Here is a 475,660-nt window from a genome sequence, read left to right on the forward strand (position 1 = left end):
ATTATTAAAGTAAAAATGTGTTTCACTTACAAGTTATCTTCCCTGAAATTAGGGTAAAACAGACATATCAATAAATAAAATTTTTTTAATTTTTTAAATAAAAAATTCATGGCAGTATTATTAATAGACAAAAAAAGAGAAAATATCCTAAATTCCCATAAACTAATGAATGGTTAAAAAATTGTGGTATACCCATACAATGGAGTATTATTCAGCTATAAAAATAAATGAAGTACTTATACATGATGCAACATGGATGTATCTTGAAAACATTATGCTAAGTGACAGAAGCTAAACAAAGAAGCCACATATTATTTGCTCCTATTTATGTGAAATGTTCATATCCATAGAGACAGAAGTAGATTTGTGTTTGTCAGGGGCTGGAGGAATGGGAAGTGAGTGCTGATAGATATGAGATTTCTTTTGGGGATGATTAAAATGTTCTGGAATTAGAGAATGGTTGCATAACTCTGTAAATACCCTAAAACCACTAAATTATATATTTTAAAAGGGTAAATGTAAAAAATAAAAGAGTAAACATTATGACATATGAGTTACATCTCAATAAAGCTATAAGATACATGGTGATCACAACCTATTTATTGGATTCTGCTAATAGAGTGATAGGATCCAGAATACCCGTGTGTATATGTATGTGTATACACATATAGTTATCTCGAAAATTACTTCTGAGCCACTCTTTCAAAACTTCATTCTCACTATAATTATAAAACAGAAAACAAAATCATTCTTTAGATGTAAGTATATTTAAAAAATTAAAACACCTAAGAAATGCAATCTATACATATGAAAAAGTAAAATATTTATATGTATAACAAGTATTAGCAACATCATTCATAAGCAGCAGTTACTGTTTATTTCCCCCATATTTGGTTTAACACCATAGTGGTAGTTTATTCTCTTTAGGGAAATTACATAAGGTACATATAGCATATTATGAGTTACAGAAAACTATGTAATTGGAAAATTAATTCCAATTAACAACATTTCCTCTAAAAACATTTATTATTAAACAAACTAGTTTAAATTTGTTGACAATAAAATGTGCCTATAATTTATTATGTTCGAGATATATAGTTAACTGGCATAAAATTACATATGGCATTTTAAAAATAGCCTATTTCTAAAATATCAGTTACTCAGGCAATTGGGATTTCCACAGGAGATAAATTGCCATTAATTTCCTTTTTATAGAGAAACGGTCCGTCTTAAGAACATTACAGCTATGTTTTTAACAAATGCTACAGCATAGTTTAAAAAGCAAAATGGTGAAACATATGCATTAAAATATTCTTTTATAGGTACCAGCCCTACAGCAGCATTTCAGATAGTGATTTAAATCTAGATAACCACGTATCCAAATGACTTGGGTTTTTATTTTCTAGAAATACATATCACATGTATACTTTAGTTAAAAATTCAAATTTCCATTATAAATGAGAACCTATCATACTGATAATGTAAATATATAAGAAATAAAGTACTTGGATAGTCTAGTACTTTATTAGAAATATATCTACTAACTCCACAAAAACAAATTTTACATGTAAGCAAAATACTAAAAATTTCTGACTTGGGAGAATGAAATAAAATACAGTGAATGGGTTTCTCTTCATCTCTAACTGTAAAAATCCCTTTTGCCTATTTATTTGACCCGTCTCTATTCATGCAATTTAATTAACCCTCAAAATAATTTACACATCTTTATACAGAACTCACATCTACATCAATAAACTGATAGTCCTTTTATATTTTCAGTGCCTTATCAAAATATGGGTAACAAAGTTTTTCATTCTATGAGGCAGGAAGATGTTTCCTAAGTACTTCTTTGGATGATGAGGACAAAGAATCTGGGAAGGAAACCTCAAATTCTATTAGAAGGTCACCACGTTGGTCAGGATTTTTGGGAAATGGTAGCCCATATCCAATAATTCTTCTTCTCATTCCAGGTTTCACAATATCATTTATTGACATAGGTATGGTTCTTCCATCCATTGTTGGCACATTAATTGAGCAGCCACACAATGCCTATAATGCACAAAATAAAAGTAACAAACTTCAAAACTTAAAAGTCTAAAAAATATTACCATGTGTAAACGATGATACCACAATGGAAAAATTTTAACCTCCAAAAGAATATCAATAATTCTAAGATTATATCCCCCATTATAAAATTCCTTTAAATGATAATTGCATATGCAACAAAGGAAGAAAATGAGAAAGGCAAGGAAAGGAAAATAAAAAGGGAAAAAAAAGTAAAGGATATTTTTCACATTGCCCTAGACTGAAATGGATAGTTTCAAGCTGCTATTACAACATTCAAGATGCAGGGATGGTATGGGAGAAGAGGGAGAAATTTAGGACTGGAAAGAACAGAATAAGAGCAACTATATACTTCTCTGAAGGAAAAATATTAGGACAAGAAAAACATGTATTGTTTTAGTCAACAAATGTTTACTGAGTACCTACTATAAGCCACACACTTCTGCTGGATGCTGAACATATATAGGAACCATGAACAAAGACCCCACCTCAATGAATACACAAGGAACAAAGAAGCAAACTAGTAATTATAATACAGCATAATGTTGGCACAGAAGTATGTGCAAAAGTCTTTTGCGAGAGAAACAACACTCAACTTACTCCTTTAGCTTCTGGGAGTACAGAATGCCTAAGCATTGAATTCGTAGTGGGTATTGAGGCAGAGTGAGGAACAACAGCATTCCAGAATAGAGCTCAGACAATGACACAAATACAAAATAATAACAAAGCAAACTTAGGGAAATGCATATATATTTATGGGTGGATATAAGATTAAAATGACTATGTTAAGCTAAAAAGTTTAGATTTTATGATATGCTATGTGGAGTCATTTAAGAATTTTAAGCAGGGAACTGACATGGCCATATTTACACAATTATCATCTAATTTGAGAAAGAGTACCTAAAAATTTTTGTTATATAGTTATTACTCCAAATTAACAATTTTGGAAAAATCTTATACATGGACTAAAGTGAGGCAATTACAATGCAGATCTCATAAACTGTACTTGTAAAAACAGAGGAGTTAATCCAGGGGTCTCAAACTCGCGGCCGGCGGCCCGCAGACTAATCCACGAAGTTCAAAATATTTTGGATAAAATAAAGTAAGCCTAGGGGCCTACTTGTATTTTTCATCTCTCTAGCATTCTAGCTAGATATTAGCTTAGTTAACAGCAGTTGTGATGCGAACTACAGTTTCTGGTCGTTTTGTGACACTGAGTAAACTGCATGTACGATTGTGCTTGTTGTACTGATTTTTTTTTGTTTTCAACTGCAGTGAGAAAAGTGTTGCATAACAGTTGCCTTTTGTAGACCTAGTGCTGCCCGCTGAATGGCTGTGATCTTGCTCTGCGGCCCACATGCTGAGTTGAGTTTGAGACCCCTGAGTTAATCCATTATTTGGCCTCATAGTACATAATTCAGCTAGCACTTAAAATAAGCATTTGAATTGTTAGTATAGATAACTAAACTTAGACTATATAATTTTAGCCTGACAAGTGGTGGTGCAGTGGATAGAGCATCAACCTAGGATGCTAAAGTCCCAGGTTTGAAACCCTGAGGTCACTGGTTTGAGCATAGGCTCACCAATTTGAGCACAGGGTCAATGGCTTCAGTGTGAGATCATCAAAATTATCCCATGGTTGCTGGGTTGAGCCCAAAGGTCACTAGATTGAGCCCAAGGTTGCTGGCTTGAACAAGGGGTCACTGGCTTAGCTAAAGCCCCCTGGGCAAGGCACGTATGAGAAACAATTCATGAACTAAAGTGCTGCAACTACAAGTTGATACTTCTCATCTCTCTTCCTCTCTCTGCTTTCCTGTCTGTTTGATTTGTAAAAAGAGAAAAAAAGTATAATTTTATCCATAAAAGAGATATAATTGTAGTACTACCTCAGAGCATTCTTAAAAACTATGTGTATTAAGCATTAAATAAATCTTAGCTATTATTTTTTTTTTACTGAATTGGGGTGATATTGGTTAACAAAATTATACAGGTTTCCGGTGTACAATTCTACAACACATCATCTGTACACTGTATTGTGTTCCCCACCCCAAGTCAAGTCTCCATCCATCACCATTTAACTCCCCAATGCCCTCCTCCCTTAGCTTATTATTTAAATTCCATAAAATCAGGTGCATAATTGTTTGATTTCAGAACTCTAGATTTTACTAACTTACCTCTCGTAAACTAATTTTAGCAGTATAAATTATATTTGATCCATCCCTTTTAAATTTTGGGTGGTCTTTATCTTTAATAATAAAAACAATGTCTGCTGGAATACTAGTTGGTGTTTCATCCCCTTCCCTTGGAAAAGTAATTTTGGTGCCTTCTTTCCACCCTTTTTTAATCTCAATGGTGAGAATTTTGTCCTCGGATCTATAACTCCTTCCATCAGGGTTTAACCTTTTCCGAGAAATCTTCATCCGTTTGGTACAACCATTATATATTTCTTCAAGTGATACTCTAAGTTCATGAATAATTGGAGGATCTTGTTTGAGGCGGGATGGCCCCACCGAATTCCTGTCTCTTGGATATCCATTCATGCTGAATCCAAAGGCACTAAAAGGATCTCCATCTACTTCCATTTCTTCAGAATCTCTACCACCAGCCATCCGTCTTCCAAAGAAAATTTCAAAGGGGTTGGAACCTCCAAAGAATGCAGCAAATGTAGCATGAGGGTCACCATGAAAGGTGTACCGGAAGGTTCCTCCTTGTCCATCAATTCCTCCTGCTCCTCCTTTCAACCCTAAATGAAGAGATAAGCATGATTAGAATAAAGTTTGCAACTCTTGAAAGTTAAACTTTCAAAAATTATATTATTAATAAGCTTTGGCCAATTTAGGTTATAATTTATTAATATTGGCTAGAAACACCATTTTAACTTCAAATTATTCCTCTAAATACTCATCTTTAATAATACTGTAATTTATTCTTACCTAACCAGGCGGTGGTGCAGTGGATAGAGTGTTGGTCTGGGATATGGAGGGCCCAGGTTCAAAACCCTGAGGTCACTGGCTTGAGCGCAGGCCCATCCAGCTTAAGCATGGGATCACAAACATAACCCAATCATTGCTGGCTTGAGCCCAAAGATCACCAACTTGAGCCAAAGGTCACTGGCTTGAGCAAGGGTTCACTCGCTCTGCTATAGCCCCAACCCCACCCCGGTCAAGGCACATATGAGAAAGCAATCAATGAACAATTAAAATGCCACAACAAAGAATTTATGCTTCTCATCTCTCTCCCTTCTTGTCTGTCTCTCCCTATCTGTCCTTCTCTCTGTCTCTCTCTGTCAAAATAATAACAACAATAATTTATTCCTGAATCTCCTTTTCACAGATAAATAACAAAATAAAAATCAGGAACCTCTTATCTCATAAGCTACTGATTTAACAATTAAGTATACAAATTTAAGGGTTTTTTTGTTATGTTTGACAGACAGAGTCAGAGAGAGGGATAGACAGGAAAAGAAAGAGATGAGAAGCATCAATTTTTTGTTGTGGCCTCTTAGCTGTTCATTGATTGCTTTCTCATATGTGCCTTGACCGAGGGCCACAGCAGAGCAAGTAACCCCATGTTCAAGTCAGTGACCTTGGGCTTCAAGCCAGCAACCTTTGGGCTCAAGCCAGCAATGACGGTGTCATGTTTATGATCCCACACTCAAGCCAGAGAACCCACACTCAAACCAGATGAGCCGGAGCTCAAGCCAGATGAGCCCATGTTCAAGACAGCAACCTTGGGGTTTCAAACCTGGGTCCTCTGCATCCCAGTCCAATGCTCTATCCACTGAGCCACCACCCGGTCAAGCTAATTTAGGTTTTTAAAATACGTCAATTGGAAGGTCTTCAGTAATCAATGCAAAATGTATAAGCTAAATCTTTTTAATTTTTTTTTAGTGAGATAAAGCAGGGGGGGAAGAGAGGAACAGACAGGGACAGACAGACAGGAAGGGAGAGAGATAAAAAGCATCAATTCTTTGTTGCAGCACCTTAGTTGTTCATTGATTGCTTTCTCATAAGTGCCTTGATGAAGGGGGGTGTGTCTCCAGCTGAGCCAGTGACCTTGGGCTCAAGGCAGAGACCTTGGGCTTTAAGCCAGCAACCTTTGGGCTCAAGCTAGCAGCCATGGAATCATTTTGATGATCCCACATTCAAACCAGCAACCCTGAGCTCAAGCTGGTGAGCCTGTGCTCAAGCCGGATGCACCTATACTCAAGATGGCCACCTTGGGGTTTCGAACCTGGGTCCTCAGCATCCCAGGCCACTGTGCCACTGCCTGGTCAGGCTTAAATCTTTAAGTACCATTATCATCAATAAGCACAACAATAAAAAATATAAAATATCATATTCATACTAAAAAGTTCTACTTCAGATCTTTTATTGTTTAAGAATTAAAACAGAACTCTTTCTGTGGCTGAAAATTTCTAATAATATGAAAAATGTTTTTTAGACACTAATATTGTTATCACTGTCCCAGATAAAATTGTTCATATAGGCATACCAAGTGATAGCATTAATTTCAACAGCATTTGAAAAGAAGACTGAAATCAATAGCACTAAATCCTGGTTATTTCAGACTATTTTGGACAACCTGCTTCAGACACCAAGTTAGTGACCCTCTGACCCTGTTCACTAGAGTCAACTACGTAATACATAGATTACAAGAGATTACACTTTTGAAGCATTATGTCCACTACACACCAAAGAAAGAGTCCACTAAAATCCACAAAATAATAGTATAGGTGTAGCAGGAATTATAACCGATGAAGGCTAGACGTCCAGACAATGTAATGAACAGGGATTTATTAGTAGCCGGCGGAGCACAGGGGCCCAGTATCACCAAAGCAAGAGCTCCTCAAAGTTAGATTTCTTCTATCAGGGGTCCCTAAACTTTTTATACAGGGGGGCAGTTCACTGTCCCTCAGACCGTTGGAGGGCCAGACTATAAAAAAAACTATGAACAAATCCCTATGCACACTGCACAAATCTTATTTTAAAATAAAAAAACAAAACGGGAACAAATACAATATTTAAAATAAAGAACAAGTAAATTTAAATCAACAAACTGACCAGTATTTCAATGGGAACTATGGGCCTGCTTTTGGCTAATGAGATGGTCAATGTCCAGTTCCTTATTTGTCACTGCTAGCCGGAACAAGTGATATGACGCTCTTCCGGAGCCGTGACACATGCATCCTGCATCACCGGAAGTAGTACTGTACATGAGCAATGCCACGCTTTGCAGCGCCACCACATACAGTGCTCCTCTCACTGACCACCAATGAAAGAGGTGCCCCTTCCGGAAGTGCAGCGGGGGCCCCAATAAATGGCCTCAGGGGGCCGCATGCGGCCCGCAGGCTGTAGTTTGGGGACCCCTGTCTTACATCTTATATACCTTTACAGATTTAGCTTTCACATGACAAGTGCCTGATTTCTTTGACTTTTTTTGCAGACGTACGTGACTTTTGTGTCTCCAAGAAGGGAGGGCATAAAAGAGGAGGTTTGGACTGTCCTTAATTACTCACATATCTCATTTTCCTTGCTGGTGCTGCAAGTTCATTTCAGAGAACTGATAAAGGGCTTTAGAGCTGGGGTTTGTGACTTTTTCAAATTTTTTCAGTCAGCCCTTTGAGCCCGTCCTCTCTCACAGTGATCTTTTAAGGGATCAATACTGACAAGAATTTATACCGTTATAGTATGAACAAACTTTCTGAATAAACCTTATGGGCATTCCTGACCAAAAAAAAAAAAAAAGCTAAAACAGAATCTAAAAATTATAAAATTGAAAAATTCAAGAGATTAAACTAAGAGATCCCAATATGTTCAAATAGCAAGTAATTTGAGGGCAGGGAATATTTTTTTTTCTTTCTTTATTTTTTAATCAAGTGAGAGGCTGAGGTGGAGAGACAGACTCCTGTATGAGCCCCAACTGGGATCCACCCTGCAATCTATGTCTGGGGCTGATGTTCTGCCCCTCTGGGGCTGCTGCTCCATTGCTTGGCAACCAATCTATTTTAGCACCTGAGGCAAAGCCATGGAGCCATCCTTAGCACCCAGGGTCAACTTGTTCATTTGAGCCATGGCTGCAGAAGCAGAAGAAAGGAGGTAGGAGGGGTGGGGAAGCAGATGGTCACTACTTCTGTGTGCCCTGACTGGGAATTGAACCCAGGACTCAAACTCGGGACTTCCACACACCAGGCCCATACTATACCACTGAGCCAACCAGCCAGGGCAAAATGTTCTATTTATTTCTGTATTGCTCATGCACATAGAGCTGAAAATGACAGGCACTCACTGAATAAAGGGAATAATCTATTCTTAAAGCTCCCAAAATAGAAACTTTAAAAGGTATCTTGAGTGTCAGGATAGACAAGAGGCAAAAGCAAAAGCAATACAAAGTATAATCACATACATATATACATGAGATACTTAATAATAATAAAAATATTCTGCTGGAATCACTCAACATGCTTTCAAAGAGACTTAGTTTTGCATGTCTCATATTATTTGAGTTCATTAATAGGTGTGCGTGTATGCTACCTCATCCAATAGTCTTAGCTGGTGTTGAAATTTTTACCTTCATCCATGAATAGAAATCTGGAGAGACCAAAAGAAACCTAATAACCTGAAAATTGTTAAAATATGTATTGAGAGATATATACAAATAGCAGTTAGGGGTATTTCTTGTAGGTATAGAATGACAAGTATAAATACGACAAGAACTTTTAAAATGTAGGTCATCCAAACCTTCTTTTAGTTAAATTTTTGTGGTATAGTTATAACCCCAAATGTTATAAAAAAGAAAAGCTAGTGATAGATTTTTTTAAATGATAGGATATGTATATAACTCAAGGTCATGACCAATATGACTAAACCATGAAATTATTTCAATCATTCCATCTTTCATTCCACAAGTATAATACAGTATAATAATTTAACAGTTAACAAAGTAAACTGAGTCAATTAACTACCCAATCTAACCCTGTAATATAAAATCTAAATGTCTGAACTCATAATGAGTTCATGAAATAAAAGATAAACATTTTAAGTTATTATTTCATGGGTTTGGCTTTTCCCTAAAACCCTTCTTCTCTTCTGCCAAAAATAGTAACTCAATAAGGATTACAGAGTCCCTGAGAAGATTTACATACTGTCTAAAATGACATATCAAAACTGAAAAAAGCCTCCAATGGAGCTTTCAAGTTTCCCTTGACACTAGCCAACTTCTTTACTCAGATAAATGACAAAAATACTATAATGACAGAAAATCTAACCAAAATTCATACCGCTACAATATAAAATGAATTATTATGCAAGTATCACTTGTTTAGCACTTGAATTGTAACAGGCAAGCCATCAACCATACAGTCAACTCTTATTATGTACATTTCAACAGCTCATGGAAATTTTTAAAATTCTACTAGATTCCCTCTGCTCTCCAATATGTTTCCCAGGCACCATCACCACTTTCCGTGAGAAAGGAATGCACACTCTAGAATTAACATCTCTGCCTATGCTTTAGAAAGACTGCTATTATTTAGCCATGGCTGAATAGCTCGGTTGGTTGGAGCATCTTCCTGATATGCAAAGGTTGCCAGTTCAATCCCCAGTGAGGGCATATAGAAACAGATTGATGTTTCTCTCTCTCTCTTTCCCCCCGACTCCTTCCTCTCTAAAATCAATGAAAAAAAAAAAAACAACTACTATTATATAAAAAATAATTAATCAACCAATGTACAATCCAAAAACAAATATGTGTTTGGGATACTAACCATAAAAAAGATTTCTACCAGTTAGTTGACTAAAAGTTTATCAAAAGAAGAAGCACTGAAAAGAATTAGGACATCAAAGAAAAAAATTACAAAACTTCTAATAACTCTTACTTTAAGGAGACCTAAATGTTAAAAGTTACATTTACAGCAAGACATAGAGTTACTAGCATTAGATCCTTTAAACAGTTTTAATAAAAACCCAATTTACTTGTTTTTTAAAATATATAGCAAATAAAAAGATATAGTTGATTGAAAAAATAAAGCCTAACAGGTGATGGCGCAGTGGAGAGCATCGACTTGGGATGCTGAGGTCCCACGTTAAAAACCATGAGGTCACTGACTTGAGTGCAGACTCATCTGGCATGAGTGCAGGCTCCCCAGCTTGAGCCTGAGATCATTGACATGATCTCTTGGTTGCTGGCTTGAGCCCGAAGCTCACTCACTAGCTTGAAGCCCAAGGTCACTGGCTTTAGCAAGGAGTCACTGGCTCCACCTGAGCCCCCCTCTCCATCAAGGCACATATGATAGACAATCATGAACAACTAAAGTGACACAACTACAAGTTAATGCTTCTCATCTCTCTCCCTTTCATCCTCTATCTAAAAGGAAGGGAGGGAGGGAAGGAAGGGAGGGAGGGAGGGAGGGAGGAAGGGAGGGAGGGGAGGGCGGGAGGGCGGGAGGGAGGGGAGTGAGGGAGGGCGGGAGGGAGGGAGGGAGGGAGGAAAGAAAACTGAAGAAGAAAGCCAATATAAAGATTAATGTACTAAATAAAAGTCTAATCCTATAAATACTACCTTTCAGTATTTGAAGTTATTGATTAAACTATAATAAAAAAGGAAAAGGCATAAAGAAATGTTAAAGAACAGGAATAGTGTAAGAATGTGTTATTTAAAAAAACATTTTTAGTCTTTTAACACAAACTTGTGTCGACATACACTGAACAATTCAGAACTAAACCTAAAACCTTTTGAGAGAAACTGGTTCAAAATCCAATTTTAAATTTCTGTAGTTGTTTTCTTTGTTTTCAAATGATTTCTCTACGTAATAAATTTGACTTTTAAAAAGTTATTATAAACCATAAAATTAACCCATTGAAAATATACTATTTGATAATTTTAGTAAACTTTCAGAGTTATGTGACCATCACCACATTACATTTATAGAAAATTACCATCAACCCAAAGAGTTCGCTAGTTTCTATTTGTAGCTAATCCCTGCTCCTACCTCTAGCCCTAGGCAACCACTGATGTGCTTTCATTACAAATTAGCCTTTGCCATGTATTTTATGTAAATGAGATCATAGACTCTACATCTTTTACATCTGACTTCTTTTATTTAGTATAGTTTTAAAATTTCATCCACAACGTAGCAAACTTCATCAAATAAGTCCTTTTAACTGCTAAGTAGCATTCCATTGTGTGTTTGTGCGTGTGCGTTTGTATGTTAGAATGCACTATATAGTATATACTGCATTTTGTTTAACCATTCACCAAATGATGGTACTTTTGAATTGTCTCAAGTTGGGGACCAATAACATTACAAATAATGCTGCTATGAACATTTACATTCATGTCTTTGTGTGGGCCTATTTCTCTTTTTTAAATATGTATTTTTTAATTTTATTTATTATTATTATTTTTTTTTTTTACAGAGACAGAGAGAGAGTCAGAGAGAGGGATAGACAGGGACAGACAGACAGGAAAGGAGAGAGATGAGAAGCATCAATCATCAGTTTTTCCTTGCGCATTGCAACACCTTAGTTGTTCATTGATTACTTTCTCATATGTGCCTTGACTGTGGGTCTTCAGGAGAGCGAGTAACCCTTTGCTGGAGCCAGTGACCTTGGGTCCAAGCTGGTGAGCTTTTGCTCAAACCAGATGAGCCCGTGCTCAAGCTGGTAACCTCGGGGTCTCGAACCTGGGTCCTTCCGCATCCCAGTCCGACGCTCTATCCACTGCGCCACAGCCTGGTCAGGCTATTTCTCTTTTATGGATTCATAGGAATAGAGTTCCTAGGTCATATAGTAAATTTAAAACACCTCTATTTTTATCCAACTTTTTTAAAGCACAGCATTTAAAATTGTAAATATTAGAGATTTCTAAACCATGAATAAACTAGATCACTAATTGTCTTAGTTTCTAAATATATAATTTAGCATGTTCGACTCATAGACTTCTTAGTTCATGGATCCTTTCCACTGTCCCAGGCCTTGAAACTGTGTAGTAATTGGGGGGGGGGGGAGTATATCAAGTAAATTAGTAACGGCTCCAGTCAAAAAATTCAGTGTTTTGTTAATGTCAAAGAAAACCACAGGGCTATGGAACCAGGCCTGCAGGCATGAACTATGAGAGAAAAATGTTTTCCCACATTTTCATAGTACACCTAAAGAGAATTTAAAAAAAAAATAATTAATGAGACATTCTGAATAAAGGGCAAATATAAATATAATGCTTTTCTGTAAAAAAATTAAAAACATTCTTTTTTTTTTCAGCGAGGGGGGGAAAGAGGGACAGACAGACAAAAAAGAAGACAGATGAGAAGCACCAGTTCTTTGTTGCAGCACCTTAGTTGTTCATTGATTGCTTTCTCATTTCTCATATGTGTCTTGATGGGGGGGGGGGGGGAGCTGAGCCAGTGACCCGTTGCTCAAGTCAGCAACCTTGGGCTTCAAGCCAACAACCACTGGGTCATGTCTATGATCCCATGCTCAAGCTGGCAACCCACACTCAAGCCTGATGAGCCCGTGCTCAAGCTAGCAACCTTGGGGTTTCAAACCTGGGGCCTCAGCATCCCAGGCCAACTGCAACACCGCCTGGTCAGGCAGGAAAAATAATTTCTAAAAAAAAAATCAAATACAGTAGCTTTTAACTCTATTTTCAGTAACATAACTAGAGAATGAAATTTCTGAATAATACGAAACATATGTGCTTCAAAATGTATTGAAAAACTTTAGCCTGACCTGTGGTGGCACAGTGGATAAGGCCTCGACCTGCAATGCTGAGGTCGCTGGTTAGAAACCCTGGGCTTGTCTAGTCAAGGCACATATGGGAGCTGATACTTCCTGCTCCACCCTCCCTTCTCTCTTTCTCTCTCTCTCTCTCTCCTCTCTAAAATGAATAAAATCTTTTAAAAAATCTTTAAAACTTATTCTCCTTTCAGTATCACTTCTATTGCTTATATAAATGATCTGAGTCAAGAAAAAAAGATTCAATGTATTTATACATAGATGATCTTGCTTTTGTTTTTTTAATTCACTCACTGGTGACAATTAGTAAAAATCAAACTGGAGGAATATCACTAAAAAAAGAAAAACACGCCTGACCTGTGAATAAAGCGCTGACCTGGAATGCTGAGGTCAGTGGTTGGAAACCCCGAGCTCACTGGTCAAGGCACAAATGGGAGTTGATGCTTCCTGCTCTTCCCCCCTTCTCTCTTTCTCTCTCTCTCTTCTCTAAAATAAATAAATAAAATCTAAAAAAAGAAAAACACTATTAAAAGGTAATGATAAACCAAGAAAAATGTATTATTTGGTGACTTAAAAATTCTGAAGACAGTCCTGGCAGGTTGCTCACTGGCTCACTGGTAGAGCGTCATTTCAGGCATGTGGATGTCCCAGGTTCAATTCCTGGTCAGGGCACACAGGAGAAGCCCCATCTGCTTCTCCACCCCTCCCCCTCTTACTTCTCACTCACTCTTTCTTTTTTCCCCTCCCGCAGACATGGTTTGATTGGAGCGAGTTGGCCTGGGGTGCTGTGGATGACTCCATGGCCTCCACCTCAGGAGCCAAGAGCTGAGTTGCTGAGCAACGGAGCAACATCTCATATGGGCAGAGCATCGCCCCCTAGTGGGCTTGCCTGGTGGATCATTTCAGGGTGCATGTGGAGTCTGTCTCTGCCTTCCCTCCTCTCACTGGATAAAAATTCTAAAGACAAATATCCTCAGTAAATACTAAATCCTATGGCTTAGTCAAAAACAAACTTGAGCTGTCAGTGACGTGTATTAAAGCAATGGGTATTTGTTTTTCCATAAGGATTTATATTTGTGGATTTCTTTTTTTTAGTTTTAATTTAACTTATTGGGGTGACATTAGTTAATAAAGTTACATAGGTTTCAAGTGTACAATTCTTTTTTTTAACATTTTTTTAGATATTTTTTATTTGTTCATTTCTATTAGAGAAATAGAGGAGGGGGGGAGAAATAGAGAGAACAGGGGGAGGAGCAGGAAGCATCAACTTTCATATGTGCCTTGACCAGGCAAGCCTGGGGTCAGCATTCCAAGTCCACGCTTTATTCATTGCGCCACCACAGGTCAGGCAGGTGTACAATTCTTTAACATAATCTGTATAACTGTATTGTGTGTTCACCACCCCTAGTCAAGTCTCCTTCGATTACCATTTATCCCTTCTATTTGTGGATTTCTTTACAAAAAAAGTTATTCAGAAACAGTACACTGTTAGTAGTATCTGAGATTCCTGTTCAGCTTTAGAGACAAACCAAAATCATAGTATTTTGAGTGGTATGACCATAGGAACAAGAACTGAATTGCCAACTATTTGCCTTTTTCAATATTTACTTTATAAGAACCTGACAATGCAAGACCTCATCACACCAAAACTAGCAGCAAAAACGAATTTTTGGAAACGCTAATCAAAAAAAAAAAAAAAAAAAGGCAGGAAAAACCCCTCAACACATAATCACCCTGATTATCTAAATTTTTATTCAAAATGAACAGTCACTGTTTCACTTTATTTTAGGATATATTTCTAATTAGGAAAATTTAACATTAAAGGCAATAAAAAAAAGCAAATAAATAACAAAAATTGTTCACAACTACAATAATTAGAAGAGAACATTTGGAGAAATAATATAATGTAGTCCTGATTTACAAAATTGAAAACCCCAGGCTGTAGGAATGAAACTATTTTTGTTGTTGTTAATTAGCAATTTAAAATAGACTTACTTTAGAGCTTCATTTATATGGAGATGATATATAAATTTAATTTAAAATCCAGAGTGATAAAAAAATCTTAACATCCCAGTTACTGTATGCAACTAGCTTCTGATCTCACAATACAAGAAACAAAAGTATGGCAGGGACAGGAAAGGGAAGTTGTCAGGCTTTCCTCTATACCTAGATAATAACATTTCAAAAGAAATACTATAACCTAAAAGTAAATCAATGATTGTGTTAACTAGGTGGCCATTTTAGGTCAAAAATTGTATTTCTGAGATCTCACTTTCTTGGCACACAATTACTGTTTACAGTTAAGCTTAAAACTTGTTCTGGTATTTTATAACATCAGGAAAATTCTTTCCTCTCTAGGCAGAATGCCAAAAACAACTAGAGCTAAATGCCTGGGCCTTCTGCTTCTCAGAGAGACGACGCTCTCTTGTTCAGAGAGAGTCACAAAAAACTTCTTTTGTTTTTGTGAATAAAATATAAACTACCTAGAATTTGAACTGCCAATCTTAAGATTTTAAATAATTGAAGGATCTTTACTGGTATGGCAGAAAATTCTTTAAAAAATAAAACAGGTTGCATAAGACTTTTGACACAATTTATTAATGTGTATGAGAATTTAAGGTTTATTTTCAAATATACAATGTTAAACATTATAAATTTAATGGTAAACTATGGATATCACAAAATGCCAAAACCTAAAAAAGGCAAACAAGTATCTCTGATTTACAGCTATGGTATATTCATTCATATAATCAGAGATAAAATTCTGTTTTTATCCATTATTAATCTTTCTACTTTTGATATTTCTGAGAATTTAATTTAATGCTAACCAGAAGGCTGAGAGAGAAAGGAAAAAAGAGAAAGACAGCTGGAGACACAGAAAGATATACACAGAATACTTACCTTCCTCCCCAAACTGATCATATATTTCTCTCTTTTTAGGATCACTCAATACTTCATAAGCTTCTGCGACTTCTTTAAATTTTTCCTCTGCCTGAGGAGATTTGTTCTTGTCCGGATGAAATTTGAGGGCTTGTTTTCGGTAAGCCTTTTTAATATCTTCATCTGAAGCTCCTTTTTCAATTCCCAAAATGCTATAATAGTCTTTCCCCATTTCGAATGCCTTGAAATGAATTTAGATTTCCCTTTGTGAAAGAAAACAGCGTCCCAGTCTTAGCAATACAATTCTAAGAAAAATAAACCAAGCAGGGTATTTTAAAAGTTAATCAGCAATTCAGCTTCGCTGTCTTAAGGCAGCAAGCAGACAGCATCTCCGTATTTATTCCTTCCCCAACGGCTCACTTACAGATAAATATACACTAACAGGAGACAGCCTCCTAGATCCTCCCATTTTCACTACGTGTCTCTGTACTTTCTAGAACAGCAAATGCTACAGGACGTCACTTCCCCAGCTGCCGCTAGTCAAAGTACTGCGCTAGGTTTTCTCCTCCTCCGCGATTAACTATTCATTTTCCTTCCTGCTGTACCTTTTTTTATTTCCTTTTTAAGAGGCCAAGTAGATTAAGATACCAACATTACAGCATAGAATGCCATAACTACGCATTTTTTACACCATTCTCTGTGAAAAGCAACCAAAGTATAGATATTAAGCATTCTATGAATGTTAAAATAAGTTAAAATTATTACAAAAACTGAAAGTACCTATGAACTTATTTTAGGTATTTTCATTTCAACTTCAAGTTATTCAAATGTAAGATATATAATATTAAAATATGGTTTTTTAAGTTTTTCAAAAATCTGTGTCATTTTCAAAATTCCTGGGGTCTATCCAATCAAAAATGCCAGGAAGTCAATGTACCAATTTCATATTGTAAAAAGGCTATTAAACTTCAAAAGCAATATTTTAAATAAGTAAAGTACTTAAATATAATTTTAGCTAATGATTTTAAATAGTTTTTTGAAACATACAAAAGTTAATATTCTGGCAAACCAATATTTATGAAATCTTCATATCTGACTTTAGTTACTTCAACTAAAACAAAATTAAGACACCCCCATTCCTAGAGTCACTAAAGAACTTTTGTGCAAAAAAAAAAAAGAAGAAAAAAATGTTTTGCTGTAGGAAAGACAGGAGAAATGTATCTGGTTACAAATAGTAAATACTCCTGTTTCTTACAAGACCTTAACAGAATCAGCTTAAAATCTAGATACATTATTTTCAGGGAAGAAATATGAGATATATTTTTTATTTTAAAAACACATATTCCTTAATTATAAATATAAATTATTGTTAGAGATTTTGGAAAACAGAAAGAAAAAAATTTTTTTAAAATCTCCCTATCATACCACTATAGGTAATCTCTGCTGCTAAATGTTAGTGTATTTCCTTCTAATCCTTTTCTTTCCTCTGAATATTTATGGTTATTTGTTTTTTGTATTTTTATCAACAAATTTTATAATATAGCATTTATATATCCTTTTGATGCCTGCTTTCTTTATATGTGTTTTTGAATATTTATGAGAAATATTCTCAAGGTATATAATCATTATTAAAAAAAATTTTTATATGACCTGACCTGTGGTGGCACAGTGGATAAAGTGTCAACCTGGAATGCTGAGATCACCAGTTCAAAACCTTGGGCTTGCCTGGTCAAGGCACATACAGGAGCTGATGCTTCCTGCTCCCCCCCCCCCCCACTTCTCTCTCTCTCTCTCTTTCTCTCCTCTCAAAAATAAATAAAGTCTTTAAAAAAATGTATTGATTTATTTTAGAGAAAAAGGAAAGGAGAAACAGCAATTTGTTATTTCACTTATTTATGAAACCATTGGTTGATTGTGCCCTGACGAGGGATAAACCGCACAACCTTGGCGTGTCGGGACAACATTCTAATAGTGAGCACTGTGCCAGGGCTAACTACTTACTCTTCTGTTTCCTATACAGTTTCCTCATGTTTTGAAAAGTGTTCTTTCTTTTTTTTAATGTTTATTTTATTGATTTTAGAGAGGGCAAAGGAGAGAGAGACAAGAACATCAATCCCTGACTGGAGATCAAATCGGCAACCTGAGCTTCAGGATGATGCTCAACAACTGAGCTATCTGGCCAGGACAAAAATGTTTCCATTTCTAGTATAATATTGGAAAGATGGACTAGTAAGAAAATGTAAAAAGAACTGCCTAGAAAAAAGAATTGCAAAGAGCCTTATACTTAAGTATCTTAAGTCTGTAAACTTAAAACGTTTATGAAGAAAAGTAAATGTACATATATGTTTAGAATATAATGAAAAGGCGATGATCTCATGTTAACCTCTAAAGGTATGGGAACACCTACTCTAATGCCAAGCAGACTTACTTTAATGATTCAATAATTCTTTCAGATGTTCATCTTTGAAAGCCAGAATTTCCTTTTTCTCAAGCCTACTTTAAAAACACCTTGGTATTAGAAATTTATAACATCTATCTAGCTTGCTTACAGGATATAAAGGTCAGTCAGCTAGTCAGCAAATTTTTTAGTCCCACTAAGAAATACTCAATATCAAAAGATAAATTTTCAGATCCAAAAAACATAAAAAAATACAAAGTCACTTTAAGACTCCTACAAAAAAAAAAAAAAAGCATGTTGCAAATTGGAGTCTAGTGCAGAGATCAGCAACTCAAACAGGGTAAAATATAATAAAAACCACCTTTTCTATAGTTAATCTCCAAAAGTGCGAGAAATGCCTAAATTGTTCTGGTGGGTAAAACAGAAGAGAAAAAGTAGATTTTTATCTGATTTAATAATATTCAGAAAGCTATAAATAGTATAAGGACTTGACATATTAAATGACTTTAGAACTCAAGACTAGGATTTTTACATTTCTGAGAAATGCATTATTAACAAATTAAAAGAAATCTGGTTCTCCCCACATAGAGAAGGGTGATAAAAAGATTTTCACAGTTCTTCAAATTTTTTAAACACATAGAAGAATAACAGTGGTAAAGTGGAGAGGCCAGAATTCACCTCAACTTGGAAATTTCTAATTAATAAGGAAGCAATTATAATTCTTTTTTTGTGTGTGACAGAGACAGAGAGAGAGAGAAAGAGAGAGGGTCAGACAGGAAGGGAGAGAGATGAGAAGCATCAATTCTTCATTGCGGCACCTTAGTTCATTGATTGCTTCCTCATATATGCCTTGACTGGGCCGGAGGGGGGCTACAGCAGACCGAGTGACCCCTTGCTTAAGCCATTGACCTTGGGCTTGATCAAGCTGGTGAGCCTTGCTCAAATCAGATGAGCCTGTGCTCAAGCTGGCGAGCTTGGGTTTCAAACCTGGGTCCTCCACATCCCAGTCTGATGCTCTATCTACTGCACCACCGCCTGGTCAGGCAAAATCATTATAATTTTAAGACTTTAAATATCAATAATAAGACAATCTACTAGCTATTAATAAAATGAGCACATACTTGTACACTTACAGCTTTGTAAATAATTCTTTCAAACGTTTGGGAACAGTTATTAAAATGGTTTTAAAATCCCTGTAAATAACATATTTAAAAATTTGTGGTTAGAAAGTAGTTCAAATAATTATTTATTATATATAAAAATATACTAATTACAATGAGATGCAATAAGGTAATGAGTCAATATGATAATTATTAAACCTCATAATATTTCAGAGACATTTCACTCTAACATTCACTTTTTCCGACTGAGCTCTTTCCTCTATTATTTAGGGGTTGAAAATCCATTACACAGTCACTTTACATTAAATTTTCATCATCCAAGTTTGTATGATATAAATGTGGTGGTTTTTTTAGGAGGGGAGGAAAGGAACTGTCATCCCTATAAATAATCATCATGACAAAAATAAAGTATATAAAGGGAACAGTAGTGTCAGCCTTTAGGGAAAATGGAGCAGAGAAAAGATGTGAACAAAGCTCATTTAATAAATGTTTTCAAAAGTAAAAATAAAAACAAAGCCAAAAGTAATATATAATAGTCTATTTGTAATATTAGTTATAAATCACACAAATCCCTGCTTGTTTTGATATTATAGGTATGTGTATGTGTGGCAGAAAGGTTGAAGAGAACAAAAACTAGCAAGAATGTGTAACATGTATTTTTTTTCCTTTAATTCCTTTTAAGGCTGCAGTATAGGTCTTTTATTGGTTTTTTGAATTACTTTATTTGTTTTTGAGAGAGAGAGAGACAGGAACATCAAGCTGTTCCTTATGTGCCCTGATCAGGGAATTAAACGGGCAGCCTCCACGCTCCAGGAAACACCCTAACCATCCAAGCTATCCGGCCAAGGCTTAACTCTTTTTTTTTCCCCCTAAGAGACACAGAGAGAGATAGATCGGGACAGACAGACCGAAAGGGAAAGAGATGAGAAGCATCAATTCTTTATTGCAGCTCCTTAGTGGTTCACTGATTGCTTTCTCATATGTGCCTTGACCGGGGTGGGGGAGCTGGGGGCTCCAGCAGAGCAAGTGACCCCTTGCTCAAGCCAGCACCCTTGGGCTTCAAGCCAGCAATCTTTGGGCTCAAGCCAGTGACCATGGGGTCATGTCTATGATCCCATGCTCAAGCCAGTGACTGTACACTCAAGCTGGCAAGCCTGCACTCAAGCTGGCAAACTCCAGGTTTTGAACCTGGGTCCTCTGTGTCCCACTGCGCCACAGCCTTGTCAGGCTTAACCTTTTTATTGATGTTTACAGAGACAAAGAGAGGAGGGGAGAGAGAAGGGAGGGGGAAGGGAAGCATTCTTTGTTGTTCCACTCAGTCAGCATTCTTTGGTTGCTTCCCATGTGTGCCCGGACAGGGGATCAAACGCACAACTTTGTTGTTTTGGGACAATGCTTTTAACTGTCTGAGCTAACCAGCCAGGTTTGTGTGTTTTTATTTTTTATTTTTTTAAATTTTTTGTATTTTGCTTAAGTTGGAAACGGGGAGGCAGTCAGACAGACTCCCACATGCACCTGACCGGGATCCACCCAGCATGCCCACCAGGGGGCGATGCTCTGCCCATCTGGGGCATCCCTCTGCTGCAATCAGAGCCATTCTAGCGCCTGAGGCAGAGGCCACAGAGCCATCCTCAGCGCCCGGGCCAACTTTGCTCCAATGGAGCCTGGGCTGCAGGAGGGGAAGAGAGAGACAGAGAGGAAGGAGAGGGGGAGGGGTGGAGAAGCAGATGGGCGCTTCTCCTGTGTGCCCTGGCCGGGAATCGAACCTGGGACTCCTGCACGCCAGGCCTACGCTCTATCACTGAGCCAACCAGCCAGGACTGGTTTGTGTATTTTTAATTAATTTATTTTTAGAGAGAGAAGAGGAAGACAAACAGAAACATCAATCTGTTCCTGTATGTGCCCTGATGGGATCAAACCCACAACCTCTGCGTATCATGATGATGCTCTAACCAACCAAGCTATCTGGCCAGGGCAAGGCTACTATATTTTTAACAAAGATATGAAATTAGTGTATTTTTTGTATTTTTCTGAAGTGAGAAGCAGGGAGACAGAGAGACAGACTCCCACATGTGCCCAACCAGGATCCACCTGGCATGCCCACCAGGGTAGTTGCTCTGTTGCAACCACAGCTATTCTAGCTTCTGAGGCAGAAGCCACAGAGTCATCCTCAGTACTGGGGCCAACTTTGCTCCATTGGAGCCTTGGCTGCGGGAGGGGAAGAGAGAAGTAGAGAGAAAGGAGAGGGAAAGGGTGAAGAAGCAGATAGGTGCTTTTCCTGTGTGCCCTGGCGAGGACTTGAACCCAGAATATCCATATACCTTACCGATGCTCTACCACTGAGCCAACTGGCCAGGGCAGTGTTTGTATTTTTTAATTTTTACTCTAATGCTCAAACATTGATGACATTATTCCATAAATCCATAGGCCTTTATTAAAAGAAAATTAGATGCCTGACCAGGCTGTAGCACAGTGGATAGAGCATTGACTGGGACGCGGAGGACCCAGGTATGAAACCCCAAGGGTGCTAGCTTGAGTGCGGGCTCACCAGCTTGACTGAGGTTGCTGGCTTGAGCCTGGGATCATCAACATAACCCCATGGTTGCTGGCTTGAGCCCAAGGTCACTGGCTTGAGTCCAAGGTCACTGGCTTGAGCAAGGGGTCATTCACTTTGCTGTAACCCCCCCCCCAGTCAAGGCACATACAAGAAAGCAATCAATGAACCACTAAAGTGCTGCAATGAAGAACTGATGCTTCTCATCTCTCTCCTTTCCTGTCTGTCTGTCCCTATCTGTCCCTCTCTCTCTGTCTCTGTCACAAAAAAGAAAAAAAAAAATTACAGCCTGACCAGGCAGTGGCACAGTGGATAGAGTGTTGTGCTGGGATGCTAAGGACCCAGGTTCAAAACCCCAAGGTCACCAGCTTGCACACAGGCTCATCCAGCTCACCAGCTTGAGCATGAGGTTTCCAGCTTGAGCATGGGATCATAGATATGACCCAGGGTTGCTGGCTTGAGCCCAAGGTTGCTGGCTTGAGCAAGGGGTCACGGGCTTGGCTGCAGCCTCCTTGGTCCAGGCACATATGAGAAAGCAATCAATAGACAACTAAGGTTCCACTACTATGAGTTGATGCTTGTCATCTTTCTCCCTTCCTGTCTGTCCCTCTCTAGCTTGCTAAAAAAATAAAAAAAGAAATATTACAAGTCCTGGCCAGATAGTTCAGTTGCTTAGAGCATCATCCTGATACACAAACGTTGTGGGTTCAATCCCTGGGTTTACAGCACATACAGGAATAGATTGATGTTTCTCTCCCTTCCTCTCTTTCTTAAATCAAATAAAAATAATAATTTTAAAAATGCTCGTTCATTAGGTCTTTGAAACAAAATTCAAAAGCTAGATTTATTTCTTAAGTATCATTTTTTTTGGAGCTTTTTGGTTCTCTCAGTAAGGTAAAGGGTTGTTAACAAAGTTTCATTAGTATTCGAAAAGATGCCAAACTAACCTAAAAAGATTGATAGGAAGAAAGCTTTTATCAGTACTAACTCTCCTGCACTAACTTTGTATATCATCTAAATTTCCCAGTACTCTGTCACTATAGTTATATTAATAATCCCCAAAGTGTTCAAATTTTGATACTGTCATTGCTTGATTTTGTAATACTTTTTCTGCACAAAGCATTGATTAAAAAAACACATTTGGCCTGACCTGTGGTGGCACAGTGGATAAAGCATTGACCTGGAACGCTGAGATCGCTGGTTCAAAACCCTGCATTTGTCTGGTCAAGGCACATTTGGGAGTTGATGCTTCCTGCCCCCCCCTAAAATAAATAAATAAAATAAAGTTTAAAAGAATAAAATAAACACATTTAATTTTAATAGTCTTTACCAAAATGATTTAAAATTCAAAAAAATAAAAAAGTACAATGTGATGGCAACAGGGGTGGGGGGTGGGGGTGGGGGGAGGGGGGATGGGGTGAAGAAGGAGAGAGGGGTTGGGGGAGGGGAGGGGCACAAAGAAAACCAGATAGAAGGTGACAGAAGACAATTTAACTTTGGGGGAGGGGTATACAGCACAATCAAATGTCAAAATAATCTAGAGATGTTTTCTCTCAACATATGTACCCTGATTTATCAATGTCACTGCATTAAATTTAATAAATAAATTTTTTTAAAAAAGTACATGCCTTTAAAATAGGTAAAATAAAATTGCCTTCAGAAATGTATAAAGCCTGACCGGTAGTGACACAGTAGATAAAGCGTCTATCGAGCACGCTGGGGTCATTGGCCCTGAGTGTGGGTTTGTCAGTGTAGAGTCACTTGAGCAAGGGAATAGTCCACATGATCCCAAAGCTCACCAGCTTGAGCCCAAAGATTGTTGGCATGAAAAGCCCAAGGTCGCTGGCTTGAACAAGGGGACACTGGCTAGGCCCTGGTTAATGTACCTGCGAGAAGCAATCAATGCACAACTAAAGTGAAAGCAACTATGAGTTAATGCCTCTCACCTTCTCTCTCATAATCTCTCTAAAAAAATTAAAATTAAAAAAAAAATAAAAGGAAGAAGTTGTTCATAAAAATTGCTAGAATTATCTGGAGATATCCAGGTATCAGAAACATTTTATGCTTTAAAAAAATCATTTCCTGTTTGAGAGTGTAGAACTGGTTTATTTTGTGGTGATGTGTTCTAATAAAATAGCAACGTAACCACTTGTCCTTTCTTGCCCTCTTTTACAAGAAGTCACTGAAAAGCTTACTAGAGCACTAGTGAATGCACAGTGAGCTAATCTTAAACTTTCCTAGCATTTTGGAATCTAGAAAAAGAAAGTGTTTTCTATGGCACTTTTCTGTATTAATAAAAGAGCCAAAAGAAACTATAGAATTTCTAGATCCCTTTAAATGGATCTTGTAAATTGGTATTTGATTATACACTGAATATATTGAAAGATTACATAACGTAGAGCAGTGCTGTCCAACAGAAATATCGTATATAAGTGAGCTACAAATATAAGCCATATATGTAATTTAAACATTTCTAGAACACATATTTTAATAAAAGTAAAAAGAAACACGTGAAATTAATTTTAATAAGGTATTTTATTTAACCCAAGATATTATCATTGTAACATGTAATCAATATAAAAATTATCAGTAAGCTATTTTACATTCTTTTTATACACTAAGTCTTCAGAACCCAGTGTGAATTTTATACTTCACACAATATCTCAATTCAGATAGCCACATTTCAGGTACTTAACAGCTTCATGTGGCTAGTGGCTACTGTATTAGACAGTATAGATCTAAAGATTCCTTATCATCTCCAGTGCTGCAATCCAATTTTTCAGAAATCTCAACCTATGAACTGAACATACACATTTAGGAAAAACAAAATCTTAACAGATGAACTCTAAAAAAAAGTTTATCTCTAGTGCTTGCTTCAGCGACACATATACAGTACTATAATTGGAATAATACAGAGAAGATTAGCATGCCCCTTGTGCAATTATTCAAAATAATGAATCAGAACTCTTTTTTTAGCTAGAGAGAGAGGAGAGATGGAAAAACAGAAGGACAGACAAGGAAGGCAGAGAGATGAGAATGATCAATTCATAGTTGCACACCTCAGTTATTCATTGATTGCTTTCTCATTTGTGCCTTGGCCAGGGGGGCTACAGCCAAGCCTCTGACCCCTTGCTCAAGCCAGCGACCTTGGGCTTAAGCCAGCTGGGGTCATATCTATGATACCATGCTCAAGCTGGAGACCTCATGCTCAAGCAGGTGAGCTGGATGAGCCTGTGTGCAAGCTGGTGACCTTGGGGTTTGAACCCAGGTCCTCAGCATCCCAGCACAACACTCTATCCACTGTGCCACTGCCTGGTCAGGCTGGAATATTTTGTTGTTGTTGTTTTGTGAGACAGAGATAGACAGAGGGACAGATAGGGACAGACAGACAGTAAGGGAGATGAGAAGCATCAATTCTTCATTGTAGCACCTTAGTTGTTCATTGATTGCTTTCTCATATGTACCTTGACCCGGGGGGCTACAGCAGAATGAGTGGCCTCTTGCCGAAGCTATAGAGACCCAGGGCTCAAGCCAGCGACCTTGGTTTTCAAGCCAGAGACCATGAGGTCATATCTATGATCCCATACTCAAGCCAGTGACCCTGTACTCAAGCCAAATGAGCCTGCGCTCAAGCTGGTGACCTTGGGGTTTCGAACCTGGGACCTCTGTGTCCCAGTCTGACACTCCATCCACTGCGCCACCACCTGGTCAGGCAGTATTTCGTATTTTAAAAAGATAAATATGTGAGGTGGTGGATGTGTTAATTAACTAGAGGGGAGGAATGTTTTCACAGTGTATGCATATATCAAATTACCACAGTGTACACTCTACATATTTTATAATTATTAGTTAAATTTATTGAGGTGACATCGGTTAATACAATTATATAGGTTTATTTTTTGTATGTGTGACAGAGAGAGAAGGACAGATAGGGATAGACAGACAGGAAAGAGACAGATGAGAAGCATCAATTCTTTGTTGCAGCACCTTAGTTGTTCACTGATTGCTTTCTCATATGTGCCTTGACCAAGGGGCTATAGCAGACTGAGTGACCCCTTGCTCAAGCCAGCGACCTTGGGCTCAAGCTGGTGATCCTTGCTCAAACTAGATGAGCACCGTGCTCAAGCCGGTGACCTCAGGGTTTCAAACTTGGGCCCTCTGCGTCACAGTCTGACACTCTATCCACTGCACCACCACCTGGTCAGGCAATTATATAGGTTTCAAGTGCTCAATTCTATGATGTATCATTGGTATTTTATAATTTTACATGTCTATTATATCTCAATAAAATTTAAAAAATAAAATAGTATTCCACTTTTCATTACAAGGAAAAGATACTTGTGAGGGATATTTTTGTGTGTGTGACAGAGACAGTGAGTGAGACAGAGAGAGGGACAGATAGGGACAGACAGAAAGGGAGAGATGAGAAACATCAATTTTTTGTTGCAGCTCTTTGTTGCAGCTCCTTAGTTATTCAATGATTCTTTCTCATATGTGCCTTGACTGGGGGTCACCAGTAGAACGAGTAACCCCTTGCTCAAGCCAGGGACCTTGGGCTCAAACCAGCGACCTTTGGGCTCAAGCCAGTGACCATGGAGTCATGTCTCTGATCACATGCTCAAGCCAGCAACCCCACGCTCAATCTGGTGAGCCCACACTCAAGCCAGATGAGCCTGCGCTCAAGCGGGCAACCTCATGGTTTTGAACCTGGTCCTCTGCATCCCAGTCTGATGCTCTATCCACTGCACTACCGCCTGGTCAGGCTGTGAGGAATTTTTAAATAATACTTTACATTTAGAGTAAAGCAGTGGGACTGGCTGTATTTACATATGCTCACTCCATACATACTTTCACAATGTTAAAAGTAAAAGGAATACTAGTAAAAATGAATTTATGTGATTTCCCACTTTATTCTTTTCTAAAGTTTCTCCTTTCACAAGTAGCCAAGGAGGCCATCAGAATCATTTGGAAAACTTAATTGGCTGGCCAGAGACAGGAAGTAGGCGGTGGTCAAAGTGAAACTAACAGCCTCTGACAGTAACACAAGTAGTAACAAAAAAAATGTCTGTAGCACAGCAGTTGGGCAAGAAAGTAGAGGAATAGGCTGCCGCTTCACAGAACTCTTAGGCTCTAGCAAGTTTGTTTAACTCTCCAACTATTTACAATTCTAAAATACAGTGGGTCCTCAGGTTCTGAAAGTCTCAACATACAATGTTTCAACTTTACGAAGCTCACTCCCATAAAAACTTACAATCAAGACATGAGTGTTTCTGCTTACTCCTTTAACATTGTACTTACAGACTACTTAGGCGAAATAGTTTTGTTGCACACAGTGAAAGAATATGCATTAATAAGGCATACTAGTGAGGGAGTTGGCATCCCCCAGTGCACTTACCCATGCCATTTTGGACTGTTAAAACGCAAGTGTTTCGTTTGTATTAGGCTAGGGTGTGCTTCGACTTACTCCAAAATTCGGGTTATGTCACTGTCATAGAAACAGAAGCATGTCATAACCAAGGACCCCCTGTAATTGTTTTCAATTTAAATCAGTACCTAATCCTAATGATAAATTATAATACATTGCATCCCTGAAGGCATAACAATTAAACCACTGCTATTGTGGAGACTGGACTACGATTCAAAGAATTTACTGAAACCTATCAAATATAAGTAAAGACAGATGTAAAAATAAGCCAACATGTTCTGTAATATTCACCAATTTTTTTTAATGTTTTATTTATTGGCCCTGGCCAATTGGCTCAGCGGTAGAGCATCAGTATGGTATGTGGAAGTCCTAGGTTTGATTCCCAGTCAGGGCACAGAGGAGAAGCAACTACCTGTTTCTCCACCCCGCCCCTTTCTCTCTCTCTCTCTCTCTCTCTCTTCCCCTCCAACAGCCATGGCTAGAATGGTTCAAGCAGTTCAAGCCATCCTCAGTGCCTCAGAGCCATCCTGGGCACTGAGGATGGCTCCATGGTGTTGACTCAGGCACTGAAATAGCTCTGTTCAGTGCAATGGAGCAGTGGCCCCAGATGGGCAGAGCATTGTCCCCTAGTGGGCTTGCTGGATGAATCCTGGTCAGGGCATATGCAGAAGTCTCTATCTCTGCCTCCCTGCCTCTCACTTAATAAATTTTTTTTTAAATAATAATAATAAAATATTTTATTTATTGATTTTAGAGAGAAAGAGAAGGGGAGAGGAACAGGAAGCATCAACTCATAGTTGCTTCCCATATGTGCCTTGACCGGACAAGTACAGGGTTTTGAACTGGTGACCTGAGCATTTCAGGTAAACACTTTATCCAATGCACCACCACAGGTCAGGCATTCACCAATTTCTATAAAATTAAACCATAGACTGCCTAATTCTAAATACAATGAGCGCCAATTACTATAATTGCTTATAGGACATTTATAGATAAGAGAAAAAATAGGATTCCTAGAATAATTCAATTTTAAATGGATGGGGTTCAATTGAGTTTTAATATTTTTAAATATAGCTTTTTTATTATCTAGGCTAAATCAGCAAGGCAAGGCAAGTTATTGAGACCCTGCTATGTTATGTGCCATGAAGGATACATCAGTATAAGGCATAATCCCTGCCCTTAATGAGTTTATAATATAAATATATAAAGTAATACCTATTATCTATTGCTGCTTTTGCCATACAGTGGCAGAGTTGAGTAGTAATAGCAAAGACTATATGGCCCACAAAACCTAAAGATTTACTGGTGGCCCTTAACAGAAAATGTTTGCCAGTTCCTGCTTTATACAAATTATTCTTGACTGGAATAAGAGGACAGTCGAACACAATAAAATTTTATTATATCTAGCAAAGTTTAAAAAACGATAAACACTCAGCTTTCACTATAAAACATCAGCCTGGCTGATGGTAAAATAAAACTTACAGACCAATTCTCAAATTGGCTCTGTCTGCTAAGAAAAATATATTACAATATTTAGGGTAGTAAAATAATATGTTTATCAAGAAGGGGGGAGCGTGTGTTTTAAAAGGCTGAGAAAGACTTTAATAATCATACCTCTAAATTGCCCAGCTTGACTCATCACTCTTGGGCATAAATAACTGGATGTTTCCCAAAATCAATTTTACTTTGAAATACTTGTTTCTCAATATTTGCCATGGTTATGGTCTATAAAGTTGCTGAAGATGCTGAATTAGCAAATACTGAATCATTGCCCCTAGGGAAAATGCAGAGTTAAGCCAACTCATCAATATAGAACCTTGTTTTATGTGTGTTTCTGTTTAACAATACCTTAGTTAATATAACACTGAACTCAAGGCAATAGCACTATAACTCATGCCTGAATAAAGCTTATCTAACATGTGTGTTCTCTCCATAAGGCACATCACAACCTTCCTATGCTTAGGAACATACTTTAGACAGCATTTCAGCACTAAACTGAAACATTTATTTAAGCAGTAAAATCACATGTACAAGGGTAGTACAATGGATAGAGCATTGACCTGAGACGCTGGGGTCCCAGGTTCAAAACCCCAAGGTCACCAGCTTGAGCTCAGGCTCATCCAGCTTAAGCACAGGTTCATCAGTTTGACTGTGGGATCACTGACATGATCCCATGATCCCTGGCTTGAAGCCCAAGGTTGCTGGTATGAGCAAGGGGTCACTGGCTGGGATTGAGCCTACTCTCCATCAAGGCACATATGAGAAGCAATCAATGAACAACCAAAGTGCCACAACTATGAGATGATGCTTCTCATCTCTCTCTCTTCCTGTCTCTCTCAATCTCTCACTAAAAAAACCTGAAATCACCAACAAAAAGCACAAATATGCAAAAGTATACTAAATAGTCTACAAAGACGTGTTTACAATATGAGAGCTAAAATAATAAGGCTAAGTAAGCAGTGCCTTGTTGAACCACAACTGGGAACATAGGACTCAAATTATTTTTGCTGCTCTGCCCATGCTCATGTCTGCAGAAAACATGCAAAGCATTACAAGTATTTGATCTCAGGATTATAAATAGATTTTAGTGGGCAAATTCGAAAGTAAAAATTGGTGAATAATGAAGGACCAACTGTATAATGATGTACTACTACTGATAACTTCTAAATAAATTATGTTTAAAGAATTATTTTTAATCAACAGCAAATTAAAAAGTACACAGGCACCCAAAGTAATGCCTTTAAAGTGCTACTTCTTTGGTATGTTTAGAGTGAATGGTGTGTGTGTATAACTCTCTTCCCCACTGCACACTTAGTTTACTACTGCTTTGAGACTTAGCCTCTAGCTGGCCAAATCCAACCAGTGTGAGTTAGGTTCCCTGACCTTCAGTTCCTATCATTTCCCCAGTATCTCCACTCCATCACACTACATCACCATCTGTCTTATGCTTTGTGCCTCCCTGAGAGGTCTTTTTTTTCCCCCTCTAGAACTTATTTTCTAGTACTAGGCCTTATTTATAATATATTGCTATTCAATTGGTTTTTAACAAGTGAATAATTTAATGACATGAATAATTATGAGAACTAAAGTAGGATCACTATGATACAAAATGAGAAATGGCCAAAGTAATAAATCAATCTGCTACTCAACTGTGGAGATTTGGACAGGTTTTATATTGCCCTGGTTTCTAGAATGAACAAAGGTGTGCACAGCAGGGCTGGTGAGTCTGAGCTCAAACCAGATGAGCCACGCTCAAGCTGGCAACCTTGGGGTTTTGAACTTTGGACCTCAGCATCCCAGGACAACGCTCTATCCACTGCACCACCACCAGTCATGCTTGATTGGTCAAGGGTTGATTAATGTTTACCAACATCTACTATATGGCATCTTATGCATTTGGTATACACTAGTGACTAAAAGAGACAAGTGCCCTGGCACAGTAAACAAGTAACAACTAGAACTTTGACGTGTATGAAGTTTTGGACCAGCACTGTCAGAGACACTACACTCAGAGAAATCTGATTCGAGATGAAAATTGGCGGTAGCCTGGCTAGCAACTAAGGCTTTTACTCAAGGTTACAAATAGAACACAAAAATTAAATGATAATCGGGAAGACAATGACTGGCAATTATGTGATTTCAAATAATATTATATACTCACACTAGGACACACATGTTTAATGAATGAATGATCTAATTACTGTTTCTCCCATTCCAACTCTTCAACCCATTGTTTACTAAACTACAGAATATTCTTTTAGGTTGATGCAAGTAACTATCTGAAAACAAATACAAAGTCTTTGCAAAGTGATTCATGGTTTCATTCAATGTTCACTCACTAGAATAAGCTCTATGAGGGAAAGGATATCACCTATTTTGTTCATTGGTATATATTCAGCTACTAGAACAATGCCCAACAGTTTTACTGAGTTGAAAAAATGAATAGATTACTAAGTACCTACTGGATGCCAACTATTATGTTAATTTCAAAGGTAAATAAAATAGTCCCTGCTCTTAAAGAGTTTAGCATTTAGAAACAACTAAAATCTCTTGATTGTTGTATATATCTAAGTATAGGAGGTAGGTTTACAGTTGTGAGTAGATTAAAGTTTATTCTTATATTATTTATTAATTATTGTATTATTTTCCATATTAACAACTGTAAACTTACTTTTGTCCCACCCTGTATATAGTTAAGGAGCAAGGTTGTTAATCTACAAGTAGCATCTGTCCTAAATAAAATAAATTTTAGACTTCATATGTTTTTAAATTTAGAAAATTAACTACCATTTTATCTTGAAAAATTAGTATATGTATCATTAGGTACTACAATTATGATAACTCATTGGAAAATAGTAATTACAGATGCTTCTTCTTAAAATTTTAATTCAGCCCTGGCTCAGTTGGTTAGAGTATCGTCCCAATATGCCAAGGTTGGGGGTTCAATTCCTGGTCAGGGCACATACAAGAATCAACCAAGGAATGCATAAATTAGTGGAACAATAAGTCAATGTTTCTCTCTCTCTCCCCCTTACTCTCTCTAAAATTAATAAATATATTTTTAAAATTTTTAAATTTATTTACCTTCTCATATCCTTTCAAATACATTGTTTTAAAAATGAAATGAGAATATCAGTTAATATGAAGCAACATAAAAGAACAAACAGATTCAGAAGGCAAATTCCAAAGAGATCACTGCTATAAATAGGACATGGAAATGTCAGGATAGAGAGGAAAAGTTCCACTAAAAAACAACAAAACTGTATGCCAAGTGAGTTTTACATCTCATACCCATCCATTGTCAGTTAAAGATTTCAGATAATCTAATCTACTTCAAAAAGTACATATGAGTAAAGATAGATGGCCCGACTACAAAAATCAAAATGGTTTTGGTTTTGCAGATTCTTCTCCTCGTATCTAAGGAGCAGAAAGCCTGCCCTTAACCCAATCTGAAACTTACCTGAATCATTGCTGCTTCATAGAGAAGTTATTTCATGAATTAAGGCATTGAATCAAAAATCCAGTTTTGGCTCTGTGATTAGTCTTGTCATTTTTACATGACACTCAAGCAATCTGAGTCACAATTTCTTCCACCACAAAATGAAAGAAATGGATTGATCTTCAAGGCCTTCCCAAGTCTAATATTCTTTTTTTCCAAATATTTTTAAATTACAATTGAGGTCATTAGTTTCAAGTGTATTACCCAGTGATTTCACATTTATATCACTTACAAAGTGATCACCCCCATAAATTTAGTACCCATCTGACACCTACATAGTATTGTAATTACAGTACTATTGACTATATTCCCTACGCTGTACTTTACATCCCCATGACTATTCTGTAACTACCAATTTGTACTTCTTAATTCCTTCCCCTTCTTTTTTTTTTTTTTTTTTTTTTTTTTTACAGAGGCAGAGATAGACAGGGACAGACAGACAGGAACGGAGAGAGATGAGAAGCATCAATCATCAGTTTCTCGTTGCGCGTTGCAACTTCTTAGTTGTTCATTGATTGCTTTCTCACATGTGCCTTGACCACGGGCCTTCAGCAGACCGAGTAACCCCCTGCTGGAGCCAGCGACCTTGGGTCTAAGCTGGTGAGCTCTTTGCTCAAGCCAGATGAGCCCGCACTCAAGCTGGCGACCTCGGGGTCTCGAACCTGGGTCCTTCCGCATCCCAGTCCGATGCTCTATCCACTGCGCCACCACCTGGTCAGGCTCCTTCCCCTTTTTTACCCATTCCCCAACCCTCCTTCCACCTGGCAACCATCAAAATGTTTACTGTATCTATGAATCTGTTTCTAGTCTGCTTGTTCATTTTTTTTTAACTCCATATACAAGTGACATCATATGACATCCCTATATGACTTAATTTCACTCAGCACAATACTCTCTAGGTCCATCCACGTTGCTGCACATGGTAAGATTTCATCCTTTTTTTAATGGGTGAGCTATTGTATTTCCCCATGTATAAGAAACACCTTAATTTTGGGGCCCAAAATTTGAAAAAAAAGTATTACATAAAGGTATTAAACTCAAGTTTTATTCATCATAAAATTCATACAACTCCTGTCAAAACTTCCATCCATTAGCTTGTCCTCATATGTGTCTGATGACAAATCACTGTCTTCATATAGTGCCTCATCCTCAGTTCCATCTGTGGCATTTGAAATGCGACACTTCTACAACCATTGTATAAGATGCACCCAGTTTTTAGACCCCAAATTTTGGGGGAAAGGTGCGTCTTATACATAGGAAATACAGTATATTCCATTGTACATATTCACTACTTCTTTGCCCATTCATCTATTGATGGATATTTAGGTTGCTTCCATACCTTCATTATGGCAAATAATACTGCAATGAACATATGGATGCATATGTCTTTTATTTGACTAATTTTAGAGAAAGACAGAAACATCAATCAGTTCCTGTATGTGCCCTGACCAGAGATTGAAGCCGCAACCTCCACGCATCAGGATGGTGCTCTAACCAACTGAGCTATCCAACCAGGGCTGGATGCATGTCTATTTTTGTTTATTTGTTTGTTTTTGTTTTAAGCAAGAGAGAGACAGAGACAGAAACAGGAAGAGAAAGAGATGAGAAACATCAAGTCTTAGTTGTGGCACTTAAATTGTTCACTGATTGCTTCTCCTATGTGCCCTGACTAGAGCAGGGGGAAGGGGCTCCAACCAAGCCAGTGACTATGGGATCATGTAGATCCCATGCTCAAGCTGGCAACCCCATGGTCAAACTGGATTAGCCTGTGCTCAAGCTGTCAACCTCAGGGTTTCAAATCTGGGTCCTAAGTGTCCCAGATTGACAGTCTACTGCGCCACCACCTGGTCAGGTGCAAATGTCTTTTTGAGTCGTTTTTGGTTTCCTAGGATAAATACCCAGAAGTGAAATTTCTGGATCCTTCTTTGTCTCTTGTGATAGCCTTTATTTAAACGTCTGTTTTGTCTGGTAGAAGTATTGTCATCCCAGGTGTTTGGTTTTTTTTTAATCATGTCCATTTTCATGAAATCACTTTTTCCATCCCTTTACTTTTAGTCTATGTGTCTCTTGATCTGAAGTGAGTCTTGCCCTGGTCTGACAGATCGGTTAGAGCATTGTCCCGAAGGGCAGCGGTTGCCAGTTCGATCCTTAATCAGGGTATATACAGGTACAGCTCAATGTTGCTGGCTGTCTCTCTCCCTCTCTTCTTCTGTTGCTAAAATCAATAAATAAAAATAACTGAGTCTTGTATAGACAGCATATATAGGGTCTTATTTTATTATTCATTCAACCACTGTATTTTGATTGCAACATTTAATCTATTTGTATTTAGAGTATTATTAAAAGGTATGTATTTATTGCCATTTTATTTTTTATGATACAATTTGAGAGAGAAAGAAAGGGAGAGACAGAAGCATCGATCTGTACCTGCATGTGCCCTGACCAAGAATCGAACCCACAACCTTTGCGTATTGAAACAATGCTCTAACCAACTGAGCTATCTGGCCAGGGCATATTTCATTACTATTTTATTATTCATTTTTTGATATTTTTCTTCTTCTTATGAAAGAAGACCTTTTAACCCTTGAGTAGTACAAATGCTTATGTACGTCCTCGTGCCTCCTGACCATCCAGAGTACGATCAGTTTATTTTAAAAATGTGTAAGGCAACATTAAAGAAAGGCAAATGTGTGTTATTCTTGTTTCTATAAATTGGTTATCAAATAAACATGATTTTAAGTTAATAAAACTGGAACTAATTTCATTTTTTTAAAAAAACTCACTCCCAGGCATCAGTGAGGATGAAAATTCTCTACTCAAAGGATTAATACACTGGTTTGGTGGTGATGAATTTTAGCTTTTTCTTTTCTTAGAAGCTCTTTATTTGTGTGTGGATTCTAAATGCGGGGTAGAGTAATCTTAGTTGTAGGTCCTTGTTTTTTTTATCACTTTGAATAGTTCAAGCCAATCCCTTCTGGCCAGCAAAGCTTCTGTTGAGAAATCAGCTGCCACTTTTATGGGAGCTCCCTTGTAGGTAATCAACAGCTTTTCTCTTGCTGCTTTGAAGATTCTGTTTTTAAACTTTGGCATTTTAATCATGTCTTGGTGTGGGCCTTTTGGGGTTCATTTTGTTTGGGCTCCATACAATTTCTGGATTTGTATGTCTACTTCCTTTACCAGGTTAAAGAAGTTTTGTCATTTTTTCAAATAAGTCTTCAATTCTTTGCTCTCTCTCTTCTTTCCAGTACCTTCATGATGCATTGGTACACTTGAAGTGATCCCAGAAGCCCATTAAACTATCCTCATTTTTTCAGGTTTTTCTTTTTGCTGTTCGAATTGGGTGTTCTCTGCTTTCTTATCTTCCAAATCACTGATCTGATACTTTGCTTCATCCACTCTGAGTCCTTGTATTATTCATTTCAGTTATTGTATTCTTAATTTGATTGGTTCTTTTTGTTTTCTATCTCTATTTTGGTTTCCTATCTTTGTTGAAGTTCTCACTAAGCTCATCTACTCCTCCTAAATTCATTGAGCACCCTCTAGCCAGTGTTTTGAACTCTGCATCTAGTAGATTCCTTGTCTCTATTTTGTTTAGTTCCTTCTCTGGCGTTTTGTTCTGTTATTTCACTTGGGACGTTTGTCTCATTTTGGCAGCTTCCCTGTGTTTGTTTCTATGTATTAGGTAGAGCTGCTATGACTCTGAAATCTTGGAAGAGAGACTGTATGTGATAGATGTTCTGCAGGGCCCACTGGCGCAGCCTGTCAGTCACCTGAGCTGTGTACTGCAGGTGCACCCCTTGTGGGCTGTATGCCTCTTTCTGATGAAGTTGAGCCTTGACTGCTGTTGGCACATCTATGGGAGGAATTTATCCTCAGGCCAATCAATTTCAACAACTGGCCAAGACCACATTGGAACATCTGCTGTGTAGACACAAACCCCATGGAACAGGAATCAGTTCAGTTAGGCTCTGGTGCCCCATCAGTCTACCTCTCCAGTGTGCCATACATGGAGATGGTTGGGTGGTAGTCAGGCTTGGCCTAACACTGTCCACCAGGTGCACTTGCTCTGGAGCCTCCCAGGAGGTGCAGGACAAGGTCAGCCACCACCTACACCAGTGGTTCTCAAAATGTGCTCCCTAGAAGATTTCCAGGTGCGCCCTATGGTATTCCAGAGAAATATGTGCTTGTTGGGGACCAAAAAACCAACAGGGTTTTTGGAGTTTAGATTTTTGGGGGACAGAGGTGTGGGGAATTGGCTATAAACTGACAGTCTGCCCAACCCTCACCTCACTTGCCTGATTAGGTTGCAAAAGGCTGTTAAGCTGTGGTGCTGGACTGTTTACACTACCCCCCATATTCCCCCAAAAGACTGGAGGCAAGTTTCTCCTATCCTTTATTTGGTGTAAAGTTAAGATGATATGTATGGTGGGGGTTTTCTGCACTTGGTAAAATTCTTGGGTTACCTTGGAAACATGATCAAAAATCTCATTGATTTGCTAATGGCCCACTTTGCTCTATAAATAAAGCAAGATGTGGTTTTTGGGCACGCTTTGTACTTGCCAGCAGCAATTACAGGACCCTCCCAATCCCATATTTTCTTAATTCTGTGTATTTTCTTAATTCCACACCATTCCCACTCAGGACCTGGAATTACTAGCTGCACTGGTTTGCAGCATGTGCCCAGATATAAACATAAATATAGTTACTGTATTATACCATTTCATTATGGAAATAGCGCTCTTTTTGTTAACACATCATTATTATATTTATTATTAACACATCATTATATTACTTTTAGATAAATACACCCAAATAAAATGGATAGATTTATCAAAAAGAAGCATGATATTGAAGAATCCAATTCTGGAAGTAAGCAAAAGTTAAGTGTAAATAAAATAGGACTTGAAGGCTGACAGGCAGAATTTAATTTATAGCATTTTCCATCACTTAACACTGAACAATACTGTTGGATTAGAAACCCATTTATGGAAGCTTCAAGTGATTTTGGTTTAACATTAACAGAAGAAGAACTGGCAGCTATATCCACTGATTGTGGATTGATGATTAAACATAGGAATTGTCTCTTGAAGCCTTTTGGATATCTATAAAAGAATATGTGGCAATATCTAAAAAACTTTTGAATATTTTACTACAATTTTCAACATCCTATTTATGTGAATTAGGATTTTCTACCCTTAACACAATTAAGACTAAAAAGAGAGGAATTTTTCAATGTATTGACAAGGAAATGAGAGTTTGCCTTTCAAATATATGCCCAAACACTGAAGAAATCGCTAGGACACATCAGGCTCCTGTTTCTCATAAACACAAGAACGAAAAAACTTAACACATCCACACTGGGACCTGCTGAATTTACTAAATCTTACTAAGAATGTATCTATATATAAAAAAGATAACCTTTTGTTTGTTTTTTATTTTTTAACCCCCTTTACAAATTCTAAAAAGCATAACTCAAAAAATGTAACATAAAAATATTTTTTAATGTTAGAATAAATTTAATTTTGTCATATTTATTTTGCTTAATTACCATAAAAGCATACTTGGACTTTTATTTATTTATTATTATTTTTATTTATTTTTTTTTTTCATTTTTCTGAAGCTGGAAACAGGGAGAGACAATCAGACAGACTCCCGCATGCGCCCAACCGGGATCCACCCGGCACGCCCACCAGGGGCGACGCTCTGCCCACCAGGGGGCGATGCTCTGCCCATCCTGGGCGTCGCCATGTTGCGACCAGAGCCACTCTAGCGCCTGAGGCAGAGGCCACAGAGCCATCCCCAGCGCCCGGGCCATCTTTGCTCCAATGGATCCTTGGCTGCGGGAGGGGAAGAGAGAGACAGAGAGGAAAGCGTGGCGGAGGGGTGGAGAAGCAAATGGGCGCTTCTCCTGTGTGCCCTGGCCGGAAATCGAACCCGGGTCCTCCACACGCTAGGCCGACGCTCTACCGCTGAGCCAACCGGCCAGGGCCGGACTTTTATTTTAATATTTGACTTATTATAACATATCTCAGAAATTCATATATAGTGCACCTACAATTATTTGTAAGATTTTAAATGCACCCCGACTTCAAAAAGTTTGAGAACCACTGATCTACGCCCTGCCCATGGCCACCAGACATGAGCTACAAGGCAATCTCAGTTACAAGTTTAAAAACTTCTGCTGAGCTTCGAGGTGCCCAGGAGAGGCCAAACTGCAAAGGAGGGCCAGCTGCTACTAGTGCCATGCCTTGGGCCACCTAACAAGATATATAAGGTACACCAAGGCCCAATGCTGCTTATTGGGAGTTTGAAAACCTTTGAGAGATTTTAGGAAAGTCCACAGCATGAGCGAAGATGGGCCATTTATATTTAAAAGCCACTAAATTTTTAGAGTGGCCCCTCAAGGTAGATGGGGCAGCATCTCAGAAAACCACCAGGGAAGGGCAAACAGTGTTGGCCAGGGCAAACAGATATGCCACCCACCTTTGGGCTCTATGGGGGAAGGGCTCAGTAAAGGAACAATGCTTTATGCCAGCACTTCCCTCTGGGAGAGAGCTGCCCCTTCAGCCCTTGCTGGACAAGTCAGTTCCTCCCCATATGTTCTGGGCACCTTTTGAGCTGCTGCCCCAGCACTGGAGCTGAGAGCGAACTAGTTAGGTCCACTCATAGGCACTTTAAGAAGAGCACTTGGTTGTCCAGCATATTTCCATCTCACTCAGCCATAATCCTACTTGTTTTCACAACCAGAAGTTATGGAGACTTCATTTCCTGGCACTGAAACCCTGGGCTGGGACTGAGACCCCTTACTCCTCAGACTTCTGCAGGTGAGAGATCTCCTCCGATTGTTAAATGCCACACATGAGTTCAGCATCTGCACTCATCCTACCAGTCTTGTTGTGGCTTCTTTATACCCTTATCTTGTTTAGCTAGATTTCAGGCAGTTCTGAATGATGGTTATTCTATAGTTCAGATGTAGTTGTGATGTGGATGTGGGAGGACATGAATACCACATATACCTACTCTGCCATTTTGACCAGAAGCCTTCAAGTCTAATATTCTAAGAGAATTTTAAGTGGAGTCACTCTTCAGTGCCATCTAGCCTCAAAGGCCCCCAATGTTCATGACATACTCAACAATTTTTCAACAATTTGTTGAGCCCTAGCTTTGCAGGAAAGTTTAAGTATGATAATAAAAAATTCAACTTTATATTGTTTTTATCAACATAAAAGCACCAAGCCATACCAAATAAACCAAATTGACCAGCCCTCTTATACAGAGGGGAAAGTGGAAAGGACAAGATCTCTGTATTCAGAACATTTATTAGCCTATCTGGGAAAACAAATTTTAATTCAGCTTAATTCTGAAAACATGTATTAAATTCTTTTTGTATAAAAGGGCAGTTTTTCAACTTTGATAAGCTTAAGAATCAACTATGATGCTTATTTTTTTTTAAGCCTCGATGAAGCTTGTTTTGGTAGGGGAAAAAGATATAGAGACCTTGAAACATGACTCAACAGATGAGGCCAGGTATTCATATTTTTAAAAGCACCCAAAATGATGCTCATAGCCCTTGTTTAAGAAATACTGCCTTAGCCTGACCTGTGGTGGCGCGGTGGATAAAGCATTGACTTGGAATGCTGAGGTTGCTGGTTCAAAACCCTGGGCTTGCCCAGTCAAGGTACATACAACAAGCAATCAATGAACAACTAAAGTGAAGCAACTATGACTTGATACTTCTTGTTCTCTCCCCTCCTCTCTCTGTAAAATCAATAAATAAATAAATAAATTTTTTTAAAAGAAATACTGCCTTAGCCTCTGATAGGATAGGCCAAGTTGATTGAGTTCAAAAATAGAAAATGTTTCTAGACCTTGAGGTCTCAGGACTATATGACCGTAACAACTAGATAACAAAGTGCAAGGCTTTATTAAAAATAAGCATAAGTCTGACAAAAGTTACATTTCAGTGACTCTCAAGTGTGGATCAACCTAGTAAGTTTTATAGGGCAGATACTGACCAATTAAATTAGTTTCTGGGACTGGGGTTGGGCTCAACCTTCATATTTTAAAAGTTCTCTGTAACCAACACAACCATTGAATTAAGTAAGAATTGATTAATTTCATGAAAAAGATTTTTAATCTGGATCTTGCCCCGAGTAGCTCAGTTGGTTGGAGCTTTGTTCAGTATGCCAAGGTTGTGGGTTTGATCTCTAGTCAGGGTACACATAAGAGTCAACCAAATGGGTGCATGGATGGGTGGAGCAATGGGTCAGTGTTTTTCTCTCCCAGCCCCTTCCTCTCTCTAAAATCAATTTTAAAAATTAAATCAATCTGGATCTTTAGTTGGCTAAAAATTTCATGGAAAAGATAAATGTAACAGAATTCAAAAGAACTAATGTACAAATACATGATCCAAGTAAGAAAGAATAAACTAAACATGTTTTATAAATTGCTTTTAGAGAGAGGGAGGGAGAGAGAGAGAGAGACAGGAACATCAATCTGTTCATGCATGTGCCCTGACCAGGATGAAACTGGCATCCTCTGTAATTCAAGACGATGCTCTAATCAGCAAGGGCAAAAAATAAACATTTTAAACCAGTGGTCCCCAACCCCCAGGCCGCGGACCGGCACCGGTCCACAGAGAAATAATAAATAACTTACATTATTTCCATTTTATTTATATTTAAGTCTGAATGATGTTTTATTTTTTTAAAAATGACCAGATTCCCTCTGTTACATCCATCTAAGACTCACTCTTGATGCTTGTCTCAGTCACGTGATACATTTATCCGTCCCACCCTAAAGGCTGGTCCATGAAAATATTTTCTGACATTAAACTGGTCCGTGGCCCAAAAAAGGTTGGGGACCAATGCTTTAAACCATACAATAAGGGAGTATAAGATCAGTAAGTATACTAATTCATTTTAGATATTTTATTTTTGAGGTAAATGCATAGGTTTTAGACAAAGCTGCAGACACAGGTTGGGAAACATATTTAGGAAATAAGTATAGACCTAATTTAAAGTAAATTCTGAAACCGTGTGTGTGTTGAGGGGTGTGTGTGTGTGTGTATGTGTGATGTATATTCTGCCGTTTCATTTTATGTTATATTCTGAGGCATTATAATTCAGCTTTAAGTTACTGGAATGCATGCTATAGAATTAGCTAAAAACATTCAAAAACTGGGTAGTAGAGCCTGATCAGGCGGTGGCGCAGTGGATAGAGCATCAGACTGGGATGCAGAGGATCCAGGTTCGAGACCCCGAGGTCACCAGCTTGAGCACGAGCTCATCTGGCTTGAGCAAAAAAGCCCAACAGCTTGAACCCAAGGTCCCTGGCTCCAGCAAGGGATTACTTGGTTTGCTGAAGGCCCGCAGTCAAGGCACATATGAGAAAGCAATCAATGAACAACTAAGGTGTTGCAACGCGCAATGAAAAACTAATGATTGATGCTTCTCATCTCTCTCCATTACTGTCTGTCTGTCCCTGTCTATCCCTCTCTCTGACTCACTCTGTCTCTGTAAAAAAAAAAATTAATAAATAAAAAACAAACAAAAAAAACTGGGTAGTATAGGCCAGTTTTTTGAGACAAATGCTTTCAGGACTCCCCAATTTTCAATACAGCATTATGCCTAAAATAACAGGAAGCTGGGAGTGTTATGGCTTACCAGCAAGGGCAGGCAGCTCTAAAGTTTTCTAAATATTTTCAATTTTTTATATATTCTATGATGCCGCCTTAGATCTATGATTCTGGTCCAAGAATAGATCCTGCTTACAGACAGGATGCCAACATGTATGCAGCTAGCTAAGCAAGCACTCTATATATATACATTCAAAGAGGCCCTTTGCATGATACAGTAATGAGAGATGTTCTTTTTTTTAAGCAAAAGAGAAAGAAGGGAGATGAGAAACATCAACTCGTAGTTGCATCACTTTAGTTGTTTACTGACTGCTTCTCACATACCTTGACGGGGGAAGCTCAAGTGCAGCCAGTGAACCTTGGGCTTCAAGCCAGCGACTTTTGCGCTCAAGCCAGCAACCATGGGATCATTTGTACGATGCTTCACGCAAGCTGGTGACCTTGGGGTTTTCAACCTGGGACCTCAGCATCCCACATCAACTCTCTATCCACTGCACTAGCACTGGTCAGGTAGAGAGATGTTCATTCTTTCATTAGATTTGAAGAATGCAGTAAAATTGGAAATGGTACTTTAGCAAACCCCTCCCCTTCCATCTTTACTAAAAGGGTCCTAAAGGGCAGAAAAAATTTATCTCATTTTCACAAAGAATCTTTGTCTCAAGCATTAATTGCTCTAAGATTAAATTATAAAGAATTTTACTCAGAAGTCTCAGAAGAGTCTAATCTCAAAACTCTTAATATGCATCTTCTGGCAGATGAGATACTTTGTAGAGAAATACAATATGCAGAAAAACAGCACACTTTCATAGGTGCTGTGGTAATACAGGGGAAAAAAATTAGTTAATCCTATCCTTGCCTTGTTGAGGTTTACAATCTTTTTAGTAATGTGAACTACAAATAAACCCTTGAATAATGTATTTGAAAAAATAACACTAGTCATCATAAATATACATGCATGGATGTACATATAGATTTATATGTGCACATATAGACATGTGTATATACACATACCATAAAGCACTATTCTAGATTACTAATCCACCCAACACAATTAACAATACAGAAAAATAGCTTCTATCATGTTGTATAACACGTGGGTTCTTTAAATTTTGTAAGTAATCTATATTTATTACTTTACATTAAGAGATGACTTTCCATGAAAATTTTTGGCCTAAGTCTTGATAAGAATGAATGCAAATGTTTTAAAAATGTAAGTAAGAAATACTAAGTTGTGAACCATACCCTAGAAATTATAGAAATATTCATCACTTGACTTTTTATAGATTCTTCCATTCTCTCAAGTCAGGCTGCCTGGGTTCAAATCACAGCTATAACACTTACTAACAGGTGATTTTGGGAAAGTTAGTTAACTTACTTGTATCCCAGCAAAACGGATTTAAAAATTTTTTCTTAAGTGAGAAGCGGGAAGGCAGAGTGACAGATTCCCACATACACTTCAACTGGGATCCACCTGGCAAGCCTCCTACCTGGCAATGTTCTGCCCATCTGGGACCATTTCTTGGCATCTGAGCTATTTTAGTGCCTGAGGCAGGCTATAGAGCCATCCTCAGTGCCCAGGGCCAACTTGCTCCAACCAACCCATGGCTGCAGTAAGGGAAGAGAGAGAGAGAGAAGGGGAGAGGGAGAGGTGGAGAAGCAGATGGTGGCTTCTCCAATGTGCACTGATTGGGAATTGAATTCAGGACGTCCATATGCCAGGAAGACACTCTACCACTGAGTCAATCAGCCAGGGCCAACAAAATGGGAGATTTTAATAGCACTTATCTCATAAAACCATTAAGATAATGAATTAAATACATGTAAAGAACTTAGAACAGTGTCTAATATATAGCCCTAACTACAAGATATTGCTATGTTTTAGAGGGTGCTATGCACTAAAGACACAGAAAAAGACAGCTTTCTGTCATGGACCTTACAATCCATGGGAATTCCAAATAAAGAATAAATATTATGAGAAATTGAAATCTCTAAATTTGAGAGTTGTAGACAAGCTCTCTGAAAAAAATGGGAGTTACCAAGAAAATTAAAGACGTGAGAATTGCTCCTGACAGAGAAAAATATGTGCAAAGGCACAGGGGCTCTACAGTTATCAACAGGTGGGAATAACAAGGATAAAAGGCTGGATTTAGGGCAAATCATTGGTCATAAACAGTATCTTAGTATCCATCAATCCTCTAACAGCCCTTCTTCAAACAGACACATCATCAAATCTAGCATCCAAATCAGAGAAGAAATTCCTAATAATTGAGGGTGAGATGACATTCTGGTGAATCCTGAAAAGGAAAATAGAAATTACTGTAAACATAACATTTCTTTTATAATCCTTTACTGTTGGCTACTTTTCAGAACAGATTAAATTATCTTTTCATTTTGGTATGCTGGTGAAAGGAACAAGTATGCCTTACCAAAGGACACATGGGTCACACTTGAATCTAGATCCTCTGGAGCCAAGTCCAGAGTCCTTTACACTATATGGAGCTGCCTCCAGTTTCAGACACTGGTCAAACTGTTATTCTCCACAATGCTCCAAAGTTACATTTGTGTTAGCCACTTTGTCCTTAAAAATGCAAATCTTTTCTGTTTCCAGTCATATCTTAGTCTGAACAGAATCCTAGAAATTCAATCAAAAAGGATATAAAAGTCATTAAAACCAATGACCAACCTAATGATCAAATATCCTTAACATCCTGTACCATTTACTTTAATTTGAAGTGGCCACTCTTCCCCTATCTAACCTTACTCTGTTGTGACTGTTTACTGAGAAAACACAGGCCTGGTTTAAATGACACATATTCAAGTATAGCATGAAGTTATCAGATCTTTCTGGCTAAGAGTTGTTAGGAGGTAGGTGATGGGTACAAAGGTGAGGCAGTAAAGCCTATACAATTTTGCCACTCTTAAAATGCCTGCTGAAAAAGGCCATGCTGAATTATATTTTGCCAATATATGAAAATAAATACCTGTTAATTCTACACACAGGTTTAACAAATCTGAGAGTGAAAAGTTGTGCCAACAATCACTTATTTGGTAACCAAGCAATTAGAAGATAAAATGAAAAACCTTGCCAACATTTTAATAGCCCAACTTTTATCTTTATTAATCCTTTCATTGTTATTTGGCAAGTCTAAACGTTCCCTGAAAGACTTCAATAAGCTCAAAAACACTGACTTTTGCTTTATCCTGAGGATGAAATATAGAATACCAATTTCTGTGATAAGTGTGACTATAATATAATTCAGCTATTTAGCCAACTCTTAAAGCACAATAAACTAACTTTAGATCAGCTATGATCTTAATAGATTCACTATTAAGAGAATTACATTGCAAAGGGGAATAAACTTAGTCAAGAAAAGTCAGATTTCACTGGTTATCATGCAAGTATCCAGAATAATCAAGCAAAGTACAAACAGCTTTGAGATTGAATGAACTCAGAACAAACTCACATGCAGTCTAATCAAATGTCACTGATTCCAGTTTTCCCAAAACTAAGATTTGAACATAACTGTCTAACTCAAAAACTTTACAGAAGCAGAGTACCATGGATTATCCTTTCCTGATTATGATATGCCAGAAGCCAAATTATATGTTTAATAATACCAATTTCCAGCCCTAGCCGGTTGGCTCAGCGGTAGAGCGTCGGCCTGGTGTGCGGGGGACCTGGGTTCGATTCCCAGCCAGGGCACATAGGAGAAGCGCCCATTTGCTTCTCCACCCCCCCTCCTTCCTCTCTGTTTCTCTCTTCCCCTCCCGCAGCCAAAGCTCCATTGGAGCAAAGATGGCCCGGGCGGGCGCTGGGGATGGCTCCTTGGCCTCTGCCCCAGGCACTAGAGTGGCTCTGGTTGCAGCAAAGCGATGCCCTGGAGGGGCAGACCATCGCCCCCTGGTGGGCGTGCCGGGTGGATCCCGGTCGGGCACATGCGGGAGTCAGTCTGACTGTCTCTCCGTTTCCAGCTTCAGAAAAATACAAAAAAAAAAAAAAAATACCAATTTCCATTTGCATAGCACTTTACAGTTTCTGAAATGGTCAGAGATGCCTAATTTAAGGGTAGTAAGGAAAGTCATGATTATTATGTAGATGAGATATCTGAGACCCAGAGACTAAGTCACTTGCCCAATGTCACAAAACCAAATAAAACGCAAAGGCAGATTTTTTCAATATTCGTTCATTCAACAAATACTTAGAATATTAATTAAGACTTTGCTTTAGGGCCTCATCAAAAGTCCTTGCCTTTAAGTTCACGTAATACCAGAAAAGACAATAAACAAGTACATAAAACATAAGATTTTAGATAAATGCTTCAATTTTAGATAAACACACAAAGAGAACATAATAGAGTGGTTGCATTATGGCACAACCAGAAGTCAGAGATGGTCTAAGGTGACATCTAAACTTTTTCCTGTGCCTATGACGGTCTATAAAGGCATCCCAGGCATAGGAAAGAGCAAGTACCATATCTCCCCATGTATAAGATGCACCCTTTTATACAGTGGTTGTAGATTTTTTTTTAACTTGCATTTCCCTCTTTTCCATGCTTGTTTTTGTGCTCATTGTAGATTTGTTTACTTGTCTGGGTACAATTTGACATCAGCAAGAAGAGTGAAGAAACCAACTGTAGAAGTTTGTACCTGGGTAAAAAGCTCCTGGGATAATATCAAGATTGAGATTGTTGTCAAGTCATTTAAGAAGTGCGGCATTTCAAATGCCATAGATGGAACTGAGGATGAGGCAATATATGAAGACAGTGATTTGTCATCAGACACAGATAAGGACAAGCTAATAGATGGGAGTTTTGACAGAGATTAGTTATATGAATTTTATGATGAATAAAACTTAAGTTCAGTAACTTTATGTAATACATTTTTTCTTCAAATTTCAGGTCCCAAAACTAAGGTGCGTCTTATATATGGGAGCATCTTACACATGGGGAAATACGGTATTATATAAAGTCCCAGAGGCAGGAAAGATTGTGTACAAGGTGGCCAGACAGCTGCAGTAAAATAAGGGAAGAAGGGTTAAGAGAGGAGAGGGTAGAGACAGTGGGCTGTGTATAAGGAGCCCTAAGGCCACTCACTCCAGGAAGTAGAATTTGATGTGAAATTGAAGACATAGGTAAGAAAATATTCAAGTTGCCATAAGAAAAAACAACTGTGAAACAATCACTAGTGGCACTCTTGGGCTTCAAAAGTACTAGTAAGTCTATTTTTTGGAGAACATTCCCAGAGAATGGATACACACTTGTTACCTTTCAGATTTTACATGTACTATATATTATACACTTTTCTGTACAAAATTCCCTAATTTTAAAAAATAAATTGTAGAGATATGAGTGGAAACAAAGAAACCACTAGATGCTTTTATTTTACTTTAAGCCAGAAAGAGATAGAGACAGCCAGAGGGATATAGAGACAGACAGCAAACAGGAAGGGAGAGATAAGAAACATCAACACATGCCTGATCAGGCGGTGGCGCAGTGGATAGTGCTGGACTGGGACACAGAGGACCCAGGTTTGAAACCCAGAGGTCACCATCTTGAGCACCATCTGGCTTGAGCACATGGTCGCTGTCTTGAGCAAGGGGTCGCCGGCTCTGTTGTAGCTCCCAGGTCAAGGCACTTATGAGAAAGCAATCAATGAACAACTTAAGGTGCTGCAATGAAGAATTGATGCTTCTCATATCTCTCTTCCGGTCCGTCTGTCCCTAACTGTTCCCTATCTGTCCCTCTCTCGTCTGTTTCTGTCATACACACACATACATACACACACATACATACATACACACACACACGCATCAACGCAGAGTTGCATCAATTTTAGTTGTTCATTGATTGCTTGTCTAAGTGCCTTGACCAGGGGGCTCAAACTGAGCCAGTGACCCCTTACGTAAGCCAGCAACCTTGGGCTTCAGCCAGTGACCATGGCATCATGTCTATGATCCCAGGCTCAAGCCTGCAACCTCACGATCAAGCTGGTGACCTTGGGGTTTCAAACCTGAGTCCTAGCAGCCCGACGCTCTATCCACTGCACCACCACCAGTCAGGCCACCAGAATGCTTCTTAATAATCCAAGATTAAAGTGATGTTAACTTGGAAGCAGTGGAGGTAAAAGGTAACAAAATTTGTATTGATAATATAGTTCAGAAGTATGGTACATAGGTCTCCTGATGGATGGAGGCAGGGCAACAATCAAGACTAACCAGTGGTTCTCAATGGGGGATGACTTTGCCTCCTAGGGGACACCTGTTATGTATGGAGAACACTTTCGGTTGTCACAACTGGTGATGGTTGTGAGGATAGGCTACTGGCCTTTATGAGTAGAGGGCAAGTATGTTAAACATACAACCCATAAGAGGTGCTGCAAAGAATTAGCTGCCTAAAAAGTGTTAATAGTGCTAAGATTGAGAAATCCTGACCTGCACTGATTCCAACTGGTTCCCATCCCAGCATATCCATACATCCAGAAGAATCAACAACAAAAACAAACAAAAGTCCTTATTTATCTTTAATATTTAGAGACAAAATTGTTGAATACATGAAATAGTTTATTATTTGTCTAGAAATAAATTATATCACTCTGTCATTATGTTCATTGGGTCTTACTGGTACATGTCTAATAAAATATTTTAAAAATCAATTACTGAGGGTAATGTGAAGTGTATAGAGGGGATAAATGGTGATGGACAAAGACTTGACTTGGGTTGGTGAACACACAATACAGTGAACAGATGTGTTGTAGAACTGGGCATCTGAAACCTGTATAATTCTTAACCACTATTATGCCAATAAATTAAATTTTTTAAAATATCAATTACTGATTAATAAATATCATCTGTTGAATATTTTCTCAAAAGTCAACTAAAAGCTTCTATTTAGCAATACCGCCCAACACTGCTTTTAATTTTTTTTTTTAGCTAGTTTCATCTGTAGTCCAATACAGTCACCACTTTTCCAAATAAAAAATTCCTCCAAAATCTAAAGGGATGGATGGCTATGAATGCTGAAAAGATAATCAGAACTATAAATGGATAAGATGGTAGAAAAGCTCTAGGAAAATGGTAATTCAGTTACACTCATGGGCAAACAGCTAATTTTGGGTCTTGAGCAAGTGGACACATTAGTTTCAGGAATCAGAAGACTGCAGCATACATTTCTCTCAATTACTCTAAGAACAGCAATGGAAAAGTACTTTTTTAGACCTAATTAATAAAACACAAAATGCCAAAGTTGGTCAAGTTCATTTACCTTTGGAAGGTCTGAAGAAAGATTTGAAACTACTTGGTAACAAAAGTAGGTAACAGAAAGTACAAAAACAATCACCTAGTCCCTAAAGCGGCCGTTCGGAGCACTGCCTCCCATTTGGGATCTCCCAGGTGGGCGGAGGGAAACTCTTCCTAGGAAGCTACACAGACAATTTTGGTTAAGAAAAAGATGCTGTTAATTATACAGACCTCAATAGAATGGGTGGTGGACACATAAAAATACTAAGTTGCTAAGACTAGTTAAAATTGAGTTTTAGGAACAAATTACGTATTTAAAAAGAAAAAAAAAAAATGCCCTGGCCGGAGAGCATCCCATCCCATACGCCAAGGTTGCAGGTTCCATCACCATCAGGGCACAGACGAGAATCAACTAATGAATGCATAAATAAGTGGAACAGCGTACTGATGTCTCTCTCTCTCTAAAAAAAAATAAAAATAAAAAATTTTAAAAATGAAAGTTAAAAAAAATGGTCGTCAGTCATATTATTACAGCCTCATTCACCTTATTCCACATTTACCTACTAAAATCTCCGAAATCATCTCGAGAACTAAGACGCTCCCCATCTGAATTCATCCTCACTTGTGATTAAATTTAACATTCTGACAATCTCGAAGTTGACTACTCTGAACACCAGGTCCAGTTCCCACTAGGCCCGGAGGACATTTCTGGGAGGGTCACCTCGCGACGTCCGGGAGCGTTTCCCCCAGGCACGCACTACCGGCTGCAGTGTTCTCAAAAAACCATAGCGTCGTCGTTACACTCGTGACGTCACCCTTTTCCCCAAGGACAAACGAAATTACTCCTGGCGTAATATTCACGGACACTAACGCCCCTAGGCAGCGACCTCTAAGGAACACTACAGCGTATCTTCAGGTTTTCGGAAACTCGAGCCTACTACGGTCTCCACACCAACCTTAACCTCCCTGGCGGAACAGCCACACAGCCGGAACACAAGGCCGGGCGGAGAGGAGGTGCCAAATAAACTACATTCTCGCGATAGCGTAAACACAATTCTCGCGACATCTTCCTGCTTATCCCTTTTTAGCCCCACCCCTATGCAGCGCGTTGCTCACAAACATCGCGAGATTTTCTTTTTTCAGTCTCCGCCCCTTTACGGCACGATGGTCGCACAAGAATGTGATACAGTCCCCACGGCCGCCATTTTCTTTCTTTCTTAGCAGTTGGCTGGGAAGAGGTCTCTGCGAAGAAGCGGTAGCGGCTAGGGTAGGGTAGACATGGCTGACTATTCAACAGTGCCTCCACCTTCCTCTGGCTCAGCTGGTGGTGGAGGCGGAGGCGGTGGTGGTGGAGGAGTTAACGATGCCTTCAAAGATGCGCTGCAGAGAGCCCGGCAGGTAAGTCTGGACCGCGCGGTGTGTTCCCGACCGCTCGCGGCAATTGGCCGCTGCCTGAGTAGGCCGCTACTTCGCGCGTAAGGAAGAGGAAAGACGTGCTCTGCCGGGCTCTGGAGTTTGTGGGGACTCTAGCTTTACGCTGTTGGTAATAGCGGTTAGAGACTGGAATTCGGCTTTTTGTTCTTGCTGTCCAAGCTAGTTGAAATCCCAACGTGTGCTAAGCACACATGGCTTTAGGTCTTTCCCCCGCTCCTGCGGCGCTCGCGCTCTTTTTCCACGGAGTTAGCATTTCCTTTCCCTCCTCCGTGGAATAAAGCGCGCGTAGTTTACACAATGGCGTGGAAGGTTCTGGTAACGAGTTCGGGAAAGTCCTAGGGTAAGCCCCGGGAGCCGTGGAAGGGAAGGGGTCTGTCACTGGAGCGGTCTTCACGGCGTACGGCGCCTTCGAGCTCGCTCTTCGCAGCCAGCCTTTCGGTTCATTCACTTTCGCTCCTGAGAGGAAGAGACGTTAAGAGAAGGCTAAATCCCGGGGTGAAATCCGTCCTCGGGGCGGGATTTACGTGTCAGTGTTGTTACACTAGTCCTTCCACCTTGTTTCTCAAAATGGCTTCAGGCCCATTTTACTCCCAAATTTCAATTTGAATCTGCCTCTCAGTCCACAGTCGTAAGCTGACCAGACCTCTTTGTGTTACGTAGGTGCATACATTTGTCCTGAGGGCACTTCTTTCTCAAGCGGAAGATGTAAAAAAAAAAGCACGTGTACTTAAGGATATGTAATATGAAGATTTCTAATTTCAACTTTATTAGTTTCTTAATATAATTATAACTTTAAAATGCATGATGTTGGGCTGGACTTATATGTAAGCAAACGTAAGAATTCTCGTTATGACACTGCATAATAGGGGCTAGACATTTTTAGTCAGCAGTGTTAAGCTAGTGGTAATCAGCAACTAATTTTGTCCTGTGTTTTGATGGCATTAGGCTTAACTTGTTTTTTACTCTCCAGTTAAAGGATGGTTTGAGTCAAAATCCATAAAGTCGGTAGTAATGTAACAGATCGCTCTTATTTTTATGGAAACAAGTTGTAAATAAAAATGTACCTGTACTTGTTTTTTTTATTTTTTATTTTTTTATTGATTTTAGTGAGTGAGGAAGAGAGAGAGAGAGAGACAGGAACATTGATCTGTTTCTGTATGTGCCCTGACCTAGGATCGAACCCGCAACCTATGTACTTCCGGACGACGCTCTAACCAACCGAGCTATCCAGCCAGGGCAACTGTACTCGTTTATAATCAGAATATTCAAGGGAATCAACGAAAAGTATTAATGCTAATAATGCGATTCTTTCATGTAATTTTTATACTGAACATGTTTAGAATAGCGACTGAAACACTTAATGACAGGACCTGTTAGTGGGGTTTTTATTAGAATGGGTTGGAAGGCTCAACTAAATTGTTTTTATTCAACCAGCATATTGAATTATGTGCCAAACTGTATTTAGATACCAGAGAATTTTTGAATGTGTGAACTGGATTTCTGCCTTCTAGGAAGCTATTTCATAGTTAAAGGTGCCAAATACAAATGAATTGTATCAGATTAATACTTTCAGAGAGGAGTGGGCAAAATATGGGCACTGTTAATCTACTTGTTTTGTAAACATTTAAAGAATTCCTATTATGAGTTAACTGCCAAAGTCAAGGACTGATCTTTTAAGCGAGGCATTAAAAAATGAGGGGGAGTTTGACCAGTGGAGAAAAGCAGCATGTGCAAAGGTACCGGGGTGTTTTGTTTTGTTTTGTTTTGGCAATGACAAGCCAAGAATAAAGTCACTGGAGGCTAGTGTTGGGTGGGGAAAGTGGGTAAGCTGACCAGACCTCTTTGTGTTAAGGTGCATACATTTGCGCTGAGCGCACTTCTTTTTCTCTAACGGAAGGTGGGAAATGGAATGAGAAAAAGTACACCTTCTAAAAAAACCAAAAAACTTAGCGTTGCCATGCTTTAATAAAAATTTGAACTTCATTATTTGGCTAAGCTGTAATTTTCTTATTGATTAAATTAGACCACTTTTTTATTCTGAAAATCGTTCTCGAACTATGTAATTTTTTTGTACTCTTTATATGCCAATAGGTCAGCTGCCCCAATGCCCTTGCTGTTATGATTCTTTATAGATAGATGTTTTTGCTGTAATAATTTGATTATAGGTTGATCTTAAATTTGAGATTCCAGGTTTAGCTTTTGAGTTGAATAAGACCTAATAATTATACTATAGATAAGTTGAGCGATAGATCACAAGTTAGCAAGAATATTGAACTTGATTCTGCTCAAATAGTAAATTAGTTACTAAGTACTCAGTTATTCTTGAAATCACTTCCTTGATAATTGTAAAAGTAGTTCACACTGCATTATGTTGTTTAATTGCAATGGGAATTTTAAAAAATAGAGCTGTTGACTTTATCACTAAATTTTTTTTTTTGCTTAAACCCTTCATCTTTTCCCTTCAATGAAAACAAGCATTTGAGTATGATATTTTTTAATGTTTTTGACAGAATAGCAAAATTTAATTATAATTAGTAATGAAATTTTGTTTTGAAAGTAATTATGTCTTTGCAGAAATTCATTTGAATACCTATAGTATTGCTATGTCAGGTCTTAGGAATACAAAGAGAAGTTGTATACTGTACCTTATTCTCCCACAGGCACAGATAGAATGTAATGACTTATATCTTTGTCAGGGCAAATAAAAATCTGTTAAAATTTTAAAATCAAATGGTTGAAGTCATGTACCCTCTGCTTTATGGTTGAATTATAATATGCTGATTTGTTCCTAACAAGTAGTTTGTATACTACATTCAATTTGTATTCACTTAATTCTCATAACTATCCTATCAGGTAAGTGTAGAAACGCATCTTTTTTGTATAGATAAGGTGAAGAATAGTATAGATAAATCAGAATGCATAGGAAAATTTGTCAGAGACCCAAAGCAATTAAACCAGATTCACAATTCCTCCCTAATTATGGTAGTACTTGGAAGGCAGCATGTAGTGGAGCGAAAATTAGGAGCCTAGTCATCTTTGACATTTGGATAGTTCACTTCTGAGAGTCAGCTTTTAAAATTTTTATTTTATTTCATTTATTTATTTTAAAGAAAGAGGAAAGGAGAGAAAGAGAGAAACATTGATTTGTTGTTCCACTTATCTATGCATTTTTTTGGTTGATTCTTTTTTGAGAGAGACGGACAGGAAGGGGGAGAGATGAGAAGCATCTCCTCATAGTTGGGACACTTTAGTGGTTCATTTCTCATACCCATGTGTTGACCAGTGGGCTTCAGCTGACCGAATGCCCTTGCTCAAGGCAGTGACCATAGGGTCATGTTTGTGATCCCACACTCCAAGTGGGGGACTCTGCACTCAAGCTGATGAGGCCTGCACACAAGCCTGTGACCTCAGAGTTTTGAACCTGGGTCCTTAGCATCCCAGTCTGATGCTTTATCCACTACTCTACTGCCTCGTCAGTATTCTTATATATGCCCTGACGAGAGAGAGAAGAGCTGGGGAAGAGCAAGAAGCCTCAACTCTCATATGTACCTGAACCAGGCAAGCCCAGGGTTTAAAACCGGCAACTTCATCATTCCATGTTGACGCTTTATCCGCTTTGCCACCACTGGTCAGGCAGAATAAGCTTTTGATTAAAAAAAATTTTTTTTTCTAAGATCAGGTAGTATGACTAAGAAATCTCTTTAATGTCTTTTCAATTACAGAATTCTTGGACTATAGAACTAGTCTATGAATAAAGGTTATAAATAGCTAAAACAAATAAAACAAAAACAAACTCATTTGAGAAGTAGAGCATGGTCCAAATGGAAAACTTGAATTATTGTAAATTAAAGTCAAAGAAATGGATTACACTTAATTTGACTAGTCTAGTAAGAATTTTATGTAGTTGGAGGTTGGATTTTAGGAACTATTTCTCTTAAATTAATCCTTGTGGTGACTTAGGACTGCGATTTTCAACCAGTGTGCCACAAGAATTTATTTACTGAAAATTTTTTTATACAAGAAATCTTTTTTTGTGTGGGACAGACAGATAGGGACAGACAGACATGAAGGGAAAGATGAGAAGCATCAGTTCTTAACTTACGCACCTTAGTTGTTCATTGATGGGGAGTGGCCACAGCACAGCGAGTGACCCCTTGCCCAGGACAATGACCTTGGGGTCGTGTCTGATCTCATGCTCAAGCCAGCAACTTTGGGGTTTCAAACCTGGGTCCTCTGTGTACCAGGCCAACGCTCTGTCCACTGCACCACTGCTTGGTCAGGCTATACAAGAATTCTTATAACATACAATACCTGTCAGATTGGCAAGAAATACAATTTTTGGTGTGCCATAGAATTGTAGAAATTGCCCTGGCCGGTTGGCTCAGCGGTAGAGCGTCGGCCTAGCATGCAGAGGACCCGGGTACGGTTCCCGGCCAGGGCACACAGGAGAAGCGCCCATTTGCTTCTCCACCCCTCCGCCGCGCCTTCCTCTCTGTCTCTTCCCCTCCCGCAGCCAAGGCTCCATTGGAACAAAGATGGCCCGGGGCTGGGGATGGCTCCTTGGCCTCTGCCCCAGGCGCTAGAGTGGCTCTGGTCGCAACATGGCGACGCCCAGGATGGGCAGAGCGTCGCCCCCTGGTGGGCGTGCCGGGTGGATCCCGGTCGGGCGCATGCGGGAGTCTGTCTGACTGTCTCTCCCTGTTTCCAGCTTCAGAAAAATGCAAAAAAAAAAAAGAATTGTAGAAATTAGTTTATGTGTGCCATGAGATTAAAAAGATTGAAAATCACTGACTTAGGAAGCATATGTTTTCTGTTGATCTTGGAGAATTGGTCAAATCTGTGTAAAGTAAAAAGATGTGATGTACCTTTTTATTTAAAAAATACTGTTTTTATTTCCAGCTCTTTGTTGTTTTCGCATTAATTCTGAATTTTTTATCTGGTTTTATTGGTCTTTTTCACTGAACCAAGTATCAACTTTAATTTTTATTTGGATAGTTTGAGAGCTGTTCAGTGAGTAGAGAGGTGTAAATACGTATCCTTTCTCTGAGAAGTTCCTTGGCATTTGAGGAGTGCTACTATGCAAATACATTACATAGAGCAGTGGTCCCCAACCTTTTTTGGGCCACGGACCAGTTTAATGTCAAAATATTTTCACGGACCAGCCTTTAGGGTGGGACAGATAAATGCACAAAATAAAATTATGCGACCGGTGTAAAAACTGGTATTTTTTCTTAAAATAAATTTTTATTAATGTTAATGGGATGACATTAATAAATCAGGGTACATATATTCAAAGAAAACATGTCTAGGTTATCTTGTCATTAAATTATGTTGCATACCCCTCGCCCATAGTCAGATTGTCCTCCGTCACCCTCTATCTAGTTCTCTGTGCCCCTCCCCCTCCCCCTAACTCTCTCCCTCCCTCCCTCCCTCCTATGTCCTCCCTCCCTCTCCCCCTGGTAACCACCACACTCTTGTCCATGTCTCTTAGTCTCGTTTTTATGTTCCACCAATGTATGGAATCATGTAGTTCTTGTTTTTTTCTGATTTACTTATTTCACTCCGTATAATGTTATCAAGATCCCACCATTTTGCTGTAAATGATCTGATGTCATCATTTCTTTTTTTTTTTTTTTATTTATTCATTTTTAGAGAGGAGAGAAAGAGACCTAGAGAGAGGAGAGAAAGAGACCTAGAGAGAGGAGAGAAAGACAGAGAGAGAAGGGGGGGAGGAGCCAGAAGCATCAACTCCCATATGTGCCTTGACCAGGCAAGCCCAGGGTTTCGAACCGGCGACCTCAGCATTTCCAGGTCTATGCTTTATCCACTGCGCCACCACAGGTCAGGCTGATGTCATCATTTCTTATGGCTGAGTAGTATTCCATAGTGTATATGTGCCACATCTTCTTTATCCAGTCTTCTGTTGAAGGGCTTTTTGGTTGTTTCCATGTCTTGGCCACTGTGAACAGTGCTGCAATGAACATGGGGCTACATGTGTCTTTACGTATCAATGTTTCTGAGAAAAACTGGTATTTTTAAATATAATTGTCGAACTTACGAGACAGGCGTCAAGAGTGAGTCTTAGACGGATGTAACAGAGGGAATGTGGTCATTTTTAAAAAATAAAACACCGTTCAGACTTAAATGTAAATAAAATGGAAATAATGTAAGCTATTTATTCTTTCTCTGCATACCGGTACCAAATGGCCCACGGACCGGTACCAGTCCGCGGCGCGGGGGTTGGGGACCACTGATAGAGCATTTATAAAAGTTAACTGCAGAAGGTAGTCACAACTATTCAATCAATGGTATTACTATTTTCTCTGGCCTGAAATACTTTCCTTAACATCAGTGCTCATCAATACCTGTCAGCTTGCTTTTTTTTTTTTTGTATTCTTCCGAAGCTGGAAACTGGGAGAGACAGTAAGACAGACTCCCGCACGCGCCGGACTGGGATCCACCTGGCACGCCCACCAGGGGCGACGCTCCGCCCCTCCGGGGCGTCGCTCTGCCGCGACCAGAGCCACTCCAGCGCTGCCCGGGGCAGAGGCCAAGGAGCCATCCCCAGCACCCAGGCCATCCCCCGGCTGCAGGAGGGGAGGAGAGAGAGAGGAAGGAGGGGGGATGGAGAAGCAAACGGGCGCCTCCCCTATGTGCCCTGGCCGGGAATCGAACCCGGGTGTCCCGCATGCCAGGCCGATGCTCCACCGCTGAGCCAACCGGCCAGGGCATCCTGGCAGCTTATTTAAGTTCCTATGGAACAATTCAGTGCTAAGTGCTTTAAAACTTAAGAGTGATGAGACTAGCCATTCTATAGATTTAGTGTAAAAAAAAAAAAGACTTGGGAATGGAAAAGAGCTGTTTTCGGGTGTGATGAGGAAATCTCAGAAAGGAAAGGGTTTGCCTGACCTGTGATGGCGCAGTGGATAAAGCATCAACCTTGAACCACTGAGGTTGCCGATTTAAAACCCCAGGCATGGCTGGTCAAGGCACATAAGGGAGTTGATGCTTCCTCCTCTCTCTCTCTCTCTCTCTCCCTCCCTTTATCTCCCTCCCTCTCCCTCCCCCCCCTCCGCCCCCTCTCAAATGAATCAAGTCTTAAAAGGAAAAGGTTTTAATTAGATCCTCAAAGATAATAGCAGGCTTTTAAGAAAGTGAAAAAAGGAAGGTAGAATGAGCAAAGCTATATAGTAGAGATCAGGAAAATAAAATTGTGTAGCTTTTTTTGTTAAGTAGTTTAATAGTTACTCCTAACATGCTTTGCTATATGTGTTTGCATGTACAGATGAGAAAAAGGGAAATCTAGGAACCCTAGGAAATATAGTTGGTATGTGGAACTGATGCATGTATTAGATTTACATGATACTGGGTTTATGGCTCAAGGCACTGAATATACCTTTTTTAAAAGAAGATTTTATGGATTTTAGAGAGGAGAGAGGGAAGGGGAGAAGGAGTGGGAAACATCAACTTGCAGTGGTTGCTTCTCATATGTCCCTTGACTAGAAAAGCCTAGCATTTTGAACTGGTGACCTCAGCATTCCAGGTTGATTCTTTATTTAGCCCCCACAGGTCAAGCCTATAATACTCTTACTCTCTCTAGTTTCCTAGTTATAATGAAGTTTGAGGCGTAGTTGGTTTAGTTCCAAACCAGGACATCTTTGTGGGAATTCTAGTCACCAAAAGTTTGATTTTTATTTTTTTTTTATCATAGAACATTTCAAGCGTACTCAAAATTGAAAGAATAATGTGATATAAACTTTAATGAGCCATTTACCCAGATTTAGTGCTTACCCCCTTATAGTAATTAGCATGGAACTGTGTAGAAATTGGAATGCCACCATTGTCTAAACCAGTGGTAGTCAACCTGGTCCCTACCACCCACTAGTGGGCGTTCCAGCTTTCATGGTGGTGGTAGCAGAGCAACCAAAGTATAAATAAAAAGATAGATTTAACTATAGTAAGTTATTTTATAAAGATTCTGCCAAGCTTAGCGAAAATCCGACATAAAGCACTTGGTAATTATTATATGCTTTAACTTGCTGTAACTCTGCTTTATAAATTTTATAAAGTAAAGTTACTTCTCTACTTTATAACTCACCATTACTGTGGAACCGGTGGACAGTTAGAAAATTTTACTACTAACAGATATAAAAGTGGGCGGTAGGTATAAAAAAAGTTGACTACCCCTGGTCTAAACTATGTAAAATGGATCTCTGTCTCACTAAGTACTCTACCTCATAGGGTTGTTATGATTATTCAATGACAAAACGAATATGAAATATTTATCACAGGAGCTTGGTCTGCTGCTGGCACTGAGCATTCCTCTTTCCTCTTTCATAGAAAAATACAGTCATTGTCCACTAGTTGTGCCCTACTTGTAACTTGAGGCTGGCATTTCTTGTATGATGTTTGTTCAGTCAAGTGCAGGCAATTATTTGACCCCTTCTAAAAGTTAATTTTTTAAGGATAAAATGACTTTTAATGGCTTTGTTTCTGTGGCTTTCTTAGAGAGACAGCTTTCCAGGTTCCCCTGCCCTATGTTTCTTAGAGTAAGATTGTCCAATAGAAATACAGTGCAAGTCACGTTTTATTTAATCCAACATATTTGAAAATACTATTTCAGTATGTGTTCCGTATAAAAATTTTTGAGATGTTTTACATTCTTTATAATAATTTCCAGTTTTCAAAAGCTGTATGTTTTATACTTCAAAGTACATCTCTAATATGGACAATTTTAAGTACTCAGTACCACATATGGCTAGTGTCTGCTCTATTAGACAGCACAACCTTAGAGTCCCACGAAATGTTCACATTCTTTATGTGCACATGCACACATCTTTTGAAGAGTTGTGGAAGAGAGCTGTGGCAAAGATAGAGTTTGGATCTAGATTTTCTTCAATGTTATTTGGTCAGTCTTCTAAAGATTCCTAATTGATTACTTCTTTGTTTATTCTTACAGAGATGTATCAGAAGCTTAATTCCAGATGAGTATTTGTTAATTCTGGAGTTGTTAATGGTAGCAATGAACAATAATGAGCTATTTTAATTTGTCTTTCTAGCAAATTAATTTTTATGTGATAGGTATTTTGCATATGTATGTATTAGGAACTATATGAAAAAATTGCATCTGATTAGAATAGTCCATAGTATTATGATGCTATTCTTAATGATAGTGTGTTTTTGTTTTTTAATTTAAGATTGCAGCAAAAATTGGAGGTGATGCTGGTACATCACTGAATTCAAATGACTATGGTTATGGGGGACAAAAAAGACCTTTGGAAGATGGAGGTAAGTTATAGCCATAAGTATTGTAATTGTTTTACGCAGTTTAGTTCAAGTAATTTTAATAATTTTGAAATGCTATTGAAACATTACTTTTATTGTAAGGTTCCTAAAATTGTAAGATATTTTTTGGCTTTGAAAAGAAAAGGGGGGAAGACCTAGAAAGGTAGGTAAAATTTGATTCAACCAGCCAGTTTTGTCTTACTAGAAAACATCATTTTTCTTCTTTTAAGATTGTGCCAGATTGATAGTTCGCACAGTGAACTTTTTTAGTAAACTGGAAGGGGGAAAATGAAGATAAATAAAAATGTTTAGGGGACATCTCACAGGTTTTTCTCATCATACATGAATTCACCTTTATATGCTGTGTTTTCATTGTTTTTGCTATTTCAGATTTCACTTTAAAGGTGGAAGTTGTTATAGTTTGCTACTCTAGTGTGTTGCAGGCTATATACATTTTTTGTTACTTTTTTGTTTGTTTAGTCCCTTGTTTTTTGTGTTTCAGGCTTAACTCAATGTGGCTAAAGCAGTAGATTTATAGTGCCTTGTTTTTTTAACATAACTGTTGAAGCTTTAGAACTTGGAAGTTGACACATTTTTGTTTTAGATTTGATGTATGAATTTTGATACAATTTCTTTTTTGCCCCTTTTATTTTATTTTATTTTATTTTATTTTAAAAGAGGTTCTGAATGAGCATATAGAATGTATTTGTAGCTTTTGACCGGGAATACTTGGTTTTATTGAGTTTCAATTCACATTTATAGTGAGGTTTTAATATACAAAAAAAAAAGTGAGCTAATGATGCTTCAGATGTTGTAATGTAATGTATTCTTTTTATTTTATGTGTAGATGGCTCTTGGACAAGTCCGAGCAGTACAACACACTGGGAGGGAATGCCCTCTCCTTTTAAAGGCAGGAATTTTTATTTATTACCTGTTTAGTATGTAAACGTGAAATAAACCAGTGGATTCTTATATGGACACAGTATTTCTTGGATTATGTGTCTGAATTTTTGCTACCCAACATTCTGGTATTTAATCATTTAAGTTTGAAGGGGGAGAGAATGTAGTACTGTCAGCTGTTGGTTGTCTCTTCTAAAGTATGCATTGTATTTATCTGTAAAGGATGTAGATGGAAGGTAGTCATGTAGTTGCTTTGAGTTTCTGCTGAAGTTTATGCCTTGAAATGTTTGGTGAACAATGGAACAGTTTAGATTGAGATTGCCTTGTAATGTCATTTTAAAATTTATTTTGCATAGCTCTGTTGTTACTGTCAGATACACACAACTTTTGATCTGTCAAATTTTCACATTTTGATAGGTTTTTTTTTTCTTCCAGTCTTCATTTCCTACAGTGAGAAGCATCATTAGCCTTTAGCATGTGAGATTTTGTTAGTAACGGACCTAAATACTTTGTCTTGTGATACTCTAAAGTGCTTAACATGCATTAAGGTCAGTGATTTGATACAATCAAAAAAGAATTTTTTAAAAATATCTGTGCATCTTTTAAACATGAAGAGTTTGAGCTGAGTTTTGTCACTTTTGGTTCAAATGACACCATACCCTCAGGTGTTTCAATAAATGTTTATATTGATATTCATTCTTGCTTGGGCAGGGGGAACTGAGTCTTATATATTTGTATGTATTGGCAAAAACGTAAAAGACTCTTAATTTTACAGATCAACCAGATGCTAAGAAAGTTGCTCCTCAAAATGACTGTAAGTATTTATGTGAAGCTGGATTAAAAATAAAGTTCTTGGATTTTAATCAGGCTTTTTTCCTATCTTCTGTTAAATATCTTTGAAATTAGTTGAAGTACATGAATATTATTTTAGAATGAATTTCTTTGTAAATATATACCACTTGTCTTTATGATATCCCATTTCAGTTATGACCAGGTATATATTAATAAGATTTGACTGCTAAATTGTTTTACATATGCAGTTTTATTACTTCATTTATTAATCTATGCTTATACCACTTGAAAAAAGTTTTTTTCTATATCATTGTTAGTAATGTCTGCCCTTTCACTGACTTTTTTGCTCACTGCCAGTGGTGCTTTAAGTATTCTGCATAAAGTTTTTCTCCAAGGTGTTGTCTGGTGCATCAGGGAACGATTTTAGAATTGATGAGACTATGGTTTAATATATGTGAACTTAACTAATTTTTTTTATTTAATTTTTTTGGTAGCCTTTGGGACGCAGTTACCACCAATGCATCAGCAACAAAGGTATAGTCAAATGCTTTTCAAAGAGTACTTTGCAAGTTTTTTTTTTTTTTTTTTTCATTTTTCTGAAGCTGGAAACGGAGAGACAGACAGACTCCCGCATGCGCCCGACCGGGATCCACCTGGCACGCCCACTAGGGGCGGTGCTCTGCCCCCCAGGGGGCGATGCTCTGCCCATCCTGGGCGTCGCCATATTGCGACCAGAGCCACTCTAGCGCCTGAGGCAGAGGCCACAGAGCCATGCCCAGCGCCCGGGCCATCTTTGCTCCAGTGGAGCTTTGGCTGCGGGAGGGGAAGAGAGAGACAGAGAGGAAAGCGCAGTGGAGGGGTGGAGAAGCAAATGGGCGCTTCTCCTATGTGCCCTGGCCGGGAATCGAACCCGGGTCCTCCGCACGCTAGGCCGACGCTCTACCGCTGAGCCAACCGGCCAGGGCACTTTGCAAGTTTTATTTGAACAAGTCGAGCCAGTGACCCCTGCTCAAGCTAGTGACATCCTGCTCAAGCTGGTGAGCCTGCATTCAACCTGGTGAACTCTGGGTTTTGAACCTGGGACCTCAGCATCCCAGATCAAAGCTCTGTTCACTGTGCCACCACCAGTCAGGCTCCACTCCACCTTATTTACACACCTTCAGACTGTGTCATCCACCATACCGTCCCTCACTTGATGGTTGTCACGTTACTTAAGATTCTGTCTTTGACTACTCAGGCATGTTTTGGCTATATACATGTTTCTGAAACACTGGTTGGAGCCATTAGACTTCCATTTTTATCAGTAGGGTACCTTTAATTTAAAGTAAACAAATTATTTACCTTTGAAGATAAATGTTAGTTTCTGTTCTTCCTTAGCAGATCTGTAATGACAGAAGAATATAAAGTTCCAGATGGGATGGTTGGATTTAGTAAGTAACCTAATTTTTAAAGCTTTAAAAACATAATAAAATCATACCTTCTAATCTTTCAGCAAGTAATTTTCTTTTTTCTTACTAGTAATTGGTAGAGGAGGTGAACAGATCTCACGCATACAGCAGGAATCTGGATGCAAAATACAGATTGCTCCTGGTAATGTTATTCTCTTGCTATTTTCCCCCTGTTGATTTTGAGAGAGAGAGCAACACATTGTTTCACTTAATTGTTCCATTTAGTTGTGTACTCATTGATTGCTGTTTGTACTTCCTCTGACCAGAAGTTGAATCTGTGACCTCTTGTGTTCCAAGTCAGTGCTTTTACTGAGACACCTGGTCAGGGCCTGCTGATTTTGTACTGAGTTGAAAAGTAGCATATATTTTTTTAAATTTATTTTTTGAGAGCAAGAAAAAGAAACTTCGATTTGTTGTTTCGCCTATTTATGCATTCATTGATTGAGTCTCGTGTGTCCCCTGACTGGGGATCAGACCCACAACCTTAAGTTGTCAGGATAATGCTCAAACCCAACTGAGCTACATAGCATATTTCTTAAGCTAGTAGTAAATCTTAAGCTAGTAACAGAATCTGGTATCTGTTCATCTTAGCCTTAAATTTTTCTTTTTGTTTTTGTTTTAAATTGTAGACAGTGGTGGCCTTCCAGAAAGATCTTGTATGTTAACTGGAACTCCTGAGTCTGTCCAGTAAGTATGAAAATTATGTGTCTGAGGCCAGCCCTTTCTTTCTACTGAAAGACATTGCCTTTGCAATTGAATCAACTTTTTCCTGCACTATTAATTTCCCCCTTTTCTATTGGCATGCTAACATGCTTATTTCTAGTAGCATATAGATTGCTTGAAAAATCTATCCATCTTAACCAAAATTGTCCCTGAACCCTGCATTTCTATTTCGCTGCTCCCTTTTACAACAAAACTTTTTTAAAAGGCGGCTCTACTCATTCCCAACCTTTTTTCTTCCTTTAAACTCATTTATCTCTGTATATAGCAGACCTCTTTAAATTCTTTATTTTTCTCTTATTTCTCATTTATATATAAGCAAGTCTTGATCATTTTTTCCTTCATAATTTATTTGAAATCCAGTCTGTTTTTGCTGCCTTCTATTCTACATCTACATCACCTTATCTGTGGTACTATTTGCCTGTATTGTTGCAATGTGTCTTTATTTTTAGCCTTGTTCAACAATACTCTTCTTGTAACAGTATAACCATAGTGATTCTTTTAGAATGAGTCAATTGAAACACTACTTTGCTCAAAATCTTCTAATGTTTCCTACTTAGAGTAAAAGTTAAATGTCTATCATGGCCTGCTATTTTTCTACTTCATTTTTTAAGCATTTTTCTCCCAGCTCACTCTGTTCTAGCCTTGTGTAGCATCTTCAGCACATGAATCATGCCTCTCATTTGTGTTCTTTGCACTTCCTATTTCTTCTCTCTGGAATATTTCCTCCCAGATATTTTCATATACCCTCCCTCTCTTCAGGTCTTGGTTCAGATGTCTCTTTATCAACCAGTTCTCCTGTATCTATTTTCCATAAAATAATGTCTCTTCACACATGTATGCATTGTCATCCTTATTCTGCATTAATTTTCTTTATAGCACTTCTCAAATAACGTAATTTAACATGGGGGTTTTTGTTTTTTTTTTCTTATTCAATGAAGTTAAGCCATGCCAGCGAAAACTGTTTTGTTCTGTGCTGTAACCTCATTACCTAGAATATAGTACCTGGCATAAAGCTTACATTTCTTAAGTATTTATTGAAAGAATTATTTTAACATTGGAGCGACCAAAGTGATGGTTTAAAAGCATAATTATTTAATTTAGTTCTTGGGGGCATTGGCTTAATATTGCAATACCTTTAGAAGTTGAGTGCTACTTTGGATTCTCAAAAATACTGGAAATTATATATCCAGAAAATTTATTGAAATAGTTTCAATCTTTGACCATGATAGCATCTTTCTTTAAAATTGTTAAAGTTTAGCTTAGGTTATATTTTATATTTCTTTCTTTGGATAAGCTTTTGGGTATGCTACAACTTACTTGACTTTTTTTCATTTGTAAACAGATCAGCAAAACGGTTACTGGACCAGATTGTTGAAAAAGGAAGACCAGCCCCTGGTTTCCATCATGGTGATGGACCAGGAAATGCAGTTCAAGAAATAATGATTCCAGCTAGCAAGGCAGGATTAGTTATTGGAAAAGGAGGAGAGACTATTAAACAACTTCAGGTATTATTGTTTATAAAATTACTTTTCATATGTTTTGAAGCCAGTTTCTACCTCTTTTTTTGTTAATACATATGATTTTTGTGATTAACAGGAGCGAGCTGGAGTTAAAATGGTTATGATTCAAGATGGACCTCAGAACACTGGTGCTGACAAACCTCTTAGAATTACAGGAGATCCATACAAAGTTCAAGTAAACTTAAGTTTATATTTTACAAAGAAGGGTTTGGGGTGGGTAAAGAATTAGCAAATTATATGAATAAATTACAGTGTTTTCAGACTTGCTTTCTAAATTAGATCGTTTTTTCTACTTCAGCAAGCAAAGGAAATGGTGTTAGAGTTAATTCGTGATCAAGGTGGTTTCAGAGAAGTTCGAAATGAGTATGGGTCCAGGATAGGAGGAAATGAAGGGATAGACGTAAGTAAAAATTCTCCCTTAGAAATGGTTATATGCTAATCCATAAGTATAGTAGTATTTTTCCTGTTCTTTATTACATAGTCTTTTCTAACATTGTATCCTAATTTTCCACTGTAGAATGCAGTAGTATATTACATCTTGTTACCCTATTTGATATAAACAGTGCTATTATATACTTATAATTTGAGGCAGCTTGAGTTTCAGGAAATGGCTTTCTTAATACTTACTCTCCTTTACATAAGGTCCCCATTCCAAGATTTGCTGTTGGCATTGTAATAGGAAGAAATGGAGAGATGATTAAAAAAATACAAAATGATGCAGGTGTTCGAATTCAGTTTAAGCCAGGTGAGTACTTATATTTAGTTTTCTAAGTGTTGGTACCAATTACTTTTGACATTGACACATTTAATACTGAATTACTCTGTTTTTGTTTTGTCTTGTCTTGAAGATGATGGAACAACACCTGACAGAATAGCACAAATAACAGGACCTCCAGACCGATGTCAGCATGCTGCAGAAATTATTACAGACCTTCTTCGAAGTGTTCAGGTTTGATAGAACACTAATATTTTCTTTTTGTTTTTCACTTAAAATTATTTCCTGCTTCAAATCTGGTAGTGGTCCCCTCCTTATTTTATATCAATATGTTTGATGATACTTTATAACTAGAAAGTATAAATTGCTTTGAGGTAGATATCTTGGAGCAGGAAGGCAGCTACATAAGTAGTATACTACCTTATTTATTCCAGTATAAAAAGAATAAATGGTAGTATTGCTATCTGATTATTTGGGCCAGTTATCTCCCAACTTCTCTAAATTCTGATTTAGGAAAATGAAAGTTGAAGAAAATAGACATGTAATAATTTTATTGGTAAAAGAAGAGATTTTTTGTTTTGTTTTTGTTTTAATTTTTATTTTTAGAGAGAGAGGAGGGGGAAGTAAGGGGGGGTAGGGGGAGTGAGAAGCATCAACTCATAGTTGCTTCTGACATGTGCCTTAACTGGGCAAGCCTGAGATTTTAAACTGGAGACCTCAGCATTCCAGTTCAACGCTTTATCTGCTGCACCACCTCAGGTCAGGCAAGAAGAGTTGCATTGTTATGCTGTGTTTCTTTTTCTTTTTCCGTGTGTGTGTGTGTGTGTGTGTGTGTGTGTGTGTGTTGTGTGAGAGAGACAGACAGATAGGGTCAGACAGGCAGGAAGGGAGAGAGATGAGAAGCATCACTTCTTCACTACGGCTCCTTAGTTATTTATTGATTGCTTTCTTATATGGTGCCTTGAATGGGGGTGGGGGGGCTCCAGCAGAGCTAGTGACCCCTTGCTCAAATCAGATGAACCCGAACTCAAGCTGGCGACCTCGTGGTTTCAAACCTGGTCCTCTGCGTCTCAGTCCAACACTCTATCCACTGTGCCACTGCCTGGTCAGGCCTGACTTTGTTTCTTGACTTTCTCTTCTTTAGGCTGGTAATCCTGGGGGACCTGGACCTGGTGGTCGAGGAAGAGGTAGAGGTCAAGGCAACTGGAACATGGGACCACCTGGTGGACTACAGGAATTTAATTTCATTGTACCAACTGGGAAAACTGGATTAATAATAGGAAAAGGCAATATATTTTAAATTTTTAATGTTTTTGTGTATGGGTAAAAACCATATGTAATGTATTACCTGATTTTTTCTGGGTTTTCTGTTGCTGTTCTAAACAAGTATCAGTGATTTATTTCCTGAGCTGTATTTTAGTAGGAAAGTATTGTGTTGATGTATAATAACTAAAATGTAATGGATCTCATAAATACTTAAATAAAAAGAGTGGGATTTGATTCACATTAACTGTTAGAGGAGACCAGCAGTATAATAATTAGTGCAAGAAACTTTTTTGTTTTTTATTATTACTAATTTTATGAGAGAGGAGGGGGAATGGAGCGAGAAGTATCAGTTCAGTTGCTTCACTTCAGTTGTTCACTGATTGCTTGTCATATGTGCCTTGACCAGGCAAGACCAGGGTTTTGAACCAGTAACCTGAGCATTCCAGGTCAATGCTTTATCCTTTATACTTCCACAGAACAGGCAAATCTTTTTTTTTACCCCCTCACAAGTTTTTTGTTTTGCCTACTTTGCTATTTTTTTATTTACATGTTTTAATTTTTTTTTTTTTTTTTACAGGGACAGAGAGTCAGATAGAGGGATAGATAGGGACAGACAGACAGGAATGGAGAGAGATGAGAAGCATCAATCATCAGTATTTCATTGCAACACCGTAGTTGTTCATTGATTGCTTTCTCATATGTGCCATGACCGTGGGCCCTCAGCAGACTGAGTAAAACCACCCACCCCCCCCCACCCCCCCCCACCCCCCCCCCACCCCCCCCCCCCCGTGCTCGAGCCAGTGACCTTGAGTCCATGCTAGTGAGCTTTTTTGCTCAAGCCAGATGAGCCCATGCTCAAGCTGGCTATCCTGGGGTCTCGAACCTGGGTCCTTCCGCATTCCAGTCCGACGCTCTATCCACTGCGCCACCGCCTGGTCAGGCGATATTTTTAAGTTTTAATTAGTGTTTATATTTACATTACTTAATAAAAGCAATTTAATTGAAACAGATATTTTGATAAGTTATGTGTGTGATACAGATAAAATAAGTTATATCTTAAAACTTAAATGTATTTAAGAGAAGCATGAAATGCTCTATATCAGCTGTTCTCAACCTGTGGGTCACGACCCCTGTGTTTTGGTCATTTATATAATATGTATTTTCCGATGGCTTTAGGCAACCCTGTGTTTTGGTCATTCGACCCCCGCCGGGGTCGTGACCCACAGGTTGAGAACCGCTGCTCTATATAGTTTTTCCTTTTTTTTTCTTTTTTCTTTTTTTTCTTTTTCTTTGCAGGGACAGAGAGAGGGATAGATAGGGACAGACAGGCAGTAACGGAGAGAGATGAGAAGCATCAGTCATCAGTTTTTCGTTGTGACACCTTAGTTGTCCATTGATTGCTTTCTCATATGTGCCTTGACCGCAGGCCTTCAGCAGACTGAGTAACCCCTTGCTTGAGCCAGTGACCTTGGGTCTAAGCTGGTGAGCATTTTTTAATTTCCTCAAGCCAGGTGAGCCCGCGCTCAAGCTGGTGACCTCGGGGTCTCGAACCTGGGTCCTCGGCATCCCAGTCCGACGCTCTATTCACTGCGCCACTGCCTGGTCAGGCCTATATAGTTTGATTTTAAGTGTAGAATAAATGGAAAATCTTAAGAGAATATTGGCAGATGGGCTACTGGTCAAAAATTAATGGTCCATGGTGACTTTTTTAAGTTATTTTTAAAGGTAACATTGGTTAATGCATATGTAAATTTCAGATATACATTATAATTTGGTATCTGTGTACCTTATTGCTCAGTACCCAATGTCTAGTTACTCCCATTACTATATATTTTACCTCCTTTGCCCATCTCACCCTTCCATTCTCGTAATCTTCATTATGCTTTTATTTATTAGTTTGTTTTTGTTTATTTCCATATTAAAATAGTTCTTGTAGCCTTTATATCTTTAGAGAAATTATTGTTTTGATTTTAGGAGGTGAAACCATAAAAAGTATAAGCCAACAGTCTGGTGCAAGAATAGAACTTCAGAGAAATCCTCCACCTAATGCAGATCCTAATATGAAATTATTTACGATTCGTGGAACTCCACAGCAAATTGACTATGCTCGGCAACTCATAGAAGAAAAGATTGGTGTGAGTATGCTATAAACTTCAATTTATAGCATAGATCCTTTCAGTTAAATAAGACATTAATTCAGATGCTCCTGAAAGTACTATACAGAAAAATGTCAATTTTTATTCTGAAATTATAGATTTTATCACATAATAGATAACATAAATGTAGGAAAGATTTTTCAGTAATAAAAATAACCTAAATATACAATTACCAGTGTTCAGAACTTTATGTTTGGGTGTGGGTAGATAAAGAGGATAGCATTACTTGCAGGGTTGGTGGAAAGTTGTGGAACATATTCGAAGAGTCTAGTTAATAGGAATTCAGTATTTAAATTAAGGGCTTACTATATACAGTACTGGTGAGGCAAAGGTGAATCATAAAGTTGAAATTTATAAATTCTAGTTCTTAGTCATGTGAGGAGTTTTAAATATAGACTTTGTGTATTTTTCCCTTCTACACGTAACACAGTTCTCATTCAGAATGTCTGGAAGAGAGCTCGATACATAATTTTAGAAAGATGTTCCAGGTGATTCTGATGCATGGTCAAACTTGAAAATTTTTTCACTAGAAAAGTTTGGACTGGTGGTAAACAAAAAATGTATAAGAGTCTTGAATGTTCTTTTATAAATGAGGTAAAAGCACTTATATATAAGTGCTTTACTATATTCTTTTACTATAAAGAACATAGGGTGTGAGTGGGTATCTTAAAGTATTAATAACATAATTAGAAATTTTCTTTGAGAGAGAGTGGGATGAGGAGAGAAGCATCAACACGTTGTTCCACTAAGTTGTTCCCTCTAGTTGTGTACTCATTGATTGCTTCTTGTGTGTGCCTTAACTGGGATTGATACCAGTAACCTCAGCATTTTATCCACTGGGCCACTGGCCAGAGCAATAATTAGAATTATTTAAAATTGATTTTAGAGAGAAAGATCGATTTGTTGTTCCACTCACTTTTGCATTCATTGGTTTTTATATGTGCCTTGACCAGGGGTCAGATATGCAACCTTGGCATAGTGGGACAACGCTATAACTGAGCACTTGGCTAGGGCTAATAATCAGAATTTCTTAGGGAAATTCTCCTTGATGTTTGCCATGCTGTGAGTGAGGTGCAAAAGAAGTTTGACACTGTTTCTAGTCTTTTTGGGAAGTCAAAAATGGATCTACAATATATACTTAAAGACTGTCTTATAAAAATACATACAGTAATTGTATGAACAAGATGTGTAATTGTACAGAGGCATGAAGGAAATATTTGTGCAGTGATTGATGCCAGAAAAATGAATAACACATCTTGGTTTTGAATTTTACTGTTCTTAGCATGCATGGAACAGAATTTCTTTTGGATTGGTGGACAAACAAGATAGATTGTTCTAGAGAAGCAATTTAATATAATGGTTAAGAGCATGCATTCAAGTTAAGATATTTGGGTTCAGAGTACTGTGAATCATTTACTGACTGAGCTTAGGGAATGTTACACTTATCTTTGCCTCAGTTTAGTCCTCTGAAAATGAGAATAATAATACCTACTTTATAGGGTTGTAGAGATTAAATGATTTAAGAGAGAGTGAGGATGTGTGTGTGATGTGTGTGTTACTTAAAAGACTGCCTGGCACATAGCCCTATGAAAATGTTGCTACATTTTCAGTAAATCTTTTTTATTATTTGCAAAGGATAGGTTATGAATAATGGAAGTTAGGGATAATGGCAGCAACTAGATCCTTAAACAGGAAAATTAATAAAAGGGACTTTAAAAATCATGGTTTATATTATTTTGTAGTAAGGAAGTTGATAACCAGATACAATTTCAACATTTTTGTTCAAAATGTCCCAAGTTCAATTTTACCTGAAATGAAAGGAGAGCATTATGATGATGTGACATGATATGGAAATGAAATGCCGCAATTTGTTAAATGAGTTACAATGGGAATTTTTACGGCATTTAGAAAATTATGATAAAAGGCAAAGGACAAGATGATTTGAATTATAGATCTAAACGGATTCAGTGACAAAAAGGTTGTGAGGAACACTTTGGTTTGTTGAGCAAGAACTAGTTGTTACACTATTGGTTAAATGTTCAGTAAATACATTGTTCACAATGTAAGACCTAAGCAATTTGGGGAATACTGTACTTTTTGCTCCATAAGACGCACCTAGGGTTTTAAGGAGGAAAATAAGGGAAAAAAATATTCTGAACCAAATGGTGTTAAAAATTTTAATAAAATATACCACAATATTTCAACAGTGTAAACTCAACAACAGCATTAACAACCATTAACACTGTTATTAACAAATGAGAAGAGACTTTAACGTTCAAGTACTTTTCTAGTTGTCCGGGAACCCACAGCAGCTTAAAAAAAAAAAAAGGAATATTTTGCTCCATAAGATGCATGGGCGTATTTTTCCCTCCACTGGGGGGGGGGGGTTGCTTCTCATGGAGCGAAAAACACAGTATATTGTGAAGATGGCAATGATTATTGGTAGGAGAGTAGATGCAGATGCAGAGAAATAAGAAGTACAAATAGGATCTGATATTTCTTAAACTTCCATAATTAAAATGATAAAGAAATGCTAGTGAAAGTATGAATTATGAACAAGGGAATAGTTTGCTAAAAATAGAAGGTAGCATTTCAGTTCTTTGCTAGTGCTATTGATAACGAATTTTACATGTCTTAATATGGTAGAAGTAAGAGTTTTTACAACATAAAGGAAGAAGTGAAAGTCTAAAATGTATTGTTCGTGGATATAAAAGAGGATAGAAATGTAGAAGTATTTAGCCTTTGAGTTTTCAGCCATTGCTGTGATTCTGATTTTTGTATGTCTTTTTGCTTTTTTGTAGGGCCCAGTAAATCCTTTAGGGCCACCTGTACCCCATGGGCCCCATGGTGTCCCAGGCCCCCATGGGCCTCCTGGACCTCCTGGGCCTGGAACTCCAATGGGACCATACAACCCTGCACCTTATAATCCGGGTCCACCTGGCCCTGCTCCTCAGTAAGTATTGGGTTTGGCTCTGTGCTTTTCTCCAAAGATTGTAGCTTTCAGTAAATTATATTTTTATATTGCTTTCTGTCTTTTCAGTGGTCCTCCAGCCCCTTATGCTCCCCAGGGGTGGGGAAATGCATATCCACACTGGCAACAACAGGCCCCTCCTGATCCAGGTAAAAGATGCTTATCCAAGTGTAATCTGTATTGTTTGTCACTCCTGTTACGTTCTTAAGTTTTCTAGAATTGTTACTATGTTGTGTGCCATTTTCTGCACTCCTTTCACTCTTTCAGCAGGAATGTTAGGTTCTGGTTCTACCACAGTGTATAAGACTGGTATGAATATGGCCTGTTTTCATGGAACTTTTTTCAACCTGCATATGGCTTTTTCTCTGCTTGCAAAGTTACACACAGAGTGCTAAAAACCAAACAGTGTCTTAGGTTTTAGGTACCAGTGCCATTACATGTATATGGTATGTTAAGAGTCTAAGTGGAGTGTTTAATACTTGGGCATTTAAACTCCTCTAAGTTCTCAAATAAGATATATAAGTTGTCTGTTTTAGTATTACTGATATGGTAACTTTACCTGTTCGTAAAATTCAGGGCTGTGTTTAATATCTGCATGATGTTAGAACTCAAATACACTTTTTTAAATATTTTCTCTGCTCAGATCTGAATTTTATATATATAGATATAGATATAGATATAGATATTTATTACATTCTATTCATTTCTTCCATCTTCTCCCACTATGTAGTTTTCATTCCACCATGGTCAAAGAGGCATTTATCGAAACCAGTTAACATTTGTTTATGATCGTTTTTTCTCACCTACTACCACCTACCTTTTAGGCCTCTTTCACTGGAGTAGTTTCAAGGAAGGTATTGAATTAATGATTCCTTTTCACACTAGTTAATATTTGTAACTTAGAAAACTAAAATGATTGATTTAGATGAAACATTCTGGTGTTTAGTTGTGGATCCCATATTATATAACATTAATTCTATAGGAAAGTATGTTCATTGGAATGTGATGATACAACATGGCAGTCACTCAATAACCACAACATTTATTCATTTAAGAAACAATTTGAATGTGCTAGGAGCTAGGTATGCAAAGAGTAGTTTACATTCTGTAGCAGAAAAATGTACTACAAATGTTAGCAATACAGTGATAGAAGGACTTACAGAAGATAGTGTGTAGTAATCTAAAATTAGTCTTTCAAGAATGAAAGGACTATTTTTCCCTTTTATAAGCTAATTGAGATGATGTAGTAAGCAGAGGAATCACCATTTTAAAAGAGATTTAACAGTTCGAGCAAGTTAATGGGTGGATTTATATTGGGCAACTTGATTTATATTGGGCAAACTTATATTTATGCAGGGTTACACCTGTGAACACTGTTTGAGGTAGCCCGACTGAAAAATGATAGGAGTAGATAGAGAACCAGTCTCCATCACAATCTCATATTCCCGCTCGGAGTAGTAGTGAAGTCACCACAGTAAGAATTGGTTAATGGCTATAGTTTCCAGTACTGCCTTAGGAAAGAAAGGACTCATTTAGCTAAAAGATACCAGCTAGAGTTCGATATTGCTTATATTAACATTATGTAAAAACCAGATTGGTTTAAATGAAATTGTTTTAGTGAATTTTATTAAACAGTCTGGTATTTAAATGTGGTCCTATATTGACAGTAAAGTCAGTATTTTCTGAACTAATAATGTCTGTTTCTATTTAAAAATTAGTGTGTGTTAAGGATATATGTAGTAGTCAAGAATTGAACTTCAAAATAAAACAGACCTAGGTAAATTGTAATTTTACAACTCAATTGGTATAACAAGCAAACTTTTAAACTCTAAATCTGTTTTCTTACATAAAATGCTGATAAATAAATTAAGGAGCATTAGTAAGTTAAAGACTTTTCTTATATGAGGTTTATTCAGGAGTATCAGCATCACTTCCTACAGTCTTATCTCTCTTTCTCTGTCCAGACTGGTCTCAAGTGAAAATATTTGTATTAATATACAGGTAATGACCTTATTGAGACATGAATATTCAGCATAGAAAAGCAATACATTTCTTACATGAGAAAAGTTAAGAGGGTGGTTTAATGTCTTAGAATTGTACCGTCTTAGAAATAATCACTCAAAATCATCGCTTTTTTTTTTCCCCCCCTCAAACTTCATTCACTTTTATTAAGCAGCAGAGAATTGGCTGCACATTTGGGTCAAAGGCTGTACAACAGGTTATGAGTGAAGGTGAGCCAAATACAGAGGCTCAAAGACTTAGATACGAGCATGGTGACTTCTGAAAAGGAAAAGCAGTTTATTATAGCCAGAAAGTTAGAAAAATAGGCAAAGAGGCTGGAATAGAAAGAACAGTCCAGGGGTTCTAGATCATTAAAGATACTGAAAGATATGCTATACTTAAGAGCTTGACAGTCCTAAAGACCCTAGGGAATAAATGAAGAATTTCAATAGGGCTACGACATCAGGTTTATGTTTTAGGATAACCACTGTGAAATATGGGATGAAACACAGCTAATCTGTTTCTGTTTCTAATACTATTTTAGTTGTCTTTTTATTGAAAACAAGACAGGATAGAATTCATAGTTCTGTAATAATAATTTCTTTCTTGTACAAATTAGTCCCTAGAAATCCTTTCCTTTGTGTGTTATCTGTCACAAAGAACTGTTGTGCTTGAGACAAAACTGATTAGGAAAAACACACACAGGATGGTTTGAGACAAAGCAGTAGATTTGGAGCCAAAAGATATTTATTTCTCTCCCAATTCTACCACCAACTAGTTTTCAAGGACCTCGGAATACTATTTAATGTCTGAACCTCACTTTTCATAAAAACTCAGGGTAACAAATAAGTTTTCATTAACTATTTTTTGTTTGTAGTTAATTTTTGGTTCTGTGTATTTGCCAGAGTGTGTGTGTGTGTGTGTGTGTGTGTGTGTGTGTGTGTGTGTGTGTGTGTAAGAGAGAGAGATATGGGCTATAGATGCAAACGTTGTATTTGTGTTTATTCTAGCTAAGGCAGGAACCGATCCAAATTCAGCAGCTTGGGCTGCATATTATGCTCACTATTACCAACAGCAAGCACAGCCACCACCTGCAGCTCCTGCTGGTGCACCAACCACAACCCAAACCAATGGACAAGGTAACTATGGTAACTAAACAATTTATTATTTTTATTTAACTGTGAAAACTTGTGTTTGGAATTAGTTATAAAGTGCATGCACAATACCTAAAAATTACTAATATTTAGTTACAGCTTTGGTAAGCAGACTTTCTTTTTAAAAATAAGTTACTTTAACATAATTGCAAACTTGCATAAAAGTTGTAAGATACATTAGAGAACCGGAACACCCAGATAGACCTGTTTGTTAGTGTTTTGTACCCTTGTCAATACCCCCATTTTCTTTATTGCCCTCTCTGTCATGTGTCAGTGTCCATTATTGTTAGTCTTTGTCAGAACCATTTGTGGCCAGGCTGCAGAAACAGTGCTGTTACCCTTAAATCCTCCTTGTATTATTCCAAAAATCCATAACCATCGTACAGTCCTCTACATGAGTTAATCAACATTGATAAGTTATTACTGTCTCAGTGCACGGTCCTTAATTCAGATTTCACCATTTGTCCCAACAATTTTTATTCTGATCCAGGATCTCTGGTAACATGTTTTTATTAGTTTTCAGGTCTGTTCAGTCTCATAATCAGGAATAATCCTGTCGTTTTCATGTTATAAAGAGTACAGACTTTTTGTTTCGTGGAATGATAATCAACCTAGGTCCCTTCAACCTTTTGTCATGAAGATGAGGTCATGCTCATGAGGCCCTGCTTATGGTATGGAAAGAATACCTCAGAAATGATGATGTGCTCTTCTTAGTGTATTACATCAAGGGGTTGTATAATGTTGACCTGTTTCATCCCTGGAGATGGTAACCATGGTGACTTAGTCATATTGGTGGCTGCCAGGTTTTTATACTATAAAATCACCATTTTCTCTTCAAAATCAATATTTTCTGGAGAGTTATAGTGAGAGTATACCACTCTTCTGTACCTCATTGAACTTAATCCATCGGCCTTCACCTTCATTGATTAACACCTGCCTCATTCATCTAGAATTATGATGGCCGTTTCTATTTTTATGAATCACTTTGCGTTTATTAGTTGATATTTAACTATGAGGAAAACAATTTTTTTTTCCTACTTAATCAGTATGGATTCATATTGTATTCAGTAAGTTGTATTTTAAACTGTCTTTATTATTTTGATTATCAAGTTGTGTTTAGATTTGGCCAGTCAGGAGTACCTTTAAGATGGCTCCTGTATCCTATTGACATGCATGTCATTCTCTAAGCACTTTTGTACAATAAGATGCTTATTTTGCCCTCTCTCGGTTCCAGCCCTAAAATTAGCCATTTTTCTTTTTAGTAGATTATGGTATTTATAAACCAAACTCAGTGGTTTACTGCTATTGAGGTGTCATTGCTTCTGGCTCCTTTGGGTATATATAGAGTTGTATAATTTACATACATACATACCTACATAAATGTAATGCATAAATACCTATATATATTTTTTAAACTTACATTCACCTCATCTATAATACCATTTTTGTGCTTCAAAATTCTCTCTTGCTGTTTCCCTTTTCATGATTATAAATGGTGAAAGACCTGGTGTCCGTAGTGTGTTTTCTTAGTTGACGAGTGAATTTACTTACATGGTCATTGTAACTACTCTTCCATATACATAGACCATCTTTTCTGTCTACCAACTCTGTGCCCAGCTAGATACCAGCAGGGATACTACTGTCACTCAGTGCCTCCCTACCTCCCTATGGCAGGACAATTCCAACTCTTCCACTAAATGAGCAGAAGAAAAAAGCCAAAATTGTCTTTTAAAAACCTAAATCTTTTTTGTTGTTTTTCTTGAACAAGGAGATCAACAGAATCCAGCTCCAGCTGGACAGGTTGATTATACCAAGGCATGGGAAGAATACTACAAGAAAATGGGTATGTTCTACATTTCTGTTTTTATACATTTAATGAAATTGAAACATTTAGTAAATAATCACACTAGGAAGTCACAGATTTCAATGAAAACATGTTTGTATCATCTTTTTATTACTTTGGATTTCTACTTATTAACCCCCCCCCCAAGTGGTAAGAGGGGAGATAGACAGACTTTCACATGTGCCCTGACCAGATCCACCCAGCAAACTCCCCCCCCCCCCCAATCTGGGCACATGCTCTCTATATTATTTTTAGCGCCTGAGGCAGAGGTTCCACAGAGCCATCTTCAGCGGCTGTTGCCGATCTGCTTGAACCAATCGAGCCATGACTATGAGAGAGAAAGAAAGGAGGGGGAGGGATGGAGAAGCAGATGATTACTTCTGATGCCCGACCAGTAATCAAACCCAGGACATACACATTCCAGTCAGACACTTTACCACTGAGCCAACCGGCCCAAGCCTAACTTAAATTCTTAAGAGAACAATTGAGCACAAATGCATTTCAAAATTCCTGAACTTGCAGGCATTTCAAGGTTATTACAGACAATTTTTAAATTTGTGATTATATAACAAGGAAACTTTCCACCCTCCACCCTCACCCGAAACCCATTTCTCAACCACTTACTAATTGAAACAAAGTTTATCTACTGTCATGTCGGACATTGAATATTACTATTTTGAGAGAGAGAGAGAGATGATAAGCATCAACTCAATAGTTGTAGCACTTTAGTTGTTCATTGATTGCTTTCTCATATGTGCCTTGACTGGGGGTTCCAGCAGAGCCAGTGACTCCTTGCTCAAGCCAGCGACCTTGGGCTTCCAGCCAGCAAGCATAGGATCATGTCAGTGATCCCACGCTCAGGTCAGCAACTTCACGGTTTTGAGCATGGAACCTAGTGTCCTGGGTTGACATTCTGTTCACTGTGCCACCACTGGTCAGGCTTACCTTCATTTTTGTCAAAAACTTATGTTAGTAACCAAAATGGCAGAGATTAAATTGTAGAGTGCCAAAGATCAATTGGTTGTATGTGGTATTACAGTGGTAATCCTCTCATGCATAGGGGATATAATAAATTCCAAAAGCCCAGAGGATGCCTGAAACCAGAGACAGTACTGAACTCCATATGTACTCTTTATTCCTACATATACACACACCTGTGAAAAAGTCGGAAACTCCTGTGAATGAAAATAACTATATCTACACTGATGTGTCACATGTGCAGATTGAGAAAGAGAGGTCACAACTACTAAGTGGTGGAACCAGAATTGGGTCTCTCAGAGTGTCTTAAGTCCCAAGTCTATCTCCAAAATTTGCCTTTTTCAGGGACTATTTGGAACCTGTGTTATACTTGTGGACAAGTAGTATTTTTTGTTGTTGTTGTTTTTTACATGCTTTTACCCTTGGTCATTTACAGGTAACACAATTTACACCATGGCCTGTTGGCATAAGTGAAAGCTAAACAGATAGACTTTCCCATCCTTCACTGGTATGGAAAGGGAGTATAGCTAGATGGTAGACTTTTTAAGTAAGATACAGCTACTCGTGATTCTCACTGTAAATCTTAATTTCTTTTTTTGTCAAAGAATACCATTTTCCACAGAAAAGTTTCCAATGGGTGATTATATTAATCTTTTTTTTTGTATAAAAGTGTGTATATCTGGTGATACGGATTTTTTACACAACTGGTTTCTGTTTGAAGAAAGAAATAACTTTCCTTGTTAGACTGCCTTTCTAGAAAAGTCATGCTACATGTTATTCTTAAGGCTATAATAGATTCATTAATTTATGTTTATTTTGATCCAGCTTATTTCAGGTAGGTCTACAACAGCTAAAATTCTACAAAACAAAATTTAAAAAATAAAAGTCTATATACTAGGTAGGGTAGTCATATAATTTATTGTTTAAACTAGTATGCTTTTTAGAATAACTGGAATTACAAATTGGTTGCAGCATACTCATAGGATATAAAGTAACAGCATAGGGAATACAATTGATAATATTCTAGTAACCATAGTGTCAAGTTGTGTAATGTCTAATCACTGAGGTGTACAACCTGAGACTCATGTTGATTGTCAATTATAATTGAAAAATAAAAAGTGATTAAACAATAGAGTAACATAAAATGCTGTTATAGCAACAGAGTGGACATACTGGTCAGGATCTCTGGTCACCTTAACTTTTATGAAAAAGCTTAAGTCTTAAAGCTTTTAGCATGTCAAACTTTAAAATCATTAGGTCTAACTTGTGTTGTCACAATGGGTAATACTGTATGTCAGAGATGTTCCTACATTATTAAAAGTAGGTAAAAACAAAGGCCTATTGTTAGACTTAGGTAATTACTGGAGAATGTGATTTCTGTTTTATATCTTATTGTTTCTTTGCAACATGGCCATTAATAAATTTGGTATTTAACCTTTTTACATATTATTTGCCCAAATGAGTATGTTAAATGTACATAATCTTTTAAGTCTTAATGCCATTTAGATTTTTTGTAAGGATAGATGCTTCACTTTGCCCTTTTAAAATTATTTCATTTTCTTTATTTTTCCTGCTTACTACTCTGAAGTTCTAACTTTAGAAATAGTATGCTGGCCAAACCAGGTAGTGGCACAGTGGATAGAGCATCAGCCTGGGACACTGAGAACCCAGGTTCAAAACCTTGAGTTCGCCTGACCTGTGGTGGCGCAGTGAATAAAACATCGACCTGGAATGCTGAGGTCGCCGGCTCAAAACCCTGGGCTTGCCTGGTCAAGGCACATATGGGATTTGATGCTTCCTGCTCCTCCCTCCCCCTTCTCTCTCTCTCTCTCTCTCTCTCTCTCCTCTCCTCTCTCTCTCTCTCTCTCTCTCTCCTCTCTCTCCTCTCTCTCCTCTCCTCTCCTCTCCTCTCCTCTCTAAAAATTAATAAAAGAAAAAAACCTTGAGTTTGCTGGCTTGAGCATGGCATCATAGACATGACCCCAAGGTCACTGGCTTGAAAAAGGGTCATTGGCTTGGCTGGAGCCCCCCACTCTTAGCCACCACCACCACCACAAGGCACATATGAAAAATCAATCAATGAAGAACTATGGTGCCTCACCTATGAGTTGATGTCTCTTTTTCCCTTCCTGTCTGTCCTCGTCCCCCTTTCTCTCTCTCTCTCTCATACACACACACACAAATAATAATAACACCATGTTTGACTGAAGATCTCCCTTAATACTCTCGCTTTTTCAGTTGTGTGTTTTTCTGTAGCATCACAATGGTGACCTGCTAATTTTATGAGCAAAGTGGACTGGTTGAGTGATTCCTGTTACCTTAAAGGAAATAATGTTAGGTTGTCGGGTTTTTAATGATAGATAAAAGGTCAGTTTATTTTTCTAATCAGAATTCTTTTAGTAAATGATTGGGTTGCTTTTAATTACTCTAATTACAAAGTACATTTACTTGTCCTTAAGATCTTTTTAGAATAACCACAAATAAACCTTAAACTGATACTGTTCAATCTTCAAGATTTTTAACTGGAAGGAAAGAAAAGAGTAATACAATATTAGGGAGACAAAGATCTTTATCCCCAAATCTAACTCTTATTTGGAATGGCTTAAGATATACTCTTCCATTTACAGAGCTAGGATTTCCTAGGAATCTCGATGTTTGGATTCCCAATTCATTGCCCTCCCTCTTTACCAAATAAGGTGGGCTCTTAAAGCTTTTGAAGCCTAATTTCAGCTTTTGCTGTCAAGAATAGAAAATTCTCAGTTACACTATAAATTTCTCATTTGTTTCTTAATAAATAAAGCTCTGTTGAAACATAAAAGTTAAGAAGGGAATTTTAAGTCGTGTAAGCAGTGGCAGGAAACTATTTTTGAAACTGTAATGAAGGAAACGTTTTTAAAAAGTGACCATCCTAAAGAGAACAAACAGGTTTTCAGAATACAGACAGGGAAGTCCTATTTGGCAGAAGGTAAGTGAAGGCATTTTGGGGAAAAGTTTGGCTTGAGGAAGGCCCTTACAGTGTTAAGCACTGATAGGGTAGGGTAGACAAGTGGGGACAGAGTGGGTGTAGGAAGGATGCTGGTGTATAGCAATAACAGTGAAAATTATTCAAGCAAGGCTGGATCTTGAACTGTAAAAGAATGGTACGTGTAAATTGTAAAGCAGGTTTTATCTCTTGATAGAAATGAAAGTAAATCTAAAAACAGTGTGAAGCTATATGTGAATATTAAATAATGTTCTACTATGGTATAAACTATGGCATCAAAACAGTTTTTGAACTGAGGAAAAGAATAAAGGGAGCAAGTTAAGGACATGCGCAGTAAAGGGCAGAGAGAATGAAGAGGCTAGGGGACAGCCAACTCATTAGTAAGTGAGATAGGAAGAGTTCACTACTTTCACCTGGGCAAAACATCCATTTACTCTTCACATTGGAGGAGTGCAATTTGTCTTCAGATGACTACAAGCTTGGAATGTCAGATGTTGACAACTAACTTAGTATTTGTTTTTCATGAGGATATTTTAGCTTGGGGCTTTTTGTTTTTTGTTTTTTTAGGGACCATTAGTGTTTGAGCTATTTTTATTGGTGGTGATTTGGGGTTTTAATTGAGGTGATACTGGTTAACACAACTATACAAGTTTCAGGTGCACAACTCAACAATACTTCATCTGTAAATTGTATTGTGTGTTCACCAAGTCTCTAATCATCACCCCCCCCCATATTCACCTCCACTTCCCCTCTTTGCCTCCAGCAACTGTCAGCCTGCTCACTCTGAGTTTTGTTTCTGTTTTGCTTGCTCATTAAACTTCACATATGAGTGAGATTATAGGGTACTGGTCTTTCTCTGACTGGTTTATCTCACTTAACACAAGGTATTCTTGATGTGCTTCCCTGTTTCTACCATCTTATTGGTGTTTTCCTACTAAAATTACTTCTTACCAGTGAGGTTTAGATTTAGTTCCTTCTGTAAACCTGAAGTGGAAGTCATTGATTCTTTAACCAGATTTGACTTCAAGTCAACAGGTTTTCAGGTGTGCAGTTTGTAACAAACGTAGTTTTATTACCATTGGTACCAGAATATTTGGTAATACTGAAAACTGAATTGTGTCTCTTTGTAAGATCAAAATGTTAAACTCATGTCCTTTTGGAAAAAAATTATGAAAAACAAAAGGATGAGACTTTTGGTTATACTGCATAAGATTTGTGTGCCCATAGAAAAGGGGAGGGTGGTCTTGCATTTTTAAAGATAGTTGCTTTTATTTGACTAGTTTTAGGATGGCGATAGACTGCTTTCTAAAACTACAGTCATGCATCATTTAATGACAGAGATACTTTAGGTGATCTCATTGTTGCCTGAACATTGTAAGAACATACTTACCCAGGCTATATGGTATACCACCATCACAAACACTGTCCGTTGTCACTTTGATTCATAACTGTATAAATACAGTTTTCTTACCGGCAACATCCCTCAAAGAAAAACAGCTTTCTCTATATCTGCTTCAGTATTTTTTCTTTAGCTATAATTTCATAAAGCCGAGGGAATTATAAACTAAATAAAATTTTGTTCAAATAAAGGAACTAAGTAGGAAAACACATTTTCTTTTTCCCCAACTTTTTTTTTTTTTTTTTTTTTTTTTTTTTTACAGAGACAGAGTGAGTCAGAGAGAGAGGGATAGACGGGCAGACAGACAGGAACGGAGAGATGAGAAGCATCAATCATTAGTTTTTCATTGCGCGTTGCAACACCTTAGTTGTTCATTGATTGCTTTCTCATATGTGCCTTGACCGTGGGCCTACAGCAGACCGAGCAACCCTTTGCTGGAGCCAGTGACCTTGGGTTCAAGCTGGTGGGCTTTTGCTCAGACCAGATGAGCCCGCGCTCAAGCTGGTGACCTCGGGGTCTCGAACCTGGGTCCTCTGCATCCCAGTTCGACGCTCTGTTCACTGCGCCACTACCTGGTCGAGCCCAACTTTTTTTTTTTTTTAATGTTTATTTTATTGACTTCAGAGCAGGGGTCGGAAACCTATGGCTCGTGAGCCAGATGTGGCTCTTTTGATGGCTACATCTGGCTCACAGACAAATCTTAAAAAAAAAAAAAAAGTTAAAAATATAAAACATTCTCATGTATTACAATCCATTCATTTCCTACTCCTCATGTTCATGGTTGCGGGTGGCTAGAGCCAATCACAGCTGTCCTCCGGGACAACACCAAATTTCTATTAGATAATGTGTAACATACACCGGTCGTTGTATGGCTCTCACGGAATTACATTTTAAAATATGTGGCGTTCATGGCTCTCTCAGCCAAAATGGTTCCCGACCCCTGCTCTAGAGAGAGGAAGGGACATACACACATACATCTGTTCCTGTATGTGTCCTGACCTGGAATCAAATCAGCAGTCCCTGCACTTAAGAACAATGTTTTAACCAACCAAGCTATCTGGCCAGGGCCCTCCCCCCCAAAGTTTTATTTCAAAAATTTTATAGCCTTAGGAAATTTTGAGAAAGTACAGCAAGGGCCCATATTTATATTTTCTAACTAGAGTTGCCATTTTTTAAAAGTTTGCCTTATGTACTTGGTGTATACCATATTTTTCACTCCATAAGATGCACCTAGGGTTTTAAGGAGGAAAATAAGAAAAAAAATATTCTGAACCAAATGGTGTGTTAAGATATTTTAATGAAATACGGTACATGTTTTTTGTGCTTGAGCCATTTCAAAGTAAGTTGCAGATTTTTGCTCTAAGTAAGTTTTTTCATTAATAGCACCATACACGTTTTATCTTTAGTTTTACCAGGTTGTCAAGAAAATGTCTTTTGTAGTTATTAGTGTGTGTAGAAGTTTTGTTTTGATCCAGAGTGTGTTTAAGGTTCAGGCATTTCATTTGGTTATGTCTCTTTAATCTCTTAATTCAAAAAAGTCATCCTGCCTATTAAAAAACCTGCTCATGAAGGCTCTTGAGTTTTGTGCTTTCATTGATCTTGTTGCTTAACCTCTTCAGTAATTGTTCTTTATGTCCATCAGATTATTTTTAATAAAATTGTGTTGTAATTTGAACACATTGTATTAAAACTTTAATCATCTTATTAAAGCGTATCATAAAGGTTAGTCTTTATATACATAGTTTATAGGTTATTAATCAGGAATCAGAAATCTTGGCCAAATCTTAAAAATAATAGTCTTTAAATAATGGGGTTTTTTTTCCCCATTGAAGATTTGCATTTTATTTAAAACCTGTATGTACTATACCAGGTCCAAAAGAGAGTCGAAAAAGGGTGGGCCCTTCTTCCTAACAGTCACCACCTGGGAACCATATCTGCTTATACAAATTATAGTTGTCCATGAAGCTTTTTTTTTTTTTAACTCTATTAAGTGAGAGGCAGAGAGACAGACTCCCGAATGCCCCCGCACCGAGAGCCACCTGGCAAGGTCACTAGGGGGCGATGCTCCATTGAGCCATTATTTTAGCACCTGAGGTGGAGGCCATGGAGCCATCCTCAGGCTCCAGATGCCAGTTCCCTCATACCAATCGAATCATGGCTGCTGGAGGGGAAGAGAGAGAAGGGAGAGGGCTAGAGAAGCAGATGGTCGCTTTTTCTGTGTGCCCTGACCAGGAATCAAACCTGGGACTTCCAAACACCGGGCCAATGCTCTACTGCTGAGCCAACTGGTCAGGGCCTCATGAAGCACTTTTCAAACTCAATTTCAAACATTCATAGTTTATAAATTCTATAATTAAATCAACATCATGCCTGCCTCTACCTTTCTTAATTAAAACTGAGTGGATGGTTTTGTGGGTTTTTTTTGTTTTTTTTATTAATAGTTGATAAGTAGTATAAGGCAAAAAACATAAAAGCATTGTTTCTCTTTTTTTAAAATTACAGAGTAGTTTTCTGACATTGGTGAATACTTAAAACAGCAATTCTGATCCTCTGTGCTTTTGTCTTTATAAGCTATACTTACAGTGGATATAATTTTGTATTAAAATTGAGGGGGTTTTTTTTAGGTCAACAAGGGCAGACACAGGATTATTCAAAAGCTTGGGAGGAATATTACAAGAAGCAAGGTATTGTCCTTATTAGAAATGAGATTCTTTTGGGCTTTTAATTGTGGTTACAGTAACAGTTGTTTTGTTTTCTCAAAGGTCAGGCAGTTCCTGCTCCTACTGGTGCTCCACCAGGTGGTCAACCAGATTATAGTGCAGCCTGGGCTGAGTACTATAGACAACAAGCTGCCTACTATGCCCAGACAAGTCCCCAGGGAATGCCACAGCATCCTCCAGCACCTCAGGTATAATAAATTTGTTGATGTGTTAAAAACAGTCATGTTTTCTTGCATGTTTACTGCTTTGTCTGTTTGGGATTATGTTTGCCTTTTTAATTTTTATATGGCAAAGTATAACTAAATGAAGGACTGCGGTGTACTGTTTGGGGTTTTGTTTTTAGTGTTTTGTTGTTTGTTTTTATATAATGCTTTCTGGCATCTGAGTGCTGAGTATTTATTTCTATAATGCCTTTGATTTTAAAAATTTTTTTCCCCCAGGGATTTGCAAATCATGCAAGAAGCCACCACCATTTATATTAACCAGTTTTTCTTTCTTAAAGGATTCACTCCTGAGTTAGCTCCATTAAAAGGATTTTCTTTAACTTTTTGTGTATTTCTTATGTATCTCTTCTGCACAGGGCCAATAATAAGAAGTGGACAATACAGTATTTGCTTCATTGTGTGGGGGAAAAATACCTTTGTTAAATATATGGATGCAGACGGCTTGATGAAGATCTTAATTTTGTTTTTGGTTTAAAAATAGTGTTTTTTTGTTTTGTTTTTTGTTTTTTTGAAAATGTACAAAATATCTATCACTACTGATAGGAGGTTAATATTTCTGTGTAGAAATGAAAATCGGTTTGTTTTTAGTTTTTAGTGTAGATGTACACATTCCAGCAAATGTATTTGCAACTATTATGTGGTCAATGCTTTGTGATATAAATGTACTTTTTCAATGTATACTTTCACTTTTAAAATGCCTGTTTTGTGCTTTACAATAAATGATATGAAACCTCCTGTGTCGGTAAGTTGGATATGTGGGTATTTAAAGGATTCATGACTTCTTAGCAATGATAAATTAAGATACATATACACAAATATATAAGCTTTCCCCATGAATTATTAATTGAATTTTTAAACACTGGCATGTTTTTCCCCCTTGCAGTATAGTAATAGCTTGGAGGATCTTTTCCATTTATTGTATTTGGCTGTTTCAGCACAAGTAATCCTGATATCTTCATTTTCTCCTCTAAAAACTGCATGTGTGTACAATGATCTTTTGGCATACTTCCATTGCATTAACAGTGAAATTTCCTTTTATACATGACCACTGTTTCAGACCTGTACTGCTGCTATAACAGTTAACCTTTCTGTTCTTAATTTGATAATTACTTAATTTCCAAGACTGTTTCAGCGTAACTAATTTTAAACAGCTTTCAGATAGTGAACGAGTAGTCTAATAAGAACAATATTTTCATGTAAAGCGACTCTTTCAATGTATACAATATTAGTGTGTTTCTTTCTAAATTTAGGGTAGAAAAGTGAATAGTATGCAAAAAATTATAATAGCTACAGTGCATCTGCCATTGAAACATTATTGGAGTGTGGAAATGTTTGAGTTTTTTTTTTCTTTTCTTTTTGCAGTATAGATAAGCTTTGTTTTATAAATGCACAAGGTCAGTCATTGAATCAAATTAATTTTTTATGTACTTGAAATCATTTTATTACTCTATAACACTCATGCTGAAGTTCTGATATTTTGTTGAAATCCATTGTTTTACTCTTTGCATATTTGTTGGCTCTTTGCATATTAATTATTAGACTACATGCAAATACAGTCTGTCTTGCCATTGTCTGTTGAAGTGCAGGTTTGATCCAGCCAGTATAGAACTAGCTCTGTAGGGGTGAGGAGGACTGTGCTGTGTATCATCCTTGATTGTGTTCCTTCAAGGAGCATTGCACTGTAAGTACATCAGAATGACAAATTGATGAACTGCAACAGTATCTTTTTGTCAATGTTCCACATAATGTAAATGCCATACTTTGTGTGAATATTATGTTGGAATACAGTGCTGTTATCTTGGGAAACCATAACTGCTTCTTATTTTAACATAGAATAATACATAGGTCTGTATTTTTTTTTAAGTGAGCTTAATGGGTAAGTATTTTTGATATGCTTTAGCTATAGCTAAAGAAAACTGATCATTAACAAAGTTGAATAGTATTACTCATTGGTGCTCCTAAAATATATTGTTTTTTAGTGTAAAATATGCATATTTTATATATTAATAATGAAAGACCTAAAATGTATCATACAGAAGTGGTTTTCAGTTTGCAGATATATTAAGCAATGTAGCAGTTTTAACACCATTTCATAAATATGTATTCTTTTATTGGTAGGGAGCACCAGTTGTTTGAATATACTATAAAGGAAGATATACAAGGACATAAATGTTGAGATTACCTAGGGTAGAAAATTAGCAGTACAGTTTATTGTGGATATTTTGAAATGTTTTCGATTGTTTAATAGAATTTAGAGTGATTTCCCTTACCTTATATAGATACGGATATTTAGTTCTAGTTTGAAGTTTAACAGTTAAGGAGTTTGCTATCTGTTATCTTTAAGAGTAGGGTATTGACATGAACAGTTTCAGTATTTTGCATGATATACTGTTTTATAGATGACCTTTTTAGAAAGTGGTACATTTATTAATTTAGCTGAAGAAGTAGTTCAATTGGATTCAATATCATAACTCACAAGTTGGAGGCTGTTGATTTTGATTCATTTAAGGTTTAAAATCTTTATTAATTGCAAACAGTGCAATTATTTATACTTCACAGTGCCTTCCCAGACCTTCCACCTTAGGTTCTGCTGCAAAAAGCAACAGGTAAGCACAACCTAAGGACATATATAAATAAATATTTCAGTACATTAATGTTGTCCCTGTGAGGTTTTTGTGGTTGTGTATTCAGAAGCAATCTGCTACTGCTTCCCCAAAATGTGTTTTGTTATTTATGCTATTTCAGTGGAAAGTCTGTAAGTTGTTCAAACAACTGTTTACATTTCTGGGTAATGCTTTTTATTTAATTTTTCAAAATTAAAACAACAAAGAAATGATAAGTAGATTGCTGCTGTAATTGAGCTACATCAAACTTTTTGTAATTTATTCCCAAATATAGAAGAATTACAGTTACGAAAGGACAACTACATAGATTTTAAGATTTAGGAAGTCACTTGGTCAGAAACTTCAACAGCCTTCACAATCTGTTTAAGATTGATAGGACATTTTTTTTGCCCTCCAAAGCTATGGAGTCTTTTTTTTTCCCCCCCTTATTGAACTACAGCAATTCAGTAAGGACATTATGGGTGAGAGTTTTATTATGACTTCTTTTTAGATAACTTGGATTTCATAAATTTTATATACACTGAAAAAGGAAAGAATTATAGAGAATATTGGCAGTATGTTTTAATAAAAGGCATGTGCATCAGTGAAATGTTAACTGTATAGCAAATAACCTTTCATAATCTGTATAGCAACCAGTATTTTTCTGATTTATAATACTTTAATAACTGCCGCTGAATTTTATTTTTTGCCAGTTTAAAATGTTTGTGTGTTCTTGTAGATGATTTTAACTGGTACATATTTTGAGTTAAGATGAATGTTTTTAAGCAGCATCTTTATCAGTTTTGTTTATTTGATTTTAAAAATGTGCTGATCCTTTTAAAACTCCTGCTTATCTGTACAACAAAGAAAAATATTCAAAAATACTGCCTTCATTTTCACACACAGTGCTGAAGATGCTGCAAGCACCAAATCATAGCTCATAAAATCAGGTCCTGAGATAGTTACCCATAAAGAGGAATCCTTTGAGTGTATGCCATTGGTGAGCCGATGAGCATGGACCATAGAAGGGCTCAATGTAGAAGGTAAAATTGGCGAATCATAATTGAGAAATATGAAATGTATTCCCATACATAATATGGTATAGGGTGTAATGTACCTGCTTTTGATCACTTCATTTTAAAGTGCTATTCACTTGCTCTTAAATGTTCCATGAACTGTTAAGTTTCATAAGGTATGTAGTTGTTGAACTGTGTGAGTGTGTGTTTGTGTGTGTGTGAGTGTGTTTGGTAGTCAATGATTTAAGATTAATAATATAAAGGAGTTCTTTGACCTGTAAGAGCGTGTCAGGTTTGGTTTAGCAGTAGTTTCAATTTTTACAAAAGAAAATACAGATGAATGCTTTTAGATTTGGGGGCATTGTTTCTGTCTTACAAAAATTTATTATTGCCATAAGCCTTCACTGCTACTGCAGGCATTTTTTAATGGCGTTAATCTTAACCCTGAAATAAATAGAAAGCAGTAAAGGTGAGCCACTTGGTTTGAATGCAGTGGATGTTAGGAGTGGTAGAAGCAATGTTTAGTAAAATTGAAATTGAATTGGTTTATTTTATTTAGCACTTAAAAACTTGACAATGGTTTTTTGTTTTTTTTTAAGACATCTTAGTGTGGTGAGACTTAGAATTCTTAAGTTTTGATATTTCTTTTAGAAATGAGAAGTATGCTTTTTTAATGAAAATGATTTTAATACTAAACAGTCATTTAATACTGCTTGTTTATAAACATTGTAAAATATATACATAGACAGACAAATACCTTTGTAGTTAATTCATAAGGAGGGTGGGTTTGGGTAGGAGTAGCAGAGTAACTTAAAAGGGAAATAGACATTTATGCAGAAAGAATAACATTTCATTCCTGTGACTACTCTGCCAGGAGAATTGGTTCTGTCTACAAAGTTACCTGTTGTCTAGAATAGGGATATAGACATTACTAATCTCTGAAGGGGTCTTATTTTTGTTTTCTGAAAATTCTGCTTCATTTTAAAATGTATTTTAACCATACGTAGTTAAAGATAATTTTGACTTTGAAAATAACCTTATTTTTTGTTTAGTCACTTGAGTTTTATTGCCACAATATAAACTTCTGAGGGATCTTTAAATTGTTGCTTCTCTAAGAAGCAAATAAGTCCCGGAGTTTTATTTTCTTCATTGATACCCTTATAGAAACTCTTAAATGTATTTGCACATATATATATATTTTTTCTTATGCATGCTCGATGCATTTTCGTCCTGAGAAAAGTGTTCTCTACAGAAACTACCCGTGTGTAAAAAGAAGATTGGCTTAAAATGGCTACTGTGATGGGAACAGTGTCTTAGGGAGATGCAGCTTGGACTTGAGGTAAATTGAATACTTTACAAACTGGTTTAGAGTTTAATGGTATTGTATGTAAAAAGACACGTGATTGCTGTAATTTTGTGTTATGATTTTCTCAATAAAATGTACAGTGATGAATATTATAAGGGAGTGTTTTGTCTCTTTTCTAAAATACTGAGTCTTTTTTTAAATATAGAAGTTACTTTATTATGGGTTTACATTATAAAATAAAATTGTCTTCCAGAGAAGTAAAATATAAAACAACTTGATAATAGAATATGGTAGCTAATGTATTTACAAACTTGTTTTAAAGACCAGAATTAAAAATTGAAGGTGCCATTTTTTCCCCTTAAATTTAAATATCTTCGATCATGAAACCTTCAGTTATGTTGAAAGTGTTTTTCTCCTGTGTAACTAATACAAAGTTTTTCATTGAAATATAATTTGTCTAGGCATGGTCACAACATAAATTTGTTTTAAAAGCTTGGATATATATTACACACATTTGAAAAGTACATTTAATATTATTCTCAACACTCAGAACTCTGTATTACAGACAGTGGTTTCCATCCAATATTCTCTGGCATTTGTTTCTTAAAAGTCTCATTTTTTGTGTTTTCTCCATGCTCCCCTTTTCCTTAAAAGGAATGATACCCCACCCACCTAATACATAGTAGCTTCAGAGGGTTCTGAAACTAACAACCAAAAGGATATACTACTAAGGAAAACTCCCACTGAAATTGATAGGTTCCAAATTCATTGTCACAGCTGTTTCAGACTAATCTTAGGTGTAAATAGCTCAATAAATGGCATTCTTACATGCAAGATAATGTTATTTACCATAATTTTTAAACATACTGCTGTGAGCTTACGGGAAGTACACAGTCTTTTTAACAGGTTCTGATATAATATGTATTTTGAGTAAAATTTCCCATTAAATACACATTAACTTCTGCATAATATGGCCATGAATCTGGTGCTCGTTTGGAAAGAAAGAAGGTATTCTGTACATGAGCTTGTGTCTTGAAGGCTGTTATGGAAAGGAATAAGAAGTCAACATAGTGGCACTCCTGGTTTCCTTTTTTGGCCCCGCCACAGAAAAGGTGGATGTAGTAAGAAAGTCGGAGAAAGAGAGAGTTCCAGGCAGAGGGAAGGGGAGCTAGTAGTCATCAGCTAAAAAAGAAGAAGAAAGGTGATTCTTTTTAAAGGAAAAAATTTTAAATACAATAAAAGTATTAGGTTAAAAGTGATTAATTCTTACTTTCAATTGTAAGAATACAGGTACTAGCTGCAGAGCCTTTATTGTTGACTGCTTTACACATGTACTCTCCTTCATCTTCTGGGAAAGTCTCCGGTAAATAAAGGCAGCAAGTTTCTCCTCTTTCAATATATTGATAGTCTTCTCCATCCTGCAATATTTCTCCTTCAAACCACCATGTAATTTCTGGTTTGGGTTCTCCTGTTACTTTAACTGTAAATCTAACAGGCTCACCATCTACAACAGATGTGTTTTTTAGGGGCTTCTTGAACCATGGAGCTCCTGTTCTGGTTTGCTCTTCATCTTCAATAGTGGAGCCATTCATGATGCTACCTTCTTCTTCCTCCTCCTCTTCTCTTTTCTGTATTAAAATAAATGCATTCAAGTTGTCATTTATACTATAGCAGTATTTTCAGTATAATGATTTAATAACAATCTTGAAGGTAAATTTGTTTCTTTTACCCCCAAAGTAAAGAGCATGTAACTAACAATCATGCTCTGCTTAACAAAGTGTTCTGAAAAATGCATCATTTGGCAGTTTGGGCATTGGGGAACACCACAGAGTGTACATACACAAAGCTAAATGGTATAGGTATATAGCCTATTACTCCTAAGCTATAAACATGTATAGCATGTTATTGTGCTGAATACTGTAGGCAGCTGTAGTGCATTTATGTAAACATCTGAACAGAAACGGTATAGTAAAAATTATGAAATGTTTATAAAATATTCCAGTGACTTACTAGAATGCTTTTTTTGCCCCTCATATAAAACTGGTTTTTAAGAGAATCTTTGGAAGACAATACATATGTTTGCCTGGTACCTTCTGTAGTGCTGCATCGATTTCCTTTTGTTCAAACTGCATGCGTAGGAATTTTTGTTCTTCAATTCTTCTTTGTTGTTCTTCTTCTCTTGCCTTAGCCATTTGTTCAAATCTAGCTTTCATATTCACTTTATGAGTAAATGGAGCTTCACTTTTCTTTGCGGGCTTGATATCAACATCTTCTTCCTTTACAAAAGTGGGTCAAGAATAAAAATTGCTTGTTTTCCAACAGCTTCCAAGAACTAAAGTGTTAATAGTTCTGAAGTTGTCATTTATAGGCACAAAATAATTAGTATGTTTTGTATACATATTTCTGCTACACTACAGAAAGAGATTTTCACTATCCTTTAATTTGATTAAGATGAAAGTATTATTTGTGAGACATTCTCTGAACAGTTGGAACCCTTTTCTCCCCATGTAAAGCTCAGCATATCCATGAAGCCCCAGTGTCTATCTGCCCAACCATCAGTGCTTGTTGACAGTACTAAATAACAGAAAAGGGTAGGGATACTACAAATGTACTGTAACAATTTAAATGCTTCTCACCAGTCTGCATACACATACAGGAAATGCAATTTTCCACTTCATAATTTCCTTCATCACCTTACTTAGTTACTGTCTTTCATATGCATTTTATGCAACAAGTTTATTGATGGTCAAATGGCAGAGAAGAGAACAAGTAGAATAAATGGAAAAACAACTTGAGAGGCAATGACAAATGGAGAAATCACTGAGGTGAAGAGTGCGTCTATTTAGGGGTCAGAGTTGGAAGTAATTAAAATTGAGTTATTTTAAGAGCAGAGCTTTAACTAGATGGTGGGAGTCTATAAAGTCAATTGGTGGTGAGATGGCTGATAGCTTTGAGTAGAGGCATCCTGTAGGTAGTTAATTCATGGTTTCTAAAATACTTCACTCATATTTGACGGTGTCCAAGTTAGATGTTTTGTGGGTCCATCTGGAGATGTCACCATTTATATATTGCTCACAAAAATTGGGATATTTCAAAATGAATTTGAAGTGATAAAGAATTTGATTTTTTTTATTAAACAAAAAGCAAACAAGTCAAAGAAAGTTGTTTATGCAAATGAGATGCAACACCAACTTATTTCATTGGTGAAAAACCTAGACAAAAGGCTGAAAGTACTGGACTATCTGCACGGTCCCTGATCCCCTAATTTTTGTGAGCAGAATATATTGCGATTGAGGAAATTGCTTCAGGGTAGCACATCCAACTAAATTTTGAAACAATCTGTAAAATAGTCACCTATAATAAAAATCTTGATTCACAGATGTTTTACATCAGTTTGAGGTGTTGCACCTCGGTTCCAATGAATGTAGAAGGAGGGATTAAGATAAATTTGATAGATTTCCTGGTTCTCCTGAACCAGATTTTTATTTGATGTTGCGAAATCCTAGAGCATCAGACAGTGGGTATGTTTGTTATATGTGCCATAATTGACAAACATGCCTAACTACAGATATTTTATTAGAGTTTTAAAATAGGCTAAAAGATACATTCTGTGTAAGCTAATGAAAAATTTATTAAGAGTGTTAAGTACAGTTGCCTTTTTTTTTTTTTTTTCTGAAGCTGGAAACGGAGAGACAGACTCCCGCATGCGCTCGACCGGGATCCACCCGGCACGCCCACCAGGGGCGATGCTCTGCCGCGACCAGAGCCACTCTAGCGCCTGAGGCAAAGGCCACAGAGCCATCCCCAGCGCCCGGGCCATCTTTCCTCCAATGGCAGCCTTGGCTGCGGGAGGGGAAGGGAGAGACAGGAAAGCGCGGCGGAGGGGTGGAGAAGCAAATGAGCGCCTCTCCTGTGTGCCCTGGCCGGGAATCGAACCCGGGTCCTCCGCACGCTAGGCCGACGCTCTACCGCTGAGCCAACCGGCCAGGGCCTGTTGCCTTTTCTTGAATCCCTGAAAAGCCAGGTTAAATGTTTACAGGCAATGTCTACTAAGAATCACTGTAAATAGAATAACTTGTTCTCTAGGAGCATTCTTAATAGGACGCAAAATCCCCCACCACATGAATATTAAAGACAGTATAATTAGACAGTGAATGTGAGATAAAGGGGAGCATAAGGAATGGTTTAAATACCAAATGAGTGTGGTACAGCTAAGGCCTACAGGAGCTGGAATGGACTGATTAGGGAAGGTGATGTAAATTAGTCTTTGAAAGACGTCTGGAATATTAACAAAGACATGTGGAACACTGACACATTTCTAAAGAGACAACTAGATACCTGAATAGATGGGGGGGGGCAAGTAAGGGTCCTACTCTGGAAGTTGATTGCACTTGATGCCAAAACTACTAATACAAGTTTTTAAAAGGATCTCAACCCTAAAACTAAAGGGATATAATCAGAGGAATGTCAGCATCCTTCACCAAAAAACATTCAGAACAGCTGCATGGGTTGTAGATCAACCATGTCCTATTTATTCTCAAGTCCTTTTACACAAAAGAGGCAATAAGGCCCTGGCCGGTTGGCTCAGTGGTAGAGCATCGGCCTGGAGTGCAGGAGTCCCAAGTTCGATTCCCATATACAGGAGAAGCGCCCATCTGCTTCTCTACCCTTCCTCCTCTCCTTCCTCTGTCTCTTCCCCTCCTGCAGCCAAGGCTCCATTGGAGCAAAGTTGGCCCCGGGCGCTGAGGGTGGCTCCATGGCCTCTGCCCCAGGCGCTAGAATAGCCCTGGTTGCAAGAGAGCAACGCCCCAGATGGGCAGAGCATTGCCCCCTGGTGGGCATGCCAGGTGGATCCTGGTCGGGCACATGTGGGAGTCTGACTGCCTCCCCATTTCCAACTTCAGGGAAAAAAATTTTAAAAAAAAGAGGCAATAATAACAGTAAAACAAGAAATCACCATCTCATTTCTTTTATTCCTTACATGTTTTATAAGACAAGGTATTACTGCTCTGTTTCACTACCTTTATCCAAAACGGGGGGAATCACATGCATGCTTATGGAACTTGACCTGTGACATCTTCCTAAAGAATCAACTGATTTGTGGTCAAACATTAAATATTGCTGCTTGCTAGGGTTTTATCATTCATCTTCAAACTTAATTCATGCTATACTGTACTTTCAAATGCTATCCATAGAAGTTATCCATAGCTTCTGCATGCCTCTCCTGAGCTCAGCACCTATGTTTCAGACTGCTTTCTCCTTATCCAAATACAGCTCAGATAATGTACTCCCACGGTCCAGAACATAGGCCTTGGAACATAGAGGCTTTCGAGTAATTAATGCATGAATCTAAAACCATCTTTAGATTCAGCATTCTCTAGCTTTAAAATGCCAACTTAATATTTTAAAATCCCTTTGATACAAAGTTCCTTAACGTGGCCTTTGCCTTCTATGGTCATCTGGCCCGTTTTTGCATCTTGATCATTTGTTCTTGCACTCTGCTTGCCTCAATACTAACAAGCACATAATTTCTATCTTTTTGTTAAAAATCTTCTCTGAAGGCCCTCCCAACTTCCTACACCTGTTTTATTAGTTGAATATTTGATGAAAATGCATTTTTAGAAGAACACTGGTAAATGCTGTTAAGTGTAATATGGTAATTCTGGCCAAAAAAAAAATTGCCAGATCCTACTTAAATCAGTGTTCATAACCATGGAACTAGTCCTCAGACTGGAAGGGACAATACAAGTCATTTAGTGTTTGCCTCCTTTTACATCTGAAGGTCCTTGAAATTCATGTTATATGAGTTGCAGGTCATACAGGGTTTATTGGTCTCATCTTTAAAAAGGTAAGTGTGAATAATCAAGTTTATTTTAATTCAAATACAGTGTATACAGTGGTTATACTGATTCAAATTAAAATTTATGCCAATAAATACTTTTGAACTGTTTATTAATAAAAGAAACAATGCTGGAGTAGGAGAATACTTCAAAGTCTCTTTTAAGACCTTGCTGTGCTTTTGTTACTTCCAGATTATTATATAAACCTATGGTTAATTGTAAGTACCAAAACTTATTTCAAAGCCAATTTTACTTCTGTTCAGTCATTATCATTACTGTGCCATAACTAAGTTAAATATAAAATAGTATCCGTCGGCCTTAGCCAGTGGCTCAGTAGATAGAGCACCAGCCTGGTATATGAACATCCTGGGTTGGACCCCCAGTCAGGGCACACAAGAGAAGCAACTATCTACTTCTCCCCTTTCTCTCCCTCTTCCTCTCCCACAGCTCAATTGGTTTGAGCGAGGCCTAGGGCCCTAAGAACAGGTCCCTCAGAGCACAACAGCTTCAGGTGCTAAAAATTGTTGGGTACACGCTCATCAGCCCAAATGGTGTTGCTGGGTGAATCCTGGTTAAGGTGCATGTGGATGTCTGCCTCACTATCTCCCCTCCTCTCATTAAAAAAAAAAAGTATACCTCATGAAAGTTTTCTGCTTCTCGCTCTTTAATTTCAAGGTCAATGGCTCTTCTTCTTGCTCGTTCTTCTTCTATCTTTTTCTGTATTTCTTTTTCAGATAATTGTCCAATTTTTTCAAACTTGCTTTTTAGATTTTTAGCTTGAATAGAACCACTCCTTTTCAATTTGATTAATTCTTCATATTCCCGGCTCAGTCCAAAGGTTTCACTTTCTTCTTCTTCCTTCAAAGAAAGTGATAATCTTTAAATGCTAAAAAATTAGTTTGTACAATAAATAATCTAAAAAATGTTCACCATTTCCTATTTGAAACCAAAAATAAAGGTTAAATAACCTCCCTCAACACAATATCTAAATTTACAAATTAAAAGTAGTGCCACAAATTTAAGACTAGTTAGCATTTCATTTAAAATATTTTTTCATTAGGGATTGTGGCTCAAATCTTCATTTATTTTTAATTTTTAACGAGAGACAGAGATGGACAGACAGGAAGGGAGAAAGATGAGAAGCATTAACTCATTGTGGCACTTGAGTTCATTGATTGCTTTCTTTTAAGTGCCTTGACCTGGGGGCTCCAACTGAGCCAGTGACCCCTTGCTCAAACCAATGACCTTGGGCTCAAGCCAGTGACCCTGGAGTTATGTCTATGATCCCACACTCAAGCCAGCAAACTTGGGGTTTTGAACCTGGGTCCTTAGCATCCCAGGTAGACACTTTATCAGCTGCGCCACTGCCTGGTCACGCAAAACCTCATTTAACATTTCATTATAACCTGCTAAAATTAAAATATGCATATCAAAGTTAGCTTTTACTAGGAATTGTAGAAAAATCTTTGTTTAGTTGAAGGTGAAATATAATTGAAAAAACACTTGTCAGATATAAGTTCTAGTTCTGACACCTACTGTGCAGCCTTTTGCTTAATCACTTAACTCACAACATGATTTTTTAATCTCTATAAAGAGAGTACCTCTAAAATTCTTGTCTTTGATTTGATGGTAGCCTAGTCAAGTTAAATATCACTTTTAAGCCTGACCTGTGGTGGCGCAGTGGATAAAGCATCGACCTGGAATAGCTGAGGTCGCCGGTTCAAAACCCTGGGCTTGCCTGGTCAAGGCACATATGGGAGTTGATGCTTCCTGCTCCTCCCCCCTTCTCTCTCTCTCTCTCTCTCTCCCCTTTCTAAAATGAATAAATAAAATAAAATTTTTTAAAAAAAATATCACTTTGAATAAGTTAACAGGTCTGTCCTCTGGTGGCACAGTGGATAAAGTATCGACGGGAATTGCTGAAGTTGCCGTTTCAAAAGCATCGGGGTGGGAAGAGGGCTGCTGAGATCCCACCATGGGGAGGCAGGGTTGTGGGTGACCCAAGGCTCCAAGATTTGAGCACATGCTCCATTGTCCAATTAGCTTTCACAACACAAATTCAAAGATAAAAATATTAAACATTTCAAGATGGCACCTTGAGAGCATTAAACCACTAAGCATGACCCTGCTGAGCACAGGGTCCTATGAGGGGATAAGTTGCACATCCATGCAGATGGCCATATACAGTGAGTGTGTGTGTGTATTTTGTTTCAATACTAGACTGACTCCATACTAAAATATGTAACAACATTAAAGTTCTATAGTAAATTAAAATAATTCAAAGACTTATCAAACTGATGTTCCTATTAGTATCCATGGTCCCTTCTAGTTTTATTTTATTTTGATTCAGTTAATCAGTTCTATAAATATTTGTTTCAAAGATATAACAAGTGTAAATGCATATATTAAGTACTCTGTAACAGTTATCAATCATGCCATAACCACACATAATTCATGGTATGTAGGAATACATATTTACTTAAGGTACTGTACCAATATCTCAGTCACCAGCAATCTTCTGTATTTTTTAAACTACCAAGAAAGAAGTAGAATTATGGCAGGCTAGAAAGTGCACATAACATATATCAAGTGCCTCACTGGAGTATGTTATAGCATGTCCTTTATGTGAATAATACTAGTAAAGTTATTGTAAGGCAATACATGTAAAATAAAATACATTGATTAATGAATACTTGTGGAATAAAAATTGATATTTCTTAAAATATTACCTCTCCCATTTCTTGTCTTAGTTGTTCAAATTCCTGTTTTTCCATTTCTAGCTTATGCTTCCGTTCTTCCTCTGTTCGTCGTTTTTCTTCTTCCATTTTTTGTTTTAATAATAATTCAAAATTAATTTCCAGTTTTCCCGGTGTAAGAGATTCTTGAGAGATTGTTTTATACATCTCTGGGGAGTCATCATCTACTACCTATTTAAAATAATTCTGTTATTACTCTTGCCAGAATTTTACATACCAAAAAGGGAATATTTCTTGTAGAAACTGATCACTCGAGTAGAAAGGTTTCACACTGAACTAACAATCAGATTTAAATTCTCTTCAAAGACTAAACAAGGGAGGAATTATTAGAAAATATAAGACTAAGGTATTTTGTGATTACAAAGGAAATGGTGACCATCTCCATACCAAGGAACACAAAGAAATACTTCGATTTTATACTATAACTAGTTTGAATTAGACATTAAGATTTTCTAATATTGAACACTTAATAAAATTAAAATGAACCTCTACTAGGCTCTGGCCAGTTGGCTCAGCAGTAGAGCGTCAGCCTGGCGTGTGGAAGTCCCAGGTTTGAATCTCAGCCAGGATACACAGGAGAAGTGCCCATCTGCTTCTCCACCCTTTCCCTTCTACATTCTATCTATTCCCCTCCTGCAGCCAAGGCTCCAATGGAGCAAAGCTGGCCTGGACGCTGAGGATGGCTCCATGGCCTCCACCTCAGACACTAGAATAGCTCCGGTTGCAGGAGAGCAACGCCTCAGATAGGCTGAGCATCACCCCCTGGTGGGCATGCCGGGTGTATCACGGTTGGGTGCATGCAGGAATCTGACTGCCTCACTGTTTCTAACTTCGGGGGGAAAAACAGATAAATAGTACATGTTCATAATAAAAGTTACATTTTTCAAATGTTAATAAAAGAGATGTAGTATTTTCATGTCAGCTTTTCTTGAAAATAAAGTTTATCAGAACACTACATTTTACAAACATTAAAAATGGTGCAAGAAGCCCTGGCCGGTTGGCTCAGCGGTAGAGCGTCGGCCTAGCGTGCGGAGGACCCAGGTTCGATTCCCGGCCAGGGCACACAGAAGAAGCGCCCATTTGCTTCTCCACCCCTCCGCCGCGCTTTCCTCTCTGTCTCTCTCTTCCCCTCCCGCAGCCAAGGCTCCATTGGAGCAAAGATGGCCCGGGCGCTGGGGATGGCTCTGTGGCCTCTGCCTCAGGCGCTAGAGTGGCTCTGGTCGCAACATGGCGACGCCCAGGATGGGCAGAGCATCGCCCCCTGGTGGGCAAAGCGTCGCCCCATGGTGGGCGTGCCGGGTGGATCCCGGTCGGGCGCATGCGGGAGTCTGTCTGACTGTCTCCCTGTTTCCAGCTTCAGAAAAATGGAAAAAAAAAATTAAAAAAAAAAAATGGTGCAAGAAGTATAACAGAATTAAGTTGGGTAGCAATATCCAGAAGTGATGGGTGAGCATTTTTTAGTTAAATGATTGTGATTAAATGGCTTTAGTCATTTACTATATACTGGATGGGATGGAAATTGAAAGGAGAGAAAGAAATAAATGAAAGAAGGAAAGAAGAAATGTGGAAAGGGAGAGGTGAGTGAGAAAGGTGGGGGTAAGGAACTCTCTGTTAGATACCTAGTTCTGGAAAACATGCCTTCCCAACAAAAAAGACAACATTCAACCCTGTGTGCCAGACAGCAATTTAATTAGACACTTCTCAACACTACATTGAAGCAAACACTTTTAACTGAAAGGTGTTATGCCACAGGAGATTTTAAAACTTATTTGCCAACCCTACACTTGGCACGGTTCAGAAATAATAGAGTATTCCCCAGAGTTTAATGGTTTCCCTTAACACACTCTAAAAAGCTGAATGCACGCTAATGGCACTCTCCAATTACATTCTATCTTACCATGCTTCTCCTTGCTTCAGCAAATGCCTTCTTTTCTTCCTCTATTCTCCTTCTGGCTTCTTCTTCCACCTTTCTCTTTTCATCTTCTCTCCTTTGTCTTTCCATTTCTTCAAAACTCAGTTTGAGTTTACCAGGGCGGTACCCTTTAAAATTTTTTTCTGTGTCTTGGTTTTCCTCCTCTTCATTTACCTAACCAAGAAACAACTTACTACTTAGAACTGATATTCATTGAAGACAGGAATGAATTATCAGTCAAGATACAGACTCAGCCACCTCACACAGAAATGTTTCTTTGCCATTAATACACTTGACCAAAATACACCTCTTTTACAGTGTCTTATATGATAAAGTATTCAAATTTAGAGAAATTTCAAATAAATATATATGATATATACTTAAGCAATTCAAATTTTTAAATAGATCTGATGAAGCATTTAAAAATGTTAAGGGGTCCTTTAAGAGTTATTAAACATTAACTTTTCCAGAACAAACGTAACACATGTATGTGTGTATACTTGAATTGAGGTTCAGATATACCTACAGAGAGTCTCTTTGGTAGTAAAATAAAGTTCTCATCATTTACATGAACTATAGTACTTCTCCTTATGCTAATATAATCAATTATTATTTTATATAAAATTCAAATTTTATAATTTTATCATTAAAATTCTAATTTAGTTAAATAGTAAATTTTTTTTTTTGTATTTTTCTGAAGTCGGAAACTGGGAGGGAGTCAGATAGACTCCCGCAGGCACCCGACCAGGATCCACCCGGCATGCCCACCGGGGGCGATGCTCTGCCCGACTGGGTCGTTGCTCTGTTGCAACCAGAGCCATTCTAGCGCCTGAGGCAGAGGCCATAGAGCAGAGATCCCCAAACTACGGCCCGCGGGCCACATCCGGCCCCCTGAGGCCATTTATCCGGCCCCCGCCGCACTTCCGGAAGGGGCACCTCTTTCATTGGTCAGTGAGAGAGCACAGGATGCATCCTGTGTACTGTATGTGGTGGCGCCACAAAGCACAGTGATGCGGGACGCACATGTCAGGGCTCCGGAAGCGCGTCATATCACTTGTTACGGCTAGCAGTGACAAATATGGAACCAGACACTGACCATCTCATTAGTCAAAAGCAGGCCCATAGTTCCCATTGAAATACTGGTCAGTTTGTTGATTTAAATTTACCTGTTCTTTATTTTAAATATTGTATTTGTTCTTGTTTTGTTTTTTTACTTTAAAATAAGATATGTGCAGTGTGCTTAGGGATTTGTTCATAGTTTTTTTATAGTCCGGCCCTCCAACGGTCTGAGGGACAGTGAACTGGCCCCCTGTGTAAAAAGTTTGGGGACCCTTGCCATAGAGCCTTCCTCAGCGCCCAGGCCAACTTTACTCCAATGGAGCCTTGGCTGCGGGAGGGGAAGAGAGAGACAGAGAGGAAAGAGAGGGGAAGGGGTGGAGAAGCAGATGGGCACTTCTCCTGTGTGCCCTGGCCGGGAACCGAACCCAGGACTCCTGCACGCCAGGCCGACGCTCTACCACTGAGCCAACCAGCCTAGACATTAAATTTTATGATTTGATTGATGATATTTCTATTTCAGTTTACTAAATTGACCACCAGTGATATCTAAAATGTGTAGGTACTGGCCCTAGCGAGATTGCTCAGTTGGTTAAAGCGTAGTCCCAATAGGCCAAGATTACAGGTTCGATCCCCAGACAGGGCAAATATAAGAATCTACCGATAGATACATAAATAAGTGGAACAACAAATCAATGTTTCTCTCTTTCTCTATAATCAATGAAAACCTAAATTAAATTAATAAAATATAGTAGGTATGCAACTATACCTAATAAAATATAGTAGGTATAGTTGTTATGCAACAATGATTACCCAATAGTTATGACATTTTCAAACAAATGTCTAGAAAATTAAAACTTTCAGAGATATAGTCCTTAGAACATCATTAAAGTTGATCAAGAAATTCTTAAAGCTTTAAAAAATTATCAATGTCTAGTTTTAAATTCTTTTTTTTTTTTTTTTTGCGAGAGGACAGGGACAGAGAAAGGCAGAGAGAGGGACAGATAGGGATAGACAGACAGGAAGGAAAGAGATGAGAAGTATCAATTCTTCCTTGTAGCACCTTAGTTGTTCATTAATTGCTTTCTCATATGTGCTTTGACGGGGGGGGGGAGGGGCTCCAGTAGAGCGAGTGACCCCTTTCTCAAGTCAGTAACCTTTGGGATCAAGCCAGAGACCACAGGGATTCCAACCTGGGTCCTCTGAATCCCAGTCCATTGCTCTATCCACTGCCACACTGCCTGGTCAGGCCATTTTTAAATTTCTATCATGAAATATGGAATCAGTGTTTTTTCAATTTTATTTTTTGTTGATAAATCTATTAATATAATAATAATAATAGTTAACATATTTTTGTGGGAGAGACAGAGTCAGGGAGAGGGACAGATAGGAAGGGAGAGAGATGAGAAACATCAATTCTTCATTGCAGCTTTTTAGTTGTTCATTGATTGATTTCTCATATGTGCCTTGACCAAGGGGCTACAGCAGACCGAGTGACCCCTTGCTCAAGCCAGCGACCTTGGGCTCAAGCTGGTGAGCTTTGCTCAAACTTGATAAGCTCAAGCTGGCGACCACGGGGTCTCGAACCTGTGTCTCGAACCTGGGTCTTCCACATCCCAGTCCTACACTTTATCCACTGCGCCACCGCCTGGTCAGGCGATAGTTAACATTTTAAATGCACTTCCTATATGCCAGACATTTCTTTGACTGCTTTCTGTATTAACTCTTTTAACAAATAAGAAGTAGGCACAATTATTTTCATAATTTTATAAATAACTTGTCCATGGTTACACATTTTAATGGTAGATATCTGAATCTGGACAATCTGCCTCTAAAATCCACTTTTTTCCCCCCAAAATCCACTTTCTTAACCATTACACTATGTACATGTATACAAACACACACACATACACACACATATATACACACATACATATGTATCTTATATAGCAAACTGTTTATTCCATAGTAAACTTATTTTGATATGTTCAAACATTTGAAAAACTGGATGAAACTAAGCGTACACTTCTGAGTAGACAGGAAAGTGCTGACCCCGCCACTGAATTCACTGCAGGATGAACTAACAGGTGAAAATAAACCAGATTCATTGAGTAATTATTTTGCATATTTATAACAATTTATAAAAACAAAAATGTGCCCTAGCCAGTTGGCTCAGTGGTAGAGCATCAGCCTGGCGTACAGGAGTCCCGGGTTCGATTCCCAGCCAGGGCACACAGGAGGAGCGCCCATCTGCTTCTCCACTCCTCCCCCTCTCCTTCCTCTCTGTCTCTCTCTTCCCCTCCCGCAGCCAAGGCTCCATTGGAGCAAAGTTGGCCCGGGCACTGAGGATGGCTCCATGGCCTTTGCCTCAGGCGATAGAATGGCTTTGGTTGCAACAGAGCGGCGCCCCAGATTGGCAGAGCATTGCCCCCTGGTGGGCATGCTGGGTGGATCCCGGTCGGGCACATGCAAAAGTCTGTCTGACTGCCTCCCCATTTCCAACTTCAGAAAAATTAAAAAAAATAAAAAACCCAAAAATGTAAAGGGTATCAGAGAAAATGTCCTGGAATGAAAATTAAAAAATAATATGGATACATATTATATTTGGAATATGTATATGGTTTCAAAATCAGGCCTTTTTATATAGAAAATCTCTTGGAAGTCATAGGAATGAACCTTACCTAAAGCCAGCTACCTTCCCAAATATTAAATGTTTTATATATAATATTTATATATTATAATATAATTTATATTACCTATTATAAATTACATGCTATTTATTATTTATATATTAAAACATATAAACGTACATAATTATACATTGCGCATAATCTCATTACATATATAAATGTGTAATATATGTGTGTGTCTACAGGTTTTACCATTTGCCGCCTTGCTTCTTCAAATGCACGCTTCTCTTCTTCTAAACGTTGTCTTGCTTCTTCTTCAGCTTGCTTCCTTCGGATTTCTTGTCTTTGTCTCTCTAATTCCTCAAAAGTTAGCTTCAGTTTTCCAGGAGAAACTGATGGGTTTTTTGCCTCGTTATCGAGTCCATCATCCTAAGAAAACATTATGAGAACCCGTCTTTTAATCATAAAGGGAAATGCTGCTAACCAACTCAACTGCTTTTTGTTCCATAAAAAAAAAAAAAACATTACCATGACCAGTGAAAGACACTTTGCTTCCTTGAGAGATCGTTGTTGTTCTTCATATCTTAGTCCTTTATCGTCTTCATACTTGACCCTTTCTTTTTCTAGATCCTCAAAATTCTTTATTTTTCCAGATGTTTTGTGTGATTTGACAGGTACCACTGTTATAAGTAGTGAATCATCTCCTTCCTAATTTACAAAATAGACGATTAGCATATTTATTCATAATTAAAATTTAGGTTTCGTGGCACTTTACCTCCATCATTGGTGAATTTTATTACATTGCCATCAATGTTATGAAGAACAAAAATTTATATATTTTTTACAGATTTCTATTAAATTTGTAAAGTCACTGTACATTATGAGTTAATTTCATGCAAATCTACTGCTGACAAGGTTCAAGGATTAGCTTTTTCCCTACAAGATGGTGTTAATACAGTTGTTTGAATAAAACCCCATGACATTATCTGAATTTAGCTATCTATGCACTAATGCTTACGACAGGCCTGTGAGTATATTCTAAATCAATTTGATGGTGGATGGATTCAACTTAAAAATACAAAGAAAGTTTCTCCATATGATTTTTCTCTCCATGCAAGTTTTAAAATACTTAGTAAAACTAATACTTAGTGAGAAAAATAAAACAGTATTGCCAAGTGATTTATAAAACACTTTTATATTATAAACAAAACTCTTTAGCATTTGATGCTATTAAAACATTCTTAAATATATTTTAATGTATTGGCTCTATTATATAATCTGTTGTTGCCTCTGAACTTTTTCAAAATTAAAGTGAAGAGCTATAATGTGTAACACATGCCCCTAAAATAAAATTGCTTCCAATTTATGAAGCTGTAGTTTTAGGCACACCATCAGATTGATTTATTTTTAATTTTCTGTTAGATAAAAAACTGAAATTTTTTGTGACTGTTAAAGATTTCTTCATGGTAATAGATAATTCTTCAATCTCTACTAGTGTATGATAACCAAAACAAACTATCAGGAACTCTGAGGGAAGAAGACAAGTGATGAGAAGAAAACTGCCTTTTAAAACTGTTAGTTTTGCACAATCTCACCTATTAGCCACAGTTCAAGATATGTGTATATCTATCTCAAAGTGAGACATGTCTCTAACCATGAAAATAAAAGCATACTTTTCTTTAAAAACACTAAGCTATAGTGTTCGAAAGTGCAAAAATATCGTCTTGCTTTGCAAATTATTTTTGTCCTTTTTGTTGTAGCTGTATTTATAAAAAAAGAATTTTTAAATTTTAATTAAAAGATGATTTGTGAATCAAATAATTTTAGGTGACTGTTCCATTAAAGTAAGTGTCCATTTACCTCTGATGCTGATTCAGTTCCCGTATTGTTTATGTCCTCAATCTATTGAATGAGAATTTCATATCATTACATTACATCGGATTTCTGGTTTTTGCTTTTAAACATATAATGGAAAAATAAATTTTCAATTTATAATAATTGAAATACTTTTATATTGTTTCAAATAAGCCAATTATATCCCTTTAAATGGAGATTAAATCTCATATTGGTTTTTGCATTTTGATATCAAGATCTAGAGAACAGTAGAGGAAGAAAAAATTAAAATAAAGCCTACCTTTGTAATTCTGGAATTTGGATAATTGACCCTTCCAAACTATTATGACCTGCCAGTGAGCTTACATAAGCAGCAATTAATTAAATTATCCACTTAAACTGAGGTACAGAAACATTTCTCCATTTTCTGTCTCTGCTATCATTAGCAATCAAATAACATGATAACAGTATTTTATAATAGAAATATATGTCAAAAATATAACTGATGATAGCCTGACCTGTGGTGGCGCAGTGGATAAAGCATCGACCTGGAAATGCTGAGGTCGCCGGTTCAAAACCCTGGGCTTGCCTGGTCAAGGCACATATGGGAGTTGATGCTTCCAGCTCCTCTCCCCTCTCTCCCTCTCTGTCTCTCCCTCTCCCTCTCTCTCTCCCTGTCTCTCTCTGTCCTCTCTAAAAATGAATAAATAAAATAAAAAAAAATAAAAAATTATAAATATATATATATATAACTGATGCAATGAAATACAGTAAAAATGGTAGGCTTTCACATGGCTAGCTTAGAAAAGGAAAAAAATTCTGGAAGTTGTACTTGTTTATATTTTGACCAAATCTTGGTAAAGAAGGCCCTCATTCAAAAACAGGGAGTTCAATTTGGCCATTACTCAATAAGACACATCAATATTAGCTTGAAGGGCAGGCTAACGTAAAAGAACAAAATGAGAAATTTGAGAAGATAGGTGATTTAAATAATGCAATGTTTGAGATCTCAGGAAAAGGAAACATAAGCAATGAGGGAAAAGTTAGAAAATGAACATTCAGATTATTTATTTTTTTGTTGCAGAGAGAAAGAGAGACAGAGAGAGGTACAGATAGGGATAGACAGAAAGGAAGGGAGAGAGATGAGAAGCATCAAGTCTTCGTTGCAGCACCTTAGTTGTTCATTGATTGCTTTCTCAAATGTGCCTTGACAGGGTGCCTCCAGCCAAGCCATTGACCCCTTGCTCAAGCCAGCGACCTTTGGGCTCAAGCAAGCAACCATGGAGTCATGTCTATGATCCCATGCTCAAGCCACCGACCCCGCACTCAAGCTGGTGTGCCCATGCTCAAGCTGGATGAGCCTGCAATCAAGCCAGTGACCTCGGGGTTTCGAACCTGGGTCTTCTGTGTCCCAGTCCTATGCTCTATCCACTGTGCCACTGCCTGGTCAGGCCAGATTGTTTATTGTTTTAATTTGATTTTTAACACCAACGAACAAGCCTGGAAGTAGTGTGTTTCTCACGCAGCCTAAGGGGAATTCTGTTGTACCTTGGTTCATTCTAGGAACGGCTGGCTACGTCTGTTCTGACATCATCTCATTTGTCTATATTCTCTGTCAAGGAAGAAATAATACATTTTATTAAGATACCAAATTTTGCCTGACCTGTGTTGGCGCACTGGGTAAAGCATTGAGCTGGAACGCTGAGGTCGCTGGTTCGAAACCCCAAGCTTGCCTGGTCAAGGCACATATGGGAGTTGATGCTTCCTGCTCCTCCCTCTGTTTTCTCTATCTCTTTCCTTTCTCTCTCTCTCTCCTCTCTCTCTAATAAAAATGAATAAATAAATAAAATAAATTTAAAAAGATACCAAATTTCTTGAAAAATAAGTATTCTGAACAAGTTATTTAAATAAATTTATTTTATATTTTAAGTTTATTTTTAATAGTTTTGTTCAGAATAATTTGCTTTGTTACAGAATTATTTAGCACACTAATTTGCTGGGTGAAGGTTATACTGAATAATGTATTATACTAAGAAAATATTGATAATTTAGCCTGACAAGGTAGTGGAACAGTGGACAGAGCATAGGACTGGGACACAGAAGACCCAGGTTCGAAACAGTGGACAGAGTATCAACCTGGGACCCTGAGGTTACTGGCTTGAGTGCAGGCTCACCAGCTTGAGTGTGGGGTCGCTGGCTTGGGTGTGGGAACATAGACATGACCCCATGGTCACTAGCTTGAGCCCAAGGTCGCTAGCTTGAGCCTAAGGTCGCTGGCTTGAGCAAGGGGTCACTGGCTCATCTGGAGCCCTTGGTCAAGGCACATATGAGAAAACAATCAATGAACAACTAAAGTGCCACAACTACTACGATTTGATGCTTCTCATCTCTCTCCCTTCCTCTCTCTCTCTCACTAAAAAAAAAAAGTGGATCTATAATAAAATAACTACAAAATTATTTCCCTTCCAAAGGATGTTAACAATTCCTCTACAAATAACATTAACCTCTCAATAAAAAGTTCTAGGAGATATGATGGGAAGCCTGACATTGAGAATATAGGGAAGAATTTTACTCAGCCACCCTCTTAAATTCAGGAACCCCTTCTATATATAGCCTTCTTAAATATGAACTTGGCACAAGTGGATTTTTCAAGCAAATGTTAAGACTCTTCTTGGCTACTTCTTATATTCAAAGATAATTTTATTAGATTCCAGCAGAAAATGTACTTAATTAGGATTTAAAATTAGACCTTATATTTGCAAAATTAAATTGCTATTAATAGTTTATTTTGTTCTACCTAAATATTCTGAAATAATTTAATAGGCCAAAATGTCATTAACCAAGATTCTATGGCACCCTGCTATGTAGTATCAAGGGTTACTAAAGTGGTTCTTTGTCATGATTATGTTTTATTTTCATCTCTCTCTGAGTATCCTATGTTTTTAGTATGTTCACACTCACTTCTTCCAACATCCACATAGTTTTTCTTTGAGAAATCACTATCTATATATTCAGTGCCTACGGTTGTTATAGGTCTTAAAGTCTAGTGAGTAATCAGTGCTTTTTGAAAAAGGCCAGCAGATTTAGAAAATGTAGACTTAGCCCGTATGCATACCCACTATTTGCTGCCAAACACCGTGTATTTTAATTATATATTTTATTATAATTTCATTACCTGATTTTATAATTTATATGATAAATAAAATTGCATATAGTTGTATATTTTATCTTTAGAATTTATAATAATTATAATTTTATTCCCTTCTGAAATTTTGTTGCAAAAGATATACTAATCTTTGACAACTTGAGGTGGCAGAAGTATATACCATCCTTTCCTCAGGTAAAGAGTACATAGTCATAAAATATAGGCTTTTTTAACTAAGTCTATAACATGTCTGGCATATGTCATTATTTGCCACCATGCAAGTGGTTATTGGTACCATACAAGTGGTTATTTGCAAAGTCTGGGTAATTACATCTCTTTGACATGCAAGTATGGCATACGCTTTGCTTTCTTTGTCACTTTTCATTTTAGAAAGGCAGCAGAAGCTAGAAGGAGCATAGCAAATAGGTTTAAGACCTTAAAGAGTAAGCAAAAGAAAAATAGAAAGAAAAGCCAAGTACAATCTTGCAATTAAAATGTTTTTTAAAAAAACAATATACTGTGAAGATGCTATGTTACAACAGTTGTTAAAATATTGATGAGAGAAAGAGGGTAAATTAAAATGGTTCCACAGCATTTTATCTACGTATATGTATTATTATTTAGGTGAAACATTAAGTCTTTACAGCTCACTTACTTTGTACCAGACACTGTTCTAAATGCCTTGCATTTATTAACTCGCAAAATCTTATTTGTAACTCTAGGAGATAAATACCATTATTATCTCATAAATCTCAAAACATTAATCATCTCTTTTGATCTTCCAATGTAGATCAGGTCAAAGTGCATAAACAACATAACTATTTTCTGTCATCTTTTCAACTCTATGACTACAGATTATTTATAATATAAAATAAATATCAATATGTTAAATTTTTGTGAATCAATCAGTTCTTTATTTAAAATATAATTATGACTATTAGAAATGCAAGTTTCTGTGTCATTAGAATCATTAATATTTAACAGATTAGCTTTTTCTGGAAATTATTATATCAGATTCTTGTGTATTTCAAAAATACTTACCAGCCTCTTTGTTCTCATGCTCTGAGCTAAAATATATGGGAATTCAAAGTTCATTAAGAAACTATATAAATTACAGTAATAATACAGTACCTTAATTCTAATTTGTCTTCTGTGGCTATGGGCATCAGTTATATAAAGGAAATGGCTGTCACACATTTGTTCCCCTCTCCTATTACCATCCCCAATTTAAAATAAAATTAAACTAGCTAATAATACCATCACTAAATAAAATGTGATTTAAGTGGTTTCAAAATCTTGTGTAGAAAGATACATAAATTATGCCTTAGTATTTGACAATAACCAAGTTTTTTTAATTGCTATTAAATGACCAGCATTTAGGCCCTAGCCGGGTAGCTCAGTTGGTTAGGCCAAGGTTGTGGGTTTAATCCCTGGTCAGTGCACATACACAACTCAAGTAATGAATGCATAAAGAGTGGAGCAAATGCATATTTCTCTTCCTCTCTCTCTCTCTCCTTCCTCTTTAAAATCAATCAATAAATTTTTTAAGAATTAGAAAAAAGTTTGAAAAAATAAGTAAAAGATCAGTATTTTATTAATGTGCTTGTGGACAGTTTATATGTGAAATTGCCTTACATCTTTATAAAATCCTGGAACATGTTAAGAAAAGTAAGCAATGTGGACAGTGTAAGGAATGTGGGTATAATGATAAGATGGTATATAACAAAAGTCATCTCCGTATTCAACCTTAAAATAGGCACATTCTGCCCTTATCCTTCTGGACATTTGATATTAAATATTTGTGCTTAAGATCTTGTTTTCAAGTTAGCTGCTATGTAATAGTTCATTTTATGTTAAAATATTTTAATGAGGCAACATAATGATTAGTTTTAAACTGTCAAATTAGTTTCTGAAACAAATACCAACTTAATATTTAGTGTATACCTGCTCAGCCCTTTTTGCTAATTCCCGTTGTATCTTCCTCTTTTCTAACATATCCTGCTCAATTCTGCGTTTTCGTTCCTCCTCTGTTCTCTTCCTTTCTTCCTCTTGTCTTTGTTTCTCCATTTCAGCAAATTTACCTTTAACAGTTCCTAAGAATATATGAAACATGCTTGGTATTTTGCCGTTTTTCATTTTTGCAATTTCATTTACAGTTTACCCTTCAAATTTCTTACCTGTTAGCTTCGGAACATAAGCTTTTTCTATTCTAGAAGATACCTCTTCCTCATCGTCAGAAGCAAGCATGTCTTTAATCTAGATGGTTAAATAAATTAATATAAACATGTCACAAATTTAGACTAAACACATCATACACAGAGTTTGAAATTAGTTTTTAAATACAGAAAATTATTTTAATTATAGTTAATATGAAACACGGTTAATGTGAATAATAAAATGTAAATTTAAAAAGTGAAAGTATTTATACAGGAATAAAAGAAAATAAAATAACCTCCTGCTTTCTCCTGTTCCATTCTCTCTCTCTAATATATTGTTCTTTTCTTCTTTGCTTTTCATCTCTAGATCTCCTTTGATTTCTTTCTTCCCTGGCCCTCTGCATGGCTTCAAACTTATCCTTTACATCACCTTTGCCAAGTTTTGGCACATAGGTTTTTGGTACAGGTTTAGATGAAGAAAGCAGAATCTTCGTTAGAAGAAAATAAAGAGAAGAAAGTTTTAAAAAATAAGATAGGAAGAAATTAGGTAAAGATAGATCAGAATAAGCAATACAAGAAATACTTGTGGAAACAAAAAATGTAAATGAGTTTGAAATCTTTATTTGAACGATTAGAATCTGACTACTTTCTGAAATCTAAGCTCAAAAAGAAAATTATAGAAAATACAAGAGTAAATATATTAATATATAGTCTGGAACTTCCATTTTGTACATGCATTTCCCTGAAGCTGCACCCTAGTGAAATATAAAAATCAAATACTGGATTCTAATTTAAAACGACCTGTATTTTTAGCATCCTACACCCATCACTTGCTTAAAAAAATACCAAGACTAATTTCAATAAAGTAGACGAAGTTGAAAATAAAGCAAAAGTTAGGCTTTCAAGTTTAAAGCCCAATTCACATATTAATGTCCTTGCTTGTTTTCATATCGGATCTGAGCAAAACAGAGGGCCAGTCCTTTATTTCTCACTTGCGGCTGAGATGTGCCACAGTCGTGCACAAGCAGTGACTTATATTGTTACTGCTGCGCTGCGCTGCCAGAACTTCCACACACCAACATTAAAAACGTGTGAGAAATCTGCGTCATTCCAAGTAGGATGAGCTCTAAGAGGAAAATTCCCAAATGGCAAAAAAAGGAAGAATCTGGTAAAAGACTGGAGAAAAAATTTTCCTCCAGTGTAAAACCTGGAAAGCAAATTATTCTCATCATTTTTGAAAATTATGCTGATCTCTCAAAGGAGTTTCAGTAAATAAAGCTTCAGTGCCTCAGAACACCAAACCCTTTCTCCTAGTAATAACGGCAAATTGCTTAATTAATCTGGGCATACCCAGCCTTTACAGTATTTTATTCATGTAGGGTGTCTCTGGGCATTTAAGGTTTTTTAACGTTTATAATTTTGGGGTGTCACCAAATTTGGGGGTGAGCTCTTATGACAACTCTCAATAACTGCAGAAAATGGCTAAGAGAAGTTGTATTGTAGCTACTGGAGGATGCGCTTAAAAGGAACCTCCCCTGAGAGGGAAGTACGCTCCTTCCTAAGAGTATATACATCGAATCATTTTTCAATGGAAAAAAGTTACTTCTAAGACTTGCCAAGATATTAAAATTCTATTCAAGATACCGCCCATCATGTCCATTTCACTATCATTCGCAAATTTAGTAATCATGATTTCTAGATTAGAACCCAAGTGAAAATGCAGGGCCCAAGACCAGCCTATGAATTTTACTTCTTCTTATGTTATTTATCTTGACACTATGTTACTATGAACTTCTCAAGATGACCTTTCCACTAAACAATTGCCCTTTCTACCTTATGTTTCCTTATGTTTCTACAGTCAACCCTGTGTTTCTCCCATTATTTTTTTAGTTATGATTTTAATTTGTGTTTACATAGATTCAAGTATCCCACTGAATATATATCTCCCCCCACTTCCTTAGTCTCCCATTATTTTTACTTTTGAGACTTACCTCAGCCTTTTGAGAAATATCATTCATGTTTGCTCTGTGTGGTCTTGGGGTGATTATGAAGCTTTGTATATTTTTGCACCTGAAAAAATAGTATTGAATAACAATTTTTAATGACTTAATTTGTAAAATGTGCTATGCATGTTTGTGAACAATAATAGCATGTTAATTGCTCTTTAAGAAATACTGACATTATTCAGGCAAGTACTAAACTAATAACCCTCAGCTTCTTTTCCCAAGATTTAGGGTACAGAAGGTACAAGATGCCTGGTATTGAAAGACCTTTGTAAGTTTATGATCCAAAAAAAAAAGCTTTGTGAAAATATCTAGTTCACTTGCAAAGAATCTGTATTCTGTAGTTATTAGGTGTATTATTCTATAAATATCAACCAGGTCAAGGTGGTTGACTGTGTTATTTAAATTTCTTTGTCCTTACCTTTTTTTCTGTTTAGTTTTATCAGTCTTCAGCTATGTGGAATTGTCTGTTCTTCTAATTCTGTCATTTCTATCTCATGTAATTCTGAACTCTTTTAAGTACATATATATTATGATTGTAATTTCTTCTGTTTGAATTGACTTTTCCATCAGTATGAAATTTCCCTCTTTTTACCTCATTCCCTTGAATTTACCTAATATTAAAATAACCCCATCAACCTTCTTTAGCTTGGTTTTCATGGCATATAATTTTCTAGCCATTAATTTTCAACTTATCTTTGTCTTCATATGCACGTACATCTCTTAGACACAGAATACAATTGGACTTCGATTTTTTATTTATTTTTTAATTTTTATTTTTTTAGTGTGTGCGTGAGAGAGAGAGAGAGAGAGAGAAATAGGGACTGACAGGGACAGACAGACGGGAAGGGAGAGAGATGAGCATCAACTCATAGTTGTGGCACTTCAGTTGTTCACTGATTGCTTTCTCCTATGTGTCTTGACCAGGGGGCTCCAGCTGAGCCAGTGACCCCTTGCTCAAGCCAGTGACCTTGAGCTCAAATCAGTGATGACCTTGAGCTTCAAACCAGTGACCTTAGGGCTCAAGCCAGCAATCATGGGGTCATGTCTATGATCCTATGCTCAAGCCAGTGAATTTATAGTTTTAAAACTGGTTCCTCAGCATCCCAGGCCAATGCTCTATCCACAGTGCCACCACCTGGTCAGGCTGGACTTTGCTTTTTAAAAAAATCAATTCTGCCCTGGCCGGTTGGCTCAGTGGTAGAGCGTCGGCCTAGCGTGCGGAGGACCCGGGTTCGATTCCCGGCCAGGGCACACAGGAGAAGCGCCCATTTGCTTCTCCACCCCTCCGCCGCGCTTTCCTCTCTGTCTCTCTCTTCCCCTCCCGCAGCCAAGGCTCCATTGGAGCAAAGATGGCCCGGGCGCTGGGGATGGCTCTGTGGCCTCTGCCCCAGGCGCTAGAGTGGCTCTGGTCGCAACATGGCGACGCCCAGGATGGGCAGAGCATCGCCCCCTGGTGGGCAGAGCGTCGCCCCTGGTGGGCGTGCCGGGTAGATCCCGGTCGGGCGCATGCGGGAGTCTGTCTGACTGTCTCTCCCTGTTTCCAGCTTCAGAAAAATGAAAAAAAAAAAATCAATTCTGATAATCTTCTAATTGCAGTGTTTAGTCTTTAACATTTCATTTAATTACTTATATGAATAGACTTAAGTCTACCGTTTGTTTCCTTTTTTTTGTGACAGAGACAGAGAGACACAGATAGGGACAGACAGACAGGAAGGGAGAGAGATGAGAAGCATCAATTCTTCATTGCGGCACCTTAGTTGTTCATTGACTGCTTTCTCATTCGTGCCAATGACCAAGTGACCCCTGCTCAAGCCAGTAACCTTGGGCTCAAACTGGTGAGCCTTGCTCAAACCAGATGAGCCCACACTCAAGCTGATGACCTCAGGGTTTTGAATCTGGGTCCTCCGTGTCCCAGTCCAATGCTCTATCCACTGCACCACCGCCTCCTTAGGCTACCGTTTTTTTCTTTATTTCCCCCCTCTCTTTTTGTTCCTTTATTACTCTTTTCCTGCCTACTTCTGGATTAACTGAATACTTTTTAGAGTTTTATTGTAATTTATTTATTGGGGTTAAAATAAAAATAAAACAGCTTTACTAAGATATAGCTGACATTCAATAAACTACACTTAAAATTTTTTTTATTGATCTTAGAGAGATGGGAGAGGGAGAGAGAGAGAGAGAAAATCTGTGGATTTGTTGTTACATTTATTTATAAATTCATTGATTTTTTTTTTTTAACAGGGACAAAGAGAGAGTGAGTCAGAAAGAGGGATAGATAGGGACAGACAGACAGGAACGGAGAGAGATGAGAACCATCAATCTCAGTTTCACCTTAGTTGTTCATTGATTGCTTTCTCATATGTGCCTTGACTACAGGCCTTCAGCAGACCGAGTGACCCCTTGCTCGAGCCAGCGACCTTGGGTCCAAGCTGGTGAGCTTTTTTTGCTCAAGCCAGATGAGCTTGTGCTCAAGCTGGCAACCTCGGGGTCTCAAACCTGGGTCTTCCGCATCCCAGTCCGACGCTCTATTCACTGCGCCATTGCCTGGTCAGGCTAAACTACACTTTTTGAAAGCTCACAATTTGATTAGTTCTGACATCTGTATATACCCAAGACACCATCACCACAATCAAAATAATGAATCTACACATTACCCCCAAATGTTTCTCAGACACATTACCTCCTTCCTGTTCTTGCCCCCCCCCCACACACCAGGCAGATATGCTTTCTGTCACTATAGATCAAATTTTCTATAAATTGAATCATATAGTATATACTCTATCATCTGGCTTCTTTCACCCAGCATAATTATTTTGAGGTTCATCCATGTTGTTGCATATATCAACAGTTCATTCTTTTTATTATTATATAACACTATTTTTATATACCACAATTTGTTAACCATTCATTTTGTATTTTTTTATTTTTCCAAAATTAGAACTGAGGAGGCAGTCAAGTTCCCACATGCGCCTGACCAGGGTCCACCCGGCATACCCGCCAGGGGGCAATGCTCTGCCCATCTGGGGTGTTGCTCCATTGAGGCGGGAGCCATTCTAGCGCCTGAGGCAGAGGCCATGGAGCCGTCCTCAGCGCCCAGGCCAACTTTGCTCCAATGGATCCTTGGTTGCAGGAGGGGAAGAGAGAGAGAGGAAGGAGAGGGGGAAGGGTGAAGAAGTAGATGGATGCTTCTCCTGTTTTTCCTGACCGAGAATCTAATCCAGGACTTTTACAAGCTGAGCCAACACTCTACCACTGAGCCAAATGGCCAGGCCAATCATTCATTTTTTTGATGGATATTAAGGTTTTTTTCAGTTACTACCAAGTTGTTAAGAATATTCTTGTACAATTCTAACTGTGGACATGTGCTTTTTTATTGCTCTTGGGTAAATAAAGTGTAATGGCTAGGCCTTGTACTCAATGTATGTTCAACATTTTAAGAAACAGCTAAAATGTTTACTATGTGCTTGTATCATTTTATCTTCCCACCAATAGTGTATGAGAGCTATACTTTATATCTGCATTGATACTTTGTATGGTCTTCTTAATATCAGACATTCTAAAGGTGTGTAATAACATCACATTATAGTTTTAATTTGCATTTCCCTTATAACTCATGGTATTAAACATCTTCTGACATATTCCTTTTCTATCTGTAAACATTCATTGGTGGAAGTATCTCTTCAAATCACTTGCCCATTTTATCACTGGTTTATTTTTCCATTTTAAGTTTTGAGAATACTTTATATATTCTAAATACAAAACCCATATTAGGTTTATAACTGGCAAAATTTTTTTCCCACTCTTTGACTTGTATTTTCATTTTCATTTGTTTTTAAAGGTTTTTTTATTGATTAATTTTTAGAGAGAGAGGGGGCAAGAAGCATCAACTCATAGTTGTTTCCTTTTAGTTGTTCATTGATTATTTCTCATATGTGCCTTGACTGGGGTAAGCCAGGATTTTGAACCGGCAACCTCAGCGTTCCAGGTTGACTCTCTATCCACTGTGCCAACACAGGTCAGGCAGTCTTTTCATTTTCTTAAGTGTCTTTTGAAAAGTATAAATTCTTCATTTTGATAAAGTTCACTATATCAATATTTACTTTCATGGTTTGTGTTTTTGCTTTTTTTTTTTTTATGTGCCTTGACCACGGGCCTTTAGCAGACCAAGTAACCCCTTGCTTGAGCCAGCGACGTTGGGCTCAACCAGATGAGCCCTCGCTCAAGCTGGCGACCTCCGGGTCTGGAACCTGGGCCCTCTGCATCCCAGTCCGATGCTCTATCCACTGCGCCACCGCCTGGTCAGGCCATGGTTTGTGTTTTTGATGTTGTACTGGCCTGGCATAATCACAAAAATCTGATGCTTTTTTCCTAAAAGTTGTGTTTTTTTTTTGTATTTTCCTGAAGCTGGAAATCGGGAAGCAGTCAGACAGACTCCCGCATGCGCCCGACCGGGATCCACCCGGCATGCCCACCAGGGGGCGACGCTCTGCCCACCAGGGGGCGATGCTCTGCCCATCCGGGGCATCGCTCTGTTGCGACCAGAGCCACTCTAGTGCCTGGGGCAGAGGCCAAGGAGCCATCCCCAGCGCCCGGGACATCTTTTGCTCCAATGGAGCATCGGCTGCGGGAGGTGAAGAGAGACAGAGAGAAAGGAGAGGGGGAGGGGTGGAGAAGCAGATGGGCGCTTCTCCTGTGTGCCCTGGCCGGAATCGAACCGGGGACTCCTGCACGCCAGGCCAATGCTCTACCACTGAGCCAACCGGCCAGGGCTCTAAAAGTTTTATAGTTTTAAGTTAATGCACTTACATTTTTTATCCATTTTGTGTTAATTTTTGTAATATGGTGCAAGTTCATTTTTTTCACATGAATAACAATTTTTCCAGGAATATTTATTGAAAAAATGTATCATTTCCCCACTGAAATGCTTTTGTATCTTTGTCAAAAATCAATTAACCTGTATGTGTGAGTCTATTTCTGGAGCCTCTATTCTGTTCCATTAATCAATTTGTCTGTCTTGATGCCAATATCACACTGCTTTCTTTCTTTTTTAAACTATCATTACTAAGCTTTGATTAGTGTACCTTATAGGCTTGATTATTGTGTTTATAATAAACTTTGGAAAAAGGTAGTGTAACTCTGGCTTTGTTCCTCAGTTATTTTAGCTATTTTAGGTCCTTTGCATTTATATAATATATAAATTTTAGAATTATATTTTCAATTTCTGTAAAAATACCTGCTGAGATTAATTTTTTTTTAATTTATTGACTTTTAGAGAGAGAGAGGAAGGGAGAGTGAGAGAGAAAGAGAGAGAGAAACATTAATTTGTTGTTTCATTTAGTTATGCGTTCATTGGTTGATTCCTGCATGTGCCCTGACTGGGATCAAACCTGCAACCTTGATGTGTATTGAGTCAATGTTCTAACCAACTGAGCTATCTGGCCAGGGTACCTGCTGAGATTTTTATTGGGACTGAATCTGTAGATTAAATTTGGCAAGAATTGACATCTTCATAATATTGAATGTTATGATCAAAGAACATACTATATCTCTCCTTTCATTTACATCTTCTATCATTTTTTCTCAGTAATGTTTTATAGTATTCAGCATGGAAGACCATATCTTCTGTGAGACTTATCTCAAAATAATTTTATATTTGTTGATGCTATTGTAAATGGTGTTGTTTTGAGATTTCAATTGTTCATTGTCTATTGCTAGTATATAAAAATATAATTTATTTTTGTATTCTGATCTTATATACTGCTACTTACTATAGTAAGTTATTAATTACATTTTTTTTAGCTTTCACCATATTTTCTACATAGACACATGGTTTTTTTTACTAATTTGGATGACTTTTATTCCTTCTTTCTGGCTTGATTTTATTAGCTAGAACTTCCAGTATTTGTTAAATAGAAGTGATGAGATTAGAATTATTTGTCTTGTTCCTGATCCTAGGGGAAAATGTTCTTTCACCATGAAGTGTGATTTTAGCTACAGATTTTTTTCTTAGATGCCCTATACCAGATTAAATTCCTTTCTACTCCTATTATACTGGAGTGATTTCAGGAATGGATGTTGAATCTAATCTAATGCCTTTCCTGTGTCTCTTAATTATATACAGGCAGTTCCTAGGTTACAAACAAGGTAGGTTCTGTAGATTTGTTGTTAAGTCGAATTTGTATGTAAGTTGGAACAGGTACATTTACCTATCAAATGCAAGTTAGATGTTTGTCTTAACATAGTATTTATTTTATACCTTTCTGTGCATATAAATACTTAAACATTTTCCAACCTACAGAACCTATCTTGTTCGTAACTTAGGGACTGCCTGTAGTTTTTATTTTTATTATGTTGAATTAATTACTTTTAAATGTTAAATAAACTTCCTTTAAATTTTTTTAAAAATTATTTTTGAGAGAGAGAAAGAGAAACATCAATTTGTTGTTCCACTTATTTATGCACTGACTGGTGCTTCTTACGTGCCCTGACGGGATGGGACCTGCAACCTTGGTGTGTCAGGACAATGCTCTAACCAGCTGAGCTACGTGGCCAGGGCTAAATAACGTTTATTGCTAACAGTTCTGGAGGCTGGAAAGTTCAAGATTAATGTGCTGGCAAATTCAGCATCTGGTGAAGGCCTCCTTCCTGATTTAGAGATGGCTGTCTGTTAGCTATGTCCTTACATAGCAGAAAAACCTCAAATGTTAAATAAACCTTCCATTCCTAGGATAAACTTTATTTGGTCATGATGCAGTATCCTTCTGGCATACTAACAGATTCAATTTGATAAAATTTTGTTAAGTTTTGCATCCACGTTTGCGAGGAATATGGGTCTGTGGTTTTATTTTCTTGTAATACCTGCTTTTGTTAACACAGTAATACTTCTCTCACAAACTGAGTTGGGAAGTATTTTCTCTTCTTTAGTTCTCTGTCAGAGTGTATGCAGAATTGGTATTATTATTTCCTTAAATGTTTACAAGAACCTCCCAAAGAAGCTGTCTTGGGCTAAAGTTTTCTTTGGGAGAAGGTGTGTGATGGAGGTAAGCGGGTCTTGATTCCATGTAACTATTAACAAAGTCCTAACTGTTGTTCTTTAATGGGTCTATGGGTTCTTGTACATTATTAGCAACAACTACCTAATAAAATCAGGCCATACATGGATGAGACTGTGTCATTAACCAAGATTATGAGAAATCTAATTCTATGTGCCTGAGATAAAAATAACAAATAGTTATATTCGCTTACCTGAGCCATTCCATCATATCTAGATTCGATATTTTTTCTTGTATAATCAACAAAACCTACCCTTAATTCTCATTTTCTCAAACCTTAGAGTTATTTCTGGTTTATTTTTCTATATTCCCTAAATTTTAATAGGTTGTCAAGATTTGTGATTGTTGCTTTTTTCAAATGTATTCTCCAATTTTACTTCACTATTTCTATTGCCTCCATACTAAAAAAGGCTTCATCTCACATTTTGATTACCACAATTTGATAATCAGGCTAAATCCAAATTTCAATTCTGTTGCTTCCTAGACAAGATAACATATGTAAAGACCCTAGAATAATACCTAATAGTAGATATCAATAATTTTGATTCATTTCATTTTTCATGGTCTCCCTCACTACAATGTACCCTCTTCAGTAAAAATCTACAATTCCCTGCAATTGAACAAAAACAAATGACATAATATTTGTGTAATTTAAAAGAGTAATACCAAAGGGTGTAAAGAAAACTTGAGCAATCTCACATAGGATTATAGAGATTGGTCATTTTAGCTGAATTAATTGGCCAGAATGAACTTCAGAAGACTTTTTTTTCCTGATGAAATGACAGAAAATAGTGTCACTTGGTGACAGAGAAGAATTAGCCTGTCAAGAGAATAAATGAATCAGCTAGCTCTCTTCATCTAATTTTTTTAAAATTTTCAAATTATATCTTGACTTATTTATAGAATCAGAACAAAATAAGATTGATTTTTACAGCTTACTGAGTAAACCCACTTAGAATAGTTCTTTAAATGTCATTTTAGTATTCTGAGATTCTCGTTTTAAAATTCCATGAAAACTTGAACAGTACTAAACCTTAACTTTTTTGGTTAAAATATATATAAGCAAGTGATCCTTTGCTGACAGTTTGCTTTGTTCTACATTTTGAGAATAAAAAGGCCTGACCTGTGGTGGCGCAGTGGATAAAGCGTCGACCTGGAAATGCTGAGGTCGCCGGTTCGAAACCCTGGGCTTGCCTGGTCAAGGCACATATGGGAGTTGATGCTTCCAGCTCCTCCCCCTTCTCTCTCTCTGTCTCTCTCCTCTCTCTCTCTCTGTCTCTCCCTCTCCTCTCTAAAATGAATAAATAAAAAAAATTTTTAAAAATATTAAAAAAAAATATTAAAAAAAAAAAAAAAGAGAATAAAAAAATTTTAGAATAAATTTGACTATGTTTAGTTGATGAACTTCACAGGCCAGAACTCTGTTTCACAGTCGCTGATTGTATTGTCTAATCTAAACCTGCTATCTCACTAACATACCCCTACATCACAATATGAAAAAAATAGCTGTCAGAAGAGATGGTGTTTGGGAGGGCTGGGTGCAAAAGGTAAAGGGGTTAAGAAAGAACAAAACATTTATAGACAAGACAACAATTCAGGGATTGCAGGAGAGAAAGGGGATGGGGGAGGTGAAAGGGGTAGAGAGGGAATACGTGATAATAGAGACTTGACTTGGGGTGGTGAACACACAATGCAATATACAGATGATGTAGAATTGTGCACCTAAAACCTGTATAATTTTATTAAACCAATGTCACCACAATAAAGTCAATAAAAAATTTTAAAATATGAAAAAAATTAATGATGAAAATAATCCAAGCTAACATTTATTAGGCCTTTACTGTGTGTCAGGTAATGCACCAAGTAGTTAACAAGCATTATTTCATTTACTCCCCACAGAACCTTTTAAGGAAATTCTATTATCAAACCCTGTATCAAAAAAATATATATCCAATTGGGGGGGTGGAGGTTGGAGGATGGGAGCAAAGGGGACGGAGGTGGGGTGGAGGGAGACTTTACATGGGGTACGGGGGGCATGATGCAGTAAAGGATGTTACATTGAATGGGACACTTGCAACCATGTCAACAAAATTAATTAAATATAAAAATTTTTAATTAAAAAAGTAATCCAAGCCTAGTAATTTAAAATTTCTTAAAATATTAGTACAAGAATAATGTCTTAGAGTTTATCTAATAAAATTTGAAGTCTTCTGTAAATTATTACAGCTGGGAAAACAGAGACTTAGAAAAGTGATGGGACTAGCTTAAAACCACACAATGAATGAGTGGTGTACATAGGATAAAAAACAGGAAGTCTGTCTACAGAGTCTGCATTCTTACCCATTGTGTTATGCTCATGCCAAGAAAGCAGTACAACGGGTGTGTGTGGTGGGGGTGGGGTCGTGGGAAGGGAATACCAACTCATTCATAAGGCTTTACCTACTGGTAAAATCGACAGAACCTTTTATCCAATTATTTGAGAACCACAATCCTGAGCAGTAGAAATATGTTGGAAGCCAAAAAGGCAGGACTGATAGTATTTTCTATATTTAGTGAATTTGTAATTTTTAGCTGGCAACTGGCAGTAGAACATGGTGATGATGGATAACTGAGGAACAGATATTTTGTCCCATGTGAGCTGTACAGGGTTTTTATTTAAATTACTTTAGTTCCTTTTTTTCTTTTTCTTTTTCTTTTTTTTAGCAAGAGAGAGATAGAGACAGGAAGGAAAAGAGATGAGAAGCATCAACTCATAGTTGTGGCACTTAGTTGTTCATTGATTGTTTCTCATATGTGCAATCAATAACCAGGGGGATCCAGCAAAACCAATGACCCCTTGCTCAACCCAGAGACCTTGGGCTCAAACCAGCAACCCTGTGCTCAGGCTGGAGACCTTGGGGCTTTGAACCTGGGCCCTCAGGATCCCAGATCAACACTCTATCCACTGCACCACCACCTGATCAGGCTAAATTACTTCATTTTCTTTTAAATTGATATATGCTAGCAGCTTTCCTCCAAGAATTACCTGGAGTTAAGAAGATCACAGAGTTAGGTTTTCAAATGATTCTTGGGTACTAAATGCAATACAGCTATCTCAGACTGTTGTGGTTTAGAATTCACTTAGTGAACTAATTCATGCTTGATCAAGTTAGGGCTGTTTTGATTTCTGATTATTAAATACTCTAGTCAGTGATGTGCAAGTAGCACTCCCATTGTTGTAAATGACAATGAAGAATCAAGTAACAGTATTCATGCACATGTAATCCTCTTGATTAAGATAAATACAGATATATCTTGTCATTCTGTTAAATTGTCAAAAGTACAGAAGGTTTCTGACAGAACAGAACATGATTTAACATTAATATTCAGTACCCCTAGATCAAATTCACATTTAGTTGTATAATGGCAGTTAGAATTTTAGTTTTATGAAGGCTTTTAAAAGTATTTATTGATTCCAGCAAAATTATACATGGACTCTGAAATATTAAAAAATTAGTTGAATAACATACATTTTAGTGAATCTCAACACTAAACCATACAACCATCATGGACATTTTTGTGGAAAGGAGTCACAGACGCTGACCATTAAAGTCCAGGAATGGACCCATAATGCTCTTTAAACTGCAGCTGAGCCTGACCAGGCGGTGGCACAGTGGGTAGAGCGTCGGACTGGGACGCGGAAGACCAAGGTTTGAAATCCCAAGGTTGCCATCTTCAGCACACGGTCACCGGCTTGAGCAAGGGGTCACTCACTACACTGTAGCCACCCCCCCCCACCCCAGTCAAGGCACATATGAGGAAGCAATCACTGAACAGCTAAAAAGCTGCAATTAGAATTGATGATTCTAATCTCTCTCCCTTCCTGTCTGTCTGTCCCTATATGTCCCTCTCTCTGACTCTCTATTTGTCTCTATCAAAAAGAAAATAAACTGCAGCTGAAAACTTTCAGTTCCCGCAAATCCTCTCCTTTCTGCCTCCTACTGCCTGCTCTCCACTCCCACTGCACAATGCTCTCGATACTCCTGCCCTTCCTCCCAGAAGGGCACACTCACCTTCCACTCTGCCCAAAATACCTCCTCTTATAGCAACTAACTAGCGACCATACCTTGGACTAAGTAAAAGCTGCTCGATATATAAATGATCATTATTATTTGTGATGAAATGTGTATTATGAAATAAAAATTCATAACAAATGACATATACAGGTTCAATCTTGTCATAACTTTCCATAAACCTTCTCATACAAAAATTTACAAAGTTTAGTATTTTCAATTTGATAAAAAATTCAAAAGAACTTAAAATCATACAACCTTTATTGCTTAAGGACAATATATTTTGTAACAAAATATACAGAATTATAAATATAGGATAATAATAATCTCTCCATTAATTGTTGATTTTTCAAACACATCAGGAAAGTCATGCCTGACCAGGTGGTGGTGCAGTGAATAGAGCATCTGCCTGGAATGCTGAGGACCCAAGTTCAAAACCTCAAGGCCGCTGACTTGAGCATGGCTTCATCCAGCTTGAGTGCGGGGTTGCCAGCTTGAACGTAGGAACATAGACATAACCCCATGGTGGCTAGCTTGAAGCCCAAGGCTGCTGACTTAAGCCCAAAGTCACTGGCTTGAGCAAGAAGTCACTTGCTTTTCTGGAGCCCTCTGATCATGACACATATGAGAAAGCAATCAATACACAACTAAGGTGCCGCAACAAAGAATTGATGCTTCTTATCTCTCTCCCTTCCTGTCTGTCCCTATCTCTCTCTCTCACTAAAAAATTAAAAAAAAGAAAGTCATGATGATCGAAGCAGTAGAGTTACAGCAAGAAAATTTGGATTAGAGTTTCTATTGAGGTCACTTATTAGATGTATTGTCTTGGAAAGCCAGGTAACTTCTGTGAACTTGTTTTATATGTAAAATTGACATATTAATGATTTTCTTTACATTTTCAAATGAAATGGACTTCTTCTGAACTTCATTGCTACACCTGACACTCCTGGTAACTCCTCTGTTTTTTGTTTTACTTTATTGATTGATTTTAGAGAGACAGAAAGAGAGGAAGGGAGACCATGAGAAAGAAAGAAGCATTCATTTGTTGTTCCACTTAGGTGTGTGTTCATTGGTTGCTTCCCGTATGTGTCCTGACCAGGTCTTGAACACTCAGTGTGGTGTTTTGGGACAACATTCTAATTAACTGAGCTAACCTGCCGGGGCCCCTCCTCCATTCTTGAATCCCTTTTTGCATGGCTCCATTCTCTCCCTGTATTTTCATGTCTCTGACCATTCCTTCCTGATCTTCTTTGAGGGCTTCTTTGCCTCTCTAGACTTCTTTTTGTTTTAATCTTATTTAGATAATCAGTTTTAATGGGGTGACATTGATCAATTAGAGCACATAGATTCTGAGAAAACATCTCCAGATCATTTTGACATTTGATTATGTTGTATACCCATCACCCAGTGTCAAATTGTCCTCCACCATCTCTTATTTGGTTTTCTTTCTGCCCCTCCCCTCCCTCTCCTCCGTTCCCCTCCTACTGGTAATCACCGCACTCTTGTCCATGTAAATGAGTCTCAATTTTGTGCCCCATCTATGTATGGAATCATACAGTTCTTAGTTTTTTCTGATTTACTTATTTCACTCAGTATAATGTTATCAAGATCCATTCATTTTGTCATAAGTGATCCTATGTCATCATTTCTTATGGCTGAGTAGTATCTCATAGATATATGTACCACATCTTCTTTATCCAGCCATCTATTGAAGGGCTTTTTGGTTGTTTCCATTCCATGTCTGGGCCACTGTAAACAATGCTGTGATGAACATGGGGTTGCATGAGTCTTTACGTACCAATATTTTTGAGTTTTGGTGGTATATACCCAGTAGAGGGATTGCTGGGTCATATGGTAGTTCTGTTCTTAATTTTTGAAGAACCATCATAAATTCTTCCATAGTGATTGTACTACTTCACATTCCCACCAACAGTGAATGAGGGTTCCTTTTTCTCCACAGCCTCTCCAATACTTGCTATTACCTGTCTTGTTGATAATAGCTAATCTAACAGATGTGAGGTGGTATCTCATTGTAGTTTTGATTTGCATTTCTCTAATAGCTAGTGAAGATGAGCATCTTTTCAAATATCTATTGGCCATTTGTATTTCTTCCTGGGAGAAGTGTCTATTCCTGTCCTCTTCCCATTTTTTTAATTGGATTGTTTGCTTGTTTATTGTTGAGTTCTGTGAGTTCCTTGTATATTTTGGATATTAGACCCTTATCTGAGCTGTTGTCTGAAAACATCATCTCCTATTTAGTTGGCTGTCTGTTTTGTTGTCAGTTTCTTTTGTTGTGCAAAACCTTCTTAGTCTGATGCAGTCCCATTCATTTATCTTTGCCTTCAGTTCCCTTGCCTTTGGAGTTAAATTCATAAAATGCTCTTTATGGCCAATGTCCATGAGTTTAGTACCTATATTTTCTTCTATGTAATTTATTGTTGCAGGTCTAATATTTAGGTCTTTGATCTATTTTGAATTATCTTTGGTACAAGGGGACAAACTGTAGTCGAGTTTCATTCTTTTGCACGTGGCTTTCCAGTTTTCTCAGCACCATTTATTGAAGAGACTTTTTTTTCTGCATTGTGTGTTTTTGGCTCCTTTATCAAAGGTGATTTGACCATATATATGTAGTTTTATTTCTGGGCTCCCTGTTCTGGTACATTGATTTGAGTGTCTATTTTTCTGCCAGTACCATGCTGTTTTGATTATCGTGGCTCTATAATATAATTTGAAGTCAGGTATTGTAATGCCCCCAGCTTCATTCTTTTTTTTTAGGATTTCTTTAGCTATTCCAGGTTTTTTATACTTCCATATAAACCTGATGACTTTCTGTCTCATTTCTTTAAAAAATGACATTGAAATTTTGATGAGAATTGAATTAAATTTGTATATAGCTTTGGGTAATATGGTCATTTTGACTATAGCTATTTTTCCTATCCAAGAACAAGGAATATTTTTCCTTTTCATTGTATCTTTTCCAATTTCCCTTAACAATGCTTTGTAATTTTCATTATATAGGTCCTTTACATTCTTTATGTTTATTCCTAGGTATTTTTTGTTGTTGCAACTGTAAAAGGAATTATTTTTTTTAGTTTATTTTCTAATGTTTCGTTGTTGGCATATAAGAAAGTAGTAGACTTCTGTATATTAATTTTCTATCCTACAACCTTACTATATTGGTTTATTGTTTCTATTACTCTTGTTGTGGAGTCTTTGGGGTTTTCAATGTACAAAATCATATCATCTGCAAAAAGTGAAACTTTATTTCTTCTTTCCCAATATGAGTGCCTTTTATTTCTTTCTATTGTCTGATTGCTCTGGCTGGAACTTCCAGCACTATGTTGAATAAGAGTTGAGAGAGTGGGCAGCCTTGTCTTGTTCCTGATTTTAAAGGAAAAGTCTTCAGTTTTTTGTTATTTAATATGATGTTAGCTGATGGTTTGTCATAAATGGCCTTTATTGTGTTGAGATATTTTCCTTCTATACCCATTTTATTAAGTGTTTTAAACATAAAATGATGTTGTATTTTATCAAATGCCTTTTCTGCATCAATTGATAAGATCCTATGGTTTTTGTTCTTTGCTTTGTTGATATGGTATATTATGTTAACTCTTTTATGTATGTTGAACCATCCTTGTGATTCCGAGATAAATCCCACTTGATTATGATGAATTATTTTTTTAATGTGTTGCTATATTCTATTTGCTAGTATTTTGTTTAGGATTTTAGCATCTGTATTCATTAGAGATATTGGTCTGTAGTTTTCTTTTTTTGTGTTGTCCTTGCTAGGTTTTCGTATGAGGGTTATGTTGGCCTCATAAAATGTTTGGAAGTATTGCTTCTTCAATTTTTTGGAATACTTTGAGTAAAACAGGAACCAAGTCTTCTTTCAATGCTTGAGAGAATTCACTAATATAGCCATCTAGCCCTGGACTTTTATTTTTTAGGAGATTTTTAATAGTTGTTTCTATTTCCTCCCTGCTTATGGGTATATTTAAGCTTTCTACTTCTTCATGACTCAGTCTAGGAAGATTGTATTGTTCTAGAAATTTATCCATTTCTTCTGGATTGTTAAATTTGGTGGCATACAATTTTCTATAGTATTCTATGTAATTCTTTGTATATCTATGATATCTGTAGTGATTTCTCCTCTTTTATTTTGGATTTTGTTTATATGAGTCCTTTCTCTTTTTCCTTAATGAGTCTTACCAAGGGTTTGTCAATTTTGTTGATCTTTTCAAATAACCAGCTCCTTGTTTTATTGTTTTTTTCTATAGTTTTTCTGTCCTCTATTTCACTTATTTCTGCTCTGATTTTTATTATTTCCTTTCTTCTGCTGGTTTTGGGTTGCCTTTGTTCTTTTTCTAGCTCCTTTAGATGTGGTGTTAAGTTGTTTACTTGGGCTATCTCTTTGTTTGTTCATATAAGCCTGTAGTGATATGAACTTTCCTCTTATTACTGCTTTTGCTGCATCCCAGAGATTCTCATATATTGTATTGCCATTTTTTGTTTGTATGTATCTTTTGATCTCTGCTTTTATTTCTTCTTTGACCCACTCATTTTTTAGAACTATGTTCTTTAATTTCCACATTTTTGTGAGTTTGTTTACTTCTCTTTTGTAGTTGAATTCTAATTTCAAAGCCTTAAGCTCAGAAAATATGCTTGGCATAATTTCAATCTTCCTGAACTTGTTGATGTTAGTTTTGTGGCCCAACATATGGTCAATTCTTGAGAACGTTCCATGTACACTGGAGAAAAATGTATACTCTGGTGTTTTGGGATGAAATGTCCTATAGATGTCTATCATATCAAATTGTTCTAGTGTTTTAATTACGGTTATATTTCTTTATTGATTTTCTGTTTGGATGAACAATCTAGAGTTGTCAGCAGTATATTGAGGTCTCCAAGTAAGATTGTATTTTTTGTCAGTTTTTATTTTTAGCTCAGTTAGTAGATGTCTTATATACTTTGCTGCTCCTTGGTTTGGTGCATATATATTAAGAAGTGATATGTCTTTTTGATTCAATGTCCCCTTTATCATTATGAAATGACCATCTTTGTCTCTGATTACCTTTGTTGTCTTGTAGTCAGCATTGTTAGATATGAGTATGGTTACACCTGCCTTTCTTTGAATGTCATTTCCTTGGAGAATCGTTTTCCAACCTTTCACTTTGAATTTGTTTTTATCCTTGTAGCTAAGATGTGTTTCTTGAAGGCAGTATATGGTTGGATTTTCTTTTTTGATTCACTCTGCTACTCTGTGTCTTTTTTTTGGTGGGTTCAATCCACTTACAGTTAATGTAATTATTGACACTTGAGGGTTTCCTATTGCCATTTTATATATTGCTTTCTGATAGCTCTGTATCTTGTTTGGTTCTTCTCTTTTGTTTTTCTGTCATTTGTTTTTGTTTGGTTGTATTCCATATTTCTTTCCTCTACTTCTTCTTTTTTTAAGCCATGTGTTTCTATAGTGGTTTTTTCAGGGGTGGTTACCATTAGGTAATAAAAAGAATATATATCATATTCCTTGTAGTACATTATCTTATGAGTGCTTCTGCACTCCATCCTCCTTTGCTACTGTCAATCTTGTCCTCTCCCCTTTTTTGTTTTTGCTGTCACAGATTAACCTTGTTTTTATTTTGATCTTGTTGAAACTTTTACTTGTAATTTTGTTTTGTTTTGTTCTTTATGTCTGGTTGAATAACCCTCTTTAGTAGTTCCTGAAGTGGGGGTTTTCTGATGATAAATTCCCTCATCTTTTCTCTATCTGTGAATCTTTTTATTTCTTCTTCATATTTGAAGGATAGCTTTGATTGATTTAGTATTCTTGGCTGGAAGTTCCTCTCTTTCAGTGCTTTTAATATTTGGGTTCACTGTCTTCTGGTTTGCAGAGATTCTGCTGAGAAATCTGATGATAGCCTAACGGGCCTTCCTTTATATGTTGTATTCTTCTTTTCCCTGGCTGCCTTGAGGATTTTTTCTTTGTCATTGGTTTGTGATAATTTCATTATGATATGTCTTATAGTAGGTCTGTTTTGGTTAAGGTAACTCAGTGTTCTGTTTGCTTCTTAAATTCAAGGCTCTAATTCTTTCCACAGGCTTGGGAAGTTCTTGTCTATTATTTGTTTAAATATGTTCTCCATTCCATTTTCTCTCTCTTCTCCTTCTGATATACCCACTATTCTTATGTTCCTCTTTCTGATAGAGTCAGACAATTCCTATAGGGCTTTCTCATTTTTTTTTTTTAATTTGTGAATCTCCCTCCTCTTCTTTCTGTAGTGTCTCTAGTTGCTGGTCTTCTATGTCACTAATTCTCTCCTCTATCTGGCCTATTCTATTAGCTAAGCTTGTTACCTTGTTTTCAATTCATGTATTGAATTTTTCATCTGTTTGGTTCCTTTTTATAGTTTCAATTTCCTTGGTGATGTATTCCTTTTGTTCATTGAATTGTTTTTTGAGCTCTCTAAATTGCCTTTCCATGCTTTCTTGTATTTCCCTGAGTATTTTAGGACTTCAATTTTTAATTCTCTGTCATTTAACCCAAAGGTTTTCAAGCAACTGAAATTATTTTCTAGTGATTTTTCATCATCTATCTTAGCTATATCTCTGTCTTTTGTATCCATGATATTTTATTTCTTTTTCCTTAATGGCATTTGTGAGTGGTATGGTTAATATCACTAGTAAGAGATATTAAAACAAATAAAATAAAAATTTAAAAGACACAGTAAAAAAAATTAAAATTCTATTATAATAAGTGGAACAATAACTACAGAGAACAAGGAGCCAGAACTGAGGGAAAATGAGAAAGAGATAACAAATGAAGTAAAAAACATGCAAAATGCCACAAAGAAAAATATGAATCCAAAATAAAATAACTTGTTAATAAATGTAGATCAAATGAGAGAAAAAGAAAAAGAAAAAAGTTAAGGTTTTTGAAATGTAACACTCACAAAAAAACAAGAATGAAAAATGTAACAACTATGGATAATTAAGTTCAAAAGAAAAAGGAAAGAATGAAATGGAAAGAAGATAAAATGAACAAAGTGAGAAAGGAAGAAATAATAATAATGTTATAAGAAATGTAATTTTTTCCTGGTTATCAGAGGTAGCTTCTTCTTTTCTTTTTGGCAGGTAGTGCTGTACTACAGGTTTTGCCCCTGTGGGGCTCTTGAGCAGAGATTTGCTGATGTGTTGCTATGGCAATGTAATAGGCTGGGCCTCAGTCCCTTGTTAGGGCTTGGTGGCTCTGACAATGGGAGACTCAGTTGGTTTTCCAGGTGCCTCTCCCCATATCTCTCCCTCCTGAACTAGCAGCCTGGGGACTTAGCTGTGAGGTTGCCCCAGCCACTGCTTGCAGAGCAAGAGGCTCTATGAGCAGCTAGGTCCTTCCTCCAGTACCACTCAAAGCACAGTTCTGAGTAACGCTGTGCCAACCAGAGCTACCAGCTAGAGTAGGCTGGGCTGGGAACTGATTGCAGAACTGGTGCCCTTTTAAGGGCCCCCAGGCATGTCTAGTATGCTTCAGCACTCCACGGGTCTAATCTCCACAGGCTTCTCCCTTGTTCTCTGTTTAGTAGGCTGCAGCAAGCCACATGCAGGCCCAGCCCCCACAACTTCAGCAGTGCACATGCAGGTCTGCTCCCGCCCACTTAGGCGCACAGGCCAGTGATCTCAGTCAGAGCCAGGAATGCAGGTTTGCAGAGGCACCCTGCCTAGACAGCTCCAGGCCTAGGGATCCCGGCCCTTGTGTACTTCCCGTGCTGTTGTTCGGGGAACCAGGACTACACAAAACACTGGCTACAGCCTATGTAGATGTCCACTGCTGATAATCTTGGTCTAAGCCCCCCCACTAGTACAAGTGCCTGCGCCAGAGGCATCAGGTGGAGCCACTTGCACACCGCTTGCGATCACAGACCTGGGAGCACACAAAGCTGCTCTGGCACAAGCCTCCACGGGCACTGGCAACTTCTGTTTGAGCCCGCTGCCCATACTCGCCCCATGTCTGCCATCTCAGGCTGAGCCAGTGTGCTCTCTCCTCTCATCCACCCTATCCCAACCTCTTCCCTCTGCCCCAGATATTCTGTTTCTCTCGGTTCCAGACAAAAGTGGCCTTCCTCAGATCAGTGAGGAAAGTGAAATACTCCGTTCTCCGTCTTATTTCCTTCAGAGTGGATTATATATTCAGCCACCTTTTTACCCAATCATACCTTTGTCTGGTGTGATCTTTCAGGTGCTCCTGAGATTTTTTCTATCTTTAGTTGTTGAATTTGTTGAAATTTCAAGGGGAGATATTGGGAGCACCCCTCACAGCGTCATTTCTCTGACATCACTCCCTCTCTCCACTTTTTAGATGCGTTTGGTCCAGGGTTCAGTCTTTATTCTTTTCCCTTCCCTCTAGATTTTTTCTTTAGTGATTCATTACACCTTGGTAGTTTAAATGACCTCTTTAGCCTCATCACTCTCCACATGTCCCTCCCACTTTACCACCCACACTAAAATATTGACAAACCTGTAGCCTTTGCACAGCTAACTCCCTCAGTTTAATGTTCTTCCCATTCCCTTAATCCCTTAGATAACACCTACTCATCCTTTAGTTCTTAGGGAAATGGCTCTCCTCCAGCCTTTGACTTCATAAGAAGTCTCCTGTGTGTTTCTATAACAGCCCCATGCTTACCCTGATTATAGCATTTACCACTGTATATGGTAATGGCACCTCCTTGACCAGAATGTGAGCTCTTTAAGAGCAGAGACCATATTTTGTATACCATTATATGCATAGATCTTAGCATATGCCTGGAATATAGAAGACATACATAATTACTGAGTAAGTAAATCCAGCCACCTTCAAGGTGAAGCAATTTGTAAATGGTTAAGGACTGACTGATATAGTTTATGACTATAACAATGATCATTACACAGGTATATGATATAAAGAGAGTATACCATTTATTACACAAATATTTATTAAGCATCAACTATGTGCCAGTCACTCTGCCAGGCATTGAGAAATACAGCATTGAATCAACAGATGCTACACCTATTCTCAGGTTAATAGTCTCTTGGCAAAAAAACTTTCAACAAAAGCCTTGGATCAGGATTTGTAGTGGTTCAGTTTGCTTTGCTAGCTGCAAAGGCATGCAGGGTTGTCACATCAACCACACTCGATACAGAGTTGGAAGGCAGCATGCACCACACCCCAACCTTCCAGTTAGAAGCCTAAGATCAATGACTTCATTCTCAGTCCACATTTTGTGCTTCTCTTACTTCCACCCAGACTTTCATCTATACATCTGGTCAACTTTATGCTTTCTTCCCAGACCATAGGGGATAGGTTTCTTTCCAGGGCTTGCTCAATGTCTGCTACATAATAAATCATACTTCAAAACAAACCCCAAAAGGGGTTTATAATGATTTTCAATATCCATGTAGTAATGATCAAAACTGAGAAGTCCAAAAGATCCAATTCCTTTGTCTCAACTTTTATTCCCCTAATAAACTGTCAGTTCTCTATTTTTATTTTTTATTTTTTAATTTTTTTTTTTTTCATTTTTCTGAAGCTGGAGACAGGGAGAGACAGTCATACAGTCTCCCGCATGCGCCCGACCGGGATCCACCCGGCACGCCCACCAGGGGCGACGCTCTGCCCACCAGGGGGCGATGCTCTGCCCATCCTGGGCGTCGCCATGTTGCGACCAGAGCCACTCTAGCGCCTGGGGCAGAGGCCACAGAGCCATCCCCAGCGCTTGGGCCATCTTTGCTCCAATGGAGCCCTGGCTGCGGGAGGGGAAGAGAGAGACAGAGGGGAAAGCGCGGCGGAGGGGTGGAGAAGCAAATGGGCGCTTCTCCTGTGTGCCCTGGCCGGGAATCGAACCTGGGCCCTCCGCACGCTAGGCCGACGCTCTACCGCTGAGCCAACCGGCCAGGGCCCAGTTCTCTATTTTTAAATCTGCTATTAGACATTTACAGATTTTTAAATTAATCCTCTGGAAGCAATCTCAAATGCCAAATATTCGATCTTTGACTCCTTATATTATTTCCTCCCATTTTCATGCTTTTTACATAGATTAGTAAACATTTACTAGTCTATAAACATATGTGGAAATTACAGCTTTATTTAGCACAGAGGCCCTAGTCCCCCTTCCAATTTCATATGATTATGCTTGCCAGAAATACTCATATATATTCATTTGTATCACTATCATTTTGATTAATAAACTTGCAAAATGAGAAGCTATAAAGTTCAAAGTATTCACTTTAACAGTTTTCTCTTCAGAATCCTGATAAACATCTTTGAATTATGTAACCTTTTCAATAGGTACCAAAATCCAAGTATGATGAGGAGTAGTTACCTCACATGATATTGGGAAGCTATCTTAATGCAGTTTCTTCAGAGTTCCAAAATGATAAATGTTATCAGAATAATGATCTGAAGAATACTTTATTAGTAAAATAAGGTTTAAAAAGTTCCAGAGTAACTTTTAGCCATAATTGTTTTAATTTCTTATTACAGAGTAAATAATTCACAATTCTTTTGGCCTTCATCCAGGCCCACTAAGCTATAGTCTCTCTGGGGAAGACTTTAAACCACTCAAAGAAAACTGGTAAGTTCTCATTTGATAAAGTTATTCATAAAATTAACTTACATATGTAAATAAAATGTAAAGATTTTTTTAAAAAGCTACAATACATTAGAGAGAAGACCTCTGTTAGAGGAGTCTCTATTCCAAATAAAGGAGAAGGGTAACATTTTTGTGCATATCTTTAATATCTGATTTAATAAAATACAGGTACATTCTAATATCTACTTTTCAATTAAAACTATTGTGATATGTTGTTTTGACTGAAGGGTATAAAGAAAATATAGCCCTACGCAAATATGTAATTCAAACTAGAAGAACTTCATGGGCCCCTAAAGGTTCTCAGGGACTCCTAGGGATTATAAAAAAACATTTGGAGATTTTCTGAATTACAGTAAAGAACATTCTATCAAATCATGTCAGGTCTCACTCTAAAAAGGGAATAGTTAGACTGAGCACTCACTCCCTCACTGTACTTTAGAATTCTAAGTGAAGGTTAGTTAAACTTAATTCCTATACTCAGTAACCTGAATGCCAAAGCATTAAAAATTTTTTTTAATTTATTTATCGATTTGAGAAAGAGATAGAAACACTGATCTGTTCTTGTATATACCCTGACCAGGGATCAAACTTTTGCATATTGGAATGAAACTCTAACCAACCGAGCTATCCTGCTAGGATGCCAAAGGATTTTATATATGGAATCTCACAAAGTTCTCTTAATCTAGTACTGACTTTTCTGTCTGAGTAGGCAGATGAAAACTCCTTGGCTACCTTAAAAGGACAGCAGCAGCATAGTTCAGCTCCACTGTACTTTTCTAAGTGTGTAAGATCTCAGGAAAGCTATTTGAATTGTTATCAAGAGAGAATCCAAGATGGCGGCAGAGTAGGTGAAGCTACACTCACCTCTTCCCAGGATCGAACTGGAATTACAACTAAAATATAGAGCAAGCAACATGAATAACCAATTGAAGACAAGCTGAAGAAAAGTTTTATAAGCAAGGATTTATAGAAGAAGCCACATCAAAGGGAAAAGACACAAAAAGAGTTGGCCCTGCTCCCAAGGGCAATGGCTGAGATTCCAGAGGGATATTTCAATTGTAGAAAGGATGAGGGGTCCCTAACAAGCATGCAGTCTCACAGTCAAGCCAGGTTTCCCAGTCCAGAGCACCAGAGCTGGTAAGAGGCTCCTATACAATATATGGCTGTGAAAATCAGCGAGGAGTCTGTCCACCAAGGAGGGACAGGAGTCTGCTAGAGACACAGGTATCCTTTTAAATGGCCAGTATGCAAAATCTCATCACAGCCACTCACCCTGGGCTCGAGGGGAGGGAGAGTGGAGGGGCCTAGAATCTCAGGAGGAAAGACTGTAGTTTGTGTCTCCAGGACGAGAGCTGAAGGGATAGCTACCAAGATCTCTGTGCACACTCCCATACTGCAGATGCCATGTGGCATCAGCCTGGAAAAAAGCAGTAGCCCCACCTTCTGAATTCCCTCCTGACATACACATACTCTGAGGAGCTTTCAAACTTCTGAGGAGTCAGCTGAATGGGCCAATGTATAGAGGTCTGGGTAGATTCAGGGGGTGTAAGTGACTGAATTATGTGGCTTTGCAGCAGGGATCATTCCCCTTCACTTTCTGGTGAATCTGACTGTGCCTTCCCCTCATGAGAGATCTGCTAGCCCCACTCTCTGGACTCCTGATGGCTCCAACCTGCCAAGGTCTGAGTGGAATCTGGGACAGACTGAATTGTGTGGCTTTGGGATGAGGGGTGGGGCACTCCCCCACCTTTCCCCAAGCCTGATGGGTACCTCCCTTTCATGGGAGATCAGTTAGTCCTATGCCTCAAATCCCAGTGGCCCCACCCTGCTGAGATCCAGCTCCTAGCAGAATTTGAAACAGACTGAGTTGTGTCACTTTAAGACAAGGAGTCATTTTCCCCTCACACACCGGACTGGTGTAGAGCTCTCCCTTCACATGGCCAAATCTTGGTCTGTTTGGGCCTGATAAACTCTGCTGGCCTCACCCTGATGACTCCACAAAGGTGTGTATGCACCCTGCTGGTGGCAACTAAACATGGTATACCCTGGGTCATTTGCTGAGTGGCCTTAAACCCAGCACCAGCACCAAGTTTGAACCTTTATCAATCTGGTGAACACCACTCACCCCTACTGGTGATTCACTGAGAATCTATCTCAAGAACTCAAGTACTGCCAGAGGTGCTTCCAGTGACCGAGTCTAACAGGCAGTGAATAGGCGCAGCAGGCAGAGGCAAGTGGAGGTGGATCTCAGGGTGCCTTGGAACTCCTGATGACCTGCTCCAGGCTCAGTGCTGGTAAAAAGCAGCCTTGGTACAAAGTTTAGTCCTTCCCTCACATACCCAGGCCCAGAAGAGGCAGCCACAAACTATGGATTGCTTTGTAATTCCAAACAGATGTTCCAGGGCCAGTCACAGGCAGTTATGACACTGGCCTGCGCCAAAGATCTTCCCAAGAGGCCCCAGACAAACATACCCAGTGCCCAGCTTCAGACAACATCAGAGCAGGATGCAATAAGCTTCACAAGCAGCATATCCAAAGGGAGACCTCAACAGGCAACAGGCCCAGCTGAGACCAATTCTGCTTCATGCGGTCAGTACCTGCAAAGCAGTTCATACACTGTGATCGAAGTTAATCCTCACAGTCAGCCAGACTGAGGATCAACCTCACACATAAATGGGCTAATATCAATCAAGACTCAATTACAACAGAAGCGCCCACATAACCCACATAGTGGATATTCCTGAAGCACCCAACTCAGGTGATCAATGGGACTGCACCACTAGGTCCCACAGGACACCTACTATATGAGGCCACCTTACCAAGAATAAAAGTCATAGCAGATCTACCTAATAAATAGAAACAAACACATAAAGGCAGCCAAAATGGGAGACAAAGAAACATACCTCAAATAAAATAACAGGAGAAATCTCCAGAAAAATAGCTAAATGAAATGGAGGCAAGCAATTTATTAGATATAAAGTTCAAAAAAATGGTTATTAATATGCTTAAGGAACCTAGTAAGAATTACAACAGCATGAAAAAAGACACAGGAATCATAAAAAGTCAGTGATGAAGAATACAATATCTAAAATAAAGAATACACTAGAAAAATAAGCAGTAGATTGGATGAAGCAAAGAATTAAATCATTGATTTGGAAGACAAGGTTGCAAAAAACACCCAATCAGAGTAGAAAAAAGATAAAAAGATTTTTTAAAATGAGGAAGTTTCAGGGACCTTTGGAACAACATGAAGCATTTCAACACCTGCATTGTAGCGGTACCAGTAGGACAAGAGAAAGAGCAAGGGACAGAGAACCCATTTCAGTAAATAATGACTGAAAACTTCCCTAACCTGGTGAAACAAAAAGACACATAAGTTCAGGAAGTGAAGATAGTCCCCCCAAAAAGATGAACTGAAAGAGACCCACACAAAGATACATCATAATTAAAATGGCAAAGGTTAAAGACAAAAATAAAATCCTTAAAGCAGCAAGAAAAATCTAGTTAGTTACCTACAAGAGAGTTCCCATAAGACTGTCAGATGATTTCTCAATAGAAATATTTCATGCAAGAAGAGACTGGCATGAAATATTCAAAGTGATGAATAGCAAGGACCTACAACCAAGGCAATTTTACACCAGTGATTTTCAACGGCCAGTCCACGAACCAGTGCTGGTCCACCAGAAATTTTCTGCCAGTCAGAGAAAGAGTTACACCATCAGGGAGGCTAACTCTTTCGTGGACCAGCACAAAATGTCTAGTGGACCAGCACCAGTCTACAGACCCGTGGTTGGAAATCACTGCTTTATATAACAAGTTTATCATTTAAAATTGAAGGGGAAATAAAGAGCTTACCAGACAAGAAAAAGCTAAAAGAGTTCATTATCACCAAACCAGTAATACAAGAAATGATAAAGAATATTCTAGAAGAAGAAGAAGAAAGAAGAAGAAGGAGCAGGAGGAGAAGGAGGAGGAGGAGGAGGAGGAGGAGGAGGAGAAGGAGGAGGAGGAGGAGGAAGAGGAGGAGAATAGGAAAAGGAGGAGGAGGAGCAGGAAGATAAAGAAGAGGAAGAAGAAGAAGAAGAAGAAGAAGAAGAAGAAGAAGAAAGAAGGAGGAGGAGGAGGAGGAGGAGGAGGAGGAGGAGGAGAAGAAGAAGAAGAAGAAGAAGAAGAAGAAGAAGAAGAAGAAGAAGAAGAAGAAGAAGAAGAGGAGGAGGAGGAGGAGGGGGGGAGGAGGAGGAAGAGGAAGAAGAAGAAGAAAACATAGTTAAAAGAATAAAATGGCAATAAATACATATCTATCAATAATCATTTAAAACATAAATGACTTAAATGCTTCAATCAAAAGAGGGTGGTTGAATGGATAAGAAAGCAAGATCAATATATATGCTGTCTATAAGAGACCGACCTCAGAACAAAAGATACACACAGACTAAAAAGTAAAGGGATAGAAAAAGATATTTCATGCAAATGGTATTGGAAAAAAAGAAAAGCAATACTTATATCTGACAAAAGAAACTTGAAAACAATGTCTGTAGTAAGAGACAAAGAAGGACACTATATCATGATAAAGGGAACAATCCAACAAAAGCATATAACTCTTGTAAACATTTATGCACCCAACACAGGAGTACCTAAATATAAAAGGAAATCTTTATGGACATAAAGGGAGAGATCAACAGTAATACAGTCACAGTACGAGATTTCAACATCTCACAGACCTCAATGGATATAGATCTTTCAGACAGAAAATCAACAAGGAAACAGTAGCCTGAAATGACACATTAGATCAGATGAATCTAAATGATATCTTCAGAACATTTCACCTTAAAGCAGAGAATATACATTCTCTTCAAGTGCAAATAAAACATTTTCTAGGATAGATTACATATTAGGACACAAAACAAGTCTCAAATTTAAAAAGACAAATTATATCAAGTATCTTCTCTGACTGTAATGTTATGAAACTAAGAGTTAATCACAAGAAAAAAAAACCTGTAAATCACATAAAGATATGAAGGTTAAATAACATGTTACTAAACAATGAAAGGGTTAACAATGAGACCAAGGAAGGAATCAAAAGATACCTTGAAACAAATTTAAAGAACACAACAACCCTAAATCTGTGGTACAAAGCGAAAGCAGTTCTGAGAGAGAAATTCATAGCATCACTGGCTTTCCTCAAGAAAGAAGAAAAATTCAAGTAAACAATCTAACTTTACACTTAAAGGAACTAGAAAAAAAACCCAAAGAAGTAGAAGAAAGGAAACAATAAAGAGGAGAAATAAACAAAATAGAGTCTAAAAAAACAATACAAGAGATCAATTAAACCAAGAGCTGGTTCTTTGAAAAGATAAACAAGATTAACAAACTTTTTTTAAAAATATTTTATTTATTGGTTTTATAGAGATGGGGTGGAAAGAGAAGTAGTTGCTTCACTCTGCCTGTTCAATGGTTGCTTGTTGTATGTGCCTTGACCAGACAAGTACAGGTTTTCAAACCTGTGACCTCAGCGTTCCAGGTTAGTGCTCTATTCACTGTGCCACCACAGGCCAGGCAAGAATGACAGACTTTTCACCAGACTTATTAAAAAAAAAAAGAGACAAGACCCAAATAAATAAAATTAGATATCAAAGAGAAAATGTAACTGACACCAAGGAAATACAAAGGATTGTTAAGAAAATATTACAAACAGATATATGCCAACAAATTGAACAACCTGGATAAAATGGATAAATTTCATCTTCCAAACTGAATCAGGAAGAATCAGAAAATCTAAATAGACAGATTACAACTAATGAAATTAAAGCAGTAATAATAATAATAATAATAAAAACTCTCAACAAACGAAAGTCCTGGACAGATGGCTTCACAGGTGAATTTTAAGAAACATTCAAAGAACTAACACCTATCCTTCTCAAACTGTTCCAAAAAATTCAAGAGAAGGAAAGATTCCAAGCTCATTATACAAGGCCAGCATTATCCTAAGTCCAAAACCAAATAAAGGCACTACAAAAAGCCTGGCCTGAGCCTGACCTGTGGTGGCACAGTGGATAAAGCGTCGACCTGGAAATGCTGAGGTTGCCGGTTCGAAACCCTGGGCTTGCCTGGTCAAAGCACATATGGAGTTGATGCTTCCTGCTACCCCCCTTCTCTCTCTCTGTCTCTTTCTCTCTCTCTCCTTTCTAAAATTAATAAATAAAATAAAAACAAAAATTAAAAAAAAACTCTTTAAAAAAACTATGAAAAAAAAGCCTGGCCTGAGATGCTGCAGTGGATAGTGTCGACCTGGAATGCTGAGGTCACCCGTTTGAAACATTGAGCATACCCAGTGAAGGTACATACAAGAAGCAATCAGTAAATCAGTAAAGTGAAGCAACTATGACCTCTTTCTCTTTCTCAAATAAAAAAATAAAATCTTAAAGAAAAAAAGACAGTACAAAGAAAGAAAATTATAGTCTAATATCCCTGATGAACATAGATGCTAAATATATCCTTAACAAAATAATAGCTAACTGGATCCAGCAATACATTAAATAATTCATACACCATGATCAAGTGGGATTTATTCCAGGGAATGCAAGGTTGGTACAATATCTGCAAATTAGTAAATGTGATCTACCACATAAACAAAATGAAAGATAAAATTCACACAATCATATTAATAGATGCTGAAAAAGCATTTGATAAAATCCAACACCCATTTATGATTTTAAAAAAAACTCTCAGCAAAGTGGGAATAGAGGGAACACATCTCAAGATAATAAAAGGCCATATATGACAAATATACAGCCAACATCATACTCTATAGGGAAAAACTGTAAGCGTTTTTTATTTTTAGTGAGAAAGAGAGAGAGAGGGATAGACAGGGACAGACACGAAAGGAGGGAGATGAGAGGCATCAACTCATTGTTGTGGCACCTTTTATTTGTTCATTTATTGCTTTCTCATATATGCTTTGACCGGGGAGCTCCAGTTGAGCCAGTGGCCTCTTATTCAAATCAGCAACCTTTGGGCTCAAGCCAGTGACCATGGGGTCATGTCTGTGATCCCACACTAAGCTGGATGACCTCATACTCAAGCTGGTGACCTTGGGGTTTTGAACCTGGGTCCTCAGCATACCAGGTTGACGTTCTATCCAGGCCACTGCTTGGTTCAGCTATAAGCATTTCTTCTAAAAGTGGGAACAAAACAGGAATATCTGCTTTCACCACTCTTATTCATGATCATAGTACTGGAAGTCCTAGCCACAGCAATCAGACAAGGAAGAATAAAAGGCATCCATATTAGAAAGGAAGAAGTAAAATTGTCACTATTTGCAGGTGACATGATAATGTATAAAAAGAACTATAAATATTCCACCAAAAAACTACTAGAATTAATAAATTCAGTAAAGTAGCAGGATACAAATCAGTTGCAAACATATATACAAATAAAGAACTACCAGAAACGCCGGTTCGAAACCCTGGGCTTGCCTGGTCAAGGCACATATGGGAGTTGATGCTTCCTGCTCCTCCCCCCTGTCTCTCCTCTCCTCTCCTCTCCTCTCCTCTCCTCTCCTCTCCTCTCCTCTCCTCTCCTCTCCTCTCCTCTCCTCTCCTCTCCTCTCCTCTCCCTCTCCTCTCTAAAAATGAAAAAAAAAAAAGAACTACCAGAAAGAAAGACTAAGAAAACAATCCCATTTTCCAATTGCATAAAAAAAAAAAAAACTAGAAATAAATTTAACCAAAGATATATCACCTGACCAGGCAGTGGCGCAGTGGATAGAGCATCGGACTGGGATGTGGAGAACCCAGGTTCGAGACCCCAAGGTCACCAGCTTGAGCATGGACTCATCTGGTTTGAGCAAAGCTCACCAGCTTAGACCCAAGATCCCTGCTTGAGCAAGGGGTTATTCGGTCTGCTGTAGCCCCACGGTCGAGGCACATATGAGAAAGCAATCAATGAACAACTAAGATGTTGCAACGAAAAACTAATGATTGATGCTTCTCATCTCTCTCCATTCCTGTCTGTCTGTCCCTATCTATCCCTCTCTCTGACTCTCTCACTGTCTCTGTAAAAAAAAAAAAAATTAACCAAAGATATAAAAAACATACTCAGAAAATTATAAGACACTGAAGAAAGAAAATGAAGAAGATACAAATAAATGGAAGCATATAATGTGCTCATGGATTTCTATCTATTAACATCATACAAGTGTCCATACTATCCAAAGCAATTTATAAAGTAAATGCAATTTCTATCAAAATATCAATGGTGTATTTCAAAGAATTAGAACAAATATTCCAAAACATATATGAAACCACTATAGACCCTGAATAGCCACAGCAATATTGAGAAAAAAGAACAAAGAGGAATCACGCTACCTAATATCAAACTATACAACAAGGCCATAGTAATTAAAACAGCATGGTACTGGCATAAAAACAGACACATAGATCAAAGGAACAGAACAGAAATCCCAGAAATGAACCAATGTCTTTATGGTCAATTAACACTTAACTGGTGAGGCAAAAATATACAATGAGGTAAAGACAGTCTATTCAATAAATGGTGTTGGGATAATTGGACAGATATATGTAAAAAATGAAACTAGACCACCTTTTTACATCACAAATGAGAATAAACTCAAAATGTAAAATGTATTGAAGACTTAAATGTTAGACTCAAAACCATAAAAATCCTAGAAGAAAACATAGGCAGTAAAATCTCGGACATTTCTTGAAGCAATATTTTTTCTGATATAACTTCATAGGCAAGGGATATAAAAAAAATAAACAAATGAGATACATCAGATTAAAAAGTTTTTTTTTTTTTTTTTGGGTAGCAATGGTTTTATTTTTTATTTTTATTTTTTTATTTTATAATTTTATTTTTTTAATGGGGTGACATCAATAAATCAGGATACATATATTCAAAGATAACAAGTCCAGGTTATCTTGTCGTTCAATTATGTTGCATACCCACCACCCAAAGTCAGATTGTCCTCTGTCACCTTCTATCTTGTTTTCTTTGTGCCCCTCCCCCCCGTAACCACCACACTCTTATCAATGTCTCTTAGTTTCACTATTATGTCCCACCTACGTATGGAATAATACAGTTCCTGTTTTTTTCTGATTTACTTATTTCGCTTCGTATCATGTTATCAAGATCCCACCATTTTGCTGTAAATGTTCCGATGTCATCATTTCTTATGGCTGAGTAGTATTCCATAGTGTATATGTGCCACATCTTCTTTATCCAGTCATCTATTGATGGGCTTTTTGGTTGTTTCCATGTCCTGGCCACTGTGAACAATGCTGCAATAAACATGGGGCTGCATGTGTCTTTACGTATCAATGTTTCTGAGTTTTGGGGATATATACCCAGTAGAGGGATTGCTGGGTCATAAGGTAGTTCTATTTTCAGTTTTTTGAGGAACCACCATACTTTCTTCCATAATGGTTGTACTACTTTACATTCCCACCAACAGTGGATGAGGGTTCCTTTTTCTCCACAGCCTCTCCAACATTTGCTATTACCTGACTTGCTAATAACAGCTAATCGAACAGGTGTGAGGTGGTATCTCATTGCCGTTTTGATTTGCATTTCTCTAATAGCTAAAGAAGATGAGCATCTTTTCATATATCTGTTGGCCATTTGTATTTCTTCCTGGGAGAAGTGTCTATTCATATCCTCTTCCCATTTTTTTTATTGGATTGTTTGTTTGTTTGTTGTTGAGTTTTATGAGTTCTTTGTATATTTTGGATATTAGGCCCTTATCTGAGCTGTTGTTTGAAAATATCATTTCCCATTTAGTTGGCTTTCTGTTTATTTTGTTATCAGTTTCCCTTGCTGAGCAAAAACTTCTTAGTCTGATGTAGTCCCATTCATTAATTTTTGCCTTCACTTCTCTTGCCATTGGAGTCAAATTCATAAAATGCTCTTTAAAACCCAGGTCCATGAGTTGAGTACCTATGTCTTCTTCTATGTACTTAATTGTTTCAGGTCTTATGTTTAGATCTTTGATCCATTTTGAGTTAATTTTTGTACAGGGGGAGAGACTGTAGTCCAGTTTCATTCTTTTGCATGTGGCTTTCCAGTTTTCCCAGCACCATTTATTGAAGAGGCTTTCTTTTCTCCATTGTGTGTTGTTGGCCCCTTTATCAAAAATTATTTGACTATATATATATGGTTTTATTTCTGGACTTTCTATTCTGTTCCATTGGTCTGAGTGTCTATTTTTCTGCCAATACCATGCTGTTTTGATTGTCGTGGCCCTATAATAGAGTTTGAAGTCAGGTATTGTTATGCCCCCAGCTTCATTCTTTTTCTTTAGGATTGCTTTGGCTATTCGGGGTTTTTTATAGTTCCATATAAATCTGATGATTTTTTGCTCTATTTCTTTAAAAAATGTCATTGGAATTTTGATGGGAATTGCATTAAATTTGTATATTGCTTTGGGTAATATAGCCATCTTGATTATATTTATTCTTCCTAGCCAAGAACAAGGAATATTCTTCCATCTCATTATATCTTTTTCGATTTCCCTTAACAATGGTTTATAGTTTTCATTATATAAGTCCTTTACATTCTTTGTTATGTTTATTCCTAAGTATTTTATTTTTTTTGTTGCAATCGTGAAGGGGATTATTCTTTTGAGTTCCTTCTCAGTTGTTTCATTGTTGGCATATAGAAAGGCTATTGACTTCTGTATGTTAATTTTGTATCCTGCGACCTTACTGTATTGGCTTATTGTTTCTAGTAGTCTTTTTGTGGATTCTTTGGGGTTTTCGATGTATAGGATCATATCATCTGCAAAAAGTGATACCTTTACTTCTTCTTTTCCGATATGGATGCCTTTTATTTCTTTGTCTTGTCTGATTGCTCTGGCTAGAACCTCTAGTACCACATTAAATAAGAGTGGAGAGAGTGGACAACCCTGTCTTGTTCCTGATTTAAGGGGGAAAGCCTTCAGTTTAGTGCCATTTAATATGATGTTAGCCGATGGTTTATCATATATGGCCTTTATCATGTTGAGATATTTTCCTTCTATACCCATTTTGTTGAGAGTCTTAAACATAAAATTGTGTTGTATTTTATCGAAAGCCTTTTCTGCGTCTATTGATAAGATCATGTGGTTTTTGTTCTTTGTTTTGTTGATATGGTGTATTACATTAACCGTTTTACGTATGTTGAACCATCCTTGAGATTCTGGGATGAATCCTACTTGATCATGATGTATTATTTTTTTAATATGTTGTTGTATTCGATTTGCTAGTATTTTGTTTAGTATTTTAGCATCTGTATTCATTAGAGATATTGGTCTGTAGTTTTCTTTTTTTGTGCCATCCTTGCCTGGTTTTGGTATGAGGGTTATGTTGGCCTCATAAAATGTGTTTGGAAGTATTGCTTCTTCTTCAATTTTTTGGAAGACTTTGAGTAGAATAGGAACCAAGTCTTCTTTGAATGTTTGATAAAATTCGCTGGTATAGCCGTCAGGGCCTGGACTTTTATTTTTGGGGAGGTTTTTAATGGTTTTTTCTATTTCTTCTCTACTGATAGGTCTGTTTAGGCTTTCTGCTTCTTCTTGACTCAGTCTAGGAAGGTTGTATTTTTCTAGGAATTTATCCATTTCTTCTAGGTTGTTGAATTTAGTGGCATAAAGTTTTTCATAGTATTCTACAATAATTCTTTGTATATCTACGGTGTCCGTGGTGATTTCTCCTCTTTCATTTTGGATTTTGTTTATATGAGTTCTTTCTCTTTTTTCCTTGGTAAGTCTTGCCAAGGGTTTGTCAATTTTGTTGATCTTTTCAAAGAACCAGCTCCTTGTTCTATTAATTTTTTCTATAGTTTTTCTGTTCTCTAATTCATTTATTTCTGCTCTGATTTTTATTATCTCCTTTCTTCGGCTGGTTTTGGGTTGTCTTTGTTCTTCTTTTTCTAGTTCCTTAAGGTGGGAAGTTAAGTGGTTCACTTGGGCTCTCTCTTGTTTGTTCATATATGCCTGAAGCGATATGAACTTCCCTCTTATCACTGCTTTTGCTGCATCCCATAGATTCTGATATGTCGTATTGTCATTTTCATTAGTCTGTATATATCTTTTGATCTCTGCACTTATTTCTTCTTTGACCCATTCATTTTTTAAAAGTATGTTGTTTAGTTTCCACATTTTTGTGGGATTTTTTTCCTCTTTTTTGCAGTTGAATTCTAGTTTCAAGGCTTTATGATCAGAAAATATGCTTGGTACAACTTCAATTTTTCTGAATTTGCTGATATTGTTTTTGTGGCCCAACATATGGTCAATTCTTGAGAATGATTCATGTACACTGGAGAAAAATGTATACTCAGTCACTTTGGGATGAAATGTCCTGTAGATGTCTATCATATCCAGGTGCTCTAGTGTTTTGTTTAAGGCCATTATGTCTTTGTTGATTCTCTGTTTGGATGACCGATCTAGAGCCGTCAGCGGTGTATTGAGGTCTCCAAGTATGATTGTATTTTTGTCAGTTTTTGTTTTAAGATCAATAAGTAGCTGTCTTATATATTTTGGTGCTCCTTGGTTTGGTGCATAAATATTAAGAATTGTTATGTCTTCTTGATTCAGTGTCCCCTTAGCCATTATGAAATGGCCATTTTTGTCTCTAAGTACTTTTCCTGTCTTGTAGTCAGCATTATCCGATATGAGTATTGCTACACCTGCTTTTTTTTGGATGTTATTTGCTTGGAGTATTGTTTTCCAGCCTTTCACTTTGAATTTGTTTTTATCCTTGTTACTTAGATGAGTTTCCTGTAGGCAGCATACAGTTGGATTTTCTTTTTTAATCCATTCTGCTACTCTGTGCCTTTTTATTGGTGAGTTTAATCCATTTACATTTAGTGTAATTATTGATACTTGTGAGTTCCCTATTGCCATTTTATATCTTGCTTTCTGTTAGTTTTGTGTCTTGTTTGATCCTTCTCTTTCGTTTTTCTATCTTTTGTTTTTATTTGGTTGTATTCCATACATCTTTCCTCTGTTGCTATCTTTTTTATCTCATGTGCTTCTGTGGTGGTTTTTTCAATGGTGGTTACCTTTGAGTAATGAAAAGGGTCCCTACCCTGTTCATTGTAGCGAACTATTTTGTGAGTACTTTTGCACTCCATCGTCCTTTGCTACTGTTAATCTCCGTCTTCTCCCCCTCTTTCTTTTTGTTGTTGTCACAGTTTAAATTTGGTTTTATTGTGTTCTTCTTGGAGCTTTTACTTGTGGCTCTGTTTTTTTTTTGTTCTTTGTATCTGATTGGAGAACCCCCTTTAGTGATTCCTGGAGTGGGGGTTTTCTGATGATAAATTCCCTCATCTTTTCTGTATCTGTGAATGTTTTTATTTCTCCTTCGTATTTGAAGGATAGCTTTGATGGGTATAGTATTCGTGGCTGAAAGTTCCTCTCTTTCAGGACTTTAAATATTGGGGTCCACTCTCTTCTAGCTTGTAGAGTTTCTGCTGAGAAATCTGATGATAATCTAATGGGCCTTCCTTTATATGTTGTATTCTTCTTTTCCCTGGCTGCCTTGAGAATTTTTTCTTTGCTGTTGGTTTGTGTCAATTTCATTATGATATGCCTTGGAGTAGGTTTGTTGGGGTTAAGAAAACTTGGAGTTCTGTTTGCTTCTTGAACTTGAGGCTTTAGTTCTTTCCACAGGCTTGGGAAGTTCTCATCAATTATTTGTTTAAGTATGTTCTCCATTCCATTTTCTCTCTCTTCTCCCTCTGATATACCTATTATTCTTATGTTATTCTTTTTGATGGAGTCAGATAATTCTTGTAGGGCTATCTCATTTTTTTTAATTTTTGAGTCTCTTTCTTCTTCTCTCTGTTGTGCCTCAAGTTGCTTGTCTTCTATTTCACTAATCCTCTCTTCTATCTGACCTGTTCTATTAGCTAAGCTTGTTACTTCGTTTTTCAGCTCGTGAATTGAGTTTTTCATCTCTGTTTGATTTGTTTTTATAGTTTCAATTTCCTTGGACATATATTCTTTGTGTTCATGGAGTTGTTTTCTGAGCTCCCTATATTGCCTTTCTGTGTTTTCTTGTATATCTCGGAGGATTTTTAGGATTTCTATCTTGAATTCTCTGTCATTTAGCTCCAAGGTTTCCAATATATTAAATTTTTTCTCCATAGATTTTTCCTCATCTAGCTGTGTTACCTCTCTTTCTTTTGTATCCATGATATTCGATTTTCTCTTCCTTAATGGCATCTGAGGGTGGTTTTGTTGATAGTATTAATGAGATTTAATAAAGAATAAAAAGTTAAAAAAAATAAAAAAATAACAAATCAAAAAGAGTTGTTTTTTTAAAAAAAATTAATAATGAAATAAAGAAAAATAAAATAAAAAAAAAATTTTTTTTAAAAAGGAAATTATTCCCCCCCTCTTTTTTTCCTCTCCTCTCCTCTCCCCTCTTTCTTGAGAAAATCTTGTGGTGGACTGTGAGTTATAACAAACAATGCCTGTGATGGAGGGCCTGAATTGGGGAAAAGTAATAAAGGGGCAAAAAAGAGAGAAAGAAAAAAAAAAAAAAAAGAAAAAAAAAAAAAAAAGAAAAAAGAAAAAAAAAGAGCGTATGGACCCACAAAAAGCAAATAAGGAAAAAATTTGGGTCAAGAATAAAATGATTTGCTTTTAGGTGTTGGTTTTCTAAGAGTTATGATGAGAGGAATAAGAGGAAAATGGAAAAATGGGGGGACAAATTAAAAACTTACTATTGTATTTAGTGGAACAAGAACTAGATAATATGGAGAGCCAGGGATGGGAGCACTGCTAGTGCATTAAAAAGGTGAAGTAAAAACCCCCCAAAATGCCACAAACATAGGTTTGAGTCCCAGATAAGATAATTTGTTTGTTATTGAGGTTTGAATGAGAGGAGATGTAAAGGAGAAAGGAAGAAACTAATATAGAGGGAGAAAAGAAAGAGAGAGAGAGAAAAAAAGAGGGAACCACTAAAAGAAGAAAAAAGAAAGGAGAGAGAGAGAGAGAGAGTTAAGGGTTTTGGAGTGCAACCCTCATAGAGAGAAAGGAAGAGAAGAGAAATGATAATGGGAGATGTAACACTTATGGGTAGTGTAGTTCAGGGAGAAGAGAGAGTAAGACCGGTAGAGAGTTAATCGGCCAAATTGGAGGAGGAAAAAAAAAGTCTCAAGAATGAAGATAAGAGAAACAAACGAACAAATATAATAAAATGGGATAGGTTATAAAGTCTGCAGATTATTCTTGATTTTGAGAGGTTATCTTCTTGCTTTTTCTTTTCTCTCCCTCTTCCTGGTCGGTGACTCTGTACCCCGGGTTCTGCCCCTTTGGCACGCTCAGGTAGAGGTGTGCAGTTGATAAGTCTCTATGGCAATGTCATGTATTGTGCTTTATTCTCGTTGGGAGTCGAGGCTCATTAGCATTTATAGGCTCCGACAGTGAGAGAGTCCGTGTTCCTGGAGCCTTTCTCCTAGTCTTTCCTTCCTCAATTAGTAGCCTGATAGTCCAGGTATGGGGTTGCTGCTGCCTCTGCCTGGATAGTAAGAGGCTCAAATTGCTGGCAACTCCCCACTCTATTTCCACTCAGCACAGGGCTCTGGGTAAGGCTCAGTTAGTCAGAGCTGCTAGCATAATCAGGCGGGCTTTCCGCCCACTCGAAGACCTCTGGCTCTGCCACTCTATCCGGTAACACAAGCGGGCGCCCACTTCCGGGGCGCTTGGAGGAAACTCTCACTCACTGTCTGCAACCAGGATATCCGGCCAGCAGTCTCACGCTCTGAGTGAAACCCCCAACCGCAGGGAAAAGTTGCAGCGTTGGAATTGAGTCTCGCTCCGTCCCCGTGTGCGGCTTTTGCAAGGCGCTGGGGCGGCCCGAGATTCCGCTTTGGCCCACACAAAGGCCCCTGACTCTGCCCCTCTGTGCGATAACACGGGCGCGCACTGCCGAGGCACTCGGAGGAATCGCTCACTCCTTATCTGCGCGCGCAAACCCGGATATGAGGCCGGCCGCGGTTCCCTCTGAGTGAAACAGCCTCTAGCACGGAAAATCTCCACCGTTGGGATTAGTTCTCACTCCCTCCCGTGCGTGGCTTTCCCAGGGCGCTGGGGCTGCCCAGAGACTCTGCCCTCAGCCCACAGAAAGGCCTCTCACCCTGCCTCTCCGTGGGGCAACACGGGCACCCACTTCCGCGGCTTAGGAAGAAATCTCTCTTCCACTAACTGCGCACCGACCAGGAGACCGGGTAAAATGGCCGCTCCGCTTGTCTTTCTTTGTTTGGGTTTGGCGCGAGTGTTAGCTTGTATTGCCCGGGTTGCCACAGGATCAGATTTTCCTCGGCTTGGATCTCTGAGCCACAGCCTGGTTCGGCCGTTTTTGCTGCGGCGGCCTGGATCTATTCACCCCCTTTGCCCGCCTCAGTTTCTATATTCACAGTTACCAGAAAAAGCCGCCCTGTTTAGGTTAGTGAGGAAGGCGGAGCATTTCTTACTCCCTATTTCCTTCGGGGTTTGGTTATATATTTAGCCAATTTTTCACTCAATCATACCTTTGGGTGTATTGCGAAGAATCTGGAAGCTCCAAGTATAGGTTTTTCTGTTTCTGGTTGAAGATCTTGTTGAGTTTTGGGGGAGATTTATCGGTATCGCTTCCTACTCCGCCATTACTCTGACGTCATCTCTTAGATTAAAAAGTTTTTGCACGGCAAAAGAAACGACCAACAAAATGAAAAGACAACCCACTGAATTGAAGAACATGTGTCAATGATACATCTCATAAGGGGTTAATACCCCACATTATATATTATACATGACTAATACAACTCAACACCAAAATAACCAAACAATCCAATTAAAGAATGGGTAAAGGACCTGAATAAATATTTTTCCAAAGAGGACACACAGATGGTCAATAGACACAATGAAAGGTGCTCAACTTCACTAACCATCAGAAAAATGCTCATTAAAACCATGATGAGATAATCACCTCACACTTGTCAGAATGATTATCATCAATAGATCAGCAAACAAGTGCTGACAAGGCTGTAGAGAAAAGGGAACCCTCCTGCACTGCTGGTGGGAATGCAGACTCATACAGCCACTGAGGGAAGCAGTAAGGAGTTACCTCAGAACATTAAAAATTGAACTGCCCTTTGACCCATCACTTCCACTTCTGGGCATATATCCATGTCACCTGAAATACTAATTTGAAAGAATGTATGCACCTCTATGTTCATCACAGCATTATTTACAATAGACAAGATCTGGAAACAGCCCAGTGTCCATCAGTAGATAAATGGATAAAAAAAAAGCTGTGGGGCCCTGGCCGGTTGGCTCAGCGGTAGAGCGTCGGCCTGGCGTGCGGGGGACTCGGGTTCGATTCCCGGCCAGGGCACATAGGAGAAGCGCCCATTTGCTTTTCCACCCCACCCCCTCCTTCCTCTCTGTCTCTCTCTTCCCCTCCCGCAGCCAAGGCTCCATTGGAGCAAAGATGGCCCGGGCGCTGGGGATGGCTCCTTGGCCTCTGCCCCAGGCGCTAGAGTGGCTCTGGTCTCGGCAGAGTGATGTCCCGGAGGGGCAGAGCATCGCCCCTGGTGGGCGTGCCGGGTGGATCCCGGTCGGGCGCATGCGGGAGTCTGTCTGACTGTCTCTCCCTGTTTCCAGCTTCAGAAAAATACAAAAAAAAAAAAAAAAAAAAAAAGCTGTGGTACATTTATACAATGGAATATTACCCGTTAAAAAAAGATGAAAATCTTACCTTTTGCTATAGCATGGATGGGCATGGAGAGTATTAAGCTAAGTGAAATAAGCGAGCCAGAGAAAAACAAATATCATATCATTTTACTTATTGTGAAATCTAATAAAAAAATAAACTAACAAAAAATAGTCATAGATACAGAGAACAGACTGAACACCTGTCATGGGGGCGGGGACTTATGGGCCTGGGTGAAAATGGTGAAGGGATTAAACAAAGAAAAAATAAACTTCAGCCCTGGCCAGTTGGCTCAGCGGTAGAGCATCAGCCTGGCGTGCGGGGGACCCGGGTTCGATTCCTGGCCAGGGCACATAGGAGAAGCGCCCATTTGCTTCTCCATCCCCACCCCCATTCCTTCCTCTCTGTCTCTCTCTTCCCCTCCCGCAGCGAGGCTCCATTGGAGCAAAGATGGCCCGGGCGCTGGGGATGGCTCCTTGGCCTCTGCCCCAGGCGCTAGAGTGGCTCTGGTCACGGCAGAGCAACGCCCCCTGGTGGGCAGAGCTTCGGCCCTGGTGGGCGGGCCGGGTGGATCCTGGTCGGGCGCATGCGGGAGTCTGTCTGACTGTCTCTCCCCGTTTCCAGCTTCAGAAAAAAAAAATACAAAAAAATAAAAATAAACTTCACAGGCATAGACAACTGTATGGTGATTACCAGAGAGAAAGGGGGAGAAGGGAAGGTATACAATGGAAAAGGGGGGATAAATGGTGATGGAGATGTGACTTCAGGTAATGAACACACAATACAATATATAAACGATGCATTATAGAATTGTTAACCCGAAACCCATATAATTTTAATAATAAATGTCACCCCTATAAATTCAATAAATATAAAAAAATTTAATAAAAGAATAAGAGAGAAAATACTGACAAAGAAGAAGGTGAACTTGTGGCTCATCAACAAGAGTTTGGTCACTGGTCACAGGTCCCAGCCAGCAAAGCAACCCTGCTGCACCTCTGGCTAAGACTTCATCAAACACACCTTGGAAACCACGATGTTCATGTTTCACAAATATGAAACTTGCTGGGGATAAAGGCCACTCAACAAAGGAGGACCTGAGAGTACTCATGGAAAAGGAGTTCCCTGGACTTTCGGAAAATCTAGCCGTGGACTAAATAATGAAGGACCTGGACCAGTGCCGAGCATGCAGAGTGGGCCTCCAGGGCTTTGTTTTTCGCTAAGCGCTGGGCTCACCATCATGTGCAATGACTGTGTGTAGCACACGTGAAGCAGAAGGGAAGGAAGAGGCAGCACTGATTAGCGTTCTCCCCATGGGTCGCTTAAGGAATCTGCCTCACAGCTTCCCCTGTAAGGATTTCACCAGCAGTTTGGAACCCTTAGAAAAGGTACAAATAAAGATCCATCCCATTCGACAAGAGAAAGAAAAGCCAGTTAAAGCCAGATAAGCTTTTGATTTTTATATTTCTTGAATCCTCTTGCTCTCAATAAACAAATTTCATTTTTACTTCCAAACAAAAAACAAAACAAACAAAAACCCCAAGAATTTGATAATAAAAAAAAAATGCTGGGATAGTAAAGGGATTCAATAATGTCATTCTAGCATCTTAAGCATTCATGTTAAATGAAGACAACTAAGTGTCCATCATAGGTTTCACAGGGAATATTGTAATAGTACTAAAGCCTGTCAAAAAGTTTGCATTTTTTTCAAACTTGACAGATTAGGTCTATATTTACAATATAGCATTTCTGTGAAAAGGAGAACCCACTGTGTACCAGACATTATCCCTGGTGACACAATACAAAATGTGTTGGTTAGCCTGTGAAATTAAGTAGCTTTGTTTGGAGAAGCAGATGGGACCACAGCTAATTATAACACAAAGTAGTAAATGCCATTACGGCAGTGTTATATAGGGCTGTAGAAACATGGGAAAGACGATGGTGAGGTGAAGGAGGGGGTTAGGGTCAAGGAAGTTTACACAGAGATGGTGACACTTCATTTGGACCTTGAAGGATAAGTAGGATTTCCCAACATGGAAAATAACGTAAGGGCATCTGGGCAAAAGAAGTAACATGAACAAAAACACCAATGCCTGATGACCCATTGCAAATTTGGGAAGCTATATGTTGTCCATGGAATCTTTGGTAAAACCAGAAAGACAGGCTGGCCACAGACTGGAAAGACTCTGAAATGCATATTTAGAAAAAGTTTAGGCCCTGGCCGGTTGGCTCAGCGGTAGAGCGTCGCCCGACCTGTGAAGTTCCGGATTCAATTCCCAGTCAGAGCACACAGGAGAAACGACCACCTGCCTCTCCACCCCTCCCCTTTCCCTTTCTCTCTTTCTACTCCTCCCATAGCCATGTCTGAAATGGTTCAAGCAAGTTGGCTCCGAGTGCTGAGGATGGCTCCATGGCCTCGCCTCAGGCGCTGAAATAGCTCTGTTCAGAGCAACAGAGCAGCATGTGAAAGTCTGTCTCTCTGTCTCCTTGCCTCCACACCTCTCAGTTAATTAAAAAAAAAAAGAAAAAGAAAAAGTTCAGACTTGATCCTATGGGCGACTGGAAGCAACTCTTCTTTATGGTCAACCTCTAGGGAGTCGAAAAAACTCCCCTAAACACTTCTAGGATGGGGAGGGAATATAATTATTTAAGAATTTTTTATATTAAGAGTTTCTAGGAAAGATTTCTTTCCCAGAAATATTCCTTCATGCTTTATAAAACTCTACCAGTTAAAATATTTTGTTTTAGTTAGCAATACACAATCCCTGCCAAAACAAACTGACACTAGCAATTAGTGTCAATGAATGGTAACTTCTCCTCATTCCTATCATCACATTAAGAGAAGGATTTCTAACCTAAATATATCTATGACATTTAAAGTCCAGATTCCTAATGCCAAGTCCAGCAGACTTTCCATCATATCATGACTTCAGACTCGTACACTTAGACCAGGGACTTCGTCCTGAAGTGTCTAGGGTCAGGCAACGTAAGTTAATATTATGAGTGATGACTAGATGTAAAACAATAGGTAATGATGGAGTCATTGTGAAAAGGAGACTATGTGCTCTGCCCAAGTGGGGAGCACTGCTCAGTTCCAGGGTACTGTTGCTATGCAGAAATGTGGAGCTGTTTTGCTAAGCTCTTACAATTTTTCAAGAGAGGCTGGGAATTCATATTTTAATACAAAATGTACCGATTTTTAAGCATGTCTGTGGCTGAAAGTGCTTTTGGGCTGCCAATCTGTGGCCCCTGATCTAAATAAACAGGCAGCACTAAGAAAATGGAGACAAAAGAGAGGCCTATTTTGGACAGAAAGAAGAAGGCAGAGTCAAAGGGGAGAAAAGGACAGGAAAGAGGCACAGAAAATAAGGTGGAAGTCACAGTTCTCCAATCTCAAAACCTGACCAGGGAGCCCCAATCTACTTGTTGTTTAATCTGAGAGCAAAAAAGGAAGAGATGACAACAAGGGAAAAGAAAGGGGGGGAGGGAGAAAAAAAGAACCAGCTATTGAACACTTACTAGAATGAAGATACTGCATGAGATGCTCTCACATATGGTGATGCAAGAAAAAAAGAAATTGTACTCAGGTGAAAGAGGGAAATACAGCCAGTAGGTGTGTCAGATTTTGAGAAACCCCCTTTTCCATTCTCCATAAATAAGTTGGCTTTCTAGGTAAAGATCCACCCATCCTGGTGTGTAGAAAGTATGCTACCACAAGTCATGCCCAGGATATTTATACAGAAAAAGAATAGATCAATTCCAAGTGTATGTAATATGTTATTTTGCAATTATAAAACCAGAAGAAAGCGAACATGAAAGAAACTATTCAGGTGATGTAGATCACAGATTGACTAAATAAGACCAGAAATATGTGACATTGTTAAGAATGTTGTTGGTCATACATACTCCATTTAAATTACAGACTACCAAGATGTTTTTGTATGTACGTGTATGGCCTACATACTATAAAACGTACTGAATCTTCTCTTCCGTAAAAACTTAGACATAGCCCATCTGTTACATACTTTTCTACACTTACTGCATTGCTTTCTTTCTTTTAGGCATGTATTTTTATTTAAACAATACTTTTATTTGCCTTTACAGTATTTCAAAGATAACAGCACATTTTTTTTTCTATACAAAGTATGTCATCCCCATCTACTTGGGTTCTAAAGAATAAATCCCCAATTAATGTCTGCCAGATATATTGTACATATTCACTTTTCATTTTGTTCACCAATGAAACCCTAACCTAAAATACTTCAAGTGTCATTTCAGGGGAAAAATACTGTTCAAAAACCTAGATTCCTTTGTTGATACTAAATATAGTCACCTCAAGATGACATACATTTTGACGAGGAATAGTCTTACATATCAAATTTTCAAAAATAGCACAGATTCCAATGTAAGGTGAGCAGAAAAAATTGCTGTTCACCGCATTTTAGTTTTAAATGAATTTGAAAGTGTGAATCTTCTATTAAAACTGAATCACATCAATACTGTATTGCTGAAACTGGATTAAAACAAATTTTTTGTGGTTTTCTTTAGGGCTTTTTAAGGGAGCTGATACAGATAAACTATAGAATTGCACACATTTAAAAAAATCATTCCAATTTAAACATAAAATATTAAAATACATATATATATATATATCTTTAAAAATAGAGGCCTAATACCTGCAAGGAAGAACCTCATCTAACTACATTAATTAATCAAAGTTAATTTATACTAAATATACTTTTTTAAAAACCCACAAAAAAAAAACCTGTCCCTAAATTTGACTAATTATGTGTTTTTCTACCTTACCATACCTCAAAACTCAAAACAATTTCAGACACTTATATGTATTCTGAGTTTTCTGGTTTTTGATTTTTGTTTTTTTGTGGCAGCAATTTAACCTGTAAAAAGATGGGGGGGGGGCGGAATAAATGTGGTTCACTCAACGATATGTAAGATGTTATAAATACTTAAGCATATTTAAACACACTACCCAACACATAGTTATGTTGTGACTTGCGGGCCAATGGGCCCGTTACATGAACTCATTAACAAAATTTAGCTGTTGAATGATGCTCCCATTGCTTTGCTTTTGGAACTAATTTCTTCCTTACAGCAGCTTACTGCTTTTCTCTACCTGCTTCTTTCCCAAGGACAGACATTTTGTTAGGACATAGCTTTATGCTATTTTTACCTTGTTCTTTCCCCCTCCCCCCAACTCTCTTTGTTCACGTCTGGACCTTTAATAAATATAAAATGAAGATCTAGAAGTCATTGCAATAATCATCTCGTCTCTCAACTTATTTTCTCTACATATGCCAATAATAATACATCTTTAGCATTTGTAGAGTGTTTCACAGTTTACACAGATGGAATGGCTTGGCGTTTTCAAAAAATGTAGACAAGGGAGGTGTCAAGAGGTAACTACATGATTCACTCCAACTTCCAGCTCTACTTGCACAATCCCCAACATTCGCCTCGGAAAGAAACGTGAAATTATAGTTTGGAAGGTGGGGGTGGGTGATAGGCTGTTAAATCCCACTTCACTCTCAACCTCCACAGGGACAGATCAGAAATCATTTCTCTTAAAAATTACAGGCACGGCTGGCGGAGTCGGAGACCACGACTGGGGCACGTGGCGGGGTCGACACAACTTGACCCGCCTGGGCCCCAAGGGTGGAGCACAAGGATTGGCACCCACTCTGCTCACGGGGGGCTCTTCCCCTGCAGGAGTGGAGAAAGCATTCAAAACTCAGCGCAGGCGGAGCCGAAGCAGGGCAGCGGGGAAAATCGCCACCCGAGTGGGAGGCAGTTGACGCGGAGACAGCGGGGCTGACCCAGCGCTGCAGTCCGCGGAGGCCGCGGAACTGCGCGTACCCACAGCTGGAGAGAGGTCCGCGCGCTCGGGTGCCGCCGTGGGGCCCGGCCAGCGGCCGCGGAGCGGGGAGCGTCCCCCTGCACCCTCCTCCCCCGCCGGGAGACCTGATACTTCCGTCACCCAGCCCCACGCTCCCCTGGCGACTCCTCTCACCCTCCTGGAATCCGCGACAAGCGAAAGCCCTCGGGGCGCGTGGAGGGGCTGTGCGTCCTGCGCCCGGGTATGAGCAGGGGTCTAGGAGCCTCCGCCGCTGCCGCTGCCGCTCCAGCCGCTGGGAGCCCTCTGGCTGTCGCCGCCGCCGTCTCCAGCAGCAAGTTTCCATAAAAGTCCTGGTGCGCAGCCTGTTCCCGCATTCCAGGCGGGCCCAGCGCCTGCTGCAGCTGTTCCAAAACACAAGGCCAGTCCCCTCCAACCCCCAACCCCCACCTCCGTCGAGTCGCCCGGAGAGGGGTGGAGAGTCCAGGAGGAAGGCAGGCGAGGGGGGGGCGGTGGCTGCCAACTTTCCGCTAGAAGCTGCTTGTCGCCCAGCTGTAGGTCTCTAAATTACTCCCCTTCATCTTGGGTCTACCTACACCTTCCGGCCAGGGACCCGGGATAGAAGGCTGCTCCCTGTGGGAAAGGGGAGATACGGGAAAGTAATTGATAAATAGGCTGAACTGCCTCCCCCCCTTCCACAGCCGCTTTGCCCTTGGGCCCCCTTCCCCCCAGCTACTCTCCCAGTCCTGTTTTCTAAGCGTTGACTGATCTCACCAACTTCTCTTTCATTGCTGAGAGCCTAGGGCAGCAGAACGGGGACCACTTCATCTATCCGTTGCTCACCTTTTCTTGACTCCGGTCCTTAACTCCAGAGCGGTCCATAGAAGTGGAAGAAGGAAGGGCCAGCAGGGACCGGGGGTAGGGGGAGAAGGAGGAATAAAAGGAAGTAATTATATCATCTTCCACCTTTAACTGAACGCAAATCATCTCTGGTCTTTCTAAACCTACTTAAAGGCATCTGAGAATCTTAGCATCCATAGGCCTTTTCAACCTGGACCACAAGGCTGTCAATTATACCCATCAAACAACCCTTATGAAAACCTGAAATGCTCATCCAGAGAGGGCATTATTCCGGTAGGAGAGCCTTCAATTCTTCACTGTGTATAGAAAATGAATATAAATAGACAAACAAATTAAGTAATTTAAAAATTGAACTAGTATCCACACAGATAAACTAGGGACAACCGCCCTGCCTGCCTGAGCACTTCCAGCCAACTTCCAGCCCTGAGCACAGGATAGTGCTCAGGTTATATTTCCAGGGATGCTGAAAAAACCTTCTGCTCTTAACTAAAACATTTCTTCTCCCTCCATCCTCATTCACTATTTACTCAGAATAAAAATTCTTTTGTGTAAGCCATTCCTTCTTCAATTAAGTTCTAGCTTGGTAATTAAAACAGCTATTTAAGCTTACTCTAATATAGATAGTGATAGGTAGCCTGGACGATCTCACTCTCCACCTTGCACCCTTCAGTACCATCATCTTGACCTTCAGGTGATGGAACTTGACATGGTCATTCTGCTCAAGATCTTCCCACAAGTTGTTCCTCTACATGAAATCCTCTTTCCCCCACTCTTTCTCTACCTAACTTCATAAGCCTTTGCTGTCTTTTTAAATGTTGCTTTCTTAGAAAGGCCTTCTTTCACCCCAGTCTATATCAGTCTGCTACGTTATAAACTCATTGCACCCTTTTTCTCTCCACTTATTTTTATGATTTAAAGGATTAGAAACTCTCTTAAATGATATCCTCTCCAGATTCACCGGATTAAACAAAGCTCTTTATTCTAACTATAAAACTGATAGCTACCCACGACATACAGGGCTTTTTTCTTCTCCCATTAATTCTTCATTCATTCAACAAATAGTCAATTCTAGATACCAAAGATACAGTACTGACCAAACAAATAAAAAGCCCTGCCATCATGGAACATACATTCTGGTGGAAGAGGGCAGACAATAAGCAAATAAACAAACTATGTAGTACTTAGTGATAAGCACTGTGAATAAGACCAGAGCAGGGAAGTGAGGAATGCTGGGAATAGTGTGCATGGATTTTGTACCTTTAGACAGAGTGCCTAGGGAAAATCTCATATGAGGAGAAGTCCTGAGGAAAGTGACACAGTGAGCTGTGTAAATATCAGGAGATACGTGGGGAAAGAACAATCCAGGGAGAGGTACAAAGGCCCAAAGGGGGAGCCTCTCTGACTTGTTCTAGGAAGGGCAAGGTGGGTTGTGCGGGTGGAGCTGAGTAGACAGAGGGGGAAATAATAGGAAACGGAGTGGGGCTGGACACCGACGGTGGCAGACCCTTTTTGTACCTTTTCACTCTGAGTGAGATGGGAGGCCACTGGTGGATTGTGAACATGATCTGACATTTTTAACATGCTCGCTCTGGCTGATGTGCTGCAAATACATTAAATGAAGCAAGGAGACCAATTAGGAGGCTTCCAGAATAATCAGCATGACAACGGGTGTTTGGGCCAAGGTGATAGCTGTGAATATAGTTGAGAAATGCTAGGCACGTTTTTTTTCTTCTCTGTACATTTTTTAAAAAGTAGAACTAGTAGTATTTTGGTATCATTGAATATGAAGTGTGAGGAAGAGAAGTTTTTGGCCTGGGGATCTGGAAGGATGAAGTTGTCATTTACTGGGAAGAGAGGAACTGGGAGGAGGAGGTTGAGGCAGGCAGGTCAGGAGCTCAGTTTTGAACATGCTAATTTTGGGAACACTATTAGAAATCTAAAATCTGCTGTTTGTATAAATATTTCTTAAATCAGGTGCCCCCAAACTATGGCCCACGGGCTGCATGCGGCCCCCTGAGGCCATTTATCCCACCCCACCCCCCCGCCGCACTTCCAGAAGGAACACCTCTTTTATTGGTGGTCAGTGAGAGGAGCACTGTATTTGGCAGCCCTCCAATGGTCTGAGGGACAGTGAACTGGCCCCCTGTGTAAAAAGTTTGGGGACCCCTGTCTTAAATATTTGTCATAAATCATTTGCCTCTGTTTTCAAACTTGGTTATATCAGTTGCACGTTATTGAAATTACGTCAAGGCCCTGGCCGGTTGGCTCAGTGGTAGAGCGTCGGCCTGGCGTGCGGGGGACCCAGGTTCGATTCCCGGCCAGGGCACATAGGAGAAGCGCCCATTTGCTTCCCCATCCTTCCCCCTCCTTCCTCTCTGTCTCTCTCTTCCCCTCCCGCAGCCAAGGCTCCACTGGAGCAAAGATGGCCCAGGCGCTGGGGATGGCTCCTTGGCCTCTGCCCCAGGCGCTAGAGTGGCTCTTGTTGCAACAGAGTGACGCCCCGGAGGGGCAGAGCATCGCCCCCTGGTGGGCAGAGCGTCGCCCCTGGTGGGCGTGCCGGGTGGATCCCGGTCGGGCGCATGCGGAGTCTGTCTGACTGTCTCTACCCATTTCCAGCTTCAGGAAAAAAAAAAAAAAGAAAAAAAAAAGAAATTACATCAAGTAAACTTTACAAAAGAAATATAAAATCAAAGAGAGTTATAGTTTTTATAAAAACTAAGTTGAATGCTTTGAAGATGATAAAGGCAAACAGCTTACAAAAGTTGCCTTTAGGCAAGGAAAACAAAAGAAAAATAAACAGATGGGACTACATCAAACTAAAAAGTTATTGTACAGCAAAGGGAACCATCAACAAAATGAAAAGAACCCACAGAATGAGAGAACATATTAGCTAATACATCTGAAAAGGGAGCCCTCTGGCTGTCCAAAATTTATACAGAACTAATTCAACTCAACACCAAAAAGATAAACAATACAACTGAAAATGTACAAAGGATTTGAATAGACCCTTCTCCAAAGAGGACATACAGCTAGCCAATAGACATATGAAAATATGCTCACCTTCACTAGCATGAGAGTAATGTAAATTAAAACCACAATTTAGACATCACCTCATATCTGTCAGCAAGACTATCATCACTAAATCCATAAACAAGTGTTGGCTAGGATGTGGAAAAAAGGGAACCTTTATGCACTGTTTGTGGGAATGCAGACTGGTGCAGCCACTGTGGAAACCCATATGGAGTTACCTCAAAAAATTAAAAAGGTAACTGCCTTATGACCCAGTGATTGCTATTCTGGGAATTTATCTAAAGAAACCCAAAACACTGGCCCTGGCCGCCAGCTAGCTCAGCGGTAGAGCATCGGCCCGTCATGTGGAAGTCGCAGGTTTGAATCCCAGCCAGGGCACACAGAAGCACCCATCTGCTTCTCCGCCCCTCCCCCTCTCCTTCCTCTCTGTCTCTCTCTTCCCCTCCCGCAGCCAAGGCTCCACTGGAGCAAAGTTGGCCCAGGCTCTGAGGATGGCTTCATGGTCTCTGCCTCAGGCGCTAGAATGGCTCCGGTTGCAATGGAATAACGACCCAGATGGGCAGAGCATCACCCTCTTGTGGGCTTGCCGGGTGGATCCCAGTCAGGCGCATGTGGGAGTCTGTCTCTCTGCCTCCCCGAATCTCACTTCAGAAAAATACACGCATGCACACACAAAAAAGAAACCCAACATACTAATTCAAAAGAATATATGCACCCTTACATTCATTGCAGTATTATTTACAATAGCCAAGATTTGGAAGCACCCCAAATGTCCATCAGTAGATGAATGAATAAATAATCTGTGATACATTTCCACAATGAAATGGTACTCAGCTGTAAAAAAAAAAAAAAAGGAACCCTGGCCAGTTTGCTCAGTGGTAGAGCATCAGCCTGGCATGTGGATGTCCCGGGTTCAACTTCTGGTCAGGGTACACAGGAGAAGCTCCCTTTTGCTTCTCCACCCCTCCCCCTTTCACTTCTCTCTCTCTCTTCTCTTTCTCTCCTGCAGTCATGGCTTGATTGGAAAACGTTGGCCCTGGGTGCTGAGGATGGTGCCATGGCCTCCACCTCAGGAGCTATAAAATGGCTCTGGTTGCAACAGAGCAAGGGCCCCAGATGGGCAGAGCATTGCCCCATAGTGGACTCACTGAGTGGATCCCAGTCGGGGTGCATGCGGAGTCTGTCTCTGCCTCCCCTCTTCTCACAAAATAAAAAAAATAAAAGTAAAAATAAAAAAATTAAAAAGAAGGAAATCTTACCTTTTGCTACAGCATGAACAGACCTGTATTGTATTACACTAAGTGAATAAGCCAGTTAGAGAAAGACGAGTACCACATGATTTCACTTACATGTGGAATCTAATGAACAAAATGAACTAACAAAATAGAAACAGACTCATAGATACAGAGAACAGACTGGCAGCTGTCAGAGGGGATAGGGGCTGTGGAGTGGGTAAAAATGGTGAAGGGATTAGCAAAGAAAAGAAAACTTTGGACAGATGATAGTATGGTGATAACCAGAGGGGAGGGGGGGAGGGGAACTAGAAGAGGGTAAATGAGGGATAAATGGTGATGGAAGGAGACTTGACTTGGGGACAGGGGTGGACACACAATACAGGGTACAGATGATGTATTGTGAAACTGAGCACCTGAAACCTGTATATAATTTTGTTAACCAGTGTCACCTCAGTAAATTCAATACAAAGGGGGCTAAAGAGAAACAAATGTAGAAGATTCTGATGCAATAAAATTGTCATCAAACTAGGTATTGGGAAGACAAATGTAAAAAATTGGGTACAAAATTATAAAAATCAAGAAGAATCAGCACTGAGTGCTTTCAAGTAAGTTTTCCCTTCTCCTTTAAAAGGTAAACCAGAAACCGAGATGATGATTTACAGATGAAATTTATGTAATAAAGATATTTCAGAATACCAAGTAAAGACCCTGACTCTACACCAAAGGATTAGCCAAAGAGCCCTGGCCAGGTGCTCAATTGATTAGTGTCATCCCAATAAAGCCACGGTTGTAGGATCGACCCTGGTCAAGGCACATATAAGAATCAACCAATAAATGCAGACAAAATAGATATTTGTCTCTGCCCTTTCTCTCTCTAAAATCAATTTAATTTTAAAAAAAGATTAGCCAAAGAATGTACATTTATTCATTTAAAATGTCTAAACTATCTATGTTTATGATGATTTCTTGCTGCGGCAACCAGCCACCAAAGTGACCCAAATGATCCTGTCTCCTAGTATTCAAACCCTTGTGTAATCTCCTCTAACACTGTGTCAGGGTTGTTCTGTGTGACTAATAGTATATGGCACAAGTAATGGTATGACACTTCTAATTCCAGGTTATAAAAGATACTCCAGCTTTTGCCATGATATCTCTTGAGTTATTCACTCTGGGGAAAACCAGCCACCATGTTTTAAAGATACTCAGACAACACTGTTAAGAGGCTCATGTGGCAAGGACTTAAAGTGCCCTGACAACAGCCATGTAAGTGCACAAACTTTTTTTTTTTTTTTTTTTTTTTTTAGTGAGAGGAAAAGAGACAGAGAGAGAGAGACAGGCAGGTAGAGAGATAAGCATCAACTTGTAGTTGCATGACTTTTAGTTGTTCATTGATTGCTTCTCATATGTGCCTTCATCAGGGGGCTTCAGCAGAGCCAGTGACCTCTTGCTCAAGCAAGCGACCTTGGCCTCAAGCCGGCGATCATGGGGTCACGTCTATGATCCCACACTCAAGCTGGCAACCTCACGCTCAAGCTGGTGAGCCTGTGCTCAAGCCGGATGAGCTTGTGCTCAAGCTGGCAACCTCTGGGTTCTGGACCTGGGACCTCAGCATCCCAGGTGATTCTCTATCCACTGCACCACCACTGGCCAAGCGAGTGCACAAATCTTGGAAACAATTCCTCCAGCCCTAGTCAAACCTTCAGATAAATGCAATCCCAGGAGAGACCCTAAGCTAGAAGCACCAAAACCAGCCACCCCTGGATTCCCAACCCCCAGAAACTATGCGAAATAACATTTGTGTAAAACTGCTAAATCTAGGACAATTGTTATGCAGCAACAGATAATAAATACACCTGCTTTAACCTATTTTTTAAAATTATTCATCTTCTATCACATTAAGCATTCAGTCCTCTTTAAAGTCCCTGGACCTATTCTCTCAGTGTTACTAAAGAATTTGCAAAGTTCTGGAAGCTATATATTCCCAGTGCTTTCAAATGTCAAAGTGCTTCTTTATAATCAAGTATTATTTCAAACATAGCAAAACATAAAAGTTCCAGAATTTCCTATATATAAACGTACATTGTGAAAGGCTTTGCAACACACATAAGAGACAGTTAGAAGCAAAACACTGAGGTGGTGTTTGATGTACCAGTTGCTTTGTTGTGGTTTTTACGTAAAAAATAAGTGTCATAGAAGAAAAGTTCACTTTTTTCCCTGAACCAAAATCAGTCCTTTCCTGCCCAAATGATGGCTACTTAAAGCTTTTCACTGTCCAGGTGCAGAAAAAAACAGCATGAACCTCCGCAAAAGAGCTGCATGGCCTGACCAACCACGTCAGTAGCGTCAGGAGAGAAGGGGATGAAAGGAGAAGTGGCAGGAAAAGTTTCCAGAACACAGAGTAGAGGAAGAAACACCACATCAAAAACAGCTGTCAAGAGCACAGCAAGAATGACAGTGGACAAACCGAGTGAGCTTACACAGAGTTCCAGCAAAGCCCTACAAACAGGGTAATAGGACACTGAGATGCCTGTTGAGAAGTATTTTAAACACACAGGGAGATGTTTTAATTGCCAAACGTTAAGTCCATGTAAGTGCTACAGCCTGTGAAGGACGACAGAGAAAACACAAGATGAGACTGAGATGCTGATCTGGTTTTCTAGTCTATCCTCAAGCCTATGTCCTAACTAGGAAGAGATTCCACTCCTATTTGCCTGGTTTGCTTATTAAATTATATACTTTAGTACATTTAATAGTTTTAAACATATTTAATTATCCTAAAATAAACCTCATTATTAAAAGTCCCAAATCAAGAGTACTATTTGTTCACCCAGGTAAACCCTCTCAGCATCTGGTGTCCACAGTGGTCCCCAGGCAGCGTCCCTGTCCTCGACTAAATGTGTCTGAATACCAACCAAGAAGTGGTGGCAAAGGGAGAAGTCTGAACAGGATGGATGCATGTACATCAATAGGGTACCTTTTTATTGTGTTCAATTATTAATTGAAACACTTTATTAATTAAAAGACAGTATACTGACTTCACTCATCATGAAACTGTCTTTTCTACCAGTTAATACATAAACAAAATTTTTACATTTAATTTCAATGCTTTCGCAGTTGTCTATGTACTCTTATGCCTGTATATGTGAGGTCTTATGGAGACTGAAAGTGCGACAAAGGTGACCTTGCAATACATAAGCATTGAATAAAACAGTCAATACATCAGCAGGCTATACCATCACATTTTTATTTGGCAGTAGCAGAAATACATCCATGTTATAGTGCTTATTTTGACTACAGAGCCAGTGCTACTTTTTCCTGCTACATAGTATTTCACTTTTACATAAATTAGTGCAGTCCTTACATTTAGAAAACAGACACATTTACTGATGTCAGCCAAATAAAGCTAATACATGGTTGTTCTGAAACTAAGCAAAACAATAACATGATACAATCATGGGAACAAAAAAAAGGATGCACTTATTTCCATTAATCATAGATTAGACAAATTCCTAAGTCCCACATATAGAGATATTTCTAAATTAGATTAATTCAAGTAAATAACCAAAATCTTTAATTCAGCCTAAATCATATAATCACTTTAAAATGCATATTCCAAATAATTTCCTAATGTGTTCACATTAAAATAAAAGCAGATTAATTTACAAACACAATTAGAATTTCTGATTATGAAAGGTCACAGGGGAAGTATATTAAATGTTACTTTGGCATTCCTATTTCATATGATTAAAGGAATGATAAAGTATTCCTTTGTAATGCAAATAATCATTCCTTAGGTAATCATTTCAATAGAAAATGTTACATCTTAAGGCAAGAAAAGTTTTAAATATTTTTTAAAAGTCAGTTAATTTAACAAATTAATATAATCATAGTAAGTAGATGTAAATAAAAAATACTACTTAATGAGAGAAAGTTCTTCGAAGTTGACTATAATGATATGAAAAAATTGGTTTCTTTTTAAAAAGATAATCTCATTTTGACATTTAAAAATAACTAGCCTTGGCCCTGGCCGGTTGGTTCCATGGTAGAGCTTTGGCCAGCCTGGCATGTGGATGTCCCAGGTTCGATTCCCAGTCAGGACACACAGAAGGAGTGCCCCTCTGCTTCTCCACTCCTGCCCTTCTCGTCCTTCCCTCCTCCCCTCCTGCAGCCAAGGCTCAATTAGAGAGAGTTGGCCCCGAGCACTGAGAATGGCTCCTTGGCTTCAGCCTCAGGTACTAAAATGGCTCCGGTTGCAATGGAGCAAGGGCCCTAGATGAGCAGAGCATCACCCCCTGGTGGGCTTGCCAGGTGGATCCCAGTCGGGACACATGCAGGAGTCTGTCTCTCTGCCTCCCCTCCTCTCACTAAACTAAAAATAAATAAATAAAAATAAATAAAAATAACTAGCCTTTTAGTTGAAAAAAAAATGTAGAGAAACCAAAATGGGAAAAAAAATTACCAAGTATAAATCACCTGAACACTTATCTTTTTTCTTCCAGAAAACAGAAGAGGGGAAAAAAACCATTTCTCAAGATTAATTCAAGGTCCTTATAATTTACATAGGGAGTATATAATAGGACTCATGGCAAGAAGTTACTCAAAAAATGGGAATTTTCTGATAATAGTATCATGAGTAAATGTTAAACAGAGTTTTATCCTAAAAGGTTTTAAACTAGTTTAAATCTTTTTTTAAAAAAAATTTAAAACATTAACTGTTTAACCCAATTTCAAGGCAAATGAAATGGGTACATATGCCTTAAGTACTCTTCTGTGGTCAAAAACATTTTTAAGAGATGTTTCTTTTAAAAGGTCGTTTCTTCTCTTTCAATAGATAAGTTTTTCCTATACCTACTACCCTGAAATTCTATTTGGTCATTCTTGACTCTTTTGTTAAAGGCCACAAAGAAAGCATCTTACTCAAGTATATATGTAGTAGCTACCAAACCGACCAAAAACTAATCAACCTCTTGAATATATATGGGTAACTTTTTTTTAAAGGTAAAATATAAAAGAAAAAAAAACAAAACACCTTCTGGAAAGCCATTCATTTAGCTGATGAAATAAATTCCTCAGTTACCTTATATAGAAGCAGCATTATTAAATAGTGCAATTCCTCAAAATAGATTTCAAGCCATATCTCCCTCAAATAGAAATCAAGTTTACTGCGAGCTTTGTTTATAAAACCACATCTTAAATAATTTGTCCCTCCCCAAACAGAAAAATTAATATAAGCAAATACTGTCTTGCCTATATGACAGTGGGAATGTGTTTGCACACATGTGTCTGTATGTATGTGAATTGTTCAAGGTCAATGGTACCTCAACAAGAAGCTAAAAATATAAGATACAAATGGAAAAGTAAAACATTACATAATGGAATATTCTAGCTTTGATACCTCTAAATACTCCTCCATTAATAATAGAATTATAAATAGCCAATTCTTAAACTAAGAATATATATAAGAAAAGTCAATGAGCTACTCAAAAATCATTAGAACAATATTTCATATTGTTTAATGCTATAACCTGTACACTACAGTATGTAACACAGTACATGAAAACAGCATGAAATGCTGAATCTCATATTTTGTCTAACTACTGTTACATAAATGTGGCACATATGTAAATTTAAAACCCTAAAAGACTATGCTTTTCCCCAACTTTCCATTTTCTATTCATTAATCAGAAATTAGGCACTTTACTCTAAAAATGCATTCTAAAAAAATATATTTAAATCCTTCTGGGTAACTCACTCCTAAAATTAATAAAGCCTACCCACTTTAAAAACAAAATCAACAAATCCCATCTACTGATATTCTGAGTCAGCCACTCCAAATAGTGGTTTATGATTTAAACACAAAACTGGTATAACTCTGAAAGTATCTAATATATTCTAAAGAACTTATATGAACAACCCACTTGTTCATATATTTATCATAAAGGACATGAAACATACTTCCATACCATTAAATACATTTTGTTCTAGATTCATGAGGGGAAAAAAACCCCTTCTTTAAAACCTCACTATGGTATAAGTATTTTTTAAATTTGAACACAGAATGTGAAAATGTGCTAAATTCTCTTTGAGAATAACCAACAACCAGTTTTGTAGAAGGAGAAAGAAGAAATTATTTTACTTTACCAAGATTAATTAACTTCAGATATTGGGAGATAGTCTCAAAGCTACACAGAAAAAATTTTAATTGCCTATCATAATTAATAAATGTTATCTTTTAAATCAATATTCATTTAAGAGAAAAAAGGCTTTAATCTATAAAAAGATAAAATAAATTTCTTTTGTCTGTTGTAACATCTAGGACCAACAGTAATATATTTTGGCAACTGCAGTAAATCTAATATAAACTTATAACTTGTAAACTTCTCAATGTCAACTTATTTAAATGTTCTATAACAATACTCAGCCATTACAATTTCCTCAATTCAAATACATAAGCAAACACACAAGCAATAATGTAAGCAGTCATAATTATACCACTACTATCTAAACTTGATTAAACAAATAACTTTACAATTAAAAATACATTTTCAGGCAAAGTTAAGTTTGTCGACATTAGGAGTAATATATTCCAGTATGTGTGGGTCTCACAAATCTTAGCTAAAGTGTATAATTTCAAGGTGCAAAGCATAAAAATGGAGCCTTTGAGAGTAATACTGGACATTTCAGACAGTTTTGAGATGACAAATCAATTAACTCCAAGTACTGGCTTCATTTCAAGCAATATTTCTGTAAAAATATGCAACATTTCATAACTTAAATTATTACCTAAAGACTGTAAAAAGCTGCTTTGGATACACTACACAGGGATTCAATGACAGAACTTCTGTGTAAGTACAGTACGGTCACTCTTTCTTTACTAGATTTTGTTTCCCTCCCTGAGTCCATATCCACCAACTCTGTATAGTATATGTGACAGAACCAACAGTTCATATGTCACAGCACACTCAAACTGTCTTCTTTTTATGATCCCTACTGTACTTTGGCTTCCACTAGGCCACTGGACATAACAGGACCATGACTACTTATACAACTACTCGTGTGCCTCAGTGCATCAGCTCCAAGATAGGCCAGTAAAAGTTCAGTGCGGCGAATGAGTAACTGCATGAGGTCTTCAGCCAAAGTCTCTACGCAGGAATAGCGGACTTTCTCGAAGTCAAAGATGTCTTTGAGAAAGAAAAGAACCTGATTCTGGAAAATAAATACAAAACAAATTTGCACTTATTAGACCAAAATTACGTTAAATCTAAATAGTTACTAATGTTGTAACATGCATTAAATTAGGAGTCAGAAGGCCTGCATTCCAGTGCTCCTTTCTTATCTCGTTGGAAAAGGGACATTGAACAAGTGATTAAACCTCTGTGCTCTCATTTTCTCTCTCTCTTTTTTTTTTTTACTACTACTCAGGGCTGATGTTATGATTTGAAAACATCCCTAGAAAATACCTGTAGGGGTAGGAGAGGTAGAAGAAGGTAAAGGGGGGTAAGTGGTGAGGAAAGGAGGTTTGACTTGGGGTGGGGAACACACACTACAATACACAGATGATGTATTATAAAACCATACACCTGAAAACCATTTAATTTAAAAAACTTTTTTAAATTTATTGACTTTAGAGAGAGATAGAAAGAAACGGAAACATTGATCTGTTCCTGTATGTGCCCCAACCAGGGATCAAACCCACAGCCTTCACATTTTGGACAACACTCTAACCAACCAGGCCATCTGGCTAGGGCAAAACCCATATAATTTTATTAACCAATGTCACCCCAATAAATTCAATTTTAAAAAAGAAAATACCTGTAACCTCTACAGCACTGTATAAAGGTAAGGGGTTATTATTAGTCCTTTCCCAATAACTGAAGTTTTCAATGTTTCCTATGAGTACTGGTACTATTTTAAGAAGAGTAAACTAGGCTCTGACCAGTTGGCTTAGTGGTAGAGCATCAGCCTGGTGTGTGGAAGTCCCGGGTTCAATTCCTGGTCAGAGCACACAGGAGAAGCAACCATCTCCTTCTCCACCCCTCCCCTTCCTCCTTCTCTCTCTTTCTGTCTCCTCTCTCTCTCTCTCTTTCTCTCTCTCTCTCCCTCCTATAGCCATGGCTCAAATGGTTTGAGCAAGTTGGCCCTGGGCACTGAGGATGGCTCCATGGCCTCACCTCAGGCACTAAAATAGCTCGGTTGCTGAGCAATGGAGCAGCAGCCCCAGGTGGGCAGAGCATCCCCCAGTAGGGGGCCTGCTAGGTGGATCCCAGTGGCTGCATGCAGGAGTCAGACTCTCTGCCTCCTCACCTCTCACTTAATAAAAAAAATTAAGAAAGAAAAAAGAATAGTAAACTACTTCCGATAATTATAATTTGTTTTAAGTGTATATTTTTCTGTACATAAAAATACTTGACTGATCTCAGAAAAATATTTAAGATATATGCAAAATAAAAATAATTTCAGATCTCATATCAATGAAAAAAAGTTAATACTTGTGCTGAAACTCATTTTAAGCAATTGTATACTACAAACTATTAAGTCTCAGGATGCTATGCCATCATGAAAATAAAAAAATTCCAAAGAGTAAAAAACAGAAATATTTCATTTCTATCCCACAGAAATCAAATGCTAAGAAGTAGTAAGAAGGCAGAGTTCTTAGAGTCACTGGATTTTGTAACTGGAAGAGTTGCCAGCAATCAACCTGTCAAGCTCTCTCGTTTTATAGATAAGAAAAGGAGGACAAAGTATGATTTGCCAGAGTCAAACTGTTCATTAATTATCATTATCCAAAATTTCCCCACTATACATACCCTACCTTACCTTAAATTTGGGAGGTTAAGTAAACTAGTCAAAAAATAGTGAGTTTTGAATGATAGGAAAATAAACATTTCCTAAATCATTTATATAAATGCTACATTAACAGAACATAAACATAATTTTATTTTTTTAATGAAGGGTATAGTAAAACATCTGAACTTTCAAACATCAAAAACTTTCAAATTCATACTTGGTTACATTTACTCCTTGAGATTCAGCCTAAACACAAGGCTACTAAAATAGTGTGACTTTTCTTGACACTCTGCCAAGCAGAAAATTCTTCAGTGAGCTATGTCACTTGTGTTTTGGCAAATTTAAATTACTGACATTCAACTACAACTTTAAACTCTCATATTATTTCTCATAATTGGGATTTCATCATTCATATTACCTTGAACCAGAATTATTTCTAAATTGTCACATGAGCAATAAAGACGGATATTATTTATTTTATGAATTTCAAAGCATCCAGTCATGAAGAACAAATTGACTACAGTAACATCAAAACTCCATCCAAGAACATGCATCCATCGCAGAGGAAAGAATAAGGTGATGGACTTGCATCTACTCCAGGGTAAAGCACCGAATCTACATAATCTACTGGCACTTAAACACTGAATTTAGGTGGCTTCCATAACTTTACCTTTAAATAACTTTCTTACACACACACACACACACACACACACACACACGAGAATAATACCTTATCGGCTCTTTGATTAAAAAAAAGAAGAAGAAGAAATGGTTCAATGACTAGACATACCTTGAAGAAGCAACATATATCATAGAGAGAATTTCTAGGACCCAAAAAACCCCAGGCTAGGACAGGGCTGATGTGCTCACAAATGGCATAAAAATGGGCAAAGAATCCATCCGGGATCTGTTAGGAAGTAAAGGAGAATTGAGTTATTTTTACCTTTTTGAATGTGTTTGCCCTTTAGAAACTTAAATTGCCATCCATCATATGGCCAGCTCTTTTTGAGGGAAGACCAGGGGTCAGTGATGAGCCAGTCTAGTAAGAAAGTTAATGAACTTACAAGGAGCTTTCAGTCACAGAATGTCTTCTGTAGATTTCATAACCTATCCAATAGTTTCAAATATGCTGAAAAATGTTATTTATTAAAGGTATTTTCACTTCATGAAAATACTTTTTTAAAAAAAGCAATCATATCAGTGTTGTAACCAAGCAAAAACAAGAATGGCATTGTGTTCCTTAGCAGTATAATTTTTAGGATTAAGGAGACCACCATGGTATTGACTTTTAAAAAGTTCTACTCAAGCCTGATCAGCTGGTGGCAAGTGGATAAAGCATCGGCCTGGGATGCAGAGGATCCAGGTTCAAAATCTTGAGGTTGTTGGCTTGAATGCAGGCTCATCCAGTTTTAGAGTAGTGGGCTCACCACCATGAGCATGGGGTTGCTGGCTTGAACGTGGGATCATAGACATAACCCCATGGTCGCTGGCTTAAGCCCAAGGTGGCTGGCTTGAGCAAGGGGTCACTAGTTTGGCTGTAGCCCCCGGGGTCAAGGCACATATGAGAAAGCAATCAACGAACAACTAAGGAACTGCATCAAAGGATTGATGCTTCTCATTTCTCTCCCTTCCTGTCTGTCTGTCCCTCTCTCTCTGTCTCTGTCACAAAAAAAAAGAAAAAAGAAATATAGGAGAATTACCATTTAATGAGTACTCATTATATTTCAGATAATGTGCTAGGTTCTATTTAATTTAATAAAATGTTCCTGAAAAAGTAGGTCATGCCAACATTTTAATATGTAAAAAGTGATACCTCAGAGGAATAAAATAACCTGCCCTAAATCACACACAGCTAGCTAGTGAAGGCCAAAAAGTTATCAGGGATGCACTGAAATTATTACTCTAGTATAAAAGATATTCTACATACATTAAAATTCTAAACCTCAGCCCTGGCCGGTTGGCTCAGTGGTAGAGTGTCAGCCTGGTGTGCAGGAGTCCCAGGTTCGATTCCCGGCCAGGGCACACAGGAGAAGTGCCCATCTGCTTCTCCACTCCTCCCCCTCTCCTTCCTCTCTCTCTCTCTCTTCCTCTCCCGCAGCCAAGGCTCCATTGGAGCAAGGTTGGCCCGGGCACTGAGTATGGCTCCATAGCCTCTGCCTCAGGCACTAGAATGGCTCTGGTTGCAACAGAGCAACGCCCCAGATGGGCAGAGCATCACCCCTTGGTGGGCATGCTGGGTGGATCCCGGTTGGGCGCATGCGGGAGTCTGTCTGACTGCCTCCCCGTTTCCAACTTCAGAAAAATACAAAAAAAAAGAAAAGAAAAAAACAAACAACAAAAAAACCCTGAAAATAAAATAAAATTCTAAACCTCATACAGACTCTGTCTTAGGAGTTTTCACAGGTAAGAAGTTAGCATGGGCTGAAGTAGAAGATATGCTTCACCAAGGAAGAACTGTTGATCACCAAGTAGAAACTGTTAAGTTGAATTCAACAGAAGGTAAGATTTATTTAGGTACAGAGAATAGGGTATGGCATTCCAGGCACAGGAAGTAGTTCCTCAAGAGGCGAAGACTAGTCTAAGGCACAAGATTCATGCTAAGAAAAAATAAAGTTAGATATAATGATAATATAATTATGAAAACTACCATTAAAAACTAAACTTTTTAATGTTTACTCTTAATTTTATGTTCAAATTAAGCTATCTCATTTCATCCTTAAGACAGCCTTATGAAGCAGACATTAACTCCATTTTGCAAACAGGAAAACAACGTCAGCTGATTGTAACTTGCCCCTCCTCACACTGGCTATGTGAGAATCTAACCCCGTCTACAAGTCTGTTCCTTAGCCCTAAACCAGTGGTTCTCAAACATTACAGTTTATATTCATCATTTTGGGAACTTGTTTAAAGCCCTGGGTCTCTGGGATTATTTAAAATAAGAATTATTCTAATATATGGTCTCCAGAATTATTTTTAATAAGAAACTTCTGAAGATACTGTAAGAATGGTACTTTGGAAACACTGCACTTGGCAATACTTCAGTTACAAGGATCGGACTGGGAAATTCAGATATGATAAAATACTACAGGTAGGTGGGCAAATAATACAATAACCAACACTTGCAAAATGCACTATGCCAAACACTGTTCTAAGTATTATGCATGTAATTCTCAAAAACCCATGAGGGAGATACTAAACTCTTTTTTAGAGATGAGGAAACTAAGTTATAGAAAGGTTAAGCAGCTTACTAGAGGTCTGGCTAGTGAGTGGTATTTGAAACCAAGCAGTCTCATTCCAGAACCACGCCCTTTCTCATGGAGTGACGGTGAGAGCAGTATGTAGTGGGTGAGACGGGCTGAAGAGTGTGCAACATGGAAACAGGATATAAACTCTGAGACTTTTTCATGGAGTCTCTCATTTGAATAAAACAGCTATTGGAATCAAATCATTATTTCCCAATTGAATTACATGAAGTGGAAACCACTCTACTAAACAATTTTTGAAAATCTTAAACATCATTGAATAAAAAAACAAAAACTAAAAAACTAAAAAAAAAGAGCTGTCTCTAACCCTAACTCTCTCCCACTTCATGGAAATCCCAGGCATGCCTCAATACTTGCTATGCTGAACTCTACATGATGTTAAGGAAGGAGGAGAAAGAATTCCAAAAAGGAGAAGTCAACTATGTAGCATAAGTCACTTATCTAGCTTTAGGGATGGTCCTTATGACCTGCCATTTCCACTGCAGAACTGACTCAGCTGTTTTCTTGACAGGAGCCTCAAATTCCTTAACAAAGAAGTCCCAGGTATTTTACCTTCATCTGTTGCCTTTTCTGTTTCAGCACCGACCAACAACTTGAAGCCACAGCCTAAATATATGTAGAGGGGAAAAAGCAAGACTTAAATTTATAACTATATAAACTTTCCATTTAGAAGAGTATTAGAGACTCAAAGTTGATGGGTCTAAAATGTTCAAAACATTAACTATTAATAAGTATTAGTCCAGGTCCCTTCTATCTTTTGTAAATATTTGTGAAAGGGTGTTGTTTTTATAAATTTTAAAAATAAATACAAAGTCTCTAGAGATAAAAAGTGCTGAACTCTGGAACAATGACCTTTGCAATTATAATACAACTCTCAGACTTCTTAAATTCTGTTCCTATAGGAAAAGAGTAAAAATATGTATACACAGAATCACATACACAATGAGTGTTTTATGCATAACAATGCAAAGTGCCTTTTCCCCCCAAGAATAGTACTATTGGAAATAACTGTGGGAAAAGCTAATAGTTTATCCAAATGAAGAACTAAAAAATACAACTATAATGACAGACAAAACACTCAAATGGATCCCAAATAAATCTGACCCTACTGTGGAATGACCCAACTTTGATCAAGGTTAATTTACCAAATTAGTTATGGAAATGAACATAACACGCACCTTTTTTAATGGCTAACACATATTTTGAAGTAAAAGCGGATTTATTAAAACTTTTGAAATTTAATATCAGGAATTCGCAAAATAATTGTGAAATAGCCCACTGGAACATTTTTTAAAGGTATTCAAACTTCATCATGAATATCTATCTATCCCACCTACTTTTAGGTACACACTAAAAGCCCAACAAAAAAAACAATGTCAAATATAAATTTGAGTATGAAAAAACTGAAAACATTCTAAGTATAGAATATAGTTTAAACCTGTTTTCTTAGAGAGGGACACATGCTTATTTGTTTCTCCCTTAATTTTTAATAGAATTTAGAACATGAATTCCCATATTTTTCTCTAAAAATATATACATTGTCTTTTGACTAGAGCTGTTATATTTCAGTTTAGTCATAGAGCCATTTCAGTTATAAACAATTTTTTTATTAGGCCAGAACTAGTATGAAGCCTGAGGTAGTGTTTTTGGTTTTGTTTTTAGATCTAAGGAAATACTCAGCACTTTAGGTGAAGGCTAGGGCTGAGAGAGAGCCAAGAAGGAAATCCCTCTGAAGATGTTATATATTATACACATCTGATCCCAATGTCAAAGGGTGAGCTCAGTGTCCGCACTATTCATTCTATAGGCAATTTGCACGAAATCTTATTAATCTTCCCAGTTCCGACCATTTTCCATTAAATTTACATGGCTGAGCAAGATAAACCACCACTTAGTTTCTTTTTTTTTAATTTAACTTAATGGGAGATGCTGGTCCACTTACGGTTTCTTTGAAGGAGGAGTTTAACCAGCGATTATTTACTACATTCTGTATAGCTGTGGGTGGGTTTTCTAAATCTTCAAAGGAATCCATTAGTATAAAATCCAGAACAACATCATAAAAATTGAGATTTTTCACCTGCATTAAATTATGAGTTAAAACAGAAATTATTACTACATAGAGCTAAAATAAAGTCTGAGCCAGGGCTTCATATTTTGTAACAGCTCGGTGTGTTTAATATTGATAGATTATATCTCTGACAAACAGAGAGGAAGAAGAGAGACACAGGAAAACAACTCAACCCCTGAAACTGCAAGTCACATGACAGCTACTCCTTCCTTGATCCCATCAGGTGAAATTAATCTCTCCCTGCACTCTATTCTAGGCATCCTTTGTGCTTTTATTATGGAATCCACAAAGTTCATTCTGCTTTGTTATTGAGTTAATGGCATGGTCTGCCCTTTCCACGACATCATGAACCTCTTGCTCTGCCCTTCATTCATGCATACTGTATCGTGCAACATGCTGTACGAGGCGCTCAGACTTACAGAGTAAACGAGGTGCTTAGAGTTTAGTGGGGGAAACCAACAAATAATCTCGCAAAGACACAATTACAAACTGTGATAAGCACAGTTAAGGTATTGTGAGAACTTATGGTGGAGGTCCTAATCTAGACTGGACGTCACAGAGGGCATTCTTCAGGGAAGCATCCAGGTACAGGAAATGCCTCGTCAAGGACTTTAAGGTCAGAATGGAACACAGTGATGTTGAGTCAAAGAAAGTCACAGCAATTGTGCTGTAGCTCGCTCTACAGAGAGCACAGAGGCGAGACAAGGAGGAAAGGACAACTGCTGCAGAGTTTACGGCCTGTGGTAATGATTTTGGATTTTATCTTCACAGTATTTTAGAGGGGCAGTGGTGGAGGGGAGATGGATGAGGAGATTTCTCTTTTCTCAAGACCATTTGGCAGCACCGCGGACAGTGGAGTGGAGAGGAGAAAGTGACGGCGGGGAGAGGAGCAGGCAGAGGATAAGGGAAGGCGAATCTGTGTAGGCCAGGGAAAGACAAGTTACTCAGACTACAGTGGGGCTGGCAGGAATAGAGAAAAGTTGAAGAAATTAAAAGATATTTAGAAGTTTAAACTGACAAAACTTAAGAGAGGAAAGCATAAAGTAGGTGAGGACCAGGGAGGTGTAAAGGAGTCCCAGCTTACCGGCCTGCACAGCCGAATAGACACTAATTCCTTCACCACGCAAGGGAACACTGGAGAAGGAAAGGCTATGCCTCTGGTCTCTGTTCCTGCTGTTTTCTCTGCATAGAAAGCTTTTTAGCCCCGTGCAAACTCATTCTTTAAGTTTCCATTACAACGAAGTGTTCCAGGGTCATCATGTACTTTCCCTATTCCAGTGCTGAAATCAGCCATTTCTCCAAGGAGTCCTAGTTTTCTTTTTTTAGTGGAGAGTAGCACACAGAAGCCAAGATCTGTGTGCCCTCGAGGAGTAATTTCTTTTGAGATATTACTGCTGCCCAGACCCTCTCAGTGAAGAGAGCTGGGAAGTGTATATGCAAGCCTTTATATCTATTTCTATATCTGCCTATATCTATTATGAACTATGAATTCACAATGACAGCTCCCAATCCAATCCAAGCTTTTTATACTTCCCTTCTCCAACGTTAAGAAGCCTGGCTCAATTATTCTCAATATATTAATTTGATCCTGTATATGGAGCCAATATCCCAGTGAGCTGCCCATCTGAAACCATTTCTGTACAGGCCACCATCACTGCCCTGCTAGGGCCCGCTCTTGACTTTTAGGAAGAAGAAAAGAAGGAAGGGAGGGAGGGCAGGAGAGAGGGAGGGAGGGAATAGAAAGGCTTTTAAAAAAACAATCATTTTCAATTGCTGCCCCCATGTATAAAGCCTGTGGTTGCTATTGTTTATGACTCTGTCATAACCACCACCACGTAATGGATTTTACTGTCAGTTTAACAAGGGCAAGGAAAGAGTGGCTTTAAATTATGCAAATACTATGTATGAATAACTAAGGGGAATAACTATTATTTAAAAATCTGAACTTACTCCTCTAGCAGCAAGTTCCATTTCAGTACTATCCCAGTGATCAGTCTGCTCTAAAAAATAGATCATTTCGTCAAAAACATCTTCAAACTTCTTTGGATTCTGCAGAAGAAAACAATATTTTAATCCTAAACTAAACTTCACAATAAGTCTCTCAAGCCTGCTAAGTAAATAAGTTACTTTTCAAGTACATTTGTTAGCTCTTCATTCTATTGGATTACTGAATTAAAATACATTTTCAAGGTATGTCATATTCATTTGGCTAAATGTTCTTTTTTTATTTTTTAGATTAAAAAAATTTATTGATTTTAGAGAAAGGTGAGAGAGGGGAAGAGAGTGAAATGGGAGGGGGATGGGAAGCATCAACTGCTTCTTGTATGTGCCCAGACCAAGCACGCCCAGGGTTTCGAACTGGCGACCACAGTGTTCCAAGGTCAACACTTTATCCACTGCGCCACCACGCTCAAATATATATATATGCCTACTTAGATCAATCCTTAAGACGAAAACTTGGTGGCAGAAGATACCATCTGATACTTTTAATGCAGTTCTGCCCCTTTAGGGTGAATTCTAGTTCAAACCACTGGGTTTCTGTCCTGGGGAATGCCAGGAAAGTAACATAAAATTAACACTGAGAATTGTAATTGGTTAATATCCTCTTTCAGTTATTTTGCACTTCATCAAAAATTTGCTTTCCCATTTAGCATTTATTTAATCATCATAAAAAACCTTTGAAAGAACATACCATAAATATAATTCTATTATACAAATGACAGGGCTGAGGTTCAAACAGATTAAGTCTGAAATTCAGGTGTTCAAACGGCTCAAGGAAAGAAAGCCTGTTTGACTTCAGTTTTCCTCAGTATCTGGACACCCCATGCAGACCAAAGAGTGGATCCTTATAGTCTTAATGAAGTTTTTTCCTTGCGCCTGCCTCATTCAGTCCCATGAAGATGAGTTAAAGTAAGAGGCAGCTCAATCTGTATTTCAGATATCTGAGATCTATGGTATTTCCTAGAAACTTCTTACTGAACAGGATTAAAGAAGGTAAGAGAAGAGGATTTGAAATAATAGTAGTGGTTGTTAGTGGATCTAATAATGACTCTCACTGTGCCATTCATAGACTTTATGACAAAATGGGAATAATTTATGAAAAACAACTGGACAAAACAGAGTAGGTTTTATACATAGAAGATAATTCAGCCTAAGCAAAAAATCAAGGCTCTTTGGGTTATTCATTTAATTTTTTTGTTTGTTTTTTCTAAGTGACAGTAAGGGAGATACAGAGACAGACTCCCACATGCGCCCGATGGGGATCTACCCAGCAACCCCCGTCTGGGGCTGATGCTCTGCCCATCTTGGGCCATGCTCCAACCAAGCTATTTTTACTGCCTGAGATGGAAGCTCCACAGAGCCATCCTCAGCGCCTGGGGCCAATGTGCTCGAACCAATCAAGCCATGGCTGTGGCAGGGGAAGAGCAAGAGAGAGGGCGGGGGAGAGAATTAAATGGTCACTTCTCCTGTGTGCCCTAACAGGGAATTCAACCCAGGACATCCACACGCCTGGCCAAGGCTCTACCACTGAGTCAACTGGCCAGGGCGGGTTATTTATTTTCAATATGTGAACCTTTGCGACCATCTACCAAAACTATTTCTTTTATTAAAAATTTAATGTATTTTTGCCTGACCAGGCGGTGGTGCAGTGGATAGAGTGTTGGACTGGGATGCAGAGGACCCAGGTTCAAGACCCCGAGGTTGCCAGCTTGAGCGCGGGCTCATCTGGTTTGAGCAAGGCTCCTCACCAGCTGGATATAAGGTCGCTGGTATGAGCAAGGGGTTACTCGGTCTGCTGCAGCCCCACGGTCAAGGCACATATGAGAAAGCAATCAATGAACAACTAGGGTGCCACAACGAAAAATTGATGATTGATGCTTCTCTTTTCTCTCCATTCCTGTCTGTCTGTCCCTATCTATCCCTCTCTCTGACTTTCTCTCTGTCTCTGTAAAAAAACAAAAATAAAAAATAAATAAATGTATTTTAATCTTAAGTTCAACAGAAACAACAATAAAAAACTTGCCAACAAAACAAGTTACCTTTCGTGCTTTCACAATTAGTGCTGATAAAATTTTCCTTCCAGTCTCAGCAAGGAATATCCTGTTGGCTGTTTCTGAAAGAATAACCTGAAAAAATATCCACCCCCAAAGAAAAAAAAGACTTGTAATAAATTTGCAGGGACATTTGACTTTATAGCACATCTATGCACACATAAGCCTAAAGCAGTCAAGTGCATTATGTGTGGCACTATTTCAGCATGCAGACCACAGAGGAAGTTATAATTTACTAAAATAAAATGAGCTCTTGAAACCTATAATCAAAAAAAATTAAAGGGAGATAAACCTGAATTTAAATTTTGCTCAATTTAATATTAGAAAGTCTAGAATAAATGGTAATAGCCCCAAAACATAAAAAAATAAAGATAATTTTGTTTAATGACCTTATTTCATTTTAGGTAATCAGTGATTTTACAGTTGATTCAAATAAAAAACAATCTAGAACACATATTAATTGATAATTTAGAAAAAGAGGATTTTTATTGTAAGCTGCCATTTGCACACATCTCCAGCATCAAAATATCCTGCTTTGACAAAGTGTGGTAGACCCAGGAAGCTACGGGAGAGGACAATGACAAGGAAGCCAAACAAAGGGAAACCGCAGGCAGAAATAATCAACTTGGTAAACTTCATACTTGCCATTCAGAATAAGAATAACAAAGAGCAAAGAGCTGTCCTGTGTATAAGTAGCTGGACTCTACAGCCTGAGGGTGGGGACAACTGGCTGGGTAAAGTCACTTAATGTTAAAAAAAAATACCTGAAAAGCCTGTCGAATACAGTGAAGTTTGGCAAGAAAATCACTGTCTCCTAGGCACTCCAGCATTTCAGTTCTATGTAATAAACAGGGGAGACAACTGTTACACTCCATTCAAGAGCAAGCCTACTACAAATGTGGACTCAAACAAGGCTTAGCCTCAGGACCTTAATATAAAACATATGTCTTTTCAATACTGACTAAACATGTTAAAAAATTTTTTGAGCCTAAAAGCACTTTCTCCTATTCTCAGGAACATTTAAAATAAGAATCAAACAAATATAGCAACAGCACCTTAATATTTTTCATAATCATAAGCAAAACTGAAAGGATACCTAAGCACTCTTGAGTAAATTTTTCCTTCTTCAACTAAATGCATGGCTTCTTCGTAAATAGGGCAGTGGCAGAGCGACTCCAGGCTGTAAGCATGCCTTGCGTCTCTGTGCTCTGCAAGCTAAGCATTACAGTCAGTTAGAACAGACTACAGTGATATAAGAAAAAAATCTAAAAGATAGAAAATAGGCTTTTACTTACATCAAAATATGCTCAATTTGATTAAACCATAAACATCATTCAATATGATTTATAGCTAGTAAGATCTGAATTCATTTTATTTCAAAATTTAGTTATAAAAAAGAGAAAACTTTGTAACAAGCTTAGGTCATTTTGAATCCAACTACTTAAATCCACAGGGTGCAGAGAAAAGCAGTTTAACTTATAGTTCACAAGCAAAAAATAAATGTAGACGAAACACTGGAAAAAAAGAAACAGAAGAAGACTCTGTCATCTGAAGAATGCTTAAACATATTTTAACTCACAATTGTAAATGAAGTAAAACTTTCTACAAAAACACTAAAATAACCTCAATTTGACCAATTCTAAGGAATTTTTCTTATATGTATCTTTGACTCACCTTCGTATAACTGAAAAATAGTCATGAGCCAGCTCATGACTAGTATAATAACTCTACAAATGCAATTCCAGTTTTCTGACAGTTCATTAAACAACAACTGCAAACACTATAGAGTAGCCAGCTAAGCAAAAACCCTTTAGAATAATTTTATTTTTCAATACCATGTGATTCATTTAAATGGCACACTGTAGGGTTTTAAAATTTTTTTAATAGCAACTTTATTGAGATATAATTAACATACCATAAAATTCACCCTTTTATACAACCCAGTGGTTTTTAGAACAGTAGTCTAAAATTCCATAAATAATTCATAAGTTTTAAATTGTGTGCCGATGTGAGTAGCACCATGAACTCACACTGTCCCGCTCCACTGCTCTAGATGCAATTCATCCCTCTGACAGATGTGTCCACACTGTATGAATGACCTGCCCGTTAGTCGCTGCCTGCCATCTCAGTTACCATGAAACAGTCACCGAATCTCAGCACTTACATTCAAGTAACCCTTATTTTATTTAATAATGCCCCAAACCATAAGAGTAGTGATGCTAGCAATTCAGATATGCCAAATAGAAGCTGTAAATTGCTCCCTTTAAGTAAAGGTATAGGGACACCCATGGTATGCATAGGTTTTGGTATTATCTATAGTTTCAGGCACCTATTGGGGAGGTCTTGAAATACATCCCCTGTGGGTAAGGGGGGACTTCTGTGTATATTCACTGGGTTGTGCAATCGGCACCACTTTCTTTTTTTGTTGTTGTTGTATTTTTCTGAAGCTGGAAACGGGGAGAGACAGACTCCTGCATGCGCCCGACCGGGATCCACCTGGCACGCCCACCAGGGGGCGACGCTCTGCCCACCACGGGGAGATGCTCTGCCCCTCCGGGGCGTCGCTCTTTTGCAACCAGAGCCACTCGAGCGCCTGGGGCAGAGGCCAAGGAGCCATCCCCAGCGCCCGGGCCATATTTGCTCCATTGGAGCCTCGCTGCGGGAGGGGAAGAGAGAGACAGAAAGGAAGGAGAAGGGAAGGGGTGGAGAAGCAGATGGGCGCTTCTCCTGTGTGTCCTGGCCGGGAATCGAACCTGGGACTTCTGCACGCCAGGCCGACGCTCTACCATTGAGCCAACCGGCCAGGGCCGGCACCACTTTCAAATTCCAAAATATTTTTTATCACTCCAACAAGAAACCCCCTACCGTTCGCAGTTACTCCACATTCCTCCTTCTCTCTAGCCCCTGGAAATCATTCATCTACTTTTAGTCTCTACAGAATTTCCTACTTTGGAAACTTCACATAAATGGAACAATATGTGGCCTTTTGTGTTTGACTTATTTCATTAACATTATGTTTTTAGTGTAAATTTATGATGTAATATGTTTCAGTACTTCTTTCTTATGCCTGAATTGTATGGATATAGCACATTCTGTTATTACTCATTGACAGATATTTGGGTTGTTTCCACCTTTTGGGTATCATTAATAAGGCTGCTCTGAACATTGTGTACAAGATTTTTATGTTTTCAATTCTACTTAATATATATCTAAGAATAGAAGGGTCAGATGGTAACTCTATGTTTATCTTTTAGAGGAGCTGCCAAACTGTCTTGCAATGTGGCCATACCAGTTTCCATTCCTACCAGCAATGAATAATAACTCAAATCTTTCCATATCTTTGGAACAATTATTGTCCATCTTTTTTATTATAAGCACCCTAGTATATATTAACATAAAGTGGTTTAATTTCCCTAATGACTTAATGACGGTGAACATCTTTCATCTCCTTATTGGCCTTTGTATATCTTCTTTACAGAAATGGCTATTCAAATCCTTTGAGCATTTTAAAACTAGGTTGTCTATTGTTGACTTGTAACAGTTCTTTATATATTCTAGAGATAAGTCTTTTATAAAATACACAGTTTACAAATGTTTTCTCCCAATCTATACTATCTCTTTTACTTTCTTGTCCTTTGGATGTATCAATACAAAAGTTCTTACTTTTGCCAAATTCCAATTAATCTTTTTTTTCCTTTTCTCTGCCTTAACTTTTACTTCCTACTTCTACAGAATATCCAGGTCAGAAGGCTTCCAGTCAAGATGGCAAATAGTATAGATTCATTTTCTTCTCTGTTTTTTTAAAAGATTTTGTTTACTGATTTTAGAGAGAGAAGAGCGAGAGAGAGAAGGGGGGGTAGGAGCAGGAAGCATCAACTCATAGTATTTGCTTCTCATATGTGCCTTGACCAGGCAAGCCCAGGGTTTCGAACCAGCAAACTCAGCGTTCCAGGTTGACGCTTTATCCACTGTGCCACCACAGGCCAGGTGCTAATGAAGTGTTTTGAGGCTAAAAAAACAACAACTAACAGGTTTAAAAAAATAACTTACAATGGAAAATCTTTAGATATTAAATAGTTTAAAGTTTTGTACCGCTGTCAAAACAAATAGTATCTCTCTACATCTCTACTAGTACAAAAAAATCCTAACAAGGAAACTGGAGCTCCAATTAAACTCTACATATTATAATAATATACTAGTAAGAAGTGAACAAATCCAACAATAAGAGATTCGAGTCAAGTCTTGATTTATTGGTCTACCATGCTTATTTGGTTGAGGTGTTCATTTAAATAGGTCTCTTAAAATAGGCTTTCAACTGTGAAAATACATCACATTGAAGACTTAATATTAGTTAACTAAAATTATTATCACTTCTTAAGAGACAATGATAACTCAGAAACATTTATTTAAATCATGAATCTTAAGTTTTCTATAGCAAAAAGCAAATCACTAAAATAATGGCTTAAATTCTCATTTTAGAATATAGTTTTTAGGAAGGATTTTTTGACAAAATTTCCAAAAACTTTAAATGGTTTCTGAAAAGATGAACATTTCATGAGAGCTGAGATGTGGCTTCAGAGGTCAATAACACAATTTAATCCCAGCATACGAAATCGGGCAATTTACCATGAAATAGGGTTCTTCCTTTTCTTTTTTCTTTTTTGTGCTAGCTGAAACTTTTTTAATGTCCTTTATTTCTCAGTTATTCTTTCCCCAAAAAGGTTACATTTCAAAAACTCATTTTAAAATTTTCAAACAGAAAAGTAATACTCTAATGGTTTCCACCAAAGCACCATCCCACTTTATTATTCAATAGTTATCTCCCATAGTTCACAAGTGCCATAAAAATAACCGTGTAGGAAATCAAACAAGTCAATAACAATAACAGCAACAGTAAAAAATAGACAAAATAGATAAAACCCACTAAGGTACCAACCAGTAAAAACAATGTTTTGGGATTAGCTGAAGGTTCCAAACATCCTAAATGACTTCTCCCTTTCCCTCCATGAGGTGCAAAAGGGGCTGGATCTTTTCTTTCTTGCAAAGCAATGACTGCTGAATGTAAAGCCTCAATGCTTTTAAAAGCCTCTGAACAACCATGAAAGAAACATTCAAAGTCTCAAAACTATCATAAGTTGGTTCATGAAATAAGCTAAGTTCCATCTTAATATGGATGATTTTTATACACGTTTACATTTTCCTTTCAGATCAACCTCCTACAATTACAAACAGAACTTACAGTTAAAGAAGCAAGTTGAGCCTGGTCTGTGGTGGTACAGAGGATAGAGCATTGACCTGGAATGCTGAGGTCACTGGTTCGAAACCCTGAGCCTGCCTGGTCAAGGCACATATGACAAGCAATCAATGAACAACTACAGTGAAGCAATTATGATTTGATACTTATCGCTCCACTCCCTCCTCTCTCTGTAAAATCAATAAATAAAATCTTTAAAAAAAAGAAAGCTGACTGTATATACTATATACTCTATCTCACTAATAGAAAAAACAAAATAAAAAAGGAAATAACAACCTTCCAAAATGGCCATCAATGATTCTCTCCTCCTGGTAATACCTCACTCCATGCTCAATAGGGCCAACATGCATAACCAATAGGATATTCTAGAAATGATGGAGTGTGATTTCTTTTCTTTTTTTTAGAAAGAGAGACAGAGAGAGGGACAGATAGGGACAGACAGACAGGAAGGGAGAGAGATGAGAAGCATCAGTTCTTCGTTGGGGCACCTTAGTTGTTCATTTATTGCTTTCTCATATGTGCCTTGACTGGGAGGCTACAGCAGACCAACTGACCCCTTGCTCAAGCCAGTGACCTTGGGCTCAAGTCAGAAACCTTGGGCTTCAAGCCAGTGACCTTTGGGCTCAAGCCAGCGACCATGGGGTCATGTCTATGATCCCATCCTCAAGTCAGCGACCCCATGCTCAAGCTGGTGAACCCATGCTCAAGCCAGGTGAGCTCGCACTCAAGCCAGATGAGCCTGCACTCAAGCCAGATGAGCCCGCACTCAAGCCGGCCAGCTTGGGGCTTGAAATCCTGGTCCTCTACATCCCAGTCCGACGCTCTATCTACTGTGCCACTACCTGGTCAGGCTGGAGTGTGATTTCTGAGGCTAGATCATAATAGTCACTGCTTCCATCTCACTCTCTTTTGGATCACTTCCTTTGGGCGAAGCTGTCCTCAAGCAGTCCATTAGAAAAGTCCCTTGGTGAGCAAGTTAGGTTTTTGCCATAGGCAGCATCAACATGCCATTCATGTAAGCGAGCTAGCTTGGGAACAGATTCTCCAGCTCCTGTCAGGCCTTCAGATGACTGTAACCCCAGTCAACATACACAACATACGCTGACTACAACTTCATAAAAGACCTCACAAAAGGCATCAAAGCCGAACCATTCAAATATGCCACTTCCAAATTCCTGACCCTCAGAAATGGTCCGATAATAAATGTTTATTATTGTCATCACTTGTTTTTGAATGGGAAAAGAACTTTGATTTGTTTAGGGAAGTGGGCAGGTGTCTGGTTTCAGAACTTCTGAATTGCTTCTTGGCAGCCTCAATGACCTTGAGCACAGCAAAGCAAATGATCTTGTTCAGGGGCCAGCACGCACAACCATGATGATATCACCAATCTGGATGTCCCTGAAACAGGGGCCAGGCACATGGATGTGTCTTTATGGCATTTTTCCAGTGATTGTACTTTTGTATGTAGTACAGGCAGTCCCCACGGATGACAGAGGTGCTCTGCAGCTTCATCTTGGTTAACACACCAGGCAGGATCCACCCTCGAATGGAGATATTACCAGTAAAGGGGATTTTGTCACTGTAGGTGCCCTCAAAGGCCTCTTTGGGCATCTTGAAGATCAGATCAATGTTCTTATAGTACTCCAGGAGGTTTTTCTTGCTAGTTTCTCCAGGCATGATGCTCTTCTTACTTTGAAAGATGGTGGGCTGCTTTTAGTAGGCATGCCCGGTTTGAGTCACTCCTTATCAAATATATGCAGCTTCAGAATTAAATAAAACAGTAGGCTCCCTGGATTAGCCTTTAGGACTCAGTTCTCATAGGACTAACCATAAGGCCCCGACCTCCAGAATACCACCCCACAAACTTTAAATTTGAAGAAAGTACTGTAACTCCTAAAACACTTGCGTCTCCATTAATCCCCAAGTGTGGAATCGAGGACTTACAAGGCATTCATTAACACAAAGGCTCTTACCCTCTACCTGAGTCTTCAGACTGGAGCACAGGGCTCCCTCTCTCCAGGTTGCTGCAGGAAGCCCTGGGCAGACCTCTTAGCCTCAGCACCAACCCCAAGCCCACTCCTGAATTTTATTATTGCTTTAAGACACTAAATTTTGGGTAATTTATTATATAGCAATAGACAACTAATATAATAGTGGAAACCATACTAAGAGCAACAAAAAGATGCACAAATTTCCCAAAACTGGAAAGCAAATGGAAGTGTGTGAATAGATGAAACACAAGGAAGCCATCATCGAGAATAAATTCAAAAGGGGTTATATTTGTCTAGGGTAGATATTTGCTAAGCAGCAGCCTTAAAAAGCACCAGGCCTGGAGTTGGCAGGTGTGAGAGCAGGACAGAAAAAGACGGATTGAAAATGGGAGATTAAATGAAATTCTATGTCCAAACACCGACAGTATCCCCTATTTCATTCTGCTCCCTGCCTCTGTCCCTCCATCCCTGAATAAGAAGGCAGCTTGTTTAAATAAAATTAAAAAAAAAATCAACCAGAAAACATTTCTGCTTAAAAACTATTTAAACTGCCTGGAGAGAGTAAATCAACCAGGGTGAGTGACGCGCTGCCAGGAAAGGCCCTCTTCATTCTGTATCTGGGTGTGCCTGCCTACTAGGTTCTTTCCAGACACTTGAACCCCAAAGAAAAGCCTGCCAATCAACACACCTCAGAGAAATCAATGAGCCCCATTTGCTCTCCTGTTCCCCATTTTGTGGGAGAAACAGATACAAAACACTGCAAACTCATTCAATCTACCTAAGAAAATCAATCCAGTCACCAATTATACTTTCAAATTTGAGAAAAAAACAACCTATTATCACAACAATGAAAGCCCCCCCAAAACAGATAAAATTGACTCCAGAGGAAGTAAGATAATTCAACTAAAAATTTAAATGGCAGCTATAACCCTCTCTTCAAATTATGATGATTCTAAATGTTTATCCTTTTCACTTTGTATATTATTGTTAGTGTATTATTTAGGATTGTTATAAACAAGCACTAGCAAGTCAGAGGTGGGGTTAGCAAAAGCTTTCCAAGCTTAAGTGTGAGTAGAATATCTTAATTATAAGAAATAAAATTTTCTCTTTAAAGAGCACCTTAGCCCTGGCCAGATAGCTGAGTTGGTTAGAGCATCATCTGGAAACTCAGAGGTTGCTGGTTCGATACCCGGTCAGGGCACATACAGGAAAGAATCAATGTTCCTGTATCTCTCTCTCTCTCTCTCTTTCTCCCTTGCTCTCGTGCTAAATTCAATGTAAAAAAAAAAAAAAAGGAGCACCCTACAATATATATATTAAATACATACATACCTTAAAGAGGGTAATTCTAAGAAAAATAAACCTAAGGCTAAAAATTACTCTCTCTGCAATATTAGTTTCTACCTAAATAATAAATGGCAATCTCTTTAGCAGATGGAATAGTTATGAGAGTACTTAATGCAGTAGTATCCTAACATTAAAAAGACTTTTTAGAATTTGAAAACATACTAAGTGAAAGAATGTTAAACACAAAAGATGACATATTGCATAACTGTATTTATATGAACTGTCTAGAATAAGCAAGTTCATAGAGACAGAGGGTGGAGCAGTAGTTACCAAATGCTGGGGGGGGGGGGTGAGATAGGTGAGAAAATGAAGTGATTACTAATAGACTTTCTTTTTCTTTCAGAGTGATAAAAATATTCTGGGATTGGAAAGTGGTACTAGTTATAAAACTTTGTGAAGGTACTAAAAAACCACTGAATTACAAACTTTAAAAGAGTGAAATTTACAGTATGTAAATTATATCTCAATAAAGCTATTTTTTTATTTAGACAATTAATTTTAACAGAGTGAAACTCATCAATTAGAGTACATAGATTCAGAGTTTTCACATTTGATTATGTTGTCTACCCATCACCCAAAGTCAAATTGTCCTCCGTCACCTCTTATTTGGTTTTCTTTATGCCCTTCCCATCCCCCCACCTCTTTTCTCTCCTCCGTTCCCCTTCCCCTGGTAACCATTGCACTCTAGTCCATGTCCCTGAGTCTCAATTTTGTGTCCCACCTATGTATGGAATCATGCAGTTCTTTGTTTTTTCTGATTTACTTATTTAACTCAGGATAATGTTATCAAGATCCATCCATGTTGTCGTAAATGATCCTATGTCATCATTTTTATGGCTGAGTAGCATTCCATAGTATATATGTACCACATCTTCTTTATCCAATCATCTATTGAAGGGCTTCTTGGTTGTTTCCATGTCTTGGCCACTGTGAACAATGCTGCAATGAACATGGGGGTACATGTGTCTTTACGTACCAATGTTTTTGAGTTTGGGGGATATATACCCAGTAGAAGGATTGCTGGGTCATATGGTAGTTATAGTATTAATATTTTGAGGAACCATCATATTTTCTTCCATACTGGTTGTACTACTTTACATTCCAAAAACAGTGAATGAAGGTTCCTTTTTCTCCACCGCCTCTCCAACACTTATTACCTGTCTTGTTGATGATAGCTAATTTAACAGGTGTGAGGTGGTATCTTATTGTAGTTTGGATTTGCATTTCTCTAACAGCTAGTGAAGATGAGCATCTTTTCATATATCTGTGGGCCATTTGTATTTCTTCCTGGGAGAAGTGTCTGTTCATGTCCTCTTCCCATTTTTTTATTGAATTGTTTGCTTGTTTGTTGTTGAGTTTTGTGAGTTCTTTGTATATTTTGAATATTAGGCCCTTATCTGTGCTGTTGTTTGAAAATATCATCTCCCATTTAGTTGGCTGTCTGTTTTGTTGTCAGTTTCTTTTGCTGTGCAAAAGTTTCTTAGTCTGATGTAGTCCCATTAATTTATCTTTGCCTTCACTTCCCTTGCCTTTGAAGTCAAATTCATAACATGCTCTTTATGGCCAATGTCCATGAGTTTAGTACCTATGTTTTCTTCTATGTAATTTATTGTTGCAGGTCTTTGATCCATTTTGAATTAATTTTAGTACAAGGGGACAAACTGTAGTCGAGTTTCATTCTTTTGCCCGCGGTTCTCCAGTTTTCCCAGCACCATTTGTTGAAGAGGCTTTCTTTTCTCCATTGTGTGTTTTTGGCTCCTTTATCAAAGATGATTCGACCATATATATGTGGTTTTACTTCTGGGCTTTCTATTCCGTTCCATTGGTCTGAGTGTCTATTTTTCTGCCAATACCATGCATGCTGTTTTGATTATCGTGGCTCTATAATATAATTTGAAGTCAGGTATTGTAATGCCCCACCTTCATTTTTTTCCCTTAAGATTGCTCTGGCTATTCAGGGGTTTTTTTGTTTGTTTGTTTGTTCGTTTTCTATTTGGATAGATTGTTTAATTTCTTTTTTATTTATTTATTTATTTATTTATTTATTTTTAATAATTTTATTTTTTTAATGGGGTGACATCAATAAATCAGGATACATATATTCAAAGATAACATGTCCAGGTTATCTTGTCATTGCAGGGTTTTTTATAGTTCCATATAAACATGATGATATTTTTGTTCTATCTCTTTAAAAAATGACATTGGAATTTTGATGGGAATTGCATTAAATGTGTATATTGCTTTGGATAATACAGTCATTTTAACTATATTTATTCTTCCTATCCAAGAACAAGGAATATTTTTCCATTTCATTGTAACTTTTTCTATTTCACTTAACAGTGCTTTGTAGTTTTTATTATATAGGTCCTTTACATTCTTTGTTAATTTTATTCCCAGGTATTTTGTTGTTGTTGTTGTAACTCTAAAAGGGATTATTATTTTTTAGTTCATTTTCTGATGTTTCATTGTTGGCATATGGGAAGGAAACAGATTTCTGTATATTAATTTTCTATCCTGTGACCTTACTATATTGGTTTATTGTTTCTAATAGTCTTTTTGTGGAGTCTTTGGGGTTTTCGATGTACAGGATCATATCATCTGCAAAAAGTAAAACTTTTAGGCCCTGGCCGGTTGGCTCAGTGGTAGAGCGTCGGCCTGGCGTGCGGGGGACCCGGGTTCGATTCCTGGCCAGGGCACATAGGAGAAGCGCCCATTTAATTCTCCACCCCACCCCCTCCTTCCTCTCTGTTTCTCTCTTCCCCTCCCGCAGCCAAGGCTCCATTGGAGCAGAGATGGCCTGGGCACTGTGGATGGCTCCTTGGCCTCTGCCCCAGGCGCTAGAGTGGCTCTGGTCAGAGCGATGCCCGGGAGGGGCAGAGTATCCCCCCTGGTGGGCAGAGCATCGCCCCCTGGTGGGCGTGCCGGGTGGATCCCGGTCGGGCGCATGCGGGAGTCTGTCTGTCTCTCCCCGTTTCCAGCTTCAGAAAAATACAAAAAAAATAAAATAAAATAAAAAATAAAAATAAAAAAAAAGTAAAACTTTTATTTCTTCTTTCCCAATATGAGTGCCTTTTATTTCTTTCTCTTGTCTGATTGTTCTGGCTGGAACTTCCAGCAGTACGTTGAATAAGAATGAAGAGAGTGGACAACCTTGTCTTGTTCCTGATTTTAGAGGAAAAGTCTTCAGTTTTTGCCATTTAATATGATGTTAGTTGATGGTTTGTCATAAATGGCCTTTATACCCATTTTGTTGAGTGTTTTAAATATAAAATAATGTATTTTATCAAATGCCTTTTCTGCATCTATTGATAGGATCATATGGTTTTTGTTCTTTGTTTTATTGATATGATGTATTACGTTAACTGTTTTACGTATATTAAACCATCCTTGTGATTCAGGATGAATCCCATTTGAACATGATGAATTATTATGTTTATTTTGAGTTATTTTTTTAATATGTTGTTGTATTCGATTTGCTAGTATTTTGTTTAGTATTTTAGCATCTGTATTCATTAGAGATATTGGTCTGTAGTTTTCTTGTTTTGTGTTGTCCTTGCCAGGTTTTGGTATGAGGGTTATTTTGGCCTTATAAAATGTGTTTGGAAGTATAGCTTCTTCTTCAATTTTTTGGAAGACTCTGAGTAGAATAGGAACCAAGTCTTCTTTGAATGTTCAATAGAATTCACTAGTATAACCATCTGGGCCTGGACTTCTATATTTTTTGGGGGTTTTTGATAGTTGTTTTTATTTCCTCCCTGCTTATGGGTCTGTTTAGGCCAGGGGTTGGGAACCGTTTTGGCTGAGAGAGCCATGAACGCCACATATTTTAAAATGTAATTCTGTGATGCCACACAACGACCCGTGTACATTACACATTATCCAATAAAAACTTGGTGTTGTCCCAGACAACAGCTGTGATTGGCTCCAGCCACCCGCAACCATGAACATGAGCAGTAGGAAATGAATAGATTGTAATACATGAGAATGTTTAATATTTTTAATGTTATTATTCTTTTTATTAAACACTTGTCTGTGAGCCAGATGCAGCCATCAAAAGAGCCCCATCTGGCTCGTGAGCCATAGGTTCCTGACCCCTGGTTTAGGCTATCTACTTCTTCGTGACTTGGTCTAGGAAGATTGTATTGTTCTAGGAATTTATCCATTTCTTCTAAATTGTTAAATTTGGTGGCATATAGTTCTTCATAGTATTCTATGATAATTCTTTGTATTATCTATGATATCTGTGGTGATTTTTCCTCTTTTATTTTGGATTTTGTTTTATGAGTCTTTTCTCTTTTTTCCTTAATGAGGCTTGCCAAGAGTTTGTCAATTTTGTTGATCTTTTCAAATAACCAGCTCCTTGTTTATTGGTTTTTTTCTATAGTTTTTCTGTTCTCTATTTCATTTATTTCTGCTCTGATTTTTATTATTTCCTTTCTTCTGTTGGTTTTAGGTTGCCTTTGTTCTTCTTTTTCTAGTTACTTAAGATGTGATGTTAAGTTGTTTACTTAGGCTATCTCGTTTGTTCATATAAGCCATTAGTGATATAAACTTCCCTCTTATTACTGCTTTTGATGCATCCCAGAGATTCTGATATGTCATACTGCCATTTTCATTTGTCTGTATGTATCTTTTGATCTTTGCTTTTATTTCTTCTTTGACCCACTCATTTTTTAAAAGTATGTTTTTTAAATTTCACATTTTTGTGGGTTTGTTTACTTCTCTTTTGCATTTGAATTCTAGTTTTGAAGCTATATGGTCAGAGAATATGCTTGGTATAATATCAATCTTTCTGAATTTGTTGATGTTAGTTTTGTGGCCCAACATATGGTCAGTTCTTGAGAATGTTCCATGTACACTGGAGAAAAATGTATACTCTGGCATTTGGGGATAAAATGTCCTATAGATGTCTATCATATCCAATTGTTCTAGTGTTTTGTTTAAGGCCCATATTTGTTTATTGATTTTCTGTTTGGGTGAATGATCTAGAGCTGTCAACAGTGTATTGAGGCCTCCAAGTATGACTGTATTTTTGTCAGTTTTTATTTTTAGATCAGTTAATACATGTCTTATATACTTTGGTGCTCCTTGGTTTGGTGCATATATATTAAGAAGTGTTTTGTCTTCTTGATTCAATGTCATCTTTATCATTATAAAATGACCATCTTTGTCTCTGATTACCTTTGCTGTCTTGTAGTCAGCATTGTTAGATATGAGTATGGCTACACCTGTTTTTCTTTGGATGTCATTTGCTTGGAGAATCGTTTTCGAACCTTTCACACTGAATTTGTTTTTATCCTTGTAGCTTAGATGTATTTCTTGAAGGCAGCATAGAGTTGAATTTTCTTTTTTGATCCACTCTACTACTCTGTGTCTTTTTATTGGGGAGTTCAATCCATTTACATTTAATGTAAATACTGACACTTGAGAGTTTCCTATTGTCATTTTATATATTGCTTTCTATTTTTTTTTTTAAGATTTTATTTATTCATTTTTAGAGAAAGGAGAGAGAGAGAGAGAGTAAGAGAGAGAGAAGAAGGGGGAGGAGCAGGAAGCATCAACTCCCACATGTGCCTTGACCAGGCAAGCCCAGGGTTTTGAACTGGCGACCTCAGCATTCCAGGCTGGCGCTTTATCCACTGCGCCACCGCAGGTCAGGCTATATATTGCTTTCTAATAGCTCTGTATCTTGTTTGGTTCTTCTCTTTTGTTTTTCTGTCATTTGTTTTTGTTTGGTTGTATTCCATACTTCTTTCCTCTGTTTCTTCTTTTTTTAAGCCATTTGTTTCTGTAATCATTTTTTCAGGGGTGGTTACCATTAGGTAATAAAAAGGATATATATTATATTCCTTGTAGTACATTATCTTATGAGTGCTTCTGCACTCCATCCTCCTTTGCTACTGTTTTGTTTTTTGTTTTTATTTTATTTTTTTTACAGAGACAGACTGTCAGAGAGAGGGATAGATAAGGACAGACAGACAGGAATGTAGAGAGATAAGAAGCATCAATCATCAGTTTTTTGTAGTGACACCTTAGTTATTCATTGATTGCTTTATCATATGTGCCTTGACCGTGGGGCTACAGCAGACTGAGTAACTCCTTGTTCAAGCCAGCGACCTTGGGTCCAAGCTGGTGAGCTCTGCTTAAACCAGATAAGCCCACACTTGAGCTGGCGACCTCGGGGTCTCAGACCTGGGTCCTCCGCATCCCAGTCTGATGCTCTATCCACTGTGCCACCACCTGGTCAGGCCCTCCCTTTCTGTTAATCTTGTCCTCTCCCCTTTTTTGTTTTTGTTGTCATAGATTAATCTTGTTTTTATTTTGATCTTGTTGGAGCTTTTACTTGTAATTTTGTTTTGTTTTGTTCTTTGTGTCTGGTTGAATAACCCTATTTATAGTATTTCCTGAAGTGGTTGTTTTTTGGTGATAAATTCCCTCATCTTTTCTATTCTGTGAATGTTTTAATTTTCCCTTTGTATTTGAAGGATAACTTTGACGGATATAGTATTCATGACTGGAAGTTCCTCTTTTTCAGTACTTTATATATTTGGGTCCCTTCTCTTCTGGCCTGCAGAGTTTCTGCTGAGAAATCTGATAATAGCTTAATGGGCCTTCCTTTATATGTTGTATTCTTCTTTTCCTTGGATGCTTTGTGGACTTTTTCTTTGTCATTGGATTGTGATAATTTCATTATAATGTGTCTTGGAGTAGGTTTGTTGGGGTTAAGATAACTCGGTGTTCTGTTTGCTTCTTGGATTCAAGGCTCTAATTCTTTCCACAGGTGTGGGAAGTTCTCATCTGTCATTTGTTTGAATATGTTCTCCATTCCATTTTCTCTCTCTTCTTCTGATATACTCATTATTCTTAAGTTGCTCTTTCTGATGGAGTCAGACAACTCCAATAGGGCTTTCTCATTTTTTTTAATTTGTGAGTCTTTCTCTCTTCTCTGTGTAGTGTCTCTAGTTGCCTGTCTTCTATGTCACTAATTCTCTCCTCTATCTGGCTTGTTCTATTAGCTAAGCTTGTTACCTCGTTTTTCAGTTCATGTATTGAGTTTTTCATCTCTGTTTGGTTCCTTTTTATAGTTTCAATTTCCTTGGTGATGTATTCTTTTTGTTCATTGAGTTGTTTTTTGAGCTCTCTAAATTGCCTTTCCATCCTTTCTTGTATTTCCCTGAGTATTTTTAGCATTTCAATTTTTAATTCTGTCATTTAACTCCAAGGTTTCCAAGCAACTGAAATTATTTTCTAGACATTTTTCATCATCCATCCAAGCTACATCTCTGTCTTTTGTATCCATGATATTTGATTTCTTTTTCCTTAATGGCATTTGTGAGTGGTATTGTTAATAACACTAATAAGAGATAATTTAAAAATAAAAATTTAAAAGATACAGTGAAAAAATGAAATTTCATTATAAGTGGAACAAAAACTAGAGACAAGAAGCCATAACTGAGAAAAAATAACAGATAAAAAATAAAATCAAAAGCATGCAAAATGCTACCATGAAAAATATGAATCCAAAATAAAACTTGTTGATAAACGATCAAATGATAGAAAAATAAAAAAAAAGAAAAGAAAAAAAGTTAAGGTTTTTGAAATGTCACCCTCATAAAAAAAAAGAATAAAAAATGTAACAACTATGAATAATGAAGTTTAAAAGGAAAAGGAAAGAATAAAACAAAAAGAAGATAAAATGCTCAAAGTGGAAAAAAAAAGAAAAGATAGTAAAGAAGTTATAATAAATGTAATTATTTTTTCTTGGATTTGAGAGGTAGCTTCTTTTTTTTTGGCAAATGATGCTGTACTACAGGTTTTGCCCCTGTGGCACTCTTGAGTAGAGATATGCTGATGTGTTGCTATGGCAATGACATAGGCTAGGCCTCAGTCCTGTTGGTAGGCAGGGCTTTTTAGGGCTTGGTGGCTCCAACAATAGGAGACTCAGTTTTACAGGTGCCTCTCTCCATGTCTCTATCTCCTCAGCTAGGAGCCTGGGGACTTAGCTGTCAGGTTGCTCTAGCCACTGTTTGCAGAGCAAGAGGCTCTAAGAGCAGCTAGGTTCTACCTCTAGCACCGCTCAAAGTACAGTTCTGTGTAAGGCTGTACCAACAAGAGCCACCAGTGAGAGCAGGCTGGGCTGGGAGCCGACTGCAGATTTGGCGCCTTTCTAAGGGCGGGTGGATGAGTCTAGCACATCTGAGTGTGCCACAGGCTGGGAGCCAACTGCAGATCAGGCATCTTTCTAAAGGCCCCCAGGCATGTCTAGTACACCTCAGCATGCTCCGTGGGTCTAATTTCCACAGGCTTTTCCCTTGGGCTCTGTTTGGTAGCCCCCAGCAAGCTACGTGCATGCTCAGCCCCCATGACTTCCTCAGTGCACACAGAGGTCTGCTCCCACCCACTTAGGCACACAATGCCTGTGATCTCAGTCAGTGCTGGAAATGCAGGAATGTGTAAAGCTATTATTTTTTTTTAACTTTTCAGAGAAAATGGCTGTGGTTCCAAACCAACGTTTGGCAAAGCTTATATAGGAAAATCCTGTTAATCACTTTCACAAATGACCAACTTAGCTTAAAGAAAAGCCTATGCCAGAATTTGTTTTAATCTAAACAGGCAAAAAAATCTTTTTGGTAATTCTGAATAAAGCTTTCAAATGATCACGAAGTTTAATTTCCCAAGCATTTCTGATCTTATTTTCTTAATAACTTTCTGCATTAAAATAGTTTTCCCTAATTTGAGGGCTTGGCATATAGTAAATGCAATTAAAAATAATTTAAGAAACATTTCTTAGAAAAGAATTTATCTTGGAACATTCACATTCTGAGATCATATATTTATACCCTAGAAGCATTCTTAGGATGTTTCTTGGATATTAAGCACTTCTTATAGTATTTGTGCATTTTTTTCCATAAATATTTTTTAAAATTTATCAAACTTTCATGACTTACAAAATATTCACAGAGAGTACAGTATAATGAACATTTAGCAAAACAATTTTTTAAGTTGTACATTATAAAAAAAACTTTAGAGCAATTATGTATATTGTACTGCACAGCAAAAACAAAAACAAAAAACCCAACATGACTAGCAATTATTCTCCCCCATCTAGGACATAAGCACATAAGCATCTACAGAGCAGAAGGACAAAAAGCATTTGATAAAATATAACTTTGTTTTTATGATAAAAATTCTCAAGAAATTAAGTATAGAAGGAATGTACCTCAAAACAATAAGGCCATATAAAAAAGCCCACAGCTAACACCACACTCAATGGTGAAAAGCTAAAATTTTTTTTTAAGTTCAGAAACAATGCAGGGATGTCCACTTTTCACCATTCCTATTCAACATAGTAATGGAAGTCTTAGCCAGAAGAAATAGGTAAGAAAAATCAAAAGAGGCATTCAGCCCGACCAGGCAGTGGCGCAGTGTGGATAGAGCGTCGGACTGGGATGCGGAAGGACCCAGGTTCGAGACCCCGGGGTTGCCAGCTTGAGTGCAGGCTCATCTGGCTTGAGCAAAAAAAAATCTCACCAGCTTGAACCCAAGGTCACTGATTCGAGCGGGGGTTTACTCAGTCTGCTGAAGGCCCGCGGTCAAGGCACATATGAGAAAGCAATCAATGAACAACTAAGGTGTCACAACGAAAAATTGATGATTGATGCTTCTCATCTTTCTTTGTTCCTGTCTGTCTGTCCCTATCTATCCTCTATCTGACTCTCTCTGTCCCTGTAAAAAAAAAAAAAAAAAAAAAGAGGCATTCAAATTTTAAAAAAGTAAAACTCTCTGTTTGGACATACTATGATCTTATATATGGAAAATTCTAAGGACTCCACCAAAAAAGCTGTTAAAAGTAATAAATAAATTCATTAAAGTTACAGGATACAAAATCAATATACAAAATCAGTTAAATTGCTATACACCAAAAACAATCAGAAAGGGAAATTAAGAAAACAATCCCATTTATAACAGCATAAAAGAGAATAAAATACATAGAAATAAATTAACTAATGAAGTGAAAAATCTGTACACCAAAAACTGTAAAATGAGAAAACTAAAAATGACACAAATAAATGAAAGGATATCCCACGTTTATGGATTGGAAGAATTCATATTGTCAAAATGTCCATAGTACCTAAAGCCATCTTAAATTCATTGTATGTCCTATCAAAATTCCAATGGCATTTTTCAAAGAAACAAAAAACAATCCTAATATTTATAGGGAGACACAAAAGACTCCTCCAAAGAGACAACGCAATCCTGAGACAAAAAAAGACTTGAAGCATCGTAATTCCTGACTTCAAACTGTATAATAAAACTACAATAATCACACAGTAGTCTACTAGCATAAAAACAGACACATAGACCAATGGAAAATAATATATACACACACACAGACACACATATATACACTTACAGTATATATACAATGAAATACCATTCATCTATAAGAAAAAAGAAAAATTTGTCATTTGCAACAACATGGATGTAACTTGAAGGAATTATGCTCAGTGAAATATATCAGACAGGGAAAGACAAATACTGTACGACATCACTTACATGTGAAATCTATAAAGGCCAGATCCATAGAAACAGAGTAGAATGATGGTTGCAAGGCTGAGGGGTGGGAGAAGTGGGGAGATGTTGATCTCCAGTGAGAAGATAAATCAGTTCTGGGGTTCTAATGTGCAGTATGGCAACTATAGTTAATAACACTGTATTGTATACTTAAAAGTTGTTAAGAGAATAGATTTTAAATGTTCTCACCACACACACAAAAAAGGTAATTATGTTAGGTGATGGAGGTGTTAACCAACCTTATTGTGGTAATTATTTCACAATATATGTGTATCAAATCATCACACTGTACAGCTTAACTTACACAATGGTATATGTAATTGTATCTCAATAGAGCTAGAAATAATTACCAAAAAAATAAAATAAAATAAAAAAGGAACAAAAGATAAGCCTAAGCCTGTTTATATCAAATAGTAAAATGAATTAGAAAACAGCTTTTCCATAAAACAAGTAGATATAGTCTGTCTACTGCAAATTTACAAGCGTAATAATGCAAGAAAAACAATTCAGGAGATGATACGGTTAAAACATACATATGCAGAAAAACCTTGACAGATTGAAAGATTATGGTCAGTAGAGCTTTAAAAAAAAGGCAGAATCAAGGCTTAGGCTTGACCTTTCCATAGTACACATCAACTACAGATATGAGATACTATTTATATTAAAAAAATAACAGGATTAATATCCAAAATCTACCATAAAAATGACATTTTTCTAAGGTAAAATTGGGCACATCTGATTTTTAAACTTGTTTTGAGTAGAAAAAATTATAAAAAGATGACCACTTTGTAAGCATTCTCTTTTGATAAAAATTTAAATTGCAGTAGGAAACAAATTACCCGTCCATTTGTAATTCAGTGATCACCACTGCTTATACATGAGTGTATTTATATCTAGCCTTTTTTTCTCTACCTAAAAATTATAAACCAAATACATTTTTCTTTCTTTTCCAGTTACAAAATCACAAATCATACTCTCTCTATAAAGCTGTATATACTACTCTTTTCACTTAACACATGTTCCATGCCATTAAAAATCATTTTATAACAGTTTATGATATTATACTGCAAATTATGAATGTGCCATAATTAGGCATTAGACTGTTTCCAGTTTTCCAATTATTGTTAAAGTGCCAAAGTGAAATTTTTTTTTTTTTCTTCATTTTTCTGAAGCTGGAAACGGAGAGAGACAGTCAGACTCCCGCATGCGCCCGACCGGGATCCACCCAGCACGCCCACCAGGGGCGATGCTCTGCCCACCACGGGGCGATGCTCTGCCCATCCTGGGCGTCGCCATGTTGCGACCAGAGCCACTCTAGCGCCTGGGGCAGAGGCCACAGAGCCATCCCCAGCGCCCGGGCCATCTTTGCTCCAATGGAGCCTTGGCTGCGGGAGGGGAAGAGAGAGACAGAGAGGGAAAGCGCGGCGGAGGGGTGGAGAAGCAAATGGGCGCTTCTCCTGTGTGCCCTGACCGGGAATCGAACCCGGGTCCCCCGCACGCCAGGCCGACGCTCTACCGCTGAGCCAACCGGCCAGGGCCCAAAGTGAAAATTTTCATCTATAAATCTTTCAGTCTGATCACTTCCTTGGAAATAGAAGTATGATTTATGAGCTAAATAATCTGAACAATTTTAAGACTCAATATAAGGTCAACTGCTTTCCATTATATTACTGTTATGTCTTGCCCATAATCCACAGTATATAAAGGTGCCCGTTTAAAGTATGCATTTACATGTCCACCTCTCTGAAGAGAATGAGCTCCTGTGGGAATTTACATTCATGTTATATCCATCTTTGTATCTTGGCATCTATCACATGCTAAGTAAATGGCTGCTGAACTAAGTACAGCACAATGGCCAAACCAGACTTTCCAGCTGAAGAAGAATGGGGAACCCTCACTGGGAACACATGTGTCCTACCTCTGCCACCGAAGCAAAGGAATCAGTTGATGCAATGCTCAAGGTGTCTCGCAGGCCCAAGTCATCTGTATTCCCCTTCACAGTGATATCCGTATCTTTATCTTAAAAGTAAAAGATGAAAGGTTTAGAAACCCATATTCCTTGTCATTGTCATAGTTCATACTCTGCGTTAGATTTTCTTTTTCTATTTTTTACTCCAGTCTTTCTTTAAATAGACTACTAGAGTCTAAAGAAAAACAATGCAAATCAATGGGACATAATCTGAAAAGATTCTCAAAGTGTAACTGATGTTGAAATACTGCCAAGTAGAGAAGAAAGTGCTATAAACACATTTTTACTTCAAAAAGTAATTAAACTTAATTTTGGATTTAAAAAGCTTTTGAGTATATAACTCTTTGAGTAGTACAAACGTTCATGTACATCCTCGTACATGACCATCCAGAGTATGACAGTACAAAAATTTTCATTTTAAAAATGTGTGAGGCAACATTAAAAAAAGGCAAATGTTTCTTTTTTTTTTTTTTTTTTGTATTTTTCTGAAGTTGGAAACTGGGAGGCAGTCAGACAGACTCCCTCATGCGCCCGACCAGGATCCACCCGGCATGCCCACCAGGGGCGATGCTCTGCCCATCGTTGCGTTGCTCTGCCTCAACCAGAGCCATTCTAGCGCCTGAGGCAGAGGCCACAGAGCCATCCTCAGCGCCCGGGCCAACTTTGCTCCAATGGAGCCTTGGCTGCGGGAGGGGAAGAGAGAGACAGAGAGGAAGGAGAGGGGGAGGGGTGGAGAAGCAGATGGGCACTTCTCCTGTTCTTGTTTCCAAAAATTGGTAATCAAACAAACATGATTTTAAGTGAATAAAACTGGAACTAATTTCATTTTAAAAACAAATATCACTCCTGGGGGTCAGCAAGCATGAAAAAAACTCACTACTCAAAGGGTTAAATTGGTATATAATAACTGGAGTTAGATAATCTGCTACTGATGGTATAATCAGTATATAACAAAGACAGTCTGAAACAGTAATTTAGTTGCAAGTGGCCCTGCTCATGTTGAAAGAACTGGTAGATTTATTCAAGTTAAATGAATATTAACATAAAATGTTATCTGTCTTATCAGTTGTGATAATTTCATCAATTATAACAACTCAAGAAGGTAACACTGAGTTCTTCTGGTCTTTAGGGCTACTTTAAACCACTGAAAGACCAAAAATGATGAGATCTAGGTCCCTTACACTTACTGTGCTTAACTGAGGGGCAAATATAACAGCTCCAACTTTAAAAGGCTAGAAAAGTTTAATAACATATGCAAATATACTGCTCACAAAAATTAGGGGATATTTCAAAATGAATATGAAGCGATAATATATCCCCTAATTTTTGTGAGCAGTATAGTTAATCTGTCTTCACAGGCTACTTGTTAGCAATACACAACATTCTGAATGTACATGTCAATATTTTCACATACTATCACCAGGAATCTGTTAACATTAAATTTTCAAATGAATATTGTACTTGCCTAAATATGTGACCACATTGTAACAAATAACTGATGTTTCAAAATCTATTTAAGTATAAAAAAGAAAACAAAAAAGTATTTCAGATTTTACTTATTTTGATTCTCAACCTTCTAACTTTGTCAGATACTCTATCTTCTTTAAAAAGAAACCAGAACTCTCTTTGGCTTTCATTCATCCAAATTTCTATTCTATCATTTTTCCTAAAATAAAATCCATTACCTTTACCAGAAATTTCCTACATCCTATTTAAAACTCCCTAGTACCAAAAAAAACACAGACATTTTGTGATTCTATACAGGAGGTGTGAAGTGTTAAAAGAATCCAAACTTAATTTAGTTTAAACTCAAAAGTTTTGCAACTGATTTATATTCCAGGCTCTAAGCCAACCAGAAAAGCAAATAAACCATAAATGATACTAATAGTTGATTACTATTAAATATAAAAAATATCCATATACATAGCATATTTTTTCTACTTTATATTTAGTGAGGTCATAGTTAACATTTTAACCATTTATCTTCTAAGTTTAAACGGTAATTGTTTTTGCCTGACCTGTGGTGGTGCTGTGAATAAAGTGTGGACCTGGAATGCTGAGGTTACTGGTTTGAAACCTCAGAATTGCCCACTCAAGGCACATACAAGAAGAGAAGCAACTACTATGAGTTGATGCTTCCTGTTCCTACCCACCTCACTTTCTCTCTCAAAAAAATCAATACATAAAATCTCTATTTTTTTTAAGTGAGAGACCAGGGCCAATAAATAAAATCTTTTTTAAAAATTGCTTAATTTTAATTGTTTCAATCCTATTAAAGTATCTAACTTGTCAGTTTAAATCCTTCTAATACTAAATGATTATTTAATGGAACAAAATCAGAGTTTAAGTCATCACATTTTCATCCTGGTCGGTCGGCTCAGTGGTACAGCGTCAGCCTGGTGTGTGGAAGTGCCAGGTTTGATTCCCTGTCAAGATACAGGGCAAGCAACCATCTGCTTCTCCACTCATCCCCTTCCTCTTCCTCTCTCTTTCTTTCTCTCTCTCTTTTCCCCTTCTGCAGTCATGGCCAGGATGGTTCAAGCAAGATGGCTTGAACCTCAGGTGCTGAGGATGGCTCCATGGCCTTGTCTCAGATAGTAAAAATAGCTCAGTTGCCGAGCAATGGAGCAGCAGCTCCAGATGGGCAGAACATTGCCTGGTAGGGGCTTGCCAAGAAGATCCTGGTTGGGGTGCATGTGAGAGTCTGTCTCACTGCCTCCCAGCCTCTCACATAAAAAAATAAATAAATAAATAAAATATAAAATAAAATACATCATATTTTCAAAAATACATGTTCTTTTAGAAATTCAAATTTTTTATCAAATGGGAACAAAACAACATAATTGTTTTAAATTTATAACAGCTATAAAACTAGTATTTTTAGAAACTCAACTATCCAGAAAATTTTCAATTACTCTTTTCAGTGCATATATAATTTTTTTAAATGTACACACAAATTGAGAGATTAATTATTTATAACACTGAGCCTGACCAGGTGGGTGGAGCAATGGATAGTGATGGCCCGGGACGCTGATGACCCAGGTTCAAAACCACAAGGTCATCGACTTGAAGCCCAAGGTCGCTGGCTTGAGCAAGGGGTCACTAGCTCAGCTGGACATCCCCAGTCAGGGAACATATGAGAAAACAATCAATGAACAACTAAGGTGTCGCAGCGAAGAATTGATGTTTCTCATCTCTCTCCCTTCCTGTCTGTCTGTCCCTGTCTGTCTGTCTCTCTCTCACTAAAATATATATACATATATATATTTATAAAATTGAAATGGTATTTACAACTTTCAAACCTTCATTTTCTGAACTATTTTCCATTTTTAGTATTAACTGTGCAAAAAGAAATCACAGTGCAATTTTCATTTTGCCAAAGCACTTTTAAAGCAGGATTAAATTTCTAGTCAATGAAGTTAAATCTTGGTTCCACGTGCCTTTTGCTATTTTCAGAATGGAACACAGACATTTATCTCATGTCACATTACCTTTCAGACATTACCCACAAGCTGTTAAAAGTCTGTTTTACTTCACTCAACAGAAAACCAGCCACTCAATGTCCTCCAGATCAGTTACCATGATTGTACTTCATTTTAAAGAAGAAAAAAGAAACCTAACAAAAAAAAAATGGCTCAGAGGAACTGGAAAGATTTATTCATTAAATCCAACTTCATAAGCCACAGACCTAAACTCTCATTTCAGTAATTGTTATGATTCCTGAAATAGCAGTTTAATAATTATGAAGAGAAATATTACATGTTTTTTCAGATAAACCAATAAAAAATATAAAGAAAGAATATTGAACAATATCTCAAACTAACTGCTTTCAAGCATCCAATAAAATTTAAAATACTTTTTGAAACTAATACAAAATAATATTGAATGTAAACTGTAACTGAAAAAATAAAATTAAAAAAATTTTAAATACTCTTTTTAAAAAGTATCATCAGCTCTTGATTGTGATATTGAAAGACAAGGACAGCATGGACAATTAGAAACCAAAGGCTTCATTTTAGTCAGTATTTACAGAAATATTTTCTCACCAAATTATTCTTAGCAGAATGAATTGTTAAAGTCACAATGAGATATCATTACACACCTACCAAAATTACTGAAATTGGAAAAAATGGCCATTTTTTGTTGTTGTTGTTAAGGATGTACAGCAATGGAAACTCACATGCACTGGCAGAAATGTCAACTGATAGAACCATGGTGGAAATTTTGGCATTATCTATTAAAGTTCAAGACTGCTGTTTCTATGACCTAGCATTTCTACCTTGGCTGTGTTTTATAAAAACGCATGCTTATGTGCATAAAAACATTCGTAACAGCAATTATAATAGCTCCAAAACGGAAAAGGAAAACAATGTTTATCTGCCATAGAATACAAAAACTGTGGTATATTCACACATTGAAATACCATAGTGATTGGGAGGGGGTATGAGGGGGTCTTTTAGGACCCCCTAATTGGCAATGTTTACTTACTTATTTTTTTGTGACAAAGACAGAGACAGATAGGGACAAACAGACAGGAAGGGAGAGAGATGAAAAGCAACAATTCTTCATTGCAGCACCTTAGCTGTTCATTGATTGCTTTCTCATATGTGCCTTGACTTGGGGGCTACAGCAGACCGAGTGGCCTGTTGCTCAAGCCAGGGACGTTGGGTGAGCCTTGCTCAAACCAGATGAGCCCGCACTCAAGCCAGCGACCTCAGGGTTTCGGAACCTGGGTCCTTCACATCCCAGGCGGACGCTTTATCCACTTCACCACCGCCTGGTCAGGCCAACAATGTTTATTTTTTGACCTTCATGTAGTTACACAAAAGAGTATAATAAATCACTGTACTTTTTTGTGTTGTGCACTTTCCTAGGCTTTAGAAGGAAAGAAAATGAATCTGTATATTTTGGCCCCAAATGGCTAAAAGCAGAAAAAACAGTGAAATACTTTCTGTATTTCAATGTTGGCAGTAAAGTTGCAAATTATTATAATATTAGACATGAATTTAATTCCCTGGTATAGGAAGCATCTATGATGGTAGATTAGAAGTGAAAAGATAGGGGAATACCAGTAGTAGTTGTGGAGTCTTAATGTCACACATATACCACTCACAACCTTTTTTCACCTAGCTCATTCAATCTTTCTTTGCTATTTAGTGATCAGTTTAGAATTTTAAATGGGTATGTTTGGGTGAGGCTAATCAACTATTTGTCTAAAGAAGATATGGAAAGTAAGAGATGATTGTTATTTAATAACAATAAAAGCGTGATATTAATAACCATTTATTTTGTACTTACTACTTGCCAGAAACCAAGTTATATGCTTTACAGATATTATTCCATAATTCTCACAGTAATCCTTTGAGGTAGGTGATATTTTTTTTCATTTTATATAGCAAGAAGCCAAGGTAAAGAAGCATTAAGTAACTGGTATACTCATACAATTAAGAAATGGAATGCTAGGATTCAAACCCATGTCATCTGACACCTGATTGCATGCTATGAACTATGGAGCCGTGGTCTCCAATATGGTAGCTGCTAGCTCCCTGAGGCTATCAAGCAGATGAAATGTGGCCAGTCAGAACCAAAATGTGCTGTAAGTGTAAAACACACAATGGAATTTGAAAACACTGTACCAAATGATACAAAATATCTTATTAATAAATACTGGACTTAAGAAAATATATTATTAAAATTAATTTCACTACTTTCATTTTACTTTTTCATGTTACTAGAAAATTTACATGTGGACTATGAGTTGATGCTTCCCACTCCCCCCCTTCTCTCTCTCACTCTCAGTTTCCTCTCTCTAAAAACCAATAAATAAATTTGGCCTGACCAGGTGGTGGTGCAGTGGATAGAGCGTTGGACTGGGACACAGAAAACCCAGGTTCAAAACCCCGAAGTCGCCAGCTTGAGCACAGGCTCATTCAGCTTGAGCATGGGCTCACCAGCTTGAGCATGGGGTAGCTGGCTTGAGCATGGGATCATAGACATGACCCCAAGGTCGCTGGATTGAGCTCAAGGTCACTGGCTTGAGCAAAGGGTAACTCTCTCTGCTGCAGCCTGCTGGTCAAGGCACATATGAGAAAGCAGTCAATGAACAACTAAGGTGCTGCAATGAAGAATTGATGTTTTCATCTGTCTCCTTTCCTGTCTGTCTGTGCTTATCTGTCCCTCTCTCTGTGTCTCTGACTGTCACACACAAAAAAATAAAATAAAATAAATTCATATAAAAAATAAAGTTATATTTGTGGCCCACATTATATTTCTAATAGCACTATTAGAACATGGCTTTCTCATATCTGATCTTCAAAGAGCTTACATGTTCTTTTGAGTGACTACCAGTGCCCAAGGCAGTCTAAGTGCTTTCACAGACTACTTACTTCATTTAATATAGGTAACAGTCAGACAGACTAGCCTAATTATGTACAAGAATGCTTTATTGTAACTAGAACAAAAAGACCATTTTCTAATCAAAATCATCAATGGCTCCTTGTCTGGTGTTCAAAGCTTTCTATATCTCTGTCCACCCTACCTATCTAATCTTCTTTTCTGTTAATTACTGAAACATTCCTCAGCTTTAAATGAGTACACTTATTACACATTCCCACTTGATAGAGTAATGTAATGGTTAAAAGCTTGAGCTTTGGAGTCAGCCAGCAAGCATTTGGATTCTGATCCTAGCTTTGCTATTTACTATCTGGGTAAATTAGGGATAACAATATCGATTTCACAGAATTATCATAAGGATTAAATGAGAGATTTGTGGAGGCACTGTCCTTGCCACAGAGTAAGTGCTAACATTTCTTGCTTGTATTACTACTGCCACATGCATTTACTCAAGTTTTTGGTTCCTCTCACATCTTTTCCAACACACAAATTTGCTCTCCTCTGATCCTTTGTCTCATGCAACACAAGAACACATATTGCTTTATAATTTGCAGCTCAAGTACTATCCCCTGTAAATGTCCTCCAAAAATTAGCTACTTTTTTGCTTCTATGTGAGGCAGTACAGCACAAGTGTTAAAATCATGGGTTTGCTTCAAATTCTGACTCTGCTACTTATTAGCTGTGTAACCTTGGGTAAATTTCTTACTTTCTCAGTTCATCAGTGTTCTTGTTTGTCAAATGGGGGACTTGAGGTAGTGGGAATCTACGTCATAGAGGTGTGTGAGAAATAAACAAGTTAATATATATAAAGTAAGTATCCAATACATTCATTTAATATACTATTTGAATTTTTATTTATTGCCTGAATATGCAGTCTGTCTGTCTAGTGATACAGTCTGTCTAATCTAGTCTGGACTGATACAATTTAAACGTATGAACTTTCTCAGATTTTTATTTTTTTTTTTTAGAAATTAAATTTAATGGGGGTGACATTGATCAATAAGAGAGCATAGGTTTCAGGTGAACATTTCTATAGCATTTGAGCTGTTGATTGTGTTGTGTGCCCATCACCCAAAGTCAAATAATTTTCCATCACCATATATTTGCCTTCTCTTTACTTTCTTTTTCCTTAATTCTTTTTCTGATGGTACCTACAGTTATTAATAGAGCAAGGAATGCATTGTAAACACTTAAATTTGTTCATATAAACTAAAAACTGACCATCCCCACCACAGGTGCTAGAAATGGCTCAGTTGCCCAACAACAGAGCGAGCAACAGCCCAGATGGGTAGAGCATCGCCCTTAGGGGGCTTGCTGGGTGGATAGCAGCTGGGGCACATACGGATTCTTATCTCAATAATAATATTTTTTACATGTGCCTTAAGTTACCACACTGGCACTTGACAGGGTAGCTCCTTCTTTCCCTGAAGCTTTTAAAATTATAAATCTAAAGTTTTTAAAAAACATTTACCTGTGTCAACCACACAGAACTTTTAAAACATTCATGTATAAACTATGTTTTTCTTTGGAAGAACACTAAAAGTATGTTTACTTTTAACTAAATAGTTACATATTATAGGCCAAAAATCTGACTGGATTCAAGCCTTTCTCTTTCTTTCACAATTTTCTAATTCACATATTACTTAAAGTTTTTTCCAAAACACAATTTGTTTGAAAATTTAAAAAAGAAAAAACTGGACGACACTTCAACCCTGGAACTGGAATTTCTGGCCTGGATCTATTTCTTTAAACCATTGCAAGTGGGTTTTCTGCAGGCCTCACTTTCGCCATCACTGGGCACATTCTATTTTCTGTTGCTTAGAAGGCATCAGGCCTATTTTAACCTCAGCAGATTCTAGTGGAGATTCCAAAGATGCCACTCTCCTTTTAAAAGCCAGACTGTCCACTGTGGGTTTTGTAACACCAGCATGAAAAGGAAGTCTGCCAATGTCTCAATATCATCTGACTTCTATGTCAGCAGCTATTATCCAGATGACTTTTAGCCATTTAAATATGGCTTGGAACCTTGTCTTTTTTATGATTTTATTTAAAATGGGGGCCCTGGCCAGTTGGCTCAGGGGTAGAGCATTGGCCTGGTGTGTAGATGTCCTGGGTTCGATTCCTGGTCAGGGCACATAGGAGAAGAGAGTATCTGCTTCTCCACCCTTCCCCTTTTTCTCTCTCTTCTCCTCCCACAGCCATGGCTCAGTTGGAGCAAGTTGGCCCCAGGCATAGAGGATGGCTCGATGGCCTTGCCCCAGGTGCTAAAAGAGTTCAGATGCCCAGCAATGGAGCAACAGCCCCAGATGGGCAGAGCACTGCCCTATAGGATCATGCTGAGTGGATCCTAGTCAGGGCGCATGTGGGAATCTGTCTCTCTGCCTCCCCGCTTCTCACTTAAGGAAAAATGGGAAAGTTCCTGCTGTTCACAAGATAAGCTATTTTCCAAAGTATGCCATAATCTGTTAAAATAATTAAAAAATCTAGAAAACCGTCACTACTCTTTGTGTATTTGTATAACTACCTGTCCCACCCATATTGTGAATAATTTTTGTATTCTATTTGTTTTTTTTTGTGGTTTTTTTTTTTCATTTTTCTGAAGCTGGAAACAGGGAGAGACAGTCAGACAGACTCCCGCATGCGCCCGACCGGGATCCACCCGGCACGCCCACCAGGGGCAACGCTCTGCCCACCAGGGGGCGATGCTCTGCCCATCCTGGGTGTTGCCATGTCGCGACCAGAGCCACTCTAGCGCCTGAGGCAGAGGCCACAGAGCCATCCCCAGCGCCCGGGCCATCTTTGCTCCAATGGAGCCTCGGCTGCGGGAGGGGAAGAGAGAGACAGAGAGGAAAGCGTGGCGGAGGGGTGGAGAAGCAAATGGGCGCTTCTCCTATGTGCCCTGGCCGGGAATAGAACCCGGGTCTTCCGCACGCTAGGCTGACGCTCTACCACTGAGCCAACCAGCCAGGGTGTATTCTATTTGTTTTAAAATGCTATAGTATAGTTTGAGAGAGAGGAAATACTAGAGTTGAATATAAAAATAAAAAACAACACAATTTCAGGAAGTGAAAGAGGTAAGATGTAGTTTCTTGATTTTCCTTTCAATGTACCTTAATATTGAAAAGAGTAACAATGAAATCCACTGAAACAAAAGAAAGAACTGATCAGTTCTTGATGTGTTATGGCTCATACAGTTTTGCCCATGTGAAATAATACATGTACAATCACAGCCTGCTACTATGGCACTACCCAAAAGGCACTCTCTGTCATGTAGATGTAGCGCAACTGGCTTTCCCTACTGTTCACAACATCGTATCTGCTATGATTGGCCAACGTAACAATTATGATTCCTAACTGGGAAATACAGCTGCCAATGCAAAATGAGTAATAGAAGGAAACAGAAAGGACTAACAGCACTGTCTACCTATAACTCAAAGTGTAGCAAGAAGTAATCACGGGTAGGTCTGCAGTTATAGAGACTGTAACAAGGCTACCCCAAATAGCTGGTCACTACACTACACAAAGGCCTGGCCAGCGTGCCAAGTGGCAGCAGAAACCCGGCTCATCCCTGGACCTGCATCTTCCCGGGAGGTGAACCTTTTTCTTTTCACAGAGGTACCCTTCCCAAGGGGCCACATGAAACTTTTTCTAAATCATGCAAAGGGCTTGTATGGGTGAGTGTAGGTCCTGGGTTTAGATATCCAAGCTGATCAGATGTAACTTAAATACAGAAAGGCAAAGGCAAGTGGCAGGCTTCTCCCTTGTTTCTGACAACACTGCACTTTTCATACTGCTTTCATATCTGAACCTGTTTTAACTTGCATGTAATACCAGTTAGACTTCACTTTGTAGTATTATTAAATACTATGAAATTAAGACTATAAGCCTTACTGCATGAGAGAAAATTACTAGGCCAAATTTCTCATATGTTCTACAATTTGCACTCTGTATATTTAGAGGTCTGAGTATACAAGTTAAGCTTGTAATTCATGTCACTCCCTAAAAATAAACCCTCAGGGAATTTATCCTCCAACCACAGTGATTGTGCACAAAAGGAAAAGGACAAGGTCTTCGAGTGTCAACTGTGGGCTGTCTGACATATGACTCAAGATGACAGGCTGAGGTATTTGCTCTCGCTGCCAAGCTCTCTCAATATTGCTAAACACGCTATCTGGCTGCTTACCAAAAAGGGAGAGTAACATCTCTCCCACGGTCAGGAGGTCCCACTTTGCAGCTTTTCCTATGCTCTGCCAGAGAATTTGTGAAATCTGTAATAGGCTGGAACAATCTCTAACTTTTCCTTAGAAGATGCCTCACTATCTCAATGAAATCCTCTCATAAAAAACAGAATGATGAATAAAATATTTAAACTGTTCTAGTCAACCCTTCCACAATCTCCTGAAAACATGTAAATTTGATTATGATTTCTTATCATTCTCAGGGGCTCCCTTTTGCCTAAAGGTACAAAACACGAAAGGACCTTCATGATCTATCACCTGCCCACCTTTCTAGGTTTTTCCCCACCACTCTCCTACTTATATTATGTTCCCAAGACATATCTAACAAGTTACCCAAGTTCACTAAACAGGCTTTATTATATAGCGTCATATTGCTCCCTCTACTTGGAATGGCCTTTTCTCAATCGTCTTCCTAGTGAACCTTCTTTCTTCAAGTCTCACACCTACGAAGTCTCCCTTGAGTCCTCCATGAATAATCACATGCTTTTATTTGGTGTTTCCACAGCACCTTCTAAATGTATAATCTTTTTTTTTTTTTTAGAAAATTAAATTTAACGGGATGCATTAATCAATAAAAGTACATAGGTTGGCCCTGGCCGGTTGGCTCAGTGGTAGAAAGTCAGCTCAGTCTGGCGTGTGGAGGTCCCGGGTTCAATTCCCGGACAGGGCACATAAAAGAAGCATTCATCTGCTTCTCCACCCTTCCCTCTCTCCTTCCTCTCTGTCTCTCTCCCCCTCCTGCAGCCAAGGCTCCATTGGAGCAAAGTTGGCCCAAGCACTGAGGACGACTCCATAGCCTCCGCCTCAAGCGCTAGAATGGCTCCAGCTGCTGTGGGGCAATGTCCCAGATGAGCAGAGCATTGCCCCCTGATGGGCATGCTGGGTGGATCCCAGTCGGGCACATGTGGGAGTCTGTCTGACAGCCTCCCTGCTTCTAACTTCAAAAAAATACAAAAAAAAAAAAAGAGTAAACAGGTTACAGGTAAACATTTCTATAGCATTTGAACTGTTGATTATGTTGGATACCTGTCAACCAAAGTCCAGAGCACTTTCAAAACACACTATTATAGCACTTACTCCCCTGAGCCATATAATCTTAATGCCTATTGCCAAAACTACTCTCTGTTGCCCAAATGCAAGGATGAAATCTTCTTCATTTTTTTCTCTAGAGTCTTATGCCATGCTTGACATATACTAGGCCAGTGGTTCTCAAAGTGTGTGCCAGAGCACACTGGTGCACCCTAGAAGACTTCCAGGTGGGCCCTATGGTATTCCAGAGAAATATGTGCCTGTTGGGAACAAGAAAACCACAGGATTTTTGGAGTTTAGATTTTTGGGGGACAGAGGTGTGGGGAATTGGCTGTAAACTGACAGTCTGCCCAACACCCACCTCACTAGTCTGATTAGGTTGCAAAAGGCTGTTAAGCTGTGGTGCTGGATTGTTTACACTACCCCCCATGTTCCCTGGAAAGACTGGAGGCAAGTTTCTTCTAACCTTTGTTTGGTGTAAAGTTAAGATGATATGTATGGTGGGGGTTTTCTACACTCAACACAATTAAGAGTAAAAAGAGAAGAATTTTTCAATGTATTGATGAGGAAATGAGAGTTTGCCTTTCAAATATATGCCCAAACATTGAAGAAATTGCTAGGACACATCAGGCTCATGTTTCTCATAAACACAAGAATGAAAAAAAAAACACATTCTGCCTAATTTACTAAATCTTACTAAGAATGTATCTATATACATAAAAAGATAACTTTTTATTTTTTAACCTCTCTTTTTTATGAATTCTAAAAAGCATAACTCAAAATGTAACATAAAATGTTTTTTAATGTCAGAATAAATTTAATTTTGTCGTTATTTTAATTATCATAAAAGTATGCTTCGACTTTATATTTTTTCTTTAATATTTGACTTAATTATTATAACATATTTCTCAGAAATTTGTATATAGTGCACCTATAATTATTTGTAGGGTTTTAAATGCTCCCTGACTTCAAAAAGTTTGAGAACCAATGTACTAGGCAATCAAATGTTTGCTAAATAATCCAGACCTAAGAGTCTATAAGTTCATTCTGTTAAAAAAATATAGATTATGAAGAGGCCTAAACACATATCTGAAATATGCAAAGCAAAGCTGTTGAGCTATCAAAATATCTGGTTTGTTTATAAGGGCTAAATTTATTTCTACACATCAAATGAAAGAATTTCAAAGTCCTTTCCTTTAGCCAAAAAACCAATATTTATTAAAATTATGCCCTAAGGGTTTTCTGTTAATACTTCTGTCAGAAATACAGAAAATGTAAGCATACAAACTATGAAGTCCAATTAATTTTAGAAGAAATCTAAAGAAAGTATAGATTTATAAACCTGCATTTAGGGCCTGACCTGTGGTGGCGCAGTGGATAAAGCATCTACCTGGAAATGCTGAGATCGCCAGTTCAAAACCCTGGGCTTGCCTGGTCAAGGCACATATGGGAGTTGATGCTTCCAGCTCCTCCCCCCTCCTCTCTCTCTGTCTCTCTCTCCTCTCTCTCCCTCTGTTTCTCCTCTCTAATAATGAATAAATAAATTAATTAATTTAAACCTGCATTTATATTCAAATAAACCATAGCAACTAAATAATGTCACCAGGAAACTATAAGCAAACCTCATTTGTTTTAATCATGTTTATTTTTATACAGGTATTAAAATAAGCAATATGGTACTGCCAACCAAAGTGAGTAAAGAATCAATTTCTTAATGTACAAATATTGAAATAAACTACCAAACCATGTAATGATGCGTACCCTGCCTGATATAATAACGGACGTCTCCTAGTATAAATCATTCCTTGGTGTTGTTTTAATCCGTTTTCTACCGATCTCTCACTAATGCTTATGACCAATTAAAGTCTAATTTTTACCAAAATAACTCAGATAATAACATAAATTTCTACTTAATATGAAATATATACTTTTATTGTGTAATATTTGATATGTAAAAAAATTACATATATACCATAGATGTGTAATTTAAATTAAAACACTGAAACAAACATTTGCAAATCTACCATTTATAGTCACTTTTCTTTTTTTTTCCTTTTTTATTTATTGACTTTTTTGGGGGGGTAGTAGGAGAGGAAGAGAAAGAAAGAGAAAGTGGGAGGAAAAGCAGGAAGCATGAACTCGTAGTAGTTGCTTCCTGTATGTGCCTTGACTAGGCAAGTCCGCGTTTCTAATTGGTGACCTCAGCGTTCCAGGTCAACGCTTTATCTGCTGCGCCACCACAGGTCAGGTTATAACCACTTTTCAAAACTTATAAAATTATTTACTTAAAAGGAAAAATAATATCATGCAGAAAAGAGTATTTTACTTATCTTCCTTTTACCTAATATCCATCATATAAGAATCTCCATATGAATGATAAAAAAAAATCATATTCAGATATTTTAGCAAAAAACAGCAACAGATTACCAAAGACTAACTACAAGACTCAAACCAGACTTGTTACTTTTAAATTCTTAGGCCCTTAATCAGGCTGAAGGCCCTTCAGGTAGGAAGTATGGGAAAGAATGGAGATGGGAAGGACAAATTAAAAGATGGATCTTCTACTTTGTGGAAGGAGGTTAGGCTCTGAGTCCTAAGAGGTATACTAACCTGTCCTACTTTCTAACTGCTTCAAAAGATTGTTTTCTGAAGATTTAATAAAATTCTTTACTGATTTTAGAGAGCAGAGACAAGAGAAAGGCAGGGTTAGGAGGGGCAGGAAGCATCAACTCGTAGTTGCTTCTCGCGTGTGCCTTGACTGGGCAAGCCTGGGGTTTTGAACCAGTGACCTCAGCATTTCAAGTCAACGATTTATTTACCATGTCACCACAGGTCAGGCAAAAGAAAAAGTTTTAATTGGTCACTCAGACCAGAGGTAACCTACAAAAATGCTTTAGCCCTTATTTCATCACATGTATGGCACACAGTGTGAGGAGGGGGAAGGGGAAGAAGCATAAAGGTTGGAAAAGAAATAAAAAGAAACATGTTATCATCCACAAATATGTGATCTAGATAAAAATTCCAAAAGAACCTATGATCAATTGGTGGTAGAACTAATAAGCATTCAGAAGGGTTTTTGATAATATTCAAATGCAAGTACTAACATTTTAGATACCAGTAAAAAAATATTACAAAATGTAAATTTTAAAAAGACACTGACCAAAAAAAAAAAACTATAAGAAACCTAGGAATAAAAATATATAAGACCTGCATGGAGAAAATTACAAAATGTTATGAAAGATATAAGATTTAAGTAAATAAAGAACCATACCATGTTCATAGATGAAAACATTAATATTATAAAATCTAAATTTTTCCACAAGCTGACCTATAAATGCAATATGATAATCAAAATCCCAGGAGGGGTATTCATGAAACTTAACACAGCGTCCTAAACTGCATGCAAAGGCAAGGGCTAAGAAGAGCCCAGGCAACTCCTAAAAGAAAACACAGTGAGTCGGCTCATCCTGCCAGGTGTCAAGACTCATAAAACTATATAAAGCTACAGTAATTAAGATACTGTGAAGCAAATGCAGGAACAAATAAACTAAAAAGACACATATCTAAGACAACCTGATATAGGACAGGGGGCATTTCACATCAGCTAGAATAGGATATATTAGTCAGTGAATTGTGTAGAAGCAACTAGTTCTCCAAATGTTAAAAAAAAATAGTAATAATAGTACACGTTTTAAAAACCAGTCCCTGGCAGATTAAAAACCTAAATATGGCTTGACCTGCACTGGCGCAGTAGATACAGTGTTGACCTGAAATACTGAGGTTGCTGTTTCAAAACCCTGGGATTCCCCGGTCAAGACACATACCTGCTCCTCTCCCATTGCCCCTCTTTCTCCCTCCTTTCTAAAAATCAATAATAAAAAATCTTTTTTAAAAAGATTTAAAAAAAACTCCTAACTATGAAAAAAGCAAGACTTTCTAAAGAAAACATGAAATAATTACCTTTATACTTTTTAAACAATACAAAAAAGCACAAACTGTGAAGGAAAGATTGATAAATGTGTAACAACAAAATTAAAAATCTTGGTGCAACCAGACAGACATTAAACAAAGTGAAGACATAAGAAGGAAATCTCATACACTGCTAATGGAACTTGAAATTGGTACAAATACTTTAGAGAGTGATTGGGTGCTTCTGCTAAAGCTAAAAACAAGCATAATTGATAATCCATCAATTCTACATCTACAGCAGTGGCTGTCATTCTTGTTTGTAACTCAAAGTAATAAATGCATTTTGAAACGCAGTAGACAAAAATATATGAATACACAAACAAAACAGAAGATTCATAAAACTAACATACAGTGTATATACAAATATATGTGTGCATGTATTTTACAGATATATATAATGCACTCACATGTGTGTATATATACACTATGTAATATATATATACACGTATATATATTTTAGCAAGAAAGAGAAAAAAAGGGACAAAACAGACAGTAAGGGAGAGAGATAAGAAGCATCAACTCATAGTTGCAGCACCTTAGCTGTTCATTGATTGCTTTCTTATATGTCCCTTGACTAGGGGGCTCCAGGCGAGCCAGTGACCCCTTGCTCAAGCCAGTAACTTTGGGTTCAGGCCAGCAACCTTGTGTTTCAAGCTACTGACCTTTGGATTCAAGCCAGGAACCATGGGGTCGTGTCTATGATTCCACATTCAAGCCAGTGACCCCCACATTCAAGCTGGTGAGCCCACGCGGAAGCCGGAGGCCTCAGGGTCAAACCTGGGTCCTCAATGTCCCAGGCTGACACTCTATCCACTGTGCCACTCCCTGGTCAGGCAACTTTATATATTTTTCAATGTTGGCTGCAACTCACTACACTGATTTCATGACTACTAACACATCAAAACCACCAGTTTAAAAAACTGTCCTGGAATAATGCCTAGAAACATGCACACACAGACAGACATATGCAAGCACATTCAGGCGCTAGAGTGGCTCTGGTTGCAACACGGATGGGCAGAGTGTCGCCCCTGGTGGGCGTGCCGGGTGGATCCCGGTCGGGCGCATGCAGGAGTCTGTCTGACTGTCTCTCCCTGTTTCCAGCTTCAGAAAAATGGGAAAAAAAAAAAAGGAAATTATTTTGGTTAATTTTCCTCTTAACTAAAAATAAAGTTCTATATTTAATAATAAACTGAAATAACACCAATTTACATAAATGTATTGCATAAAATCTTAATGTCACCCACCTTATCTATCTTATCCATCCTTATATCTGTTATTCATATTACTTTAAGGCCTCTTAAACAGAAATGCACATGAGAATCACCTACTAAACTATTAAATACAAATGTATTTGCCAGTCCCAACCCCAAAGTTTCAAATTCAGTAGATCTGGAGCAAAGCTCAGGAATTCATGTTGTTGAAAACCTAACAAAGGTGATTCTGATAAACATCTTGTTAAGATCTGCAGACCTACTCGGTATCTATACTACAGTGTACCCACAGTATGAGGCATTCCAAAAGAACAAAATTAAATACTCCATCTGCCCACAAGGTATTAAAGCTCTAATATAAGGGACTGATTATGTACATAAATAATTATAATGTACTGTCTAAAATAACCAATGATATTGAGGAAACCATTAAACCTCCCACAATTTCATATTTTATATGGGACTTCCACTCCATCCTCCAGGAAGAAGCTATGCTGATTTAATACTTAAAGTTGTTACCTTTACCTATTCATTTGCTGCTCCATATGGCAAGGGTAATTTAGCTAATGTTGAGAACCTGAGTGTCATTAAGGCTAACAGAAAAAAATGAGATATAGTCATTGTTCACTACATGATTCTTGGTGTGCATTAGCATTCTGCCCCACCCCCCTCGTGTTAGGCATAGGTCTGCTAACCTCTCACTTCTGTGCTGGATCTCCCTCTGCTGAGCTGGACAAGTACTGGCAGGGACTATTAGGCAGGCAGGGAATCCTTCCGCAGGTGGCCGGGTAAGTGTACTAGAATTTGCTTGGCATTCTCACCTCTTCTCCAAAGAATTGTTTAAAGGTGAAGGAGTAAGTGTAGAAAGCTTTAACACATATTCCAATACAGCTATTAGCAAAATGAAGTTAATGCTATTTTATAATTAGAAGCTGGCTCTTTTTGTATACTCAATTTATTCAGAATCCAGATAAACTAATTAATCTTTCAATAGTACGCACAAGACCAAAATATGCCAGTATTATGGAACAGAGAAAGGTCCAAGAGGTTTCCTCTTGCTTGAAGAACAAAGTAAAATGCACAGAGGAAGTAACTTTGAACAGAGTTGTGTTCCATAATCAGAAAAACTGGTTCAGAGTGTGATGAATTATGCCACGAAACAGCATCAGCAAACAAATGCAAAAAAGAGCCTGACCAGGTGATGGCGCAGAGGATAGAGTGTTGGACTGGGACCAGAGGACCCAAGTTCGAAACCCCGAGGTTGCTAGCTTGAGCGCAGGTTCATCTGGTTTGAGCAAGGCTCACCAGCTTGAGCCCAAGATGGCTGCTGTAGCCCCCTAGTCAAGGCACATTATGAGAAAGAAATCAATGAACTAAGGTACTGCAAAAAATTAATGCTTCTCATCTCTCTCCCTTCCTGTCTGTCCCTATCTCTCTCTCGTGCGCGCGCACCTTCTCTCTGTCACAAAAAAAGAAAAGAAAAAAGAATGCAAAAAAGAAAACCAAGAAAAATTTACTAAAAGCCTGAAGTCGATTATTCAACTAAATCTCAGAGAAGAATTTCTGGAAAAGACCTTATTTAGATTAGCTGGATAATACGGGGAAAAAAGTAAAGCAGGTCAGAAAAGTGGTCTGAGAACCTGGCAGTAACAAGATGAGAGCTCTGTACCAAGCAGGTAACTCCAAAACAAAGCACAGATGTAGTGGGGAGTGAGACCGGAGGCAGCAGACCATTAAATCCAAGCAAATTATACTGAGGCTGCAGAGGAAAAAGAAAGAATGAGAACTCTATCATGGCAGCAGAATCAAGAGAATTGCTAAATAACTGGATGTGCTGGCAAGGAGGAGTATATACCATGATCATTTTTTGTTTTTCTCCTCTCCATATGGCAAGATTTGGGATTAAGGAAAGCTAATAATCTTAGATACATCTAGAATAAATATTTTTGTAAAGTATCTTTACATGACAGTTTTCTTTTCTAACACAGAAAACAGTGGATTTATAAAAAGTATCCTATTTACTTTCTTGAATAAGTACCGGTAACTTTAAATATGGCTTAAATACCTTGTTTCAGGAAATGCAAATTTATGTTACTACCAATATGAGGAAAATCAATACATTTCCAGAAAAAATGAAAGTTGTCTGGAGAATATGATTGAATAGTAAAACAGGTTATAACCACGTAATATCCATCTACCTATAACCATGCAATTTAAAAATAATCTTAGAAAAGGCCTCAAAAATTCTAGAATATAACTACAATAGAAACAGAGAACAAGTGTTTACCATGTGAATATACAATATGACACAGACGTTACTCATTTAATCCTCTTAATTCTATAAAGTTAATCGTACTACTGTCCTCTACCTTATAGCTAAAGAAGTTAAATCTAAGAAAGATCAAGGCTTGTTTAGGTTTCATAGCTAGCAAGAGTGGTAGTCCCAGGATTAGAATCCATGTCTGTTTAATTCTAAAGCCTACATTCTTAACCACTAAACTGTATTGTCTATAATTGAAATCATATTGGAGTATTTTTGTTGAGCCTTTAAAAATTACAATAACAAAATTGTAAATTAACAAGTACTGAAAAACAGAAACTACAAGTAAGTGTAACACTTCTAGATGCTATTCTATTAGCTAGAAGAACTTGTACACTAATGGAAATTTACATCAACGATATGTACATATCTCCGTCTCACTCTGAATTACAGTAACAGGTGTATAAAAATCATGCCAGTAAAAGAGTGGTGACCTAAATTTAACTTCCAATGCTTGGAGCAGCACAGAATGGCATTTATGAGTCATAGGAATCTAATATGTAGATCAAATGTGCTGCCCTCTAGTGATTTCAACACCTCCCATTTAACACTGAACAGTTTCATAAGTGAAGGGAAAAAAATGGTTTTTTTAATCTTACATTTTAATTTTAATTTAACTTTTTTTTTATCGTTACGGAATTAATTTAAATTTTCACTTCACTTTATGATAAAAAAAATAGAATAAATAACTATTGTTTTAGCCAAGAATAAGCTTTTGGTATGTAAGACCAAACACAGAAATATATCTAATAATGATTATTCACTAAATCAGAATGGTTAAGGAAACACCAGTGCAAAATATGGCAAAAGGCAAATTAGAAAATACAGGGTGGTTACATTTTATGCAAGGGATTTATGCCTTAAAACACAATTCAAACCCTGCCTATTTCAAAGCTTTTTCCCTATAGAAATAAATGTAAAGTCAGGTTGAAGTACATTACAAGTATTACACTGTATTTCTTTTTCAAGAATTATTTTAAAGCACAACAAATGACTATAACATATGTTTTTAAGAATGTTTTGAAAATAAAGCATTTGTAGTTCCACTTATTTATGCATTCATTAGTTGTTGTTGTTTTTTTCATTTTCTTTTTAGCAAGAGAGAGAGAGACAGAGACAGGAAGGGAGAGAGAGGAGAAGCATCAACTCATAGTTGCTTCACTTTAGTTGTTCATTAATTCTCATATTTGCCTTGACCAGGGGGCTTTAGCCAAGCCAGTGAGCCCTTGCTCAAGCCAGCAACCTTTGGGTTCAAGCCAGAGAGCATTGGGTCATGTCTGTGATCCTATGCTCAAGCTGTGACCCCATGCTCAAGCCAGTGACCTTGGGGTTTCAAACCTGGGACTTCAATATTCCAGGTCAACACTCTATCTGCACCACCATCGGTCAGGCCATAGGTTCATTCTTATATGTGCCAGGTCTGGGATCAAACCTACAACATTGGCATGTCTGGATGACACTCTTACCAACTGAGCTACCTAGCCCAGGGCAAAAAATAGGTATAATTTTAATTCACTCATACTGGGCGGCTATTGTTGTGTTGGCTGTTGTCATTGTTTTTATTTGACAATCTAAGGAAAAAGAGTTCAGCATCCCTGACTAAATAGTTAGGTACTTCATGTTTTAAAAATTCTTGCAGTTCACTGATGTGCCTCTTGTGGGTGTGCTACAGCACAACCATTAAAAATTGCTGATGTAATCAATTGTGCCAACAGAGTGAAGCCTCCAGAAGAATACTAGACTGTCCCTGGCCGGTTGGCTCAGTGGTAGAGCATTGGCCTGGCGTGCAGGAGTCCCGGGTTCGATTCCCGGGCCAGGGCACACAGGAGAAGTGCCCATTTGCTTCTCCACCCCTTCCCCTCTCCTTCCTCTCTGTCTCTCTCTTCCCCTCCCACAGCCAAGGCTCCACTGGAGCAAAGTTGGCCCGGGCACGGAGGATGGCTCCATGACCTTTGTCTCAGGCACTAGAATGGCCCTGGTCACAACAGAGCAATACCCCAGATGGGCAGAGCATCGCCCCCTGGTGGGCATGCCGGGTGGATCCCGGTCAGGCGCATGCGGGAGTCTGTCTGACTGCCTTCCCGTTTCCAACTTCAGAAAAATACAAAAAAATAAAAAGAAAGAATACTAGACTGCAGAGTTCAGAGAGCTTCCAGGCTGATGAACTGGGAGGGTGGTACATACGGCGAGGGCGTGAAAGATCTATGGCCATTCCCTACAGCTTGCTCTATGCCTGTACAATGAAGTCTTTTACCTAAATTGAAAATACATACACACATAACTCAAAATGCAACCACTTTCAGTACTTGAAGTTCAAAAATAAATATGGAAAAACTCAACACTACTTAACTATTTTTTTAACTAAAAAACAACAATCCTAAATAAAAAGATTCTAATTATTTTTAACAAAAAGAGATGTAATATATTTTGTCTTATTTCATTCTCTGGAGCATTTACAGAAGTTGAGGAAGCAATGTTAATATTCTTTTCCTTGGAAGACTTCACTTAAGAAGTCTCCTCAAAGTTCTTTTCTCTTCAAAGTAGGAAACAAAGGCAATGGTATATATGTATTAACTACTTACATCAAAATCTACCCTGAGCCTGACCAGGTGGTGGCGCAGTGGATAGAGCATCGAACTGGGATGCAGAGGACCCAGGTTTGAGACCTCGAGGTCACCAGCTTGAGCGCGGGCTCATCTGTTTGGAGCAAAAGCTCACCAGCTTGGACCCAAGGTCTCTGGCTCGAGCAAGGGGTTACTCAGTCTGCTGAAGGCCCGCGGTCAAGGCACATATGAGAAAACAATCAAAGAACTAAGGTCTTGCAACGAAAAACTGATGATTGATGCTTCTCATCTCTCTCCGTTCCTGTCTGTCTGTCCCTGTCTATCCCTCTCTCTGACTCTCTCTCTGTCCTTGTAATAAAATAAAATAAAAATCTAGCCTGAAATTAAAATGAGGCCCAAGTAATATAATTACTTAACGCTTTGAGTAGTGACTTTTTTTCATGCTCACTGACCCCCAGGAGTGAATTTTTTTCAAAAAATAAAATTAGTTCCAGTTATAGTTTTATTAACTTAAAATCATGTTTGTTTGATAACCAATTTATGGAAACAAGAAGAACATACATTTGCCTTTTTTTAATGTTGCCTTACACATGTACGATCGTACTCTGGATGATCAGGAGGCACGAGGACATACATGAACATTCGTACTACTCAAAGGGTTAAATATCTTAAATGTACGCCAGGGGTCCCCAAACTTTTTACACAGGGGGCCAGTTCACTGTCCCTCAGACCATTGGAGGGCCGGACTATAAAAAAAACTATGAACAAATCCCTATGCACACTGCACATATCTTATTTTAAAGTAAAAAAACAAAACGGGAACAAATATAACATTTAAAATAAAGAACAAGTAAATTTAAATCAACAAACTGACCAGTATTTCAATGGGAACTATGCTCCTCTCACTGACCACCAATGAAAGAGGTGCCCCTTCCAGAAGTGCGGTGGGGGCCGGATAAATGGCCTCAGGGGGCCGCATGTGGCCCGCGGGCCATAGTTTGGGGACCCCGATGTACGCCATGAGTTACATGTACGTTTGAGGTGGTGTGTCTATGTTCCATTTTTATAATATTGTTAATTCTTTTTTTCCCTCCAGCACTCTCCTTGTGATTCTTTCACTTAGAATGTAATTTTTTAAAGACTTTATTCATTTTAGAGAAGAGAGAGAGACAGAGAGAGAAAGAGAAGGGGGGAGGAGCAGGAGCATCAACTCTCATATGTGCCTTGATCAGGCAAGCCCAAGGTTTTGAACCGGTGACCTCAGGTTCTAGGTCGACGCTTTATCCCCTGTGCCACCACAAGTCAGGCCAAACAACAATTTCGATCTCAGCTTTGGTGGGCTTTATCATCTAGTGAGGTTAGGAGACAGTAACTCATATAGAAAAATAAAGCCTAGTAATAGATTGTAAAGAGACTACACTATCCCGTCCACAAGTGAAGGCTTTTCAGGGTATAATATGTGCCAGTACCAATGTATTGAAAAGAATCAACACTCATCATAATATTTGTAACGGGAGGACATTTCAAAATTGTTTTAGTTGTCTACCATAGGCCTCAGCTTCTCTGAGAAACCGAAAAGGAAGAACCGTAAATTCCTGAGTCAATACACCACATATGCATTTTAACAAGAGCCAGATACATACCTTATTTTGAACACCTTTGTCCTAAATTCTTACTGCTTTCATCACCGACTCACAGTATACCCTGTGACATGATGGATTCAGTGCAGACAGTCGCTAGCAAAAAAGTCAGTCAAGAATGCTACACCAACCAGATTTCCACTCCTAGTCCTATGAATCTACAGAGCTGCCAAGGAGAGGTCAGTTGGCTTACTCACGGAACTGAAGAATCAGGGTCCCGGCATCCCAGGACTGGATCAGCTGCCAGACCTGAGCACTGATGGCCAAATAATGAACTCACTTCTCAAAGCCCGACATCTGCAAGTGAAGGCAGCCTGGGCACCCCAACCCTGCCACCACACCCAGGATCCTTAAGGTTCTAATATCCTCAAGTCACGTTGCCTGCCTTGAGTCCTAAACTGTCTTTGAGCAAGTTGCTTAACTTGCCAATACACCTTTTATTTTTAATTTTTATTTTATTGATTTTAGAGAAGAAGGGGAGTGAACGAGAGAGAGAGGGACAGACAGGAACATCAATCTATTCTTGTATGTGTCGCGACCAAGGATACAACAAGTAACCTATGTGTTCGTGGGGATGCTCTAACCCAGTGGTTCTCAAACTTTTTGAAGTCAGAGAGCATTTAAAATCCTGCAAATAATTGTAGGCACACTATATAAAAGGTCCTGAGAAATGTTATAATAATTAAGTCAAATACTAAAGAAAAAAATATAAAGTCCAAGCATGCTTTTATAGTAATTAAACAAAATAAATACAACAAAATTAAATTTATTCTGACATTAAAAAACATTTTTATGCCTGACCTGTGGTGGCGCAGTGGATAAAGCGTTGACCTGGAAACGCTGAGGTCGCCGGTTCAAAACCCTGGGCTTGCCTGGTCAAGGCACTTATGGGAGTTGATGCTTCCTGCTCCTCCCCCCTTCTCTCTCTCTCTCTCTCTCTCTCTCTCTCTCTCTCTCTCTCAAAAATTAATAAAAACAACCCAAAAAACATTTTTATGTTACGTTTTGAATTATGCTTTTTAGAATTCATAAAAAAGAGGGGTTAAAAAGTAAAAATACGACAAAAAAGTTACCTTTTTATATATGATACATTTAGTAAATTCGGCAGGTCCTGGCACAAATGTGTTAAGTTTTTTCATTCTTGTGTTTATGAGAAACATGAGCCTTATGTGTCCTAGCGATTTCTTTCTTTCTTTTTTAATTTATTCATTTTAGTGAAGAGAGACAGAGAGAGAGAGAGAAGAGGGGAGGAGCAGGAAGCATCAACTCCCATATGTGCCTTGACCAGGTAAGCCCAGGGTTTTGAGGTTTTGAACCGGCGACCTCAGCATTCCAGGTCGACGCTTGATCCACTGAGCCACCAGAGGTCAGGCTCCTAGCGATTTCTTCAATATTTGGACATATATTTGAAAGGCAAACTCTCATTTCCTTGTCAATACATTGAAGAATTCCTCTCTTTTTACTCTTAATTGTGTTGAGGGTAAAAAATCCTAATTCACATAAATAAGATGTTGAAAATTGTAGTAAAATATTCAAAGCTTTTTTAGATATTGCACATATTCTTCTTTTATAGAAATCCAAAAGGTTTCAAGAGACAATTCCTTATGTTTAATCATCAATCCAAAACCCCCACCGTACATATCATCTTAACTTTACACCAAACAAAGGGTAGAAGAAACTTGCCTCCAGTCTTTCCAGGGAACATGGGGGGTAGTGTAAACAATCCAGCACCACAGCTTAACAGCCTTTTGCAACCTAATCAGGCAAGTGAGGTGGGGGGTTGGGCAGACTGTCAGTTTATAGCCAATTCCCCACACCTCTGTTCCCCAGAAATCTAAACTCCAAAAACCCTGTTGGTTTTTGTCCCCAACAGGCACATATTTCTCTGGAATACCGTAGGGTGCAGCAGTGCACCCTGGCGCACACTTTGAGAACCACTGCTCTAACCAAACGCACTATCTGGCCACGGTTATATCAGTGTATCTTTCAAATATTATCTGCCTCAGATTTGTTGTGAAAAGTAGATACAGTTAAAACAGTGCCTAACAGGCAATTAATTAATGTATCATTATTGGTCCTACTGAGGAAGGAATCTCTCCTAGATCAGAAGGGTCATCATCATCTTCACTTCACAGGTCCAGTGAAACAGCGTGGGCTCCATTTTCACAGAGCCCCGCCCCCACCACTGGGTCCGCCCTATAACTGGTGTCTCACCAACTTCATCCAGACTAGCCTTCCACCCCATTGTCAAATATCACCAGGACTGCAAGCCTTATAGTGTTCTGCCCCTACTAGTCTGACTGTGGCCTCTAACACCTCGAATCCAGGTACTTCCTTGGCCATCCACAGCCTCCTTAGGACCCCACTTAGAATGTAATTTTAATATAAAGTCACAATCCTACCTACTATAAGTACTTGAATTTATATCTTAAAGACATTACGTGTACTTGAAAAATAAAACAAAGGAAAAAACCAATAAATATGATAGAACTCTGTTCTTCATGGCTATTTCCTAAAAAATACATAACCAACCCTGGCCTGTTGGCTCAGCAGTACAGCATCAGCCTGGTGTGTGGAAGTCCTGGGTTCGATTCCCAGACAGGGCACACAGGAGAAGCTCCTATCTGCTTCTCCACCCTTCCCCTTCTCCTTTCTCTCTGTCTCTCTCTTCCCCTCCCACAGCCAAGACTCCATTGGAGCAAAGTTGGCTCCATGGCCTCCGCCTTAGGCTCTAGAATGGCTCAGTTGCAAGGGAGCAACACCCCAGATGGGCAGAGCACCGCCCTCTAGTGGGCATACTGGGCGGGGATCCTGGTCAGGCACATGTGGGAATCTGACTCTCTTTCTCCCCGCATCTCACTTCAGAAAAATACAAAAAAAAGAACCCCAAAACATAAACCTATGAATATAAAAAAAAGAAAATCACACATTTAATAAAAACCATGTAAAATATCCATCTTACCAATATCATTAGCAAGGGAATTAGGATCAGATGCCCCCAGGGTAGCTTCAAACTCCTCTTGAAGACGATATGCTCTTTGTAGCAGAGCTTCAAGTTTATGGATAAATTCAGCACTAATAATATCCTATATAAAAAGAGAAAATGTACACACAGCACATTTTATGTTCTTTTTTTCCCCAAATTATAAGATAAAGTTTATTTAAAAAGTTACAGAGATAGGAGAAGTGAGCCAGCTGGGCTGCGTGAGCTCAGGAAACAAGTTATAGAAGCAAAAGAAGGGCCCTTGGACCTTAGGAAAGAGAAAGGGGAGATTGCACGCCTTGGGGGAAGAAAAAAGGGGAAGGTATGGGTATGCTCCCTGGAGGGAAAGCATGGAGCAAATATTATATTCTAATGTTAAACTTCAAAATATTTTCCACTTTACCAGGTTCCAGACCCTGAGGTCACCAGCTTGAGCGCAGGCTCATCTGGCTTGAGCAAAATAAAAAAAGCTCACCAGCTTAGACCCAAGGTCGCTGGCTTGGGCAAGGGGTAACTCGGTCTGCTGAAGGCCCGTGGTCAAGGCACATATGAGAAAGCAATCAATGAACAACTAAGGTGTCGCAACGAAAAACTAATGATTGATGCTTCTCATCTCTCCATTCCTGTCTGTCTGTCCCTGTCTATGCCTCTCTCTCTGACTCTCTCTCTGTCCCTGTAAAGAAAAAATTTAAAAAAATTAAAAAATATATATATTTTCCACTTTTAAATGAAAAGCAAAGAAAGGGAGAGATATAAACAACTACTCTTGGCAGTGAGTGTACTGTGACAGAAGTCAGGAAGTCTGGGTTCTAGCTGTGCCTTTGGCTAAATCATCTCAGTTCTTAGGGACTCAGTTTATCTGTTGGACTAGATCAGGGATTCTCAAAGTAAGGTCCCTGACTAGCAGCATCAATATTATCTGGAAACTTGTTAGAAATTCAAATCCTCCTCAGGGTACTTACCTCAGCCCCCTGAATTAAAACCCTGAGGGTGGGGTCCTCAAATCTGTGTTTATCAAGCCTTTCAGATGACTCTGACACATGCCCAAATTGAGAATCACTAGTCTGGATGATTAGTAAGTACCAGTCCAGCTCAAACTCTATGTAATTTTTATGAATATAATGAAACTTATTTTTTTTTTTTTAAAGTACTCATCTTTTTTTTTTTTTTTTTTTAAGATTTTATTTATTTATTATAGAGAAGGGGGGGAGGAGCAGGAAGCATCAACTCCCATATGTGCCTTGACCAGGCAAGCCCAGGGTTTTGAACCGGCAACCTCAGTATTTCCAGGTTGACGCTTTATCCACTGCGCCACCACAGGTCAGGCGAATATAATGAAACTTAATTAAACCCAACACACAAAACAGACTTTTAAAAATTCCTCTAGAACCTGACCAGGCAGTGGCACACTGGACAGAGCATTGAACTGGGATGTGGAGGACACAGGTTCAAAACCCCGAGGTCGCCAGCTTGAGTGCGGGCTCATCTGGTTTGAGCAAGGCTCACCAGTTTGAGCCCAAGGTCACGGGCTTGAGCAAGGGGTCTCTCGGTCTGCTGTAGCCCCCTGGTCAAGGCACATATGAGAAAGCAATCAATGAACAACTAAGCAGCTGCAACAAGGAATTGATCTCTCTCCCTTCCTGTCTGTCTGTCCCTCTCTGTCTCTCTGTCTATACCCCCTCAAAAAAATTCCTTTAGAAATCATATCTACTTAATTCTATACATTCTTAGAAAATCAGGAAACTTTATGATAAATTGCATATTTGGAATTTAACATCTAATTGCATAGAAAAAGCCCAATAAGAAACAACCCCAAATACTCCCAGGGGAGAAAATAAACAATTCTATTAAATGCCACAGAATGCAAGTGCAGTAAATCAACATTAAAAAATCTGATTCCTCCAATATTATGGAGACCATTCTCAAATAAATCACCCTTAAACTTACATCTATACTTTCTTCAGCAATGGCATCTCCTGCTCCCAATTTAATGGAACTATAGGCTTCATCTTCGGCCTGTCTATTTCGAAAGGTCAGAGCTTGTTCCCATCGACGCAATGCCTCTTCAAACAATTCCATACCTAAAAGTTAAGAACAGAACAATTGTAAACAAGCAAATCTAATGCCAAAATAAAATCATCTGTAATCTGAAGTGTTTTTCATAAAGTTACCATCAACAGCAAATACAGTCTGACTATAATTTTGGCTCTAAAGAATAATTTTATTCTCATATCATTTCATAGTAGAACCTTAATTTCCCAATATATTCTGGGCCTATAGTTCCAGTCAACCAAAAACCAGAGAGAAAGGACTAACATGTTTTCATTTTATTTTTAACTGTAATTCAAATGTATATGGTGTTTGAAATGTACAGTCTAGAACAACATCATGAATTCATCAAAAGTCCAACAATAGTGGCTAATTTTTATAGCCACACAACTATCTTTCAAAATAAGTTAAAAAGAAAACTGATAGGTAAATCAAAGAAACTAGTTGATAAGAAGCTATCGGGTTTATAAAGGTTTGAGAAGGAAAAGAGTAAAGCTAAGGGGAAAGAAATCTAGAATACAGTTTTTTCCATATTTTTTTCCCACTAAAAGGTATCTTAAACAAGTAAGATAGCAACTTGCTGATCTGAATGAATAAATTGCTAGGCCAGAGTTAAAAATCTACAAGATTATAGGACGAACCCACAAAGTATAGTTCAAGTAGGAATTTTATATTCCTGTTGATGTAAGAAAATAAGTGAATTTTTCTCCAAATAAAAAATAAAAAGGCTTACCAAAACAAATATATTTCAAAACTTTAATTTTTCTAAAAAATAAAAGAAAAAAATCTTTAAAAGCTGCTTAAGAACCTGGACAAGTCATTTTTAAGATGATTTTCAGATACAATAGTTAAAGAATATTTCTTTTCTAAAATCATTTCTTCAATTACTTGGAGAACCTACACCTCTAAAAAAATAAAATGTTCTTTAAATGCAATTTAGGCCTTCCCTTCTTGTTTTATATTTTGTAGCAAAGAATCACTACCAGATATTCCTTCTAAAAAATTTAAACACACAAAAGAAAAAAAGAAAAGAAGAAATAAAATAAAAAAAGAAAAAAAAACAATTAAAGCACTTAGAAGGCAATCACTGTATATCACCATCTACTCTCCTTTCTCCAAATTATACAATTCTACCTCCTTCAGCCTTTCCTCACTCCATCTACTCCCTACCCATCTGATTATTCTGGCTAAGAACATAAGAAAGAATTATCTAACAATAGAGTTGTCTCTCTGGGTCTTACCTCTGAGGAACATAGCCCAAACTATCACATTTCATCAGTTCTGTAACAGAAATTCAAATATATGTCACCAGTCATTTTTATGTAAAGGAAATTGAAACAATAGGTGAGTGACCAGGTAATCCACAGGGCTTTAACCAAACCTGATTCTATGATACTCAGATGCCTGGCAGCTTCTCTAGTTTTGCTCTATTTCTCTTCAGTATTCCAACAGAAGCTGTGAGGGGGTAGATTATCTACAATAGTTCCAGTAATCTAGAAGCATAGAGAGCTTAATTCTCCGAAGACCTTTGGAAAGGTGGCAAAGGAACTACTCTTATATCTTTCCACACAGGCAGGAGGACCTACTATGGTACCACTGGAGATGCCTGTGTCATCTGTGGGAATGCAGTCAGAGGCACACAATACTTCTACCAAGTCATCGTCCCTTTGACTGCTCCTGGCTGGGGCTACATCAAGGTTTTTTATTTTGTTTTTTAATTAGTATGCCTTTCCACTAAAAGTAATATAGCCTGAAATTGAGAAAAAGAGTGAAAAGCATTTGAAAAAGTCTTTGATCTGACTTGGTGTTCAGTTCTCTGGTTCTCTTTCTGAGCTCCAATGAGACTTTCTAGACATGCTAATGGTCAAGCCAAGAGGAATACTGAGATGCAAAACAGGTCTTCTTTTACTTAAAATCTGCTCTGGATATAAGAAGAATACAAATGACAGCTAAATAAACTAAGGTAAGTAAAGTGGGTTCTGATATTCATTAGATAAGGGTCAAAAGATTAGGTTCAATGAGTGTAACAGACTGAATAATGGCCACCCAAAGATATCTCCTAGTTTCTGGAACCTGTAAATGTTCTCTTACAAAGAAAAGGAATCTTTGCAGATATGATTAAATTAAGGATCCTAACATGGGAAGATTATCCTAGATTACCTGGTGGGCCCTAAATTCAATCACAATTTATAAGAGAAAGGCAGAGAGAGATCTGATATTCATAGGAGAGAAGGTGAAATGAAGAGAAAGGCAGAAACTGATATCTGAAGGCCACAAGCCAGAAGCCCCTAGAAGCTAGCAGAGGCAAGAAACAGATGGTCTCTTGAGCCTCCAGAGGGAGATTGGTCCTAATGACACTTTGATTTCAACCCAGTGATTAGATTTCAGGCTTCTCACCTCTAGAACTCTGAAAGAATAAATTCCTGCTGTTATAGTTGTTTCCCTTAGAACAATTGATAGTCCTTTTGTTTCACATTAAATGTGAGTATAATATCTTAAATATTTATTATGTTATTCCTACCCATCAAGTATAAGTTCTCAGGAGTAGTCACAGGAATATTAACAAGTTTAATATCATCTTCATCTGCTTTGTCCCAGGAATTAGAATTGCCACAAGCACAGCTATGACAAGAATTGACACTCTGGACCTAAAATTAAGATGGACAAAAGTTACTTCAAAAATCTCTTTCTTTATAGTATTTTGTGACATTTTATATTTATAAATTATTTATATAAATCCTATTCCTGGCAAAACAACTCATATAATTTCTACCTGAAGTTCAATCCCCAGTCAGAACACATGCAAGAACCAACCAATGGCCTGGACTGTGGTGGCGCAGTGGATAGATCATTGATGTGGAATGCTGAGATCGCTGGTTCAAAACCCTGGGCTTTTCTGGTCAAGGCACATATGACAAGCAAGCCGTAAACAACTAAAGTGAAGTAACTATGAGCTGATACATCTTGTTCCCCCATCTCCTCTATCTGTAAAATCTTTAAAAAAAAATTTTTTTAATAAAAGAATCAACCAATGAATGCATAAATAGAATAACAAATTAATGTTTCTTTCTTCCTCTCTAAAATCAACAAATTAAAAAAAATCATTTAAAAAACTAAGAAATATATTCTTTCTTATACTAGCTTATTTTCCTTTTAGAATTTATTACACTTGACCTGTGGTGGCACAGTGGATAAAGCGTCAACCTGGAACACTGAGGTCACCAGTTCGAAACCCCAAGTTTACCTGATCATGACACATATGCGAGTTGATGCTTCTTGCTCCTCCTCTACCTTCTCTCTCTCTCTCCCCCACTTCTCCTCTCTAAAATGAATACATTAAAAAAAATTTTTTTAATAATTTATGAGAGCATTCATTCTCTGCTAAATAAATAAAATTAAATAGCCTCTTTCACCTTCCCTTCTCTAGCCAGGTCCACTGAGCAAATCTTTTTTTTTTTTTTTTTTTTTTTTTACAGAGGCAGAGATAGACAGGGACAGACAGACAGGAACAGAGAGAGATGAGAAGCATCAATCATCAGTTTCTCGTTGCGACTTCTTAGTTGTTCATTGATTGCTTTCTCACATGTGCCTTGACTGCGGGCCTTCAGCAAACCGAGTAACCCCCTGCTGGGGCCAGGGGCCTTGGGTCCAAGCTGGCGAGCTCTTTGCTCAAACCAGATGAGCCCGCACTCAAGCTGGCGACCTCGGGGTCTTGAACCTGGGTCCTTCCGCATCCCAGTCCGACGCTCTATCCACTGCGCCACCACCTGGCCAGACGAGCAAATCATTTTTATCACCTATGTGCAAATAACTCCCAAATCTCTAACTCCATTTCTGTCCTCTTTTGAGAAATCTAAGCCCACATTTCCATCTGCCCATTTAGAGACTCCACTGGGCCTTTTGGTGGCATCTCAAATATACTGCTCACAAAAATTAGGGGATTTTTTTATCACTTCATATTCATTTTTAAATATCCCCTAATTTTTTGAGCAGTATAGATTATATCAAAAAGACAGCAAAAACTCTTGCTTCTCCCAAGTTCACTAATGGCATACTTCTATCCCTCTAATTTCTCAAACTATAAAACAAGAAGTCATCTTTAACTTCTCTTCCCACACCTCTCATAACCAGTTACCAAGTTTTGTAGACCCTGTCCCCTCTGTCCCACTCCCATTGTTAGGACCCTCATATAAGCATTCATTAAAAGGCAGAAATCTGGGCTCTCAACCAGACAGTGGACTCACTAGGTCAGTTGAGGAAAGTATAGCTCCTAAGTGATTTTAAAGACTTGTTACTCACAATACTCTACTTTCTTGTCAAGAAGAACAGCTTCAACTTTCAGTTGAGAAAATTCAAAACAGAAGCACTTCTCTGATACAAAAGAAGTCCAAATTACAGAATGGACATATATTTCATTATCCTGCTCCGTTTCATAGAGGAATTGAAGGTCTGTAGGCCTCTGCTCTAGTTGTGGCTTCCATAGAATAGCATTTAAAAATTTATTGTATTTTTAAGCATTTAAGAATGGGGCAGCTATATATTCCAACAAAATACAGAAGATATAGAACAAAACATGGTGTTCTATGAACTATTTTACTTAATTTTTATTTAATATTTTATTGATTTTAAAGAGAGAGGAAGGGGAAAGAGAGAGAGAGAGAGAGAGAGAGAGAGAGACAGGAACATCGATTTGTTCCTGTATGTGCCCGACTAGCAGGGATCAAACCGGCAACCTCTGCACTTTGGGACCATGTTCTATATCTGGCCAGGCCTCTATAAACTATTCTAAATATTGAATATACATGATGGTAGATCATGAACTCGCTGTAAAAATATATATAAGAAACTGTGTTTGTCTCCAGGATAACTGAAAGGATCATGAACACATCTTCCACTGTACATTTCTTGCTCCTTTATTTAGTAGCAAGTGCATCTCCTACCGCCCAAAATTATTTTTTTAAATAAACTATATTAGATTTAAACAAATAATAACTTTTCAATCAATATATATATACATTTATATTTTAGTATATATATATTTTATATTTTAGCAAGTGAGAGAGAGACAGAAACAGGAAGGGAGAGAGATGAGGATCATCAACCCATAGTTACAGCACTTCAGTTGTTCATTGATTGCTTCTCATACAGGCATGATGGGGGCGGGCCTCCAGCTAAGCCAGTGACCCCTTGTTCAAGCCAGCGACCTTTGGGTTCATGTCAATGATCCCACGCTCAAGCCGGTGACCCCACACTCAAGCTGGTAAGCCTGTGCTGAAGCCGGATAAGCCCGAGCTCAAGCTGATGACCTTCAGGTTTTGAACCTGGTACTTCAGTGTCCCAGGTTGATGTTCTATCCACAATGCCACCACCAGTCAGGCTGTCAATCAATAGTATATTAATGGTCCAGAGCCAAATATTTTTACCTAACCTGGATCATCAAGTGAGTTTTGGAACCTAGTACAAAGTCTGGATGAATCTTCCAGCTTTTTTGCTGGATATCTAGCTTTGAAGCAACATTTCCATATCACCACCATTTTCATAGGACCCCTACGGGGCATCACTGACTCAAAAAACCCAGAAGCAAACTGCCTGAATATTTAACAAAAGCATAATTTTACTTGCCTAGAGAAAACAGGCTCAGTCAGATTTCTTAAGGTTCCTCCCACATTAAGAGATATCTATAATTACAAAGCATTTAAACCAATAGATAATAATAGCTATATAAACAAACTTAAAAGAATAAATTTTTTCTTTACTTACGGAGACCAAACTCTGTGCAGAACCTGAGTATTTACTGAAAAGTTCTCCATTAATATAGTTACAAGACTGAGATCCTTTGTCTTTGACAGAACTTAAAGATAATGTCAAATTCTGTCTACTACTGGAACAACTTGAACCTACCAAACAAACATATCAATATTACAAATATCAGTAAGTCCAATGATCAATTTCAGGTAAAATTTCAAAGTTTATCTTACATTCATTCAGAAAGCTGATTTTAAAATGTATTTCACTCAATTGTATAAATTATTAAATGTACACTGTTATTAAATCTGCATCTCTACAATGTTTTGAACACTGCTAAACACTGCTTTTGAAATGAATAAAACATTTGTCTAACTAATCAGGGTGGTATTTGATGGCCTATTGTAATCAATATAAAAATACTTACAACTATGAACCTTTAAATCATAAATTTAACAATATAAACACTTCATTTCCTGAATTACATCTAAATCTTATCCATATCACATTATATTGTGATTATTTTTTATGCAGCTGTCTTCCTTAACTAGCTATCCATTCATCTAGGGCAGACATTGTATCTTAGTTTATTTTAATGCAGCAATTAAAACAGTCTTCGATTCAAATGCTGGCATTTAATAGTTAAATAAACTTGAGCAAATCACTTACCTGTACCACATCTCAATTTTCTTTATGTACAAAATGAGAACAATACATATATTATACTCCTAATTCACAGGATTGTTATAAAAGTTAAATAACATAGTGAATAAATATATAGCATTAAGCACTGCACTTGAGATCTAAAAGCATCTTAGTAGGAGTCATCTTTACTGTTATGTTTACTGTATTTGGTACAAAACAGTGATTCACTAATTATTTCCTATGCAAATGAACCACAAAACCAGATAATAAATTAAATCATAAATTTCAAAATAATTAAAAAGTTGCCTTACCAGGTGGTGGCACAGTAAATAAAGCGTCATACTGGGACCAGGAGGTCGCCAGCTTGAGTGCGGGCACATCTGGTTTGAACAAGGCTCACCAGCTTGAGCCCAAGGTCACTGGCTTAAGCAAAGGGTTACTTGGTCCGCTGCCCCCCAAGGCACAAGAGAGAAAGAAATCAATGAACAACTAAGGTGCCGCAACAAAGAATTGATGCTTCTCATCTCTCTCCCTTTCTTTCTGTTTGTCCCTATCTGTCCCTCTCTCTATTTCTCTGTCTTTGTTACCGGTCCGTAGGCCATTTGGTACTGGTCCGCAGAGAAAGAATAAATAACTTACATTATTTCCGTTTTATTTATATTTAAGTCTGAACGATGTTTTATTTTTTTTAATGATTTTTTTTTGTTTGTTGTTGTTTTGTTGTTGTTTTTTAATTTACAGAGATAGAGAGAGAGTCAATGAGAGGGATAGAGACAGACAGGAATGGAGAGAGATGAGAAGCATCAATCACTAGTTTTACATTGTGACACCTTAGTTGTTCACTGATTGCTTTCTCATATGTGCCTTGACCATAGCACTACAGCAGACCGAGTGACCCCTTGCTCAAGCCAGTGACCTTGGGTCCAAGCTGGTGAGCTCTGCTCAAATCAGATGAGCCTGCGGTCAAGCTGGCGACCTCGAGGTCTCGAACCTGGGTCCTCTGCATCCCAGTCCGAAGCTCTATCCACTGCGCCATAGCCTGGTCAGGCAGATGTTTTATTTTTTAAAAATGACCAGATTCCCTCTGTTACATCCCTCTAAGACTCACTCTTGATGCTTGTCTCGGTCACGTGATACATTTATCCGTCCCTCCCTAACAGCCGGTCCATGAAAATATTTTCTGACATTAAACCAGTCCATGGCCCAAAAAAGGTTGGGGACCACTGCTTTAAAGGTATTCTACTACTTCTAGAACTTCATATACTAAGGAAATAACCAGATAAATATATATAAAGCAAGAAAAATATCCTAAAGGGAACAACAGAAAATGGGTTAAATAAATTAGGGTTTACTTGTACAAATTTAACACTAAGTACATATTAAAAACAATAGCATATATGTCAACTATTTTTGATAAAACTGAAAATTAATAAATATGAAAATTATAGCACAGAGATATATTTATTGACCTGGAGGGATACTCTTACATAGTGTTAAAAATTTTAAGACCATGTTACAGAAGGTATGATCAGAATTTTACCTAAAATATATAAATCATTTTCTTGTATATAATACAGTAGTCCTTCCTTATCTGCTAGGAATATGTTCCAAGATGCCCAAGTGGGTACCTGAAACCACAAATAGTACTGAACCCTGCATATACTGTTTTTCTTTATATAAATACATACATACATATATACATACACACATACATACATACATGCTTCATGGTTTCTCTTTGGCATATCCAAATTGTCAACACCATTACTCTTGTGCTTTGGGGCCATTATTAAGTAAAATAGGGGTTACTTAAACACAAGCACTGTTGATTCTGTGACAGTCAATGTGGTAACTGAGATGGCTATCAAGTGATTAATGGCTGGGTAGTATATACACCGTGGATATGCTGACAAAGGGATGATCACATCCCAGGCCAGTTGAAGCAAGACAGAATGAGATTTCATCACACTACTCAGATCAGCACACAATTTAAAACTTATGAATTGGGCATAGACTGGCTGGCTAAGTGGTAGAGCATCGACTGGGCATGTGGCTGTCCTGGGTTTGGTTCCCAGTCAGGGCACACAGGAGAAGTGACCATCTGCTTCTCCACTCCTTGCCCTCCCCCTTCTCTCTCACTCTCTCTCTCTCTTCCCCTATCGGTCATGGCTTGATTGGTTCCAGCACATTGGCTCCAGGTGCTGAGGATGGCTCTGTAGAGCCTTCACCTCAGGTCCTAAAAACAGCTCAGTTCTGAGCATGGCCCAAAATGGGCAGAACATTGGCCACAGACAGGTTGCCAGGTGGATCAGGGCCCACGCGGGAGTCTGTGTTTCTATCTCTCTTCCTCTCATTTGGAAAAGAAGAAAAATAAATAAATAAATAAATAAATAAATAAATAAATAAAACTTATAAATTGTTTATTTCTGGAACTTTCCATTTAATGTTTTCTGGTGGTTGACTGCAGGTAACTGGAATCAGAGAAAGCAAAACTATGGATAGGAAAGACTACTGTATAAACTTTTATGTGTTAATACAATCTTTTTTTTCTTGACAGAGAGAGTCAGAGAGAGGGACAGACAGGAAGAGAGAGAGATGAGAAGCATCAATTCTTCCTTGTGGCACCTTAGTTGTTCACTGATTGATTTCTCATATGTGCCTTGACTTGGAAGGGGGGGGGGGCTAGCAACCCTGGGCTCAAGTCAGTGATCTTGGGCTTCAAGCCAGCGACCTATGGGCTCAAGCTAGTGACCATGGGGTCATGTCTATGATCCCACGCTCAAGCCAGTGACCCCGTGTTCAGCTGGTGAGCCCATGCTCAAGCTGGATGAGCCAGCGCTCAAGCCAGCAACCTTGAGGTTGCAAACCTGGGTCCTCTGTGTTTCAGTCCTACGCTCTATCCACTGTGCCACCACCTGGTCAGGCTGTGTCAATATAATCTGTAAGTGTAAATACAAATGGATAAATACACCCCAAAATATTATCAGCTTTTTCTGGGATAGCAAAGTTCTCAGTGACTTTAATTTTTTCTGTTTGCTTACTTGTATTTTTATTTTTCTAAAATGAATCTGCATTACATATGAATTAAATATTAAGGAAGAAAATTTTGGAGACTAAACCACTGAAATAACTGCATTCTAGTTATGATTTACATATAAAATTTCCTTTATAGACTTAATTTGGGTACTTCTACATACCTTTGTCTGAAGCTGCTCTTTTAGTGTATTCAAGTAGGAAGTGCTCTGGTTCCCATGGTAATATTTTTCCTTTCTTCTTTCCACGTCTCCTTTTAAAGTGATGGGCCAGAAAAATTACAGATACGGCAGTCACTGCAGTTACCACAAACAACTTTTTAGCTACCGGTGAAACTCTAATCTGAAAAAGATGAAGTTAAGATTGGAAAAAAAACCTTTTACTTGTTTGTTTAAAATAAAGACATAAGAACTAAAATGATTCTTAAGCTATCCTAGTTCTAAATACTAACCAGGTAATATTATTTTATTTATTCAATGCAGCAAGCATTGCTTGAATTTTAGAACCAATCCTCCCACCCCCAAAAAAGGAAATGTAGTAATTCATTGCCCACTTCTTTGAAGTTCTCAGGTAAATATATATTACCAAAGGAATCGAGAAGAGCACAAAATAATTCAACCTCACTAATATTTGTTGAACAACTAATGGTTAATCCATGCAACTAAATCTTCTGTCTCAATCACAGTAATATTTTTAATTATTAGAATGATCAAATCAGACCTTCTCAATGAATCAATTTTTTTAGCTATCTGGAAATTTGGACAAATATATAATACATATGTAACACAGTTTCTAAATCTCATCTGAATAAGCCCTTTTATTCATGAATTAATCAACAAATAGTCATCATCTTACAACATACCAGGACTGTGCTATGAAAATTAAAATAAAATCTAATTGTACTAATTATATTCCATAAGCATATAGGGAATATCTTCCACTAATCAGGAAGCAGTGGGAATACAGAAGATATAGATCTTGCTTATCTAGGTGGTGTGTTAACTAATAGTAGAGACAGATATATTCATAAATAACCACAGGATAGTGTGAGAAGTACAGTAATATACGGTAAGTATGTATTAAGTAGTAATATCAGAGCAAGAAGTAATTAACTTTGTCTTGGGGTACTGACACTATTAATCACCTAAAATGCAGAAGAACTCTAAAATAAAGCTACAGGCTTGGGGATGTAGAGAGCTGTAAAGAATGACTCTCCCAATCTTACAAGAAAAAAGCCACATGAATAGCAAGTTCCCAATTTTCCTTGAACCAATCAGAATGCTATGACCAGAGGGTAATCAACTGGCCCCCAAACTAAGGAGACACGGGTATTTTCAGAGTGAAGGATAAGACATGCACACTGCCATACAGCAACAAGACACAACAGAACATCAGTGTTCGGCCACTATGGATGGTAAACTGGTGGAGACTGAGTGTGCATTGGTAAGAGAGGGTGGAGCTGAGGGGGCGGGAGGCTGAAGTGTGCTACTAGCGTAGAGGTAATCCATACTTCTGCAGCTTTTATCTCCGGGAAACCCAACCAGGCACCCATGTAAAAGACTACAAGAGTCCTAAGAAAGTCTCCATAATAGTGTGGAATTGGGGAAGGGAAACAGCAGCTTCTGTGAAGGGGCATAAATTGCGTAAGTACCCTTCTGTCATCACAAAGGAACAAAAATCTCAAACTGTGGGATGCAGCTTTACCTTCAGAAGGAAATTTATACCATTAAATGATTACATTTAAAAAAAGAAGAAAGGGCCCTGGCCGGTTGGCTCAGCGGTAGAGCGTCAGCCTGGTGTGCGGGGGACCCGGGTTCGATTCCTGGCCAGGACACATAGGAGAAGCGCCCATTTGCTTCTCCACCCCTCCCCCCCCCTTCCTCTCTGTCTCTCTCTTCCCCTCCCACAGCCAAGGCTCCATTGGAGCAAAGATGGCCCGGGCGCTGGGGATGGCTCCTTGGCCTCTGCCCCAGGTGCTAGAGTAGCTCTGGCCGCGGCAGAGCCACGCCCCGGAGGGGCAGAGCATCGCCCCCTGGTGGGCGTGCCGGGTGGATCCCCGTTGGGCGCATGCGGGAGTCTGTCTGTCTCACCCCGTTTCCAGCTTCAGAAAAATAAAAAAAAAAAAAAAAAAAAAAGAAGAAGAAAGGTATCAAATCTGTAATCTCAGCTTTCACCTTAAGAAACTAGAAAAAAAAGAGGAAATTCAACCCAAACCAAGAAGACAGGAAGTAATAAAAACTAAACAAAAATCAATGAAGTGGAAAACCAAATCAATAAAATCATGAGCTGGGTGTTCTTTTTTTAATCAATAAAACCCACAGCCAGTCTAATTTAAAAAGAGAAAATAAGAAAAGATACATATTACCAAAGCAGAAATGAAAGTGGGGTCATTTCTATAGACCTCCCAGATACAAAAAGGGTAAAAAGGATCCCAATGAACAACTCTATGCTCATAAATTCAACAACTTAGATGAAATAGCCTGACCAGGCGGTGGCACAGAGGATAGAGTGTTGGACTGGGATGCCGAGGACCCAGGTTCGAAATCCTGAGGTTGCTGGCTTGAGCACAGGCTCATTTGGTTTGAGCACAGCTCACCAGCTTGAACCCAAGGTTGCTGGCTTGAGCAAGGGGTCACTTGGTCTACTGTAGCCTCCCGGTCAAGGCACATATGAGAAAGCAATCAATTAACAACTAAGATGCCACAATGAAGAACTGATGCTTCTCATCTCTCTCCCTTCCTGTCTGTATGTCCCTATCTGTCCCTCTCTCTTGTCTCTCTCTCTGTCTGTCACAAAAAAAAAAAACTTAGATGAAATGGACCAATTCCTTACAGACAGAAATTATCAAAATTTACTCAGAAAGAAATAGATAACAATTACTACCTACTAAAGAAATTGACTATATAGTTAAAATCCTCTAACAAAGAAAGGTATAGGCCAATTTCCAAATATTTAAGGAAAAAATATCAATTCCATTGAAAGAGGGAATACTTCCCAATTATTTTATGAGGCCAGCATTATTATGAATATTAAAACCAAAGACATTACAAAAAAAACCCTATAGACTACGTACTCTCTCTTCTATACCATTGATCTAAAAAAAACCCTATAGACTAACTGTTGAGGATGAATGTCAGTACATGGGGGTTTGTTATCCTATTTTATTATGTATATGCTTAAATTTTTGAAAATAAAATTATTCTTAAAAATTAAAAATAGGCCATGGCCGGTTGGCTCAGCGGTAGAGCATCAGCCTGGTGTGTGGGGGACCCGGGTTCGATTCCCGGCCAGGGCACATAGGAGAAGCGCCCATTTGCTTCACCACCCCCCCTCCTTCCTCTCTGTCTCTCTCTTCCCCTCCTGCAGCTGAGGCTCCATTGGAGCAAAGATGGCCCGGGCGCTGGGGATGGCTCCTTGGCCTCTGCCCCAGGTGCTAGAGTGGCTCTGGTCGCGGCAGAGCGACGCCCCGGAGGGGCAGAGCATCGCCCCCTGGTGGGCAGAGCGTCGCCCCTGGAGGGTGTGCCGGGTGGATCCCGGTCGGGCGCATGCAGGAGTCTGTCTGACTGTCTCTCCCCGTTTCCAGCTTCAGAAAGGTACAAAAAAAAAACAACAAAAAAAAAAATTAAAAATAGGCCCTGGCTGGTTGGCTCAGTGGTAGAGCATCAGCCCAGCATGTGAAAGTCCTGGGTTTGATTCCTGGTCAGGGCACTCAGTAAAAGTGACCATTTGCTTCTCTAGCCCTCCCCCTTTTCTCTCTCTTTCTCTCTCTCTCTTCCTATCCCACAGCCATGGCTCAATTGGTTTGAGCAAGTTTGCCCCGGGTGCTGAGGACGGCTCCATGGCCTCGCTTCAAATAGCTAAGTTGCCAAGCAATGGAACAGTGGCCTCAGATGGGCAGAGCATTTCCTGATAGGGGCCTTGCCAGGTGGACCCCAGTTGGGTAGCATGCGGGAGTCTTTCTCTCTGCCTTCTCGCCTCACAATTAAAAAAATTTTTTTAAATGATATACTATAAAACTACAATAAGACATTGTCATACCGGCACAAAGAGAAACAAACAGACCAATTGTGCAGAAGAGAAAGTACAGCAATAAACCCACACACATACAGATGACTAATTTCTGGCAAAGGTACAAAGATAATTTGGTAGAAAAAAGATAGTCTTTTCAACAACTGGTGCAGGGAAAAAACTGGTGATCCATATGCAATAAAACAGAACTTCAATCTATGCTTCACACCACATACATTGATTTACTTACGGATCACAGATCTAAACATAAAACCAAAACCTATGAAAGTTCTAAAACAAAGCATAGAAGAAAATCTTTGTGATTTTTGGTTAGGCAAATATTTTTTGATCCATTTTTAAAAATTTGGCAAACTGGATTCTGGAATTAAAAGCTTCTGCTTTTTAAAAGGCACTATTAAGAAAACAAAAAGATAATACACAGATAAGGACAAAATAGTTGCAAAAACTTAGTAAGAAAACAAAACAAAAGAAAAAGCAGCTTAATCAAGGGCAAAAGCTTTGAACATATGTTAAGAATATATAGGGATGACAAACACACTAAAGCAGTGGTCCCCAATCCCTGGGCCGCGGACCGGTACCGGTCCATGGGCCATTTGGTACTGGTCCGCAGAGAAAGAATAAATAACTTACATTATTTCCATTTTATTTATATTTAAGTCTGAAAGATGTTTTATTTTTTAAAAATGACCAGATTCCCTCTGTTACATCCGTCTAAGACTCACTCTTGATGCTTGTCTTGGTCACGTGATACATTTATCCGTCCCACCCTAAAGGCCGCTCCGTGAAAATATTTTCTGACATTAAACCGGTCCGTGGCCCAACAAAGGTTGGGACCACTGCACTAAAGTATGTTCAACATTATAGATCATTAGGGAAATACAAATTAAAACCACTATGAGCTTCTACTATACACCAACTTTAAAATAGCTAAACTTAAGAACACTGGCCGTACCAATGGCACCATCACTTTGGAAAAAATCTGGCATTTTCTTAAAAAGTTAAAAATATACCTAACTTATGATTCAGCCATTCTACTTTTAAGTATTTACCTACCCATGAGAAATGAAAGCATACATCTATACAAAGACGGGTACAGGAATGTTCTTAGCAGCTTTATTTATAATTTCAAAACAAAACAGGAAATCTCCCAATGTCCATCAACAGCTGAATGGTGAATAAACTGTGGTACATCCAATCAATGAAATACTGTTCTGTAATAAAATAATTAACTATTGATACATACAACATGTATATATCTCAAAAAAATTAGGCTGAGTAAAAAAAGCCAGAAAAAGTATACTATATGATTCCATTTACATAAAATTCTAGAATATGCAAATTAATCTGTAGTTACAGAAGCTATCAGAGGTTGCCTAGGGAAACGTGGGAGAGGGGAGTTGGACAAGGAGGTGAAAAGGGAAAGAACACAAAACGGAATGAAAAATGTATGAAGAAGCCTGACCAGGCGGTGGTGCAGTGGATAGAGCGTCGGGCTGGGATGCGGAGAATCCAGGTTTGAGACCCCGAGGTCGCCAGCTTGAGCGAGGGCTCATCTGGTTTGAGCAAAGCTCACCAGCTTGGACCCAATGTCGCTGGCTTGAGCAAGGGGTTACTCGGTCTGCTGAAGGCCTGCGGTCAAGGCACATATGAGAAAGCAATCAATGAACAAGGTGTCGCAACAAAAAACTGATGATTGATGCTTCTCATCTTTCTCTGTTCCTGTCTGTCCCTATCTATCCCTCTCTCTGACTCTCTGTCTCTGTATAAAAAAAAATAAAATAAAATAAAAAATATGAAGAAGACAGATATGTTCGTTACTGATTGTGGCAAGGATTTGATGGGCATATATATGTAGATGTCAAAACTTAAATTGCATACTTCAAATATATATAGTGTAATGTGTGTCAATCATACCTCAATAAAGCCATTTTGGGTTTTTTTTCCAATAAAGCCATTTAAGAAAAATAACACCTTTGCCCTGGCTGGTTAGCTCAGTTGGCTGAGAAACAAGATAGCAGGTTCAATCCCCAGTTAGGGGCACACAGGAAGCAACCAATGAATGCTGAGTAGAACAACAAATGAGCGCCTGACCTGTGGTGGCACAGTGGATAAAGCATCATCGACCTGGAACGCTGAGGTTGCTGGTTCAAAACCCTGGGCTTGCCTGGTCAGGGCACATGTGGGAGATGATGCTTCCTGCTCCTCCCTTCTCTCTCTCTTTCTCTCTCTCTCTCTCCTCTCTAAAATGAATAAATAAATAAAGTCTTAAAAAAAAAAAGAACAACAAATGAATATGTCCTTTCTCCCTCCTCTCTCTCTTTCTTCCTCTTAAATAAATAAATAAATAAATAATAAATTTAAGCCCTGGCCAGATAGCTTGGTTGGTTGCAGCATTGTACTGGAGCACAAAGGTTGCCGGTTTGACTCCCTGGTCAGGGCACATACAGGGGCAGCTTGCTGTTCCTGTATCTCTCTTCAACAGGACAGGACAGAACAGGGGAGGGGAAGGGAGGGGAAGGATGGAAGGATGGGGGAGGGGAGGGGAGGGGTGGTTAGAAGAAAAGAAAAGGAAAAAAATCTTGTTTCTATACATAAATCCAAAAGAATTGCTCATTTTCTGGTATACCAGAAATTTTTTACTTACACTTCCCATTTACATTTGGCTTCAGTGACTATGCCCTAACAAAAAATTTTAAACTATTCTTCCTCTACTTTACCTCCAAGTCCATTTAAATTCCTCTAAAACTATCATAGGCCTGACCAGTGGTGGTACAGTGGATAAAGCCTCAACCTGGAATGCTGAGGTTGCCAGTTTGAAACCCCAGACCTGCCTGGTCAAGGCACATATGGGAGTTTATGCTTCTTGCTCCTCCCCACTTTTTGCTCTCTCTCTCCCCGCCTCTCTAAAAAAATGAATAAAATCCTTAAAAAAGAAAACATTTTAAAATTATCATGAAAAATTAAAATATTCCAGTGCTGCCTCAGATTTTTTCTTTTCACAAATTATAAGAATTATTCTCTTCAATAATGTCTCTATTATAGGCATTACCAGGTTTTTATTTCTTTCCATTTCTATGTCTTTCCCTCTGGCACCATACCTCCAATGTTCATAGCAACCAAATAAGATTCAGGGGGGAAAAAAGCTCCTTGAATTTGGATGCTAAAGATCTAATAATAAATTCTAAAAATAGCAAAGTTAGGCCTTGGCTGGGTAGCTCAGTTGATTAGAGCATAGCTCCAATACTTCAAGGTTGCAGGTTCAATCCTTGGTCAGGGCACATATACGAATCAACCAATGAACGCATAAATAAGTGGAACAACAAACTATGGTTTCTTTGTCTTTCTCTCTCTCCCCCCCACCTTTGTCTCTATCTTAAAAAAAAAAAAATAGTAATAAAAAAAATTTAAATAGCCTGACCTGTGGTAGCACAGTGGATAAAACATCAACCTGAAATGTTGAGGTCGCCAGTTCGAAACCCTGGGCTTGCCTATCAAGGCACCTATGGGAGTTGATGCTTCCTGCTCTTCCCCCCTTTTCTTTCTCTCCCCCCTCCATGAATAAATAATAAAATAATAAATAATAAGAGTAGCACTATTAAGAATAACTTTCTTTATATTTTATAAATTTCTATAATTTCATTATAAAAATAATTATTCTTACATCAAATGTAAAGATTAGTATTTACTTCATGAGTAATATAAGATAAAATCAAGACTTCCGTAAATAAAATAATCTATTTACACAGGCCCAGTCATAGCTAAGTGATCGTGTGTTTTTAAGTTCAGTGTCCAGTGGGTTTTTTTTTGGTGTTTTTTTTGTATTTTTCTGAAGCTGGAAACGGGGAGAGACATTCAGACAGACTCCCGCATGCACCCGACCGGGATCCACCTGGCACGCCCACCAGGGGCGACGCTCTGCCCACCAGGGGGCGATGCTCTGCCCCTCCGGGGCGTCGCTCTGTTGCGACCAGAGCCACTCTAGCGCCTGGGGCAGAGGCCAAGGAGCCATCCCCAGCGCCCGGGCCATCTTTGCTCCAATGGAGCCTCGGCTGCGGGAGGGGAAGAGAGAGACAGAGAGGAAGGAGGGGGGGGTGGTGAAGCAAATGGGCGCTTCTCCTATGTGCCCTGGCCGGGAATCGAACCCGGGTCCCCTGCACGCCAGACCGACGCTCTACCGCTGAGCCAACCGGCCAGGGCCCAGTGTCCAGTGTTTTTAAGTTCACTGAAGTTAGAGAACTATTACAAAAAATAAATACAAAATGAAAACCACTCTGTCAGACACATTTGTGGTTTACTAATATAAATTCAAATATAATATAATATAATATAAATCCATTCACTTTTACTAAGATCTAAATCCTGTTCATGTTATGCATTAGTGTTACATAAACTATCCATGAAATTTTTTTTATTAGTCCTAATCTCATGAAAAAAGAAACCTTTTCCATGACAAAAATAAGGTATATCTCCCAGGAAAAGATGTTTATCATAAGTAATCTAGATCTAATATTACTCCTGCCTATCCCTTTTCATTTGTTACCTTTTTCCCCATAGGAAAGTCAATTACTTCTATATCATTGCCTGAAACACTGGAAATATAGCATCTCAGAATCCCAAAACTCAGAATGGCTTTTCCAGGTGACATATATAGTTCATTTCCTTACCCCAGGCCAAATGAAAACTAGACATGTGTCCTATTCATTCAACAAACACTGAGTTACTCAGTGTGTACACTGAGAATACCAAGAAAGTAATAAGACACTATTCCTTGTGCTCATATTTCACAAGCCTCCCCACTCCACAACCTGATGCCATTGTTTAATGTTCTTGTCAAGTGTTTCTCCTTTATCTAATCTAATGTTCTCTGGAAACAGAGAATAGTTATTTAGTCATACACAAGTCTTCTGCTCAAATAACCTTATTTCACTTTACATGGCATAAACTCACTAGAATTAAATTTATCTATTCCTCTAAGTCTAACACAGTACTTACCACACACCTTTCTTTTTTTTGGTGGAGGAAGGTTTTTAAGCTCAATAAGGACAGGGACTATGTCTAGATCTTGCCCAACACTTTGTAGCTTAACTGAAACACAATGATACTTAATAAATATATTTTGAATAAATATCTCTGATAACTGCAATATACCACATGTTACATGTTAACTGTAAACTCTGGACAAATGGAGAGATATTAGTATCTCTTTCATAGGGTTGTTATGAAAGGAAATAGCATAAAATAATATCTGACATACAGGAGGCATTCAAAAATGTGAGCTCTTACTATTGTAGTTTAACAAAACATCTTATTTTGAAATAATTTTAGATTTACAGAAAAGTTACAGAGATAATAGAGAAAGTTCTCATATAATATAGGTTTTCTCTGATATAAACATCTTATATAAACATAGTACTCTTGTCAAAACTAAGATACTAACATTAACTAAGACCTTATTCTAACTTCATCAGTTTTTCCACTACGGTAATTTTCTACTCCAGGACCACACTACATTTAAGCAGATTTTTACTTTTAAATGCATTCACTGGTCACTTCCCATATGTGCCCTAACAAGGGATCGAACCCTCAACCTTGGTGTTGTTTCAGGATGATGCTCTAACTGACTGAGTTAACCAGCCAGGGCAAGTGCTTAGTTAATAATTCTTAAAGTCTCTGTCACTCAAGACTCTGAATTTGGACAATTTACTAAACTACTTACCCCTTCATGTGGTGGTTTCCAACTGGAAAAACAGAGTTTGTTTGTATTAAGATGATACACTGTAATATACCAAAATAATTCTTAAGAAAACCACACAAGCTAAGACTTAGTATTTTGTTTAAGAGTATGTATTTCTTAAGTAAGTGACATAAGGAAATAAACTGAAGTTAATATTTATTGGGAGCTCACACATCTTTACTGTGTGCCAGATACTATGTTTTCATCCCTTTAGTAAATAATAAAAATTGACTTTAAAGAGGTTAAGTAATTTGCCAAAGTTACTCAATCACACAATTCCACAGTGTTAAAACATGAATCAAAACGCATCAGACAAGCCTGACCAGTGTGGTGCAGTGAATGGAATGTCAGCCTGGGACACTGAGGTCCCAGGTTCAAAACTCCGACTTCGAGGTCACCAGCTTGAGCGCAGGCTCATCAGCTTGAGTGCAGGGGGACACAGGGTGGGGAATGAGGGTGTTATATTGAGTGGGACACTTGAATCCACGTTAACACAATAAATTATAATTAATAAAAATTTTAAAATATATATATAAAAAAGATGCAAGCAAGTTTTAGAAATGTTGAAATGTGAAAAACAATCATCTTGGACTTGATAAAACTCAGTGTAAGTTTAGTGACCTAAATGTTACTTTCTATATGTATATATTTATTTAATATAATAAAGTGCAAATTGCATTAAAAGCAAATATCATCTGACCAGGCAGTGGTATAGTGATAGAGCATTGGCCTGGAATGCTGAGGACCCAAGTTCAAAACCCCAAGGTTGCCAGCTTGAGTGCAGGCTCACGTGGCTTGAGTGCTGGCTCACCAGCTTGAACATGGAGCCATTGGCTTGAGTGTGGGATCATAGACATGACCTCATGGTTGCTGGCTTGAAACCAAAATGTTGCTGGCTTGAGCAAAGGGTCACTGGCTTGGCGGTAGCCCTGCAGTCAAGGCACATATGAGAAAGCAGTCAAGGAACAACTAAGGTGCTGCAACTATGAGTTGATGTTTATCTCTCTCCCTTCCTGCTGTCTGTCCCTGTCTATCTCTCACTAAAAAAAAAACAAACACAAATATTAAAAATAAAAGGACTATTGCCACAGAACATATACAAATAGATAATAAGCACATGAAAAGACATTCAACATCACTAATCATTATAGAAATGCAAATCAACACCCATTAGGATGGCTACTATCAAGAAAAACAGAAGATACCAAATATTGACTGGCCTTGCACACTGTAGTAGACATGAAAAAATGGTGCAGCCACTATGAAAGACAGTATGGCAATTCTTCAAAGAGTTAAAAATAGAATTACCATATGATCCAATAATTTCATTTCTAGGTATATACACAAAAGAATTGAAGGGGGGGGCTCAAACATAGTTGTACAGCCATGTTCATTCATAGCAGCATTATTCTAAATAGCCAAAAGGTGGAAGTGATACGTGTCCAGTGATACGATAAATAAAAAAAACAAAATGTGGTTTATAAATACAATCAAATGTTCTTCAACCTGGAAAAAGAGGAAAAATCTGACACATATTTCAATATGAATGAACCTTGAGGACACTATGCTAGGTAGAATAAGCCAGTCACAAAACGACAAATACTGTATAATTCCACTTATGAGGTACTAGAGTAGTCAAGTTTTTAGAAACAGAAAATTAGAGTGGTGACTTCAGAAAGTGGTGGGAGAAGGAAGGGAGAGTTACTGTTTAATGACTGTAGAGTTTCCCTCATAAAGATATCACAATTTTCAGAGAGCAGAGCTACCTCATACACAGACGAAACGGGCAGACAAAATTAGGACCCAACTGAATCAAGAGAAAGCCCCAGAAAAAGAACTAAATGAAATAGAAGTAACCAAACTTCCAGATACAGAGTTTAAAATAATGGTTATTAGGATGCTCAAGGATCTTAGAGCCAATGAATGATCACAATGAGAACTTTACAAAGAGATAGTAGGCATCAGAAAGGACACTGAAATCATAAAAAAGAACCAGTGAGAAATGACAAATATGTCAGAAATGAAGACAGCAGGCTGGGTGAAGTGGAGGATCAAACCAGCAATTTAGAGGACAAGATAAATGTAAGCACAGAAGCAGAGCAGCAAAAAGAAAAGAGGCTCAATGGCTGTAGCGTTTTAATCTTAGAAGATGAAAGAGTTCTGGAGATTAGTTGCATAACAAAGCGAATATACATAATGTTACTGTATTGCACATTTAAACATTGTTAAAACGGGGGGGGGTTAAAATGGTAAATTTTGAGTTACATATATTTTACCACAATAAAATAAAATTAAAATTAAAGGATTAATTAAGAGATTATAATGCTGAGCCTGGCCAGGCGGTGGCACTGTGGATAGAGCGTTGGGCTGGGACAAAGAGGACCCAGGTTCAAAACCCCAAAGTAGCCGGCACGGGGCTCATCCGGCTTGAAGTGTGGGATGGCTGGCTTGAGCGTGAGATCATGGGCATGACCCCATGGACACCGGCTTGAGCCCAAAGGTCACTGGCTTGAAGCCCAAGGTTGCTAGCTTAAGCCCAAGGTCACTGGCTTGAGCAAAGGGTCACTCATTCTATTGGAGCCCCCTGGTCAAGGCATATATGAGAAAGCAGTCAATGAACAACTAAAGGAGCTGCAATGAAGAATTGATGCTTGTCATCTCTCTCCATTCCTGCCTGTCTGTCCTTATCTGTCCCTCTCTCTGACTTTCTCTATGTCTCTGTCACAAACACAAAAAAAGATTATTAATAGTGAGAACATGTCAATTCAAATACTCTGGCTGGGTAGCTCAGTTGGCCAGAGCATCACCTGATACATCGAGGTTGCCAATTCAATCCCTGATCAGGACACATACGAGAATCACCCAGTGAATGTATAAATGGGTGGAACAACAAATCAATGTTTCTGTCTGTCTGTCTCTCTCTTTCTACCCCCACCTTCTTCTCTCTAAAATCGATAAATAAAAATCAGGATAATAAATATACACATCACCCCCTAAAATATAAATACGAAAAAACTCTAAAAATAAAGGAATAATTAAAATGAACTGTGTAAATTCACTTTAAGGTAGAAAGATTTCTCAAAAGTAATACAATTCCTTTTAAGAGCTATGAATATGATAACAAAAAAACCCCCACAAAATAACCCTAGCAGGCAGAGAAGTAGTAGACAGAGCGTTGGTCCCAAGCGCCAAGGTCTCCAGTTCAAGACTGAGGTTGCTAACATGATTCTACAGTTGCAGGCTCTATCCCAATGGTGCTGGCTCAATCCTGGAGGTCACCAGTTTGAATCCCCGTCAGGGCACATATCAGAAGCAATTATTGGCACAACTAAGTAGAACAATGAGTTGATGCTTTCTTCTTTCGCTCCCTCCCCTTTCCCTTCTCTCTCTTCCTTCCCCTTTATATCTCTCAAAAAGGAAAGAAGGAAGGAAGGGAGGGAGGGAGGGAGGGAGGGAGGGAGGGAGGAGGAGAAAGGGGAAGGAAAGGGAAAGAGGGAGGAAGGCAAACAAAGTTTTAAACTAATAAACATTTTGACTGACCCATTTAAAACTTCAATTAAAATTTGAACATTGTAAACAAAATACACTCTGAGCAATAAACCTATTATTCAACTTCAGGTCGTATCATTTTTTACCTGAGAGAGAGAATAGTACCAAGACAGGGGACGCTCAAACACTCTTAGGGCTGCTGTCTTCAAAGGAAACTGTGATTCGCTTACTGTTTCTTCTGACATGACTCCTTTCCTAATTTTCATTAAATGAAACATAAAAATATATTAACTACAAAGATTTCTGTTTACCAATTTAAAATTTTAACACTATTGGCTTTTTTTTTTGCACTTAATTATTCATGGTTTTACACTTACCTGAACAAAATAACATTCTGAGCCAAATTTACTTGAGCTAAATATTTACTTATCACCAAAGCAGCAAAAAAGAAAATGAGTTAGATTTGAATTTTGAGTTCAGGTAGTAAGTTTTCCTTAGAAAATGGCAAGTTCTAAATTCTCCCTTTTCCAGTTAAATAAACATTCCACCTTTCAGATGATACTTAAAATCTATTCCTTTTCACTGATTTCCTTCAAATAACAGTGGGGGTAGGTAAGGTGGATACTGAAAGGAATCTGATTAGAATCATGATTCCTGGAGCTAAAAAGAACCCTAGAGTTGACTGAATTTCAGAACTCATCCATTTATTATCCTACTGTTCCATTTTAAAGATCTTCAAAAAAAGAGCCATATACATGCTATGAAATTTAGAAATTGTTTTTATACCCATTTCTATAGAAATCAAAAAAAGAAAAGTCAGATGTATACAGATGAGGCGGCTATCTCTCAGAGAGACCGTTAAAGGTAGCAGAACCTTGACTGAAACATAATGGTTTAGCAGGGGTCTCAAACTCGCGGCCCGCCGAACAATTTTGTGCGGCCCGCAGACTAATCCACGAAGTTCAAAATATTTTGGATAAAATTAAGTAAGCCTAGGGGCCTACTTGTATTTTTCATTTCTCTAGCATCCTAGCTAGATATTAGCTTAGTTAACAGCAGTTGTGATGCGAACTACAGTTTCTGGTCGTTTTGTGACACTGAGTAAACTGCATGTACGATTGTGCTTGTTGTACTGATTTTTTTTTGTTTTCAACTGCAGTGAGAAAAGTGTTGCGTAACAGTTGCCTTTTGTAGACCTAGTGCGGCCCGCCGAAAGGCTGTGATCTTGCTCTGCGGCCCACATGCTGAGTTGAGTTTGAGACCCCTGGTTTAGGGTCTGGGTCTATGCTTTGTAGAGCCAGAAACCCGATTTCATCAGTGTACCCAGCTGAACACATATTAAACAAATTCACACAATATTGATATAAATTAGTTTACAAGCTTATTCATTTACAGTAAGTAAATATACTATCTAGTGAAAGAATACTTATGCTATCAAAACATACCCTCTCTGTAATAAGACTGTAGGGAGCTGAATTAATAAGTTAAACAGGCTGCCTGGTAAATACAAATTTAATGGGTCCTGAGGAATAATTCTTCCCGGCAAAGGAAAAGCCCGAGAACTGTGTCTGGCGCACCAGAAAGTAGGCTTCTCAGTATGTTGATACCTACCAAGTTTAATATATCTTTTCCTTGGATAGTGCTATATAAACAGTACCAGAGTGAAAATACAAACTACCAACAATTCCTCTATAAAAGCTTATTTTCTATACTTTTTTAAAGTCCTTTATATTTCTGCATATATTTCTCTGCTCTTTTTTTCTGGACTCCAGCAAACTACTCTCTTCTGTTCCCTTTTCAGACAAGTATCAAACCACTGATTAAGTTGTTTCCTTTCATATCAAAGACAGTAATATGATACTTTTAGGGAGGGTTACTGCTACTACTAACACCCTATTTGCTACTAGTGACACAGTGTAAATTTAATTCCCCCATGCCCATATTTGAATTACAATGTTTAGGCTCAGTATAATTACTTTTAACTGAAGTACAGTACACTTATCCTAACAATAACAAAAACTGTGATACAGATATTATAGTGAAATACAAAGGAAACATGAAGAAACAGTTAAACAAGTGGAAAATGGTCCTCTGGTAATGAGACTGTGGGTGTAGGGAGGGTGGGCAGGGAACCACTGCTTTTTCACTGTAAGTTTTCTACTATTTGATTTTTTTTTTACAGCCTACAGGTACTACTTTCCTAAAATGGTACACTAAAAAAAAACCAAAACATGTTTATACACCCCCAACTCTACAACTGACTTCTTTTTGAGAAATGTTTTTAGAAAGTAAACAGATACTGGAAATTAAGTCATTTATGCTACTGCATAAAATGAAAACATACTGAGAGTAATTCACCCAAAGTGATTTTTTTCCCCATAATAGGGGGTTCCAGATTTTTAAGCAGAGGGGAAATAAACCTCAGTTTGCTGCAGGGGTTTTCTTAAATGAATTCTGACAAATCTGTAGCAATGTAACTACTTCATTACCTTCCATTTAAAATCACTGAAGAAGTGATTCCAAGCTTAATCATTAATAACTGAATGCTTTTTATTTATTTGTTTTTTCTTAAGTGAGAAGCAGGGAGGCAGAGAGACAGACTCCTGCATGCGCCCAGACTGGGATCCACCCAGTAAGCCCCCTACAGGGAACTGCTCTGCCCATCAGGGACATTGCTCCATGACTTGGCATCCGAGCTATTTTAGCCCCTGAGGTGAGGCCATGGAGCTATCCTCAGCATCCGGGGCCAACTTGCTCTTTCGAGCAGCCAAGGCTGCAGGAGTGGGGGAGGGAGGGGGAGAGGAGGAGAAGAGAAGGGGCCAGAGGTGGAGAAGTAGATGGTCGCTTCTCCTGTGTGCCCAGACTGGGAATCAAACCTGGAACATCCAGGCCAATGTTTTATCACTCAGGCAACTGGCCAGGGCCTAAATACCTTTTAAAAACCAGTCATTTCAGTTGCTTTCAGAAGTATTAACTAAAATAAACATGAAGGCAGTTTCATGATTTTGCATATTTGTACAGGGGGGCATAAAATACCACCCAAAAATTGTACTATGTAATATTACTTTTCTCTCTTCATTCTAAACACTGGAGAGTTAAAAATAAATGTCATAAATAGAATTTGCTTCTTAAACACCCTAAAATTCTATCCTACAACTTGGAGTAATAACCAAAGCAAGAATGAAAGTCTGATATACCCTTCACAATTGGACGTGAACCCTAAAATCTGTACAACTGAACTCTGAGAAGATACACAGCAAAACTGCTTAGTTGCAACAGTGATAAAAGAAAAATAATAATAAAGGTCTGTGCAAGTGCAAGATCTATTAAGAGTCATCCCTCCATAAATATCGGGCTTTATTTACAGAAGGCCTCCGACATGACAATCATGATGCTAAAGCACCTTCAAAGAATGTGTTTTCTTCCCCACCCAAAACCCCCTCCCTGTTTAAATCACTGGCATCCCCGCAGAAATCTGGACCACACCAGCTGCTCCACCTCCAGCGGGACCCCTCCGCTCTGCGCTGCCATCCGCGCTTCCTCTCCTTCGCCCAGAGGGCTAAAGAAGAAGCTCCCTCTTGGCCCTGCCGCCCAGACCGCGCTCGGGGTTGGAGGGCTAAGGCCGGCGCTTGGACCTGTGCCCAGCCCGCTGCCTCAGTCCCGCGGGCGTCGCGACCCCAGCCGCCCTCTCCACCACGTACCTGGCGCCCCAGACTAGGTGCAGCCGGCCCACGCCTGCTCCACCGCCGCAGCCGGGAGCCGAGCAGCACAGCCCGGCCGCGAGGGCGGAGTCCTTCCGGGGTCAGAAGTGGGACGGTGGAGAGAAAGCGGCGGGGCTGTCTAGCCTTTCTGCGTTGAGGGGCTGCGTGAAGCAGCTCCTACCATTTTTGTTTAGGGTAGAGCACCAACGCCCCCCCCTCCCCACCCCCTCTCCCCGCCCTTAAGAGGTGAATGCAGAAACTAGATTAGAAAAATTGCATCTTTTTGCAACATGATCAAGAACTAGTATCCTGCGTAGTTAGTAACACACACACACACACACACACACACACACACACAGTTCAGATGTCAGAAACAATCTAGATCCCAGATTAAGAACTACTAGGGAGCTAAACGAATGATATTAAGAGACATTCAAACCCTGTATAGATGATCAAGTTATTCATTTAAATTTCTCTTTAGCTTTTCTCCACAGCTTCTACTGAATTAGGCTACCAAGTTATATGTGAATATATAATGATAGTTAAAACATTAGAGCAAATGTTACTATTTTTTTTTTTTTTTTTTTTTTTTTTTTTTTGTATTTTTCTGAAGCTGGAAACGGAGAGAGACAGTCAGACTCCCGCATGCGCCCGACCGGGATCCACCCGGCTCGCCCACCAGGGGGCGACGCTCTGCCCACCAGGGGGCGATGTTCTGCCCCTCTGGGGCGTTGCTCTGCTGCCACCAGAGCCACTCTAGCGCCTGGGGCAGAGGCCAAGGAGCCATCCCCAGCGCCCAGGCCATCTTTGCTCCAATGGAGCCTTGGCTGCAGGAGGGGAAGAGAGAGACAGAGAGGAAGGAAGGGGGGGGGTGGAGAAGCAAATGGGCGCTTCTCCTATGTGCCCTGGCCGGGAATCGAACCCGGGTCCCCCGCACGCCAGGCCCACGCTCTACCGCTAAGCCAACCAGCCAGGGCAAATGTTACTATTTCTATCTATGGAACAAGAATAAACAATACTTTCTGTTAGTTTTCAAAATTCCCGTTTAGTCAAAATGGAAAATGGGGAGAACGGCAATACCTATGTGTGATGTTACTATATGAATAATTAGTAAAAATGCACAGACTAAATTCTACGTGGAAATATTTTACATTTATGAAGTAAATGATTCCTTTGACAGTTGAAGAACCTAGAATTTGCAAGGCTATTTTTCTTTATTCTTCCATCTCCTCTTTTCTGCTTCCTCCCTATTTCCCACAACTTCCAAACATTCAGTCTAATGATGTTCAGTACTGATGACTACCACTTAAAGTAGCTTTTCCAGGAACATTATCCCCTTTAATTCTACAATAAATATTATGAGAGATATTATTATACATTGGGTATGAATTTTACTCTTTAACAGGAGAATAAGAAATGCCATATTTTATTTATTTTTAAACCCGATGTAATGAGTTCCAAGCCTCCCTTCTCCTGGGTTACCAGAATATTCCATCTTAATCATCACTGAGTACAACAGATGCTATTAGCTACAAACTAAAGGAAAGTAAACAAATGGGCCTTAAACCATAGGATAGGGTATTCCACATGGATGCAGCAGCTAGTAAACACCGTTTCATATTTGGACTTGATATTTTCTGGTATCTTGGCCAGGGGGGTGGCAGGGGCAGAAATAGGACTTGGATTAATTCTAAATATTTGTATTCCCTCTCCCCCTCCCCAGATAACGGAAGTGATCATGTAGTGCTCAACAAACCAGAGAATGGAGTTCATGGAGTAATATTAGTTATTTCTATTATTTTAATATGAGGTACTTGCTAAATTAATCATTAATGAATTTGAAGGATCCTATGTGCAGTGTCAAAACAATACTGTGGTGTCAGACTGCCAGAGTTTAAATCCTTTGTCACTCACTAAGTATGTGGTCTGAGGCAAGTTACTTAACCTCATTATGCCTCAGTTTCCTCATTGGGGTGTTGGGAAAATAAATATAATAATTGTAAAGCACTAAAAGTAGTGGCACAGTGGATAGGGCATTGGCCTGGGATGCTGAGGATCCAGGTTCAAAACCCTGAGGTCACCAGCTGAGCATGGACTCATCCACCTTGAGCATGGGGCTGCCAGCTTAAGTGTGGGGTCACAGGCTTGAGCGTGGGATTATAGACATGACCCCACTGGCTTCAGCCCAAAGGTCACTGGCTTGAAGCACAAGGTTGCTGGTTTGAGCCCAAAGTCACTGGCTTGAACAAGGGGTCACTGGCTCGGAGCTTACTATTCAAGGCATATATGAGAAAGCAATCAATGAACAATTAAGGTGCCTCAGCTATGGTTTGATGCTTCTCATCTCTCTTCCTTCTTGTCTGTCTCTCTCTCTATCTTGCTAAATTAAAAATAAAAAGGCGCTAAGATTATGTAAGGTTTTATTTGGGTTTTTTGGTTTTTTGTATTTTTCCAAAGTAAGAAGCGGTGGGGAGGCAGACAGACAGACTCCGGCATGTGCCCAACAGGCATCCACCCAGCATGCCCACAAGGGGCGATGCTTGGCCTCTCTTGGACTTTGCTCTACTGCAATTGGAGCCATTCTAGCGCCTGAGATGGAGGCCATGGAGCCATCCTCAGCACCTGGGCCAACTTTGCTTCAATGGAGCCTTGGCTGCAGGAGGGGAAGAGAGACATAGAGAGAAAGGAGAGGGGGAAGGGTGGCTAAGCAGATGGGCACTTCTCCTGTGTGCCCTGGCTGGGAATCGAACCTGGGACTTCCATACACCGGGCCAATGCTCCATCGCTGAGCCAACCGTCTAGGGTCTCTTATGTAAGTTTTTAACTTAGATTACTTGTATCTCCATAAAATCTGAGGATAAAACTCCATTTCCATATAATTATTTTCCTTTCTAATACTATATATTTTGTTTTATGCACATAGAAGCATTACTATGTGTGGAGAAATAATGCACATAGAAGGAAGCCCATAGACTTTAACAGAATGTCAAAGAAGTCCATGATTACAAAAACATGGTTAAGAACTTAGAACAGCCCTGGCAAATACTTTTAAGTCATATGACATTTTAACTGGGACTTTTTCATGTGTTTTGGCAGAAGCTCCATAGTTGAGAAAAATAGAGGCCAAGTGCCTTGAGCATTCTCAAAAAGAATGCTAGACCATCCACACAGGATATGCTAGGAGAATGTGAAGCCCATTAAGCAATCCTTAGCCCTCATGTACTTCAAAGGAATGAAGTAGAAGAATTGATCAAAATAGATAAAACTGGAGAATGAAAATGCCTAGAAGGTAGTGTCTGGAATGCTGTGCATTTTCCTTCCCCTTTCCTAAGACTGGGGAGAAGAGTGTGCTTATCCCATCCTACCTCCACCTCAAGCCAAGTGAAGAAGTCTTAAGAAACTCTGTGCCTTTTAGTTTATGTCACCTGGAAAAGTCTAAAGGCAATAGACTATCCCAAAGGGCCTTTGATGGCAAAGCAGAGGAAGAGTGTTGCCGTGGAAGCGGCCTATACTTGCGATCCTCTAAGGAAAGTTTTCCTGTGCCCCATATATATGCCACAGAATGTAGCCAGGGCCTGAATTATCTTACAAGGTTGTTTTTTCAAACCCAGAGGTAAGTGGACCATCTAAGTGGTTAGGCACAGATTTTTTCCCTCCACTGTTGAGAAACAGGGAAAGGTCCTCAGAAAGGCAAAGAGTCATTAAGGAACCCACAAATGTGCCTTGTAAACAAAGAGCCAGCACTTAGGTGTGGGCCACAAGCAGAAGGCACCGAAGTCAGATTTAACTGTAGTGATTGGGAATATTTTATTTTATTTATTTATTTATTATTTTGAGAGTACATTTATTAAAGCTGGGACAGTGAAACAAGGAAAGGTTTAGGATAGAAAAAGCAACTGCAGAGCCTAGGCGGGGCTACTTTGGCTCACTGGGAGATCAGAGAAAAGGGGGCCTTGGAGACAGGTTCAGGATATTAGCACAGGAAGAGCTACCACTGCCCATTGCTCCCCTCGTTGCAAGTCCCCTTGGGACCCCCTTAGAGTTTAGGAGATGAATGCCTGGAAGGGAAGAAGATGGGGAAGGAGAAGGAGAGAGGGAAGAGAAAAGCAAGGGTGTGTATCCTGGAGGGAGAGAGCATTATTTTAGATTTTATTTATTCATTTTTAGAAGCAAAGGAAAGGAGCAGGAAGCATCAACTCCCATATGTGCCTTGACCAGGCAAGCCCAGGGTTTCAAACTCGTGACCTCAGTGTTCCAGGTTTCCAGGTTGATGCTTTATCCACTGTGCCACCACAGCTCAGGCAGCACTAATATTTTATTTAGGATGTTTAGGATCACTGCTCACTTCAACTGAGACAATATATGGTCAATGTACTTCATTAATTATTGGTGGAAACAGCACTTATCAAGTAACAACATTAAGCCTGACCAAAATCTAGCACTTTGAGGAGTTAAAACAAATTACATCACCCAAGTAGATAAATCCTTTAGGTAATTCACATATCCAATTACTTTTTCCATTAACTGCTAAAATCTGACCGAGTCCCTATAAATAACCCAGAGCCTCATTTCAAATCCACACAATGCTATTGGGCTTATACTGGCTACAGTATTTGTTGTCATCACTCACCCAAAAGTGTTTGACAAGACTCCACTGCAAGTCAGAACTAAGCCAACCAAGGCATCTAGAATTCAGCTTTCTAGATGATAATTTAAAACATCTATTCCATACAAATACAAATATTGCACATTCGGTTCCTCAAAATGTTAAACATATGATCTGATTCCATTTCTAGATAATATCCAAGAGAAATGAGACCATACAGCTGCATAAAACTTGTACATGAATGTGCATAGCAGCATTATTCATAATAGCAAAAAAGTGAAAATAACCTAAATGTTCGTCAGCTGATGACTAGCAAATAACATATGGTGTATTCACGTAAGGAAGCCATAAAAAGGAATGAAGTACTGATACATACTACAACTTGGGTATATCTTGAAAACATGCTAAGTAAAGAAGCTTGTATAATTGTATTGGTACAAAATGTCTGGAATAGGTAAATTTATAGAGATAGAAAGTAGCTTAATGGTTGCTTCAGGCTGAAAGGGTTGGAAGGAAATGGAGGTGACTACTAAAAGGTATGGTACTACTTTTGGAGGTGGTGCAATGTCCTAAATTTAGATTGTGGCACTGGTTGTGCAAATCAGTGAATATATACATATTAAAATACTGAATTGTATATTTTAAATGTGTGAACTATAAAGTATGTGAATTCTATCTCAAATCAGCTGTTACTCCCGCCCAAATTATTATTGCCATTTCTTAGATCAAGAAACGAGGCTTAAAGAGATTATTAAAGTGGTAAAAGCTAGAGATCTGAGGTCAGAGAATAATCTAGAGCAGTGGTAGTCAACCTGGTCCCTACCACCCACTAGTGGGCATTCCAGCTTTTATGGTGGGCGGTAGCGGAGCAACCAAAGTATAAATAAAAAGATAGATTTAACTATAGAAAATTGTTTTATAAAGATTTATTCTGCCAAACTTAGTGAAAATCTGACATAAAGTACTTGGTAAGTAATTATTATTATATACTTTAGCTTGCTGAGTTTGCTTTATAAATTTTATAAAGTTACTTCCTTACTTTACAAATCACCATTACTGTGGAACTGGTGAGTGGTTAGAAAATTTTACTACTCACAGAGATACAAAAGTGGTCGGTAGGTATAAAAAGGTTGACTACCCCTGGTCTAGAGCATGCTCTCCCTGCACTGTATCAATAGCTGTCAAAATGCTGTGCTGCCCCAATAACAGGCATGCATTCTACTCGGAGGCATTTATATCAAAATATAAAATAAATAGTAAACAATACAGATGTTTTTCTAAGAAGAACTTAGGTAAATGAGCTTATTCTGAAATTGCTTTAATATAAAGAACAAGAAAATTAAAATTAAACCACATGGAAACCAGATTTCCTATTTTGCACATTTCAAAATAATACTTCAATTTTAAAAACCATGTGCTACTTCTAAACTTAAAATGAAAAGAACTACCTTCACCTGCTGTCTATGTATTTAAATGATGAACATTTTGAAAAGTATAAGAAAAATACTGTCTCCCCAGGTTAGAAAATATATTTTATATTTCATATTTTTACATTCATTCAGCTTTTTCAATAGCAGATTTATTCATTTCCCCATTTTCTACATTGCCTCATGTGCTGAATACCAGGAATACTAAGATAAGTAAGAAAAATCTCTGCCTATAGCTTGGTTCAGGAGATGGAAAAGTGAACAAATTATTGCAATGTATAATGCAGTTGACCCTTGAACAACATGAGCTTAAACTGCAAGATTCCACTTAAATGTGAGTTTTTTCAATGCAGTTGGCCCTCCTCATCCTCAGGTTTTGCATCCCCAGATTCAACCAATAGTATTTTCTTTTCTTTTCTTTTAAGCTTATTGATTTTATAGAGAGAAGAAAGAGGGGGGGGAGAGAGAGAGAGAGAGAGAAAGAGAACATCAATCTGTTCTTGTAAGTGCCCTGACCAGGGGACAAACCAGCAACCTCTGCACTCTGGGAGGATGTTCTAACCAACCGAGCTATCTGGCTAGGGTGCAACCGATGATATTTTTAATCTATGATTGGGAATCCATGTATGTAGACAGACATCTGTATGCATTGTTTTTTTCCCATTTTATATAAGGGACTTGAATATCTGTGGGTCCCTTATTTCTGCAGATTCTTTATTCACACAGTTGTTTGGGGTGGTGGGGAAGTCTTAGAACCAATCCTTCTCAGGTATTGATGAATGACTATAGTCAAAAGTTATACACAGACTATAGTCAAAAGTTATACACAGGCCTGACCTGAGGAGGTGCAGTGGATAGTGTTGATCTGGAATGCTGAGGTCGCCCTTTGGAAACCCTGAGCTTGCCTGGTCAAGGCACAAATAAGAAGCAACTACTATGAGTTGATGCTTCCTGCTTCTCTCCCCACCCTCCTCTCTCTAAACTTTCTCTAAAATTAATAAATAAGCCTGATCAGGTGATGACACAGTGGACAGAGTGTCGGCCTGGGACACGGAGGACCCAGGTTCGAAACCCCAAGGTCTCCAGCTTAAATGTGAGATCATAGACATGACCCCATGGTCACTGGCTTGAGCCCAAAGGTTGCTGGCTTGAAGCTCAAGGTCACTGGCTTGAGCAAGGGTTACTGGCTCAGCTGGAGTTCCCTGGTCAAAAAGCACATATGAGAAAGCAATCAATGAACAACTAAGGAGTCACAACTATGAGTTGATGCTTCTCATATCTCTCTAATGCTTCTCATCTTCCTGTCAGTCTGTCCCTCTCTCTCTCTCTCACAAAAATAATAATGATAATAAAATAAAAAACATAAAATCAATAAAAAAAGTTATACATGAATTTTCAACTGCATGAGGGTGGGAAACCCTAATCCCTGCATTTTTCCCCAAAGGTTAACTATAACGACATGACAATGTATAATTATTTTTTATCACACAAGAAGTCATAACTTTTCTTTTTTAAATTGTTTTGCTGACTTTTATTTTTTTATTTTATTTTATTTTTTTATAGAGACAGAGAGACAGTCAGAGAGAGGGATAGATAGAGACAGACAGACATGAATGGAGAGAGATGAGAAGCATCAATCATTACTTTTTTGTTGCGACACCTTAGTTGTTCATTGATTGATTTCTCATATATGCCTTAACCAGGGGGCTTCAGCAGACCAAGTAACCTCTTGCTCAAGCCAGCGACCTTGGGCTCAAGCTGGTGAGCCTTGCTCAAACCAGATGAGCCTGAACTCAAGCTGGCGACCTCGGAGTCTCCAACCTGGGTCCTTCACATCCCAGTCCGACGCTCTATCCACTGCACCACCGCCTGGTCAGGCCATAACTTTTATAATGACAGAAACATTAAAGATTTCAAACTAAACTGCTTTTGAAACACCAAATAAGAAAAGTTCCTTGTTTTTATTTTTCTATTTATGAATTTCAGAGAGAGACAAAGGAAGAGAGAGAGCAGACAGAATCATCATTCTGTTTCAGTATGTGCCCTAATTGGGGATCAAACTGGCAACCTTTGTTCATCAGGATGACGCTCTAATCAACCGACCTCTCTGGCTAGGGCAAAAAGTTCATTGTTTTGGCCTGGCCGTTTGGCTCAGTGGTAGAGCATCAGCCTGGTGTGCAGAAGTCCCGGGTTCGATTCCTGGCCAGGGCACACAGGAGAAGCACCCATCTGCTTCTCCACCCCTCCCCCTCTCCTTCCTCTCTGTCTCTCTCTTCCCCTCCCGCAGGCGAAGCTCCATTGGAGCAAAGATGGCCCGGGCGCTGGGGATGGCTCCTTGGCCTCTGCCCCAGGCACTAGAGTGGCTCTGGTCGCAACAGAGCGACGCCCCGGACGGGCAGAGCATCGCCCCCTGGTGGGCAGAGCGTCGCCCCCTGGTGGACGTGCTGGGTGGATCCCGGTCGGGCACATGCAGGAGTCTGTCTGACTGTCTCTCCCCGTTTCCAGCTTCAGAAAAATACAAAAAAAAAAAAGTTCATTGTTTTTAAACAGTTACATTATTAATTCCATAGTGGCATTTATAATATCATAACTATTGTTCTTTAGGGCTCAGACTGCCTTTGCTCTGAACATACCGTATGTCCATAAAGTCACGGTGAACTTTTTACCAGTCACAGGAAAGCAAAAATAGATGATAGAAATGTGAAATCCACACCAAATAAAAGGAAAACTCTCCCAGTTTCATACCTATTCAGTGCAGTTCAATGTGGGCTTACACACAGATTTTTTAGGGCTCCTTAGGTAGCTATCCCGTATAGCCTCTACAGACTCGTCACTGACTGATGGCCTACCAGAACAGGGTTTCTCCAACAAACTGCCGGTTTCCTTCAACTGCTTATCCCACTGAGTAATGTTATTCCTATGTGGTAGCGCTTCATTATAAATGCATCGATATTCACATTGCACTTTGGTCACGGATTTGAATTTAGCGAGCCACAGAACACACTGAACTTTCCTCTGTACCGTTCACATCTCAACTGGCATGGCCGTGGGCTGCTCCGCTGTATACACGGTGTTACGTCATCATCTGCACAGCACACATGCTGCTACATCATCCTACAGAAACTGGAAGGGTTTTCCTTTTATTTGGTGCAGGTTTTACATTTCTATCGTCTTTTGTTGCTTTCCTGTGACCGGTCAAAAGTGCACCATGACTTTACGGACACACTGTATTTGCTTGTGACATGACCAATCCTATGTCCTTAACTTCTACACCTGTTCCATTAACCTCTTCCTCTTCACTCTCTTCTTGTAGAGTTGGAGTCTGTTTTCTTGAATGTTTGAGGGAGCTTCACCTTGAACTTTGAATTTCTCAGCAGCTGCTAGTTGTGCTTGCTGAGATAAATCTTCGATCTTGGCTTCCCCCAAAACTATGTAGATATCTTAAGCTGGGCTCTAGTACACACCTGGCTTTGTGATGACAAAGAAGATATCTTTAGATTTTGGATAGTTACCCTAGTAACCCCTGTAACCTTTCAAAGACCCATTTTGGACATAGCCTTCTTTTCACTCCCATTGTGTTTTGCTTACTAACTGGTTCTTCATCAATTTCAGTTGCTATTGCTGGCTGGGTTTATTGTGTGGTTGCCTGTGTAGAATCTTGTTTCTCCAGCTCTGGTATTAATTCATCATGGTCAGATTCTGTTCCAGTTCTTGTCACAGCCTGGGGCTGTGGCAACTCCTGCTCTGACGTAGGTACATTTTCCGTGGCTTCATGGGGTATTTTGTGTGTGTATAGGGATAGGGGATGGAGGGATGTAGAACAGAGAAAGAGAGCAAGCAGGAGCGTGGCCCACACCTGTTGCAGAAGGTACAATATAGAATTTATATTCCTAGAAAACATGTCACAGAATCCAAGGAAGGGCCCTTATGTTCTGGAAGAGTTGAAGAAGGCTTCTCCAAAGCAATGACTCTTGAGGAATGAGTAGAGTTCACCTTTAACGGAAAGCACAGCCTGACCAGGCAGTGGTGCAGTGGATAGAGTGTCGGACTGGGATGCGGAGGACCCAGGTTTGAGACCCTGAGGTCGCTAGCTTGAGCACAGGCTCATCTGGTTTGAGCAAAGCTCACCAGCTTGGACCCAAGGTCTCTGGCTTGAGCAAGGGGTCACTCAGTCTGCTGAAGGCCCGTGGTCAAGGCACATATGAGAAAACAATCAATGAACAAAGGGTGTCGCAATGAGAAACTGATGATTGATGCTTCTCAGCTCTCTCCGTTCCTGTCTGTCTATCCCTCTCTCTGATTCTCTCTCTCTGTTCCTGGGGGGGGGGGAGAGAAAGGATGAAGTGCAAAAGTTCATTCTAAATATTTTTAAATTTTTATTGATTGGTTGATTTTAGAGAGAGAAAGAGGGAGGGAAAGAGAGAAAGAGACAGAAACATTAATTTGTTGTTCCAGTGGATAGAACCCACAACCTTGACATATTGTTGACTCTAACCAAGTAGCTACCCGGTTAAGGCCAAAAAGTAATTCTAAACTTAGGGTTAGGGCTAGAGATAGCAGAATTAAATAGGTGAGGCATAAGCAAATATTTTGCCTTTCAGGAAAATGGGATATAGATTAGAATAGCTTAAGGACAGGATTTTTGATTGAGTATAACAAAAGATGAGGTATGAGGAGTGGATTTGGGTCAAACTAAGGCTATGAGGAACTAGAATGAAGCACGTGGGTGTCTAGGATACACAATTTGCAGAGGTGCTTTCTGGTTCAGGCAGGTCCAACATGATTGTCTCATCCTAAGCCTCTGGTGAGAAAAAGGAAAAACAAGAACTCTGGGGCAACAAAGAGTCATTGATGAGTTTCAAAATTGGATTTGTCCTATTGGAAAAAGTTGTGTTCCACTAATTCAAAAAAAAATTTGCACCCCTATATTTTTTGCAGCATTATTTATAATAGCCAAGATCTGGAAACAGTGTAAGTGCCCATCAGTAGATGAGAGGATAAAAAAAACTGTGGTAGATTTATACAATGAAATATTTATAATGAGGACATAAAAAAGAAGGAAATCTTAACTTTTGTGACAACATGGATGGACCTAGAGAGCATTATGCTAAGTGAAATAAGCCATTCAGAGAAAGAAAAATACCATATAATTTTACTTGTATGTGGAATTTAATGAACAAAATGAACTCACAAGCAAAATGAGACAGACTCGTATATAAAGAGCAGGCTGACAGCTATTGGGGGTGGGGCTGGGTTGAGTTGGAGGGATTGGGCAAAAAAAAGCCAAAAAGAAAAAAAAGAAAAACTTATAGACATGGACAAGAGAGTACAGATTGCAAGTGGGGGAGGGTTGGTGAAGGATGTTATGGGGAGAAAATGATGATGGACGAAGACTTGACTTGTTGAGTGTGAACACGCAATATGGTATACAAAGATGTGTTGTAGAATTGGGTACATGAAACTTACACAATTACGTTAACCAGTGTCAACCCAACAAATTAAATTTAAAAAAAAGGAAAAACTGCCTGACCAGGTGGTGGTGCAGTGAATAAAGTGTCGGTCTGGGATGCTGAGGACCCAGGTTCAAAGCCCAAAGGTCGCCAGCTTGAGTGTGGGATCATAGACATGACCCCATGATCCCTGGCTTGAGCCCCAAGGTTGCTGGCTTGAGTCCAAGGTCACTGGCTTGAACAAGACGTCACTGGCTCAGCTGGAGCCCCCAGTCAAGGCACATATGAGAAAGCAACCAGTGAACAACTAATGTGCCACAACTATAAGTTGATGCTTTTCATCTCTCTCCCTTCCTGTATGTCCATCCTTGTCTCTCTCTCACTAAAAAAGAAAGAAAGAAAGAAAAAGTTGTGTTCAGAAGCAAGGCATCAGACTAGAATAAGCTGGGATTAGAGTCGGTAAGACATGCTAGGAAACTATACACAAACACACACACACACACACACACACACACACACAATCCAGGTAAGAATAAAGAGGGTCGGTACAAATGAAACTTTATAGTTTCCATCCCTCATGTAGGCAGTTGAAATTCTACAGATTTTATTTCCTGAGTATCTCTCACAGCCATCTCCACTGCTAGGCCCTTACTTTCCCTGGTCTGGATTCTGCAATAGTCTGCCTGTAATCTATGCCAGTCTTTGCTCTCCAAGTAATATATAACTCTTATGTTTCTTCCTTTCTTCAAGTTCTTGTTAGGTCTCTAGAATAAAAAGTTTACTTAGCAGACAAGATCACTCATGATCTGTCTTCTCTGTTTAGTCGATGTCCCTAACCCCCTACCCTCAATTTCTGCTCTTGTAGTACTGAACGCTTATAGGTTCCCAAATTTGGCATATTGTCTCTTGCAGATGTGTCTTTTGCCTGTGTTGTTTCATCTGCTTAAAAAATCCTTTCTCAGAGCTCTGGCCTATCAGAAATGTTCCTACTCCACCTTTAAGCCAGTATCAATTTTTTATGCTATGATTGACCTGGCTGTCTGTTTTCTCTTGGAAACTTCCATTTCATCCATCTACATAATTGTCATTGGAGCTTCTCTGTTCTTCCATGACTGATCCTCTGGCTAAAAGCTCCTGGTGAAGACAGTAAATGCATTATTTGGGATTTTTTTTAACCTAGGAACTCTGCTCTTGGAGAAAACTGTAAGATGGCAATGTTAAGAAATAAGCAGCTTGACCAGGCAGTGTCGCAGTGGACAGAGCGTCGATCTGGGATGCAGAGGACCCAGGTTCGAAACCCCAAGGTCACTGGCTTGAGTGCAGGTTCATCCAACTTAAGCATGGGCTCACCAGCTTGAGCGTGGGTCGCTAGCTTGAGCAAGGGATCATAGACATGACCCCATGGTTGCTGGATTCAGCCCAAAAGTCACTGGCTCGAGTTGAGCAAGGGGTCACTGGCTAAGCTGGAGCCCCTGGTCAATGCATGTATGAGAAAGCAATCAATGAATAACTAAGGTGCGTCAACAAAGAATTGATGATTCTCATCTCTCTCTCCCTTCCTGTCTGTCTGTCTATCTCTCTCTCTCTCTAAAAAAAGGGGGGAGGGGAATGAACAACGAAGAGACCAAAAGGGAGTCCTAGTAATGTTTGCGTCCCTGGTTCTAGCTATCCTTCCTTGGAGTCCATGAGCCAGTAAAATTCCTTCATTGTTTTTTGCCTAAGAATCTTTTAACTGGTATGTCTCAGCTCTCTGATGTGCTTCACTGATGGGCATACAGGTATGCCCAGATAGTGATCCTTGCTGAAAACTTCTGATTGCAAGCATTCTTGTCTGTTAATTCCAGTATATTATCATTTTCTGAATGACCTGATCTGAAAATCTAAGTTTGAGAAGCAATGCCTAAACTAGAGCAGCAACTCTCAGCGGGGGTGATTTTGTCCCCAGGGGGACATTTGCTAATGTACGAACACATTTTCTACTGGAACCTACTTGTATCTACTGAGAGGAAGTGCTGCTGGCATCTAGTGAATAAAGGCTATCAGTGCTATTAAATATCCTGCAATACACAGGAACCATTCCCCACAACAAAGAATTAATCGGTACTAAATGTTAATAGTGTCATTTTTGAGAAAACCTGAGTTGGAATAACCCTTACCCTCACCTACGAGTGAACAAAAGATAACTGAGATTCTTGGCAGAGGCCCCAAAAGTCAGTGCCAAATACTTCCACATCCAAATCAAGGTACCATGATGGGGGGTGGGGGTGGGGAGGTAGATGATTTCCCTTCATCTCAAACCAAGTCTGAGGGGCTTTAAGAGGATCATTTTGAAAAGATGACATGTGCCCCCTGGCATCTTAGAGAGACAAGGATTTCAAATTACATTTGAAATCCTTGAGTCAAGAGACTAAGGCTGTCTATAAGCAGAAGATGCACACAGGGCTGATTGGGAATAGCCTATACTTCTGTGCAAGATACACATATGATTTTTGTGGATCAAGTAAGGACTCTGTGTAAGAGCTGGACTGGGTCATCCTGAGAGAGGTTGTCCATCAGAACTGTCTACATGAGTGATTCCAACCTAGGGATTTATCCTGGAAACCAGAGTACTTAGATATATATAATAAGATACACCAGAAGACACATTGCCTAACCAAGAGCCTGTAGGTAAGGATTCCCCACTGATGCACAGACAAAGACACTTTATAAGAATAAGGGTCAGTTCAGACCTCAGCTACACCTAGAGGCATGGACATCAAGCTAAAACTGTCCCAGTCAACAAAGATTCTTTCTGTCTCTGTCTTCTTCAACCTTGCAGAGGCCCAAAATGAAAAGCTATCTGGGGAGAAGGTAGAACAAAGAATGGGGGTAGGAGGTGGGGTGCAGTGGGCAGGAAAAAACAAATAATTTTTGAACAGGATGAGTCTGGGATTTTTTACATTGTACTAGACAGGATTTTTTAATACCAGGGGGAAGAAAGGACATTTGTTTATTACTAGAAAGTGACTGGAAGACTTCTTCACTTGAGAATGACTGGAAAAACTAAAGGATTTGTGTTAGATTTTGTCCTAGGAGAAGAGAGGGATCCTCAGAGATGTTCGGAGACAATAATGGAAAAGACCAAAACTGTTTTCTGCTTGTCCCCTACAAAATCCAGTTTATTCAATAAATTAGAAACAACTTTTTGAGTTTCTGTCACTTATAACCAAAATGATATTACAAAGCCTCAGTTTAAATTGGGTTTCTCAACAGTGGCACTAAAGATGTTTGGGACTCACCTGTCGCATTAATGCAATGTAATGTGACTAACTCTTTCTTCCTCCAATCCTCCTCAAGGATATTGATGAATATCCACCATGGGGCAAATATTCACCACTCCTAGTTGAGAAACAACAAATACTTGAATCATTCAATCCTGGGCTTGAGAATATTGTGGATAAGACAGAATTAGTCACTGCTCTCACTACGTTTACAGTTCAGAGGTGATAGGCAAAAAATTAAGTACATAAAAATATTAAAATAATTAAGATTTATAATATATTTTCTGAAGGAAACAGAAGTGAGGAAAAATGTGGTGAAGAGTGCTACTTTAAATAGGGGCTATTGTCTGACCTGCGGTGGCACAGTGGATAAAGCATCCTCCCTTCTTTATTTTTTATACAGAGACAGAAAGAGAGTCAGAGAGAGGGACAGATAGGGACAGACAGGCAGGAATGGAGAGAGATGAGAAGCATCAATCATTAGTTTTTCCTTGCGACACCTTAGTTGTTCATTGATTGCTTTCTCATATGTGCCTTGACCGTGGGGCTACAGCAGACCAAGTAACCCCTTGCTCGAGCCAGCGACCTTGGGTCCAAGCTGGTGAGCTTTGCTCAAACCAGATGAGTCCTGCTCAAGCTGGCAATCTTGGGGTCTCGAACCTGGGTCTTCCTGCATTCCAGTCCGATGCTCTATCCACGGCACCACCGCCTGGCAGGCTCTTCCTCTCTCTTCTGATCTCTCTTCTCTCTCTAAAAATGAATAAATAAATTAAAATTAAAAAATAAAAATAAATAAACAGGGACTATCTCGGTAGGATATTAGCCAAGTGAATGAGGGGTAGGAATTTGGGGTATCTTGTAAAAGTATATCTGAGGGAACAGAATTTACAAAGGTTTATTTAGTCTCAGGTACATGAGCATCAATACATACATTTTGTACATTGCTATTTTTACTTGACACTACTCAGTTGCAAAAATGAGAAGGTATTTGTTTTGATGTGACCATTTAATAGTCTTCTTTCCCAACCTACCCCTGCCAACACTGCATTAGGATAGCCTTCAGTGCCTGACCTGATGCACAGTTCCAGGGCCTACATTTCATATCATATTTGACACAAATGACATTTCTAGAGTTTTACTCCAGAAACAATGTGATTCAGCTGGGTGTCTACACATGGAATATACAATCTCTCCTCTCTCAGAGGACAGTTGATAGATTTCCCAATGATGGTATCCTTCTTTATACCTATCCAGATATTACTGAAGAAAAGTAAGGAACTAAGGATTCTGGATTAAGGGATATGGATAAGTGCAAACACTCCAGTCTGGGCAGGGAGGGTGGGAATCCATAGACGTTAAAAGTGGAATATATACTGCATTGTCAGAGTGCATTTGCTTCATGAGGATTGGCCCACAGCAAGGACTTGACCTGGTGTACACATGAGAAGTACTTGCCTACTTTCATATAAACGTGAGCCACACCTGCCTTGAGCAGTCACATCATTTGTCTTCTGTGTGCCCTAGAACTGCTGGAGAAAAGATAAGCCCAGAAGGACCTGGGTTACCAAGCAATTAGTGGGAGGACTTTGATGTTGAACTAAATTTACTTGAACACTGCAATAACAGAATGTCTGATGTATTTTCTTTTTAAAGATTTATTTATTGATTTTAGAGACAGGAGAGAGAGAAAAAAAAGTGGGGTAGGCATAAGCAGGAAGCATCAGCTTGTTAGTGCTTCCCAATGTGCCTTGACCAGGCAAGCCTAGGTCTTCGAACAAGTGACCTAAGAATTCCAGGTCCATGTTCTATCCCAGGGGTCTCCAAACTATGGCCCACGGGCCGCATGCAGCCCCCTGAGGCCATTTATCCAGCCCCTCACTGCACTTCCGGAAGGGGCACCTCTTTCATTGGTGGTCAGTGAGAGGAGCATAGTTCCCATTGAAATACTGGTCAGGGCCCTGGCCGGTTGGCTCAGCGGTAGAGCGTCGGCGGCCTGGCGTGCGGGGGACCCGGGTTCGATTCCCGGCCAGGGCGCATAGGAGAGGCGCCCATTTGCTTCTCCACCCCCCCCTCCTTCCTCTCTGTCTCTCTCTTCCCCTCCCGCAGCCAGGGCTCCATTGGAGCAAAGATGGCCTGGGCGCTGGGGATGGCTCCTTGGCCTCTGCCCCAGGCGCTGGAGTGGCTCTGGTCACGGCAGAGCGATGCCCCCGGAGGGGAGGGGCAGAGCATCACCCCCTGGTGGGCAGAGCGTCGCCCCTGGTGGGCGTGCCAGGTGGATCCCGGTTGGGCGCATGCGGGAGTCTGTCTGACTGTTTCTCCCTGTTTCCGGCTTCAGAAAAATACAAAAAAAAAAAAAAAAAAAAAAAAAAGGAAATACTGGTCAGTTTGTTGATTTAAATTTACTTGTTCTTTATTTTAAATATTGTTTTTGTTCCTGTTTTGTTTTTTTACTTTAAAATAAGATATGTGCAGTGTGCATAGGGATTTGTTCATAGTTTTTTTTATAGTCCGGCCCTCCAACGGTCTGAGGGACAGTGAGCTGGCCCCCTGTGTAAAAAGTTTGGGGACCCCTGCTCTATCCACTGTGTCACCACAGGTCAGGCCTGATACATTTACAATGCAGGAATTTCTAAAGCAATAACTTTTGCTTTTTTGTCTATTTTATTGTCCTTATTATATATGTGTGTTTATTTAAGCTCTTTATCAGTTTATACATATTTTAAAATATTTTCTCTAATTTGCTGGCTTGACTTTTCATTTCTTAACGGTGTCATTTTATGCAAACATGAGTTTTTATAGGTGACACATAGGTTTTGGTAGCGAAGTTACTTAATAATGGAGACAGTTTCAAACCTCTGTTTTCAAAATGCTCTCTTTACTGCACAGGTTTCTTTCAAAAAGCAAATACTGTCTCATTTTAAAAAAAGATTTATTGATTTTAGAGAGAGAAAAGAGAGAAATGGGGAGAGGAAAAAAGTGGGAAGCGTCAACTCACAGTAGTTGCTTCTTTTATGTGTCTTCACTGGGCAAGCCTGGGTTCTCAAACCAGCAACTTCATCATTCTAGGTCAATACTTTATTTATCCACTCTGCCGCAACAGGTCAAGCTATCTCACTGACTTTAAAAACATTACTTTTATACCTACCAGGTGGCTCATCAGCTTGAGCGCAGGATCGCTGGCTTCAGCCTGGGATCACAGATACGACCCTATGGTTACTGGCTTGAAATCCAAGGTCGCTGGCTTGAGCAAAGGAGCACTGGTTCAGTTGGAGCCCTGGGGTAAGGCATGTATGAGAAAGCAATCAATGAACAACTAAGGTGCTGCAACTACCAGTTGATGCTTCTCATCTCTCTCCCTTCCTGTCTGTTTGTTCCTCTCTTTCTGTCTCTCTCATTAAAAAAAATTTTTTTAAATTAATTTTACTTTGAGGCCATCGATTAAATGTGTACATTAATATTTTTTGTAGTTAGCATATTGATGAGAGACACTTGTTATCACAGCAAAGGTAGAACAATTTAAAACACTTGACTTTTTTCAAATAAACAACTTTCCTTTAAGTCAGACAGAACTTTTCCACAAGACATCAGGGAACAAATAATTTTCCTAATCATTCTCATCTCTTGGCAAAGGAATATAAATATTTACCATAATACATTTAGATATTTGATGTTTTAAAATAAAAATTAACCACATTGCAATATTTTGAAAACTTAAATATTTTGATATATGCTGAATATAAAGGTAGCACCAGGTGCATCCTCAAAATTGTGAAACTTCCATCTTTGCTCAGTGAATTCAGGATAGGTAATCATTTGTGGTGCAAACTGAAGACTTGGTGTTAACTGCTTTATGGACTGTTGGCAATGGTTTATTTATTTAATTTTTACCATAAAAATAGAAGTAGAATCTCCTGTAGTTTCTACTTGTTTCTTTTTTTTTTTAATCACCTTTATGGGTGAGGAATCAGTCATCACAATATTTATCAAATGTAGGAGACTTCAAAGTACCAATCATCCCCAGACAAGAAAAAGCTAAAGGAGTTCACCACCACCACATCAGCATTACATGAAATGTTAATGGGTCTTCTTTCAGAAGAAGAAAAAAAAAGGATAAGAAATGTGAACAATAAAATGGCAGGAAATATGTACCTATCAACAATTGAATAATCAAAATAAATGAACATGCAGAACAGAAATAAGACTCATAGCCACAGAACATTTTGGCAGTTGTCAGAAGGGCAAGGGGGGGTATGTATGAAAAAGGCGAAGGAATTATGACGTAGAAATTGGTAGTTACAGAATAGTCATGGGACGTAAATTATAGCATGGAGAATATAGTCAATAATATTGTAATAACTATGCAAGGTGTCAGATTGGGATGATCACTTAGTAAATTGTATAATGTTTAATCACTGGGTGTACACCTGAAACTAATATAATATTGCATGTCCAGCATAATTGAAAAATAAAAAAATATATTTTTTAAAGTATCAATAATAGGCAGAAGACAAGATGGCGCTGGAGTAGGCGCCAACACCTGCTAGAAACAAAGTGTATTACAAACTAATTTTAAGAACCATCATCTGGAAAAACCAACTTTGGACTAAACTAAGAGGACTCTTCAAGGAACACTGAAGAAGCCACACTGAGACTAGTAGGAAAGCAGAAACGTGGAGAGGGCTTCCCAGCTCCCTGGAGCGACCGGCAGCCGGGAGAGACTCGCGTGGTGGGAAGTGAGTTTAGCAGAGAGGGGAGGGTCCTGAATCCCAGGAACAAAGCCCCAGCCTGCAGCCCCAGAGCCTAGAAGAGGCGTATGGACAGTATTTAGCTGGAAACAAGACAGGATACTCTTTGTGAGAAAGAGACTGATTTCTCAGACCCAGGATTCTTCTTAAAGGGACTGCTCAGAACACCGCTTTCACAACCACTCACCCAGGGCCCTAGGGTACAGGAAGAGAGGAGAGGACTGGAATAGCAGGAAGAGAGTGTAATCTTGGAGGCACAAGGAGAAACATTTTGGGAGACAGCCACCCTAACCCCTGGGATGAGTCATTCCCCAAATCTGAAGTGAATATTTCCCCTAGAAACAGCAATACCAGCAAAGGGAAGCAGGACACCAGCCAAACAAGCTCTCCCACAGCACTCAGAGCAGAGTCGCTTAGAAGGAGGGAGCTTTCGGGACTACAGTAGTGAGTCTTAGGGTCTGAGCTGCAGTGCCCGCACCCACACAGCTGAGGGATTGCCCGAGGGCGAGCGACAGTGGGACTCGGAAGCACGGTTCTGTTGGCAATGGCGGAAGCCAGCTGGCCACCACAGGGCCCACGTGTGAGCTCAGTCTTGCCTGGCTGGGGAGGAGGGGGTGTGCAAAAGTGGCCAAGTCCAGCTGTGGGCCATCTTTAATCCAGCCTGCGGGAGAAGGGCGGGAACCCCGGAAGGGGTGGAGACTGCCCTTGAACAAGGGCGCAAAAGCACAGCCTTGCCCCACCCGCGGAACCAAGGCTTATGGCTTGACTTGGGAGCCGCTCCTCCCATGGGTGTGGAACCAAAAACCCAGAACAGGCAGAGTCCTGCTACTAAGCGTGGGCATGCAATCCCGCCTGGCCTATGAAGACAAGGCTTGCAGCCATCCCACGAGCGGGCTCCTCCTGCAATGGCGGGATGAAAGCCCAGAAACAGGCAGAGACCACAGCTGAACAAAGGTGCTCACCACTGCCCTCAGGGTCGAGCATAACGCAACCCATGGGGGCAGGGCAAAGGCCAAGGCCACCAAGGCTTGTACACCCGAGCACGTGATCACAGCCATTCCCGTGAAGGAGAGGAGGAAACCACAGCAACAGCCCCAGTGGGCAGGCACAGGCAACGCCCATACCCAAACGCCTTAGGCAGCAACAGGAGAGGGGGTGGTGGGCCTGCAGATAGACCATACCTAGGGAACAGAGGCAACACCCAGAGGACTCCAGTGGCAAAAACCTTCTTTTACACAGAGAAGATGAGAAGGCAGAGAAATGCAACACAAAAGAATCAAGAGAAACCCCCAGAAAAGGACCTAAATGAATCAGATATAACCAAATTACCAGATGCAGAGTTTAAAATAACAATTGTTAGGATGCTCAAAGAAATTAGAACAACAATAGATGGTCATTACAAACACCTAAATAAAGAGATAGCAAATATAAAAAAGGACATTGAAATAATAAAAAAGAATCAGTCAGAAATGACAAATACAATATCAGAAATGAAGAACACAATGGAAGGAATTAAAAGCAGGATGGATGAAGCTGAGAATCGAATCAGCGAGTTAGAGGACAAGATACATAAAGGCACTGAAGCAGAGCAGAAAAAAGAAAACAGACTCAAAAAGTCTGAGGAAACTCTAAGAGAGCTCTGTGACAACAAGAAGAGAAATAACATCCACATCATAGGGGTTCCTGAAGAAGAAGAGAAAGAACAAGTGATAGAGACTTTGTTCAAGCATATCATAGCTGAAAACTTCCCTCAATTAAGGCAGGAAAATATCTCACATGTTCAAGAAGCACAGAGAACTCCATTAAAGAGAAACTCAAGGAAATCTAAACCAAGACACATCATAATTAAAATACCAAAACTAAGTGATAAAGAGAAAATATTAAAAGCTGCTAGAGAAAAAAAGACTATTACCTACAAAGGAGCCCCCATAAGGATGACTTCCGACTTCTCAACAGAAACACTTGAGGCCAGAAGGGAATGGCAAGAAATGTTCAAAGTAATGCAGAACAAGACCCTACAACCAAGACTACTTTATCCAGCAAGGCTATCATTTAAAATTAAAGGAGAAATAAAAAGCTTTCCAGACAAAAAAAAAAACCTCAAGGAATTCACTACAACCAAACCAAGGCTGCAAGAAATGCTAAGGGGACAAAAAAACCCTCAAGGAATTCACTACAACCAAACCAAGGCTGCAAGAAATGCTAAGGGGCCTGTTGTAAACAGATCAAAGGAGAAAAAGAATATAGCAAAAGAGAAATACAGTTTTAAAGAATAAAATTGCAATGAACAATTACATATCAATAATAACCTTAAATGTAAATGGATTAAATGATCCAATCAAAAGACATAGGGTAGCTGTGTGGATAAGAAAACAGGACCCATACATATACTGTCTACAAGAGACACACCTTAAAACAAAAGATGCACAGACTGAAGATAAAAAGATGGAAAAAAATATTTTATGCAAATGAAAATGAAAAAAAGCTAGGATAGCAATACTTAGACAAAATGTACTTTAAAACAAAGACTATAGTTAGAGATAAAGAAGGTCACTACATAATGATAAAGGGAGCAATCCACAGGAAGATATAACCAAAATAAATATCTACACACCTAATATAGGAGCACCTAAATATATAAAGCACACTTTGATGGATTTAAAGGGCGAGATCAACAGCAATACTATAAAAGTAGGGGATTTCAATACCCCACTAACATCAGTAGGTAGATCCTCAAGAAAGAAAATTAATAAAAAAAAAGGCAGACTTAAAGTACACACTAGATCAACTCGATTTAATAGATATCTTCAAAACCTTTTGCCCTAAAACAGCAGATATACATTCTTTTCGAGTGCTCATGCTATTTACATTCTCTAGAATAGACCACAAGTTAGGGCACAAAAGCGGTCTCAACAAATTTAATAAGATTGAAATCATATCGAGCACTATCTCCAATCACAATGGCAAGAAACTAGGAAACCAACCACAACAGAAAAACTGAAAAATACTCAAACACTTGGAAACTAAATAGCATGTTATTAAATAACAAATGGGTAAACAATGAGATCAAAGAAGAAATTTAAAAATTTCTAGAAAGGAACAATACTGAACATATATTAACTCAAAATTTTTGTGACACAGCAAAAGTAGTCCCTGAGAGGGAAGTTCATAGCATTACAGGCATACCTCAAGAAGCTAGAAAAAGCTCAAATAAACAACTTGACCCTACATCTAAAAGAACTAGAAAAAGAACAGCAAGTAAAGTTCAGAGCTAGTAGAAGGAAGGAAATAATAAAGACCTGAGGAGAAATAAATGGCATAGAGGCTAAAGAAACAATACAGAGGATCAATGAAACTAGGAGCTGGTTCTTTGAAAAGGTAAACAAGATCAATGAACCTTTAACCAGACTCACCAAGAAAAAAAGAGAGAAGGCTCAAATAAATAAAATTAGAAATGAGAGTGGAGAAATAACAACTGACACAACAGAAATACAAAATATTATAAGAAAATACTATGAAGAACTGTATGCCAAAAAACTAGACAACCTAGATGAAATGGACAAATTCCTTGAAACATATAATCTTCCAAAAATTAATCTGGAAGAATCAGAAAACATAAACAGACCAATTACAACAAATGAGATTGAAACAGTTCTCAAAAAACTCCCCAAAAAGAAAAGTCCTGGGCCTGATAGCTTCACAAGTGAATTCTACCAAATATTCAAAGAAGAACTAACTCCTATCCTTCTCAAGCTATTTCAAAAAATTCAAGAGGAAGGAAGACTTCCAAGCTCCTTTTATGAGGTGAGCATAATTCTGATTCCAAAACCAGGCAAAGACAACACAAAGAAAGAAAATTATAGCCCAATATCCCTGATGAATTTAGATGCTAAAATCCTCAACAAAATATTAGCAAACCAGATCCAGCAATATATGAAAAAAATCATACACCATGATCAAGTGGGATTTATTCTTGCGAGGCAAGGCTGGTACAATATTTGCAAATCAATCAATGTGTTTCATCACATAAACAAAAGGAAGGAGAAAAACCACATGATAATTTCAATAAATGCAGAAAAAGCATTTGATAAAATCCAGCACCCATTCATGATCAAAACTCTCAGCGATGTGGGAATACAGAGAACATACCTCAACATGATAAAGGCCATCTATGACAAACTCACAGCCAACATCATACTCAATGGGCAAAAATTAGAAGCAATCCCCTTAAGATCAGGAACAAGGCAGGGGTGCTCCCTTTCACCACTCTTTTTCAACATAGTTCTGGAAGTTTAAGCCACAGCAATCAGAGAAGAAAAAAAAAAAAGGCATCCAAATTGGAAAAGAAGAAGTAAAACTATCATTATTTGCAGATGATATGATATTGTATATAGAAAACCCTAAAGTCTCAGTCTAAAAACTACTGGACTTGATAAATAAATTCAGCAAGGTGGCAGGATATAAAATTAATACTCAGAAATCAGAGGCATTTTTATACACTAACAATAAACTGTCAGAAATAGAAATTAAGGAAGCAATCCTCTTTACCATTGCAACCAAAAAAAAATTAAGTACCCAGGAATAAATTTTTTTAAATTTAATTTTATTTATTTATTTACAGGGACAGAGAGTCAGAGAGAGGGACAGACAGGGACAGACAGACAGGAACGGAGAGAGATGAGAAGCATCAATCATCAGCCCTTCGTTGCGACACCTTAGTTGTTAATTGATTGCCCTCCCATTTGTGCCTTGACCGTGGGCCTTCAGCAGACCGAGCAACCCCCCGCTGGAGCCAGCGACCCTGGGTCCAATCTGGTGAGCTCTGCTCAAGCCAGATAAGCCCGCGCTCAAGCTGGCGACCTCGAGGTCTCGAACCTGGGTCCTTCTGCATCCCAGTCCAACACTCTATCCACTGCCTGGTCAGGCCCCAGGAATAAATTTAACCAGGGAGATTAAAGACTTATACTCAGGAAATTATAAAACATTGATAAAAGAAATCAGGGAAGCCTGACCAGGTGGTGGCGCATTGGATAAAGCGTTGGACTGGGATGTGGAGGGCCCAGGTTCAAGACCTCGAGGTTGCCAGCTTGGGCGAGAGCTCATTGGTTTGAGCAAAAGCTCACCAGCTTGGACCCAAGGTTGCTGACTCGAGCAAGGGGTTACTCAATCTGCTGAAGGCCCAAGGTCAAGGCACATATGAGAAAGCAATAAATGAACAACTAAGGTGTCGCAATGCGCAGTGAAAAACTAATGATTGATGCTTCTCATCTCTCTGTTCCTGTCTGTCTGTCCCTGTCTATCCCTTTCTCTGACTCTCTCTCTCTGTAAAAAAAAAAAAAATCAGGGAAGATATAAACAAGTGGAAGCATATATTGTGCTCATGGTTAGGAAGAATAAACATCATGAAAATGTCTATATTACCCAAAGCAATTTATAAATTCAATGCAATACCGATTATAATACAAATGACATACTTCAAAGATATAGAACACATATTTCAAAAATTTATATGGAACAAAAAGAGAACACGAATAGCCTCAGCAATCTTGAAAAGGAAGAATAAAGTGGGAGGTATCACACTTCCATATATCAAGTTATACTATAAGGCCATTGTACTCAAAACAGCCTGGTACTGGCATAAGAACAGCCATATAGATCAATGGAACAGGACTGAGAACCCAGACATAAACCCACACTTTTATGGACAACTGATATTTGACAAAGGAGGTAAGAGCATACAATGGAGTAAAGACAGCCTCTTCAACAAATGGTGTTGGGAAAATTGGACAGCTACCAGTAAAGAAATGAAACTAGATTACCAACTTACACCATTCACAAAAATAAACTAAAAATGGATAAAAGACTTAAATGTAAGTTGTGAAACCATAAGCATCTTAGAAGAAAACATAGGCAGTAAGCTCTCTGACATCTCTCAATGCAATATATTTGTCAATTTGTCTCCACAGGCAAGTGAAATAAAAGACAGGATAAACAAATGGGACTATATCAAACTAAAAAGCTTTTGCACAGCTAAGGACAATAAGAACAGAATAAAAAGACAAACCACACAATGGGAGAATATATTTGACAATACATCTGATAAGGGGTTAATAACCAAAATTTATAAAGAATTTGTAAATCTCAACACCAGGAAGACAAACAATCCAATCCAAAAATGGGCAGAAGAAATGAATAGACACTTCTCCAAAGAGGACACACAGATGGCCAATAGGCATATGAAAAAATGTTCAACATTACTAATCATTAGAGAAATGGAAATTAAAACCACAATGAGATATCACCTCACACCAGTCAGAATGGTGCTCATCAACAAAACAACACAGAGTAAGTGCTGGCGAGGATGTGGAGAAAAGGGAACTCTCCTGCACTGCTGGTGGGAATGCAAACTGGTGCAGCCTCTGTGGCAAACAGTATGGAGATTCCTCAAGAAATTAAAAATCGAACTGCCTTTTGATCCAGCTATCCCACTTTTAGGAATATACCCCAAGAACACCATAGAACTGTTCCAAAAGGAGAAATGCACCCCCATGTTTATGGCAGCATTGTTCACAATAGCGAAGATCTGGAGACAGCCCAAGTGTCTGTCAGTGTACGAGTGGATTAAAAAGCTTTGGTACATATATACTATGGAATACTACTCAGCTATAAGAAATGATGTCATCGGATCATTTACAACAACATGGATGGACCTTGATAACGTTATACTGAGTGAAATAAGTAAATCAGCAAAAACTAAGAACAGTATAATTCCATAAATAGGTGGGACATAAAAATGAGACTCAGGGACATGGACAAGAGAGTGGGGGTTACAGGGTGGGCAGGGAGAAGAGGGAGGGTGTTGGGGGAGGGGAGGGGCACAGAGAAAACCAGTTAGAAGGTGACGGAAGACATTTGGACTTTGTGTGATGGGAATGCACCATAATCAAATGTCAAAATAACCTAGAGACGTTTTCTCTGAACATATGTACCCTGATTTATCAATGTCACCCCATTAAAATTAATTTTCAAAAGTATCAATAATTCATGTTTCTCATAAACAAAGGAATCTACTGTACTTATTTCTGATGGAGACTGAGTATTTTGCACAACTCTTGGCTACATTGCTCCTATTTTGGAGACTAAAAATAGGTAATCTGACAGATTGCAACTGGTGGGTTTTTTTTTTAAATCAAGTGAGAGGCAGTGGCCCTGACCGGTTTGCTCAGTGGTAGAGCGTCGGCTTGGTGTGCAGGAGTCCTGGGTTCGATTCCCAGCCAGGGCACATAGGAGAAGCACCCATCTGCTTCTCCACCCCTCCCCCTCTCCTTCCTCCTTGTCTCTCTCTTCCCCTCCCACAGCCAAGGCTCCATTGGAGCAAAGTTCGCCCGGGCGCTGAGGATGGCTCCATGGCCTCTGCCTCAGGTGCTAGAATGGCTCTGGTTGCAACAGAGCAACATCCCAGATGGGCAGAGCATCGCCCCCTGGTGGGCGTACCTGGTGGATCCCGGTTGGGCGCATGTAGGAGTCTGTCTGACTGCGTCCTGTTTCCAACTTCAGAAAAATGCAAAAAAAAAAAAAAAAAAAAAAAAAAGTGAGAGGCAGAGAGGTGGACAGACTCCCGCATGTTGCCTGACTGGGATCCACCTGGCAACCCCCTTCTGGGGCTGATGTTCTGCTCACTGCAGCCACTGTTCTGCTGCTTGTCAACTGAACTATTTTAGCGCCTGAGGCCAGGCTCATCTTCAGCGCCCATGGCCAACTTGCTCTTTTGAGCAGCCCCCAGCTGCAGGGAGGGGCTGGGAAAGAGAGAGTGAAAGAGAAAGGGAGGAGGTGTGGAGAAGCAGATGGTTGCTTCTCCTGTGTACCCTGACTGAGAACTGAACCTGGACTTCTACACGCCGATCCAGGGGTCTACTGGTCAGGGCCAGAAACTGGCAGTTTTAACAATAATTTAAAATAATTTAACATATATTTTCCAGATATATGGAAAAGATTTATATAGGCGGATGGGGATCCTCAAACCCCTCAGCGAGATTTTATGAGCATGGTTTTTAAGATACCTAGAGGCAGAAAAAGCCCAATAGAGATCAGGGGAACTACCAGCTTTTAGGATACACCCTTAAAGGCTCCAACGCCCCAAAGGGGTCTCATAGGATGCCATCTGGGTCCTGCTTCAATAGTGGAAAGGAAGGTCATTGAGCTAAAGCCTGCCAGGCTTACATGCCTCTGCTGGGAGGAAACAGGGACACTGGAAGGTAGGCTTCCCCCTCGCTCCTCTAAGGGAGGGTTCAGTCTCTTCCAGCCCTGCTCCAGCCACCTATGACCTAACCTTGCCCAGAAAGCTGGAGTTTGCCACTGAAGGCTGAAGGTGCCCAGGGCCGTCGGCCCCATCTACGACACTGTGGACGAGCCTAGGGTATTTCTTCCAAGAAGCAGGTAAACTGATCTCATTTAACTATGTTTTGCCTGAATAGTCAGGTTTTTTATTCTTCCCTCAAAGATCTCTGTTGTGGGTGTTGATAGTCCTATTTTCTTCTGCTTTGCCTAATATATAGTGTTTCCTTTATCCCTCCTACCTCAATGTCCCACTCATATTTCAGGCTGGGACCTACTCCTAATTTAGAGCTCTCTTTCCCCCTTTTGCCAACTTCTATTATGAATCTACCTTTGTCACCCAGCTTAGTGTATCCCAAGGTTCTCTTTACCATGCCACGGTCACAGAACTCCAGGGAAGAGCAACCTGGTCTCATCTCTCCTGGAAGAGGAGAACAGAAGCTCCATATCCACGCATGCTGCAAATGGCTTTTCCAGTCTACCTGAATCATTACCAGCTAGAAGCAGTGATCATTGGGACTTGGACATGAGCTGCAAAGTATAGAATGGTGACAACAATTCCAGTGCCATGCGGACTTTTCCTGGACTCCTGCTCCCTGTGACAGCTCCTAACAGACTGAACTGTGGTTGGGTTGCATTTTACAGGGATTTGGCATGGTGATGGGGCCAACTTGGACTTGGTGAACATGTTAAAGACACTACTCTTTTATGGATTCTTGCTGTATTGGCCAAAAGTTTGCTTAAAGGCTTTTAATCACTGTAAAAAAAATAGAAGACTGGATAAAGAAGATGGGGCACATATACACCATGGTATACTATTCAACTACGGGAAATGATGACATCTGATCACTTACAGCAGAATGGTGGAATCTTGATAACATTGTGTGGAGTGAAATAAGTGAATCAGAAGAAAGCAGGAACTGCAAGGATTCCATACATTGGTGGGACATAAAAGTGAGACTAAGAGACATGGACAGGAGTGGGGTGGTTACAGGGGGGGGGGGAGGGAAGGAGGGAGAGGGGGAGGGGGAGGGGTACGGAGAAGACTGGATAGAGGGTGACAGAGGACGATCTCTCTTTGGGGGATGGGTATGCAACAGAACTAGGTGAAAGGATGACCTGGAGATGTTTTCTTTGAATATATGTACCCTGATTTATTGATGTCACCCCATTAAAATAAAAATTTATTTATAAAAAAAAACTATTTGTATATCAATCAACGGAATGAATTTTAATATTTATATGAATTAGAAGGAAGGTGTAATTCCAATTCTCTAGACACTAAGCAGATACTTAGATTTCAATGAATATTTTATTTGATCTTCTTGATTTTGGCTTGGGGGATAATTGGAGAGATGAAGTTTTACTATACAGATCTGTAAAAGGAAATACAATAACTCGCAGGGACTCTAAGTCCTAAGAAGTTGGGAGAAGAAAGAGGAGAGGAGGGAAACAGTGTTGAATTGAGTTGTCTAATATTTCTTTTCACAAGGTCAGAAACCTGAGGCTCTTCAGAGGTCAACCTTAGTGAAGATTTTGTAATGCATCAAGCAAGACATGCTAATGGTGGTGGTGTGACTGTACAAGAGGCGGAATACACATGTAAAAAAGAAAAGTACCCAAAGCCTAAAAGTGCTCTGCACTTATACCGTTAGGGTACTACTAACAGCTTTGGAGGTGAAGACAGGCTGCGTCTCACCACCTGGGTCTGGACGCCGTGGCCGCGCCCCAGGGGTGGGGCGGGTTCTCCTCGCAGCCCCGCCCCTCCCCGCCCCGCCGCTGCACCCGATACGCCTGCTGCGGCCGCGGAGACACCGGAAGGAGCCGGGGCAGCTGCGGGAAGTAGCTGGTGCAGGAGGTGGGGAGTCTGCGGCCTGCGGTGCAGAGCTGTTTTCTGGCCTTCCCGACGCGACGCTGCTCCTCTCCCAGGCCAGGGGAGGAAAAGAGGAGCTTGTGGAAGTGCGGCCGCAGACCTCTGATGGCCGCGCTGGCAGGGCCCGTAGCGAAGGCTGTGGAGGTGAGCGCGTCGCTGTTGGGAGGGCGCGGGGCCTCAAGCTGCCTTGCCTGTCACCAGAAGCTGGTCTCGGCTCTCGCTCCCGTGCGCTGGGGTCCGCGGCGGGTGCAGCGGCCCCTTTCTAGTGCCGGATGGCGGAGGGCGCGCGCGAGAGGAGAAGGCCTCAGCCGTGCTCCGCGCTCTGTGCGCCGCAGGGATGATCTGGTGGCTGCCCGGGTGGGGTTCGGTAGAGGAGATGGGTGAAGTGAGCCCCTGAGAGAGACTGCTCCCCTTTCTTCGAGGTCTCCCCATGCCGGCTTGCCAGCTCCTCACGGTGGGCGAAGGCGACTGAAAGCCCCCCGGCGCACTGGCTCCTGGTTCTGGTTCCTCTTTGCGGCGCAGTTGGGATGCAGGGATCCATTCGTGTATCCCCAAGGCCCTTGTTCATTATTATGAACGGGAAAACCTAGGTGTCATTGTCCGTGGAATTTTTCTTCGACTGCTGTTTAATTAGGCTGGAAAATTGGGCCTGTAAGGAATATCCTGGCAGGAGTATATGCTCTATGTTGAGGATGAATTTTATCACAAGGATCTCTAGATTTCTTGCTTAGTAGATGTATAGAATTTTTAACTTTAATCATTTTTTCTTTTTTTTTTTTAAGATTTTATTTATTGATTTTACAGAGAGGAGAGACGGTGGGGGAACGAGAAGTTTCAACTCATAGTTGCTTCTCTTTAGTTGTTCGTTGAATGCTTGTCCTGTGTGAGTTGACCCGGCAAGCCCAGGGTTTGGAGCCCGAGACTTCAGCACTCTAGGTCAATGCTTTATCCTCTGGTCCACCACAGACCAGGCTATTTTCCTTTAAAATTTTTAAATTTAATTTACTGGAGGTGACGCTGGTTAACAAGATTATATAGGTTTCAGGTGCACAATTCTACAATCATTATTTTTCTTTAATTTTATCATCTGGAAAGGTCAGACCAAATGAGATAAGATATTGGCTTTGAACCTATATGAACAAATAATGTTAGTGAATTCGTGCTATTAATAGTAATATAAATGGGGAAAAGTAGGAGTCTTACTGAAAGGCAATGCTAATTTTAGGAAAAAGTTATAGTTATTTCATTTACTTTGGCAGGGTTTTTTTAAAAAGAAAAAGTACAAAAATTATTCCAGGAATGAAATACTTGACTTCCTGCTATATACAAGAGGAATAGTCTACTTAAGATTGCCTTTTAATTTTGATCTGGTTTATTGCCAGCTTTCACTTTTTTGTCTTTTGTGAGGTCTTTATAAACTAAAACTAAATAACATAACAGTGCAATTTAATGGCTTTATCTTGTAGTAAATAGTTTTTAAAAAATATTTGAAATTCTGAGTTGAGGTAATTCTTACATTTATGTATTACTGTTAGAATTTTTTATAGACCTTTCACATAATTTTATTTGATCCTTTTGCCAATTCTCTGAGTTAGGAATGCCAAGAAGTACAGTTTTCCCATAACAGAAGCATTTTGAGATTGTGTAAGGATCAGAATTTCCTTAAAGCCTGAAATCTTGCTTAAGTAACCTTTGATATGAATTGGAATTTAGATAGATATCAGAGTGGGAACTAGAACAAACGACAGGCTGTGGACTTTTTTGCAAGAAAATGAAGTACATAAATGGCAAAAGATTTTTGGTGAGAAATGTGAAATCTAGTCATTTCAGAAAAAGAAAGGACTAACAACCTGTTTTAGTGTAGTTTTAAACTTTGAAAAAAAAAGTGTACATATGATTGCAAGAGCATTTTGATAAATATGATAGTTCCAGAGTCCAAGATTAGTACAATGGTTTGACTATGAAAGGAGCATGAGTTTTGTACAAAATAGCATATACATATATAATAAGAGGACTAATATTTAATAATCAGTGCATATATAAAAATAAATGACCCTTTAAAAAGTTACTTTGGAAGGCTAAGTAAATATATTAAATAAGTGAATATCTGTAAGTCTACCAGGAGAAGCTCTTGGGAAAAGAAAAAGAATGAAACATGGTTTCTGAACTCCAAAGAACTTACAGTTGAGTAGAGTAGGTTTTTTTTTAAAAACACAGCTGCAGTAAGTGCCTTGCGTATAAATGGAATTTACTTGTGATTGGGTCTTCCTAGGGATGGTCTTTGAGAGGAGTGAGGAGTGAGCTTTGAAAGGTTTTCAATAGGCGGATATTGTAGGATATTTCTAAAATGAGCAGATTATTGGGTTCCTGGAAAGTTACAAGTTATAGTGGAAAAAGGATCAGTAGAACATTTGACTGATAATGTTATGGTGTGTATGAGTTAGTGCTAAGAGATGAAAACAAGATTTCATTGAAGGTGTTTGATCAGAGGAGGTATGTGAACATGAATGCAGAAAGCTGCAGGGTGATGAAGAGTGTTGGTAGAGTGTAGATGACTAGTCATTCAAAAGGGAAAAGTAAAGTGGAGATTTGAACAGTGCTGCCACCTCTACTAAAAACATGATGTCTGGCTCATCCTTGATTGTAAGCCTTTTTAAAATTAGTCTCTGTATTCCTAGGGTCTAGCACAGCCCTGAAGTATGGTAATATGGTGAAAACATGGGACAGAATACGACATAAAATAAGACCATTTTCTATAGTTTTTAACAATTTATAAAATCCCAAAGGAGGAATTTCTAATATTTTTAGTAGAAGCATTATTTAGATGAATACATTTTAATTTTTTTGATAATCATCTAAAGTCTCCTAAAAAATTGATTAAACATCTTAAAGTGGTTCTTGTTGAATATGATGATTGCATTTGTGGGTTTTTTTTTTTTGTATTTTTCTGAAGTTGGAAACGGGAAGGCAGTCAGACTCCCGCATGCGCCCGACCAGGATCCACCCGGCACGCCCACCAGGGGGCGATGCTCTGCCCATCTGGGGCTTTGCTCTGCTGCTACCAGAGCCATTCTAGTGCCTGAGGCAGAGGCCATGGAGCCATCCTCAGCGCCTGGGCCAACTTTGCTCCAGTGGAGCCTCGGCTGCGGGAAGGGAAGAGAGAGACAGAGAGGAAGGAGGGGGGGAGGGGTGGAGAAGCAGATGGGCGCTTCTTCTGTGTGCCCTGGCCGGGAATCGAACCTGGGACTCCTGCACGCCAGGCGGATGCTCTACCACTGAGCCAACCTGCCAGGGCCAGCATTTGTTTTTTGATGTTTTTACATGATGTGCATTAGTATTTTTAATAACTGTTTGGTAATGCTGATAAAGAGTGTTATTTAATTAACCCTTCTCCTTTCTCAAAAGTGACCTAGCGTGAAAATTACTGTCAGCTGGTAATCAGCCTGGTTTGGAACTCATCGTATTCATTTATTGTTGTTCTACCTTTTTTTTCCTCCCTCCCTCTCCTCCTCTTTCCCCTCCCTCTCCTCCTCTTTCCCCTCCCTCTCCTTCCTCTTTCCCCTTCTCTTCCCTGCCTGCTATTTATCAGAATTATATCAACTAGGTAAGGCTACAGTTAACTAGTTTGTCATTATTGGACTTTTTTTTCTTTATTGGATATGCTAATTTTAAAAAAGATTTTATTTATCGATTTTAGAGAGAGGAAAGCGAGAGAGAGAAAGGCAGGGGATGGGGAGGAGTGGGAAGCATCAATTCGTGGTTGCTTTGCTGTGTTTCTTGAGGGTTCCGAACCAGTGACACCTCAGCATTCCAGGTCTTTGCTTTATCCACTGTGCCACTGCAGGTCAGGCTGGATGTGCTAATTAATGTACATAAATCACAAAAGATTTTATTTAGAGTGATGGTTGCCCAATTGGAGTTACTATTTTGGATGATTTTACTGTGGCAGTGTTAAGAAGAGACTCTAGAACAGATAGATTGCCAGTACAGAAATCAGGAGATTATATAGTTCTCTCTCTCTTTTTTTTTTTTTCATTTTTCTGAAGCTAGAAACAGGGAGAGACAGTCAGACAGACTCCCGCATGCGCCCGACCGGGATCCACCCGGCACGCCCACCAGGGGCGGACGCTCTGCCCACCAGGGGGCGATGCTCTGCCCATCCTGGGCATCGCCATGTTGCGACCAGAGCCACTCTAGCGCCTGGGGCAGAGGCCACAGAGCCATCCCCAGCGCCCGGGCCATCTTTGCTCCAATGGAGCCTTGGCTGCGGGAGGGGAAGAGAGAGACAGAGAGGGAAAGCGCGGCGGAGGGGTGGAGAAGCAAATGGGCCATTCTTCTGTGTGCCCTGGCCGGGAATCGAACCTGGGTCCTCTGCACGCTAGGCCGACACTCTACCGCCGAGCCAACCGGCCAGGGCATAGTTCTCTTAAAAGGTTTAATAAGGCTCTCTGATTAGTTAGACTGTTAAAGGTCAAAGAGACATGTTTCTAGGAAGAAGGAAATTAGAAGGTTTCTACTAAATTCTTTTTTCTATGTTATGTTTTTGTTTTTTGTTTTGTATTTTTCTGAAGTTAGGAGTGGGGAGGCAGTCAGACCCCTGTATACACCTGACCGGGATCCACCCCACATGTGCACCAGGGGGCGATGCTCTGCCCATCTGAGGTGTTGCTCTGTTGCGGCCAGAGCCATTCTAGCGCCTGAGGTGGAGGCCATGGAGCTGTCCTCAGCGCCCGGGCCAACTCTGCTCCAATGGAGCCCCGGCTGTGGGATGGGAAGAGACAGACAGACAGGAAGGAGAGGAAGAAGGGTGAAGATGCAGAATGGCGCTTCTCCTGTTGTGCCCTGACTGTGAATCAGACCTAGGACTTCCACACACTGGGCCTACGCTCTACCACTGAGCCAACCGGCCAGGGCCTCGATGTTATGTTTTGAATGAAATTAAGAATGATTAGTGGAGGGTTTATAGAACTGTGAGATCTGTGTGGATATTTGAAGGAATTTATGTTGGCCAAAATAGTTTGTTTAAAGAACAAGGAACAGTTTTTTAGGTGCTAATCAGCTGATTTCATAGTTTAAAAGTCCTCACACTCACTTTGGATTTAAAATGAATAAACTTTTCTGCTTGTTATTGTGCTCTTTACACTTCCATTTGTCACTTTTTTTTAATTGGCTTGCTGTTTTGGGTAGCAAATGTTTATGGTAAATATGGAAAAATTAGCTAGAAGCTTATTGCATTTTTGCAATTAAAAATATTATAGCCTGACTAGGTGATGATGCAGTGGATAGAACATTGACCTGGGATGCTTAGGACCCAGGTTTGAAACCCTGAGGTTGCCAGCTTGAGCATGGGGTCATAGACATGACCCCCATGGTTGCTGGCTTGAGCAACAGGGTCACTGGCTTGGTTAGAGCCCCCCAATCAAGGCACAGATGGGGAAGCAGTCAGTGAACAACTAAGGTGCTGCAACTATGAATTGATGCTGCTTATCACTTTTTGTGTGTGTGTGATAGAGACAGAGAGAGGGACATATAAGAACAGACAGACTGGAAGGGAGAGAGATGAGAAACATCAATTCTTTGTTGTGGCACCTTAGTTGTTCATTGATTGCTTTCTCATATATGCCTTGACCTGGGGGACTACAGCAGACTGAGGGTCCCCTTGCTCAAGCCAGTGATCTTGGGTTCAAGCTGGTGAGCTGTGCTCAAACGAAATGAGTCCGCGCTCAAGCCAGCTACCTCAGGATTTCAAACCTGGGTCCTCTGCGTTCCAGTCTGATGCTGTATCCACTGCATCACCTAGTCAGGTGATGCTTTTCATCTCCCTTCCTGTCTGTCTGTCCTTATCTATCCCTCCCTCTTAAAAAAAAATTCTAAAGCTTAGTATTTAAAATGGTACAGTTAGACAAGTCAGATTAGTTATAGTGATGGAACAGCAGTGGTTGAAACTACTGATAGACAAATCAGTTATCTGTAGTCAGAATCTTAGAATTGACTTTTAGTGCAAAATGCTGTCCTTTGAAACACTGTCTCTGACAGCTGGTCATTCATTCTCCGTGTGTAAAAGTGATGTTCAAGCCAGAGTTCAACCTTCCATTTTTGTGTAGCTCTGAATCGTTGAAAGTCTTTACCATTGATTGGATTTGCTATTTATTTTTTAAAATTATTATTATTTTATTGATTTTAATGAGAGAGGAAGGCAGGGAGAGAGAGACAGACAGACAGAGACAAGAACATGAATTTGTTCCTGTATATACCCTGACTGGGGATTGAACCAGCAACTTATGGAGCTATACCCGATGGAGCCATCTGGCCAGGGTGGATTTGCTATTTTTAACTTTTCAAGTTATGTAAAAAAAAAAAAAAAGGAGCCCTGACTGGACAGCTTGGTTGGTTAGAGCATCGCTGTGGAGCACAGAGGTTGCCAGTTTGATCCCGGGTCAGAGCACATACAGGAACAGACTGATGTTCCTGTCTTTGTCTCACACTCTCTCTAAAATCAATAAATAATATTTTTTTGGGAAAAAAAAGGATTCCTCTTACTTTGGTCATTATGTCCAACTAATTGTAACACGTGCCAAATTTACAGTTTTTGCCTTTGCTCTCTAAGCATCCATACTTTCAATTATTTCTCATAATAGTGGGGAGATATGTCCCCCCAAAACTCCATGAAGTAGATATTTGTAATTTTCTCAATTTTATAGATGAGGGAATTGAGACTCAGAGAAGTAACTAAACCTGGTCACAAACCTAGGATATAGTAGAGCTTGGATTTGAACCACAATAGCATTTAGAAACTTTATTCTTAGCCACGTTTTTGTCTTTGAAAGTATACTGCTTTAAAAGTATTTATTTTAAGGCATTCTTTTATTTATTTATTTTAGAAAGAGGAAGGAGAGACAGTGACAGAGACAGAGACAGGAGCATTGATCTGTTCCTATACATGCTCTAACCCAGCATGGAACCTGCAACCTCTGTGCTTAGGGACAGTGCTCTAACCAACCGAGCTATCTGGCCAGGGCTATTTTAAGGCTTTTTATGGAAGGTATTCTTATTTTGTAGCTTTTATTATTTTTATAAGTAAAATATTTCAGATACTTAGTTTATGAGTACAATAAGACTGGCTACTTTAAAAATTCTGTAACATACTGTTCTATTGAAAACTTGACTAAGAATTGCACTACTGTATTGTTATATGAGTCTTCTGGTGTCTAGAACAGGGGTCACCAAACTACGTCCCGCGGGCCACATGCGGCCCCCTGAGGCCATTTATCCGGCCCCCGCTGCACTTCTGGAAGGGGCACCTCTTTCATTGGTGGTCAGTGAGAGGAGCATAGTTCCCATTGAAATACTGGTCAGTTTGTTGATTTAAATTTACTTGTTCTTTATTTTAAATATTGTATTTGTTCCTGTTTTGTTTTTTTACTTTAAAATAAGATATGTGCAGTGTGCATAGGGATTTGTTCATAGCTTTTTTTTATAGTCTGGCCCTCTAACGGTCTGAGGGATAGTAAACTGGCCCCCTGTGTAAAAAGTTTAGGGACCCCTGGTCTAGAATCTACCTGAAACCCTTTTTTGGTCTCATTTTGGGCAGTCGATTCTTTGCACCCCAATATAAAAATTATATTCATTCTTGTTGTAGCTTGGTTTTCTTGTGTTTTTTATTTTTATTTTTATTTAAAGACTTGTTTTATATAATTTATAATTAGATTTTACTAACCTGCCTTTTGCATCTTTATTTATTTATTTGAGAGGAAAGGAGATAGACTTCCGCATGCACCCTAATTGGAATCCATCTGGCAACCCCCGTGTGGGGCTGATGCTCGAATCAACTGAGCTATGGTCAGTGCCTGAAGCAAATGCTTTTACCACCTGACCTGTCCTCAGTGCCCCGGGCTGATGCTCAAACCAATCAAGCCACTGGCTGCAAGAGGGGAAGAGAGAGAAAAGAGGGAGCGGGAGGGGAAGAGAAACAGATGGTTGCTTCTCATGTGTGCCCTGACCCGGATTGAACCTGGGACATCTGCATGCCAGGCTGACGCTCTATCTACTGACTCAACTGCCCAGGGCTCCTGCCTTCTGTACTTTTATCTAGATTTTTGTTTAAGATATTGAACAGTCCCTGGCCAAGTAGCTCGGTTGGAGCATCATCCCTACACACTGGGTTGCTGGGTGCTTAGGGCCAACCAATGAATGCATGGATGGGTGGAGCAGCAGGTCGATGTTCTCTCACACCCTCTCTCCCTTCCTCTATCTTGAAAATCAATCAAAAAATAAAATTAAAATTAAAAATATATCAAACAGTTATGCCATTTGTAAGTATAGACCTCATTCTGAATTCAAATTATTCATCTCTGTAACTCTTAAATTAGTTATCATTTCTCTTGACAAATATTTATCTCCAATTGAATCTGACTCCTTTTTTATACTAAGTATTTTATTTGTATGCTGCTGCCAGTGTATATAAAATAACTACCCTTCTGAAACAAATTCATGAAAATTCAGAGATGTATTTATATATGTTAGGGACTGGCAGAGCAGAACTTTGTATAGTATGGTGCATGTTACAGGAATGAACTTTTTGTACAGGCTTCAAATAGCTCTTCGAATATTCACTGGTTCATGAAAAGTACAGTGGTTTTCAATTGCCAGTCTGCTCACTGGTGCCAGTTTCCCAGAAATTTCATGCAGGTAGACGAATGAGTTAACAACCCTGATGTTGTAGGAAGATTCCTGGTGGATGGTGATTGAAAACCACTGGTTTAGAATACCTTCAAGGATTCATTCATTTTACTAGAAAAGGGGGCAAATTTTCTGGGGTCTAATGGGATTTGAACTTGAAGATACTCTACTCCACAAGGAATCATATTGGACATTCTGCAAGCAGTATTGTTTCACATCGCCAGCTGCCTGGGAAACTTTCAGGTGGTTGAGTCCTTCCTCCAGCTGGAACTGTTCAACCACTTTCTTCATAGCGCTGACGCTGGAAAAACCAGACATGGCACACTTGAGAGCCAGACACATTTGTGTATATAGGGGGTTGGTCATGGGTCCGCAGGCCTACGTGGCAGGGCTGCCTGACTCATTTTTTTCTTTTAATTGAATTTATTGGGGTGAAGCCTGATTCTATAAATTAAAAAAAAATACTAATTAGAATAGACTGAATAATGGAATACAGGCAGTTTCTCAATATTAAGAGGTTTTTATTAGGTTATCCTGATGTGTAACAGATATTAATAATACAGGACCCTATGCTTTCCCAATATTAAAATTTGAATGTCTGTTCTTTTGTTATTAGGATGACAGGGTCAGAGTTTTGAATGTGAACTTGGATATTATACTGCTAAGATATCCCCTCCATAGCCTTATCTGTTAAAAGTATTAACTTGAGAAGCTGTTTGAATCTATAGATGGGCATTTGAGACCTCACTGTTGTACATTGTAGAGTATGAATGCAATCATTTTAATCTGGAAAATTTTTCAGTTGGTATTACTACCTTTATTATGACCGGCAAAATTTAAAATAGTCATGTTGGGAGTAGATTAGAAAAGTTGCAGGATAAAAGATTGCAAAGGTAAGGACAAACTGAGGTCAAATTATAGAAAGCCTTAATTTCCACGCAAAGAATTTAAAAATTCTTGTGTTCCGCCCTGGCCAGTTGGCTCAGCGGTAGAGCGTCGGCCTGGCGTGCGGGGGACCCGGGTTCGATTCCCGGCCAGGGCACACAGGAGAAGCGCCCATTTGCCATTTGCTTCTCCACGCCCCCCCCTTCCTCTCTGTCTCTCTCTTCCCCTCCCGCAGCCAAGGCTCCATTGGAGCAAAGATGGCCCGGGGATGCTCCTTGGCCTCTGCCCCAAGCGCTAGAGTGGCTCTGGTCGCAGCAGAGCGACACCCCGGAGGGGCAGAGCACCGCCCCCTGGTGGGCGTGCCGGGTGGATCCCGGTCAGGCGCATGCGGGAGTCTGTCTGACTGTCTCTCCCCCTTTCCAGCTTCAGGAAAAAAAAAAAAAAAAAAAAAAAATTCTTGTGTTCCTTAGTGATTTCCAGCCTGTGAGCCACAAGCTTCTAGAGGAGTCCCAGAGTTTTGTGGACTCTGTATCTGTAAACTGAAAAAAACGACATTTTCATATACAACTATTATTTTCACTGCCTTCATGTTGTCTTTTCTAATGTCTAGAACCAATCACCCCAGAACAAATTGTCAGACCAGAATAAAAGTGCACATGACTTCTTTCTTTTGGTGTATACTTTGAAAAGCAATTGCAGCCTGGTCTGTTGGTGGTGCAGTTGATAAAGCATCGACCTGGAATGTTGAGGTTGCCAGTTCGAAACCCTGGGCTTGCCCAGTCAAGGCACATATAGGAATTGATGCTTCCTGATCTATCCTCCCCCCCTTCTCTCTGTCTCTTTCCTCTCTCTTTCTCTCTTCCCACTCTAAAAATGAAAACAATGAAATCTTAAAATAGGGTTAAAAAAAGAAAAGCAATTGCAGTAGCTAAGAACCCCTGTTGTCTCACCCTCCTATATCTGAATAAATCTTTATCAAAAGAAGGAATAAAAGAGTGATTTTGTTACCATAATGAATTAACTGCATAAAACTAGGGAACTAGAATATTAAGGGCCTTCTATATTTTGATAGTGTTGCATTTAATTGTAGGGAATACTAAATAGCTATGGTACAGATTGTTAGCATTTGTTTCTATTTAGTAATTCTCATTAAATTGTTTAGATACCAGAAAATTAATAGCCGAACAAAGCAAACATAATTATTTTCCCTAATCTCCATTTCTTTGCTCTGAGGCAACATTCAGACCATATAATCTTCAAGCCTATTTTTATGCTTCAATAATTGATGTGTATATCCAGGTCCAATGTGCTATTATGTGTGTTAAATTTTTACTTCATTGGTATACAATATTATTATTCTGCATCTTCCTTTTTTTCCCATTCAACATTATTATATCCTTTAGATCTATCAATGTTGATAAATTATCCATTGGATTTATGCAGTTAAACTGTTGTGTAGTATTCAGTTATGAATATACCATTTATATATCCATTTTTCTAATGATGGACTTAAAACATTTTAAAATAAAAAGTGAGATTATAGACTATTTAGAAAACAACAAGGAGAACATTTCCATTTTATTGGTAACTGGTATTTAGAGGAAAATGTGTGGTTTAGATACTTTTATTATTAAGTAAATAAAAATAAGAGAATTCATAACTCATGTTTAGGGATTAAGAAAAAAAGACCAAAACCAAGTAGGTAATGGAGATTAAAGATAAAACTAATTAAGCTGGTTTTTGGCAAAGACCAATGAGTTATGTAAACTCATTTCCTTCTCTTGGAGAAGGAAAAAATTGGAGTAAAAAATATATAAGATTAGGAATGGGAAAGTAAACATCATAGACACCCAGATATGGTTGATTAATGGAATTTTATGCAAATCTCCTTGAGAATATTACATTTAATTCTATGATACCAAAGTTGAAATAGATGATTTTATAGCAAAATGTAAAAAACTGGCCCAATAAGTGAAAAACTTAAACTGATCAATTTGCAGTAAAGGATCAAAAACATGATTGAAAATCTGTTCTTGAAAGAGGCAGCTGAGCAGATGGTTTCATATCTGTTTCATTTAATTTATAAAGAACATACCATAATAAAGAAAGAAAAACTATTCTGTGGCAACAGAACACACAAAACTATTCAGTGTGTTCTGTTGTGCACACATATATTTTTAAATTTTTATTTAATGATTTTAGAGAAAGGGAGAGAGGGAGAGAGAGAAACATGGATTTTTTGTTCCACTTATTTATGCATTCATTGGTTGATTCTTGTATGTGCCTGACCTGAGATTGAACCTACAATATTGGTGTATCTGGACAATGCTCTACCAGCTGAGCTATCTGACCAGTGCCAAGCACATATACTTTCATCCTTGACAAAAAATGTTCCCCTAAAAGGTCAATCTCAATTATGTATAAATATACAAGATTTTTAAATACAGTATTAGGCAATAGAATCTAGATATGAAGCAACAGACTAATAGTGTACTTGTCCAATATTATACCAATGCAAGGATCAGTAATATCAAATCTTTTAATATTAATAGGTTATATCAACAAATAAAGCAAAGAATAGAGAAAGTGATCAGTAGCTGCTGAGAAAACATTTGGTCAAGTTTATCAAGACCACTTCTAGTTGAAAAAACTAAGTAAATTAAGAATAGAAGGAGATTATAGCAAATGTCCTAAATGGCAAAATCATTAAAATAAGAACTCAAAGCCTGACCAGGCGGTGTTGCAGTGGATAGAGCATTGGGCTGGGATACAGAGGACCCAGGTTCAAAGCCCCGAGGTCGCCAGCTTAAGTGTGGGCTCATCCGATTTAAGCACAGGGTCGCTGGCTTGAGTGTGGGATCATAGACATGACCCCATGGTTGCTGGCTTGACCCAAAGGTTGCTGGCTTGAAGCCCAAGGTCACTGGCTTGAGCAAGGGATCACTTGCTCTGCTGTAGCCCTCACCCCCACCCCAGTCAAGGCACATATGAGAAAAGAATCACTGAACAACTAAGGAGACTAAAGAGAAGCAACAAAGAATTGATACTTTTTATCTCCCTTCCTGTTTGTCCCTGTCTGTCCCTCTCTCTGTCTTTGTCTGTCTTTGTCACAACCCCCCCCCTCAAACATGGATGCTTACAATCACTTATATGTTGAAGATTGCTTTAGAAGTTCTAGTAAATGCATTGAAACAATATAAGTAATTGTTATTAATATTGGAAAATAAGAGGTAAAACTATCATGCTTTCTATATATTCAGAAAATAGTGAAGGAAACTGTTAAAAGGAATAGTGAAGAATATTACAGTTATCACAATATTTTATATTGCCTCTATAATCAGAGTAATATGGTTTTGGCATAGACAGATTGGTAGAGCAAAATGGAGCATCCAGGCCCTGGCCGGTTGGCTCAGCGGTAGAGCGTCGGCCTAGCGTGCGGAGGACCCGGGTTCGATTCCCGGCCAGGGCACACAGGAGAAGCGCCCATTTGCTTCTCCACCCCTCCGCCGCGCTTTCCTCTCTGTCTCTCTTTTCCCCTCCCGCAGCCGAGGCTCCATTGGAGCAAAGACGGCCCGGGCGCTGGGGATGGCTCTGTGGCCTCTGCCCCAGGCGCTAGAGTGGCTCTGGTCGCAACATGGCGACGCCCAGGATGGGCAGAGCATCGCCCCTGGTGGGCGTGCCGGGTGGATCCCGGTCGGGCGCATGCGGGAGTCTGTCTGACTGTCTCTCCCTGTTTCCAGCTTCAGAAAAATGAAAAAAAAAAAAAAAAAAAAATGGAGCATCCAGAAATATGTTATGTACAAATTTAATAAAGATAAAGATAGTATTATAATACAGTTCAGTGGGAAATGGGTAGATTATGTAATAAATGGTGCTGGTACAATTGTCTGCCCATCTATAACAGAAGAAAACAAAATTGGATTCCAGGCTAAGATAAATTCCAGATGAATTAAAACCTTGTAAAATATTTAAGGTTATTCTACCACTTTAGCTAGATAAAAGATTAGAAACTCAGAAGCTACTATAAAATAAAAGGTGTTTGATTTAATAAAAATTAAAACTGTTAATGATAAAGGATATTATAAGAAAGTTAATAACAATATTGGCACTAATACAGACATATAGAGTATTGGAATAGTATAGAGAGCCCAGAAATAATCCTTGCATAGGGTGGGGCAAAAATAGATTTACAACTATGGTCAGTATGCCAAGTTTGCAGGTTTGATTGCTGGTCAGGGCATATACAAGAATCAACCAATGAATGCATAAATAGGTGAAACAACAAATTGAGGTTTCTCTCTCTCTCTCTCTCTCTATATATATATATATATCCCACTCCTTTACTCTCTCTAAAATAAGTTAAAATTTTTTTTACAAAGTAGGTTTATAGTTGTGAGTAAATGAAACACAGAATTATTCTTGTATTATTATTTATTATTTTCCATATGAACAATTGTACACCTACTTTTGCTCCATCCTATATATGGTCAAATGTTTTTTTTATTATTAATTTTAATGGGGTGACATTGACAAATCAGGTACCTATGCTCAGAGAAAACATCTCTAGGTTATTCTGACATTTGATTATGCTGCATTCTCATTACCCAAAGTCCAATTGTCTTCCATCACCTTCTAACTGGTTTTCTTTGTGTCCCTCCCCTCCCCCAACCCCCTCCCTCTCCTCCCCCCCTCCCTGTAACCCCTACACACTTGTCCATGTCTCTGAGTCTCATTTTTATGTCCCACCTATGTATGGAATCATAGTTCTTAGTTTTTTTCTGATTTACTTATTTCGCTCAGTATAATGTTATCAAGGTCCATCCATGTTGTTGTAAATGATCCGATGTCATAATTTCTAATGGCTGAGTAGTATTCCATAGTATATATGTACTAAAGTTTTTTAATCCGCTCGTCTACTGATGGACACTTGGGCTGTTTCCAGATCTTCACTATTGTGAGGTCAAATGTTTTTGACAGGAGTATCAAGACCATTCAGCGGGGGAAAACAATCTTTTCAACAAAGGATATTGGCAAACTGTATATCCAGGTGCAAAAATATGAAGTTGGACCCTTATCTTATACCACATACAAAAATGTACTCAGATGGGTTAAAGGCTTAAACATAAGAACTAAAAATCTTAAAAGAGCCTGACTAGGTGATGGCGCAGTGGATAGAGCACTGGCCTGGGATGCTGAGGACCCAGGTTCAAAACCCTTAAGTTGCTGGTTTGAACACAGGCTCACCAGCTTGAGTGCGGGGTCACTGGCTTGAGCATGGGATCATAGACATGACCCCGTGGTCACTAGCTTGAGCCCAAAGATCTCTGGCTTTGCTGGAGCCCCTTGGTCAAGGCACATATGAGAAAGCAGTCAGTGAACAACTAGGGTGATGCAACGAAGAATTGATGCTGCTTCTCTCTCTCCCTTCCTGTCTGTTTGTCCCTGTCTGTTTCTCTCTTGCTAAAAGATAAATACATAAGAAGAAAATATAAATCTTAGAATAAAACATAGGAGGTAAACTTTGTAGCATTGGATTAGTGAGTGTTTTCTTGGATATAACACCAAAAGCACAGCAACAAAAGTAAGTAGATAAATTGAACTACTATACATGTACATCAAATTAAAAAATTGTATGAAAGTATACAATCAACAGAGTGAAAAACAACCTACAGAATGGGAGAAAATATCTGCAAATTATATATGATAAAGAGTTAAATATACAGGATATAGAAAGGACTCCTACAACTCAATAGTATAAAAGGAAACCACCGTAGCTTGACCTGTGGTGGCACAGTGGATCAAGTGTTGACCTGGAACACTGAGGTCACCAGTTGGAAACCCTGGGCTTGTCCAGTCAAGGCACATAGAAGAAGCAACTACGACTAGGAGTTGATGCTTTCCGTGCCTCCTCCTTTTCTTTCTCACCTCTCTCAAACAAACAAACAAACAAACAAACAAACAAACAAACATAAAGGAAACAACTCTAGTAAAAAACATAGACTTGAACAGACATTTTTAAAAGAAGGTATATAAATAAATGGCTAAGATCACATGGAAAGATGTTTAGCATTACTAATCATTAGGGAAAAAAAATTCAAAACTGCAGTGAGATACCACCTGATACCAATTAGGATGGCTCCTATCAAGAAACCAGAAAATAACACAAAAATAAGTGTTGGTAAGGATGTGAAGAAATTGGAATCCTTGTGCACTAAAATAGGAATGTGAAATGGTGCAGCCATATGGCTGGCAGTATATATGTGTAGTATAGTGATTGTTCAAAAAGTTAAAAGTGGAATTACTATATGATTGAGCAATTTTACTTTTGGGTATATACCCAAAAGAATTGAAAGGAAGGGGCCTGGCCAGTTAGCTTGGTTGGTTAGAGCAGTGGTCGGCAAACTTATTAGTCAACAGAGCCATATATCAACAGTACAATGATTGAAATTTCTTTTGAGATCCAAATTTTTTAAATTTACAGTTGATTAGAGCATCATCCCCAAGAGCAGAGCTTGCCGGTTTGATCCCCAGTTGGGGTACGTAAAGGAACAGATCAATGTTCCTGTCTGTCTCTCTCCTCTCGCTCCCTTCTTCTCTCACTAAAATCAGTTAAAAAAAAAAGGTTAAGATGATAAATTTAGGTTATTTGTGTTTTACCAGAATTAAAATTTTATTTATTTATTTATGTATTTATTTATTTTTGTGATAGGGACAGAGAGAGGACAGAAAGGGACAGACAGGAAGGGAGAGAGATAAGGAGCATCAATTCTTTGTTGCGGCACCTTAGTAGTTCATTGGCTGATTTCTCATTTGTGCATTGACTGGGGAGCTCCAGCTGAGCCAGTGACCATGGATCATGTCTCAGATCCCATGCTCAAGCCGGAGACCCTGCGCTCAAGTCAGAGACCTCGTGCTCAAGCTGGTGAGCCCACACTCAAACTGGATGAGCCCTATTCTCAAGCCAGCGACCTCCAGGTTTCGAACCTGGGTCCTCAGCATCTCAGGCTCTATCCATTGTACCACCACCTTACCTGGTCAGGCTATTTTTCTTCATCTTTGAAAGATGTTTTCTAGGTATGGAATTCTAAGTTAATAATGTTTTTTCAGTACTGTGAACATGGTGCTCCACTGTTCTCTGGCTTGCATTGTTTCTAGTATACATTATGAGTCTGTCTTGGCTTCTTTTATGTTTTATTTTTACTTATTTATTTATTTAAGTGAAAGGTGGGGATGTAGTGAGATTCCTTCATGCACCCCAACGGGGATCTACTGGCAATGCTTGTGTGGAGCTGACATTTGAACTGATTGAGCCACTGGCTGCAAGAGGGGAAGAGCGAGAGAAGGGGGAGCAGAAGGGGAAGGGAAGCAGATGGTCACTTCTCATGTGTAAGAAGCATCAACTTGTAGTTGCAGCACTTTAGTTGTTCATTGATATCTTCTCATATGTACCTTGACTTGGGGCCTCCAGCCAAGCCAGTGACCCCTGGTTCAAACCAGCAACTGTGACCCCACGCACAAGCTGGCAATGCAGTGTTCAGCTGGTGAACCTGTGCTCCAGTTGAATGAGCCCATGCTCAAGCTGATGACCTTGGGGTTTCATACCTGGTCCTCAGGGTCCCAGGTTGATGCTCTATCCATTGTGCTACCACTGGTCTCAGGCTTTTAAAAACATTTTAAAAAAATTTAGTTTAGAGGAAGGTAGGGAGAGAGAAAGAAACATTTATCTGTTGTTCCACCCACACATGCATTCATTGATTTATCCTTACACTTGCTCTAACCCAGGATTGAACCCTCAACTCTGGTGCAGCACATTTATAACTCTTTATTTTTTTCTAATAAGTTTCTTAATTTTTTTTCCCAGTGTTCTCAAACCCCAAAGATGAACTATGGACATGAAAAAGCCCTATTATTGAAAATTTATAGTCCAAAGAAGATGGAGAAAAACTAAGTTAGATTTGAGACTTTTACTTGAAAATCACTCTGTATATCAGTTAGCTCTGTAATTTGTAAGATTTGTAGTGGAAGTAGATAAAATTTAGTGACATTGTGGTACGCCAATCACTTCTTTTTCTCATGTTATATTTATAGCATTGTGATGTCTTGGAGGAAATGAAGTAGAATGGCATTGCAAAACACTTTGCCTTTGGTTTATTTCAATGGAATTGAGGAAACCTCTGAAGAATATTGGGAAAATTGTAATTGATTTGGGAAACTACCTCAGTCTTGAACTGGTTGTCTCATCGGGGAGGGAGGTATTAGTCCTTATTGGTCACATAAAAAACACTATTTAAAGAGTTGATGCAGCCTGACCTGTGGTGGTGCAGTGGATGAAGCATCTACCTAGAATGCTGAGATTGCCAGTTTGAAACTCTGGACTTGCCTGGTCAAGACACAAACGAGAAGCAGCTATGAGTTTTTGTTTCCTACTTTTTCCCTCTGCCTTTCTTTCTCCTCTCTCTAAAATCAATAAATAATAAAATCTTTTTAAAAGAAGAGAGAGATGATGCAGAGTGCCTAATAACATTTTATGTATATGTGTGTATGTAGTACTGCACACACACACACACACACAAACACAATCATGTACTACCTTGTTTAATCCTTGCAGTAACCCCATAAGTTAGGTATGCCATTCTACTTTTCTTGGTATCCTCAGGTTCATGTGACTTCAGAGTCCTTGACCTTACCCATAAGATATATAGATGAATTCAAATCCTATTTCTGCCAAGTGTTAACAATGTGAACTCAGTCAAGTTTGCCTCTTTAGCCTTAGATGAAAATGGAGATAATGATAACTACCTCAGGACTGTTGAAAGGACCATATGATAATGTTCTCAACTTGGGATGATTTTGCCTCTTAGAGGACATTTTATACTGTGTAGTGATATTTGTTGTCAAAGCTCAGTGTTTTGGTGGTAATGTGAAACATAGTGCACAGGACAGCACCCCACAATAAAGAATTATCTGGCACAAAGTGTATGTAAATGGTACCAAGGTTGACAAACTTGGATATAAGGTGACTAATCCTGATATACTGCTAGGATACCAGACAATTTCATTTATACCATCAGAAGGGATTCCTGCTAGTGTGAAATGGAGGTATCATTTGAATTTTTTTCTTTTTAATTTCTTTTTCAGCCTAAGGGTTAATCTTTTCTTTAAAAAAAGAATAAAAATAAACCGAATAATGTGAATGTTTCCCTTTATTTATTTCTAAAAAGTAAAATGAGAGAAAAGCAGTAAAAGTGATGGTGAAACAAACTTGCATTGATTTATAGGTGTCAGTTTTAATAAAATATTTAGTAGAGAAATTTTCAGTGTTCAAATTAACTTCAGTTATGAAAATAATCTAAGTATATTTGAAAATATACTTTTGTGTGCCTCTTTTTTCTTTTAATATATTAGCATTTTAAAAATAACTTTTGGGGCACCCCCCTTTGGGACACCCCCACTTGAATCTCTTTTTCAAGTGAATTATCTTTCTCCTAAACTCTAAGCGTCTTCACGGGACTTGCAACCCGGAGAGCAGTGGGCAGTGGCAGCTTGTCCCAGGCTAATCCTCTGAACCTGTCTCCAAGGCCTTTTTTCTCTTGACTTTCCATGAGCTGACAGCAACCCTGCCTTGGCTCACTTCTTTCCTGTAATGTTTCTAGAGAGACAAAGCAGCCCTGCCCAGGCTCTCTTCTGTTGCTTCTTCTATCCTGGGCCCTTGTTTCACTGTCCCAGCTTTAATAAATGTACTCTGAGTCACACACACACACACACACACACACACACACCCCACACACCCCACACACAAAATTAACTTTTGGTCATTTTTCCCCCTATAGGTATTACCTCATTTGGAAAGCCTTGGGAAACAGGAAAAAAATTGTAACAAAATGTCAGGTTTTCGAAATCATTGCCTACATTTGGATTCAGTTGGTGAAATAACAAAAGAAGATTTAATACAGAAATCTCATGTAAGAAAAGTTTTTTATTCCTTCTTTAAAAAAATAATTTTTCTCCTCAATACGTGTTTTTTGTAAGTTACTATAATACTCTATATTCAGAAGTCCACGTTTTTTATATATGATATTATTACTGAATTTTATGTGTTTGGCTGTGTCAAGATAATGATAATGTTGTCTATGTGATTTTTGTTTCATAGAGTACTTGTCAGGATTGTAAAGTCAGAGGACCAAATCTTTGGGCATGCCTGGAGGTATATCTATGTTTCTTCTCAAATGTTTGATATAAAATTATATCTGAATAAAGATAACTAGAAGGGTTTTTTAAAATTATTTCATAAATGAACATTTTTGATTACAAAAATTAAACTTCAGACTTTGGGGTTTAATTTATAGTACTTTCACAGAGTTTTAGTAAATGACAGATACTTTATACTTGTTTTTTATCAGAGGTGACATAACTTTTAGATTAGAAATATTCTGGTTTTATTTTTTTGTGCTAGTACCTTTTAGTTAAAATGTGGTCAAAAATTAATTATAAATGTAATTACAATGTAATGCTGTTATTAAAATGTGCATGTTATAAAATACCTTATTTTTCTTTTGGTTTAATTATAGAATAGATGTTCATATGTTGGCTGTGGTGAATCACAAGTAGATCACAGCACTATACATTCTCAGGTAAGTATATGGAAAATTTTCATGCAAGATATTTTTTTAAAGAAAGCCTTAAGGAGAAGGAAAGCAAATATAACATTGTGTTTTTTTCTTTTACAAATATATTATTCATTGAAGTTGCAATTTGAAAATTTGCCCCCCCCCCTTTTTTTTGTATTTTTCTGAAGCTGGAAACGGGGAGAGACAGTCAGACAGACTCCCGCATGCGCCTGACCGGGATCCACCCGGCACGCCCACCAGGGGCTACGCTCTGCCCACCAGGGGCGATGCTCTGCCCCTCCGGGGCGTGGCTCTGCCGCGACCAGAGCCACTCTAGCGCCTGGGGCAGAGGCCAAGGAGCCATCCCCAGCGCCCCGGCCATCTTTGCTCCAGTGGAGCTTTGGCTGCGGGAGGGGAAGAGAGAGACAGAGAGGAAGGAGGGGGTGGGGGTGGAGAAGCAAATGGGCGCTTCTCCTATGTGTGCCCTTTTCTTTTTAAGATGAATTAAAGCTTACCTTCCTTATACTGTTTAAAAGGTAGGAAGGGGAATTGCTAAGAAGATCAATATTAGAATGAGAATGTAATTAAGAGTAATGATTTAAGAGGTAGATCTCTGTTGTATGCCACCTGACATATGGAGGTGATAGGTAGAATAGAAGGATATGGGGATTGAAGTCAAGAGTGGATGCTTTGGCTTACTGCCTAACTTCAGATTTCGACTCATACTACCTTTTCTTGCACATCCTTATAATTGGAGTTCTCTTTTTACTTCACCCTAGTTTTTTGGTGCTCTTGTGGAAGTTTGGTGTACCTCTTTTATAGTGTTAGGTACAACTCCCATTCTAAATGAAGTTTCTTGATAATGAACCATCTTTTTTTTTTTGAGTTGATATCTCTACAGTATCAACTGTTGTTAACCATGGTTCCTCAAATTAATTAATTAATCCTGAATACCCCAATATCCTCAGGCATCATTGTACTTAATTAATTTACTTCTCTTCTAGAATGGTAGTGCTATGTACCATTCATGGAAGAAATGAGAAAATACTCAAATCATTTTCCATGGGGCATAATTCTCTTACAGCAGTCTAATTGAGAAATACTAGAGTTTTATATATCAGATCATATATTCACTATTACTTGAGCTGTTTTGTGCTTTCACTCATGTCATGTGTATTTTTTTGCCAGTCTGATCTCCTAGAACAGTTACTGTGTTATTTTCAATTATTTTCTGGTATTATGCTTGTTTGGAAATTGCAAAGCAGAGTCTTATACTGTTGTGTTTTCTTTTTATTATGAATAGTGGTGAAAAGTGACAATAGAGTATTAGAGCAGGCTTACATATTGCTACTATTCACTGTGTATACTTTAGCAGTTTAAAGAATGTTTTTGGTGTTTGAATATAACTGTTCTCTTTTAAGTATATTGTTACTCATCAGAGGCCAGCAGTTTATCGTCTGTGCTCTTTTGAAATGTTTTCAACTATACCTAGTTCTGGTTCCTCTTCTTTGTCCCTGTGAAATTATATAGGAAACAAAGCATTATCTAACTGTGAACCTTACCACACTTCGAGTATGGTGTTATGCTTGCCGCAAAGAAGTATTTTTGGATAGGAAATTAGGAACTCAGCCTTCATTGCCTCATGTAAGAACGCTTCACCAAACACAAGAAAACAGTGTCCAGGTAATAATCTATATTTATTTAATTAAAACATTAAATATTTTCAGGTACTAATTTCAGAATTTATCATGTAGGTGAAATTTAAAAGAACCCTACCAAACCTGTACTGTAAAACATGCATGTAATGTGCCTCTTTTTTTCAGTTCAAACGTTGAGGCCGGCCTTTGTTTTTTTGTAGAATGACAGGTTAGGGAGAGATTGAAGCCCAGCTCTTTGAAGATGGGAAAGCACCTGATGTGTTTTAAAAACTTAAAAAAAACTGGCTTAAATAATGTTCATTTTTTCTTAACAAGTCTGAATCTAGAAGAGGTGTTAGGCCATATTTGATAGAGAAAAACAAATTCTAATTCAGCTCCCTTTTCCTCATTTACTCCACTCCACCTCCATTTGTATTACTGTGAACATTTACAGTTTATTGAAAACCAGATAGAATATATTAAAACTTAGCATCAGTCTTTGGTAACAAACTATGTATAGACTTGCAAAGATTGAGCACTTAATTTTGAGAATACTCCAGTCATAAAAAAATAGGAAAAGGGAAATGAAAAAATTAGAGTAGTTGGCTTCTAACTTACTCTAGTCATCATTTGCTCTGTATGGTACGCATTAATGAGTTTTTTCCTCATATGTGTTATTGAATTCCTATACTTGCTTTCCTTGATACCAACTCTCAGATTTTTTCTGTTGTATCTTTACATTACATTCTGATAGTAGACATGTATGATAATAAATCCTGCTTGCCTCATATAATATGTAACTTAGGATATGTAACTTAGACAAGGTATACGTGTTGCATTTTTAGTTTCATAGTTGAATGACTCTAGTTAACCATCACTATTACCGTTTCTCCCACTGATATCTATTTATCATTCAGAAATGTGTTTTTTTTTGTCTTTTTTGAGTGTCCTGGTAGTTTGAAAATGTTTTCTTGAACACTTACATTATTAACAAAAATATGATTACTAAAACTTTAATCACGTAAAGAACTGATAACAATTTTTATAAAGGCAGAATGTAAAAGATGACTGAAACGATAAATGCAGGTATTTCACAAAGAAGTACAAATAAAAACACATTGAGAAAATAATCATCGCTGACTAAAGAAACGTAAGTTAAAACAGTGATTGTTGTCATTTCTTCCAGAAGAGATTACACACTCTTAGTGAATGTTAAGTCTGATGGAATAAATGTACTGAAAGTTTTCTTATGGTTTGTAAATAATTCTCTAGTGAGTTATATTTACAATACATAAAAGACATGAATTTAATTTCATTCAACTTCCTAATGATCCATTGTTGAATAAATTACTAGAGGATAAAAGTTACTTGTACACATTTTTTAGAGGTATAAAATTTGTAGGCTCTTTGAACACAATTTTATCAGAGCATTAGTTATAAGAGTATTAGAGGAAAATAGTAACTATTGGAAACCATTTAAAATATTGTTAAAAATTTTAAAATAGAAATTTTTTTCTAGAAAGTAAGATGTTGAATGATTTTTTAAAAGCCTCTGAATTTCTATTTAAATACAACAAAATGAATATACGGGGCTTAAATGTTCAGTATCTACAGATGCCAGGATGATAAAGTAGATGTGTAAAGTTGGTCTATGGGAGGGAGTATGCATGTGTTACAGAGGTGGAATAAAGCTATAGGTTGGAGAACTGGAGGACATGCTAAGTGCATGCTGTTACTCAGTTTCCTTCTCCAACTAAATATACTTTGTTCTTCTGCTATTATAAAGGGAACTTGTAAAATCTGACTTTTATGTGAGTTCACCCAATTTTTAAAATATTAGCTTAAAGTTTTGCTTTGTTGTTGTTGTTACATAGTGTGGGCTAGCAGTTGGCCATCAGATCATAAGTTGCAACCTCTGAATTAAGTAAATTCTTGGGAATTAATATTAGTGTACTTTATTACTATTTAAAACAGATGAATTATTTCATATGCATAAAAGAATGGAAAATAAATATATTGGCCCTGGCCGGTTGGCTCAGTGGTAGAGCGTCGGCCTGGCGTGCGGGGGACCCGGGTTCGATTTCCGACCAGGGCACACAGGAGAAGCACCCATTTGCTTCTCCACCCCCCCTTCCTTCCTCTCTGTCTCTCTCTTCCCCTCCCGCAGCCAAGGTTCCATTGGAGCAAAGATGGCCCAGGCGCTGGGGATGGCTCCTTGGCCTCTGCCCCAGGTGCTAGAGTGGCTCTGGTTGCAACAGAGTGACGCCCAGGAGGGGCAGAGCATCGCCCCCTGGTGGGCAGAGCGTAGCCCCTGGTGGGCGTGCCGGGTGGATCCCAGTCAGGCACATGCGAGAGTCTGTTTGACTGTCTCTCCCCGTTTCCAGCTTCAGAAAAATACAAAATTAATTAATTAATTAATTAACAAGTATCAGAAAAAATATAGAAGTCTATAGGTTAGTTAGTATGTTATGATGGAAAAGCTTTAGTATTTTTTTCCTTTAAAAAGTTAAAAATCTAAAAAGACAGTGTAGGCTATGTGCACTGTTTTTTCTTCTTCTTCTTCTTCTTCTTCTTCTTCTTCCTTCTTCCTTCTTCCTTTTTCTTCCTTCTTCCTTCTTCCTTCTTCCTTCTTCCTTCTTCTTCCTTCTTCCTTCTTCCTTCTTCTTTCTTCTTCGTGAGATAGACAGACTCCTGTATGTGCCCCAACTGGGACCCACCCAGAGAGGGCTGATGCTCTGCTCATCTGGGGCCGTGCTCACAACTGAGCTGTTTTTAGCACCTGAGGGCATGGAGCTGTCCTCTAACCAACTGAACCATAGCTATGGGAGGGGAAGAAAAAGAGGAGGAGGAGGTTAGGAGAAGCAGGTAGTTGTTTCTCCTTTGTGCCCTGACCAGGAATTGAACCTGGGACATCCACATGTCACACTGATGCTCTACCACTGAGCAAACTGGCCAGGGCCTACCTTGAATTCTTAAAATAACATCTATTAAATGTAGACTGTTGATGTATATGAGGTAACATTTTTTAAACTTAAGGTTTTGTTTAAGACTTCTTTCTTTTCTGTTATCAAGGATTTTAAAATACCCAGTAACACAACATTAAAAACTCCTCTGGTTGCTGTATTTGATGATCTGGATATAGAAGTAGAAGAAGAGGGTGAACTTAAGGCAAGAGGTAAAATAAATTCTGTGTAACCCTTCTTTGTATGATATTGCCTGTTTTTTTAGTAAACTGTGTAATGTGAAAAATTTAAAATCTAGAGGTGAAAGGAACTTCTCAGATGATAATTACAAAAAGGAGAATTTTTAAATTCAGCCTAGTAAAATTGTGTTTCCAAAAAAAGCAAACTGACAACTTTGAGTTGTCACTTTACTAAGCAGAGCCCACAGTTTTTAGTATAAGCTATCTGTATATAATTTAGTGCAAATTTTTTGTTTTGTAATTGAGATAAGGAAATTTTAATTCTTCATGTGTATATTTAAATAACTCTGAAAATTAACACGGGTATAAGTCTGACCTGTCTGAGTTGTTATTTTGTATTTTCATAGTATATTTTGTATTTTCTTAATGTTAGGACAGTAGTTTGAGATCCATAATAACTAACATACATAGTTATGTAATCAGTAAACAATCATAAAATCGAATCATTGCATTATTGAATGATGGCATCACTTAATGATGTCACTTAATGACATCACTGAATGATGACATGTACTTTGTCTTAATAGGTCTTACAGGTTTGAAAAATATTGGCAATACTTGTTATATGAATGCAGCTTTGCAGGCTCTTTCAAATTGGTAAGTAGATAAATTACTTTTGTTTGTATAGCTTTTTAAAGTTACTCAGAGCATTTTAAAGTTATGCTGCTGTAGTATTATCAAAAAAAAGAAAAAGGAAAAGTGAGAGGAGAAAATAAATACACATTAATAGTAATATGGGAAAGAGTTAGCAATTCTATTCAATTCCCGTAGCCAACAAAATTTTATAAATGCCTGGCTGTACTTCTGTCATCCCCCGCCAACACACAATTTTTTACCCTCCATTTTCTGAAATCTCCCCATTTAAAAAATTATATTGATTAGGTAAAACTAAATATTTTAATAGTCTTGAAAAGTTATTTTCTCTTTCTTCTTGGGTAACTCTCAAGATAGAGTAGGCAGGAAACTGGGTTGGATGAAATTTTCTGGAAATGCCTATTAGGGCCATCTGGTTTAATGTGTAGCTTAAATCCAATGCTTGTTTATTGATTTTTTTTGACGGGATGATCTATCCGTTGTTGAAAATGGAGTAATGAAGTCCTCTGCCATTACTCTATTGCTATCTATTTCTCCCTTCAGATCTGTTATTTGCTTTATATATTAATATTTAGGTGCTCCTACATTTGATACATACATATTTATAAATGTTAGCCTCTTTTTTTTTTTTTTTTTTGACAGAGAAGAGGAGAGAGTCAGAGAGAAAGACAGACAGACAGGAAGGGACAGAGATGAGAAGCATCAATTCTTCATTGCAGCTTGTTCATTGATTGCATTCTCATATGTGCCTTGAACGTGGGGGCTACAGCAAAGTGAGCGACCCCTTGCTCAAGCCAGTGACCTTGGGCTCAAGCCAGCGATCTTGGGCTTTAAGCCAGTGACCTTTGGGCTCAAGTTAGCGACCATGGGGTCATTTTTATGATCCCAGCTCAATCCAGCGACCCTGCACTCAAACTGGTGAGCCTGTGCTCAAGCCGGCGACTTCAGGGTTTCAAACCTGTGTCCTCTGCATCACAGTCCAACACTTATCTACTGCACCACCGCCTGGTCAGGCACAAATGTTAGCCTCTTCATAATCTGTTTCTCATTATATAATGCCTTTCTTTATCTCTTGTTATAGCTTTTGTTTTAAAGTCTATTTTGTCTAAGTATAGCTCTCTTCTGATAGCATTTGTATGGAATATCTTTTTATGGTAGCTAATTTATAGCAGGCCAGGACTTAGTCCTTTGCTCAGTTTCCTATAACTGAATAGATTCATGGATGTTTCCTCAAGTTAACCAAGCTAATTGCCTTATAAATTGCTAACTTGAGCCACTGAATATATAGCAGCAGTACTACTTAATGGGATGTAGAAGCGTGGATGAAGCAGATTCACTTGAAAGTTAAATTGTGAGCATGTAAGTTGTAAGTTTGAGATGCATCTGGAGTTTAGATGAGTTGTTTGACTTTTCTAAATTTGACTCTCATTGACATACGTGTGAAAATTTAACATTACTCAGGGAACAGTGTATATAGGGACGTGAGGAAAATTAAAGGATCAAGTCCTGAGGAACCCTGATATCTGGTAAGAGTAGAAAGAACAATAAAGAGGGAAAAGAGTTGTCAGAGAGGTAATGAAGAAAAGTACATTACATTGGTTAAGAGAAGGGCTGCTCAAGAATGAGGGGGCAAGTCACCTGTGATAAATGCTACTGAGGGAAGTGAAATGTAATAACTGGATCTGAAGTGTTGCGGACTCTGACATGGTGGACTCAATTCTGGTTCAAATGGATTGAGCAAGAATCTGAAGGAATAAATGTGAAGATATAAAAGAGCAAAGAAATAATAGATACAGGGCTCTGTGCTGTCAGTTCATTGAATGATGAGAAGGCAATCAGTATGAGCTTGATTACACTCCAACATACTTTCTTTTTCTTAAAATTAGCCCACCTTTGACACAGTTTTTTCTTGATTGTGGAGGACTAGTTCGAACAGATAAGAAACCAGCCATTTGTAAAAGTTACCTCAAACTGATGACAGAGCTGTGGCATAAAAGCAGGTATGTACTTAATACATTTGTTTTCTTTATTTTTTTTTAAAAAATATCTAATTTATTGACTTTAGAGATAGAGGAAAAGAGAAGCATCAGTTTGTTGTCCCACTTATTTATGCATTCTTGATTGATTCTCGTATGTGCGTGGACCTTGTATGTTGAACTTGCAACCTTGACATATCAGGATGATGCTCTAACCAATTGACCTACCTGGTCAGGGTGTTGTTTTTAAATGAATATCATAAATATTAAAAGGATGCAGGTGCATTTGTAGAGCTGAAAAATGCAGAAGAGGCAGATTTGAGACAAGTTCACTTTGGGGAATGTCATGTTTGAAACTGAACTTCCAAATGAATCGTGGAGATATAATGTTGAACTGCTGAGGCTTTTGTTACTGAAACTTTAGTTTTAATGCAGCAGTAAACATTCTCACAATGCTAAAATCAGACCATAGATATGTGTATAAATGTTCATTTTTCTTCTTAATGTTTACTGGCTCTAAATTGTTGCATTAAAATAACTGTTTGCTGTACTATTTTACTAATTTTCTTTTGAAGCTATTCAGATAATTGCTTTTACCATTAGTTGGCTTTTTTTTTTGTGACAGAGACAGAGAGAGGGATAGACAGACAGGAGGGGAAAGAAATGAGAAGACTTAATTTTTCATTGTGGCTCCTTAGTTGTTCATTGATTGCTTTCTCATCTGTGCCTTGACCTGGGGGCTACAGCAGAGTGAGTGACCCCTTACTCGAGCCAGTGACCCTGGACTCAAGGCAGCGACTATGGGATCATGTCTGTGATCCCATGATCTATCTGGTGACCTTTGTGCTCAAGCTGGTGAGCCCGTGCTCAAGCTGGCAATCTTGGGTTTCGAACCTGGGTCCTTAGTATCTCAGGCCAGCACTCTTTCCCCTGTGCCACCACCTAATCAGGCACACTTATCTTAATTACCCCAGAAATTTTAAGTAATTAAGTATTTTTGAAACATTATATAGTAGAGTATGATCATTTCATTATAGTAGAAAGCAATAAAATATATCCTATATATCAGTAATAAGCTGTCTGACAAGCCTATGGAACATAATACTGGGCAATTTTGAATGACTTTTTTGAAACACAAACACTTTTTAATTTAGTACTTTCAATTCTTGATTGCTGATTTCTAAAATAAAATAAAAATCACAAATTTCTCATTAAAAATGTTTTGTTCCTTAGGCCAGGATCTGTTGTGCCTACTAATTTGTTTCAAGGAATTAAAACTGTAAATCCAACATTTCGGGGGTATTCGCAACAGGTAAGTCTTCATTGCTTTTTATTCATCATAATAATCTTTAATAAGTTTGAAAAATGCTATTATATAGTACATTATACTGTTATGTAGTCATTGGTATTTCTTTCTAAAAAATTTATTTGTCCATTATTTTTTTAATTATTTTTTTCTTTTGGTGTTTTTATTTACTAGGAATAATTATTTATATTTTATTTCTATTTTTGTACCTTTTAATTTTACATTTTCCCACAAATTTTAAATTTAGTGATGGGTAAATGCAGAGAGGGCAAAAATGGGTTTACAGTAGTTTGTATGGAAAGTAATAAGATACTACAAGAATAACTTCTGTGTTTCACATATAACCTTTGTATGGGGTGGACAAAAGTGGGTTTACAGTTGTAACATTCTTTTTGAGTTAATAATGCTATTGTAATAATCATAACCTGCATGTCTTTTTCCATATGGATAACTGTAAACCTACTTTTGCCCATCCCCGCATATCTCCTTTAGTGGTTTAGCTCTGAAAAGCTCCACATTCTGAGAGAAATTTTCACCTATATTTTCTACATTTTATGCTTTTGTTTTAAAAAAATTTTAATTCTTCAATGTTATTTATTTTATATTACAAATGATCCAAATTTTATTTTTCACAGCTAACAAATTGTACCAAACTACAAATTTAAGACTTAAAATTTCTTTCTTTCTTTTTTTTTTGCATTTTTCTGAAGCTGGAAACAGGGAGAGACAGTCAGACAGACTCCCGCATGCGCCTGACCGGAATCCACCCGGCACGCCCACCAGGGGGCGACGCTCTGCCCACCAGGGGGCGATGCTCTGCCCATCCTGGGCATCGCCATGTTGCGACCAGAGCCACTCTAGCGCCTGAGGCAGAGGCCACAGAGCCATCCCAGTGCCCAGGCCATCTTTGCTCCAATGGAGCCTTGGCTGCGGGAGGGGAAGAGAGAGACAGAGAGGAAGGCGCGGCGGAGGGGTGGAGAAGCAAATGGGCGCTTCTCCTGTGTGCCCTGGCCGGGAATCAAACCCCGGTCCTCCGCACGCTAGTTAAAAAATTTCTTTATTATTGAGTGTTGTGTTTACATTAATATTTAAAATAGGGTCTGTTTCTGTGCTTTTTTTGTGTGTGTGACTGAGACAGAGGGACAAATAGGGACAGATAGACAGGAAGGGAGAAAGTTGAGAAGCATCAATCCTTGATTGCAGTTCCTTAGTTGTTCATTGATTGCTTCCTCATATGTGCTTTGGGGGACTACAGCAGACTAGTGATCCCTTGCTCAAGCCAGTGACCTTGGGATCATGTCTATGATCTCATGCTCCAGCCAGCAACCCAGTACTTATACTGGCTACCTAGGTGTTCCTAACCTGGAACCTCAGCATACCAGGTTGGCGCTATATCTAGCACCACCACTCGTCAGGCTAAAGCTTTATTTTAAACTGAACTTATAAAATATTTGAATTTAGGACATCTCTTCGAATTGTTCTATGAAGCAAATCCATGTTTTCTTTATACCTTAGTCCTCCACTTTTTAGTATATATGCTGCTGAAGTGAGCATACTTTTCCGCTTTCTAAAAATAGCGCTACTGAAACTTGACCTCCAGGTCATATTCAGTTTTATACATACTTTTTGTTTTATTTACATAACTTTTTAGAACTTAGTGCTTCCCATCCCTTCAATACCTTATGTTTTACTGAGTTGTTTTTGTTCAGTATAATGCTGTACATTTAGTTGTTACCAGTTGATAACCACATTTTGTATATTTTTTCTTTTTTTTATTGAGAGAGAATAGAGAGAAGGGAGTAAGGGGAGGAGCAGGAAGCATAAACTCATAGTAATTACTTCTCTTATGTGCCTTGACCAGGCAAGCCTAGGGTTTCGAACAGGTGACCTTGGCATTGCAGGTCAATGCTTTATTCATTGCACGACCACAGGTCAGGCTATATATTTTTCCTTAAGTTTCTACATATATACACATATTTTTAATGAAGTGGTAATATCTATTTTGCTTTTCTATTAGGATGCTCAAGAATTCCTTCGATGTTTAATGGATCTGCTTCATGAAGAACTAAAAGAGCAGGTCATGGAAGTAGTAGAAGAAGATCCTCAAACGGTAACAACTGAAGAGACCATGGAGGAAGACAAGAGCCAATCAGATGTAGATTTTCAGTCTTGTGAATCTTGTAGCAACAGTGATAAAGCTGAAAATGACAATGGCTCTAGAGGCTTTTCTGAAGATAATAATGAAACAACAATGTTAATTCAGGATGATGGGAACAATTCAGAAATGTCAAAAGATTGGCAAAAAGAGAAGATGTTTAATAAGATTAAAAAAGTAAATTCTGAAGGAGAATTAGATAAAGATAGAGATTCTGTGTCTGAAACAGTTGACTTGACCAACCAGGAAACTGTCAAAGTGCAAATACACAGCAGAGCTTCAGGTGACAATTTTAATAATTTCAAAATGGTAGTGTTTCTTTGGTACATAATGGGTGTAAGATACTATATTTGTATTTAAGATACACTTATAGTCCGACCTGTGGTTGCACAGTGAGTGAAGCATTGACCTGGAATGCTGAGGTCATGGTTTTAAAACTCTGGGCTTACCCAGTCATGGCACATTTGAGAAGCAATAAATGAACAACTAAAGTGAAGCAACTAAAGTCTTGCTCCTTCACTCTGTCTTTTTCTTGAAAATTTAAAAAAAAAAAAAAAAAAGATATACTTGTAATTTCACTATTTTCAGATTTTTTTGAGAGAAAATGGCATGTGACTAAAATCAAAACACATTTCTAATTTACGTGTTAATGTTCACTATATTTAGCATAATAAAAATGAAATAGAATGACTAATAGCTTTAGCTTAATATTTTATGTGCAGTATGACTTTATAGTTCAACTATACTAATTTGTAATTTTATAGTTTTTTAACGTTTATTGATTTTAGAGGAAGGGAGAGAGCAGGAAAGAGACAGAAACATCAGTTCCTGTGTGTACCCCGAGCAGGAATCAAACCAGCAACCTCTGCGCTTTGAGACAATGCTAACCCACCGAGCTATCTTTCTAGGGTACAACTATGCTAATTTGAAGGATAATTGAACAGTTATATTTAGGCTCTCTAACTAGTAGAGTTTAGCAAGAGATGCATGTGAGTGTTGAGTTAATGTCATTTTAAGTAGATTCTGTTAAGATCCTGAGAAAACAAAGTAATCCAATTGCAGTTTTTTTTGTTTTTGTTTTTTTTCTGAAGCTGGAAACCGGGAGAGACAGACAGACTCCTGCATGCGCCCGACAGGGATCCACCCAGCACGCCCACCAGGGGGCGATGCTCTGCCCCTCCAGGGCGTCACTCTGTTGCGACCAGAGCCACTCTAGCGCCTGGGGCAGAGGCCAAGGAGCCATCCCCAGCGCTGGGCCATCTTTGCTCCAATGGAGCCTCGCTGCAGGAGGGGAAGAGAGAAACAGCGAGGAAGGAGAGGGGGAGGGGTGGAGAAGCAAATGGGCGCTTTTCCTATGTGCCCTGGCCGAGAATCGAACCCGGGACCCCTGCACACCGGCCGACGCTCTACCACTGAGCCAACCGGCCAGGGCCCAATTGCAGTTTTGTAAACTTATATACTGTTAGATTTATTTAATTAATTTTTATTCTTCTTTTCCAAGTGAGAGGGGAGATAGCGAGATAGTCTCCTGCATATGCCCTGACCAGAATCCACCCAGCAACTCCTGTCTGGGGTTGATGCTCTGCTCATCTGGTGCCATGCTCACAACTGAGTTATTTTTAGCGCCTGAGGTAGGGGCTCCATGGGGCCTCCTCATCCTCATCACCTGGGGCCCAATGTCCTTGAACCAATCCAGCCATTGCTGTGAGGGGAAGAAAGAGAGACAGAGGAGAGAGAGAGAGAAAAGGGGAAGGAGAAGGGGTGGAGAAGCAAATGGTCGCTTCTCCTGTGTGACCTGACTGGGAATTGAACCCGTGACATCCACATGCTGGGCCAGTGCTCTATACCACTGAGCCAACTCTCCAGGGCCCACTGTTAGATTTGAATTGCTGTCATTGTGGTCACATCAGCTATGAAATATTTAGTGTATGTTTTAGGGCAGGAGTTCAATTATAATGAACCTTGTTATGATATATTCTAATACTAGTCAGTGTTTCTTTGAGAAAGAGCAAGGAATCAAATGAAAGATGTTGAGCTAGATTGCTTGGCATTTTACATTTATTTCTTCAAGAGTTATTTTATCTTGGCTTAATGTGATATTTAGTTCTCCAAAGCACGTAAAATTGAACCATCAGAGGTTCAAATTATCTGATCTTAAACCAAGTGGCAGACAAGTAACAAAAATAGTTTTTTGGGTTTTTAAAAAATATTTTATTTTATTTATTCATCTTACAGAGGAGAGGGAGAGACAGAGAGAGAGAGAGAGGAGAGACAGAGAGAGAGAAGGGGGGAGGAGCTGGAAGCATCAACTCTCATTGACCAGGCAAGCCCAGGGTTTCGAACCAACGACCTCAGCATTTCCAGGTCGATGCTTTATCCACTGTGCCACCACAGGTCAGGCCAAAAATAGTTTATTATCTTCTGTAATTACTAAAGAGAGAACTACCAAACAATTTATTTAGGTATTTGAATGAACCCAAAATTCCTTCTTGAGGAAAAGGTATTTTCTTTTTTTGACAGAGACAGACAGACAGACAGACAGGAAGGGAGAGAGATGAGAAGCATTAATTCTTTGTTGTGGCTCCTTTGTCTCCATTGATTGCTTTCTTATATGTGCCTTGACTAGGGGGTGGGAGGGCTGCAGCAGAGCCAGTGAGCCCTTGCTCAAGCCAGCGACCATAGGGTCATGTCTATGAGCCCACGCTAAAGCTAGCGACCTCAGGGTTTCAAACCTGGGTCCTCTGCATCCTAGTTCAATGCTTTATCCACTGTGCCACCACCTGGTCAGGCAGAAAAGGATATTTTCTTAACCAGAGGAATACTTGTGGTTCGTTCACCTGTGTACATAAAGGTCTTCTAGTCAGGAAAACAGGTTAGGTTCCTTAATTATACTGCACTTATATTTAGAAGTTTAGATGTGTTTAGAAGTTGAATAGTTAGTATATGAAATGTCAGCATTGAAGGACTTAGCCTAGATTGCTGTCCAGCCCTTCCATGTAAACATCCTGGTTTAGAACATACACATTCTTTATTGCTCCATAGCAGGTTTGTTCATATTATTTTTATTTATTTATTTATTTTCTTTAGTGAGAGAAGGGAAGACAGAGAGACAGACTCCCACATGCGCCTCTACCGGGCTCCACCTGGCAAGCTCAATAAAGGGCGATGCTTTGCCCAACTGGGGTGTTACTCCATTGCTCAGCAATCGAGCTCTCAGTGTGTGAGGCAGAGGCCATGGAGCCATCCTCAGTTCCCGGGGCCAACTCATTCCAGTTGAGCCATGACTGCAGGAGGGGAAGAGAGAGAGAGAGAGAGAGAGAGAGAAATGAGAGGGGCAGAGGTGGAGAAGCAGATAGGCACTTCCGTGTGCCCTGACCAGGAATCGAACCAGGACATCCACACACCAGGCCGATGCTCTACCACTGAAGCAACTGGCCAGGGCCAGGTTTGTTCATATTCATAGTAACTAATTGACCTAGAACAGGGATCTGAGCTTTTGTATATTTTAAAGACCTGACTAGAAAAAGAAAAAAAGACCTGACTAGAAAATGTGACAAAGACCATTGGCACACATAACCTAAAATATTGACTATCTGATCCTTGGCAAGAAACATTTGCCAATACCTGACCTAGATCATATTAATTTTATTCCCTTCAGAAAGGTCTAGAGTGAGTCTCCTCCCTCCTTTCCCCCTCAAATTATATAGTCTGCTTTTAGTCATGGTGGAGATAACGAAAAATGCCTATGTGAGAGGAATTTATTTTGCATTATTTGGACAATCCCTGAAATTACTCTGTTTCAGAGTCTCTTATGAACAATTCTTAACTCAAATACTTACTGAGCACAGTCCTTTACTATGGAATGCATGTTATGTACTGAGAATGCAAGAGCAAAGTATCAAGAATACACTCATGAAGCTTATATTTTATTAAATACAACTTTTTTTTTCATTTTTATTGATTGATTTTAGAGAGACAGAGAGGAAAGGGAGAGAGACAGAGAGAAGCATTCATTTGTTGTTCTACTTAGTTGTGCATTCATTATTTGCTTACTGTATATGTCCTGACTGGGGTTTGAACCCTCAACCTTAGTTTCAGGACAATGCCCTAACCAACTGAGCTAACTGGCTAGGGCTATTTTCTTGATCCATAATTTAATTCCAATAAAGGTCCTTTCCTGAAAAAGGGTCAATTTTCTTTTATCACAGTAAGAATAAAATAATTTATGGTTATGCATACCTAAGTTTCTTCTTAGATTTTGATTACTATGTTAGTTTTGGAAGATAATCTTTTTTTCCCACATTGTTTTAAAAGCTTTTTAAAAAACTGTCTTAAGTATCTTTTTTTAAAATACTAAATTAGAAAAAGTACAGTTCTCTTTGGCTTTATATTTCTACTGCTCTCTTCCTGAATTGTTTAGAATAGTAATGTGTTATAAACATTTACTGAATTCCTAGGGGCACAATCACTGTTACTTCCCTTAGCACTTTGTTTATCAAGTATTTGACCTGATATTTATTAATGTGAATCTCAAATGAAGAAACTTTAACATAATTAACATTATTTGACGGGTGGTATATTTTTACTATTTAAGGTAATAATACAAATTTTAAATATTACAGAATATATTACTGATGTCCATTTGAATGAACTATCTACATCACAGATTCTTCCATCAAATGAAGGTGTTAATCCACGATTATCAGCAAGCCCTCCCAAATCAGGCAATTTGTGGCCAGGATTGGCACCCACACAAAAAAAAGGTAGGTATTTCAGTTACTCAGGTTACTTTGTTTTGATCAGTTAGTGTTAATTATGAAATATTATTCAGTCCTTTAAAATTGACAGCATAATTTTATACAATCATTCAGTGTTTGTGTGACACAAATTTACATACAGTAAAGTCACTCTTGGTATGATATCTGAGTTTTAACATATGCATAGATTGTTTTTACCACCCCCACAAACTGAATATACATAGAACAGTTCCAGTGTCCTAAAGAATTTCTTTATATTACTCCTTATAATCAGACCATCCCACTACCCCTTCCTAAGGACTAGCTCTGTTGCTCTGTTCTCTATTCTTACTGTTCTGCCTTTTCCATAATGCTATATAAATGGAACTATACAGTATGTAGTCTTTTGAAACGGGCTTCTTTGACTTAGTGTAATGCATTTGAGATAATAGTTACATTGCATGTCTGAATTGTTCCTTTTTATTACTAGTGTTTCATTGGATTTCTGTACTACTGTTCATTCATTCACTCATTGAAGGACATTTGAATTGTTTACTGTTTTTGGCAGTATGATTTCGTTGCTATAAGCATTCATGTACAGGTTTCTATATGAGCATAAGTTTTCATTTGTCTAGAATAAATACCTGGAAGTGAGTTTATTAGGTTTTAGGCTTAAGGTAATATGAAATTGTTGTCAAGAGTGACTTATTATTTTGCATTCCTACTAGCTATATGAGAGCTTCATGATCATAAATGTAAAACTATTAAACTTTTAGAAGATATAGGAAAAAGTCTTAATGACCTTGTGTTAGACAAAGAATTCTTTAAAGATATCAAAAGCATGATCCATAAAAGAAAAAATTGAATACTTTCTTGGCAGAAGACACTGTTAAGAGAATGAAAGGATAAGATGGGAGAAAATATTTGCAAGTCATGTAGCTGACAAAGCACTTGTATCTAGAATATATAAAGAACTCTCAAAACTTAATTATAGAATCATTTTTTCAAATATACCTTTCCTGGGAATCAATAACAAACAGGTAAAAGCAAAACTGTTCTGACTGAAGTCATGATGAGGAGACTGAACCCCTCCTGTTTAACTCGGTTTCTCATTTTTTTAAGCAATGCTCTTGAATAGTTTTTTGACAGTTTTCTATGGTATAGTATTATATAGTTAAATATTCCAAAGAAAAATGCTAAAGGAACTACTTTGATTTTTTAAAAAAAATTTTCAACACTTGTTTTTCAGTTCTAGCTCAATCGGTATCTTCCCCAAAGAGAAAAAAACAACATAAGAAATACCGAAGTGTCATTTCAGACGTATTTGATGGAACAATCATTAGTTCAGTGCAGTGCCTGACTTGTGATAGGGTGAGTATGAAGGAATTATAATACACAGGAATTTTTTTGTCTAATTCTGGTGTAAAAAAACAGTAAAAAACCTGACAAGGCCTGACCTGTGGTGGCACAGTGAATGAAGCGTCGACCTGGAAATGCTGAGGTCGCCGGTTCGAAACCCTGGGCTTGCCTGGTCAAGGGACATGTGGGAGTTGATGCTTCCTGCTCCTCCCCCCTTCTCTTTCTCTGTCTCTCTCTCTCCTCTGTCTCTCTCCTCTCTAAAAATGAATAAATAAAATTAAAAAAAAAAACAAAACCTGACAAAATGGTATGAAAAGTTTAACTTCCCATCAGTAGCAAGGAGCTACTGATATTATACCTGTGTTTCTTGTGTTTAGATCAGTACAATTGATTCTAGGCATAGAATTTGTTTTTTAGAAGTAATAACAACATAGTTCTTAAAGGATGAGTCTTGACTCATCATTGGACAGGTATGCATTAGTAGGAAGAATTAACTCCATTCTTCATCTCTGGTCACATAAAATGATGATATGATGCTCAACAGTAAGAATTGATAACACATTTGCTCGACAAGGTGGTGGCACAGTGGATAGAGCATTGGACTGGGATGCAGAGAACCCAGGTTCGAAACCCCGAGGTTGCTATCTTGAGTTCAGGGTCTCTGGCTTGAGCCCAAAGGTCACTGCTTGAAGCCCAAGGTTGCTAGCTTGAGCAAGGGTTCACTTGCTCTGCTGAAGGCCCCCCACCCCCGATCAGAGCACATATGAGAAAGCAGTCAATGAACAACTAAGATGCTGCAGCGAAGAATTGATGCTTCTCATCTCTCTCCCTTCCTGTCTGTCTGTTTCTATCTGTCCCTCTCTTTGACTCTCTGTCTCTGTCACACACACAAAAGAACTGGTAACCTGCGTATTCTCATAAGGATGAAATAAATATGCTGGGAAATTGCTATTCACAGCAATAGGCTGTGATTGTATATTCTATATTTGGTTGTATGGCTTATAAATATTGTGTCATGTTAAGATTGTGGCTCAGATAATAAAGGTAATATCAAATCCATACACAAGAACAGCATACATTAAAATGATCACAGAGCTTTTCTTTAAGAACATTTTTACTTCTGTGTGGGAGTGAATAACCTGACCAATGGTGGTGCAGTGGATAGAGTGTTGACCTGGGATGCAGAGGTCACAGGGTGACCCTGAGGTTGCAGCTTGTGCACAGAGTGACTGGCTTGAGCATCGAGTCATCAACATGATCCCCAGGGTTGCTGGTTTGATGCCCAAAGATGCTAGTTTGAGTAAAGGGTCACTAGCTTGGCTTTTGTCTGCACCCCTCACCCCGTCAAGGCACATATGAAAAAACAAACAATGAACAACTAAAGTGACGCAACTATGAGTTGATGCTTCTTATCTTTCCCCTTTCTTATCTCTCTCTCCCTCTCTAGCAAAACAAACAAATAAACAAAATTCTTAAGCTTTTAATTGGGTCATTTTAATGTATGCTGATTTGGTACCAAATATATTTTTTTTTCTTTTTTTTGACAGAGACAGAGAGATAGATAGATAGGAACAGACAGATAGGAAGAGAGAGATGAGAAGCATCAATTCTTTGTTGCAGCACTTTAGTTTATTGTTTTCTCATATGTGCCTTGACCAGGTGGATCTAGCAGAGTAAGTGACCCCTTGTTCAAGCCAGCGACCTTTGGGCTCAGGCCAGTGACCATGGGGTCATGGCTATGATCCCACGCTCAAGCCAGCAACCACATGCTCAAGTTGGTGAGCCCATGCTTTAGCTGGCGACCTGGGGGTTTTAAACCTGGGTCCTCTGTGTCCCAGTCCGATGCTCCATCTACTGTGTCACCACCTGGTCAGGTGTTACCAAATACTTATATAGACTTATCATCAAATGTTTTCAGCTTTTTATTTTATTTTATTTTTTTTAAATAAATCTTTCAAGATTATTTTTTTATTATTCATTTTTTTAGAGAGGAGAGAGAGAGAGAGAGAGAGAGAGAGAGAGAAGGGGGGGAGGAGCTGGAAGCATCAACTCCCATATGTGCCTTGACCAGGCAAGCCCAGGGTTTTGAACTGGCGACCTCAGCATTTCCAGGTGGACGCTTTATCCACTGTGCCACCACAGGTCAGGCCAAATGTTTTCAGCTTTTTAAAGATTACATACTAGGTTTTACAACTTTTTTTTAAAACAAATTTAAAAACTATTAGGACAAGTCATTTCCCAAAATAAATGCAGTAGTGCTTAAGAGTTTGTACCTCAAGCGACAGTGGCTAGGTATAAGGTAATTCTCTATGCTGCAGTGTCCTCAGCTAATGGGTTGTTAGTAGTTATCTCATAAGGTCTATGTGAAGATTAAATTTAGAACAGCACTTGGTACAGAGCAAGTGTTTTGCTGTTATTACGATCAGCAGTTTGATTTTTTTTTTTTTTTGTATTTTTCCGAAGTTAGAAGCAGGAGACAGACAGACTCCCGCATGTGCCCGACTGGGATGCCCCCAGCATGTCCACTCGGGGGCGATGCTCCGTCTCGGCTGGAGCCATTCTAGCGCCTGAGGCAGAGGCTATGGAGCCATCCTCAGCGCCCGGGCCAACTTTGCTCCAATGGAGCCTTGGCTGCAGGAGGGGAAGAGACAGAGAGGAAGGAGAGGGGGAAGGTTGGAGAAGCAGATGAGTGCTTTTCCTATGTGCCCTGACTAAGAATCGAACCTAGGACTTCACATGCCAGGCTGGGCCAACACTCTGCCAACCGGCCAGAGCCAGCAGTTTGATATTTTTGTTTATTGTAACTTGATTTGATATTTGTAGTCTAAAATCTATCCTCAAATGTTTATGCTGGATTATTTTTATACCTTTCTTAAAACAATTTTAGGTGTCTGTAACCCTTGAAACCTTTCAAGATCTATCTTTGCCAATTCCTGGCAAGGAAGACCTTGCTAAGCTGCATTCATCGAGCCATCCAACTTCCATAGTCAAAGCAGGATCATGTGGCGAAGCATATGCTCCACAAGGGTGGATAGCTTTTTTCATGGAGTATGTGAAGAGGTATGTAAATGTTTTTTAAAAATTAATTGATTGTTAAAATTGCTGTTTCTGCTGTACTGGCAGAACACTTCCTTTTTTTCCTATCAATAATGTTTCAGGTTTGTTGTCTCATGTGTCCCTAGCTGGTTTTGGGGTCCAATAGTAACCTTGCAAGATTGTCTTGCTGCCTTCTTCGCTAGAGATGAACTAAAAGGTAAGAAATATTAAATAGTTTTTATCTGTGGCTAAATTGTTGTGGGTCTTTTAAAATACCAGTAGGACTAAATATAAAATATATTCATAAAAGCTAAGTTTTAAGGAGTTTTAGTAGTACTTGGCCATATTGCCATAGTGCCAGTATCTATCATGGTGACATACATAAATACCACAAATCATAACCTGACCAGTGGTCGCACAGTGGATAGAGTGTTGACCTGAGATGCTGAGGACCTAGGTTTGAAACTCTGAGGTGGTTCTCTTGAGCGTGGGCTTACTAGCTTGAGCACAGGGTCATTGGCTTGAGCATGGTATTGTAGACATGACTCCATGGTTGCTGGCCTGAGCCCCAGGTTGCTGGCTTGATCAAGGGGTCACTGGCTCAGCTGGAGTGTCCCAGTCAAGGCACATATGAGAAGGAATCAATGAACAACTAAAGTTACAACTATGATTTGATGCTTCTCATTTTCTCCCTTGCTCTCTGTCTCTGTCTCTCTTGTGCAAAAAAAAAAAAAAAAAAAAAATCACAAATCACATCCTGAAATAATTTATACGATTTCTATAGTACAAGACAAGATGATATGTGAGGTGTTTTAAAGCTGCTCAAGGCCAGACCAGGAGGTGGATAGAGCATTGACCTGGGATGCTTTAAGGCCGCTGGCTTGAGCCCAAGGTCACTGGCTTGAGCAAGGGGTCACTGGCTTGGCTGGAGCCGTCTGGTTAAGGCACTTAGCAGAAAGCAATCAATGAACAACTATGGTGCCACAACGATTAGTTGATGCTTGTAATCTCTCCCTTTCTGTCTGTCTGTCCCTGTCTGACTCTGCCCCCTCTTGCTTAAAACCAAAACAGAAAACACACACAAATAAAAAACTGCTCAAGGATTTAAAAAAGAGAAAATTCAATCAGTATAAAAGACTTACATATTTGAACCAGTCTGACTAGTCTCTGACTTCCTTCACAATATTTAAGATCCTTCAGTATTTTTATATGTGCAGCACCTTGCTGTTATGTGTAGATTTTGTTGAGTGAGTAAATGGAAAGAAAGGATGTTCTTTGGGATGGGCCTTCAAGGTTGAAAAGAGAGGGAGGTGAAGGGTGCTTTAGGCCGGGTAAACATTATGAGCTAACTCTTGAGCAGAGACTAAAATACATGAGCCTTGTGTTACTGTGCTGCAAGGTCAGCATATGACAAACTCAAAAGAATCGCAGAACCAAAGAAAATTCCTTGCTTTTAACTTGCGAGGCATGACCAGGTCTGTTCTATTTTCAGGTGACAATATGTACAGTTGTGAAAAATGCAAAAAGTAAGTGTCATTGACAGTGCTTGTAATTACATATTTTGTATTTTAGATGGTATTATTATTATTATTATTACTTTTTGGTTATTTGAATTGGGCATATGGTGTTAAAATTCCACTTTATTTAGAAAAATAAAGGCGTGTGATCTTTGTCCTAAAAAAGTAGAGAGACTGGTTATTCTGTAAAACAAATTTGAAGCACAAATTTAACAAGTTTAATAGACTTATCTAAGATGTGAAAGTTTATTTTGAAATTTAAAATAAGTATGTAATTTTGCACAAAATATTTTCTAAATACATTATAAAAGATATACTAGGATATATAACATGCATTTTCATTACATAAATTAAGCTTTGTTATCATAAATAGGAGATACTCTCTTCTGGATTACCATGTTAGCAGGCTAGATTCAGGAAGGGAAAGAGGCTATAGAGGGCACACAGTTTCAAATCTGTAAAATCTGTAAAATTCAGCAGGTACCAACTTTGATGGTACCTGCTGTATGATGGCAGAACTGCAAGATAGGTAAGAAAAGTATGATTTTGTTTCTTTATATATACTAGTAGTTGCCTATTTCTGTGTTGTAATAAATTTAGGCTTTTAAGGTTTCTTGGTGGTAAGTTAGAAAAGTTATTAGTTATGCCTGACTAGTGGTGGTACAGTGGATAGAGCATTGACCTGGGACGCCTAGGTCCCAGGTTCGAAACTCTGAGGTCACCAGCTTGAGCATAGGCTTACCAGCTTGAGCATAGGTTGCCAGCTCGAGTGTGGAATCATCAGCATCATCCCAAGGTTGCTGATTTAAGCAAGGGGTCACTGGCTTGGCTGGATCCCCTGGTCAAGGCACGTATATGAAGCAATCTGTGAACAACTGAAGTATGACAACTATGAGTTGATGCTTTTCATCTTTCTTCCTTCCTGTCTCTCTTGTACACTAATAAAAAAAAATAATTAGTGAGTTCAAGGCAAATAATATTTGTGATAGAGTGAACTGGTAAATATTTTTTAAATCTCTGTAATAGAAAAATAGTGGCCTCCTAATAAGATTGAGAATCTTTATAATACAAATTCTGTCTGTTCCCAGTAACCACAGGGCAATGTTGATCTTCGTGACAAATAGGAATGGTATATTTGGTCAATAAGTATGAAAGACTGCCTTGTACTTTCTAAGAAAAAATTGCACTTCTAGAGAACAGGAAAATATTATTTGTCCTTGAAGCTGTATCTAGCTGAAGAGGGTGTTGGCCTGAAGGGGGAACCTGGTTTAAAAAAAAAAACTTGCAAACTAGGACAAAGATAGTACTAGTGAAGATGGAAAAGAACCTTGCAACTACCTCCAAATCCAAAGTAGAGATATTTCAAGTGTATATTTATATAGCTTATTACTAATAAGCAGCCTTTATGACAAGTTGTTTCCACTTTTAAGAATAGAGATTTTATTTGTGACAACATGAATGTATCTTGAGAGTATCATGGAAAGCAAAAGAAGTCAGATGGCAAAGGACAAGAACCAAATGACTTTTCACTTGTGGAATATACAACAGAAAGCAATAAATATACAAATAAAACCAACGAACAAATCTCACAGATACACACAACCGTATAGTGGTTACCAGGGGGGAAGGAGGATGGTGGGAGGATGAAGAAGATAAAGGAGGTCAAATACCATATTCCCCATGTATAAGACGCTCCCATGTGTAAGACACACCTTAATTTTGGGGCCCAAAATTTGAAAAAATATATATTACATAAAGTTATTGAACTTAAGTTTTATTTATCATAAAATTCATAGAAGTCCTTGTTCCTGTCAGAACTCCCATTCATTAGCTTGTTGTCCTCATCTGTGTCTGATGATGAATCACTGTCTTCAAAAATGAGCACAAAAACAAGCACCAAAAAGCGGAAATGCAAGTAAAAAAACTACAACCACTGTATAAGATGCACCCAGTTTTTAGACCTCAAATATTTTAAGAAAGGGTCCATCTTATACATGGGGAAATATGGTATATGGTGAGGGAAGGAGACTAGACCTTGGGTGGTGAGCACATGGCATTTTATAGAATTATACACTTAAAACTTAACATAATTATTGATCAGTGTTATTACTAGCCAGATAGCTTGGTTGGTAGAGCATTGTTTTGAAGCACAGAGGTTGCTGGTTAGATCCCCAGTCTCTTTCCCTCCCTCTCTCTCCCTCTCTTCTTCTTTCTCCCTCTCTCTCTCCTTCTCTTCCTCTCTCTCCCTCCCTTTCTTCCTTTCTCCCTTTCCTTCTTCCCTCCCTCTCTCTTCCTCCCTTCTTTCCTCACTCTCTCTCATTCTCCCTCTCTCCCTCTCCCTCCCTTTCCCCTCCCTCTTTCTCTTTCTCCTTCCCTCATTCCCTCCCTTTCTCTGAATAAATAAAAAAAAAATAAAAATAATCTTAAAAAAGAAAAGTTATAATATATTGACCTGACCAACCAATTCTGTGAAATTTGGTTTTTATTTTACCCAGTTTTACTTGATAATTGGGATGTTAATAAAGGCATAGTCAGGCCATATATAGTAGAAATTCTGTTTTAAAAAATTAATTTTCTTTCAATTATAGTTGACATTTAGTATTATATTAGTTTCAGATGTATAGCATAGTGGTTAGACTTTTTTTTTTTTTTTTTGCATTTTTTCTGAAGCTGGAAACGGGGAGGCAGTCAGACAGACTCCCTCATGCGCCCGACCGGGATCCACCCGGCATGCCCACCAGGGGGCGATGCTCTGCCCATCCGGGGTATTGCTCTGTTGCAACCAGAGCCATTCTAGCGCCTGAGGCAGAGGCCCTGGAGCCATCCTCAGTACCTGGGCCAACTTTGCTCCAATGGAGCCTTGGCTGCGGGAGGGGAAGAGAGAGACAGAGGAAGGAGAGGGGGAGGGTGGAGAAGCAGATGGGCGCTTCTCCTGTGTGCCCTGGTCGGGAATTGAACCCGGGACTCCTGCACGCCAGGCTGATGCTCTACCACTGAGCCAACCGGCCAGGGCTGGTTAGACAATTTATGAAACTTACAAAGTGGTCACCCTGATAAGTTAGTACCCATCTGACACCATACATAGTTATTACAGTAATATTGACTGTATTCCTTGTGTTACACTTTACATCCCCATGACTATTTTGTAACTGCCAAGTTGTACTTCTCAATCCCTTCTGTTTCCACCCAGCCCCTTAACCACCCTCCTATCTAGCAACCATCATTTTGTTCCCTGTATCTGTTTGCTTTTGTTTTGATTGTTTATTTATAAACTAATCTTCATCAACAAATCTCACAACTCTAAATTTTTATTACTGATAGTTTAAATAATTTTTTTACAATAAGGGACTCCAATCTTTTATTAGTGCTTATTTTTAAATATGTAGCACATAATTCAGTAGTACTTTTAGTGTAATATCGTTTGTTTCTTCATTTTCTAAAAGATTTTATTGAATATTTGAAAATACTAAAGATTTTGTCTATTCATATGGGAAACAGGTTTATTTTAATTGTTTTTCTTTTACCCTTAGGTTGAGGAATGGAGTAAAGTTTTGTAAAGTACAAAAGTTTCCTGAGGTATGGGGTTTTATTAAATTCAGTTTATTTTATCTGGTAGGGATATAACGCATTAGTAGTAAATTTTTTAGCATGGGTAAAGAATGGACTGGTTCTATTGACCAGTTGTACTATTAGGATTATCTATTTTTAAAATACTGAGTTATATACCAAGTAAGTGCCCTTTCCAGTGAAATTATGTTTAACCCAGCTTAATCAGACATTGTAGGATTTTTTCAGGTATAAGCCTAAAATGAGGAAGCCCAGTAGCTGTAAACTTCATACCATGTTTCATTTATTTCCATGTTTTAACATTCCTGGAATCTGGTTATCATAATTGCAGGATAATGTTAAACTTTGAGACTTAATTCAACATGTATGTTAAATAGACTCCTTTAACATATAAAACAATAGAATCTTAATCTTGCCTTTCTCTTTTAGATTTTATGCATCCATCTTAAAAGATTCAGACATGAACTGATGTTTTCCACCAAAATCAGTACCCATGTTTCATTTCCACTGGAAGGTCTGGATCTTCAGCCATTTCTTGCTAAAGACAGTCCAGCTCAAATTGTAACCTATGATCTTCTGTCAGTCATTTGCCATCATGGCACTGCAAGTAGTAAGTACACAGGTTTGACATGTGTTCTCAGATTAAATTAAAAATAGTAGATATCTGAGTTAATCTTTTAAGTGAGACCTACCTGATTGCACAAAAGAAAAAAGTGGTAAAAATAGATTTTTGCTATTTATTTTTATTTTACTTTGGTTATTAAAAATGTCAAAAAATTTTAGGAAATTTAATAATTTAACTCTGAATTTTGAAATACTGGAAATAATATTTTGTATAAATATAAGGACCATTAAATAAGGACTTTAACATCATTTTTAGCATGGGTTTTATAAATTCACATTTTCTATCCTTGTTTATAGTTCCTCAGGATAACATACATACTGGAAAGAAATACTAGCGTAGTTCTTGCTATATCTCTGTCTCTGCTAAGAACTTTGACTATAAAAATAGTTTAGCTTCCATTCTTGCATTAATTGATTTAAAATTTTTTCCTTTTAAATTCAGGTGGACACTATATTGCCTACTGCCGAAACAATTTAAATAGAGTCTGGTATGAATTTGATGACCAGAGTGTCACCAAAGTTTCAGAATCTACTGTACAAAATGCAGAAGCTTATGTTCTTTTCTACAGGTAAAGAAGTACCTCACAGATAGGCTATTTTAACAAATTACATCTCACTTTGGGGTTATCAGTGACTTCTGAGACTTTTAAAATGGATTGCTGAGTCAAGATTAGAAATTATTTTACTCTCATTTCATTATGTGAGTAAAATAAAGTGAAAGGTTGTACTCAGAATGATCCTTTAAGAAAATGTTACATCATTTAGTTGAAAGGCAAAAGAATATGCGGTTGACCCTTCAACAACAAGGGTTTGAACTTTTCTAGGTTCACTTATATGTGGATTGTTTTCAATAAATACCTGTACTATTTTCAGTCTGTGGTTGAGAGTCTGTGGATATGAAGGACTGACTGTTATGCATTGATCTGTGGAATTTTATATAGAAAATTTGAGTTTTTACAGATTTTATTATCTGTAGAGGGTGCTGGGACCAATTCTCTGTGGATACCAAGGGATAAGTAAGTTTTGGGGGAGTCAAAAGTTATGTGGAATTTGAATGTATGGGTGGGGGTAACTTGCCTTAATTCCCTGCTTTGTTCAAGGGTTAACTGTATTTTCTTTTAGGAGTATTGGTTTTAATTTAAAAAAAATTAGGCACTGATGGTAGGAATTAGGTACAAAATTTTTTCTTAAAACAGCTAATAAAAAAGGTAAATCTTATACTAAAAAATACCAATTTTAGCTTTTGCCAGGTAGCTCTGTTGGTTAGAGCATCATCCTGATAGGCCAAGGTTGCAGGTTCAATCCCAAGTCAGGGCATATACAAGAATTAACCAATAAATACATAAATAAGTGGAACAACAGATCGATGTTTCTTTCTCTCTCCCTCTCTCTTCATAATTCATAATTAACTTTAAAAAAATTTTTAAAAACCCCAATTTAATAAATGATTAAGTGTTAGCTACTGAAACAGCAAACAGATGAACTATATAGATTAGTTTTGTTAACATTTGTTAAAAAATGTTTATATGGATACTAGTAGTTAAGACACAGTATTGCCCCTAGATTTGTATATATAATATGTTGGGGGTTGATACAAGGTATATTTCTCTTGAATAATTCCCAAGATCTAGTAAGATTCACAGTATTAATAAGTATGCTAAGTCTAATAATGAAGAGGAAAAAATCTACTTAGGAGTCTAATGGAATAAAATGTGTATGAATTTAAAGAATTATTGTTCTTAATAGGAAGAGCAGTGAAGAAGCACAAAAAGAGAGGCGAAGGATATCAAATTTGTTGAACATAATGGAACCAAGTCTCCTTCAGTTTTATATTTCTCGACAATGGCTAAATAAATTTAAGACCTTTGCAGAACCTGGTCCTATTACAAATAATGATTTTCTCTGTATTCATGGAGGTAAGAAATTCTGTAATGTAAAGTAAAGGTAGTGGTGTACTGTTAAATAATTTAAATATTAGGAAAGACCCAAGAATTTTCCTCTTATTTATTTCTGATTTCCTCATCTGCAGTTCAGCTTAAATGTGTTTAATTCACTATGGTTTCAGAAATTGGGCTTTTTCTTCTAATTGTAGGCAATCTGTCGCCTCTTCATAAACGGGTATTTATTGAATACCTGTTCCAAACCCTGTGCTATGTATATCCTGAGAGTAGCGAAGGTACTATTTCGGTTCTCAAAGCTCTAATTCCATAGTAAAGACAGATACATAGACAACCAATTATGGTACAGTAAGCATTTACATTACACATTATTTTTCTCAGCCAAGAGGCACTTGGTACCAACTATATCTTGACTCCTATCCCTTTTGTCTAATGAAAAGCTGGCTCTTCTCCTAAGTGTAATGTACTTAGAATTTAACAAAAAACCTCATATAGTTATTTGTCAAATACTTATGCCTTTGTGATTGACTATGTTAGTGTTTGTTCCCATGGAAAATGACACTTTAGTGTGACACCTTAATTATATAAGACTTGATATTCTCACTAATTAAATTTTTCAGTGAAATTAAAAGAGATAGTAGGAATATCCTATATTGGATTTAGAAATCTAAACATTGAAAATATATCTATCTGTATGTGAATTTTTCTTCCATTTCCCATCTTGAAATAGGCTCCTCCTGTTCTAAATCTCCCCATGAACCTTTTATGCCGTTTATCTGTGCCTGCCTTTTACTCCAGTTATTTACATAAGTGCTTCATTTCTTCTGCTACCACATAAGCTCCAGGAAGGAAAGGCTGTTTCTTATTTATCTCTGAAATCCCCCATATTGAAGGCTTAGTAATGATTTACATAAGTTAAATACTTGAAGACCTTGGTTTACTGATTGTTTTCTGTTTCAAGAAACACTCATCTTTAGGAGCGTAATTACCAAAAATGCTTACACTGATTTAATTTTTAACCTTTTTGGGAGAGGTTTTAAGGATAAAGATTAGAAAATGCCAGTGATTAATCAGTTAAAAAATGAGTTTAAACCTTGAGTAATATAAAGCAGTTTAAGAACAAGACCCATCTAAACTTTTTTTAGGTATTCCTCCACGAAAAGCCAGTTATATTGAAGACCTGGTTTTGATGCTGCCTCAGAATATTTGGGATAACCTATATAGCAGGTTTGTTTTTAAAATCAGACAGTATGGTATTGTGAAAATCAGTTTGTGAAACTCGTTAAAAGGGGATTGGATTATTTCATACATACTTCTTGTGCTTTATATTGCTCAAGTAGAAGATCCCCTTTTTCCTTTGTTTATTCACTTGAAGTGTGAGTCAGTAGATTTTGTAGCTAGCATGTCCTTAGTCCAGATAATTAATTCTAATTTTTATGTTCTAATTATCTGCATCTGTACAAGTATTCTGTGATATTTAACTCAAATTTTAAAGTTTAAAATTTTATTTTAAAGCATTTCATACATATTTCCTTATTATGTTTTCTTTAAGTAAAGTATTGAAAGTAATGTATTAATATTACTTGAGAGGCCAGGGGAAGCCTCTTTCTGATTAAAAATTGAGGAGTATGGCTATATAACTAAGATATATATGTAATATGCTAATTTTTGAAAGTCATTTCTTTTACTTTGTTTTGTTGCTTTAAACATATTTTGTAGCAGAAGTAATTTTAAGGGGAGTTGAAATACAGGAAAATCAAATTAGTGAATAAGCTGATAATGTCATTGACCCTGATAAGTATAAAGCCAAGTCCTTAAGATTATTTTATTTTTATATTAAATATGACTGAGAATTTTTCTGTGAGGATTTATTTACTAGAGACTTAGCCATTGACTAAAAGTAGGAGATATATTTTCTAAAGTATCAGCTTTTTTCAAGATTGTCACAATTAAATTTTTATGCTTTAGGTATGGAGGAGGACCAGCTGTCAACCATCTGTATATTTGTCATACTTGCCAAATTGAGGCAGAAAAAATTGAAAAAAGAAGAAAAACTGAATTGGAAATTTTTATTCGGGTAAAGAAAGTGATACCTTTCAAATTGTAAATGTGATTTATAATTAAGAACTTATAATTAGCAGAACTGTATTATGTTAAAGAAATGATTGTATGAAAGAGTTGCAATACATATTAGTGCTCTGAGCATATAACAGTGCAGATCACAACAATGTAGTGAGTTAAGTTCTTTTTGTGGATTTTCGTTTTCATGAATTGGTAATAAATTTTGTTTTATGAATTGGCACTGACAAGAAATCTTGTTGAAATCATAAACTATAGGTTTCCTTAGTTAGTACAGTGTTTTTCTGTAAGCATTTACTCAGACTGCATTCTCTACTTCCATCCCTTTGTGAAATATAGTTTTATGGGAATCTCTGTACTTATACCTAGTTTCCACAAAGTTAATTTATTATGATGTGTTCCTTGATTGCAAGCAACAGAAAATCTGGTCATAGAATCGGTAAGGAGAGATGAACAATAGGTTTTATGGACAAGGACCAATAAGTACAGTTCCATTTATCTAGGTTTCAAGAAGTAAGTCTCCTCAAAGTGCTCTTATGTGTAACATAGCTACAACTTTATTTATGGTCCAAATTTGTCTTATTTCACAACCCCTCCTTTTTTTCTTTAAACAAAGCAATGTATGGTATAAAAAATAACACTGGAGTACAAAAGTAGCTGCTTTTGGTGGACTGGAAATTAAGTGGAGTTTTTGAAAAATTATAAAAAGTAAAGCAAAGGTCACAGGAAATGACCACATAGGCTTCAGGCTTAGAAGTGGCAAGTACAAATAACGGCCTCAGCATCTGCCCCTGCGTACACTGTGTAATGCAGCATAAAGCTGTCTGTGTGCATACAACAGCGAATGGGGATACTTAGGGTCAGTTAAAGAAGGCATTATCTTAGATAGCTTATAAAACCTAGAAAGAATTATGATTTCCTAAATTATTCATAAAGTAAATATTGATGATTAGGGAGATGCATAAGGATATAGTATCCTGAAAACAAAACTCAGTGGATGGGTTAATTGAATGCAGAATGAAGAATGCTGGAGAGCGAATTAGTGTACTAAAAGATGTAGCAAAGGGTTTCTCCTAAATTGAAGTGTAAGGATGAAAAGATGGGGAAGAAAAGTTTCAATATGTTGGATAGATATAGAATCCAATGTTTTTCTAATAAGTATTTTAGAAGAGACTAGAGGGCAGGAACTACTTTTTAGAGCACCATTACATTTAGAGAAATTTGTCAGAACTAGGGAAAAACAGATGCTTTTTATTAATGAGATGATTCTACTTAACTAAAATTTAAAAAGTCCCTACCTAAACACATAAGGAAGAAACATCCTAATGCCAGAGATAAAGAAAGTTCTAAAAGTGTCCAAACCTGGTAATGGCTATGAATTAAATGGGTTCATCTGGCAGAATGTGTCTGACATTAAATTTTAGAAATCTCAGTTCTCTAGGGATAAGGTGTGTATCACAGAAAGTCCTCACTTTCATGCTATACCTTGAGACAAATATGCTTTGATTTCTTTGTTAACCATTCGAGAGAGCCATGTTTTTCATTGCCTTTCATTCTATGGAAGCAGCTTCCTCGTGTTCGAGAAAGATCCTCGCCCTCAAAGAACTTCTATTTAATGAATAACTAGGCCTGACCTGTAGTGGCGCTGTGGGATAAAGTGTCGGCCTGGAACACTGAGGTCGCTGGTTTGAAACTCTGGGCTTGCTTGGTCAAGGCACATGTGGGAGTTGATGCTTCCTGCTCCTCCCCCCTTCTCTCTTTCTCTTTCTATCTCTAAAAATGAATAAATCTAAAATAAATAACTAGTACATTGTATATTAAAAGGTGATGACTTTTATGGAAATGGAAACTGTCTAAAAGGATAAGAGATCAGGAGTACAGTGATGAGGGGAGGAGTGAGGTGCTGTTTTAAGTAGGGTGATAAAATAGGCCTCATTGAGAAGGTAACAAGCAAAGACTTGAAGGAAATGAGGGAGATATTTAGATATATGCAAAAGGAAAGGATAGCCATGTAAAAGCTTTTGAGAGGCAGGAATGTGTCTGCTTGGTTCTGGAAATAACAAAGTCTGTGTAATCACAAGTGAATAATTGAGGAACAGAGTATTAGAATTTGAAGTCAAATCATGGGGCCAGATCATGGAGGTACTTCTATGCTGTTATAAGAATCTTTGGCCTGACCTGTGGTGGCTCAGTGGATAAAGCGTTGACCTGGAACACTAAGGTTGCTAGTTTGAATCCCTGGGCTTGCCTGGTCAAGGCACATATGGGAATTGCTGCTTCCTGCTTCTTCCCCCTTCTCTCCCTATGTCATTCTCCTCTCTCTCTAAAAAATGAATAAAATTTTTAAAAAAATGAAAAAAGAAAGAATCTTGGGGACAATGGCAGGATTTTTATTAGATTTGGTTATAGGAGAGACAGGATCTTAACTTGTCTTTGTACACCAATGTATGTACTATGGGCATTTAGTTACCTGTCATGAAGTAATTTTAGGCATCTCAGTCTTTTCACACTATTACAATTAGATCAATTTCAAACACTTTCCATTTTCCTCAAGCACTATTGCCTCCACCTCTCTTTCTATACCAGTTTTTCTGTCAATTGGGTTTCTTTAGTTGAAAGCAATAGAAGCCAGAATGACTAACTTAAGCAAAAAATAAATTTATTGAAAAGAAAAATTGAACCGTTAGATTTCCAGAAGTTTAGGAATCAAGATATTACTAGTCTATAGCTAACAAAATCCACATTGGAATGACTCCATTCTAACCATTAGGTTATTTCTCTGAAGACTTCCATTTCTAATAGAGTTTTACTTTGTTTGAGCCACATATCCATTTCTTAGGCCTTACGACTAGAGCAGTGGTCCCCAACTTTTTTTGGGCTACGGACCAGTTTAATGTCAGAAAATATTTTCACGGACCGGCCTTTAGGGTGGGACGATCAAATGTATCACGTGACTGAGACAAGCGTCAAGAGTGAGTTTTAGACGAATGTAACAGAGAATCTGGTCATTTAAAAAAAATAAAACATCATTCAGACTTAAATATAAATAAAATGGAAATAATGTAAGTTATTTATTCTTTCTTTGCAGACCGGTACCAAATGGCCCATGGACCGGTACTGGTCCACGGCCTGGGGGTTGGGGACCACTGGACTAGAGGAAGGAGTGGAATGTCTTCAGGACTGTACCACCACTTTTGAAAATTTATCTCATACATACAGGGGTGGGCAAAAGTAGGATTACAGCTGTGAGTATGCAAAAGTTTATTCTTGTTGATTGTTTATTTATTAATGTATCAATTTATATTATTTGTCTTCTTCTGAAACCTATATTTGCCCACCCCTGTATATGTATATTGCCTGTAGAATGACATATATAGGATGATTCATTTCAGCATTGTGTTTATAATAGCAACATGTCAACCAGTTTCTTAAGTGAACAAAAGTAATTTGTAGACAGTGGATATGATACATTCAAATAAGATTTAGGCATCAAACTTTTAATAAATACATGGAGTATTTATTGTTCTGAAGACTTTGCCTTGACTGTTTTCACTTTTCCAATCTTTTGTGACCCTTCCATGTATACTTGCTAAAACTTGAGATATGACCTAGAATTGTTTTTTAATAGATATTATCGTGTATGGGAGTAGTAGATAACTTAGCATCAACGTATATAACATTCTTTGTGTATTCGAAATTGGCCTTATCAAAGGCTGAAGAAGGATGGTTGTATTCTGCTACAAAACAAGTTCTAAATATTAAGTGATGGATTCCCTTCCCCCCCTCCATAGCTTAACAGAGCATTCCAAGAGGAGGACTCTCCAGCTACTTTTTATTGTATCAGTATGCAGTGGTTTAGAGAATGGGAAAGTTTTGTGAAGGGTAAAGATGGAGGTAAGTGGTTTACTGAAAAATAAAATTCCCTGCAGATTTTTTGTTTGTTTAACAAATACTTTGAATATCTATATACACTTGGGATTACACCAGTGAAGCAGAGAGAAAAATAGATCTGTGCCCTCAGGGATCTTATCATCTAGTTTATGTTCTGGTTCTGGGAATTTTTAACTTTTTAAAACCTATTTCATCAATTATAACATATTCACCCTGACCAGGTGGTGATGCTGGGTAGATGGGTTGGCCTGGGATGCTGAGGACTTAGGTTCCAAACCCTGAGGTCACCAGCTTGAGTACTGGCTCACCAGCTTGAGCGAGGGGTCACCTCCTTGAGGGGCCATAGAATGATCCCATGGTTGCTAACTTGAGCCCAAAAGTCGCTAGCTTGAAGCCCAAGGTCGTTGGGTTGAGCAAGGGGTCACTGGCTCAGCTGGACCTGTCCTTCCCTCCCTCCGCCAACCTTCCCATCGGGGCACATCTGAGAAAGCAATCAATGAACAACTAAGGTGCCACAACTATCACAACTATGAGTTGATGCTTGCTTGTCTCTCTCCCTTTCTGTCTGTATGCCCCCCCCCCCAACATAAAAAATAATTATAACCTTCATGGTAGGAATAAAGGAACTAAACAAAATTAGTCTATGATCTTAATATTAAAGTACTAAAAAAATCCACCAAACATTAAAATTGGTTAAATTATGGTTTATCCATTACAATGGCATACTGTGTGGACTGGACCAGTTATTTTTGTGACAGTATTTAGTAATTTAGAAGTAAGTTCTTGATATATGAAAAATTGCAATAAAATCTCCAATACTTTGAACCTTTTATATTAAAAAGAAAACAAACATGCAAAAGCAAAAAACCCACACAGATACTAAAATAGTTTGCCTGTCTTTTTATAGCAGGATTACAGTTTATTTTTCTTCCTTGTACCTTTTTTTTTTTTTACAGTTTTTGATAATGAACATGCACTGTACTTTTGTATTCAAGGGGAAAATAAATAAGGTATTTGCATGAAAAAAGGTGAAGGGATTAAGCAAAAAATATATGTATATATAAAACAAATACAGACAACAGTGTGGTGATAGCAAGAGGGAAAGGGGCTGGGGGGCCAGGTGGAGGTGGGCACAGTGGAGGAAAATGGGGACAGAAAGACTCTCCCTTGGGTAATGGGCACGTGCTACGGTGTGCAGATGTTTTGTTGAGTTGTACACTTGAAACCAATAGGCTTAATTAACTTTTATCACTGCCCAAAATTAAAAAAATAAAGTAAGAAATGGAAGTGTTTTAGCATTTTATTTTATAGTGCTTTTATTGCTTTTAGTTTAAGTAATGACAGTCTGAAACAAATTAAGGATTGTATAATTTCTTTTTAAATTACAAAGAAATTGTTCTTTTATAGCATTAAAATTGCATTTTAACTTGTAATTTTAAAAGGGATAGTTAAGCAATCATTCCTATTAGATTTTGGATAATAGTAAGGGAGTCTCTTTCACTCTCTTTCCTGGTTCTGTTTTGGGTTAACTAAGACCCAAGAGGAAGAAGCTCAGAGAAAGTTAAGAATTGACTATAATAATATGACTAAAATATAATTATTTGCTGCATTTATTTGACAAGTATGCATTTTTATAATTTGTTTTGCCTTTTAACTTAGATCCTCCAGGTCCTATTGATAACACTAAAATCGCGGTCACTAAATGTGGCAATGTGATGCTCAGGCAAGGTAAGTCTGACTAACAACATTTAATCCTTGTTAGTAATTTGTCACTGTTAAGAACATATCATTACTTGACCTGTGGTGGCGTAGTGGATAAAGCATCGAACTGGTATGCTGAGGTCACCAGTTCAGAGCCCTGGCTTGCCTGGTCAAGGCATATAGGAGAAGCAACTATGAGTCGATTCTTCCTGATCACTCCCATCTTTCTCTGTCTCTTTCTCCTCTCTCTAAAATCAATAAATAAAATCTTAAAAAAAGAAAAGAACATACCATCACTAGTCATCTATGCCACTTTTTTACCCAGCTTAATGATGTAATTCAATCATGAAGTAGGACAAATAGTGGAAAAGCTGCCAGTGTTTAATTTTTATCTAAGAAAAGGTTTTAAACTGTTGATAGGAGCTAGGCAAAAAGGTTTCTAACTTTTTAATTTTAAGACAGACATAGGCCTGACCTGTGGTAGTGCAGTGGATAAAACGTCACCCTGGAATGCTGAGGTCACTAGTTCAAAACCCAGGGTTTGCCTGGTCAAGGCACTTAAAGGAGTTGATACTTCCTGCTCCTCCCCATTTTCTCTCTTTCTTCTCTAAAATAAATAAAATCTTAAAAAAAAAGACCATAATGTCACAGCTTATAACAATATGGCCTCGTAGTCTGAAGATTCATGTTCCAAAAGTTCTTCATTATTCCTCGAGGATGCATGCTTGGGGGATGAGGCGGGTACATGAAAGCTTTTGCAATATAAATTTGTAGATTTGTAAATATTATTCTTTCCATATACCCTTAATTTTAGGAGCAGATTCTGGTCAAATTTCAGAAGAAACATGGAATTTTCTACAGTCTATATATGGTGGAGGGCCTGAAGTTATCCTACGGCCTCCAGTTGTTCATGTTGACCCAGATATACTACAAGCAGAAGAAAAAATAGAAGTAGAAACTCGGTCTCTGTAATTGTGAGGATATAGAGTGTTCTAATGAGAAATCATTTTCATTTCTTTTGTCATATACATGCAGAAACATTCCTATAAGCATGTTTATTTTCTTGATTTTTAATATTTTATCTCTTATTCCTTCTTACTGGGCATTATGGAAAAATACAGGTTGGTATATTTAATGCTTTAATTTATCATCATCTTTCAGTGTAATATTTTTGAAAGAGGGATAATTGTGATCATTTGGTAATCAGTAGGTTATCTTTGATCTTTATACTGTATGCAAATCCACAGTATCATTTGTAGTTTTGTAAATAATTTTGCTTTGAAAACTCTTTCATTACCCTAAACCACCATAACTCTGACCAATCATTTCAGTTCCCCCAAAACCTAATTTAATTGTGTAGCTTTGACATGGCTTCATATAATAAAGAGCCTATTTTAAATTAAGAGTCGTAGTCAGAAAAATGTTAATTTCTTAAAGCTCAGGAATTGTTAAGATATCACTTCTTTTGCACTGCAGCATATAAACTAGCATATTAACATTTATAGAATGTTTTTTTTGAATGTATCAAGGATGTATTTAGTTTGAGTTGAATTTGTGTCAGCAGATGTCAGTAACTTATGCCTCTTACACTGTAAAATATTAAACTTCAATTCCTACCTATAACCCTGAATTGTATTCATTAATATGAGGAAAAAACTTAGAGTTAGTTTTAGGGCACTTTTTATTTTGAGAGCATGAAGTATGGAATGTGTCAATGAGATTGTTTATAAAGCTAAACCTACTTGCAAAATGATTTTTTAATGAAATGCATAAAGTCTTTGATTATAGTGTGCACTACTATTTGCTTGATTATGTGATGTCAAAAGTTTAACTATATTGCAAGTGCAGAACCAAACTGGAGTACTTTGAGTATGTTGAATAGCATTCACAATGGCTTTGTTTTGGTTGGGGGCATCTACCACTAACTAAAACAGTGTTGTTAAAATTAGTTCAATAAAAATGATTTTAAAATGTGTAAATTGGATGTTGAATTTATTTGATAAATATAGTATAGGGAATAAAGTGTTAATGTTAATGTCTTTCTGTTATTTCTTAATCAAATGTATGCAAAATAAGTCCTATTTATTGTAAAGTTTTGATATTTAATGAAATGGTAAGCTTCTTAATTAGCCAGTAAGTCTCTCTGAATTTTTAAAAATTTATATTGTTTTTAGTTTTCTTTGTAATTATACTATGATCTTCTTCAAGGATTGAATGATATTGTCTCTGAATCACCAGACTTTAGTATAACCCCTGACATTTAGGAGATAATCAAAAAAGTATAAAAAGAAATATTTTATGGGGGCATGAGAAGTATCCACTCATAGTGCTTTACTTACTCATTGATTGCTTGTTGTATGTGCCTTGACCAGGCAAGCCCAGGGCTTTGAACTGGTGACCTCAATATTCCAAAGTCAATTTAATTTCATATCAGTGCTCTTATTCAGAATGATTATCTTCCAATGAATTCTTTTGAAACATTATAGTATTAGTCATATTTATTTATTTATTTATTTTATTTATTTATTTTTTTTGTATTTTTCTGAAGCTGGAAACGGGGAGGCAGTCAGACTCCCACATGCACCCGACCTGGATCCACCTGGCACGCCCACCAGGGGGCGATGCTCTGCCCATCCGGGGCTTCGCTCTGTTGCAACCAGAGCCAGTCTAGCGCCTGAGGTAGAGGCCACAGAGCCATCCTCAGTGCCCGGGCAAACTTTGCTCCAATGGAGCCTCGCTGCGGGAGGGGAAGAGAGAGACAGAGAGGAAGGAGAGGGGGAGTGGTGGAGAAGCAGATGGGTGCTTCTCCTGTGTGCCCTGGCCGGGAATCGAACCCGGGACTTCTGCATGCCAGGTCGACGCTCTACCACTGAGCCAACTGGCCAGGGCCAGTCATATTTATTAATAGCGTTTGTCATAGATGGATATATAATATAAAGAATATACAATTAAAAAATGTTTATTTTATTGATTTTAGAGAGAGACATATGGAGAGAGAGAAAGAGACAGGAACATCAATCTGTTCTTGTATGTGCTCTGATCAGGGATCAAACTGGTGGATAGAATGTCAGCCTGGGATGCTGAGGACCCAGGTTCAAAATCCCAAGGTTGCAGGCATGAGCACAGGCTCACCAGCTTGAATGCAGGATTGCCAGGTTGAGCTTGGGATCATTTAAATGATGCCATGGTGCCTGGCTTGAGCCCAAAGGTCTCTGGCTTGAACCCAAGGTTACTGGCTTGAGCAAGGGGTTACTGGCTAAGCCGGAGCCCCCTGGTCAAGGCACGTATAAAAAGTAATCAATGGACAATTAAAGTGCCACAACTATGAGTTGATGCTTCTTATCTCCCTTCCTGTCTCAAAAAAAAAAAAAAAGAAAAAAAGCTTTATCTACTGATGATTACTGCCTGAATCAGTTATTTCATTACAGGTTGCAAAGTGGTGATTTTCTAATTCTAGCATTCATTTTGAGGAACTTTTTCAAAATATTATTTACCCTGTAAATGAATTGTGGAAAAAGAGAGGAAAGCAATTCTGGAGCTGTGATGTGGTAAATGTCGAAACCAGTACTAACTCGATGCTCCTGGGGTAGGTTGAGATCAGTGAAAAAGTTTTATATATAGACTGTACCAACTAACTGAATGGAGGGTTATGAAGGAATGGAGGATCATCTGAAGAATGTATGATTCATTCATTATTTTAAGAGTTTGGAAATCTTTCTTTGTGATAAGTCAGATTTTATAAGAGTTTCTTACCTGGGCTATGCTTTTCACCTTCCAAGTCTAGAAAACTGCCTTCAGTCTAGATTGTGAGAGGTTGTAATAAAGAGTCCAATATATATGTCAGATTTACTATAAGGATGCTGTTTAAGACTCTGTTATATTTATTACATAACCTTATTTTGAGAAACCATGGGATAAAAATGTATCTTGGATTTTAGTACTAGGAATAGTAATGCCTCCTCTGAGCAACTGGTTTGTTATCCCAAGCATACTCAGACTGTCATAACTGATCTTGTTTTTTTCTTAGTACAACATCTGCCAGAAGGCTTTCAGCAAGTGTTCAGGACCTTAGAAAATGTGTTTTTGTGCATTATTTTTCTTCTATTTTCTTTTTGCCTGAATATTCTCATTTTAGTTATTTTATTTTTAAAAATTTATTTATTGAGGCCTGACCTGTGGTGGCGCAGTGGATAAAGCGTCGACCTGGAAATGCTGAGGTCGCCGGTTTGAAACCCTGAGCTTGCCTGGTCAAGGCACATATGGGAGTTGATGCTTCCAGCTCCTCCTCCCTTCTCTCTCTCTGTCTGTCTCATCTCTAAAAAATGAATTAAAAAATTTATTTATTGATATTAAAGAGAGACAGAAACACCAACCTGCTTCTGCTTGTGCCGTGACCAGGGATTGAACCTGTAGCCTTTGTGCATCAGGACAACGCTCCAAACAACTGAGCTGTTCTGCCAGGGCAGCCATTTTAGTTATTTTAAATACATTTTACCTATTATAGTAATTTTTCCTAAGCCATATAGGTGTTTTAGTAACAAGGTATAATTTTTAAAAATATGCCAAATATATTGACCTTTTTAATGGTGTACAACAATGTCTTCCCACTGGACAGTAAGCTCCAAAAGGATTTGTCTTGTTCACCACCAGGGCTTAACACAGTGTGTGGCGCAAAACAGGTCTAATAACAAATTTGTCTAATAACGTTGATGACTTCCTCTTTCAAATTTTCTCATCCTTGGTTTCTGTGAGTATACTTCTATTCCAGTGTTACTATTCTGGCCCTTGTTTCTCCTCTATTGTCACTTTTTTCCTTGCCTCAAAATTTCAGAGTTTCTCAGGATTGTTTTTTTAAAAATTTTATTTATTTATTTTAGAGAGGAGGGGGGGGAGAGAGAGAGAGAGAGAGAGAGAGAGAAGGAGGAGGAGAAGGAAGCATCAACTCCCATATGTGCCTTGACCAGGCAAGCCAGGGTTTTGAACCGGCAACCTCAGTGTTTCCAGGTCGATGCTTTATCCACTGCGCCACCACAGGTCAGGCAGTTTCTCAGGGTTTTGTTCTTCATTTTCTCTTTGTGCATCCCTGGATAATCTAATCTAAACCCAGGGTTCCAATTATTTGTATTTTGAAGACTCACAAATCTGTACCTCCAGCTTAGATCCACAGCCTGCATCCCAGATACATATATTCAGCTGGGTTGTAAGTAGCTTTATATGGATGTATTAACTTCCAACAGCATAGCCTAATGAAAAACATTTTTCTCCCCTAAACCGACCTTTACTGTAGTATATATTTCCTTATAGCCATCAGTGTTCACCTCTGTCTCCTGATTATTCACTCTAGGAATCCTAAACTCTTAATATATCCACAAATTTAATTAGTACCCAGATATTATAGATTCATTCCCCAAATATCCACACATATTCAGACACAAGGACATTCAGTAAACCAATAATTTATGCATTACAAAAGTAGAACAGCCCGAATACCCACGGATAGAAAAATGGTTAAGTAAATTATATAACTGTCTCAGAGGGTTTTAAAAAACTAATGACATGGGAAAATACGAGAGAAATAGGATACATCATCAGATTTTATATATTCCCATAGAAAAAGTGGTGGCTTCTTTCTGGTAGTTGTATTGCTAGTATTAGTTTCATCTTCACAGAGGGCTTTGCATCAACTGCTCTGCCTGTGGAATCTTTTTCCCACTCTTGCCTAACTGCTGAATGTTACATACTTAAGGTTTCCTTCAGCCTGAATATTATTTCCTTTGGAAGGCCTCCCTTTTCCTTCTATCTGAAAAACGTAGACGTACTTTTGGGCATAATGGACATATTCTTACAGTAATTTCCATTTTTCATTCATGTTACTTATCAGTTTGAATTTATGTATCTGTGGTACTATTTTTTTTTTTTTTTTTGGATTTTTCTGAAGCTGGAAACAGGGAGAGACAGACAGACTCCCGCATGCGCCCGACCGGGATCCACCCGGCATGCCCACCAGGGGGCGATGCTCTGCCCACTAGGGGGCGATGCTCTGCCCCTCCTGGGCATCGCCATGTTGCGACCAGAGCCACTCTAGCGCCTGAGGCAGAGGCCACAGAGCCATCCCCAGCGCCCGGGCCATTTTTGCTCCAATGGAGCGTTGGCTGCGGGAGGGGAAGAGAAAGACAGAGAGGAAGGCGCGGCGGAGGGGTGGAGAAGCAAATGGGCGCTTCTCCTGTGTGCCCTGGCTGGGAATCGAACCCGGGTCCTCCGCATGCTAGGCCGACGCTCTAGTTGAGCCAACCGGCCAGGGCCAGTCCTATTTTTTTGAATGTCATCCTCCCTCCCTGGACTACTGGTTCTGTAAGAGTAGGGCCTATGCACGGTTACAGCTTCAGCACCAAGGCCAGGAGCTACAGTGTTGAAAGAAATGAACTACATGAATAGTTTTCTAAGCACATTTTAAGGCATTGCATTACATGCCATGGTAAAAGACTGAGGGAAATGTCAGGGGTTGCGCAATCCCAGGTCATCTTTTTTTAAGTACTTGGTTCTGGTATATGACTGTAGAAGGAATGCCAGGGCTTCAGAAAATATTGTACAAACCCCTGAAATAGATGATCTTAAGCCTCTCATTTTCAGTATTCTGTGATCCTGGATGAAAAATAAGGAAGGCCATACATGGATATATATTATACTTCAAGAGTGGCCTTTGCCAAGAGGTCGGCAGTGAATGGTTCATTTTGCCAAAAGCAAGGAAGCTCTTTCTCTCAACTGGAGAGCTGAGGGTCTCTTATCCCTTTCTATTCCTGAATACCTATCCCTTGGCCTATAATTTTCTGTACTTGACTGTCTTTTTTTTTTTCTTCATTTTTTCGAAGCTGGAAATGGGGAGGCAGTCAGACTCCCGCATGCGCCCGACCGGGATCCACCCGGCATGCCCACCAGGGGGCGATGTTCTGCCCCTCTGGGACGTCGCTCTGTTGCATCCAGAGCCATTCTCGTTCCTGAGGCAGAGGCCACAGAGCCATCCCCAGCGCCCGCGACATCTTTGCTCCAATGGAGCCTCGGCTGCGGGAGGGGAAGAGAGAGACAGAGAGGAAGAAGAGGGGAGAGGAGGAGGGGGGGAGAAGCAGATGGGCGCTTCTCCTGTGTGCCCTGGCCGGGAATCGCACCCGGGACTCCTGCACACCAGGCTGACGCTCTACCGCTGAGCCAACCGGCCAGGGTTGACTGTCTTTTTATCATCAATGAACTGGTCTTTTCCCTCACCCCTTTAGGGTTTGCTATAGGTCCAGTCACTTGGGGCTACTTATAGTTACCCTCTCATATTCCCACACACCCTTCCCTCAACTGAAAATGGTCTTTTTTCTGTGCTTTGCAAAGTCACGCTGTAACTCAAATGTCAACCCTTGTAAAAAGCTTTTCCCAAGCCTTTCTGTTCCCGCAATCTTTTATATTTCTGTGTATTTAAGTTTAAACTTTATTTAAGTTTAAACTTGGGCAAGTTTCTTAACCCTCTATACTTATTTTCTCATCAGAAAAATGTCAATAGTATCACAAGTTGGATTCACTAGGAACCCAACTTTGATTAATGTGCAGATTTATTAAGAAATGCTCTTGGGGGTCATCACTGGTGAGAGGGAAGATTTGGGCAGTAGGAGAAGTTGAGCTGCGATGCAGTCTTAATGGTATGTACCCCAGCTGTGTAAGTTGTTCTGGAAATGGGATCATCCATCAGAACTGTCCCAAGTTGGGATGAGAGAGCTGGGCCTTCCAACAATCCTGTGATAGGTACTGTTTGTAACCCTGAGTTGACTAGTCATTGGATGTGGTGCCCTTGGGAGGGGATGATATTATATATTCAATACCAGAAGGGGACTGACAGTTGATGGATGTCTGTGGGCAAACTGCTGGCTACTGGGGTAATAAGTCCTTCATTCCTGAAGTAACATTTCAGTGCCCACCACTAACAGAACAGCATCTATCTCAGACTGTTGCAAGTCTAAAATAGGATAAGGTATAAAAAGTACATAGTATATTGCTTGACACGCGACTCAAGAAGTTGTTATAGTTATTATAAATAGAACTTGGCTCTACAGTCATATAGTCCAAGTTAGGAAAATGTAGTTTTATTTCTGCCTGTAGTCCACTAGGGCCTGGAACCGATTAAGTTCAATAAAGGTTCTTGATGTGTTTAATATAAAAATCTACTGGTCACTCTTTGTCTTGAAGCCAATGTTTTGGGTTGAACTCTCAACCAAAACAAATACAAAAACCCATTGCAATCATTTAGTAACTTTTTTAGCAAAATAAAAAAGGCACCTATATCTGCTTGTCTGAACAAAAAGTTCCAAAGCCAAAAAAGACAAAAGGAATGCAGCACTGCTTGATAATTGCAGAAGAGCTTCAGTTAAAATGGCTTCTACCACTGGAATCTATGTTTTTGGAATATAATCTTTAAACTGTATAGACAGGGAAGGAGATTTAGCTCAACTTTTTCACAGCTCATAAATAATCTGTCAATGGAATTATCAACATGCTCAATACAGTTCGTTTTGTTTCAATAAACTAATTATTGAACACTGCTTTGTGCCACACACCTGGGATATAGCAGTTAGCAAAAGTGAAAACTCCTTGCCTCTAAGGATCTACTTGGTAGCAGGTGACTGACACGTGAGGTCTGGAAGTGATAACTCACAAAGAAATAAAAGCTCCTAAGAGGGCGAGAGTGGTAGTGCAAGTGTGCTCCAGCTGTCCGGGAAGCCTCAGATGTTGACATGAGAATGGACTTGAAATATGCATTGAACATCCATGAGTTAAAAGAAATCTGGAGGACGTGTTCTTGCCAGAGGGAACAGCAAGCACAAAGTCCTTAAGTGGATCGAGGCCGCGTGTTGTAGGAACAGGCGGAAAGCTGGAGGGGAGAGCGAGAGGGCCGTGTGGTTGGGGATGAGGTAGGCAGGAGCGTATGTAATACACAGATATCTTCCTAACCTGAGACCACACTGCTAAGGGAGCTAGGGTTTAGCAGTCTCAGGAGGCCACATAGGACAGGATGAAGCGGATTTCCAACTGTGGAGTTACTGGGACACCTTTCCTTCAAGCGTAGGGCCCAGTTAAGACTATCGCAAGGGATGGACTGGGTTCTGCCCTCAGGTCAATCCTCGCCCCCCGGCAGGGGCGGGTCGCGGGGCGGACCTTGGCGGCCCCCGGCCCACCCAGGTTGCATCCGCTGCAGTTACCAGCAGGCGGTGTAGTGCGCGCGCCTGCTGCTGCCGCCGCCGCCCGTCCCAACGACCAGGAGAAAGGAGGGGACCGGAAGGAGCTGCTGGTGCTGCGGGAAGTGGCAGGAGCGGGAGGCGGGGACCCACCTGGAAGCGCCGCGGCCCCACTGTCCTGCTTCCTGCGGCGGCCGCGGCCCCCGAGCAAGTCCTGTGGCGGGGGCGGAGAGCGGCCACGAGGGCGGCATCTCCCTGAGTGGCCCGCAACGAGCGGCCCCGCGAGAAAGGTTAGCAAACGTTCGGGGCACGTGGTGAAGGCCAGACGCGGGGGAGGGAGAATGGGAGAGGAGGAGGGGACCAGGGATACCATCGGCTTTGGGACCCGGATTTCGAGGATAGTGCTGGGGGGTGGGATAGGAGGCGGCGGAGGCGGCGGCGGCGGCAACGGCGACGAAGCCCCCACGTGGGGCGGGGGTGCGCGCGCACGCGTGCGCGGGCGAAAGAGGGCGGGGGAGCGACTGATGCGCGCGCTCTTTTGAGGCCCACGTGACGGGAATGCACGCCGAAAATGTGCATCCACGTGACAGGCTGGCTAAAGCAGAGGGATGCTGTGTGTGTAGTGTAACTGGTTATCAGAGGTTTTAGTGGTGTTTGCTACTTTTCTTTTATACTAGGGGAAACAAGGTGAGAAATGTAAGGCGGAAGAGACTTGTTTTTTTTTTACCTGTTCTTCAGTCATTAATGAAGCACTTTTTTAACTGCTGAACCACTGATTTTCCTGTGCCGCCATGTTGTTGTAGGGGAAACTCGCGAGATGCTGGTGGGTTTGTATCGCGAGATCCCTCAATTCTCGCGGGACCTTGTTGGCAGAGCAGTTGTCCTGGATGGCGGAGCCTTGGGTTCCGGGGGCCTGGGACCCGCAACTCTTTCTACAAGGCAAGTTGTTAGGGAGGGGCCGGGAGCGAGTATCCCCGTGCTGGGAGAAGTGCTGTGTCAGCTTTCTATAGTCTTTAAGGGAATTCATTGACCCCATTGAGGCAATACGGTCTTCCTCCCTACCCCCCTGCGGGCGCTCCGCCACCTGCAGTATGTATGCATCCGTCAGCCCGAGCACCTTCTCCCCCGCGCAGTAATAGTTCCACCCCCGTCCCAACTCACTGGAACTCTGAAACAGTGCTCGCGCAGACGGGCCGATTCCATTGGATACTGTTCCTCTTACTTTCAAACGTTCTTTTCAGTTTTTCTCCTTGTTGCCATTTTGTAAAGAATTCCAGACCCTATAATTTTGTCTCTTGTTTCTGCTGCGGTACCTTCTCCACTGGCCATTCTCAGAAGCTGAAACAGCGCCTTTCATTTCTTCTCTGGGCATCATTTACTCCCATTTATTTGGGCATTGATACTTTCCTCATTACTTTATCTTTGTATTTACAATAAGTTTTGACAGTTTTGTCTCTGACAAAACCCGATGTCAGAATAAAATTGTTCTTTTAATCTTCTTTGTATGTACCTGCCCTTTTTATTCATAATTACCGATAAGATTTTGATTACTGTGTAACGAGGTTGCCATCTTTAATGTTCAGGGATGTTTTAGGTTAAATAGTTAAGGTAATAGTGGGATGTTTTAAGTCAGATTTTTAATTAAAAGCAGACTTTTCTCCATAAACTTTTGTTACAGTGTTTGAGTTCAGTTTTTATTAAATGAGTTAGACATCAAATTAATTTTTCTCCAACTCATGTCTTATCAAAAATGAATTTACAGTAGACTTTTTAAATTCTTGAGCATCCTTTGCATTAATTTAGTTTTCTGTGTGGGGAGTTAATTACAAAACTAATCATATAAATAGGTAATCCATCCATAATTTTTTTAAACTACGAAAGTGGTATTTGCTTTTACACTTAATGCAGAGAAGTGTATAGTATCAAGGCTCCTCTACCAAGTTGCCTTCCCCAGTCTTATTTTTGTTTAAATTTTTATTTATTGATTTTAGCGAGAGGAGGGGGAGGGAGAAGAGGGCAGTGGAGAGAGAGAGAGAAGAATATACTCCATGCGCCCCAACAAGGGATGGTACAGGCAAACTGCGCTTTGGGATGATGCTCCAACCAATAGAGGGTGGTGGCTTGCCTTCCCCTGTCTTAAATCTCTGACTACTACTAGCGGTAGCTGTGTTATTTCAGATATTTACCATGTATTGGCTTTTTTTTTTTTTTTCCTTTAACTTTTCCATTTGAGAGGGATGGGAGAGAAGCAGCGAGAAAAGCATCATCTCTTTTCACTTAGTAGTTATGTATTTAGATGTGCACTAAATCTGCTAGGTCCCTTGACCAGGCATGGAACCTGCTTCTTTGGTGCATGAGTGTGCTAGGAGGATGCTTTTATCTATTGTGCTATCCGGCCAGGGCCAGTTAGTTTGTTTCAACGAAGATAAGGAAGTGGAGGGTATTGGTTTTAAGATACACTATCTCAACATAAGTAATCAGTAAAATTTTTCCTACTCAAAATTTTTTTCTGAGCCCCATCGAAAATTTATTTTTGGACATTGAATTTATGTGTCATGAAATGTTATTAAATATTATTCTTTTGATCCTTTCCCACCACTTAAAAATATAGTTTGCAGGGCATAGACAAAAAGATGGGAAGCTTGATTTGGTGGATGTAGCTGGTTTGATTGAATTCCCATGAGCAACACTGTAGCCATGTATATTAGCCTCCTTTGCTGCTGTAACAAACTACCAAGTGGCTGAAGAAACACAGTTTATTATTTTATAAATCTGGAGATCAGAAGTCCAAAATCAATCTAGCTGATCAAAAGTCAGGATGTTAGCAGGGGTGGTTGCTCCTAGTGGTTCCAGTGGAGAATCCTTTCTTTGCCTCTTTCTAGATTCTAGAGGCTGCCTGCATCTGTTGGCTCCCTTTGATGGTGGCTGTGTCAGTCCAGTCTCTGCTTCCATTGTCACAAGGCCTTATCTCTAATTTTAAAGTTTTTATTTAGTGATATATCCCTGCTGTCTTGACTCATATGCATTTTTTTTTTATTATTGAGAGACGGAGGCAGAGAGACTCCTGCATGCACCCTAACCAGGATCCATCTGGCAAGCCCCCTATGGGGCTGTCCCTCTGCCCATCTGGGGCTATTGCTGCACCCATCTGGGGGCCATAGCTCAGTTTCTCAGCAATGGAGCTATTTTAGCACCTGAGGTGAGGCTGTAGTGCCATCCTTAGCGCCTGGAGCCAACTTGCTGGAATGGGCCATGGCTGCAGGAAGGTGAAAGAGGGGGAGAGGGAAGAGGGAGGGGTGGAGAAGCAGATGGTCGCTTCTCCTATGTGCACTGACCAGGAATCAAACCCAGGACTTCCAAATGCCAGGCTGATGCTCTACTGCTGAGCCAGCTGGCTAGGGCCTCTATTTCTTTTTTTTTTTAAAGTTAATTTTTTTGTTTGTACAGATTTTAAGTGGTGTAGTTTTGTGAAAATAGCTTGAATGATAGTATTATTATTTTGCATTAGAGATTTACTTTGTTGGTAGCTTTGTTAAAATAAAGTTCATATAAAATAGTACTTAAGTATCTTATGACTTGGGATTTGCATTTTTATGTTTAATATTCTCTGTTTATCCTTAAATTCATATATCTGTATTTCATAATAATTACATACTTGAAACTATAGTCCAAGTATGTGTACAGGAGTTTTCCAGAAGTTTTAAGATATGAGCTCAATGAAAGTAATAGTTATGACTGTTAAATGTAGTGAGCTTAATAGGAGAGTGGTTGTATTTTTCCTCCTAAACTTACCAGCAATGTTATTTATTAGGCCTGTAACATAAAAACCTGCTCTTCTTGGGCAGTTTGGTTTTTCTATTGTAATAGTTCAGGTAGGAATATTGGTTATAGTTAATCAAAGTTATATTTGATCCCTGGCCAGATTGCTCAGTTGGAGTCTCACCCCCATTGTGGGTTCGATCCCTGGTCAGGGCATGTACTAGAATCAACCAATGAATGCATAAATAAGTGCAACAACAAAATGATGTTTCCTTCTCTATCTCTCCGCCCCTCTGTGTTCTTCTCAAATTTGTAAGTTAAAAAAAAGTTAGTTTGAGAGGCGTGATATGGGAAAGGGGAAGAGGAGACATGGGAGTGTATAGGTTGACACTGAAATGAAATTGGAGAAGTTGCAGACAAGGAGGATGGTAGAAAGTTGACAGAGCGTGATCCAAAAATAGGAAAGCTCACAATGATTACTGAAGGGTAACCTGGGTTTGACCAAAATTTGGAATCAGTATTTGAAGCAATTTTTTTTCTTTTTTGTGACAGAGAGAGAGAGAGACAGATAGGGACAGACAGAAAGGGAGAGAGATAAGCATCAATTCTTTGTTGCACCTTAGTTGTTCATTGACTGCTTTCTCATATGTGCCTTGACCCCTGGGGGCTACAGCAGAGCAAGTGACCCCTTGCTCAGGCCAGCGACCATGGGATCATGTCTATGAACCTACGTTCAAGCCAGCGACCCCGTGCTCAAGCTGGCAACCTCAGGGTTTCGAACCTGGATCCTCTGTGTCCCAGTCTGATGCTCTATCCACCGTGCCACCGTCTGGTCAGGTGTAATTTTCCCTCTTTAATGATATATATATATTTTTTTCATTTTTCTGAAGCTGGAAACGGGGAGAGACAGTCAGACAGACTCCCGCATGCGCCCGACCGGGATCCACCCGGCACGCCCACCATGGGGTAACGCTCTGCCCACCAGGGGGCGATGCTCTGCCCATCCTGCGTCGCCATGTTGCGACCAGAGCCACTCTAGTGCCTGAGGAAGAAGCCACAGAGCCATCCCCAGCGCCCGGGCCATCTTTGCTCCAATGGAGCCTTGGCTGCGGGAGGGGAAGAGAGAGACAGAGAGGAAAGCGCGGCGGAGCGGTGGAGAAGCAAATGGGCGCTTCTCCTGTGTGCCCTGGCCGGGAATCGAACCCGGGTCCTCCGCACGCTATGCCAACGCTCTACTGCTGAGCCAACTGGCCAGGGCTTAAATGATATTTTTAAAGACAGTTTTCAGTCCTCCCCTAAAATAGCTTGGTAACAATGATCACCTGTTATAGAAAGTCAGCAATTGAGGTTGATATTTGATTGAAATTATACTTTTATTTATTCAATTTTTAAAATTTATATTTAGTTGAATTACTTGACTATTTAATATATAATTGACATATAAGTAATAATATATAATTATTTAATTGAATGATACTTGTAACAATAGGAAATTGTAAAAATTACAATGGATTCAAAGGTCACAACTATAATGACCTGTGCAAAGGTATCTGCAAAGTTGTGCTTGGTAATTGGGCCTTTTGTAGTTTTCTGTGCATCTGATCCTCACAATAAAATACGTTCCTTATTCTAACAACTTTGTTTTATAAACTTCTTTTGGTAGTGGATCTTGGGAATTACCGGTCTTACAGACTGGTACAGACTAAATTATTTAAGGTACTGGGAAGAAATATACTGAGAAAATTCAAGGAAGAGAAATGTATCTTTCATGATTTGAGTTTGCTTGAGTGAAACTTAATCAGGAGAATTTATTTTCCCAGCCCTGGCTGGTTAGCACAGTGGTAGAGTGTTGTCCTGGCATGTGGAAGTCCCGGGTTCGATTTCCGGTCAGGGCACACAGGAGAAGTGACCCATCTGCTTCTCCACCTTCCCCCCCCCCCCCAATCTCTCTCTTCCCCTCCTGCAGCCAGGGATCCATTGGAGCAAAATTAGCCCAGGCACTGAGGATGGCTCCATGGCCTCCACCTCAGGCACTAGAATGGCTTTGGTTGCAGCAGAGCAACGCCCCAGATGGGCAGAGCATCACCCCTTAGTGCACATGGCATGCGGGAGTCTGTCTCTCTGGCGCCCCCCTCCTTCCTCACTTCAGAAAAATACAAATATATATATATTATATGAACTCTTGTATATAATATCAACTTTTCCATGAAAGACTGAGGTCATTGCAAATCACAATGTATGAAGAAAATCCAACTGGAGATGCTGTTTTTGTTGACTTAGAAATTTGGTTTTTGTCACTATGAAGGGCATCTTTATTATTTTTACTTTGATTAACGTGAGACAGGAACATTGTAAGTTTTAAGTACTTTTCTCAGGTGCTCTTTAAGGCAAATATGGTGGCAGATTATTAAAAATTCTGAAGTATCATCATAGTTGCCATAGATTGGATGAACATTAGTTGATGTGGTTGAAATAAAGTGATGAGAAGAATCTGAGAAAGTAATAGACAAATCATCTCTAAATATATAAAATTACTGTTATGTAATATTTGCTTTCTAAATTGTTCACCTCTAGGAATACTCTTTCAATTTTTGTAATGTGTAGTTTTTCACAAATATTTACAGAGTGTTTATCATACTTTATCTAAAGTATGTGTAAACTTAATAATTGTTTTCATTAATAAACGAGTATCCTTATGCTCTGAACTTTGAAAAAAAAATTTATTTTCTTTCTCAATTATGGTCATAGAAGTGATCTATGACAGCCAACTAGCTTCAATAATCAGAAAATTAAGTGATGACATAATACTGATTATTCTCACTTAGATTTTATTTTCTCTTGGTTGAACACAGCACTAATTTCTATAAACTTGTAATTTTATAATTACAAACTATACAGTGTAATACCTATGTTATGTATTAATTATATCAAGAATATTAATTTTATTTCTTACCTCTTCCTGAATCAGTGTCTGAGAGAGATGACAGTAAATTACTTGACAAGAAACTTCAAAAAATGTACGTTGCAGGTGCTTTAAAAAATTAATTTTATATGAAAATTCAATCTGGATTTAACTACAAAGAATATTTGCTAGAATTTTTCATTTCTAAAGTAGAATTTAATATAAATGTACACCTATGGTGCAAATTTCTGTATTTAATACTCTGATAACCATTGTAATTATATTTTAAAAAACACTGTTGGTAAATATTTCCCAAACTTATAGCCTTGACTTTTAAAACCATGGAATATGGATTTGTTATTTTATTTGAACTTGTCCTTCTTACCTCTCTCTATTTTTTTCCCCCTTTTCTTTTTAGCTGTTTTTTCTTATGTAGGTAATTTTTGTTTTATCAAAACAAGTGAGTTAATTTTCCCTGAGGATACGTCATGTATGTATTCAGTTAATTATTTTTGGAATTTCAGTATATTTAATAGTAATTCAAGGACATTTTGAGTTCTAGTGATGCCAGCTACTTGAAACAACAGGGATCTTGAGCCTTCAAAATAAATATAACCAAGAACAATCATCCTATGGTCTTCATTCAGAAACTACTACTTGGAATAAAAATTTTAAATTTTGCAGCCATAACAGGGTTGGTCATTTGATTTTTTTTTTTTTTTTTTTAGTTTACAGATTATAATCCACAGAATTGGACATTGGAGTTAGGCACACTGACAGCTGAAATGTCTGTCATCTTATTTCAAGGGAAAAGGAAGAAGAGCTATTAAAAAGAAGATGGAACTATAGAAGTTAATAGTGTTGTAAGGCCATTACAGGAGATATACAGTCTTATAATCATTAATTTTTCAGTGAATTCCAATTAGTACATGATGTATCACAATGATGACCTCAATCATAAATAAACTTTTATCGTATGTACTGTGTTTAAGGAATTAAGATATTGGTGTCATTTAAAAGACTGTTATAAGAGTAAACATTTTCATAGCTTTGTTAATGTGTTTCAATTCTAGAAAATTTCTTTACAGGACTCATCTGGTGATACCAAATAAAAATCATGCTATTGTGTAGAGAATTTCCTTTGTTTAATTTTATTGCCTTATCTACTTAGTTACTTATTTAATAATTCAAGGGATTACCTTCCAAGTAAGGCTCTATTACATTTAATATTTGATATTACTAATAATTAACCAATTGTCTAAAGACTAGAATATTTATTGTTGAACACATTTTCAAAGCAGATAATTAAAATTAGTAAATGTCCAGTCTGCATGATTCATTTCTGTAGTTTGAACCTTGATGTTGAATTTTTATCATCAGCACACTCAAGTGTCCTGAGGTGAGAAATATTTGAAATTATAGTGGATTTTTATTTAGAGGTATTAGAGGGGTATGTGTTTGTGTTTTAATGTTTTTTGATGGCTGGTTTGAGGATTTCAGTATTTGGGAATTAATATAACTATATTAACATTTTGATATGTTTCTTCCATTTAAAATATACATGTTTTACGTACTTGTAGATGAAATATGTATTGAATTTTATGTCCTGCTTTTTAACATAATACTAGGTAATGTTTTCACAGTGGGCCTTTTTAAAAAAAAATATTTTGTTTGTTCATTTTAGAGAGGAGAGCAGGGAGGGTGGGAAGGTGGGAGAAAGAGAAAGAAAGAGAGAAGGAGAGAGGAGCAGGAAGTATCAATTCTCATATGTGCCTTGACCAGGTAAGCCTGGGGTTTTGAACCAGTGACCTCAGCATTCCAGGTCGATGCTTATCCACTGTGCCACCACAGGTCAGGCCACAGTCGGTCTTAATAATCGTTATAAATGGATGTATGATGTTCCATGTATAGATGTATCATTCCCCTATTCTAACTTTTTGCATGTATAAATAAATGACAGTGTGAAGAACATTTATACAGATTTCCTATATATAGTATATATTATTATCTAGGTACATTTTAAAAGCTTTTGCAACCCATTTTCACAATATTTATAAAAAGTATCAATTTGTGTCCTGGCTGGTTTGCTCAGTGGATGGAGTGTTGGCCCAGCATATGGACATCCTGGTCGACCCCTGGTTAGAGCACGCAACAGAAGTGACCATCTGCTTCTTCCCCTCCCTCTACCCCTGCTATCCCTCTTTCACAGTCAGCAGTTTGATTGGTTCTGATGTCAGCCTCAGGCACTGAGGAAAGCTTGGTTGATTCCAGGATCAGCCCCAGACAGGGGTTGCTGGATGGATCTGGGTTAGGGTGCATGCGGGTCTGTCACTATCTCCTTTTCTCTCAGTTAAAAAAAAAAAAAAGTATCAATTTGTGTTTACATTGAAGTGGCTGTTGCTCTATACCTCAACATTAAATACTATTTATAAAAACTTAATAGGATGTGAGTCATACCACTTTTTTTCTTAGATTACTATTGAGGTGAAACATTATTTAATGCTTAATAGATATATTTCTTTTGTGAATTTTTAAGATAAACAATTTTAAAATTAAGTCTTTTGGCCTGATTTTGTACTACTAATCTTATGAAATACCTGCTTTAGAAATGTAATAAATAAACAGTATTGACTTAATACTATTTCTTTAGTTTTTTTAAGTTAGATTTAAATAAATTTAAGTTTTAACATCATCTGGTATTGGTATAAGGTGAGAATCTAAATGTTTTCGTCAAATTGCTGCTTGTCTTAACTCTGTTAAACAATCCTTTATGTTCTCATTGCTTTATGTTTTATCTTTACATTTTAAAGGTTTATATTTGATATTGTTTATTTTCATCCTAAATTTTAAAGAATATTAATACTGTTTCTTAGATTATTCTTTGACATGTTTAATATAACTTGCCCTAGTATTTGCTTTCTGATTGACTTCTAAGAGTACTTTATAAATTAAGAATAATAAAGCTTATTCTGTACAAAACATTGTTTTATAATTTCTTTTCTTGCCAGCAAAAATTTGAACTATTCTTTTACCATACCCCAGAATTTAGTAGGACTAAATGAAGCAATTTTTTTTTCTTGAATGGACAAAATGTGAAATTGCTAAAGAGGCTATAAAGAGAAAAACTATTTTGGTAGATATTATATAATTAGAGAAGTAAAGGGGTTTTTTTTTGTTTGTTTTTTTGAGAGAGACTAGGAAGAGAAGGGGCAGGGAGGAACAGGAAGCATAAACTTGTAGTAGTTGCTTTTCATATGTGCCTTGACCTGGGATCTCTAACGTTAGAGACCTCAGCATTTCAGGTGGACGATTTACTCACTGCGCCACCACAGGTCAAGCGAGAAGTAAACTTCTAAGATCCACAATTTAGGATTTATGCTTAAATTGTTTCCTTTATTAACTAGAGTAATACACAGCTGAACGTCATGTTTCTAATCTACTTAATGAAAAAGTGCTAATTGGTAGTTCCAGGACTCAAGTTACTAGAATCACATTACCTTTCTTCAGCTGTTAAGACAGCATGGCAACGTAGGGCATATTCTGAAATTTCATAATGAATAAGAATTCCAGGTGACCATTAGTGAGGGTATCAATGCTAGTGAGGGTGTTTTTAATACCAAAACTTCCTATTGTTTATGAAGGTGTGATTTTTTTCCCTTATGAAATAATTATTCAAGATCTTAAAATAATCATTCTAAAAAGTGAGATATTTATTTACATTTTAAAACTGATGGCTCCAGAGCCATTTTTTGACATTTTCTGCTGTTTTACAAGTATGATTGCATTAATGCTAGGAAGAAAAGACATTAATTTCGATGTGAAACCATAGTAAATATTTGAAAAGATGTGTGTCCTTTTCTTGGGGTCTCATAAAAAGAATTGCAGAAGAACATGATGTGATGAAATTTCCTTCTTCCTTGGTTTGGGATGAGAATTAAAAGGGGATTGGGATATAATTCATACTTTTTATTTTTTTAGTGAGGAGGGGAGGCAGAGACAGACTCCTGTATGCGTGCTGACTGGGATCTATCCTGTAAGCCCTCTATGGGGCAGTGCTCTGCCCATCTGGGGCCCTTTCTCTGTTGCAGCGAGAGCCATTTTTAACGCCTTAGGCAGAAGCCATGGTGCCATTCTCAGCGCCTGGGGCCAACTCGCTCTAATCAAGTCACGGTTGCAGGGTTGCAGGAGGGGAGGAAAAGAGACAGAAGCAGGAGGGGGAGGAGTGGAGAAGCAGATGGGCACATCTTCTGTGTGCCCTGATGGGGAATCGAACCTGGGACTTCCACACGCTGGGCCTGTGCTGTACCACTGAGCCAACCAGCCAAGGCCAGCATAATTTATACCTTTAATTTCTACTGGAATTCAGCTACTCCATAAAGGGGTGAGTTGATTTGTAAAATGGCACTGAAATGGTTCAGGAAATAACCTGTTGCTGACTATTCTGGCACTTATTTACTCTCTTTACTAGTTTTCTTATACTTTTTTTATTTTTATTTTTTAATTTTTTTTATTTATTCATTTTAGAGAGGAGAGGGGGGGAGAGAGAGAGAGAGAGGAGAGACAGAGAGAGAGAAGGGAGGGAGGAGCTGGAAGCATCAACTCCCATATGTGCCTTGACCAGGCAAGCCCAGGGTTTTGAACCGACCTCAGCATTTCCAGGTCGATGCTTTATCCACTGCGCCACCACAGGTCAGGCTTTTATACTTTTTTTAATTGGTCAGAAGTTTAAGGAAAACAGTGTGCAGTTTGTATATACTTTCCATTAGTACCCAGAGTAATGTATTTCATAAATAAAATGAAATAATGCTTTATTTGGCATAGCTTGTATTATAGAGGTAGATACCAAGATTTTTTCCTCCTGATAAAGGTGTGTGTGTTTGGGAGATTTATCTATTGATAGCTTTCAGGGAACTTTGTAATTCTTCTCTATATCAACTTTCTATTTCTCACTGGAAACCTGTAATTTTTAATCTTGACACTCCACTGAATATAATTTTAAAATGTTTTTGCAGTGATGTTTTAGTTTTTTAAAATTCTTTTGTTTAAATTTTTATTTATTGATTTTAGTGAGAGAGGGAAGGAGAGAGAGAGATAAGAACATTGAGCTACTCCTGTATATGCGCTGACTGGTAGTCAAACCAGCAATCTTTGTGCTTTTGGACGATACTTGAACCAACTGTGCCATCTGGCCAGGGCAGTAATATGTTTTATATCCTGAGGGAGAAATGTCCTTTTTTACCCTCCCTGGGTTTTTTTTCTTCTTTTTCCAAGTTGAGAGGAGAAATAAACAGACTACCACATGTGCCTGACCAGGATCCACCCAGCAACCCCCATCTGGGGCTGATGCTCTGCCTATCTGGGGCCGATGCTCTGCCTATCTGGGGCCATGCTCACAACCAAGCATTTTTAGTGCCTGAGGCAGAGCCTCCAGGAAGCCATCCTCAGCACCTGGGCCTGATGCACTCAAATCAATTGAGCCATGGCTGTGGGAGTGGAAGAGAGAGAGAGGATGAGGAGGGGTGGAGAAGCAGATGGTTGCTTCTCCTGTGTGCCATGACCGGCAATCAAAACCGGGATATCCATACTCTGGGCCAGCACTCTAACACTGAGCCAACTGGACATGGTTTTGTTGGTTTTTTTAAAAATTTTTATTTATTGATTGATTTTAGAAGGAAAGGAAGAGAGGGCAAGAGAGACAGGAACTTAGATTTGTTCCTGTTTGTGCCCTAACCGGGAATCAAACCAGCAACCTCTGTGCTTTGGAATGATAACCAACTGATCTGTCTGGCCAGAGCAAGTTCCTCCCTGCTTTATAGAAAAATGTAAATATAATTATAGGAACAAATAATGTTATTGTAAGTATACAGTGAATTTGCACAATTTGAACAATTTACACAATTATGAGCTAGAAGCCTAATATTACCATACACCAGAAACTGTGCCCTATTGTATCATTAGAACTCCCCTTTTCTCCACGAGAAACCACTATTTTTGGTGTATAGTACATTAGAATAAATTTGTATACTTTTAAACTTTAATTTTCTTTATAAATGTGATTTCATCTTTATCTTGTTAAGAGTAATCTGAGAAGTCTGGAACTCATTGCGATATTATGTGTGGCAATTTTAGCACTGATTTATACTTTTCTCTCATGGCATTCATAGTTTTTAAGAATTCCCAAGAAGGAGTTGGTCATCAGAGGAAAGTTGTCTTTGCTTTCAGATTGTGTGATAGACCTCTTTGTGTTTTGTTATTTGGGCAAACAGGATACTTTTAATTGCTGTCATTGATGACCTACAACAGCACTTCCTATTTTTTTATTTTTCCACTTAAAATTTTTTGTTTTGAATATTTTAGTACAGCATTCCTGACCAGCAAATGGCATTTTTGGACTTTCTGTCCTATGACTTGGCAGCTTTCTTTTCATTCTTTGAATTCCTTTCAAGCAGTGATTCATTACCCATTCTAGTTTTTATGACAGACACTTTCTCGTATTCTGTTTTAATTCCAAGAGTGTTGTCAGTGCCCCTCCCCGGAGAAACAACATCCCAGTTTAAGTTTAATACATTTTCCTTTTTTTTTTTAATTTGTAAATTGAATTTAATGGGGTGACATTGATCACTAAGAGTACAGTACATAGGTTTCAGGTGAACATCTCTATAGCATTTGAACTGTTCATTGTGTTGTGTGCCCATCAGCCGAAGTCAAATCATTTCCGGTCATCATATATTTGCCCCTCTTTAATCCTTTTCCCCCAAGCCCTTTCCCCTGTTAACTACTTTCCTTTCATCTGTGTCCATGAGTCTCAGTTTTATATTCCACCAATGTGGGGTATATATTTGTCTCTCTATTCCCTTCCACCCTCCCCCACCCCCTGAAATCCATTTTACTTTTAAGGTATTTATATTTATGAACAATACAGCATTGTGGTATGGAGATTATAAAATCAAATTGTAGGCTACCAGAAAATTGAGAATCAGCTAGGAGCCTTACTTAGTATTTCCTTTCTGGCTGGCTACAAGTGTAAGTGCAAGTTTCATAGCAGAAATCTTCCCTTTGCATTTTTCTATGCCTCCCATTTCACTTCCTTAATTTTAAAGAAAGGCATAATGAAAGATTTATTACTGTTCATGCACATAATTTTTCTTTCAGATAAGTACCATGGTTAGCCTGGAAAATACATTTAATTTTCTTTATAAATTTTGGTTATGTCAGTTGTTAATTAGGGCCAGAGTATTATAAATGGCCTATAGCTGTTGAAATTAGCTGTTTTGTTCCAGAATAATTTAAGATTAAAATGTACCTATTTTTCAGACTCTAGTGATCTTGTGAGCTCACTCATAGTGAACTTTTATGGAAATTAAATGTTATGCAAAGATTTTGTCATTTCTTTTTTGAAAAAATTTTATTTTTTAAGAGAGACACACACAGGGAGAGATGAGAAGCATCAACTTGTAGCTGCATCACTTTAGTGTTCACTGATTGCTTCTCATGTGTGCCTTGACGGGAGTGAGGGGGTGGAGAGGGGAGGGCTCCAGCTGAGCCATTGACCCCTGGCTCAAGCCAATGACCTTGGGGTCAAGCCAGTGAGTCTGTACTTAAGCTAGCCACCTCAGGGTTTCAAACTTGGGTCCTCAGATTCCCAAGTGGATGCTCTATCCACTGCGCCACCACTGGACAGGCTTGTCTTTAAAAGATTTTTTTTTTGGCTCAGTGGTAGAGCGTTGACCCCGCATGTGGATCTTCTGGGTTAGATTCTTAGGGCGCACAGGAGAAGTGACCATCTGCTTCTCCACCCCTTTCCTTTCTCTCTGTCTCTCCACCTCTCCCTCTCTCCTTTTGCAGCCATGGCTTGATTGGTTTGAGTTGGCCTGCTCTGAGGATGGCTCCCCACTCAGGCACTAAAAAAAAAAAAAAAAAAAAAAAAAGGTTTGGTTGCTGAGCAACAGTCCCATATGGACAGAGCATCACCCTCTGGGCTTCCCAGGTGGATCCTGGTCCTGGTGCATGCAGGTACCTGTCTGCCTCCCCTCTTCTCACTAAAATTAAGAAAAAGGGGGGGGGGTTGCCTGGAGATTTTAAATGTCTGACTTTGGGGGGACATTATATTATGGGAGAACATTATCTCATGATGAAGTAGAGAGTAATTGACTATATATATATAATGGTTATAGAGTTACCACTAAAGTTGTATAAATGCTGTTCTTACTTGATTAGAGGCAGGATATTTTCCAGTTTGACCTAAATCATATATCAATAGGTAGATTTTTTTCTTACTGTAGTTAGCAAAATTTCAACAAGGAAATGATTTATTTGTAGCTATAAGGTAGTGGTTCTCAGACTTTAGAGACAGGGACAGACAGGAAGAGAGACGAGAAGCATCATCACATAGTTGTGGCACCTTAGTTGTTCATTGATTGCTTTTTCATATGTGCCTTGACTGGGGCCTCCAGTCAAGCCAGTGACCCCTTGCTCAAGCCAGTGATCATGGGGTCGTATCTATGATCCCACGCTCAAGCCAATGACCCTCTGCTCAAGCTGGAAGAGCCCGCGCTTAAGCTAGCAACCTAACGGTTTTGAACCTGGGTCCTCAGGATCCCAGGCCCACAGTTCATTCACTGCACCACCTCCTGGTCAGGCGTGACTCTCAAACTTGAGCGTGCAATATTACTACCTGGAATACTTGTTTGTTTGTTTTTAAAACAGTGGATGGCTAGGCCCCATTCTTAGAGTTTCAGATTTAGTAGGTTAGGAGACCACATATTGAGAACCAATGCTAGGGTATAGTCAGGACACATTTAATCAAAGAAACAAGCACCTCATAAATGACTGATATACATCCTAGCTGAGAACCTGTGAGCAGTAGTCCTCAAAATATGGGCCTGGGAATAGGAGCATATCATCACTTCGGAACTTGTTTTAAATGCTGATTCTCTCCAACGCTGGGATGGAACACAGAAATCTGTGTTTTATACAACCTTTCCAAGTGACTTGGATGTGTGAAGGTTTTTTTCTTTGTTTTTCTTTTTTCTTTTTTGGAGTGAGAGAGACACACGTGAAGGGGGAAAGATGAGAAGCATCAACTCGTAGTGACATCACTGTAGTTGTTCACTGATTCCTTCTCATATGATCAGGGTGCTCAAGCTGACCAGGGTAACACCTTGCTCAAGCCAGCAGCCTTGGGATCATGTCTATGATTCTACGCCAAGCCTGCGCTCAAGTTGGGGACTTCAGTGTGCCAGGTGAACACTATCCACTGTACCACCACCCGTCAAGCTTTTGTGTGCTGAAGTTTGAGAGCTGTCCTTGTAACTCAAAAGTGTTCTTTCTTGGTACCTCTGGGCACTTAACTAGAAATGCAAATTTTATGTTCCACAGAGATCTTCTCGAATAACAATCTCATTTTAACTTGATTCCCAGGCAGTTTGCTGTATATTGAATATTGTAAAAGATTGCTCTAGGTAATTTTTAAAATTCCTATAAAAGTAATACTAAAATCAAAATCTACTGAAAATTGTCTATATGCTAGATACATATAAATACTGTATTATTTAGTTCTCAACAACCTCTTAAGGATGTTTACTGTTACCCTAATTCTGCAAATGAGCAAGTTGAAGCCCAGAGGTTAAGTACTGTATCTTGTACATGTAATTTGTGTCTTTGCTTGTTTCAGCACCATGGTATATATTGAATTCCTTTTAAAAAATTTTTTTTTTCTTTTTACAGAGAGAGAGAGATACAGAGGGACAGACAGGAACGGAGAGAGATGAGAAGCATCAATCATTAGTTTTTCGTTGCGCATTGCAACACCTTAGTTGTTCATTGATTGCTTTCTGCTTTCTCATATGTGCCTTGACCGGGGGCCTTCAGCAGACCGAGGAACCCCTTGCTGGAGCCAGCGACCTTGGGTCCAAGTTGCTGGGCTTTTTGCTCAAACCAGATGAGCCCGCGCTCAATCTGGCGACCTTGGGATCTCGAACCTGGGTCCTCTGCATCCCAGTCCGACGCTCTATCCACTGCGCCACTGCCTGGTCAGGCTTTAAAATTTTTATTTATTGATTTTATAGCAAGAGGAGAGAGAAGGGGGTAGTGATTAGTATCAACTCATAGTTGCTTCACTTTAATTGTTCATTGCTTGTCGTATGTGCCTCCTCAGGGCAAGCCCAGGGTTTTGAACTGGACCTTAACGTTCAGGTCGACATTCTATCCACTGTGCCACTACAGGCCAGGCAGTATATATTGAATTCTAATGAAATTTTTGTATCATATTTTACAAAGACATGAGAATTATTTTCCAGATCTTATATTCAAAGACTGTTTTAGACACATAAAAACAGTAGGGCCCTGGCCAGTTGGCTCAGCAGTAGAGCATCAGCCCAGTGTGTGGAAGTCCCAGGTTCGATTCCTGGTCAGGACACACAGGAGAGGCTCCCATTTGCCTCTCCACCCTTCGCCTTCTCCTTTCTCTCTCTCTCTTTCCCTCACACAGCCAAGGCTCTACTGGAACAAAGTTGGCCTGGGCTCTGAGCATGGCTCCATGGCTTCTGCCTCAGGCACTAGAATGGCTCCAGTTGCAATGGAGCAATGCCCCAGATGGGCTGAGCATTGGCCCTTAGTGAGCATGCTGGGGATGCCTGTCAGGCGCATGTGGAAGTCTGTCTCTCTTCCTACCTGCTTCTCACTTCAGAGAAATACAAAAACAAAAAAACAAAAAACAACTGGAAATAGCTATGATTTTAATATTTTGATTTTTAAAAATAGAATTTTTTTAGGCCTGACCTGTGGTGGTGCAGTGAATAAAGCATCTGCCTGGAATGCTGAGGTCACTGACTCAAAACCCGCACATACGGGAGTTGATGCTTCCCGTTCCTCCTCCTCCTCCTCCTCCTCCTCCTCCTCCTCCTCCTCCTCCTCTTCTTCTTCTCTCTCTCTCTCTCTCTCTCTCTCCCCCCCCAAAATAAAAAAATATATAAATCTTTTAAGTTTATTCGTTGTATTATTTATCCAAACTTATGTTCCCTTATACATCTTTTTTTTTCTTCCATGTGATTTTTTTTTTTTTTAACAGAGTCAGAGAGAGGGATAGACAGGGACAGACAGACAGGAACGGAGAGACATGAGAGGCCTCAATCATTGGTTTTTCGTTGCGACACCCTAGTTGGTCATTGATTGCTTTCTCATATGTGCCTTGACCGTGGGCCTTCAGCAGACCAAGTGACCCCTTGCTTGAGCCAGCGACCTTGGGCTCAAGCTGGTGAGCTTTTGCTCAAACCAGATGAGCCCTCGTTCAAGCTGGTGACCTCGGGGTCTCAAACCTGGGTCTTCCGCATCCCAGTCTGATGCTCTATCCACTGCACGACCACCCGGTCAGGCTCTTCCATGTGATTTTATTAAGGGTGTTTTTTTTTTTTTTGTGACAGAGACAGAGAGGGACAGACAGGAGGAGAGAGATGAGAAGCATCAATTCTTTGTTGTGGTTCCTTAGTCTCCTTAATTCATTGATTGCTTTCTTATATGTGCCTTGATGGGGCGGGGGACGATTACAGCAGTGTAAGTCACTCCTTGCTGAAGCCAGCGGCCATAGGGTCATGTATGATTCCATGCTCCAGCTAGCAACCCTGCGCTCCAGCTAGTTAGCTCACGCTCAAGCCAGTGACCTCGGGTTTTGAACCTGGGTTCTCCTTGTCTGAGTTCAATGCTCTATGCCCTGTATCACCGCCTGGTCATTAAGGCATTTCTTACTGGTGGTGTTTTAGGTAGTTTGCACACGGGTCTCATATTCAAGAACACTTATTTATTGAAGAGGGCTATAATGTAATCCAGTACCTGGAGGCCCCCATATGGTAAAATTATATTTTGGGGTTCAATTCAAGTTAGGCATGCAGATTTACGGAACAATAGATCTAAATGCTGGTATTAATTTCAAGGTAGTAATATAAGGAAGGAGCATCTGGTCACCTTACTAATTACAAATTTTGAGGGAGTATTTCTGAGTCCTATTTTAAGTGTATAATTTAGTGATTTTTTAGTAAGTTTACAGTGTTGTGCAACCGTCCTCACATTCCAGTCTTAGAACATTTTCATCAATCTAAGAAGCTGCCTGTTAAGCTTATTGTAGGTTTAAAATTTATTTTTATTTATTGATTTTAGTGAGAGAGAAAAGGGGAGAGAGAGACAGACAAACAGGAACATTAGTCTGTTCCTGTATGTGCCCTGACCAGGGATCGAACCCAGCAACCTCCATGCTTTTGGGTGATGCTGTAACCAACCAAGCTATCCTGCCATGGCATAGTGTAGGTTATTTTAAATCAGCTGGTGCATTTAAAATTCCTTCAGTATAGTACTGTGCTACAGTTTGGTAGTAAAAACCTATTTACAAACCTTAATTCGTAAACCTTTTTTTTTTTAACTTTTAAGAAACAGAAATATCTATTGCTGTTCTATTCTTTATTTCTATCCATTTAGATCAGTTTACCTGATTTGTAGGCTTTAAATTAATATGAAAGGTAGTGTTGAGGCCTAGGAGACGTTCTTTCCTTCAGTTAATTGGCTCCTCACAATTTAATGTATGAAGAGAAAATGAGAAGATAATTGAGAGGAACTATATAGTTCCATGATGATACTGACAACTGCAAGGTTCTTATCTGTTTGATGGTTGCTTGGTTTCTGGAAAACTACTCAAGTATTTTTGTTGTCTTGATCTGAATAACTCACAGAATGACTTTTATTTAACCTTTCCTCCAGATGGTATGTTTTAAGAATTTTGAGGATAAATAGCACAGTATGATGAATTAGTTTGGTTTCTTGACTTTTTCTGTTTCTCTAACCATGGTTTTTTAATGTTGTATGTAAGGCTCTTTTTTTTTTTTTTGTATTTTTCCGAAGCTGGAAACGGGGAGGCAGTCAGACTCCCGCATGCGCCGGACCGGGATCCACCCGGCATGCCCACCAGGGGGCGATGCTCTGCCTGCAACCAGAGCCATTCTAGCACCTGAGGCAGAGGCCACAGAGCCATCCCCAGCGCCGGGCAAACTTTGGTCCAGTGGAGCCTTGGCTGCGGGAGGAGAAGAGAGAGACAGAGAGGAAGGAGAGGGGGAGGGGTGGAAAGCAGATGGGCGCTTCTCCTGTGTGCCCTGGCCGGGAATTGAACCCAGGACTCCCGCACACCAGGCCAACGCTCTACCACTGAGCCAACCGGCCAGGGCCTGTAAGGCTCTTTTTAAGACTATGTTTGGTGGCTCTGTGCTGATAACTAAGTGGTTAGAGCACCATCCCGATATACCAAGGTTGCAGTTTGATACCTGGTCAGGGCACATACAAGAATCAACCAATGAGTGCATAAATAAATGGAACAACAAATTGATGTTTTTCTCTCATCCCTTTCTTCTTGCTCTAAATCAATTTTTAAATAAATTTTAAAAATTATTTATTTTTTAATTGATTTTAGTGAGAGATGAATGGGGCAGGGGGTATGACACATCGATCTGTTCTTATATGTGCCCTGATTGGGAATCAAATAGGCAGCATCTAAGAGAGAGAGAGAAAGGAACATAGATCAGTTCTTGTATGTGCCCTGGCCTGAGATAGAACCAGCAACCTCTTTGCTTTGGGATGATGCTCTAACCAACTGAGCCATCCAGCCAGGGTTATTTTTGGTTTTAATTAGTGGATTAATTAAACAATACACTTATAAAGATTATCAGAGCTTTTAATAAATGCTTTGCAGGGAGTTTAATCTAAAAGTTGATGAGAATTGCTGGTATGAAAGTGATTCTGACCAAGAAGGAAAAGTAGGGAGGGGCATATGGAATTAACCATTACTGAACATCTCTTTGGGCACACAGACTCATTTTATAGTTACCGCTTTGTGGTGTAGTAAAAAAGAATGTGAGCTTCGAATTAGACCTGGATTTAATAAATCCTGACTCTAGCATTTATGAGTTCTGTAACTCTTAAGCAAATTATTTATTTCTAAGCTTACTTTTCTTATAAATGATACAGTACTTTCTACTCATGTATAGAGTATATAAAGTACTTTATATAAAATAGGTGCTCAGTAAGTGCTATTTTTCATTTATTAATGTGGAAATGGAGACTCAGAGAAGATTTTTACTCTGCTAGTGACAAATACGTGATGCCAAAGCTCATGCTTTTCCAAAATACTAGTTTTTGCTTTCCAGATAGAAATAGAAGTCATGGGAATCCAAAGGTAGTGACTGAGTCACCCCAGAGTTCATATTAGTTAGGGGTTCATTGAAAGCCATTTCAGAGACTTAGAAGAAAAGATTGTAATGACCACAGATGTTATAAACAATCAGTGTTAGAAGGCTCTTAAAAATGAAACCTGTCATTAAAATTACAAATAATTTCCTTGAGGGAAGAAAAATCTATGAGTCATTAACAGCAGTGGTTTTTCAATCATCAGTCTACAAAAAAGTTAATCAGCCTGATGTATGAAGATTACAGACCCAATAATCTTATTCAAATTCGCTTATGCTCAGGGTGATTTTTACCTTAGTGGTCCCTGAAATACTGTAATTCTATTTTCACTGGTCTCCTAGTGTAAAAAAGGTTCAAAACAACTGATGTAAAGAAATTATGATTTTCATATAAGTCATTTCTAATATTTTTCTTTTTTTTTTTAGAGTATTCATTGTAAAGAGGAGAGAGAGAGAAGGGGGGAGGAGCAGGAGCATCAACTCCCATATGTGCCTTGATTGGGCAAGCACAGGGTTTTGAACCAGCGACTTCAGAGTTCCAGGTTGACACTTTATCCACTGAGTCACTTCAGGTCAGGCTATATTTCTCAAAATAAAATACATCAAGACTACTTACATAAGTAATGGTCCTAAGTAAAGGTTAATACAAAAAGTCATGTGTCCATAAGAAAGTGAGGATCTAGAGCTTTGAATGAGTTAAAGTTTACAAAAAATCCTTAAAGACAACAGAAAGGGCTAGTTTTACCCAAATTCAAAAAGAATCTGAGAGCCCTACCACTCACATACCTCTTGTCATATTTTCTTTAAAAGGAAGTTTTTCTTTGTTTTAAATCAAATCATCAGATTAAACCTTTTCATTTAAAAAAGTTGATTAGGTTTATTAGAAAAAACTAAATGAAATAATAAGTTGGTTAGCCTAACTCTTAAAATTGTGTCTCATTAGTAACATTAAAACACTTAAATCTACATTGAGTGATAGCAGATTAGTAAACCATATTATAAGTTTTCTGTATGTAAAGTGTGCTTAATAAGCATATCTTAATGCACTGTCTAGAGTCACTTTAAAATAAATTTAGAATTTTAATTAAGAAATAAAGCTTTACTTTTTTTTTTAATTCAGTGAGAGGAGGGGAGGCAGAGAGACTCCTACATGTGCCCTGACTGAATCCACCTGGCAAGCCCACTGGGGGTCAATACTCTGCCCATCTAGGGCCATGCTCACAACTGCGCTCTTTTTTAGTGCCTGAGATGGAGGCAATGGAGCCATCCTCAGCGCCTGGGGTCAACTTGCTTCAATTGAGCCATGGCTGTGGGAGGGGAAGAGAGAGAGAGAGAAAGAAAGAGAGAAGTGAGAGGGAGAGGGGCTGAGAAACAAATGGTTGCTTTTCCTGTGTGCCCTGATCAGGAATTGCACCCAGGACATCCACAAGCTAGGCTGACATTCTACCACTGAGCCAACTGGCCAGAGCTGAAGCTTTATCTTAAGCAACATAATGTTGTCCATCAAGGGCTTAATAAAGTTTGTATGTTATAACCTAATAACTATGTTTTAAAGAACTAATAGGAATGCAGACATAGTACAAAGATGTTCATCAAAACATTATAATCAATATTAAAAATAATCAGAAGTAGCCTAAATATTATAACAGGAAATGGATATAGTTAAATTAGAGACTACTTAGAAGGTTTTTGTATAGCCGTTAACAGTTTTAAGACATCAACCATGTGACATGTTACGTGTGTGTGGGGGGGGGGAGCAGGATGCAAAACTATGTGTATGAATTTTGATTTGAAAAATGCACATAGAAATAATGATGAAAGAGAATATACCATTATATTAAGTGATTGTTAGAATGGGTATTTGTACTTTATATTAAGGATGCTGTCTAGTAATGATTGTATAATCACTCACTTTACAAATATGTATTGGACATCAAGTTCTAGAATAGGCTCTAGATTGTAAAAGTAAAGGAAACAGATTTTTCCGTTTGAGTTATATTCAAGTTGTAGAGATAGCAAGCAAATAATAGGTTGAATGTTTTAAAATTGCTGTTATTTGGCCATTTTTGACCTAAAAATTGGCAGTTTCATATGGTTTAGCTTAATAATGTCATATGATGATAAGTGCTGTGGAAAAAAACTGAAAATAGAGTAAAGAGATTGTGGTTTTGTGAAGGTAGGGAGTGGCTATCAAGAATTAACATGTAGCCTGACCAGGCAGTGGTGCAGTGGATAGAGCATTGGACTGGGATGCGGAGGACCCAGGTTCGAGACCCCGAGGTCACCAGCTTGAGCGCGGGCTCATCTGGCTTAAGCAAGGGGTTACTCGGTCTGCTGAAGGCCCACGATCAAGGCACATACGAGAAAGCAGTCAATGAACAACTAAGGTGTCACAACAAAAAAACCCCCCGATGATTGATGCTTCTCATCTTTCTCTGTTCCTGTCTGTCTGCACCCCATCTGTCCCTTTCTCTGACTCTCTCTCTGTCTCTGTAAAAAAAAAATTAAAAAAAAATGAATTAACATGTAGCCTGACCAGGTGGTGGCACAGTGGATAGAGTGTCAACCTGGGATGCAGAGGACCCAGGTTCAAAACCCCGAGGTCTCCAGCTTGAGCACAGGGTCACTGGCTTGAGCATAGGATCATAGACATGACCCCATGGTTGCTGGCTTGAAGCCCAAAGTCACTTACTTGATCCAAGGTCACTGGCTTAAGCAAGGGGTCGCTCGCTTTGCTGGAGCCCCCTGGTCAAGGCACATATGAGAAAGCATTCAGTGAACAACTAAGGTGCTGCAATGAATAATTGATGCTTCTCTCACCTTTCTCCCTTCCTGTGTATCTGTCCCTATCTGCTCCTTTCCCTGTCTCTCTCTTTCTCTGTCACACACACACACAAAAAAAAAATTCTGTGTATTTTTTTATACATATGTGTATGTCCTGGATAACCTTTTTCCTATAAAAGATTTCATTTATCCCTGACCTGTGGTGGCGCAGTGGATAAAGTGTTGACCTGGAATGCTGAGGTCACTGGTTCAAAACCCTGGGCTTGCCTGGTCAAGGCATATATGGGAGTTGATGCTTCCTGCTGCTCCTCCCTTTCTCTCTCTCTCTCTCTCTCTCTCTCTCTCTCTCTTTCTCTCTCTCTCTCTCTGCCTCTCTTCTCTAAAATGAATGAATGAATAAAAATAATTTTAGAAATTTCAATACTTTTTCTCATATTTTCAAAGGTTTTGTTCACTAAACAAATTGTATTACTGCAATACTTCTGATCAGCATGGAGATAGCTAATGTTCCCATATAACTTTCTAGTCAAGAAACATACGTAGAACTAATTATAAATATGTGAACAGTTGATTTTTCTTATTTCTAGGTTCCATATTTACAAACTCAGCTACTTGTTAAATTTATTTGTAACCCCAAAGTCTTGAAGCTTTCATGGTTATTTACAGACATGTGCAGAGTTGTGAAAAATTTGAGTTGCCAGGGCAAATGTTGTGAACTGAGCTGAATAAGGTTATGCTCTGCCTTTTTACAGCAATTATGCTGTAAACAGTGTTTTTTCATGGTCTATTTTGTGCCGCATCTTTGGCATTTTGTGGTTTTTGGAGGTGAGGTTTTGCTTTTTAAAATGAACCCCTAGTGCTGAATTAAGTGCTGTGTGGTGTTCCTAAGTGCAGTAAGGTTGTGATGTATCTTAGGGAGAAAATAAGTGTTAGGTAAGTTTTATTTAAGTATGAATTATAGTTCTCTTGACATGAATTCAGTGTTAATAAATAACCATATTATATTTAATACGGTGTCTTTAAATAGAAATACATAAAAACAGGGTTATGTATTGATCGGCTGATGAAAATAGGACGAGAGGCTTGCAGGAACTTAACCTTACATTATTATTATTACCTTTTGGAGAAAAGGTTCCATATTGGCTAAATCAGAGTTTGTGGCAACTTTATAGAACATAAATACTACAAATAAGTTTCAACTATGTGAGATTTGTTACGGCAGTTAGAAGTTATTGAAATATTGAAACTAGCTTGGGAACTCCTTAACCTTCACTATAGATTGTAATAAGTGGTGGAGCACCCACTTAGGGGTGGATTAGTATGTTGATGAAAATTTTTTGTCTGAGAGAAAATGAAGTAAAAATGCAAGAACTTAAGGCCCTGGCCGGTTGGCTCAGTGGTAGAGCGTCGGCCTGGCGTGCAGGAGTCCTGGGTTCGATTCCTGGCCAAGGCACACAGGAGAAGCGCCCATTTGCTTCTCCACCCCTTCCCCTCTCCTTCCTCTCTGTCTCTCTCTTCCCCTCCCGCAGCCAAGGCTCCATTGGAGCAGCAATTGCCCGGGCGCTGAGGATGGCTCTGTCGCCTCTGCCTCAGGTGCTAGAATGGCTCTAGTTGCAACAGAGCAACACCCCAGATGGGCAGAGCATTGCCCCCTGGTAGGCATGCCGAGTGGATCCCTGTTGGGCGCATGCGGGAGTCTGACTGCCTCCCCGTTTCCAACTTCAGAGAAATACAAAAGAAAAAAAAATGCAAGAACTTAAAGGAGTTGGTATAGATCTGATAAGATTCAAGGGCTTTGTATTTTGACTTTCAGCACTTGACATCAGTATAACAAAATATTTCTAATGGGAGGACTCTGTCCTGAGAGGGAATGCTAAAATGTCTCGACTCATGATGAATCTGCACATTGGGTTGTTTTCTCTTGAGTATATTATTTGTTCTTAAGACTTTTTCTAGTTTTAATTGTCATTCTTGATTGCTGTGTTGACCAAAACCATTGAGAATTTTTAGAACAGATGGAGCATGGCTTTCAGAAAAGTTGAAATACCATATTTTTCGCTCCATAAGACGCACCTGACCATAAGACACACCTAGGGTTTTAAGGAGGAAAATAAGAACAAAAATATTCTGAACCAAATGATATGTTAAAATATTTAATAAAATACCGTATATTTGCTCCATAAGATGCACAGGCTTTTCCCCTGTACTTTGGGGGGGGGATGCGTCATATGGAGCAGAAAATGCGGTAATCATTTATAACTTGTGACTGGCTTTTAAAGAAACTGACATTAAACAACCTTAAAGATAACAATAACAATAAAATTAATGGAAAATTTAGCCTTTTCTTTAAATTTTACTAATTGACAAATTCATAACCATTCTAAAGTACAGCACTGAGGAATTTGAATTTAAAATCATTGTACATATGCCTGACCTGTGGTGGCGCAGTGGATAAAGAAAGCATCGACCTGGAAATGCTGAGGTTGCCGGTTTGAAACTCTGGGCTTGCCTGGTCAAGGCACATATGGGAGTTGATGCTTCCAGCTCCTCCCCACCTTCTCTCTCTGTCTCTCCCTCCTCTTTCTCTCCCTCTCTGTCTCTCTCTCTCTCTCCCTTTCTCTCTCCTCTCTAAAATGAATAAATAAAATTGAAAAAATAAAATAAAATAAAATCATTGTACATATAAGACTCGTTTTTACTATTTTAAAGCAGGTGCTTAAGAGTCATTTGTAAGCATTTAAAAATGCTATATGCCGTTAGGCGACTATGAAATGTAGTGATAGTGAAGAAAACTGCAAGTTGATTAAAGGAAAACATTTATAAAATTGAATGTAATAGATGGATCTTTACATCAGACATTTTGCATAGGTCTTGCTGAATTATTAATATTTAAGTTGCAAATGTTCATTAAAGATAAGTGATTGGGCCCTGGCCGATTGGCTCAGTGGTAGAGCATCGGCCTGGCGTGTGGAGGTCCCGGGTTCGATTACTGGCCAGGGCACACAGGAGAAGCGCCCATCTGCTTCTCCACCCCTCCCCCTCTCCTTCCTCTCTGTCTCTCTCTTCCCCTCCTGCAGCCAAGGCTCCATTGGAGCAAAAGGTGGCCCGGGCGCTGGGGATGGCTCCTTGGCCTCTGCCCCAGGTGCTAGAGTGGCTCTGGTCGCGACAGAGCGACGCCCCCTGGTGGGCGTGCTGGGTGGATCCCAGTGGGGCGCATGCGGGAGTCTGACTGACTGCCTCCGCGTTTCCAGCTTCGGAAAAATATAAATAAATAAATAAATAAATTAAATAAATAAATAAATAAATAAATAAATAAAGATAAGTGATTGTACAGAGCTATTATGTTTTAATGATAGTAGGATGCATAATACAAAGCATGTGCTTAATTAATGTATCTTGAAATGAATCAGTCTTGCTGTCCAAGAATCATTTGTGAGCTAGTCTGTTCTAGGAATAACCAAGCTAGTTTTGACCTAAAAATGATATATAGTTGCTTTCTCAACTCACCTCCTCTAAATCATCATTCAACTAAGGGAGTTTTTTTCACTTATGAAATTGAAAAGTCTAAATTGTTTATCTAGTCTCAGGTAAAACTAAAAGTGTTTAAATGATCTTTTAGAGCTGTTTCCTTCTTTTGCTTGGCCACTGAGAGATTCAGCCTTATTTTTTGCTGTACTACAGATAATCCTGTCTGTTAAGCTGCCTCATTAGCCATTATAACAGATCTCATGTATGAACTAGGATTAATGCTGCTTGCGTTATATGCCGTGTGTGCATGTGCACACACATACATATATATGTACAAGTAGATGGGGCCAGCCATGATTAACTATTACCACACATTAGTTTTACCTGTTCTCAAATTTTATATAAACAGAGACATACAGTATGCTCTCCTTAGTGTCTGTCTTCTTTGGCTAATTAGTATATACTTGTGAGCTTTATATTGTTGCATGAACTTTTAGCTTATTTTTATTGTTGTATACTGTGTATACTGTTTCATTGTGTGAATGACCAACAAATTACATATCTTGTTGATGGGCATTTCAGTAGTTACAAATAGCTGCTGTGAACATTCTTGTACATGTCTTTAGATGAACCTATGCATGTATTTCTTTTTTTTTATGTATGTATTTCTATTGTTTATATACTTAGGATTGAAATAGCTGATTGAGTCAGACAGTGTGTATTTATTGAACTGTAAATATTGTCAGTTTTCCAAAGTGGTTGTTTCAATTTACACTCCTGCCAGTAGCATATTAGAGTTCTGGTTACTCCACATTCTTGTATTTGGTTGTGTCTTTTTTTTTTTCCTTGTATTTTTCCAAAGTTAGAAGTGGGAAGGCAGAGAGACTCCCACATGCGCCTGACCAGGATCCACCCAGCAAGCCCACCAGGGGCTATGCCCCCTTGCAGCAGGAGCTATTCTAGCGCCTGAGGCAGAGGCCATGGAGCCATCCTCAGTGCCTGGGTCAACTTTGCTCCAGTGGAGCCTTGGCTGCGGAGGGGAAGAGAGAAACAGAGGAAGGAGAGAGGGAGGGGTGGAGAAGCAGATGGGCGCTTCTCAGGTGTGCCCTGGCTGGGAATCGAACCTGCGACTTCCACATGATTGGCCGACGCTCTGCCGCTGAGCCAACTGGCCAGGGCCAGTGTCTTTTTTTTTTTTTAATCCACATAAACTTTATAATTTCATATTCTTCTATTAAAAGGACAGTTTTTGATTATGTAGTGTAATATAGTACAGTAAGTAAAACATGACTAAGAGTGAAAACATGACTTTTTCCCCCTTTGGCTCCGTTAATGACATCTGTGAAAAAGATGGTTTTGTCTTTTTTAAAAATCTTACTCAAGGCCCTGGCTGGTTGGCTCAGTGGTGGAGCGTCGGCCTGGCGTGCAGAAGTCCCAGGTTCGATTCCCGGCCAGGGCACACAGGAGAAGTGCCCATCTGCTTCTCCACCCCCCCCTTCCTCTCTGTCTCTCTCTTCCCCTCCCGCAGCCGAGGCTCCATTGGAGCAGAAAGATGACCCGGGCGCTGGGGATGGCTCCTTGGCCTCTGCCCCAGGCGCTAGAGTGGCTCTGGTCACGACAGAGCGACGCCCCGGATGGGCAGAGCATCGCCCCCTGGTGGGCATGCCGGGTGGATCCCAGTCCGGCGCATGCGGGAGTCAGTCTGTCTGCTTCCCCGTTTCCAGCTTCAGAAAAATTAAAAAAAAAAAAATCTTACTCATTGTAGCTTTCATTTTTGTTTCTTTGGTTACTGATGAGGTAGATGTCATTCATTAAGCAAGGTATTTAATACGGAAAACAACAGACCTGTCAGAATATCTTCTGCCTTTGATTAGCACTGGACTATTATTTATTTTTACAGGTTTTGGGTAAGTAGTATAAAGTTGTTGGTATTCTTAAGTAAATCTATATTTTAACTTCTGGAAAATTTGAATGTTGATAGCCATTGGGAAGCATTAATTAACATAGAACACGTAACAATCTATTTTCTCAGCCATAACCTATCTTATTTTCTCCTGGAAGGAGTTCTTTATTCAGTGTTTATTGAATTACTACCATGATATAGAGAGCTACAGAGTTTTTCTTTTTTCTTTTTTTAAGATTTTATTTATTGATTTTACAGAGAGGGGAGAAGGGTGGGGAATGAGAAGTATCAACTCATTGTTGCTTCACTTCAGTTGTTCATTGGTTGCTTGCCGTAGGTGCCTGAACCAGGCAGGCCCAGGGATTTGAAACTACGATCACAGGGCAGACACCATGGAGTCTCATGGATTGAACTCTGATTTAGGTAGGAGACCTAGGTTAAAGTTCTGGTTCTATTAGTTGTGTGATCATAGGCATTTTGTGAGTTGTTTCCATATATTGGAAATAAAGATGATGCCTAGCCTACTCTGCTTTTGTGATTATTGTGAAGGTATAAGAAATTCTTTGCTGTTGTAAAGCATAGTGTCAGTAGAGTGATTAAGACTCTTTGTTCTATCTCTTAAATTGCTGTGTAACTTGTTTAAGCCTGAGGTTTCTAATGTGTACAATGGGAATAATACCTTCATAGGTTTCTTGTTTCTAAATAAAATAATGTATATAAGGTATAGTGTCTGGCATATTGGACATAATAAATGTAAACAATCATTGTTATATACATTTATTGATTGTACATTATACACTGGGGAGTACTTTATATAAATCATTTAATTCACAGGACTATTCTCTGGTAGGAAAGTTTTTTCCCCATTTCACAGATGAGGAATTAGTTACATAACTAGTAAGTAGTTTAGCTAGGATTGGAACCTAAAACTTTTTCCCATTGAACTCAAATGCCTTTCAGATGTATGCTGTAGCTGTGTTTATACAGTATAGACAAAACGTCTTTGATTGATACTTGCAGAATTTTTTGAAAGACTGAACTTGCTATTTCCATGGTTTTCAAATATCTTCTATCCCAGCATTCCTGGGTTTCTTTAATTTGTTCAGTAGGCCAGAGCTTCTGCTACAGAAATAAACATGCTTTGTTGATATATAATTAAGAACAGTAATGGCTTGTTTACAAACTAGTAGACTCTTTGAGTCTGGCTGAGTTAGCTACCCTATTTCCCCATGTATAAGACGCACTCTTACTCGAAAAATTTGGGGTCTGAAAACTGAGTGCGTCTTATACAGTGGTTGTAGATTTTTTTTGTTTGCATTTCCATAGATGGAACTGAGGACAAGACAATATATGAAGACAGTGATTCGTCATCAAACACAGATGAGAACAAGCAAATGGATGGGAGTTTGACAGTGATGAGGAGTTATATGCATTTTATGATGACTAAAACTTGAGTTCAATAACTATATAATACATAATTTTTTCAAATTTTGGGCCCCAAAATTAAGGTGTATCTTATACATGGGGAAATATGGTATATTACAGAGTAATTTGAGATTTCACCTTTGGGAAGAGAAGAATACTCTTTGATTTTATTCTCTATTTGTAAAGAGCTTACTTGAAGTTAAAGTACAAAACTGTAATGAGTCTGTATTCAGGGGAAAAGGTCAAAAGACCCAGGAGTGAAAAAGTACCTAGTCTTTTCACTGGGTAAAGTTTTTTTTTAATGCTGAGTTTGGGGAACTAGAAATAGCCACTGTATTAAAAGGAAAATTGGAGAATTATATTGAGGTACTTTTTTTTAATCACTTTAAAAAAATTTTTTTTTTATTTTTTATTCATTTTAGAGAGGAGAGGGAGAGACAGAGAGAAGGGGGGGAGGAGCAGGAAGCATCAACTCCCATATGTGCCTTGACCAGGCAAGCCCAGAGTTTTGAACCGGCGACCTCAGCACTTCTAGGTCGACGCTTTATCCCACTGCGCCACCACAGGTCAGGCTTTTTAATTACTTTTGATGTAGTTCATTTTTTGAACTTGGAAAACTAATGGAATTAAAGGTTTAAAGTATTCTTAGATTACATGAAGGCCTTTCACATTTCATTTTATTGCTGTAAAATAGGCATTCAAACAAACTCCTTCACTTAACACTATATATTTAAATTTTATTTTAAAAAGACTATTAAAGAAAGGTTTGTGTATTTGGGACCAAAAGATTTTCCATTGACAATTCATCTGTGAAGTTGAATTAGTAAGTCATGGAAAAATAAAATAGGATTTATGAATTTTATCAACAACATGGAATTTGTCTTCTATGTGGAGTTATATGTTTATGAAAGATTTGTTGTGTGTTTGTAGGTCATAATAATAACATAACACTGTCACCAGATTTTAATCCTTCTTTTACATCTATATTTATGTTGTATCTGGATATAATCTGTATAATTCTTTATTTTAGACTTTTCTTTGACTAAACTGTTACCTGCGTGGCCTGGTCTTTAAAACTCTTTTTTCTTCTTAGATTCACTTGTTTTGTGCTTTTATTTTATTCAGTACTCCTTTGATCCACTAAAATGAAATAGAATTGTTGAATAATAATTTAGAAATGACTGCCTGATCTGTGACTTTTTAATACTTAATTTTGTTTATGATATCATAATATCAATATTAGTACCACCTCAGTGGTTTCAAGTTACAATTAAACTATTTAGTTAACAAAATTTTTAATTGTTTTGTTAATTAAATACAGTTCTGTATAATTTCTAAAAATATATTTTTGGGATTAGTGTGGGGTTGTCAACTTTAGATTTTGTTAAAAAATGAGTAAAAATTTTACAGACACCTCATTTCACACCAGAAAGGAGTGACATAAATTTAGAATAAGGGATTCTTAAAATGAGTGAATCTAGCTTTATACAAAATAAATATATATTTTGTATTTTACATACTTCATTGAAGACCCACTTTGAACAATAGAATTTGAGGATTTTTTTAAGCACCCAGCAAGCAATTGAATATATGGAACTGAAGCTCTGACAGGAAATGGAGAAGCTGACTTAGATCTAGGAGCCCTTAGCATTTGAAGTTACTGTACAATAAAAAGACAGTAACAGAATAGGAACTATGACAGAACCTTGAGGAGTACTCCCTGAGCAGATGGAGAGTAGTTTAAGAATTTTTTATTTATTTTTTCTTTTAAGTCCCAACATACAAAGTATTAGCGAATTCTTGTTGGCCTGTCTTCAAAATATGTATTGAAGTGGATAATTTCTTACCACTTCCACTGATTCTGTACTGTTGCTTCTACTATAGTAATAATGGCCTCTGAAATCATCCTTCATGTTTCTACTCTTGCTGTCTACTTGTTTATAGTCTGTTCTGCACAAAGCTGTCTGGATAGATGATTCTTTTTTTTAATGTTTATTTTATTGATTTTAGAGAGAGGAAGAGGCGGGGAGGAGAGAGAAAGAGAAAGAGACAGGAATATTGATCTGTTACTGTATGTGTCCTGAGGACTGAGGACCGAACCAGCAACCTTTGTGCTTCAGGATGATGCACTGACCGATTGAGCTATCTGCCATGGCTTGGATAGGTCATCCTTTTAAATAAATATCAGATCATGTTACTCCCTTGATCAGAATTCTCGTGGCTTTCATCTCAGAAATATCCAAAGTCCTTACTGTGGCTTATCAGGCCCTACATAATTGCTATTTATATGTTAGGTCATTAGAAAATTTGCTGATCATACCATCATTTTTCATTGTTGTATCTGCTTTGTTTTTGTGTGACACTTCTTTATCTGTTGAATTACTTATTCAAAATATAAATTCTGTGGAAGCAGGAATTTTTCTTTACATTTCCAGTGCCCAAACAGTGCCAACACCACAGTTGGTCCCAATTAATATCTGCTAAATGACTGAAAATGAGCAACAGTACTGGATGTTGTCACTTTTTTTACTTGAACTTTTATTTATTCTTCTGTTCCCTTTGATCACATTTGTTATTATACTCCTGTTCCCTTCCCATATATATGCTCTTGAGTTCACATTTCACACAGCACCTAGAATGATCTTTTAAAAATGTGTATCATTTTTAAGGGCTGTACTAAAATGAGAATATGCTCTGTCTTACTGTTAATAATCTAATTACATATTCTTCAGAATTTTCTAAGACAGTCCTTTGGATCCTGTAAATGTGAATTGTGACATAATAGTTAATAAAATTATATTGAAACAAAATGACATATACGTGTCATTACTCTCTTTAAAATTCTTCAATAGATTAATCCAAATTAAATTATAAATAAAATAAAATTTAAAAAATAAATAAAAACAAAGGTCAAATTCCTATCATAACCTACAAAGCCCTGTCCCGCCAGCTGTTTGCTTTAAAGCTTGTCATGATCCTTTCTCCCTTGCCTGCTAGCGTCCAGCCTCACTGGCTTCACTCAACTTCTGTTTCAGTGCCTTATGCTATTCTTGTCTCAAGCTTATTGTCTCTTACTGATGTATTCCCTTACTGATTATCCCCACCCAATAAGAATGTTTAAATAATGTTTTTGAAGTTAACAGGGTAGTGAAGAATAAGTGGCCTGGCTATAACAGAGTTTTGGTGAATGAAACGGACAAGTGGATGAACAGATGAGTATAGAAGGCAGTAATTTTTGAACTCCTGGGGTGTAGTTTGAGTTGGTGGGCTAGCTTACTGTCATGCAGTCAGTCACTTTACCTTAAGTTAAAGTAGCTTTACTTTCTTCTGTTTCTCCAGCATATAATTTAAGAGTCCCTGCCTTAAAAAAATAAACAGTTTGAAAAATTTTACATTTGCTCAGTAGTATGGTAAGGTCTATGTAGTTTCCTGAAAAAACACACAGCTTCTTGGAGGAGGTGGTTGCATCTGATCTGTGACTTGAAGGGCAAGATAAATGTTAGCTGAGCAAAGGAAGAAAGTCATAGATGTGGGTGGCAAAGGTAGCAGTTTTAATTCTTGGCTGTTTATCAGAATCATCCTTGGAACTCTTTTTTTTTACAGAGACAGAGAGAGAGTCAGAGAGAGGGATAGACAGACAGGAACGGAGAGAGATGAGAAGCACCAATCATCAGTTCTTTGTTGCGACACCTTAGTTGTTCATTGATTGCTTTCTCATATGTGCCTTGACCGTGGGCCTTCAGCAGACTGAATAACCCCTTGCTTGAGCCACCGACCTTGGGCTCAAGCTGGTGAGCTTTGCTCAAACCAGATGGAGCCTGGCTCAAGCTGGCGATCTTGGGGTCTCCGCATCCCAGTCCGATACTATAACCACTGCGCCACAGCCTGGTCAGGCCATCCTTGGAACTCTTAAAAAATATATACCACTATGCTTTGTGATAATTTGTTAACCTATACACTAATAATTTGTGAACTTCTCTGTATTCATACTTTAACAATAATATCAAAAAATGTAGAAAAATAATTACCAAAAATAAATAAATAAATAAATAAATATATATATATATCTGATCTGAATTCCATCCAGATCTACAGAATCAGAAACTTCTGCTTTTTTTCTTTTTTTAAATAAGTCATAAATGATACTTAGTCATGGTTGGAAACCTTTGTGATAGGTGATTGCACTTTAGGTCAGGCTGTCTGCTGAGGAGGATGTAGAGTAGAATTAGGTAGAGATGGAATAACCAGATAGAGTTGTATATCCCTGTTAATAAGAAGCTTAGATTTTAACCTGTAACCCTGGAGGGGTGCTTTGTTTTAGGGTTTATTTTGTAATATTATTAAGGAATAATTCATTGCACAATAATTTAAAAGTGTTTTTCAACCACCGGTCTATGGACTGGTACTGGCCAGCCAGACATTTCGTGCCTGTCCACTATAGAGTTAACCACCTTGATGTTGTATGAAGAGGGTGTTTAAATCTTTTCACAGACTAGCACAGAATTTCAGGCAGACCACTGGTTGAAAACACTGATTTAAAGTATATAATTTGATGTTTTTATATATGTATACACTGTACAACAATCAAGATAATGAACACTCGTCACCCCTCAAAGTTTCTTTATGCCATTTTTCTTTAAGTGAGGGGTGGGCAGACAGGTACAGACGGACAGGAAGAGATTTGAGAAGCATCATTTCTTCATTGCAGCACCTTAGTTCATTGATTGCTTTTTCATACGTGCCTTGACAAGGGTTGGGGGTTCTCCAGCTGAACCAGTGACCCCTTGCTCAAGCCAGCGACCTTGGACTCAAGCTAAAGACCATGGGGTCATGTTTAGGACCCCACACTCAAGCTGGTGAGCCCATGCTCAAGCTAGTGACCTTGGTGTTTTGAATCTGGGTCCTCCGTGTCCCAGGCTAACACTCAATCCACTGTGCCACTGCCTGTTCAAGTTCTTCATGCTATTTTGTAATCTCTTCTTACAGTTGCTCCCTTCTCCCCCATACACTGGCAACCACTGATGTTTTTTCGGTCGTTATAGATTGGGATGTCATCAGGTGCCTTTTTTACATTGTACAGATAAACTTAGGGTTTTGTGTTTTAGTTTAATATAAAGTGAATTGCATTGAACCAACTATATGTATACATGTAAAGCATTTTTACATTTTGAGGATAAACATTCTTTTATCAGGACCTGGAGTTTTATTTGTTAATAAGTTTTACTATATAATTTCTGATATTTTTGAATCGTGGGTTATTTATTTTGAGGTATTTGTGAATTTTTAAAATATATTTTTATTACTGATTTTGTTTTCTTTTCCAAGTGAAAGGAGAGGAGATAGAGAGACAGACTTCTGCATGAGCCCTGACTGGGATCCACCTGGCAACCCCCATCTAGGGCCAGTGCTCTGCCCATCTTGGGGCATGCTCGCAACCAAGCTATTTTTAGCACCTGAGAAGGAGGCTCCATGGAACCTCAGGGCTTGGGCCGATGCACTTGAATCCATAAAGCCATGGCTACAAGAGGGGAAAAAAGAGAATGAGTGAGAGAGGAGGGTGAGGGGTGGAGAAGCAGATGGTCACTTCTCCTGAGTGCCCTAACTGGGAATTGAACCCAGGACATCCATGTGCTGAATTAACACTCTACGGCTGAGCCAATGAGCCCATGATTTCTAATTAATTTCATCACAATTACAATTTATCTGACATCAATTCTTTAAAAGTATTGATTGTTATTCTTTTTGCACTTAACTAAATAACTAAACTTGGAAAATAACTAAATTTGGAAAGTAACTTTTTCCAGATAACTAAACTACTTTGAACTGTTTTAGATCATTTGTTTCAAGTGGCTACAGTAAAGTGATGCTTGATATAGTTAAGTTTAAAACTACTTTGCTATTGCTTTTTATAAATTTCTTTTATATGTCCTTTGTTTTGTTTTCCCTCTTATTCTGCATTCTTTTGGATTGAGCGTGTTTTTTTGAAACTGGGTCCTCTGTGTTTTGTTTTTTTAAATTTATTTGTTGGCTTATATTCTCTCCTTCCCTTCCTTCCTTCCTTCCTTCCTTCCTTCCTTCCTTCCTTCCTTCCTTCCTTCCTTCCTTCCTTCCTTCTTCCCTTCCCTTCCCTTCCCTTCCCTTCCCTTCCCTTCCCTTCCCTTCCCTTCCCTTCCCTTCCCTCCTCTCCTTCCTCTCCTTCCTCTCCTTCCTCTCCTTCTGTGGTTGCTGTAGGGTCCATAGTATATATACATCTTCAATTTATTACAGTGTATCTTGAAGTGACTATAACACTTTACACAATATGAGAGTCTCACAACATTGACTTTTCCTCCCACCTGGGTGTTGTGCTATTACATTTCAGTTCTATGTATGGTATAAACATCATGATATATTGCTACTTTTTTGCTTTAAATAGTTACCTTTTAAAGAAATTTTAAAAACTAAGGTATAAAATATAAGTCTTTTATGTTTTATTTATTTATTATTTGTGGTGCTTTTCTTTTCTTTGGGTAGATCCAGACTTCCATCTAGTCTTTTTCTTCTGCTTGAAGAACTTTTAACATTTTTTTTTTAAGTGAGAGAGATAAGGACAGATAGGGACAAACAGGCAGGAAGGGAGAGAGAGATGAGAAGCCTGCACTAACATTTCTTCTAGTAAATGTTGATGAATTCTTTTAACATTTACAATTTGAAATCATCTTTATTTTACCTTAGTTTTTTAAAAGATACAGTACTTTCTTTTTTTTTTAATTATCTTCTGAAGCTGGAAATGAGGAGAGACAGACAGACTCCCTGCCTGCACCCGACCGGGATCCACCCGGCACGCCCCCCAGGGGAGACACTCTGCCCACCAGGGGGCGATGCTCTGCCCCTCCGGGGCGTGGCTCTGCCGCGACCAGAGCCACTCTAGCGCCTGGGGCAGAGGCCAAGGTGCCATCCCCAGCGTCCGGGCCATCTTTGCTCCAATGGAGAGCTTCGGCTGCGGGAGGGGAAGAGAGAGACAGAGAGGAAGGAGGGGGTGGGGGGTGGGGGTGGGGATGGAGAAGCAAATGGGAGCTTCTCCTATGTGCTCTGGCCGGGAATCAAACCCAGGTTCCCCGCCCGCCAGGCCGACGCTCTGCTGCTGAGCCAACCGGCCAGGGCCAAAAGATACAGTACTTTCTTTAGCTATTGAAATGTTAGCTGATAGTTTCTTTCAGTATAAAGGTCACTGCTTTGTTGTTTCCAGTGAGTAGTCTGTTGTCCATCTTTCTTTTCTTCCTGTGTATACAATGTGTCATTTTTCTCTACCTGCTTTTTTTTTTTAACTTTTTTTTTTAGATTTTATTTATTCATTTTTATAGAGAGAGGAGAGAGAGAGGGAGAGAGAGAGAAGGGGGAAGGAGCAAGAAGCATTAACTTCCATATGTGCCTTGACCAGGCAAGTCCAGGGTTTCAAACCAGCAACCTCAGCATTCCAGGTCGACACTTCATGAACTATGCCACCTCAGATCAGGCTTCTCTACCTGTTTTTAAAATATTAATTTTATTACCAGTTTAAAATAATTTGGTTTTTTTTTTATTTTTTGTTTTTATTTTTATTTTTCCAAAGCCAGAAACGGGGAGGCAGTCAGACAAACTCCCACATGCGCCCGACTGGGATCCACCTGGCACGCCCACCAGGGGGCGATGCTCTGCCCATCCGGGGCATCACTCTGTTGCGACGAGAGCCACTCGAGCTCCTGAGGCAGAGGCCACAGAGCCATCCTCAGCGCCCGGAGAAACCTTGCTCCAATGGAGCCTTGGCTGCGGGAGGGGAAGAGAGAGACAGAGAGGAAGGAGTGGGTGGAGAAGCAGATGGGCGCTTCTCCTGTGTGCCCTGGCTGGGAATCGAACCTGGGACTCCTGCATGCCAGGCTAACGCTCTACCAATGAGCCAACTGGCCAGGGCCAAATAATTTGGTTTTGATGTGAGTTACTCTAGTTGTCTTTATGTCTCTTGTGCTTGCTTGGCTTTATTTAGTTTCTTTAATTTGTGGGTTTGTAATTTACATCAAATTTGAAATTTTTGGGGCCATTAGTTTTTCAGACTTTTTTTTTTTGCTTCTTTTGGGCATGCCAGTTTCCAGTATACAACGGTGTTTGGTGTTGTCGCACAACTCATTTATGCTTTTTCTTGTTTTCAGTCTTGCTTTCTCTTTGTTTTATTTTGTATAGTTTCTATTGCTTTGTCTTTATATTGATTGACATTTCTTTGCACTGTCTAATCTACTCTTCACAGTCAGCATTATTCATTACTAGAAGAATCAATTTGGGTTTTTTTTAGAAATATCTTTCATATCTTTACCTAACATGCTTAATCTTTCTGTTTACCCTTTTGAACACATGAACTACACTTACAATAACTGAATAATGTTCTTGTCTGATAAATCTGTCATGTGTGGACCCTTTTCTCTTGATTAAATTTTCTCATTATGGGTGGTACTTTACTTTCAGACATTGTCAATTTTACCTTGTTTGTTGCTAGACATTTTTGTATTCCTATAAATATTCTTGAGCTTTGTTCTGTGGAACATTAAGTTCCTTGGAAATGCCTTTATTCTTTTAAGACTTGCTTTTAATTTTGTTAGGTGGGACCAAAGCTATATTTAGATCTCTTTTGCCCCACTGCTGAGGCAATGACCTTCTGAGCATTGTACTCGATGTCCTCTGAATTTGGAGTTTTTCTACTCTGGTAGGTATTCCTGGCCGTATGTGAGCCATGGGCAGTGATATGTTGGAGCTTGTGAGCCATTTGTTAAAATGTCAGGAAGTTTGTGAGCTGGTTTAATTCTTTTTTTTTTTTTTTTTTCTGACAGAAACAGAGATACAGAGAGAGGGACTGATAGAGATAGAGAGACAGGAAGGGAGAGATGAGAAGCATCAGTTGTTTGTTGCAGCTCTTTACTTGTTCATTGATTGCTTTCTCATATATGCCTTGATGGGGGTGGGGGTTGGGGGCAACACAGAGTGGGCGACCCCTTGCTCAAGCCAGCGACCTTGGGCTTCAAGCCGGTGACCATAGGTTCATGTCTATGGCCCATGCTCAAGCCAGCGACCCTGTGCTCAAGCTGGTGAGCCTGCGCACAAACCAGATGAGTCCTCGCTCAAGCTGGAGACCTCGGGGTTTTGAACCTGGGTCTTCTGCGTTCCTGTCCAGTGCTCTATGCACTGCGCCACCACCTGGTCAGGCAGAGCTGGTTTAATTCTTAATAGAAGTATATAAGGTTATAATTAAATCAGTTATATTAAGCGCAAAGGTAATAAGTACTCAAAACTCATTGTCTCCTACTGACATTATTATACACATTGGTCCCCCGTCTTATCACGGGGGTTAGGTCCCTCCGCGCTAAGTGAAAATCCACGAAGTAGCAACCTTATATTTATTTTATTATTTATGTATATTTTAAGGCTTTATAAACTCTCCCCACACTCTTACAAACCTTTTCAATTTTTTAGGCCTAGAAAATGCTTATTTTACCTAAAAAATAATTAAAATAACAAAAATAAAAATATCATAAAATCCCGTGATATAGTGAAAACTCTGTGATGCAAAATTAGATCTATACAATTTTAAAATCCACAATACAGTCTGATTGCAAAGGGTGAACCACAATACGGTGAGGGATGACTGTATTACTATTTTTGTGCTCTGGTGGTAATTTACATCTCTTATATTTCTTCCCAACTTTGTACTTAGTGATATCACTAGATTGTTGGGAGTATTGATATCACAGAGTTGGTAACCCTATAAATCAGGAGCTACAAGCCACTCACTGCCCCCAGTTATTACACATTTTCCAGCATACCCCTGGGTATGTGTATCTTTCTCTGTACTCTTTATGAGTGGTTTTCCAGAGTGATCAATACTCAGCTCAGGACTCTAGGGCAGTGGTCCCCAACCTTTTTTGGGCCACGGACCGGTTTAATGTCAAAATATTTTTACGGACCGGCTTTTAGGGTGGGACGGATAAATGCACAAAATAAAATTATGCGACCAGCGTAAAAACTGTGGTGTTTTAAAATTGTCAAAATTATGAGACAAGCGTCAAGAGTGAGTATGTAACGGAGGAAATCTGGTCATTTTTTAAAAATAAAACATTGTTTAGACTTAAATATAAATAAAACAGAAAAATTGTAAGTTATTTATTCTTTCTACGGACCGGTACCAAATGGCCCATGGACCGGTACCGGTCTGTGGCCTGGGATTTGGGGACCACTGCTCCAGGGGGATCTCTAGATCTTCTGAGGTCTTACTTAACTCTCTCTGTACCTCCCACATCTCTAGTATAGTGAGTGTTCTGGGAACTCTAGCTACTTTAGTCTCCCCAGACTCCTCACTTCATCTTTTTATGTATGGGGTAAACATCCCTGCTCTGCAGCCTGTAAACTAAGCAATAATCTGGGGCAATAAAGACTTTGCTTCATGTTTCTCCTCTTTCATGGGTCACTGTCCTACTTTATCTGATTTCCAGTGTCTGAAAACAACTTTAATGTTGTTGTCCAGGGTTTTAGTTGTCCGGATTTTTAGTTGTTTTAGGAGGGAGCATAAATTTCATTCCTGTTACTCTGTCTTGGCCAGAAGCAGAAGTCTCTTGGGAGAGTTTTGCATAGGTGTGCATTTAGATCACTCCATGCATTTGTAAGGGACAAGACTTAAAGTCGAGGGACCAATTACAAGGCAAGTGCATTAGTTCAAGTCATGATGAGGCTAAGGTTGGTCATGGTGGATGATACTAAAGAGGTAGGGAAGGATTTAAGAAATACGTAGAAGGGAGAATCTAGTTAGGGTTTCTAAGAGGATGGATCATGAACCGTTTACATCTGGATCACCTATAGTATTTGATAAATTTAAGATTCTGTACCCTGGCCCTGGCCGGTTGGCTCAGCGGTAGAGCGTCAGCCTAGCGTGCGGAGGACCCGGGTTCGATTCCCGGCCAGGGCACACAGGAGAAGCGCCCATTTGCTTCTCCACCCCTCCGCCGCGCCTTCCTCTCTGTCTCTCTCTTCCCCTCCTGCAGCCAAGGCTCCATTGGAGCAAAGATGGCCCAGGCGCTGGGGATGGTTCTGTGGCCTCTGCCTCAGGCGCTAGAGTGGCTCTGGTCGCAACATGGCGACGCCCAGGATGGGCAGAGCATCGCCCCCTGGTGGGCAGAGCTTCGCCCCTGGTGGGCGTGCCGGGTGGATCCCGGTCGGGCGCATGCGGGAGTCTGTCTGACTGTCTCTCCCTGTTTCCAGCTTCAGAAAAATGCAAAAAAAAAAAAAAAAAAAGATTCTGTACCCTACCCCAAGTTTATTGAATCTGAATTTCTAAGGATGAGGTTTAGGAATTTGCATTTTAAACAAGTACCTAGGGCAGTGATTCTCAAACTTTTTGAAGTTGGGGTGCATTTAAAATCCTATAAATAATTGTAGGCGCACTACATACAAATTTCTGAGAAATATGTTATAATTAAGTCAGATATTAAAGAAAAAATATAAAGTCCAAGCATGCTTTTATGGTAATTAAGTTAATAACTACAACAAAATTAAATTTATTGACATCAAAAACCATTTTTATGTTATATTTTTTGAGTTATGCTTTTTAGACTTTGTAAAAAGAGGGGTTAAAAATAAAAATGACAAAAAGTTATCTTTTTATATATATAGATACATTCTTAGTAAGATTTAGTAAATTTGGCAGGTCCCAGTTCAAATGTGTTTTTTCATTCTTGTGTTTATGAGAAACATGAGCCCGATGTGTCCTAGTGATTTCTTCAATATTTGGGCATATATTTGAAAGGCAAACTCTCATTTCCTCATTGATATATTGAAGAATTCCTCTCTTTTTACTCTTAACTGTGTTGAGTGCTGAAAACCCCCACCATACATATCATCTTAACTTTACACCAAATAAAGGATAGAAGAAACTTGCCTCCAGTCTTTCCAGGGAACAGGGGGGGGGGTAGTATAAACAATCTAGCACCACAGCTTAACAGCCTTTTGCAACCTAATCAGGCAAGTGAGGTGGGGGGTTAGTCAGACTGTCAGTTTACAGCCAATTCCTCACACCTCTGTCCCCCAAAAATCTAAACTCCAAAAACCTTGTTGGTTTTTTGGTCCCCAACAGGCACATATTTCTCTGGAATACTGTAGGCTACACTTGGAAATCTTCTAAGGTGCACCAGTGCGCCCTGGCACACACTTTGAGAACCACGGATCTAGGGTAATACCTACAACTAAAGTCTCAAAAGGAAGTGATGCAGTTTTAAAAAAATTATTGATTTGAGAGAGAGAGAGAGAGAGAGAGAGAGAAGCATCGACTCATTGTTCCAATTAGTTGTTCCATTTAGTTGTGTACTCATTAATTGCTTCTCCTACATGCTTGCGGATGGAAACCGTGACCTCTGTGCACTCAGGTGACGCTTTATCCACTGAGCCACTTGGCCAATGTTGCAGTTTCTTCAAAATTTGATCCTTATCCTTGGGTAGTCCCCAGTAGAACTGGGGATGATCTGAGGTGGTTAATTAAAAATAAAGATTTATGTATGCATGTCCAGACTGCTGGATCTGAATTTCGGGGATGGTAGGTTTCAGGCATTCTTAGGCACACTAAAGTTTGAAAATCAATAAACTAAAGTACTTCATAGACATAATCTCTTGAGTCTCACTGTAACCCTGAGAGGTCGTTGGCAGGTATTATGTCTCTTGTTTTATAGATGAAAAAATGAAGTACAGAGCACAAAGTGGTTTGCTTCCAGTCAACAGTTATTATTTGGGGCAGAAATTATACATCTTTTCCTACCAAATCTGCTCTTTTTGAATTCTGTTAGTATTGAAATAAGCTTATCTCTAAAATCTGCAGAAGGTATTCAGGACACTGGACCTTTGTGATTCCAAACAATTCAGGGAGCCAGGAAAATGTGCTCTTTTTTGGTCACACTGGAACAAATAAAAATTTGGATTTTCACTGGCTGCGGGTCCCAGCCAGCTACGTGATCTGCCTTGGCTCCAGTCACTACCTACCAAAATGCTGTCTCACATGGAACATGCCATGGAAACCATGATGTTCATGGTTCACAGATTTGCTGGGGATAAAGGCTACCCAACAAAAGAGGACCTGAGAGTACTCATGGAAAAGGAGTTCCCTGGACTTTCGGAAAATCTAGCCGTGGACTAAATAATGAAGGACCTGGACCAGTGCCGAGCATGCAGAGTGGGCCTCCAGGGCTTTGTTTTTCGCTAAGCGCTGGGCTCACCATCATGTGCAATGACTGTGTGTAGCACACGTGAAGCAGAAGGGAAGGAAGAGGCAGCACTGATTAGAGTTCTCCCCATGGGTCGCTTAAGGAATCTGCCTCACAGCTTCCCCTGTAAGGATTTCACCAGCAGTTTGGAACCCTTAGAAAAGGTACAAATAAAGATCCATCCCATTCGACAAGAGAAAGAAAAGCCAATTAAAGCCAGATAAGCTTTTGATTTTTATATTTCTTGAATCCTCTTGCTCTCAATAAACAAATTTAGTTCCTAAAAACAAAATTTGGTTCAGCTCTCTATAGCAAGTTAACTGTAATAAACTTAATTGTCTGGGAAAGATGTTTTTGTCACTGACCATAATTCCAAAGGCTTTTTACAGCTGATTTTGAGTATCTCTCCCTATTTCTTTTAAAATTATTTAAAGACATAATGTAGTGCACAGAGTTGATATTTTCACTTACAACTGAAGGATTGAGTACTAAATATGAACCTATAGTAAAATATTTCTTTAGAGGTTTCTCCCCAAAGTCTTAATAAACTAAAAAAAATATTTCAGTTGTTGTATAATTTACATTGCGTTTAGCTTAGTCTTTGTACTAAGTTGAGGTGCTTATACCTCTGCTGTATCAATAGAACTGACAGTATTTTCTAGTGAGGTTTTATGTAGTCTTTTGAAGTGATTTCATATGTGTCATAAATCGGAGGTCCTGTAATCTGTTTGACACAGTAGTGCCAGTGTTAGCTTGCAAACAGTAGGAAAAGTAATTCTTTTCAGTCAAGATTGGTTTTTGGACTTGCTTTTTGAATTCTTGAATAGTCAGTGAATTTTATTAGTATGTGAAAACAAGCAAAGATCTGTGGCAAGGAATAAATAAGGCCTTAGTAAAAGGATTTTAGTGGTTTGTTTCCCACTTTGTGTGCTTTTAGAAGACAAAACAGCTAAATCTTTTAAACTTCTGGAAGTTAGTTACTATATTTAAATACAAATAAACTGTTGTAGGTTTTCATAATTCAGGGTAGCAATTTAAAATTTTAGGAATACTTAAAATTCTATTAATTTTTTATGGTTTTTAACATTGAAAAATGAGTAGAGAATTGTTTTAAATGTTTAAGAATGTCAGTGTTTCTTAATCACTATCTACTCTATTTTCTTTGTCTAATTAAAAACAATTGAGATATGCCTGACCAGGCAGTGGTGCAGTGGATAGAGCGTTGGACTGGGATGCGCAGGATCCAGATTTGAAACCTTGAGGCCTCCAGCTTGAGCGTGGGCTCGTCCAGCTTGAACATGGGCTCAGCAGCTTGAGCACGAGTCACTGTCTTGAGCATGGGATCCTAGACATGACCCCATGGTTGTTGACTTGAGCAAGGAATCACTTGTGCTGCAGTCCCCCCTGGTCAAGGCACATATGAGAAAGCAATCAATGAACAACTAAGGAGCCACAACGAAGAACTGATGCTTCTCATCTCTCTTCCTTCCTGTCTGTCTGTCTGTCCCTATTTGTCACTGTCTCTGACTCTCTCTGTCTTTGTCAAAAGAAAAACTACAATTGAGATATATTTGACATACTAGTTTCTACTCTATTGTTAATGAAAACTTTGCACAGATCTGGTGGGTTGACAAGTCTGGTAACACATTTTATCCACAAAACAGCATAAAGCTGTCTGCATTTCCTTGGGAGGTTTTTACTTTTTGTTTTTATTATGTAGGAATTGGGAATGGCACACCATGGTATTCATAGATTTTTTTCTTTGTTGTGTAAGAATAACATTTTTGTAGCTCTTTTTTCCACTATTAAACTAATAAATCACAAAAAAAATTCTGTAAAAAATATCTTGTAAGAAATAGTTATAAATAATCTTTTTGTAAAAAACATAATTTGTAGGCCCTGGCCGGTTGGCTCAGTGGTAGAGCATCGGCCTGGTGTGCAGAAGTCCCGGGTTCGATTCCCGGCCAGGGCACACAGGAGAAGCGCCCATCTGCTTCTCCACTCTTCCCCCTCTCCTTCCTCTCTGTCGCTCTCTTCCCCTCCCACAGCCTAGGCTCCACTGGAGCAAAGATGGCCCGGGCGCTGGGGATGGCTCCTTGGCCTCTGCCCCAGGTGCTAGAGTGGCTCTGGTCATGGCAGAGCGTCGCCCCCTGGTGGGCGTGCCGGGTGGATCCCGGTCGGGCGCATGTGGGAGTCTGTCTGTCTCTCCCTGTTTCTAGCTTCAGAAAAATACAAAAAACAAAACAAAACAAAAAAACCCACATAATTTGTAAAAAATATTAAAAAAATTTTATATATTTGTCTTCATTGTAAGCACATGGGTGTGTTTTTCATTTCAGGCTTGTCATGTACAACCAAGTATTTTTTTTTTCTTTCATGAGAGAGGTGGGGCAGGGCAGACAGGGATGGACTGACAGGAAGGGAGAGAGTTGAGAAGCATCAACTCATAGTTGCGGCACATTAGTTGTTCAGAGATTGCTTTTGCATATGTGCCTTGACCAGGGCACTCCAGCTAAGCCAGTGACTCCTTGCTCAAGCCAGCGACCTCGGGGTTTCAAAGCTGGGTCCTCAGCATCCCAGGCTGATCGCTGTTCATTGTGCTACCACCTGGTCAGGCCTAAGTTTATGTTTTTAAGAAGCTTACTTTTAAAGAATGTTTACAGAGTTGCATCTTGGTTATTTTTTTATTTATTATGTCACATTTATTTTCTGTTCCAAAATAATGCTGACAAATTAGTCACAGAAAGAAAATATTACTTTAAAAGGTGTTACATATACTAAAGTCACAGTTAAGGGATTTTTAAATTGTATTCTCAAGCGTTGTAGGTTTATTGTCTAAGATTATTCGTAAAACACAAAACTAGTACTTTTCTATAACATCTGAGAAAGTACAAAGTCCTGGAAAATGATGTATACCTATGTTGGTAGTCAGAAGAAATCTTAAGGAGCTCTCAAGTTTGTAAGAATGCAAATTCTGAATTTAATTTTGAAATGTTTTATGTGAATACTTTGAAAAGCAGTTTTAAGTGTGTTATTAGCAAATCATTTATTGAAGATATATTTTGTAGCTAAATATAAGGAATTATTTTTTGTAATTTATTAGAAAATGCAGTGTGCTATGTGTTTAGAAATACCAGTTTTATTCACAGATCTATAAATAGTAACACATTCATAGTGACTATATTGTGTTTTCCCTTCACAGATATCAAGTTGTGCTAGTACAACCATATAAATAATTAATACCTGACGTCTCAATGCAACATCGACATGAACAGTGATGACAGATAAATGCAGATGTTTGGGAATCAAACACTAGGCGAAACACTTTTAAAAAGGTAAGAAAAAAATGTAATCTTAATTAAGGTCAAGCAGGCTGTAGTGTTAGTAGAAGTAATTGACTAACATTTGTTTTTCAGTATATCAGACTTTTAGAAACTCATCTGCCTGATCCTATTTTAATACTGGTAGAACTCAGCTATAAGTATCAGTTCTTCTGTGAAAATAACAGTTGCAGATATCATTGCGTGGTAAATATCATAATAGATGATGCTCCTATAGCAAACCCTGTACATAAAGGTAGTACGGTGGCTGACTAGTGCTTGATAGCGTGCTAGAATGGGTGTGTCATTGTATACTCAGACACAACTTATATTGTGGATCCTCTTTGTCTCTGATGATTGCCATCACCACCACACACTATAGAATGTAATGGTTTTGCCATGTTTGCGAAAGGCTTTCAGGGTTAGGCAGGAAGGAGCTGGCAGTGGAATCTTTGTTAAAAGAAGCGTGCATTTTCAAGTTAAGGCTTACTTTTTATAGGACTTTGTTTTCACTATGTACTATCCTCATGTTAATTTCAAACCTTTTTTTTAATGCAGCATTCCATTATTTTACTTACAGTTTTCCTACTTCGTGCTTTTCAAGAATTTACAGGGCATATTTGGGAGAGATTACACCTAGAGATACTAAGTATCAGCCCTGTTCACTTTCCAGCTGACTAAAGCCATAATCTGTTTTTACTAGGCAATAACTGTAGTTTACAAAGCTTGATAAATTACATCAGTTTTAAAATTGTAATCCTTCACCTAAAATAGTGCCACTTTTAGAATAGCTAGTTTTATGTTTATCACAAAGTGACAATTTCCATCATAAACATTGCTAGTCTTTTTCCTGGTGTTCCTCCTTGTTTCCAGTTGGCATTCATAAAAACCCATTTAGCCAGATTTTCTGAAAAGGATATCATAATACATTATTATAAAATAAAACTGTAATTAACCAGACTGTCCAAGAAATAGAATTTCATTATAGTAATTAAAATATCTGGCCAGCTGGGTACTAAAGACAGAAAATCCTTATTGTTTTATTCCTTGTTGAAAATGCATATGCCAAAATAATAGAAATTTTTTTTCCCTGTATTTTTCTGAAGCCAGAAACGGGGAGAGACAGTCAGACAGACTCCCACATGCGCCCAACCGGGATCCACCCGGCATGCCCACCAGGGGGCGACGCTCTGCCCACCAGGGGGCGATGCTCTGCCCCTCCGGGGCGTCTCTCTGTTGCGACCAGAGCCACTCTAGCGCCTGGGGCAGAGGCCGAGGAGCCATCCCCAGCGCCCAGGCCATCTTTGCTCCAGTGGAGCCTCGGCTGCAGCTGCGGAAGGGGAAGAGAGCGACAGAGAGGAAGGAGAGGGGGAGGGGTGGAGAAGTAGATGGGCGCTTCTCCTGTGTGCCCTGGCCGGGAATCGAACCTGGGACTTCTGCACGCCAGGCCGACACTCTACCACTGAGCCAACCGGCCAGGGCCTAGAAATTTTTCTTTAGAATAGAATCTTGTATCACTTCTTTTTTTTTTTTTGTATTTTTCTGAAGTGAGAAGAGAGGAGGCAGAGAAATAAGATTTCTGCATGCGCTTGACCGGGATCCACCCAGCAAGCCCACCAGAGGGTGATGTCCTGCCCATCTGGGACGTTGCTCCGTTGCATCTGGAGCCATTCTAGCGTCTGAGGTGAAGGCCATGGAGCCATCCTCAGTGCCTGGGCCAACTTCGCTCCAGTGGAGCCTTGGCTGCGGGAGGGGAACAGAGAGATAGAGAGAAAGGAGAGGGGGAAGGATGGAGAAGCAGATGGGTGCTTCTCCTGTGTGCCTGGGCCAGGAATTGGACCCAGGACTTCCACATGCTGGCCCGATGCTCTACCACTGAGCCAGCTGGCCAAGCTGAATCTTGTAGTACTTTTAATAATCATTAAGGTTATCATGGAAATAACGAAGGCTTGGTTAATTTTTTTAATGTGCATAACCGAAATTATTTTTGTTCAGTTCCCAGTTTTTTGCATATGAAGGTCAACATTTGGGAAAGCCTCAAGAATAAGAGTTTATAAATTCTGTATGAGGACTCTTACCAAGGGCAGTCTTTGGGTCACTTCAGAAAAATGTTACCTGAGACTCTAGAGAAAGAACTGAGTCACATTTTGACTCAAACGAATATTGAGTTATAAGGATTTAGTATATGTCAAGCTTATTTATTTATTATTTTGGCTCCTACATTCCTTCCCCCTCCCCATTTTCTTAGTATCTCTAAGGCTACAAAATTATCAAAAAGTACCAGCAATGTTACTGTGGACAGATATTCTGTTACCTGCTATTTCCTCTTATTATGGAAGGGGTAAATCTGTTAGCATAAGTTAATCTGCTTCTTTAATTCTTTTTTTTTTAATTTTATTTTAAAGAAAGGAATTTAGAAGGTTCTAGTATTCTCCATGGCTGAAGCTGAGAGTCTGAAACCCTGATGCTTAAGCTCTATTCTAGATCATAGCTCCAACTCCTTCAGGATATAAGGAAAAGAGATAATATTTCCACAATGATAGATCTTTGGTTGTACAGGTAAGTTACTTAGTTTTGCAGTAGTGAAGACATCTACAATTTGATGTTTTATTTTTTGAAGGGGGGAGGGAAAGGTTTTTATTGCATGGAAAATTATACAGTTTGTAGGAATGTGGAGCTGTAAGGGAATGGGATGGGGATGGAATATATTCCCACTGTTTTCCCTACGAGGGGATACATGAAGTGACTGATTGTACTGGGATTTCCAGGGCATATTTGACACTATAGGTATTTTTGATTCAAGGACATTATGGAATTTCTTGAGTTCTCTTTCTTCTTGATGTCTCTTTAAGTGTGTATTCATTCAGCTCTATCTGTATCTATCTATCTATCTATCTATCTATCTATCTATCTATCTATCTATTTATCTATCTACCTGTCTTCACTCATGTATCTGTCTCTTAATGGGAGAGAAAGAAGAGATTTTTTTTTTGAGGCTAAGCCAGAGAGAGTCAGAGGAAGGGACAGATAGGGACAGACAGACAGAAAGAAGAGATTTTTTATATAAGACAATATAAATAATAGATTTCCCAGGCTTCAGAGAGGTGAATATTAAGAACTTCAAGTTGTATTGCATAGGTGGTTCTCATGTTTCACTTTTTTACTTTAACCTTACAGATAACTTTTAACCTGATAGAAATAGTAATAATGGCTTTACTAAGAAACTTGTCTTAAAAGAATTGTATGACAAGAATAGTGTGAACCATTCTTAAACAGGTCATGTTTATGTTCTAGACCAGCGATTTTCAACCTTTTTCATCTCATGGCACATGTGAACTAATTACTAAAATTCAGCGGCACACCAAAAATTGTATTTTTTGCCCATCTGACACCAAAAATAGATATAATTTTGATTCCTTCACACTGGACAGCTATTCTTGTATTGCCTATTGTCATTTTTGTTATTTAACAATGAAGGGGAAAAGAGGTCAGTGCACCTGACTAAATAGTCAGGTATTACACATGTAAAAAAATTTTGCAGTGGCCCTGGCTGGGTTCCTCAATGGATTGAGTGTCACTCTGGTGTGCAAGGTTGCAGGTTTGATCCCCAGTCAGTTTACATCCAAGAAGCAACCAAGTAGTGCACTACTAAATAGAACAACAAGTTGATGCTTCTCTCCCTCTTTCTCTTCCCCAACCCCCCTCCCTTCTTCTTGCTCTCTCTCAAATCAATGGAAAAATTAAAAAATTTTGTGGCATACCAGTTGAAAATCGCCATTCTAGACAGAAAAAGAATCATACTGATAGCACTTTCTAATTACTCTTGCTCTTTTTACTTTTCACTTTGGTGTGTCTACCTGGCATCATGACCAGTTTACCAAAAATGGTTCATTTAATCAAAGTAAATATTGTGATAATAAATATCAGCTAGAACATTGATGTTAATGGACGGTTACCAGTCCCTCAATCCCCAAAATAAACTATTACTTTGGTAATTAGAGTAGGAGCAAAAAGTTATAGACAGTGTCTTTGAAATACCATTTTGAGATTTCTTTTTCTTAAATATGAGTGTTTCATTAGGTGGACCACTTCAGTTTAATGTTTATTATTCCTTTTAGTTCTTATTGATGTACTTTTGCTGATGTGATCACAGGGGCTAGGGATTTATGATCTGGAACATAGCTGATACTGTTTCAGAACCCTATTAAATTTGAGGTAAAAATGGATACAAATTTGGGGGAAGGGCAGTTCAACAGAAAATAAATGGACTACATATGTAGAATTATAGGTAGGATTTGGGTGGTTTTGCTCATATGGCTATATTAATAGTTCCTTTAATCTAAAACTAGAATGATTGAATTTCTAGTTCCAGTTTGATGCTAGCTATGGTTTTTACCATGTGCCCCCTATTAAGTAGCAGGGGTCTTTTCTTTTTTTTTTTTAGGGGTCTTTTCTGAGATACTCATTTGTACTGAGTTTCTTTAGCAACTTAATTTTTGTTAGGAATATAATTTTATGCTCCACAGAAATTCTTTGAATTTCTTCAGTAATTGTATTATGTAAGTTGAAATGAGGAAAACAATTGCTTTGGTCTATAATACTTTGCTAAGCATGACAAAACAATGTTAAGACTTGGTTGAAATAATCAGGATGTTTTTTGTCCCTTTTTGATCATTGAATTTTGTACTCAGTCTATCAGATAACTATAGTATATGCGTTTATGTATGCTTGTCTAAAATAGAAAAGATGAAGAAAATGGTTCAAACAGAAGAAAAAACTGATAAGAGGAGAAAGTGTTTAAATTTTATTTAACTCTAATCTTCAGAATTTTAAGCAATTTATTCCTTAAGTACATGTAATATGTAAATTTTAGGCAAGAGATTTTTTTTTACAGTCCTCTGTTTGATGCGTCCTTTGCCAGAGAGATCATGGCTTTATTTATAAATTTTTTATTATTAGGATCAAATAAACAAAGAATATATTATAAATAGGTCTAATTTAGTTTGAAATTGATGACACATTTTAATAAAATACTGTCTGGATGCAGTAGTCTAAGGCATTGCTTCTCAAACTGTTATAGTTGTATATTTTACCTGGGAATCTGATTAATTGACAGGTCTAGGGCAGGGCCTGATAAGTATTTCTCACAAGCTTACAGGAGATACCCATGTGCTTGCTGGTCCTCTCAGGGCACACTTTGAGTTACAAGAGTTTGAGATATCAAAAGGATCTCTGTTAAAAAACAGTTTTGCTTTTAATATGGCCCAATGGACAAGATCTGAGAAGTTAAAAAAATTTGGGCTTTATTGTAATTGTTGAACGGAATAAAAACATTTTTAGCAAAGGAAACAAAAAGGTTCAATTTTTTTATGTTTATTAGTGTCTTGATCTCTGGATTGATGAAGAAATAAAATAGGCCCTTACTGATGGTGTTTTATAATAATATATATGTTTATAGTAAACTGCTCAGAAAAATTAGGGGATATTTTATAGCTTCATATTCATTTGAAATATCCCCTAATTTTTGTGAGCAGTATACTTCTGGGTACTAATAATATTAGGCTTATTTCATTAATAATGATAAGGCAGGATTTTGCTCTCATTTAGATTGATGTGAAGAAAAAAGAAGGTCTAGGAGTGCTCATTATTGGAATCATTAGAGATTTATACACTCTTAATTGGCATCACATTTAAAAAGTAAAGGTTACCCAGTTGTCTTTGTATATTTATAAAATATTACTATTTCCAGTATTCTGTTTGAGCCATCAGTAATGAGTATAATCAAATTTGCATCAATGATATTTGCATTTGCTTGTATAAGTAAAGTTTTCTTTGTGTATTTATGTAGGAATTTAGTATTTAGAAATCAGTCACCTTCAAGTTTGAGAGCTCCAGATTTGGGTACATTAAGCAATTTATATTAATATTTTTAGTTTGTGTTCTTTTTGAAATATAATTCAAAGTTTAACTTAAATTTTTTTGTAATTAAAAGGGGATATTTTGGGGTCATTCAGTGTTTATTATCTGTGAATAAAAATAATAGACTGTAATCTTCAAATGATTTTAATGAAAGAGAATTACATATCAGATTTCTGTAATGAATACCAAAATAATAAAAGTTTACTGTGAGGAAGGTATTTCTAAGTTCTGGTTGGTGTCCCACACTTACTGTTCATGTGATTGCTGTGGAATTCTCTAGAACTAATTTTCATGCTTGAATCCCAGAACTGGTTTTATTCTTGTAAGTTTTTAAAAATTTGTTAATTAAAAGTATGCCATACTCTGAAACAAAACTAAATTTAACCAACTTAAATATGTTACAGGACAGTTTCTCACTCAGTTCATTTGCCAGCGGGCAGGAACAGCAAGATGATTTCTTTTAATGTTTCTTTTTCTGTACGTTATAACATGTTGCTGTGTCTTCTGTGGCTCTTCATAACCTTTCCACTGTTAGATACTTCTCTTTGAGGCAAAGGAGAAATTGTATTTGATTTGAAGGGGCTGGGGGAAAACGGCATTTGGGAAGTTATAGGAGAGGGCAGCTGTGGGAAGGATGGCAGAAAGGAAAGAGGGAGGGGTGTGCTGTGAAACTTTGGACTAGAGCCATTATTGGCTCTTTCTCTGTCTATCCTGTACCCCATTCAAAGTTAGTGAAGTGGCAAAATTATCTTGTGAAAACTAAACAGAAGAGCAGAAGAAGGGGGACTTGAAATGTTAACAGCTCTTTTATTTTGCTTGATGAGAGAGCCATTGGCAAATTAACCACTAAATCCCTCCAAGTTTATCCAGGTGGATCAGTGAGGGCATTTAAGAATTTTCCTCACATATTATTAATCCTAGAAACAACCAAGCATTCACACCAGAAAATATTCATTTCCCAAATATGCTTTAAAATTGTAGTATAGGAGCTGTATAAGAAGCAAAGGATAGGGTTTAATATGTGTACTCCTGATTTCTTAAGTGTACTATTTGCTTCAGCAGCTTCTTTCCTTTTGTCTTCTATCCTCTTTAGAATATTTTGTTTCAGTTGCTAATTTGTGACTACTTCTGGGGTCTAGGGAGTCTCCTTGGCTTTGCTCTAATTGCTCTTAGCCACTGCAAGTTTTAATCTGCTTAATTACAAAAAATGTACTGCAACCAAAATTTTTTGGATGCTGCATAGTTTATTATCAAAGGATTTGACCCAAAACGCCATGTAGTAAAAGTGAAGTAAAAAGAGAAGCTCCTGAAAAAACATGAGGAATGATTGGGATAGTTTTTATGATAGCTGTTATATGAATTCAAGATTAGTATTTTAATAACCAAGATGAAACCTTTTCTTTGAGAAATCTTTTCTGGACCCTTTGTGCCTATGTATCTAAGAGGCAGGGGCACAGCGAGGCAGGTTAAGAACTTGCTCTCTAGAGCTCTGCCCTTCCACCTACCGTTGTGGCTCTGGACAGATAACTTAAAATGTGTGTAGCTCAATCCCCTCATTTGTAAAATAGGGATGTTAATAGCACCTATTCTAGTTGTGAGATTTAAGTGAGTTAATGTATATAAAACATATAAAGTGAGTCCATATAATGAATGGCTAGCTATTATTCTTAGCATTCTTAGAAATGTTAGTAACATAAATTATATCAAGTAATTTATTAATATTGGCTATACTTGGATTAAAAAGTTGTAGCTTTGTACTTTTGTTTTAGGTATATTAACTATTACCTTTTTCTCATTATTTTGTTTACATTTTTGAAGGTTTCCCAATGAGTGGATCATGATGACCGTATTGTAGGGATTTGCCATAGTATGGCTGCTTCCCGATCTACTCGTGTTACAAGATCAACAGTGGGGTTAAACGGCTTGGATGAATCTTTTTGTGGTAGAACTTTAAGGAATCGTAGCATTGCTCACCCTGAAGAAATCTCTTCTCATTCTCAAGTACGATCAAGATCACCAAAGAAGAGACCAGAGCCTGTGCAAATTCAGAAGGGAAATAATAGTGGGAAAACTCCTGATTTAAAACAGCAAAGTACTCGAGAATCATGGGTAAGCCCTAGGAAAAGAAGACTTTCTTCTTCAGAAAAAGATAATGTAGAAAGGCAGGCTGTAGAAAATTGTGAGAAAAGGCAAACAGAACCTGTTTCACCAGTTTTAAAAAGAATTAAGCGTTGTCTTAGATCTGAAGCGGCAAACAGTTCAGAAGAAGATTCACCTATAAAATCAGACAAGGAGTCAGTAGAACAGAGGAGTACAGTAGTGGACAATGATGCAGATTTTCAAGGGACTAAACGAGCTTGTCGATGTCTTATACTGGATGATTGTGAGAAAAGGGAAATTAAAAAGGTGAATGTCAGTGAGGAAGGGCCACTTAATTCTGCAGTAGTGGAAGAAATCACAGGCTATTTGGCTGTCAATGGTGTTGATGACAGTGATTCAGCTGGTATAAACTGTGATGACTGTCAGCCTGATGGGAACAGTAAACAAAATAGCACTGGTTCCTATGTGTTGCAGGAAAAATCAGTAGCTGAAAATGGGGATTCGGACTCCCACACTTCAGTGTTCCTTGATAGTAGGAAGGACAGTTATATAGACCATAACGTGCCTTGCACAATTTCTGAAGTGCAGGTCAAGTTGGAGGACCACAAAATAGTAACTGCCTGCCTGCCTGTGGAACATGTTAATCAGGTGACTACTGAGCCAGTGGCAGGCCCCTTTCCTGAAATTCAGTCATCTTTAAGGGATTCTGAGGAGGAAGTAGATGTGGTGGGAGATAGCAGTGCCTCAAAAGAGCAGTGTCATGAGAATACCAGTAACGCCCCGGACATAAGACTTGAGAGTGTGCCAGTCTCTGGAGAACCGGAACCATCTTCTGTTCTAGACTGTGTTTCAGCTCAAACGATGTCTTTGTCAGAACCTCAAGAACATCGATATACTCTGAGAACTTCACCACGAAGGGCGGCCCCTACCAGAAGTAGTCCCACTAAAAACAATTCTCCTAGCAGAGAAAATGGACAATTTGAGGAGAATATTCTTAGTCCTAATGAACCAAATGCAACTGCTAGTGATAATATAAATGAGTCTCCCACAAATCCCGATGAAATTTCTCAGAATGAAAAAGGGATACGTTGTGACTCTGAAAATTATGGAAGTGAAGGACAAAGTAAGCCACCCTCAGAGGCAAGACTCAATATTGGAAATTTGCCATCTGCCAAAGAGAGTGCCAATCCGCACATTACAGAAGAGGAAGATGATGATCCTGATGTTTATTACTTTGAATCAGATCATGTGGCACTGAAACACAACAAAGAGTATGTGTAAATATGGTAACCATGAATTCTGCTTTGTTTATTATTCCCCAAGTTTTCAGTATTCATGTCTATTGTTAGCATTTTTATTACAGCTAGAAATTAATGCTTTGGCTGAACTTTTAGGTTTAACATAATTTTCTCAACTCATAAAAGAAAAAAACAACTCCAAAAAAAAACATTTTAAAACTCAACTTTTACTTTCTCAATGGCAATATGGTTTTCTAGTTTTGGTATTTCAACGTGTCTCAATTAGAAGAGACATGCGGAAACTTGGTTGATGGTATTTCTTTTGTTTCAGTAAATTTTATACTATTTGAATTAGTTTATAAAATAGTTGTCACGGTATGTTTTTATTTATAGTTATAGAGCTTTATGAAGTGTTTATGCCTCCTGGATAGTGTGAAACAAATTAATGAGTGCTTAGATACCATCCAGATAAGGGAAATCTGCAGGCTACAAATCTGCTTTTATCTCAGTTGCTTATATTTAATTTCCAGTTACAACTTTTGATTTAACGATGTGCTTTATGCATCATTTTGACTTTTGTGACTTAGAGAAGTAGATATTACTATTAAATACTATGACAGCTAGTTGTATGTGGTAATTAGCATATTGACAATAGTAGTATGTTTTGCAGTTGACAAAACATTTGAGACAGCTTTTTCCTGATTCTAAATTACAAGGGGAGACTGTACCTTAAAATAGTATCAGTTCTCAACTTTGTGATAAAGGCACATTTTAAAATAAAGAATTCAGACTCCAGATTTGTCACAGTTTTGCTTAGATTTCCTTTAAAGCAGTGATTTTCAATCTTCTTTTATCTCATGGTACATAAATTACTAAAAATCTACAGCACATTAAAAAAATATTTTTTGCCAGTCTGACAAAAAATAGGTATAATTTTGATTAGTTTACATTGACTGGCTACTGTTGTGTTGGCTATTTTCGTTTTTGTATTTGACAGTCTTAAGAGAAAAGAGGCAGTGCCCTGACTAGTCAGGTATTGTGTGTTTTAAAAATTCTCATGGCATGATGATTGAAAGTTGCTGCTTTAAAGTATTGGAGCTGTGTCTAAATCTTGAAAGGAACTGTTAACAGTGTTTATTGTAAATCAGTAACTGTAAAAGATAGACATATAAATGTTAATCATCTTCACTTTTACAGAGTAGGCTTTTGAATTAATATCATGGTCAGATTATATAGACTACATAAAAATACTGATTTGAGAAACCTTTGTAATGTTTTTGTTGTTCTAGTTACCAGATCCTGGTATGTATCAGAAGAATCAAATACTGGTTGTAGAACATTAATCTTTTTGCCATGCATTACATATAATTCATATTTGTATATAATATAGCAGCTTTTTAGCATAGGTGTCTCCTGAAAATTTTGTTCTTTTTTTAAATAAAATTTTAATACTAGGTTTAACAGAGATGCCATTTTATCTGAGCATTTTATGTAACTGTTTAGGATTTTCATGTATTTGAAATGTTTGAAGTCCAATGTGAGATAACTCATAATTTAAGTTTTTTCAATTTGGGATAAGTTGAGGTTTTACCATTACTATTATGTATCAGTTTTTAAAAGTAGAATTGTTTAATTGCAGGTTCAAGGAAGCAGAGCATATGTCTTGGGGAAAATTCCAACTTGAAGTGTATACTTTTACAAAATGATACTGTTAATTTTTTTCTTCATATTGGTTCTTGACAAAAGAGATGATCTCTTAGGGCTTAGCTGGTTAATGATGATGAAAAACATTTTCCCATGAATTTACTAATGTTACTTTTTGGTAAGAATACCCCTCATGATGATTCTGAAGGATGATGTTTCTATTCAACAGTTGTTAAAGAATAACATTCCACATTCCTAAGCCTTGAGAATGAAAGCAATACAGTTTCATAGGTTCCCTAGTATATACAGAGTCCTTTGAATTTGAATAGTAGATATTTTATTAGGACAGTGTTCTCAAATTACTGCCTCATTGGGTGTCTTTGGGCCAAAGACTTGCTTTTTTGCCTTGTTCCAAGTCTTTTGAACATAGCACTAATTTGACACTTTTAACATTTTTGCCCCCCAAAAGAAATAAATTAGGAAAAGTAAGACAGAGAGGGAGCACCTTTTTAATTTTTTAATTTTTTTTTTTTTTTTTACAGTGACAGAGTCAGAGAGAGGGATAGATAGGGACAGACAGGAATGGAGTGGAAAGAGATGAGAAGCATCAATCATCAGTTTTTTGTTGTGATACCTTAGTTGTTCATTGATTTGCTTTCTCAAATGTTCCTTGACTGTGGGGCTACAGCAAACCGAGTAACCCCTTGCTCAAGCCAGAGACCTTGGCTCCAAGCTGGTGAGCTTTTTGCTCAAACCAGATGAGCCCGCGCTCAAGCTGGCAACCTTGGGGTCTCGAACCTGAGTCCTCCGCATCCCAGTCCGACGCTCTATCCACTGCGCCACTGCCCAGTCAGGCAAGGGAGCATCTTGATTAACAGTTTGGGTAGAAAGAATATACGGAAAATTAGGAGAGGGTTTTTGATCATGTCAGATGTTATCTGTGTCAGTAAAGTCCCTATTTCTATGCTTTTTTATTTAGCGCCAATAGATGGTTGGATTAAATGTTGGCTCTTTTTAACCCAAATTGTTATTGTTAAAATTGCATCATAATACCTGTCTTAAGTGCTTTCAAGTTTCAGGTAAATTTCTGGTAGTTTAAAACTGTTGTTAAAGGGCACTTTTGAGGTAAACTGGCAAAAAAGAAAGTTGAGGTAGAGGATTACTATTCTCCTGCACCCATGGATGTACATACATACCATCAAATATACATTTTTATTCTCATGCTGGAAAATTTCTCAAAAGAATTGCCTTTTTTTTTTTTTTTTTGGTATTTTTCTTAAGTGAGGAGCAAGGAGGCAGAGAGACAGACTCCCACATGTGCCCAACCAGGATCCACCCAGCAAGCCCACCAGGGGGTGTTGCTCCATTTTAACTGGAGCCATTCCAGTGCCTGAAGCGGAGGCCATGCAGCCATCCTCAGAGCCTGAGGCGAGGTCATAGTGCCATTTTCAATGTCTGGGCCAACTCGCTCCAGTGGAGCCTTGGCTGTGCGGAGGGGAAGAGAGATAGAGAAGGGAGAGGGAGAAGGGTGGAGAATCAGATAGTTGCTTTTCTTGTGTGCCCTGACTGGGAATTGAACTTGGGACATTTGCATGACAGGCCGATGCTCTACCACTGAGCCATCTGGCCAGGGCTCTAATTGCCTTTTGAAACTAGGAAAGGGCATTGCCCAGTCTACAAATGACTATCTCTACCGCTAGGAAATGAGTGTCTCCTGGTAGCTAGTTTTAAAAATATGTTATTAATAGAAAACAATGAGCATGGCATAGTTCTTTGTCTGGAGCTAGGAGGACAGAGCTCTTCTTTAATCCAGTTGCAGTTCTGCTCTAAATTAATACTAATTATTTAATCAGCAGTCGTCTTCATCTTATTTAGCCTGGAACATATCTGTCTTGTTTGCAAGACTATCACATAGAGGGTCATCTAATCCCTTTAAATATTTGAAAAGATATTGTGTATAGAGTCTTGTCTTTAGACCCAATTCATGGTATTTAGGACAGGGAAATGAATCTGCAGATGTTCTGGGTACTTATACACTGTTTTCTCTCTTCTCCAGGGCATGTGCTTTTTATGTATTTATTTTTCCAAATGGAAAACTTGACCATGAGCAAGGAACTATTGAGGATCTTTTCCTCTGGCAAGAGTGCAGCTGTAGATTGTTTTACCACATGTGCCTTCTCAAAATTTAGGGGGTGGAAAATCAAAAGAAATATCTTTATCTTAAAATGCTTTGATCTCAAGGTTGTTGAAATCTGTTATGGTGGTAGATGATACCTATTGACTCCCTTCTGGGCCTAAATAGCCGGACTGACCGAGATCATGTGCTTAATTGTGGATTGCCCTTTCAGTTTGGGAATTGACCTTTTTGCTTATTTTTGAATCAGAAGAACTGAAATCGATCTCTATATTTTGAAGTTCTGGCTCAAGGGAGAGCCAGATGTGCAAGAATTTAGTTCTAGGTTTTAACATTCAGAGATTTTCTTCCAATTCACAAGGCAATCATTGGAAAATAAATTTTTAGATGAAAATATTATTTGGTCTGTTGACTACAAGAATATTTATTTAAAATTTTTAATTGATTTTTAGAGAGCGAGAGAAAGAGAGAGAAAGGGGCGAAGTGGGAAGCATCAACTCATAGTATAATAGTTGCTTCTGTATGTACTTTGACCAGGCAAGCCCTAAGGTTTTTAGGTTGTTTATTTAAAGAATCATGATAAATTGCTAGTAGAAATAGGATTAAAGCTTCAGCCTTTTGATTTGTAGTCTGAATTCCAGATGAGTAACTCATCCAGTAAGGACTTATTCCATGGTCTATTTCAGGGGTAGTCAACCTTTTTATACCTACCGCTCACGTTTGTATCTGTTAGTAGTAAAATTTTCTAACTGCCCACCGGTTCCACAGGAATGTTGATTTATAAAGTAGAGAAATAACTTTACTTCATAAAATTTATAAAGCAGAGTTACAGCAAGTTAAAGCATATAATAATAATTACTTACCAAGTACTTTATGTCAGATTTTCGCTGTTTGGCAGAATAAATCTTTATAAAACAACTTACTATAGTATAAATCTTATTTATACTTTGATTGCTCTGCTACTGCCCACCATGAAAGCTGGAACGCCCACTAGTGGGCAGTAGGGACCAGGTTGACTACCACTGGTATTTCATCTCTCATGGAGCAGATCTTTTTTTTTTTTTTTTAATTTTAATTATTTATTTTTTACAGAGACAGAGTCAGAGAGAGGGATAGATAGGGACAGACAGACAGGAACAGAAAGAGATGAGAAGCATCAATCATCAGTTTTTTGTTGTGGCACTTTAGTTGTTCATTGATTGCTTTCTCATATGTGCCTTGACCGTGGGCCTTCAGCAGACCGAGTAACCCCTTGCTCGAGCCAGTGACCTTGGGTCCAAGCTGGTGAGCTTTGCTCAAACCAGATGAGCCCGCGCTCAAGCTGGAGACCTCGGGGTCTCGAACCTAGGTCTTCTGCATCCCAGTCTGACGCTCTATCCACTGTGCCACCGCCTGGTCAGGCTCTCATGGAGCAGATCTTGGGTACTCACTCAGTTTTCAAAATTCTTTAGCCCTAGTTTAAACTCTTGTCAGTTGTCATCATGATTATCTGGTTTTGTCTGTCATAGAAGCAGCATTATAGGTAAGTAATCTGTTTATTGAATGAAATACTTTCATGTTCATTGTAAAAAGCATTTTGTCAGTGTGTCTGTAAAGAATAGTTGACATGTACAAACTAGGGAATAAAAACTACAGTTACAGGCTCTGGCCTGTGGCTCAGTAGATAGAGTGTCAACCCAGCTATGATGGACATCTGGATTCAATTCCTGGTCAGGGCACACAGGACAAGCATCATCTGCTTCTTTCTCCTACCCTATCCCCCTTCTCTCCGTCTTAGCCTCCCATAGCCAGTGGCTCTATAGCAGGGGTCGGGAACCTATGGCTCGCGAGCCAGATGTGGCTCTTTTGATGGCTGCATCTGGCTCGCAGACAAATCTTTAATTAAAAAAAATAATATTAAAAATATAAAACGTTCTCATGTATTACAATCCATTCATTTCCTACCGTTCATGTTTATGGTTTGTGGGTGGCTGGAGCCAATCACAGCTGTCCTCCTGGACAACACCAAATTTTTATTGAATAATGCGTAATGTACACGGATCATTGTATGGCTCTCACGGAATTACATTTTAAAATATGTGGTGTTCATGGCTCTCTCAGCCAAAAAGTTTCCCGACCCCTGCTGTATAGTTTCGAGTGATGCCCCAGGCACTGAGGATAGCTTGGTTGATTAGAGCATTGGCCATAGATAGGTTTGCTGAATGTATCCTGGTCAGGTGCATGCAGAAATTTGTCTCACTATCTCCCCTCCTCTCACTTTAAAACAAACAAACAAACAAACAAAAGAACTACAGCTACAGCTATAACTTGACTTTAAATAGAGGATTTGAGTAATTTCCAAAACATCTTTTGGGGAGGAGTTTAGAATGCACTTAGGTATATTAAAGTCAGAGGTTATTAGGAAAAACTCATGCTTGGTATACTTTTCGATTCATTAGAAAAAGCTGTGAAATATAATTGCTAGATTAGCCTCACTAATTTGACACAAAGGTTAATGGCAGGAGGGAGATATCTCTCCTAAGTTAATATTTTTGGTTGTAAATGGAATAAACGGTGACTAGTCAAGATATTCAGTGAATTCTTTGTTTTCTTTTTTCTTTGAATACCAACATTTTAAATTTCAACTAACATCAGTATTTTCTAAAAATGATTCTTTGCTGTGATCCAAGTATATTTATATATTAATATAATTACCCTTTTCTCTTTGATTTACTATTATTTTTGCTGATACAGGTTATGTAGTGATATTTTTCTTTCATCACTGCTAGAATAGGTCTGTTTTTGCCTATGTTAAATGATTTGTGCTTCTCTGCTTTTTGATGTTCTTTTAATTTGGCTTTTCTATGTTCTTTTCTAAGTTCTATGGCTTCTTACAATTCTCTTCATCTTTTTTTTTTTTTCCTGAAATGAGAAGTGGGAAGGCAGACAGACTCCTGCATGCGCCCGACGGAGATCTACCCGGCATGCCCACTAGGGGGCAATGCTCTGTAGCAACCGAAGCCATTCTAGCACCTGAGGTGGAGGCCATGGAGCCATCCTTCAGTGCCTGGGCCAACTTTGCTCCAATGGAGCCTTGGCTGTGGGAGGGGAGGAGAGAGATAGAAAGGAGAGGGGGAAGAGTGGAGAAGTGGAAGAGCAGATGGGCGCTTCTCCTGTGTGCCTTGACCAGGAATTGAACCCAGGACTTCCACATGACAGGCTGACACTACCGCTGAGCCAACCAGCCAGGGCTGTCTTCATTTTTGTTTGCTTTCATTAGTCACTTGTGTTGTCATGGTACCTTCCTGTAATAACTCACCCTTCTCTTGTAACTGACTGCTTTTAGTTCTTTTTAAACTTGGAAATCAGAATAACCAAGTTGATTAGAATTATTTCTGAGGATATTCTCTCCCATTTTTTTAAACATTTTTATTGAACTTATTGAGGTGACACTAGTTAACAAAATTATACAGGTTTAAGATGCACAGTTACACAGCACATCATCTGTGCACTGTATTATGTGTTCACCACCCTAAGGCAAGTCTCCATCACCATTTATTCCCTATACCCCCCTCCACCACCTCCCCTTTCCTTGTCCCCTTTCCTGGTAATCACCACACTGTTGTCTGTGTCCATGAGTTTGTTTTTGTTTTTGTTTTCTTTTTATTTAATCCCTCCACCCCCTCACCCCCTCCAGCCCCACAGTCCTCCTTCTCCCTCACATATAGATATCAGCCTGTTCTCTATTTATGAATCTGTCTCTATTTCAGTGTTAGTTCAACTTGTCTTTCTCTGACTGGCTTGTTTCACTTAGCATAATGCTCTCCAGGTTCATCCATGCTGTCACAAAGGGTAAGATTTCTTTTTTATGGCTGAATAGTATTCCATTGTGTAAATGTTCCACAGCTTTTTTCTTTTTGTATTTTTTTTTTTTTGTATTTTTCCGAAGCTGGAAACGGGGAGAGACAGTCAGACAGACTCCCGCATGCGCTCGACCGGGATCCACCCGGCACGCCCACCAGGGGTGACGCTCTGCCCACCAGGGGGCAATGCTCTGCCCCTCTGGGGCGTCGCTCTGTCACGACCAGAGCCACTCTAGCGCCTGGGGCAGAGGCCAAGGAGCCATCCCCAGCGCCCGGGCCATCTTTGCTCCAATGGAGCCTCGCTGCAGGAGGGCAAGAGAGAGACAGAGAGGAAGGAGAGGGGGAGGGGTAGAGAAGCAGATGGGCACTTCTCCTGTGTGCCCTGGCCGGGAATCGAACCCGGGACCCCTGCATGCCAGGCTGACGCTCTACCACTGAGCCAACCGGCCAGGGCCTCCACAGCTTTTTTATTGACTCATTTACCGATGGTCAGTGGGACTGCTTCTAAATCCTGGCTATTGTAAATAATGCTGCAGTGAACCTAGGGATACATATATTCTTTTGAATTAGTGTTTTGGGTTTCTTCAGATAAATTTTCAGAAATGGAATTGCTGGGCAATTCCATTTTTAATTTTTTGAGGTAACACCATTCTGTTTTCCACAGTGGTTGCACCACAGTCTGCATTCCCATCAGTAGTGCAGGAGGGTTCCCTTTTCTCTATATCCTTGCCAACACTTGTTTGTTGATAGCCATTCTGACAAGTGTAAGGTGATATCTCATTGTGGTTTTAATTTGCATCTGATATTAGTGATGGTAAGCATCTTTTTTTTTATGTCTGTTGGCCATCTTTGGAAAAGTGTTCATGTCCTTTGCCATTTTTAATTGGATTGTATGCTTTTTTTGGGTGTTGTTTTAAAAGTTCTGTATAAATTTTGTATATTAACCCCTTATCAGATATCAGTGAATATATTCTACCATTCAGTGGGTTATCTTTTTATTTTGTCGATGGTTTTCTTTGCTGTGCACAAACTTTTTTGTTTAATGTAGGCCCATTTTTTAGTTTTTTTTTTTTCTTTAGTTTCCCTTGCCCAAGAAGATAATGTCATATAAAACAATGCTATGGGAAATATCTGGTGTTTTACTGCCAATGTTTCCTTCTGAGATTTTTATGGTTTCCCATCTAACATTTAGGTGTTAATCCATTCTGAGTTCATTTTGGGTTTTCTTTTTTTTTTTTTTTTTTCTTTTTGAGAAAGCAAGAGAGGGAGGGAGGAAGGGAGAGAGAGAGAGAGGGAAGCATCAACTTGTTGTTCTACTTAGTTGTGGGATTGATTGCTTCTTTTATGTGCCCTGAGTAAGCTTGTACTGATGCCCTTGGATACAGCCAGCACCCTTGAGATTGAGCCGACGACCCAGTAATTGGTGACCTTGATCTCAAACTGGTGATTTTGTTGCTCTGGGGCAGTGCTTTAATCACTGTACCACTGGCCAGGGCCTTGAGTTTATTCTTATGTATAGTTTAAGAAGGTGGTCCATGTATCTGTTTTTTTCTTCATGTATTTGTCCAATATTCCCGGCACTATTTATTGAATAGATTATCTTTACCTCATTGTATATTTTTGCCTCTTTTTCAAGTGTTAATTCATTATAAAGGCGTGGTTTTATTTCTGGGCTCTCTATTCTGTTCCATTGAATCAGTATGTCTGTTTTTATGCCAGTATCATGCATGTTGTATAGTTTGATATCCGGTAGCATGATTCCTCCAACTTTGTTATTCTTTCTGAAGATTGCTGTGGCTGCTTGACTTGTGGTGGCGCAGTGGATAAAGTGTCGACCTGGAATGTGGAGGTTGCCAGTTTAAAGTCCTGGGCTATCTCAGCCAAGGCACATAAAGGAAGCAACTGCTTCTCACTCTTCCCCCTTTCCTCTCTCGCTCTCTTTCTCTCTAAAATCAATAAATAAAATCTTTTTTAAAAACTTTTAAAAATTGTTGTGGCTATTTGAGGTTCTTTCTGTTCCATATGTATTTTTGGAATATTTGTTCCAGTTCTCTGAAATACATTTTTTGTATCTTGATAGAAATTGTGTTGAATCTATAGATTGCTCTGGGTAGTATGGACATTTTAATGATTTAATTCTTATCAATGAACATGGTATATACTTACACTTATTTTTATCTTCTTTAGTTTCTTTCTTCAGTGTCTTATAATTTTCTGAGTCCGGGTCATTTACCTCCTTGGTGAAATTTATTCCTAGGTATTTTATTTTTTTGAAGCAATTTTGAATGAGATTGTTTTATTAGGTTCCCTTTCCGATAGTTCATTATTAGTGTATAAAAATGCAGCTGATTTCTGGATATATATTTTATGTCCTGCTATTTTACTTAATTCATTTATCAATTCTAGTAGTTTTTTGGTGAAATTCTTAGGGTTTCACTATGTACAGTATTATGTCATCTGCAAACAATAACATTTTTAACTTTCTGTTTTCCCATTTGGATGCCTTCTATTTCTTGTCTGATTGCTGCAGCTAGGACTTCCAGTACTATGTTGAATAAGAGTAGATATCCCTTTTTCTTTTTTTTTTAAGGGATGGGAGGAGAGAGAGAAACATGAGTTTACCAGTTTGTTATTCCACTGTGCATTCATTGGTTGATTCTTGTATGTGCTCTGAGAATTGAACCCACAGTTTTGGCTTATTGGGACACTGCTCTAAGCAACTGAGCTACCCAAGCCAGGACCAGACATCCCTGTCTTATTCCCGATCTTAAGGGAAATACTTGTAGTTTTTGTTTGTTGAGTATGATGTTGGTTATGGATTTGTCATATATGACCTTTATTACCTTGAGGTATGTTCCCCACTTTGCTGAGAATCTTTATCATAAACAGGTGCTGGATTTTATCAAATGCTTTTCCTGCATCTATTGATCTGATTATGTGGTTTTATCTTTCATTTTGTTTATGTAGTATATCATGTTTATTGGTTTGAGGATAGTGTACCAATCTTGCATCTCTGGAATAAACCTTACTTGATCACAGTATATGATTTTTTTAATGTATTACTACTGGATATGGATTACTACTATACTGCTCACAAAAATTAGGGGATATTTTAAAGTGAATATGAAGAAATAAAACATTTGATTTTTTTTATTAAACAAGAACATCTGAAAAGCAAACAATTCAAAGAAAGTTGTTTGATTATGTAAGTGAGATCTAAAACCAACTTTTATTTCATTGGTGAAAATGCACTATATAAAAGGCTAAAGTACTGGAGTATCTGCACATTCCCTGATCCCCTAATTTTGATGAGCAGTGTGATTTTCTTGAGGGTTTTAGCATCTGTGTTAATCAGGGATATGACGTATAATTTTTTTCTTTGTCTTTATCTGGTTTTGGGATTTGGATAATGCTGCCTCATAAAATGAAATAGGGTGTCTTCTCTCCGCTTGAATTTTTTGGAATTGTTTGAGAAGGATGGGTGTTAGTTCTTCTTTAAATGTTTGGTAAAATTTACCTGTGAAACCATGCGATTCAGGATATTTGTTTGCTGAAGATTGTATGTTCTAGGAATTGATCCATTTCATCCAGATTGTCCAATTTGTTGGCATATAGTTTTTTTGTGTTTGTGTGTGACAGAGAGAGACAGACAGACAGAGGGAAGGACAGATTGGGACAGACAGACGGGAAGGGAAAGAGATGAGAAGCATCAAGTCTTTGTTGCAGCACCTTAGTTGTTCATTGATTGCTTTCTCATATGTGCCTTGGGGGGCTACAGCAGAGCAAGTGACCCCTTGCTCAAGCTAGCGACATTGGGCTTCAAGCCAGCAACCTTTGGGCTCAAGCCAAGGACCAAGGGGTCATGTCTATGATCCCACATTCAAGCCAGTGACTCCGCGCTCAAGCTGGTGAATGCACGCTCAAGCCAGATGAGCCCACACTCAAGACGTGACCTCGGGGTTTCAAACCTGGGTCCTCTGCATACCAGTTCGACATTCTATCCACTGTACTACTGCCTGGTCAGGCTATAGTTTTTTGTTTTTGTTTTTTAACAATCCTTTGTATTTCTGTGGTTTTAGTTGTTACTTTTCCTCTTTCATCTCTGATTTTATTTATTTGGGTCATCTCTTCATTTTTCTTGATGAGTCTGGTTAAAGCTTTGTCGATTTTCTTTATCTTTTTGAAGAACCATTTCTTCATGTCATTGATCTTTTCTATTGTTTTTCTTTAAGACTTTATTTATTTCTGCCCTGGGTTTTATTATTTCCTTCCTTCTACTCACTTTGGACTTTATTTGTTGCTTAGGAGAGATGTTGGTATCTGAGATAATCCTCCCGATTTTGCACTGCCGTGTGTGTTGTGTTTGTGCATCCGTCAGAGGTCGGCAAACTCATTAGTCAACAGAGCCAAATATCAACAGTACAATGATTGAAATTTCTTTTGAGAGCCAGATTTTTTAAACTTAAACTATATAGGTTGGTACATTCCTTATCGAGGTAGCGCCTGCACGTGGTATTTTGTGGAAGAGCCACACTCAAGGGGCCAAAGAGCTGCATGTGGCTTGTGAGCTGCAGTTTGCTGACCAGGGGTCTAGCCCATTCCACACCTCTGCCCTTCCTACCTACCAGTCTCAGTGTGATGGAACTACTGTTCACATGAGGTTTTTTTTTTTTTTTTATAGCCTTAGTTATAGGATTTTTCAGCTAGATTTCAGGTGGTCCTGAATGATGGTGGTTTTATAGATTGGTTGTAATTTTGATGTAGTTGTGGGAGCATGCAAATACCACATTTACCTACTTCTCTAACCTGACTGGAAGCCTTGGGAATTACGTTTTTATTGACATTTCTTTGACAATGAGGGCTAGTTTTTATTTATACGTTAAAAATTAATTTAAGCAAACTTTTTTTTCCCCTAAGGAGCTGGTCAAAAATTGGGATAATACCAATAAAGAGTGACGGTAGATAACTTGACATTGTTTTAGTTGTATTGATGAGGTGTTGCTTTGGTTGGAACAGAAGTAAAACTGGGTTACTGGTTCAGATGCAATTCCTGATGATGGGGAAAAGAGGAAGTAATACACAAGATATATGAAATAGTGTTTATTAAGTTTAATATTAACCATAATAGATTAAGGAGTATGTATTGAGTTTCAGTTATCTATTTTCTTTAGACTCTTCAGATTTTATTTGCTATATTGTATTTCCAGAAAGCCCTGGTGAATATTCTTTTTTTTTTTTTTTTTTTTTGTATTTTTCTGAAGTTGGAAACGGGGAGGCAGTCAGACAGACTCCCGCATGTGCCGGACCGGGATCCACCAGGCATGCCCACCAGGGGGCAATGCTCTGCCCATCTGGGGCGTTGCTCTGCTGCAACCAGAGCCATTCTAGCACCTGAGGCAGAGGCCATTCTAGCACCTGAGGCAGAGGCCATAGAGCAGCAGTTCTCAACCTGTGGGTCGCGACCCCGGCGGGGGGTCGAACGACCACACGGGTCGCCTAGGGCTGCCATAGAAGCCATCCTCAGCGCCCGGGTAAACTTTGCTCCAATGGAGCCTTGGTTGCGGGAGGGGAAGAGAGAGACAGAGGGGAAGGAGAGGGGGAGGGGTGGAGAAGCAGATGGGCGCTTCTCCTGTGTGCCCTGGCCGGGAATCGAACCCAGGACTCCTGCACGCCAAGCCGATGCTCTACCACTGAGCCAACCAGCCAGGGCCGAATTTTTTTTTTTAAATGATTCTTCACTTAATGCAGTTTCTTGCAAAAAAATTTTTTTGTTTTTTTGTTTTTGTTTTTGTTTTTGTATTTTTCTGAAGCTGGAAATGGGGAGATACAGTCAGACAGACTCCCACATGTGCCCGACCGGGATCCACCCGGCACGCCCACCAGGGGGCGACACTCTGCCCACCAGGGGGCGATGCTCTGCCCTTCTGGGGCGTCGCTCTGTTGCGACCAGGGCCACTCTGCCCCAGGAGCCATCCCCAGTGCCCGGGCCATCTTTGCTCCAATAGAGCCTCGGCTGTGGGAGGGGAAGAGAGAGACAGAGAGGAAGGAGAGGGGGAGGGGTGGAGAAGCAGATGGGCGCTTCTTCCGTGTGCCCTGGCCGGGAATCGAACCTGGGACTTCTGCACGCCAGGCCAACACTCTACCACTGAGCCAACCGGCCAGGGCCAAATTTATTTTCTTAAATGAAATTAAATGTAGAATGTCCTGTCTGGGTACTAGTTTGTTTAGAGTCTTATCTGCTAAGGTTGTGGGTTAGATACTTGGTTCAGGCATATATAAGAATTAACCCATTAATGCATAAATAAGCTGGAACAACAAATTGATGTTTCTCTGTCTTTTCTTTCTTCTCTTTCCCCTTCTCCCTCTCTCCCTCTCTTCTTTTCTCCCTCTCTCCCTCTCCCATTCCTTTTCCCTCTGTTTTTCTCACCTTCTCATCATCTCTCCTCTCTCCTTCTCTCTTCTCTCCCTCTTATTCCTCTCTTCTTCTATCCCTCTTTCCCTTCATCTCTTTTTAAAATCAATAAATTAAAAAAAATCATGGTCGGGTAGCTCAGTTGCTTAGAACATTGTCCCACTATGCCAAAGGTTGTGGGTTTGATCTCTGGTCAAGGCATGTATAAGAAAAAATAATTTTAATGTTGAATATTTTATAGAAATTTATTTTCTCTGATACTATAATTTTTTACCATTTGTGCTAAGTTAGAGAACTTCAAGTATTTTTTGCTACCTTTCACTTGTTTTACATTTTCTTTTCCCTTCACTTTTTTTTTACAGGGACAGAGAGAGAGAGTCAGAGAGAGGGGTAGATAGGGACAGACAGACAGGAACGGAGAAAGATGAGAAGCATCAATCATCAGTTTTTCCTTGCGACACCTTAGTTTTAATTGATTGCTTACTCATATGTGCCTTGACCATGGGCCTTCAGCAGACCAAGTAACCCTTTGCTCGAGCCAGCGACCTTGGGTCCAAGCTGGTGACCTCGGGGTCTCGAACCTGGGTCTTCCGCAACCCAGTCTAACGCTCTATTCACTGCGCCACCGCATGGTCAGGCTCCCTTCACTTTTAAATGTATTTTTATCATATTTTAACTAACAGTTCTCAGACTATAAGAGCATAAGATTATTTTATCATGGTTAAACTTTTAGTTGGAAAGGGCCATGTTAGTAGTTTATTGGCAATGAGGCTGAACTGAGATTGAAAGAGATTACATCTATATCTGAAGTATGTTCTATTTTTTTATTGATTTTAATTTATTGTGTTTACATAGATTCTAGTGTTGCCCCTTTGCCCCCCTCCCCATTAGTGCGATCCCCCTTCCCTTCAGGTTTATCCCATCCTATCACCCCCTTTCCCTCTGTCCTCTTTCCCTCTGGTCCCTTTGATCCCTCTTCTGTCTCAATTCTGTTCCTCAGTTCACATTGTTCATTGGATTCCTCAAATAAGTGAGGTCATATGATATTGATATTTTTCTTTCTTTGCCTGGCTTATTTCACTTAACATAATAGTTTCCATGTCCACCCATGTTGTCGAAAAAGGTAAGATTTCCTTCTTTTTCATGACCCTATAGTATTCCATTGTGTATATGTGCTATAGCTTTTCTAAAGTATGTTCTTAAATAAACATTTTAAAACATGGATGTGAAAAGTGAAGTTAAATGAAACATGTAATATTGTATGTCATAAATTAGTTTTTTAAGTCATTAATCTCATGCTTTTATATTTAAAATGCTGTTGCATTTAAATCTAGACTAGAAATATTTTTTAAAATTCTGTTTGCACATTGTTTACAAAGGTTGGAGTAGATATGAGAAATGCTCCAATCCCCTTCAATTTTAGCAGGCAGTATGATTCTCAGGAAATATCTAACTTTTTTGGTTGTCAGTTTTCTCACTTATAAAGAAAAGTTGGCATGATTTGGTTTCTGTACTTCTAATTAATGTTATATATAGACATGTATATGTTTATATGTTATTATATGTTTATATATGTATATGTCTATATAGATATATGGTTTTGAATTCCTTTTTTTCTGCCTGTCAATTACTTTTGGACTATTCAGGTTTCAGCTGCTGACTTTCTATTTATTTTGCATGCTCTATCTGGATGTTCTCACTGTTGTAGCTAAATTACCATCTATATACTGATAGATTTCCAAATGAGTATCTCCAATCAGATTACTCTTGAGCTTCAGACTGATTATCAGGATATCTCCATTTACCCTGTTTCCCAGTAAACTCAATGGAACAAGTCTAAAATTGAACTTCCTTCACACACACCCATCTTTTTACTTAACTGGTAGTGTCTTTCACTTGGCCAGTCTAGAAAAGTGGGAGTTTCCTTCAGTTACGTTTTGAGTACTCCCTCTCTCTTCTCCTACCAATATTACTGATTCAGCTTGCTTGCTTGCTTCTCAGTGCAGCTTTTAAAAATTTAGATCACTAACATATCTTTTCTCAATTACTGGAAATGCTTCCTTAATTGCTTTCTGTGGTGCTCACGTACTGTTTCCGTATTGGGCCACTATGCCTTAGAATAAAATCTAATTTTGAATTACTGCATGATGTTTAAACATTCTTTTTTACTCTTTACCTCTCACTCTGTAATGTAAACAGATTCAGCCTTTAGTTTCTTGATTTTTCTACTTTAGACTTTCTCATATGCCTTACTGCCTGTTCTAGTCCACCCTTGCCCCCATTTTCCTGGTTATCTTCTTTTCTCTTTCTGCAAAGGGAGAAGGCTGTCTCAATTTAAACATAATATTCTCTGAGAAATCTTTCCAAGACTGATGAATTGGTCCTTTTGTGTTCTATCATGACAAATTATAATTTTCTGTAACCATGTACAATAGACCTCTAGTTCTTTAAGGGAAACATGCATTTCTATTTGGTTGATGTATCATTGGAGAGATGCCAAGCCTTATCCTGCTTTGAAAATGTCAGAGAAAAATTTAGTATGCTTTTCACAGTAAAAATTTTTTATACCATTTGTTTGATTTTTAAGATTCTGAATTTAATGAGTTAGAATTAGTGATGACTTCCTTTTTTTACCTGAAAAAAATCAAAATTGTAGCTTGACTGGTGGTGGTGCAGTGGATAGAACATTGACCTGGGATGCTGACGTCCCAGGTTTGAAGCCCCAAGTTGCCAGCTTCAGCACAGGCTCACCTAGCATGAGGGTAGTCTCACCAGCTTTAGTGTAGGCTTGCCAGTGAGCCCAAGATCACTGGCTTCAGCAAGGGACCACTGGCTCAGTTGGAACTCGCCTGTCAAAGCACATATGAGAAGCAATTAATGAACAAAAGTGATACAACTACAAGTTGATGCCTCTCCTCCCTTTCTCTCTTGCTAAAAAAAAAAGGAAAAAATCCCCAACAAACTAGATTTTAGGTTTTCAAAAGAAAAAATGAATACATATTCACATACTTCATTTAATTAAAGAATTGGGAGAGATAATAGTGGGGGGGGTGTGCATAGAAGGGTGTATTTCATGATCAGAGATGGTTGTCTGAATACATTACCTGGTGGTAAAATAATGTTTTTACGTGGCCATGTAAAATATAAACTCAGTTGTTAATACCAGACCTGGAAGAGAGAAAGTTACTGTATTATAAAAGTATGATTGGTATGTTTTATATGGTTTCAAATACATTTTTATGACTAGAGTTTTGCTATTAGGCTTTAGAAAGCATACAGAATGATAAGAATTTGGTTCAGATTGTCTTTATTGAATTGAAAGACTTGAGAGAAGTGTGTCTCTGTTTATTTGTCCTATTTAAAGATCTTCAATAGAAGATATTACTCAGCTTTTTCTGTATAAAGTTACATTTTCAAGTACGTGCTAGAAATAATTTAAAAATGACATTGTTTGAAGGAAATGTGGATTAAAAGAATTACATATACTTTAAAAAATTTCCTGTGAAGCCTTTGTATGTTACTTCAGAAAGTATTCAATATGATAAATGCAATAACTGGTAAGAAACCTCTTCAGGTTATTTAGAACCTACAAGGGAAATAAAGTCGAAGTAGAGCTTGTTTTTAGTAAGAACTTGTTGGTTGCAGAAATCAGAAACCCATTCAAAGTATGTCAAATAAATATTTATTTCAAATAAACAATTATTTCAAATAGTCTTATGAATATCCAAGGTCAGGAAATATAGCCTAACCAGGCTTTCCTGTCATTATTTAATTACTCTCTTACCTTGGCTGGTTCTTTTTTTTTTTTTTTTTCTCTGAAGTTGGAAATGAGGAGGCAGTTAGACTCCCACATGTGCCTGACCAGGATCCACCTGGCACGCCCACCAGGGGGCGATGCTCTGCCCATCTGGGGCCCTTGCTCCATTGCAACCAGAGCCATTCTAGCGCCTGAGGCAGAGGCCACAGAGCCATCCCCAGTGCCCGGGCCAATCTTGCTCCAATGGAGCCTTGGCTGTGGGAGGGGAAGAGAGAGACAGAGAGGAAGGAGAGAGGGAGGGGGGGAGAAGCAGATGGGCGCTTCTCCTGTGTGCCCTGGCTGGGAATTAAACCCGGGACTCCTGCACACCAGGCTGACGCTCTACCACTGAACCAGGGCCTTGGCTGGTTCTTTTAGTCTAGTACAGACTGGTTTTTCTCTTTCTACTAATTTCTTTGCACACATTTTGTTTTCCCTGGTAAGTTCAGTTTGTAAATGGTAATAATATCTTCCCACTGTGCTTATCCTGGTCCCAGATCTACATGACCTTTCTTTTCCAGAACCTCTTCACATTCTGTAAACTTAAAGCAACCTGGTTATTGTCTGTTTAGTAGGTTGACTCACCAGGGTCAGGTTTCTATCCCTGGCAAAATAATATATGGTCAGTTGTGGATTAGTAGTGGTGAGGGATGGGAAGTTAAGTCTGTCTTGGCATATTCTTTTGGCAAGGATGTCTTTCAGTAATAATTTAAAAATGAAAACATGCCCATTACTAACCATTTTCTATTTTGGGTCAGATTGTATTCTTGAACAGTACATTGTCTATAAAATGTGTAATAGAACCCTTATACAATACTAGTGGAAATGTAAAATAAAATGGTGTACCCACTGTGGAAACCCATCTGTCAGTTTCTTGATAACTTAAACATAAAATTACTGTATGATCCATCAGTTCTACTGAAAGGAATGAAAAACAGTTATTCAAGTAACAACTTGCACACAGATGTTCATGGCAGCCTTCTTCACAGTATTCAAAAGGTGGGAAAAGTTGAAATGTCCATAAACTGATTAATAGATAAACAAAATGAAGTAATATTGTTGCAATGGAATCCTGTTCAGTCACAAAAAGGAATGACATAATTCTACATTTTACAACACTGTGAATGTACTAAATACCACTTATGCTTTAAAATGGATAAATGGTGGATTTAATATTATGTGAATGTTCTTTTATTAAGAGTTTATTTGAGCCCAACTGACAACATATGCAGAGGAGTAAGATCTCATATGCTCCTTATATTATGTGAATTTTAATACAATAAAGAATGCCAAAAAATAAAATAAAATGTATGGGTTAGGTATGTGCATACCAGAGATGCTTGAGATAATCCACTGGGAGATAGGAAGAAAATGCTATTTGCATGTTACTGGGGTTCTTCACATATGTTTGTAATGTATATAAAAGTGTACAGTAAAGTGTAACTCAAATTTATTTGTAAGAAGTATAAATATATTAGATGCATATACCATAATTTCTAGTTTTTTAACAATAGAGGTCTTAGTGTTAAAAAATACAGAAATCGGTATTTTTAACAAGGAAAAGCTAATTACTGATCAATCATTAATTTTTTGCTTTAGTATTTAGATGGAGCTTTTAAAGAAAGTACCAGATTATCTCTTGAAGTAGAGACAGGTTACAGAATCCTAATAATATATAAGGTCTACCAGAAAGTTCTGTCCGTTTTTGGAATAAAACAAAATACAAATTTTTCTTATCATCAATAAACTTTTATTAAATAATATAATTGCCATTATTATTAATGATTTCTTGCCAGCATGAGGGCAATTTGTATATCCCATTTTTGAAAAATGTTTTATCTTTTTTTTTTTTTTGTATTTTTCTGAAGCTAGAAACGGGGAGAGACAGACTCCCGCATGCGCCCGACCGGGATCCACCCGGCACGCCCACCGGGGGCAACGCTCTGCCCACCAGGGGGCAATGCTCTGCCGTGACCAGAGCCACTCTAGCGCCTGGGACAGAGGCCAAGGAGCCATCCCCAGCACCCGGGCCATCTTTGCTCCAGTGGAGCCTAGGCTGCGGGAGGGGAAGAGAGAGACTGAGAGGAAGGAGAGGGGGAGGGGTGGAGAAGCAGATGGGCGCTTCTCTTGTGTGCCCTGGCCGGGAATCGAACCCGGGACTTCTGCATGCCAGGCCGACGATCTACCACTGAGCCAACTGGCCAGGGCCATGTTTTATCTTTTGATGCGAAAAATTGAACCAGTGCTTGTTTGATATCTTCTTCATTTTTGAATTTTTTGCCCTTCAAAAAATTTTGTAAGGACAAAAACAAGTGATAGTCGGAGGGTGCTAAGTCCGGGGAATATGGTGGATGCAACAGACATGCTTCTGTAGCATTTCTTCCTTGTTGAAATTCGTAAAAATTAAAGATGGCGTAAATGAATTATCAGTAGTCATGGGTACACTATCGCTTCACACATAAGACTAACATGAATTAACTTTGTTTTAGTTAATTTGCTGCATCAGTATGTATACATTAAGTGATAAAAATAGAGAGGCACACATGCATCAAATAAACATGTGCTTACGTGTTGAAACTTGTGATAGAAACAGACAGAACTTTCCGGTAGACCTTATATTTAGAAAAACTACAGTTCTCAGATGGCATTCACTTAGCAGTCTTGAAACAAATTTGGTTTAGGTAAATTATGTCATGTTGTAATTGGACAGTTTATGTATGATTGATATTCCTAAGAACACCAAAGGATTCTAGGGAATTAGACCTATGAGTATTCTTCTTCTTGAGACTGGTACTGGGAAGCTGTGTGAAGGCCATATAATATAGTACAAATACTGACTATTTAAAGAAAAAACTATTTGGGGGAAAGGAATTATGATTTTACAAGAGCAAGGATAGGAAATTAGCCTAGCCAATTAATGAGAATATTTTGAGTTAAATAGTAAGATACAATTTATCAGAGTGTATAATATTACAGACTTTAAGTATCTTAAGAAGGTATTATGGTTATTTTTTAATTTGTGATTAAAAATAAGTAGTTAAAAAATGAAATCATTTGGGTGAGGCTTTGACATGCAGGGATTACATAGTGGTTATAATAGGTAGAATGTGAATATAAGGTATTGATTTGCTAAACTTTATTTAAAAAGCAAAAAGAAATAGAATGCTTTTCACCTTTCAGATAATAGTGCCTCTGCTGGGCTCAACCATCATTGCTCAGAATATTTTTGCAACTTAACTTTTTGAACAGTTTGCAGAATATCTTCAGTGACATTCTTTTTAGAGGATATTTAATTTTTACTAAAATTCTTAATCAAGTTTTGTGGGGAAATATAACATGGTGAAATATATATATTCTTTCTGTCAAAAATAAAATTAAATGAAATTGATGTTTTTTCATCTCACTAACTTGAACTAGATGTAACTCATAAACCTGGCTATGAAAAATTTCAGAACAACTAGAGCCATTTTTCATGTGCATTATTTAGTGCTTAATATAGAAATGGAGCAATGTGAATTTAACTGTAGGTTGTGAATTTCTTGAAACTAGGGACCAAGTTTGTTGTGCGTGATATAGTTTCTCCACATTGATTTAATCGTTGCCATCCTTGTTAATTCAGAATATTTTATGGATTTTTTCCCCTTTCTCATTTTTCTAATCATTATAGTAAGAAATTCTGTGAAATCACACTGCTATAGACTGTCCTCATTGATTATATTCTGTAATTTTGCATCTGTTTAATTTTAAGTGACCCCTAACTATCCCAAAGTTCATTTACTGTGGTGATGGTATTGCCAATTTTTTGTTAAATGGAAAGAAGGCTTCCCTGAATTATTTGGTGTACTGGTCATCATTTATGAAAGCAAAGAGAGAAACAGAAGAGGGAGCAACTGAGGATGCACCTATGGAGGCTGTGATGGCTCTGAATGCCTCTACTATTGCCACCATGCTATGTAGTCTTCATTCCTGGCACCCTGTTCATTCACGTTGGCTGCTGCTCTGAAGAATTAAAGGTCTTTTTACATTTGATTTGCTATATTAGAATTGGATTATAACTTTCATTATGGTTAGAATTTGAAGTTGTGTTTTGATGTGAAAGTAGATCAACATGAATATCATGTGAGGTTTGAAACTTTTAAGTGAAGGCACATCCTAGGCTCTTCCCCCTTCCTATCATAACTGTGTGAACTACTCACTTCAGATTTTTACAACCACTCATCCTCGTTACCTTTACTTTGCTACATTAGGATGAAGATACAGTAGTTAATTAATCATTTAATTAATGGATGACTAGGGTAGATCTAGATTCAGTGATGGCAGTCAACTCCTAGGGGTAGCTATGGCAGAGCTATTATGCTAATTGTCCATGTAATTTAACCTGGCGTTTATTTTTCTCTTGGAAACGAGAGGTACAGCAAAATTCTTTGTTTACTGTTCTGATCTACTTAAAGAGATTTAACACTTTATAATTGGTGTAATATAATTGTTTCAGAAGCAGTTTTTAGCTCTGTCAATTTATAGATGTAAACCCTAGGCCAGTAAAGATCATATTCAAGATTTCAGAGTTAGTGGCAAAGTTGCCTTGTTCTATGTGTCCTGACTCTCAGGTCAGGTATTCGTTATAAAAGTTTTAAATTATTATTACTGTGCTTTGCATATCAATCTTGAGGGTATGTTGGTAAATTTTTGCTACTTCATTGAAGAAATTACAAAACTTTTTTTTAAGCATTTTAATTAAATTAATTAATTTAGTGACAGAGATAGAGAGAGGGACAGACAGGAAGGGAGAGAGATGAGAAGCATCAATTCTTCATTGCAGCACCTTATAAAACTCTTCTTTTTTAATGGACTTTATATTTTATTTCAGTTTTGCATTTACAGAAAAATTAGAAAAGTCCAGAGAATTTCTATAGATCCTGTACTCGGTTTCCTCTCCTGACATCGTACGTTAATATATTTGTTATAATTAACAAACTGACATGTTACTAACTATATACATTCTAATTAACTAATACATATAATACAATAAAGACCCCACTTAATAGAGTGTCTTAGTTTTAACTTAAATTTCTTTTTCTATTTTGGAATCCCACCTAAGATATCACATTACATTTAGTTTTTATGTCTCCTTAGGCTCCCCATGGCTTTGGCAGTGTCTCAGACTTTCCTTGTTGATGGCCTGTGCAATTTTGAGGGTACTGGTCAGATACTATATATCACTTTCTCTCTATTGGAATTTGGTGATTTTCTCATGATTAGACTGGAGTTTTGAGTCATTGGGAGGAAGACTACAGAGGTCCAGTATCATTTTTATCACATTGTAACAAGAGTGTACAATATTAATATGACTTACTGCTGTTGATGTTGACCTTGATTGCCTGGCTGAGGTTGTATTTGTTAGTTTTCTTTACTGTAGAGTTACCCTTTTTTCTCTCCCTGTTCATAGTGTATTCTTTGGAAAGAACTGCACAGCCCACACTTGGGAGCAGGGACTTATGTTCTCCCTCTTTGAGGGCAGAGTATCTACATAAATTATTTGGAGCTCTGTGTGGGAAATTATTTTATTATATTAATATGGACTTAAATATTTTTATACCTTGGATTATAAGTTAGTGCTACTTTCTTTTGCTCAAACTGTTCTAGTTTTGGCCATTAGAAACCTTTCTGTTGGCTCCTGTGTCCCATTATGGTGGTTTTTTTGTTGTGTGTGTTTGATTTTTGAGCAATTTCTTACTTTCTATTACTTCAAAATGCTCTAGGCTCATCTTATATATTTCCTGCCCCTGTTCTAGAATCAGCTGTCTCTCCAAGAATCTCTTGTTCCTTTTATTTGAGAAAGCATTTGGGTACTTAGTATGCTCATTGCTACTCTGGGGGAGTTGTACATATGCACATATCTATAACTTTCTATATGTAATCATCTGTACCTTTACTAACTAAATGTGAATTTATATTTTTACTTCATTGCTAATCCTTTATATTACCACATGGGATCATTGTAGCCTCCTTTCTTTGCTTATTTTTATTTATTTAAAGTTTTTTATATTGATTTTAAAGGGAGGAAAAGAGAAAAACATCAGTTTGTTTTATTTATGCATTCATTGGTTGATTCTTATATGTGCCCTAACTGGGGCTTGAACCCGCAACTTTGACATATTGGGATGACAATCCAAGCAAGTGAGCTACCTGGTCAGGACCTCTGCTTAACTTCAAATTCTCACTCCAGTACTGGCAAACCTGGACAAAGAGATGTCACTCTTTTTAAAAGTTACCTAGATCAGAATCTTTTCCTTCAACTCCCTCAGTGAGGTTGTTTCATATATTTATAATGCAATTACATCCTTGTGTCACATTGCTTTGTAGGATCCCCTAACTTTATAGATGATTTTTAAAATTTTCTGTACATTAAAGTTTATTCTTTATGCTTTAAAGTTTATGGGTGTGACAAATGCATAATGTCATGTATCCATCATTATAGTATCATACAGTATTTCACTGGTATAAAAATAATCTTTGCATCATATACTCTACCATTTCCTCTTTCCTCAACTTCGGGAACTACTGATATTTTTACTGTCTTGGTAGTTTCACAATTATAAAATGGCATATAAGTGCAGTCATAGCATATATAGCTTTTCAATTAATTATTTTTAAAATGTTAGAGGCGATTGAGAGAGAAAGGTGAGGTGTGGAGTGGGAAGCATCAACTTGCAGTAGTAGTTGCTGCTTGTATATGCCTTGGGGTTTCAATCAGTGACTTTAGTGTTCCAGGTCAATGCTTTATCCACTGTACCACCACAGGTCAGGCTATGTAGCCTTTTTATTTATTTATTTATTTATTTATTTATTTATTTATTTATTTTTTACAGAGGCAGAGATAGACAGGGACAGACAGACAGAAACGGAGAGAGATGAGAAGCATCAATCATTCGTTTTTTGTTGCGCGTTGTGACTTCTTAGTTGTTCATTGATTGCTTTCTCATATGTGCCTTGACCGTGGGCCTTTAGCAGACCAAGCAACTCCTTGCTGGAGCCAAGGACCTTGGGTCCAAGCTGGTGAGCTTTTTTGCTCAAGCCAGATGAGCCTATGCTCAGGCTGGCGACCTCGGGGTCTCGAACCTGGGTCCTTCCGCATCCCAGTCTGACGCTCTATCCACTGCGCCACCATCTGGTCAGGCTGTAGCCTTTTTAGATGAAGTGAAAATAAATAAAAATTAAAAAAACTTTAAAAGCTCTTAAAAGCATCAAATGGCCCTGGCCAGTTGGCTCAGTGGTAGAGCGTTGGCCTGGCGTGCGGAAGTCCCGGGTTGGGATTCCCGGCCAGGGCACACAGGAGAAGCGCTCATCTGCTTCTCCACCCCTCCCCCTATCCTTCCTCTTTGTCTCTCTCTTCCCCTCCCGCAGCCAAGGCTCCATTGGAGCAAAGATGGCCCGGGCGCTGGGGATGGCTCCATGGCCTCTGCCTCAGGCGCTAGAGTGGCTCTGGTTGCAAAGAGCGACGCCCCGGATGGGCAGAGCATCGCCCCCTGGTGGGTGTGCCGGGTGGATCCCGGTCAGGCGCATGCGGGAGTCTGTCGGACTGCCTCCCCGTTTCTAGCTTCAGAAAAATACAAAAAAAAAAAAAAAAAGGCATCAAAGAGCTAAGAGAGAATCATGAAGTATTGCCAGTCAAGATCCACAAGAAGATGGAAACAGAAAGTTTATTAAAACATATTTGAGGCCACTTTTGCCCTGGAGCAATTTACTGATCCAGAAGAGGTGACTGAGAAGCTAAGCTGATCAGTGCTTCTGATAACCTGATATGGTAGAAAATCAAAGTTGGAGTCGAGCTAAACAAGGGGAGACGTTCCCCTTGTTTTTTTATTCTCTTTGCTAGTATCCTTAAGAACCTGTCTAGTGCCCTTGATGGCAATCTAGTTCAAACTTCCACCTGATATAACACCTCTGTACCATCTGTGGTTGGTGGTCATTCAGTATGTATTTGAACAATCCTAGGACAGGGAACTCACTATGTTATGAAATCTTTCCTTGGGGTGACTTAGAATGTATGGCTGTTCCCTTTTCTAAATAGCAGGCACTCATATGTTGAAGACAGTTTTAATACGCTCTCTTCTGCTGTGTTCCTTTAACATTTCTGCTAGTCAGAAGTCTAGCTAGTTAACAACTTCTGGATACACTTCAAGTGTTAAAGATGGCATCAGAATGTAAAAAAAATAAAAAATAAAGATGGCATCAGAATCTAACCTTAAACACCAGCTACATAGCTTTCTATACCCCTTCCATCGCCATTTTCATCTCAAGTTTATTTTACCCATTGCAGCCTTCCAAGTGGAGATATTTTCTTGTGTGTCGTCATTGTTCAAAACTTGCAGTTGCTCTGTATTGCAGTAGTTGGTACTTTATCCCAGACACATTTCAGAATAATCTGCGGATTTTTTTTTTTTTTTTTTTTTTTTTTTCTGAAGCTGGAAACGGGGAGAGACAGTCAGACAGACTCCTGCATGCGCCCGACCGGGATCCACCCGGCACGCCCACCAGGGGCGACGCTCTGCCCATCCTGGGCGTCGCCACATTGCGACCAGAGCCACTCTAGCGCCTGAGGCAGAGGCCACAGAGTCATCCCCAGCGCCCGGGCCATCTCTGCTCCAATGGAGCCTTGGCTGCGGGAGGGGAAAAGAGAGACAGAGAGGAAAGCGCGGCGGAGGGTTGGAGAAGCAAATGGGCACTTCTCCTGTGTGCCCTGGCCGGGAATCGAACCCGGGCCCTCCGCACGCTAGGCCGACGCTCTACCGCTGAGCCAACCGGCCAGGGCCGGAATTTTTTTTTTAAGCAAGAGAATGAGAGACAAACGGACAGACAGGAAAGGAGAGAGATAAACATCAACTCATAGTTGTGGCACCTTAGTTGTCATTTGATTGCTTTCTCATATATGCCTTGACCCGGGGAATCCAGCCGAGCCATTGACCCCTAGCTCAAGCCAGCGACCATGGGGTCATTTTTATGACCCCGTGTTCAAGCTGATGAGCCTGTGCTCAAGGCAACACAATGTTGGGGTTTCAAATCTGAGTCCTCAGCATTCCAGACTGACACTCTATTCAGTGCTCCATCCCCTGGCCAGGCATAAAAACACTGCCACTGAGCCAACCAGCCAGGGCCTGGTTTTTATATCTTATGTCAGGGGTCCCCAAACTACGGCCTGCGGGCCACATGCGGCCCCCTGAGGCCATTTATCCAGCCCCCGCCACACTTCTGGAAGGGGCACCTCTTTCATTGGTGGTCAGTGAGAGGAGCATAGTTCCCATTGAAATACTGGTCAGTTTGTTGATTTAAATTTACTTGTTCTTTATTGTAAATATTATATTTGTTCGCGTTTTGTTTTTTTTACTTTAAAATAAGATATGTGCAGTGTGCATAGGGATTTGCTCATAGTTTTTTTTTTATAGTCCAGCCCTCCAACAGTCTGAGGGACAGTGAACTGGCCCCCTGTGTAAAAAGTTTGGGGACCCCTGTCTTATGTGAAATAATTACATCTCCCTGGAATTATCACTTTGTTTATAACCTGCTATGTAAGCTAAATTTTACATGTTTTTTTTTTCTCTTGTATACCTTAATTGTAATTCTTATAAATTTTAGGAATTGAATAGGAATTTAGTGAGCTTTCTTGTCAATATTTAAATAAGCAGCTACCAATATATATACTTCTATACCCTCTTACATAAATTTTAATGATCTTGAGGGTAGGGCTGCATATTGATTATATGTATCCTTCAGAATGGCTCAGGAAATGCTATATACAGTCAGTATGCTTGGTAAGTGTTTGAATGTGTTTATACAAGTTCAAGCTAATATATATTTTTGAGCAACCAGTTCACACTTTAACCTCATAATTGAACTTAGGATCAGCTGGAAGGCTCACAGGTTTTTGCGCTTATCAAGGCAATTTCATGTTTTGTGGTTCAGTTCCAGATTTTTTTTAATGAGGTTAAATGCATCTTGTCTAGTATTCTAGCTTGTTATTTTTAATCCTGATTTTTTTCATCTGCAGTATTAGCTTTCAGTTTCATGTCATCCATGAATTTGGTAAGTGTGTTTTTCCCTCCCTCTTATGTCCATCTAAGTCAGCGGTCCCCAAACTTTTTACACAGGGGGCCAGTTCACTGTCCCTCAGACCGTTGGAGGGCCGGACTAAAAAAAAAACTATGAACAAATCACTATGCACACTGCACATATCTTATTTTAAAGTAAAAAAACAAAATGGGAATGAATATAATATTTACAATAAAGAACAAGTAAATTTAAATCAACAAACTGACCAGTATTTCAATGGGAACTATGCTCCTCTCACTGACCACCAATGAAAGAGGTGCTCTTTCCGGAAGTGTGGCGGGGGCCAGATAAATGGCCTCAGGGGGCCGCATGCGGCCCGTGGGCTGTAGTCTGGGGACCCCTGATCTAAGTTTTAGGTTTTAAAAAAAACGGAGGCTGTGTGTTCCTTTAGCATACCTATGGAATTCATGAGGATACACACCATTAAAATAGTGTTTGGTGTACAGTTGTTTAACCACTGAAAAGTCATCCATCCAAATAGCTACTCAGCTTATATTTTGTGGTGTTTGTTTTTATTTTCATGTCTCCTGAACCATAATACGCTATGGGACAATGTTAAAGAAGTAGGAAAATGGCTATCTTCTCAAGGTTGGCACAATATAATAAGACAACGTGTACGCTTTAAAAACTAGAGGGATAGGTACATATACCTAAAAATTCCTACCTTCAGGAAGTATACTATTCAGTGAACTAAAGAACAGTCCCTTTATAAACCACAGCCATTATATTCCAGGTGATTTCTCTTTGGAAGTAACCTCTGAGAGAAAAGTCATTAATGTAGAATGAGTAGACATTGTAATGTAGGAGAAATTTAATCCCTTAGATATTTTAAATGCCTTCCTCTGAGCAAAAATTTAATTGGCATACTTTTCACAGTAGGCAGAGCTGATGAACAATTTTATATGAAGAAAACTGATTTAATGCTTTCTTTATGTATACAATATAAAGTGAGTCCATTTTTTAACTCAGGAAGAATGTGTAATGATGAGTGACCAAAGTTGAATAAGTATATTTCAATTCTGAAATGTTTTACTTTGAAAAAAGCTTTTGACAGTCACTTTTCTAGTCCATTCTCCTTTTATAGTTGAAGAAGCTAAGACCCAAGGTTTAATGACTTAAATAGGTCCTATAGTTACTTGCTGATAGTGTTCGGGGCTTGAGCCAGGACTCCTATGTGAATCTGAAATAAAGTTCAAAAAGTATAGATGCGATCTCTCTGTAACATTTACTTCTTCAAAAGTTTTCCCTTTTAAAAAAATGGTGCAATATCTCATACATGTGACAGTAACGAAATATCTGTACATAGACGTAGAATAACTGAAATCAAATAGCTTATAGTTGTTTAACCACAGTGCGCCAAGTTTATGAAATACAATATTAACAGCATTGCAGAAATCCTCAGTGAATAGTTTCTTAGTTACACCCCCTTTCTCTTTTCAAAGATAACCACTATCTTTTTAAAAATTATTTTTTAGTATTAAAAGGTTAAACCACCTATGTGTGTACCCTAAACAATAAAGTTTAGGGGTTTTTTCTGTGTGTGTGACAGAGGGACAGATAGGGACAGACAGACAGGAAAGGAGAGAAATGAGAAGCATCAGTTCTTTGTTGTGGCTCCTTAGTTGTTCATTGATTGCTTTCTCTTATGTGCCTTAACCAAGGGGCTACAGCAGAGAGAGTGACCCCTTGCTGAAGCCAGTGACTTTGGGCTTAAGCCAGCCACGATGGGGTCATGCTTATGATCCCATGCTCAAGCCACCCACCTCGCACTCAAGCCGGATGAACCTGCACTCAAGCCAGCGGCCTCGGGTTTCAATCCAGAGTCCTCTGTGTCCCAGTCCAACGCTCTATCCACTGTGCTACCACCTGGTCTGAGTAGTTAAGTTTTTGAACAATCATGCTTGTACTCTTTTGTGATACATTATCATTTTGATATTCACCTTTGTTGATATAATTATAGTTTGTCTTCATTGCTGCATAGTATTCTACTATATTCCTATACCACAGTTATCTATTCTGCTTAGGTGGACATTTTAGTTGTTTCTGAGTTTAGGTTATAAATAAGGCTGCTAAAATACATGTTGCTACATATATTCAAGGATTTCTTGGTGTTACTGCCTACACCTGAACTGTCTACATATGTGTCTCTTCGTCCTTATAACTCAAGTACAAACAGGATTGTAGTCTTCTCTGAGAGGGCTGTTTACTTCTTGTTCACCTCCTTCCTAGGGTGTAGCTCTTCAGGATCCCAGGCCAAAGCATAGTTGAGTTGCCCAGAACCTCTCTCCCCTTGTTTAGCTCTAGACCAGGGGTCCCCAAACTACGGCCCCGCAGGCCGCATGCGGCCCCCGCCGCACTTCCGGAAGGGGCACCTCTTTCATTGGTGGTCAGTGAGAGGAGCATAGTTCCCATTGAAATACTGGTCAGTTTGTTGATTTAAATTTACTTGTTCTTTATTTTAAATATTGTATTTGTTCCCTTTTTTTTTTTTTACTTTAAAATAAGATATTTGCAGTGTGCATAGGGATTTGTTCATAGTTTTTTTTATAGTCCGGCCCTCCAATGGTCTGAGGGACAGTGAACTGGCCCCCTGTGTAAAAAGTTTGGGGACCCCTGCTCTAGACTCCAACCTTGATCTTCTACCATTTCAGGTTATCAGAAGCACTACTCAGCTTCTCAGTCACCTCTTCTGGATCAGTAAATTGCTCCAGGGCAAAAGTGGCCCCAAATGTGTTTTAATAAACTTTCTGTTTCCATCTTCTTGTGGATCTTGACTGGCAATACTTCATGATTCTCTTAGCTCTTTGATGCTTTTAAGAGCTTTTAAACTTTTTTTTTTATTTTTATTTATTGATTTTAGTGAGAGAGGAAGGGAGATAGACAGGCATTGATCTGTTTCTGTATGTGCCCTGACTGGAGATCGAACTGGGAACCTATGCACTTTGGGATGATGCTGGAACCAACTGAGCTATCTGACCAGGTCATTTTTAGATTTTTTTTTTCAGCTTGTCTTCATTGAAGGATTTTTTCCTTATCTATATTTTTAGGAAGTGGAAATTTGTTACCATTGAACTTTTATTTTATTTTTTATTTTTTATTTATTTTTTTATTATTGTTCATTTTAGAAAGGAAGGGGGGAGAGAGAGGAGAGAGAGAAGGGGGCAGGAGCAGGAAGCATCAACTCCCATATGTGCCTTGACCAGGCAAGCCCAGGGTTTCGAACCGGCGACCTCAGCATTTCCAGGTCGACGCTTTATCCACTGCGCCACCACAGGTCAGGCTACCATTGAACTTTTAATTACTATGTTTTTAAAATTTGAATTTGCTTTCTTTTCAAAACTACATGCTCAGTTTTTGTAGTTTCCTATTCCTTGTAGCTATTTTCAAGCTTGTCTTTTATTCTAATTCTTTGTGTCTTGTTTTCTTATGTGCTTGGTAATTTAAAAATGTGAGCTGTTCACTTTCTTTGGAAAATTATTTATTGGTTGTCTTTGATGCCTACAGTGGAGATGTAGTCCTCCAGAGAAAATTGCATTTTTTTCAGTGGATATGTTGACAGGGGATAGTGATGTTTGTACCAGTCTGGGAATCTCTCCTTTAAACTATTGTCACGGCTTTAGTTCTTTTAGACCACCTAGGTAATAAGATTAGGGTCAGCGGATTCATACAAGGACTATCTTATGGTAATAGCTTTTTATGGTGTAAGTTTTTTGTGGTTTTTTTTTCTGAAGCTGGAAACGGAGAGAGACAGTCAGACAGACTCCCGCATGCACCCGACCGGGATCCGCCTGGCACGCCCACCAAGGGGTGACGCTCTGCCCACCAGGGGGCGATGCTCTGCCCCTCCGGGGCCTCGCTCTGTTGCGACCAGAGTCACTCCAGCGCCTAGGGCAGAGGCCAAGGAGCCTTCCCCAGCGCCCGGGCCATCTTTGCTCCAATGGAGCCTTGGCTGCAGGAGGGGAAGAGAGAGACAGAGAGGAAGGGGGGGGGAGGGGTAGAGAAGCAGATGGGCGCTTCTCCTGTGTGCCCTGGCCGGGAATTGAACCCGGGACTTCTGCACGCCAGGCCGACGCTCTACCACTGAGCCAACCGGCCAGGGCCTATGGTGTAAATTTTTATCTGCTTTTCCCCCACAGTTCCAAAGTAGCTCTCCTATGGGATGGAAGTTAGGAGTAGCGTTGGCAGCTTAATGGAAGAGGCTCTCCTATTAGACTACTCCTTGGTAACTTTGACATGTATTCCCTAGCCATGTGAAATACAGACGATTGAACTCAGGCTAGCATGGTTCAGTGCCTGCCCACAAGCCCGAAGCAGTTTTGTGCTCCATTTGACTATCCTGATTTATGCCTTCATTTAGATTTTGGTCTGTTAGTAAAAAATCTTAATGTGTTACTGGTTCTTCCATGCTTTTAAAATGAACAAGTACATGTTTTTTTTCTTCCTCTTATTTTTAATTCAGCATTTATCTTATTTTATACGGAGTTGAACTCTGTACCTGGAATGCCTTCAGAAGCTAAGATGTTAGTTTTTCTCTTGACACAGATGATCATAGAAGGCTTTTTGATCACCCTTTAATGATTTCTTTATTTTCATTGAGAGTGAGTGAGAGATCATTGTGAATTATTGAATTTACAGTGAATTATTGAGTTTATAGATTCTGTAGTTTCAGTGTTTAAAACCCTTCATGAAGAAAAGTATCCACTATACAGTTCCTGTTTCACCATATAGATAATTTTTTAAGTGTGTGTGCTACTCACATAAAAATTTCTATTCAATTATGTGTATACCTATTGAACTCAGTATTTTGCAGAAAGGAGAAATATCTCACTTGATTAAAATGGCCTAGTTAGTTTGAGACATTTTCCCTCAAACTTAGATTACACAACTAGTAAACTGCTGAGATGGAATTTGTTTTAACAAACAAATGGGTGGTCTAATTGTTAATCGATTTTTTTTTAAGATCTTCATTTATTGGTTTTAGAGTAGAGAGAGAATTAGGGGAGGAACAGGAAGCATCAACTTGTAGTAGTAGTTGCTTCTCCTATGTACCTTGATTGGGCAAGCCTGGGATTTCAAACCAGCAACCTCAGCATTCCAGGTCAACGGTTTATCTGCTGCACCACAGGCCTAATTGTTATTCTTGAGAACCAGTTCCTGCATAGTTTTGCCCTGTTGAAAATAAAATCTAATGTATGTCTTGCTCCTCTTTCTCTTATTTTCTTCTCTTCACCAATGCATACATGTGTGCTTTTATTCATGTGCACATAGGTGAAAACATATTGGTTAACTCATCTGAGTGTTTTTCTATATGCACTTCCCTTTTCTTATTACAGTGAAATTGAACTAATACATTTATTCTCATGTACCTTATATGCTGGTTTTCTTCAGTGTGTTTAATCAAGGTCAGTATTCATATGATAACCGAGCTGCACATTTCCAGCAGCAAAGCATAGTGAATAGCTTCTTCATTTCTCCGTTTTTGTTTAGGAAAATTATAAAATTTAGGAAACTAAAAGAACAGTTATAAGCATCTGTATGCCCTTTAGCTGTATTCATCAGTTGTTAACATTTTGTAGCATTCATTTTCTTTCTTCCTTTTCCCTCCTCCTCCTCCTCACCCAATATACTTAAAACTTTTTTGTTAAGTCATTTAAAAATATGTTGTAGACTGATACTTAAGTATATATCTCCTGAAAACAAGCACATTCTCCCGTATAACCTTAAATACCTTTTTACACTCAGCATTTGTCGTTGATACATTAAATGATATAACCCACAATCTAAAATTTTCCTTATATCCCCCAAAATGTTTGCTTTCACCCCAGTAGGATCTTTTCCAAGATTATGCATTACATCTGGTTGTCATGTCTTTGTATCCTTAATCTAGAGCAAGACCCAGCAGATTTTTTCTTAAAGGGCCAGATAAATATTTTAGCCTTTGGGGACCAACTCCACTTTGTAATGACTTCACTCTCTCATTGTAGTTTGAAAGCAGCCATAGACAGTATGTAAACAAATGAATGTGGCTGTATTCCAATAAAACTTTATAAAAATAGGCAAGCCACAGGTTGTATGTAGGTCCCTGATCTAGAATACCTTTATTTTCTTATTTTGTTTTTGTTTTGTTGTTAATGACACTATTTAATGACTTTGAAGAATTGGGCTAGGTTTTTTTTTGTTTTGTTTTGGCAGAATGTCCCTTAGCCTAAATTTTTAAAAATGTTTCTTCCATTATTTTTTTTAAGATGACAAATGTTGTATAACTTTAAGAGTTGTTTTTATAGGCCCTGGCTGGTTGGCTCAGTGGTAGAGCGTCGGCCTGGTGTGCAGGAGTCCTGAGTTCGATTCCTGGCCAGGGCACATAGGAGGGGCGCCCATCTGCTTGTCCACCCCTCCCCCTCTCCTTCTCTGTCTCTTCCCCTCCTGCAGCCGAGGCTTCATTGGAGCAGGGTTTGCCCGGGAGCTGAGGATGGCTCTGTGCCCTCTGCCTCAGGCGCTGGAATGGCTCTGATTGCATCAGTGACCCCCAAGATGGGCAGAGCATCACCCCCTGGTGGGCATGCCGGGTGGATTCCGGTCGGGTGCATGCGGGAGTCTGTCTGACTGTCTCTCCCCGTTTCCAACTTCAGAAAAATACAAAATAAAAAAGTTGTTTTTATAATAGAAATGGAAAACTGATTCCTGGAAAAAGATTTTGATTCAGTTGAAAATAAAATCTTTTCCTCCATCCCTCACAGTGTGTATAATAATACCACTTAGAAATTGGACAATAAAATCAAACTTCTGTATTGCTAATTCCTTGATATTCTCTTCTAGACATTAGGATTTTTACCTATGTGTACTCCTTCATATATATGTTTCTGTATTCACAGAAGTGAATAAAGAATTCAAGAGGACTTGGATAATGAAAGGTAGTGAAAATAAACATAGATTATGTATATATATTTTAGCTAAATATAATTCCCTAATATAAAAGCTAAAGTTGTCTTACTTTATGGTTAAGACTTTTTTTTTTAACCAAGTGAGAGGCAGAGAGGCAGAGAGACAAGACTCCTCCTGCATGCACCCTGACTTAGATTCACCTGGCAACCCCCATTGGGGCTGATGTTCTGCCTGTCTGGACTGCTGCTCTATTGCTTGGCAACCAAGCTATTTTAGCACCTGAGGCAAGGCCATGGAGCCATCCTCAGCATGGTGAAGGTGGGGAACAACTTGCACATTGGAGCCGTGTCTGTGGGAGGGGAAGAGAGAGAGAGAGAGAGATATGGGAAACAGTGGAGAAGCAGATGGTCCTTTCTTCTGTGTCCCCTGACTGGGAATTGAACTCAGGACTTCCACACGCCAAGCCAACGCTCTACCGCTGAGCCAACCAGCCAGCGTATTATGGTTAAGACTTGAAATAAACAATTTTTTGCCGCAGGTAAGCTTACTATAAGTATACGAGCATCCACTAAAAGTGTATGCATTAGCCTGAGCAGGTGGTGGTGCAGTGGATAGAGTGTCAGCCTGGGACGCAGAGGACCAAGGTTTGAAACCCTGAGGTCGCTGGCGTGAGCATGGGCTCATCCAGTGTAAGCGCAGGCTTACCAACTGCAGTGTGGGGTCGCAGGTTTGAGTGTGGGATCATACACATGACCCCATGGTCGCTGTTTTGAGCCCAAAGTCGCTGGCTTGAGGAAAGGGTCACTCGCTCTGTTCAAGGCACATATGAGAAAGCAGTCAATGAGCAGCTAAGGTGCCACAATGAAGACTTGATGCTTCTCATCTTTCTCCCTTCCTGTCTCTCTGTCCCTATCTGTGCTCCCCCCTCTCTCTGTAACCAAAAAAAAAAAAAAAAAATGTATACATTAAATCATTTTATTCTCTTACTGGGTTCTAGGAGTATCAAAAGTGAAAGTACTATGTTGGAATTAGAGTGGGGATTTTTTAATGCCTGAGTTTCCTTTAAATATATCCATGAACATCTGTGGATGATTGGCTGCTATTTTGCTAGCTTTTATTGGTTTGGACTTAGACAAGCTTCTTTTTCATATGGTACAGTTACCACATTTGATTCTGGTTTGACCCTTTATACCTTATAAAACAAGTCTGTTTTCCACATAGCTGTGTGTTAAGTAAAGATTGAAATAATTTTCTGTTGGATCTTTTCATTTCTTGGCTAAATATCCTCAGAGTCTTTTTAACCATTTACATGTCAGGTAAACCAACATGACATCTGCACAGTAAATGGCTGGTCTGATTTTGGTAAGTTGCTTAATCTGTGTCTTGGTTTACTTACCTGTAAAATAAGGAAAATGGTACTTTAAATATGTGAGCACTGGGTTATTACCCTTAAAATATGACCCTGGAATACAGGGTGGGGCAAAAGCAGATTTACAGTTGTGAGTACACAAAACACTTTATTATTTTATTAATTATAGTATTGTTTTCCATATGGACAATTGTAAGCCTAGTTTTACCCTGCCTTGTATAGAACACATTCAGTAAATGTGTTAGACACTGTTTTTACTGATTACCTAGTTTCTCATCTGTCTTATCTGCTCATGAACTGGTTTGTCTGAAAGCAAAGATAAATAGGGTAGCAGGTATGATCTACCCAGCCCAGGAAGAATATAGTGGTCACATCCTCTATTAATATGGAATAAAGTTGGAGTTTTCTTTTTAATTCATTGTGTAGAATTTCAAATATACAAAAATTAGATGGACTAGCATAGTGGGCTCTCCATGCTCACCTTCCAGTGCCAACAATATGGCCATTTCTGTCTCATTCACTCCCATCTAATTCCTCTTCTTCCTCTCTACTGTAATTGTAGCTTCCCTATTATACCAAAACTCTATGCCTGATTTACCTTGATAATTACTAAAGCTTTTGGGATAGTATCTTCTTCTCTTAGTAAATAATTATTGAATTAATAAATGAGTATGATCATGACTGATGCCTGGAGCAGCTTCCCATAGTTTGCTTAGGAGGTTAAGTGGGTGAGTGGGTGGGATTGAAAATAAATTTGTTTGTATCATACTGTGTTTTTGGATGTCACCCCAATTTTTATTGATTCCTTCCATTTCTGTATAGGGATATATATGGTAGTCTTACTGGCAAAGTCTGTGAATACTCCGGGAAATAATTTAAATTAGCTGAGCCAGAAGACTTGAATTCCCTCTTTTATTAGTCTTCTCACTTAGTCTGGACTTTGTGTTTACCAGAGTTTATCTTAGGCTTTTCATTCTTAAAAAATTTTTATCTTGATTAAAGAGAAACAGTATAGGAGCTGAAAAGTTATACTTTCTTTGTCATCTCTGTTGGAATTATTTATTTAAGGTCAAAATTATTGTGGAATAATTTACAGTAAAAAATGTTAAAATGTATTGGCTTCAGGTAGAGACCTTTATTCCCAGTGTTAATAACTGACTATAGCACTTTTCTCAAGCCTCTGCTTGTTTTTTCTATAACCCTATTCTTATTCCTTATTGATGGTTAATGTGTGCTTTCAGCAGTTGTTGAAATTATATTTACTCACAACCATTTTTATATTGATGATACAGAAGTGTGCAACTCTGTTTAAGCAGGGGTGTCATATTATAGAGACATTATGGCAAATCTGGTTATTCAGCCAGCAGGGTAGGACTTCTAGAGGTGAAGTATGGCAGTTAAGAGTATTATAGAGAGGCCTGACCTGTGGTGGCGCAGTGGATAAAGCGTCGACCTGGAATTCTGAGGTCGCTGGTTCAAAACCCTGCACTTGCCTGGTCAAGGCACATATGGGAGTTGATGCTTCCTGCCCCACGCCCCGTAAAATGAATACATAAATAAAAATTAAGAGTATTATAGAGAGGATAGATTCTAGTACTCAGCTTACTGTTGTCACACTAAGATTCAGCCTGGGTGAGCCTGCTTGGTAGAAACAGCCAGCACAGGTAGGATTTGTAAACTTCAAGACACCTCAAAGCAACCAGAAGCTTAGTGAAAGTGCATATAGATTTGACCTCCATACCTAATGACTTAGTGCAGCCCTCACTTTCCAACTCAGTTCTGCATTTTAAGTCAAGTATCTGTAGCTTGAGAGGAATCTCACCCTTCATTGCTGGCAATTTTTAACCTTAATTATTAAGCATCTCATCAAGGATTAGTTAACAGGACTTGAGAACAAGAGTAAGATATGTTTTAGACAGCTGAGAAAGCGTTCTGATTGTCATGTTGCAATTATGCTATGTTTGTGAACCTCAGAATTGCATTGTTTTACCTTTGAAATTTGTTTTACCTTGAAATTTGATGACTTCTGGACTTAAGAGATTCAGTATATTGTACGTTTTGATTGCACAGAGTACCCATTTATTTGTTCATTCAAAAAATATCTATTGCATATCTGTATGTTGGGAAGTGTGCTGAACACCAGATAAAGAAAACAGTGGACTTTTCAGGTCAGTGCCATTGTGGAGTTTATGGTCTAGTGGGAACAATGAAATTAATTTGAGGTCGTAAAGAAAAATTGTGCTTTATTAATATACCTAAAGGACTTACCATGTTTCCTCATGTTTAAGAAACACCTTTTTTTTTTTAAATTTGGGGTCTAAAAACTGAGTGTGTCTTATACAGTGGTTGTGGCATTTCAAATGCCATAGTTGGAACTGAGGACAAGGCAATATATGAAGACAGTGATTCGTCATCAGACACAGATGAGGACAAGCTAATGGATGGGAGTTTTGACAGAGATGAGTTGTATGAATTTTATGATGAATAAAACTTGAGTTCAATAACTTTATGTAATACTTTATTTTTTCCAAATTTCAGGCCCCCAAATTAAGGTGTGTCTTATACATGGGAACGTCTTATACATGAGGAAATAACAGTAACCACTTATTTTGATGTGAACTTGGAGTGACTTATTTTTTATTCTTTTTGTAAAATGTATTTGAGCATTCAGGGCTTTTTGAATCAACCTGTTTACGTAAGTGTATCTATATGTGAAATTAGACCTTAAAGAGGCAGGAAAATTTGAACTAGGGGATGAGAGGAAATTACTTAGTATCACAGGTACCATAATGAGATTTCAGGATAATGACAAGTAGTAAGTAGATTTGTATGGGTAGAATTATATGTTAGCTGTGCTAAATGGACTTTTGTAGACAGGGAAGTAAAAAAATATCTCTAAGGCCTATCTTCTTTAAAAATACTCAATAGTTAAGAATTGACTGGAAAGTAAACTTCCTCTAAAATGGTATAATAAAGCAAATGAGAGGCATGCCACATAAGATTATGTGGAATTATGTTACAGTTTGCTGTAATTCAGAGTTAAAAAAATGATCCTCAGATTCCTTATTTCAATAGAGTGCAACAGAGAGGCTGAATTGGTGATTCCTCCTAGTGCTAAAATTATACTTTTTCTTTTTTAATTTAGCAGTTTCTTGATGACTCTGATTGTTGGAAAGTTCAGATACTTATTTTTTATACTTATTCAGCTTCAAGAATTAAAAAGTGAGGGAATAAGGCTTTGCTGTCTCTACCTGGTATTTTCTACTAGACACTTCATAACTCAGGAAGACCTCACTTATTCCCAGTAGTATGTTTTACTAAACTCTTGAAGGTAACTTTAAAAAGACTATGTCACTTAATAGTAGATTATGGTTTGAACTCAGTTTTTATTTATTGTTGTTATGAGAAAATTTTAGTGAGGTATTTTTCTTTTTCTTTATAGTTATCAGAGACTGTTACAGACGATTGCTGTGCTCGAGGCTCAGCGTTCTCAAGCAGTCCAGGACCTTGAAAGTTTAAGCAGACACCAGAGGGAAGCACTAAAAAATCCCATTGGATTTGTGGAGAAACTCCAGAAGAAGGTATATATTGAGCACTTGATAAAATTATTAAGATATATTTGATGTTAACTTGGTTTTTTAATATATGGTGTGTACTTTTTAAAATGTTTAATTTCCCCCCTTCTCTAATTGACCGTACTACCGAAGGCAGGAAACAGCCCTCCTTAACCCTCACCAAATACACATAAAATATAGCCCATGAGAACTGTTAAGAATGTTATTTGAACGTTCGTATAGGAACTTGATGTCCTATTCCCTGTCCAGTTTTATGGTCTTTTCCAGTTACCTTCCCCATCAGAGTATTTTTCCTCCTCTTATTTCCCGACTTCAGGATTAGTGGAACTAAAAAAAAATTCAGGATTTATTACTCCTTTAGTTTTGTGTTATTTTTATAACTCATCATAGTGAGATAGAAAATGATGATAAAAGCAAAAACTGTATATTAAATGTCTTTACTGTTATGGTTGTCAAGTCCATGAGATAGAGATATAAATCTTAAGTTTGAAGTGTCCTTTATTTTAGTGTAAAAATTCCTTATAATTTTGTTTTCCTTAAAACAGAACTTTCATATTTAACAGTTAATCATCTGAAAGTCATTCAAGTATTTTTTGTTGTTGTTTATTATTATTATTATTATTATTATTAAAGTAAGAGGCTGGGAGGCAGAGACAGACTCCAGCATGAGCCTTGACTGGGATCCGCCCAGCAAACCCCTTACCAGGCAATGCTCTACCCCTCTGGGCCGCTGCTCCATGGGTATGGAGCCACTTTAGCACCTGAGGCAAGGCTATGGAGCCGCCCTCAGTGCCTGGGGCCAACTTTGCTCCAACCATTCTAACCATGGCTATGGAAGGAGAAGAGAGAGAGAGAAAGGGAGGTGGTGGGGCGGGGGAGGGGGGAAGAAAAGCAGATGGTTGCTTTTCCTGTGTGCCCTTACCAGGAATTGAACCTGGGACTTCCACATGGCAAGCCGACGCTCTACTGTTGAGCCAACTGGCCAGAGTCTGAAAGTGATTCAAGTTTTTATAATAACTTTTTGGCATAAATATGGAGATAATCTAGATATACATTTATGCTGTTGTATGTGTCTTGAATTAGGGACCCACTAAATAGTTAAGTAAATTTGAGAGTCATAATATTAACCAGCATTGTGTGAAAAGAATAAAACTTAAAAACTATGAAAACCAGTCCTCTTCTTCACCTTAAAAAACAAAGATCCAGCCTGTATAGTATGACAACTTTAATATAGTTATTAGTTACCTGCTTTTTTTTAAGTGAGAGGAGGAGAGCTAGACTCTTTCATGCGCCCTGACTGGGGTCCATCAGGCAACCCCTGTCTGGGACCTGATGTTTAAATCAATCGAGCTATTTTTTAGCACCTGAGGCTGACACTTAGAACAACTGAGCTATCCTCAGCACCAAACCGATTGAACCACTGGCTGTGGGAGGAGAAAAGGGAGAGGGATGAGGAGAGAAGCAGAAGGTCACTGTGTACCCTGAAAGGGAATTGAACCAGGATGCCCATACACTGGGCCTGTGCTTTATCACTGAGCCACTGGCCAGGGCCTGTTGGTTGATTCTTGCATGTGCCCTGACCTGGGATTGAACCCACAATCTTGGCATATTGAAACGACACTTGAACCAACTGAGTACCTGGCCAAGGTCATATTTTTCTTTCTTACATGTTTTATGGCTTGTTAGCTTTTCTGAAATCAACCATCATTATTTTAAAAAACACTATAATTTTTGCAAGAGTTGAACCTTAGACTTATAGGTACTATTATAATAATAGTGATAGTATATGTTATAAGCAAAATAAAAATTAAGAATTTTGTGTCACAAAGTAAATTTTGCTTTCCACTTTCGTAATTTATGGCCTGATTTGTTTTATTATGAGAAATGTTAAGTCCACAGAAATGTTGAAGGTATAGTTACATGTGACTCTTTCACCTAAATTCTACAATTATCATTTTACTATATTTGCTTTATCACCTGTCAATTTTTCAGTCCATCATTTCATCTTAAAATAGAATGTTTTGGATGCATTTCAATATTACGGATACATAGTAACTTCATACCAGAACACTTCAGAATTCATATTGTTAACTAAACTTTTTAAAGTGTTTTTAAAGGTGAAATTTTCATAAAGTGAAATTCACAAATCCTAATTGTATTATTTTATGAGTACCAACAGATACATCTCCCTATTTGACCAAAATCCTTATTGAAACATATTGATCAGCCTGACCTGTGGTGAAGCAGTGGATAAAGTGTTGACCTGGAATGCTGAGGTCACTGGTTTAAAACCTTGGGCTTGTCCAGTCAAGGCACATAGGGAGAAGCAATTATGAGTTGATGCTTCCCAAGCTGTTTCCGCACCCTTGCTTCTGCGTTCTCTCTCTCTCTTTCTCTCTCCTCTATCTAAAATTAATTTTAAAAATCTTAAAAAAAAAACCCCACAACATATTTATCAGTGACCTGATTATAGTCATTATTACAACTAATGACTTCTCTAAAGGTGGTTGGTAAAGTACCTGAATTCCAAGTATATTGAGGTGTAATTTTTTCCTTTTCTTTTCCAAGTAAGAGGAGGGGAGATAAGGAGACAGATTCCTCCTGCATGTGCCCTGACAAGGATTCATCCAGCAACCCCCGTCTGGAGTTCATGCTCAGCTTGTCTGGGGCCACTCACAGCTGAGCTATTTTTAGTGCCTGAGGCGGAGGCTCTGGGGAGCCATCCTCAGCACCCAGGCCAATGTGCTCGAACCAATTAAGTGATGGCTGTGGGAGGGGAAGAGAGAGAGAAAGAATGAGAAGGGAGAAGCAGATGGTTGCCTCTCCAGTGTGCCCTGATCAGGAATTGAACCCAGGACCGCCACAAGCTGGGCCGACCCTCTACCGTTGAATCAACCAGCCAGGGTTGTAATTTTTATTCTCAAGATGTCATAATTTTTTCCCATGTGTTAACAGTATAGTGAAAATAATTCATTGTTTTTATGGATTAGGCATAAACATGGGGGTACATTTACAATAAACTCTTTTGTAGTCAAACATATTTCTTATGCTGTTCTTCAACATGAAAATCTTTCTTTGCTTTGTTTATGCTTAAAGTGTGTTAGTGATAATGTACAATATGTCTATGTAGTTCAGCTTTAGAGCTCTCTAAATAGTGCTTATGTTTTGTTAAATTGATTCTTCCTTTTCTTGCCGTCGTCTTTACTGTTTAATGTTTAGACCACATTATCTTAACTTTATTGGCTATTGGATTGCAACAGTGACTAGAAATGCCCAGTTGATGATTTTTTTGGATTTGGAGTCATCTGAAGTTTGGCTATTCTTGAATTAAATTTAGACTATTTTTTTTCCAGGCTGATGTAGGGCTTCCATATCCACAGAGAGTTGTTCAGTTGCCTGAAATTGTATGGGACCAATATACCAATAGCCTTGGGAACTTTGAAAGAGAATTTAAAAATCGTAAAAGACATACTCGGAGAGTTAAGCTAGTTTTTGATAAAGGTAAGAAATGATATGAAAAGAATTTAAGTGGAGAAATAGCTGGCAAAGTCTTGCTTTAATACTATCCATAATCTTTTTTTTTAGTAGGTTTACCTGCTAGACCAAAAAGTCCTTCTGAACTTAAGAAGGATGGAGAGTCCCTTTCATACTCCATGTTGCCTTTGAGTGATGGTCCAGAAGGCTCAAACAGTCGTCCCCAAGTAAGCAATATTAAGTGTTGAAGTAGGAAAATTTGAATTGTAGACAGAATATTTTAATGTTTTGCTGATTTGTATTCTTAAAATTCAAGCAGTCTTTCACTGAAGATGGCATGGATATGAACTTTGAAGATAAGAGAAACCGGGTTTAGAATCCTAATCTAACACTTACTAGCAGTGGAACTTTAAATGTCATTTATATATATTAAGGTCTCCAAGCTACAATCTCCTTTTATATAAAATAGTATTAATATTACTTTTCTTGAGAGTTGTAAAGATTAAATGAGTAATATGTGTACAATGCCTAGTGCAGTGGTTTAATTTCATAAAACCAAATGAAATAAAAGAATGTGGAAACATTTTGTAAACAATAAAATGTACACATTTAAAATATAAATTTACTAAAATATTTTGAAATTAATAAAAACATTTTACAAATTATGTGTTATTTGGTTGTATCAGAGAGTAGCTTTTGTTATTTTCTCTTTAACAAAAGCCTTGTTTTATGTGCAGATGATAAGAGGACGGCTGTGTGATGATACCAAACCTGAAACCTTTAACCAATTGTGGACTGTTGAAGAACAGGTATAGTAATAGATAGTTCTAAATTGTATAGGTTATAAGAAATGTTAAGATTATTGCCAGTAGTATGAATAAAGTGTATATTATTTATGTAATCTCTCTTCACCATGAATATAAATATTCAAACTTATTTCTGCATACTTTGGTAATTTTGGATTTTGAGAATATAGGGGGTCTTCGGGTTATGACAGTCTCGACATACAACACCTCAAGTTTAGGATGCTCACTCCCATAAAAACTTAAAAAAATTGAGATGTGTTTCAGCTTATGCTGTTTGCATCATATTTACAGACTACCTGGGCGAATTAGTTTGGTTGCGCATGGGGGAGGAATATGCAGTAACGTAGTGTGTTTGTGTCTTTATGTTCTAGATTACGATTTTACAACTGTGTTAGGATAGGGAAGTGACTTAGGTTAGGGTGTGTTTCTACTTAAACCAAAATTCGGGTTACCTCACTGTTGTAGGAATGGAACTATGTCTGAACCCGAGGACCCCTGTATGTGAAATCATGTTTGGGAATTTTTAAAGAAAAAACCTGGGTGTTGGGAGGAGGAATTAAAACAGGTAGTGAAATGGATAGAGTAAAGTTTTTCGTAATGCAGTTTTAGGAGAGAAACACTCAAGTGCAGAGTTTTTGTTGTGGAGGAAGCCGACACAGCCAGGTCAGAGCGCTCTGTCACCTTTTGGCACACAGCGAGGATTGTTTGTGGGTAGGGTGTGAGACACATTGATGTCTCGTGTGAGGATTGACCCCACAGCTGTAATGAGTTTATTAAAAGCTTAAGAATCTTTACTTCAAGCATCCAGATTCTACTGTGTCTTTGGGACTGTGGAAGAATTTAGGAATAGGTCAGAATATTAAAATAAAATATATTTGAATGGAGGATCACAGAAGGGAGGGAAAGTCTCTTTTTCGTTTAAATTCAAATGAATTTATATGTTTTTGTCAAATGTATAGGGATGAGCCTAAACATAGTCTAGTAAGGAAAGATGGTCGATGGAAATCACCACAATGTGTAAAATACTGATTGTGGTAATTACTTATTTCGTACTGATTTTTTACTGAAGTCAGTAGAAAAATTTTTGTAAGGTCTTCTTTAGGTTTATTCTATTCTTATTTTCCTTGTGAAGTCTTTCAGTTGCTTGTGAGAAATTTTTCCTACCATGAGGATTTCTAGCACATACCCCCAAAGTAGAGGAGGGAATATTATAATTTAAAATGAAATGTGAATGTATTCATTTAGAAACTCAGTGTTGAACTTTCTTAAATGCGGTTTTGGATTTGGCTTAGAAAAAGCTTGAACAGCTACTCCTGAAATATCCGCCTGAAGAAGTAGAATCTCGCCGCTGGCAGAAGATAGCTGACGAGCTGGGCAATAGGACAGCGAAACAGGTAACTGAGTGGACGCCCCGTTTTGTTGGTAGGATTTTGATAGTTCTTTATGAAGACATCAGTGGATCTGCAGCATCATTTTTTAGCTACAGAGTGCTGTAGTATGTAGGGTTTTAAAATTTGCATTATATATTTTTGTGTTGATTTCAGAAATAACTTGAGATAATCCTGCTTTGGATCATTACTAAATACTAAAAAATAAAGCTGTAATGACTAAGTGTCTGTTGAACGCTTGAGATGCACCAGTTACGTTCTTTTGGTTGTGGTAATAGTATTTCTGACATGGCCTTAGTTAGTATTCCCTGGTTGTCTCTAAAAAAACTAGCAGCTTTCTCCTTCATATTCCTGTCAATATTGATAGATGTGTTTTTGTTACAAGCACGAGCACTCATAAATTAAAAATATGGATTCTTTGGAATCCAACAATTTTGGAATGTGTCTTTGGTGTCAGTTTAAAATTATTTCTAGGTTTATGATAAATTTTAAATTGTTAGCATTTATTAGATACATATACACATTTTAATTTTTAAAAACTATTCAGTTGTTACATGCTTGTATTCTGATGGGAATGATAGAGTAGAAAAGGCATAAATGATGATGTCAGATAGAATGAATAACTATAGGATGTTTAGCAGTGAATCCTGATTTGACAGTCCTTCAGGACCTCTATACCTGCTTTCAAGAGATTTAAATTTTAGTGGAAAGCATACACACTTAGATTAATAAATTTCAAAGTAGTACAAAAAAACATACTATTCTGGTATTGCATGTCTTGGTTTTATGTTAAAAGGCTTGTCATGTTTCCCTAGGTTGCCAGCCGAGTGCAGAAATATTTCATAAAACTAACTAAAGCTGGCATTCCAGTCCCAGGCAGGACACCAAACTTATATATATATTCCAAAAAGGTAAGAAGAAAATAGATGAAAATAAACCTCAGATCTTAGATTTAAACTTATCAAAGTTAAAGTTGCTAAATGTAAAAATGTATACGTTTATTAGAACAGAGTTGTTTTATTTTAAAATTTGACTTCCTCTAAGTGTTTGCGTTACAGTGGGTCTAAACACAGGGTAGGATTCCATTTTTGCTACTTAGTTTAATTGAGTGAACACTAATGGTGTTTGTTCATGATTTTCTCAGGAGTAGGTTATGTGGAATGAGTGTTATGTGGAAGATTTTAGGTCAAATGTATATCAGAAAGGTCTTTGTGATGTTAAAGTATTTAGGATGTTTGACTCTTTAATAATCACAGTTAGTTTCCATTTTTTAGATATGCTATTTAAATCCAAGAATAGAAATGTTTAATTTATTTAATACTCATTACGATTCTAGAAGTGTAAGATTATCACCTTCATTTTACTGATAACAATGTTAGTAGCAGCTGTTATTCTCACTATTGAGTACTCTAGGCTGTTGTACAACCTTTTTTTTTTCTGTGACAGAGAGAGTCAGAGAGAGGGACAGATAGGGACAGACCGACAGGAAGGGAGAGAGATGAGAAGTATCAATTCTTCGTTGTGGCACCTTAGTTGTTGAGTAGCCTGACCAGTGGTGGCACAGTGGATAGAGCATTGACTTGGGATGCTGAGGCCCCGGGTTTGAGGGCAGGTTCACCAGTTTGAGCACTAGGTCACCGGCTTGAGCGAGTTATCATTAACATGATCCTATGGTCACTGACTTGAGCCCGAGATTGCTAGCTTAGGCATGCGGTAACGGGCCCAGCTGGACCTTCACTATAATCCCCTTCAAAGCCTGTATGAGGGCTTTGTGTCTTGACCAGGGGCTACAGCAAACTGAGTGACCCCTAGCTTGAGCTAACGACATTGAGTCCAAGCTGGTGAGCCTTGCTCAAACCAGATGAGCCCACACTCAAATTAGTGACCTTGAGGTCTCAAACCTGGGTCCTCCGCGTCCCAATCTGACGCTCTATCCACTGCGCCACTGCCTGGTCAGGCTGTATAACCTTTTTTTTTTTCTTTTAGATTTTTATTTATTGATTTTTAGAGAGAGAGGAGAGAGAGACAGAGAGAAGAGGGGAAGAGCAGAAAACATCAACTCCCATATGTGCCCTGATCAGACAAGTCCTGGGTTTCGAACTGGCGACCTCAGTGTTCCTAGGTCGATGTTTTATCCGCTGTGCCACCACAGGTCAGGGTGTACAGCCTTTCTATAGATGAGAAAACTAAGCCTTAAGATATGTTGGCCCTGGCTGATTGGCTCAGTGGTAGAGCGTTGGCCTGGCGTGCAGTAGTCCTGGGTTCGATTCCCAGCCAGGGCACACAGGAGAAGCGCCCATCTGCTTTTCCACCCCTCCCCCTTTCCTTCCTTCCTGTCTCTCTTCCCCTCCCGCAGCCAAGGCTCCATTGGAGCAAAGTTGGCCCGGGCGCTGAGGATGGCTCCATGGCCTCTGCCTCAGGCGCTAGAATGTCTCTGATTGCAACAGAGCAATGCCCCGGATGGGCAGAGCATCGCTCCCTGGTGGGCATGCCGGGTGGATCCTGGTCGGGCACATGCGGGAGTCTGTCTGACTGCCTCCCCGTTTCCAACTTCAGAAAAATACAAAAAAAAAGATATGTTGAGTAGCCTGACCAGTGGTGGCACAGTGGATAGAGCATTGACTTGGGATGCTGAGGCCCCGGGTTTGAGGGCAGGTTCACCAGTTTGAGCACTAGGTCACCGGCTTGAGCGAGGTATCATCAACATGATCCTATGGTCACTGACTTGAGCCCGAGATTGCTAGCTTGGGCATGCGGTAACGGGCCCAGCTGGACCTTCACTATAATCCCCTTCAAAGACTATATGAGAAGCAATCACTGAACAACTAAAGGGCTGCAGTTATGAGTTGATGCTTCTTATCTCTCTCCCTTCCTGTCTCTCTGTCTGTCTGTCTGTCTCTCTCTCTCTCGCAAAAAAGAAAAAAACCAAAACAAGTGTTGTACTCACATAACTATTAAGTCTGGGAACCATTGATCCTCTGATTCTGAACTTGAGGATTTTTACTATTCTCTGCCGGTCTCCACAGTGAAAAAGCTACCGACCTTCCCTAATAGAAGGCTGCATCGAACTGTAGCCAGTTTTGTTTGTTTGTTTGCTTTAATTGAAAAATTTAAAGCACATAATGGCCTAGTTTCATTTCTTTAGTAAATTATCCTGATACTTCCCCAACTCCACCACTGCCAGTCTTCACATAGAGAGAAGCTAAGAGTACATGGGGTCCTCAGGTTACAACAGTCTTGACATACGACCTTTCGAGTTTATGACACTCACTTCCATAAAAACTTTTAAAAATTGAAATGTGTTTCAGCTTATGCCATTAGCCTCGTACTTATGGACTATGTGGATGTGGGCAAACTAGTTTTGGTTGCATGCAGTGGAAGAATACACAGTAGTGTGGCGCGTGAGTGAAGGAGTTGAAGGAGTTGAAGGAGTTGACGTCCTCCAGTACGCTCACCTATGCCGTTTTGGCCTGTTAAAAATGCAAGTGTTTCATTTGTGTTGCTTTGTTTGGCAACTTTTTGGCGCTTATCATGGCTCCTAAACAAAAGTCAGAGCCCTCAGATAGTAGTGCTTCGAAGAAATGGAAAGCCTATGATTTTAACAACTGTGTTAGGATACGTAAGTGACTTAGACTAGGGTTATGTTTTGACTTACACCAAAATTCAGATTATGTCACTGTCATAGGAATGGAATTGTGTCATAACCCGAAGACCCCCTATATATCTAATACTGTGACCCTTCCTTATTGAGCTATTTTACATTAAGAAGACTGTCTAGACAATTCTATGTTTTATAAGTTTTGTTTTTATTTTTTTTGCCAAGCTTTGGAAGCTTGTAATTTGTCAGTTGTTTTTAATATTCTGGATTTTGTTTTCTCCTAAATATTAACATTACTGCCTGGCCAGGCAGTGGTGCAGTGGATAGAGCATTGGCCTGGGATGCTGAGGACCCAGGTTTGAAACCCCAAGGTCACCAGCTTAAGCGTGGGGTTGCAAGCTTATGCATCAGATCCTAGACATGACCCCTTGGTCGCTGGCCTGAGCAAGAGGTCACTGGCTCAGCTGGAGCGCCCCTGTCAAGGCGCTCCATATGAGGAAGCAATCAATGAACAACTAAAGTGCCACAACTACAAATTGATACATCTCATCTCTCTCCCTTCCTGTCTCTCTCTCTGTGTGCGCTTAAAAATATACAGTATATATATTAGCTTTACCTATATTAGATATGTAGAATTCATCCAATAATTTTGGAATGATAGAACCTTGGTAACCAACATTCAACTTAACCCTAATTTTTATGGTCAGTTTTTAAGTTATCCTTAGATGTGTCTTGTCCTTTATATTCACAGCTAAGACTAGATAATAACAAACGGAAAACTAAAGAAACCTAACTGTGTTTCCTCTTTTGGGTATAAAGAATTTCAAGTTAACAGATACTTTTACTCTAGAGATCTGGCCTAGTATAGACACAGTGATTCCTTGCTGTGGTTTAGACCTTGAATTTTGAAACATGAAATATTCATGTTCTTCATGGAGCTGAGGCTGCTCCTTGTGGCTGATGGGGAGAGGCATTCTGCAGAGAGGTTTCGAGTGAGGGCTTTGGCATCACACTGGCCTAGTTTGTGATACTGGTTCTGCCACTATCTAGTTGCAGCACCTTGCACAAGCAGCTTCATCTCCCTGTGCCTTCATTTCTTTGTCTTAAATTACAGGTGATAGTATCTGCTTTATAGGAATGATGTGAGGATTAAATGAGATTGACATAGAGTAAGTGATCCATCAGTGTTAGGTTCTACTTGCACATATTCAGCAAGTTGTGGAAATATTTCTTATGTTTGTTAGTTTTATATTTGGCTTAGGCTACTTTATCTTCCCTAATCTTCTATTAGAGGACCGTAGCAGAGTTCAGTTCAAATTTTGAGTACTAAGAGTGTGGTAAATGCTGAGGATACAGATATAAATTAGATAATGAATATGTGGTCCTGTTTTGAGTACTCCTCCTACATTTTTATGTGTGTTTACTTTTTAAAGGCAAACTGTGGTTTAAAAATCCAGATAACAGAAAAAGTAGCCACGTAAGAATATGATGAAAAGGTAGAGGTGAAATCCTTCTAATAGACTTGTAGGAAGTAACATTTATATTTTTATCTCCTTGATTCTTTTAATGATTTTCTACTGTTCAAATTAAAATTTTGTTTTCTCATTTAGTCTTCAACAAGCAGACGGCAGCACCCCCTTAATAAGCATCTTTTTAAACCTTCCACTTTTATGACTTCCCACGAACCACCAGTGTATATGGATGAAGATGATGACCGATCTTGTTTTCATACCCACATGAGCACTGCTGTCGAGGAGGCGTCAGTAAGTTATCTATTTATGCTATATTTGTATGTTTGTCTACGCATTGTACAGATGAGGATACGAAGTGAGGGCACCGCGATTTTTGAATTATTCCTACTCTCCAGAGAATGTTGGCTTATTTTTTATTTTTAATTTTTATTTATTTATTTTTACAGGGATAGAGAGTCAGAGAGAGGGATAGATAGGGACAGACAGGAACGGAGAGACATGAGAGGCATCAATCATTGGTTTTTTGTTGCGACACCTTAGTTGGTCATTGATTGCTTTCTCATATGTGCCTTGACCGCGGGCCTTTAGCAGACCGAGTAACCCCTTGCTCGAGCCAGCGACCTTGGGTCAAGCTGGTGAGCTTTTTTTTTTTTTTTTTGCTCAAGCCAGATGAGCCCACACTCAAGCTGCTGACCTCGGGGTCTTGAACCTGGGTCTTTCTGCATCCCAGTTCGATGCTCTATCCAGTGCGCCACCGCCTGGACAGGCTCTTTTTTTATTTTTTAATTAACAACTCAAAGGTATAGGTCTTGTATTACAATGTGTTTAAATTTTTTTTTTATAATTAAAATATAGTACAGTAAAGCCACCTGCACCCATCACTGAACTTCAGTTATCAATTTGTAGTCATCTTATTTTCTTCTGTACTTTCAACCCATCCCAACTTTCTCACAAATTATTTTGGAGCAAGTCTTAGACATCACACAATACAGTGTGTTGTAAAGTCATGGTGCACTTTTGACCGGTCACAGGAAAGGGCAACAAAAGACAATAGAAATATGAAATCTGCACCAAATAAAAGGAAAACTCTCCCAGTTTCATACGTATTCAGTGCAGTTCGATGTGGGCTCACGCACAGATCTTTTAGGGCTCCTTAGGTAGCTATCCCGTATAGCCTCTACAGACTTGTCACTGACTGATGGCCTACCAGAACGGGGTTTCTCCAACAAACTGCCGGTTTCCTTCAACTGCTTATCCCACCGAGTAATGTTATTCCTATGTGGTGGCGCTTCGTTATAAACGCGCCAATATTCATGTTGCACTTTGGTCATGGATTCGAATTTAGCGAGCCACAGAACACACTGAACTTTCCTCTGTACTGTCCACATCTCGACTGGCATGGCCGTGGGCTGCTCCGCTGTATACACGGTGTTACGTCATCATCTGCGCATGCGCACATGCTGCCACATCATCCTACAGAAACTGGGAGGGTTTTCCTTTTATTTGGTTCAGATTTCACATTTCTATCGTCTTTTGTTGCTTTCCTGTGACCGGTCAAAAGTGCACCATGACTTTACGGACACAATGTATTATTATTATATCTGTAATGATCTAAATCTTTTGGAGGGAAGCAGAGAGAGAGAGGAACAGACAGGGTCAGACCAGATAGTAAGGGAGAGAGATGAGAAGCATCAACTTGTAGTTGTGGCACCTTAGTTGTTTATAGATTGCTTTCTCATATGTGCCTTGATTGGAAGGCTCCAGCTGACCCATTGACCCTTGCTCAAGCCATCAACATTGGGCTTCAAGCTAGCCATGATGGGGTTATTTCTATGATCCCATGCTCAAGCTGGTGACCCCATTCTCAAGTTGATGAGCCTGCGCTCAAGGTAGTGACCTCAGGATTTCAAATCTGGGTCCTCAGCATCCCAGGTCCACGCTCTGTCCACTGTGCCACCACCTGGTCAGGCTCTTTTTTAATTTTATTTTGAAATTAATGGGATGATATTGATCAACAAGAGTACATAGGGTTTCAATGAACATCAGTAGCCATTATTCTGAGTGTGCTGCATGCTTACCACCCAAAGCACATCATTTTCCATTATCATGTATTTGTCCCTCTTTAAATTCTTTATATAGTCAAATATACAGTCAGTTCACACTCCCCCAGTCATAAATTGCAATAGATTTTCTCCTTCCTTCTCTCCTCTTATTCCTCTCACAATTGTTTTTTTTCTATCATTCTTGAAAAACTGGGTCATTTGTCTTGTAGAATTTGCCACTGTGTGTATATTACTTTTTGCATCTCCTTGGTGTCATTTAACCTGTTTCTCTTTTCCCTGAATTTCCTATAAATTGTTAGTTCTAGGTAAATGATCAGACTCAGATTTGTTTGTTCATGAGGGTGGGCAGGGCTACTTAAATGTGTACTTTCATCAATCTGCTCATCTCTCTCTCTTTTGACATAGTAATCATTGATTGTTGCCTGATCCATTAATTCATTAGATGTTAAAAATAGTGATATTCTTTCATTTCTTTTTCATTTATTTGATGGATTATAAAGTAAACTCTTCTCATCAACTATTTGATTATCCTACATGTAGAAAAATGTGGCATAATTGCTGGAGGAGGGGGCCCTGGCTGGTTGGCTCAGCGGTAGAGCGTCGGCCTGGCATGCGGGGAACCCGGGTTTGATTCCCAGCCAGGGCACATAGGAGAAGCACCCATTTGCTTCTCCACCCCCCCCCCCCTTCCTCTCTGTCTCTCTCTTCCCCTCCCGCAGCCAAGGCTCCATTGGAGCAAAGATGGCCCCGGGCGCTGGGGATGGCTCCTTGGCCTCTGCCCCAGGCGCTAGAGCGGCACTGGTCGCGGCAGAGCAACGCCCCCTGGTGGGCAGAGCGTTGCCCCTGGTGGGCGTGCCGGGTGGATCCCGGTCGGGCGCATGCGAGAGTCTGTCTGTCTGTCCCCGTTTCCAGCTTCAGAAAAAATACAAAAAAAAAAAATTGCTGGAGGAGGGTAGGGGAACTGGGAAGACACAAATTTTACACTGGTTATTTGAGGGGGAGTAGTAAGATAAGGTCAGAAGGAACATTGTTAATTATTTTTCTTTTTTTTAGTATATGTGCTGCCGAAGCAAGCACGTATTTTTATTTTTTTAAATATGCAGAGATACCTTTACTCTTTTTATAGTGAGCATTTATTACTTTAGTAATTTGAAAAAAAACAACTTTGAAATAAATCTAATCCCAGCCACCAACATGAACACTGGACAATTTTAGAACACTTTGGACCACTGCTTGAGTCTTCCCTTTGTTTTCTTGTTTTTAAAATAATAGTTTATTCTTCTAATATCCTCCAAAAATGACTGATGTTAAATTTTGTATTCTTAAGAACTGTTGGACTTAAATATATTCATATTTAATGTGTTTCAGGACACTGATAGTTGTAACCTATTCAAGTTGGATTTTGAATTTTTTTGACAAGACTCTAGTTGTCTTTGGTAGCTTCCTTTCTGTCTGCTATGTCAAGGAAGTTCTGGGCTCATTTTGTATTTCTTATCTTTGGGAATGTTCCTTGCTGTTTGGTTGATCACTGTTTCCAGGCCTATTTAATGACCAGAGCTGGGAAATATGTTAGATATATTTTAGTTCAAAGATAAAATACATCATAAGTTTATATTTTTATTTCACATTCAACTTAAGGATTGTGAGGATTTTACTTTCCCCTGTTGATCTTAAATATCTATCTCCTTTCTCCTATTTTGGAAATCCCATTTATCAATAACGTCACTTTCTTCATTGTACACTGCTCACAACAGTCTCAGAATACAATACTAACACTACCATCAATAATATTACTGAAAACATTTTATATTTCAGTTCTTTTTTTTTTTTTTTTTTTGCCTCTGGATATATCCCAATACAGAAGTAAAGGCAAATTACACTTTTTAAATCTTCTTGGAATAATTCCTCTGTTTTATTAGCTAGATGCTAATTTGGCTAATTCATTTTATTTTACTTCCTATTCATAGCTATTCTTTTTTATTGCTACTAATGTTTTTATTTTTTTATACTGAAATTCATTTTGAGGATATAATTAACATTATTCTAATTCCTTATAAAGGACATAAAGATGACCTATGTCTTTTTTAGTATTCTGATTATATATAGTAATTTGAAAAGGACATTTTAATGAAAAGTCAGCAAATAAAAGTAAGTTTCCTTTGTTCTCTTTCTAGATTAATCAAATATTGATTGTATACTTTGATATTACTCTTATAAAATACCTAGTCTTTAAAAATTTTTTAACTTGTCTTTTGAAAACAGCTAATATCTGGTATGTCTTTAGATATGCTATTTGTATGTAATTTTGTACTTTGTGAATATCAGAATTATTTATTTGAGAAATATTTATTTACAATTAGTATAGATTAGGCTCTGCTAGAGTTTAGCTAAACAGTTATAAACAAAATATCTATGAGCTTTGCTCATAAACTTGAGTCTTAGGAGATAAATGTATAATCGTATCAATAAATTTCAGATTTTAAAAAGTATTTTCCTGTGTGACCTGTGGTGGCACAGTGGATAAAGCATCGACCTGGAATGCTGAGGTCGCCTGTTTGAAACCCTGGGCTTGCCTGGTCAAGGCACATATGGGAGTTGATGCTTCCTGCTCCTCCCCCCTTCTCTCTCTCTCTCTCTCTCTCTCTCTCTCTCTCCCCCCCCTCTAAAAATGAATAAATTAAAAACAAAAGTGCTTCCCAAATAGGCAGTAGCCTCATTACGGTATTTAAGAGGTACTTGGTTTTGGTTGGGAGTCTGAGTGAGAGACCTGAGGAGCTGACAGGCTGACAGTTGAAGGATGAGTGAACTTTAGCCAGGAGAGGAGTGGTGGCAGCATATTTAAAAGAAGTACATTTCAAGAACTCTGGCAGGCTATGATATGGTAGATTTAATTTCTGTTTGATTGATTTTACTTATTTTTAAATGAGCACCAGTTCAAATCATCTTGATTATGTTAAAATAGCTGTTCAAATATATACAGTAGTCCTCTGATACATTTCAAGACACCCCTCTCTGTGGGTGCTTGAACCACAGCGAGTACCGAGACCCTAAGAATACTGTTTTTTCTTGTATTTACATACCTATGATAAAGTTTAATTTATAAAGTAGGCAATTTCACAGGTAAAAGATTTGTTCTTACTGTAGATCTTAGCAACCTTAGCATATGAATTTTTTCTTTCCTCAGAAAGTTGAGAATTTTCACCTTTTTACTTCACGGAAGCACTTGACTACTTCCCAAATGTCCAGCATCACTGCTCTAGCAATTTGGGCCCATCGTTAAGTAAAATAAGGGCTATTTGAACACAAGTACTGTGATACTATGAACGCCTGATACCTGAAACAGTTGCTAGGTGACTAACAGGTGGTTAGCACGTACAGTTTGGATACGCTGGGCAAGGAATAATTTATGTCACAAGCTGAATGGATTGGGCTGGCGTGTGATTTCATCATGATACTCAGAATGATGCACAATTTAAAACTTATGAATTGTTGATTTCTAGAATTTTCCATTTAATGTTTTCAGACTGAAAACAACTGAAACTGGAAAGCAGAACTTTAGAGGATAAGGAAGATCCTATTTGAAGCCTCTAAGTGGTAAAATTTATAGGTTTTAGGTTGTTTTTTTCCTTCAGAAAAGCAGTAGCTAAGAGACAGTGTGATTACATATATATACTTTCTTAGTTTTAGACCTCCACACTGTTTTAGCCTCATTGGATTATTCATAATATTTTTTCCTTTAATTCTTTTTTTTTTAACAGAGAGAGAGAGTCAGAGAGAGGGATAGATAGGGACAGACAGACAGGAATGGAGAGAGATGAGAAGCATCAATCATCAGTTTTTCGTTGCGACACCTTAGTTGTTCATTGATTGCTTTCTCATATGTGCCTTGACCGTGGGCCTTCAGCAGACCGAGTAACCCCTTGCTCGAGCCAGTGACGTTGGGTCCAAGCTGGTGAGCTTTGCTCAAACCAAATGAGCCCGCGCTCAAGCTGGCGACCTTGGGGTCTCGAACCTGGGTCCTCTGCATCCCAGTCCGACGCTCTATCCACTGCACCACCACCCAGTCAGGCTCCTTTAATTTTCTGAGTAGCACGAACATTCATGTTACGACCTCACTCAGAGGGTTAACAAAAAGCTCACTACTCGAAGGATTAAGTAAATTTAAAACAATTACAACTAGGAAATCTGTTTATAGTTGAGTAATTATTTTGGACTTTTTGTTTTTAACAGTGACAAATACACACAACATAAAATTTAACATTTTGCCAGTTTAAAGAGTATACAGTTCACTAGTGTTAAGTACATTCATATTATCATTCAAGCTTCAGAACTCTACAGTTCACAAAACTGAAACTTTGCATCCATTTAACAAGATCTCCCCATTCCCTCCTTCTTCCAACCCTTGGCAACTCCCATTCTGTTTTATGTCTTTTTGTCCTGTGACTGGCTTATATCACCTAACATAGTGTCTTCAATGTTCATTTTTCTCGTAACTTGACATAATTTCCTTCCTTTTTAAGGACATACCAATGTTTATCCATTCATCTGTCAGTGGACACTTAGGTTGCTTCCACCTTTGGTCTATTGTGAACAGTGCTGTGATAATATGTGTGTATAAAGATCTATTCATCCTCCTCTTTTACTTGGGTATATACCCAGCAGTAGAATTGCTGGATCGTATGGTAATTCTATGTTTAATTTTTGAGGAACCTGCATACTGTTTTTCATAGTGGCTGCAATATTTTCACGACCAGTGACCAAGGGTTTCAATTTCTCTACATCCTGTCAGTACTTATTATTTTGTTTTGTTTTTGTTTTTCTTTCCTTTGTGATAGTAGCCACCCTAATGGGTAAGAGGTAATTTAACTTTTTTCCTAATCTTAGTATTGTTGATCAAATTTAATAATATCCTTAGACTTAAAATGTAAATTTAAATTTTAGCAGAGTTTTTACTTTTGTATTTTCTTAAAATATCTGAATTCAATAAATTTCATTATAAAATTTCTTAGTATATTTAGGTTACGTATTTATCAGTTTCATATTTATTAGATTATTTATATCGTCTTAATGGTGACATTGGAAGGCAGTAGGTATTATTTAATATCTTTAGTTAACAAAAATTTGAAATGGATGAAAGCTAGTAGGAGATGAGGTAGATGAAGTGTGAGATTTTAAAGAATCTCTTATCCAGCTAAGGACTTTGGACCGGATGCTAGACAGTCAGGAAGCCATTGGGAAATTCTCAATAATAGTGGGGGGGTAGAGGAGGGAATTAGGGACTTTATAAGACTGATTTGAGAGAGATATTAAAAAGTATTAAGTAGTGGCACAATTTCTTGGATTAGATATAAGAATAACTCTTTTATTTAGGCTCTGGGTTGCTGAGTATGTAAGGAGTTAGAGTCAGACAAATCTGGGTCCAAAACATCAGGCTTGCAATTAATTATAATTAGCTGTTTGGCATGCAGCAAATGTTTTAATTTCTATAAAGGCCAGGTTCCTTGAAACATTGTAATTTAACAATACCTAACATGGAGAGCAGGAGGGATGACAGAGGCAAGGGTGGTCTGGTCCAGGATCGGGAATTGGTAAAACGGGGTCAGTGAATTGGGTGTGCTTTTAGGAGTTTTGTAGAAATTAGTGACCATGGGATTAGTCATGAGATAGCAAAGGAAAGAAATGGGTTCAGGGTGACAGAACACAAATAAATTGGGAGAATCAGCAGCAGTGACTCATCTATCAACTTCAGCTTCCTATATTTACATAGTTTTTATTACTCATTTCTTTTATACTTGATTGTAAATAATCTTTTTAACTTATATCCTTGAGTAAGAGAGAAATGTACCACCTTGATACTTTTCGAGTACAGAGCAGAAAGCAAAGTGGAGTTTGGTTTGTTAAGAAAATGTCTATTTACCAGAGGAAGCATAAAATTTGTTAGATTGAAGAAGAGGAGCTTCCTGCTGATTAAGGAGAAGTAGGTTATCAAGGCTCTCAAGGAGCCACAAATGTGTCAGGATGGAGTAAGTCTGCATTGGTGTATGACAGAGACGGGAGTCATGTCATTTTTCCCTCGTTCTTGCCTTATGAAGTAGTATCTACAATTTAGTATTACTATTGCATTAGGAAATCCTCCAAAAGTATTAGTGTGAAGTACTGCTAATAGCAGTGTTACTTTTCTGTGCTGCTAATTTTCTGAAAGGTGAGTCATCATAAAGGTGAAAAATCTTGCTGATAGAAAATATTCTGTCACTATTTCTTACACTTAGTTTACTTTCATGATCAGACTAACATTTTGTTTTGTTATTTCAATAGGATGAAGAAAGTATTCCTATCATGTATAGGAATTTACCTGAATATAAGGAACTATTACAGTTTAAAAAGTTAAAGAAGCAGAAGCTTCAGCAAATGCAAGCTGAAAGTGGATTTGTACAGCATGTGGGCTTCAAGGTAAATTTGAGATAATTGACAAAAATTGTATATATTTAAAGTATAAAAAGATCACTTTACAAGGTTACCATTTTTTTTGTATGGTGAGAACACTTAAGATATACTCTCTGCAAATTTCAGGTGATACATACTTGAAACATTATTATTGGCCCTGGTCGATGGCTCAGTGGATAGAACATTGGCCCAGCTTATGGATATCCTGGGTTCATTTTCGGTCAGGGCACACAAGAGAAGCAACCATCTGCTTCTCTTCCTTTCTCTCTTCCCTTCTTTCCCTCTTCTCTCACAGCCAGTGGCTCCATTCAAGCATTGGCCCTGGGCAGAGGATGGCTTGGTTGATCTGAGTATGTCAACCTCAGGTGCTAAAAATAGCTTGACTAATTTGAACATTGGCCCCAGACAGGGTTTGCCTGGTGGATCCTGTATGGGGCACATGCGGTAGTCTGGAGTCTGTCTCACTATCTCCCCTCCTCTCACTTAAAAAAAAGAGAGAGAAAGAATTATCATTAACTGTAATCACCACACTGACCACACTGTACATTAGATCTCCAGAACTTATAATTGAAAGTTTGTACCCTTTGACCAGTATCTCCCCATTTTTCCTGTTGTTATCCCCCAGCCTGTTGTGCTCTGTTCTCTGACTTTGACTTTTTCAGATTCTACCTGTAAGTGATATCTCACAGCATTTGTCTCTTACTGCCTGGCTTATTTCAATTTGAATAATGTCTTCTTAGGTTCATCCATGTTGTCGCAAATGGCAGGGTTCCTTTCTGTTTTACGGCTGAACTGTGTGTGTGTATGAAATTTTCTTTATCATTGCACCCATGGAGCTATTTCTCTTTGTTGCTTCTGTTCATGGATCAGAAATTTCTTTTTCCTTTTAGATTCAGTTATCTTTACTATTTTTTCAGAGGTTAGTAGAAATACATTTATTCATTCCACAGAATTTTGAAATACCCATTATGTTTTAAACACTTTGCTTGAGATTCATCAGTAACAAGACCGACTCAGTTTCTGCCCTTATTCTATTTTCATCCCAGGAAGTTTAGAGAAGTTGAATAAGTAAAATAGTGAGTACGACTAGAGTGCACACTGGAGAGCAGTGAGAGGCTATTGAGGTGCCTTGTAAATCTTGCTAATGAGTTTAAACTAACCGAATGGATTGAGGAATCATTATAGGATTTTCAGCAGAGAGTGATATGAAATTTGCATTTTAGAAAGGTCATTCTTAAATTATTAGTATTGATAACCTATAGGAAGGCGGTTGATTTAGAGTGAATGACTTATTTTCTGACTTCTATAATATTAAATTTTTTTAAGAATAATGTATTCATGTATGTTATTTATGTAACTGAAAAAATTAAGTGAAGATGAAAAAGATTATTCTGACCTTAGTGTGGAGAATGGATAGGAAGAAAGGAAGGCTGGAGGCAGGGAGACCGGGTTACAGACTTTTTTGGTAATTTGGACAAAAGATGAGAATTTCCTGAATTTGCCTGGTGGCTGTGGAAATAGAGATTGGCCGATTTGAGAACATTTTAGGCATTAGATGGGTTTGGAGAAAGTAATAATGAGACCATAAATTATAGATTTGCTGGTAGAGGTATACATAAAAATACTGATGTGTGCTGTGACTGATAAACTGAAATTTAAAACAAAATTTATATATCTCTGGTTTTCTGGTGTGACCATTAGCCAGACTATATTATGTGGTTTTTCCTTTTGATCTTATTGTGATCCTGCTTTTTTAGAGAGTTTCCTGGTTGACAGCTCTGGCCTTTCACGAGGAAACTCTTCACTTCTCATAGTTTTGCTGCAAGACCCAGCTGTGGCTTGTTGGCCAGTCTGTCAGCTGTTCTGGTTGGCCCGATGATCAAAGAAACCAGAGATGAGATTGACTTTGATTTTCAGAATAGCACAGAAGGCTACACTGAGGGCCACCACAAGGCCACGACCCTGAGAAAGAGCTAGGTCTTCCATTTCTTCATGGTGGTCAGTGGGTATCAGGGAGCTTCAGGCTTGGGATAGTAATTTGGTAAAATAAAAGTTCAGAGGGGATTTTGTGTTATCTTGGTTTATATTTGGTGCAATAGTTTGTTAAATAGTTCTGTAACAGATTTGGATGGTTTTAATTATAGTACTAAGTGACTGGTTCTCAGTCACAGTCACCGTACACTAGTTTGAAGTACCTTTTGAGTGAATAGTTACTAATCAAATGATGAAGTTTGTAGATGATTTATTTAAAAATTAAAAAAACTAACATTTATTAATGTTATTTCTTATAATGTCCCTCTTACCCACCTTTGCTTGATCTTAAATGGCTGGAATGCCAGTTCATTGGCTAGAGATTGTGTCAGACTCACAACTGTTTCTGTGTTAGACCACTGCTAGTGCACTGGGCGAGAGGGGAGGGTGTCTGTGTGCACGTCGTGTTTCCCGGCAGAGAAGAAAGTTTTGGAATAATCTTGCTTAATACCTTTTCTCTCTGAATCTTTTGTAGTGTGATAACTGTGGCATAGAACCTATCCAGGGTGTTCGGTGGCATTGCCAGGATTGTCCCCCAGAAATGTCTTTGGATTTCTGTGACTCCTGTTCAGACTGGTAAGTGTTTTCTTCATTGTGGATCTTAAATTTTGAAAAGTAAAAGAGCTTCTCAGCAACTAGTGAGTTTAATTTCCAGACTACTTAGGAAATCACCACATCTACTGATTAAACTTTATTGTTCTAAAGTGATGTAGAAATTTTCCATAATCATTAAATGTTTCAAGTAATTTTCCAGTAGAGATTTTGATAGATTAATAGATTTAAATTTGGTCAAGCTGTTTTTTTAATTGAATTTATTGGGGTGACATTGGTTAATAAAATTATATAGGTTTCAGGTGCACAGTTCTATAATACATCATCTGTATATTGTACTGTGTGCTCAGCACCCCAGGTCAAGTCTCCCTCCATCACCATCTCTCCCCCTTCCAGGCCAGAATGCATCCACTGCCATGTAATGACATGTTTCTGTGTGTGTGTTTTTTCTTTGCAGCCTACATGAAACAGATATTCACAAAGAAGATCACCAATTAGAACCTGTTTATAGGTCAGAGACATTTTTAGACAGAGACTACTGTGTGTCGTCCCAGGGCACCAGTTATAATTACCTTGACCCAAACTACTTTCCAGCAAACAGATGACATGGAAGAGAACCTCCTGTACTAGTCCTCTTCAACACATAGCAATGGTATCATTGTGAATTATGTGCACAGTTTGGAAAGATTCTCTGCTTTCCCTGAAATGACACTCACAGCATGACAGCTTCCTGAGTGTCCTCGTCAAGTCCAGCTCTGCACTGTTGTGGCTCTAGATCACTGTTCAGCAGCTGAACATTCCTGGTGAGCAAAGGGTTTCCTTGGTGACTGTCTCACCACCACCTTACATTCTTTCAGGTGGCGCTTAAATAGGTGAGATGGAAATGAGAGCACACATTAGAAGTGGGTAAATTCCAAAGGTTTCAAAGAACTTGGTCATAAATATGATAATGAGAAGACAAAGTATTTATATTAAAACAGTTTAGTAGCTTTCAGTTTTGTGAAAATAGTTTTCAGCACAGAAACTGACTTCTTTAGACAGAGTTTTAACCAATGAAGGTGTTTGCTTCTAGAATATACACTTTAAATGAACTCACTGTCCCAGTGGTGGCCACTGATGGCCTTTAGTAAATTGGAGCTGCTTAACCATATTGATGTCTAATTTCTTTTAACCACAATGAACTGTCCTTATTACCAACAGCAAAGCACTACAAGGAGGCAATGGTCACATTGCTTCCTTAACCAGCTCGTGGTGTGTGAATGTTATAAAATGGTCACTCAGATATATTTTTTAAATGTAATGTTCTATAAGATGATCATGTGATGTGTACAAACTATGGTGAAAAGTGCCAGTGGTAGTAACTGTGTAAAGTATCTAATTCACATTAATTCCTTTAAAATACACAGCCTTCTGCCTCTGTATTGGAGTTGTCAATGCAACTCATCAAAGAAAACTGCCTAATATAAAGATCATATATATGGTAATAATTTCCCTCTTTTGTAGTCTGCACAAGTCCATAAAAGATTGTATTTTTATTACTATTTAAACAAGTGATTAAATTTAGTCTGCGCAGTGAGCAAGAGTTCACACGCATTCTTTTATACTGCTGGATTTTGTTGTGCATCATTTAAAACATTTTGTATGTTTCTTCTTATCTGTGTATACAGTATGTTCTTGAATAATGTTCATTTGTCAGGAGAACTGTGAGAAATAAACTATGTGGATACTGTCTGTTTATATTATAGAATGCTTGTTGTGACTTCCTTTGGTTAGATTTTGGATTTTTTTACTTGTATTAAAATGAAAATTGTTGTGTTTTTTTTAAGAGTTTGTTTTACCTATCTGTCCTTTAGAAAGAGTAAGGACTCTTATGGAAAAGAGGGTGAACTGAGCAGCTCTGTGAAAAATGGTAATGTTTCACACAGTGTGTGCTGAAACACTAAATTAAACTAGGTTACAAAAGAACACATGCTATGGTTAAAGAAAAAGGCAATTATGTTCAAATATGAATAGTAAACAGGTTGAAAATTTAATGTTTTTTTAATGAAAATAAATCCCCCATGTATTTAACTTAAATAAGTGGTTTTTGAAAATCACTCTATTCCCCGGACATTGTTAATTATTAGAAAAGACAATATAAATATTCTAAGGTTGATTAAGTATTATGCTGACCCATTTTTGAGAGTCTCCTGTCTTTTTCTAATTTTAAATCAAGGCATCATTATTTACTAGTCCTCTTTAACACATTGTAGGGTACTAAAATCATACCCTGTATATTTTTAATTCAGAAAAGTAATATAATTTTAAATATAGAAATGAGAATTTTAACATTATATTAATTAAATATTACTGATGATGTTGATAAAATATTGTATCAGAAAGAAAAGGAAATGGATTTGAGCTTAACTTCACCCTGGAATTATTATAGTAGTTGGGGCAGAAGAAGGTATTAGAATTCTGGGCAGTTTGATGTTTAAATGTTAAGTGATTATGCCAGAAAATCTACCTTCAACATTTAGCAAGACTGTAGCACTTGATGGAAACTTCTGTAACTTCTGTGTTTGTATAGAAATAATACCAATTAGTTTTGGAGAACCATTTGGATCCATGCAAAAATTCCATAAAGTATGAAGTATGCTTTTGAAGAGAGCGAATGATACAGTTGTTAGGTAAACAGAAGAGATAAAATAAATTTACTTAAATGTATTTTTCAAGGGCAAAGAGGTTTGTTTTCAGCTTGTAAGAAGATATGTTTGTTTTGCATTTTTTTCAGCTCCAAGCAAATAGTCCTCATAACTTTAAAAGGCCCCAAAGGGTAGTAGCAGGTAATGTGATGTTGTGTCCTTTTACTTCTGAGGACTGCGGGAATGGGCAGGGCTGTCCCTGGCAAGCAGGCCTTCCATCTCCTACAAAGAAGTATTGGCTATAAGAGACAGCAGAGACCTGCTTGTTAAAGCATTGCTTATTAAGCAGTATTCAGTAGGTCAGATATCATATTCCCTGAAATTATGTGCTCAACTTATTTGATAAGAACTGAAGGAACTTTCAATAACACCTGTAAAAACACTGCTTAAAGGTTTAGGCAGAGGAGGTTTTGACTGGTGTGATGTGTACTAATAATAGCAAACGCTGAAACTGCTTATTATGTACCAAGCAGGCATATATATATATATATAATAGGTTTAATTCTCACAACCTATGAGACTTCATTTATTCTGTTTTCATATGAGGAAACCTAGCCAGAGAGATTAGATAACTTGCCCAAGGTCACACAGTAAAGTGGAGATGCTTGGATGTAGCCCAGATGGATCGCTCCAGCGTCAGCATGCGCCTCTGTTTCCTTCTGTGTCGGGCACCATGTGGAGGGAGGTGGAGGTGGAGGTGTGCAGGAGTGGATGTTCAGTCTTTCTCCCGGTGCGGTGTGGTATGGGTCCTCGAGTACAAAACCTGAGCACATGTGCAGGTTTGTGTCACAGATGGGTATCTGTGGATGGTCTGCCATGGTGAATTAGGAAGACATACATATATTTTACAGATTCTAATTTGGCAGCAAACATGCGGCTTTAGGCAATGTTGGGACTGAGACTTGTGTCCATTGCCTCGGTTAGAATTTGTTTCCATGCATGTTTGGTGCCTCTCACTTAACCCAGTAGTATGCCTTGTCCATTTTTAAACACAATTTTTTAAATGCTGAGGAGCATTTAAAAAAAGGAAAAGACATAGAGAAAATAGTACCTCATGTGTAGTAAGGATGTATGTTTTGTGAAATGTCTTTTTTAGTTATAAATATAATGTGGCATGCTACATAAACTATTTTTTACTGGGGATAGCAGAGTTGGCAGGCCATTGCTGTAGGTGTGCAGTTTGGGATTGGAAGTCTCAAGGTAGTAAGCAAAGCAGGTTTTTTCACAAGTTTTTGGAGGCATTGTCCTTTTTAGGCTATATATTTTTTTCTTCTTACCCAGATGAAAAATTTGCTTCCATTTATTGATCCCAGAAAAAAGTATATTATTTTTCTTTTCACTATTCATGCAGTTCATTATGTGGATTTTTGAGAGTGGTAGTCACATTTAGCTCCGTGAGGACAGAGACCATCCATGCTGGTCCATTCCGAGGGCTTGGTTCTTAGATTCTCAATAAATATTTTTGGTCGGATGACCAATGTTTTGGGACATTTTTTCTCCAGGAAGGTCAGACACGCCTGTCCCTGAGCGTGTCTGGGGCAGAGGACTTGCCTCAGGAGGTCTCCGGGATGGGGCTCTGAGAGGGCTGGAGAATTGTGTCCTCTCCTACCTGCAGGGTGTGGTTACCTGGGTGGCTGAGAAGATTTTGGTTCTTGAGGTCACATATCTTCAGCCACAGTTTTAGACTGATGTATTGGAAAGGGCACTGGAGTGGACATTCTGTGGAAGTGAGGCACTCAGTAGAAGTTGACAAAGAACCACCATCTATTGAGCACTAGGAACTAGTAAATAATTTACATGTATTTTTTTTAATTTAAATTTTTTTAATTTATTGTGCGGACATGGTTTCAAGTGTCCCACTCAGTATAACACCCTCCATATACCTCATTGTGCCCCGCATGTCCCAGGCGAAGTCTCTTCCCGCCCCCATTCCCTCTGCCTCCACCTGCCCTTCCCCTCAGGCTGTTGCTATCTTGTCTGTATCTATGTGTTACATATATATAATTTGGCTAATTCCTTCACCTTTGATCCTGTCCCTTTTTCCCCCTTCCCTCTGATAGCTGTCTATCTGTTCCCTGTAAACATGCCTCTGTTTCTGTTTTGTCCCTCAGTGTATTGTGTTTATTAGATTCCACATATAAGTGAGATCATATGTTATTTCTCTCTCTCTGCCTGGCTTATTTCACTTAGTATAATAATCTCCAGGTCCATCAATGCCATCACAAAATATAATTTACATATATTTTTCTTATTAAGTAAGAGGTGGGGAGGCAGAGACAGACTCCAGCATGTGCCCGGACTGGGATCTACGTGGCAAGCCCCTATCAGGTGATGCTCTGCCCATTTGGCCTGCTGCTCTGTTGCTCAGCAACTGAGCTATTTTAGCGCCAGAGGCGAGGCCATGTAGCCATCCTCAGCACTCAGGGCCAGCGTTGCTAGAACTATGGCTACGGGTGGAGAAGAGAG

General features: G+C 38.5%; 7 protein-coding genes, 1 long non-coding RNA gene, 1 other non-coding gene and 4 pseudogenes across 42 annotated transcripts; 6 read left to right on the forward strand and 7 right to left on the reverse strand.

Moving 5' to 3' along the window:
- Positions 1-580: 580 nt before the first annotated feature.
- DNAJB4 (DnaJ heat shock protein family (Hsp40) member B4) lies at positions 581-16,156 on the reverse strand. The gene is made up of 3 exons (XM_066268829.1): positions 15,696-16,156; positions 4,239-4,807; positions 581-2,049 (listed from the first exon to the last, which is right to left on the reverse strand). Exons 1-3 carry the CDS (start codon positions 15,904-15,906, stop codon positions 1,816-1,818), a joined length of 1,014 nt encoding a protein of 337 aa, XP_066124926.1. The 5' UTR covers positions 15,907-16,156; the 3' UTR covers positions 581-1,815.
- Positions 16,157-24,618: 8,462 nt separating this feature from the next.
- Positions 24,619-24,720, forward strand: LOC136332764 (U6 spliceosomal RNA). The gene has a single exon (XR_010730909.1). It is a non-coding gene; the product is annotated as a U6 spliceosomal RNA (small nuclear RNA).
- Positions 24,721-41,127: 16,407 nt separating this feature from the next.
- Positions 41,128-50,028, reverse strand: LOC136331031 (uncharacterized). Its single transcript, XR_010730436.1, has 3 exons — positions 49,068-50,028; positions 44,235-44,440; positions 41,128-44,102 (listed from the first exon to the last, which is right to left on the reverse strand). It is a non-coding gene; the product is annotated as an uncharacterized lncRNA (long non-coding RNA).
- Positions 50,029-50,197: 169 nt separating this feature from the next.
- FUBP1 (far upstream element binding protein 1) lies at positions 50,198-91,075 on the forward strand. Of its 20 annotated transcripts, XR_010730434.1 has the most exons (24): positions 50,198-50,440; positions 59,674-59,764; positions 60,609-60,671; positions 61,437-61,475; positions 61,948-61,987; positions 62,831-62,883; positions 62,972-63,043; positions 63,531-63,588; positions 64,967-65,129; positions 65,221-65,319; positions 65,443-65,544; positions 65,787-65,889; positions 65,993-66,093; positions 67,004-67,145; positions 69,100-69,260; positions 72,083-72,234; positions 72,322-72,401; positions 75,264-75,401; positions 77,176-77,250; positions 85,235-85,294; positions 85,373-85,518; positions 87,136-87,235; positions 88,114-88,160; positions 89,064-91,075. XR_010730434.1 is itself a non-coding variant. In XM_066268837.1 (22 exons), the coding sequence occupies exons 1-22, from the start codon at positions 50,321-50,323 to the stop codon at positions 87,172-87,174; spliced, it is 2,097 nt and encodes a 698-aa protein (XP_066124934.1). In that variant the 5' UTR covers positions 50,198-50,320; the 3' UTR covers positions 87,175-91,075. The 20 variants fall into 20 exon arrangements, 16 of the variants coding, with proteins under 16 accessions (XP_066124934.1, XP_066124947.1, XP_066124937.1 ...); XR_010730435.1 differs by having other exon boundaries at positions 87,136-89,200; positions 90,426-91,075; XR_010730432.1 differs by having other exon boundaries at positions 87,136-88,160.
- Positions 90,980-159,441, reverse strand: NEXN (nexilin F-actin binding protein). Of its 5 annotated transcripts, XM_066268830.1 has the most exons (14): positions 159,261-159,439; positions 113,799-113,877; positions 112,104-112,295; positions 111,829-111,907; positions 111,596-111,744; positions 106,534-106,575; positions 105,202-105,381; positions 104,926-105,102; positions 100,973-101,161; positions 99,049-99,246; positions 96,956-97,177; positions 92,570-92,755; positions 91,750-92,107; positions 90,980-91,661 (listed from the first exon to the last, which is right to left on the reverse strand). In XM_066268830.1, the coding sequence occupies exons 2-14, from the start codon at positions 113,823-113,825 to the stop codon at positions 91,648-91,650; spliced, it is 2,013 nt and encodes a 670-aa protein (XP_066124927.1). In that variant the 5' UTR covers positions 113,826-113,877; positions 159,261-159,439; the 3' UTR covers positions 90,980-91,647. The 5 variants fall into 5 exon arrangements, with proteins under 5 accessions (XP_066124927.1, XP_066124930.1, XP_066124931.1 ...); XM_066268833.1 differs by lacking the exon at positions 106,534-106,575 and having other exon boundaries at positions 159,261-159,438; XM_066268834.1 differs by lacking the exon at positions 112,104-112,295 and having other exon boundaries at positions 159,261-159,436.
- On the forward strand, positions 137,957-154,531 carry LOC136329995 (protein S100-A10 pseudogene; annotated as a pseudogene).
- A 7,993-nt stretch (positions 159,442-167,434) lies between the features above and the next one.
- MIGA1 (mitoguardin 1) lies at positions 167,435-258,376 on the reverse strand. Of its 2 annotated transcripts, XM_066268853.1 has the most exons (16): positions 258,288-258,376; positions 254,733-254,841; positions 241,499-241,676; positions 237,672-237,808; positions 234,433-234,559; positions 231,810-231,943; positions 229,842-229,965; positions 203,465-203,565; positions 183,476-183,594; positions 183,144-183,216; positions 182,368-182,454; positions 180,278-180,376; positions 178,202-178,336; positions 176,812-176,865; positions 173,787-173,903; positions 167,435-171,415 (listed from the first exon to the last, which is right to left on the reverse strand). In XM_066268853.1, the coding sequence occupies exons 2-16, from the start codon at positions 254,829-254,831 to the stop codon at positions 171,197-171,199; spliced, it is 1,803 nt and encodes a 600-aa protein (XP_066124950.1). In that variant the 5' UTR covers positions 254,832-254,841; positions 258,288-258,376; the 3' UTR covers positions 167,435-171,196. The 2 variants fall into 2 exon arrangements, with proteins under 2 accessions (XP_066124950.1, XP_066124949.1); XM_066268852.1 differs by lacking the exon at positions 258,288-258,376 and having other exon boundaries at positions 254,733-254,852.
- LOC136328710 (small ribosomal subunit protein uS17-like) lies at positions 188,816-199,322 on the reverse strand (annotated as a pseudogene).
- Positions 258,377-266,920: 8,544 nt separating the features above from the next.
- LOC136329996 (nascent polypeptide-associated complex subunit alpha pseudogene) lies at positions 266,921-278,833 on the reverse strand (annotated as a pseudogene).
- Positions 278,834-287,921: 9,088 nt separating this feature from the next.
- Positions 287,922-345,410, forward strand: USP33 (ubiquitin specific peptidase 33). 2 transcript variants are annotated; one of them, XM_066268854.1, is made up of 24 exons: positions 287,922-288,126; positions 307,377-307,508; positions 307,697-307,750; positions 308,115-308,177; positions 309,684-309,836; positions 312,863-312,965; positions 313,520-313,589; positions 315,473-315,586; positions 316,796-316,874; positions 318,886-319,306; positions 323,646-323,786; positions 325,009-325,130; positions 328,006-328,178; positions 328,277-328,371; positions 329,647-329,680; positions 333,202-333,247; positions 333,668-333,848; positions 334,305-334,431; positions 335,609-335,778; positions 336,906-336,987; positions 337,729-337,837; positions 341,631-341,733; positions 343,390-343,458; positions 344,246-345,410. In XM_066268854.1, exons 1-24 carry the CDS (start codon positions 288,088-288,090, stop codon positions 344,401-344,403), a joined length of 2,838 nt encoding a protein of 945 aa, XP_066124951.1. In that variant the 5' UTR covers positions 287,922-288,087; the 3' UTR covers positions 344,404-345,410. The 2 variants fall into 2 exon arrangements, with proteins under 2 accessions (XP_066124951.1, XP_066124952.1); XM_066268855.1 differs by having other exon boundaries at positions 328,301-328,371.
- On the reverse strand, positions 296,773-297,011 carry LOC136328711 (guanine nucleotide-binding protein G(I)/G(S)/G(O) subunit gamma-5B-like). The gene has a single exon (XM_066264757.1). The coding sequence runs from the start codon at positions 297,001-297,003 to the stop codon at positions 296,773-296,775; it is 231 nt and encodes a 76-aa protein (XP_066120854.1). The 5' UTR covers positions 297,004-297,011.
- A 7,382-nt stretch (positions 345,411-352,792) lies between the features above and the next one.
- Positions 352,793-471,473, forward strand: ZZZ3 (zinc finger ZZ-type containing 3). Of its 9 annotated transcripts, XM_066268856.1 has the most exons (14): positions 391,747-391,813; positions 399,547-399,679; positions 402,070-402,223; positions 407,402-408,954; positions 448,550-448,688; positions 452,036-452,183; positions 452,268-452,383; positions 452,894-452,965; positions 454,255-454,356; positions 455,166-455,261; positions 459,559-459,711; positions 467,799-467,933; positions 470,434-470,534; positions 470,968-471,473. In XM_066268856.1, exons 4-14 carry the CDS (start codon positions 407,453-407,455, stop codon positions 471,113-471,115), a joined length of 2,712 nt encoding a protein of 903 aa, XP_066124953.1. In that variant the 5' UTR covers positions 391,747-391,813; positions 399,547-399,679; positions 402,070-402,223; positions 407,402-407,452; the 3' UTR covers positions 471,116-471,473. The 9 variants fall into 9 exon arrangements, with proteins under 9 accessions (XP_066124958.1, XP_066124957.1, XP_066124959.1 ...); XM_066268861.1 differs by lacking the exons at positions 391,747-391,813; positions 402,070-402,223; positions 407,402-408,954 and adding exons at positions 352,793-352,930; positions 353,444-353,579; XM_066268862.1 differs by lacking the exons at positions 391,747-391,813; positions 402,070-402,223; positions 407,402-408,954 and adding exons at positions 353,204-353,327; positions 353,444-353,579.
- LOC136329997 (protein S100-A10 pseudogene) lies at positions 396,128-396,419 on the forward strand (annotated as a pseudogene).
- Positions 471,474-475,660: the final 4,187 nt, after the last annotated feature.

Source organism: Saccopteryx bilineata, chromosome 3, assembly GCF_036850765.1.
Source record: "Saccopteryx bilineata isolate mSacBil1 chromosome 3, mSacBil1_pri_phased_curated, whole genome shotgun sequence".
NCBI classification, from domain to species: domain Eukaryota; kingdom Metazoa; phylum Chordata; class Mammalia; order Chiroptera; family Emballonuridae; genus Saccopteryx; species Saccopteryx bilineata.

What these genes read in the sequence shown, in the direction of transcription:
- DNAJB4 (XM_066268829.1), bottom strand. Translation starts at nt 15,906, where the DNA reads ATGGGGAAAGACTATTATAGCATTTTGGGAATTGAAAAAGGAGCTTCA. An exon ending in TGATCAGTTTGGGGAGGAAG is followed by an intron (nt 4,808 to 15,695) that starts GTAAGTATTCTG and finishes CTCTTCATTTAG; the next exon opens with GGTTGAAAGGAGGAGCAGGA. An exon ending in CTAAAATTAGTTTACGAGAG is followed by an intron (nt 2,050 to 4,238) that starts GTAAGTTAGTAA and finishes TGTGCATTATAG; the next exon opens with GCATTGTGTGGCTGCTCAAT.
- FUBP1 (XM_066268836.1), top strand. Translation starts at nt 50,321, where the DNA reads ATGGCTGACTATTCAACAGTGCCTCCACCTTCCTCTGGCTCAGCTGGT. An exon ending in TCGAATTCAGTTTAAGCCAG is followed by an intron (nt 65,890 to 65,992) that starts GTGAGTACTTAT and finishes CTTGTCTTGAAG; the next exon opens with ATGATGGAACAACACCTGAC. An exon ending in TCATAGAAGAAAAGATTGGT is followed by an intron (nt 69,261 to 72,082) that starts GTGAGTATGCTA and finishes GCTTTTTTGTAG; the next exon opens with GGCCCAGTAAATCCTTTAGG.
- NEXN (XM_066268830.1), bottom strand. Translation starts at nt 113,825, where the DNA reads ATGAATGATATTTCTCAAAAGGCTGAG. An exon ending in AAGAAGCAAGGCGGCAAATG is followed by an intron (nt 101,162 to 104,925) that starts GTAAAACCTGTA and finishes TTTCTTGGTTAG; the next exon opens with GTAAATGAAGAGGAGGAAAA. An exon ending in TAAGACAAGAAATGGGAGAG is followed by an intron (nt 97,178 to 99,048) that starts GTAATATTTTAA and finishes CTTTCTTTGAAG; the next exon opens with GAAGAAGAAGAAAGTGAAAC.
- MIGA1 (XM_066268852.1), bottom strand. Translation starts at nt 254,852, where the DNA reads ATGAAAATTAGGAAAGGAGTCATGTCAGAAGAAACAGTAAGCGAATCA. An exon ending in CTGCACAGAGTTTGGTCTCC is followed by an intron (nt 234,560 to 237,671) that starts GTAAGTAAAGAA and finishes TCTTAATTTTAG; the next exon opens with GTCCAGAGTGTCAATTCTTG. An exon ending in CCTTTGCTTCGGTGGCAGAG is followed by an intron (nt 183,595 to 203,464) that starts GTAGGACACATG and finishes TGTAATGCTTAG; the next exon opens with CTTGCAGAGCACAGAGACGC.
- USP33 (XM_066268854.1), top strand. Translation starts at nt 288,088, where the DNA reads ATGGCCGCGCTGGCAGGGCCCGTAGCGAAGGCTGTGGAG. An exon ending in CCATCATGGCACTGCAAGTA is followed by an intron (nt 333,849 to 334,304) that starts GTAAGTACACAG and finishes TTTTAAATTCAG; the next exon opens with GTGGACACTATATTGCCTAC. An exon ending in CAATGTGATGCTCAGGCAAG is followed by an intron (nt 343,459 to 344,245) that starts GTAAGTCTGACT and finishes CCTTAATTTTAG; the next exon opens with GAGCAGATTCTGGTCAAATT.
- LOC136328711 (XM_066264757.1), bottom strand. Translation starts at nt 297,003, where the DNA reads ATGTGTCTGGCTCTCAAGTGTGCCATGTCTGGTTTTTCCAGCGTCAGC.
- ZZZ3 (XM_066268856.1), top strand. Translation starts at nt 407,453, where the DNA reads ATGGCTGCTTCCCGATCTACTCGTGTTACAAGATCAACAGTGGGGTTA. An exon ending in GCTCAAACAGTCGTCCCCAA is followed by an intron (nt 452,384 to 452,893) that starts GTAAGCAATATT and finishes TTTTATGTGCAG; the next exon opens with ATGATAAGAGGACGGCTGTG. An exon ending in TACAGCATGTGGGCTTCAAG is followed by an intron (nt 467,934 to 470,433) that starts GTAAATTTGAGA and finishes AATCTTTTGTAG; the next exon opens with TGTGATAACTGTGGCATAGA.